General features: G+C 43.3%; 4 protein-coding genes and 1 non-coding gene across 6 annotated transcripts; 2 read left to right on the forward strand and 3 right to left on the reverse strand.

The window, feature by feature from the left end:
* Positions 1 to 22,487: 22,487 nt before the first annotated feature.
* Positions 22,488 to 215,656, forward strand: COL14A1 (collagen type XIV alpha 1 chain). Of its 2 annotated transcripts, XM_054985561.1 has the most exons (49): positions 22,488 to 22,533; positions 44,448 to 44,574; positions 55,247 to 55,363; positions 59,017 to 59,160; positions 64,572 to 64,688; positions 87,577 to 87,732; positions 90,499 to 90,618; positions 92,815 to 92,979; positions 93,524 to 93,685; positions 93,815 to 93,966; positions 94,574 to 94,703; positions 102,985 to 103,130; positions 106,248 to 106,377; positions 107,378 to 107,517; positions 109,752 to 109,878; positions 112,753 to 112,892; positions 115,355 to 115,487; positions 117,238 to 117,309; positions 117,707 to 117,849; positions 126,821 to 126,950; positions 127,042 to 127,164; positions 128,689 to 128,838; positions 130,817 to 130,933; positions 131,308 to 131,454; positions 133,881 to 133,955; positions 135,871 to 136,010; positions 138,256 to 138,379; positions 140,064 to 140,207; positions 142,162 to 142,326; positions 143,470 to 143,508; positions 144,835 to 144,973; positions 155,149 to 155,291; positions 155,574 to 155,683; positions 157,793 to 157,951; positions 162,116 to 162,193; positions 162,752 to 162,838; positions 166,138 to 166,191; positions 167,941 to 168,036; positions 171,128 to 171,181; positions 172,013 to 172,066; positions 187,302 to 187,355; positions 187,898 to 187,969; positions 189,757 to 189,792; positions 190,706 to 190,772; positions 192,691 to 192,879; positions 208,792 to 208,869; positions 209,738 to 209,893; positions 212,860 to 212,912; positions 214,646 to 214,734. In XM_054985561.1, exons 2-48 carry the CDS (start codon positions 44,481 to 44,483, stop codon positions 212,895 to 212,897), a joined length of 5,406 nt encoding a protein of 1,801 aa, XP_054841536.1. In that variant the 5' UTR covers positions 22,488 to 22,533; positions 44,448 to 44,480; the 3' UTR covers positions 212,898 to 212,912; positions 214,646 to 214,734. The 2 variants fall into 2 exon arrangements, with proteins under 2 accessions (XP_054841536.1, XP_054841535.1); XM_054985560.1 differs by lacking the exon at positions 212,860 to 212,912 and having other exon boundaries at positions 214,646 to 215,656.
* Positions 215,657 to 221,361: 5,705 nt separating this feature from the next.
* On the reverse strand, positions 221,362 to 259,449 carry MRPL13 (mitochondrial ribosomal protein L13). Its single transcript, XM_054985041.1, has 7 exons — positions 259,349 to 259,449; positions 257,066 to 257,189; positions 255,712 to 255,805; positions 251,853 to 251,913; positions 242,474 to 242,560; positions 241,667 to 241,788; positions 221,362 to 222,593 (listed from the first exon to the last, which is right to left on the reverse strand). The coding sequence occupies exons 1-7, from the start codon at positions 259,373 to 259,375 to the stop codon at positions 222,569 to 222,571; spliced, it is 540 nt and encodes a 179-aa protein (XP_054841016.1). The 5' UTR covers positions 259,376 to 259,449; the 3' UTR covers positions 221,362 to 222,568.
* On the reverse strand, positions 233,105 to 233,236 carry LOC129334146 (small nucleolar RNA SNORA5). The gene has a single exon (XR_008597484.1). It is a non-coding gene; the product is annotated as a small nucleolar RNA SNORA5 (small nucleolar RNA).
* Positions 259,450 to 259,568: 119 nt separating the features above from the next.
* Positions 259,569 to 290,963, forward strand: MTBP (MDM2 binding protein). The gene is made up of 22 exons (XM_054985725.1): positions 259,569 to 259,629; positions 260,672 to 260,752; positions 262,257 to 262,330; positions 262,414 to 262,565; positions 266,719 to 266,777; positions 268,639 to 268,783; positions 270,401 to 270,515; positions 270,661 to 270,783; positions 270,996 to 271,090; positions 272,848 to 272,920; positions 273,765 to 273,882; positions 274,616 to 274,789; positions 276,952 to 277,062; positions 279,106 to 279,258; positions 282,243 to 282,336; positions 282,472 to 282,609; positions 283,870 to 283,965; positions 286,501 to 286,767; positions 287,359 to 287,605; positions 288,854 to 288,967; positions 290,074 to 290,139; positions 290,560 to 290,963. The coding sequence occupies exons 1-22, from the start codon at positions 259,569 to 259,571 to the stop codon at positions 290,596 to 290,598; spliced, it is 2,595 nt and encodes an 864-aa protein (XP_054841700.1). The 3' UTR covers positions 290,599 to 290,963.
* A 3,745-nt stretch (positions 290,964 to 294,708) lies between these two features.
* SNTB1 (syntrophin beta 1) lies at positions 294,709 to 420,918 on the reverse strand. Its single transcript, XM_054985142.1, has 7 exons — positions 420,193 to 420,918; positions 339,255 to 339,471; positions 325,522 to 325,729; positions 309,297 to 309,436; positions 299,689 to 299,885; positions 296,979 to 297,169; positions 294,709 to 296,217 (listed from the first exon to the last, which is right to left on the reverse strand). Exons 1-7 carry the CDS (start codon positions 420,806 to 420,808, stop codon positions 296,125 to 296,127), a joined length of 1,662 nt encoding a protein of 553 aa, XP_054841117.1. The 5' UTR covers positions 420,809 to 420,918; the 3' UTR covers positions 294,709 to 296,124.
* Between the last annotated feature and the right edge of the window lie 155,798 nt (positions 420,919 to 576,716).

Raw genomic sequence — 576,716 nt, forward strand, 5'->3', positions numbered from 1 at the left:
TTTGCTGAGGCCGATGCGGGCGTTCTGAAATGCAGTATTTACTCATATGCTGTACTAAGGTTTCCCCCCCAGGTATGTTAAATTCACCTACAAGTTATAGTTATGTCCAATCCTAAAAAAACCTGTGTGTGTGTGTGTAACATTTGGGGAGGGGTCTTCTTACATTTAGGGTCATCTCTCCCTTTCAAGTAAATCTGGTACACAGTACCCCCATACACCTCCTGAGATGTTACGATCCTATGCAGGAATGTTTGAGAAAGCTCCCTGTTTTGGGGCAAGAGGATGGATTTTCTTTTTCCATCGGCACTGGGCCTTCCACGTCATTACCAGACGCTTTTTACGCTGCTTCAGAAAAGCTGAAGACGAGAAAGAGAAAATAAAGGGCTTGGAATACAGTAACGGCAAGTTCTTAGAGCCAACAGTGAACGCTTCAGCCACCGACTTCAGCGGACTTAGAAGGGGGTAACTCTGCTTAGGACTGCACTATAAGTTGATGAAGAGGGCCGTTGGTCACTGGTTGAATGCATGCAGAAGGTTCCAGGTTTGATCCCTAACACCCCCCAGTCAATAAGGTTATGAGGAAGCATGGCTGCAGAAAAGGATCTCTGTTTGACAGCTTGGAGAGCCACACAATACCAGGCTAGATGGAGAACGTGCTGACTCAGTTATCAGGCCATTTCATACATTCAGTAAATAAAAAGGACCAGCTTGGAGACCGCTGGGAGCCCCATGTACGCTGCCCCGTGCTTTGTAATGGAAAAGCAAGATCTACAATAGATTTAACACTTGGCAATGAGGTCTTTCATTCATAGGGTCGCCGTAGGTCGGAGACGACGGCACATGACACACACAATGAGCATAAAAGGAATGCTTGAGGAGCGTTTCACTCCTGTGATCCAGTAGATGAAATGTTGTGCCAGGACTGAACGAGTTTCAGTAACTTGTCCAGTGATCAGGCTTTCTGGATGGCCTCGAGCCAATCACTGTCTCTCACTCTAACCTAGCTCAGAGGTGAGAAGATAAAATGTACCCGTCCTGAACCCTCTGGGGGGAAAGGCCAGCTGCAGCCGTGAACATGGCCCTTCCTCAACGCCCCATTTGAAAAATGGGGATAATACCTCCCTACCTCCCTGGACCATCGAAATAATTGCCAATGCTCTTAGTACCTGCGCAATAATTTTAAGCGTGCACCTGTAGATTTAAGCAGCTTTTGCACTGCAGCTCCTACCTCCTTCAAACAAGTTCTCTGGCGTAAAGTTTCAACAGTCCTGATTTTAAAAAGGACGGAAAGTGTTTATGAAAGGCATGGATATAAAACTGCAGTGTTCAATAAAATTGGATAATAAGTAGCCCAAAGAAGGGCGTTCATCAGAATTAGTGAAGGTAGTTTTCAGTATGGGGGGGGGGGGGATGGATTTGCCAAACCTCTGATAAGCAGCATTTCAAAACACTAAAATAAGCTGCAGACTTGCTGCACAAAATGTGTATCTGACATTTTTTGAATGCGTATGTGCTTTAACGAGAACAGCTTTCACCTTTTTTTGTAGGATTTCATCTGAATAACTCTGTTGAAAAATGTTAAAACACTTGGGTGTCAGAACTAAAAACTGGCCAATAGGGTTCCCCCACTCAAAATTCGAGGGTGATTTAAAAGGATTGTATGAGTACACTGCATCGGGTGAACTGGTATTGTAGGCTGTTGTTTTTTACCCTTCCAAAAACCTACCAGACCTGCTTTGGCAATGATGGGACAAAAGAAATTTGTTTGTGGATAGAATGTCAGAGGGAAGCCTCTATCAAACCATGTACAGTTCTCATAAAGACTATTATGTGTCGCTGATCTAAATTCAAATTCTCAGAGCATGAAGCAGCGAGAGTCAATCATCAAAATCGCCCTAGCTTTGGGGGGAAGAATACAAACAGGTTGATATGTGCCTCGGCATTTTAAAAAGCAAAATTCAAACCTTTTGCCGTCTGTGTTCAACCCCTGATTTGTGATTGAAATGTATATGCGTCTGAAATATTCACATTTGGATTGGATAATATAGAATTACGGGCAAATATGGCAGTATTTGAATGCAAAGAAATACTTGCTTCAGCATTGTTGTTAAGCTACTTGTCACTCCTGTGATGATAAATGTGCCATAAATCTGTTGAATGTACATGTGCCTATCTGGTTTCCACTACATTGTGTAATCAGAAGTATTCTGGTACTGTTCAATTTATACGTGTTGCTAAGAATTTTTTAAAATAAACTTTTAAAAAAGTTTTTAAAAGAGAAGCATCCGATATGAAATATGAAATATAACCTTCTCTGTCTTTAAACACACAGAAAGTGTAGGCCCTAGACAGCAGATGAAATTGCACACTGCTAAGTAGCTTGGATAAGTACTGAGAAAACAGGAGACTCAGTATCGACCTTGGACTCTGCTGTTTTCCACACTGGATAGAAGGGGTGGTTGAAGAACCTTTTCCCTACCCCAGGTAGGGAAGTCCCAGGCAGTACTTGTGTTAGGCTGAGCTGCCTAACAAGAAATGGAACTTTATTTACTTGTTTACTTAATTTATACCCTATGTTTCTCCCTATGGGGGACTCAAAGAGGCTTATATTGTTCTCCATTTTTATCACAACAACCCTGTGTGGTAGGTTAGGCTGGGAGTATATGACTGGCCCAAGGTCACCTAGCAAACTTGGCACAGCAGGGATTTGAACTTGAGTCTCCCAGATCATAGTCCAAAACTCCAACCACTACTCCACACTGTCTCTTTAGAATCATAGGGCCATACTAGAGGCCTAATTGAGCTCCTAGGCTGCCAGTTCCGTATCCTTAACCAATGAGAAATGTTGATATCAGAAAAACAAATTCCTACCTAGCTCTTGAATGTTACATGTGCACCCAAACATACTACCCTCTTACCTAATACGCTCAGGCAGAGAATGCTGTTCCTCTATTAGGCAGGCAAACCACGCGGTTTAGCTACAAAATACATTTTCTCCACATCCTTGCCAGGTCCACAATCAGAGGTGCATTGAAAGTTCCATGCTAGGTATTTAATCCCCAATCATGTATGGCTCAGATTCATTTCTCATTCATTCTTCCATCATTCATTTATTAAACGTCTAGCCCTCCCTCCCCGCAAACAGGCTCAGGGCGGGTTACAATTTCAATACATATTAAAACCACAATAAAAATGACAGCATCAGTTATAATAAAAACACAGTTCAGAACAGCGGCTTAGTGCAGCCCACCCCTGCCAGCAGTGCACATGGGTGGGGGAGAGGAAGCCATAATTTATACCCCCACTACAACTCATATGAGGGGTAAAGATACTATATCGCCCCTCTGATAAGAGACCAGCAGTGGAGGCTCCCAGATGGATACAGGACTGGCCTCAACCATATACCTGGCGGAACAACTCAGTCTTGCAGGCCCACCGAAAGCATAAAAGATCTTAGCGGGCCTGTGTATCTACACAGTGCATGGAGAAAAGGTGCTTAAGCCTGCCTCTCCCCTCCCCCAGAGCTGTTTTTGTGGCTTAAAACAACCCCCAGGGCTGCTGTTTTCCCCTTTAGGGGAACTTATTGCAGACCATTAGTACACACGGTTCCCCCAATGGGGCAATAGTGCCCCCAAGTCTTTTCAGGTCAAGAAAGCATAGGGGTAGGGTTGCCAGCTCCAAGTTGGGAAATCTCTGGAGATCTGGGGGGTGAAACCTGGAGAAAGTGGGGTTTGGGGAGATAAAGGACCTTGGCATGGCATAATTCCATAGAGTCCACTCCCAAAGTAGCCATTTTCTCCAGGTGAACTGATCTCTGTGGCCTGGAGACCAGTTGTAATTCCGGGAGATCTCCAGCCACTACTTGGAGGCTGGCAACCCTAGATAGCGGGGAGGCTTAAGTCCCTGCTCCAGTGAGATGTGGTCCCAATTCAAACCAGCCAACATGGAACCCTCAATGCACGTCTGATCACGTGGATTTGGGGAAGACACAACAATGGATATAATCTTTCCTCTTGATAGCAAAAGCTGCAGCTGTATAAGTAGCGATGAAATGCAATCTTTGTGGTGCAAAAAAGCACAGCTGGGCTCAAAGGCATTTAGCCTTGAACTACTACGTCAATATAATTATATCTTTTTGAAAAATAAATCGTTTTATGGCTATATATAACATTTTAGAAAACGGTTCACAATCGCCTTTCTGTTCATATAAAAATGACAACATCTCAGTGGTATATTTTCATATGGGTAGCACCTTAAATCAAGCTTAAAAGGGGCCCTCGGAGCCAGCTTTCCATGTTGTTAGAGATTTGATGCTGATGCAGGATGACATTTTTTACAAAATACACAGAACTTGGTACAGTTCCTGGTGAATCCCATTAAAAGAAACAATGTAGAACAAGGTGGGCCAGTATGACCAAGGCCATTTCCACACACATTGAATAATGCACTTTCAATGCACTTTAGCAATCCTTTGGAAGTGGATTTTTTCTTCCACACATGGGAACGCAGTTCCAAATGTTCAATAAAGAGTATTGAAAGTGGATTATCCAACGTGTGCGGAAGCAGCATAAGGCTCTCTTGTCAAATATTCATTTTTTAAACCTACTTTAAAATGCTCTTTGATGTAAAATATGATGGCTTTCTTCTTTTCCAAGCTAATCTGACGTTTACTTCAATATTTGAGCCTTTTTTGCACGGGCAATTTTTGCCGCTTTTGGCTCCAAGACTTCTTTGGGTTTTCTTCCAAATTCCCGCTTTTGTCACCTGGAGATTAGTTGTAATTCCAGGAGATCTCCAGCCACCACCTGGAGGCTGGCAGAAACAAAAACAAGATAGCCCGCGATATACTGACTAGGGTGTAAAACGACAGTCAATAGAGCAATAAAGCAAAGAAGATAATAAATCCTTCTGTGGAAAATATTCTAATATGGAAATGTATAGTTTTATGTCTGTCATATAAGGTCTCTGTACCCAAAGTGAGTAAATTCTTAAAATGCTATTGCAAATTGGTGAAGGATATATACACTGGAAACGCAGGATGCAAATAGTTAAGGTGCTAGTCCTCAAAGAGTAATCATATTGCACACGGAAATATTAAAGTGCATGAATAGCAGCAAATGACAGAATTTGTCTACAGAGCATATCCAACAATCAAACATGAGTCCAACATCCAGAGGAGTTAGCCGTGTTAGTCTGTAGTAGCAAAATCAAAAAGAGTCCAGTAGCACCTTTAAGACTAACCAATTTTATTGTAGCATAAGCTTTCGAGAATCAAGTTCTCTTCTTCAGATGCATGATCCGAACTGGTCAAATACAGAAGAGGAGGGGAGAGAGGGGAGAAAGAAGGGACATATATCACAAGGAGACAGAATGCAATTAGCGTGGAGGCAGTCAAAACATTCCTTTGCTTGGAAATGTAAACATCTCCTTTTGGTGTGCAGTCAGTTTGCCGTATTAGTTTGTAGCAGTGAAAGTATCCAATTCCTATGTAGTATAAGCCTTCGATGACCACAGCTCTCCCTGCCAGCTGCATCTGACAAAGAGAACTGTGGTTCCCGAAAGCCCACACCAGGCGTCACTGGGCTCCCCCAGACCACGCCTCTGTAAAGGGAATCTGTTACCTGTGATAATGTGATAACCATTCATAGTCTCTATTCAGTCCCAGCTTGACAGAGTCAAATTTGCATATGAATTCCAATTCAGCAGCCTCCCGTTGGATTTTGTTTTTGAAAGGTTTCTGTTGAATCACAGCGACCTTTAAGTCTTTGGTGGAATGTCCTGGTAGATTGAAGTGTTCTCCCACTGTTTTTTGGACGTTTCCATTTCTAATGTCAGATTTGTGTCCATTTATTCTTTTGCGTAGAGTTTGGCTGGTTTGTCCAATGTACAGAGCAGAAGGACATTGTTGGCACATGAGGGCATATATCAGATTGGAGGATGAGCAGCTGTAAGAGCCAGAGACAGTGTAGTTGATGCCATTGGGTCCTGTAATTGTATTCCCTGGGTAGATATAGGGGCAAAGCTGGCATCTGGGTCTGTTGCAGGGCCTGGTACCTGTGCTGGTGACTCTGCTGGCCGATTCATGATTGTAAGTGAGAAGTCGTTTAAGATTGGGGGGCTGTCTGTAGGCAAGGAAAGGTTTTCCACCCAGGACTTCTGAGAGAGAGGTATCATTTTCCAGGATGGGTTGTAGCTCACTGATGATACGTTGGATGGGTTTGAGCTGGGAGCTATAGGTGACAACCAGTGGTGTTCTGTTGTTAGTTCCTTTAGGTTTGTCCTGGAGCAGACTGTTTCTGGGTACTAGTCTGGCCCTGTTGATTTGTTTCTTCACTTCATTTGGTGGGTACTGTAGTCTCAAAAATGCTTGTTGTAAATCTCTTAAATGTGAGTCTCGGTCGAGAGCATTGGAGCAGATACGGTTGTAACGTAAGGCTTGGCTGTAGACAATAGACTGAGTGGTATGTTTAGGGTGGAAGCTGGAGGCATGTAGATATGAGTATCGGTCTGTTGGTTTCCGGTATAAGGTGGTATTTATTCGTCCATTATGTAGTTGTACAGTGGTGTCCAGGAAGTGTACCTGTTGTGTAGAGTGGTCCAGGCTTAGGTTGATAGTAGGGTGAAAGTTATTGAAGTCCTGATGAAATCTCTCAAGGGCTTCCTTCCCATGGGTCCAAATGATGAAGATGTCATCCAGGAATCTTAAGTATAGTAGTGGTTCCAGTGGATGGGAACTGAGGAAGCGTTGCTCTAAGTCTGCCATGAATATGTTAGCATATTGTGGTGCCATGCGTGTGCCCATGGCTGTGCCATTCACCTGTAGATATAAGTTGTCACCAAATTCGAAGTAATTGTGAGTGAGTACGAAGTGACAAAGTTCAGTGGCGAGGTTTGCTGTGGTTTTGTCTGGGATAATATTCCGTATGGCTTGCAGTCCATCTGCATGTGGGATATTGGTGTACAAGGCCTCCACATCCATGGTTGCTAGGATGGTGTCATCTGGTAGGTTGTCAATGGACTGTATTTTCCTGAGGAAGTCAGTGGTGTCCCGTAAGTAGCTGTGTGTTCTGGTGGCATAGGGTCTGAGGATAGAGTCCATGTATCCCGAGACTCCTACTGTGATGGTGCATTTTCCTGAAACAATTGGGCATCCTGGGTTACCTGTTTTGTGGATTTTGGGTAGTAGGTAGAATCTTCCTGGTCGTGGTTCCTGGGGTGTGTCTGTATGGATGCATTCTTGTATGTCCATGGGGAGTGTTTTTAATATTTTATTGAGTTCCCTTTTGTATTGCTCCGTGACTGCCTCCACGCTAATTGCATTCTGTCTCCTTGTGATATATGTCCCTTCTTTCTCCCCTCTCTCCCCTCCTCTTCTGTATTTGACCAGTTCGGATCATGCATCTGAAGAAGAGAACTTGATTCTCGAAAGCTTATGCTACAATAAAATTGGTTAGTCTTAAAGGTGCTACTGAACTCTTTTTGATGAGTCCAACAGTAAAGCAAGTCCAAAAAACACTTATATCGCAATGGTATTAGAGGAAATAAGACTCGACACTTGCTCTATTGACTGTGTCTTATTGCGTCCTAGTCAGTATATCACGGGCTATCCTGTTTTTGGTCTGCCAGTTCTCACCGTGATTTTCTCTCCTTGTTGTGCCACCACCTGGAGGCTGGTGTGACAACCCTACTTGCAGAGCCAATGGGCAACTGGGTAGCTGTCCTGGGCCCCATGTGTGTGGAGATCTTTACTGGCCCCAGCAGAGGGGGGAGAAGAAGAGCAGGCTCCTGCGGCCACTTGCACCTGCTTCATCTGTGACTCTGATTGGCTTCCAGCAACAGTGGTGGCTGCCTGCCACCTTACAACAGGCCACTTCCTGTTTTTCCCCAGCGGAGGTGAGCAGTGATTCTGGAGCCCCCTCCTGCACTTTTGCCCAGGGCCCCTGAATCGTTAAGACCGTGCCTGTTTTTATGCATGGGCTCTTCAAGCAAGGTTGTGTCGGCTTACTCACCCGCTAGAGACCAAACTGTTGGTGATACAGGAGAGCAGTCTAAAGCCTGAAAGAAAGCCACTGTACGTAGTGTACACATGCTTAAAATCCCACCCAACATCCCATCCTAAAGCAAACTGAGGTCAACAGAGGATCAGTGAATCATCAGGGACAGTGTTCTTCAGTTTCTCCTATGGCTTACTATCTTATCTCAGGTGTTATCAGCTCTGATTACAAGCCAGGGAGCTTGTACTGAAAAGGCTCTTGACCCTCAGTATAATCCAAGACCTCTTTTTCTGCCTACAGAGACACAATCTAAAATAAACATCACAGGGCAATGCGGACGGCCTCAATCTATTACGATCTGTTCTGAAACCCGATAGCCTCCGCTACTTTCACCCAGGCCAAGCGGTTTCCTCAACAGAGTTGACAACTGACTAGGAAGAAAATAAACTAGCCTGGACAACTCCATCCTCCTTTCTGTCCAATCCGGGACACCAAAGCATCTAACAGTTAAAACATGTATAATAAAAATACATCATAAAATGAATTCAAAACCAGAGCTAAAAATACATATAAATGTAAACCACAAGACAGCAAATTAAAACATAAGGCAGGAATGAAAGAGCATTGAGGAAACACCAGAGAAAACAAAAAAGCCTTTGCCTGCTGACAGAAGACAGTGATAGAAGGGGGTGGATGAATGTCCCTGGAGAGGCAGATCCATAATTTTGGCACCACAACCAAGAAGGCTCTCTCTTGAGTTGCCACCTGTTTAGCTTCAGAAAGCAGAAGCACCTGAAGAAGGGCCTCAGAAGATGACTGTAGCTGTTGAATAGCTTTATATAATAAAGGATAACAACAACAACAACAACAACAACAAACTTTGTAAACCGCTCTGAGTGGGCATTAAGTTGTTCTGAAAGGCGGTATAAATGTTGTTGTTGTTATATCGGAGCAGGCAGTCCTTAAAGTATACTGCTCCCAAACTGTACAGGGCTTTAAAGATCAATGCCAGAACTTGCAATTGGGCACTTCGAACTAATTGGGAGCCAATGTCGCTGTTGCTTTATCAGGAAGAAAATAGCCTGGAAACAAATACTATCGTCTGCTAACATCAACTGGTCAAGCTACTATTAAAGCTGGCCCATTTCAGGATCATACCACCTCTTGTTTTTAATATCATCAGACTTTTTACTAGGTTATTTTCCCTCCCTAGCTGACCCCTCCCACATACAGTTTTTAAAAACCTGCTAAAATTAGTTTTGGTGAAAATCCATTGTGTCTGTGTTATGTGCCATCAGGTCAACTCTGACCTATGGCGATCCTACAAATGAGAGATCTCCAAAATATCCTATCATTAACAGACTTGCTCAGATCCTGCAAACTGGAGGACGTGGCTTCCTTTATTGAGTCCAGCCACCTTGTTTTGGGGCTTCCTCTTTTCCTACTGCCTTCCACTTTTCCTAGCATTATTGACTTTTCCAGAGAATTTTGTCTTCTCATGATGTGACCAAAGTGTGACAGCTTCAGTTTTGTCATTTTAGCTTCTGGAGAGAATTCAGGCTTGATTTGATCTAATAACCACTTATTAGTCTTTTTGGCCATCTATGGTATCTGCAAAGCTCTCCTCCAGCATCACATTTCAAACTAATCAATTTTCTTCCTGTCAGCTTTCTCCACCGTCCATTAAGTAGCCATATTTCTCCAAAATTTGACAGGCTTGGGATGGATGGCTATACTATCCATGTTTTGAATGTCCTAAATTATATTAATTGGAGATGTCCTAATAATCAGCTCCCCTAAACTTTCTGAGGTTCAGTTTTTGGAAGCATGATGAATATTAATTATAAATTCATATTAAAATATTCTAGCTCTATGATCTTTCTGATGGTTTCTGATCTTTCCAATTTTCCCCTTTACTAATTGTAGAACCATGCATACTTCGTTACTTAGAAAAAGAGCAGGATACTAAAGTATGCATTAAAATAATGTATAAAATACAATTCTTTTGTATTCTGGAAAATTGTTAGACTTTAGATACATCTTTATTTTATTTTGTGCTCAAGGGCGGCTATATTGAACAGATGTTTTCACAATGCAAGGCTAATAAAAGCCCCTGTCTAGCTCGCACTCATGATCCCCAAACCAGGTTTTATATCATTTCCAGCAGATTCTTTTCTTTGCTCTGGATATTTACAAGTGATACTAAAATACTTTTTGGACTGAAATTCATCTGTTATGAAGGATCTTAATGCAGCTTCCTAAATGAAAGAGGTTCATTGTTAAACCAATTATACATTCTAGTCCATTATGGTCCCCCACCCCCCATTTATTTTACAGTATAGCAGTTTAGGAGACAACATAGGTTGAAGTGCCACTTGGGAAGAATAATTGCTTTTATTTTCAATAAACTTATAGAGGAAGGGAACTTATTTATTATTTATCAATATGCTTCTCTATTGCCTTTATTTGCATATAGGGAACTCCAGGCAGTTTACAAAAGAAAAAACAAGCAACCGATTTTCAAAACCAAAACAATACAAAAAGACAGTCTTAAGGATTAACCAGCAGATTAGATTGTTTTAAGTTAAAGGCTCTTTTATACAGCCTATGAACCACAGCAAGGGATAATATGGCCCAGACTTTTATCGGCAGCCCATTCCATAGCTCTGGAAGTATCGCTGGGAAATCATTATCACTGAAATGGGCTGGCAAAGATTCCTCAACTTCCTACAGGGTGGACAGAAAAGAAGAGTTGGCACAAAGATCATAATTGGTGTGCAAATTCACACAATCCCAGGCCATGCAAAGTTGTAAAGGTTTAAACGGGTACTGTTAATGTTGCTCAGAAACTATAAAGGGCAGCCAATATGAACGCTCCAGAACCAATGTCATATGCTGGCAGCATCAGGTTTTAGTCAGAAGATGGGCTGCTGTGTTCACCTGGAAACTAGAGTAGGTCACGGTCTTTAAAGGGTACTTCCACGTACAGCACACTATTTCTGGAGCTAGAGAGAAAAACCAGATTGCCTCTCTCTGTGCTCTTTTTCCTTGAGTGGAAAGAAGATACTTTCAGTGCCTCTTCAGAGATCTTTATAAGAGCTTGGCACTCTTATCCTGTTCTGTAAACTTGCACATTTCTTGGTGCATTTGCAACTTAGGAGAAAAATTCAAGGGCAGGATATATTGATAGAGAGTTTCTTCCCATTAGCGGCACCAAACCAAGAAACACAGTCTTGGCTTGGGCTTTAAAGTGGACCCAGCCAAATGGTCTAGCTGACTGAAATCGGAATCAGGTTGGCAACTGCAAGTAGCATCTGCAAAGGAAGAAGGCACTAAATCTTGCTTTTGGGAGGGACGGGGGTGTATGCTTCCTCACATGGTCACTTAGGGGACTGTGGTACAGAGGTCCCGAGTGACGTCATTGCACAGGCCTCAGGAGAGCTTTGTGCTGGGCCATTTTGGGCCCCAAATGGGCCGATTCTTTGAGAACTGGACCAGCGTGAAGCGCAGAAGCGCTCCCAGGGCCTGCGTGATGACATAACTCCTGGAAGTGATGTCATCACGCCACCGTCGGGAGGAAGTGTGTGTTTTGTGCACAGGTAAAGATCTCCTAAAGGTGAGTGCCAAGTCGCCCCCCTGCTGCTGGCAGGGTAAGGGGACCTGGCAACCCAAATTCTAGAACCACCTGCTGACAATAACAAACAGTCCTACTTCAGAAAGGGCTCACATTCTTGGCTAACTAATTATCTTATAACTTTAAACACAAGACAAGGTTATCTATGTCTGAAACATTTTCTTAAAGTATATAAAAATTGTTAGTTCATTCTCGCTACTTTTTATCTTAACAAAGTCTACGTAAAATTAGTGATTACAACTTTCTCATACATATGAATATCTTTTGGCCTTCCACCAATACACCCATCTTTGAATCATATTTTTACTTCTGTGAAGTTAGACATCCCTGCTATTCTCAGACACGCTCTGCACCTGGACCTTAACACAAAGTATTTATTGATGTGGGTTAGACAGCTCTTCTAATCTACACAAGACTGTACAACTTTGTTACTCCTCAGTTTCACGCCCCTCTCCAAGGCTGTTCTATTCTAGGCCTCTAGATTCTCTTTTGTGGCATGTCTAGCTGAGGGGCCAGGATTGCCCCATTTCTGTGTGCAAAGACATCGTCTGTGATCTTGGTCAAATCCAGCAACAACTCCCCTATATTTCTAGCTATATCTGTGACAATTAGATAGCATTCTTATTATTTTATAAACAAAAATCTTAGTTTTGAACTCTTATGGTATATTCCTCAGCACAAATCTGTGACAATTACAGTGTCCAGAATGTTTACCAATAGCGTTTGAAACAATGTTATGCGATGCTGCCCCCTACTGTTTTAAAACATCTCTCAGAGTTCTTTTTTAAACTCAAAGGCATATGAATTCTGAAATGCTGGCCTGGCTTTTATTTTGCTCAGCCCCCCTCTTTTATCACCGGAATTTAATGCTGGGTTTTTAGTGAGTATTCTTTGGAATTTAGAAGTCTATATTTTACAAAGGTAAAATTTACTAAGACCCAAGAAGACTGATTTATGGTATAACTGTTACTATAGGTGAATAAGGGGTGGGCAGGCAGTCTTAACTTTCTTGACCTAGCCCTGCCCTTACTCAAAGTGACTATGGCAAATACGAGCCACTGTGTTTTAGTGTTTAGAGTGCTGCACTAGGCCCAACAACACCTATGTTCAAATCTCCATTCGGTACAGGTTGCTAGCTCCAATTTGGGAAATTCTTGGAGATTTGGGGCCGGGGGGGGGAGCCTAGGAAGGGTGGGGTTTGGGGAGGGAAAGGACTCAGCAGGGTATAATGCCATAGAGTCCACCCTCCAAAGCAGCCATTTTCTCCACGGGAACTGATCTCTGGGGCCTGGAAGTCAGATGTAATTCCAGGAGATCTCCAGCCACCACCTGGAAGGTGGCAACTCTACTGTTCAGGCATGAGGCCCAACTTGTTTTTGAATGCTCAGGGCCCTGATTTGGATCAGAAGTATGTTGGAGGGGGACAGGGTATAATCCCAAAGCTACCACCACGTGTCATGACGACTCCCTTTCTCTTGTGTAGTTAGATGTTGCCTTAAACCTTCTTGTTCTTACAACTTCTGGGTAAATAATCCTGCCACCAGGAATTAAATTCCAAACTAATTAATTTAATCTCCCCCCCCCCCCCCCGCAAATAATAGGCTCAACGGTTAGGCTTCTTCTTTGGACTATGTGGCCTTGAGGATTAGAATGGGATATATAGAAATCACATACATTCTGGGGTGGAAAAAAACAATCACGTGCAGAAGGGTGAACAAAAAAACCCCCCACCAATACAAACTTCTATTAGTACAGGAAGTGTATTGGTTTCACACTATTTCTTCAGCTTGATGGTTTCAAAGATAGTTATCTGTTCTTAAAGTTTCTTTACTTAGGCTCAGTCACACAAAGTAATTTTCCACACAGATCTTTAAGAGAATAAACTCCACATGGACTTAGATTCATTCAGGCCTTTCCACACAGCTTGCCTGATTTAGACAGACCAACCTCTCACTCAGATATACAAAGCAATAGACCAGTAGCACCTATAAGACTAACAAAATTTGCGGTAGGGTATGAGTTTTTGTGAGCCACTGCTCACTTCTTCAGATATAGCTAGAATGTGAGTCCATCTGTCCTTGTATCTTGGGAGAGTGAAGTGATTGCAGAAGCCGAATGATAGCCGGTGAATGACAATGGCCGTGATTGAATAGGTGGGGTTTGCATTCACCAGCTATTATCATTCGGCTTCTGCAATAATTCCACTGGGAGGATTGTAGCTCTTACCACTGAACACAGCCGAAGAATATGGTTGTCAAAAAATCTGGAGGGGAAAAAAAAGTCCCATTCCTTTAATGGAGGCTTGATGTATAGAAATGGGGAGCTGAAGCTTTTCATGACATGGAGATAAATAACATGCACCTGGTAAATAACATCCCATTAAGCTTCTGTTAAAAGGGGAGGCCAGTTGGCATACAACCCTACAGAAGGGTGAAGCAGATGTCGTGCCCTTACTAGAGAACAGTCTTCGAATGGCCTTGGTAAAGGCATCGTATCACCTTTATAGGCACTCACTGGCAGAAGCTGGAATTGTTCCTGTCACCACCAAGTATGGTAATGCTCCTCTTGGGTCTTTGTTTTGTACCACAGATTGCTTATAGTTAGTGATGTAGCAATGGAGGTACTCTACCACCAAACTCAGCGTTATTTTCTGAATAAAGTGATCCTTTAAAAAAAACCCTATGAATAAATGTTATGTGTTTTTTGTCTGTAAAATGTGGCTTTTTCGGTGGTCAAACAAGTCCCATCTCTGGATTCTAATGAAAAGCAACCTCCCCAAGGGGAGAAGATCACAACTGTCAAATATGGTGAGATAATCTTAGTTAATTTGGAAGAATATTATATTTTAACCATCTTTAAGTTTGACCCCCCCACACACACATTTGTTACATTTGCCTAATTATCTGTAACCATTTTTGTTTGTTTGTGGGTTGCTAATTTGTTAAGAAAAGAAGATTTTATAATGCCAGTCACAGAACTGTTCTTTTGTTTCTTCTTGAATTTCTTCCCAGATCTGAACTGTACTTGCTGTAAGTATTTGATTTTCATTTTCACTCTGATCACTTCCTTTTTAAAACCACATACTCACTCAAATTCTGGCTTGGAACGGACAGTCAAATGACACAAGGCACTGGAGTTCCAAAACTGCAATTTCCAATGTGTTATCTAGCTCTATAAAGCCTTCACAGTGGAGCCCCATATTCACTAGCTGTAATATTGGTGAGAGGCAGTTTACCACCATGTACTTTCCTTGATTCAAAAACAGCCCCAAGACAGAAAAAAAGGGATATGCACCATCATGGGTTTTGCCCCCCTTCTGGAGCTAAAACTAGTCTGAGGGGAGCATTTTTGACTGGGGAAATAGCATGGTTGTGGAATAAACCACTTATCTCTGTTGCACTACACTGTAATGGCTACAATTGACACCCCCTCCCTTTCTCAAGAAAGCCCTTTCAGTGGCTTTCTTGAGCCAAACAACACTTCAGTTCTAATCACAATACTCCAAAATCGAAGTCTAGTTGACTCAAGGAGGGGTGATCCTGAGGCGAGAAGTGATATTTGGGTTCAAAATTACAGTAGGGGATTTACATTGAGATCTTCAGGGACCCATTCAATGATATATAAATAACTAGTTAGCTAGCTAATGTTTATGTACCCAGAAGTAATGAGGCCTTAGCACATGAAGGGGAAATGTGGTATAAAGGTATGAGGGAATAAATAGGTCCCTGTGGCAAATCTTTAAGAATCACACTCCAATGTAATCCATGAATGACTGCACTTGATTTGTGCAGTCACCAAACAGGAGAGAATTGTTGTGGGGTTTTTTTACCACATCATATTGCTACCTAATTAATGACATTTTTACTCAGACAGCAGTTCAGCACAGCTCAAGCAATATGTCCAGTCACTCAGAAGAATCCTGGTGATGATAAAATCCATAAAAAGATGAAAACATCTATTAACAAAATTCAGAGAGTCAGCCAGCATGTCAGTCAGTCAGTGAGAGAACTATACATAAACAAAATGTGCACTATTCACAACAGCAACACAATTTTCACACACACACACACACACACACACACACACACACACACACACACACACACACACACACACACAAATTGCTCATGTCCATAGAGATGGCAGTATGGAAAGAGCAGCTGAGGTAGAAAGAAAACATCAAAAAGTGTCTGTTTCCAGAAAGCACATGACACATTCAAACAAGTCCAGTTTTTTTGCACTGTGCTTTTATGTGACAAAATAATTGCAATTTTGGTTTGGCAACTGTACAGAAAAAATAATATAATACAGGATGCGTTTGTAACTCAAGCATCTGTAAGAGATGCTTGTCCAAAGCTTTCTTGGAAACCTCTAAGGAAGGAGATATGACAATCTGCCTAATAATGAAAGAAAAGACCACTGCCTTGATGGCTCAGCCCAGGATGTGAAAGCACGTGACACAATACTCTTGCCCAAGCAGAGCATGATTGTATCTGGTTTGTGTTTGGCCGACAGGCTATCTGGGAACCCTATACATGCCACCTTAATCTCCCTGGAGGGTAACAAATATGATTGCATGTACGTTTGCCAGCCTCAAGGTGGAGCCTGGAGTTCTCTGATCTCCGCTGGGGGAAATGGCAGCTTTGGCAAGTAGACTGTACGGCATCATATCCCTGCCGGGCTCCTATCCCAGGCACTGACCCCAAATCTCCAGGGAACGGCCAGGCTGGAGCTGGCAACCCTGTGTGTAGGAAAGGTTTGTTCATTTTAGGGACCCATGGAAAGAGTACAGCATGTCTGTATGTGAACTACACACAGACACATTATACTCACAGTAAAAAGCCCATCAGTAGTCAGGTATCTTCATTTTTGCCTTTCTCCCAAGCTAAACTTGAACAGTGCCATCAAATGCACCACTTTATATGAGTGAATGTCTGCTCTTCACTCTTTATATGAATGAATGTCATTCACTCATATAATGAGCAGACATTCACTATACGAGTGAATGTCTGCTCTTCCGTTATTTGGAAGAGGGTAATTCAGAGGGCATTTTCACCCCTGAGAACGAGTCTTGTTTTTCCCATTCTGCCCCTTCCCTTCTTTCCTCCCTTGGCAATCAGAGGCAGCAGCTATTTCCCTGAAGCCCCTGCTGTAACCAAAGTGAGATGAAGGTGGGGGGCGGCCTTGGCTTATATGTCTTAATATTTATTTACTTCATTTATACTCCAATTTTCTCCCTAATGGTGCAACAAAGCAGCTTACAACATTCTCCCCTAATCTATCTTCACAATCACCCTATAATGTAGGTTAAAATCAGTGGGTTGGGTGGGAATAAAGGAGGTGTGGGGAGTATCTTTGATCTTTGCCCCAGGCCTTAGACTCACTAGCCTCCCCTGTCTGGCAGTGAAGTTGGACAGTGAAGAAAGCTAACAGAAAGAAAATTGATTCATTTGAAATGTGATGCTGGAGGAGAGTTTTGCAGATACCATGGCTGGCCAAAAAGACAAATAAGTGGGTACTAGATCAAATCAAGCCTGAATTCTCCCTAGAAGCTAAAATGACTAAACTGAGGCTGTCGTACTTTGGTCACATCACGAGAAGACAAGATTCTCTGGAAAAGTCAATAATGCTAGGAAAAGTGGAAGGCAGTAGGAAAAGAGGAAGACCTAAAACGAGATGGCTGGGCTCAATAAAAGAAACCACATCCTCCAGTTTGCAGGATCTGAGCAAGTCTGTTAATAATAGGACATTTTGGAGGTCTTTCATTCATAGGGTCACCATAGGTCAGAGGCAACTTGACGGCACATCACACGCACCCCTGTCCGGCAGTGGATCTGCCTGCTAGTGTTGGCATGGCATAAAGTGCACACAGCAGCTGTGACATTTCTTGGCCTGCCTTTATCTCTGCCTACTCATCAGTGCCCCCTCAAGCCATGTCCTCGCTAGGTCAACACATTTTATCAAGTGTGTCCTGTATTTTTGTTGAAGCCATCTGGCAACACTATATATAATAAAAATAGAAGGATTTAAAACATCAAACATACATTGTTAAGATGGAAGGGAAGGCAGCATGGTATAGTCTGATCTCATCAGATCTCGGAAGCTAAGCAGGGTCGATACTTGGATGCGTGACCACTAAGGAAGACTCTTCAGAGGAAGGCAATGGCAAACCACCTCTGCTTCTCACTTGCCTGGAAAGCCCCTTGTGCTGGGGTTGCCATAAGTTGATTGTGACTTGACAACACACACTCGTTGAGCTGAGAGTGCTCTTCGTGCAATACGTTTGACGACACATACAGGGCTAACATGCTACAGGCAACAGTCCTGGTAGGCATAATCACCATTTTATCTGTACGGTGCAAAAAATGGATATTCCATTTTGGAATTGGAATACACGCCCCAGAATCCCATGTGTTGGTCTTTCAGATAAAATGGTGAATGAAGGTACTGGATCATATGTAGTGCATTCACCCTGTATGCATATGCAAATGTATGAAGACATATTGAAGAGACCAGTGCGATCAGAAAGGTTTTGGATTCCCTACACACTCTTGAATGAAGTCACACAAACTTCATGGGTAAGAACATTCCAGAGCGCTGAGGAAACCCCAGAGAACACCCTGCTACACATAGAAACCTATCTGGCTTTCCTGAAAGACAGAACTGTGAGTAATTAGCTATCTGACCACCCATCCATCCAACACACTTCTATCCTTCTCAGCATACATGGATATCCCTTTTACCTGTACACCAATCCTGTGAAGTAGGTTAGTGAGGCCCAAAGTCACCCACTGAGCTTAATTATTGTCACTAAGAGGAAAAATGAAGGCGGAGAAAGACCCAACACAAGGAGAATCAGGTAACCGAAAAGGTTGAGAAAAACAAAACAAATGCAAACTATAATACAAAACTGGAAAAGTAACACAAAATTATTGAATAGAATGTGGAGCAGGTACTTAAACAGCATCTCTACATATGGTTCCACAGTTTAGCACTTTCCCCTTGTATAATGCAAATTAAGAACAAAATATGCCAATATACATAGGGATGTCATACGGACAGCTTTCAAATGACCAGGTACAATTATATAAATATAACCAAAAATGTTTCAGACGAAAGGCCTTCCTCAGAGGTTCTGAATGAATTGCTACGCACCATAAAATGTAACGGGCCTAACCAGGCATAGAATGAAGCAGAGAATGCTATAAATGGTCATGGAAAAGGTAAGCCCCAACTCTCCACTGAAAATGAATATATATGCCTCGGGCACAACAATAGGAATGAAGGAATTTACTGTTCTTGTCACAGCACGATTTTCTCTAACCTGGCCTAGAGAGGTTCACGGGTCACTGGAAATACCTTTATTTCATTTTGGCTTGTTTTTTTCAACCCTAGTCACTCTTAAAAGCTTATACCCTGGAAACTCGTTAGCCTTCAAGGTGCTACTAGATTTGTTCATCTAATGTAGACTAGCCACCTGGAATACATACCACACTGGCTGTCTTAAATCCTTGGACCTTTTGTATGGGAGTCAATAGGATATATATGAGATCACCAGGACCAAAACTGTTTATGGCTTTATACATTGTATCTTCAACCTGGCCCTGAAAAATATAGGCCAGTACAGTTGCTTTGATTTTGGTGTAACACGCTTCTGGCTACTAACAAAAAAATTTGATAGCTGTTCTTGTCACCAGGACAGGATAAACAAAGTAAGAATTGAAAAGCCTTTTGTGGACTGGGAAATGCTCTAAAGGGGATTATTAGGATACTAGGATAGGCCACATGGTGGCAGTCATACACTTTCCCATCTGCCTCATTTCAAAGCTTGAGAACAGAGAGAAAAACTTTCTTCTCCCAACGGAGCGGTTCCTTGAAGTGCCTTCAACAGGCCAACAACTTTGTTATGTACTGAGTGCCAAGTAGCAGTCAAGCATGAACCTGGATGATTACTCTCTGTGTTTATGAACGCTTCAGGGATTTGTGGCTAGACCTGTTCACTCCCTGCCACTTTTTTTTCTTTTGTTGTTGCAAAGAACAATGTCAAGCATTTCAAATGAATGCACATTTTGATATATTCTGCAAACATTTTGATATATTCTGCAAACATTTTGATATATTCTGCAAACCAAATGCGCCAGCAAACAGAGGTGTTTTTGCATCTGAGGAAGAGACAACCAGGCATATCTTCTTTGCATTACACACAGGAGTGCTATGCGTGGCATGGAATGTTCTAAAGATTTTTATAAAAAATAAAGGCTCTAGTCCTTATGCTCTCAGTCTCAGAGTCTAAGTTACCTTCAAAAAACTTTAACAAGTTAATGAAACATGATAACCGTTAACACGCTTACACCTCAGTTTTGTTTACACAATTGCAGTGTATTTTTTCTTTTCTGGAATGAGCAGCTCCTCCTGGGAGCTCCCAGACCAAAAATCTGAGAACTCTGCACAGAAAGGAAGCACCCTGCGGTATTTCAAGGACTTGTGCTGACATAATACATTGAATTATGCAGACCAAAGGCCTTCTGGTGCATTGCCCCTGTTTGAAAGGGAGTCAGTGGGGTAATGATTCCAAAGGGGCACTGCGCATGTGTACGCATGCGCACGCACACACGCACACAGAGGAGTCTTGTAGCACCTTGAATATTACCAATTTTTTATTCCAGCATAACATTTCATGGACTAGATTCCCCTTCGTGAATGGGAGCCCTCACTTGGCAGACATATTTGTGAGGTTTATGAAGAAAAAGAAACCCTGAACATCAGGGTCAAAGGGACATGGAATACAGGAAGTATAGGGTGAAATGTAATTGCGTATAATTCTGGATCGCCAGCCTCCAGGTCTGGAGGTCTCCCAGAATTAAACTGATCTCCAGACTACAAAGATCAGTTCCCCTGGAGAAAATGGCTGCTTTGAAGGGTGGACTTCATATTATACCCCAATGAGGTCCCTCCCTTCCCATGCTCCACCCCTAATTCTCCAGGGATTTCCCAACTCAAAGTTGGGAACCCTAACTGGGCCTTCAGCCCCAGTTAAGAGAATCGATGATAGCTATCTGGGATGAGGAGTGGGAGGGAACTAAATGCAGCTCTTCTTATTTTCGTGATGCCACTAGTCCACATGGAGGCTGTTTTTCTAAGACCCTACACACACAGCCTCCATTGTCATACATGTACACAAATATCAACTCATCATGCTGGTGATGGAATTGTTGGGAAATATTGGGGCTTGGAAACATTATGAGGAGTTATATATTTTAAATGAGTAAATAACTGTCCCATTCTCTTTAGTCATTGCCTACCTTAGGGGGAAGCCCTGACCTAGATAGCCCAGGTGAGCCTGATCTCAGCAGATCTCAAAAGCTAAGCAGGGTTGGCCTTGGTTAGTGATTGGATGGGAGACCTCCAGGGTTGCAGAGGCAGGCAATGGCAAACCACTTCTGTTAGTCTCTTGCCATGAAAACCCCACTAGGGGTTGCCACAGGTCAACTCTGACTTGAGGACACTCTCTTAACCACACACATCTTAGGGGGAAAGCCTGATTTATTTGGAAATGGGATAGGAAAAAATAAGCAATGGATATCCCACTTACAGTGGCCACAGGCAAAGTGAAATAGTCATAAAGAGCAGGAAATTTCGGTGGTAACAGTTCTTCCCTCTTCTATGAAGTTGTTGCTAAAGTCCTTCTTGGGCACTGGCTGACCTCACTGTTATGTTGACCTTAAAGGGGGACCTGTAGCAAGAAACCCTGGGGTGTTTTTCATATACTCGTTAAGACATTTATCACAAGATAATAATTCTGCCCTTATAAAATCAGCTTCCCTGTCTTCCAGATGTGGATTTAGCTATGTGGGAAGTAAAAGCACACCTCTGAACTCTATAGAAAAGGGTACCTTTGGCTCAACTCTGCATAGCCAACCTGCTCATACCAATTAAAAAGTAAAGACAGGAAAGGGGTGGTTTTCAGACAACTTTGGTTCCCTGCAGTTAGCTGTCAAACAAAAATTAAATAGTGCTAAGAGCACCACCCCTCCCAAATGGTGTTGTTGTAACACGTTAGGACCCACCCACCCCCCCTCAAACAAATGAAGAACCTTCTGTAACTGGAAAGCTTGCATCTTCCAACACCAACGAGTGGAGAAGAAATAATTTCATTTTGCATTGCTTTAGGGCAGATCTACATTAGAAACTCATATTGGTGTCATTCCACTTTAGTGATCTTGGCTTCCTCCAGTAAATTCTTGCGGACTGCAGTTTGGTCTTGAATCTTCTGGAGAGCTATGTTTCTAGAAGAGAGGATTTAAATCCCTATTGGGCATGGTATTATTCCCTGGGACTGCCACAGGAACTAGTGTTTGGGCCAAACGTATATTGCAGGGAAGAGTTTCCTCAAGGCCAGCTCTTTTCCCAAGATGGATTGGTAGATAGATCTAACAGCAGAAAAACTTTGCTTAACCCTAATAGTAGAAAAGCTTTGCTTCACCAAAAGACTCCCGTTCTCCTTCTTGCCACTGGGCACCTGGCATTGCATAAGTCCCAAATCAGGAGCTGAGTAGAGAAGGTAAGGGCTGGGGGCTTGGGGGAAGGGGAGGGAAGGCAGCTGGGTGTATGTTCGCGCTTGTTCATACTTCGAGGGCTGGGTGTGTTTCCCCCCCCTTCTTTCCATTTTCTAGCCTTTAATTGGCTGCCTTCTTTCTCTCCCATCGTTGCTGCTCCTCTGATCCAGAGCTGTGAAGGGAAGAGATCTGGAGGGGTGGAAAGAAACTTTTAAAAAAGAACCGAGGGTGACTCCCTCCCCGCTTTTTTTTCCTTTTAAATTAACGCGTCGTGGGAGTTTTCTACAAAAGCTGTTTTCTCCCATCAACTGTCCAAGGAGCTTTTAAAAAATTACTTATGACTACAAAGGTTTGTCTGCATTTTCTCTCTTTCTCCACTTTTTTCCTCCAAAGGTGCTCGGAATAGCCATTATTTTCATGGAAGGTTAAATGAAATCTTGGAGGGGGGAGCGGTAAGAGGAGAACGAACGGGGAGTTATTCCGTGTCTGGAGACCTGCAACTTTTTCTTACCTTCGCTTCAACAAAGAAAGATCTAAGAGTGCTAATGATCAGGTATTGATAACTTTTCAAGGCGAAAAGAAGCCGGAGATGTAAAGGCGAGAAAAAAGAGAAAAAGCACCAAATTGGCAAATGTTTGGGAGACGTGCCTGTTCCGGAGGTGGGCGTGCGTTACATCGTTTGCGCGGTGCAGTTCGCCTAATCTAGAGATACGAGTCGAGCGTTAATTGCGTCCGAGCGGAAAGAGCCGGCTGTTGCTGTTGGCACCTCCCAGCGCCCTTTGGCTCTGTTGCTATCCCGCGGGAAGAAAATACCTGTGTTTCGTGTTTATCAGATCCCGCGAGCTTCTAGGCTCAGACTAAGCCGGTTGTTAGGACAGACGTCTAGTTTTCGGAAGTGTAGGCATGTATAGTAGCTGGTCTCATTTCTGATATGAAGGGCAATAATAAGGTATTGACTAAAGTTCAGCCGGGACCAGGGATTTTTTTCCGTGGGAACTCAGTGGAATGGAGTTCAGGCACCTCTTAAAAATGGTCACATGGCTTGTGGCCTCACCCCTTGATCTCCAGACAGAGGGGAGTTTAGATTGCCCTCCTCCCACCAAGCAGTGCAGAGGACAATCTAAACTCCCCTCTGTTTGGAGATCAGGGGGTGGGGCCACTGGCCATTTGACCATTTTTGCCTAAGGCAATTTAAACTTTAAAAAACTCCCCCCTTGTTCCAGCTGAACTAAAGTGACATCATTGTGTGGTCTTGAGTTCCACCACCTCTTTTCCCAGAAAAAAACCCTGGCCTGGACTAAGAATTCTACCAACTCCAAGTTAGGAAATTCCTAGTGATTGGGGTGGGTGGGGGTGGAGCCTGGGGAGGGCGGAGTTTGAGAGCCAGTTGGGTGTAGTGGTTAAGAGCGTGGGACTCTGATCTGGAGAACAGGGTTTGATTCTCTGTGACTTTGGGTCAGTCACTGCTTCTAGGAGCTCTCTCAGCCCCACCCATCTCACAAGATGTTTGTTGTTGGGGTAATAATGACATACTTTGTAAACTGCTCTGATTGGGTGTTAAGTTGTCCTGAAGGGCAGTATATAAACTGAATGTTGTTATTGGGGAGGGGAAGAACCCCAGCCAGGTATAATGTCTTAGAGTCCACCCTACGAAGCTGCCATTTTCTCGGAGGTCTGGAGATCTGGTGTAATTCCAGGAGATCTCCAGCCACCACATAGAAACTGGCAACCATAAGTCTTCAAGTCACTGAACTGGTTTAAATCTTAAGCTGTGGTCCCTTGTGCCTATCATATTGAGAACCAAGCACTGGGATTCGTCTTATTTATTTTTTTAGATCAAGGTGGTGTAATATTGTAGCTAAGATGGTCAGTTTTGTGTCTGGACGTTTTCACAAATAATTACTATGTGCAAGTGTCCCAAGGGCAGGAAAGAGCACCGCTGAGCTCTCTTGTGCCATTTGTGTACATACAGAAATGTTGTTCATCTGTAGGTCAGGACGCATATGTACAATCCAGCCAATGTCAGTTTATTGCCAACTTTTTAGTTACGTGCAAGGCTCTAAATAACTTTCTACACTGGAATCAGTTGTGTGCGAATGTTGTTAACAATGGGTAGAAAATTGGAAGAAAGTCAGTGTTAAACCACATATATGTTCCTTCTAGTGATTGCTTTCAGTCCCTATTACACAAGCAGGAAATGCAAAAAGGGTTTCAGTCTTTGCAAGCGTAAAATGGCCTTTGTGTTGCCATCCTGGCTGCTCTTTACACTGGTTAGAGAAATGTGCTCAAAGGTTTGATTTGTTGTCTTTCGTATCTTCCTGGTTAACCAGAGGGGTGGCAATGCCCTTTCTCCTCTTTTTCTTTTCGTGAACTGTGGGAAACACTTGTCCCCAGATGCCTTGTGGAGACATTTATGCATAGATAGGATATAGCTAGAGAGAATCCCAGAGCATGCTTTATTTTCTCTTTTTAAAAGGCTATGGAGCTCACATCTATCTGGAAGATTTTGTCCCCTACTTCTAAACATGTGCAGCTACCATGCAGCCACTTTGGGCTGCACAAGGCTCCATTAGGGTTGCTAACTTTGGGTTGGGAAAATTCCTCAACCCAGAGCCTGGGAAAGGTGGAGCAGCCACCCTCCAAAGCAGCTATTTTCTCCAGGGAACTGACCGCTGTAGTTTGGAGATCAGTTGTAATTCTGGGAGATCTCCAGGATCCCCCTGGAAATGGACAACCCTACAAGATAACAGCTCTAAGCCTATGTAACTGGCTGTGGTTATTCATGCCTTGTGCACATCCAGGCTAGACTACAGCAGTGCCTTCTGCATGGCGGCTGCTTTTGAACACTAGGAACTTCCATAAGTCTAAACACAGTCGCAAAGATTATTTGATGGCATTAGCTGTAGATTCCATATTTCAGTAGTCAGGGTTGGTCTTAGTGATTCTGGGGCTGTGGGCAGAAGTCAAGGGGCCCCAGAATCACTGGGTGCGGTGGGTGGGGCAGTTTCAGGGCAGTGGACTGCAATCAGCTCTAGAGTAGTCGGGGAGCCCTCTCCTCCCAACCTACAGCTGATTGACAGCTGCTGCCTGAGATGGACCCTTGGTGGCGGTGGCGGTGCCTTGGAAGGCAGAGGGGAAGGCAGAGGGGACAGCCGTAGCTGGCAACCAGAGCGGCTTGGCAACTGGCAGCCCTCACACACCCCATCCCCATATGTGGGTCTGGGGCAGTTACTCATCCCATAGCTAAGACCACCTATGTCACCAGTTTTAGAAGATCTAGACTAGCTGCCAGTTCAGTTCTGGGCTTAGTTCAGAGTGCCAAACATTTACCGCCATAAATGACCTGGGAACATGGTGTTTGAGGGACCACCTCTATCTCAACTGGTACATCAGTCCAGAGTTACTTTAGAAACCCTGTTTTCTGTGTGTGGGTGAACAACAGAGGCAGAGCCTTCTCTGCTGGGGCTCCTGTGTATGGAATCCACAGATATTTGCTGGATCGTAAGCGGGTTTACATTCAGACCGCAAGCTAAAATGTTTTTGTTTGGTATCTAACTTCATCTAGCATATTTTTATACCTTTTTAAACTGATGTTCAGAGTGGCATACATGGTATCACTTCAACGACGCCGGTGAGGTTGGCTGAGTGACTGAATGGCACAAGGTTATCTTGTGAACTTAACGGCATAGTAGGGATTTTAACTTGGGTGTTCTGGAGCCTAGTTTAACCACTACTCCATATTACCTCCTAGGTCTTTACTTGCTTGATTTCAGTATTGCATGTGATTTTTTAAAATTTGCCCCTCCCTGTTCCTAGATTGTATTATGCTGGCTCTTATAAACTGTCCTCCTACTGTTGTTTAGTTGTGGCCCATAATTTTATTGCTGGTTTCTGGTCCTCTTCGTTAAGTGATTCTTTTCTCTTTTAATTTGTCTATTGATTAGCAGACACCTTGGGAGCTACGCTGATGAATGCTTCAAATAAATATTATAAAACATGATCTTTTGCTGTGGTTGCTTTTCAGTCCCTCTTTGTGCAATAGGTCTTACTTGTAACCGGGGCTTTTTTTTTTCCAGCTGGAACGCGGTGGAACGGAGTTCCGGAACCTCTTGAAAATGGTCACATGGCTGGTGGCCCCGCCCCCTGATCTCCGCGGAGGGCAATCTAAACTCCCCTCTGTCTGGAGATCAGGGGGCGGGGCCACCAGCCATGTGACCATTTTCTCCGAGGGCAACCCACTGAATTCTACCACCTCTTTTCCCAGAAAAAAAGCCCTGCTTGTAACAGTACGCATAAGATCATAGCCTTGGTTGGGAATAAGTCTAACTAAAATCCCCATTAGGGTGAATCTTATCCCTTCTGTCCTACCACTCCACTGAGCAACATTTATTTATTCAAATATTTATGTCCCACGGTTCCTTTTGGCTCAAGTCTGAGGTCTTCCTCCAGTGTAAGGAGCCTTCCTCCAATTTAAGCGGCTCTCTCATTGGAAGAAGAGCTGCTTAAGCTGGAGAAAGACTTCTTCAAGGATGGTTGGATCTACTCCATTGGAACTTATTTCTAAGTAAAAACGGTTAGGCTCAGGTTATAAGCATGTTTCCTGAAATAGGTACCTTGCAGGTGCATTTTTAAATAGGACAGCCCCCTCTCTTTTTTTTGTAAACTGGCACTGTCTCTCTACCTTTAATATAAACCCGCCACACAGAAATTTGGCAGGTAAAGCTTTTTTCCTGGCATGTCATTAAGTGGTGGAAAAAGCTTAACCTGTTAATCTCCGTGCCAGGAAAAAAATTCAGCTACTAGATTTCTGTATGTCAGACTGTTGTTAAAGGGGCAAGAGGAGAAAAACTGGAGCTGTTGGTTCAGGGGAGGAAGTATTTATAGCTGTGAAACCCAATGAAATCATGGGATTAATTGCTGCAACATGTTGGTGGTCCCTGGTTTAGGTGTGTGTGTTTTAATGGAGTAGTTTAGCAGTCTAAATCCATTAAAGTCAATGGGCTTAGAAGGCTGTAACTAGGATTGCACTATAATTCGTGAAGAACCAAGGTCACTGAAGGCTGTTTGCCATGTCCCCCTAAATAGAAGACAAGTTGTTTACAGCCATGTTAGTCCAAAAGTAAAACTTATTAAGCCCCAAACACCATTGATGTAGTTCCTTTATTAGAACCATCTCCATGACCCAGAACAGTGTGCAAGATTTTGAGTTTTCCAGGATTCTTCATCAGGCAAGATGTTACACAATAAAAAAAGAGGAAAGAAACCGATATTTCAAGTCAGCAGTGATCTGAAGACCCTCTTGTGCCAGAATGTGGTGCGAGTTCTGGCAGGAAAAAGAAAATTCAGGTTGGTGCTGGCTAGCAGGCATAAAAGCAAGAGGCAATAAAACAATTAAACTCCATAGCATCAGATCCCGTTGATGTTTGTAATCACTTTGCCTTATCCATCCAGACTTGTCCCGCTTCAGAAGAAAGTTATATGTTCAGAACTGTTATATGTTTGAGCACTGGATGCAGGAGACAATATTTGGCACTGAAACCCGGCTGCCATGGGTCTTGATCTGGTACGGCCTCCAACACAGCTCTGGGAGAGGGACATCAACTGGACCAGATAACATGACAAAGCCATTTTCAATTGATTCCTTTCTGCTATAACATTGCACACACCACACACCTCAAGCAACTTTTATAACACTGGGCCAAAGAACGGATCCTTTCTCTTTGTCTATTATCTGACCACTGCAGCTTCCTCTTATCTGGTCTTCTTTTGATGTACCTCAACGCCCTCACCTCTGTCTAGGGCTCCCAGGTCCCCCAGTGGGGGCAAGGGATCCTCCACCCTCCGCCCCCCCTCCACCACCCACCTGGCCAGTGGGGGGGGGATGTTGGGGGAACAGGCCTCTCGGGATGGTGCAACAATGTCACTCCTGGGAGAGACATCATTGTACCGCCCCAGGAGCACTCTCATGCTTTGCAGCGGGCCAATTTGACCACCAAATTGGCTTGCTGTGAAGCATGGAAGCATACCCAGGGCCCTGCATGATGACATCATTTCCTGGAAGTGACATCATCGTGTCACCCTGGGACTTCAAAAAAGTGCTGAGTCTCTCCTCCCAGTAGGAGGATAAGGCAATCTTACTTCTATCTAGCACTCTACTGCCAAAACCATTCATCTCTTTCATCATTCTGACCATGTGCAATGTCCTCTTGAAAGTTCTTTCAGCTCTTAGAGTCAGCACCAACCACCTAAGAACGTAAGAATAGTCCAGCGGTCCTTCTATCTAGCATCCTGTTGGAGGGCCAACAACAGGGAATAGAAGGCTGAGTCTTTCCCTGAGGTTGTCTCCTGGCACTGGTGTTCAGAGGTTCACCTCGCCTCAAAACTCCCTTTTCCCATGAAGACTTGTCACACTTCCTCCATCCCCTCCCCTATGGAAACTAAACCTAGGAAGAACTACATATCCTTCCCCTGTTTATCCCTGCATTCATTCCCCCTCCTCTTCTGTTGCCTCCCGTTTCAATTTTTAGATTGTAAACCCCACAGGGCAAGGACTGGTGGCCTGCTCTGTCAATTGTTATTCAATTCAATGCTGTTCATATCAATTTTAGAGTGTTTTTAATGTGTATAATGTACTCCTTGCTTCCCTAATAATTTGCGAATTAGGCCTGGAGAAAATCGTTCTGTTGGTTGAATAGAAGTGTAATGTGTAAAAATGGACAGCTGAAGCTTTTATTGGTAAATAACATTCATTAAGCCAGAGAGCCAAACTACAAGAGATGCCTGACACGTGGAAGACACACGTCAGTTTCCTGCAAGTTTCCACAGGAAATATAGTGAGAATGAACCTCTGTCAGGGAGAAGAGGGAACATCTCCTCTCTCGCTGGCAGAGGTTCCTTCTCACTACATTTCCCATGGAAACTTGTGGGAAACTGACGCGTGTCCTCCACATGTCAGCTGTCTCTTGTAGTTTAGCTCTGAGTTAAAAGGTGGTGGGGGTGGAAAGTGCCATTAAGTCATAGCTGACTTATGGCGATCCCTGCTGGGGTTTTCAAGGCAAGAGACTAACACAGGAGGTTTGCCATTGCCTGTGTTGGAGGTCTCCCATCCAATTACTAACCAATGCCAACCCTGTTTAGCTTCTGAAATCTGATGAGATTGGGCTTGCCTGGGCTATCCAGATCCAAGTGTGTTAAAGGGATATGACTTTTTTTTATCCAAGCAGTTGGCAGCCCTGTTCATTGCTTCCCTAAAGAGTCTAGAGTCATCCATCTTACCTGTTTGCTACGAAGAGCTTCACTTGCTTGTTTCTAGCACACCAAAGTATTTCTAAAGACCCTGGGGCTTTTTTTCTGGCCAGCTGGCAGCCCTACCCAGAATAGAGCTGCCAACCAGTCAGGGATTCCCTGTCTTCCAATCGGTCTAACCACTAAATTGAGCTGAAGGCATATGATACTGTAATGATGTTGAGGCAAAGCAGGAGTACGAACTTGGATGGGAGACTGATAGGGAACCCTACACATGCCTTTTTGAATGTTCTAGAGATGGGCAGTAATAAAGGCATGTTTTGGCAGCTCTGAAAATCCAGCTCATCAGTGTTTATTTGTCTCTGTTCTGGTAGCAGGCAAACAAGACATGGGCAAGAGATCCTTTGCTCTGACTAGGGGGCTGGCAAGCCTATATTTGAGTTTCATTTAGTTAACTTCATGTATATCCCACCTTTCTCCTCAAATGGGGACCCAAAGAGGCTCAGAACAAAACAAAGTACAATAATACAGAAAAAAAGACATGAGAAGAGGGGAAAGCTTTTAAATATAGAGCATATCCCCCCTTTTTTCACTGTCCCAAGAGATTGTCCTGCTGGCTTTAACCTACAACTCTTAGACTAAAACACGTTGGGGTTGTGCCCCACTTCAAGGTACCCTCAGGCCATAACTAGGAGAAAGGTGTTACAAGCTGGCAGCTGTCTTCCCACAATTCCTCCTCCTGCTCAGTGTAATACTTGTGCTTGCCTTTGATTGTAAGTACAGAGCCATGGATGGCAGCTATTCCAGCTTAATAGAACTTGAGTTTTTAAAAAAGTGTCATCTGGAATGTATGTCGTGTGCCTGAGAAAGTTTTGTGCTCCCTAATTCTGCTTACAGACATCTGTTCTACATTCCCCTGAGTGGGCTGCAACCAGGGAGCATATGCACACAGGCAAATATTTCTTACATGTGGCTACTATGTGAAGAGCACAACTGCTAGGCAGATGTGCAGATGAAAGCATTGTCCTTCCTTTCCTTATATTTTCTGTAGCCGGTTATGATGAACCTCCCTTCACTCCCCTACTCTGAGGCAGATTTCCCCTCCAAAATCTAAGTTTGCCTGCTTTGGCTGAGCAGCCTCAAGTAGCGTGTCTTTAGCTGTGGTTTTAAAGTGTCCCATGCTGAGAAATTGTTATACTTTTGGCTTTAGCCCAGCGCAGGAACTTAATGTGTGGAAATGCAGGATCCCTCTTCTGTGTGTACGAAATGGCACTGAAGGCTGAACAATGTTCAAAAGAAATAGAAACTTTATTTTACAGGAATAAGGGCAGGACTCATTTTGAGGGGGAACGCAGTTCCAGCAGTTCCCCAAAGAGGTCACATGTCATGTGGCCCCGCCCACCTGACTCTTGGCCATTTTGGGCCCATTTCAGCCTGGATTGGGGCCGAAATGGCCTGGATCAGGCCTCTGACAGGTGGTGGGTCACTCTCTCACTCAGCAGTGGCCCGATCCTGACCATTTTGGGCCCCTTTTTGGCCATTTTCAGCCCCTTTTTGCCATTTTGGGCCCAATTTCGGCCCTGAACGGCCAGGATTGGGTCCAAAACAGCTAGGATAGGTGATGTCAGGGGGTGTGGCATATGCAAATCAGTTATGCTCATGACACACTTCTGGTGATGGCAAGGGGTGTGGCATATGCTAATGAGTTCCTCCAGCTCTTTTTCTATGAAATGACCCCTGAATAAGGGTAGTCGGGAACAAAAGTGCTGAGGTAAAACTTGCTGGTAGAACAAAATACTCTTTAAGTTTCAGGCAAAACATTTTCATTTAAGCTTAGTTTCAGTGTTCCTAGTTCTTATTAGTGAGAGGTGTTAGGTTCAGTACTTCAATTTCAGTAACAATGTTTCTTCACAGAGTTCTCATTTTAAACTTAGGTTTCCAGACATTAGTTCAACACAGTTCTCCCTTTACAACAGACCTGGGGTCCTCCTTAGAGCCAAACCCTCTTCTAGACACTGGGCAGGAATTATTCCTTTTCACCTAAGAAGACATGATCCTATCCACTTGGTTTGAATGGGAGTCTCCACTTAACTACCCACTCATTCCGCTAATAACACATGCCCAGCCCTATCTTGGTTGTGTAAATGGGTTTCAGCTTGTGCTGGCTTTGACACTTGAAATTTCTTTACTAGAATTATTCCTCAAAACAAAAGTGTTGGGCTGGGACTGCACTTGTGGCTCATCAATGGCTGCAAATGTCATGATAGGCGTAACAAGGCCTCACCAAGATCAGACAAGTGAAAAACTGTTGGAGATACAGGAACAGCTGGCCTCAGCCCAGGAGGTGAATGCTGATAACCTCAACTGGTGGAAAGAGCTCTTGGAAATCTTGCTTCCAGTACTGGCATTCATTTTGATTGCAGTAATTGTCATCTTATTGTTGGTCCTTCATGGGTATCTAAGCAGATCCAGTTCAACATCAGATTTGCCTGGCATCGAGGATATAGCCTCTCCAATAGACAAATCTACTTCAACATCAGATTTGCCTGGTGTCAGGGATATAGCCTCTCCAATAAACAGATCCACTTCAACATCAGATTTGCCTGTCATCGAGGATATAGCCTCTCCAATAGATAAATCAGCTGATCAGCTTCCAGGCTGCTGTGGTGTTTCTCCAAAGCCCAGGAAAAAAAAGCATTCTGGGCAAAATAAGGACACATTGCCAAATAAAAATGGCCTTTTCTGCATCAAGTGAGAGGATTAAATATTCAACCTGCTGCTGTAAGTGAAATAAATTTCACCCTGATGACATCATCCCAGACCATGATTTGAGACTTCCGGTTTGGGATTCATGGAGGTCTAACGCAGCTCCATTCGCGGAGCTGACCGGACTGCCGTTTTAACCGGCCGGAGGGGTGAAAATAGCCCGCGGCCGACTGCTCTCAGGCGGGGAGCAGGCAAAGAACGCTCAAGACCCTAGGGTGAGTTAGATCTCGGACGAGGGGGGGCTCTACCCAACGAGTCTCCCCCCCGATCCTTGAGGTCCCACCTTGCGACGGGTCGGCTATAATCTCTGCGGCAGTTTTGGGGCCAATTCGGCTGGCATAAGACCTACATACCCAAGCTTCGATTGGGGAAGGAAGCTGAGAGGAGAATTTAAGATCGAAACAGCGATTACAACCCGAGAAAGGTGAAGAGAAGGTAAAGATCGCTATCTTTTGAAACGGGACAGATTGACAAAAACAGAGAGGAAAGAAAGTAGATTTTTAAACTGCAACAGACTAGTGAAAAGGAGGTGAAGACTCGGCAGGAGTTGTATTTTAAAAGAGACTAAGTTTAAAGAAGTTATTACAGAAATCGGACTATTGTTTTGAATACCTGTGGTTTTGGAGCTGTGGGAAAAAGACACCATCGCGAGACCTGTTGTGGGAAGACGGGAGACAGGAAGTGCGTAACAACAATAGAGTGGCTGGAGAGAAGCGGCCCTTGCCGAAGGACAGGAAGTAGGGAATCGCCATTTTTGAAAGGGGAAGGGTCGCGGCTTCAGCGGAAGAGGAAGTAGGCCATTTTGGATTACAATAACATAGAGAAACCATAGAGAAAAGACGCCCGACATTTTGGACACTTTAAAATTTAATTTTGGCAAAGATCGGGACATTTGAAAAAAGAAAAACGTTTAATTATACGCCACGGAGTTAAGGAAGAGAGCAGATTCGTGGGAGCGAGCTAAAGCAAGCCCCACGATGTCGAAAAAAGAGTGGCAATCGGCAATAGAAAATCTGGATAAAAATCTGGACAAAAAACTTGTAGACATGATTAAAGAACTTAAAGACACGAAATTGGAGCTTATTAAGGAGGTTAAAGAGGTCACACAGACAGTAAAGTCGGAGCTGTCAGAAGTGAAAAAAGGTATGGAAACGATTAGTAGTGAATTACAAGGAACGCAGCAGAGAGTTAAAACAGTAGAAGACGCGATGGAGAATTTAATAGACACGCAACAAACAGAGATGAGACTGGTGAAGGGGAGGATGTCAGTTGCAGAAACTAAACACATGGAGAAGCAGCTTCGTTTTCGTGGTCTGCCAGAAGTGGAAGGGAAGTCAGCGCAAGAACAGATGACTGAGGTGTTGGCTGAGTACCTGGGGAAGGAGGAGGAGGAAGTTGTGGCTATCCTAGATGTGGCGTACCGTGTGAACTCGAGAATTGCAACCCAGAGGAAACTACCAAGGGATGTGATTGTGCAGTTTACAACTAGAAACATGAAAGAGAGGATTGTGACAAAACAGTTTCAAGATCCATTGGAGATTGATGGCAAGACGATCATCATAATGAAGGAACTGCCCAGATCAGTGTTATTGGATCGGAAAAAATATAAAGTGCTAATTCAGACTTTGAAGGACATGAATATCAGGTACAGATGGGAGCTACCGGAAGGAGTGTCCTTTGAGTTTGGAGGGGCAAAAAAACGCATCAGATCTGCGCGGGAGATGGAGCGATTTATTAAGGACAATGAAAAAGACTTACCAACAAAACTATGAATATGGAGTGTAAAGTATTATCTTGGAATGTAAATGGACTTAACTCACCGAATAAGAGGAAAAATATTTTTCATTGGCTACTAAAACAAAAATGTGATATTCTTTGTTTGCAGGAGACCCATATTAGAAAACAGGATGTAAAATACTTAAAATCTGGAAAATTGGGCAAAGAATTTGTAGCGGCCTCCAACAAGAAAAAAAGAGGAGTGGTGTTGTACATAAAAGAGGAGCTGCAGCCAAAATTTGTTATGAGAGATGTGGAAGCTAGATTTGTAGCAGTGGAATGTAATTGGAATTTAAAGAGAGTGTTGGTAGTCGGACTTTATGCACCTAACGGTGCAAAGGAAAGCTTCTTTGAGGATTTAAGGAAGCATTTAGACGATCTTGCATATGACCAGATAATTCTTGCTGGAGACTTCAATGGAGTGACAGATTTGGAACTAGACAAAAAGACTACAACAGCACAAAAGAAAAGAGGACTATTGCCAAAGCTTTTTTTTGAGTTGATTCAACAAGAGACTCTCGAAGATGTATGGAGGAGAGAATATCCTAAAACCAGACAGTTTACTTTTTATTCTGCAAGGCATCTTACACTATCAAGAATTGATATGATCTGGGCCTCAAAAGACTTAGCGTTATGGACTAAGGAGGTAGAAATAATGCCGATGGTAGGCTCAGATCACAACCCAATTATGTGGAAATTTGGAAAAAGGAGAAAAAGGAAAGCCTGGAGAATAAATGAGGACTTGTTACAGGAAAGAGAGAATATGGAAATATTGAGAAGAGAGACAAAGTTTTTCATACAATACAACGTGAATAAAGAAGTACCAACCAATAAAGTTTGGGATGCGTATAAGGCGGTTGTAAGGGGCATACTAATGGACTTAAATGGTAGAGCAAGGAAAAAGAAAGAGGAGAAAAGACAAGAGATTGAGGAGAAAATAAAAGCCAAAGAAGCACAGTTAAAAAAGAGACCAGGAAAAAAGAAAATATACCAGGAAATTAAAATTCTTCAAGAACAGTTAACAGCAATGAGTAATAAAGAATTGGAGTGGAACCTTAAAAGACTGAATCAAAAAGTGTTTGAGGGTGCTAATAAACCTGGGAAATATTTGGCATGGCAATTGAAGAAGAAAAGGGAAAAGAAAATAATAAATAAAATCTGTGAAGAAAATAAAACGTACTTGGAGCAGACTACCATTAGTAGAGCCTTTTATAAATTTTATGCTAAGCTGTATAATAAAAAAGAAGTAAACAAAGAATCAATAGCATCATATCTGGAGAAAACCAAACTTCCAGAGATCTCGGAAGCTTGGAGAAATAAGTTGAACAGTGAAGTAACTGATGAGGAAATAAGTAAGGCAATACAATCCGCAAATCTAGGAAAGGCGCCAGGGCCAGATGGACTTACGGCTAAATTTTATAAGACAATGGCCAATGAACTGGCACCATTCCTAAAAGAGGTGATGAATGGAGTTTTTAGGGATCAAAGGATTCCAGATACTTGGAGTGAAGCGAATATATCATTGATCCCAAAAGAGGGCCAAGACCTGACCAACGTGAAAAATTACAGACCTATATCACTACTTAACAATGACTATAAAATTTTTGCGAAGATATTGGCGGAGAGATTGAAGGGGTGGCTCTCGGAAGTTATAGAGGAGGAACAAGCAGGCTTTTTGCCAGACAGGCAAATAAGAGACAATTTAAGGACAGTGATCAATGCTATTGAATATTATGACAAGCGTTGTGACAAAGAGGTTGGTTTCTTCTTTGTAGACGCTGAAAAAGCGTTTGACAATTTAAACTGGGACTTTATGTTTGCCACTATGGAAAAGCTACAACTGGGAGAAAGATTTGTCAAAGCAATTAAGGAAATTTATAGAGACCAGACTGCAGCAATTGTAGTGAATGATGAACTGACCAAGAAATTGACGATTAGTAAAGGAACAAGACAAGGTTGCCCGTTATCTCCATTGTTGTTCATTTTAGTATTGGAGATTCTGATGATACAAATACGACAAGATGAGGAAATACGAGGAATAAAAATAAAGGACTATTCATATAAGGTCAGAGCATTTGCAGATGACATAATGTTAATTGTAGAAGACCCACTGGAGAACATGCCAAAAATGATAGATAAGATCAAGGAGTTTGGAGACTTGGCAGGTTTCTTCATTAACAAAAAGAAGTCAAAGATATTATGCAAAAACATGACTAAGCAGAAACAACAATTGTTAATGGAAACAACGGATTGTGAAGTAACCAGTAAGGTGAAATACTTGGGAGTTGAGCTGACTGCAAAAAATATAGATTTGTTCAAGAATAATTATGAAAAATTATGGACTCAGATAGAGAGAGACTTGATCAAATGGAATAGATTGAACTTGTCATGGTTGGGCAGGATTGCAGCAGTTAAGATGAATGTGTTACCAAGAGTAATGTTTTTGCTACAGACAATACCAATCATCAGAGACTCTAAACAATTTGAAAAATGGCAGAGGAAAATATCAGATTTTGTGTGGGCAGGCAAGAAGCCTCGAGTGAAAGTAAAAGTTTTACAAGATGCAAAGGAAAGAGGCGGAATGCAACTGCCCAACCTGAGACTTTATCATGATGCAATCTGCCTAGTTTGGCTAAAAGAGTGGATGACATTAAAGAATAAGAAACTACTAGCCCTAGAGGGATATAAAAAATTTTTTGGATGGCACGCATACCTATGGCATGACAAAGTGAAGGTCAACTCGATGTTCCTGCATCATTTTGTAAGGAGAAGTTTATATACAATCTGGAAGAAGTACAGAATTTATCTACAAGAAGGAACCCCTTTGTGGGTGGTTCCATATGAGGTGATAGACCCGAGAGCTGTTGACAATGAACAACAATGTTTAACGTACAAAGAAATAACTAAAATTGAAGTATCTAAACTTAGAATAAAGACGCAAGAGGAACTATCACCTAACTATGATTGGTTCCAGTATAGACAGATTAGAGATTTATACAATTCGGACTTTGCAAAAGGGGGCATACGAACAGAGAACTCGGAACTAGAGCAGACCCTTCTTAAAGAAGACAAGAAAAGAATATCTAAGGTATACCAAGTACTGTTGAAATGGTATACTGAGGATGAGACAGTTAAAACACAGATGGTGAAATGGGCTATAAATTTCAATAAAGAAATAACAATGGAGGCATGGGAATACTTGTGGAAAACTACAATGAAGATAACGACTTGTACTAATATTAAAGAGAACATTTACAAAATGATTTATCGTTGGTACATGACACCAAAGAAGATTGCGCTAGGGAATTCGAATACTTCTAATAAATGCTGGAAATGTAAGAAACATGAGGGCTCCCTCTACCACATGTGGTGGTCGTGTGAGGTAGCTAGGCAGTACTGGGGGGAAATAATAAGAGAAATGAGTGAAATTTTACAGTTTCAAATAAATAAGAACCCAGAACTCCTGCTACTAAACTTGGGAATGGAGGGAATTCCAGCCCATCATAGGACGTTGATATTTTATATGACAGCAGCAGCTAGACTTTTGTATGCGCAAAAATGGAAAGTACAAGAAGTGCCAACTATTGAAGATTGGATCTACAAATTGCTGTATATGGCTGAAATGGACAAGATGACAAGAAAACTGAGAGATCTGGACTCAGGGCAGTTTAACACGGACTGGGAGAAGCTGAAACAATATTTGGAGAAGAAATGGGAGGTGGGAGGAAAACTGTGGCAGTTTGAGAACTACTGAAGTATAATAAAAGTATAAAAGAGAGGGGTGACTTTACCGGGGGAGGAAGAGAAATGTGAATTTATAAGCAGTTAGATTAATAGATTGATATATATATAGACATGTATAGGTTAACTGATAGAACATTGATAGAGAATAATTAATGATAAGGTTTAAACATGAGGATTGAGTAACTAACAATATTTTCTTTCTTTGATAAGATTTATATGCACCAAACTGAATGTACAGAAGAGTTAAATTGACTGACTATGTGATGAGCTATATAGAATTACCATAAAAAGATGAAATGAGTAATATATAGAGAACAAATCAAATTGTTTGATTTGTTTGATTTAAATGTGGGAAATTTTTATGGTTTATGATATATAGGTTCACGATATATAGAAATATTTAAAACTGGAAAATGGGATAAATTGTTTATCCAAAGACGTACAGTTTGGGTGTATAATAAGTAAAGGAGTTAAAGATGTACTGCTTAATATAATGGAGAATGTATATCTGTTTTAGACAGAGGAATTTAATAGAAGTAAGGGAAAAGGGACAGAGGGGGGGAAAGCTGTTGGAAGTCAACAAAAGGGGGGGAAAGGGAGGGGGTTAGAAATGAAAAATTTGGGGAAAATTGAATGTAATGTAAAAATAATAATATTCTAACCCAATAAAAAACTTTTCAAAAAAAAAAAATCCCAGACCATGATTTGTGGAGAGTCGCCATTGTCATTGAAGCTGAAATATTCATCTAACTCTTCATATTTTCTCTGAGAAAGATTGATTTAATAAAAGAAACTTTCAATTTTTTAAAAAAGTGTTACAGTTAGGGCAACGGAGATCCTTTCCCTTACTTCAGAGGGGTAGCTGCCTGACCCTTCTTGTCAGACTGTCTCCACACTCGGCTCTCAACTAAAAATCCTGTCAGCACCAACTGTCATTCTGAAGCTGATTCTGACTAGCCAAACCGAGAGATGGGGGAACAGACTCTCAATCAAGCGCTCATTCCAGGCAGTTATTAACTCCTTCCCTTCCACCTCTGAGGACTGCACTATGGAAACCTTTCTTTAAATTGCATTCCGTCACACCATTCTTCACACTGTGAAATGTACCAATCCTGTCTAACTGCCAAGAGTACTTTACAGTAGCTGCTGGTACAGCAGAATGCATCTCACCTGTCCTAAGTGTATTTCGTGCATCTGTGGTCTAGCCAAAAAAAATTACATGTGAAAAAAATGGGTTAAATGGTTGCTGTTGAAAGTTTCAGATAGCTGAACAAAATAGAATTAGCACTACATGTTCTAACAGTTTTACCTGGATGGTGTTCCTTGGTGCATAATTTAAAATTGTTCATTGCAGTGTTTAATTTATTTATTTAAAATATTTATATTTTGCCTTTCCGTAGTGTATCTATGCTGGTCCCTTTCTGGTCCCTTTCACTGTGAGGAACAATTCATGTCTATAGAGCTTCCTGTTCATAAATTTTTGCACAAGTCCAGCCTTTTCAATCCATTCCAGTCTCTGGACACCTCAAGATTTGGACACATTGGGTTGGATTCTGATGGTCCCTTCTATTAGTGGAGGAACTTTCCTTTTTCTTTTATTCTTAAGGTCTTAATGACCTTAGACGGTCACTGATTCATAAATCTTGAGCAGCAGAAAATACGTATTCCATATCTTTTTTGGATGTGAGGGCTAAAAGGACTGAAACATGTTTTGCAATTGCTAAGGTAAGTCTAGATTCCATATTGATAAGCAAAAGAGCCAGGGTTTCTGGACTATCAAAGGGACGGATGGTTAATGAAAGGCTTAATATAATAATCCCTTACATTTTCGAAGAACCTATGTTCAAGCAGGGCTTGACAGGATTATCAGTCCTATTCAGGCCACAAGGGCAAATTCTGTTGGAGTAGGGCCTGTTAAAAAAATCTCCCCTGTAAAACCATTTTAGGTATAATATTCAATCTTGCAAACAAGAAAGCTCTGCAGTATTGTGGGATGGTACTTATGCAGTATTGCGGGATGGTGGAGGAACTTACATCTGACAGAAGAAGGCTTCCCTGATGCAGGAGTCTTCAACTGAGTAAAGCACACCTGCTAGTATTCAGCAGGATCTTGCCCACCAGATAGGATTTTGCTTGACAGTGAGGAATATTTTAAAGACACGACAAACACATATTACAGCTGCTGTTCTATGTAGTGTGGCTAGCAAAGCTTCTTTAAAGCCCTGATTGACTTGGGGAATCAAAAATGGTTCCAGGTGATTGTCGCAATCATTCCTATTCCCTTCCCATAGAATCCATTTGGCCCCTTGGCTTACAGGGAAACTCAGGGGCAGTGTAGGAAGATGATTGGACCAGAGCACAAGTGGGCAAATCAGAGTGAGCACAGCCAAATGCAAGTGTGTGTGTACACGATGTGATTTACAGGAGGAGCCTGCTGAGGGAAGTGTGTCTACTCTGAGATGGCAGCCAAGCATTCATTTTCCCTGCCACCATTGCTTCCGTAATTGAAGAACTTTTATATCAAGGTTCTGTTGAAGTAGACTCAGAAAATGTAGGGGATTGCTGTGACTTCTTTCTCCAGGCAGAATCATTTGTACTGCTGTGGCCTAGATTTGGCTCGTCAGGTCATCCTCAGAATGGGGTCTGAGTCCAGTCTGGCTGTAAGAGCTTGGATAAGTTTTCAGAGATGAGGCAAGTTACTTGGGAGTTTGATGCTTACAACATCTATATTTGACCTCTGCGTGTCTTGGTTTATAGTGCTCTGCTAAGCTCTAGAAAATGTGAATGCTTCTTTAAAGCGGGAGAGGCAGGACCAGGAGCCTTGAAAGAAACAGAAAGGAACCCCCGTCTTGGTGGTGAGAGCCAGTGTGGTGTAGCAGTTAGGGTGTTAGGCTAAGATCTGGGTGACATGGTTTCAGATCCCCACAGTTCCGTGCAAACTCACTGGGTGCCCTTGGACTAGTCACACGTTCTTAGCCCAACTTACTGTGATGGGCTGCCCTTTTAAAAAGCTTAGACATGCTGTACAAACAGCTGAAGGACTATTTGAAGGACTTCTCAGAAACAGAGAGCCTTGAGTGACAGGCCACTCCAAGGAATCTGATGGGGTAGCATGAGCTGAACAGAGAAAGACTTCTGAACTGGATGCTGGGGAGAAGGGAGTCTGATTTCAGCCCTGGCTGAGAAGCGCCGAGTACTGGCAGTTTGGGAACTCAGCCCTGAAGGAGAGCAGTTTAACACAGAAAGGAAAACTGGGAGAAAGCTGCCAAGGAAGTTTGGGAAGTAGGCACAGACTCCCATTCGGACCAAAGAAAGGGAATAGATCTTCTAGTGAGAGGAGAATTTCTCCACCCAGTCAAATTGGGAGTTAGCTCTGAAGAGTGAAGAGATCCCTGGTCTGGTATGATTAGAAACTGCCTTTGGAGATCATAAGAATCAGTTAAATACTCAAGATGGGTACTGGTCAATGTTCCCTCTAAGCTTTGCAGTGTTGTGAGCTAAAAATCTACTTTGTGAGCCGAAACAACAACTTTCATTAAAGTTTTGAGTGCACCTCCTTTTTTAAAAAAAATTGCAATCGAATCATTTTTATTACAATTAAAACAATTTAACAATAAAAGCCATTAGGTGAAAGGGCCACAAAAATCAGAGTATACTTCTGTATAAAAATGGATATGTCCATCCTGATTACAAAGGGATAGTTGTATTAGTCTCTTGCTGCAAAATAAAGCAGACACGCAATGGCACCTTAAAGACTAGCACGTTTATTTCAAGATGAGCTTTTGTGAGTCAATGCTTACTTCTCCAGCCTCCTTCTGCACCAAGGCCAAGTTAAATGATGCCTTCACCATGGTGGCGGCTGAGGCGCTACCTCCTCTCCTCCGCTCTCTGGGGCTGAGGGGATCCTAGCGATTTCAGGCTGCATGGGGTCAGGCCAGACCCGATCACTCAGCTCTGCTCTGTTCCCCAGCTAGAGAGCCAGCAGTGGCTGGAGGTGCTCTCTGGCACCACCCTGGGGGCAAAACAAGCCACAGCCAGGAAGGGAGCAGAGAAGTGGGATGAGGCTCGATCCCTGCTCCTTCCCTATAGGGCCCACATGCAGATGCTGGCTGAGTGGGAGGGCGGGGCCGCCTGAGGGTTAGTATCTGTGAGCTACATCTGAGAAGCTGTGAGCGGAGGAGTCAGAATCTGTGAGCGATTGCTCACATGCTCACATTAGCGGGAACACTGGTACTGGTGTTTCAAGAGAAGGGCTTTGGGTACTGGAAAGAGAGTACCAGTCTTCTTAAAACCAAAAGAGTAAGATAATACTAAAAGAAAGTGTACTACAGTGATTGGGAAAACACTGGAACAAAAGCCTCCCAACATAAAGATTTAAGTAACTGTGAAGAGCTTAAAAAATTCTCATTGGTCTGAAACATAAGAACTAAAGTCTGTACTAATTTTACCTCAGGGTTATCTATACTGAGTTACCTCAGAAATTTTCAATGCCTGATTTCTCCTGACCTTTCCGCTCAATATTAAATAAAATATTTTGTTATTAGTGAATTTCAAAATTCCATGAGTGCCATTTAAGTTGGTTAAAACAAAGGGAATAGAAAGGGGGAATTTCATACCTACCTAAATGGAGATCGTGCACTGCCCCAAATTGAGGAAAGGCAAGATGAAAATGTGATAGAGGTTTTGATGTATTATAATTAAAATATATTCACTGCTTTTGTTTTTTTCTAAAGTACGTGGCATTTTATTTGAGAAGTAACTAACAAATACCTTAAAACAACAAACAAAGAGACTGGTATAACTTTTAAGAGTTGCACCAGAGAAAGAGTTCCATGGTGTAGTTCAAACTGTAAAACTTGAGGGGGTTCTTGTGCCTTTAAAAGTTCCAGAGAAACAAAGGCTGAATTTTTGCCTATGGCACAGCTGCTAAAATTCACAGATCTCCCCCCTCCCCAGTCAGAAAAAAAAAAGCATTTTTCATCTAGGATGCCAAAATTTCTTGAGTGCTGCTTGTTGCTCCCTGAGGGAACAAGTTTCACTCCTGTAAGGAATCAATTCCTAGAGTCACTACCAACTATAAAGTATTTGGTAGTCAAGATAGAATATAAAATCCTGAAAGCCCTTACTATCAGACAGTTAATGCTTACTATTCATTTCTCCGTTTCCTACTAATGCAGTGCATACTAGTAGTTAGAAAGTCAGACAAAGATCTGGGAAACCCAAGTTCAAATCCCCACTCAACTATGAGGCTCACTGAGTAATTTGGGGCAATTTGCTATCAACCTGACTTACCTCACAGATGCGTGAGGAGAACCATGTATGGAGGCTACTTGGAGGAAAGGTTGGATAAATATATTTGACGTTGTTTTATTGACTCTTACAGCTATCACTATGTCAGTTTTAAAGGAAGCAACTACAGGACTTGGGTTCAAAATACATGAATTCATTCAAAATAGAGTTTTGAAAATGTGTAATTTTTATGACTCAAATGTCAGGTAACACAGATATAGCATAAACATTTTAGGTCAGCCATACTATTTGTCCTGGAGACAATATATGTGGGTTCTAAATTAGCTTCAAAATATCGTTAGTGAAAGCTTCACAAGTAACCCATTCAAATGACAGCAGGAAAACTATTAGCTGAAATAGTAATTTGCCAACATTTTGTCTTGACCGTATGTGTTTGGCTTCTGTATTTCTGGACCCTCTGCTATTTTCCCCCATATTCATAATGCCTGAAAACTGAACGACTGTGAATGACCTCTATATCCATAGGCCTGGTTCAGAGGTTTTATATACCACAACAGGTTTATATTAGAGTTACCAACTATGGGGCGGGGGGGGAGGGGGAGAATGCCCAGCTTCTACATCTTTAACAGCATGTTTGGAAGTCAGCTTCTATGTTTCGAAATCAGCTTCTATGTCTTTAACAGCATGTTTGGAAATCATCACATGCTTACTTCACAACATTAGGGTAAGCATTATCACCAGCTAATATATGCATGTTCTTCACGCAGAGGCCCATACATGCAGCCGCATGATTCTTCTTCCTCAAAAAAGGAAAGGAAAGGAGGTCACACAAATGAACTAGATGAACCATTGGTCTGATTCAGATGGGGTGGCCAGGTCCCCCTGCCCTCCTGGTGGGACGGCGGACCTGGCACTCACCTTTCTTGTTAACTTTTCACGCATGCTTGATGTCACTGTGCCGCTCCGGGAGTGCAGCCAGAAGGCCTGTTCCCCTGCCTCCCCCTCCTGCTGGCCAAGTGAGTGGGGGGGGGGGCGAGAGAGTGGGAGTGGAGGATCTGAGAGCCAGTTTGGTGAATGGTTAAGAGTGACAGAACTGTAATCTGGAGAAACAGCTTTGATTCCCCACTCCTCCACTTGAAGCCAGCTGGGTGACCTTGAGTCAGTCACAGCTCTCTCCGAGCTCTCTCAGCCCCACCCACCTCACAGGACGATTGTTGTGGGGATAATAATAACATACTTTGTAAACCACTCTGAGTGGATGTTAAGTTGCCCTGAAGGGTGGTATATAAATCAAATGTTATTATTATTGTTTTTCTCTCTTTCCAAACATGTGTTTGACCCATGTATAACAAAGTAGCCACAGCAAATGCCTTAAAACAGACATCTTGTATTTGCAACTGAATGTAGCCAAGATGATGTTTTTCAAATCTTGCTACTCCCCATTGAAATGGTGTCCCCCACTGATAAAATTTGTATTTACAGATCTCTTGATACTACGCGTTTCCAGCTGCAAGGATGAAGATCCATCACCCATTCAAGACACTGAGCTGGTTCTCCTTTGTCTCCATAGCAGCCACAGTTCAATTAATTAACCAGGTCCAGGCCCAAGGTAATTTTTCATTCCCTCTAAGAAATGAATATATTTCGCTCAGGCTCTCTGATGTGCAGATGTGGGCTCTGGTTTTCTCATATTCAGTCCACCCCTTCTCATTGAAAAATTGATCCAGCATTTTTCAGGCCAACTACAGCCCTTCCAATTTAGCACAGGTTTCAAGGTACAGGTCTGTGTTTTGTATAGCCTGCACTGTCATTTTGAGGTGCTTGTGGACCTTTGCTTCATAATACAGGTGTAGATCATGCTGCGTTTAACATATATCTTCAGGACTGCTCATGCTTCTGTTTTCTAGCCCCCCATTTCAATAACTGACCATCTCTCTTTGCCTTCATAACAGCTGGCTTAACTCGTAACAGATTTAACAAGACTGTGTGCTTTCTGGCTGATAGTTACAGAAGTTTGAAACCGTGTGGAAAGACCAGGTTTACTTTCACTTGTTTTTTTCTCAACACTCCTCTTCACTTGGAAAGAGTGTTTAAGGGAAGTTCTGTCCCGCTTCATAACTTTCCCATATGTGTTACCTAAAACTTTCTTTCTACTTCAGTGCAGTATCCCTGGTGAAAAGAAGGTATGGATGGTTCCAGCTGCTTTCTCTTGTTATTGTCCCCCTGCCTTGACCTCAGCCATATATGGGGGTTGCCTTTAGTTTACTGTTGACTCTTTTTGGTTTTAACAGCAGAGAAGACATGCAGCTTGCATAAGTAGGAAAATGATTTATGTTGTGTAGCTAGCTAGCTATCAGTTGCCCCAATGTCCGCTGTCATTACCTCTTGCAAGTGATCAACTAACACAAGACTGCAGTTTGTACCTGTTATTGGTACAAGAGTCGCCACGGTATATTTTATTCATGGGCTGATTCTCACATTTGTCTTTCAGGTCTGTTATTTGAACAGTGATATTGTTATTTACTACCTACAAGGACAGGAGGCTGGACATTCCAACACTATTTAAAACTATAGATATCTGCCCTAGTTTGCTGCTGCTTCCTGCCCTCCACTGCCCCATAGCACTCTGGTCTGCCACTGCGACAATATCTTGTCAAGTTTGCGATCTGCTTCCGGCCATGTTGGGGAGTCTTAAGAGCACACGTAGCTGTTCATGGGTGCAGTATATAAATAAACATGGCACGCAGCTCTGTTTGTTTATATACAGTGCCCATTTTGACATCTGGCAATGTGGCAGTTACAATCTCCCTAGACTGAGAACAGTATGGGGCAGAGTGTGTTACCTAGGTCAAAAGAGGCTAGGAATCTTCAATGAAAGATGTAGGTTCAAATCTCTAGCAGGAGGGCCTATTAAAATATTCCTAACCAGATAACTATAATAATAACTTTCTAATGTACATCATCTGTTTCAGGGGCCCCAACCTTTTTGAGCTTGTGGGTACCTTTGGAATTTTGACACAAGGTGATGGGCACAATTGTAGAATGGCTGCCATGGGAGGCAGAGCCAACTACAAAATGGCTGCTGCAGGAGGTAGAGCCCCCCACGTCCATACATAGGAAGCCTGAGTGCAGGAGAGAGGAAGGGTAGTTTTAAAAAATATACTGGGAAACAGGAGTCAAAGAGAATAAAATCAACATTGTGGTGGCAGCTGCCACTGAAGCTTTTTAAAAAATATGCAAAGCCGAACAGATCTCCAATGGCCAATGATATCTGCTGGTCAAAAGCACATACCCACTTTCTAAAAACACTTGGCGGGCACCATGGTACCTATGGGGACCATGTCGGGAACCCCCAATCTATTTCTAAGTGCGATTCTCAGCTGTGGGCTTTACAGCTCAACTCTATGTATGTTTACACAGAAGAAAGTTCCACTTAGTTCACAGGGGCTTGCTCCCATGGGACTTGCTCCCAAGATAGGATTGTAATTTTGCAAAGATAGCCTGTCCCTGCCCACTAGTTTGCATTCTGAAAAAGACAAAGCATAATAGGAAAGAGGAGGGATGAGAAGCAGAAAGGAATGTATCATGGGAGAGCCTAGCATGACTTGCAAGTAGACATGGGCATGAGCTGAAAAAAACCAAACCACCTGATCTGTGATTCATTGCTATTCCACGAACCAGGAACCACGAACTTCCACGAAATTTAACCAGTTCACGAATCGGTTTGTGGTTCATAGTTCGTGGAATTCAAACACCCAGCGCCAGCTTCTGAAGCCGGTGCGGGGTGTTTGAAACTGACAGCCCCCTTCTCCTGTCACCCCAAAATGGCAGGAGTACAGGGCTGTCAGTTTCACACATGATCAGTGGCACCAGCCTGTCTGGCTTTACAAACCGCTGACAACTTGCACAAACCAGGTCAAAAAAGTCATGGACTTCGTGGAAAACATGGTCCCACAAACCGCATTTTCACAAACCACGAATTGGCCTGGTTCATGCTTTTTTTGCTTCGTATTGTGATTCGTGCCCACCTCTACTTGCAAGCAGTTAGTTGCTTGATGTTTTCTAAACTATTTGCCAATCAAACAGAGTTTAAGCAGAGCTGTTATGTTAACATGCAGTGAAGTCCATTTTTATCAAGGCAACTGTTAACCTCAGGTTTGCATCTTGCATGTTTCAGACCATCTTTCCATGTCCATGTCAAGAATTATGTTTCTGGAGTGCTAACAATTATACAATTATCCAAGAGTTATCTGTATAAGAGAGAGCCTCAGACTTGTCTCTAGCCAACTTTTGTATGAATGAATAACACTGCTGCTGGCCATTCATTTCCCGTGAAACTGCTTAACAAGCTTGAGTGACTGATACTTTTTTTGCCCACTAACTTGACTGAATTTGGACTGATTTCTGTTTCTTTTTGAAAGAAGTGAGATTTTGTTCCACAGGCTATACAGGTGTCCCACAGAAATAAAGATTTCCTCTCCAGGTTGGTGACTCTGAAGTCATTCCCATCAATATCTTGTTGTTTGTCCAAGAGTTAGATTTTTAAAAAAACTTTCTCTAGTTGTATGTATTTTCTTGTGCGTAACCAGTCTTTGCATAACTAATTCTAAGTGAAATATCTGCCCATTGGGTCCCATATGTTGCGAATTATCAGCATGGAAATTGGTTGGCTTTGTTCTCTCCCCCAATTTGAATACACATGAATATTTAGTGAAGATCATCTAGTTATATAAAGACTCTTCCGCACAATTCCTCTAGCCTGTTGTGTTGTAGCTTTCCAGTATGTACGGGCACATCTGAGCAACTGTGTATTTCTGTTCCTATCCATGTTGAATGAGGGAATGGTTTAGTGGTTGTGGAACTGTGCCTTGTTTGGTGATGGCTACTTACTAGTGATCTCAGTACTCTGTTTCTTTGGAAGACAAAGCCCAGAGCTCAGCTACCATCGATATGTTCAGTTCCCAACAATTACCAATTAAAGGATTTGTGGTAGCAAATGCTGACCTCTGCTTGAGATTTTGGAGAGTTGTGGCCAACTAGAGAAGGCTACATTGGTCTACGTGGACCAGTGTTGTGGCCAAGTACAAGTCTGCTTCATATATTTCTTGGATAGAAAGGGAGTCCTACACACACTTGCGTGCAAAAAAAAAATCCAGATGAAACATGTCATTCTAAGCAGTTACACCTTGACTTAAAAGTACTTAGAAGGGTAGAGCTCTGCCTAGGATGGCACTGCAAGTAAGCCTCTCTATAATTTTAAATTTTAGTTTCCCTGCAACTGAAATCTAGAGCTAATCATCATAGAACATAGAAATATAGAGTTGGATGGGTCTCCAAGGGTCATCTAGTTCACCCACCTACACAATGCAGGAAATTCCCACTGTCCCCAGTGACCCCTGCTGTATGCCCAGAGGAAGGCAAAAAAACATCTGGGATCCTTAGCTAATATGACCTAAAGAAAAATTCCTTCCTGATCCCAAAGTGGCGATCGGCATTACCCTGGGCATATAAGAAAAGGCCACGAGAGCTTAGCACGGGCTCATCCCTTCAGTTTATCCTCTCATTTCCTTCCATTTGACCTGACAAATATTTTGAAAGTTGTATTCCTGACCATTGTGTTCCTTTTCTGTGAGTTTTTAAAAGAAATCTTTTTGTATTCATTCTTGTTTGACAAAAACCATTGTTTATCGCTTACATCGCAATCCGATTTTTAAAAACCAGATTTTAATGTTTTCATAAATCCGTGTGTGTCATTCAGACTGTCAGCTTCATTCTGGCCTGCTTCATTCTGTCCCTGACCTACACATTAATCTTGAGAATGAATTTCAAACGGCCTCTTGTCATTCCTGTCAGCCTGTTTTCAGAAGTACCAACTTGGTGTTGCCCACTCTGGCATCGGAAATTCCTGGAGATTTGGGAATGGTGCCTGCGGAGGACAAAGTGTGGAAACATCAGCAGGAATGTGATTCCTATAGTATGCCATAGAATTGGTCCTTTGAAGTGTCCATTTCCTCCTAATCTCTGTAGTCTGTAGAACAGTTATAATTCTGACAGAACTCTGGGCCCCACCTTGAGATTGGTAACCTTACTAACAGTTCCATCCTATGAAGAGTTCCATCCTTCTAAGGGCCAAGCTACAAGTGACAAATGACACTTGAACGGCAAGTGGGTCGAGTGGCGGGCAAGTGAACAGGGAGAAATACACTTGCCGTTCAAGTGTCATTCGTCACTTGTAGCTTGGCCCTAAGTCGATCCTAAACAGTTCTATTAAGAATCTTACTCAAGTCTACGCAATGGATTGTGTGGTCAGTTTCAGTAGCTCGCTTAGCATATTTCAAATTTCACTTTCCCCTGTGTCATAACAAGGGCCACATTTTCAAAGAATTATGGTGGTTGTTAGTGTATCTTTCTGTATTGTCCAAAATTCTCTTTCTCTGATGATGCTTGAGGGTGAGGATAACATCTTTTAGATTCAGCTTAGAATACAGAAGACCTGAGCGATATTAACAAGGATTGCATCCATACATCTTGGGACAGAGTTTCCCTACTTTTTTCCATAGAGAAATCCCTATATTAATTTTTCAAATCCCAAGGAACCCCTACCTATGAAAATGTTTACAGGCCAGAAAAAGTTGATGGCAGGAAGCACCATTAAATGACTGCTAAATTATTGTCAAGAAATTTTACTTGGAAAGAGTTGTTACCAGTTTATATCATAAGAAAAATAGTTAAGCTTTTTTCTTGTCTTTTTTGTTTTAGCTAATCTTTTTTCCCAACTATCAAAATATCAAATCAAAATATACTTAAATATCAAAATAAAGTTCACTTCCAAAGTTAATATAAGGCTTACTTTCAGTGTAATATTTGGCTTGCATATTTGGAATTTTTCATGGTATTTCAAATTATTTATTTATTTATTTATTTATTCCACAGTTTCTCTAGAAATAGTGTTCCCAGGTTCCTATACTCTCCTGGTGGGAGGAGGGACCTGAGACTTACTTCTCTTGATGTCCTCATGCACACAGTCCCAGAGAGGTGTGATGATATCATTTCTGGGAAGTTACATCATCACGCCAGCCATGGGTGTGCTCCCATGCTTTGCGTGGGGCTAATTGTGGCCTGCTTGGGGCCAAAGTTGGCCCCAGAAAAGCATGGGAGCTTGCCAGCGGCTGGTGTGATGTTGTGCCCTGCTGGGAACGCATCCGGTGCATGCTTCCCTGTGTTGTCTGCTGGTGGCAGATGAATCTCTGGGGGTTTGCCACCCCCTGCCGATCACCGGCAACAGAGCAAACCCCGAGGAGATTGCCCTCCACTGGTGGACAACTGGGAATCCTATACAGAACCTCCAACGATGTCATGTGGAACCCTGATTGGGAAACACTGTCCTAGAATACAGCAAGCATTCACAACTTTATCATCTTAGGTTCACTGGAAAAACCCATGAAACAGATCGACTCATAAATGTTTTAAATAAATCAAGAAATAGTACGTACAACTAGGGTTGCCGGCTCTGACTTCAGAAAATTTTGGAGGTTTAGGAGCAAAGTCTGTGGAGGGCTGAATTTGGGGAAGAGAAGAAGCTCAGCAGGGATGTGATTGCAATAGAGTCCGTCCTCTGAAGCTGCTGTTTCCTCCCAGGGAACTGGTGTCCACTGCTAGGAGATCAGTTGCAATTCTGGGGAAAGTCTGAGCCCTACCGGAAGACTGGTAACTAGACATGAGCACGAACAGCATTAAGAACAGAAAAAAACCACGAACAGCTCAATCTGCTGTTTGTGAACAAGCTGTTCGTGAGGCCCCATCCGAAACAAACAGGTGGTCGTTGCAAGCCTTGTTTGTTGCCTTTGGCAGCCATTCGGCAAGCCAGACAGTTTGGCACCTGCTGCAATCAATCCCCTTGGCAACCAGAGGGAGGGACTGAACTCTGTCTGAACTCCTTCTGGCTTTCCTTCTGGCTTTATCCCTTCAAAGTACTTCCAGCAGAGAGTCCCATTTTTGCCACTGTGAAGAGAAAATGACAGCCAACAGAGAGACCCGTGGATCATGCCTTTTCCCGGGGTGCAATCTCTCTGAAACTTGGGGGGGTCTTCAGAGGACAGTGAGGACTATGTCCCCTGCAACTTTGGTGGGTAATGGAAATTGGGAAGGTCAGTTTGTAACCCCTCAAACTAGCTGCCAGCAGACACTTTTTTTTGGCCAGGACAGGGCCCTTTAAACTATCAGCTGGCAGGCAGCAGGGGGGATTCCCTCCTGCCACCTGCCAGCTGATAGTTTAAAGGGATCTTTAAAGGGCCAGGTAAGTGGGTTTGAGGGGAGGGGGGGCTAAGTGGGGGGGTTGGGGGTGGGGGTGGTTCTGGCACCCACGAACAATGAACATGTCCGGGAACAGTTCATGTTCGTCCATGTTCGTTGTTCGTTGTTTGTGGATGGCAATGAACGACGAACAGGGTGTTCGGGGTTTTTTTTCCATTTGTGCCCATGTCTACTGGTAACCCTGATTACAGTGCTTACCGAGGCCTCGTTTTGAACTGCAGTGTGCTGAAATGAACAGAAATCAAACAATAATGGATGGCTGCATATTTAAGAAATTTCCAGATGTTTAGGAATTTCCAGGCCCATTACAAAATAGAGGGGGGGCAGAGGAGTCATATTTTCTCTGCGTAAAACAAACACCTTAATGAAAATGTGAAAAAACGGCACAGCAGGGAATCTTCTTTTACTTGTTATGCTTTTTAAAATCCTGTTATGTTATTCTTTTTTTATTTTGTTTGACTCAAATGAAATTTTAACATAAAGCCTTAAAAAAAAAAGACATCCCCTGCCTAGGGCTGCCAGCACTGGCTTGGGAAATTCCTGGAGATTGAAAAATGTGTCTAGGCAGGGCAGAATTCCAGAAAGGGCAGTACCATGTGTTATTTCTACAATTTTGAATTCTCCTTGAAAGCAAAATAGTGGTGCCCAACTTAACAAAAATTCCATTTGGCATGGTAGTTCTGCTTGCAAGAAAGACGGCAAATAGAGGGACGTGATAAATGTAGTGAAGTTGTTCTATACTATACTACTTCAATGTGCAGATAGGCACTTATGTGCTTGAACGCTGTCCCTTAGCAAAAAATAGTATATTGGATTCCGACTGGATGTTTCCGCAACGATTCCTGCACATGGAGCACAGCACTTTTCCCCCATTTCTCCAGCCCATGGCATCATGAAATGCCCCCTGAAAGTCTGTTCCTGGTGTCCTTTCTGCCCCAGGAGCTGAATGGAAGGAGTGGGATTTTGAGCTGCCATTGGAAAGGGGATGTGGGGAAAATCACTCTCCATAAGTGGAAATCCTCACCCCTTTAGAAATGGTAGTTTGTGTCTACACCAGTATGTCCGAGAAGGCAGTTTAAATATGTGATTTCTGCACCTGCCTTCTAAGAGTCCATTTTGTGATTCTGCCGGCCATTCCGTTCAGCTATAAGTTATCCATGCTTAACCCCCTGTGTAATGGCAGCTGTAGGCAGGCTTTCCAGTTTTCTCTAGGTGTGCATTCCAGAACCCCCTTCCTCACACTTAAGTGGCTTGTCTCTTCTTGCCTGAATTGCTCAATTGCTGTCATGTACATTAAATTCCTTTGGGGGCTTAATCTGCATATGATCTATGAATCGAACCATGCAAATTATTTGGTCTAACTAACTGCAGGTAAATAGTAGGCCAAAAGATTTTGCAAAAAGATTTAAACTGGCTCGATATTTTTATTACTTATACGCCCCTCTTCTTTTTTAAATGGTTCAGCTTCTCTGTTGGCTAAACTTTTGTGATGAAGATACTTACATTTTGTGGAGCAGTACAGAAAACGAGTACCTTCTTGAAAGTTCATGTAGCTTCTCCATCTGTTTAAGACCAGCTCACTTAATCCCACACCAAACTTCTTTCTTCCCTTCCATCTCAGAGGGATTTTTTAAAAGAGTATTTATACTCTGCTGTTCTCCCTAGTGGGGACCCAATGTGACTTTCACTGTCATTCTCCTCTCCTCCATTTTATCTGCACAACCACCAACGCCTTGTGAAGTAGGCTAGGGTAAGAGTGAGTGTAGGGTTCCCAGGTGTTCACTGGTGGTGGGCAAACTCCTGGGGGTTTGCCCCCTTGCCCGCTGATCTGCCAGTGATCAATGGGAGGTGGCACTCCTGAGGGGCACAACGAAGTCACTTCCAGAAGTGATGTCATTGCTCCAGCTGTGAGAGTGCTCCTGTGCTTTGTTTGGGGCCAATTTGAGCTCCAAATGGGCCAATTGGCCCTGTGGCCAGTGTGATGATCTCACTTCCGGATGTGACATCATCACGCAGGTGACAGAAAGCACATGTGCAAAGGGAAACCACACGACCAGCACAAGGTAAGTTCTAGGTCCCCCCTCCCACTAGGAGGGGATAGACACCTGGAAACCCTAAAGGAGTGGCTGGCCAAAAGTTACCCAGTAAGCTTCCATGGCAGAGTGGGAATCAAACCTGGGTCTCCCAGATCCTAGTCTGACACTCTAAAGACGACTGTCATGCTGGCTGAGGTGCCAGATCCATGTTCCTGGAGCTATGCCTGATGCTTGCTCAATAAATTATATCATTTTGCTCACAGGGGTTATCCTGTGGCCAGGGGTGTCCCTGGGTTTTTTCCCTCCGTGGGCCTGCAGTCGGGCCAGCTTTAAATACTCCACCACAGGCTATACTGCTGCTGGTTGGTCCTGTGAGGCATTTATGTCCTCAGACTTCTTCTCATATTAATGTCTTCTCAGACCTGGCAATGACACTGGACTGCTGCTGAGGCTATGTCGTGCCCTCTCGGTGGGCATGATCTCAGGGCAATGATTCTGCATTGCTGCAGTGCAGCCACACCGCTGTTTCCTAGCTGGCAGTGCCCTCTGGTGATGGGACTCTTGGGTGTATATATAGTAAACAATGTACTGAAAGCAAGATAATAATACAACAAATAGATAATACATACTATATACCTGACTGGGATGGAAGGGAAGTCGCAGGAGGAAACTAGACATTGATGGTTGTGGGATCGGAGCATTGTAGGGTTTTGTTTAGGAAGGTGGCAGAATGGAGTGAAGGGGACATTTTATATACCGTATACTATGGTCCCATTCCCCTTGTTCAAACACCTTCTTGAACCACAGCATTATAACATAGCCTTATTAACTTAATAAAGAATGCCATCCTGAACAATTCTTTTTTATATAATTTGTGGAATTCCCGAAGTGTGGAGGGCCTTCCTGACCTCAGGCAGGCCATTCCACATGGTGGGGGCCAAAGCAGAGAATGCACATGTATGGGCTCGTTTGCATGGAGGCACCTGAAGATGGCCCTGCTCAGATGAATGAAGCTGTCCTGATGGGGTACAGAGAAGTGGTCCTGCAGATATGAGGGTCCGAAGCCATGAAGGGCTTTGTATGGGCTAACCAGTATCTTGGATTGACTCAGTAACTGATGGACTGTCAATAGAGTGACCATGGAATGGGTGTAATATGCAAGTCCCCTCTAGCTCCTGATAGCCAAACTGTGGCATTTTGTACCAATTGCCTCTGAGTTGACTTCAAGAACAGACCTAAGTAGAGTACATTACAGTAGTCTAGTCTTAATGTTACTGCAGCATGGATCAAGGTGGCCAGATCGGCTGAGTAAGATAGGGGGCCATCTTAAAGGCAGAAAAGCATGTCCATTCACATTCCCAAACTCATGGCTTCAAACATTGCTACTGGGTTCCATGCACTTTGTATTGGTGCATGCCCTCTACCATCACTGCCCGTTGAAAATTATAATACTTCCTGTTTTTTTGCATGCGTCCCAAAACGTGCATTCAGGATTGTGCTTTGGAAAATATGGCCCACACTTATCAACAGAAAACCCAAGAAGCTAGGAAAGGAATATTATGTTGTTCGCTACCACATAGTACAAACACGAAGCATATCTAACAAAGAGCACATAGTACATTGCCTTTGCTTACTAAACTGCGGCTTTAACCTCTAACTCATGTGTTTCTCCATTTTTTCCCCTGTGGAATCAGTAGTCCCTTTTTAATTGACTTGGGAAACAATAATGCACCTTAACCTATTAATGTCATTTTACAAACTAATAGACTTGCATCGTGAGACTTTTCTCATAACCTGCATCCTTTGTCTTGTCTGACAACATGTGTATCTGTGTTAATTTGAATGTCTCTGTGTGCTGCAATACTAATTTTTAAACTGAACATAAGTCAACTTCTTGACGCTTCAGTAATTGTATTTTTGTTTCCCTTTCAGTGGCCCCACCGTCAAGACTAAGATATACTGTTGTTAATCACGACAGTATTCAGATTTCATGGAAAGCTCCTAAAGGGCAGCTTGATGGATATAAACTACTCGTCACTCCAAATTCAGGTAACAGAAAAAAGCAAAAATGCTATATTTTCCTTTAATAGTGGATTTCAAATAGCACTCTGGGGAACTGTAGAATTTCTCAGGAGTAGGGATTGCCAAGTTGAGAGGAAGATCGGTAGTGGCAACAAAGTTTGCTAAAAGAAGAAAAGATCTCCCCTTGATGTGCAGTGAGTAAGTTTGGTCTAGGGTGGGGTGTGTTCTAGAGAACAATCTCATTTCATTTGGGACTATTCTGAGACCTCAGCATCAATGGGCTATAGCTTAAATGAACAAGGAGTGTCAGAAAAGGCATGCCAAACAAAACAGGAACGTCTTCAGTTGTCAGTGAAGGACAATGATCGAAGGGGACAGATGAATCTTCCTGGGAGGAAATTCCATAATTTTGATGCCATGACCAAGAAGGCTGTTTCCCAGGTTGCTACCCATATTGCCTCAGATAGCAGGACACCCAAATCAGGACCACTGAAGATGACCATAATGGTTGGGTAGGTTTGTATGGAAGTAGGTAGTGCTACACATCTAAGGACAGATAAGGCTTTACAGGTCAATACCTTTTTGAATTGGGTCTGGAAGCAGATGGGAAGCCGGTGCAGATGGAGGAAGACTGGAGTGATTTGGTCCAAACAATTCACCCCACATGGCGTTCTCACTGCAGCATTCTATACCTGCTGTAGTTTCGGGACAGTCTTCAAGGGTAGCCCAATGCAGTTGGACAGGAAAAGGAGAACGGATTTGATCCTTTTGCTGATATGTGGTTTTTAGTTCATGCTCATATTAGCCTTGGAAGAAAAAAAAAAAGACGAGCATCCATCTTTTTTCCATCCAAGGCTAGTGAGAGCATGGGTAAAACTCTGTAGGGCTGGAAGGATTAAGCCTTTTCTTCCCTCTCTTCATGGCCCCAATCCTAGTGGGATCTGTGTGCGCCTGAAATTTACTTGCTAAAGCCACAGGGGAGATCTGATCACAGATCTTCCAGCTGCTGGTTTGATTTGAACCTCAGTCTGTTCTAAAAAAATCAAAAAGAGTCCAGTAGCACCTTTAAGACTAACCAATTTTATTGTAGCATAAGCTTTCGAGAATCACAGTTCTCTTCGTCAGATGCATCAATAAAATTGGTTAGTCTTAAAGGTGCTACTGGACTCTTTTTGATTTTGCTACTACAGACTAACACGGCTAACTCCTCTGAGTCTGTTCTAAAAAATTGTCCGAAAAGACTTGCAGGATGTTGTTGTTAGGTTTCTGTTATGCATACAAGATCTTATTGCCTGTATAACCGAAGTTCATTTTAAATGAAGGTCAAAGTACATGTTACACAAATTCATATGTATTGAAGCCTTTTTTTGAACAAAAGGCAGTTTTTGGAGGCTGCAGTTTTGAGTTATTTCCCACACTTGGAGCCCTATTGGAGGACAAACATCTTGGGAGTGATTTTGAGTGAAAAAATAATTGGAGGGGAAAGAACGGAGAACCCCACCCACTCTCTTCTACTGTCCCTTCGCTCAAAATTGCAACCTCCTGAGACTGCTTTTCATTTTTACCAAAGCTGGGGCTTTGTTGCACGTTTGAATGTAGCATGTAGTTTCTCCCTGAGTTTAGTGTTTGCTAAAGGGTGGTCATTGTTTCAGTTGTTGCAGAAGTTCTTGTGAAAAAGCCAGACTGTTTTCCTTGGGCCGTACGCTGCTCAAAGGTATATTTGTGGAGAAACATTGTACAACTGAGCTATTCCCATGAGTCTACTTAGTTAAGTAATTAAAGCTGAGGGTACAGGAATGAGTCTGCTTAAGGAAGAATTAAGTTGAAGGCTGTTCAGCCTTTAGGAAAGATCATATTCTTTAAATTCATACTCTGATTTGAACAGTCAGCTATTCCAAACAGTTTGCAGAGCTCTGTAAATATTATGGAAGCATCGTGGGAGGTGCCGTCCGTGGATTCATCCCACAGTAGTCCCTTGAAAGTTTTACAGTCCTGTGAACAGAGTCAGTTGTGTGGACTTTTACTCCAGAACTAATATCTTACTCATCAGGGTATCAGTTTTATGGTTTGGGTCCTTTAAATGTTATTCTAGCACCATAGGATAAATCTATAGAATAGCACCTCTCACAACTCTTTTGTAAATCTAAAGCTTGGTTTCTGCCAAATGATGAACTAAGAACCATGTATAGATTTGACCATGCAAGTACTAAGGAATCATTGGAGATAGTCTACAATATAAAAGGGTGCGTGATTAGTTGTCTTGCTTCCTTAACCTTCCCTTTCTGAGATTATGGTCATATACTCATATTTTTGCAACCTAAGCTATGTCGGAATCTGCAGCCCTCTTTCATGAGGCTTGAACCGTTAAGAGGACAGGAACTTTCTCATTGCCTCTAAGGCAGGAACTTGCTTTAGAGTCTGTCTACACAAGACATCTGACATGTGAAGAACACATGTTTGGAGATGCAATGTTAGCCAGGAAGGGTAGTTTAAAAAGAGATGCAGAGGTAGGGCAAAAGCTTTGCTATACACAGGAGCTATGTGAAGGGGCTATGAAATGCCAGAAGGGAAACCTCAGCCCATTATTACTCTCCAGGTCCAAGCCCAGCTCTGGAAGGCAGCTCCAGCTCATTTCCATTCCTCACTGCCCTCTGGTTGCAATCCCACACAGTTTTAGACTGGAGAAGTGAAATTGACAGAGCCTTCAGCGAGGCGAAGATGAAATTAACAAACCCTCTGAGGAGCGATCTCCACCTGCTCTGTCTTTTTAAACTATGCTTCCCAGCTAACATTGCCTCTCCCTACACTTGACAAACATGTGCTTAGGCATCTTGTGTAAAGAGACTCTTAGAATCTTTGCAATATGCTAGAGTTCCATGGCAGATAAGTCTTATGCAGAAAAATTTACTGAAGAGAGGATGTTTGAAAAATATTCTCCTCTTTACCTGTTTATGTTTGAAAGTGTTACAGACATGATGCTTAATGCCCTCTTAGTACACATCTAGGCGGGTCTAAAGGTACAGCCACCCTGCTTCTCCGAAAGCTCTGAATGGTGCAGCCTTTCTGGAGCTGTTCTTCAGAATGCATATGGGGAATCGTGTTTGAATGCTCTCCAGCGGGGAAAAAAGTCCATGTTGGGCAAACCCCCCTTTCCCTAGTCTTTTGCAGTCAGAAGTTCTTAATATGGGGGCAGCATTCAATGCATGTACGTGTTGCTTCCCCAGTGGCTATAAGGACAAGAATACCAGGCAGCTCAGGTTTCTGCATCTTAGCTGCCTGCGAATCTGAAGAATTAATGAGCAGTAATTTCCCCATTAAGGTGACATGAAGAGACATGATTAAAATGACATAATCCTAAGACATGCCAAGAAAGTGCATTATTTACGCGGCTGAGGCATATATGTCTGTGTATAATAGGCGCACAGTTATCTATCCCCCAAAAGAGGAGAGAGAGTTTGGCAAGGTGAGTGATTGAGTTCTGGGATTTTAAAGAAGGGAGGGGAGAAGGAGGAGCAAAGGATGCCCCAGAGCTACGGCCAGTTGGAACAGATAAAAAGGCGGCTTCCCATCTTCGTAGGGTTTAAATGTGGATTTCTGTCGCTTTTCAAATACTAGGGTGCCTACGTGCAAAAATGTCCGTTCCCGTGCTGCTTTTTAGAACTGTTGTTTCTCTTTTACAGGTGGAAAAACCGATGAGCTCATCCTTCAGAACAATGCAAACAAAGCCATCATTCAAGGTCTTCTCCCTGACCAGAGCTATACAGTTCAGATAGTGGCGTTTGCTAAAAACCAAGAGAGCAAGCCAGCCCAAGGCCAGTTCCGAAGTACGTAACTGTTATCTCGGGTTCCGTGCCTGACTCGAAGGGATTCTGCTTGGAAAGACACTCGTTAAAGATACATCCATATGTAAAATGTTCATAGAAGGCCTGCCTTTATCTGCCTTATGGGATACAAAACCTGTTGTGATTCAAAATGAGAAGAAATGCAAGTTTGAGCTGCATGTAATGTGAGAAGGGGCCATGGCTCCGTGGCAGAGCATCTGCTTGGCGTGCAGAAGGTCCCAGGTTCAATCCCCGGCATCTCCAGATAAAGGGATTAGGTGGTAGGTGATGTGAAAGACCTCTCCCTGAGAGCTTGGAGAGTCGCTGCCAGTCGGAGTTCACAATACTGAAGGTTCAGATTCTTTTAAATGAAATGGGGGAAAGTATTAGGTTGGAGGTCTCTAACCTCTGCTACTGTTGCTCCAATGCAGCAGAAAGGAAAAAATAGCAACCCTAGTATGAGGCTGGATAGCGCCATTGGGAGCAGCCGTGAAATGAAAGCCCAAGTCTAGGAGTCCTGGGCTTGAACTGGAGGCTTGGTGGATCAGGTTCAGATCTCATCTACAGGGGCAGTGCCAGGGTTTCTGGCACCCGCGGCTGCCCCTACATGTGCACCTGCACCCCCGGACTGCGTGGTGACGTCACTGTGTGATGACGTCATCATGCAGCAAGCCATCCCCATTGGCTGGCAGGTGGCTGGGCCGGTGCGTGGAGGCTGGGGAGGTTCCGCACACTGCTCCAGACGCCTGCCGTGCCTGGCCCATGGCTTTTATGCCCGGCTGGGGGCGTGTGTTGTTGTTGTTGGTGGTGTGGGGCTGGCCGACTGCAGCAGCTACAGGCCAGGCACACCAGCTCCATGGCATGCGCCTCTGCCCCCGGCACCTCCTCCGGCGCCCCCTTCGGCGCCTCAGCACCCGCAGCGCCTGCCTCACCACCTCAATGGTGACGCCGGCCCTGCTGATCTAGAACTGCATTTGTGCCTGTGCATTTGGAGCCTTGCCCAGATGCAAAAGGAAATCAGATTTGCAGCATTGGCTGCTCTGAGTGGGCAGATGGCTTGATGGGCAGGATGGGCAAAACCCAGTATAAATACAAAAGACTTCTGCCTTCTGCTTGCCAGGTTCAGGTTTCTCCTGCTCTAGCCACTGGCCTCAGGGACCCTGACTTGGAGCACATTCTCTCCAGATCTAGAGTCTGTGGGACATTCAGAGATGGAACCATTAGAGGGCTGTACCCTCTTGGCGCTTGGCCAAGAGGGAGACATACGCAGTGCAGGTGCAGCTCCCCCCATGGGACCTGCACAGAGGTGATTTGGGAGCTGCACAGGATAGTGATTTTATTGATGTCAGAAGCCTCTAAAGACCCAGATGCAATATGTAAATTTGCCAGCTGAATAGGCTCGTATGATCTGCTCTTTCGTTCATGACTGCAGTGTTTGCTTTAGCAATGCTGTTGCTCAGGATACAGGTTTTTGTGAACTGGTGCCACAGTTCAGTGGTAGACCACATATTTTGCATCTCAAACATGAGTATCTGGTTCCTGAAGGACCCATCCCCCATAAAGGGACGAGTGATGATGGCTTATGGAGAATCTGCATTAGGTTCTTATAGCCAACCCTTGGTGAAACTATCTGTATTTACTATAATCCCCTCATTAAGAAATCCTCAAAACCAGATGCTACCTGTAAAGTTCAAGAGCAACCTATTGAATGGTTGCTCCAGGCTTTGAATTAGTAGCTGTAATTGTTTGCAGAGTTGTCTAATTTCACCAGAAAAGCAAAGGTTAACAGTGTGATTTAGAATGTAAAGCTTGTGGTATATTTAAAATACTGCCGTTTCCTTGGCTTCTTTGTGTTTTTATTGGCTGCAGTAAGACTTGGATCTTCAAGACAGTATAATGGCTTGCATGGACAAAATCAGACATTCTGTATTTGCAAAGACTTCCTTTGCATCTTACTTGTGGGTGTGTTTAATATTTCTCAAGACTTTTGAAATTCAGCTGTGGAGAATAGATTCGCACATTACTTTTTTCCCCTTTAGATGTATGCCTGTTCTGTTGCTTTACATATGTACTCCTATGAACTACCTGTGCTCTGTTGTCTAATGTTAGTGATTATGTTCTACTCCAGTATTTTTTCTACTCTGTATTGGATTCTTGCTAATACTATCAGTCTTTTAAACTTTACCCTATGGCGTTGTTTATGGAAATGTCTTTGATACCATACTGAAATGTGCTTGATACTGATTGTACTAATCTCATACAGTGTAATCTGCCTTGAGTCTCAGTGAGAAAGGCGGACAATAAATGACATAAATAAATTAAAAAAATTTAAAAAATGTATTTCAAGTATAAAGCGTGACAGCATTCTGGTAGCAGTGTTCCAGACGATAACTTGTGTCTGCAGAAATGTATATCGGGGTTATTAGGGGTCTCTAGCACTGGCTGTTCCTTTCTATCTAAGGAACTTTAAGAATAATGGGTTGGATCTAGCAATCCATTGGCGCAAGGAGTGTGGGTCTTTCTGGTGTTCTGCACCCCCAGCAATCCCTTCTGACCCCAAGAAGGACAATTACTAGACTTGCAGGACCTGTGTGGATGAAGAGCCTTGCAAGTTGGGGGTCTGTAACAGGGAGATGGAAGGGGACAAATATTGCCAGTTCTAGAAGCATGAGCTCTGCTGACACACAAGGTAGGAGAGCAAAATCACCCCCTTCTCCCTCCTCAGTGCCTCTTCTGACCTAAATGGCCATGCTCCTGACCAGGGCTTTTTTTCTGGGGAAAGAGGTGGTGGAACTCAGTGGGTTGCCCTTGGAGAAAATGGTCACATGGCTGGTGGCCCCGCCCCCTGATCTCCAGACAGAGGGGAGTTTAGATTGCCCTCCGCTGGAGGGCAATCTAAGCTCCCCTCTGTCTGGAGATCAGGGGGCGGGGCCACCAGCCATGTGACCATTTTCAAGAGGTTCCGGAACTCCGTTCCACCGCGTTCCAGCTGAAAAAAAGCTCTGCTCCTGACCATGTGCATCCTGTGACTCCAAGAAGCAAGTTTTTCAGATATTTGTTAGTTGATGTAGCAAAGTTGTATGGTGAGAAAAGCGTGGAATCGCATGTGGTGAAACACTTTAAGCCAGCATATTGCGACAGAGAATGCTTACTTTATTGAATAATAATAATAACATTCGATTTATATACCGCCCTTCAGGATAACTTAATGCCCACTCAGAGTGGTTTACTGGGAGCCAGTTTGGTGTAGTGGTTAAGAGTGCAGGCCTCTAATCTGGGTTTGATTCCCCACTCCTCCACTTGAAGCCAGCTGGGTGACCTTGAGCTAGTCACGGCTCTCTGGAGCTCTCTCAGCCCCACCCACCTCACAGGGTGTTTTGTTGTGGGGATAATAATGGCATACTTCGTAAACTGCTCTGAGTAGGCATTAAGTTGTCCTGAAGGGTGGTATATAAATCAAATGTTATTATTGTTGTTATTTACAAAGTGTGTTACTATTATCCCCACAACAAAACACTCTGTGAGGTGGGTGTGAAGTGGGTTCACATCCACTTGCATTTTGGTGCAGCAGAAATAAAACTAGAAACCTAATCTAAATAACACTGTTTCCTATTACAAGTGACACCAGCTAATCTGGATGCATGCCAGTGGGAATACAGGTTTGCCACTTGCAAGCTGGCACAGGAGTGCTCCACAGAACCATCTTGTTTCTTGCAACATCAGCAGGAGAGAGAGAGCCGAAAGAAAAGGAGTCAGATAGAAGCTTCCAGATCAGACAAAGAGAGGCATCACATAAGTACACAGTCTGCTTCTCATGTTCTAATGGTTTTGTCCATGCACAGTGTGCTTCGAATGCCCTCCAGTTATACAGACATGCTGAGTCTATTCCAAGAAGACTTACGGAGCAGAAGGGAACTCAGGGAAAGATCTATGATTGGTGGTGCCTTCCTCTGGATCCAACCCGATGAGTGACAAAGCCCTAAAAGAGAATGGAACCCAAATGCAAAAGGGGGGATTTGATAGCTTACTGGCAGTGCCAACCTAAGCAGAGTTGCACCCTTCTAAATCCATTGAAGCCAATGGGCTTAGAGGGGTGTAACTCTCGGCCATCAGACGAATGTGACTTTTTTAAAAAAAAAATGTGATGCAAATCCTCCCTTCCCCCAACCCAAAGGCTTTGAATGAATCCATTATCCTCGAATGGTATTGCTGTGTTATTCATCTGGAATATTACTTTTAGTTTGCCTCATTTAAGGAAGACTAAATTGGAGACGATTCAAACAAAAATGACAAACAGCTTAGAATCCAAGAGATAGATGAAGAGGCTGAAGGGGCCCAGTGTGTTCAGTCTAATGAAGAACAGATAACGGGAACACTGTAAAAACAATTCCCCCCAAATGTCGAGGACCATTATTCTTCATGACAAAAACTGGGGCAAAGTCACAAAGTGTTCTACAATTGTCTTCGGTGCTCTCTAGCAATCTGGTCAAGCTTCTCCGGCTCTGAGAGAGACAAATTCTTGGCATGTGCAACACAAATGTTAAATAACCTTTTGATAGCCCTGAAACCAGTGCTTTTTTGTTTTTTTAAACCGTAGCACTGATTTCCACCAATTCCCTTTTTAGGACTTGGGACAGACCCCCCAAAGGCTGCCGGTACTTAGTACCGGTGAGTACCATCGCAAAAAAGAGCTCTATCTGAGACTTTTTTGAAGACTTGGAGATGGCATGAGACCTTTTCTTCTGAGCTAATGTTTGGTGCTGACCTGGATGGCCCAGGTTAGCCTGATCTCATCAGATCTTGGAAGCTAAGCAGGGATGGCTCTGGTTAGTACTTGGATGGGAGACCATCAAGGAAGTCCAGGGTTGCTATGCAAACCATCTCTGTCTCTTGCCTTGAAACCCTTATGAGGTTGCCATAAGTCAGCTGTGACTGGATGGCAGTTTCCGTCCTCACTGTTTGGAGACCAACATTAAGCTGGGGGCTCAGCTGTTTGACTGTCTTAAAACGAATCTAGCTATTTTTAATAATCTCATGGAACTGGACATTTAAAGAATCCAGGTGGAGAATTCTACATTTTAACATTGTTCTTTTTTTAAAAAGCCTTGCACATGTAGAAATGAAAGACGCAAGGTTACTTTCTCTCTGGTGTGCCAGTTCTAAATGTAAGGAGTTTTTATTTTTTTAAAATTATCACAATGTATTGTTGAAACATTTAGTTTGTTACTTGTGATCTTCAATTGATTTGGCTCTGTTTATTCTGAATTCTTTTTTGTTGTAATTTTCAAAAGATTAGCTGTTTTACACTGTTGTTTTTTTAAAGCAAAAAGGACAAATTATATTAAGGTGCCTCACAACTTTCTGTAATTTGCTTTAACCTGGTTTTAACAGATCTGTATTATTTATCTTTGCAGTTAAAGATATTGAGAAAAGGAAGGAGACCACAGGTAAATCCAAGGTGAAAGACATAGGTACGTGGAAACCTGCCAGTCCAACAGCGGATACCATAAACATCCTATCTCCAGAAGCAGGTCAGAGTTTATGGGGCGGGGATATTTTTAATCTATATCACAGAAGACAATATCAATATTGTAATGTAGATTGAGATTGGAGGATGACTGTTCTAGCAAATATATCCCTCCCAATTTTCTTTAATATCAGCAGATATTAAAGCAGCAGGTATCCTTTGTCAGTTTCCAAGGCTCTTTGGCTCAATTCTCAACAAATCCTGTTGATTTTTACAGGACCAAGCACATAGGCTACAGTATGGGAAGAGGCTAAAAGTTATACTCTGCTGGATGATTGCCTTTCTTGTTCTTGGGCAAACCTTTTTACTTTATCCTTCTTAAATGGCACCCTGACCTGCATAGCCCAGGCAAGCTCAATCTCTTCAGATCGTGAAAGCTAAGCAGGGTTGGCCTTGGTTAGTAATTGGATGGGAGACCTCCCACAAAAAACTAGGGTTGCAGAGGCAGGCAATGGCAACCACCTCTGTTAGTCTCTTGCTTTAAAAACCCCACTAGGGGTCGCCATAAGTCAGCTATGACTTGACGGCACTCTCTGCCACCACATTTAAAGGGCATGGTTGCCACTGATGTCTATGGGGAAAAGTAAAGTGTCACAATTTGGGATGCTTTTGCAGTGCCAGTGAGACCCCACTCAATGGGAATCCTGCAGGAGAGTGTCTCTTGCTTCACCATATACAAACCCACTGCATTCCTCTCTCCAGAAGTCCTTCCAAGGTCCCTCCATACACATTGGCCACTCCCCTCCTGGTAATAATGGTGGACATTTCACTAGCAAGACCATAAAAAATAGGCTGCTTTGCCATTTCTTGCAATGTCCCAACCCCGTTGGGGTGGGCACTTTGGGAATGACATGCTTCGCTCCCTGGAATGTGGGCCTTGTGCAAGCAAACACCAGTCCCATTTTGTGATGAGTGTGATGCCATCGTCAGGGTAAGCAGAACTGTCAAGGGAGATGGTATCCTTGTGTCCCAGCATGGAATCTACTGGTAAGGAAAAATATTTCTGTGCTTAAAGGAATCCTCAGGAAGGAGATTTCATTTGTTTTTTCATGCTGTTTTAGAACTCAAAGCGCCATCTCTTTGTAATAAAGTAACATTCCAAAGCAATTAGTTCCCATTAAGCAGTGGTTTGTGAAATGTGGAACCAGCACATGCACGGTAAGCGTTACGTCACCCTTTCTTGATTTTGTATTCCATTTTCAAGACTGCTGACGGAATCTTGCACCACCTCAGGTTTGTATGCCAGTGAGGCAAAGGTTTGTGTGCCTCTGTTTATCTTGCTAATTGTTCTATTATCAATAAAGGGTCTTTGCTTTTGAGCAGCGTTGGTCATATTAAAATGGCAAACAGTTATCTTCCTTAAATACAGATGTATGCAGCACATACGGTCATTGACAAACTTACTAAGGTTTTGCTACTGTAAGATGTGGCAGTGGCCCCTTAGATAGATTCAGAAAGATTTGTGCAGTCATGTAGTCACCATGTTGTAGTGGTGAGGATGAGTCTCTATACATGAGACATCTTACACCAGAACGCAAGTGGAGGGAGATGCAGTGTTAGCTGGGAAGGGTAGTTAAAAAAGACAAAGTAGGCAGAGATGCTCCTCAGAGGGTTTGTTAATATTATCGTGAAATTGACAGAGCCTTCGAGTGTGTCTGGTTGCACAGGGGAGCTGCAAATGACTCAACTGCCCTGCATCCTCCTCCTTTCCACTCCAAGCCTGCTGCCTGCTTGGAAGCAAGTCCCCCTAAACACAAGACTTCTAAGTATATGTTGCAAAGGATGGTGGAGCTCTGCAGCGCTGGCGTCCTGAGGAATTGTTTCGAAGCAAGTCTTGATGAGTTCTACAGGATTTATTCTCAGATGAGCAGAGGAGGGGGGAGAAGGAGAGCAGCTACTCTCATGTTTACTCAGAAGTAAGCCCCACTTGCTCCTGGCTGGTGCCCTTTTAGCATGCAGGCTAAAAGGGCACCAGCGAGAGTCTGTAGGCATTAAAATGGCTTGTAACATCAGTTTGTCAACACTCCCGCATTCAGTGCCCAGATGGGTGAAGATTTCTGGAGAACTCAAAAGCTTGGTTTCATGCTACTTTGGTTAGTCTTCTGTTTTGGGGTTCTGCTTTGGAACAAGCCGGCTGTTGCCACTTTGGAAGTAAGTGGTTCCCAAGAAACCGTGCCCTGGATTGCTCCTTGGGAGGGAGGGGGAAAAAAGAAACGTGTGTGGATCTTATGCAGCTTCATCCCAGGGTAGACTGCTTAAGGGTAGGAGCGGGCTGTAAGGCTGCTACAATCCTGTGCATGCCTACTCCAAAGTAAGTCCTATTGAAATCAGTGGAGCTTACTTCTGAAAAAACAGAGATCATTAGGATTTGCCGTCTTGCGTCCTCTGTCTTGCAAACGACCATCGCTTTGTTCAGAGTTGCAGTGAATCACATTCCGAGAAGGGGTGGGACCACATTGAAAGCGGGATTGCTGAGCAAACAGTGATGGGATCAGGCCCTTGCTCTCCGGCTGGTTGCAGAAGATAAGGAGGGCAGTTGAGTCAGTTGCAGCTCCCCACTACCACCAGGCACACACCGACATACTCTCGGCTAACATTGAGCATCCTCGTGTAAGATGTCTCGTGTATAGAGACTCAATGTTGGACAAGAATCTGGGAGATCCAGGTTAGAATCCGCACTCTGCCACTCAAGCTTGGACCAGTCACACACTCTCAGCCTAACCTACCTCACAGAGTTGTTGTGAAGATAAAATGGAAGAAAGGAGAATAATGTAAGCTGGTTTGGTCTCCTTTGGGGAGAAAGGTAGGGTATAAATGAAGTAAATATTCTTACCGAAAATTAGGTATGGTAGCTAAATGAAACCTTTATGCATAGAAGTAATCTGTTTCTGTTGACTGTACAAGCAATCTGGAAGGCCATCCTCTTCATCTTTTGGGTGGCATTTGAGAGCCTGCATGTTATCATAGCTAGGGACTAGGACCTGGGAGACTCAGGTTCAAATCCCTGCTCCACCAGAAACTGGCACGGTTGACTTTGGGCCAACCACATGTTGTCAAGTTACTTTACAGAGGTATGGATAGAATGGAGCAGAGGAGAATTAGGCACACAGTCCTGAACTCTTTGGAGGAAGGGGAGGGTAAAAATTTAATAGATTTGGGTGGTGACTGTTAGGATGAAGATGCTGAACAAGGCAAATTTCGGTCCAGGATGCAAGATACTTATACTCCTAAAGAAAATTACTTATACTCCTAAAGAAAATTAATTTGCATATGAGGGTCAGAACTGCATAAAGGAAAGAATATCCTGCCATCTTTTTGAAATTTTCTGTTTAAAAAAGCATCTGGGGAGGGGGGAGTTGTCTTGAGGTGGTAGCGATGGGCGCGGGAGGGGTTAGCTCTTTATCCATGTTGTTTTCCAGATTGAAATCATCCAAGTATCCCAAGCTGCTGATGGCTCCATTGGGAGGGGGGTTGGAAAAGACAGGTGCTCGTACTGGGCTTGGCTCCCCTCCCCCAACCCCAGCAAGATTATTAGAAGCTAGGCGGAGGCACTGATTTAAATCAGAAAAATGATACACATTCTATGAGCGCCAAGGCACATATCCGTGGGCTCTGTAGCTGACATCTCTAAAATAGTCAGCTATCAAAGAGTTTGTATTTTGCTGGTTTACCTTTTCTGGCAACCACTTCAAAGTTCCAAATTGCGTCTTTTCATTCTCCACGCTCAGGTAGCTTTAAGCTCAACATTTCATTATTTCTCTGTGTTTATCTTACGGTATCCCTCCTTTTCATACAAAAAAGAGAATCTTATCTTTCTTCAACACACATACAAGGGTTGCTCAGTTGTAAAGTAAATGCTTTGAGTGTAAAAAATCTCACCCTCATTCCCTGGCATCTCTCAGGAAGCAGATATTTGGACAGATCTTGTTCTTCCTGATTCCCATATATCAGTGGTATTATTCTGTGGAGGCGAAAACGAAAAGAGTCTCATGGCATTTTTAAAACAACAAATTTACTGAAGTGTACATTTTGGTACTTCATTACAGTCAGTACTATTATAGGCCATAATAAGATTAGCAATGCTATGAAAAGTGGAAGGCACTAGGAAAAGAGAAAGCCCTAACCTGAGATGGCTTGACTCAATAAAGGAAGCCACATCCTCCAATTTGCAAGGTCCAAGCAAGTCTGTTAATGATGACGTTTTAGATGTCTTTCATTCGTAGGGTTGCTATGTTGGAAGCGACTTGATGGCACATAACACAGATATGCTATCAAAGACTTGTTTAGTGGCTCAGTGACTCATCTCCACTGTGATACATCCAAGTCATCAGACCACAATGCCTTATGTTCTCTGTACAGGACAAACAGGTCTCCTTGCAGGAGATTCAACGGACCCAAATTTTGCATACAAAATGGCACCATTCAGAAAATGGTGGGGGAAATTGTTCATCTTACTACTTTGTTGTCCTAAAAGTCACAAAGGATCGTAAAGGAGAATTTCTCTAAGTGGAAATTGCTGAATGGGAATTGATCAGTAGGTTTAATTGTATTAAATGGGGATTAAATAGAGCTGGCATCTTAGCTGTTATGGAGTTAAACTGTTCAGCATAATTAGGTAGTCTGTTGACACCAGTTACAGCTCCTCCTAAAAATGTCACAGGGTATGCCTCTTGCAACTTGGCCTCTGAACCCTCTGGTCACCATTTCTCTCTCTCATTCATGCATCTGCACTGTCCTAGCCCATGAAAGTTGATGCTTCACTAGTGCCGCAAGCCTTTCCCCCCTTCTTTTTCTTTCATCTCTGTCCAGACAACCACCGCGAGCCAGCACAGGCAGTATTGAAATAGAGGGGCCATTTCCACATGGCTTACCTTTTGTTGGGATACAGCGTCTTCGCGCGAAATCGCACCAGGAAGACGCTGTTATCGTGTGATTTCGTGCGAGATCACGCTGCATCCCGGCAAAAGGTAAGCCGTGTGGAAACAGGGTCTTACTTCATATATTCATTTCTGGTCCTAGGTCCTTTGGCCATTCTTCTAATACATACAAACATTTCCTTTAAATGAAGCAAAAAGTTGTTCTTCAACTATTTCTTAGTACATCTGGCATATGTAACACTTAAAATGGCTCATCTCTTTCCTATCAAACTCTTTGGATTGTCTTGGGTTGGGAAACTTGTCACAAGCTCTTCGACTGTGTTGTTGCTCCGTTTTCAGCAGAACAAGACATAACTTGTGGGTAACCACAGAAGCTTTTGGGTGTCACTTCCATTTTGAAGTTGTATAGCTTCCAACTTTTAGAAGACATAATTTTTTTAAAAAAAAGGGTCTAAAGAAAACGGAAATACAAGCATTCCTTACTTGACTGTCAGTTGTAGGGAGGAAACTAGGACTGGCTAACCCACATACTAGTCACAGATAACCAAAGTTAGTTTCTAACTAGGATTCTCCATGCGAGGAGGGAGGAGAGGACAGTTTGTAAGCACTGCAACAAGTCATGTTTATGCACATATTGGCTTAATGTAGGCTTAAATTGATGTCCAAATGTAGGCAAGCTTATGTTCTTTGGTCTAAGCAATGAAAAGGAAGAAAATGTCTGGCTTTCTGGCAAGGGTGTTAACAGAGAATTATTTTGAAGTAAATTTTGGAGCACCCCAAAACTTGGCAGATGATAGTATCTTTCCAGTGCGGCATGGGTGGGGCTGCCTGGCCTCCTGCTATGGTGGTCGGCCTCCCGGTGGCAGCTTCATTTGCCTGCTGCCACTCTGAGTAGTGGCAGAAGAAAAAAATGTAAGATCCAGCAAAATTGGCTACATTGCGATGTCACTTCTGGAGAAAACCTGGAAGTGACATAGGGTAGCTATAGGAATGACAGGGTTTTCCCTGGAAGTGACGTCATGATGTAACTGATGTCATGCTGTAGCCGATGTTGCATGCCCCTCCCATTTCCCTGCCCCCAACGCTCCTACTGGGGGAGGCATGCGATGTTTCCAGACTGGTTTTTAATATTGTCTTAACGTGCTCAGGAGAAAGGAGTGTATATAAACCTTTTAAAATAATATTGTTTATTTAAATTTGTTTTTAGAGCGGTAGCCATGTTAGTCTGTTGCAAGGAAAACAAACAGAAGTTTAGTGACACTTTAAAGACGATCACGTTTTTATTCCTGCATATGTTTTTGTGGTCGAGGGCTCACTTTCTCAGTAGTTTGTCTTTGCATCTGAAGAAACAGACCCTAGCCTATGACAGTTTATGCTGGAAAGAAGTCTTGTTAGTTTCTATGTTGCCATTAGACTCCTGTTACAGATACTGATAGATATAAAAGAAACTACTTTGGATTGAAAAGCAGCAGCTTTGTACTTTAAGAGAAACTGTTTTTTTTTAAAGAATTGATAAAGAAGAAAATAAATGGACAAATACCTGAATGTTTATAGAACACTTCTAATAATGAAAAGTCCTGTTTGAAACCTCTGTGTGTGTGAGAGAGAAAGAGAGTGAGAGACTTGGGAGGAGGGTCTGACCCAACATTAAATTTCTTGGTTGTGCTGGAGATGGAGAAGAATTTGTGATATGAAGCGTTCCGAGAGGAACCCCACCCCATTCAGCAATCTCTAATCCATTAGGAGCTGAGGCATTGAACCCACTCCCAAATTTTGTCTATGCTCATATATTAAAGAAAACTAGGAAAATACTTCTCTGCTTTCTGTGGCTGATTAATGGATTCTGTGAATTTTGTCTCTGAGCCAGCTGTCTCTTGTACTATTTTCCCTTCTTTTGCAGACTTAATATGTTGTAAAAAGGAGGGAAAACTGTTCTGCAGTCTGGGAAGTCTAATTTTTTAAAATATTCCTCTGAATGATTTGACCAAATGGAATAACTACAGTAACCAGAGTTAAGCCAAGAACTGTTTCTCAGTTTCTCACTCTGCCAAGATGCTCAGAGGCAGCTCTTGTAGGTTCTGAAAAGTGTCGTTTTTATTCACCTTTTACTAATTTATCACAATGAATGAAAAGGGGGAGGTAAATACAATTCTCTGGGTTCAATATCAAAAGGTTCGATCATGTTCAGAAGCTTCTGTTATGAAGAAGTGGAAATTGAACACCCGGGTTTTGCGAGCAAGCCCTCTTGGCGGCCATTTTCCCCACTTCCCTCCCTCAGAAATTGGTGAGTTTGGAGAAAAGGGAATGAGGACAACTAGCAGACAATAAGGCAGCTGGCGATAGAGAAGCTCCCTTGAGCTGGGCCTTTTATTCTTTCAAAAATCTGTGGAAAAGCTATTCCCAACAACGGTTTGGAAAGACCCAGCCCACGGAAAGCTACAAGGAAGCCAGGCTTGCCCTGCATCTTGAGAAATCACTGGAAGCCATGTTCAAGTCTCCACTTCCCTCATGTATTTCAGGGCCTCTCTATATTTTATATGGCGGCAAATTGAGATCTGAAACCCAAGTATAACAGGAAGTTCCCATCAATCCTGGCTATCTGCTGAGATACTTTTTATGTTATACGTGTCACACGCTACATTTTCACATTTTCAGGTGTTTGTCTAAAATGTGAAAATTGATTTTGTTTTCCTGGCTGGCTTTGTATAAGGCACAATTTCTAATCCTAGCCTACATCACAGCTTTGCTACGGGAATAAAAAGAGGTGCATGCTGTTTGGAACTCTTTTGAGAGAAAGGTGACTAATTTTTAAAAGAATGAAAGAAAACATAAATCCCACTTTCTTGTCTGTCATGACTGCCTTTGGTGATGAATGGGCACTGTGAATAAATCGCCACAAGCAGAAACATGCAGAATTTTTCAGTGTTTGCTCAAGGCAAATAAGTTAGAAGACGCATTAAGACATCAGCTGGCAAATGACACTAGCGGGGTCGCAACATTTCAGGCTTGGTGGGACGGAGAGGCAAGAAGCTTTTCGTTATATTAAATGTGTGTTTTTTAAAATCAGTGTTAAGAGCATTCATAGTGGTAATTTTCTCATACCTGATTATAATCAACAATATAGGCATCCTGGAAGAATAATCACAAGTGACCTGAAACAGAAGTGTGTGTATATCTAGGGGGAGACTTGGCTAAAAACAGTGCTTTTGGCTTGGGGCACATGAAGCCACAATGAACATGCAGTAGGGTTATCAACCTCAAAGTGTGGCTGGAGTTCTCCTGGAATTACAAATGATCTCCAGACTACAGAGATCAGTTCTGCAGAAGGGTGAAAATGGTAACTTTGGAGACAGTGCGCTATTGCATCACATTCCACATGAGCTTTCTCTCCTTTCTACACTTTCCCCAGGCACCTCCCCCAATTCTCCAAGAATTTCCTAACCCCCAACTGGCAACCCTAACAAGCAGTCATATACGCAAGCCTTAAATTTGGTGCTATAAACCCTGGAAAGTATAAAAGTAATCATATCCTTGAAACCAGTTTTGCAAATTGCACACAAGCAAGGAAAGGAAGCTCAGGTGAGCCTCCTGTATGGTCTCATCTTTGGACACTTAGAGCCAAAACACACGTTAAGAAAAACCTAGGTTCAGCACGTGTTCTCTTACCTCAAGGTTTGCTGGGATCTGTAGGCGTCCTGGAAGCTTAAAGTTTAGCATTTACAGAGCAGCAAAAAGGGAAAGGGAAATACAGGCGCCTGTATTTTAAGCTTTAAGCTTCCAGGACGCCTTTAAGCTTCCAGGACGCTTACAGATCCTTTAAGCTTCCAGGACTTTAAGCTTCCAGGACCCCTACAGATCTTTAAGCTTCCAGGACGCCTACTTTAAGCTTCCAGGACTCCTACAGATCCCGGCAAACCTTGAGGTAAGAGAACACGTGCTGAACCTAGGTTTTTCTTAACGTGTGTTTTGGCTCTTACATATCTGTCTGCTGGAGAGATTCATCAGTTGCCCAAATGACCGGATTTTGCTCATTGTTCTGTGATGGAATGCATGAACCCCCGTTTTAGATGCTATACAGAAGGGGAAACACGTGTTGGAAGTGCTCAGGGAGTCTGGTTTTCATCTGCAAGCAGATAGCCTGGTGATTTGCATGCCTGGTAGAAAGGTTGTGGATCATGTATTATCTGGCTAGGTGGATAATGATGGGGAGGGGGAGCCAGTGGTTGTGGCAGATGATAGTGAAAAGATACAAACGAGGTCCTGGAAGCCAAATCCAGATCATTAGGCAACATTCTGCAGTTCAGCGCCTTAACGATAACTTTCTCAGCAGGGCCAGACGAAAATGCAAGATCTCGATTCATGGATGGCGTCAGAAGGAATGCTCTAGATTTGTGTTAGGCGCTAGAGAATGCTTTGGGCCAAAATGAGTGTCTGTAAGACAGACAGGCTCCACTTAAACTGCAGTGGGATCAGGCGGCAGGTGTTTAATATCACACAGGTGAGAGCCCAGCCTTTAAAATGACCTTTGGGGAAAAGCTGATCGAATTGTGAAAGTAGCCTATTCAGTCCTTACAGGGTAGAATTTGGTAATGAGCACGAAGGGGGGGAAATGGTTGCTGCTTAAAGAGATCAGTCATCAGAAAAATTGCAAATGAAAAGGATGCTGAGAGAGGAATGTGAAGCATAGGCATATATATGCTAATGCCAGAAACTGCAAGCTGTGGAGATTGGAAAATGGCCCAATCCCTACTGCACCCTTTACAGTTGCTTTCTGAGGTTTAAAAATAGACCCAGTCACAAGAATATAAGAAGAGCCCTGCTGGATCAGACTGGTGGGCCATGTATTCCAACACTCAGTCTTGCACAGTGGCCAGTCAGTTACTATGGAGGCCAACAACAGGGCATAGAGGCTGAGACCTTCCCCTGAAGTTGCCTCCTGGCACTGGTATTCAGAAGAACTGCCTCTGAATGTGGAGCTTCCGTTTAGTCAACATAGCTTGTAGTCACTGATAGATCTAGCCTCCATGAGGGTATCACCGATATCCTGCGAAACTCTCAAACTGAGAGCTAAGCTACAAGAGACGAATTACATGAGGAGGAGCACGTGAAGGGAGTTGCAATGTTAGCCAGGAAGCTGAGTTTTAAAAGAGATCGGAAGGCTTTGTCAGTTTCCCCTCTCTACAGAGCCAGGGAGATTGCTGCTCAGAGACTTTGTTAATTTCCTCTACTCTTTCTAGAAGGAGAGGTGAAACTGACAGAGCCTTAGGAGGCTAAGAGGAAATTAACAAACCCTCTAAGCAGCTATCTCCCTGGCTCTGTAGAGAGGGGAAACTGACAAAGCCTTCTGATCTCTTTTAAAACTCAGCTTCCCAGCTAACATTGTGACTCCTTTCACATGTTTCTCCTCGTGTAATTCGTCTCTTGTAGCTTGGCTCTGATTCTCTGAAGAAGTTTATGCTTCTTGTTTCCACCTTTGTGGCTAATACGGACCTATACCTAACTACTTCACTAAGCAAAAGTTGAGGCCTTCCTAGCCTAAGGAGCTTTCCTCGAACAGAAGAGTCACTTAGGAGTGGGACTTTGGCTGGCCTAAGTTAGGATACTACTCAGTATCTTGTTATGAGGAGCTGACTAGATGGAACAAAGAAATTTATAAAATGCATTGTGGTGAAGATAGTTATGGCTGCTTTGAAGGAAGAGGCCATGTCGTCAATTAGGAGTCTGTGGGTGATTCCGGATGCCTCCTTGAAAATGGAGGCACAGGTCACAGCAGTTGCCAGGTCCTCTTTTTTCTATCTATGGCGGACCAGGCAGCTTGTTCCGTACCTTTCAACCAGCGACTTAACTACAGTGATCCAGGCAATGGTCATTTCTTAGTTGGACTACTGTAATGTGCTCTACGCAAGGCTCCCCTTGAGCCTGACCTGGAGACTGCAGCTGGTTCAAAATGCAGCAGCACGTGTTATTGTAGGAGTGCGAACTGGAGCGCATATAACACCAATATTGTGCCAGCTGCATTGGCTGCCAGTGGAGTACCGGATCAGGTTCAAGGTTTTGGTATTAACCTACAGAGCCCTATGTGGACTGGAACTAGCGTATCTGCGAGACCGCCTCTCCCCATACGTGCCCCAGAGGATGCTCCGATTGGGAAAGCAACATCTATCGGTGGTCCCTGGCCCCAAGGAGGCCTGCCTGACTTCAACCAAAGCCAGGGCATTTTCAGTCCTGGCTCCAGCCAGGTGGAACTCTGTCTACTGAGACCAAGGCCTGGCAGGATTTGTTATCGTTTCACCAGGCCTGTAAGACAGAGATGTTCCGCCAAGCATATGGTTGAGGTAGGGCTTGGCCTCAGCTGGCCCCAAAAATGGAGAAGAATATAAAACCTGAACTGTGCTTGCTGCCTATCGATTGCCACCATCTGATTGTAATTAGTGTATATGTTATGAGTGAATTTCTCTTTTACATTTTAAAAAAATCTATTTATGATTTTAATTGTATAAATTAATTCGAATATGTTTTTAAACTGTTGTAATCTGCCCTGACCCCTTCATGGGCAGGGTGGAATAGAAATCCAAAGTAAATAAATAAAAATGAAGCCCTTCCTGAAAAAGACATCCCTGGACTCAAACGATTTAAGAAGGGAGCAGCCAGTGACCAATACTGTGTTTTGGGCCAAGGTGTTTGAAATTCCAATGGCTACTCAAATACAGGCTGTTACAGATTATTTAGGCCCATTTCAGTCTAGTTTTGAACTGAGTTTGGGGACTGAAGTATCCTTGTTTTTCTTAATTGACAATCTTCACTGGGAGAGTGGTTCTCCTAACTTTTAATACCATCAACTGTCATGTTAGACTGGCTGGATGGGGAGTTTTGCACTCTAGTGATACTATTCCTACTTGGTTAGTTGTTTCTAAAATGTGCTACAGGGGAAATGCTTCATACCTCTGTGGCATTTGCATCATGGGTTTTTACAAGATTGTATTCCAGCCCCTAATCTGTTTAACATCTACATGAAACTGCTGTGAGGGATTGACCATGGATTTAGCATAAGGTGCCATCAGTATGTTGATCATCACACCCAGTTTATTTTCTCCTTAACATTTGAGTCTGATGTCTTAGGAAGTCATGAAAATTTGTTTGAACATAATGGGATGGCTGCCAGTAAACTGATGCTCAATCCAGAGAAGACTGAGGTGCTGTTGTTCAATAATAGAAACAATGAGGAATTAAGGAGTCAGCTGTGGGGAGGGAGGGCTGTATTCTTCCTGAAATAATAGGTTCATAGCTCGGAGGTGGTTCTGGATTCATGCCTATAGTTGGTACGTAGCTCATTCTACCAGCTTTGACTGGTGGCTGCATCTGTTCTCCAGGAAGCAAGATTTGGGCCGTTTTCACATGTCTTAATTGTCACGCAAAATTGCACAAAACTCACGAAATGATGCCATCTTCAGGGCATGATTTTCTGTCATTTCTGACATCATTGCACCATGAAACTAAATCATTATGGGAAATGGCGCCACGAAGTTGACGTCATTCCATGAGTTTTGTGCGATTTTGTGTGACGGTAAAGATGTGTGAAAACGGCCTTGGTCACAGCAAGCCATACTCTGATTACATTAGTGTAACGTGCTTTGCATATAGCTGCCTTTAGAGAATGTTTGGAAACTTAAGAATCTAGCACAAACCACTGCAGCCCAGCCATTTTCTGGGGGTTGGATATAGGGAACATATTATTCCTGACTGACTGCTTTGTTTCTGAGCACAGTTCAAAGTGCTGGTTCTTAGAGCCAAAACACACGAGAAGAAATACCTAGGTTCAGCACGTGTTCTCTTACCTCAAGGTTTGCCGGGATCTGTAGGCGTCCTGAAAGCTTAAAGTTTAGCATTTACAGAGCAGCAGGAAGGGGAAGGGAAATACAGGCGCCTGTATTTCCCTTCCTGCTGCTCTGTAAATGCTAAACTTTAAGCTTCCAGGACGCCTACAGATCCCGGCAAACCTTGAGGTAAGAGAACACGTGCTGAATCTAGGTATTTCTTCTCGTGTGTTTTGGCTCTCAGCTGTAAAGCTCTAAACACTATAGCATGAAGCATTGCTTCATCCCGTATCACCGAGCCCACTAACAAACCTTTATCTCAAATCTTGCTCTGTGTATACTCATGGAGATGAGGCAAGTGGCAATCAAAAACAGTGCTTTGTTTCCTTTCCCCAAAAGTTGCCCTTTTGTTTTTAGGTGCCACATGAAGACATTTTTGCTTTTGCCATTATTGATTGTGTTATTCTATTCTGGTCTGCTGGTTTTAAGTTATTGCTGCTTGGCTAGGTTGCCTTACGATTGTACTTCTGTTTAGTTATTTAAATGTTTAGCCATTTTTAGGATTTTATTTTTGATAATTGTTGTGAGCTGCCTAGAGCAGCTATATTCTGGAAATATATTTCTGGAAACGATACAGTTTATTGGACTCTATTATTATTATTGTTTGTTCATAGTCCGCCTTTCTCACTGAGATCCAAGGTAGATTACATACTGCAAATGAATACAATATAATCAATAGCTAGGACATTCACAGAGCAAAAATGCAACATGATCAACAGTAGGACATTAAACGGGAACAGATATAATAGGGTATGCTGCAAATTTGAAAAACTAGTAGATGAGCACATAGATGAAACCTTTCTGAATTTAAAGCATAAGTAATTAACATGACATCTTTAACAACGTCAAACGACTGAGTAGGAATGTATCTATATCAGCAGATAGAACCCAATAGCCTTGTCAATAGTCCCTGTCCCTTCTCAAGTTATCTCTTTGAGCTATTACTTATGACACAGCCCCATAATCTGAGTAGAAAGCCCTCCTGAACAATTGCATAGTTTGTGGAAAGCCAGGAGAGTGAGAGCTTTCCTGACCTCCTCCGGCAGGCCCTTCCACTAGGTGGGGGCTACCACAGAGAAAGCATGTGTACAAGCAGCTGTTGATTTTTCCCAACTATAGGGTGGTATCTGCAGAAAGTCCTGTTTGGATGACTGAAGCTGCCTTGGCAGAACATAGGGAAAGAGGTAGTTTTGCAGGTATGAGGTATGCAGGCATCTGACGAAGAGAACTTGGTTCTCGAAAGCTTATGCTACAATAAAATTGGTTAGTCTTAAAGGTGCTACTGGACTCTTTTTGATTTTGCTACCACAGACTAACACGGCTAACTCCTCTGCATCCAAGGCCATGAAAGGCTTTGAACATAATCTTGAATTGAGCACGGTAACTGATGGGTAACCAATGAGGGTGACTGCAGAATGGGAGTGATAAAAAACACAAATGAGCACTGATGCAGTGAACTAAATTCTTCACACAATGTTCACAAAAATGATTTAGTGAATTTGAAAGTAATATACAAAAGTGAATACAACATGTGAAATTCTAAAACATCATAATCACTATAATATCATCACAACCAATTACACACAGCAAGGTGTTACAACACCGAGTAGCATGTGTATCCTCAGAAAAGGGAAGAATCCCAAGAGTTCTCTTATGAGCTGTCTTCAGTCAGTACACTGAGGATTCCCGCTGAAACTGCTACTCGGTGTTGTAACACCTTGCTGTGTGTAATTGATTGTGATGATATTATAGTGATTATGATGTTTTAGAATTTCACATGTTGTATTCACTTTTGTATATTACTTTCAAATTCACTAAATTATTTTTGTGAACATTGTGTGAAGAATTTAGTTCACTGCATCAGTGCTCATTTGTGTTTTTTGGCAAGTTTGGGTGGATGAGCATCTTTGATAGCCTCTTTTGGTTTGAGAATGGGAATGATATGCATGCTCCGTCTAGCTCCTGAAATGCCCCTAAAACAAAATCTAGAGCAGCATTATTTCCAAATTTTCGTTGTCACTGATTTTTACAGTTCCCCAGGTTTCTGAGGATCAAACGACATGCTATAAGTATTACCACAAGATTGCCCATGATAGCAAATCGGTTACATTGTTAACCCCCCCCCCCAAATGAAAAGTGAAATTTTTGTCAGGCAGGCAAAGATTCTTTCAGCAGAAAGAATAAAGAAAAAAACCTTTAAAATTTGTGACTACCATTCTACAACAAGATAAGTGCAGGGTTTTCTGGGTTTTCTCTATTAAATTATTCATTTTGGCATTCTGGTAAGCCATTAGCTACTTTTATGTTCAAAGGAAAGCAAACTCATTCCAATAATATAGAGAATTAAATGGACATTCCTGTTGTAGGCATATTTTGTGACTCTTGCACTGAAAGTGTGTAATTAATAATGCCTGTCTCTCCAGAGCTTTGTCAGGATTAATTAATTTTTTGTTTGTAGTCATGAAATGCCAATAGTCTTTTAAGTTGATCTATGGAGTGTATGGCTTGAGAATTTTTTTTTTAAGTAGTAGAATGAAGAAAATAGGTTAATGCTCTGTTAATATCACTTATAGACATACCTCTATATTATTTTCTTGAAAGAACAGCTTTTTCATGCAAGAAACATCTGCCATAGTTTTAGAATCACCTACCTACCCTCTAGGGATTAAAATGTTCAGGGACGTTATGGTCAGGGTGTTTTAATGCCTGCGACAGATTTGCGATTCTCTTCCTCCATCCTCCAGTGACCACAATAACATACATTCAGAAAGATCACAACCAGGATATCGTATATGAGTAAAGAAGTTAAACGTGTATAACAGAAGCTATCCCTGGACTGACCCCGGTGAAGCGTGTGATAAAATCTGGAGCAATTTAAGAATGGCTGTGAATCTCAGCTGGTATTTTTATTGTAATTCCTTGTTCTTACTTATTAAAAACAAGGGCTGGATTAAGATTTGCTGAGCCCCTAAACTATGTCAAGTTTAAGAGGCCTCATAGCATTACTTACAACATGAAAATGTCATTATTTTTAGTTTCTTTTCTTTTTTTTGTCTTTGTATTTAGAGATACTTCTAATCTGAAGCTAGTTTCAGGTGCGTAGCCATGTTGGTATGTAGTAGAAGACTGATTTGAGTCCCTTTTCCAGCGTGATGCGGGAAGTGCAGGTCACGCTAGGGTTGCAAGGTTCCCTTACCTTCCCAGTGGGAGGGGGGACCAGGCACTCACCTTATTCTTTGTCTTTTCATGTGCACACCCTTGGGCAGCACAATGACATCATTTCTGAGAACTGACATCATCATGCAGGGCCCGGGTGTGTTCCCGTGCTTCACAGCAGGCTGATGTGGGCCTGATTCGGCCCATTTGGGGCCCCAATCAGCCTGCTGCAAAATGCAGGAGCGCTCCCGGGATGACGCCATTGTGCCGCCTTGGGAGAGTGCTTGGGGGGCCTATTCCCCTGCCTTCCCTCCCCCACCTGCCTGGTGAGTGGTGACCAGGGGGGATGACCAGGGGATCCTCCACTCCCACTGGGGGACCCTAGGGCATGCTGAAGCCCATTGGGAGGCAATTTTTACTAAGCTGGCTTCAACTCGCCCTGCAGCTCCCCTGTTGCTCTGGGAAATGATGTAATTTTCCAGCGTGAAGGGGAAGTGCAGGAGCTTGTGTACAGGGGAAGTAAGTTACCCCGCTGACCTCCTGCTTGAATCTCTAAGGCAATCCTTCCCTGGCATGTTTTTAATGGGGTTTTTTGGGGATAATTTATAATGATTTTAATTGTAAGCCGTATTGAGCAGGATTCTGGAGAGGCAGCATAAAAATCTTATAAGTAAAGAAATCACGTAACCTCCTTGTTTTCCATCTCTCCTGCACGAGCTGTACTGTTAAACTACAGCTGCAAAGCAAATGAGAAGGTGTTAGAATGCCTCTCTGCCTGGCCTTCAGCTGTCTGTCCCTCTTTGCTTCTAAGCAATCTGATATCTGGCTTTCCAGCTACCATCTTGAAAACAGGTGGAATTAAAGGATCGCCAATCTCTAGGCAAGGCCTTGAGTACAACCAGCATTATCTGGATAAGTTTCCCTGGAGGCAATGGCAGTTTGGGAGGATGGCCTGTATGGCATGCTCCCCTCCCTCCCCTCCCCAAGCTCTGCCTTCTCTAGTCACCGTCCCCAACTCTCCTGGAATTTCCCAAGTCAGAATCAGAAATCTTACTGAATTATGTCTTAATTTAGTTTATCTCTTGATGTATTACGGACTGCTGTCTGTTTTACACAAAGTGCATCTGGGGAAGGTGCACCAACACCATACTCCTAGTTACGTTAATTATAAGAGAGCATTAAGTCTTTAAAAATTAAAAAATCCTCTATGACTTCAATGTTATAGTTTGTATTCTCTTCATAATTCCTGAACGGCTTGCGGGACAATCTTTTATGAAAGCCAAGTCTAAACTTTTAGTTAAACATTTACTGTTCCTTAAAGGAAAATTATGAAAGAGGGACATTAATCAGAAGCAATGGCAGAAACAGCGGCATTCACAAAGGCAGACGTTGCTTTTGTTCTCCAAAGGCTTTTTTCTTTTAATTATTTTCAAAAATACACATCACACCATTTAGTTGAAACATGGTCCACAAACAATAAACTTGCAGTGGATCAGCAGAAAATTTAAAGGCTAGGGATGATTTATCATCAAACGCAGTTGAAAGTACAGGGTTACTTGAACTAGACTACCCACAGGGCTTTATAGTCCTGATCCTGTGACCTGCCAAACATTATTTTAGAGCATCAAGAGACCTGGGTCCATTCACATATACCATCTTAAATAGCTGTAGTTTACTCAAACAATTTCTGCAATATGTCTGTACTATTCATATTACCAATTTGCATGTGGGTGGAGGAGGATAGTAAATAAATACAGTAAATAAATATTATGAGAACTATAAGTAATAGTAATAAATAAATAAGCATTTTACCAACCAAGTAAAATACTTACTGCTAAAGTTACTTCTGGAGGAAATTAATTGTTGCTTGAGATTTTAGCTATAAATGTGCCCAAGGTGATCTATAAATGATTTCAGATGTTCAAGAAATGGTAATGGACATGTGGAGGGCCCATAGCTTGCAGAGGACCCATAGTTCTGTTGCTACAAGTACTGTTTGCAACTCATTGAGAAGTAACATTAGCCCTTTTCATATGTTTTTAGTTGCCCAGCAACTGCATATATTGGGAGTAGACATGGACACGAACCACAAAAAAACTGAATCATGCAGTTCATGGTTCGTGGCTTCCACGATCCAGGAACCACAAACTCCCACGAACTGGGGCAAGTTCCTGAACCAGTTCGTGGTTCGTGGGGTTTAAATGCCCCTTTCTGGCTGCTTAGCAGCAAGGAAAGGGGCATTTGATCATTTAAAGGGCCCTTTCCTGCTGCTTGCAAATGGCAGGGCCCTTTGAAGTATCAGCTGGCAGGCGGGGAGGGATCCCCCCTGCCGCTTGCAAGCGGCAGGAAAAGTTTAAATGGCCATTTCCTCAGGGAAATGGCCATTTAAACTGCCCTTTAATACAAACTAAACGAATCAGTAGACCGGTTCGTGGAAGTTCATGGAAATGAGCTTTCGCGAACCACAAACTAGGCTGGTTTGTGGATTTTTTTGGTTCATATTCAGGTTCGTCCCCGTCTCTAATTGGGAGTGCATGCTACCCACAATCCTCCCAAGATGCATGGTTGCCAAAGCTAGCAGACCCCTGGCTTGGAGCATGACCTGAGGCAAACCAAGTCATGCTCCAAGCCAGGGGTCTGCTATCTTTTAATCAAAGAGCCAGACTATTGGAGGATATTTGACAACCGTGCATATTGGGAGGAGATAATGCTAGAATTATTGCAAACATAACATTGCCACTGAAAACAGGTTAAGCCTGTTGACACCAGCACACTGATTGACGTGATCATAATTTTTGGTTATTACATCGAGTGTTGGCAGAAAACTTTCACTCTCATCTAAAGGGGGTTTTCCTTGATGCTTTTGTTTTTGAAGCTTTTTCCAGGCAGCTCTCATACATGAGTGCATACTCTCTGGTCTTCAGACTTCAGATAATTTCTGACCTTCTTGTAACAGCTTAATTGCATATTTAATGGATGCTTTGCTCTTTGGACTGGGACAGAGACTGCAGCCCCCCCTTTCTTTATTCCATCATGAGTTCGGTCATGAAAAAGTGGTAGGTTTTTATCTGAGTTGGGGTGCCCACGAAGCCTGTCAGCTGGACTCCAAGTTTGTCCATGGAGCCTGCAGGACCCTACTGTTTTTGGCCAGACAGCTAAAGGGGCTCTGGCCTCAGGCCTGAGAGCTGAAAGACTGCTTCCTGCCCAGCTAGCTTTATTGCCATTAACTTCTGCTCACTGGGCTGGAAGCTGGGGGTGGGGAAAGGAAAGGAAGGTTATTAAAATAGCATTTAAATCCACTTGTAAGGTATTTTTTGGGGGAAAAAAATTAATTCAAACTCAGACATTAATCTCCAGAGTTTGTTTGACAGTTTAATTTGCTGTAGTTCATGCTATGCTATGTTTCTGGTCAGATGTCTGATTGCATGAAATATCGTTGAAGGGTGGCTGCAAGCTCTTGAATAATTTCTGGGGAGAGGTAACGGTGGGCTGGAGGATGTGAAGTGCCCCTCTTTCCCTTCTTCTTGTGCATTCCCGATCCTGTTCTGTGAAGGAGAAGGAACAGCTGAGCTTCAAAGGTGTATGGTTGAGGTGAAACGTGTAGTTCCATCTAAGAAAGGAAATGGAAACTCCACAAAGTCTTGTAAATCTTAATTTACAAGACTTTCAATTTGAGCTGGAAAAGAACTGTATATGAATTCAATCAATAGATTTCCCTCCTTCTTTTTCCAAAAAACCCCCCCAAACCCCTCTATTAGGACTCCTTTAATCTTTTATAGAAGAATTGTTGCCCCTTACAGTTACTCAAGGGATGGATTAGGGTAAAAGGGAAATAGTCTAATGATACTTCTGTAGTAAAGAGGGTGTGAGTTAATTTTTATTTATTTGATTTGATTTATACCCCGCCCTCCCCATGGGGCGGCTAACAACATTAAAAAAATACATTAAAAATCACAAAAACATAAAATCAATAATAATTTTTAAAAAGTAATTAAAATAGTCCAGGAGCAGGCTGTTTAAACAAATATTCGGAGTCCGTATATGGGCATAGCAGATGGCTGAGGGCAGCCCCAGAAGAAGTGGTGGTCTTAGATGGAAGGGAGGAGGACACCTGCTGGCACTCAGCCAAAGGCCCGGCGGAACATCTCCGTTTTACAGGCCCTGCGGAACTGTAACAGGGCCCACAGGGCCCGGATCTCCAGCGGGAGAGCATTCCACCAGGCCGGGGCCAGGGCAGAAAAAGCCCTGGCCCTGGTTGAGGACAGATGGATATCCTTGGGGCCGGGGACCACCAGGAGTTGCTTGTCTGCAGAGCACAACACCCTGCAGGGGAGGTCATAGAAGTGGCGGTCCTGCAGGTATGCAGGTCCCAGTCCGTGACAGGCTTTAAACACCAAGGTTAACACCTTGAACCGGATCCGGAACTCCACTGGGAGCCAGTGCAGCTGGCACAGCACAGGACGCTGATAATGACGCTGATACTGTTAAGTGCATGGTACAGACTACTGGCTCAGTGGAGGAGCATCTGCCTTGCATGCAGAAGGTCCCAGGTTCAATTCTGAGCAACTCCAATTAAAAGGATCAGATAGTAAGTGATGTGCAAGACCTCTGCCTGAGAACCTGCAGGGTCACTGCTAGTCTGAGTAGGCAATATTGACCCTCATGGACCAATGGTCTGGTCTAGTGTAAGGCAGCTTTCGTGTGTTCAATAACAACCAGTTGCAAAGATCAGATTGACAAACCGTTGGAACTGATAGTAAGGCCACCCTCACACACAATTATATAGTTACAGAAAATACCTACTTTTATCCTCATCCCTCTATGGAAATGGAATATTTAATAAGCAACTATATACCTATTCCGTTAGACTGAATTTCTTCTGTAGTTAATGACTATTAGATTAGAATTAATTCATCTAGTGGGGATGGGTATAATATGGGGGCACAGTATCTAGAACTCGGGAGGCACCATAGCTGTGACTTTGGAGAGCAAGTGTAGGGCTGTTGCTGAAGGTACTAGAGTGAATCCCTGACATGTTCATGTTCAGGGAAAACCCGGAAGTGATTTTGAGTATCTCAAGGAATTGCCTGTGATTTCTAGAGCTGCCCGATATCACATCTGGATTTGAAGATATCATATCTGAAGATAAGTCCTTGCTTATCAGCTTTACTTCAGCCAGTCTGATCCCTGTTGAAATTCTTGGAAAATTGGCTATTAACTTGTTTAGAAGAAGGATGGCTTCATGCATCTAGATTCTGCCCATGGTTTTCACTTGGGTCAGTTTATCTGTCACATTCTTATCCCACGCTTCCTCCGAGGAGCTCAGGGTGCAGTGAATATGGTTCTTCCATCCTCTATTTTATATCCACAACAACCCTGTGGGATGGATCAGCCTGAGAGTGAGTGACTGGGACAAGACCAGGGCCGGATCAACAGAGGGGCAAGGGGGGTAGTCTGCCCCTGGTGCTGCCAAAGAGGGGGCACTGGGCGCAGCTGCCAGCCGCCAGGAGCACACTGGTGGCAGCGTGGGGGGCTGGGAGGCCACCCACGCCATTCACCTGCCCCGCAGTATAGAAGGCAGCCGACTTGCTGCACGCCCCCTGTCCTGTGGGGCAGGTGAATGGCATGGGTGGCTTCCAAGCCACCCGTGCTGCCTCCGCCAACTCCGTGGCATGTTGGGACAGGCAGCGAGCCGTGTGGGTAGCACGCTCTTCCCTGCATGATGACATCATGGAAGTGACGTCATCACGCAGCACCGGGAGGAGCCGGACTTGGGTTGCCCTGGGCGCCAGCAACCCTAGATCCAGCCCTGGACAAGACCACTTAATTTTTGCAAAGCTCCTTGAGTTCACAAGAAAGGCGGACCATAAATGAAGTAAGAAAACAGGTTTCATTACTGGCTGAACCTGAGTCCTCCAGGTATGGCACTCTAACCACTACACCACACTAACACACTAATCAAATTCATTTTGGTATTGATTCACTCATTTTTTTCTATCCCAGTGTACATCCATTAAATCACGGAAATGAGATCATATTGCTTATTCTTTCCCAGGAAGATCCCTGTTGTGTAATGCAACCGTATTTGTATGCTTATAAATTGATCCAGGTCTTGTACTTCATAACCAACTGTGTGCTATAATTGTCTGTAACAAAATCTGTTTCATTTTAGTATTGTTTTGTGTGCATTAGCATCACCTTTTATGTGCTTGCAATCTTGATAGCTATCATTAAAAATAATATTTCAGGTAAGTTCCACTAAATATTTATGGTGGCCTCTTCCATTCTCAAAACCCTTCTGCACATCAGATTGCCTTTATTGTTGTCAAAAATAATACTAGCCACATTAACTCTGTGCTCTCAGTGTTGAAGTTTGCAAATTGAGTTATTTGTTGCATCTGTTAAATGTATTAAGATATTTGACTGCATGTCTAAATATGGCTGATTACTCTTCCCTATATGTTTATTTCTGACTTTCTACCAGCCATGCGAGTACTTAACATTTTCATCTTCTGTCCTTTTCTTATCAAACTGTCACTTTCAAAACTGCCCATATGTTTTGATATTTAATTGTTTTTGTATTCACAAGGTTCTTGAGGTGATATCAACTTGGGTGATATCAACTTGGGTGTAAAGGTGATTTGGTTAAATGGAAGGCACCTTCCCTTTTATTGCCTGCTTATAAAAGACTTGCCCATTTAAAAGTGCTATCCTAGGCAGCTCTCTACAACCACCCAGGGGTATGGCTGCCCCTGCAAAGATGCATTACTTTTTCTTGCATCTGCAGATACTGCAACAGTGAATGCACAATTAATTATTTCTTCCCAACAGGTAAAACATCCAAGGAATTTTTGCAGGTTTCTTCTTTTGATCTAAGCATGTTGTCTTTTAAACATTATCCTTTTTTAAAAAAAACAACAACTACAATGTATCTTGCTCTATTTTCATTGAATTAAACCTTCCTATGCTCTTTTGTCATTGACAGAAAACCAATTTAAATGTAAAACCCCAGCCATTGCTGACATCGTGATCCTAGTTGATGGTTCTTGGAGTATTGGCCGATTCAACTTCAGGCTTGTGCGTCTTTTCCTAGAGAATCTGGTTTCTGCCTTCAATGTGGGTTCTGAAAAAACAAGAATAGGTAACGTTTCAAAGGATTTTTTTTTTAAAAAAGACACTTGGTTTATTGTTACTTGATTTTCTGCCTTTTTAGGTAGACATTGCAATTTATTTGCCTTTGGTAGGCATCAATATTAAGATCTTCAAAGTATCAGAACTCTCAGTGGTGGTAAAATGTTTTGTGCTGAAAAATTCTGAAAAGAGAGTTGAGCAAGGGAGCCATCCTAAACAGGTCTACTCAGAAGTAAAGACCAACTTTTATTTCTTGAGGCTTACTCCTAGGGAAGTGTTTTTAGGATTGCGCTGCTTGTCTGTTATAGTAACAGTAACAGTGCCCTTTGGCAAGCTAACACATATATTGTGGCATAAGCTTTTGTGGGATTATAACAGTAGTCATCCAGTAGATAGAATCATTATACTGTCCAGAGGCAGAGGTACTCCTGAATCACACAACTACTTGTGGTCTGAAATATATGAGACAAATAGGACAGAGTTACTAGCCACTGATTTACTGATCATTCTGCAAAAAACTCTTTTCGGTTAGGTAGTCAGTATTGTAGGCTGAAAAACATGTAATTCCAAGATTCTTCCTGGCTGTACCTAGTTGCCAAGGTTCCACAGTGAATCTATCCTTGACACACCGGATTCCTTGATACTCTGTCACTCACTGGGTTCTGCGTTGGTGACCTGCCTAGAGTTCTGCCCTGGCTCTGTATAGAACTCATTATCTTGGACTCAAAACGGGGATGGTTTGTTTAAATCAAAAGGTGGTGTTCCTTTCCTCCTTAAATGGCTCTCCTGGGGCAGCAAAGAACAGAGGAGAAATAATTTTCAGAGTTTAGAGTATCGAAGAAATAAATCTCAAGATGAAGTTACACGGATAAAAGTAGGTTTGATTCTTTTAAAAAAATATATATTTAAAAAGAAAAGATATAGCAATAGAAAGTGCATAAGAACTTATACAAGCACTATGTTTGAATTTAGATTAGGCTAATAGAAAGATATATTCAGTGTATATAACAATACAGCTAAATTATATAATCGCTCTCATCCCCTCTCCTTAACTGCTTGTACCCAAACTTTAGTATCAATAATTTTTAATCAATCATTTCTCCTGTGTTTTATCTTTGTATCATATTACCTTAATTTATCTTAGTTTTAGCCTAAATAGTTGAAAAAATCTTTCCATTTTTTTCCAGAATTTCGCTCTTGGTCTTTTGTGCACATAAGGAGTTAATTTGGCCATTGACACATATTTGTAAATCTTTCCACTCTGGTGTGTCAGGGCATAATTCTGTTTTCCATTTCACTCCATATAGTACTCTTGCAGCTGTCACCATGTACCAGAAAAGGGCGCCCTGTTCTTTTCTTACAATATTTGGTAAAATGTTTAGTAGCATATTTTTCGGATTTAGCTCACACCTGAACTTGAGAATCGTCTGCATCTTTTCATGTATCTTTATCCAATATCTTTGTGCTTTCTTACATGTCCACCTCATATGATAAAATGTTGCATCCGTGCATGGACATTTCCAACACTGTCGACTATAGTCCGTACTAATTCTCACAATGTCTTTGGGGTAGTATACCATCTAAAGAACATTTTGTACCAGTTCTCTCTTAACAACTGACAATCTGTAAATTTAATATCTTTAGCCTATAAATCTTCCCATTGGTTCATAAGGATAGTTACTTCAAAGTTTTTCTTCCATTTTAACCTACAAAGCCCTACGTAGACTGGGACCTGCGTATCTTCAGGACCACCTCTTCCCATATGTGCCCCAGAGGATGCTTCATTCTAGTGATAAAGAGCTACTAATGATCCCTGGCCCCAGGGACACCCACCTAGCATCGACCAGAACCAGGGCCTTTTCGGTCCTGGCTCCAGCCTGGTTGAACGCTCTTCCTAATGAGACCAGGGCCCAGTGGGATTTGTTATCATTCTGCTGGGCCTGTAAGACAGAGCTGTTCTGCCAGGCATTTGGTTGATGCTGGGTAGGGCCCCCACCGGCCAAAATAGGGTAGGACGGTGCCCTTCCTATTAGAACATCCACCTCCAAAAAAAGAAGTTTCCTTCTTCTTTAACTATTTTTCAGTGATGGTTGGAAATAGATTAATGAACTCTTTGTGCTTCTTGTGTTTGTTTTTAAACATTCGTACTGTATTTATTAAGTTTTAAATTGTGGTTGTAATTTTAATGTATATAAATGTGATCCAGCCTGAGCCTGCCAGTGTGGAGAGGGCAGAATACAAATTTAAACAGATAAAAATAAATAAAAAATAAAAATAACATACAGATTTTAACTTCTTCCATTTCTGTATGGTGTTGCAATAAAATTTTGTAAATTTTCCCTAATAGATGCTTCAGCTCACCACTTATTATTGCTTCAAATTCTGTTTTTTCTCTTAAACTGTTGCCTTCTTTAAAGGTTTGTTCTTTGAACTTTGATTCTTAGTGACTAGAGAAAAGTCACTAATGGGCAGGAAGAAAGTTCATATGCATATCTATATGGGATTCCCAAATGTAACCCTTTACTTTCTCCCATTCAAGGTTGCCATTCACAGCTATGAGGAAAAGCAAAACAGGGTTTGGGGGGCAGGTGGGCATGGTTGCAACTTAACAGGTACAGTACAAGAGAGTAAAATGTGTCTTCATTGTGTACAGCGCATGCACGCACACCAGAGGTCCTTGCAATGTGCAAGTTTCCCTTCACGTACACACCCACACTTGTCACAATGGCTGGCTTGGCTGGTGCTACAAATAAAGTTTGTGTGATTTCTTCCCTAGGACTTGCCCAATACAGTGGTGATCCTCGAATAGAATGGCATTTGAATGCCCATGGTACAAAAGATGCTGTCTTAGATGCAGTGCGTAACTTACCCTATAAGGGTGGGAACACCTTAACAGGTACAGTAGGGTTTGTACATAATGAACAGGCAACTGAAAATGCATTTAGCCTCCAAATATTATAATACTAGCCATTCACGCCACTCATAAGTTTAATGAAGGGTGCAAACGGACTGCCTTATTTACATGGTTTTCTTTATATACATCAACAAAGTTTTCCATGGCCTTCAGCAAGCAGAAGATAATTATGTTTAAAATAATGGCAGAAACCTGTGCTGAAAAGCTAGGGGCAGGGTGGGAAACATCAGCGCAAACCTATCTATTTTGTTAATGCAGTGCAAGCTCATTTGTGGTTATAGAATTTCAATTCCGATAGGTGCATTTTAAGAGGTTTGCAGCCTTGCATAAATTACAGAATTGATATATTATTTAATTTAACCACCTGCATTGTGCTAGTTGTTGCAAAAAACACAGTTAAAATGCTCTTTCCCTGAATTGGTGAATATTTGGTGGAGTGGGGGAGGGATCATCAATGTTGCTAAGCTTAGAGGAGAAAAATGGGAGACTTAAACATTTAAGAAGCTGGATGCTTGTGGGAAATTTGTAAGAATGCATGAAAATGACAGTCCTATTCCTGTTGTTCATCCCTAGTATCTATAATTCAGAGGTGTACTGCCTCTGGACATGGAGGTTCTGATCAGCTATATGACTAGATTTACCCCCATGAAATTATCTAATCTTTTTAAAATGTTTTTTAAAGCTAGACGATAAGTGATTGTAGCACTTTGTAAAAATATTCATCTCTCCTCACCCATAGTTCCAACATTCTCTAATTTGGCTACTTTTGTAAGAAATAATGGACTATGGCTATCTCTGCTAATGATGTCATCAGGAGATCTGGGGTGTTAGGGTCAGGGATTTTTTTCTGGGAAAAGAGGTGGTGGAACTCAGTGGGTTGCCCTCGGAGAAAATGGTCACATGGCTAGTGGCCCTGCCCCCTGATCTCCAGGCAGTGCGGAGGGCAATCTCAACTCCCCTCTGTCTGGAGATCAGGGGGCGGGGCCACCAGCCATGTGACCATTTTCAAGAGGTTCCGGAACTCCGTTCCACCGCGTTCCTGCTGAAAAAAAGCCCTGGTTAGGGTGCATCCATGGCTCAGACATCTCGCGGTTTCTTTGAAAGACTCCTGAGAAATAGCTTTATCATCTTAAGAAGCTGAAAGGACAGGCCCTCAGTCTTTCTTATGAGTAATGATTATTCATAATACAAGGCTTAGAGGTCTCAGCCTCTTCAATTAGTAATCAGAAATTCCTACTTTGAGCTACTATTGATAGTGCACACCAAAACCCACCCCCTCCCCCAGCATATATAGCATTTGGATACGTATTTCTAGTTATATTTTCCTCAGATTTGTATTTCTTTTTTCATTCTTTAATTATTCTCTCCTGGAATCCCAAGTATAATTTTCAAAGAGATTATGAACTCCCTTCAGGAGGGTTGCTAAGGATCTAAAGTTGCCACATATTTAAAAAACTGGTCCTTCTGACCTATACCTTTAAGGGCCACCTAATATTTAGAAACATATCTCACAGTTTTCCTCACAGCTACCTTGTGGGACAATTTAATCGGATGACTGTAAAAATTTCCTCAGTCGGAGCTAATTTTTAGGTGATGGTCTTCTGATTTCTCTTGGTCAAGGATTCATCAGTGGAGAAGGTAACCATGCCCCAGCTGAGGGGAGGAGGCAGATGTGTGTGTGTAAAGGGGCTTCGGCTTGCAGTTTGCAAGAGGCAGAGATTCCCCCTCACCCCAAAAATATCCACTAACAAAAGCATTTATATCAGTAGCTTTCTTGCTGCAGCCCCAAATGCTGCTCCTAGGGGATAGGCGATTCCTAGGACAGTGCAAAGGAAGTATTTGAGGTTTTCTGCGGAAAGGGGGAGTCAGCAGAAATCCCCCTCCTCCATCTGTGGAAATCCTCTGTGGGATCCAGTGGAGAGAGCTGGGAGCTGACTTGAGGTGAAGCAGACTGGGATACTCTGGGAATTAGATGCTGCCTTGTAGGAAAGCTTCTTTCCCTCTACCTGTGCTTTACTTGTGTATTTGTAAAGATAAATAAAATATGAAAATTCCATAAGTCTCCAGCGTTCTCTTTGTCAACAGAGATCAAACCCAGGAGATTTTGCTCCTGGAGCTTTTCATTGCTCAAGGAATACCAAATAATATGTTTGGTTAATTTGCTTGTTTTCTGAACAGGCCTTGCTTTAACTTTCATTTTGGAGAATAACTTTAAACCTGAGGCTGGTGCAAGACCAGGGGTTCCGAAAATTGGTATATTGATCACAGATGGGAAATCCCAAGATGATGTCATCCCGCCTGCAAAAAACCTACGAGATGCTGGCATTGAATTGTTTGCTATTGGTAAGTATTCTTCCTCTAGGTGTTCTCATATTCATCTGCAAATGGCTATGGAAAACGATGTATTGTCGAAGGCTTTCATGGCCGGAGAACGATGGTTGTTGTGGGTTTTCCGGGCTGTATTGCCGTGGTCTTGGCATTGTAGTTCCTGACGTTTCGCCAGCAGCTGTGACTGGCATCTTCAGAGGTGTAGCACCAAAAGATAGACATTGTGACACTGAGAGATCTCTATCTTTTGGTGCTACACCTCTGAAGATGCCAGCCACAGCTGCTGGCGAAACGTCAGGAACTACAATGCCAAGACCACGGCAATACAGCCCGGAAAACCCACAACAACCAGCTATGGAAAACGTTTCCCTTAAAAGTGTCCACTCTACAATGAGTTTTATATGCTCAAGCATACCTCTTTTGAGCCCAGTGGATTTACAGTCCCAGGTGGACATCTTGGAGAATCTCTGAACTACCAGATTTCCAAGGTTAAACGGGCAAAACTCCAAGTGAACTCAATAAATTGGACTGGATCCTTTGTTGTTTCTTCTAATATCAGGTGTGAAAAATGCTGATGAAAATGAGCTAAAGGAGATTGCCTCTGAACCAGACAGCACTCATGTCTACAATGTTGCCGACTTCAGTTTCATGAATTCCATCGTGGAAGGCCTTACAAAAACGGTGTGCTCAAGAGTGGAAGAGCAGGAAAAGGAAATCAAAGGTAGATGAGAAACTTGTTTTTGCTGTCTGTAGATATCATAGAAGCCCACAGACTTCAAAATATTATGGCTTGAGCTTGCTGTTTTTGATAAGTAAAGAAAATAATTTCATATAACTGTTTAAAACTTAGGGACTTTGGTAGCCACAGTTGGGGCTCCTGCAGATTTAGTCACATCTGAGGTGACAGCCAGAGGATTCCGTGTGAGTTGGACCCATGCACCAGGAAAAGTGGAAAAATACAGAGTTGTCTACTATCCCACAAGAGGAGGGCAGCCAGAGGAGGTAAATATGGATGTGGCCATGATGTCAGAGCTGCTTTGGGTTTCATCCAGTTCCATCCAGTGATCTTCCTCTCCAGCTCTGAGGTTCTACACTCTACAAAGTCTTTGTGTCAGTTGAACAACGACACAAGGACCTTGAAGCAGACATTTTGTGTCTCTCCTACAGTCACATGTGTACCCTTTTCTCCTCACAGCTGCAATTTGCTCCATTGTGAAACAGCCACACAAGAAATATGACTTTGCAAATAGAACCAACAGCAGCTCCACAGGGTAGTTGGGAAAGGGGAATAGTCACAGCCACTTTTGTCCATGTACCTTTGTCATAAGGAGAACAAAAACACGTGTGAGTCTGGGAGACTCGCATTGAATGCTTGCTTTGGAGTCTTTGTGTTGTCACTCAGTAAACGTAAGGACTTCGTACTGTGTAAAGTGGCCCCTCAGAGTCCATGACTATCTACCACCTCCTGTAGGCCTGTTCTGAGGCCTTGTTGAGGAATGACGGCTCCTTTCCCCACACCACAGCCAAGAAGCAGGAACTGTTAGTAACTGCAGTCCCCGTCTTAAGCATTACTATTACACTTCTTAAACCAATCTCTCCCATCATACAGGTTGTGGTGGATGGCACTGTTTCGACAGCAGTTCTGAAAAACCTGATGTCTTTAACTGAATATCAGATAGCTGTATTTGCCATATATATTAGCTCTGCCAGTGAAGGCCTCCGGGGCACAGAAACAACATGTAAGTAAGAGTGCAAATCAAGAAGTATTATTTATCTGATTCTGGTTTCTGGTTTGACTGGGTACCTGTGCACCTGGTCCTGCAGTGAAGAATCTTCCAAGGGGTCGGATCCATGATCCATTAGAATAAAGCACTAATGATAGTGGATCTTTCCTACATTCCTTTTTTGACCCAACACTGCCATTTCTGACCCTGAGAAAGTTTATTCTCAGGGTCATGTGACCTATGTGGTACAATAGCCACGTCAGTCAGGAGGACTCAGGAGCCTGCAGTGGAAAGGAGGATAAAATTGATCTTTCTGCATAAGTTCACTGATGGAAGAGGAAGAAGAGAGCAGTTTTAACCCCTTCTCAACTGCAGCCTCCTAGATATTACACTACATGGACTCTCATAATAAACTTGCATCAGCAGATCATGGGATCTATCTGAAGGTTTGAAAGCTTGTTACTAGAGATGGGCACGATCCGCATTACGATCGAAAAAACCCCACAATAAATGGCGATTGCGTGATCGGGACCCGGCGGATCGTGCATGGCCAATGATCCAGCGGTCAGGAGGGGGGCTGGATTGGGGCTTGATCGGGGCGATTGTGCTCGGATCGGGAAGCCAGACACTCAGGCGCCAGCAATCTATTCCCCTGGCAACGGAGCCAAGGGAATGCCTGAGCTGTGTTTGCCCTCCTTCTGTTGCCCTGGAAACCCAAATGGAAGCCAAGCTTGCCTTGATCACCAGGGCTTCCTTCCAACCACAGAGCAGCAAAGCAGTCACCAGCTGGGAGAAGACACCCAAGGGAGGGAGGGGGGAGGGGGTGTTTTGTAGCCATGGGCACTCCAATCTCATCCCTGCAAACCCTGATAAGCAGCTCTGACGGCCAAACACAGACAGCCAAACACAAACACAGATGCTGCCGGCATCAGCCACCGTTCCTGTATCGCTGGGAACAGCGGGGCGCCCCTCCACTTTTGCCTCCACGATCTACGATCCATGATCCACGGATTGGAAATGGGAGATGACTGGCGTGGAGCGTTAATTCAGGATCGTCGGCGGTGCCAATCCACGATCAGCTTGATCGGTATTTTTTTTTGGATCGTGCCCACCTCTACTTGTTACTTTCTAAATTTTGTAAACTTCTGGGTATGAGTTTACACAATAGTTTTTGAGAGGAATTTACCACATGGTGACTTTGCCTCATCATTCTTCTTTAGTTTTTTTTAACGAAGGTGCCCCACATGGCCAGATTCTAAAGTTTTATTTCAAGCCCTTAAACATATTTCTAAAAAGTGTGAATTCAAAATCTGGACCTTAGAAATCTGAATATTGTAACAGTGACTTGCACATGAGTGCTGAACTCTGAGGGAAAGAGATAAGCCATCTGTTCCTGTCACACCTTCCCATACCTTGAAACTTGCCTAGACATCAAAATTTGGCCACCTTGCTTTGAATTTGGGAAGCATTTTTGTGAAGTTGAAAATAATTCAAACTCAGTTACTTTCCAATCTTTTTCTTTGACACAGTGGCTTCTGCATGCAAAGGCAATTTCATACAAAAGCATTCCTACCCCTTATTCCTAAATGCTGTAAAATATGCCATGTGCAAATGTTGCTTTCTTAAAAATGAACTTACGGATCAGCCCTTGACTTGATCACTCGCAAAGCTTAAAATAGCTCTTGCAGCAGCCAGGTTACGGGATAATGGAAATTTCAAACTATGTTGGCCAGAACTCCTAATGTTGGCCAGAAAACCCAAACTCCACTTTCTCTTATGTACTAACAAGTAGACGTTCATATAAACAGCCTTAGAAAGCCGTAGTGCATTGAAAAAAGACTTTTGCGTAGCCTGCCCTGATCCTGTATCTGTTCCCTTGGATAGAACTCCCACATTGTTCAGTGCAGCTTACTTCCAAATAAGTATATACAGGATTTCAGTGTATTTTCACACATCGTATAAAGGACTTCTGTCTTTTAGACTCAGCTTTTCTCTCCTCACCCTTCTACTCTATCTCTGGAAGGATTGCCAATACATCACGTCCTGGCCTATTGCAATAAATCCTCCAGAAACAGAGCAGCAGGCCTCCTGATTGATAAGGGGGTTTGCTCACTTATTCTTCACTTTGTGCCGTTGATGTTGGTTTGGCAGAAAGGAGATGGGAGGCCTGCACTATTCCACTCTCTGATTCTCACTCACTTGAGCAGAAATAATTGCCCAGTGGCTACGATAGTGTGTGTGTGCATTGCCTAAGTGCTAAGCAGTTTGCACCAAAGTCTCTTTGTTCATTTTTGGCAATGGTATCTTTAGGATGCTGCGGATTTTTTTAAGAAGTGGGAGTCTGACACCTTCTGTCTTACAAGCCAAGTTTTTTTTAAGCAGTTTTAGTGGCTGAATTGTGTGGAGCAGTTTCAAATGAAGGCGCCCTTTCATCCTGCTGCTCACTTGAAGCAGGTCTCAAAGGTGCCTGCCTACACCAAGAGAAAGCCACAAAGCAAAGATGGTTTTCCCTTTCGCTGTGTCATGGATCACACTGGCTTGGCTCAGTCATATGGGGGACAACAAGCCTGAAAAGAGCCTGTGGTTCACTGCTCCTCTTTGCACTCTTTGAGCTAATTAGTTACTTCCTAGTTTCTGGCCAACCACAGATTTCTGTTATATCCAAATTTCAGCAGGTTGGGGAGGAGAAAGCCTCATTCCACACAGGGTGAAATACTTTTTACCCATGGAAATGCTGGTCTTGATCCAAACCCGTTTTGCGCTTGCCTTGTGCTGTGTTGAAACAGCTGCTTTGCAAGTTAACTCATTGTTAAAGTTTGGAATTGTGTCCCATTGGGGAGACGCAGGCCTTTTCTTCAGTGGGAACGTGGTGGAACAGAGTTCCGGAACCTCTTGAAAATGGTCACATGGCTGGTGGCCCCGCCCCCTGATCTCCAGACAGAGGGGAGTTTAGATTGCCCTCTGCACTGCTCGGTGGTGTGGAGGGCAATCTCAACTCCCCTCTGTCTGGAGATCAGGGGGCGGGGCCACCAGCCATGTGACCATTTTCTCCAAGGGCAACCCACTGAGTTCCACCACCTCTTTTCCCAGAAAAAAAGCCCTGGGGAGACGGTAGTCTGTTGCTCGGTGGACTAGATCCTTGAGACTTACGGGGAGGGACAGGGAGAGAAAAGGAAAGAAAGATGGAGGGAAAAGTAAAATGAGGCCTGTTACAGAAGAATAAAACCTGCTGTTAAATATTCTGCCTGATGTTGCTTCCTTTCTTATATTAAGCCACAAAAAACTTGCAAACAAGGATGTCAAGAGTGTTTATTTTTCCTTGTTTGCAATTGCAATACTGAAAACCATCATTAGCAAACCCACCATTTGCCATTTCAGATCTAACAGCAATGTGGTTTGCTGAAAATCAGGAAGTATATAATTAGATTACTGTGCTCTAGTGGATGAGGGAGAAGGGAACATGAGATAGCTCCGGACTCCTTCTGATAGAGCCACACCATAGTTTGAAGTTTACCTGTGAGCCAAGCAATTGTGAGCCAGTCTTTCTAGACAGAGAACTCTATTCTTGCCATCACATGACTTCAGGGCTGTTTTCTTGGCACTTTAACAAAACTGAATTGTGTTCCCTATAGAAATGTTGCAAAGGAAGCCAGTTTGCATGATTCCTTTCTCATTTTTTTGTTTTGTTAACCCTATTGATTTATTTATCTGTTTTTACTCTTTTGCACAGTACTGGAAGATTTGAATTGGGAGCACAGTGTGTGGAAACAGGCACTTAAGTCCCCTTGCTGTTACCCTGACTTGAAATGGCCCTGGGGAAGGCCCTTTGGGAAACTTATGTGCAGGGCTTTTTTTCTGGGAAAAGAGGTGGTGGAACTCAGTAGGTTGCCCTAGGAGAAAATGGTCACATGGCTGGTGGCCCCGCCCCCTGATCTCCAGACAGAGGGGAGTTTAGATTGCCCTCCGCGCCGCTCGGTGGCATGGAGGGCAATCTCAACTCCCCTCTGTCTGGAGATCAGGGGGTGGGGCCACCAACCATGTGACCATTTTCAAGAGGTTCCGGAACTCAGTTCCACCATGTTCCAGCTGAAAAAAAGCCCTACTTATGTGTATTCATATCTACATTTAAGCTTCTCCAGTTGGGCAAATAGTGGCTCCCTGGGCCCATTTCAGGCTGGGAAACTGGCATTGGCGAGGGGAGGCCCCTTTTGCTTTGTGATCTGAATCAGCCCCCCACATGTCTCTGGAATTTAAATTCAAAGCATTGAACTCTCATGAACATCTGTCTACACATCATATGGGAGATATGAAGTTGTTGTCATATGTGAATTGGCCTTACTAAATTTTACTAGATCAGTATTTCCTTAAACTGTCTGTAACTGAGAGCCAAACCCATTATTGTGGTAGACGTGGGTTTAACCTGTGCTCACCAACACCATTTTAAAGGAGAACATTTCAGTCCACTCTGTGGGGATGAGATTAACAGGACCCTGTGAGCGGTGAGACCTACCATGTGCAACCTGGACCCGTGCCCATTGTGGCTGGTAAAGGCTGGTGCTGATGGGCTTTGGGGTTCCTTGGAGGCCATCGCTAATTACCGCCCAGTCTCAAACTTCCTGTTTCTGGGTAAGGTGACTGAGCGGGCAGTGGTAGAACAGCTGCAGGGGTTCCTGAAAGATACCTCAGCCCTTGATCCCATCCAGTCCAGTTTCTGCCTGGGGCATGGGATAGAGACGTTACTGGTCACCCTCATGGATGACCTTCACAGGCATCTGGATCAGCACTGCTGATATTACTGGATCTCTCAGTAGCATTCGATATGGTCAATTATGATCTTTTGACTCACCGCCTCGCTGATGTGGGGATACAAGGGATTGCCTTGCAGTGGCTTGTCTCTTTTCTCCACGATTGGTGACAGAGGGTGGCGCTAGGGGAGGAATTGTCATCCCACCACCCCATGGTGTGCAGTCTCCCGCAGGGGGCAATACTCTTCCTATTACTGTTTAACATTTATATGTGCCCCCTTGCCCAGTTGGTGCAAAGTTTCAGACTTCGGTGTCAAGTCCTAGTTGTATCTGATGATGGACGAATGGCCCGACTCAGCCCCAGATGTCCTGGAGTGTGCTTTTGAAGCCTTGACTGGCTGGTTGAAGCAGAGTTGGCTGAAATTAAACCCTACAAAGATGATGTCCTGCACTTGAGTCATGGGTGCTTAGGTTCCAGACTTCGGCTCCCAACCCTCAATGGGGCACCACTTGCATCAGTTCCAAAGGTTAGGGGCTTGGGGGTGATCCTAGATGCCTCCCTGAAAATGGAGGCACAGGTCACAGTGGTTGTCAGGTCCTCTTTTGATGGACCAGGCAGCTTGTGCCTTACCTGTCAACCCACGACTTAACTACAGTGATCCAGGCAATGGTCACTTCTAGGTTGGATTACTGCAACTCGCTCTATGCAGGGGCATCCCTTGAGTCTGATCTGGAGATTACAGCTGGTTCAAAATGCAGTGGCACGTGTCATTGTGGGAGTGCCATGTGCAGCACATATAACACCTATATCGCGCCAGCTGCATTGGCTGCCTGTGGAGTACCAAATCAGATTCAAGGTTTTCTTATTAACCTATAAAGCCCTATGCAGACTGGGACCAGTGTATCTGTGGGACTGTCTTTCGCTATATGTGCCCTGCAGGATGATTCGATCAGGAGAGAAACAACTATTGGTGGTCCCTGGCCCCAGGGAGGCCCGCCTGACCTCAACCAGAGCCAGGGCTTTTTCGATCCTGGCTCCAACCTGGTGGAACTCTCTGTCTATTGAGACCAGGGCCCAGCAGAACTGGTTATCGTTTCACTGGGTCTGCAAGGCAGATATGTTCTGCCAAGCATATGGTTGAGACTGGGCTAGGCCTTCGCCAGCTGATAAAAAAGAGGAAGAGTAAAAGATCTGAACACTTCCTATTAGGGCTGTCCGCAATCTGGCTTTTCAATTAGCGCATATTGACTGCTGCCGTCTAGCTATTATACTGTCTCATATTGTATGCTGTGCTGTTTGATATTTTTTAAAGTTTTTATCGTTTTATGGTGTATAAATTATACAATGTGTTTTTAAACTGCTGTAATCCGCCCTGAGCCCGCCTGCAGGGAGGGCGGAATAAAAGTCTGCAACAAATAAATAAATAAATAAATAAATAAATAAATAAATAAATAAATAAATAAATAAATAAATAAATAAAATAAACGTAGCCATTAAAAATTATTGTGAGGGTGGCGCAGCTTGTTCCCACTCCATGCATTTTCAAGTGACGACATTTGGGAGGGGGGCTGCTTTGACATTTGAAAACACATGAGAAGGAACAAAATGGTGCCGCTGCACTACCCTCATAGCAATTCTTAAATGGTTAAATTCACCTCTAAAATGGCGTCAGTAGCTACGGGTTGGACTCATGGCTATTGTAATGTCTAGTTTGGCCTTGAGGCATACTTTTAAAACTGGAGACTCCCTTCATTCTTATGCTCATGTAGGGTGTGAAGAATTGCCTAGCCGCAGAGAGGCATTTGTGTTCCTGGCTTTGGGTGTGCCTTTTGATTGGAAAGGCGCAAACCCACAGGAGTGACTCAGGCAGAAAATGAACAGCTTTCTTTGTGAATGATTAAATGAATTAGTCACACTTGAATCAATGACTCAGCAGAATCTGTGAGGTTTCATTCAATGGAGATAAGGCTGGATCTCTGAAACCTGCAGAGACGACAAGCAGCAGCTGTGTGGTTGTGTCTGTTGTCTGTCTTTGGGCTCTAAATACTTGATTATTGTTTCTTTCTTGTGCCGCACTGCCACATTAGTATGCCCCTGCACACAGTTTTGGGATTCATTTATTCATTTGTTTCTCACATATGAATTCCACCAGGGAGCTTCAGATGGCATGCACAGGATATTCCTCCCTGTAATGTATAATATTTGATTTATAGTCTGCCCTTCAGGGCAACTTAATACCCACTCAGAGCAGTTTACAAAGTATGTTATCATTATCCCCACAACAATCACCCTGTGAGGTGGGTGGGGCTGAGAGAGCTCCGGAGAGCTGTGACTGACCCAAGGTCACTAGCTGGCTACAAGTGGTGGACTGAGGAATCAAACCCAGTTCTCCAGATTAGAGTCCCATCTCTTTTAACCACTACACCAAACTGGCTCTCCCTGTTTTATTCCTACAACGACCCTGTGAAGTAGGTCATGCTGTGGGAGCCTAACTGGCCCAAGGTCATCTTGTGAGAAGGGATTTGAATTCTTCTCTCTAACCACTATACCACATTGGCACTGCAATTAGTATGCAATTACTATACTATGCAATCTAAATTACACTCTGAGCAAATGTGTGACCAAACCTGGTTGGGAATTGGTTAATGACTGACTCGGTGTTAATAATGCAGCATACTGACCCCGTAACATCATTTCCTATAGCATCTGGTGCTCCTTTGAAGCCACTTGTTCAAGTTCTGACTAAACCCATTTTCTGAGCCCAAGGCAGAATTTCTGCAAGCGTTGTTCTAACAAATCATTGCTGAAAGTGTCATAAAGCATTCTTTTGAAATATGTAAATATGAACCACTCCAGATAACATGTTTTCTTTACACAGCTAGTGGGAGTTTGTGGAAAAATTACAGTTTACATATTTGACCTTGGTGGAAGGTGGTGACAGATTAAAATTAACTGCAAGTAAGAAAACCCACACGTTTGTGTATATACAATTTTGACCAAGCATGGTGGTCATCAGCGGCAATAAATAATTTGTGTCGTGTACAGAAAATTATACAGCTAAGTGAATTTTGGGTGATGGTTAAAAAGATATAGGCCAGTAATTAATTCAGCAAGGTGGGCCATCTCTCTTTCATATGTACTGGGGCCCCTTGTGTTTTGTTTTTGCAGCAGTCGGCTTTGTGGGTCAGTGCTCATGTGAGTTGTGGTAAATTCTAATCAAACCCAAGCTACACCGCTGGCCACAGCCTTAGTGCCCCAGCGTGAATGGAGAAAGTATTATAGAATAGGCCCTATGTAGCTCACTCTGTAGAATATATAGAATTTGCCCATGTAGCTCACTCTGTACCCCATTATTCTTGCTCTCCTTCCCTTAATACTTAGCATTAGTGTTACAGGTCTTGTTAGTAATAATACTCAGCCACATTTGTTGCTCAACCCTAACCAAATTTGTGGTGTTTACTGTAAGAGAATAATTTTTACAGGAAGTTAGTGCAACCTCCCTTCATCAAAGAAACTGTGGGATAATTGTGCATTGTTTCCCCTGCTGCAGTGGCTTTGCCAATGGCATCAGATCTGGAGTTGCACGATGTGTCACACAGCAGCATGAAAGTGAAGTGGAATGGCGTAGCAGGTGCAACCGGGTACATGATTCTGTATGCTCCTCTTACTGATGGGCTGGCTGCAGATGAAAAGGAGGTGAGGGTGCTTAGCATCAATCGGAATGGTAATTCCCTTGACCAGTCAATCAGACGCGATAATTCTGCATGTTTGTTGAGTAAATGACATAAGGTTGCTTTTCCCCCGGTGGGGGCGGGGGAGTCCCTTGCTCCCAGTCTCTCCCCGCTGCTACTACCCACCTGGCTGGCAGGAAATCAGGTCTCTGAATGGGCCTACTGGGGTGTGCTCCCGGTGCAGCGCACCAACTCCCAGGAATGCTGTCAATCTGCATGACCCGGAAGTGCTCCCAGACTTTGTGCCGGGCTGATTTTGGCCCCAAACACCCCAGGTGGAGCACGGGAGCACTTCTTCAGCCTGTACGATGATATCACTCTGGGAAGCAAGAAGAATCTGCAGGTAAGTGCCAGGTCACCCCCCGTGGAAGGGAAATTGACAACCCTAAAATGGCATGATGAAACCTTCCTTTGAAGTGCTTGTGTATTTTTCTGTCAACCCCCCCCCCGCCCCAAATGAAACAGCTTATTGATACCAACCCATTCATCTACACCAAGGCTGGATAAGAAGCATAGTCCAAAGTTGCGGTGCACCACTTAGAGCTTAGGGCTGTTGTTATCTCTTGTTCTGATCCTGCAAGGCACTTCTGCCAGGGTGTATACTCAGGATTACTTACTGCAGATTATTTGTTCCTTCACTGTTAAACAATCCTGTGACCCCCACCCCCACCACCCCACCCCATAATTTTAAAACATCTGTAGCAGATGAGAGGGATTCTGATTTTTTTTAAAAAAAAATGAAGCCCACCTAAGAAAACTTTAAGACACAACCTTTTCCCGTTCCCCCAGTTTCTACATGTGAAATTTATATTCCTCCAGCCATTCAGGTCAGAAGACTTAACAGCAGGCAAACAAGCAAAAAGAGCATAGAAATGTACTGTGAACTCGCAGAGACTTGTGTTTTGCTCTTTGCAAGATTTATAGCTACGGGCAGGTACCCTTCACTAGAAACTTGCTGATCCTAGCAAACCTGAGAACCTCACCCTATACAAAGATTCATTTTTTTTAAAAAAAGTATAAGCCAGTCATCATTATGATTACAACGCCCAGTGAAGACGCTTAAGGGGACATATTGCGTTTATACTACCTGGACCTCGCCCCATCGAAAGAATTTATGCTACACTAATCATAGCTGCCTCCCAACTTCTCTACAATATGTCTATTCCAGTTGCCATTTTGAGAAATATTGTTATAAAAATGAAACAAGAATGTGACATGGGCACATATGTCAATAAAACCTGGAGGGTGTTGTACCTGGGCGTCTTCATCCTTTCATATATGAGAATTTTATAGCTCTCCAGATAAGCTTGAACTTGTATTGTCTCGGGGACAGAATTACCCTTTTTGCCTCAGCCTTAATTCACTTCCATCTTTTTTTTGTCATTGCATCTGTTGTGCAGAATGGTGCCAAGAGGGGGGCCATTTGTGGAAGAGAAGCCATGGGAAAAGGACATTTGCTGCCCACCATTTCCCTCTACAATTTGCTCCTGGTTCCACTGCTTGCCCCCCAGTGGGGGTCCCACACCCAAGTTTCCATCTCATGATTTGCCTTCCACCCCTGCCTTGTTGCCACTCTATGCAGGATAAGTGGCAGCTGTTGTTTCAAGATACAAGATGGCAGTGGAATGCGAAGGTCTGCCCTAGAAGAGTTTGCTCTCTGGGGAAATGAGTTGTATGACTTATCTTGTATTCCTACACAGAGTTATTCCAGCTTAAGCCAATTGAAATCAACGGGTTTAAACTGCTGCACTTTTACACTTCTAAATTGTTTATAAGAATAAAGCTGTAGGAATATTGTGTGGGAGTGATGCCCAACTGGAAAAAGGCCATTTATGAATCAGCTCTACATTAATGAGTACCGATATGCTACTTCTGTTTTGTTTTGTTACAATAGACTAACTCAGCTACCCGCACTGGAATGTTCTTGTCTTACAGTAAATATATGCCATTCTTTTACATGGAAGTCCATTATTTTCCTTTACTCTACATGCACTTATTTAATCATTGTAAGAAGAGAAGAAGGAACCTGGGGGCTGAACCAAGATCCATCTCATTCAGCATCCCACTTACCGCAGTGGCCAAATAGATGCTTCTGGGAAACTGTTGGTGGTCTACCTGGCAACAGCCCACCTGATGGGAGATGATATGCCTCTGGGCCCAGCAGCAAGATTCACTTGGGTGGAGCAGGTGGAGCCAGGGGCAGGAGAGTGCAGGCCGGGCGGACCCTCAAAGAAAAAACTTTTGGGTGGTGGTACCGGAAGGGGTTCAAAGGTAGGTTAGGAGCCAATGAAGTGCCATACCTTGAACTTCTACCTAGGTGAAACGTATAGTAAGAAACTGAAGCAGTGCCAGCTCTTTTCACCATATATCGCGGTTGTTGCAGTGTGATCAGGCTGTTTTGCTCTACCCTCCAGCCCTGGTATTGAGAGGGAACTTCTTTTAAGTCATCATCACTAATAACCATCGATGGACTGTCCTTCATGAATTTGTCTAATGCACTTTTAAAGCCAACTAAACAAGGGACCATTACTGTATCTCATGGCAGCGGATCCCACAAGTCACTCTTGGAGTGAATAGATCCAGAGGAGTTAGCCATGTTAGTCTGTAGTTGCAAAATAGTAAAGAGTCCAGTAGCTCCTTTAAGACTAACCAACTTTATTGTAGCGTAAGCTTTTGAGATCCACAGTTCTCTCAGATGCATCTGATGAAGAGAACTGTGGTTCTCGAAAGCTTATGCCACAATAAAGTTGGTTAGTCTTAAAGGTGCTACTGGACTCTTAACTATCTTGGAGTAAAGAAGAACTTCCTTTTGTCTGTCCTGATTCTACCTCCTGTCAACTTTGTGAGAGAGCAAGAAAAGGTTCCATCTGCATGCTTTTTCCATCCGGTGCATAACTTTATAAACCTCTGTCATCTTTTCCCCACACTCTGGCCTTCTTTTGTTCTAAGCTGAAAAGCCTCATGCTATTTAGCATTTCCTTGTAGGGAAGGTGTTCCAATCCACAGATTGTTTTTGTTCCCGTTTTCTGCGCCATTTTTCCAGTAGTAAGATTTACGTCATGAGCTGTTTTATATTTTGCAGATGAAACTTGGAGAAAGCTCGAGAGATATCGAGCTGGAGGGTCTGCTGCCCAATACGGAATATACAGTCACAGTTTATGCAATGTTTGGGGAAGAAGCTAGCGATCCCCTTACTGGACAAGAAACAACATGTATGTGGTTTGTGTGCCTCTGTGAATTCTGGGAGCAAAACTCTAAACCTTGCTGAAGTCCTCCCCACTCCCAAACCTGGCTCCACCTCTCAAATCTCCAAGATTTTCCCAACCTGGAGCTGACAACCCTACAAACTACACAGTTTGCTTTCTACAAGTTTGCCATGGGGATTTTCATTCATAATGCAGCTGTGACTCCCTGGTGGCAGCTCCTGTGTTAAAAGCCCAACAGGGACCCGATTCAGATTGAAACCATGGAGCGGGAGGAAGAGGAACTCCCGCTGGGGCAGATAACACATCTTTGTAGCCTCTGAGTCATTTTGGTTCCCAAAATTACCATGTGGGGACAGAAGGCAGGAGCCCCTCCACACGATATTGAGGTCTAGTATGGCTGCAGGTCTTCACAGTGAATTTGTGTAAAGCATAAAATGTAGTTTGGGCCTCAGAGCCAAACTACAAGTGACGCCCGACACAGGTTGGACACTTGTCAGCTTCCCTCAAGTTTTGATGGGAAATGTAGGCAGCTTGGCGGAATGTTGGACAAGTGACAGTTGAAAAGTTCATTGGACAGCAGTTGGAGAGCCAAGCTGCAAGACTAGGACGCCTACATTTCCCATCAAAACTTGAGAGAAGCTGACAAGTGTCCAACTAGTGTAAGGCGTCAATTGTAGTTTGGCTCTCAGTTTCCGTAGTAAAGGGGCAGTGAAGTGTTGTGCCAAGTCTTTCATGGAAACAGTGGGTATTGATGAGAAATGTATTGGAAATGAAAAAGTACAGCATTGTACAGGTGTTCTGGGAGACAGTTCCAGACATGAAGTGTGGCAAGGGGGAAACAGTGGAAGTGTTTGAGAGAGGTGGAGACCTTCGATTTGACTTTAGCTTGAACTCAAAGGTTTTGGCTTTAGGGGCTCATGAAGCTGCCTGTCTTCATTTTTAAGAGGTGTTGAAAGAAAACAAAAAAAAATGTTCAGTATTTTGAACTTTCCTCCTCTTTTTGAAGTGCCTTTAAGCCCACCACGGAACTTGAGGTTTTCAAATGTTGAGCACAGTTCAGCTAAGATCTCTTGGGAGCCTGCTTCTAAAAAAGTGAACGGTTATCGCATTATGTATGTTAAGACAGATGGAACAGAAACCAATGAGGTAAATGGATTTTTAAAATTTGTCATTTTAAAGGGAATTACAACAAATATATTTTGAAAAATCCATGGCCTATTTGCAAAATATCTGTGTCCTGTTTGCTAGTAAGTGATACGATTAGAGGATGTATTTCCTTTAGGAGGAGGAAGTTGATGCAATGTTTGATACAAAGCTCCAGCCTCAGAAAGCATGCCAAAAGGATGAAAGCATGCAGAGGATTCTATTCACAAGCAAAAAATTCTGAAAACTTTACCATTGCTGTGGGGGTCTGTATGTCTCTCACAATCTGGTCAGATCTTGGCTAGAGATGGGCACGAACTGAAATACGAACCAAAATTAAGCACGAACCAAGATGGTTTGTCAGATCTCATTTCTGATGAACCGCCACGGACTTTTCGGTTGGTTTGTTTGGTTCGTTTTTTGGTTCATCACTGCAGACAACCTGGTGCCAACCAATCAGTTTCCTAGGCAACAGGGGATGGACTTCCTGCAGACCTTCTGCTGACCCGGAAGTGAACATCTGCTGGCCCAGAAGTGACCTTCTGCTGACCCCAGAAGTGATGGTTTTCTGACCCGGATGTGCCATTTTCACGAACCAAACGAGCCGGTTCACGAACCAGGGGCAGGTTCATGAAAGTTCGTGGAATTTGACAAACTATGAACCACATGGTTGTTGGGGGTTTTCCGGGCTGTATTGCCGTGGTCTTGGCATTGTAGTTCCTGACGTTTCGCCAGCAGCTGTGGCTGGCATCTTCAGAGGTGTAGCACCAAAAGACAGAGATCTCTCAGTGTCACAGTGTGGAAAAGATGTAGGTCATTTGTATCTACTCAGGAGGGGTGGGGTTGAGCTGAGTCATCCTGTAAGAGTTTTCCAGGGTGTGGAAGCATTCCACACCCTGGAAAACTCTTACAGGATGACTCAGCTCAACCCCACCCCTCCTGAGTAGATACAAATGACCTACATCTTTTCCACACTGTGACACTGAGAGATCTCTGTCTTTTGGTGCTACACCTCTGAAGATGCCAGCCACAGCTGCTGGCGAAACGTCAGGAACTACAATGCCAAGACCACGGCAATACAGCCCGGAAAACCCCCAACAACCATCGTTCTCCGGCCGTGAAAGCCTTCGACAATACATATGAACCACATGGTTCAGGTTTTTTCCGGTTCGTACCTCTCACTAATCTTGGCTAGTATTAAAGTGTTGTTTTAATTGTTACATCTTGTTTACAAACCTTGAGAAATAAAACAGCCAAGAAGTTGGGTCAAACAGTGAGCCTCCACACAATTGCATACACGTGCCCACGCATTCTTTTATTAGGCTATGGCATGAATTTTGAGTGTTGGCGTGGGGAGTAGGATTGACACCTTCCACTTGCCTGGACATCCTCTTGTCTGAAGTTCCATGACTGGAACACAGAATGTATCTTTTGATCATAGGAGCTACTGTGGAGACTCAATATGGCTTGAGGTTCCAACCCAACACTCCTAACTGCACCATTTCCCAATTGCAAATGCCCCTCTCGTGGCTAATTTCTCAGTAGAGAAAAAAAAGACAGGCTCAGTACATGAGCCTGTCTTTTTCCCTGCTGGAAAAAAGATTTAGTTTAATTGGTTCTCACTCCCCTTCCCCAAGTGGAATAGAACCATACATTTTGCAAACAATATGATATTATTTTGATAAATGCAGTTCCAGAGTTTCTGAAATGTAGAAGCTCTAACCTGCATTTTTTGCGCATTCACCTTTGTTCTCCATCAGTGCTCTTCCCAATTTTCTTCTTCTTTTCTACTAGAACTTTGGTGGAAAGATTGTGTTGTTGTGTCCATAGAAACTTAAGGTTCAACTGGCTCTTAAACAGAAAAAGTCTCTTTGTGTGTTTTAGGTGTTTCCCCCTCCTACCAAGCACTAGCATTCCAACTCTAGATATGGTAGTGATGGTGTATGACCATACAGATTCAGTGGGCGAGGAGGGAGGGGTCCCCCTTCCTCTCCCTCTTCCCTTCCCCTTCTGTTCAGGGTAGTCAAAGGGAAAGATCTGAATCGTTTCCAAATGGGGCTCTTGCCAGTCCATGGTACATTCTAAAATCTCATCGAAGATTCTTTCTTTCCCCTTGAGCAGAAAAGTAATCTTCAAGAGACAAAAACAAGCTCACCTTTTTAATCCTGGGGTAAGCAGTGCGATCCCAAATAACTTGTCACATTGTTTCTGATCCTCTGCACCTTTTTATTCTGCAGGAGGAGGTGGGTCATGTTTCAACTCACATGCTGAAGAGTTTGACATCCCTCACGGAATATACTGTTGCAATTTTCTCCCTCTATGACGAGGGGCAATCTGAGCCACTTACGGGCAGCTTCACCACCAGTAAGTCTCACTGCATTTTTGAAAGCGTTCCAAATATAGCTGTGATATTCCTTTACTTTCCTGGAGACTGTGACATTGACCTTAATCTCCCTCTGTGAATTTTTTTTTTAATAAGTCGAGTGCAATTCCTTCTCTGGATGCTTCCAGAGAAATGCAAATAGGTATTAGAAAATAGCTTGTCTTTAGGTGGAGTTTTTAAAAAAGCTTGTTACAGAAAGAAAAAAAGAAATTAAAATAAGCAGTGGTTGAAAGCAAGCCAAGTTTTGTAAATGCACTGAATAAATTATATAGATAAAGCAAACTACTTAGCACTTATTTAAGAAACATTATTTTCCAGTGTTGGATTGCATTGATTTTTGAACCACAAAGCAATTTTGTTGCAAATTAAAACCTTCAAACAGATTAGTGCCAAAAGAAATAGGGAATCTCCCAGTGGGGTACTGTCTTCCCCTTTAAACAAAGAAGGAATGCACAACCCCTGATTAATAAGAAGAATGGATAGCATTTATATTGTGCTTTAGATTGATCACAGCATTTTAAGAGAAGCTTGTAAAGTAAGTCAGTATTATTACCCCATTGGACCAGTTCTCAAGGCAGAAATTAACCTTGAGTTTTTTTCCACAAAACATCTTACATGGGGACGCTCAAGTATTTCTGTGTGGTCTTATATTCAAGTGTCCTCTGTCTTCCTAGCCATGCATGTGTATCCACAATGGGAGAACAAGTGTAATATCTTTCACTTGATCCTACTCGTGTAAGATGTCTTGTGTAGAGAGACTCCTTGCTTAAGGTTAAATTTGAATTGCGCACTTCCTGGTCTACTGCTACATCTCCTACAATATTGCAGCAGCTCTTGTAACTGTTAGTACGATGAAGAGAACTGTGGTTCTCGAAAGCTTATGCTACAGTAAAGTTGGTTAGTCTTAAAGGTGCTACTGGACTCTTTACTATTTTGCTACTACAGACTAACACAGCTAACTCCTCTGGATCTAGTCCTTATGATTGCTTTAGTGTATCCTGATCTTGCAGAGATGCTTTCCTGCAAGACCATATAGGCTATCAAATCTGCAACAAGATAATGTTCAAGGCAAGAGGAAGGCCCATAAGATTCACTGCAGATATCTATGAGAAACATAGGGCTGTGTCAGCAAGGCTGACTCCATTACATTGGAGGAAAGGACTTCTCATTATAGTCCATGGGGTTCTCTCCAGTCTTGCCCTCACCTTGATTTCAATGAGCTTAGGCCAATGGTACTCCTCCTGCAGCTTATTCACAGTCACCCTCAACCAAAAGAGCCACATTTACTTCCATCCCTGGCATGAGGCTGGCACTGCAGGGAGGATTGCAGCTTAACACTTTTTCCATTGTTGGATGTTTCAAGGTGGGGACCAACTACCAACTGCAAACTTTACCAATCAAGGGCCTTGCCTGCTGTCCTGAAACATGAGGCAAGTTGCACACTGGCAAACATTCTCAGAAGAGACTCAGGTGGCATGTCAGAGAGCCACATGTGGATCTCAAGTAGAGATGGGCACGAACTGAAATATGAACCAAAGTTCGTCATGAACTGGGCTGGTTCATGGTTCGCAAACCAGCAGTTCTTCAGAGCCCATTTCTGGCTCTGGCACCGTTAAATCAGTTTCCTAGGCAACTAGAGATGGGCTTGGATCAGCTGCTTGTCGGGGATCTCCCCAACAAGCAGTTGATTCGGGGTTTAAATGCCCTTTTTCCTGCTGCTGTGTGCCGGCTGTTCTGCTTCCCATGTTTGCAGGAGTTTGCTTATTCCCTGCTGGCTTTAAAAGCCAGGAAAGGGCTAAATGGCTGGTTTTCCCTCCCTCCTTTAGGGTATGCACACACACTCTCTTTTTCCCCCAAAGGCAAGAAAGTGTTGCAGTGTTGTAACATTGTAACATTACTGCACTTTCCTCCTGGCTTTAAAAGCCAGGAAAGGATTAAATAGCTGCTTTTTCCTCTCTCCCAGGCATGTTTCAGACTTTGCCAAAGGGAATAAAAACCAAGCATTTTGCGCAGCCCTTTGGAAACAAAGTGGCAGGGAAGCTAGCCCTGCCCCTTTGTTTCCAAAGGGCTGTGCAAAACGTTGATCCATGCCTGCCTGGGTGAAAGGCCCCTTTCTGTGCTGCTGTGAAGTGGAAGGGAAATGAGCATTTCAACCTCCAATCAGCTGCTTGTCGGGGATCTCCCCAACAAGCAGCTGATCCAAGCCGGTGGGGTGAAATGCCCCTTTCCGTGCCGCTTCACAGCAGTACAAAAAGGGGCATTTAAACCCCACAAACCATGAACCGGTTCACAAACTGAGGCAAGTTCATAAAAGTTCATAGTTTGTGAAACGGGATGAACTACGAACTGCATGATTCGTTTTTCCCCCGGTTCGTGCCCACCTCTACTCTCAAACCCTTGATTGTTACAGGCTTAGACTAAAATAATTCTGCATAGGACTGGACTGTAAGTGGATTAGTCTTCTAGATTAATTGATTGAAACATTTTAATCAATTAAAAAGTGCCTTTGATTAATCAAGTAGTAGGCAGAAAAACAATTAATTAATGCAAGTTCTTACAAAAACACAGGAGAGGAAACACCATCTTAGAAGAAATGTTGCCCCCCCCCCAAGAAAATGCCTCATCTAAGATGCTGCCTGGAGAAACACACATGTTTGTCATCTGAAAACTAAGGAAGTTTGCTTTTTTCTTCAGAACTATTTTTATGAATATGCAAGTGTAACAAAAAAATTAAGGCTTTTATCATGAACCATAGGATATTTCATTCATCAGGTGACAGTCCTGCTTTGATACTAATGTTTGTAGTCACATCCAGAATTCTTACGCATTTCTCCCTCTGCAATATTGTATTGCAGAAAAAGTTCCAGCTCCTCAATATTTGGAAATACATGAAGTCTCTACAGATAGTTTTAGAGCAAGCTGGAAGCCACCGTCCTCTGACGTAGCTCTTTATCGACTAGCATGGATTCCATTGGGTGGGGAAGATGCTGAAGAGGTAAATGTTCTTGATTCTCTCATGATGCTGCAGGGTTGTTGTTGTTTTTAAACTGTATCCGGGGAAACTTGGAGTTTTTTAGCTTGAAAATTGGTCATGGCAGACAAGCTTCTTGAAAGGCAGTTTTCCCACCATAATTAATGTTCCTCAGTAATGCACAAAGCAAACAAAAGAAGTATGCTGTAGCCACAGAGAACTAAAAGCTGTAGACCAGCCCATTCAACAGCCTTCCTGCATCCTTTTACATGAGCTGTTGGAAAACTAGAGGCATAGAATGGAGGGAAGAAAAAGAGGCCTCAGGTGAGCTTGCATCCTGAGGCTAGGCTAGACGAAAGACTAGAAGAACACAAAGTTGGAACTCTTGGTGTGAAAGTTATTATTGGCTATTATGCTACATGGAATAAACAGAGGTGACAACTAGAGGTGAGCACAAACTGGGAAAATAGAAGTTCATTGCAGTTTGTGGTTCGTCACGTTTCACAAACCACGAACTGCCATGAACTTGCCTGATTTGTGAACTGTTTCGTTTGGTTTCTCGGTTTGTCACTTCCGGGGCTGCAGAAGGTCTGCAGAAAGCTCATCCTCCCCATTGCCAAAGTAACAGATTGATTGATGCCAGGTTGTCTGCAGTGATGAACTGAAAAATGAACCGTACAAACCGCTCTAAAAATCATAACGGTTCGTTGTGGTTCGTCAGAAATGAGCTCTGACGAACCACTGGTTCGAGAACAAAAAAACCCGGCCCCGTTCATGATGAACTTTGGTTCGTATTTTGGTTCGTGCCTATCTCTAGTAACAACTTTAGAAAAATCGATACAATAAAGCCGTGATGAAGGGATTAGAACCTTTCAAGGGAACCTTGTACCCGATTTTATTTATAGCCCGCCTTTCTCACTGAGATCGAAGGTGGATCACGTACAGCAAGTGAAAATACAATATAGTCAACAGCTAGGACATTCATTGAGCAAAGTACAATAATGAATAGTGGTTTGGACATTCAGTGAAAGAGATACGATAGGGTACAGAAGCAGAAAAATTGACTGAGAGAGAAGCATCTCTAATATTTCTATTAAAAGCTTAAGAAGCAAAAGATCAATAAGCATGAGTAGTGAGTAAAGTTGCCCCTGTGTTACCAAATGCAGGAGCCCTGCCCACTGACTCAGGGTGAAGCTAAACAAGATGCCAAGCCATTCTAGCATCCGCTGACACAACCCCCTACCTGAGAACAGTAGTTCTCTGCAATTAGAGAATAGTGGCTTACATCATCATTTTCTCCTCCCAACAACAGACCTGTGAGGTAGTAGAAAAGAACAAGAGTCCAGTAGCACCTATAAGACTAACAAAACTTGTGGTAGGGTATGAGCTTTCGTGAGTCACAGCTAGCTGTATCTGAAGAAGTGAGCTGTGACTTACGAAAGCTCATACCCTACCACAAATTTTGATAGTCTTATAGGTGCTATTGGACTCTTGCTCTTTTCTGCTGCTACAGACAGACTAACACGGCTACCCATCATGATCTATCTCCCTGTGAGGTAGGTTAGGCTGAGAATGACTAACTGAAGGTCACCCAGAGAGCTTCCAAGGCAGAACGGGAATTCAAGCGTGGGTCTCCTGGGTCCTTTGTCCAGCACTCGGCCACCATATCATGTTGGCTCTGTACCCAGATCTCAGTCTGGCACTTGGACCACCACACCACAGCGGCTCTTTACCCACTGTGAGCCAAGCTGCAAGTGAGGCCTGACACAGGTTGGACACTTGTCAGCTTCCCTCATGTTTTGATGGGAAATGTAGGCATCCTGGTCTTGCAGCTGTAATGGAGAGCCAAGCTGTAAAACCAGGACGCCTACATTTCCCATCAAAACTTGAGGTAAGCTGACAAATGTCCAGCCTGTGTCAGGCCTCACTTGTAGCTTGGCTCTGTATTCTTACACATTTCAAGAGAAAGCCATTTGTGCTGTATGCTAGTAATTCATGAGGCAATACCAGAAGTGCTAGACTACTTTGGGACTCTAATGTCCCTCGGGCAGGGTGAGACTAAGGAGCTGTTCTTGAATATAATAGTTTTGCTGGAGAGAAATAGGTTATTTGAAACAGCTTTCCCCTGCAGTTTTTTTTAAAAACTGTGGCTATAGAAAAAATAGGGAAAAATGAATACAAGCTGTTTTGTAAGTTCAATGGATGAATTATGTAGATGAAGCCAATTATTATTTGCTATTTACTTAAGAACATTTGCCTTCCAGAATTCAATTGCATTGTGTGTTTTTTTTAAAGTCCTTGGCAATACTGCTTACAGTTAACAATGTCTTTGGAGTAAGCAAATAGTTTTGGCAGGTCACACGCTATAAATGAAACATTTATTTTAGGCTCTGTAATCCGTCTTTTATAAGCCAGTTTACTTCTGGTTCTAATCGAGCAGCCGCATTGACAGCTCATCTTTACCTCTCTTTTTTTGTTTCTTGAAGATCGTCTTAAGTGGAGAGATGGACACGTATGAGATTGAAGGGTTGGTACCTAGCACAGAGTATGAGGTGTCTTTGGTGGCGCTCTTCGATGATGAAAGCGAAAGCGATGTTGTCGCTGTTCTTGGGACCACACGTAAGACCAATTGTGTTACAGCCTCCTTCCTAAGGGTTAGTGCAGGAGCGCAGGGCTGGCATAAGCATACCCTGAGGCGAGGCAATTGCCAGGGCCAAAACCTTCTAGGATGCAGGTGCCGCCACCAGCTGCACACTGCTTTGCCTCTCCTTCACCTGCCTGTGCACCGTTACCCGACTCACTCACTTGCAGTGCTCTTCCACTAGTATTTCCAGTGAGATTAGCTATGAGTGCAGGTGATGGGAAGATGGGCAGGTGGATAGGGGGCATGCAAGAGGAAGGTAGATGTGAATGGGGGCTTGTAGGAAGCAGAGAGGCACCCTGGAAACTTTCTGCTTGCCCCCCACTCCCGAAACCTGCAACTGGACCTGGAGGGGCAAACTGGCTTTTTAACATGCATGGAAAATTTCCTGGTGAGATGCTGTCCTGCAGGACAACTGGTAGCCAGGAGCAAGCAGAGCCAAGCCCCAGCAGTTCTGCCAGTACTTCAGGGGCCACTCTGCTCATACCTGATGAACACTACCAGCAATGGACATCAGCTCACCCATTGCCACGATGGCGCTGCAGGAGGTGGCAACAGGTATGCTGACAACCATTACTGGTGCTGCTGGTCAAGTCTGATCTGATTGGCTCCTGCAGCTCTGGCTGGTAATGCCACAAAAGCCACAGTCTGGCTTTCTCCTGGGCCATTTTAGCTTCCTAATTCACTGCTGGCTTAATTTCTAGGGAAAATAATGGTGGGGCTAATGTCTACTTGGAAACAATAGTCTCCATTCTGTAAGTTTTCTTCCTTCTAATCTCTCTTTGGACTGGAAGGTGAAATGGTCTCGCCAGATCTCAGAAGCTTATCAGGGTCAGTACTTGGATGGAGGACCATCCTGCAGAGGAAGACAATGGCAAACCACCTCTGCTTCTCGCTGGCTTGAGACCCAGTTTGGTGTAGTGGTTAAGAGCGCAGGACTCTAATCTGGAAGACCAGGTTTGATTCCTCACTCCTCTAATTGAAGCCAGCTGGGTGACCTTGGGTCAGTCACAGCTTCTAGCTCTCTCAGCCCCACCCACCTCCCGAGGTGTTTTGTTGTGGGGATAATAATAACATACTTTGTAAACCCCTCTGAGTGGGTGTTAAGTCATTCTGAAGGGAGGTATATAAATCGAATGTTGCCTGTTTGTTGTTGTTGTTATAATTATTATTGCCTTGAAAGCTTTCTGCTGGGGTCTCCATAAGTCAGTTGTGACTTGATAGCACGTACATATGTAAAGATTCTCTTTAGCTTCTGAGTTGTGAAGGAAATGAACTTGATTACTGTATACAGATATTGTCACCTATTCCTCTTATACACGTTGCAGAGGTAATCTTCAGCATTACTTATGTTCAGAGTGCACAGTTATGAAGTCCTTACTATACTCTGTGCATGCAAATTTAAAAACTTTTAATTAAATGGCATGCAGAAGTTTCCAAGTTCAATCCTCAGCATCACCAGTGAAAAGGATTAAGTAACAGGTGATGCGAAAGTCCTCTGCCTGACATCCTTGAGATCTGCTGCCAGTCTGAATAGATAATACTGGCCTTGATGGACCAATGGCCCGGCTCAGTATAATGCAGCTTCCTGTATGTTCATGTGTTTCAATGAAAGCAAAAAACAAACTTCCCAAGAACCTACAGGCTTATTAAAACAGTTTGTAGATAAAAATAGTTTGTAGATAGTGGAATTTGTATGAAAAGTTTTTATTTCATGTTGTTTTTCAGTGGACAGACTTACTACTGAAATGACCACTGTAACCACCACTAGTACTACAACTTCCAGACCTACAACTGCAGGTACAGAAATATATGAAAAAATGCAGCAGAAACCCAGAAATATATTTTTGCTTAGTTTTACTATGAACAAATACTAGTATTTTTATATTCTCCAAATTATTGAGGCTTGGCGCTTATGTCTTTAGCAGTTTTTAGCAGATAAATAATATAACTAGGGTCATTTCCACATGTCCTAATGTCACACAACACTCACGGAATGCAGATGTCTTCCTGGCTCGATTTCTGACGTCATCCGCCATGATCCTGTTTTCGTGGCACAATGACATCAAAAATCACGCCAGGAAGATGTCCTCATTCCATGAGTGTTGCACGATGTTAGGGCATTTGGAAACAACCTAGTATGCCACAGAGAGAAGTTCTGAGCAGGGGCTGATGTACATGTTTAATGTTGTTTCAGTCATTCGAACAGGAATAAGAAATCTTGCCGTAGATGATGAAACTACATCAAGCTTGAGGGTGAAATGGGATATTTTGGATCACAGTGTTCGTCAATTCAGGGTGGCATACCTCACTGCTGTTGGCAATCGTGCTGAGGAAGCGGTAAGAATGGTCGGTATGAACTTTGTATGGCTAAGTTTGGTAATTCCATACCAAAACAACAAAGGACTAATTTTGTGACCATGAAATAGGTGACAGTTGCTAATTGCGGCTGCTATTTAATTAATTAATTAATTATCAAAAGGTTTAATCAATACAGTGTACATGGAGCTTTACAGAGTTCCAAAATCAATAGGTTCCAGGGTTAGATCCCGCAGTGAGTGTGAGGAAAGGAAAATGAACAGCACAGTTCCTCTTGTGCAGTCACTAGAACTACTCATTGGCTTGGATCTAGCAACACGCAAGTGGAAACATAAACAGGCGTAGCACAGTTCTGTTTGTGCAAGATCGGTCCAACGTATAGCACTTTCTTCTCTCTCTATAATACTGCCCAGAAATTGGTTGCACAAGAGCTTATGCAAGTGGAAATGCAAGTGGGGATACAATAAATCTGACTTCGTGCAAGCGGCTACTGCAGACTTCTGTCTGCATTTTCACCTGGCAAAACCTCTAGCACATTCAGAAATTTTGCACTGGATCCAACCTATTTTGCTTTAATTTTCAATGAAATAATCATGTGTGTATGGAATATACACATTGTATATATCCAACTTATTGTGCTTTAATTTTCAATGAAATAATCATGTGTATATGGAATATACAGATTACAATATGCACTGGAGTATACAACAGAAGGTTCCCATGATTTCATTTAATTTGGTTCTGAAATTTATATAGGAAGAAATACCTTGTGCTATGTCTTTCATACTTAGAAAATATATTGGTGGATACATCTGCTTCCACTTTGCCCAAGCAGCCAATGGGGAGTAATTTTAGTGCTTCTGTTCATACAAAGGTTGTTACCCACTCAGAAATCTTCCATGGGATCGAACTGCCTCCTCCAATGGAATGGTGGTCTAAAATTGACCATAGGGAAGATGGCAGAAGAAGGAGAGAGAGAAGTGAGAATATGAATAGAGGCCTGTGAGCAAAACTTGTGAGGATGAAGTGGGCAAGACAGACACACAAGAAACAAGAGCCAGTGTGGTCTATGTTAGACTAGGATGTTAGACTAGGACTAGAGATGGGCATGAACAGCAATACGAACAAAAAAAAGCCACGAACAGCCCAATCTGCTGTTCGCGAACAAGCTGTTTGTGAGGCCCCATTCTAAATGAACAGGTGGTCGTTGCAAGCCTCCTTCATTGCTGCACGTTGCTGTTCGTCAAGCCAGACAGTCTGGCACCTGCAATCAATTCCCTTGGCAACTCAGGCAGGGATTGTCTGAACTCTGTCTGAACCCCTGCTGTTGCCCTGGAAACCCCAATCTAAGCCCAATTTAGCTTGATAGGCAGGTCTTCCTTTCAAGTGTGGAGCTCCCAATTTGTTACAAGGGAGGCTCTGGTTTTACAGACAGTGCAGAGGGAGAGACAGTTGCTGTTGGCATTTTGATAGAGAGAATGCATTGGAGTTTGAATTTTCTTTGTGTGTGGTGGGATAGGGATCTACCCCTTCAGGTTCCAGGGCTGCTGCCAGGCTCTGGGGCCAAGCTATTATTTATTATTGGTACCTTTCCTGGTCAGGTTTCTTGGAGGTCAGGTTTCTGGGAGTGGTGCAGTAGGGATCTTTTTTTTTTTTTTTTGGAAAAAATTTTTATTGGGTTAGAATCCATTATTTTTACATTTACATTCAATTTTCCCCAATTTTTTCATCTCTAACCCCCTCCCTTTCCCCCCCTTTTTGTTGACTTCCAACAGCTTTCCAACCCTTTGTCCCCTTTCCCTTACTTTTATTAGCTTCCTCTATCTAAAACAAATATATATTCTCCGTTATTCTAAGCAGTACCTCCTTAACTATTTTTAACATTGTATGCCCAAACTGTAAGTCTTTGTTTCCATCTTAAATATACAATTTATCCCATTTTTCAATTTCAAATATTTCTATATATCATAAACCATATAGATCATACATTCATTTATATCAAACAATTTGACTTATTCTCTATATATTACTCATTCTATCTTTTTGTAGTAATTCTATATATCTCTCATCACGTAGTCAATCAATTTAACTCATCTATATCTTCAGACATTCAGTTTGGTGCAAAACTTACCAAAAAGAAAGAAAATATTGTTAGTTAATCAATCCTTATATTTAATCCTTATAGTTAATTATTTTCTATCTATGTTCTGTTTGTTAACCTGTATATATCTATATATATATCAATCTATTAATCTGACTGCTTATTAATTCACATTTATCTCTTCTCCCCCCGGTAAAGTCTCCCCCCTCTACTTCAGTACTTCAGTAGTTCTCAAACTGCCACAGTTTTCCTCCCACCTCCCATTTCTTCTCCAGGTGTTGTTTCAGCTTCTCCCAGTCTGTGTTGAACTGCCCTGAGTCCAGATCTCTCAGTTTTCTTGTCATCTTATCCATTTCAGCCATATACAGCAATTTGTAAATCCAATCTTCAACAGTTGGCACTTCTTGTACTTTCCATTTTTGCGCATACAAAAGTCTAGCTGCTGCTGTCATATAAAATATCAACGTCCTGTATTGGGCTGGAATTCCCTCCATTCCCAAGTTCAGTAGCAGGAGTTCTGGGTTCTTATTAATTTGAAATTGTAAAATTTCACTCATTTCTCTTATTATTTCCCCCCAGTACTGCCTAGCTACCTCACACGACCACCACATATGATAGAGGGAGCCCTCATGCTTCTTACATTTCCAGCATTTATTAGAAGTATTCGAATTCCCTAGCGCAATCTTCTTTGGTGTCATGTACCAACGATAGATCATTTTGTAGATGTTCTCTTTGATATTAGTACATGTCGTTGTCTTCATTGTAGTTTTCCACAAGTATTCCCATGCCTCCATTGTTATTTCTTTATTAAAGTTTATAGCCCATTTCACCATTTGTGTTTTAACTATCTCATCCTCGGTATACCACTTCAGCAATACTTGGTATACCTTGGATATTCTTTTCTTATCTTCTTTAAGAAGGGTCTGCTCTAGTTCCGAGTTCTCTATTCGTATACCTCCCTTTACAGAGTCCAAATTATATAAGTCTCTGATCTGTCTATACTGGAACCAGTCGTAGTTAGGTGATAGTTCCTCTTGTGTCTTTATTCTGAGTTTGGATGCTTCAGTTTTAGTTATTTCTTTGTACGTTAAACATTGTTGTTCATTATCAACAGCTCTCGGGTCTATCACCTCATACGGAACCACCCACAAGGGGGTTCCTTCTTGTAGATAAATTCTGTACTTCTTCCAGATTGTATATAGACTTCTCCGTACAAAGTGATGCAGGAACATCGAGTTGACCTTTACTTTGTCATGCCATAAATATGCGTGCCATCCAAATATTTTTTTATATCCCTCTAGGGCTAGTAGTTTCTTGTTCTTTAATGTCATCCATTCTTTTAACCAAACTAGGCAGATTGCATCATGATAAAGTCTCAGATTGGGCAGTTGCATTCCGCCTCTTTCCTTTGCATCTTGTAAAACTTTCACTTTCACTCGAGGCTTCTTGCCTGCCCAAACAAAGTCTGATATTTTCCTCTGCCATTTTTCAAATTGTTTAGAGTCTCTGATGATTGGTATTGTCTGTAGCAAAAACATTACTCTTGGTAACACATTCATCTTAACTGCTGCAATCCTACCCAACCATGACAAATTCAGTCTATTCCATTTAATCAAGTCTCTCTCTATCTGAGTCCATAGTTTTTCATAATTGTTTTTGAATAGATCTATGTTCTTTGCAGTTAATTCAACTCCCAAATATTTCACTTTACTTGTTACTTCACAGTCCGTTGTTTCCGTTAATAATTGTTGTTTCTGCTTAGTCATATTTTTACATAATATCTTTGACTTCTTTTTGTTAATATAAAAACCTGCCAAGTCTCCAAACTCCTTGATCTTATCTATCACTCTTGGCATGTTCTCCAATGGGTCCTCTACAATTAACATTATGTCATCCGCAAATGCTCTGACCTTATATGAATAGTCCTTTATTTTTATTCCACGAATTTCCTCATCTTGACGTATTTGTATCATCAGAATCTCCAATATTAAAATGAACAACAATGGAGATAACGGGCAACCTTGTCTTGGTGCAGTAGGGATCTTGACTTGGATGATGGCTGTAGGAGAGCCTGCTAGCCTCCACGAACAGCCAACCACGAACATGTTCGTGAACAGGGCCATGTTTGTGGTTGTTCGTGAGTCCCTGTTCATGGATGGCAACAAACAGCGAACATCATGTTTGTTTGTTTTTTCTGTTCGTTCCCATCTAGATTAGGATGTTAGACTAGATTAGGATGTTAGACTAGGATCCAAATTCCAGCCCCTCAATGGAAGTGTGTTGGGTGATTTGGGCTACTCACTGTCTTTCAGCCTAACCTACCTCAGCAAGGTTATTGTGAAGAGAAAGTGGTGAGAAAGGATAACCAAACCACTGCTCTGAGTATCTTGGAATAAGGTGGGATAAAAATAGTTTGAGGAGGGATTTGGAGGCAGAGAGAAAGAAAGAGTTGGCAGGCCCCACATTCAGAGCAGGCTTCCATGCACAGTAGAATGCCAAGGAGAATGGACAGAGTCGTGCTAAGAGCCAAGAGATCTTTGCTCTGTGGAGAGTTAGATCAACCGACAGACTGAGTAGGGCAATACTGTGGGAGATGGTCAAGGGCCCTTCCAAATGAGAAAATATTTTGTGGTTTTCTGATGTGTTTGTAGTTGTCCTGGGGATTTAAAAAAAAAACCCTCACATTTCTTGCAATTTTGAAACGCCTTGAGCAGACAAAGAGACCGGCAATCTGAGCACATGTGTGCGCCCTGCCTGGATTCATCTCTGGCACCAGTCAGTTTAGGAATGTTTATATTGGGATACCTTTTGCCAATTTTTAGACATTTTTCTGCTTTCTTCTACCTTTTTAAATACCATGTCAATTCTTCATAAATCACTTTTAATTTTTGAACATGACCGTACTATCAGAGCATTTCACACTTTGCCTACCTGTGTCCACTCTGGTGTCACACAGACCAGGTTTATTTCTCTGATAAAAGTCAGGTTTTCTGACTCTTTTTATACTCTTTTTTATACGCAGCCCAATTGCATAGCTAAAGTGGTGTACGTACTGCAGATAAGGTTTCTTACAGGTCTGAAAATTTAAGGGGCCAGAGAGACTCACGTTATGGGTGCAGGAGATTCGGAAGGATGCATGTCCCAGTGGGGGAATTCTCCATGGTCCCTTCCAGCAGCCCAAAATGATACAGCCCAGACAGGGGCTTGCCATCTCTGTCAGAACTGGGCCTTAGAGACTTCTGCTATGTAGCTTTTGTGAATAGCAGAAATGCATTGTTTGCAGAAGGGGATGGACACAAATGCCTGTAGAATGGCGTTTGATTTGCTTATAGGGCATGTGACTTCTTGGTAGTGTGCAATCTCCGTACGTTTCTTGTTTCGAATTTGCTGCTGTGTTCTCGGTGTATAATATTGCCAGCTCAGCTAGTTTGTAAGCAGCTGTAGCTTTTCTGTAGTTGCACTATGCGGTGGCCAAACATTTAAATTAATGACATTAGCTGAATATCTGTTCCATAAAAACGAGTTTTATTTTCTCCTTCTGGCAGTTGCTTCCTGTACAGTACTGCTTGGCTCTCTTATCTTTGGAAGCTGGGTTTTTTCACTGCTTTTGGCAAACACTTTCCTCATTGGCTTGACTGCCAAAGAATTCCTCAGCATCTGCCGTGGAATCCCTTCTGTTCTGTAGAGAATTCTGCAGAGAATTCTAGGCCATGCTGTAAAGCCCACAGACGAGGCAGGATGCTGGGCTGTTGTTTGACTTCACTGTACCTCCAAGTAATCAGAGAGTGGGCCCGGGAATGCTGCTTACAGTTTCCCGTGGCTGTGCATTGAAGGCGAAGGTTGATAACGAAGATCTTGTAGTATTTCCTGGAATCCCATACACCGTGATTAATCCTCTCATCTACGTACCCTTGAGAAGCTTCCAAAGAACCCCCTGTGCTTGGAACACTGTAAGGAAGTGGTTTCAAGATGCTGTTAGTAAAGAGATCATAGAATCATAGAGTTGGAAGGGGCCATACAGACCATCTAGTCCAACCCCCTGCCCAGTGCCGGATCAGCCTAAAGCATCTCTGACAAGTATTCATCCAGCCTCTTCTTGAAAACTGTCAGTGAAGGGGAGCTCACCACCTCCCTAGGCAGCTGATTCCACTTTTGAACTACTCTGACCATGAAAAAATTCTTCCTAATATCCAGCTGGTACCTTTCTGCATGTAATTTAAGCCCATTGTTTCGGGTCCTACCCTCTGCTGCCAACTGGAACAGCTCCCTGCCCTCCTCCAAATGACAGTCTTTCAAACACTTAAAGAGAGCAATCATGTCCCCCCTCCATCTCCTCTTCTCCAAATGAAACATTCCCAAGGCCCTCATCCTTTCCTCATAGGGCTCAGTTTCCAGACCCCTGATCATCCTCGTCGCTCTCCTCTGCACCCTCTCGATTTTGTCCACATCCTTTCATTAGATAGGGAATCCATCAGTAAAGGGATAGGAAGGGATCACAGACTTTACTGCTATTGCTGTCAATATTGAGGAACCATAGACTTCACTACTGTTAGTATAAATATAATCATACTAGGTAGTTCCTATTTTGTTTAATATGTCAGTTGTAAAATTGCTTATGCTCTGTTTCAACATTTCTTCAGCTATGTATTGGATTTCTGCTGGTTTTTAAATCTTTGGAATTTTGCATACGCACACACATCCATTACACATTTATTGAAATGTCTTTGATATTGACTGTAGTGATTCACACTGTGTAATCTGCAGTTGAGTCTCAGAGCTAAACTACAAGAGATGAATTACACAAGTATGCTCACTAGAAGGGAGTCACAATGTTAGTTGGGAAGCTGTTTTAAAAGAGATTGGAAGGCTCTGTCAATTTCCCCTCTACAGAGCCAGCAAAGATCTCTCCTCAGAGGGTTTGTTTATTTCCTCTTTGCCTCCTAGAAGGGGAAATGAAACTGACAGAGCCTTTGGGAGGCGAAGAGGAAATTAACAAACCCTCTGAGGAGAGATCTTTGCTGGCTCTGTAGAGAGGGGAAATTGACAGAGCTTTCCGATCTCTTTTAAAACGCAGCTTCCCAGCTAACATTGTGACTCCCTTCTAGTGAGCATACTTGTGTAATTCATCTCTTGTAGCTTAGCTCTCAGTGAGGAAGGTGGACGATAAATAAATAAATAAATCTGAACATCCTTGTTCTGGCATTTGAAACCACGTACATAAATATTTGTTGTGATTGCACCATATCACTTCCCTTAGTCCTGACAAATATTATTTCCATTAAAGTCATTTTTACTTGTCAAAGATGACTGGGGTCTGTGTCTCACAGAAACTGTTTGTCCCACCTGTTTGGTTGGCTCCAACCAGCTTTTCTGTTGGTGAGAAAAGAAGAGGTTCCTTTTGACCACCTCAGAAGGCTATGGTGGGGATCACAGGACTTCCTTAAACAAAAGCCATATGGAACAGGGGCTGTGGAGAGGAGGAAAGATTGTGCAAAAAGCTGGCTGGATCCAACTCATTGCCTCCTGATTTTACTCAGTTTGTAATTATGTTTTCATTTTTTAATCTGATGGTAGGCACTAGGCAGTAATATTTTCAGTGACAAATACACGGAGCAGACATCTCTTTGTATCTGTGTTAATATTGACATTGTTTATCGTTTTAATGTAAATTATATTTGTATATTTTTATTATTGTTGTGCCCTGCCCTGAGCTTGTTTGTGGAGAGGGCGGGCTATAAATCTAATAAATGGAGATGAATGAAATTAAATGAAATTTTACCACACGAACAATCATAAAACGTATTAAAAGCACACACACAAGTGGTAACTTGGGAGCCATAGCAGACAACTGACTTGAAATCTATTTAGATGTGGCAAGATGTGCAAGATCTTTACACATGATTGCATACGTGGATGTACACTCCCCACTGCCCACACAATTTACATATGCCTATGTAGAACAAAAGGTTACAAGTGAAGTGGGCCCAGATATTCATATGGAGATGTGCAGTTACAGATGCCATGTACAGAAGATCATCTAGGGTTGCCAGCCTCCAGGTGGCCAATAGTAAACCTACAGCGGATCGGTCTAAGGACCAACAGTATTACAAACGTACCACTCAGCACCAACGGTTTTAACAATTTATACAGGTTTATAGTATATTCAAGTGCCAAGTGCTGAAGAATATAATCAATACAAACAAGGCGGACGTCCAGCAGACAAGGAAGTCTAAAGTATAAGTAATTATTCCTTCTTGCTACTCCCGGTGCAGTCTCCGTCCGAAGTACTGGAGACCCCTTCACTGACGGGAGAACGTAGTGAAGCTGCTGGACTTGCCATGAGAAGTTGCTGCCCGACGCTTGACAGGGCAGCTTAACTCCTGTTTCGGGTCTTTATCAAGAGTGTCAACAGACAGCAAACATACGAAACTGCAATTCACTTCCCTCCAGATTGTATTGATTATATTCTTCAGCACTTGGCACTTTAATATACTATAAACCTGTATAAATTGTTAAAACTGTTGGTGCTGAATGGTACGTTTGTAATATTGTTGGTCCTTAGACCGATCCGCTGTAGGTTGACATCCTGTTACTACGCAGGGCGCCCTTCCTTGTTTTAGCCTCCAGGTGGTAGCTGGAGATCTCCCAGAATTACAGCTGACCTCGAGGCAACAGAGATCAATTCCCCTGGAGAAAATGGCTGCTCTGAAGGGTGAACTCTATGGCATTATACCCCAGTGAGGCCTCTCCCCTCCCCAAACCCCACCCTCTCCAGGCTCCACCCCCCAAATCTCCAGGAATTTCCCAGCCTGGACCTGGAAACCCACCTCAGACATAGCACGTAAAAGCTAATCATCAGTCTTGTTTGTGTTTGATGTTTTCTCTATCCAGGTAATGGTGCCTGGGAGGCAAAACAATTTGCTTATCCAGCCTCTGCTCTCAGACACAGAATATAAAGTTACAGTCACTCCCATCTATTCTGATGGGGAAGGTGTCAGTTTGTCAGTCCCAGGAAAAACCTGTGAGTACAAACATTCTCTTTTGGAAGTTGCCAAAGTATAAGTTGATATTTCTGTTATGCATGGATCAGAGTTTAATTTTGTTTTTTTTAGTGCCACTGTCTGCTCCAAGAAACCTGAGGGTCTCTGAGGAATGGTACAACAGGTTGCGTATTAGCTGGGATGCCCCTCCATCACCCACAATGGGATACAGGATTGTATATAAACCTGTGAACAGTGAGTGGTTTATTTTTACTGTATATAACTATATTAAACACTGATTAAGCCGAGCTAGTAAACAGCCATTCCCCTAGGCCTGCTTTTAACACGGTCAACCATTGTTTCAACTGTACTATGACAGACAGCAGATAAGATTCAAAAGACAGAATGCTTCCCCGTGAAAAAAAGTTTCCTGCACACAGACTGGACAGGTCAGGAAAAATGCTGGGTTTAAAATTCTTCTTCCTTGACACAGACTGCTCAAGGAAGATGTTGGATTTGGAATTCTCCTTTCTGACATGTTTGTTTTTTGTGTGTAGGGAAGAGGCAGGAAAGACCTTTGACCCTCATGGTTATTGGTTCCCATGGGTCCCATGACCTCAGGAATCAACTTTCCTGTGGTCAGGACTGATTAGAGGAACAGAAAGTAGGAAAGATTTGTGACCATTGGCACCTTCCACTGGTGGATTGCTGGATCCAGATCAACGTTTTTCAAAATCTGAAGAGTTGGTTGTTGTGCTACAGTTATGGATCGGATCCAGAACTTCTGCTTTGCTAATAATAGAACTTTGTATTGGATCATGGAGCCTTCCATGTGTCTGCTGGATCAAGGCTGCTTGCCCTAGCTTGTGTTGGGGGAAGACTCCACCCTTCGTGGAATGCATTGGTAAAATTATTCTCTGGCTACTACGATTCATGGACTTATTTGCAAGATGGTTTTAGAGGTTCCCCCTCCCCCCCACACACACAAAGTTTCTCTTAAAATGTTTGTCACGTTACCCATCCCAGGCTTTCAGTGTGGGGTGGGTTATAAAGTCAATAAGTAATCATAATGAAACAGACTGTTCATAGACTGAGGCTTGGATCCTAGGAATAAGTTCCATGCGTGCTAGATAGTCTGTACTGTACAACATGTTTCCTCTTCTGCTAAAATTTATATTTGTACAAGATCCGTGTTTTTCAATGAGCCCTTGTCCAAATGGGTTAGTGGGAAAGGAAACACATTTTACAATACAGACTATTGGCACACATAACACTTGTTCAAAGGATCCAAACTTAAGAGTCCGTCTGCATGCTGTGTTGCGGATCTGTGACCAAGCCTCCCAAAATGTACATTAATCATACACAACAGCCCCTGGGAGGGTGATTGGCAGTGTTGTAATTTGCATTGGAGCAGATTGCTTGGTAAAAGGGATGTTGACCTCATTCTCTTGCTCCATGTCCCCAATGGAAATCTGCCTTCCTATGCTGCTTGTAGTCCCAACAGAAAAAAGGCAGATTTCTGTTCAATGTGTGTGTTTTAAATCCAGGGCTGATAGCAGCTTGGGGAGATTTTTACCTGCACAATTGCACAAAGGAAAAGCTTCTCTCCTTCCCCTGCCCCAACAGCACAGCCCCGATCCATATTGATTTCTCAAGTTTGCATGTTCAGGTTAATGTACACCTTTACAGATTTCCAGTGTTTCAGATTGTGGCACCAATAATGTAATGTTATCTACAGAGGCAGCTTGTTTCGTGAACTGTGTTTCTTTCTCCTTTCAGTCCCTGGGCCGGCTCTAGAGACCTTTGTGGGTGATGATATCAACACCATTCTTATTTTGAATTTATTCAGTGGAACCGAATACAGCATTAAAGTATTTGCTTCATACTCAACGGGATTCAGCGATGCCTTGGCAAGTGTAGCCAAAACATGTAAGAGCACATGATTTCTTGTTATCCAGCTTCTGAGCTCTGTGGATCATATTTCAGTGGGAACTGCTTTCAGTTTGCCGTTTCTGTGAAGAAAGGCAATATCAATGTGTTTTTAATATGTACATCTTAATAAATAAGTTATACAACGAACAGAATTTCAGATAAGGAAAATTGCTCTTTCTGCTCCTTCTTAACAGGCATATTTTTGCCCAGGGGTCATTTCGTAGAAAAAGTGCTGGAGGAACTCATTAGCATAACTCATTTGCATATGCCACGCCTCTTGCCATCACCGGAAGTGTGTCATTAGTATAACTGATTTGCATATGCCACACCCCCTGACATCATCTATTCTGGCTGTTTTGGACCCAATCCTGGCCATTCACGGCCGAAATTGGGCCCAAAATGGCAAAAAGGGGCTGAAAATGGCTGAAAAGGGGTTCAAAATGGTCAGGATCGGGCCGCTGATGAGCGGGAGAGTGATCCGCCACCCATCAGAGGCCCAATTCAGGCCGTTTCGGCCCCAATCCAGGCCAAAACCAGCCCAAACTGGCCAAGAGTCAGGTGGGCGGGGCCACCTGCAATGTGACCTCTTTGGGGAACTGCCGGAACTGTGTTCCTGTGCGTTCCCTCTCAAAATGAGCCCTGTTTTTGCCTGTTGTTAACAAGGTACTTACAGGAGCCTCGTGGGACAAAGTAGTAAGCTGTGGTAGGTACTGCAGCCCAAGCTCTGCTCACGACCTGAGTTCGATCCTGGTGAAAGTTGGGTTCAGGTAGCCAGCTAAAAGTGGACTCAGCCTTCCATCCTTCCGAGGTCGGTAAAATGAGTACCCAGTTTCCTGGGGGTAAAGTGTAGATGACTGGGGAAGGCAATGGCAAACCACCTCGTAACAAAAGTCTGCCAAGAAAACGTCAGGATGCGACGTCCCGCCATAGGTCAGTAATGACTCGGTGCTTGCACAGGGGACTACCTTTACCTTTACCGAACAACGTACTTGGGTTATTTTCACAAATGACATAAAGTTTAGTCTCTAGTGTGTCATCATGAGTTAGGCATGTTATTTGTTGGTACAGAAAATGGAAGATAACCCTTTTTTAAAAACCTAATGTATATTTAACGTGGCTCTTTTGATCTATATAAAATGTGATTTATTTCAAACAATGCTTTTAGCACCACATGTGAAAAACATGCCAACGGAGGTGTGATAACTGAAACCCAGTGCACATAGACATTAAATGGTAATAGTAAATGTTAACATTTTAGAGTTTTAGTGATAAAATCAGCTCATTTGTTTTTAGTAGTAAAATTTGAAGTCCAATGAGCGCCTTCAGTGAATGACAGATTTTTTCATCACTGACTGTTAAAGGTCAATGATTTGATACTATAAAAGAAATCTATGATAATGACATAAATAAATAAATAATACACATTTCTAATATTTACAGGTAAATCGCAAGACCAACCTTGTACCTTTGTTAAATGACCATATTTTGTCTGTAGTTTTCATGGCTAAAACAAAATTTGGAAATGATTTGTTGAAAGATTAAATATTTATCTATGGAGCCATATTTACAATTGAACTATTTTAGATGCATTCAGGACTCCTTTTTGAGAAGGAGTAGTAAGTAGTTACTTGCAGCTGATAACTGGTACCCTGGAATCCAAAGAACTGTGCATCTGGATCCATGGGCCAAAGGAAAGTTTCAGCGTTGGTTTTAAAATAGCAACCCCTGTATGCTGTGTGGTGAGCTGCTTTTAAAACTGGGAGGATTTTCAAACTCTTTGTCGTAATCAGAGGCTACGTGTGGATAAGTGTGTGTGTATGGTGGATGAATGGTCAAAGTCACATCAGGTTTTCTAGGCTTTGAGCCCACTTAAAGTGGTTGCATTTTTAGAAAACGTGCTTCATTGTTTAATAACCTTTTTTGCTCTATAGCAGAACAAATGGATGAAAGTGTTCACCTGTTTACTTTGTTGCAGTGTATTTGGGAGTGACAAATCTGGCTGCTTATCAGGTCCGCATGACAAGTATATGTGTCCAGTGGCAGCTTCAGAGGCACGCAACTATATACAGGATAGTGATAGAATCTCTTATCGGTAAGTTAGTACATCCTAAAACGTCTTTTTGTTGGCCAAGATGTTGAAACTGTATCCTGATAGATTACCTCATTCTTAATTAGAATTCAGTGTCCTCTTACATCCAATCTAAACTTAAACAGCAAAGTGACCCCTGTTTTGTGTGGTATAACTGGGAAAACAACGCAAAGGGGAAGGTTTATACACCTCTTGTGCTGTAAATTGCAATGGTGTTCCAAGTGGGAACTTCTGGATTAAGTCTGTTGACCACCTGCCCGTGCTTTATAATGTGTCTGTTGGTCCATGTGTTTGTGTGCTTGCTCCACTTTATGATGTCGTATTTATTTTAGAAAATGACACTAAAGTTCTGATCCCAAATCTCTTTCTGATTTCAGACGGGATAAAGAGAGAAGTACTACTGGGCGGCGGGACCCCTCGGCATTGCTTCTTTGAACTCATTCCTGGTACTGAGTATAAAGTCAGTGTTTATACACAGCTGCAAGAATTAGAGGGCCCTGCCGTAAGCATCATGGAGACAACATGTGAGCAAACTCTTTCTTGACTGATAAACTGTTTTCACAAAGCAAAGGAGACAGAAGTTCTGAAGGCTGTTTTTGGCCTTCTCCACCACCCTGCGGGCCCACGCAGCGGCAGAAGAGGCCAAAAACAGCCTTCCCGCCCCTTGTGGGAGGAGGGGGAGGACTCCGCAGGCCCGCAGGGCAAGATAAGTGTGGGGCTGGGGCTGGGGCTGGGGCTGGGGCTGGGGGCTGGGGTTTGGGCAGTTTAAAGGGCCCTGCCGCTTGCAAGGCACGAAAAGGCCCTTTAAACTGTCAAATGTTCTTTTCCCGCCGCTGCTAAGTGGCTGGAAAGGGGGCATTTAAGCCCCACGAACCACGAACTGGTTCGTAAACTTGCCCCAGTTCGTGCCAGTTTGTGGTTCCTAGTTCGTGAAAACCCACGAACCTCATGGCTGGGTTTTTTTGTAGTTTGTGCCCATCTCTAGTCTGGAGAGCTGGTATGGCGTAATGGTAGAGAAGAGTCAGGAAGACTTGCATTTGAGTTGGCTGTCAACCGTGAAGCTCAGTGGGTGACTTTGGGCCCGCCATTCTCTCTCAGTCTAACCTACCTTGCCGGGATGTTGGGAGGGAAAAGTGGAGAAGGGGAGAACATGTATGCTGCTCCGTAGTCCTTGGAGATTGGGCATTATAAAAATTAGGTAGGTAGGTAGGTAGTAGGGCTACCAGGCCTGTGCCTGGCAATTCCAGGAGGTTTGGGGGTCAGAGTATGGGGGGGAGGAACAGATTGTGGTGCAATGATATAACTTCCTGGTGAAGACTCAGAAATGATATCACTATGTCAAGCAACTCCCTAGAAATTTCTCCAATGAGTATGGTAAAGAACAAAGAGATTGGAAGAATTCCTAGTGTCACTCAGTGTGGTGACATCACTGTGTCATGTGCTGTCCCCCTCCTGCAATTTTTCTCCTTTTCTCCATTGAGAGTGTGGGGGAATGGAGAGTGGGGTGGGAGTTTGCCCCCCAAAGCTGCACAGATGGTAAGGCTAGTAGGTGTGTATTCAGGCAACAGAGGTGTTTTCAGGCTAAGAATGAGCAAGTTTTCCTGGCTTGTTCCTTTATTTTTCTGAAAGTTTGATCTGCACTGTGTTTCAGTTGTCCAGGAGAAATTCTGGTATTAATTCCAGAACTGTAGTGTTTGTAGTTTGCCATAGCTTCTAGTTCATTGCTATCTCCCTTTTTCCAAACCCCTGACTTACACATGTGTATTGATGAACCAATGCAAAAAAAGCTGTCTTGGTGTGAGTGCACAAATGATTCTTGTTGTTGTGTACTGGTGAAGTGGCACCCAAAAAGAAACAGCTGAATGTACAATCCCATCAGAACTACTTTATTGAAGCTTCATTGAAGTGTTCTATCCATGCAAAGGTGCACAAATAATAACATTCAGGGCAGGAAAAGGATACTGAAGGAATGATTAACTGAAGAAAATGAAGAGTTGCTGCTGACCTTATGAGTTTGGAAATGGAAAACATCCACGAGGAACTTATGCATCAGTTCCACTTTGGAAGCAAGCCTAGTTAATTTGTACCTTGCAGAATTCAGCAGGAAATTTGGATAATAAATTTTAAAGCATCTCCCTTTTGAAGATACTGTGCAGTACCATATAGGCTCAGGAAGGTTCAAGGGCTGAGGAAGCTACAACTGGAGAAGTAATTTTATGAGGCTGGCTCAGGGAGGAAGATGCAAGAGACAAGAATATGCCTTCATGCTTTGAAGCCTATCTTTAGAAATTGAGGACTAGAAAGTTGCTTTTTTAAGTAAAAATGTGAAGTGGGAGGGTTCCACAGGAGGATATTGTCCTGTGTGGCCAGCCAGATGCTGCCACTTGTGGGGGATCTGCCACATGGCATTGTGCTCATTCTTTGACCTTACTTGCTTCGACTTAAAAGGGAAACGGTAGGGTGGCTTTGGCAGAATCCCCATGTGGAAACTTTGACTGCAGCCCATTTGGGTAGGGGGAAGAGCTGAGCTCTTCTTTCAAAATGGCAGAGGTAAGCTCTGTTTCTCTCCCCCACCCCCGGTACCCATTTAACAGGCATTTGTGACTCATGGCTGAGCTGCGATATCCCTCTAACCATGGCTCAGCTGTGAAAGGGAAAAGGGGGGTTGCCTGATGGGGGCACAATTGTTGCAAGGGGGAGGAGCAGAGTGATAGGGGTGGGTACAGAAGCAAGTGTCTGAGGGACAGGCTGTGTTGAGGCATTCACCACCTGACTCCACCCCACAGCAAGTGTGCCATTTAATGCTTCTTTGTAGAATGCCCTTAAGCTAAATTCTGTGCACAGTACCACATTCTGCACCTTTCCCATGCGCTTCCAGAACTTTATCCTACACACAGCCCTGCTTGATGCAGCTAAGCTTTCCTTACATTGTTCTTTTCTCTGTCCTTAGTACCATTCCCAACTCAACCACCACCAACTCCTCCAACCACTACCCCAGAGCCTACAATTCCTCCTGCAAAGGAAGGTAAGCTTTTTCCATTGTAATGGAGGTTACATGATAATAATCTTACTGATCCTTTTAGTTTGCAAATTGTTTTCAGTTCTCCAAGGAAGGAAGCTCATCTTTTTAGTAACATTTCATGTGCTACATGTTGCGTGCAGGATTAAGCGAATTAAGGAGAAGAATTGGTTTACAATGTGAATCGTTAATCGTAAAATTGTTTTGATTCAGAGGTTAAAGGTAACTTATACTGAGTCAGACCGTGGCTCCATCTACCTTATTATTGCCTGCTCTGATTGTCATCAACTATGCAGAGTCTCAGGAAGAGAATGATCCTTTTTAACACCTGAAATCTGATGCCTACATGTATCAACTCATGCAGCAGAAAGAAATGGCAAAATCAAGCAGTGAGGGATACCACATTTGCAGTGCAGCCTTATATAGAGGCTAAAGTAACTCTGCATAGGATTACACTAAGGGCCAAGCTAGAAGTGACGAATTACACTTGAATGTAATTGTGTGGAGTGCAAGTGGAGTGCAAGTGAACAGGGAGGAATACATGTGAGTCTGTTCACTTGCCATTCAAGTATAATTAAAAAAATTTGGAAGGAGGTTCTTAGAGAAATCAAACACACAACGGGCTACGAAATTCCACTTTTGCCAGAGCTCCTTTTTCTGAATCAATGGGATAGATACCAGATCCCTGTTCCCCGGATAAGAAAAGATTTTATTTCCACTCTACTAGTAGCCGCAAAAAGTGCAATAGCTACACTGTGGAAATCAAAATCCATCCCCTCAATCGATAATTGGTATAACAAAACTTGGGATCATTTTATTTCTGAGAAACTATACGACAAAATCAATCCAGTGGAACACTTCCCGCAAACTACAAATTTTATTGAGAAATGGTACCCATTCTTTGATTATATAGAAAATAACAGTTCCTTACCTGGACTAAAAGCCTTTAATATGTATATAAATGTGTAAGCTGGTAATTTATGTATTGAGTCATCGTATAAGATATCATAATCACACTCTCCCTGAAATTGTACTTAGAGAACTAGGCATGACTTCTTGTACTTTAGAAAGGTATAATCTGAGTTACTGTAATATAGCGTTACAGGTTATTTACTGTTATATAATATTATCTTATTGTAATTTTATGTTATATATTCTTAATAAAATTTATTTTTTTAAAAAAAGTCTAATTCATCACTTCTAGCTTGGCTCTAAGTGTTCTCCTTTTAAACCACAAACTAGCTCCCAGGGACAAAGAATATAGACCAGTCCTCTCTGCTGAGCTAGTTTTCTAGTTGCAGATAATTGCTTCCATTCAGTTCATTTAGTTAAAACATTTATACACCACCTTATCCAAAGCTCAGGGTGGCTTAAAGTGATGATAAACAGTTCATATGCAAACATCTGAAGAGGTCCAAATACATAACAAATCAATCACAGCAGATGAGGAAGAGCTCTATAGAAAAAGGCTGTGGTAAAGGACAGGGGTTTTTTTCAGCTGGAACGCAGTGGAACGGAGTTCCGGAACCTCTTGAAAATGGTCACATGCCTGGTGGCCCTGCCCCCTGATCTCCGGACAGAGGGGAGTTTAGATTGCCCTCCACACCACTTGGCGGCGCAGAGGGCAAGCTAAACTCCTCTCTGTCTGAAAATCAGGGGGCGGGGCCACCAGCCACGTGACCATTTTCTCCGAGGGCAACCCACTGAGTTCCACCACCTCTTTTCCCAGGAAAAAAGCCCTGGTAAAGGATAAAGATTCAAATCTATTTCACTTGTGAAGTCTCACCTCATTCTTTGCATGTGTAAACCCAGCCTGAGGTCCTTAACAGGGGATTTCACCTGGGACCTTCTACATGTAAAATATATTCTCTACCAGTGAGGCACAGCCCCCACTCCTAAAGTATTTTGTTTCTCTCTGTAGTTTGCAAAGCTGCAAAGGCTGACCTTGTGTTTTTGGTGGACGGTTCATGGAGTATCGGAGATGACAATTTCAACAAAATAATTGCCTTTCTGTACAGCACTGTGGGAGCTCTTGACAAAATTGGCCCTGATGGAACACAGGTAACTAAGAGGGAGGGAGAAAATGAAATGGGAATGTATAAATAAATGCATGCAGCATTTAACTGTAACATATCTAGAATGACATGGGTCAAAATGTAATACTTTGGTTAAAAAAAAAATTATGTATTCTCTCGGGATGTAGTTTATTCCTATACAGAAGACACCCAGCGAAGTGGTAACAGTATACCACTAAAGCAAAGATTCCAAACTTGTGAGCAAAGCATTTTTATACAATGTTCCCTAGAGCTGAACACTCATGGAAAGGGGAAGCAGAATTGCAGGGACAAGTTCCACTCCAAACATAGTGTACTTACTTGAATGTGTGCGACACCCTTTTAAGCCCATTGAATTCAATGGGCTGGTGTTGGGCTAAAGTCGGTTTTGCAAAAAGGGGAAGGCTACTTTTGGAATAAAGCACGCATGAGGTTTGTAGCTTTAGGAAAGAAATAGGTGTTCTTTATTGTTGAGGAAATTCAGACTGTGATAGGAAAGGCAGATTAAGTATTCAATCTAGCTTTCTACTTGGAGGATGGAGAGAGATGCTGAGACCTCATGTAGCTCTCATAGAGGTTGGAGGAGGAAGAGAGAGAAGAAAAAGAGACAGCCATAAGGAAGGAAGTCCCTGAGAACAGCATTCTGGGTAGACAATGAGAAAACAGAACAGAAGGGAGGAAGGACATTGATCTGTCCACCTTACTAGCTCTTCTGCCCCTCTGGAGTAATATTATGCTTGGTGTAAAAAGGTGTCACACAGACCTTCATTTCCAGCACTTAGAAAGGCGTTAATCTCTTTAGGATTGCTCTGTAAAGGCCCTACATGACAATACATGCTTAGGGCTCTTTCCTGTTGCATGGAAAGGCAACTCTTATTATTATTAACAACAACAACAACAAAATTTGATTTATATACCATCCTTCAGGACAACTTAATGCCCACTCAGAGCGGTTTACAAAGTATGTTATTATTATCCCCACAACAAAACACCCTGTGAGGTGGGTGGGGCTGAGAGAGCTCCAGAGAGCCATGACTAGAGATGGGCATGATCCGCATTACGATCGAAAAAAACCCACGATAATGGTGATTGCGCGATCGGGACCTGGCGGATCGTGCTCAGGCAAGGCCAATGGTCGGGAGGGGGGCTGGATCAGGGCTTGATTAGGGCGATCGTGCTCGGATCGGGAAGCCAGATACTCAGGTGCCAGCAATCTATTCCCCTGGCAACGGAGCCAGGGGAATGCCTGAGCTGTGTTTGCCCTCCTTCTGTCACCCTGGAAACCCAAATGGAAGCCAAGCTTGCCTTGATCAGCAGGGCTTCCTTCCAACCACGGAGCAGCAAAGCAGTCACCAGCTGGGAGAAGACACCCAAGGGAGGGAGGGGGAGGGGGTGTTCTGTAGCCATGGGCACTCCAATCTCATCCCTGCATACCCTGATAGGCAGCTCTGACGGCCAAACACAGACAGCCAAACACAAACACAGATGCCGCTGGCATCAGCCACCGTTCCTGTATCGCTGGGAACAGCGGGGCGCCCCTCCGCTTTGGTCTCCACGATCCATGGATCGGAAACGGGAGATGACTGGCGTTGATTGTTAATTTGGGATTGTCGCCGGCGCCGATCCACGATCAGCTTGATTGGTATTTTGGGGGGGATCGTGCCCACCTCTAGCTGTGACTAGCCCAAGGTCACCCAGCTGGCTTTGAGAGGAGGAGTGGGGAATCAAACCCAGCTCTCCAGATTAGAGTCCCGTGCTCTTAACCACTACACCAAACTGGCTGTCTACTTTTTCAAGTTCCCCTATTGCATTGAGAATGTCTTCATGTATACATAGCATTTTCACTTAAAGGTATATGAAGGGCATTGTTCCTTTGCACACCAAGTGAAAATTCTATACAGGTGGAGCTTCACATAATACTGCCACCTCTCCACTGCCGCCTTCACATTTATTCAGTATCCACAAAATGTTGTATAACTAGTCTTAATGTCTGGTTGATTTCTGTGGAATCTTCTTCCAAATTAATCAGCTGAGAGTTGCAGACTTAAAAATTCAATCCTAAACAGAGGTAGACCCTTCTCCAATGGATTGACTTCAGTGGATTTAGAAAGGTGTAACTGTGTTTAGAATTGCACTGTGAATAATACAAAATGGGTATGGTCTTCAGAGCGCACACATGACTTTGGTCTGAGTAACCGTCACTCTGCTGTAGGAAGCATTCACAGTTGATTAAGATGATTTTTTCCTTACAGGTAGCAATTGCTCAGTTCAGTGATGATCCCAGGACAGAATTTAAACTGAATGCCTACAGAAGTAAGGAAACACTCCTGGAGGCTATCCAGCAAATCTCATACAAAGGAGGAAACACCAAAACTGGTGGGTAAGATGCCAGGGGTAACTTGTCATTACTGTTTTTAAATTTTCAGCCCAAAGCCACCCCTCAGTCTTACTCTGCCTTTCTATGCCCTGACCTAGATAGCCCAGGCTAGCCTGATCTTGTCAGCTCTTGGAAGCTAAGCAGGGTTGGGCTTGGTTAGTAATTGGATGGGAGACTGTCAAGGAAGATCAAGGTCGCTATGCAGAGGCAGGCCATGGCAAACCACCTCTGTTTGTCTCTTGCCTTGAAAACCCCAGTAGGGGTCACCATAAGTCAGCTATGACTTGATAGCATTTCTCACCTACCATCTCTCTCTCTCCCAACAGTGAATACCGGGTCCCCTGCTGGGAGGGTATAGAAACCTGTCAACCCTAGCCAAGATCCTGCAAAACAGCACTATTCTCAGTGGCACTTCAGTAGCACTAGTGTTCTGGATCCAGGCTGGGATTGTGTTTAGGCTGGCCTTTGCATTATCTCAGTTTCAGCCTTCTGCCAACCCCGGTCTGGTAGAGTGGGAGCAGATCCCAGGGTTGCCAGCCTCCATGTGGAATTACAACTGATCTCCAGCCAACAGAGATCAGTTCTCCTAGAGAAAACAGCTGCTTTGAAGGGTGGACTCTATGGCATTATAGCTTGCTGAGGTCCATCTGCTGCCCAAACCCCACCTTCCCAAGGGTCCACCCCAAATCTGCAGGTGTTTCCCATGTGTGAGTTGGCAACCCAAGCAGGTCCTAAGGGGCTGTAGGACTGAGTTTGCATCCTGCCTGATAGAGGTCTGATGGCTATCTCAGATGCCAATGGCAAGGGCTCCCTAGCGGGCCCTGGCAGGGTGGCCTCAAGTTCTGCTGGAGCATGGTCAGCAGGTGCTGCAGCAGCACCAGGCTCTCCCTGATCCCTTTAGTGCTTCTGGTTCTGTGGCTTTGGCTTCTCCAAGCACTCTGAGTCACCAGGCTGATCAGAGGAGGTCATGACAACTTCCAGGGAAGACCTTGAAGTGATGTCATGCCACTCTAGGAATTGCCAGAAACTCTAAGGTTGCCACAGAGTTTTCAGCAATTCCTAGAACAGCATGACATCACTACTGCATTTTCCCTGGAAATACATTGTTGAGGGTGGTCTGCACTGTGGAGAAAAGCAAAATATGTAATGAAAGAAATAATTGTAAGGAATGACAGTGGAATCCTGAACAAATCTACTCAGAATCTTACTCAGGTCTGTTCAGTGGGGCTCACTCCCAGGAAAGCCAGAAACTCTAAGGTTGCCACAGAGTTTTCAGCAATTCCTAGAACAGCATGACATCACTACTGCATTTTCCCTGGAAATACATTGTTGAGGGTGGTCTGCACTGTGGAGAAAAGCAAAATATGTAATGAAAGAAATAATTGTAAGGAATGACAGTGGAATCCTGAACAAATCTACTCAGAATCTTACTCAGGTCTGTTCAGTGGGGCTCACTCCCAGGAAAGCGTTCTCAGGATTGCACTGCACAGCCCCTAAACAGGAACATAATAATATGTTATTCTGTTGGAAAATAACGCACAGAATTTCTTTTTATAGCTGGGGAGACTTGAATCACTATTATGAGGCTGTCAGTTATGGAATATGCACTGTTTACATGTTACATTGCTTTGTTGTCTTTGCACACTACCAACATTACTCACTTTTTCTTTCTTTTTTTTACAGGCAAGGCTATTAAGCATGCTCAGCAGGCTTTATTTACCATGGAATCGGGGAACAGAAAGGGAACCCCAAAGGTTTTGGTGGTGATCACAGATGGGCGATCACAGGATGACGTGAACAAAGTCTCCAGAGAGATGCAACTGGATGGTAATAATGTGCCATTCAGTTGGGAAATGGTTGGTCCTGGTTTGGAGCTCTGCAGGACAGCACCACTAGTGGCTGCTCCTTGAGTTGGTTTGGGGAGAGGGTCTCCCCCAGACTCACAGTGTACCAGGGCTAAGGGCCAGTGCATTGCAGAGGTAATGCCAGAGTAGAGTTAGAGTGCCAGCTGGGAGACCCAGAGCCAAGCTACAAGTGACGAATTACACTTGCCCGGCAAGTGAACAGACTTACATGTATTCCTCCCTGTTCACTTGCGCTCCACTTGCTCTCCACTTGATCAAGTGCAGAGCAAGTGAATGGCAAGTGAACAGGGAAAGAATACACGTGAGTCTGTTCACTTGCCGGGCAAGCGTAATTCGTCACTTGTAGTTTGGCTCCCAGATTAAAATCCACATGCAGCCATGAAACTCACAGAATGACCCTCAGCCTGTCATAAATACACAGGCTAACGTTACCTCACAGGGTTGTTGTGAGGATAAAGGTCCATAAGGAAGGGCAGGATAAAAATGTCCATGTAGACAAGATAGGACTTCTCATCCGATGCAGAAGTGTCCGGCTCTGGATTGAGTCGTCGTCAACACCCTGAACTCCTACAATGCTTTTGAAACATCCCCAATTTTCCCAAAAGTGATTTGTGAGTTCGGCAAACTGATGTTGCTTTGTACTGACTCACATCTCAAGTCTGTAACACGGTTGGCACCTTGATTAAGACACCCCTCTAGAACACTGGCCCGGTCATAGAATTAGGTCATGTTTAAAAGAAATAAGGAAAATTTATGTGTGTGCTTCTTCGTCTGTTGGACGCAGTACGTCGCCGGCATTCCTGAAATAAACTTGGCCAGCCAAAAGAAGCGCCTTCCAAAATAAGTCATTTTCTGAAAGTGCTGGAAGACTATGCTGATGTTAATCAGGTGTTGGTGTATGCATATGTGGTGGGTGAAAAAGGGACTTCTCCAGTGCATTGAGAAGATTAGCCAGAGTAACTGTTTTGGATGCATCTTTGTTTCATGTAGGCTTTAGGGTAACCAAGGAGGTTGGAACAAAAGAAAGAAAATATTTAATATTATTAAATATAACTAAATGTAACATCTTCAATATGGTTCTGTTCATAGGGCAATGAAATGTATTATTATACCTGTATATTAGAGAGTTTATTATGTATATATACAAGGTTTTAGTACTTTTATGTAGAACCATATTGAGGATGTTTTAAATCTAATTTCTGTATTTCTATTTGTTCAGTTTTATGCTGGTGTTTCTAATTCATATCTTTAGTTATATTTAATAATATTAAATATTTTCTTTCTTTTGTTCCAAACTCCTTGATTACACTTGGTTTGCAGGATTGTTGGTTCCCTCCCCCCTTTTGTTGTCCTTATTATGTATGCTTTAGTCAAGTTACTTAGCCCAACTCTTCACATGCTCCATGCCAGGCCAGCTCTTCATCTCCCAAGCCAGTGATGGACTTCCCGATACATTTGTATAATTGGGCAAAAAATTTTGTATGGATGGTTGTTGTGGGTTTTCCGGGCTGTATTGCCGTGGTCTTGGCATTGTAGTTCCTGACGTTTCGCCAGCAGCTGTGGCTGGCATCTTCAGAGGTGTAGCACCAAAAGACAGAGATCTCTCAGTGTCACAGTGTGGCACTGTGGCACTGAGAGATCTCTGTCTTTTGGTGCTACACCTCTGAAGATGCCAGCCACAGCTGCTGGCGAAACGTCAGGAACTACAATGCCAAGACCACGGCAATACAGCCCGGAAAACCCACAACAACCATCGTTCTCCGGCCGTGAAAGCCTTCGACAATACATCAATTTTGTATGGACTTTACTTCTTTCTTTGCAACTTCACCTTGTACCCATTCCAGCAACCAAACTTTATATGGACTATGTTGTTTGAGTCTCTGTACCCACTTCCCATTCCTTTTCCCTTGCCATAGGGTTCAGTATATTTGCTATTGGAGTGGCAGATGCTGACTATTCAGAACTAGTCAACATTGGCAGCAAACCTAGCGACAGGCATGTCTTCTTTGTGGATGACTTTGATGCCTTCAAGAAGATTGAAGATGAACTGATCACTTTCGTCTGTGAAACCGCATCAGCAAGTTAGTGATTCTCTACTTCCATTTGCTTCTTTCCATTGTTAGAACTGAATAAAAAGAGATACTGTGCCCACTTTTACATTCGCGGTATGACAGTAACTAACAGCCTATTCTTATGTGTGTCCCACTGAGTTCAGAGGACTTACTCACCAGTAAGTATATGTTGGATTGCAAACTTACAGTGTATTTCATAAGGTTTATAGCTCGTATGAATTCTGCATGGATCTACAATAATTTGTGTTTATAGTTATGTAGTGGAAAATGCTTCCTACTGTATTTCAGGCTAGTCATTTTTACTGTTGTTTCCTTAAAGGGATGAACAATGGTTTGTTGTTATGTCTGAGTGATACTAGTGAGTTTAGGCAGAGGAAGGATGGACCAAGGTCTCAAGGTCAAACACTTTCCCCTCTGATCCTCAGCCTCTTTTCTGCATGCTGCCGTTAAAGACCACAATGCCTTCCCCTTGTGATCATTTGTGCGGGTCAAATAAATGTAATAAACTTGAATTAAACTTTCCTCTCTGCCATAGAGAATTAGTACAGGAGGGAGAGGCTTAACCCTTCCTCTTCTCACTTGCCGTGGTCCCAATTTGAGTTCAGCCTGGGAATTAAGTTCTGAGCATGGAGCACATGTCCGATAGGCTATATGGCGGGAATGCAGGGGACGGGAGGACTTTGTGACGTGTGATTTGACCCAAAGTGTTCTTATGGAGCTGTTCAAAGAAAGTAAGCATGCATTTCTTGTGTCCCCCAAAATAAGGGAGAGATCAAATAGTCATGTGACAAGTGAAAACCACAGAATTAATTAATAGCCCTGAGTTTATTCTGATCATTACTGTGTTAAGTGTTAAATATTGCTATTGCCTAGAAGTTGGCAGTATTAGATCACTGCTAATTTGGGGTCAGATTTTGAGCAGGTGTTTACGACACTACAGTGCAATCCTCATTAGAGTTACACCCTTCTAAATTCATTTACTTCAGAAGGCTTAGAAGGGTGTAACTCCGCGTAGGACTGCAATATCAAGCTGCTTAACCAAGGGTTTTGATCTTAGGTTTCCATCCAAAGGTGAAAACACAGTATAGTTAGGAATATTCTGTCTCATTCAGTATTTAAAGACACTTAATCTTTCCCCCTCTCTCCTTGCAGCTTGCCCATTGGTTTATAAAGATGGCAACAGTCTTGCAGGTACGCTCTTACTAAAAAAGCATGTATCCGACTTACTGATATTTCATTAATATTTCTGCATGTAATGTTAGAGGCCTATTACACCATTGTTAAAGGCGAGAGTAATCTGATCTATTTAGCATTTATTTTGCTTCTTAAAAATTTGCCAAGCGTGCTGGGATGTATATTTATTGATTATATTTATATCCTGGCTTCTTCTTTTCCCCCCACATGACCAGGTAGCTAACAAATACGACTTGGTAAAAGTTTCAGGTGGGTAACCATGTTGGTCTACAGTTGAGGAGTAAGATCGAGGCCCAGTAGCAGCTTAAAGACCCTTCGGGGAGCTTTGAATCTTGAAAGTTCATACATTGGAAATCTGGTTGCTCTTTAAGGTGCTGTCAGACCTGGATCTTACTTGGAGAAATAAAACCAAAGGAAAGAGTCTTGAGATCTGTCCTTTTGCTTCTTGCAGAATTGAGGGGGCAGGTAGAAGGTGGCCAGGATACTGAATGGAAGGAAGAAAGTTCTCTCTTTCCTCTTCTTCTTTTTCTTCTGCAGAACTTTTGGAATCCTGATTAATAGTGAAGAGCTCAATCCAGTTTGTGGTTCAGATGTAGCATTAAACTGTGGTTTGCAGTGAATCCAAAAGCTTTTCATTACACTGCCCAAATGGATGAGAGGAAGGGGAGAAGAGAAAGGAACATCCAAGGCCATGGATTTTGTGGTCATCCTATAATGATGTCAGTGGGTCAATGCAGAGGAAGGGCAACTGTCTTCAAGTTAACAAGATAAGCTTTTGAGAGTCAAAGCTCCCTTTGTCAGATAGAGAGCTTTGACTCTTGAGAGCTTATACCCTGGAAATCTTGTTGGCCTTTAAGGTACTACTTACTGGCCTCGAATCTTGCTCTTCTACTGCGGACCAACACGACTACCCATCTGAAACAGTCTTCTAGCCAAAACATTCTCTTTCCTGGATCATAGTAGAATTTTCCACATCTAACACTATAGAACATAATGGTCCTCATTACAGTGGACCAGAGTATACAGTGATAAACTCTGCTTTGTATAATTTGCTTGTATCTCTTTGCCTGGCCTCTTTCTTTTCAAGCTCAATTGAAACATGGAAATTTCGTAGAACTCCTTTTGCATGGCCCCTGTTCATCTCAATGCATTTTGTCATATGTAGATTCCCAGGCATTGTTGGAGTAGTATTAATTCCCAGAGGGTTTCAGGGGATTGTTGGAGTAACATTAATTCCAAAGGGAAGTGATATTATTATTTCTTAACACCATAACCATATTAACAGACAAAAATGATGCATGCTATACTTTCTGTGGTTTCCAGGATTTAAAATGATGGAGATGTTTGGTTTGGTTGAAAAGGAGTTTGCAACTGTGGAAGGAGTTTCCATGGAGCCTGGAACATTTAATGCGTACTCCTGTTACAGGCTACATAAAGACGCCTTGGTCTCCCAGCCAACCAAGTACGTACTGCCAATATACATGTTACAGTGCTGGTAACCCACCATAGAAGAGAACTCATGGAATCCTCAACCTAACCCATTCAGTGTCTTCATATAAAAAGGGGATTTTGCTTATCTCATTCTTGACTTGATAATGGCACCAGGGTGAGGTGGCTTTATCAATCAGTAAATTTGAGAGTACCATTAAAGGACATCAAAGTGACTGTGAACTGGTTTATTATTACTATATTTTTACCAAAATGTAGAAGGCTGGCACTTGGGGGTTTTGCCTCAGCCACCAAAATACCATGGGCTGCCTCTGATTGGCATTCAGCAATTAAAAGTGTAAAAGTGGGCAGCTTATTTTGTGCATGATGGAAATGATTTTACAGAAGCAAAGCAGTAGAGTTGTAGGGATGTGAACCCCCTGAGCAAAGCAATCTCACTAAATTACAAAGACTGGTGTTGGTGTTGGTGTGTATGGAGGGGAGCTTTTGTAAAGAATTTAGCTAGAGGTGGAGAATTAATTAAAGAAAGAAATGGAAGTGGCCCCAGGGAGCCTCCCACACTGAGATTTTGTTCTAAGCTATAAGCATCTTGGAAGAATTCCAAGGAGTTATCTGATGGGTGGGAAAAGAAGTCTGTTTGTAACGCGGTTCGTTTCTGATATGCACTGTGTGTTTGTTTTTGTCTTCAGCATATCTGTGACTGCTGTTGTTAAAGTGCGGGACTCTTGGTGGAGGGATATTGTTTGCCCTGTGATGAAAGATGTCAGAAAGCATTTTTGTTAAACTGTAAATCTAGGCTGCAGGGTTAAAGCAGTAAACTGCTAAGGTGTCCGCCCAGCGCCATGAGCAGCTGTACCTCCAATCCAGAGTTGAAATCTGTGTTCTGTAGCTTAGTTCATGGTCCCAGTTTAAGACCTGGAGTCTGTGATAATCTTATTACTGTACATGGGGATTTGTACATGCCCAATAGACACTGGACCTGTGCAAGCCAATCTATGTATTGTCTTTGTCCTGCAGGCAGGAGTGTGGGATGGCATTGCAATGAAGGAGAGCCTTGCTGGATCAGCTCAGTGGTCCATCTAGTCTCTCACACAGCAGCCATGCAGTTGCCCTGGAGGGCCAAACAAACAGGGCATAGAAGCTGAGACCCTCCTCTGATGTCAAAGGTTTACTAACTTTGAGGCTACCCTAAATTATGAGGGGTAATAGCCATGAACTGTCCTATCCTCTATGGATCTGCTTAAATTCCTTCTGTGCTTGTTACCATCTTTTCATCCACTATATAACAAAGTGGAAAACCACAATTGGAGCGGGAGTGTTTGAGACACCCCAACTCAAGTTAGAAGAATAATTTATAATAATTTAATTATTTTAAAGTGAGAAGTGCTCTAATAAATTAATAAATACAAGAGAATAAACTCCAAATATATACCAACTATTCCAATTGTATCAAATATATGCAAATATACATGAATATATCAAATATATACGACCGCCAAAACCAGTTCTCTCTAACCCCTTATTCATCTTGGTTGCTTGGGGTGTATGATCTGGATCTGGGTATTGGCAAAAAACTAGATTTATGCCGATCCGCCATAATCCAGCTGTGCTGGTCCCCAGGGCGAACCCTGGATCGGATCTGGGCACCCAGACTTGCTGAGCCTGATTGGCAGCTGTGACAGGAAGCTGCTGCAGAGGCAGAGCAGTAGCAGTTGCGAGAGGGCAGAGGTGGCAAGAGGGCAATGGCACGAATGGAGCCAAGCTCCGCACCTTTGCAGGAGAGCAGTGCAAGATTGGCAGGGCGGTGGAGGAGGCAGCAGGCAGAGTGATTCCCATCCCCTTCTGCCCTTCCCCCAAGCACCAAAAGAGCCCTTTCAAGCTGCCAGCACTGGCTGCTTTTAAAACTCTGCAGGTCAGCAAGCCTCACCCTCTCCCCACTTCAGTAAAGAGATTTTCTGGTTTGACTTCGGGATTCTGTGATTTAGCAGTGGGATTCTCTGGTGTAACAACAATAAGCTGGCAAGGGAGTTATGTTGAACCGGAGAATCCCAAGCAAGGGAGGAGGAGCCACGGAGTTTAAAAGGCTTGGAAATGTTTCCTCCATAGGAAACAATAGAGGGGGCAGCTTGTTCAGGGGCCCCTAGAATCAGTGCACATGGCTATCGGTTGCCCTCTCCGACACTTTTTCCCATCTTTGCAATAACCATTTTGAGATATGGCAACCCTAAATAAGGCTGCATCCTAGCTCTATACAAGGGTCTTACAATATCGAACATTTTATTTTTAATCCCTTTCCTAATAATCCTCCCATGGCATTTGCTTTTTTTGCTGCTGCCACACATTGAGTTGATCTTTTTATCAAGCTGTCCACTACAACCCCAAGATCTCTTTCTCCCCCAGTCTTGGCCAGTTGACCTCCCCGCCCCAGAAACATGTATTCTTTGTCTGTGTTTTTTGGTCCTGGACAAGACCAGCAAGGAGCAATGTGGCACTTCAGCGATGAAAATGATCTGCAGTGCTACAGCTCATGCCATCCCTTCAGCAATGCAGAAGAAAAGAGATCTGCCCAGGTGTCCCGTTTCTCCTCCACCTCCTGACGATCTGTTTGGCAGAGAAATGGAAGGAGGGAGGACCTGTGGGTGGTCCTGTTCTGAAGGATGTCTGAATTATGAGTGGAAATACACATTGCGAATTACCTGGGGATGCTCATGTGCAGGATTTCATGTGTGGTCCTCAGTTCACATGCCGGCTTTGTCTTGCTCAGCACGTGTGCATGCTGCTTTCACAGGAGCTCCCTTTGTGTGACTGCCTTTGCAAGTGAGTACGAACACCGAGTCAGGGAGGCAGAGTGCCAATTCAGCTCTGTTTTTGCAGCAAGAACTCTCAGGGATGGATACTGTAGAGCAAATATTTTAGGCTCCTCTGAATTGCCAATTTACATTTCTTTAATGTGTGAGAAAGTGTCAAAATCTGCATTTCAGTGAAAAGATGTGGGAGATGGGGGGAACTAGGAATTTGACTGTTGTAAACAGCCTGAGATACTTTTAGCAGTTGGGGAGGAACTGATATCGAGCATTTGAATGCACTCACATGGAGCAAAATGAAGTGTGACTGTGGGAGCAAGTGCATGGGAAGTTGGAGGGGGGGACACATGAAACGAGGTTCACTTGAGCGTCCCTAGCTACTTTGTCACATGTGTTTCCACCCTGAGTTGCCTAGCAGGAGCAGATTGGGAAGTGAAACTGGTCCTGTAGTTAGCCAAGTTGAGTGGCCCCTGAAGCTCTGGCAGAGTTGCTAGAACTTGATTATGTTTCCTTCTAACCACCAGCAGTTGTCTAGCACAGTGGCCCACCTGGAAATTTTCCTGTAAATTAGATGGCAAGTCTGCCCTGGGCATTGAGCTATGGTATTATTCTTGAATGGATATTTTTCTTGTTTCCCAAGGAGAAATGGTGGTGGGCAGCCTCTTCCCTCCAAACATTTACAGTAACCGTCATTCCTGTACATAAGACTGCCTTTGGAATATTGCCAGAATTAATCTTTACCTTGGCCAAATTTATGTGTTTTTTAAAATCCTTATTCATTAAATTCCTTCATCATGTCCCAGTCTGGCATGGGTTTGAGTGCTAAAAACACGAGAGAAGTATATTGAGTTTCAGAGAAAGTTGGTCTAGGAGCAAGATTTTGCCTGGAAAAGGAGCATGCTGTTAAGTAGAGAGATAAAGCTAACTCAGCCCATATGTAGATTCTGCAAATTACAATGTTTAACATTATTGGGGGTGGGGGTGGGGGTGGAAATGGAGGAGAGAGTCAGGCAAGCACGGTTTGTAATGTGGCATTAGGTATTAGCACAATCAGAGGCTAAAATAAAATATGTCATTTGCCACCTTCTCTGCCAAACTGAAGCCATGTTTATATATAGCTGGAACAAATCAGGTTAATCCATCAGGTGTAATCGATAGGTACTGGGGGGCTCAATAGATTTTTCTTTTCTTATGCAAAGGCTCTTCCAGCTGAGTTCTTACTAGAATTTACTAGTAAGAACTCAGCATAAAACTGGCTTGAGGAGGCTCTATGACACTTACTAGAGTCCCTTACCACAGACCAAAGTTGTAATATTCAATACGGGGAAGTGCTGCAGCTCAGTGATAGAGCATTTGTTTGGCATGCAGAAGGTCTCAGGGACAGACTTCAGCATCATCCGTTAAAAAATCAGGCAATAGGGGATGTGAAAGACCTCCACCTGAGACCTTGGAGAGCTGCTGTCTCAGTAGACAACAGTGACATTGATGGACCAAGGGTCTGCTGCAGTATAAGGGCCAAACTACAAGTGATGCCTGACACTAGTTGGACACTTGTCAGCTTCCCTCAAGTTTTGATGGGAAATGTAGGTGTCCTGGTCTTGCAGCTTGGCTCTCCGACTGCTGTCCAATGGACTTTTCAGCTGTCACTTGCCCAACATTCCGCCAAGCTGCCTACATTTCCCATCAAAACTGGAGGGAAGCTGGCAAGTGTCCAACCTGTGTCAGGCGTCACTTGTAGTTTGGCTCTCAGACAGAAAGGAGTCCAGTAGCACCTTTAAGACTAACCAACTTTTATTGTAGCATAGCTTTCAAGAACTCTTCATCAGGTGCTACCAGACTCCTTTACTATTTTGCAACTGCAGGCTAACATAGCTAACTCCTCTGGAAGTATAAGACAGCTTCATGTCTGTATTGGTGGGGTCGTATCCATACTTTTAAAGAGGCCTCTGGATCAACCTGGACAAATGTAGCTCATCTTCATGAAAGCTTTTATTGTAGCTTCCCTCAAATTTTCTCAGATGTTTAACTTGAGGAGAAATCTCTATATTTTCTTTGAATTTTATTTTAATTTCCCTTTGAATTTCTTGTCACAACCAAAATGATCCAGGTTGATCCAGATGCCTCTTTAAAAGTATGGATATGACCCCAGTTTGGGTGTTCCACACTGGGGAGAAAGGTGGGGTATAAATGAAGTACAAATGTTAAAAAGTTTGCAAGCAACCCTTCTGAGAAAGCTCAGTAGTCCTTTTAGAACTCACTTAGCTTCTCCCCCCCCCCCCGCCCCAAATTCCTTAGATGTTTCATCTAAAGAGACGCCTCCAAATTTGCTTTAGATTTTGACTTTGGGGAAATCCACAATTCTATTGGAATGTGATCCTGTCTGTTCTGGCACAATTTAAAGTCTGCAATCCCCTACAGAGTTACTCTGATCTAAACCTCTTGATTTAAATGGGCTTAGAATAAATTTAGACCAGAGTAACACTGTGTAGGATTGCACTGTTAGTTTTCTTCTGTGATTTCGCTTGTACACCCACTGGCTTCTCAGGGTCAAACTAGATGAGGTACTGGAACATGCATAAGTGGATATTCCTGTATTCTTAAAAAATGGAAAATAGCAGCTGCTTGGGGTTAGAGGGGGCTTCATGTTTATTCTGCCTCATAATCTTACAGTTCTAGAGGTAGCATATAAAGGAAAGCATTATCACTAAACCAAACACAATAAATGAAACCAATTAAATCAGTAGCAATAACTAAGTTAAAACAGTAGTTAAAAATCTCATCACTTCAAATGGCAGCAGATAAAATATAAAATTTATAAAATTAAGGGTCCTGATATAAAACCTGAGAGACTGGACATGCCAGTCATTTAAAAAACCTTAGAACTCTAAAAGCACAGGAGAACTGAAACATTTTTACCTCATATCTAAAATTTGGCAAAGAAGGTTCTAGGCATACAGCGGTTGGAAGAGAGTTCACAAACGAAGCGTTACTGCAAAAAGGCCCTGTGACTTGTAGGTACCCATCTCTCCTCAGTAAATCACAGCACAATTGATCGAACTTGATCTTAAAGTTTGGGCAAGGAAATAGGTAGTTTTAAGATATGTTAGCCGATTCCTTACTCATTGTTCTTCATCAGTGAATTGAAGAAAGAAACAAAATCCTGCAAAATTTGATTATGCCTAAATCACCAATTTTTCTTTAGTGAAAGTTCTATTCTTTTGTGGGGTGGGCGGGGGGGGGGGGCTGCTGTCCTCAAGCCACTTACTTTGGAGTAGTCTCAAAGTGATGAAATTGCCCTACAGGAGTCTTGTAATGTGGTCAAGCTCTTTTGCGTGCCAGTTTCAAGATGAGTAAAATTATATCATAGATGTAAATTAGAAAGGTTTATTGAAGGGTCTTGTAGCAGCCAGCCACTCATCTGTCAATTGCTTAAATGAAAAAGACGAGTGTGACTAGATCGTTTAATTAAAACTGCAGGAGAGAAATAAGATTGGATGTAAAATGGAAGACAGTTTATACTTCCTAATAGCAAAACGTGGAATAAAACTTTTGGCAGTATTGTTGTGGCTATAGTGGCATAGTTGAGTAGCTGTCTATTTGCTGTAAAATCCAGAACTATTTCTGACTGCGGAAGATGTATACATTCTGATGCACCATTCTTATAGAAGCTCAAGAAGATTTGGGGAAGGAAGGGACCGGCTGTAACAGAGATCTATACATGTTTACAGTTTCTCCTCTAGAGCTTCCTCACACTGTCCTTTGAACAAAGCACATAGATGCTCCCAGATTCTTCTGTTTAAGACTAGTGAATAGAACTCTTGGGTTAACCAAAGGGAAGGATCTAGTTGTCAGAACAAATTCTAAAGCAACCAATATTTGGCATGCTTTCCTCACCACCCCAACATAGATAGGAGCAGGAGGTGGGAAAATCCCACCCTGCTTGGTTTTATGACAGAATATTGGGAGGAATTAGGACTTCCTGTTTTGCCATATGGAAGGCAGTAGAATTTGAAGCGGGCAAAAGCCTATTCGTAAGGTTGCCCATAAGAGAACCAGAGCTAATTGCAGGTTGTTGTTGGCATTTGGGCCCTTCATCAGCACTCCCTTCTCTCCCTCCCAGTCATGGCTGCCATTTCCCTTTCCTCAGATTGTGCCTCTATTCTCTCCTTTCCAGGGCTTTTTTCTGGGAAAAGAGATGGTGGAACTCAGTGATGGAACTCAGAACCGCACAATGATGTCACTTTGGGTCAGCTGGAACAAGGGCGGAGTTTTTTAAAGTTTAAATTGCCCTTGGCAAAAATGGTCACATGATCGGTGGCCCCGCCCCTGATCTCCAGACAGAGGGGAGTTTAGATTGCTTTCCATGCCACAGAGGGCAATCTAAACTCCCCTCTGTCTGGAGATCAGGGGGCGGGGCCACTGGCCATGTGACCATTTTCAAGAGGTGCCAGAACTCCGTTCCACCATGTTCCTGCTGAAAAAGAGCCCTGCCCCTTTCCATAGAGGCTATCTTCCATCTCAATTATAGCTCCTTTCTTCCTCATCCCTGCTCCCTAGACTCCAGCTACATTGGAGGGAGCTGAGTGTGACTTACTTGTATTTCTGGAGAGCGAGTTTGGTGTAGTGGTTAAGAGCAGCAGGACTCTAATCTGGAAAACTGGGTTTGATTCCCCACTCCTCCACTTGAACCCAGCTTGGTAACCTTGGGTCAGTCAGAGCTCTCTCAGCCCACCCACCTCACTGGGTTTCTGTTTGTGGGATAATAATGATACTGACTTTGTAAACTGCTCTGAGTATGGTGTTAAATTGTCCTGAAGAGCAGTATATAAGCACAAGGTTATTGTTATTTATTATAGCCTTCTCTTCAACTATAGCATTGGAATTTGCAAGTCTAAAAGGAGGAGGAAAGAGATCACCGCTGTGTTGCAAGGTCATCAGGGTTGATTCCAAAGCATGTCTCCAGAAGGCCGTATGATTCAGTTATCTTGTGGTCTTCTTCTTCGGCTACCTGTAGACACTTCTGGCATTGGGAAATGAGAGATCAATCTGGTGTCTTCAGTCAAGGGTAGACCCTCTGCAAAGCTCTGGACTTTGGCAGTGGGCTTACTCTGTCATTCTCTGATGCCTCCCGTAAGGAGGATGCATTTCCCAATGCCTTTTGCTTCCTTCTCAAGGAGCAGATGGGACGGATGCCAGGAAAGGAGAATCGCACTAACATCTGCAGGAGGATTTTGTGCTCTTTTTTGTGTGGCCTGTATGTGGATGGGCTACAAACTGTCTAAACAAAGGTCAGCAAAAAGTTGGGTCTCACGAACATTATTTCTGTATTCTGCATTCAACAAGTCCTTTGGCGTGAACAAATCAAAAGAAACAGGCTTGTTTGCACAATGCTAAAGGAGGCGGTAGCAGTGTTTCTTCGTAGTTTAAATATATTTTTATAAGAGAGTTTGTAACTATTTTATCTGGCTGATTTTGTTTTATAGCCACTGGAAGGGTAGAAATCATTCAGTTTGTCACCATAGGACAGAGGAGGGAGGACGTTTAATCTTATCTGCATGGATTTCCACCCACAATATCCCCTAAGGCCATTATTTGCCTTACGATGGAAACATGCAAACAACCATATAATGCCTGTATGTTCTTCTGAAGAGCAGCTAACAACTTCCTCAGCTGAGGCTAGGGAAAATGGCGTGGGGGAAGGGGGTTGAACTCCTGTTTCCTGTACTTGGCTTCTATGCAAATCAGGTTCCTGATGGTGTCAGTTCTAGGGATGGCAGTCCATGGTAGATAGATCCCCAAACCCCTCACAGCAAGCATTCCAGTGCATTGGATGAAAAGGTTTTATTTTAGAGATCCAGTAAGTTCACAGGTACATCCATAGATGGGTAAGTTGGCAGGAATGAGGTTACAAGCAAAGGCACTTTGATATAAAGATCATGATTAGAGATGGGCACTAACTGAAATACAAACCAAAATTAAGCATGAACCAGGCCGGTTGCAAGGAATCCAACTCCCTCTGTCTCTTGCGAAAAGTTACAGCACAGCTACAAAGTCAAGCATACTTTTAGAGATAACAGGCAGACCGCTTTCTGTCAGCATTAGTACTTTCAATTTTAGGCAGACCAAGGATGGCATGATTATAATGGTTACAGTATATGAGCATGACATGAAAGCACACAGGGTATCAATACATTGATCAGATCAATACAGAGAGCAGAGAATATATGAATGGCATGGATGAATGGTATGCAGACATGAAAGATGGATTCTTAAAAAACTCTCAGGATGGAAGATCCATTTATAGATTTCTGAACATTTTGTCCAGTCAAGCCACTGCTGGAAGTAATTTCAGTTTCTTACTGGTACTGTCTCTCTCTTACAAGGCTCAAAGCAGAAAATGGAAGGAGGGGGTACCACCTACCTTTTTCTTATTGGTACTACTCACTTCCTTTTACACCTGAGGAAAGACCCCAGTTTGAAAGAAGACACACCAGAGCAGTTCATACCCGACAATTGCGGAACAATTATCATCAGTCTTACACCCAGTGATAATAATGGTTCTAGTCCATATTGGTTGTTACAGGTCTCCTTTTTTCTCCTTGTTATACTCCCATTTTTTCTAGGAGCCAGGTTGTTGTGATTTGTTTAACTGTCATAGTGAAGTAGCACCCCAGTTTCTGTTGTAAGGATGCCCTGTGCTGTTACTTTGCTTGGCCCTTCCTGTTCATAGCAACTTACTGGCCTGTCACCTCAGGACTGTGTGGCAACTTCTGGTGCAGCCACCTTTTAAAGTTCATAATGGCTACTGATTATTAGTTCCGTTTCTCAACGTGTGATTTCTGAAGGGAAAATCTGAATTTGAATGGGAGAGTTTCTATCTGGAGTCAACTGAAATTTGCATGTAGCTGTATTGTACAAAGTGGTCCCTTGGAACTGGACGCAAGGTTATAGTGAGTGATTTTAGAGGTGCGATGTCCGCTCATGTGTGGATCCTCCATCGCAACAGAATGTAAAAAAAGGAATGATGGAGCAGCAGAAATAGAATATAGAATAGAACTGACCATGGATTTAAATCCTAGACAGGTTACTTCTGCTTGAAAGCTGTCTGGTTAAGATGTGACAGCGGATGATTGTATTATTTAACTAAAAGTCTGGTGATTTTCCTTTAGATTTTAGACAGATTAATTTCAGTCCAAAGGCACATTGGCCTGGTCCTCTATTAATTCCAGTAAAGCAGCTAAGCATGTTTTTATGAATATAAACCAACACTGTTGCCTCTGACTCTTTTTATCCTTTTAAATGAGTGCGGTAGGTGCTGTGTCTTTGAAGCTTCTTCAGCGTGAGGATATCAGTTTTTTTGACATTATTCCTTTTCCTTTTACAGATACTTGCACCCCGAGGGGCTTCCTTCAGACTACACCATTACCTTTCTCTTCCGTCTACTGCCTGAAACACCAGAGGAACCATTTGCTCTCTGGGAGATTTTAAATGAAGAATACGAGCCATTGGTTGGAGTGATTTTAGACAGTATGTATTTTGTACTTTTATAGCATACTTTTAATGCTTATTGAATTTAATTTTCACTCCTAAGAAGGCTAAGAAAAACATTAGTGCAATGTTTTCAAAGAAGTCTAGAATTTTTGTACCGCACATTGCTTTCATGCCACTAGCCTATTTATTTTAGTTGTGTTTATTTATAATTACAAATCAAACAGTCTACTTACAGGTGATGAACAAGCTTTAAAACTCACAGAGTACAACTCTCTCTGCAACATGCTCTCTCTTCTCTCTCGCTCTCTCACTGTACAGATGGTGGGAAAACCCTGACTTTCTTCAATTATGACTACAAAGGTGAATTCCAGACTGTTACGTTTGAAGGACCTGACATAAAGAAAATATTTTATGGAAGTTTCCATAAGGTAAAGTAAACATAGCTTATTAGGAATGGGCTTTTTCACTTAGAAAAGTTAATTTTTAAAATTTGGTATCATGTACAATCATTGCCATTATTGCATTTGTTTAATTTCCAATGATTTCCCAGGAAACCAGTGCCAATTACCACTGAAGGGAAAGCCTGCCTACCATATTGGGAGGTCTCAGGAGGATGTGTCAGTGGAGGCACTGGGGCTGCTGTTGCAACACTGTGCAAGTACAGTGATGCTGATTTGCTAGTTGTGCACATCATGGGCATAGGCGATGACATTACTGTGGTTGGCACTGCTAGCTCTTTGGCAGCTATGTGCCTACAGCATAGTGACAGAACTTCTCATGCCTGTGATGCCCCCTCCTGAGTCCTGATACTGTCCCATAGTTATGTCAGATCCCCCTGTGGAGTGGGAAGGATTCATTACAAGAGCGAACAGAATGCCTGTTGCCCAGGAGGACACAGGTGTATTATATTACAAGGCAGAACACAGATGGAAAATGAGAGCAAAAATTCGTTTTGAAAACGAGTTTTCATTTCAAAGCATATCATCCAATAGAAATGAAACTCTCAAGAATGCTTTTGCTTCGTGCATAACTATTTCTACATACTTTGGTTTACCCTCCTTGCTTAATCTACAGTAGCTGAAGTGAATATTTGATTTTTATTTATTTTATTTATATTATTTATAGTCCACTTTTCTCTTTGAGACTCAAGATAGATTACACAGTGTAATCTATCAATATGATTAACGGATGAGATATCCAATAAACAGTGCAATAAGGTTGGGACTGCAGAATCTGAAACAAAACTTTCTTCCAACTAAGTTTGCACAGCCCATTTTCTGTACATTTTCTGTAAAATATAGAAGTCAAAGTTATCCAAAGTAGACCTTTATAAAGATGAACTATAAAGGTTGTTATAACCAGTTAACAAGAATGTCAATCCACATTTAATTCTAAGGCACTAACCCTTTTTCATCTCTGAAAAACATTTAACTGTTGTTATGTTAATTGTAACTACTATTTTGGAGCATCTTAATTTTTTTACAAGATCTAGTATTTTGTGTGAAGGTTTATAAAAGCAGTCAAAGGTACTGGAGGAGAGGTCCATTTACCATGCTGCCATTAAAGGTAAAGGTAAAGGTAGTCCCCTGTGCAAGCACTGAGTCATTACTGACCCATGGGGGGATGTCGCACCACGACGTTTTCTTGGCAGACTTTTTACGGGGCGGTTTGCCATTGCCTTCCCCAGTCATCTACACTTTACCCCCAGGAAACTGGGTACTCATTTTACCGACCTTGGAAGGATGAAAGGCTGAGTCAACCTTGAGCTGGCTACCTGAACCCGGCTTCCGCCGGGATCGAACTCAGGTCATGAGCAGAGCTTGGGATGCAGTACTGCAGCTTACCACTGTGCCATGGGGCTTTATAATGCTGCCATTATAAAACATGAAAAGAAAGTTGCATAGTGTGAAAGTGCAAGCGATTTTCATATAGAAACCCTCCGACCATCTTTCATCATAATCACTTGAGTACAATGCCCCAAACAAACTCAGACATGCTTTAGATGCACCTCTTGCTAAAGATTAATGATCTGATGCAGGAAAGCTAATCAGGCACTTAGGGCTACTCAGGAGAATGCCTATATTTGAATAAGACCTGACAAAAGTTATCCAGAACATTATAAACTGGGTTCCCTCCCGCCCCAGAGTTTTCCTGCCATCAGGTGATTAGCTTTCCTGCTAATACAGTGTGTGTGTGTTATCAAGTTGCCTCTGACCTACGGCAATCCTATGAATGAGAGACCTCCAAAATGTCCTATCATTAACAGACTTGCTCAGATCCTGCAAACTGGAGGACGTGGCTTCTTTTATTGAGTCAAGCCACCTTGTATTAGGTCTTCCTCTTTTCCTCCTGCCTTCCACTTTTCCTAGCATTATCGACTTTTCCAGAGAACCTTGTCTTTCAAGATGTGACCAAAGTACGATAGCCACCGTTTTGTCTTGATCTGCTAATACTAGCAAGTCTGTTATCAACAAAAACTGCTTTTAACACAAATAGCTCCTATGTACTTCTGTTTAAAAAAAATTGTTCTCCCCCAGTTACACGTCATTATCAGCAAAACAGCAGCTAAAATAGTGATTGACTGCAAACAAGTGGGCGAGAAAACGATCAATGCAGCTGGCAATATTACCTCTGATGGGATTGAAGTATTGGGAAGAATGGTCCGATCTAGAGGACCCAGGGACAACTCTGCACCGGTATGTGAAGTGGCTTGTGGTTCAGGTCTTGATTTAAAAAGAAATTAGGTTTCCAACTTAATGGAAGACTTACGTAAGCCTATATGAAATAGTTAAGAAAGTTATTGTTTAGTTAATTACAGAAATTGTAAGATTAACACATTCAGCTCAAGAATTTGGGACAATTCAAGATTTGCCGAAATAGGGAAACTCTTGCAGATCCTAGTGGTCACAACTAAAGATTGTGGTTTCTTGTTCCAATGGCATCTGCCATATGGAAAAAAGAAATATCACATTATGCAAGATTTTGTGTTCGGGAACTTGTGTTAATATCTTTAAACCATCTTCTCAGTAGCCGTTATCCTTTCCCAGCCACCAAATCTTTCTCCTAATATCAAAACTGTCTTCCAGAATGAACAGAAATAGACTTTTGCAGAAGTGGCTTTTATTTGGGGGAAGATCTGGTAGGTATAGAGGAAAGTAAGATAAGGACAGAAGAGAAGATGTGTGTTAATTTCCAAGTGGATTAATTTCCAATTTGGCCAGGAGCACTTTCTTGAATATAAGGCTCAACTTGAATACTACTAAGACCCCAATTCAAACACAGTGCTTTCAGCTGTACATTTATGTATTGGTCTGACAAGAAAATTTACCCCCAAATTATGTTTCTCTGGATGAAAAAAAATGCTTTTAGGTCCTCAGGCTTTAACACAGCAATAAATAAACCAAGTCTTAGAAGACAATTGCACAGAGCAACCTTTGTGACTGCATTCCAACACGACGAACTTATAAAAGGTTGCAGTTAAAGGGTGCATTGTAGGAAGAAGAGGAAAGAAACTATGCCTTTTGTTGGGAAAGCCAGAACAGCATGAATGATAAAGTCATTTAGCAAACTGCACACCCACAGAATAATTTGGGTTGTCTTCAAGTGAAGGGGTCAGCAGTTACGTAAGACCGTAGACACGCATAGCTCCATTTCTCAGTAAAGTTCTCTCAACAATACCAATGACAGTGGGTTTTCATAAAGCTTATGCTCTTGTTTAGCTGTTAAATATTTTGCAGAACTTAAAGTTTGGTGGCTGAGGCCCAGGCAATAAAGCTCCCAGGTGTGCTTGTGGCTTCTCTGAAAACAATAGAGCCATATCTGAGGTGTTCAGGGGGTTTTCATTGGGGTCAACCAGGGGTATGTCAGTAACATGAAACTTGAGAGGGGGGAGCATACATTCTCAGCTGTGTTTGCCATTCATTCATAAATCAGAAAGCTCTTAGTATATGAACTGTTGCAACAGAATTAGCAGGCAACAGTGATAAATAATTCTTCACTGGCTCAGGGCTTATAATGCCAGAATATTTTGCAATGATGGGCAGACATTGTGGTGACCATACTCTACCTGGCACAGCCAAATCTTCATCTAATGCTTCAGTTATATTTCAGAGATGTCGCAGCTAAAGACTATCACCCCTGTTCATTGATTCATTGCACATGCAGGGACTCCAGTGCCTACATAAACCTCTTCTGTCCACAAAGTCTTCTCAATTTATATCTGTGCAGGGGGCAGCTTCTATGTACAGACATATGAGTACACAGAACTGTCTGACAGGTATAAAATTGTGTGTGTGTGTGTGGAAGACAGCACATAGGGGTCTAAATTGGGGGCTATATTTTCAGCATTTAGGTTGCATCTTTTTAAAAAATACGCCACGAAAGCTGTTCATTTATTAGGTCAATAATTCTACATATGACTGCTGTTTAATCTGGTCTTCTGCATCTGTGTGTTGTGGATATAGTGGAGGGGGAGAAGAGAAAGAAATGGTGAGGGTATATATCTAGTCTAAATTTTTAACCAGTTCTACAATGGCTGAATTGTCAGGGCGTCCCCCAATATCCTGAGAACTGAAGTTTGTTAGAAATGCTAAGAATTCCCTGGTTTGGCATTTCCCTCCATTCAGTCTGACCAAATTAAAGATGTTGACTGAGTCATCCACTCATGCTGTTCAAAATGAAAAAAATCTCGATCCTATAAAGGTTGTGGATGGTCGTGGTAACATTGTGAAAGTGGAGTAAAAACTGCTAGCTGCCCTCTGATAATATGTAAAAGGACACAAAGGCAGCAATTCTAAGCAGTTCTAAATGGAAGTAAGTTCCATTTTATTCAGTAGAGCTTACTCACAGGAAAGTGTTCTTGGGATTGCACACTTAAGCATTAGCCAACAGACTGGAACAAAAAAACCGCTTTTTCTTTGGAGTAAACCACGGGGCATGTAGCATGTGTTACCTTGGAAATAATGAAAAGAGTCCAGTAACACCTTTAAGACTAACCAACTTTACTGTAGCATAAGCTTTCGAGAATCACAGTTCTCTTTATCAGATGCAGATCTGACGAAGAGAACTGTGATTCTTGAAAGCTTATGCGGCAGTAAAGTTGTTTAGTCTTAAAGGTGCTACTGGACTCTTCTATTTTGCTACTACAGACTAACACAGCTAACTCCTCTGGATCTATGACCTTGGAAATAATATTCAGTATGCCAAGATTTAAGCAGCTATTGCCTATGAAGTCATGAGCTTATAACTTTCAGTTCTAAAATTATCCACCAACTCCAGCCTCTGATAGTTGGACTAGAACAAGAATCCTTGCAGTGGTCACATTTTCCTCTTAAAACTATTGTTAAAATTACTAGTGGCCAGTATTGATTACTGCCAAGTGTGAGTGAGAACAGGCAGCTTTAATTAGAAGTTGTACCTCAGCGTGATAATATCATGAGTTGGAAGTATATTCATTTGTCTTAAATGGATCCCATGTGTGCACGCTTTGAGGGGGAGCAGTTGTAAAAATGAACTGCGCGTTTTATGCCTTTTGTTGATCTATCTGCTTGCATTCACAGGCTGTATGCAAAACGGCATGTTCCCATTTTCTTCTGTTGTATAAATTAGAAACAATCAGTCCAAGAATCCAATGTGGTATTATATTTTTTTATAAATCAACTAGCAACCATTTAAATAAAAGTTGTTTTATTACATTTGTGTTGAAAAAAGGCTGAATCAGCCATTCTTCTGATTTTGAAATGTGCTGTGGGCTTCTCCTGATTCCAGCTGAGTTACTAAACAAAGGTTCCTTTGTTGTTGGGACACATTTACTCATGGACATTCGCATATATAGCAATTAGCTCAACAGTCTGCACTCTTCTCAGACCCAGGGCCCACCTTTAACCCCAATCTGCAAGACCCACTTAATTTTTGAACGTCTATGACCTTCTTTCTGCTTCCCTCTCAGGGCATATCTGAGTATTGACTAACAGTTGTTCAGTCTCCCTAAGGATCTTGGAACTGTATTGGGAGGACGGGGGATGGCGGAGAATTCTTAGCATTTGCGCTAGTTCCCAGGATACTGGGAGAATTCATGACAATTTAACTTTTATCAGGGCTTTTTTTCTAGGAAAGGAGGTGGTGGAACTCAGTGGGTTGCCCTCGGAGAAAATGGTCACATGGCTGGTGGCCCCGCCCCCTGATCGCTAGACAGAAGGGAGTTTAGATTGCCCAGGGTCATCTCAACTCCCCTCTGTCTGGAGATTAGGGGGCGGGGCCACCAGCCATGTGACCATTTTCAAGCGGTTCCGGAACTCCATCCCACCGTGTTCCTGCTGAAAAAAAGCCCTGACTTTTATAAAATTTCATTTCCTGTTCTTATTACTCGGTCAGACAGTTGTGCCAGATCTTTGCCGTGTGCCTTGATTTTTTACAAGTGATACGAACATGTTGTCAAGGAAGAAATCTATGAATTCCTCCTATTGCCATAGTGGAAATTCAGTATTTCTGTTCTGTGGGCAGGATCCAAAGACTCAAGGCATGGGGCTTTCACCGATCAAGAGAAACATTTTCCCCTTTTTGTTTCGTTTGAATAGCTGGCCTCTGTGGCATGTGACGACAAAGCTGCTTTTGAAACTCTCCTCAGTTTCAAAAGCAGTTTGCTTTAAAGCGCGAGAAGCTGATATCTTGGGGCGTGGGGGGCGGAACACAGATCTAAATGGGTTCATGAAATTAGTCTCTTTGCATATATTAATTTCACCTAGATAGGAATATCCATTTTAATTATCAAGCATCTATAAGGGTTTTTCCTTTGAAATGGCTGTCATCAATTTTTCTGAATACCAACTACATTTCACTTTCTATTTCTGTTTTTAAACCAGCTCCAGTTACAAATGTTTGATATAGTTTGTACTACTTCATGGGCCAACAGAGATAAATGCTGTGAACTTCCTGCATTGGTAAGGCACCCTTTTAAAGCTCCTGTTTGATGGCATGTAATTAAGACTTGCGAATATATTTTTGAATTGTTACCCAAAGGTTCATATATAGTAGGCATTAACACACAGGGGTTCCCACTCAATGAAGATAATGTCCCTGCATGTACCTATGTATGTGCTGTCAAGTTACAACAAAGTTATGGTGACCCCAGCAAGGAGCTTTCAAGGCAAGCGAGAAGCAGAGGTGGTGTGCCATTGCCTTCCTCTGTAGCGTCTTCCTTGGTGTCTCATCCAAGTACTGACCTTGCTTAGCTTCTGAGATCTGACATGATCGCACTAGCCATGCTGCCTTCTCTCCCCATACACATGTATTCTTTTGTTATTAATTCGTAACATCCACTGGTTTATAAGAGAGAATGGGGAAACTCCATAAAGAGTGGAGCTCCAGATGCACTTGAGAGCTTCCATTTGTGCATGGGGACCATGTGATTTTAAGCTGAGTTGTCTTGCTTCTCGATTCTTCAGTCTGTCCTTGAACTCTATGGTCTGTCAGCCATGACAGTTCTTTTTTTTCCCCAGAGAGATGAAGAAAGCTGCCCCTCCCTTCCTCATGCTTGCTCCTGTTCTGAAGTCAGCAAGGGTCCTCAAGGCCCGCCTGGGCCACCGGTAAAGTCCCTTCGTATTTGAATTCTGTGTTACTCAATTCACGGTTTCAGTTTCTGACAGATTGGGAATGTGACTTGTATTATATCAAGTAACCAATGACCCCCAGTGTGGCAGCACTTGCTACCCCGCTTCCTGCCTGAAGGCCTCTTTGTTGTGCCTGAAGCATCTCTTCCTTAAAGCGAAGAGCCAGTCCTGGCTTTCCTCTACCTCATGGGGGCAGGAATTGCTTCAGGAAAGTCCAGGAGACATCATCTCTGTCTCTGCAAAGAGTCCTCATTCAGAAGGAGCTGCCCCACTTGGCTTGCAACCTCCCAACGCTGTATGCTTGGCTATGCCTCTCTGCACAGGTAGCCAATTTGTAGTGGTGAGCCATTACCCATTCTCAAAATCCACAGGTGTCCACAGGCCCAACAATGCTAGAGATAGAAGCTACCAAATTATATTTTTTTTCAGGAGCTGAGCAGTTAAAATGAATTCCATTTAACCAAGGAGGATCTATTGCTTTGACCTATTTTTGTTTGAGGGGTTTTGTAGACCTTGGGTCAATATTTATTATTATATTATTATAGCGCTGAGCTGCTATAGCAGAGTGGTCAAGGGGTTGGTCTGCAAATCAGCACTCTGCTGGTTCGACTCCCACTACTGCCATGAGCTCAGCAGGTGGCCTTGGGTAAGCCGCTCCTCTCGGCCCCAGCTCCCCAGCTGCATTGTGGGGCTAATAATACACTGACCTTGTTCACCACTCTGATTGGGGCACTAATCTGCCCTGAAGGGAGGTATATAAGCACTTACTAATCACAGCTTAAAGGCAAAAAATTAAAAAACATTATCTGTTATATTATATTGCATTTGCTGATTTTCTGGAGCTGCTGTGACAGTTGAGCAAACATACATATAACTTGAATTCCTTTGTTCTGTTAATCGGGGAGCAAGCTTGGTATAGAGCATAGGATATACACTTGGGTTCCTGTCTCCTCTCAGCCATGAGGGTTGGGTTGTTTTTAGGATAAAATGGTGTAGTCAAACAACTTGGAGTCCTTGAAGGGAAGGGCAAGATTCAAATGAGATAAATAATAACCATTTTGTATCTGGATTTAAAGTTGTTCTTGAGGGTTTGACAGTTGACTGGGTTCACACAACTCAATGGATCCAATATCTGTTACTAATGGGTGACAATCCTGCTTGTGACTTGATATTAAAATTGCAATTTTATGGGACACAGTCAAGTGCCCAAACCACTGGGCCACCTTACTGTGCTGAGGCTTGAAACCCAAAAGAGAGAGCTGCAAAGAATGCAGTAAAAGAGATCTACTTGGCTAGCATCTTTCTCCTAAAGTTATGAAAAGGTGCAGTGAATGCAAAAGGAAGGAAACTGCTTTTCAATACAGCGATTGGAGTGTTGGATGAGGATCTGGTCCAGGTTCAAATCCCTGTTCTACCATGAAGCTTACTGCATGACTTTGGGCCAGTCACTGCTCCTCAGCCTAACTCAGGGCTGGATCTAGGGGGGGGGGCAGGGGGGTAGTATGCCCCCGGTGCTGCCAGGGAGGGGGCGCCGGGAGCAGCTCCCAGCTGCCAGAGCGTGCAGGCAGCAGCGCAGGAAGCCTCACAGCCCCCCGTGCTGCCTTTTGCCTGCCCTGCAGGCCAGGGGGTGCGCGGCAAGCCGGCTGCCCCCTGTCCTCGCCTGCAGGGCAGGCGAAAGCAGTGCGGGGGGCTGCAAGGCCCCCCGCACCATTCGCCTGCGGGGAGGCAAATGGGGCGGGCGGCTTCTCAGCCCCGCACACTGCTTCCGTCCGCCCTGCGTGATGACGTCACCAAAGTGATGTCATCACACAGTGCGGGAAGCGCGCGCGTGGCAGTCAGCCAAGGGTTGCCCTGGGCATGGGCAACCCTGGATCCGGTGCTGGCCTAACTTACCTCACAAGGTTGTTGTTGGAAAGATAAAACAGAGGAGGAGTACTGTCTGTTATGAGTTATAGTGAAAACTTCTTGTATTTGTGAGATCTGAGTTTTAGCTGTAATCTTCACCTAATTATATGGGATTTAAAAGTACATAACTGTCTGGGATCACAATTATATTTGCCCGTGTGGTTATGTCTTATAAATTTCACTTTTGTAACTTTAAAAAAAAAACATCTGGAACTTAGTGATATGAGAAGTTTATGGGAAAATCCCATAAGATGCATTCCCATAATAATTTGCTGAGGATCAAATAGCGCATTCATTATTTGGTCAGGTTGGCAAAATCTAATTTCTTGTCATGATTTAATTAGATAGAATACAATGGTGTTTGGGGTTTTTGCTTCCTGTGTATATAGATTTTATTGGGGTTAATTTAGTTCAGCAAATTAAACCAAGTCACTTCCCTGAATGCTGAATTTTCTTCCAATGTTTTATTTTAAACAAACAAAAAGTCCCTTTTGATTGGAACTGCTAGTAGTACTTAAGCAAACAGGGCTTTCCAGCTAGCTGGTATTTCTTTGCTTATGCTGCAGTCTTTCATATTCAGTGGAATTTGTAATGGTAACAAGTGACAAAGGCACAGAAAGGCTTGTATATTGGAATAACGTGTGTGTGCGCGCATGGGCACGCACATGCACACTGCAGCTCATCACTGTGGACACTGCAGTCAGTCACATGGCAATATGCCCTCCCCCCAGAGAATCATGGCCAATGGTGCTAGGCCACCCAGTGTCTTGGATCCCAGTTAGGGTTTCTGTGGGCAGAAGGGCTTCCGCTTGTGGATTAGGATTTTCCTGCCTCCCCTCCTGATCCCAACAGACATTTTGGACTCCCACGGAAGAGGGGAGGTGGGAAAATTATGCTCTGCAAAGAGAAGTCCTGATAGATGTGGAAATCCCAGTTGGGATCCAACCCAGTGTTTGGAGCCAGGGATGAAATTTTCCCTCACTGCAGCAGGCAAACCTTGCTGGAACACATTAATGGCCATTTCCTGCATCCTGTTTCCCACAGAGGCTGAGCCGATGTCATGAAAGTCCTCAAACAGGGGCACAAAGGCTGAAGTCCCTCCTGATGCTCCCACCCCAGAAACTGGGTCCCGGGTGGGGGAGGTCCCATGAAGATTCATGGCAGAAGGGAAATCCCATTTCACTGTGTGTCTCCCCTCCCCCCACTCTGTTCTATCTTATTTCCCCCCCCCCCCTGTCTTTCGGCTCGCCTGTCAACCTCATCTCTGCTTCTTCCCCCCGTTCAGAGTTCCCTCCCCACATCTGTTCACTGATTTTCTCTTCACAATAAACTTGCTAGAGTTTTCATTCAATGCTAAATGTGCTTTGCAGGGTGGACCAGGCCTCAGAGGTCCAAAGGGAAACCGTGGTGAATATGGTCCAAAGGTAATGTTGCACTGCTACTCTCTGTAGGTTGTCAAGTCAAATCATGTCAAGTCAAGTTTATTATTACAGTCTGCGACCAGTACATATAAAACCATTTGCAAATCAGTTTAAAAATAGTTGAGACTGGATACAGGGGAAGAACGATGAATAAATATAAGAGTAAAAAAATAAAATCATAATAAATTAGTTGTTTAAAAGGTTAAAATACATTCAGTCTGCCCAGGGGTCATTTCGTAGAAAAAGAGTTGGAGGAATTCATTAGCACAACTCATTAGCATATGCCATGCCCCTTGCCATTGCCAGAAGTGTGTCATTAGCATAACTGATTTGCATATGCCACACCCCCTGACATCACCTATCCTGGCTGTTTTAGACCCAATCCTGGCCATTCAGGGCCGAAATTGGGCCCAAAATGGCAAAAAGGGGCTGAAAATGGCCAAAAAGGGGCCCAAAATGGTCAGGATCGGGCCGCTGCTGAGTGGGAGAGTGATCCACTACCCATCAGAGGCCTGATCCTGGTTGTTTCAGCCCCAATCCAGGCTGAAATGGGCCCAAAATGGCCAAGAGTCAGGTGGGTGGGGCCACCTGAAATGTGACCTCTTTGGGGAACTGCCAGAACTGCGTTCTCCCTCGAAATGAGCCGAGTCTACCTTATGCGATTTACATTGCTTGTAGACCTGGGCACAGAATCTTGCTATTTGACATGTTGTCTGGTGATTCCGATCAGACAAAAGATAATCAAGGTCCTTGGAAATTTTCTGTTGTTCTTCAGTGGGGTCTGGTTTGAGCCTATCTCAGAATGGGATAAGCATACCTTAAAATGGAGCAGCTGTGAAGGCCCAGGGTTTCCAGTGAAATCAGACACTGCTGGTCCCCCCTCTGCACACCTCTCCTCCTACCTGCCCACCCTTCTCCTACCCTCTCTCTTGCAAGCCCTCCTGCCACTCAATTGCACATGCTGTCCAGCACCACCAGGGAAAGGATATGTGAGTGCTGTGCAGCAGCGGTGCTTTAGATGGTGGATTGGCAGTGCTCCCAGTGCTACTGGGGAAGAGTGTGCATGGATAGTGCAGAGAGAGCTTGTAAGCAAGTGGGTGCGGGAAGGAACATGGGCGGCTGGTAGGCAGAAAGGAGGTACGAGCACGGGGAAGGGGCTCCCGAGCATTCTCTGGCCAGCGTTGCCAAAACCTGGAACTGGCCTTGTGTTATCTGTTCAGTCGTATACTCACAAAAATGGATATTTGTCTGGAATTATTCCTAGAATGTTTTAATGGTGCTTATGAGAGAGAATGGACAGCAAAAAGTGTAAGGATTGTAATGGAACAGACAGTATTCATGGTGGATCCTTAGCACTGAAATATGTTTTATATGAACTGCCTTATACCAGATCAGAGCATCCCAACAATAGGAAGTTCTTTCCCAGCATCTGCTGCTTGAGGTCCTTTTACTGGAGACATTCAGGATCGAGCCTTGGACCTTCTGCATGTTAATCATGTTCTCTGCCATTGAACTGTGGACCATTCCACATTTGTGAACAAATCCACAAGTTCATCTTTGATATTTGTATGCTTGAACCAGTCACTTTGCAAAGAAGGGTTGCTGTGCTTGCTCAGTCACATTAATGCATAGCTTCATAAGGCTTGCCACGTGGTTTGAATCTATGGATTTGGTGCATTTATTTGGTGCAAACTGCTACTTTCTTCTGTTTGGAGGAGTTTTAGCTTTGTGACCTCTAGATTATCATTCCAGGGACCAGATGGACTGCGTGGTGAAATCGGAGCTCCTGGCCCTCAAGGCCCTCCTGGGCCACAGGGTCCAAGTGGACTTTCTATTCAAGGGCTTCCGGTAGGTTCTTAAACTGAAGGCAACTAAGGTCTTATTCACCTTGCAGTTAAAAATTTGGGATTTTATTAAAACAAGGAGAGACTTGAGTTGTAGAAAGCAGATTGTGTTATCCCATTTAGAATACTCTGATTCAAGAATCTTTAAAAGTCTTTTCATATGACTGAAAATAACCTAGATTTGTCTTTTGTGTAATACTGATGCTTGGTCCAGTGCAGTGTCAGCATCATTTTTTATACTAATATCCAAATGGCCCTGATCTGATACTTAAATTTGGAGACTGGAGCCATGAACAAACAAGACAGATCTTCCAACACACCTGAAAAATGCCCTAAGTTTGTAGAAAAATCTGAAATCTAAAAAAAAGGGTTTTAAAAAACCCAAAATGATAAAAGGAGCATCTGTAGCTTTAAATAGATGCCCTCAGTGGCTGTTGCTAGGCAACCGCAACAGTTTAGTCAGTATTCCAGGCTTGGTTTCTGTCAGGAAAAGGCAGGGAAAGGGGACAGGGCCCTTTCTCTTTCTTTTTCTATTTGGACTTTGAGGTCAGGGGGCCAGGTCCAGAAACAACCACCAGGTGACTTGATACCACATGACTTGCATGACTCAGCCAGGATTGGCTGCTTGCTACAGTTCAACAGCAGCCCCCCTGCTCCCAAGCCAGTGTAGTGTAGTGTAGTGTTTAGAGTTGCAGAGTAGGATATGGGAGACCCAGGTTTGAATCATCGGTCTGCTGTGGAAGCTCACTGGGTGACTTTGATCCAGTGTCATACTCGCAGCTTAACCTACTTCTCAGGGTTGTTTTGAGGATAATATGGAGGCAAGGTGAATTATATAAGTTGCTTTGTGGAGAAAGTCAATATATAAATGAAGTAGATAAATAATAAATATAGGTGAAGATGAGGGCAGATAAAAGGTAAGGTGTATAGAGGGTTTGAAGGAGAGAAGGATGTAGGAAACGGTAAGCATATAGAGGCTGCCAAGAGGAGGGGAAGAGGAAGGTAAAGGGATAAAGGGAAAAATGAAGTACCTCCTCTTCAAGTCTTTGCTGGGTTCCCACCACACAACAGAGCCCAGGTGAACAGACACCACACAACAGGACCATAGGGGAAAGGCTGGTGTGTGGAGGAGGGGGAAAGATGGAAGATGGGGGACAGACAAAGGAGGGTGGGAAGGACAGAAGGAAACAGGAAAAGGGGAAGAGGCTATGAGGAGGCAAGGAAGGGAAAGAGGACATGGTGGGGGAGGGGAAAACGAGATATCCCTCACAAGTCCTTGTGGGTCCCCCACTTTTAATACCCTAGTTCCAGAAAGATTGGAGTCCCCATCTCAATCTGCTTTCCTCTCCTAAAGAAGACTAAGAGTCTTTCTATATGATACTTCTTACAGGAGGATGCTCAAGTGAAGGGAGACACAATATTGAAAGCCAAAGTTTGAGAAGCCAAAGTTTGAAAGCCAAAGGCTCTATTGATTTCCCCTCTCCACAGGAGGGTCGTTTGAAAAGACAAAGCCCTATTGCTCCTCAAAGGGTTTGTTAGTTGCATCTAATTAACAAACCCTCTGAGGAGCATCTCTGCCTGCTGTCTTTTTAAACTACCCTTTTGTAGAGAGGAGAAATTGACAGAGCCTTCCATTCTGTCTTTTTAAACTACACATCCTGGCTAAGATTGTGCCTCCTTTCACTTGAGCATCCTAGTGTAAGAGTATCATGTAGAGAGACTCTCAGTCAAGATGAGAGAGACTTTTCCTGACAGGTCCTAAGCAGCAAGATCCAGAGCTAAGCCCACTTTTGTCTCTCCTTTCATTCTTACCTGTTTTATTGCCTCACATAAAGAACCACGACAACAACAAAAGGGAAGCTCCCGGAAAAGCACGTGAAACACAAACCGGAGAGCAATGCAAATTGTAATATATCAAATTATTTAATTAAAGTGCAAAAGTGCAAAGTTGTGCAACACGATTCACAGAATATACACTTGACTAAAGAGGTCTGTCGCAGAAAACAATCACAAATTCATATATATACACAATCAAAAATGGAGAGTGCACAATCGGGGGAAAGGCAGTCCATGTGTCCAGAAATGGAATTAATAATGGCTAGTTTTGTCTTATTAATTCCATTTCTGGACACATGGACTGCCTTTCCCCCAATTGTGCACTCTCCATTTTTGATTGTGTATATATATGAATTTGTGATTGTTTTCTGCGACAGACCTCTTTAGTCAAGTGTATATTCTGTGAATCGTGTTGCACAACTTTGCACTTTTGCACTTTAATTAAATAATTTGATATATTACGATTTGCATTGCTCTCCGGTTTGTGTTTCACATAAAGAACCAAACAAATTGAACCCAATACCTGTACTTTTGCAAGGTTCTAATAATATATGCAGGGCTTTTTTTCAGCTGGAACGCAGTGGAATGGAGTTCCGGAACCTCTAGAAAATGGTCACATGGCTGGTGGCCCTGCAATCTAAACCCCCCTCTGTTTGGAGATCAGGGGGGCGGGGCCACCAGCCATGTGACCATTTTCTCCGAGGGCAACCCACTGAGTTCCACCACCTCTTTTCCCAGAAAAAAAGCCCTGTATCTATGTTATATGTCTAGGATTTATTTACATTTCAAACTAAGGGGAATGATTCAGCCAAAATTAAGCAAAGTTCAGTCCTCCTGATTTAAATGGCAAACTTGAGTTCAACAGCACCTTAAAGACCAACAAGGTTTCCAGGGTATAAGCTTTCAAGTGTCAAAGCTGCCTTTGTCAGAATTTTGCTACAGACCAAGAGGGCTCCCCACCTGAAACTGCTACAGACCAAGAGGGCTCCCCACCTGAAACTGATTTAAATGGGTCAGAGATAAGCATCTTCCTAACTCCGTCTTCCACTGAAATCTGTGGAATTTAAAAGCATTTGATTTTGGCTTGAGTTTACCGCATGTTTGTAACTTGTTCTGTAGTATATCCTTTTCCAGCAAAAAGTCCATAGCAGAAAGTTTTGTCCATTGCATAAATGAAAAAAAATCTGAAATGATGTGGTGGTGATAGCGGGAGGAAATAAACCATTCATTTGTTTAATTCTGCAATCGTTAATCACCAGGGACCAACTGGTGAAAAAGGAGAAAAGGGAGAAGATGGTCGTGCTGGCATACAGGTAACTTCTGTGCTAATCAGTTATTGTTTAATAGATAGTTTTAAATATGGACTCTGCAGGACCTATGTCAGGCACTAGATCATTCAGAATTGTAGGTACCCATACAGGAGTGGATTGGCCCTTTAGCTTTCTGGGGAAATTCCTACTGATCCGCTGCCCTGGAGAGCCATTGGCAGCTTGGAGCAAGCCAAGCCAGGCCCACGCACCCCCCATCTATTTGACAAGGAAGAATTCTTTAAAATTCACAGGAAATACCTTGCTCTTATGAGCCTTTCTTTAGCGAAAGCTAACACTGTAGAAATGCTGTGAGAGTAAATGAGAATAGGATGTGAATCACATGTATGAGGAAGGTGTATATTAGGAGTATCTAATTTGAGTAGTGTTGATGTGTATATGAATAGTTGCGTATACAAATTAGTAAAAGGAAAATGGCCACAGAGGAAGTTCAGCGTGACATATCCACAACTTTGGGCGGGTCTCCATTTATCTTCATGCAAAACAAACCTGAATCTCCATTACAAGAAGACATGGGCCAATTTCATACTTCGTTAAAATCACACATCGTGCAGCACTCATTGAACATTAGCATCTTTATGGCACGATTTCTGACATCATCATGCCACAAAAACAGAATCATGATGAGGTGACGTCAGAAAGCACGCCATGAAGATGCCACCATTCCATGAGTGTTGTGCAATGTTGCACGAAGTTAACAATGTGAAAACGGCCACGGCTGCTTTAATTGCCACAAAGATATGAGTATTTTTAAAAATATTTCAATTTGTGCCTGTTTTGAAATGCATTACCTGCCTTGCTGCCTTTTCTACACAGGGTGTCATGGGACCATCGGGACCCCCAGGACGAGATGGAAGCCAAGGCCAAAGGGTAAGGCGAAATGAACACAAGGCTGAGCCATTGACTGATAACAATTGGCTTGCTACTTCTGTTTCTTAGACACACTTATTTTGGGTCATATATGTGATTTCACTCACCTTTCAGTCCACTCTTCCCCCCCCCCCCCAAAAAAACCAGGGCTTCTCTGACCCAGTTCTGTACTTAAGATCTCAGTAGTCAGGTCTGCCATTTTCTTGTCTTTTTCATCCAACGTAGAACATGCAGCATGCCAGTGTGCTGCTGTTAGAATCCAACCTTGGTCAAATCCACATTACTCATTCTAAGTCGCATGTTCCCCGCATTCCCCACGCAATCCCGAGTGCCGGTCACATTACCTCATTAAACAGACGCATTTCATTCGCATTTCTCCCGAATATGTGGTCACAGGTTTTCAACGGGAGTTTCACGGTGGCCGTGAACGGGCCAATGCGCAATTTACGTGGTTTTTTTAAAAACCACCCCCCTTCCTGTCTCTCCGGCCGTTCTGAGAGTTCCTGTTGGCTGATTCAACTTGCAAGTGCTCCGTAGTCTGCAAAAGACTGTTTTTGACTTCATAGCATTGGATTTATTGATTATGCTGTTTCTGAATCAAATCTGGTAGTTTGAAAAATCATTTTGGGGTGAATCCATCCTCAGAACGGACTCGCGAAACTTCCTTTTTAACTGTTTTTTATTTTTTTATATTACTGTAATATCAAAATTACGAAATATCGAAATAATGACACTCCAAGGAAGTGAAACTTCAGTAAAATTCAGGCACTGAACTGTCCTGCATAGGAAATGCCCACGAAAGCTTCCCACATGCTTCCAAATTTCCAAAAAAGAAACGGGAGAGAGCCATCAGTGCTGTCAGTGGGGGAAAGAGAGGCATCATTATCTTCAGTGATGTTTCTTTATAAGGCAAGATCGAAATAACGGAAAAATGCGCTAAAATTTTTTTTAAAAAATGGGCGGGGAAAAAAGATCCCGCCCCCAAAAGCAGTTTTTGAGCGGCCATGTGACCGGAGAGACGCACGAGAAAGACGGATTCTAAGACTTTGTTGTTGTCCTATTTTACTTCTGTGCATTGTTTTTGTTTGTTTGTTTGGTTTAAAAAAAATAAATTAAAAAAAAAAAAAGAAAGACGGATTGGAAGCAGGAATGTGAACGAAGAGGAAAAAATCGCAGATTGGAGGCAAACGGAAGATATCCGATAAACATGCGGGTAATGGGTGAATGTGGATTTGACCCTTGTCTCATGTCCCCTGTCTGCCATAGTCACTCTCAGGGGTCACTTCATAGAAAAAGAGCTGGAGGAACTCATTAGCATACCTCATTAGTCTATGAGCGGAACTACAAGTGACAAAAGGCACAGGTTGGACACTTGTCAGCTTCCCTCAAGTTTTGATGGGAAATGTAGGCATCCTAGTCTTGCAGCTTGGCTCTCTGACTGCTGTCCAATGGACGTTTCAACTGTCACTTGTCCAACATTCCACCAAGCTGCCTACATTTCCCATCAAAACTTGAGGGAAGCTGACAAGTGTCCAACCTATGCACTTTGTCACTTGTAGTTCCGCTCTATGTCATGCCCCTTGACATCACTAGAAGTGTATCATTAGCATAACTGATTTGCATATGCCACACCCCCTGCATCACCTAACCTGGCTGTTTTGGACCCAATCCTGGCCAAAATGGCAAAAAGGGGCTGAAAATGGCCAAAAAGAGGCCCAAAATGGTCAGGATTGGGCCGCTGCTGAGCAGGAGAGTGATCCACCTGATATGTGACCTCTTTGAGGAACTGTTGGAACTGTGTTCCTGCACGTTCCCCCTCAAAATGAGCCCTGGTCACTCTTTTCAGTCCAGCCTATATCCCAGGGTTGTGAGGAGAAAGAGGAGAAAAAGACTATCTATAACACCTTGAGCTGTTTGGAGGATAAAAATGAAATGAAAAAAATGGTTTGAATATTGATGATGATGACATTGTATAAACAGCAGAAACAGCCATGGTAGCAAGTCTGATGGCAAAATAAGAACCTGAATACCACTTTTCCTGAGTTGTTATGACAGGCTTCTTATATAGTCCACCTTCCTCATTGAGTGGATTACAAGACTTTAAAAACAATGCCAGTATAATAAATACAACAAATAATGTAATACAGCTAGAGGGCAATGAGACAAAAGAGTATAATTGAATTCAATAAATGATGCAATATGAAGAGCTGCCTAATTTTTTTTCAGACGTTAAAAACTATAACTCTATTCATTCTATAACTCTATTCATTCCTCCTGAACAATTCTGTTTGAATACTACCATGATCCATGTATTAAAATTCCCTCCTGAACGATTTCATTTTATATATTCTGTGGAACAATGCAAGTGTTGGGAGCCTTTCTGATCTTATCTGGCAGGCCATTCCACCAGGCGGGGGTCACAACAGAGACAGCTCAGGTATGGGCTGCTGTTGACCTGACCACTTCACTGCAGGGCTTTTTTTCTGGGAAAAGAGGTGGCGGAACTCAGTGGGTTGCCCTTGGAGAAAATGGTCACATGGCTGGTGGCCCCGCCCCCTGATCTCCAGACAGAGGGGAGTTTAGATTGCCCTCCGCACCACTGGAGCGGCGTGGAGGGCAATCTAACCTCCCCTCTGTCTGGAGATCAGGGGGTGGGGCCACCAGCCATGTGACCATTTTCAAGAGGTTCCGGAACTCCGTTCTACCACGTTCCTGCTGAAAAAAAGCCCTGGCTGTATGGCACCTTGAGGCGCTTCAGACGTCGCTGGTTCTCTGCAAGGTTCAGTTTAATGTTCCTTCTGTTGTTTCTTTTTTACCTTAAGTATTTTTGTTCCAAATATACAATCAAATGCAAAGTGTAACTGAAGGGGCATGGAGAACATTCACTAGCAATTTTCTATAATCTGTTTACAAGGTTATTTTTTTCTCTTTTTTCTGTTTCTTTTGGTTTTTAATCTCCGGATTATTTTCTGTCTCTTTCCCTCTTTCCTTTAATCTCATTTTTTTACTGGTTCCTCTAATGAGGAAGCAATGGTAACATATTCTCTAAATCAACAAGAGGAAACCAAACAGATCGGTTTCATGATGGATTGCACGTTCTATAAAATATAGTTGAGGAGAGCTTGAATTGCACGTTAAAGACTGATTTGAAACCGAGTCAAAAATCTGTTTTCTGTTAATGAAATAAACTCCCTAAAGAGTTTGGCGCTTAGTATCCCTAACAGTGTGTTTAACCATATCTAGTGACAGAATCAAATAAATCTACGTTCCAAAATCATATTAAAGAAATGTTCCTAAACATCCATTTAAATCAGGAGAGCCAATTTCACGAGGTATTTTTGGTAGTGGGCTGCCAAGCTTGAGTTCTGAGGCATGCTTACGTGGAAATCTTGTAGATTCATGGAGCATAGGTCCATCATGGCTACGAACAACTGTGAGTAAAGGAAACCTCCATATACAGAACTCAGTAAACCTCTGAATACCAGCGCTAGGAGGCCGCATCAAGGGAAGGCCTCACCTCCGTGCCTTGTTTGTGGGTTCCTCCAGGGCAACCGGCTGGCTGCTGTGTGAAACATGATTCTGGACTAGATGAATCACCGACCTGGCACAGCTTCTTATGTTCTTACATTATTCAAATTAGTGGGGTGACCCTCTGTCGTCCTAAGTTTGTGCTTGCAATATTAGGAAGAAGTCCTTGGGTTTTGAACCCTTTCTTTCTTGTCTCCCCACACGGTGATTACATTATCAGTTCCCTGTGAAGTAGGTCACCTGACTCTGTGGGAATAAACTAGGGCCAGTTCTCCAAGAATTATGACTCATCTCCAGAATACAGACATCAGTTCCCCTCGAGGAAACAACAGGTTCTGAGAGCAGTCTGTATGGCATCACGAGAGCCAGTTTGGTTTAGTGGTAAAGAGCGTGGGACTCTAATCTGGAGAATTGGGTTTGATTCCCCACTCCTCTGCTTCAAGCCAGCTGGGTGACCTTGGATCAGTCACAGCTCTTTCTGAGCTCTCTCAGCCCCCCCACCTCACAGGGTGATTGTTGTGAAGATGATAATAACACACTTTGTAAACCACTCTGAGTGTGGCATTAAGTTGTCCTGAATGGTATTATATAAATCAAATGTTATTTTTGTTGTTGTTATATCCCTGCTGAGTTTCCTCGCCTCCTCATACTCTACCCTTTCCAGGCTCCCTCCCTCTCAGATCTCCAGGAATTTCCCAAACCGGAGGGGCAGCCCTAGATAGAACCAGCTTTTTGGGGGGGGGTCCTTTCCCACACCTCTGAGGAGGTCCTATGTCCAAATAATTTTGGATCACCTCAGTTCCATCACTATGTTAGAATCATATTGAAGAAGGCAGGGGGAAGAATGCAACCAAGCCTAAAGCTTGCTCCCAGATTCATTGTTCTTAGTTTTTTCTGCAGGATGAGTATGATCTCACTCAGTCTTTACTTCCCAGGGGATAAAGATTGAATTGGAAACCTGTAATCCTTAACCCATTTTGGGTGGAATAATTCCAGAAAGCTGTGTTAGAGCCAAACTAGACTTTACTTTTTTTCATGAGTTTGCCAGGGACTCAACTCTTGTTCTCCACAGCTACATAGCAGTTGTGGGGAATGGCTTCTAAAAGAGTAAAGGGCCCGAACATGCTTGGAACACTGCTACAGGGGGAGGAAAGGCCTGTGTCTCTCTCCCAAGCCGTTTTCCTGTACAAAAAGTGAGGGGAGGTATTTTCCTGTTTTTGCTGCTTCATGTGCACAAATACTCCACATTGGAGCAGTAAAAATGGGGCAATAACTCCTCCTGCACTGTGCTTTGCATGGGAAAAAGGGTTTGAGGGGAAGACAGGAGCTCTTCCTCCCTCTGTGGTCGTGTTCCAAACCCATTTGGCCTGTCCTTTTTAAAGAAGCGATTCCCTGTAGCAGCTGCGTGGCTGCGGGAAACATGAGTTGGGTGGGTCCCTGGTGAACTTGCGAAAAAAGTCTAGTTTGGCTCTTAGTTTGTAGCGGTGGGGATGGGGGGGGGAGGGTTGCATCTGATGAATTGAGCTCTATCCCAGGGAAGCTTATTCCGGAAAAATGTTGTGTGTCTAAAGTGCCACTGGACATCCTGATTTCATTTTCTATGCAAACAGTCCATTGAAGCTCATCATTTAACTGAACTGAGGTTTCATCAAGCATGTGGGACTAATAAAATGAATAATGTGTATAGAATTTCTATATTTTCCTGTGTGAAAACGTTGTATCTGTTACGCCACAATTAAATGTGTTTGGAAGGCACTACAGCATTCATCGATGGCTTGGTTCACATTGATTGTTAAACTACACTTTGTCATTAAATAAGAAAGGCTTGGGCTTCTGTATTTTCCCTCTCCTTCCTCATGCTCCAGTTTGATCCCGTTTAAGGCTAACCATAAGTTACCATGCTGCCTGAACTGGCAAACTGTGTTTATGCACTTACCATCTAAACCAAAACTGGAAACCACAATCAAACGGGCAGTCAAAGAACTTGGCAGTTTAGATGTAACAACAAATGTAACTTCATTCCACTAAAGTTGGAATGAAGGGAACATAAGGCAAGCATATGTGCTCAGAACCGGAGGAGGATCTGAGAGACCCGGCCTTGAATTCTCACTCTGCTATGGAAGCTAGTTGGTCAGTCGCTCTCTCAGCTCTACTTACCTCCCAGTATTGCTGTTGGGAGGACATAACGGAGGAAGGAAGAATGATATTGTAAGCCAGTTTGAGTCTCCATTGGGATATAACACCAAAACGTAATTGGCATTACATGTGAACCAAGCCCATCTGCTGTAATAACGGCAATATAGAGAGGTTATTTTTTTAAAAAAGAAATTATATATTGCAGCATACACATTTTGCATTTGATTTGTCTAAGACCAGTGCAGGAGAAATGTTATGTGCAAAGCAGCCCCAACGCTGATTCAGAGTAAATGGTTGAAGGACTGCAAAGGCTGGAACCTTCAAACCTCCTTGCCTGTCTTTGCCCTTCTGAACGTGCTTTGGAAATAAACTTTAAACCTTGATGAATAAGTGAATTCAGCATCTGTTAATTATTAGAAAGGTGCTGGCTACAGATATATTCCCTAGCCTTCATTTTGCTTAATCCCCTTCTTATGCATGTGCTGTGAAGTAGGACTTGCCTAGTCTCAGCTCTTTAAACAATAGCCCTGCTGTAAATGAGGTGTGTGCGCTTACATGTGAGTTCTGAACAGGAGAAATCCAAAAACTACTTGGCTGCCGTTGTACTGTGTTAGCTTTATTTAGTTAAAGAATTTCTGTGATTCACTCCAAAACCAGCACAGAGTAAGTTTTTAAAGCCCAAACAGGAATCTTTTAATAGATATCGCAAAATTACCATTTAGGCAGAACCATACCTAGGGTATTGCTGATATGGCTCAGGCCATAAGGGTTGAATTTGTGAAGGTACAATTCTTTACTTCAACAAATGTTTGAACATTATTAGAATTAATCAGGAAGCTTTAACACCGTCTTACACTTTATGAAGTACTCATGGCAGACTTTGGATCAGCTATGTGCCTGGGGTTCTGTGCTGGGAACTTAATTCCCAGGTGTGCAAGGACCCAGTTAGATTGGGGTTCTGTATCCCTCCTCCCCAGTCCCTTTTCCCCAGCCTCAAAGATCCCAGAATGGACTATTTGCCCTGCAGGGAAAGTGAAATCTGTTCAAGGGCTACATGCAAGTTTTGCCAGTGAGGCAAATAATGGCTCCCAGAACCATTTCATGTCAAGAAAATGGCGCAAGGAGGGGGTGAGGGTGCAAGCACCTTCTCCCTATGTGTGGTGGCCCAATCCAAATTGGGATCTCACACATCTGGGAATTGAGGAACTCCAGCGCACAGCAATTGACAGTCTACATGTCTGCCACATATGTTTTGGTTCTATGTCTCATCACACCTGAGGTGCTGAATTATCATGATGAGGAGGGACTGAGTTATTGCCTGTTGCTGGTGTTCTGAATACGCAAAGGATGTACCTCTTGCATTTCATTGCCTTTCATTGCATTTTGATTAGACAGGGGCACGAACCGCATTACAAACCAAAAAAAACCACGAACTGCCGGATCGTCTGTTCGCAATCCATCAGTTCGTGAGGGTCCATGGCCAATGAACTAGCGTTTGTTGGAAGCCCAGTTCGTTGCGTTTGCCCACGGTTCGTGAAGCCAGACAGTTAGGCACCATCAATCAATTCCCTTGGAAACGGAGCTGAGAGAATGCCTGAACTCTGTCTGCACTCCTTCTGTTGCCCTGGAACCCTGAATCGAAGCCCAGCTTACATTGATCGGCAGGTCTTCCTTCCAACCGTGGAGCTGCAAATTGGTTACAATTGGTTACATGGGAGAAGATACCCAGGGGGAGGGAGGGGGAAGGGGGGGTGTTCTGTAGTCACGGGCAACGGGGGCCGTTCCGATGCCCACGAACTGCGAATTGGTTCAATAATGGGAAATGTTCATTACGGTTCATTTGTTCGGGTTCGGCGGCGGCACTGAACCACAAACCGCAGGTTTGTTAATTTTTTTTGGTTCATGCCCATGTCTAATTTTGACTCCACTGTTTACATCTTTTCTCTGCCTTTCTGAAGAAGGGAGTCTCAAAAGCTCACACCCTGAAAATCTTGTTGGTCTCTAAGGTGCCACTGGAGTCCAATCCTGCTGTTCTACTGCAGACCAACAAGGCTACCTACCTGAAACTTCTCTGCTTTTGTATATGTATTTGCTAATATAGGACCTACTTTGTGTATCTGATGAAGCACGAGCCAATTCACTAAAGGCCTTACTAGCGAGGTGCATCCAGATATTCACACGCCAAAATTATACCCACATTAGCTGTTTCAATCAGGTCAGGGACACCCAAAATGACAGAAAACACTACAGAAATTCCAAGAGTAATGAAAATGTATCTCCTGGAAGTTCAGGAGTGTTTGGGGGAGGTAAAGAAATGGGGAAGGAAAGAGAGGAAGCCAATGGCCTGAGAAGCAGCTGTTAGTTGGCATCTCTGTTCCTTTGGGACTAACAGGGATGGTCAGGGAGACCCATGGCTCTTTCAGTTTTAAAAGGCAAAGGTCTGAACTGGCCAAGGCTTACAATGATAACTACCCTGCCCACAGTGAAAAAATGGTACACTCTGGGACTCTTGCGAGACTTGGCTGTCACAGCAGCTGTTTCCTCCCCTGCCACTGGGGAAAGTGTTTTTAATCAGCAATTGAATCGCAATTTTATCCATATAACAGTATAGAAATATGTGTATCGGGTTTTCCGAATTCCTAGCTTTCATTTTTTGAAAAAGTAAATGTCTAGCTCCTTCCATTGCAGAGATATGCCTTTTCCTTTAAATTTCCTCAATGGAAAGGAAACTAGAGCCTTACTTTTTCCAAAAAATGAAAGTTGGGAATTCAGAGAACCCAGTACACATGTTGCTATACCCAGGGATTGATGCAACACTATTCAATTGCTGATTTTCAAAAAGCTCCTGCCCAGTGGTGGGGGAGGAAACACCTGCCATTTTCCAGCTGTGGTGCCAGCTCTACTGACACTGATGTTGGCAACTGGGACAATGCTCCTCCCTGCTTTCCCTCCCTACTCCTTGGGGAGGGGATGACAAAAAGAATGGTCCCAAATTTCCAGCCTCCCTCCCCCAAAACAGGGAAAAAATCCCAAACTGGTAACAAAATCAAGGTAACAAAAGCAGTGCCATGCCCGAAATCCAAACCTGAAATTATTACGAAAATTTTTGAAGTGCACATACGAAACTTCTGCTGTAGTAGCTCTATTTGTTGTTAAATGGTCACGACGAGATTCTGTCCTGGTTTTGGAGACTGCCGTGTTGATGGGAAAATACAAAGGAACTGACTCCTGCTTTTTGTCCTGCTTCCATGTTTTCTGCGGCTTGGCAGTAATCTTTCCCAAGTCTTGTTTACTACAACCATGCATTTGTATGCCATGTGACAGGAATGTGATGATTTTTGCTGGTCCCGTTCACATCTGCACTATCTCCCCCCCCCCGATAGACTGTCTGAGATTGTTTGAGATTCATGACTGTCTAGAATTAGTTAATTTCCATTATTATTGCCTCCTAGTGTAGCCATCTTGATATTCTCATAAATGGAACCTTTCATTTTGCACAGTGGTTTTCTAGATAATTAACAAGGTGATCTTTTCCTGCAGTTTCAGGGACTCCTCAGTTTTAAATTATATCATCTAATTTCACGCTCTAGTTCCTCAAGTCTATGCTTTATCTTAATTTCTTTATCTGTGCTCTTTAACATTTATCCATGAATTCCTTTGAACACAATTCAAGGTTTCCAACTTCTCAGCTTTCTTATCAAATTTCACTAATTTATGCCCTATTTCCTCCTCATTTTCCTTATTTCTTCCTGAAATCATGTTCTTGTGGTACATCTCTACCTTTTGGTCTCTGTATTCTAAAAATTTCTCAGTCTCCTAATTTTCTTTTCTCAGTCTCTCATTCTTGGATTACTTTACTCAGATTTAATACCCCTGAGAGGATATGTCTTCTTCCAAGTTATCTTTAATTCTCTTTTGGATTATGTTTAATTATGATATTTATCTAAAGACTTTTGATATGGGATTTCACCCATTAATTACTCACTACAGAAAACTACCTTAATGCGTAAATAATGTGTGCTGAATGTAGTATCAAATTTCCATTGGAATTATGTTTCTCTGTCACATTATATAACAGCGACATATATGACACAACTCTAGCATATATTACTCTCTCTTTAACAACAGAATCACATTCATCCCAATGGAATCATTCTCAGGAATCACACAGTGATAGCAGTTAATAATATTGCTCTCATTCAAAAGAAAAATTCTCTCTGATGAAGGGCATTGGCAATCGCCAGTATTGCTTCCAATCTTACTGAATGTTGCAATTCTACCCAGGGATGAACACTTATATTACAGTTCTTCCCAATAATGTATCGTAATAGCACCCAATATTACACTTAGTTCCAATAACTATTGCTCTTAACTTCTGCAAAAAGAATTGTAATAAAATCCATCAGTATTACTGACACCAGCTTGTAATCCTCATGGATATTACGTTTGCTCTCCAGTGATAAATGGTAGCATCAAGTAGCTTTACTTAAGCTTGTGCTCTACAATAATAATAGCATATAATATTATATTTAGGCACCCTGTAGATTGTCACTGTTTAGACTAGAGGAGTTAGCCATGTTAGTCTGTAGTAGCAAAATAGAAAAAGTAGCACCAGTTTCTTCTTACCCTCAATGCATCTGACAAAGAGAACTGTGATTCTCGAAAGTTTATGCTGCAGTAAAGTTGGTTAGTCTTAAAGGTGCTACTGGACTCTTTTCTATTTTATGTTTAGACTATAAATTCATGGTCTTCCACATCTATTTACGTCATCCTTTTAAACTTTAACGTGCATAATACTAATTTGCCCCTTAATTCACAGTTTCACCATTCCAAAAGGGGAAAATAAATATTTCATTCTCAAGAAACATATATATGATTGTTCCTGGCTGTCATATTAAATTGGAGATTAAATTTAGTAGTTTAATTTTTATTTAACATGGACTCCAAGCTTTTGGACTGGGAGAGGAAGAGAGATCTCTGGTTCCTCTGCTGGGAAATTCGCATGAGGCAAGTGTTTGAGTGCAGTCTAACCACCCATCTTTGCTCTTTGTCTCCAGGAGGAGAAAAGTTTTGAGACCCTATATTTATTGAATCAAATCTAATTTTGTTCTTGGTTTCCCTAATGACTAATCCTAACCCAGTGGGATTAATCCTTCCGCAACATGCCTGTTCCCTCCGTGCGTTGCATGGTACTGTGATTCTTCATAAAGTGTTTATATGTTCTTATTGAATTATTTTATATATTATGTTAAATCGCTGTTTTAAGGTTCAAACGTTTTCATGTTCACCACCTTGCAGGGGGACCCTATTTAGGTAGAAAGATGGTAAAAATGTTTTAAATCAATAACTGCTGCTAGTTTAGAGTTAACACAAGTACAAAATTAATTTAAAAAGTCCGAGACTTGGCATTCTTTAACATATGAGATGGCCCTTGTTCGCCGGCTGACTGACCTCGCAACCATTCCTTCTCTGCATGCTGGAATCAGTTTAAGATGTGTATCTGTCATTTGATAATGGAGAGATGAAATCTAGTAATGAATTTTTGAAGTTGTCTCAAAACCGAGGTGGTTTTATTTGAGGGATGGCAGTAGGAACGCTCCTTACTCAACTGTTTCTTAAACAGATTTGTGTTTAACTTAATTTATGAAGGACAATTTTTACACCTAACAAAAAAATACAGTAGGAGGAAATTTGTAAATGGCCAAGAGATACAGAAAAAGTTCCCAAATAAACATAGCCGGAGAGTTTAGATGGAAATACTCTGTAGCAGCCAAATGGGAGAAGCTGTGACACTTGAAAGCAAATTATGTGGTAGAATGTAAAAAGAATCCCATGTGGAAGCATTTTTGCTAACTTTCTCAGAGGGAAGACGAGAGTCCCAATCCACAGACCTGCAAATGCAACTGAAGGCTATGTACAGGCTCCTTAAAGGGAAATGGAGAAGGCTGGTTCTTCCCCTTCCCGTACTGTCTCACAGTTTTTAATGTGCCAGTCACCGGTTGGGAGTAGAGTTGCCAACTCTGCCTGGGAAGGGCAGAGTTTAGGGCGGGAAGGGAGGTCACCAGAGATGTGATACCATAGAGTCCATCCCTGAAGCTGTCAGTTTCTCCAGGGGAATAGTTCTCTGTTGTTGAGGGATCAGTTGTAATTCCGAGAGCGCTCCACGCCTCACCTAGAGGTTGTCAACCCTGGTTGGGAGTGATAGAAATAAAACATATAGGTGGAGCTTACCTCCTCTCTTTCCATTTAAGCAGGTGAATGGGCATGGTCCGAACATCCTTCCAATTCTGATCAACTCAGAATAGCACACTCCGAGTCCAGTATGGAGGGAAGAGTGTTCCCAGACTAACAGGCAGTCAGTATCATGAGGTCAAACTAGGCTGAACACATGACTGCCTCTGAAAATGGCAGTTGTGCATTGAACTCCATGCTCCCCTTTGTATCATATAATGTACCCAAATCGTAACATCACCACATTTCTGCATTTCCCATCCTTCAGCAATGGCACCCAATGGCTCCCACGTTCATTAACAGTTGTGCATTTATCATCACATCTACTTTGGGCCTCACCCTGAGTCAAACTACTGCGTGTGCACCAAAGCCAGCAACTGCAGCGTATTCCACCCGCCCTGCTTAAGCTATTTCTATGCTTCTGCTTCCTTTGTTAGAGAAGCCTCTTTCCTCATGTGGATTGCTGATGTTTGGTAGAGAGTGTAACATTTTGTAGTTTATTTTGGCTTGGAAACAGGAGTTTCAGGGGGGGGGGAACAGGACATGCCCCAAAGTGGAAGTGGAAATTCAGATTTTGAGTTTGTCAAACACTCTACATTTTAGAAATGCATGCAGAAGTTCGTTTTGGCTATAAATGTGGCTGTTTTCATAATTAAAAAAAATATTTTCTCTTCAACATCAATTCAATGGATCGGTTCATAGGAGTGTTGAAGTGTTTCTGTGAATGACGGTTTGCAATATTATCACGTAATATGCTCCAACTTATGAGGCATTCTGATGGCGTGAGGGGTGAAGTTTATCGTTTCAAATTAACAATTAGCTACGCGTACTTTAAAGAAAACCAGAAAACATGTTGCCTGGGAGATCTGTGAAAAGCGTTAACAAATATTACAAGCTGAGGTGCTATACCTACTAAGAATTTGCACTGTGAGCCAGGAACTTCAAACCTTACCCCAGCCATGACCCTATGAGGAAACCTTTAGGCAAGCTGCTCCCTCCTCCCCTCCACAATGTTCAATAGGAGGACTGAACATACAAGGTCATCATTGTAAAGATTGCAGCATTAGTGTTCAGGGGGCTCTTCAGACACTGAAAACATGATGGGAAAATGTGCATATTTATTTTGCATGCTGTAAATTTTTGATTCAGATACATTCAGCCCCTCCCAGCAGTTCTGGAAAGCATGCTGCAAGCTTCAGTGAAGATAGAGCTCTATGGGAATGGAACCTGCTTTGTTCATTTCAGTGCAGATCAATGTCCCATAATGTGCAATCATGTAATGTGAAGGGAGCTTCCCTTGAAGGTTGGCCTGTTGCATTTTGCATAGAACTTCATGTGTGTCCTCCTGATTCACGCAGACTGCAGGCAGAGGAAGTTCCCTAGTTGTCAGAGCAGGTTGAATCACGGTTCCAAGGTTCAGGCACTGGTTAAACTATGCTCACAGCTTCAAGTTCAAAGGGGGTATTTGTAAGGCTCTGCTGTGCAACTCTCAAAAGATTTCACTGCAGGCAGTAAAAGAACTTTATTGAAAAGCTGCTAGCAGGGGTCATTTCATAGAAAAAGAGCTGGAGGAACTCATTAGCATAACTCATTAGCATAACTCATTAGCATATGACATCACCAAAAATGTGTCATTAGCACAACTGATTTGCATATGCCACACCTCCTGACATTACCTGTCCTGGCAACTTTGGACCCAATCCTGGCCATTCAGGGCCGAAATTGGGCCCAAAATGGCAAAAAGGGGCTGAAAATGGCCAAAAAGGGGCCCAAAATAGTCAGGATCGGGCCGCTGCTGAGCAAGAGAGTGATCCACCACCTGTCAGAGGCCCGATCCGGGCCGTTTTGGACCCAATCCAGACTGAAATGGGCTCAAAATGGCCGAGAGTCAGGTGGGTGGGGCCACCTGACATGTGACCTCTTTGGGAAACTGCCGGAACTGCATTCCTGCATGTTCCCCCTTGAAATGAGCCCTGGCTGCTAGTATCATAAGCTTACTCCATCTTTGCCGGAAATGACGTTCACATGCAAGCATCAAACATATATAGGTTTTCAAAGCATGGGCAAATTCTAAGCCCCCCCCCCCCCCCGCACAATCTAACAGTCAGCTAAGCTCAGTGGGTAAACATCTAAGCAGAAAACAGCAGAACTGATGTATGGGATTTTCAAGGTCACGGCATCTGGACAGGCGTCTCTTCCCAGACCAAGGAGAGAGGCCCTGGTGCAGTGTAGAGAGTCATACAGATAACAGAGGGAACAAATACATCCCTCGCATAGTTTCATATCGCCGGTTTGAAAGACCAGGTGAGCAACATACGCCGTCCAGTAAAAGAACAGCATTTAACCATAACATGAAACATTAGACTGTAATCATGACAGCATGGGTGATGCTGGGTATGACAGGTGATGCTAAGCAGCTGACAGTATTCCAGAATCAAGACCACAATTAACAGGCCGAGGTCAGAGACAAGGCAATCAGTTCCAAACACAAACAGCCAGGTCAGTAGTGCGTGGGCGCGTTGCTTCCACACAGCCTCTCCCTCCTCTGCTGTTTTGAAGCCTCATGCTGCTCAGCCACTTGTGCTGCATCCTGCACCTGCCGGCTGTCTCAGTCCTGCTCCTGCAAGCACTCATCATCACGGTTGATGCTGGGCAGGTGCTGTGCTGCTAGCCTGGCACTGCGCCTTCTGGCTTGGAGGGCTCTCCATGCCCTCCTCTGACGGCGGTCTTGAGGCTCTGGTGGTGAGGGGGGAGAGCTGCCTGGTGCCTGGCTCCCTGTTGCTGGCCCAGGGCTGGGAAGCTGAGGCGCCAATGTGTTGGGACCTGGCTGTGGGTCTATGTCTGATCCTTCAGAGACTGCCTCCTCCTTCAGTGCCTCTGCCACTGGTCATGGATCTGGGTCAGGTTTGCTGGCTGCCTCTTCCTCAGAAGAGTCCTCTGCATCTCTTTGCTCTGCTGGGCTGGGCTGGTCCACAACAATACGTTTCTCTGACTTTGGGATCACTGCCATGTTGTGCAGTGAACTTGGTAGTCATAGAGAGTGCCATCAAGTCATAGGTGACTTATGGCAACCCCTGGTGGGGTTTTCTAGGAAAGAGACTAACAGAAGTGGTTTGCCATTGCCTGCCTCTGCAACTCTGGTCTTCGTTGAAGGTCTCCCATCCAAGTACTAACCAAGGCTGACTCTGCTCAGCTTCTGAGATCTGACAAGACTGAGCTTGTCTGGACTATCCTGGTCAGGGTGCAGTGAACTTGCCAGTCCAATATAGAGGTTATGGTTGCCACTTTATAAAAGATAAAAAGAACAACACACTGATTCGTGTACCTTCCTCTTTTTTAGGGCCCACCTGGGAAAGACGGACCCACTGGACCACAAGGCCCCCCAGGACCTGTGGCAAGTATTGGCCAAATATGTTCAAAGTACTATTAAATTTTAGCTAGTATAGGTTAAATACTGCAGGAAATCAGTATCTTCTTTATGTTACCCAGCTTAGGTAGCCTTGTAGCCGAAACACACAGCTGCTTGATATGGTGACAAAATGGGGAAACTGCCACAAATTAACTGCTTTGGGTGACATAACCAGGTCCTCTTAATACTTTAACACCTGTCTGGCATAAATTAAGGCTGTGGCATTCCAGAATGGTCAGAATCTGGGTTGGAATAAGGAAGGCATTGAGCATGATCTCAACACATGTTGAGTGTATTTTCAGGACTTGTGACTGGGCCAGAAAATGGGAACTTAAGATGGTGCTCATGCAGGGTGACCTGGTAAAATGGTTATTTTTTTTTAGTGTATAAAGATCTTATGCAGGAATGTCAGCTGTGTTTCTCAGGTCTGCTGTCAGGGATCTCTGAATTAATGTGTTTGGGTAATACTTATGCATACTTCACCTGGCATTAGAATATTGAAGTTAGCTCTTGTTCTTTCCATGTAGGGGATACCTGGTGCGCCAGGGGTACCAGGAGTTATGGGAAATGCTGGACAACAAGGAGATGTTGGACCCCCTGTAAGTAGCTGAACAATCTCTCACATCCTTTTGGACTAGCGCATTACAAATCCTGTCTACCCTATGAGTATGTTTAATTTTAATGTTTTCTCTGATGCATACTCAGTCCCTTGTGCTGTGCTATAGTTTGTGTATCTGCTGTGCTGAGCTGGTGGGGCAGGCGGCAGCAAAGAGACACTGAAACAACAAGCAAGAACGCGGTCTGACTCACTCTATGCCATAACCAAGCCCATAGGAATCCAGCACACATTGCAAACTCCTGCTGTTTGTCCTCCCACCCCAACCGGTGTCATACATCATCACAAAGGTTCTGTGCTAGTTCGCCCATAAAATATGAAATAATTACATAGTTCTGTGAACTGCGAGTAGCTTGCTCATCAAGAACCTGCCACCTTTAAAATAGCGTGCATATAGAGTGGCTCTATTGTATAAATGGATCTTTCTCTCTGCTTGGTTTGGGTGAGGGCCAGTAGCTTGGATCCAACTATGCACAAGCAGAAACATAAAAAGACGTAGAGCCTCGCTACAAGTGACATCTTACATGCGAACGGCACTTGATCATTTTCGCAAGTCTTTCTGGGTACTGAAGTCCCTCTCCCACACCCCTTTTCCTTCTGTTCCTGCTTTTGCAAATCGTTCCTCCAGTCACAAGCCTGCTCTCAACGATCTTTGGGGGCGGGCAGCTGCAACTTTCTCAGCTTTCTCTAGAGCATTCCCCCCCTCCCCGAGCAAGACGATTAGCAAAGTTGCAGCTGCCCGCTCCCAAAGATCATTGCGAGCAGGCTTGTGACTGGAGAAACGATTTGCAAACGCAGGCTTTCTTTGACTTTTAAGGCAGCGATTCTAACAGTTCTAACAGAGAGGGAAGGACTTCACCGACATGTCAGCTTTCTCCAGAGCATCCCCCACCCCCCAGCAAGACAATTTGCAAAAGCTGCTGTCGTAGGCTTTCTCCGTCTCTTCAGGCAGCCATTCTAACAGAGAGGGGAAGGAACAGGAGGAAAAGGGGTGGGGGAGAGGGACTTCAGTTCCCAGAAAGACTAGCGAAAATGATCAAGTGCCGTTCACATGTAAGATGTCACTTGTAGCGAGGCTCTTAGTGCCATTCTGCTTGCACTACATCTTGTACAGCACCTAATGCACTCCTTCCTATTTACTATAGTGCCCAGAACTTGACTACACAAGATCTTGCCCCAGCAGAAGTCTGAAGTGAGGATACAGTAAACCCACTGTGGTCTTTTTCTTGCATTTCTGCTTATGCAAGAACTCTAGCGCAAATGGAAATTTTGCGCTGGATCCAACCAAATATCCCCAGAATCAAATATGCCACATAAATGTGTCGCAGCTCCCCACACAGTCTCCACACCAACATCAACCAGTGAACAGTTTTGCCGCGACGTTTTCATATGCAATTCAGAGCCAAACTACAAGTGACGTCTTACACAGGTTGGACACTAGTCAGCTTCCCTCAAGTTTTGATGGTAAATGTAGGCATCCTGGTCTTGCAGCTGTAATGGAGAGCCAAGCTGTAAAACCAGGGTGCCTACATTTCCCATCAAAACTTGAGGGAAACTGACAAGTGTCCAACCTGTGTAAGGCGTCACTTGTAGCTTGGCTCTCAGTGTCACTGAAGCTTTCACTGCAGCTCCACTGTGGACCAAACCACAAGGCCTATATGCTGCAGCATATTTTAAAAAGCCAGTGAAGCACTAGTGGGGCCGGGGGGGGGGGGGGCGGATAGAAAGACGCCGAAGCAAACTAAATTGTGATCCCGATTTTCTTCACAGGGACTTCCGGGACCAAAAGGCGAAAGAGGAGAACGTGTAAGAATCCCGCAGTAAATACCGAACTGAGCAGGCAGTGGGAATATGAAGAGGAACGAGTTGTTACTTTTAAAAAAGGACATGCCTCTAGTCCTTACTGTTCTGAAGACAAAAAACTGTTCTTATGCACATTGTTCTTTTAAAAAGACACTTAGAAAACGAAAGTCCTATGGGCGTATTTTCCAACGATTGGATGAGGCTGTTTCCACGTGGGCTATTTGCTCTGGGTTCAATGCTGTTGGAAAGCCTACAGCACTGTTGTGTGTTTATGTACCTCCGAACGTTTTCCCATCTGTTCTATCTTTTCCAAACCTGCTTTGCTGCAGAGTTTTGGGAAAGATTGCAGGCAAAGCCTGGATGGCTGCTGTGTAGGTGGGATTTTCCCCGTCCTGCCCACATCGCAGCGATTTCCCCTGCTCCATCCCTGCAATGGCCATCCCCCTCCCCCAACAACCTGTGTACCAAGTTCTCTGAATCCCTTGCTTTTTCTTTTAAAAGCCTCTTTTGTTGTGGAGATATAAAGAGAAAGGCATAGCTCTACAATGAAAGAGGCTTACTTTTTTAAAAAACAAATGCTGGGAATTCAGAGAACCTGACACACAGGTATATTGTTGTAAAGTTATATTGATATGTTAATATTCAGTTATTGATAGGAAAAAAACCTGGAAAAGCCCTGGTGGCCCATGGGAGGGGGGATGGCTGCTGTTGTGGGACTTGGACAGGGAAATTGTAGGGGGACCTGCCATGTGGCGGCCCTGTTGCCACTGTGCTGTATTGGTGTCTACAGCAGCAACAGGGAAACTACACAAACCTCTCCTCGTGTTGAAACCACCTGAGAAACCTCTGTGTTTAAGACCACTCATTATTTCCGGGAGGAAAATTAGAAGCTAATTTGTATATTCTTGTTATACAGGGAGACCTTCAGTCCCATGCAATGGTACGGGCAGTAGCTCGTCAGGTGTGCGAACAGCTCATCCAGGGTGGGTATAAACAACCGTAGTTCTTCTGGAGTTGTATCTTTACTGATCTTAGTTTATTGGTAGAATACAGACCTGTGCCTCTGGTGACCCATAGAGCTGAATGCCTTGCATTGTCACCTACTAGGTGTGTGTCCAAACTTTGGGGTGGCAGCAAAAAACTAGGAGATCTGTTGAGTTGTTTGTGTGTTTTGTTTGACTTGGTGGTGCTCCAGTTCCATAAAAGTTCACAATCGGAGGTGGGTGTTTTGAGGGGGTGGAAGAGTTTTAGCCTTTTCTATTGTTCCGGTCCCTCTGTTTGGGGGGAAAGTATTGTGCATCAGTGGAGAGGGAGCGTGTATTTGGCACACGTGCTGCATGCAGAAGGTCCCAGGTTCCCTGGCAACTCAGATAAGAAAGAGCTGAGGGTTGCTGATGTTAGGAAAGGCCTTTCTTTGCTCGTGTCCTGGAGAGCCACTGCCAGTCAGAGTTGATACTGAGCCATATGGACCAATGAACTGACTCAGTATAAGGCAACTTCCTATATATGTTCACTTCATCTAGTTCTCCTACTGCTCCCGCTCTGGCTATGCATGCCTTCGTCCAGGATCAGTTGGGAGTCCCCAAGGCTGAAGCAAGCAGAGGTTGCCAGGAATTGCTCCCAGTGCCCACCTCACATTACATGTGCACCGTGTAATAACTGCTACTGCTGTTTGCAAACCAAGAGACCCCAGGCCCAAGGAAATTTTTACCCATGTTACACATGGGTGTAGTTGGATAGGAAAAGCCAGAGCATGCACAACACAGCTGTTCCTGCCTCTATTCTGCCACTCTAATCAGAGATATCACCCGTCAAATCCTGTAAACACAATACAATACAGATTACACTAGAAGAATTAGGGTTTGTAAAATTTGCAACCTAACTGGTAAAACTAAAAGTCATATAATAAAATGTTAATTGCTTTCACCATTCACTCCACCATTTGTCTATGCATAAGCCCATATGCACCATGTGTTTAGCAGCCTGAATATACTATACAAGCTTGAGCTTGTAAGAGCTTGGGAGCTAAGTAGGGTTGATCATGGTTAGTACTTAGATTGGGCTACCAAGGAAGACCTGGGTTGGTATGCAGAGGAAGGAAATAGCAAACCACACCTGCTCATCTCCTGTCTTGAAAACCCCGTGAGGGGTTGCCTTTAGTCAGCTGTAACTTAATGGTACTAAATTAATATTTATTATTACCAGGTGTTGAATTTATTTAAACATTTATGCTTTCCTCCCCTGTACTGGGGACTGTTATCCCAGCTTCTTAACAAAGGGTTTGGATATACATCCTTACCAAACTTGAAAGCCCTCTGTACTGACTGCTTTTTAAGGAAGTAGCATTCCACCAAGACAAGCCCAAATATCACACTGATAGAAACTTTATATTGACTTTGGATATGAACTTTTGACATTTCAGTAAACTTATTTAATCTGATGTTTGAAAAATGATTATATAATACAAAGAAGGCAGGAAAATGTTTTACTTTCCCCCTTATGATTAAGCTGACGTATACATAGCAGCTTTTTACAAATAAATTTCTTGACAATAATTTAACAGTAATTGCATTGCATTCCCTACCATTATGTTTGTCTGGCCTGTAAGTGTGTTAGACAGGGAATCCTTGGAATTTGAAAAAAATAATTTAAGGGTTCCTTTATAGAAAAAAGTTTGGGAAACACTTTGAGTTTTCGGAGACAAACAGTGCAATCCTAAACAGAGTTACTCCGGTCTAATCCCATTAAAATCAGTGGACGTAGACTGGAGTAACTCTACTTACGATTGCAATGAATGTGTGGTAGAAATGTTTAAAACCAACATACATTATGCTTATACCCCTGAATGGGGACTCAAAGTGGCTTTAATTGGTTGAAATGTAAATTTTTTGAATTTTGCAGGACACCTGGCCAGGTATAACTCCATCTTAAATCAGATTCCCAGCCAATCTGTTTCAACACGAACTATCCCCGGACCCCCTGGTGAACCTGGTAGGCAAGGGCCACCGGGACTTCAGGGAGAACAAGGATCTCCGGGAAGGCCAGGATTTCCCGGCAGTTCTGGCCAGCCTGGCAGACCTGGTGAAAGAGGTAAGGTGAATTTAAAGGGGACTGGAAATGCAACTTGGCTGAAGGCTAGCAAAAGAGAATTTAGCTGTGTCTGATATAATGCAGGATAAATAAAAGGAAGATAACTTAATAGTTTTTAATTTACTTGAAGGCAGGCAAAATCAATAACTTAGTTAATAGCAGTGATCCCTAGGCAGCATTGTGAAGGAGAGCTTTATTTGTGAGAACTGTGTTTTCAGCTTTCTTTTAGAATTTTGTAGAAAGATCATCTGGGTGAGTATGGCTTGAGGTGGCATCCTAACCAGTCACTTTATCAGCAGGAGATGAATACAAGGGCTTTCCTAATCCAACATGGCTTCTCTTATGTTCGTGAAAGGCATTTTTCTTCATTTCTCGTATGTGATTATTTTTGTGGCCTGGTTTCCTTACAGAATTTTTAGTAGTCCACACATAACATAAGAAGCCAAGCCATGATGCTGAGAGAATCCTATAAAATAGGAAGATAGTTATATGCCAACTTTTACAATGGGAATTTCTAAGGCATTTGAGCAGTTAAGGTGGCTGCCTCGGCAATAGCTAAGGGAATTTGGGTGCATGTGTTCATTTGCACTTGCTTTACGCAGAGAATTAGCGTGGTAGCTTTTTACAATTTTATAATTATAATAATATATGGCTGTAGAAGTGGGGAGGTTATCTGTCAGTACAGGATGAATAACTCCATAGTGCCCAGCAAGCGTTTTGTGAAAGAAAGAGACAGAGTAAGTATTTCAGTTGTCATGAATCTCCCATCTTTTTTGGACCTCAGGTCTCATCCTCAATGAAAATAAATACAAACAGAAAATGAATATAAACAGTAGGGGCAAACTGATTGTTTCCCAGTCAGAAGTGGCATGCTTCTGGTTGCTTTAAGTTCCAATGAAGAAAAAAGATTTGCAGATTTTTCCGCTGCAGAGTTTTAAAGCAACCAGGTTGGCAGCGGTGAATTTTCTAATTTGGGAAACAGTGGGGAAAGAGTGAAAACTTCCCTTCCCCAGTTTTGTAGCCCTGATCTAGAGTTGTCTCCCCTCCCAGGATACTTTTTAATGGCCAAATTATATGTCCAGTCATAAAATTCTGGCACCACATGTCATTTAGTCCCAAACACATTTGCTTATAATCCATCATGGTGATGATGACCCTTGTTTTCCCCGTCCCTCTTTTAAGTTTAGCATATTAGATATTTCGGTTAAGTGCTGCTGTTGCTGTTGTTTTGTTTCTGTCCATTGTAAAGTGCCATAAACATCTTCAAGGAATCAATTAACAGTTTAAGTCCAACAGTAAATGCACTTAGTTTAATCTCTTCGAACGCAATGGGAGTTAAGACGGTTTAAATGCACATATGCTGATATACACAGTCCTAGGGCTGTATTTCTCCCTCTCCCCCACCTGTGAATGGCATCTTGGAATGGCTTTGGGTCGATTAGAATGGTCACACATCTTTTGGCTTGTCAAATGGCTCACTTGGGAGCCCTGAGAATTAATACGAAGTTGTCGGTTCTGACAGGAAACCTTTCAGCAACCTCAGAGACTGGAGGTCCTGCTCTCCCCCCGGCCCCCTCCCCGCCATAATTCTAATTACTTTAGTGTAAGAGGAGACAAGATTTAGGAGGCTGAGCTTGTCAGCCTTGGGTTTCTATGGCAAAGCTGAACAAAGAGCGGTGTTGTTTAGCGGAGTACCGAAAAAAATGGGTTGAGGTATTGAGGGAAGTGGGAAGTTGGAAACAAGAGTGAGGCGGATTCAAATTGGATGGGCTAAAGAAAAGTGGGATATAGGGAACCCTCTGAAAAGCAAAATGTAAGGAATGGTTTTGGATTTGTGCCAAGATGAAACAAAGGTGTAGAACGGAACAAATAATGTTTCCAGTGATGATAATGTAAGTAGCAACGCTGACTTTATAGGCTTGTGGAGAGGGCCAGAGACCTGGGTGTTAGTTTTGCAGGAAGAAAAGAGGGCGTGGAATCAACATTCTCACATTCATTATTTCGGTTGCTAAAACAGCTGTCAAAACAAGAGAGACATTTGGGCAGAATCAACTTTGTTTCTAATGTGGAAGTGATATCTAAGGAGTAAGGACACTTTCATTAGCATTCAGCACCAGGCTTTCTAATATCATAACTTGATCCTATGCCAACCTGGCCTAGGACCTCCAGTTCCAACTGTACGGCACTCTCAAAAAGTTTACTTTGGGATGCAAACTGCTTACACCAGATTGCTCTTTTAGACTTCCACTGGAAGACAGAGAATTTATTTTAGATCTGTTGGTGAGGACTCCTTTGCAGAACCTGTTTGTATCTGTGGCGCTTGTACATAAAAATGTACCTTTTAAGAGCATAAGAAGAGCAGTATTGGACAAGAACAAAAATCCATCCAGTCTAGCATCCTGACCAGCCACAGGCTAACCTCTGGAAAACTTACAAAGCAGGGAATGAAGGCAACAGCTCTCCCTCTTTATTTGTCCCAAACATCCAGTATTTAGGTGTAGTGCCTCAGAAAATGGAGGGTCTGTTCAGGGCTTTTTTTCTGAGAAAAGAGGTGGTGGAACTCAGTGGGTTGCCCTCAGAGAAAATGGTCACATGGCTGGTGGCCCCGCCCCCTGATCTCCAGACAGAGGGGAGTTTAGATTGTCCTCCGCGCCGCTCCAATCTCAACTCCCCTCTGTCTGGAGATCAGGGGGCGGGGCCACCAGCCATGTGACCATTTTCAAGAGGTTCCGGAACTCCGTTCCCCCGCGTTCCTCCTGAAAAAAAGCCCTGGGTCTATTTAACTGTCATAGCATACATATTATGGTAGTGAATTCTGTACATTATCTATGCTTTATGTTAAAAAAAATAGTGCTTTCTGTTACATTTTCTGAACCTGCTGCATGCCTACCAACTTTGTTGGGTGATTCCAAGTTCTAGTATTATGGGAAAAAGAGGAAAACCTCTCTCCATCCACTCTGTCCAAATTGTGTTTTATAAACTTCTATCATTATTCCTTTGTACAGACAGATAGTGAGAGTAAATATGCTGTAAGTCAACTAGCTTTGGAGTTATCAAACTTTTGATACGCTACAAGGGATGGTGCCCTTGCAATGCTTCTGTCAGTCTGCTTTTGAGGGCAAAAATGTCCACTAAAGTAACGGGTACACAAGGGGTAAACAGACATTATAAAATATACCCATTTAGCTTTCATGCCCCCCCCATGTATATTCTGCAAGTTGTAATTTGTTGAACGTTATGACAGTTTTATGTTAATGATGCTTGGCTCCACTCATAGGACTAAAGATCTCAGGGCTCCTTGAGAAAAGAGGATAATTGTTGGACTAGTTCAGAAATTGCTGCAGTGTGCCCAAAGGATCTTTAGTTACCTTCTGACAAGTAAATGGAGGCAGGGATGCCAGCCTCCAGGTGGAGCCTTGAGTTCTCCTGAAATTACAACTGATATCCAAACTGTTCTGATGGAGAAGAAGGAAGATTTGGAGGACAGACTCTAGGACATCACGTCCCTCCTGAGCTCCCTTCCCTCCCCAAACTCTGCCATTCCCAGGCACCACTCCCAAATCTCCTGGAATCTCCCAAGCCGTAATTTGCAACCCTAAATGATGGACTACTGTACAGATCTCTCTAGCATATTCCTTGTCACCTGTGCCTCAAGACCAGAGATGGGCACGATCGGCATTATGATTGAAAAATACCCACGATAATGGCAATCGCGCGATCGGGACCCGGCGGATCGGTGCCATCCACGGCGACCGATCCAGCGTTCGGGGGGGGGTGCTTGATCGGGGCGATCGGGCTTGGATCGGGAATCCAGACACACAGGCACCAGCAATCTATTCCCCTGGCAACGGAGCCAGGGGAATGCCTGAGCTGTGTTTGCCGTCCTTCTGTTGCCCTGGAAACCCGAATGGAAGCCCGGCTTTCCTTGATCAGCAGGGCTTCCTTCCAACCACGGAGCAGCAAAGCACTCACCAGTTGGGAGAAGACACCCAGGGGAGGGAGGGGGAAGGGGGTGTTCTGTAGCCATGGGCACTCCAATCTCATCCCTTCAAACCCTGATAGGCAGCTCTGACGGCCAAACACAGACCTCCTGTGTTGCTGAATGGGACCCATGCCATGGTCTCCCAGGCTGGGTTTCACTTTCTGCGAGCAGTGGAGTGGGACAGAGCTCTTGCTTGCTATTTGCTAGCCTTTGGAGAGAGAGAGAGAGACTGAGAGAGTTGGCCGCCGCCACCACCCACCTTCCCACATAACTGGGAACAGAGGGGCACCCCTCCGCTTTGGCCTCCCTGATCCCTGATCCACGGATCGGAAATGGGAGATGATCGGTGTGGATCGCTAGTTCGGGATCGTCGCCGGCGCTGATCCACGATCAGCTTGATCGGTAATTTTTTTGGGATCGTGCCCACCTCTACTCAAGACCCACAATCTAACTGACTCCCCCACCCTTGCATAAAGTGGATTGCAGTAGTGGAACTACAGTCAGATTTGGAGAGACAGAAGTACAAAAACTGATGTAACAAGAAGAGCTTAAGGATGAATATGTTAGAAGAAGTAACAAGAAGGAGGGATGGGTAGGTTAGAAGGAGGAAAGAGAAACATTATTTTAATAGAAATTAAGCAGGTCAATGGTTGCAATTAAAGGCCTAGATCTGAGAAAGACGAGGGCCGTTGCTGCAAACTGAAAGGAATCTACTGCTGTGTGGCGAAATCTCAGTGCTTCTGGAAAGGAGGCACAGCAGTCCTGTGAGATCAATCCTGCTTATCAAACAGCAGAATTTGCATACAAATCATAGCAGCGTGGTTGGAATATGGCCCAGTAAGGCTGCCAGGTGTCCCACCAATAAACCTCCTGCCAGCAAACTGTGCCTCTTGTTACTTGCTCCTTTGGCAGCAGGAGAACATTTTTAAAAATTGCTCTTATTGCATTCAATGTGATGTCACTTCCAGGAAAACACGGATGTGATGCTATGTGAGACAATGGCTCCCTTTCCATGTCCCCATTCTCCAGTTTCCTGCTGGGTGTCAGCAGTTGGCTGGCAACCGTATGGCCCAGGGAACTTGTCCCCCTGTGGTTCCCCTGTGTGTGTCTGTTTGAAGGTTTGGTTGTGGATAAGTTCTGCTTACCTTTAGCAAGTATTAACCATTAGGCTGTTGGGCCCCCCAGTTTTCCCTTTAGAATTTTCTTCATGCTGAAAACATGATATTATCTCACCAAATAACTTGTCTAAAACCTAATTCAAGTGGTTTAAAGATTTGGAAACAAATGTTCTTCGGGGGGGGGGGAACAAACTATAATTAAACATGAAATATTTGGGAGATTTTCCTTTGACTAAATATGTCTGGTTATTTAACCTATGATGTATTAAATCCAGAAGGAGTGGCAGAAAAGGATTTACGAGATGCTAAAGATATATTGCAGTTGTGGAGGGGCCAGAGAGGGGATTGGCTCTTGGTTGAATTATCTCCCAAAGGGAATAAAATGTTATCCAGATGATTCATTGTCCAGTGGGAATGATTTAGCAGAAGTGGCTCTTGGTCTTACAGGTTTAAGGTTGCCAACTTGGGGTTGGAAAATTCCTGGAGGTTCGCAGGTGGAGCCTGGTGGGAGGGACCTCGGTGGGGTATAATGCCAAAGAATCCACCCTCCAGAGCTGCCATTTGCTTCAGGGGAACTGAGAGCCAGTTTGGTGTAGTGGTTAAGAGCGCGGGACTCTAATCTGGAGAACCGGGTTTGATTCCCCACTCCTCCACTTGAAGCCAGCTGGGTGACCTTGGGTCAGTCACAGCTCTTTGGCACTCTCTCAGCCCCACCCACCTCACAGGGTGTTTTGTTGTGGGGATAGTAATGACATACTTTGTAAACCGTTCTGAGTGGGTGTTAAGTCATCCTGGATGTTATCATCATCATCATCATCTCTGGAGACTGGAAATTAGCTGTAATTTTAGGAAATCTCCAGAATCATCTGGAGATTGTCAACCGTACAGGTATGGCATATTTTCTAAGCCTACCCACATTCACAAAATGCTTATCCTGAAAAAAGTAGTGTAACTATCAATATTCTGTTAAAAAGAAAAACAGTCTTTATGTCAAGGAAGGTGAGGCGGCAGGAGATCTAGATGGCGAGAAGGAAGGAAGAAGACTTCATGTCCTGTTTCTTGCTTTTTCTAACTAGAAAAGTTGCTACTTCTTGTTGCCACTGCCAAAGCTATGCTTGAGGACACTGCGTAGCAATAGCAAAAATGTTAAAAATGGCAAGGGTGTGAACTGTATAATGACTGGGCAACCAAGAAGCGTTGGGGTCATTTCTGTCACAGCAGTGTGCCACTTGGCTGTGACTTGATGCTGGAAAGATCCTCACTTCTACCTTGGGGAAGGGATGTGGTATCCTTACTGGGGGACGTCAGGATTCAGGAGGCAGTGACAGAGGCACACAGCCACTGAATTGATAGCAGAACCCAGTACTGGCATGAGATATAATTCCATACAACCAGGGCTCGTTTCAAGGGGGAACGCACAGGAACGCAGTTCCAGCAGTTCCCCAAAGAGGTCACATGTCAGGTGGCCCTGCCCACCTGACTCTCAGCCATTTTGAGCCCGTTTCATCCTGGACTGGGGCTGAAACGGCCCGGATCGGGCCTCTGATGGGTGGTGAATCACTCTCCTGTTCAGCAGGGGCCCAATCCTGACTATTTTGGGCCCCTTTTCGGCCATTTTCAGCCCCCTTTTGCCATTTTGGGCCCAATTTCAGCCCTGAATGGCCAGGATTGGGTCCAAAGCTGCCAGGACAGGTAATGTCAGGAGGTGTGGCATATGCAAATTAGTTATGCTAATGACACATTTCCGGTGATGTCAAGGGAAGTGGCATATGCTAATGAGTTATGCTAATGAGGTGTGCTAATGAGTTCCTCCAGCTCTTTTTCTACGAAATGACCCCTGCATACAACCATGCTAGCGTTCACCTTCCGATGTCCTCTAATAAGGGCACCACATCCCCCTCTCCCTTTAACAGCTGGGCCCTGAGGCTTCCCTTGCTCTTAATGTGTCTGGCCAAGTACAACCAAGAACCAGCATCTTGACAGGCTGACGGTGCAGCTTTTTGGTTATTCGGCATTCGAACTCAAAAGATCGACTCTTTCCTGGGTTAAATCTTACCATGCAGTTAAATCTTACCATGCATTTCTCCAACACAAGAGCCTCTTTAATAGTGCTGACTGAGTCTCTGGTAAGGTTGCCAACGGGCCGGGGGGGGGGAAAGTCCAGTCTCTTTAATCAGAGGTTTGATTTAAAGAAATCTGCCGCTTTTCCTGGCATGGAGCTAAAGAATATCGCCTGTTAATTGCTCCAGATCGAACTGATATTCAAGGCACAGCCAGAGGGACACGTTTAAAAGTTGGCAACCTTATAAAGGAGTCCAGGGAAATCACCTAGGCAGTTTCTCTGTGTATCTGATAGCCCCTCTGTTTCCAGATATGAAGAGCACACACTTTAGGGCAGCTGACCTGCTTTCTTCGTCCCCTCTGAATGTGCATTCTGAGAGTCTTTAATCACAGTGAAAAGCTCTGGCTTCAGCCTTCGTGTAAGCTTGAATGCGATACCATCGGTCCAAAAAATACTGGGATGCCAGCCTAAGAACCTGGCCTCTCAGGCTGGGTTTTTTTCTTGCAGCTCTATTAATCTTGCGCCAAATCACCTGACTGCCTCTCAGCTTCCAAACTACACTAGAAAATATTCAGCCTTCTCATGAATCCAGGCTGGGAAGCCTGAAGGTCTGGAGACACTGGTTTGAATTTCCAGCCAGCTTTCAATTTCAACAATATGACTTCAATCCAAGTATATTTCTAGGTTACTGGAATTGTACTTCGGGTTTGCTCTCAAGGCAGACTCTATCCTGCAAAGATCTGCATCTGTGCAGTGGACTCCAGCTTTCTGTTTAATCCTGTTCACCTATCCTGTGCTGTCAGCCCGAGTTTATTCTCACATGCAGCTGGGCAGGTTTTGTGCAGTAACAAAAAAAAAAAAATGCAGTGGGAGCTTAAGTTTGTGTTTAGTCCGGCAGGTAAGGTTTAGTAAGGAGCTTGGTTGTTTTTTAAGAATAATTATATTAGAAAATGGATAAACAGAAAATGAAGGCTATTGCCCTTCTCTGCTATTTCCTCCTTTCATTTAGAAAAATATTCCATTGTGTTTAGTTGTGGGTTGAGAGAAGGGCACTGCGGGGAGGGGGAGGGAGGTTAGCATAAACTTGAAAGTCTACATGAGAATACCATAGGAAATGGTGGTGGGGAGAATATTGCATATTCTCCAGATATGGGCAGGTCTACAATGAAGCAAGGTGAGGTGGTGGTTACAGGGGGTGGGTTTTTTGAAGTGGCCTCCTCTGTGGACGACTGACCCAGCCCCCACTGTAGATTTGATTTAATTAATTAATTTATTTTCGATTTTTATTCCGCCCTCCCCACATTTCCAGCAGGCTCAGGGCGGATGCACAGCAGCTAATGTTCTTTCCCTCCTTGTCCCCCACGTGTCTTTCAACTGCAATGTGGCGAGCTGTGCATGTCCGGTAGGGCTTCCTAAATTCTCTTGAGATGCAGAGAACATTATTGAGCACATGAAATCCGCTCCTTTCTGGGGAAGTTTTCAAGAAAAAATTGCACAGGGATGTTAGGACTGATGTGTATTGTTTGGAGTCATGTTGCTTTTTAGGTTTTGGTATAGTCCGCTTGTTGTAGCTAACTCAATGGGATATTGCAGGGGTGAGCAGGGTAGCTATTGTGAAGAACTTTGGCACAGGGAAAGTCGTATAGAACTGATAAGAGATTAAATGATCTAATAATTAGGACTGGGCACTGTAATCGGCTTAATCGGTATATTGAACCATGAAGGCTTTAATGGCTTAACTGGTGGTGGCCAGTTTTAGTTGATGAGGCTGACAGTGAACTCCACCAGTTGTTTGAGGAAATTTCTGACTACTGTAAGATTATTATTACTCTGTTACCAGAACAGAGAATGAGAAATATAGTTTTTCCTTTTGGCTACATGTAATAAAAAATGTTATCTTAGAAGCCCTTCATTTTTACAAAAAGGTGCTGTCTGTATGCAATACATGCACATTTAATTGGTTAACTGATTAAAAAGCTGATTAAGAACCAATGGCAACTCCTTTAATTAGCTCTAATAATAACAGTAATACTTGGTTCATGAAAGCACGCACAAAGAAAGGAGCCAAGCACGGCACATAGGCTGAGAGCCCCGGAAGGCCAGCTGCTATTCTCTGCACACTTAAGTTTTTATGAATAGGCTAAACTATTAATTTAGATTATGAGTGTGTATATAGGGTGTGAAGTGAAAGGAAGCAAAATGAGGCATGGAAAATAGTGGAGGGAGAGGAGGGGGGCAAGGAGGGGGCAGCCATGAATCAGCTTGGAACTTTATGGCTTTGAATTAACCAAATGAAACACAGCTTTTATTGCTGTTTCCAAAACTCACACATGGAAAGTCAAAGGCTGGCGCTCTTGGAATAGCCTAGGCTAGGTCTTTGGCTTGACACCACTAGCAGAGGAACCTGCATAATATGGCCTCTGGCAATGAGTGGCTTATTGGAAGGGCACTTCGGGCAAAGTAAATTAGCCTAAAGCAATGTTACCTGCAATGCCTACAGTGTGTTTCAGATGGGTAGCCGTGTTGGTCTGCAGTAGAAGAACAAAATTCAGTTCCACAAACGCCTTAAAGACCAACAAGATTTCCAAGGTATAAGCTTTCGTGAAATTTCCCTTTGGTATCTGATGAAGTGAACTTTGACTCTCGAAAGCTTCTGCCCTGGGAATCTTGTTGGTCTTTAAGGTGCTACTGGACTTGAATCTTACCACGTGTTTGATTCTCTTCCCCCTCCTAGGACTTGTCCTGCTATGTCCTTGTACTCTAAAAGTAGGCCCATTCTTTACAACAGCTGCATTTTCTCTGATGTCTGCTATGAGAAGTACACAACATGTGATAGGATATGCTGGGATCTACCCTCCATTTCAGGTCGGGGACATGGGAAGAGATTTTGGAGTGGGGGAGTACAACAATGCCAACATGGATCAAGGCATGCTATCAGATATATTCAAAATGTATTGTTTTTTGGTCAAAAGCTGTGTGCGTTGTACTATGTGTAACTTAGGAACCACAGCCATAGGGAGAAAGGGGCAGCTGGATTAGCAGAGTTATTACCCAGCTTGCTGTGATATCCCAGTGACCGTGGTGTGCATAAGAACATAAGAAGTACCCTGCTGTTGTATCAGATCAGAGGTCCATCTAGACCATTATTCTGTGTTACACAATGGCTAACCAAGTGTCCTAGAAAGCCACGAACAGGGCAAAGAGGCTGAGGCCCTGATCTTGCTTCTGGCACTGGTACTCAGAGCTTTGCTGCCTCTGAACATGGAAGTTCCCTTTAGTCCTCATGACTAGTAGCCGCTGATAGACCTGCCCTCCATGAATTCATCATAGTATCATAGGATTGAAGGGACCTCCAGGGTCATCTAGTCCAACCCCCTGCACAATGCAAGCAATTCACAACTGCCTCCCCCACACACACCCAGCGAGCCCTTCTCCATGCCCAGATGGCAAAAAAAACCCAGGATCTCTGGAAAATTGCTACGTGACCCCAAGGTGGCGATTGGCATTACCCTGGGCATGTAAGATGGGCCACAAGAACTAAGCACTGATACAACCCCTTCTGCCCTCCCTCTCATGATCTACCTGGGTTCACAGAATCAGCACTGCTGATGGCCATCTAGCCTCTGCTTAAAGACCTCCAAAGAAGGAGAGCCCACCACCTCCCAAGGAAGCCTGTTCCACTGAGGGACCGCACTGTCAGGAAGTTCTTCCTAATGTTTAGCCCCAAACTCTTTTGATTTAATTTCAACCTGTTGGTTCTGGTCCGAACCTTCTGGGGCAGCGGAAAACAATTCATCATCAAATCCCCTTTTAGAGTCCTCTGCGCTAGTGGCCATCGCTACATCCTCTGGCAGTTTTAATTGCTCACTGAATAAAGTAGTACTTGATTTTGTTTGTCCTGAATCTCTTGCCCATCAATTTCATTGGGCAGCCTGCTGGGGCGAGGGAAGGAAGTGAAGGTCCATTGGACCCAATGCTGCACCTACTCATAGTGGAAGGAAAGAGAATGTACTGGGTTCAAATTTTTGCAAAATGTATGTAACACAGCACAGCCACCAACAGCACTCTGAAGAGGAAGGCACTCTGAGGTTTCAAACCAGGCTCTCAGCCATTCTAGAGGATCGTTACACACAAACACCAATTGCTGAGTGTTTTTGTATTTGTGGAGCTTCAGTTCCTAAAGATCTTATAATATAATAATATTTCATTTATATACCGCCTCATTTATATATATATTTATATATATATTTATCAGGACAATGCCACACTCAGAGTGGTTTACAAAGTGTGTTGTTATTATCCTCACAACATCCCCTGTGGGGTGTGTGGGGCTGAGAGAGCTCTGAGAGAGCGGGGACTGACCCAAGGTCACCCCAGCTGGCTTCAAGCAGAGGAGTGGGGATTGGGGAATCAAACCTGGCTCTCCAGATTAGAGTCCTGCCATTCTTAACCACATTATCTTTTGTTCTTCCTTCTGTATACAGAGCCCAGAAATAAATTGCTTGGGGGAAATCTTAGATTTTCCTCTCCAGTGGTGGAAAACCTAACCCCCCTTCTTTCTGATCAGGATCCGTTCATCTCTTACAAAGTTGCACAATTCACCCTGGCAGCTAAGAAAATCCAGGCTCAAGCTGAGCTTAATGGCTGAGACTCCTTCATCTGTGTATAACAAAGGTGCAAATGTGATTCTATGTCCTTTTATCCAGAGGAGTTAGCCGTGTTAGTCTGTAGTAGCAAAATCAAAAAGAGTCCAGTAGCACCTTTAAGACTAACCAATTTTATTGTAGCATAAGCTTTCGAGAATCAAGTTCTCTTCGTCAGATGCATGATCCGAACTGTTCGGATCATGCATCTGACGAAGAGAACTTGATTCTCGAAAGCTTATGCTACAATAAAATTGGTTAGTCTTAAAGGTGCTACTGGACTCTTTTTGATTATGTCCTTTTATGTTTTTTTATCATTATAGTTTTATCATCTATTCTTCATTTTTTAATTTATGTGTTTTATTTGCCCAGTTGCGATGGCCTTTGGCCACATGCAATAAACATGATTATGATTCTGGAGGTAAAGGTAAAGGTAGTCAGTCCCCTGTGCAAGCACTGAGTCATTACTGACCCATGGGGGGACGTCGCATCACAACGTTTTCTTGGCAGACTTTTGTTACAGGGTGGTTTGCCATTGCCTTCCCCAGTCATCTACACTTTACCCCCAGGAAACTGGGTACTCGTTTTACCAATCTTGGAAGGATGGAAGGCTGAGTCAACCTTGAGCTGGCTACCTGAATGGATGGAAGGCTGAGTCAACCTTGAGCCGGCGACCTGAACCCAGCTTCCACCAGGATCGAACTCAGGTCGTGAGCAGAGCTTGGGTTGCAGTACTGCAGCTTACCACTCTGCGCCATGGGGCAGGTGCTGGCAAATCATCTCTCCTTCTCACTTGTCTTGACAGCCCCTTGCTGGGGTTGCCATAAGTCAATTGCGACGTGATGGCGCATACAGATACGTGTAACAGCGCAGTCCTAAGCAGCTTTATGCTATTCTAGAAAGCAGAAAACTGTTTATTGCATGTGGCTGAAGGCCATCACAATAGAGCAATTAAAACACACAAAGCATGAGCTAAGAGCGACAGATGACAAAACTATAATGTTAAAAGTACATAGAAGTACATTAAAACGCATCGTGCCTTTATTATACACAGGTGAAGGAGTCTCAGCCAATAAGCATAGCTCAAGCCGGAGCTTTCTTAACTGCCAGGGTGGCCTGTGCTACTTTATGAGAGATGTGACTTGAGAAGGGGTAGCTGTTTAGATGGGGAGGGAAGTTGGCATTGCAAAGCCCAGTCTTGTCAGATCTCAGAAGCTAAGCAGGATCAGTACTTGGATGGGGCAGGGGACCGGGGGGGGGGACCACCCAGGAAGACTCCGCAGAGAAAGGCAATGGGAAACCACCTCTGCTTCTCACTTGCCTTGAAAGCCCTTTGATGGGGTCGTCATAAGTCAGTCGGCACTTGATGGCGTGTACTTATGTAACTGTTTAGGATTGCATTTGTAACATGATTCACTGAAATGCATTATTTAAATGAAGTGGCTTTGGCACTCTGCATCATTTTCTTTTTCTGGAGGCTTTAGGATCTTATACCTCTGCACAGAATCATTTTGTGGGCGAGAGGTGGCTTTTCGTGACTTGAAAGAAACATTCTCCCCTTGGGCAGATAAACACATCTGAAATTGCTTGCAGGCGGCAAATACGGATAAGAAGGGAGTTATATAGATCTGTAGCAACTGAGGTGTAAAAGAGAATCGTTGCACTGCCTGGCATTGTTTTCCTGGCAATAACTTGCAAATCTGTGGCTTATGAAAGAGAATGAAGGATAAAATGATCGCATTGTTTAGCAGGTCAGTCTCTGCCTCGTCTCAGTGTGACGAATGCCTTCTTTAGGGGGAACAGGGGAGAGACTTTTAATTTTTGTTAGGTGAGCACTTCCCCAAGTCTGCCAGTGCCCAGAAGCTGGCCGTTTCTTAGAAGATGGAAGGCCATGGACCTTGGTCTGATCTGGCCAAGCAGTCTTTACACTACTTGGCAACTTTATACTCTGCAATTTTTAAAAGTTTGCAACCTAAGCATGCACTCTAAAATGTTGTGTGTAAATCTGAGAAAGGTGTATGACCAGGGCTTTTTTTCAGCAGGAACGCGGTGGAACGGAGTTCCGGAACCTCTTGAAAATGGTCACATGGCTGGTGGCCCCGCCCCCTGATCTCCAGACAGAGGGGAGCTTAGATTGCCCTCCGCGCCGCCAAGCAGCGTGGAGGGCAATCTAAACTCCCCTCTGTCTGGAGATCAGGGGGTGGGGCCACCAGCTATGTGACCATTTTCTCCGAGGGCAAGCCACTGAGTTCCACCACCTCTTTTCCCAGAAAAAAAGCCCTGTGTATGACCAATACTGGAAGGCAGGAAAAAGATCCCGTCACTTAAGGAAAGGAGACATTGATTGTCGGATTGTGCAATAACCTATTGCATGTGCATGTGTAAAAGGAAGAAGGCAGACAGTAGACTTTTTCCGTCAGCATTGGCAAGCTGTAGAAAAAATTGGGATCGATTTGAATGATAGAAATGTTTCTTGTATGTTGCACCCATTGCTATAGAAAATGTGATTGTGACGCACATCATAACATTGTCAGATGATCGGGATTGGCTGCACTTCTTTGTTAAGCATGCTGTTTATTGCTTCGTATTTCTTTATCCCTCGCTTTTCTCTGCAAAGGGGGCCCGAAGCAGCTTACAGCATGGTTTTCGTCTTTGACAACAACTCTGTGAAATAGTTTAGGATGAGAGTGAGTGACTGGCCCAAGGTTACCCATTGCAGGGTGGGGAGTCTCACCAGGCTCGCCCATAGCCTAGTCTGATACTGCTCTGTGCTGTCTCTGAGCCACTGAGCAGTTTGTGCGCATGAGCTTGATCAGGGCTCATTTTGAGGGGGAACACACAGGAATGCAGTTCCAGCAGTTCCCCAAAGAGGTCACATTGTCAGGTGGCCCTGCCCACCTGACTCTCAGCCATTTTGGGCCCGTTTCGGGGCCGAATCGGCCCGGATTGGGCCTCTGACGGGTGGTGGATCACTCTCCTGCTCAGCAGTGGCCTGATCCTGACCATTTTTGTCCCCTTTTGGGCCATTTTCAGCCCTTTTGCCATTTTGGGCCCAATTTTGGCTCTGAATGGCCAGGATTGGGTCCAAAACAGCCAGGATAGGTGATGTCAGGGGGTGTGACAAATCAGTTATGCTAATGACACACTTCAGGTGATGTCAAGGGGCGTGGTATATGGTAATGAGTTATGCTAATAGGTTCCTCCAGCTCTTTTTCAACAAAATGCCCCCTGGGTTTGATCCAGAAAAAATACCGACTCAGCCCTGGAGGACAGTCTGAAGATGGGAGCAACAAGCATCACAAGCATATGAACAGAACCTTATTAGAGTTAGTTTCCATGACCATTCTTCTGCATATCCACATAGATCCCTCCCCAAGTCTCAGTTGCACTCTTTTTGTGTGTACGTGTGTGTGTGTGAGAGAGAGAACACCTAATCAGGTGCGTGAGAACACACTTGCCTAAATTGTTTTTCAGAAGCACAAGAAAGCAATTGTGCACACCACCGTAAATCTTCTTAAACTTATAGCTTGAATGGGTAGCATACCAAATAGCAGCTGGTGCTTATGCAAAGGAGCCTATATATTGGTTTGCTAGATGCAGAGAACAGAGCTGCTGTAGTATAGTGGTTAAGTGGTCAGGTTACCAGTCAGCACTCTGCTGGTTTGACTCCTACAACTGCCATGAACTCAACAGGTGGTCTTGAGTAAGCCACTCCTCTCAGCCCCAGCTGTATGGTGAGGATTTTGTTCACCGCTCTGATTTGGGCACTAATCTGTCTAGAAGGGCTGTATATAAGCACACTGTTGTTATTCAGTCTGGGTGAGGGAAATCGGTGGCCACACAAGAGTCCACCATAGCTGAGAACAGAGTCCAGCTACTGAATTCAGGGCTTGTCCCTAACTTGCATGTTGAAGTCTTCCCTTCTGAAGTGGTGTGTGATAGTAATTACATTATAGCAGCAGCTTCTCGTGAGAAAGGACAACAGAACCATTTATCCTTAGCCTCATTTAACTAATAAAAGATGCAGATGGAAAAATATAAACCAGTCTTTTGGCCAAGTTTTTCCCTCCTCCCATCTGTTCTGTTTTCTATTCTTTGCTTGAACAGGTTTATCAGGAGAAAAAGGAGAGAGAGGTAACCCTGGTGTTGGAACACAAGGACCTAGAGGTCCCCCGGGCCCTGCAGGTAAAGTGTCCGGAGTGCTTCTATCTGTAGGTCAGTTTCACGTACATTACTACCACAGGGGTGTTTGCCTCAATTGCAAAATTCTTCCCATTCAAATTTCTCCTGGGAGCTTGAGGTTCTGTGTTATTTGTAGAGAGGAGCCAATGTGTTGGTGATAAACTATTGCTTTGTTTTTGGTTTCTGCATTTTGTACAGCCCTCTGCACATGTGCCACAGGTATTGGTCAGGCTGTCTTTCCCTCACAGGTGACCAATGCGCACAAGAACATATGCCCCTTGAAAACATGGTGCAAATTTTTTACATCTAAATTTACCCGATTGCAGCAAATTTTGCCCGTGCAAAATTTTAGAAAACCTCCATGTTGAACCAGAAAGCAGATGGAACAGAATGTAGGCTATGAAACAGAAATGGAATGAGAAAACCCACATCCTTAAAAATGTACTGGGCTTGCAGCACTCAATACAGTAAATTGTGAGGGGGTGGCATGTTTACAAACAAGCGGGAAACATGCTTTAGGAGTTGTGATTGGGTCCACTTTATGCCTTTCTATTTCATATTTTATGAACCTTAAATTTGGCAAGCATGCTTCCATTGAGAAATGGTTGTACTTGTTAAACAACTGAAATTTTCTGAACAGGACTTCCTTCTAATAACACTAACCCAGAGCTAAATGGATTTCTCTGCTTTAGTTATGCAAGTGTATCCGTGCTGCTGCTTAAGTATATTGCCTAGGAATATGTATCTGCGAACACCTTGGGTCTCAGTGAGAAAGGTGGACAATAAAAGAGAAATTTGCTTCTGAGTGGAGCTTTACAGGTGAACACTTTAGAGATTTAGAGACATTTAACTGTTTTTTGGTTCCATGTAGGATCTCCGGGTGAAAGTCGAACGGGGAGCCCAGGTCCTCCTGGCCCCCCAGGTCCAAGAGGGCCAGCTGGCCACACAGGTGTTCCCGGGCCACAGGGTGCATCAGGGCAGCCGGGATACTGTGACCCTTCTTCCTGTGCTGGCTATGGAACAGGAGGTAAGTAGGCCTTATCAGGTCATTTTTTTTTACTTATTCCAGTTCTCGCTTGCTTCTTGGCAGTGCCCTCATAGTTAATATTGCACTCATTTTTGTGGTGTGTTCAATTTTCATTGTAAAGATGGCCATTTCAGTGGTATGTATTGGGGGAGCAGTTAGCTTCTCTGCTTCTTTCCACTGCAGTATCTTGTGTGTCTCCCTACAGCCACTTCTGAGGCTTAGGGGGTCAGAATGTTGTGCAAAGTGGTACAAGGGCGTCCACATTTTGGAAGGCAGCAATGACTGGAAAGGCAGCTTACCACTCTGCCCCCGGGGCGCACAGTGGTAAGCTGCAGTACTGCAGCCAATGTTCCCTCTAAGCTTTGCAGTGTTGTGAGCTAAAAATCTACTTTGTGAGCCAAAACAACAACTTTTATTAAAGTTTTGAGTGCACCTCCTTTAAAAAAAAAATTACAATCAAAACAATTTAACGATAAAAGCCATTAGGTGAAAAGGCCACAAAAATCAGAGTATACTTCTGTATAAAAATGGATATGTTCATGCTGATTACAAAGGGGTAGTTGTATTAGTCTGTTGTTACAAAATAAAGCAGACACACAATGGCACCTTAAAGACTAGCACGTTTATTTCAAGATGAGCTTTTGTGAGTCAATGCTTACTTCTTCAGACTCCTTCTGCACCAAGGCCAAGTTAAATGATGCCTTCACCATGGTGGCGGCTGAGATGCTACCTCCTCTCCTCTGCTCTCTGGGGCTGAGGGGATCCTAGCGATTTCAGGCTGCATGGGTCAGGCCAGACCTGATCACTCAGCTCTGCTCTGTTCCCCAGCTAGAGAGCCAGCAGTGGCTGGAGGTGTTCTCTGGCACCACCCTGGGGGCCAAACCAGCCACATCCAGGAAGGGAGGAGAGAAGTGGGATGAGGCTCCATCCCTGCTCCATCCCTATAGGGCCCACCTGCAGATGCTGGCTGACTGGGAGGGCGGGGCCACCTGAAGGTTAGTATCTGTGAGCTACATCTGAGAAGCTGTGAGCGGAGGAGTCAGAATCTGTGAGCGATTGCTCACGTGCTCACATTAGCGGGAACACTGACTGCAGCCCAAGCTCTGCTCATAACCTGAGTTCGATCCTGGCAGAAACTGGATTCAGGTAGCCAGCTCAAGATTGACTCAGCCTTCTGAGGTCGGTAAAATGAGTACTGTTTCCTGGGGGAAGGAAATGGCAAACCACCTCGTAAAAAAGTCTGCATGTGATGTCCCCCCCATGGGTCAGTAATGACTCGGTGTTTGCACAGGGGGACTACCTTTACCTTTTTAATGATTGGAAATTCCAAGTCTAGGTGCAGGAACTGAAAAACATTAGTCTGCCAGCCTATTCAAAGACAGATACCCACTTATGGGGATTGTGATGTGAATTATGCCTGTTTTTATATGTGGCATACCTCATCAACTATATTTACAAGTTAAGAAAGCAAACAAAAGTAAATAAACAAAGCCACACCATGGGGGAGGGGGGCAGTTCTTACATTATTTGAGCAGCATGGCTTATAGTTGTTTCCCATACTGTTCCAGACATATTTTGACATGTAGAAACTATGCAGGAGGTTCACCAGGCCATAATGGTGGCAAAGGATATTTGGGGTATTTTTGCAAGTCTTCTGAGATGGTTACCTCAACGCTTCCAACCAGTGGATTAATTTGCCATAGCTTTGATCTAAAAGGCTGCATGCGAGAAGCCCCAGGCACTGGGCTCTGATTGGCAGCAGGCAAGGTGGGGAGTGTAAATTGAGCTGCACTTCGAACAGCTGATAAGCACGAAACAGAGTATCTAACTGGGGCACCATAAGTGAACTATGACTTCACAGCACTTTCTACCAGCAACTGGTGCTACATTTACACAACCCTGACTGCTGGACTGGGCAAGGGAATTGTGTGCCACAACCCATTTCCACATGAGTGTAGTCCCAGTAGGGTCAGAACTGACATCCAGTTTTCTCGTCCATATGGAAAAATAATGACAATTTGGTTTTGCTTCGTGACATTCAAAGGCCTTGTTACATCAGATATTTCATTTTATGTGCGTCATACTTTTGTGGCACTGTCATATTGTCTGAATCATCCATCCCGTTGTACTTGCATGCCTTATTTGTGTAGTCTCTATCTCCCATTTATCTGCCTTGACGTTTTACATTTGTAGTTGACTCGGGGAAAAATAACTCCTTGCCCATCTTCCTTATTTGCGTGCTTCTAAATGTCATGAGAGCATGAAGGCCACTAACTAAATGTACCGTAATAACCTGAAGCAACATTGCCGTGAATGAGCGGAACATAATCTTTCAAAGAAAAGGTTGACTTCAAGTATGTTCATTGCATGGAGAACCTATAAGGAATAATGATTGTTCTAGAGCATCGTTTTGCAAACCGTATCCCTTGGAACCAAGAAATTTGTTGCTGAAGGATTTCTCTCTAGAACAGGAACCCTTGCGAGATGGCTTCACCCACTTCTACCAGTTTCTTCCTGCAATGTGCAACCATATTGGGTGAAATCCAAAGTATACACTCAATTCACATGATGTCCAACAGCATCATGGGTACTCTGGGCCATCTCTCTTAATTTTCTGTATAAAATGGGAGTGCCGTGGCAGAGAAATTCATAAAGAAGAGTTTCTTGTGGGTAAGGAACATGTAAAACAGTGTTCTAGCACATAGAAGCCATGCAGAAACTTGGCACATGGCACCTGGATCTTAAAATATTTGGGATGGCAAAGCATGAAAAACCTTAGCCTTGTAGTTATTAAATCCATAGCATGACAGGCTTGGTTACTTCAAATGTAAGACGCAAGATTAACATATAGCTATGTCGGTCTATGAGACTTCCTTGTTTTACTGACCTGTATGTTTTTGTGTTCATCTGCTCCCATCCCTGTTCTCCTCTTTCCCCCCATACCTCATCCATTTTCAATTTTAAAGGTTCATTTCCTTACAATGGCTACCAATACAGAACGTGAAAGGCACTGATTCGGGTAGAGTTTTGTTTTTCTTTCATTTGATGGAGGTCAGAAATGACTACTGAACCACTTTGGAGCGTTCCCCCCGCCACTGGCAATACTGATCACCACTAACCAAGGATTGCTTGCTTAGCTGTCTCGAGTTTCCTGCTAAAGTTAAAACAACGTATTTCTTCCACTCAGCAGATTTGCTCGATCAATGGCTATCACAGAACAAGGCTTGTGTCAAGTCCTTGAAGAGTTTTAAAAACTAGTGACTTTTTTACTTATTTGAGAGAGAATTAAAAGCTCAATGGTCAGGTCTGTACACAAGGAGTCTTCAATGTTCTGGCAGATACCCATCAGGATATTGAGTCTCACTCCATTAGAATAGCTAGCTGCATCATTTGATATGGTTAGCAGTGTACATTGCCATTACGATTTACATGTGTGCTTGTATGTTTAATTATTGGTATTGTTTTCTTATTGGATTTATACATATTTATAAATGTGTTAGCAGCCTGGAATGCGTAGGAAAGATGGTCGCAGGCAGGGCTTTTTTTCAGCTGGAACGCGGTGGAACGGAGTTCCGGAACCTCTTGAAAATGGTCACATGGCTGGTGGCCCCCTCCCCCTGATCTCCAGACAGAGGGGAGTTTAGATTGCCCTCCATGCGGCATGGAGGGCAATCGCAACTCCCCTCTGTCTGGAGATCAGGGGGCGGGGCCACCAGCCATGTGACCATTTTCTCCGAGGGCAACCCACTGAGTTCCACCACCTCTTTTCCCAGAAAAAAAGCCCTGGTCGCAGGTGTCATAAAGTAAATGCAACCAGGGAAGCATTGGATCTAGTTTAAAGGCTGCACATGGCTACAATTGGATCAAGGCAAGAGTGGCACTCCTTTATGCTTCAGTGTATCTTGCATCTTGCCCTATTTTTGCAGAGACTGAAATACAATATGTTCAGCATATTAAGATCCCTCTACTGGATCAGACCATTGGCCCACCTAGCTCTGTATAGTCACAGAAGAGATGAACACTTGCTCTGTAGGTGACAATGCCCAACCAATCCAGCATCAAGCCTGCCAGAAGAGAACTGTTCAATGTTATGCGGTTTAATGATTTGCTTGTTCCTCCAGTTCTTGCTGAAGCTTTGAGGCATACACGAGGAGAGGGGGCTTTTAAAATGTTATTTTAATCTCTCCCAAATAAATAAAATGTTACAAATGCAGTCCAGCCAAACAAGAACTTTTAGAAATCATTGAGGAAGATAGTGAACTCAAATCTAGAAAAAAATGTCCTAAACCCACTGAAAGCAATGGGACAAACTGGTTATTATAACTAACTTAAAACCATTAATGAAAATGACACAAGTGCAACAAACTTATTTTTAAGTTGTGGCTATTTGTTTAATTTTCTCCCACTGGAATCAGCAAGACCCGAAAATCTTTAATGAGGGGTGTTTGGTAGCAACTGTTATTTTTAAACTTCAAGGATTTTGTAATCACGCTGTATTAAGATAATTCACTTCTAATACAGGAAGCACATTTCTGTTGCTGGTGATGGTTTCCAACTAACTGAACTCAAAAACTGTCGAATAATAAAGCTTCCCCCATTTGCTGATGCCTATTTAATTTTTTGGAAAGGCTAATTGCTTCGTAAGTAAACAGCAGCTGTAGAACTCTATAATGGACCAAGTTCCTAATGACTGCTTTAATTTTCCTTCCCTCTTCATGTTAACCATATGACTGTTCTTGGTGGTGGGTTAAGGTGGATATGGAGACCCAACTGATGAAGATATTCCAGTCGTGCCACTGCCGCATAACTCCTACCAGCATTATGACCCTGAAGACCTTTATGATGGGGAACAGCCACCCTATCTGGTTCACGGGTCCTACCCGCATCCCCAGTCCTCGTACCCCGTGCCTCATATTGCTCAACCCGAGTTCACACCTGTTCATGATGAAACTGAGGCTGTTGAATTGAGGTCCCCTGGAATAAGCCGCTTTGCCAGAAGAATCTCCAAAAGAAGCGTTGGCTCTCCAACCCGCAAGAGGGTGATTAAGAAAACCTCTTAACAAACTGTTTCTTTTGTATGCTTGTGTGCATTATATTATTATTTTTAGGCCTTGGTCCAGTTGCCTAAATGTTGTCACAGAAATTGTTTACAGGCTCATCTGTTAAAGGGAAAAAATATATTGTACATGACCACTGCAGAACAGGGAAAATGCTAATTACATTGCATGCCAGAAGTTATTAGCATTAATACTAGATAGATCCTCCAAGGAACCTTTTTTTCTAGTTATTTACCGTTGTGAATTGAACCATAGTCATGTGACATTTCAAAACACTGCATAACCAGCTGGTTGTAGTTGAGTAAATCAAGAAGAGTTAAGTATAGTAATGTCTTGCTTTTTTAATGTCTCTGTTCAGATTTTGATTGTGTGTAACCCTACTAAAGGCAGTTGTATTGGTTGATTTTTTAAAATTACCCTTTTTGATAAGAAGATTTATATGGTGGGATTGTCTTCCCATAGTATTCCTATAAATACCTATTAGAAACACACCAATTATTTATTGCGGGTCTATTACTATTCTGTTTTATATCTGAATAAACATGGCAAACTTTTATAAATTAATTCCTTAACTGTATTTATTGTTAAACTGGGGACTGGAGAATCCCAGAAGGCTACAGAAATTCACCCTGATCTAATGATCTCTACATAAATTTTCTTAAGTGCAAGGATTTCACAATTTACTTGAAACAAGAGAACCCGTTTATTTCTGCAGAGAGCTCTCCTTTGCCAACGGGCGATATAGTTTACAGTCATGTTGAGGTGTCAAAATCACCCTGAAATGACCTGGTCTGTAATTGTCACAATACTTTAATCTTCTGAAAGAATTCACTACTAAGCCATACTAGTCAACTCATCATTTGAGTCCAGTAGACCAACTAAATGTTATGGATATAAACTTTAATGACTCAAAGCTCACTTCTTCAGATATTGTATCTGGTGAAGTGAACTTTGACGCATAGGTTTATACTCTGGAAAACTTTGTTGATCTTTTAGGTGCTACTGGGGACTCGAAATTTTTCTACTACTACTAGACTTAACAAAACAACCCACATGAAACTAGTCAACTCATGGTGGCTTTTTCCACTAAAAACTGTTGTGTGAAGCAATCCTCACATGCCCCAGATCATGCTAACTTTTGGTTAAGCACTCCACTTGAAAGCAGTGTAAACCTTCATGCTATCATACAGTAGCCAAGCCTTATAAGAGTTAACTTTTGAATTATGTACATGTCTGCCATCAAGTTGCAACAACTTATGGCAATCCCAGCAAGGGGCTTTCCAGGCAAGTGAGCAGCAGAGGTGATTTGCTATTGGCTTCCTCTGCAGAGTTTTCCTTGGTGGCCCCTCATCCAAGTACCGACCCTGTTTAGCTTCTGCAATTGGTGTATACCATGCCGTTCCCTCCCACCAATTCTTGTATTACAGCACAGTTTACCAAAGCTACAACTTGACAACAATACAACATACCCATATTACTTGCCGTTATTTTTCACATAACCTCTTAGTAGCCTGCTGTAGCAGGAGATCCTACAGAAATTATGCCAGACAATGGTCATCCTTCTTACAGTCCTGGTCTGAGACTGGCCACAAACACATACGGTGAGGTGCTATCCGACATGCAACAAGACTGTATGGTAAGGCAGCTACAGCTGGAGGGGGAGCAGTGGGGAAGACCCATGAACATAGCTACCCTGTTTTTTCTCATTACCACAGGCATGAAGATGGCTGTTTCTGTTTTGGTGTACTCCCCTCCCATTCACCCCAATGTTTCTCCAAATGCTTGCATACCAAGTAGATCACTGATCAATTTTAAGTTCTGCAAACATGCCATGGATTATATTTTTACTGTTAAGTTCCTATACTTGAACCTCTAAACATTTGCAGTACAGTAACTCCCAGTTATTGCCCACCAAGCTTTTATCTTCATAAGAACTGGCTGCAAAAACTTGTCCATTTTAAATTTTTATTATCTTGTGTGTTTTGGAAGTTCCATCCCTGAGTTATTCTACTACTGTAACCAATCATCCTGCTAGATGACAACTGCTTATTTTTTCCCATGGATTACTTGTTTAAAGATTGACCTGTACTCTTATTTTTCCCAACAAGATGGCCACATATGTTTATATTCTGCATATTTATTCTAGCATTATTAATGCATATCGCTGTCTAATTCCTCCCATTCTCCTATAGTTAGGTCAGATTAAACTGCAAATGTGAGGTTAGTAGAAGATTCCAAGTATGTTTTTCCCATCAGCATGAAAAAAAAGTTGGAATTGATTCTGATTATGTTTCATACAATTATATATGCACATTGCAGTGTTGATGGTGTTTGCCAGAAAATGCTCAATTCTCAGGCATTCCAAAAATAAATGAAGACGGGCTTTCTTCTAGACAAATTAATATGGGCATGCATTGAATGATGGTTTGCTTCTGATGAACTACAAATTGTTGCCATCTTTAAGCACTCTATGTTAGCTATTCTTTTACTCAAAATAGCATTCCCCTAACTGATCTCAGACATCATAAAGCACTTGGATAAATGGGAAGCATCACATGCCAAGTAAGACCACAACCTAATTCACAAATATAGAACTCTCTTCACCTTGAAGACTCCTTGGAGATCATGTTTGAGCAACTTCCCAAAGATTGCTAAGTTGCTAAAAGTAGCCTTATTTACTAAGTCAACATCCCTGGCCTTTGGGGGATTGGCCATTAAGATTCATTTGCATTTGGTAGCAAGAAATTGGCCAGTCGAGTTCTAAAGCTTAATCTTTTAATTTTAGCGGATGGTCTGAGCTCCTTTTATAATGTATTTTGGATTAATTTTAATGTCCCAGTCTCCACCACACCTCTTGCAGTTCTTGTTCTGAAAATTAATTATTAACACACTTGGGTTAAAAGTGAAGGGAGCATCTAGTGCTAAGCCAGGAAAGAAATGTGCCTCTGGTGGTAAAGTTTGGGAAACAATGTCTTAGATGGTATAACCAAAACCTCAATTAGCATGAACCACACTGCCTCATAGGGCTAATTGATACGCAATGCTAGAACTTCAGCCACATCATTCAACCTTAAAAAGCAGCTGCACGGAACCCAGCTTTCAGCAGTCCTAATCCTATTACATTCCTTACCGGATGTTCCATCCTGGTGATTATGTTGACTTGCACAGGGTAATCTTCCTTGAGTTCTCAGCGAGAAAGACAGACAATAAGTAGCATAAACATTTGACTGAGACTGTGATGCCAGGGAGTTAACTTTTTCTCCAATGTTATTTCCACAACTGAAAATGCACCCCTGGTCCATGGGCCTGCTTTAAGCCTCAGCAGGGAAATGGAAGACATGCCCAACACCTCCAAAGTTCCCGCCAAGGCATCTGGGGCGGAGTCGGGCCAGCTGCCCATCAGCAGATATAACTGGGTTTCATCCGCATACTGACGGCACCCCAGTCCAAAACTATGTACCAGCTGGGCGAGATGATGCATGTAGATGTTAAATAACATCAGGGAGAGTATCGCCGCCTGGGGGACCCTGCACACCAATGGGTGGTGCGGTGACAACTTCTATCCCAGCACCACCCTGACCATGCAATTTGTTCTTTAGAGAGTATGTACCTTAGACAGCATGGAGGAAAAGCAGCTTTGTACACATTAAAAACCTGAATCCATACAGAAAAGATGTTGTCCTGATACAGACATATTGGCCCAAGCTATCTTTTTCAATACTAGTTTCTGCTGAAGACATCTTTGGTAAAATGCCTACAACTTAACACACTCAGAAATCTTACTAAATATCCTGTCCAAGATCTCCACTGTGTATTTAAACAAAGCCTCAAAATCATGAGCTAATCTTGCAGCTGGTGGGGCTTTTGGAGTGACGAAGATTTACTTTAGATGAGTATCTGATCCATTAGCTAAGCGTACTGTAACCACAAAATCAAAAGTAGCATAAACTGCAGTCCTCGACTGGCAGTACACACCAGGCACTGTTAGCATCAATTTGGGTCAGCTGGAGTCATTCCTAAATTAAAATTGGAATTGAATTATTTATAGTATTTAGTACATTATGTACAATGCAACCCCAGTTTTCTAAAAGGTCTGGCAGACATCACAATATTTGAATAGATAGGATTAATATTGACACTAGAGATGGAGACTGTTCTTTAAAGATCAGCCTTTGAAGAGCCAGAGCTCTTCGAAACAAAAACAGCTAGTGAAAGCTTATTCTTTGATGCAGAAAACGTACTTCTGTAACAATGACGACCTGGAGACTAAGCCCTACGAGGAAAGAATGAGCGACCTGGGAATGTTCAGTTTGGAGAAGAGGTTGAGGGGAGACATGAATGCTCTTTTAAGTATTTAAAAATGCTGTCACTTAGGGGAGGGAATGGGCTGTTCCTGTTGGGAAAAAAGGATAGGACTCAAAATAATGTGTTTGAACTACAGAAGGGACGGTACCAGCTGGACACTAGGAAAAACTTATGTTAAGAGCAATTCAGCAGTGATATCAGCTGCTTAGGGTTGTGGCGGGTTCCCCCTCATTGGCCGTCTTCAAGGAGCAGCTGGATGAATACTTGTAGGGGATGCTTTAGGTAGGGAGTTGGACTAGATGGTCTGTAAAGCCCCTTCCAACTCTACAGTTCTATCAATCAGTTAAGTAATAGGATTATTCTGTGGCCCATAGTGCCTTCAACCAACTTTGGTACTGCAGTGCAGTTGTTCCTCATCAAGCACCACCTGGCTACATTTATTCATATTCTGAACATACCTAGGCTGCCTTACTGCAATGCACTTTATATGGGGCTTTCTTTGAAGACTGTTTGGAAGCTTCAGATGGGGCAAAATTCAACAGTGAGACTACTGATGGAGGTTTGCAACAGGGTACCCTGGCCAGTTTTGAAAGTTACATTTGTTGCTAATCTCAAATTGCTGGCAATTCCCTACTGTCATAACAGCTAAAATAGAGCATGGAAAAATTTACACTTGCCTATTTTTTTTTTTAAAATGTAATGTTGTATTGTAAATGTTTTAATTTTTGTCAGTGGCCCTGCCTCTGCAGAAAAGCATGCTGTTAAGAAAGCAAGCCTAAGCAGGTCTACACAAAACCCTACTCAGGTCTATTTAGTGGGGAAGTACTTTTAGAATTGCTCTGTAGATTATCTAAAGAAAAACTCAACAGGGCTCTAGGCAGCTTGCAGGGGGAAATGGGTCCAAAGTACCTGAAGGATCTCTCTGTTTATCGTCCGTGGCTGGCCAGCGGGTTCAGCTGCAGGAAGCCACGTTTTTGCGGGTACAAAGGCTTTATCAGCAGCAACCCCTAAACTGCAGAACACCCTTCCCAAAAGCTGTGTTGCTCATTAAAGGCCTTCCGGTAGCTTTTAAAGACTCACCTGTTCCAGAGGACCTATGTAGGACATCTTTTTCCCACTGGGTTTAATGTGTCTAGTTTGGTTTATATGTTGTAGATTGGTGTTTTGTATATGATAGTATTTCGTGTATTTAATTTCTATAGAGTTGTTTTTCACATGCAGGAAAGTGGGATATAAAATACCTTAAGAAAAAAAAGTTAACAGGACAGTCTGGAGCTGGACTTACCGGCCCCATACTCACCCATGGACCCGACGGAGGCAGCAGCCCCCATGCCACAGGGCAAGATGCTGAAAGGGCCATGGTGGTGGCAGCAAACCCTGGCCGTGCCTCTGCCTGAAGCAGCATGGGCTCAGGTGGTGATGATGGCACCGGCAGGCATGGCACTGCCATGCTGCTCTGCCCAAGCACGTGGATGGCTGGTGGGGAAGGGACAGCAGGGACCCTTGCAAATCCATGTGAGGAGGTGGAGACGGGGGCTAAGGGGCAGGAGGAGCAAGGGTCCCCACTGGGGGAGGGGCTGCTCTCTCTGGGAGGAAGGAGGGAGGTGACTGCAGCTGTGGTCGGACCGAACCCAGCAAGCCCTTTAAAAGGCCTCCAGGTGGATGGTCAGGGGGGAAGGGCTAGATCTCAGGAGCGCTCAGTGGAGAGGCAGCTGGCAGGGGGGAGAGGGAACGGGGTGCCACACAACCCCCTCCTCTCCTATTTCTACGGCCGGTCTGCAACGGCCCTTCAAAAGGCACACGTTGGGAGATGGCAGATGCTCTGGGGCTCAGACCACACACAGGAAGAGCCTGACAAGGGACTGGCAGAGTTGTGGATGACAGTTGAGGGAAAAGGGTGAATTTTACATTTTTAGAAATAGCACAACGGCTTCGATTTTATGCTCATTTTAAAAGAAGCAAGTCCCACTGAACTCAACTGGCCTTAGGGTGTTGGGTTGAAAAGCTTTGCCTGTAGGTTCCTAACTCATTTGTATTCAAAGTTAACTTTTCCTGTTTTTTTATGGCTACAGTATACAGGCTGATATCACAAACAAAATAATGCCATACATTCTCACAACATGACTGAATCTATTTCATATAAGCTCTGAACCTTCAATTTTTGGCTAACAGTATCAGACACAAATACATATAATAAAATTGAACTAACAGCCAAAATATTTGTTACGAGCTTTGGGGATGACTTTTTACAGTGTTAGAATTCAATTCTAAATTCACAATCTTGATAACTGTGTTAACTTTATGTGAACAACTGGCTGACATCATAGGAAAACTGCATTACACACCGTCCTTCAATAACAAATCTCTAGGAACACCCATTTAACTGATTTCATAGCATTTTATCTGTGCCAGAAATAGGAAGAGACAGATGTGCACTTTCAAAATTGCCTCCAAAATCTAGTCACTTTTTAACCTTAGGAGAGTTAACAGACTTTCCCAGATGGTCTCATAAATTAAAAGCAACCATGGAGCATTTTTTGCAGGATAAACAGCTGTACTGCCTATCTCAAATACTCGTCACTTTGGGGGGATGATGTATTTCTGCCATTTCTGCATTCTCTTTGCATTCTTTAAAGTGTAACTTTGGTTAACTAGTCTGATCCCAATCCAAAACATGTCCATCACAGCAGGTCACTTACACAGTCACCATAAATGGTTGGTATGGCTAGTTCAGACATTGCTATAGGGGTCCCTTAATCCAGGTATCTCTCACTTTCCCTTCTGACAAAAAGGTATTCATTCCAGCCACCTCCAACTGGCTGGAGTGGACAGAACCAGCTGTTTGGCGCTGCTTCTACAGCTCTCAACCCAGCAAGGGATGCCTCTGTGAAAGCCCTTACTGGAGCAGAGCACCTGGGATTTAGTGAGAGATCACTGTCAACTGAAGGCTTCAACAGGAATGTGCCAACTGAACAGTCAGCACATTTGCTCAGTTCTTTTTGCACATCACATGGCAACTAAGCTAAAAAAAAGTTCACTCAAAGCCAGAGGTTGCACATCCTTCCAAATTATTTTCTGAAAAGTAGCTTTATTGCCACTACTTACCAAAATAAGGTTGTAACTAAAAAAAAAAATGTAGTCTCAGCTTTGTGTTCTCCCAAACATCATTAATTTTAGCCAAACAATGCTGTCCACATCAAAAAACATTTCCACTATTTACAGCAAACAAAGGTTTATGCAGGTGACTGAACTATGAGGTGCAGTGTTCAGACAATACGTAGGCTCCATTTCCCCTTCCTTTAAATTCTTCCTGTTACCTCCATCGAAAGTCTTTAGGTCTGCAAATAACAGGAGGAAAATAAATACAATTAGAGACATATCCTGCAAAATAAAGCAGAAATACAGCTGTTCTAAATTATGATTGCAGTGATTAGCATACTGGTATCTGAAAAATGAAGTAGTCAGGAACAAGTATAAAAGCAAACGAAATTGTTGTTTATGAGTTCCCAATTATAGTTTCACGAATCAAAATGGTTATTTTAATTTTCAAAAGATGCTTTTGCATGTTAAAACGAAAAGGGAAAAGTGAACTTTTCCAGGAACTATTCTTTTCTAGGGTACTTAAGGCCTGCCTTTTCCCATACTGTTTATTCCATATGCTAAGATCTTCCTCACAAACCCTGTTCTCCATAGCTTCTCTGTCAGAAGTTAGGCGGGTGGCAAACACAGAGGTTTTTTTTCCAATAGTGGTTTGCCTAGTGCCTACTTTTAATGCTGGGTTTTAAATATCAACTTCTAATCTTTTGTGTGTCCTTACCAGGCTAGCCCAGGTGAGCTTGATCTTGTCAGATATCAGCCAAACAGGGTCGGCCTTGGTTAGTAATTGGGAGACCGCCAACGGAGACCAGGGTTGCAGAGACAGGCAATGGCAAACCACCTCTGTTAGTCTCTTGCCATGAAAACCCCACCAGGGGCCGCCATAAGTCAGCTATGACTTGAGGACAGTCTCCACCACCAATCTTTTATGTGTTTATTATATTTCATTTGAGCCAGTTTGATGTAGTGGTTAAGAGCACGGGACTCTAATCTGGAGAATCGGGTTTGATTCCTCACTCCTCCACTTGAAGCCAGCTGGGTGACCTTGGGTCAGTCACAGCTTCTAGCTCTCTCAGCCCCACCCACCGCACAGGGTGTTTTGTTGCGGGGTTAATAACATACTTTGTAAATCACTCTGAGTGGGTATTAAGTCATTCTGAAGGGTGGTATATAAATCTAATGTTATTGTTATTATATTATTTTGTAAGCCACCTCAGCCAGGTTTCCTGGAGCGGTGGCAAAGAAATTTCAAAAGAAATAAAATAAATGTTGTGTTGTTGTTCTCTTCTCCCCCTAATATTACACCTAACAAGATAACTAGACAAGTTCAATATATAAGCCAAGAAATATTTGTGTATTTAATAGGTTAAGGAATGACAGAAATGCACCCCCTGTGAATATTTAACAAACGCTGTAAGGAAAGAAGCTTCCAATTCTCATGATCCCACAGAACTTAGGTTCTGGTGAACAGATGCTAATTGCCGATTTTGGCCACAGTTTCACTCAACTGCTAAAGAAGACAGACTCCACAGTTCAATAGATAGGCCCTGCAGTGTATTCTAAAGAGTAACCATATGGAATTTTTCATTTGTGGCACTTACCATAAAATTCTTTAGTCTTTTAACAAAGGAGATGCAAAGAAACTGTCTACGAGATCTATACTACATGGCTGTTTACCAGCCAACTGTCACATTTTACACAGCATGTTTATTTCTTTAAACTCGGTTCTACCAAACTGTGTGCTATAATCCACGGGAATACGGTTAGCTTAAAGTTTCAATGTCACTCTTCCCTCTCAATCTGAATGTGCATGCTCCTTGTAAAATCTTGCAGTGAAAGCCATAAAAGATGAAGTAAGTCAAAATATGGAGCAACATGGTAAGTATGGCAGCAACAAAACACAATTTCCCATGCAATAACAATGTCTCCCTATTACTGTAAATAAAATAGGGAGACATTGTTATTGCACGGGAAATTGTGTTTTGTTGCTGCCATAAAAGATGAAGTGACTGACACATTATGCTATTTGCTCTGGTGCACTGAGATCTGACAGGGTCACCCAGAGCTGCTTCAATCCAGCACCTGCAGCCTTAGAGGCAAAGAAAGCAATAAGCTCTCGGGTATTCAGGCTGTTCGGCAGCATTTCTGGGATAAAATAAGGCCCAACAAGATTTAAGTACTGGAAAACTGACTCTCTCTCTCTCGCACACACGCACGCACGCACACACACACACACAGAGGAAATGTTTAAATGAAATGATGTTTATACTAATGGCTACAGAGAGCTGAAATGGATCTTTCATCTGTTGGCTGAGAGAGACCAATGCCATCTAGCACAAAGGCTCCAACTTTTAGAATACAGGGGACTAGCAGGACTGCCAGGGTCCCACCAGTGGGTTGGTCTAAATCAGCAAAGGTCAATCAGAATAAATGCACCCTTACAACTACTACAGCCCTCTCCCAAATATAAACCATTAATGCCCAACAAATGACCATCAGCACAAAGTATCAGCAGTCAAGTTCGAAAGCAACATACAGCAGCCATAGAGATCAGTAACAGTGAAAGTTACCCAAAACTCTCTAGCATAATGTTGTCCTGCACAATTTCTGAAACATGACCAAAGAAAGGACCTAACGTATCTCATCTAGCAGGCCTTATCAGCTTTGGAAACCACCTTTTAACACCAAATGGCAGCATGACCCACTTTCCCAATAGATACATCTTTTCCTCAACTTTTCCCCTTTCTCCTTCCCTTAGAAGAAACCATCATTAAATGCAAGAAGAGTTTCTGGCATCGTCATCATTTGATTCAGTGGTGATCTGATCACTGCCATTACCCTCAAAGATGGATTTTTCCATCTGGGGTTGCTTCTAGGTTTAGCCTGCCAGTTTGACTGTCAATTAGCACGAGTGTCCTTTGCCCATTTCGGCTGGCTTGTCAGCTGTGTCCCCTCTGCACAGCAATGATCTTGCCATGAGTATCCATGCTACTGTAATATACAAGCTGGATTACAGGAAAGTGGTTTATACGGAGCTGCATGTGAAGACCGCTGAGAGGCTTCAGCCGGCTCAGAATATGGCAGCCGAGCTACTGACTGGAGCTAGCTTCCAGGAGTGTATTTCCCCAAGCTTGAAAGGTACGAACTAACTTCTGGTTTACTTCTGTGTCCAGACTGACTTGTTTTTCCTGAACAACAGATACCCCAGTCTTGCCAGCCAGGTGACCTTGGGCTGAGTCCAGTGCAAAATATCTGCTTGCACTAGAGCTCAGAAACAGCCTGTCGGAGCTGCTTAAGCTATGTCTAACTTATTGTATCTCCCCTTGTGTTTCCGCTTGCACAAGATCTTGTGCAACCAATTTCTGGGTACTTTAATATAGAGAAAAGACATTTTGACAGGTGGGGGGAGAGGGAGGGGGAATGGGATGAATATTCACAAATGCAGCTATAGACTTTGGGGACGGGAGGAGGAAAGTTAGATGCCTGAGAAGTTAGAGTGTCGATTTACAACTTTGTAGAAGTTAACAGAGCTTATGGATGAATCATGAAAGAGGGAAAAAGTGTTAACAAAAACCAAAGGCTCTTGGAATTCCCCACCCCCCCCAAAAGCCCTGCTGGGCCTTCAAAAGTCTTTTTCTTGCTCAACTTTGGCTTTAGGCAAGGGGTCTTAGACACTAGTACCCTTCAGTCCTAACGAAGATTGCTTTTGGCAGCCATGACCTCAGTGTTTTGCCAAAGGGAATTCAGGTTTACAGAGCAGAACTACTCCAATCCAAAAAGACAGGCTCAGAAAACACCTGAGGATATCCCTATGACTGATGGACATATAAATCTGGGAGGTTTGTTCTCTGAAATCCCCCTAACAAAAACATGCTAATTATTCTGCTGTTGGAACAAATGAGCTAATTCAATGTCACCTAAGAAGGTACATGACCGTAGCAACTTCTACAACGAAATGAAGATCCTGTGGAAGAAATCTGGATGAACTGAGGAAGGGAAGATGTGCTTTACAGTGTGTAGGAAAGTTTTATGCCAATAAAGGTTGCTGTGTCTGTGTGTGTAGGAAAGCCTACACGAATCAGGAAAGCCTCTCTCCCTAGTCCACAAAATGGGCAGGAGTGGGAATGTTCAGGTTGCCAGTGACACACAATCCTACCCTAGACATCAGCTACCTAGGACCAAAACCACAGACAGCTGTGATGGATGTTATTCAGAGGAAACGCATTCTGCTTTGAAAATAATGCTCAAGGGTCCAAGTTCCAACTCACATCCACGTGGACTCATTCTGTACTCCTGGACAAGCCACAGCTATCGAATGCAGTTTGCCAAGTTAGTGGTCTGCATGACAAGTTATTTTGTGAGGGGAAACACCACTGTAAAGCACTTTGTTAAGTACAAGGGAAAGTCTCACTTCCTCCAACAGAAGAGCCACATACATTCGAAAAAGGTTCCTTGGGCAGGAGGAAAGCTTTAAACTCTGCAAAGCAGAATGGCTAGATCCATCCCACTGCAACAAGCAAACAAACTGTGCTGAAGCCAACATGGAAAACTAGAAGAAGCACAAAGGAAACATCCTGTCTACTAGCCCAGCATGTGCCATAAGCGCAATCCAAACACACTCCGCCCTCACTTGAAAACAGCAATGTAAGGCAAGTCAAAACCTTCTTCCTTTGGCCTTTGAGATTTAGAAAAGCAACACTATCCCCCAGGATAGGCACCTTGCAGCTGATGATGCCAATACTCAAGAGTTAATACTCTCTGAACTGTCTTTCTCTTCGGCCCAGGAGAATGACCTATGAATGCCTAAACCTGAAGCTACGTAGGTGTGATCTGAGTAGTCCCTTGAGTGGAAGGCCGCCAGGAGTCCCCTGTAAGACTCTTTCCTCAAACACTGCTTTGACATGTTAAAAAAAAGGTAATCAGGGCCCTTCACCAGAAGACAACTGTGTTTCTGGAAGGAGACAGCACTTTGCTGAAACTGAAGACAAGTCCCCTGGCCTCCTCAACAGGAACATTTAATGCGATGATGCGCAGGTAACACATTCTGATTCACATTCTAATGATTCAACTAAGAGGGCTCTCTCTTTTATTGGCCAAGAGTAACTGGAGTCCCATGTTTTGTTTTTAAAAAGCACACCGCTAGTCTTTATGGCTGCCCAAGTGAGCATGAATAGGTAACAGCAAGAATTTTGAAACCAACTGCTTAGCACAGCACCCGAGACTAATGGCACTTAACCTGGCCTAAAAATCCTGTTTCTGTGGTGAGCATGTTTGTATATGACCCTCTCCACTACATTCAACAAAATATGATACAGGCAGTCCACGTAATGTCATTGTGTACAGATCTCACCCCCCCCTTTCTTCAGAAGTAAGAATCATATGATTTCTGCCTCTACAGCATTTGTGTGGCATGTCCATGTTGTATTACAAACAGAAGCCTACCTGCTCCTCTAACATGGGAACAGGACTTTTGGCTCCATAAACTTTTCTGATCCAGATGGAAAGCAAACAGCCAAAACCACTTTCAGAAATCAGTCCTGAGACCCCTTTAGCCCATTTGAATCATTTCCCCATTTACATTACCCAGCAATGACACAGTGGAGTCACAAAGCCCAGCGCTCCCATCTCCATATCCTCACAAAGGCCTGCTAACACTGGCCAGTCAGGCATGAACATTCCTTTCATTTCCCTCATCAATATTTGTTCAACACACCTAAGGGCCTGAACAGAATGCTGGGACAGGATGAAAGGGATAAAGTCAAAATACACCCCCCCCAAACCACCCCAGCTCCAACAGACAAGCCAATCACCTGATCAGCCTTCAAACTGACACATGAAGCAAGCCTGAGCCCAGATTTCTGCCTCAGGAGACATGTGTGGAAAAGCTTGAACAGGGTAACAAAGGAGGGAAGGTGGCAGGGCACTGTGTTTTTCCTGAGAAAATAAAACTGGTCATTTATCTAGCATATGATTGCCCTTCTTGGTCCAGATTTATGATTTTTAAACATAACAAAATCAGAGCAGATTGACCCAATCCTAACAATCCTCCAAAATTAGGAATTACCTTTTTCTCACCACCAAAAATGCCACTTAAAAAAAAAGATGACTCTGTTGGCAAAATTCATGATGCTTTAACTTTTTAAGAGTTAGCAGGAGTTAGAAGTAGGAAGTGAAAAAACACACGCATGAACATGGATATGTAATGCTTTTTTGTGAGAAGCATATTAATACCATGAAGCAAACTTATCATTTAAGAGGAAGCAGAACAGCTAGGTGTTCTGCATCTCTTGGCTCCAACTTGAAAAGAAATGGGCTGGTCTGGGGGGAAAAAAAAGAAAGATGAGGTGTTGAAGAACCCAAGTGCCAATGCAGTTCCTGTCTCTACAGATGTCAAGATGGTGACCGGCATTAGTGATGACTTTGGTGTGCAGTCTAGACTATGTGATACAGCTTCACAATAGCACACAACCAACAGGGAACCTATTCACAAGGGATGGTTCAGATGTAATGCCAAACCATGCCTTCCTGGCACAATATGAATTGTCCTCAAAACACAGGACTAAGAACCATGGATTAAGGACTAAGAACCATGCTCTGAAGCTGGTTTGCAATCCCAGTTTTCATGAGAAATGCAAACCAGAGTTTGTTGTTTCCAACACAACAGCCAGCTATCGCTTGTGCTAAACTAGAAGAAATACATAAAGAGCAGTGCAAGAAAGGAGGCACATGGGACAACAACCATGGGAACACAGATTCATTCACATGATGCTAAACCACAGCAGGCATTACTTCTAAAATAACAGAGAGTGCAGCTGGCATCCAACTTAATGCTGTACGAAGAGAACGGTGCATACGGTTGAAGGTCCAATCCCTAGCATTTCTAACTTAAAAAGAAAACACAGTGCTGAGATAGGCCACTGGCTAAAAGTTTAGACACACAGTCAAAGTAAACATAACAAAATCAGAATAAATTGACCCAATCCTAATAACCCTCCAAAATTAGGAATTACTTAATTAGGAATTACACAGGACTAGATAAATCAATGGCCTAATCCAGTATACTGTAAGGCAGTTGCATATATTCCAATAGCTGCTATTTTTTAAAAAAAGAAAACTGCTAAACTTTCCAAAGTTCAATGCTTATAAAAAAGCATTATTTTCACATGCTGAAATATACTTTTCAGTAAGTAGAACAGTTCAAGGGGGGGGGGGGAATTCAAGGGTTAATTTGCTCAAGAAGCTCTGCTTTAACTAGTGAAAGAAGCATACAGTGCCATTCTGTTAAGACTCAACAGAGCTGCTGCAGAGTTCCCTTTGGCAAAACTGTAGGCAGCGCCTTCCTGCACAGGGGGTCTTTTTTGCCAGTGGGGGACGTTTTAATCTTCTAGGACATTTCATTGCAGACCTAAGAGTAGCAATTCTCAAGCAGAGAAACGTCAAAGAAAAATCACAATGAAAGATTGCTGAAATTGAGTTTACTTGCAAATTTGGAACACTGGAGCTCCCAGTGTCATGTCTGGGCCCCATCCATGCCAATTTTGATTCTGTTGTGCTGAACAAAAGGCACCCTGCTGTAACTCAATATCACTTTGCCAGTATCATAACTATTTCTTTCTCAGGCTTTCACAGGTGTTCATCTGTTGGACTGTAACGGCTTCCAGTATTTATGACCTTGTGTTCCTTCCCAGACTTTGCTATGTCTTGTTTCCTAGTAGCTCAACTTGGTATCACAAATACGTGGAACGTTCTCACACCAGGAGAGTGCCAAAGCCTTGTTTAGGGTTGGGAGGGGGGAAAGGAGCAAACTCAAATGTTAAAAGAGAAGTTTTTCTCATATGACGTCATTCCAATCAACTTCTACTCTGGCTGCTTAGGTATCTACCTTTCTTCTAAGTAGTTCTATGGACCTGTATATGGAAATGATCTGATTTCTGAATAAAAGCCATTTGACCAAGAACGTGTGTCTTGCTGCAATGGTCCAGGGATCTATTTGCTGTATCCTGTCATCCACAGCCTGACATTCAGGGCTTAACTGGATTCTTCTCTCACTGCAGATGCTGATTTTCTGCTTTTCACATCCCTGCTCTATTAAGCTAATTACAATATTATTATACTTTTACCCTTACTTTAAATATCCTTCCTACCTTCTGGCTGGATTAAAAACCCCACACAGTTCCGCTTCTAAATGTATCTGAAGAAGAGCGCTTTGACTTTTGAAAGTTTGTACTTGGGAAATCTAGTTGGTGATGAAGGCGCTACTGGACTTGAATCTTGCTCTTCTACTGCAAACCAGAACAGATAACCACCAGAAACTATCTTCAATTCCTGCTGAAACTAATGGAACTTAATTGTTAAAATGTTAATTGTAACTAATTAATGTTAATTGTAACTAATTGTAGCTACAATGAAGTTAATTGTAACTAATCTAACTAATTGTACTTAAAATGTTAATTGTAACTAATCCAGATCTGCTTTCAAGCTGTCAATGGATCATATGGGAAAAGGTCCAATCATAGTCCATTTTGGTCTATTACACACCCATCTGTGTCATGACCCAGAATCCACAGCTGTTAAAGTTTGTCCAATATATCTTAAAGTAGCTATGACAATAATTTAACAGAGGTGTTTTACAGGAAATTTCAAAAAATTGTAATTACTGAGAACTATTGTTTTGTAGTTCTTTTGCTTAAAAAAATCAGTGACAAAACTTACTAATGTGACAAAGAACGTATTAATTTCAAAACTGAAACACCAGCTATTTGCCATTGCTAATTGCTTTTAAAGCACATCAATTAAAGATAACCCAACACAGAAGTTAAGAAAAAGCCGCATACTTCCCTCACCCTAGGCGTGAAAACTCTGTCATGTAAATTAAAGCATACCAACATTTATCCAAATGGACTGGCAGAAAGAGAAACCAAGACACACAGATGAGCTAATATATGGTTTGGATAACTTACATTTCTTCTAGATTATACACAGAGGATTATATATAACCTTGAGTGTGTGACACTGCTTTCAATCGGACTCAGTAATGGAAGATCCTAAAATACATATTACTTGAGAAAAAAAAATTAACAGTACACTCCCCCAAACTTGTTTTCCTTCAAAATTACCTTGCTCTATGACACCAAACAACATATTCAGTGATTACATCACACAAAATCAGTACAACCAATTTTACTGTCATCTCCATCTCAAAATCATCCTTTACCTTTATCATGTCCATGGGTGTTTTTTATTGCAAAGACAGAAATACCAAATCTTGTCAATAGGATTTAAGAAGTTACATCACAGTCAGTCATAAGCATCTGGCATGACAATTCCGAAGCCTTCAAAATTGTATTCCCTTGCCTTGCCTGCAGCCCCCCCCCCCCCTTGTGAGAGAAGTGACCCCTCAGGAAAGTGGTGACTGGCAGGTACTCATCACCTTTTTGCCAAGGACAAGTCTAATTTTTCAGACAAGAGTTATGCTTCCATCAGCACTGTATGGGGCCAATGCCTTACAGCTAACACATCAGCAGCTTACACCAATAATCTGACACAAAGATATACTTAATGGGATAACTGCAAAACTGAAAGGGGCACTAATGAGTCTGAACTCTGATTTCTTCAGTAAGTGAGTGAGAAAACTTTTCCAGACATGGAATCAATGTTGACTCAATAAATCTGAAAACTCTCACATCCACGCTTAAATCCACCCCATGGACTTCTGAAAAAATAATTTCAACCCTTTTATAACAATATAAAAACTGCACGTCATTGGGACCTGAAGGCAATTCCAAACTTCTAAAGTTTGAAATAGAAACTCAGAGGCATCTCATGATATATAAATATGAGCATTATTTTATGTCCTCTAGCAACCTAACAATGGGATTTATTCTGCTGCTTCTCACATTTTCCCTCAATGGGCAGAAGGTTAATGGTGAAGTGGTCTTGGATTCAGAAGAATAATCTGACCCAGAGATGTTCTGTTCAATTTCTTGATATGGGCCTATTAGATCTAACTTAACAAAAACGATGCCTGCAAAAAACCCACTAGCCACAGGAATTGAGACAAGGATAAAAAAGCAAGTTGATGCATACTAGAAACAAAACTAACAATCGTAAGGACAGCTGCAGCAAGAAGATTCAGTATCAGAATCCATATTAAGCAAGTCTTCTGGCCAAAGTACATTATGTGATAATTAAGAAAACCCATTCTAATTTCATCCTCCACTCCCCCCCCCCCAACTACATTTTACTTATAGGACAGAGTTTTGCAAAGTGGGCTCTTGCTACAGGAAAAAAAATTATTTTCAGAATGAAATGTCTCTCTTGAAAAGAGAGCAACTTTGCAAAAAAAAAACCTGATGGCCTTTTAACATTTTATATTCAGTAATGCTTTGACTGCTTCCCATATTCTTATAATAAAATGCTACTGTTTATTTATGATTTTTATATTTCGTCTTTCTCACTGAGACTACACAGTATAAATTAATAAAGGATGGGACCCGCCCAACAATGCAACAGGATTTGGATTACCGAAAACTGAAATCAAGCAGAAAGCTGAAACAAAGCATAAACGTTAACATGACATATTAAATGAGCAAAGGGAAGTCACTTACATTGTTAACTAAATACGTTCTTAGGGTATCCACAGACCATGCTACTGATCCCACTCCTGTCACCAAAACAGCTTCCTTTTGGAAACTCGCACTTCTATCGTTCGCTTGACCTGGGGTGCCTATGCTGACCTCCAGGAGGGAGTAGAGCCTGTCTGCAGCAAAACTATCCCCAGAGCCCACAAAGAGCTCCGAGGCCCATGAGCTACAGTTTACTGTGGCAACTGTTTGGACCAATCCTCACCACGTTAAAGGTGAGCAATGAATTTGACACAGTTGCAGATGCTTTGGTGAGTCCAGACTTCCCCAGGTCAGACTGGTTAACACTCTTCAAGGAGCACTGATGTGTGTGTGTGGGGAGTGGGGGGTTGCTGTAAGGCTCTGGTTCCCAAGCAGGTTGGAACACAGCTGGACGATCAAGGAATCCCCTGCAACACCTCCTTCCAAGCCAATTTGCAACCCTTCATGGTCTATTTTAAAGCACTTTGTTTCTTAAATTTGTCATTCTGTAAAACAACAGCCCAAACATGTTTATCTGAAGCACAAACACTTGATGGCTTAGCTTTCTGAATCAAGGCTGGTACAGGAGTAGTCTCTTAGACATGGTTAAGAGTTGGGAGTGAGCCAATGAGCTGCAGCTCCCTTCCTGCAGCCTCTTTGCAAGATCTGGAGGTGGTGCAAACAGATTCCTTAACGATGGTTGGGGGGGGGGGGAGGCACAATCCATCTTGCTCTAGATCTCTTAAATAATTAGAGCTATTCTCTGTGCCAGACCGAGAAATCCTAGAAGAAGAAAAAATACTGTATGCTCCAACATCTTGAGGTCAAATCTGGTAATTACTATTTCTCTAGCAGCTAAAAGTTTTTCCCTTTGTTTCACAGTGCTGCTGAACTGTAAAACCATCATGCCTAACTTACAATTATTGCCTTCCATATCTATAAGAAAACTATACACACAGGAATGTGGAATAATTACCAGCTGATGACAGCACTACAACCTCATAATAAAATGTCATCATCTATCTTTCATGCTTCCTCAATAAACTACATGTTCAATTGTTTCTTTAGTCATTCTGCTCCACCTGTTTTTATATAATTAGACAGAGGATAATTCAGAAAAAATTATTAATAAAATTTTTAAACTTTAACAACTTCAAAATATTTAATAATAAAATGTTAAAAACATAACAACAATGTAACTAAAACTCATCTCTCTCACATTCTTAGAGGTTGCTCCTTTAAATGTTGCTCCTTTAAATTTGTGGGGAGGGGAAATATCAAGGAAGATTAACTTGGAAAAAACCCATTAATTACTTGTTTATATGCTACTTCAAAGTCAATATAATTATGATTTGCTAATTATACTGAAATTCTACAGAAGTTAAAGGATCGAGTTTTGTATGTCCATCCAGTTTTTTCAACAGCTGAAAAAGAAATGAGGGGTCCCGACTGAATAGCAAAGAGGCTGTGCTGGGGATCATGGGATCTACACAGACAAAAGTCATGTGCATTGGAGGATTGTGGTAAGGAGGGGAATCAAGTAGCACTGAGTGAAAAAGCTGGCTGGCTCCAACCCACAACCTTAAATTTAAGCAACAAGGAATAAGAAGACAAGAACTGCTATGCTAAATCTGACCGTCTCTGTCTTCCTACATTCTATGACTGTTTTCTAAGCGCCTCTTACATCTTCCTTTGAATCAACTAACCCTCTAATTTTTGAGAAATCTTCCCCTTTCAGAAAACACTATTTTTTTGTTCTGCTGTCTGTTTGCCTATCTTAAGAAAATAAATCAAGATGGGTGGCCGTATTAGTCTGTCTATAGCAGTGAAAAGAGCAAGAGTCCAGTAGCACCTATAAGACTACCAAAATAAGTGGTAAGCTATGAGTTTTCATGAGCCTAGAAGTGAGCTGTGGCTCACGAAAGCTCATACCCTACCACTTATTTTGTTAGTCTTATACGTACTACAGGACTCTTGCTCTTAAGAAAATAAGTAGAGCCTGCTGAATAAGACTAGGCATGTATACTTTTTCACAGTGGCCAACCAGGTGCCCTGGAGGGTCAAACAAACAGGGCAGAGCAGCTAAGGTCCTCCCTTGATACTACCTCCCAGCACTGATATTTAGAAGTATATGGATATTCACCTTATACTGAGTCTCCCTTCAGTCACTGTGGCTAATAGCCACAGATACACCTTTCCTCTACGAATCTGTCTCCTTCTTTTAAAGCCATGGTTTGTGGTCATCTCTACCTCCAGTGGCAGTGAATTCCACAATGTAATTACTCATTGAATAAAGAAGATGCTGCAACTCCCTCTTTCTGAAATGATCACAACTGTGAAAGAGTTGCAGGTGCGTCATGCCATGAACAGCTGCTTAATTTTTCTCTGGCAGCCCTTCGAGCTCCTCTAGTTGGTATTTTATCTTCCAGGTTTGGTCCTCTACAAGAAGCCTAACTAGAACCCTTGCCCTTCTTGTCTTGTGCTAACATACGGCTTTGTTCTTGGAGAGAGTCGGACACTAGCACACCAAAGCCAAAATGGTAGTCTTGCAATATAGTCATGGTCTGGATCAGGCAGCTGATCTATTTAGGAAGAGAACAAAATTCTCAAGAATTTACTGTAAGAACAAAACCCCACCATATATAACAGCATAAAAAGACACCCCCAAACATCATGTGCTGTATTTCTTAACTGACTTATTTTCACTAAAAAAAAAATTCCTGCTTAAATTCTTTCTGTATTGTTCTAATTACAACACTACATAAACTATTTTACAGCATTTTATGATCTTGCTATGCCTCTTGTGGTTCAGCAGGTACTGCATATACACTTTAGCTGACAAGAACAAAGGCTTCATTGCAGCTGGAATTTTAACTGGAGAAAAAGGTTGGAAAGGAAAGCAATATACTTAGAAAGAAATCATGGGATTAACTTTAAACAGCTGAAAGGCTTAAATGGGGATTTGCTGACCTTTCAGAATTTTTTTTTTTAAGCCATCATACTAGAATACTGTTCTGTCAGTCTGGCACTCAGCCACCGGGCAAAACCTTTGGCTCCAAGGGAAAGCAAGCACCTCCTTTTCAAGTACCTGGCTACTTCTGCAGTGTCCCTCTAGGGGAGTATTGAGGTTAATACAGCTTACAGCAAAGCATGTAGTAATTCTGTACCCCCTGGAGCACACACCTCCGGCACTGAAGAATCTAGTGCCTCTTACTTCTCTCCATGGTACAAACTCCTGTCCGACTCAGGCCAGTAATCCTTGATGCAGATTTTTCCCATTGCAACATTTGCTGAGAAGGTTATTAATTGCAGCATTGACAGGCAGGCTTGAAAATTAAGGAAGGCTTAATGGGGGATCAACCGAATTTGGGTTTTGGTTCAATAGACAAGATATAAAATTTACGGGTCAGGTTCTATTTAAATTCAAGTTTTTAAAAACCCCTCAGGTTAATTTACTTTCTGCCGTCTCCAAGTCCAGGAATCAAGTCAAAAGGCTTTCATTTCAATTGTCTGATACACATCTCTATTTGTGGGGAAAAAGGAAAAATATAAAATATTAATATGAAAGACAAAAATAGGTTAAAAAAAATCTTGCCAATGTGGGCTAAAACAGGTACTCAGATCTTTAGTGTCAAACAGAATCTTTAAGTTGAACAAAAAGTAACTGATTCTCCACACATTTTTGCACTTCAAAACAACCAATCGGGCAACAGTATTTCACAAACTTGACTAAGATGTATAAGGTAGAAGTTACTTGAGATGCTAAAGACTGCAAACCCGCTCATCAACATAAACTTTACCTTCCTTGCTTTTTAAATCTATTTTTCTTTTGAGTGAATACAACCACTAATGCTAATATCATCAGGGCCAAGGAGCGAAGTCTTCCCATTTAAACGAACTAATCAAAGAGGATTCCCCTTTAGAAACTGCTCAGAAGCTCATAGCCTCACACCAGAATGTTCCCACTAGGGGTGTGCACCCCCAAAAGATTCAGGTTTCCAGCTTCGGGTTTACTCAAAGCAGGAAAAAAAATCTGGAATTTAGCTTGCTTTGGTATGCTCCATAAAGATTCTGAGCATACTGAAATGAGAGGGAGCAAACCCCCCACCCACCCCATTTACCTGGCCGGCAGAGAGAGAGGGAAGGCTGATCAGCTGGGTGGCGGGAGGGCGCCGCAGCGGCGGCCCTCACAAGGCCAGGATGGCCTGGAGCTGGCTCCTTTGCTGCCATGCCGCTGCCTGCGGGGGAGACTGGAGCCGCCCCCTCTGGCCCCTCAAATGGCCGCCGTGGCGGCCATTTGAGGGGCAGGAAGGACCTCCTCCGCAGCGTTTGCTGCTGGCTGGAGGGAGGAGGGGAGAGTTTAAAAGGTAAAACGCTCCTTGCGCTGTTTGCAAAAAGCGCGGGGAACCTTCTATCCTTTAAACTCTGCCGTTTTCCAGTCAGCTGGAGGGGGGAGAGTTTAAAGGGTAGAAGGCTCCCCGCGCCTTTTGCAAACGAAGCGGGGAGCCTTCTACCCTTTAAACTCTGCGGGCCAGCTGAAGTTTAAAGGGCCCCAAAGCTTCCTAAATTGCTTCGGGTGTTCTGAATTGGCCCCGATTCAGAAAACTCAAATCTTTACAGATCGGGTCCAATTCCGGCATTTTTTCCGAATCAGAAACCCGAAGTGCACACCCCTAGTTCCTACAAATCCACAAAAGCACTTAAGCGTCTCAAGTATAACAACTTAGTGATTGTTGAAGGCCACCTCAATGATTCTTCCAGTTCCAATTTTGGGACACAAAAGAGTCCCCCCCCCACACACACACACAATTGACCTGATTATCAGGTTACTAAAGATGATGCTTTGCCATTTTGTGAGGATAATGGTAGGGCATGCCATTAGTCACAATTGCTTATATGACTGAAGGCATGTCGACCTAGTGCCGTACGCCCTGCTGGGATGACTGACACACACACGTGCAATGGGAGGGCTTGAAAATGTTTGCATATTCCTTAGTCTAGCACTCACACAGCTCATTTCAAATATTCCTTTCAATACCTTCTCACAGCCATTCTTACATAAGTGCCATAGGCTGTATTACTGCTGCCTCTGCCTTCCACACACACTGCAGATAGCAGGCTGAGGGGGAGAAAAAGCCACTTAATGTGATAAATGCTGCAGAGAGAACTGAATGAGGCATCCCAGTTCACAGACATCCATTATGCTATCCCACAGCTAAGTCTGCTGCTCCCACTCCGGGATTATAGAAGAAAAAATCTTGCTCTTGGGAGGTCGGGGAAAGTGCATGTTCTTTTTCCAAAGAAGCAAAGCAAGCAGGCCACTCCCACAGAAGAGTCTTCGGATGTGTGATGTACCCTGGGGTGGGTTATTTAGTTCTTGCCCTTACTGAGACAGCTGGAGCTAAAGGGGCCTGTAATTTTCCACCTGAAATGGTGCCTAATATTTACAATTGAAGACAGACACCTTTAATGTGCGAACTAAATTATAAGCTCTACTGCTAAGTATAATTCTTGCACATAATACCACACTGCATTTCTCTGCTTTAAATCAGCCAGCTTCCTGTAACCTCTTTGTAATTGGGGTGATAACAGATGTCAGTTTCACAGCATAAAACTGCAAAAGTCTAAAATTAAGAGAATTTTATTAAAGCATCCACTGGCTGGCTTTTCAGAATGATGAAACAGTTTCGCAAGTTCACTATCAATCTGGCTGGAACTCTTAGGATACCTCACATTCAGTTCTATCTCCAAACGTTTCCCAAATTCTTCTTTCTTCACTATGGATTCTGGCTGCCAGGGTATTTTATGCTGTAATTGCTCCAGCTTTCTTATACGACAAGAGGGCAAGTGCTCCTCCCCATTTTTCAGCAGCAGGAAGAACAGCATGTATGATTTCCCCAACCTCCTTTTGGGGTTTAAGCAAGATCCTTAACATGTGTTAAAGCAAAAGGAAGTCAAAGAGACTGTTACTAAAAGCTATATATTGGTAATTTTTAGAGATGAAAACCCTAGGCAGGAAGATTTCACAATCGAACCGTGGGCCTTCCCCACCAGATTTGTTCTTTCCCCCTAATCTATGGGAGATTCGATGAGCAGTCCAATAAGCACTGGTAATGTGGCAGGTTCCATGCTTCTTTGCCTCTTACCTACCTTATAAATTCTATATATAAAAATCACGTAACTCACACTCAGTAATCCATACAATAATACTGCAAGGTACTTCAGCGCTTTTTATTCCTTTCTTGCAACTGGGGGCAGGCAGGTGCTGAAATAACTATATTTTGTCCAAGGCTACCCTATCAGTTTAGCAAAATCTGGGTTGTCTTGGCCACCACATTATATCAGCTGATATGAATCACATAGTGCTTCACCTTCTTTTTCTTCTCTCATGATCACTCCATGATTAGCAACCTGGTTAGTCATGTTTGCAGAAAAGAAACTTCTTTCTTTAATCAGGTCAACTGAGCGCTGGTTCCAGCTCTGTCAGTTTTATCTCAGATAGCTTCACCATGTCCCTCTTTCTCTCTGATCCAGGAGACAACTAACGGGCTGAGTTTTCCGGTATTCTAAGTAATTACCGGACACAATTATTTTCCATAACATAAAAAGATACAGATACATATAGTATATTGGTGAATGGAAGGTTAATAAAACCAAGGAACATTTCAGGTCTGTAAATGGAGAGCATGTCAACTGCTCCACTTATGGTCCCCATATACAGACAGAACCATATTGAAGGTCTATTGCCAATACTGACTGCTGATCCTGACTCCATGATTGCTGTTACAGACCCAGGCTCTCAGTAAAAAACTTGCCCATGGCTTCTAAAGCAGCAATGATGGTGACAGAGCCAGGGAAGAGAGTAAATATCCATAGCCTACCCTTTGCGTGGGCAGCATCAACTTAGCAGCCCTTAAGAGGTACTACTGATATGAATACATGATGTAATCATTCTAAGAGGCCAGCCTGATTAGGTAAGGGAAATTTAATCAATCTGTGCCACATAGAATCATAGGATTCGAAGGCACCTCTAGGGTCATCTAGTCCAACCCCCTGCACAATGCAGGAAATTCCCAACTACCCCACCCCCCGCCTGCCCCAGTGAACCCTGCTTCATGCCCAGAAGATGGCAAAACACCTCCAGGATCCCTAGCCAAACTGGCCTGTGGAAAATTGTTACCTGACCCTAAGGCGGTGAGTGGCATTACCCTGGGCATGTAAGAAGGGGCCACGAGAACTAAGCACTAATGTAACCCATTCTGCCCTCCCCTCTCTGTGCTTTACACGCACATCTCCACAGAATAACTTACCAGCGAGGGTTTTCAGAACTGGAACCTAACCCTAGCAGCCTGCTTTTTTTCTATCAAAGATTTTCTACATAAAATCAGATGAATGTGTCTGCTTTAGCTTTTACAGAATTGCAATCATGTTTACAAACGACTGATCTGAAAATCTGACACCTGAGGGAGAAGAAGAGACAGTCTTTGCAATTGTGCACCTATTGCTTCTTCAACCTGCTTAAATACAACACAGTTCTTTATTTCCTCCAGATATATAAAACAAAAAGAAAAAAGGATAACAAAAATCAATGCTTAAAATCATCCCAAACCTGAAGGAATGTAGCTCCACATTCAAGAGGAGAGATGGGCACGGAACAAAAAAACCCCAAACCACATGATTTGTGGTCCGTGGCATTCCATGGAACATCGGACCACGAAATTCCGACCGTTTTCTAGTTCGTGGTTTGTTGTTCTGTAGCATTTCAATCGCCCTGCACCGACTGCTGAAGCCAGTGCAGGGAGTTTGAAACAGACAGCCCCTTTCTTCTGTGAAAGAAGCTGTCATTTCACAGACCCCGTGCTGGAACTGGTGTGTGTGTGTGAAATGACAGCTTCTTTCTCCTGCTACCGGGGCTGTCAGTTTTACAGACCCAGCACTGTTCCAGTGCGGGATCTGTGAAACTGACACACTGACAGCCCCGACAGCAGGAGAAAGAGGCTGTGGGTCTGTAAAATGGACAACCCGGGCAGCAGGAGAAACAGGCTGTCAGTTTCACAGTCCCTGCACTGGAACCGGCATGGGGGTTGTGAAATGACAGCTTCTTTCTCCTGCTGCTCTGGCAGCAGAAGAAAGCTGTCATTTCACAGACCCCCGCCGGTTCCAGCACGGGGTCTGTGAAACAGACAGCTTGTTTCTCCTGCTGCCCAGGCTGTCTGTTTCACAGACCCCGTGCTGTGAGTCTGCAAAACGGACAGCCCGGGCAGCAGGAGAAACAAGCTGTCAGTTTCACAGACCCTGCGCTGGTTTCAGCCCATCAGCTGAACCCCATGCAGGGTCTATGAAACTGACAGCCCCTTTCTCCTGCGCAGGGGCTGTCAAGTTTCACAGACCCCACAGTGGGTTCAGCTGATGGGCTGAAACTGGAGAGGGGTCTGTGAAACTCTGAACCCGGCCACGGAATGGCTGGAAAAATTTGTTTGTTCCGTAAACACACGTTCCCATGGAACACGTTTCGGTGCAAACGAACCAGCCATTCCGTACAGAATTTTGTTCCATGATTTGTTTTGTGCCCATGTCTATTCAAGAGGTGTCTGCCTCAAAGGCATATTTAAAGCATGTCTTATCTGCTTAAAGGATAATGAATTCCTTAAAGGCTAATCTATCACATAAGCAGTCATAGACATGCTTTTCAAGGGCTATTAGACACTTACGGATTCCAGACTCTTGGAAAAGCATCAATTTCCTCTTGCGTATATTCATCAAGCCTCTTGGGCACTCTACGGGGCTGAGGAAGCTGCTCTACCAAATTCTTACGAATTTCTTCAGGAATAACCTGAGGAGGATGACAAGACACAGTATAAAAGTTCACCCTGAACGCTATATTTTCTAAAAGGAAAAAAAAAAGCACGAACATTTAGGTTACGTATAATTCTTAGAACATTATTAGTCTTGTTTTGATTCAGGCCATGTTCACTTGTCATGACAGAGAGAGGTTTGTCACTGCAGGCATGAACATTGCTGTGGTCATATACTCCCTTTGTGCAGCCCATTTTTATGTGCAGTGGCATGGAGCGCCACTGAAAACTACAGCTGTGGAAATCTTCAGTCACGAGCCAATTTTCTGCATACTGGAATGTAGACGCTTTAGCAAACTACCATTTGCTTCCCCTCACTAACAGGTGTTTAAAAACAGCATTAGACCGTGATTCAGAACCCTGGTTTTTGGTGTGACAAAACTCTAATTTGCTGGCAGTAGCACTGAAGTGTCACTGCATCATGCTCCATCCACAACAGGAGCACTCAGGGAAGCACTCAGGTATAAAATTAACACAAGAGAGTAAATATGCAAATTAACAGAGATAACCCAGAGATAATTTGAACTCTACTGGAGTCAACCCTAAGTTCTACATTAGCAAAAGGACTGTACAGTAAATAATTTCTATAGCATCTGTTAGAGTAAGAAGTGCTTATCTAGGATAAGCTGATAGATCCTAGGTATGATCCAACTTCTGACTTACATCATCTGCAAAGAGATGTAATCTTTGCATCATGGTTCTTCTGTGAAGGTTTTTTGGAAGCATTCCATAGATAGCCAGTTTTACAATCTGTAAAAGAAATATATATGTTATGTATACAATATTGTCTTTCCTAGCATTTCAGAGAGGCAGAGCCAATGTGCACAGAAGTAAATATGAAAATTAACACAGAGAGTAAATATGCGCATTAACACAGAGATAACCCAGAGGTAATTCAGCCTGGCACGTGACTGAAGGGAGCCTCCATATACAGAGGCAATAAACCTCTGAACACCAGTGCTAGCAGGTAAAAACAGGGAAGGCCTCAGCCTCTATGCCCTGTTTGCTTTGCCTTCCAGGGCAACTGGTTGGCTGCTGTGTAAAACACTATGTTGGACTAGATGGACCAATGATCTGATCCAGTTGGCGCTACTTATATTCAAAGTACTTGTACTTCCTGTGCAAATCAGGATTGGAAGTACTTTGAATATAAGTAGCGCCAACTGCCATTGAAAAAGTCTTTTCTCTGGTTGAAAGCTACCTCACCTCTGCAGACAGGGGCAGAGAAACCAGGGCTTGGAAGGAGAATCTTAACGTAAGCACTGGACAGTACATTATATATGATAAGACCTACAGAATTCAGCGTACTGGCCCCCACTCCACAGCACTGAAGAGGCAGGGAAACACTCAGTGTACTAGCACCAGAATGCAATATTATTTAATTAGGTGTTATGGAGAAGGAGGGTACCTGATGTGGGGCTGCAAGTGGTTCTGGCGGCAAGCCTGTGCTTTTTGCAATGAGTAGTTCTGCCTTAACTGTAGATATTTACTCTGTGAAAATAGCTTGATAGCTATTTGTTTCACATGAACAGCTCCATTCATAAGGCTAGTAGGAATGAATGAGATCTATGGATCCGCATTAACTTATGCAAAAGATCTAGAGTTCCAGGCAGTTTTTCTTGGGCTAAAGATCTGAGTGTGCCAATACATTCCTTTACATAGGAACTAAAATGCCATATGGACTTTACTGAAAAGGAAATGTATTACGTAAAATAAACAGCAGAAGCCAGCCCTCTTCATTCTGTAAAGCAATGGCAAAAAGAGCGAGCTCCATATAAAGCAATCCTTTCAGTGTATGTACTATTCCCCCATGCAATTAGCATCTTCAGATAATTTTACACGAGCAATATATAGCTAGCTACCTAACAGTGCAGTAAAGTGTAGGAAAGGGTGAAAAATTACAAAGTAACAAATTTTAGATAGGTGCAGATGCATTTATATCCTATCAGCTAATTAAAAATACGCAATTATCTAAAGTAACTAGTCCTGAAGTAAAAACTGATTTCTGCCAAATTAAGTAAATGGAAAAGTTCTGTTATTTAGTTGTTAACTGAATAAGGTGTGACCTGGGAGGTTACCAGTTCATATCTGTCACGCAGTAGCTCATCTGCAATATCGGGTTAACTTTATAGGGCTATTGTAAGGATTACAGTGATAATGTATGTGAAATGTTTTGAACACTTAAACATTATATAAATCCTTAGACTTATCGACAAATACAAAAGTATGGAAGGAAGGAAGCATGACTAAATAGCAAGAGACAATTGAATACAGGTCCATTCTGTAGTCACACTGGATATGAATGGAGATTTTGTAGGGTGTTAAATCTTTTTACATTTTGTCTCTAGAAAAAGAGTTCTTTCTTAAATAATTCTGCAGTGCATAGCAGTATGATGATTTGTTATATAAAAATTCCAATGCATGGAAAGAAAACTCACTATAAGTGCAGAACTTTATCCAACTTTATCAAATCTTGTGAGAAAGCAAAGGTAATTACTAGAATTCCCAACATGCATGTGGTTTGGTTCCGTAGCATTTCTGATGAATATTTCTCACTTAAATATCCTTGAGATCCTTCAGCCTCTTTTAAAGACAAATCTACTTGAGCAAATCTCATAGAGAACATATTTGGTCTACTCTGTTCTAAAATTTCTGCTTTTTGTAGAGCTGCCTCGGAGTAAAAATTCTTGGAGTTCATTACAAGATTTGATGTTGTTTCACATCTGGAATTTCCTCTTTGCCAATACCGTTTCAATGGCCTTTAGTCTAAGATAAGTTTAAAATGGAAAACCTTCACTTTTTTCAGGTGCCTCTTTTATGTATTAAATCCTGGAAGCAAGCCACAAAAGATGCCATAACTTTTCTTTTTTCAACGCACAGCTTACGATACAGTAGTAAAATGTGGAGAAGACAAAAACCAGAAGCCTGAAACAAAAGACTTTCACTTCCAAGTCCAAAATAGTCATATACTCATCTTCAAATACAAGTGATTATAAAGAGGTATACAACCTTTATATTTCCATATATACATGCAGAGTTGTTTGAAACAATTGCAGGTACACTTTTGCCAACTGTAATCCAATCTCTATTTTATTTCTCCCCACACCCAAAGGGAATGATAATAATGTACATCACTTTGAGCTCCTGGGACACTTTTTTTAAAAAAGGACGTTTCTGAAGAAGCATAAAGTCTCATATTAGCGAAAGGATCTTGTGCTGGAGGGATGTGGAAGCACCAACAGAGTGAAATGGCTGAATCCAATATAAGTAGATTAACAACAACATTTCATAAACTAATTATGTGAAATATTTTAGAAGTATTAATACAACGATGCTTTCCATCTTTCTTAGATACACCATGGAGATACACCATGGAGACAAACACAGCAACCCGTAAGTGTGACTTGAACCGAACTGCTGGCAAAAATGAGCCTGACCATCATGAGAAACTGTGAATTCCCAAGGTTGAGACTCTGAGCCCCTGATTTGCAGCATGCCTCTCTAGCAGCAGAAGTCTAGCCTGTCAACTGAGCAATGATGGAATTCTTGTCAACTAATCGGATAAGCCAGTACTTTTGGCACCAGCCTATATGATCAATATAATGAAGGAAGGAGACAAGGAAGGAGACAACGTATCGGTTCAGGGTATGGTGGAACGGTTTCTGTAACTGCAGTTTCCAGAACATTCAGAATGTGTTGTAGACCTTGAGTGTTGTTTGCAAACAAATCTGGACAGCCTCGGGTCTGTTAGGACAGAATCAGGGCTACTAGGACACAGAAGAGCCCACTGATCCAGAGGAGTTAGCTGTGTTAGTCTGTAGTAGCAAAACAGTAAAGAGTCCAGTAGCACCTTTAAGACTAACCAACTTTACTGTAGCATAAGGTTTTGAGAACCACAGTTCTTGAAAGCTTATGCTACAGCGGCATCTGACAAAGAGAACTATGGTTCTCAAAAGCTTATGCTACAGTAAAGTTGGTTAGCCTTAAAGGTGCTGCTGGACACACTCCCGCTGAAAACCTTAATCAGATGCCTCCCCAGCACTAATGAGAATACAGAGATTCATCATAGAGGAGAAAAATGCAGGAATCCTTATATGAATTTCAGATGATATGCAATGGAAAGAATCAATGGACGCCAAACTGGATTAACAGCTGGCCACAAGATATCCTGGCACAATTCAGATAACATGGTTTGGAGAAACGTGGATGAGACATGGCAGTCTTCTCCCTGCACCTTCTTATATGTGGCTTCTGTCTTCATTTACTGTTTAGCACTAAGCACAGTTTGCTATGGCTGCCAAATCAGCAAGTTACAGATAGTGTTAAATAAGAAACGAAGAGGGAGGGAAGAAGTGCATGAGCCCACAACTTATGGACTGGAGGAACACCTTAAACGAGTCCCTGTCTCACCAGCTGACCAACCCATCGATAACCCCACGTGCTCAAAACAGAGAGAACCCTGTGCTGAGAACAGCTTTCCTGATAACATTATGGGATTTTATTTTATACTAGTAACAAAGCCCATTGTGGGGAAACAATACAAAGCGCTCTAGAAAGGGTAGTGTGTTTTGGTTTGGGCATAGGAATTAGTCACTGGTGCACAATGGAAGCAAGGGAGTCCAACTCCCTGCTGTTGTGACTATTCTAGTAGTCAAGTGGAAAGTCCATGGAGGACAGTTTTGACTTCATGGTTTACAAACCGCCTGCTGTAGCACAGTGGTTGTGGGGATGCAAATCAGAACGTGCTGGTTTAAATCCCACTACTGCCCTGACCTCGGCAGGGAGTCTTCAGAAAGCCACTCCTCTCAGCTCCAGCTCCACAGCTGTATCATGGGGGTAATAACAAAAACTGACTTTGTTCACCGCTCTGAGCACAGTTATTATTATTAAATAACAGCCAAAAATGCAATCCACTAAACATTAAACAGTTTCTGAGAAATGTGGACAAGCTATGTAGGCAGGAACTAATAAAATTATCAGACAGACATCTTTGAAAAAAGATATAATAGCACAGATTAAAAATAGTGATATATAAATACACCCATGTGTTATATGGTATAGCTGGGAAGTCAGAAATCTGGAAACTGTAATATGTTAAGCTTTCCAAGTGAAATCTGGATGACTCATCATTAGATGAAAAGATACTGTGAGAACAAAATGATTTCAAGGGAAAATCTGCTTCAAAAATTAGACTGCAGCCTCGTTTGATTCCAGGAAATTGAAGATGTGAAAAAAATAATTCATTTTCACAAAGGTATTCTGTGGTTTCAGATAAAAAGACAAAAGAAAACCCGATGATTAAGTGTTATATAAAAGATTTTTGTTACCATACTTGGGTGCACTAAAAGTCAATGAAGACTAGGTTTGGTAGTTGGCAGTTGGTTTGCTGCCTGCCACTAGTCAACAACCCTGATTTAATAATAAAAAAGTATTACATTCAGCTCTCTAAAGGCTATAACAGACAACTGTACAATCATAATTAAAATCTAACTTCGCAATCTGCGATGCCATGATAAGATAAAGAAAATATATTGGCAGTTACCCTTATATATCATAAGTAGCCACACCACTGGGTAGCATCTGACCTGTAAACATTAAAACACTCTGGAGTATGTATCTTGGGTTGGATCCCAGAGGAGAGCTTCTGGGAAGCAGTTGGTGAAACAGACCTTTTCTCCGCCTTTTTCTCCAGTGAGTTCTGAAAATTCTCTCTTGAGTCTCAGGGTCCCTTCATGAACAAAATGCATCACAGTATGGGAGGATGCAGCGAGGAGGGGGGAACTGGGTGAAAATGCTGCCTTCTCTTCTACTGGCACATCCTACTAGCTAGGGGAAGATGCAGAAAGCGCATAAAAACTGGTAGAGTGTAACTTTACCCAAGATCCACCACCCCATTTTTGCAGTTGTGTTTACTGTGTTATTGGAGTTAAAAAAAAATCTGGTCACACATTTAGGGTTTTGTTCATTGTTGTGGCTTTGGTGCAGTCCCACACTGAATACTGCACTTGTGCAGGCTGTGCGCCTATACAGAACAGAAGACCACTCAATGAACCACAGTTCCAGGTAAGAGCAACCTTATTTTATACTTCATTTTGAGAACTCTTATAGTGGATTACAAATCCTTAAACATGCCCATCAAACACACCCTGTACCTAAAGGCCTAATTCCATGATAAATTCAGAATATGCATCCAAGAATCCCAGTATCATTCATGATTAGAAAGAGGAAAATGGGAGCACATGGTAAGGGAAGAAAGGGAGAAAGCACACAAGCATAAACTTGCCTGCAATCTCTCTGCATGTAGAAGAAATGGGAATGGAGCAGAGGAAGCAATGGGCCCTTAATAGTGGCACACAGGAACATATTCCTCTCCAATAAAAACATATTTATAAAATTAAAAACATGAATCAACCTGATTTCATGACTGTTTAAATGCATCTGCCATATTTAGGTAACTACTGCTTTGATTCATTTTGTCATCACTAGACAAGCGCCCCTATTGATTTTTAAAGCTGTGCAAGCTCCACGTTGATCAAAAGGACAAATTCCCACCGATTAGCTGTGTATGTTACCTCTGGTATGTACTGTTCAAGAGTATAAAAGGATGAGAGTTGGGAGACAGCTGGAAGAATAAGGAAACAAATGTGGGCTTAGGCAGACAACTAGCCTTAGGCAAGAATGCAGGAGGAGAGATTATTTGTATTTTCATCCAGGATTGTAAAAAACAACAACAACCCTCTTTACTGTGAAGACTATAATGAAGCATCTGTGTAAAGTTTCTACTTAAATATATAAAGTTAGAAAGGAAAGGGTGGGGGAAATTAAAGGACGATTAGCCTAGCTTTCCACTTGTAAAAACTATTATGTAAACTAAATTTACTTGCACGCTAAGTCTGATGGATCTTAGTTCCAAGTGCCCCGTTCCTGGATTTCTTCCACAAAACGATGCTGTTTCTAGGGCACGGTTGCAAAGCAGAATTGCAAAGCTGTGTTATTCAAGCACAGACTGCAGTTATAATATCACAGAATGAAAGCTTCATCTTATACTGCCTTTCCGCACAATGCCTCTCTCAACACAGCCGCAAATGATGCTTAAAGAAGCCTGACAAGTGAATTGTGGGGCAGTGTGTTCACAAAACAAATGAGGAATCAACTAGTCATCCACCCCCAGATTTGCATACATACTAAGTCTTTAACACTTAACAAAATTTGCAATGCAAAGTTTTGCGGACAACATACCCAATTACAATAGCTGCAATCCTTGCATTATACGGACCTATATTATATCCTTACATTCTGGTCACATCATATGAGATTGCTCTGCAATGGTGTGCTTAAATCCCACTCCTAAAGATTAGCATTTTAGGGCAAGAGGATTCCCCAACTGCTGGATAACTGACCTTATCAAGTTATAGGTTGTTTCCTACGAAGTCTTTTGAAACAGAGTACTAGTGGGGGTGGGGGTGGAATTGGTCTGCTAGCTACAAATGTCACAATTGAGAGCCAGTGTGGTGTAATGGTTGAAGTGTCCGACTACCATCTGGGAGACCCAGGTTCAAATCCTCACTCTGCCAGGGAAGCTTGGTGCCTTGGGTGCACTCTCAGCCTAACCTGCCTCATGGGGTTGTTGTGAGGATAAAAGGGAAGAGACCAATGCAAGCCACTCGAGATCCCCATTATGAAGAAAGGCAGTGTATAAATGTAGCAAATAAATAAATAAATTCAGCATGCACACACAGATACTGGATGGCCATTTGAAAAAGGCAGGTAATCTCAAGTTAAAGGAAATATGTTTCTCAGCTGTAGCCCATCTCCTTTTCCCCTTCTCTCACACTTCCAACAAGACCTCTATTCCTTATTCTTACCTAGCATATCTCAACAATTCATATATTTTTTAAAATACTGCTGTCCCATTTTCAGTTTATATAACGTGTTTGGTAATATATGCTCGTTTACACTGTGTTACTTAGCATCTTCTAGCCACATGCATTTTTGTATGTTCTTAAGGATTTATGAACCATTATATTTGTAGGGTGACACAACTGAATCCTCAAAGTTTTAATTTTCATAAAATATGATCCAATAAGAGCCCCATAGTTCACAGTGGTAAGCTGCAGTACTACAGCCCAAGCTCTGTCCACGACCTGAGTTTGAACCTGGAGGAAGCTGGGTTCAGGTAGCTGGCTCAAAGTTGACTCAGCCTTCCATCCTTCCGAGGTCAGTAAAATGAATACCCAGTTTCCTGGGGGTAAAGTGTAGATAACTGGGGAAGGCAATGGCAAACCACCCCAGAACAAAAAGCCTGTCAAGAAAACATCATGATGCAACGTCCCCCCACCCCCATTGGTCAGTAACAACTCAGTGCTTGCACAGGGGACTATCTTTACCTTTTATGATACAATACATGATGCCACACGCAACTGTTCTACAGGGAAATTCTATGCATGTTTACTTTGAAGTAAGTCTCACAATGTTAAATAGGGCTTACTCCCAAGGAAGTGCACATAGGATTTCAGCCTTTGGCTGACTGCCTTCTATTTGTCCTCCAAACACCATAGAAGTACATAACACAAACTAGAAATGTGCGAACATATGCACAAAATCGTTCTACCTCTTGCAGATTCACTGTCCAAAACATTTTCACATTTCAAAATTTAATTTACATTATTTTGTTTACAGTAAAAATTACAAATCTGGCCACCGTAAGTAACCCCGAGTAAATATTGGTGGTAGTGGCAAGTGAATATTAGCAAGGAAGTAATTTGGTGTGCAATTCTTTGCAATGTTAAGGTTATGCTGCCCTCCAGTGTTCAGCTGTTACCGAGGGCAGCAGCAGAATAAAATAAAACAAAAAATGATTTGCCACATGGGGCTAATTTAGTCAAAAAGGATCAGTTTGCAATTTTGTTAGCGCTGCGCTTGTTCCTGATAAGCATCGTTTGGGCTGTGATGATAAAATGGTAACTGCATGACTTTAATCACAAACATACTTAACTCTACTATTAGTAGCTCACTTTAAAAGCCACCAGAACACTAGACGCCAGGCAACTTTATCAGCAAAATCTATTCTCACAGGATACATGTTCGTCCTTTAGCACAAGAGTGCCTCCACTCGAGTCCAAAGCATCAGGCAGCTCTAAGGTGCATTCAGCATATATGCAGCGCCCTCTGTCGTGATAGGATTGTGTGCCTACTCATTCAGGGAGCCAGCTAAGCATAGTTTGGATGAAGCAAGCAAGAACGTAAAGATCCCTTTCTCGAAGTTCTTCATAAACAGATTCTGGGGAGGAGAATGGGAGGGAGAAGGGGAGGAGAATGGGGGCTATTCCAGGTGCAAACTAGATATAACTCCCCTTCCAACTTCTCTGACATAGGAACGGTTGATCTCTAACTCTGCTACAGAGAAGGCAGAATGGAGCATAAGTCCCTGTTGCTGCTTCTTTAAAGCCCAGTGCAAAGCTAACTCATCCCATCCCTTGTGTATGCAAAATAAGAGCAAGGAAGGATCAGTGGCTAAAACAATGGCTAAAACTTGTGAACTTCTAAGTAGAGGAGGAGGAGTATAAACAAGTCTGGGAACAGATAAAGCAAAGACAGCTCAGTTCAGAAATGATTTTGCATAAGGGGCGTTGAAGGAAGGGAAAGCAGCCTGTCAAAGATGAAAGCATTATTCAAGCATAGGGAAGAGCATGGCAGACAGCACTAAGACAGGAGTGGAAGGAGATGGAGAGGTAACAGTATGTGCAGAAGAAGGGTAACAAGGACTGCAAGGTGGTAGATTAGGGAAGAGATTTGAGTGCAGAGTAACTGAGAACTACTAAAAGTAATCATGTGGAAAGGTGAAGGAATCAAAAGTAACTCCAAAGTTATGTAACTTAGAGATAACAGCACCTGCAACAGTGACAAATAAGAATTACAAAGGAGATTAGGTACTCTCAATATCCTCAATTGGAAATGCTGGCAGGACAACTCAGGTGAAAGTCTGTCAAATCTAATTCAAGGCACAGGAGGAAGAGGAGAGGAGGGGAGGATTAGCACTTACCGCTGTTGGAGCCTTCTGATGAAGCTCAGCTGCTGTTACTTGTTTGAAGCCACCAGGGTATCTACAATGCAAATTACATAAATAAGCAAAATTAAAAGGTCTTTGTAACAGAGCAGTAGGAAAGAGCCTGCGTCATGAAAAATAAAGCTTGCATATCCCCTAATGTAGCTTTTATGTGGCTGAAGTGCTTCATATGAAGAGCAGGTTTGACAACAGCACAACTTATATTTTGAGACCAGTGAGATACCAGCCATAGGGCAGGAATGGGTGTATGTGGCCATAAAGGCATATGGTAGCTGAGTGGGCAGGCAACTATGGGTGCACCAATTCTCCTTCCCTATTCACACCCAGCTTTGCCCAGAGCCTCTCATTCTTCCTCCATTCCTCCTTCCCTTGACCCTCTTCTATCTCCATTCCTTCTCTTTTCTTCCAACCTTGCTCCATGTCCCTTGTCTTTTAATTTTCTTCACATTTCCCTTATTAGGCTGTTTTGATGTGGCTCAGAAATGAAAGATGGAAAATCCCAAAGCATGTGAAACAAATTAATCACTCTTTGCTTTTCTGATATGCCAGTGACACTGTTACTGAATTTCACAATAAACATCTGAAGAGAAATTAAGTAATCCATGTACCATTAATGCCATTTCACAATCTTCCCTTTGAATAGCAGAATCATAGTTTAGGGTGTTATATAAGAATGCATTTAAAAAATGAGGGACCAGAAAGGACCAGTGGGACCCATGTGCCATACAAAACCAGGGTTGCTGTCTGGTGGGCACGAAAAAGGAAACATTTTTGAGCTTTTTTTAAAGTTTGCAGTATATTTTGTATTAGCTTTCTTCTATTATATCTCTGTTCTGTTTCATCCACCAAAGGTATGTTGATGACAAGAGAATATTTAAAGCCTTTCTGTTTTTCAAGCCTACAATAAATAATTTCTTTATCCCAGAGTCAAAGTCATCATGTATTGCTTTGTTTTTTTCTAAACAGGATCATCACTTCTCAGTTACGTCAGGTCTTAGTCAGTGGAGACTTGCAAGCATTACAGCAGTACTTTTAAGTGAGGTGCAATTAAAAACATCAATAAGAAAAATGTCAAGTAATTGTGCAATAAAAAAATTAGATAAGGAAAATTGAACATAGGCTCACACTAGATAAATGTGTGAGACTTGGAAGGTGGAGGGAAGGTAGCGTTCAGCTAGGTCTGTACGGATCCAGCCTGGCTGGTTTGGCTCATCTCCACATTATATGGAATTATGGTGTCATACAGTACAGGATATAGAAGAAGCATGGCTTCCACTGGGCATTAGCACCACCAACAAAGAGATAATCCTGCATTAAAACATGCTTTATTTTAGGAAGGGGGAAGAATAAATGGGTAAACATTAACATTTTTGACATTCATGTATCTTCTTTACAAATATATATCTTCCTTTTCTAAGAGTTCATTCCTAAACAGAGTTACAGCCTTCCTAAACCCATGGACTTCAATGGATTTAGAAGGGCTGCACTGCGACTTTTTAAAAGAAATTACTGTAAGCTACAGAGCTGGGCATCTCACAGGTTCGAAAAATGGTCATGTAAGCAATATAAGCAATCAAATACTGGACAATATTTTTAAAGCACTAACAGTGAAATCCTAAGGAGAGTTACTCCAGTTGAGGCCCACTGATTTCAATGGGTTTGGACTGCAGTAACTCTGCTTAGGATTTCACTCTGTTATTAGAACAACAAAAAGATACTTGTACGGAGGACTAAAACATATTTTAAATAGACCAATAATACATAACATAATTCATAGAGGGTTGATACTTCTGCTCACTATAAAAACAGCTTAGTTAAAAAATGTTAGTTAACAAAAAATTTACTGACAACTTTTAAGATGGTTAGCTCTTGTTTGGAGATGCTGGCAAGTTATATTAGGAAGTGATGTGGGGCAGAATGTTTTCCAATGCTGTATTTTTCTGTGGAAGATGTTCCATCCCTTACATGTAAACAATTTTTTTGTCTATGAGGGTTGATGTCTTGCAAATCATTCTATGGAAAATTTTCTACCCTGCATATGTAAATATATCCTGCATCTACAGTTGTAGTGCTACTGTGCTGCAAATCAATCATGTTAGATGACTTATATGTGGTGTATGATTATTTACACCCATTTCAATCTGGATTCAGGCATGACTTTTGAATGGAAATGGTCTTATTATGAGCAATGACCTTCACCATGAGACTAACAAGGGGGAGTTCATCCTGGTTGATTCTTCTGGACCTCTCAGCAGCTTTTGATACCATCAACTAGGGTATCCTTCAGGAGAGGCTAGCTGGGCTGGGAGTAGGGGGCACTGCGTTCTGCTCTTACTTGACCAATCGATTCCAAAAGGTCATGCTGGGGAACTGCTGCTCAGCCCTGTGGTATTTATGCTATGACATCCTGCACAGTTCCATCTTCTCCCCAATGCTATTTAACATCTACATGAAACCACTGTGAGAGATTATCTAGGAATTTGGAGTGAGGTGCGATCAATATGCAGATGAGGCTCAGCTCTATTTTTCCTTAACAGCTAAGCCAGGTGGGTCTGTGGAAGACCTGAACAGGTGCCTGGAAAAGGTAACTGGATGGATGAGAGACAACAAACTGAAGCTCGATCTAGTCAAGACTGAGCTGCTGTTGGTCAATGGAGAAGCTGTTCAGGGACTGCAGATCCAGTCTGTCCTGCAGAGGATTGCACTCCCCTGAAGAAGTTTTGTAGCTTGGGGGCACTACTGGATCCTGCCCTGTGGTTGGAGGCTCAGATCCCTTCCATAGCACATGGTGCCTTTTATCAGCTCTGGCTGGTTTGCCAGCTATGGCTATACCTTGAAAATGTGATCTGCCCACAGTGTTCCATGCTCTGATCACATCTCAGATGGATTACTGTAATTCGTTCTGCATGGGGTTGCCTTTGAAAATGGTTCAGAAACTTCAAATGGCCCGAAATATGGCAGCCAAGCTATTGTCAGATTGGTTATAGGGACTGTATTACACATGTGCTGAAAGATCTGCACCAGTTACCTTTCTGCTTGCGGACACAATTTAAAGTGCTAGTTCTTACATTTAAGGCACTGAACAGTTTGGGGCCAGGGTACCTGAAGGACCGCCTCCTCTCACAATATCCAGACCACCAGTTAAGACCTGTCTCCTAAACTCTGCTCTGTGCCCCCCACTTTCAGAGGCGACATACCTGAAAGCTAGAGACACTGCATTTCCAGTAGCGGTACCACACATTTAGAACGCTCTCCTGCTTCAGGGTCATCTGGTACCTACTTAACTTTCTTTTAGCCCTCAGGCTAAAACACATTTAATTAGGGATTTTATCTTATCAGCTTTTATGGTCTGCTTATGTACAAAGGGTTGTTTATAATGGTTTTTTAATACGTTTTTGTAGGCTACCTTGAGGACTTTGGCATAGAATTATTTTAAATAAATAAATATGAAGCATGGGCAAATCCCAGTTGCTGAAGTTATTTATTTACATTTGAATTAGAAAAATTTCCTATTCAAATTTTCCCTAAAACCCCACATCACTGATAGCAAGTGATGAGTAGACACTTCACTACCTTGCTAGATTTGTCCTCAACTGCTCATTCTTGTCCTTGGTGACAAATTACCCTATAAATAAATAATAAAAGAAAGCACAGTGGAAATGTTGGCTTTCAGAAATATTTGATCACAGACAAATAAAAGGCAATCAATTGACAGTATCTGGTCATTCATTTGACAGATCTGCAAACCTTAGTGAGCTGTTTACAGTACGGTAATCTCTCAGCAAAATTATCAATTTGTTCAATATTTCTATCATTAATAGTGTAAAATGCTTACCCAGTATGTGACGAGTAGACCTTTTGTTCCCATTTATTGCCAGAAAAAGCAATATGCCTTGTATTTATTATGACAACATGATCTCCAAGGTCACCTAATTTTAAAAAAGAGGGTCTTGGTCAATAAGTTCTAACCCAATAACTCTTATATAGGACAAAATTATTAATGGTTCTCAGCATGCAATGATTTATGCAAAATACTATACCACAAACCAGATATCAAGGGCCCTAAATGTAGAGGAGTTGCAGCCCGGTTGGAGAGCACGTTTTGGATGCATAAGATCCAAGATCCTGGCACCTGCTGTTTAAAAATGTTTTTAAAAATGTTTTCTAAAAGGCTATGAGCTAGAAAGGTTAGGCGCGACTTTTGCCTGATACCTTAGAAAGCTTTTTTCCATCAAAAGTATATTGTACAAGGCTAAATGGGCCAATGGTCTGTCTGATTCAGTGCAAGTCGACGACATGCATTTCCTTTCTGTAGGAAAAGACTGGTGATAAGGCAGGAAATAAAAGCTAACTAACCAAAGGACACTGACAATGCAATCCTAGAAAGAGTTAAACCAGTCTAAGCTGATAGATTTCAATGGGCTTAGACTGTTTTTAGGATTGCGCTGTAAATTTTAAATGTTCTTAAAATGATTCCCCACCTCGAACTGCCTTTTGTCTCTCATGCCTCTACAATCAAGGCCTCTCTCCTATTGCTACCACCCTACTGCAAGAAAAAAACACGTAGAGCCAGAGGCTCGCCTGTGACATATACTATCAGTAGAATAATATACTACTCTTTTATGCCAAATATTAAATCTATTACCATTTCATAAAGTGTGTTAAGTGAAACCAGTTAAATATTATGAAGTGCTAAAGTGTAATAAACAGTAAAGATTGCAGCTTGCCTCATCATATTCTTATGTACATAAACCAGTACAACACGAAATCAGCTGCCCAGCTTCATGTGCTCAATGAGATGCTAGCTCCATGCTCAGTTCGGATCTCTTCCTCAAAAGCGTGGCTGTTTTTAACAATATTCCAATGTTCAATCCAACATTACTGTATTACATGAACAGTGGAATCACCCTGGACAGGAAACAGCTGTTCATGTAATACAGTAATTTTGGATTGATCATTTCAGGCTATAAATGTAATAAAATAATTAAATAGCCCATGATCTGATACAGTTAGGTACTTTTTAAGACTGCAAGTAGGCACACTTGCTTTCTAAATGTAACAAACATCAATGGACTGTGGGGATTCCAGTAAAAAAAATAAAAATAGGTCACACAAATCCCCCCGCACTTATTAGGAACAGTGGAATCACTGCCCGCAGCTAACACGTTTCAACCAAGAACAGCACTTACTTAGTGCATGGTACACAGGTTTATGCTTCCCCTGAAGTCTGATGCTGCTGATTTCTGCGATTTTTCCTGGCGGCTGCATCCTCGCATCCAAAAGATACCAGGCTCGAGCAAATGTGGCCCATTGCTGAAGAGGAAGAATAGAAGTGTAATTAATACACTGAAATAGATATACTTTAAGCAAACGGTCTATCCCCATTATATCACATTTGTTGCTTTGAAAATTATGAATTACAGATTACAAATTAAAATGCTTTTTAAAAAAATAACTTTGCTCACAAGATCTAAATCACAAGCTGTAAAACTGAGCTGCTGCACTGAGGCACAATACAGGTGCCTATGCCTTTATGACTGCAGGTTCTCTGACTGCATAGAAGTAGATGAGCCTGACCCCAGCCTGGTGGAACGCTCTGTCAATGGAGACCTGGGCCCAGCGGGACATATTATTGTTCCGCCGGGCCTGTATGACAGAGGTGTTCCGCCAGGAGTTCTGTGGTTGAAGGGGGCGGTGCCATGTTGGCCTCCCACCTTTGGGGTGGGGGAGGGTTGGCCTCCTACTATTGCATTTTAATGTACTTGGTTAATTTATTTTATTATTGCTTATTGTATGTTGATTTTAGAATTATTATTTTGTTATTATCGATTTTAACTGTTGTTCGCCGCCCAGAGCCCCTGAGGATGGGCGGTTTATAAACTGAAATAATAATAATAATAATGAGGAGGAGGAGAAAAGCAACAATACCATCAAGGCACCAGCCAGAACTGGGAACTAACCTATATTTTAGGGTTACCAGCTCCAGGTTGGGAAATTCCTGGAAATCTGGGGTGTGGGGTTTAGGGAGGGTATAGCACCATAGAGTTCACCCTTCGAAGCAATTTTCTCTAGGGGAACTGTCATCTGGGGATAAGTTGTGATACCAAGACATTTCCAGGTATCACCTGGAGATTGGCAACCATACTATGTTTCCATGGGAGTTCCAGAAGGGGGATTTGAACCAGGATCTGCAAGAGCCCAGTCTGTCGTGCTAACGATTACATCAGGCTGGCTTTACTGCTAACAAAGCTGTCTGTCTGGAATTAAGGAGTTTACAAGACTTTGATATTTGGACTGCAACAAATATCTGGGATTTGTACATCTAGTCAGCCCGCCTCCCCCTGGAAAAAGAATCCTAACTTTTCTGTAAGAGGAGGATATGGGGAGAGAGAAGGTGTGTAAGTGGAACTGAGAGCCAGTGTGGTGCAGTGTTAGCGCATCATACTAGGATCCGGAAGAACTAGGTTCGAATATCCACTCTGCATGGAAGCTCACTGGGTGACCTTGGGCCAGTCACACACGCTCAGTGTAGCCTACCTCACAGGGTTGTTGTGAGGATAAATGGAGGATTAGAGATTTATGTAAGACACTTCATTATCTCCACTGGGGAGAAAGTTGGGCTATAAATACAATAAATAAAATAAATAATAAATACAGTGTAAATGCACAACAAGATCAGACAGTATTTAGTACCTATCCACACAGAAATGACACAGCAACAGGTTCTGCCCAAGGGAAACCTACTCAAAGGTTACAAACCCCCATGTGCATGTACGTGACAGTAGGCCCCACTGACCACCACTGGGTTTCTTACACTCGAGTAAGCATGCATAACTACAGGAGGAAATCTGAAAAGAATTTCATCCCCTTCTATTGCACAGTGTGGGCTTTTAACTTCCCCACAAGAAGTTTTTAAGGAAACATGCAAGATTTGCCCTTCCATTTTTTGCAAGATGATCAAGATGACCTGGGGAATGGGATTACAGCTAAACCAAAGCCACTCTGAGTTCCTTGGAAGGAAATAGAAATAAAATGCAGGGTTTGAGTCCAGTGGCACCTTAGAGACCCACAAAGTTTTCAGGGTATAAGTTTTCCAGAGTCGGAGCTTCCTTTTTCACATACAGGGAGGCGTGGAAATCCCCGAGCCTTTATCTTAAAATGCGATAATGTATTTTAACAATGCATTAAAATATATATATTTAACGTATTAGTAAAACGTTATGTAAAAATAATAAAATATTTCAATATGTTAGAATGCGATGTTGAGCCCTGACTCGGGAAACAGAGCTAAGACTTGGCCCGGTGGGAATGGCGGGGTGGGGTGGGGGGAGAGACATGGCAATATTAAGCAACAGAGTGTCCTACTCTCGAGTAAACATGACATGACCGCAACCCGAAGAAGAGTTGTAATTTGTGAGGCGGATTTCTGAGGAACGGATAGCGCAGGAACGGGGGGAAAGGCGCTCTCTTACCTGCGCGGCCTTGCTGTAGCTCGACATGGCCTGAGGAAAAAAACTAGGCCGCGCTTCTGAGGGAAGCGCCGCCCGGCGAGAAGCGGGAAGAGGAGGGCGGCCTCGGCCTCAGGAAGCGGAAGGGACGCCTCAGCCGAAGGAGGAGCCTGGCGGAGCCGCGCGGGGGATTCGAAGGGCGGCGGCAGGCGGCGGCGCCTCCTGAGGGGCTTCGAGCCGGGCCATGGACCGCTACCTTCTCTTCATGAGCTGGCGAGGCGAGGGCGGGCCCGAAGGCCTCTCAGGTACGGCCTCAAGGCGGAAGACGGACCGTGGGTGGGAGATGGCCGCGGCTGAGGGGGGCTGGATGGTTGGCTACGGGGGTGGGTGGGTGTCCGTTTTAATCTGTTGCAGCAAAAAAAAAAAAACCCAGACGCGAATCGTGGCAATTTCAGAGCGAGCGAAAATGTTTATTCCAGCAGAGGCTTTCGTGGATTCCTGAAGCATCTCACGAAGAGCGCTGTGGCTCTCGAAAGCTTATGCTACAATAGAGTTGGTTAGTCTTAAAGGTGCTACTGGGCTCTTTACCTTCTTGAACCAAGCTGCTCAGAGGTCAGGAGTGGATCCTCGCTATGCAGGCTTATGAGGAATAAAAACATTTTACTTCTCAAGGTGCCACCAGCCAAAAGTAGGCAGGAATCTTGTGGTACCCTGAAGACTAACAAGTTGTGAATCCTAGCAGGGGCTTTTGTGTATCCATTTTTTAAAAGATCTGATGAGAGAACCTTCACTGTACAAATATTTTATGTTAGAGATACTGACTTTGCTGGGTGCCCCCCCCCCATACCTCTTACTAAAAGAAAAACAGGACAAAGCAGGTATGACTGAATGGCCCTTCGTACAACCAACAGTAAAATCCTAAGCAGAGTGACTCCAGTCTAAGCCCATTGATTTCAATGGGTTTAGATTGGAGTCAGTCTTTTTAGGATTGCACTGAAAGTTATCCCTAGAAAACTAGGATGTCAGTACTCTTCTACCTGGCATGTTAGCTTTCTGTGTGCAGGAAACAGATTGTACAGAAGGTTTCCCCATCATATGAGCTGTCATACGCACTTTAAAGTGATGCAGCCCAGACATGGGTGTACCACTTTATTCATTCATTGTGAGGCCTGGGTCTGTGGGGTTTAATTTGTAGCAGGGTTCAGCCCTTAAATCTATGCAATAAGAATAGACAAAACTAAGTTTGATCAATGAGCAGGCATGGTGCCAGATGTTAATGACTTGATTGTAAAGGCTGCTGTTCATCTGATGTTTCCATGAACGTAAACATAGTTTCATGTATTGCAGGTTTGACAGCTGCCAGTATATATAACTTACTGGAAACAAACTGTGATGTCTCTGCGAACACAAAAATGGAAGAATTCCCTGGTAAGTGAAGCATCAAAAAGTAATAAATTCTACTAATTAGCTGTGTAGGTGGTAGAAAGTGACACCAAATCATAGCTGATTTATGGCCATTCCTGCTGGGATTTTCAAGGCAGGAGACTAACAGAGGTGGTTTGCCATTGCCTTCCTTTGCAACCCGGGTTTTCTTTGGAGGTCTCCCATCTAATTAGTAACCAAGGCTGACCCCACTTCGCTTCTGAGATCTCTCAAGATTAGGCTTAGTTGTGTTACAGCAATACAAAAAACTCTTGTTGCGGGTAAGAGACAAACAGATCTAGTATGGCATAAGGTTTGTGGACTCCTCTTCATCAGATACTTGAAACATGGCTCTCATTTGGTGATGTTCCCTTAGTTGGCAGGTGTATATGCATTTTTTTTACTTTTTATAGAGAAAAAAATTTAAACAGTAGGGCCAAAAGTCAATTGAAATGTGAGAAATTGAGTGTGTGACATTATCTGCTGCTTTTCATTGCCCTTTAACCTCACTATTTACAATTTCTATATGTCGGTGTCTACCAACTGAGTGGACGCTTTGTGCAGCTGGTGAAACACACTCAGGTCTGCAAAAGCTAGCACTGTAATGAATAAGTTAGTTATCAATTAGTAATGTATGCACTTGGAGTAAAACACCACAGTATGCTCCTGCCAGAAAACGAACACAAGATTGGCTCTTTAAAAATATAATGTTGACTTTGAGCAGCTTGTGAGCATTTATTGTCAGGTGGCTGCTTGCCAGGCTAAAGGAACATCTTACTGTTTTTAAATATTGGCGGGGGGCTGTGTTTGAAAAGTGGGTTCCCAAAACTAATATTATACAGAGAAACAAAATTATGCTTTGTAATTTATAAATTCAGAACATGCTGCTGTCAGAAGTACAGTGGGTATAGATATCAGATCTGAGCAAGCAAGAAAATCAAACCACACCACAAATACACCTTTTTCGTGTGATTGCTTAGGAGCTGTGAATATAGGGGGAAAAGAAGGGATAGTGCTTCAAGTATGATCCTACTGGGTAGTTATAAGTTGTCTGATGTTAGTCCTAGATTTGCTTATGCTCTGTTTCAGCATTTCTTCAACTCTGTATTTGATTTCTGCTAATGCTGTCTTTGTAAACTTGTCTTTATTTACCCTATGGCATTGTTTGTGGAAATGTCCTTGATATTGACTTCTAATCTCTCACTGTGTAATACGCCTTGAGTCTCAGTGAGAAAGGTGGACTATAAATGACATTAACAACAACAACAATAATAAAAGATGCAAGCAGACATGATACTTACTGAAAATTGTATTGGCATTTTTGTTACTAATATTTTAATGTCAATTTTTAATTAAAAGGGAGCTGTTTGCTGCATCTGGCACATTATTTGAGTGCCTGAATGTTTTGCTCATCCAGTGAGGTGCACCCAGCATCTCTGGAGAAGGAAATGAGATTTAAGAATTTCGTGTGTGTTTGCTATATGGTAATGGACATATATTCCTCTTTTAGCATGTTCACTTGCAGGGATTCCAGATGAGAGAGAATGGTATTTTGCAATTCAGTCAATATGTGGCTTTTATCAGGTGAGTTGAAAATTATTGTTAGGTAATTATCCAAAATGTTGTTATAAATGTGACCCTACAGAATTTTATTTTTAATTAAACAGTTCTGTAGTTCTGACTGGGAATACATCAGCTCTGACCTACTGACAGATCAAAGCAGCGAGTCTGTTCGAAGACATATTGAAGAATGCCTTGGTGGTGATCAAAATATTGAGGAGGAAGATAGTAATAGCAGGGAACCCCTGTCAATCATCGAGTAAGTTGAGAACCTTTTGAATTTTCCATATTTATCTACTAATTTACTGTAACTGCACTTTAAGAACCAGGCTGTAATCGCTGACTTCAGAGGTTTGGAGATTATGCCTCGTGATGACAGCTCCACTTATCCTCTGCCAGGTAGACATACTGTAGAGCAAAATGAAGGATTATTATAATATTGGCCATTTTATTTTCAATCCTTTCCCTAATAATCTCAAGTATGAAATCTGCCTGTCTCACTGCTCCTGCACACTGAGTCGACATTTTCATCAAGCTGACCGCTTCAGCCCAAGAATCTGTTTCTCAGTCTCAGGCAGTTCAGATCTCATCACATCTTTAAAACTAGGATTGTTGGTTCCTACTTTGTTCTTCTCCATGTTATCCTTGTGAGACCACTGTGAGTGAGGTTATGGTGGGAATGCGTGCCTGGCCGAAGGGCACCCAGCAAACTTCCATGGTAGAGGTAGGATTTGAACCTGGGCCTGCCAGATCTTAGTCTGAAACTCTAACCACCGCTCCACTAATGGCTATTGCACTTCCTGTACTAAATGAGAAGGAGAGGAAAGATACGGCAGATGAGATCGGGACGGAGAAGGCATATTTGTGTGTATAAGCTGTTTTTCTTATTAGAGCAGGGCAGTGATTGTAAAAAGAATCTGAAACTATTGTATAAGCAGCTCTCCTCATCCAAGGCCTTCAGTCCATGGCCTGGTTTGCTAAGGAGTGCTGTGTGTGGTTTTGTTAATTCATTTCCTTTTCAGCAGGGTCATTTAGAATGATTCAAAACAGCCATAAAACAATAAGAAGGCCCACACTGCTATAAAACTGGCAGCACGTAAACAGTTCTAAGTAGAGCATACAATACTAGCTTCATGAGAACATGGGAAAGGCCCAACCAAAGCTTCATCTGGTTTCTCATGTTGGCTGTTTGGGAAGCCCACACACTGTACAGATTCAGCGCACTGCCTCTGAACCATGGAGTTTTCATTTAGCCATCATGGTTAATAGTCATTGTTAGGCTTACAGTGCAGTTGTAAGCCTGCTGACTTCAGTTGACTTAGAAGAGTGTAACTTTTCTTAGGGTTGTACTGTTAGCCTCCTTGAATTTCTCTTAATTCCCTTTTGAGAGAGGGAGAAAAAAATCTCTGTTCATTCTCTCTACCCTGTGAATAATTTTATAAAGCTCTGTCATGTACCCCCTTGTTTCTTTTCTAAAATGAAAAGTCCCAGACTCTTCAGCTTTTCTTCATAGGAAAGATGCTGCAACCCCCTAATCATCTTGCTTGCCCACTTCTGTACTTTTGTGTTAATTTTGTTCTGCATGTCCTGAACCCATGGCCTGTCAGATTAATTATGTGAACCTGAGTTCTAGTATTATAGGAAAGGGAGAAAAAGTTTTGTCTGTGAATTGTCTGTACTTAGCATTTTATGAATAGCTACTGTATGTTCTCCCCCCCCCCCCACACACTTAATTAGTAACTACTGTATGTCTTCCCCTACACTTAATTATTTTAACTAAACTTAAAAAACCCACACTTTTTAGTATTTTCTTATAAGGAAAATACCAGATCCAAAACTACAATATTTTAAATGCAACAATACCTGCTACTTTTATTTTCAACTGCTTCTCTAATAATCCATAGCACTGAATACATTTTTTGTTTGTGATGTACACTTGTCATTTTCAAAATCTTTTTCTTGGTTTGCCTCTGCTCCATTTAAATATATATATAGCATCACTTTAGATTTATTTACTCTGAATCTTTGCTTCATTGTTGCTCATTTACCCAATTTGAAGAGAGGTCTTTCCAGCCTCCTTCGGTTGTGAATAACAGTGTTGCCTACAAATTTTTATTCCTCACTTCTTGATCCATTCCAGATTGCATATGAACAAATGATATACCAGAGAGCCTACCGATCCCTGGGGGAGTCCCACAACTAACTTCCCTCCATTACGAGAACTGCTCGTTTATTTTATTGATTTAATTTATACCTGCCCATTCTCTCCATTGAGATCCCAAACAACTTAAATATTTCTCCTCTCCTCCATTCAACAACCGTGTGAGAAAAAGTGTGCAACAGGCCCCAAATCACTAAGCGAGCTACCATAGCAGAGTGGGGATTCAAACGTGAGTCTCTCAGAACCCAGTACAACACTAACCGCTACGCCACACCTACTTTAGTATGTCTGCTTCTCCTGCCTGCTATTTAGCCAGTTACCAATCCATCCCTGTGACCTTGTGAGTCTCTGTCTTCTCACTAAGTTATCTAGCTTTTGAATTGTCAGACAGTGAAGTGTACATTCAAGGTCCGTGGAAGTGTTGGTGGCTATCAGTAAGGGCATACTGCAGCCCAGTATCATGCTGAATTTTCCGGAATTGTATTATCGGTAGCTGGTTTTAGCAGTAAATTTATAAATGCCAACACAAGGGGGAGCCAGTCTGTGAAACTCATCAATCAATATGGCAATTATTTCTTTAGGCTTTCAGGCTTAGTAGCAAAGCTTTGTTTTTTGTATACATGTCTTAATCAATACATTTAAGTAATAATAGTAATTAGCTTAACCAGAGAGTCATAAAACAGTGAGAATTTAAATCTTGCACAGATCTGTTCATAGGGTCTTTATCTTCCTCTGCTCCTTTTGCCAGAAGGATTCTTTGTGAGACTTCCTCTTTGCATGGAAGGGTCCAGCCAGAGACTGCAGGGCAGCCCCTCCTTCTGCCTGTGCAAACCAATGGCTACTCATTCTTCCTTCCTAGGCAAGCCACTTCTGCACCTACCTCTACGGCCAGAGCTGAGAGCCAGCAGAGAGCAATCCTGCAACCAGCGCATCACAAATTCAGTACCCCCCCACCAACTATCATAATGTCACTATTGCTAAAAAAGTTGCAGTGGTAGCAGTGAACCCACCTGTTCTGCTGTGGGGCAGGAGTCAATGGTAAAGGATGAAGCTGTACCTATCATGGTTTTTAAGAAATTTAGAGGTGAAATTTTAGGGCTGCTGCTGCCTACAGTACACATGCTCATTGAGTTGTTTCATTGAGAAAGGGTGAGTTACAAGTGCCCTAAATGAATAGGGTGCTGAACTCTAGACCCCCGAGTGCTGTTGGATGTTCTAGTGTGACCACTGTAGGCACCTACTAGTGCTTCCGAAGGGGAATGCACCCTTCTGCCCCCATCTCATTCCCTTTGAGGAACTGACAGTCATATTGAGCATGTAACATTTTGTACACATTTCTCTCATTTCAGGTTCAGACTCGCCCAAGGGTATAATTCCGTTGTTAACCGATACATAATTCAACTATCTGTTGTGTGTAGTTGTAATGAATTATTTATGAAAATGAAGTCAGGCTTTGAAAATTCACTTGAAGGGAGGAATGTGATTACTGTACGAGTTGCTGCATCTTACGCTGTATTGACTTCGTGACAGCGGAGCCTTGCTACAAAGGACACAAGCTTTAGAGGAGACTTGGGAGGGAGAGAGGTCAGAGTCCATATTTCACAGAAGCTGCTATCCCCTAAGAACTGGGTGCTCCTTCATAACAAAGCCTGGTTGTGCCAGATGCCCCCGCAGTGAGGGGGCAAAAATCAAGCAAGTCCTCTGCCTCATCAGACATGGTTGTAGAGTGTTCTCTGGAATAAGAGGAGGAAGAATGATAACTGGGGCATAGAGATCAAGGGCAGAGAATGAGACAACATGCATTGTGAGTGTTGGAGTTCATCAGTCAAAAGGGCGGCCTCTGCAAGCAGCACCTTCTAAGGTCATATTTTTCACATTGCATAAGGCTCTATTATTCCAAGAGCCATCTCTAATTGAGCTCTTTGGGCTTTGATGTGCTTTGATGTTTGGTAGTGCTTTTTGTTTTGGTTTCTTGATTTGATTTTAAATGCTGCTGCTATGATGTTTTAACAACGCTTGTTCTTCAGGTTTTGAGAAGTTTTAAATTTTTTAAATCTTTTATGATGGTATCTTGTATTTTAAGTAAGGCAGGATATAATTTTTTAGAGGCTACAAGTGATCTTATTGGAAGTTAATCTAGATCTGTTTTCTTGATATCTTGCAAATCCAATGTTTGGATTGGATAATGCGTTGAAAGTGTTAGAGCTTGAAATATGATCACTAATTTTCAATAATTTTTTTTAAAATTTAGTCTCTATGAAGAATCTGCTGAGAGTATACATCAGTTAGCAGACAAGCTTCCTGCTCCTGGTAATAGTTTTTGGAAATGTAAAGTCTTTCTTTTCTTATCTCTTATAAAAAAAATCTGCTTATTTCCTAGTCACTTTGGGTATAAAATGTCTATCATGACCAGTGATGTGGGATTTTCAGGGAAATTTGAATAATAAAATTTTCAATTCAAGTTTAAATAAATCCTTAAACATAAAAGCCAAGCCATGTTCCCGATAACTCACTTTTTATCCTGGCACAAGCGCACTGAGAGCCCTGCGGTACACCTGTGCCAGAATAAAAAGTGAATCTGCGGCCGCAAGCCTCTGAGGGGCCACAGCTGGCAGGAAGCCGAAGCAGGGGAGCCCTCCTGCCGGCTCCTCGGCCCCTCAGAGGCATGCTGGTGGGGAGGCAAAGCACGGGGGAGCCCTCCTGAGTGGACTCCCCGCTGGCTCCGGGGCCCCTCAGAGGCCTGCCTGTGGAGCTGGTGGGGAGGCGCAGTGCGAGGGAGCCCCCTCTCGCAGCCTTCCCACTGCCTCCGTGGTGGCTGCGGGGCTTTGGGAGGGCTGCGCTGGTGTGGCCCTCCCATGGCCCCACTGCTGGAGCCCGTTGTATTCATTCTGTTGCTAGTAATTTAAATATATAAGTAATGTTAGCAAAAAGGCAAATAAACTATGTACAAGCCTGGATTATCTACAAGCATTAGAATTTGTCCATGCTTAATATTCTGCATTTCGCCAATCGAATGTGATTGATTTTGCAGCACAACAGACCTGAGAACTATAAACAGACTATTTTTAATATGGATGGGTTGAAAGCTTTCTACAGAAAAATATAGCATCAAAACTTTCCAACCCCATATCGCTGATCACAATTTGTTTTGCATATTAGTGGGCTAAATTTTATACAAGTAGCCTTGCTTTCCTCATATAATCCGTTCTCTATTATTGACAAGTTTAATACTGTCGCTGGCCTGATGCTGTGCCTTTTCATTTTTTCTTTCATGTTTTTTGTAGTCTGGGACCAAAATGCTAACAACCTTCTATATAACAACCTTCTTTAATATCTGGCAAACAAGTAAAGAGAAAGGAATAGAATCACAAAATATTGGTCATCATAACAGAAATTACGTCAGCTCTTAGCGGTGTCTGTGAAGGTGACTTTGTCGATGGGGTCTAGAAAGTGATGCTGTTTGAAGAGTAGAATATGGGAGATAATTATGCCATTTACAGATGGCTACGAGCGTCAGAGGGATGGAAGAAGGGTCATGAGGGAACATTAAGTTTGAGATATAATGGAAACAAAGGCAACTGCAAAGATGGAAAGAAGCTTTAAATATACCAGGAAAATGTCAGGCAGGCTCAGAGAGGCATGCAATGAACAGAAAAGAAAGATGGCTTTTGCCATGGCATCAATAACAGATGCATTTTATATAAAAAGATGTTGCGTAAGGTCAAAAGAAGTAGTTTGTTATAAAGGCCTCTAAATGGGGATTGGCCCTAGTGCGAGGGAAAGGGTACATGTTGGAGAGGTGGAGTAAACTAAACATTGGCTTTAAAGTGACATGTGAAGTCATGGTTTATATGATTTAAGCTCAGATGAGGAAATAAGGCTTTTTGAAGGGGGAACAAAGGGCGTCAACTTTTAGAGAGGAGGTGGAGAATAACAGAAGATTTGACAGCAAAGTAAGATTACCTCTTTTAAACATATCATTAGACGTGAAACTTCTGCAAACAGATGTCAGAGAGATGGAGAATGTGCTTATCAGTTCTGACAAATCTTCTACCGAAATTACCTAGTGGTTAATTTGTGATAAAACAGCATCTGCGTGTCTGTTGCTTAATATTGAGCTGTTTCTTTCCTAATTTGAAGTGCCTGTATATGTGATAAATTGTCTCTACAGGAAGAGCGATGGTTGATGTAATACTGCAGTCTCCAGAAAGAGATGCCCCTAGGTTAAAAGACTGTTTACCAGTTATTGGTGCCTTGAAACATCTGAGGGAATGGCATGCAGCAAAAATCACTATTGTGGTAAAGGAAAGTAAAACGTGAGTTGTGTTGTCTGTATCAAATAAGAGAACTGTTTAATTGTGTTGCTTTTTTAAAAAAACGATATTTCAAAATGAAGTTCATAAAGCCTGCACTCCTAAGAGTGCTTTTCTGAGAGTAAGCTTTGTTGAATGGAATGAGGCTTGTTTCTGAAAAGACGTGCTTAGTATTGCTCCTGCAGTATCCTGTTTCAGGAAGCATTTTAAAAAAATTACGCCGAAAGAGAAAACAAAAGTATTGTACTGTCAAAATGTCAGTATTTTGGCGAACAAGATAATATTTGCTTATATATCTTTTTTTGGCTTTCTTGGCTTAGATTTATATTTTCATTTATATAGTTCGGTTAAAATAACACATGAGAATGAGAGTGTTTGGCAGCAATGGGCCGTGTACTGTGATGTCAAATTGGGCCTGAGCGGGGAAAAGGTTTAGTGGCCCCTCTAGCTATTTTCGACTTGTCACCGAGGAAACAGGGAGCTTTGAATTTTGAGGGAGATTGGTGAGGCCGTAGAACTTAAATCTGAAGGTCATAGAGGAACTTGGATTAAATGAAGGCATATGAATGCCTACAAGTTCTGAAGAAGGGAACTTTGACTCTTAAAAGCTTATACCCTGAAAATCATGTTGATCTTTAAGCCACTGGATCATGTTGATCTCTAAGCCACTGGGCTCAAATCCTACAATTCATGGGCTTTGGAATGTTGTCTTCTGGTGGTAGAGTGATTCTAAGCCTTTTAATTTAAAAGAGAATGATTGCTGCTTAGGTGCATCTTGTAAAAAAATATATTTGTTGGATATAATTTGATCTGTTAAACTGAATTGAAATAATGTGTTTGCATCTTAAGATTGTTCTACAGTGTAATCCTAAACAGAGTTACACCCTTTTAACTGTGCTCAGAAGGGTGTATCTCTGTTTAGGATTACCCTGTTGAAATACTGAGTGCTGATGGAATCCTTGTACAGCTCTTTCATATTTCAAGAGATGTAGGATATGATGTGTGCCTGCAAAAATAACTAAGTTTTATATACTTAATTAATTGACAGTTCTTTGTGAAGAAAATGTCAGACCTGCCTCTAAGGCCAGCCTGTGATTATCTACAGGTTAGTGGTCTGTTAAAGCTTTTACACTTTCCTACCACTTTTATCTGTATTTCACTGCCAGAGTGTACATTTGACAAAAATCTGGAAGTGTTGGAATAGGTACATAACATTTAAGTGACATCTGCATGTAACCTGAGATAGAAACCTGTGCAAGGTAATTGTCAAACTGTTAGAGTCTGACTTGGGAGAACACAGGTTTGTGCCCAACTGAACCGTGAAGCTGAGCCCAATCAGTCTCTCTCAGCCTAACCTACATCACAGAATTGTTGTGAGGATAAAATGGATGGTATGAGAACCATGTGTGTGATTCGGAGCATCTTGAAAAATAACTGTATGCTTTAAGGTTCTGGTATGTGACAAAAGATAAAACAGTGTATAGTTATTTAATCATATGTAGGGAGATTAGCTATAAATGTTTTAATCAACTTTTTTTGTATAAATCAGCTTATAACTTGAAAAGTTATGGAGACTGTGTAAAAGATCTACAACTCATTTATGTTTTCTTCTTATCATAGTTGGCAAAAAATTGCTAATTATCTGTCTGCACATATTGTGGCTCCTGGAAACCTAAAAAATAGCATTGATTCAAGAGAACTGTGGAGAGGAAAGATTGAGATATGGGAGCAAAAGGTACTGTATCGTGACTGGTGTTTTTATTACTGTAGCTGCATTTTAGGTTCTTGCTTTAATGAATAGTTCTAATTTTTTTTTAAAAAAGTAATTCCAAATTCTGGCTTCTGCAGTTATTTTCCTCTAATACTTTGTTTCCTTTCAGTTTGACTCTGAAATTACCTTTCCAGAGTTCTGTATAAAAAGTGTTACAGCAAGAAGGCCATTCAGTCCCTTGTATTTTGACAAAACTGAACAGTTGAAGAATACAAAACCTAACTTGCCAAAGGTAAAGCATGTCTTTGATCTGTCTTAGATCTACAGTGCTTGCTTTTTGAGCAGTGCTGTGAGCAGCTGCTGCTGAAAGGGGGCGCTATGCATAGGTGATGTTTTAGATGCCAGCAGTAACTTATAGAACTTTTGTTTTGTGCTTCGGTGAGAAGAATCAATAGTGTGTTGCAGATAAGCAAAATAACTTTCTCGACTAAACACCCTTTTCAGGTTTTCCATTATTATAGTCCTGCCCTGAAATTTGTCCAGATGATGTGGCTGCCTGATCTGCCTTCGTCTTTCGTGTCAGGCCTTCAGTTTCATCTGTATCCTTTGGTTCCAGGTTCATTTGTTTGAAAGGGGTTTTGAGCGCCCCAATTACATTGGGCTATCAGGAGCAGTATAGTTTTGGAGAGAACGTTACATACATGAATATATACTTGGGCTTGGTTTCAGTGGGGAAGGAAGACTTAAGGAATGGTATCCAATATTTCAAGTTCCCGCTGGTCAGGCTTAGACTAGAATTGTACAGTATGACTAGAATTGTACAGTATGGATTATTCATATTAATCATTCTAGAATCCACACAAGCTGATCCACAAGCCCATATCATGTAGAAAACTTAGTAATGGGCATGCAGATACAAATCATATCTTAACAGACAAGAAATGTGAAAGATTTCTCTAAAAACTATAAGAATTTCCATAAAGTATGTTTATTAGTTAACATTAGTTTATTAGTCTGTTAGTTAACATAGCAACATTGCACAGTCAAGAGAGCGTGCATTCCCGTCTGTTGAAATGCTCTGCAAGCCTGTATATTGTAACAGATGTGTTTTTATTGAAGCTGATTCACATTCACTTTAATTTTTCTACTGGCAGGAAAACATAGAAACAATCTAAATAACAGTATTTCCTATTACAAGTGGTCATCTAATCCAGCTTTACATAAGCAGGAGTATGAGAGCATGGGTGTGTCCCTGGCATATTTGCACAGGATTGCTCTGCAGAAGCATCTTGCCTTTTGCAAGACCACAAGGAGAGAGAGAACATAGGCACAGAAAGAGAAGGAGGAGTCAAAGAGAAGTTTCCAAGAGAGAACAAAGGCACAGAAAGAAGGAGGCGTCAAAGAGAAGTTTCCACCTCAGACAGTTTTCTCTAAAAAGTTCAAAGCCACTGGTAAAGTTACAATTAATAGGACAGATGTGCAGTACGAAAGTTCAATCCTTAACACACAGGCTCAGTTGTCTTGGAATGAATGTCAATGCATCTTCAGTTATTTAAATTGCAAGAGTAGTGAGCTTTTGTGAAGATGGTTCAGTATCTCACTTGCCACAGCTGGGTATTTCACCAAGTTCCAAAACTCTGGGATGGTTAACTAAGAAATTAATCAATCCTTCTATGAAATCTGGAATAGAGGCGACGTGCATGCCTGGAAACTCAGGGGAGCTGTTTTTCCCTTTGCAATAGAACCATACTATGTATATGTATGATGCCCTACATTCATGAAAAGACAACAGACTCTCACTCCAACTAAAATGTTTATGTTTCATGCTAGTACAGTGCAGACCTTACACTGATGGTCAATCCATACACGAAGAGGTACATTCTGTTGTATTTACATAAATTTTGGTTTTTTAGGGAAATTTAGTAGAGTTTCATATGTATGGGAATTAATAAATTAAAACAGTTACCAATAGTAAATTCCCTTGTGGTATTTTTTCTAACAAAAAATGAAAGATGGTTATGGAAACATAACTATAGGCCACATGAAATACAGTGGCAAAACAAGTATTCTTGTTTTTCCTACTTTTTAATGAACTCTGTAAGTCATAATTTCTGTGTTGTTGAAGATGTGGGGGCAGGGATTTGCTGACTGTGCATTCTGGCGTGGTGCTCTTGCAAATGTAAATCACAATAACTCCATAAATAGGCCTCCTTGTAACGATAGATTTAATGGGTTTGGGCTTCTAATATGTAAAAGAAACATCTAAATAATGTTATATTATTGCAGCATGAATAAATCTAAATGTTAACACTTCATGCCTATCTTTGAAGATGTGATTCCCTAACTCTTTGTGTAGGAGCTTGACAAAAAGCAATGTAAAAGAGAAGTCGATGCTCTTCTGGGACCAGATGTCCTCTCTGCATGGAAAGGTATATTTATTCTTTAAATTAGCAATAAAGAAAATTGCAATACATTTTTTATGTACACCGAAGAACTATTCTGCATGGTGTGTGGCCTCATTTCTAGTATAAATTTTAATTGAGTATTTAGTGTTGGATTCAATACAAATACTTAATTGCAGTTTTTGATAATGAACCTCAGAATTATATTCCACTGTTAGACGCATCTGTTTTGAATAGTTAGACAATAGCTTTTTCGTGTTATTAGAATATTTGAGGAATAGTCATAAATTCAGCAGTCCATAACTTCATAAGTCTGGATAAAACTAATGATTTTTAGATCATTAGCTGGATGCCTGGAACTGTAAATGTATTGGAGGTGAGGGGTGGAAACACTGACATAAACAAAAGCAACATAAAGCAGCACCAATGAAAGAAAATAGTTGTGTTCATTGAAATTCTCCAGCCTTTCCCAGTTTACCTTGAAGATAAAAGGACAAACTTTAGTCTAATACAAGTAGGCCTTTCAAAAGACACTCAGGCTTGGACTTTGGCGAGATTTTAATGGGAGAGAATCACTTAACTGAAGGTGCCTGATTGAGCAGAAAGGCATCATATACACTTTGTAAATAAATACTTAGCTCTCTGAGTACCTGTGCCATGTGAACCTGATGCATAGTTGGTTGTTGTGGATTTTCCGGGCTGTATAGCCGTGGTCTTGCCAAGACCACAGCTGTACAGCCCGGAAAATCCACAACAACCATCGTTCTCCGGCCGTGAAAGCCTTCGACAATATACTGATGCATCGTTCCCATATGTCTTGGGATAGTGATTTGTAACAAAAAAATAATGTATATTTGTACTTTTCCTATAGATTGGAGCTTTGTTTGTATTGCCATGTAGTGTAAGTGGCATGTTGATACCTTTGCCTATCCAACTAAGTACCAAAAAATGGAAGGAATATATTGTCCAGAAACCTAAACTCATCAGTGGTGAGTAATGCACATACATTTTAACCATCTATCACATTTTAAGCCACATTCTAAGTTTTCCCACCTTGTAGTAAAGTGAAGGCATTTCTGAGAACACCAGCGTGATGTCTGTTTTGGTCCCAGCTGTACACAACAAAGGTTTGGTTCAGATTAAAAAAAAATTGTGCACGCAGGAAGCCTTTACTGTTCTGGGGTAAGCATTCATACAGACAAATGCAACAGTCAATATAATCATGGTTATAACTGACAGCAATTCTTACGAGTATTGCTGCAAGCATGAGAACATCAGCATTGGTATTACTAGCAGCATTCATCCATTCTTTTTTAAACATACAATTTTCTTACTGTGTATATTATTTCAAATGCCTTATAATATTTTGCAGTTTTATCATGCTCTGTGAAGGATGGGATATAAATTGTTAATAACAATATAAGGAAAGTCAACGAGAGAGATTCTCATTTCCTTCTTCATATAAATAAGGTTTAGATTTCTGGAGGATCTGTTGATCTGAATATGTGAAAAAGTTTACTGTAAATTATAAAAACACAAGTTTGTGTGTGTGTGTGTGTTAATGAAAGTAATTTGAATGCACTTGCTATTTAAAAAACTAGCAATCGTAAATATAGAATTTACTGAGATTTTTCAGTTTGTGTAGCTGAACAGTTGTTGCTAACATTAGTAAAGTTACTGATTTTTAATTAACTTGTGTCATATTTCTTCTGTTATCATCAGTTCCAGAAGTTGAACTGAAAGGAGAGACCTGTAACTATTATTTCTTAGTGCAAGGCAATGGCTCTGGAGGCTGTAAAGCAACACTGATCTACTCAGCCAGTCAGATAAACGGTTCAGTCAGTCTTGCTGAAACAATTGGAAAACTGACAGTGAAGACTCAGGAAACTGAAGAGCGTAAGTCCATTTTTGAACATTAAATGGGGGTGGAATAAAATGGCAGTGTTTGAGTCGTTATTAATTAGAAAAGAACAAAATTATACAGAATAATTTTTTCTTTAACTTAACTAAATAGCACTTAGAATTGTAAAACTCTTTTTAACTTTTTGAAACTGAAAGATAATCAAGTGTGTTACTTAAAAATACACTTTATAATCAACCTTGCTTGTTAGGTCTTTCAGCCAGAGGACGGTATCTGTGTACAGTTTTGTTCTCCTTTGTAGTAGCAGTCTTACTGAGATAAGGGTTGAAATCTGTACTGAAGTCCTATTATTGGTAATTCTTTCTCATTATGTTTTCCAACTCATTAAGTCCCCATTCCAGAACCAGACGTTTTGCCCAGCATGGCCTTAATTTTGTTGTTTTCTGAACTTTGGTGACTTTTTTTTGCTCATTCAGGTCACCATAGGAAAATAAATAGGCAGTGTGAAACAACGAAAACCATACCCTTTCATCTTTTACAGCCATTTTAATATCCTTCTGGTTTCAGACTCATTTGGTAATCTCGAGGGGATAGAGTGTAGTGTTTGGGAAGTTTTGGGGAGATCTGAGTTTATTTACATTATTTGTATTTATTTACATTATTTTATAGTCCACCATTCTCACTAGGACTCAGCAGATTATACAGAGTAGGTCAATACAATCAATAGGATGGGACATCCAACAAACAGTCCAATAGGATTTCTATTGTAGAAATCTGGAACAACTCCTCAGCCTGCTATAATGAGCACTGGATAACCTTGAGTCAGTCTTCCGGTTACAACCTATCTCACAGGGTTATTCTGTGGATAAGTCTCTCTGAAAGAAGGGTGAAATATAAATCTCATAAAATATTATGATGATTTAAATATCATAAAAATACGCTGTTGAGATTGCTGTTCAAGAAAGCTCCTGTGCTCTAGTTCTAATGACATGAGGTGGAACCTGAAGCAAGGCCCGTGGATACATGAACATCAAGGGATTTGGGGGAGGGTGTAGCATAGTGTTGTTCATGCAGGAGGTCCCAGGTTCAGCCTCTGGCATCTCCAGTTGAAAGGGTCTATGGGTAGCAACATTAGGTAAGACTATTCTCTGGAGTCCTGCTTCTAATCATAGTGGACAATGGTGAACTGGATGGACCAATGACTTGGTATAAGACGATTTCAGGTGGGTGGTCTTGTCGGTCTGTAGTAGAGGAGCAAGATTCATGTCCGGTAGCACTTTAAAGATCAACTAGTCTTATATCAAGAGCAAGTAGTATAAGACAATAGAGGGTCTTCCTCATCTTCAAGGGCTGGTCTATTGCTGCATTTGAAATAGAGAAATAGAGTTTCTCATCTCTGATCAAAATGATGAGTGTACCCCCTCCTCCCTTTTTTCAGTTTTTTCAGCGTTTGTGTGTGTGTGTGTGTGTTTGTGTGTGTACAATTTATAGCTTGGCTTAGGGCCCCGTGGCACAGAGTGGTAAGCTGCAGTACTGCAGCCCAAACTCTGTTCATGGCCTGAGTTCGATCCTGGCGGTAGGTGACTTAGTCTCCCATCCTTCCAAGGTCAGTAAAATGAGTACCCAGTTTCCTGGGTGTAGATGACTTGAGAAGGCAATGGCAAACCACCCCGTAACAAAAAATCTGCCAAGAAAATGTTGTGATTCGATGCCTCCCCATGGGTCAGTAATGACTCCGTGCTTGCACAGAGAACTACCTTTTACCTATAGCTTGGCTTATTTCTTGACTGTTAGCTCTGTAGCCTTATCTTCTGTTGTTCACCTGCACTCTGTGGCATATTGTATTCTGAACTGCATTGTTGACTGCTGGAAGGGGAAGAAATAGCTAAAGATAGTCCACTTTTAGGACTATCTCTTCCTGTGAAATGCTGAGGCTCTCTGAAAGCCCAGTTTGGGTCTAGGAACCTTTTTTGTTTTTGAGTGTTGTACCCACACACATACAAAATATACCAAACCAGGATATCTCTGACTGCTTTGTGTAAAACTTACGATGTTTTACTGATGGGTGTTGATCCATGATGCTTTATGCTTAAGTAATCTGTATTGTTAAGTTTCAGAATTTAATGTAATTTCATCACTTTGTGATTCATGGGATCATCTCTTGACTCATGAATCCCCCCCTTGCACTCCCATACAGGTGTGGCTGATGAAATCATCAGATCCCTTCCACATGTCTATGGAGAACAAATCTTACAGAGAGAGAAGAAACTGGCTTGTATCCAGGCATTAGCTTTGAATCACTGCCTGAGTAAGTAACTGAAAGAACAGCTGCCAGCCTGTGAACTGATGTATAACCATTTATCTTAATTTAGGTTTAATTTGACAGTATTTATATTACACTGTGGAGAAACTAGAACATTTAAGCAATGTTTAAAAGTGTTTTCATTAGGAAAGAATAGGATCTCACATCTAAGAAGTTTTCTGCTAGGATGATCTCTCTTAAAATAGACGCTGACTTCTCTCTGTTATTTTTGCAAGGGGTGTTTTTCTTTTACTACCCCAAAACAGAGACCCAACCAGAGGGCATACTTGGAGCTAAGCTGTACAAAGGAGAAGGTTTAGACAAAACCAAGCAAGAAAATTTTAGTGAAATATGGTTTCCCATTTTTCAGACAGACTCTTCTGTGCCTTTAGCCAGCAGTTTGTTATGCAGAATATACAAGACTAGCAACAGAGCCCGTTTTTTTAAAAAAAATGGGCCCTAGAAAATGGAGCGCAGGAATGCTGGGCTTCCCGCTTTTGCCCGTACCTGAAACTAAGCTTCTACCAGCCAAGAGAAAGATATATCTCTCTCCGGGAGAGTTTACAGCAATTAGTTTTCAGACCTGTCAAACAGATAAGTTCTTTGAACCATCGGTTTATCAGTACATGTATTTATATAGGGTTCAATATTGCTTTGCAACTCTTTATCAAACACACAGACACCTGTCTAGAGTTTATTTCACTTTATTGAAAGTATACCCTAGTTTTTTAATGAAGCAAGTAATCAAAATATAAATGGCTATTAATATAAATCCTATAAAAACAGAACACAGAAAGGCAATAAGAAATAAGTTTGCTAACATTTCTTAATAAATCCTAAGTTTAACACGCTCAAAGTTTCTATGAAATACATAGGTAGAATAAGTTCTCACCTAGATTCCCTCAAGAGATTTCTTCCATCAGTACCCTGCCATACTATCTGTGTTTGCAATTATATACCTCATCATATGCAAATATTTAAGGTCTATTCACATGATAGCACAAACAAATAATGATTGGTTTGACACTTCACTGAATATTCATAATCTCCATAGTACAGCCTCCCAATTAGTAAAAAATTGTCATATTCAGATCTGTAAAAGAAAACTATTAATCTCTGAGAAGTGTCAGAAAAAGTTAAGTTGAACGATCACCATTGGTTGAATCTCTGATAGAGGAACATTAATCTCGATAGAGTCCACTATTTTAATTAGCTGTCAAAGGATGAAAGCACACCTGTTGAATTACCTAACACATAGAAAAAATACACAGACAGTTCATGCAAAGTTTAAAAGTTCATCTAGAGAATACAGGAGCTTGGCCTAGTACTCTTCAGTATTGATTATTGTCATGTGATTTTAATCTATATTGGCATAACACCGCCATGGTGGCGGCCTCCGGAGGCTGTACTGGCGACGACTCAGTTTTTATCTTGGTGCTCTAGTGTAGGTGCACCAGGATGAAAAGTGAGTCATCGCCAATACGGCTTGCATTTTAGATAGAAAGATGATAGGGTTGCCACTAGGCTTGAAGAAAAATTCCCTGTCCCTTTAATAGTGGTTTAATGTGTAAAAAGGGGCAGCTAAAGCTTTTTATAGCATGGAGGTCTGGAGTGGGGGTTCTTGGACACTAAATTTCTTGGTTCACCTGTTATAAGTCCATACCTTGTACAGGAGCAAGACTGATCTATAATGGAAATGAAGGCATCCATGGTTTTGTCACCGTTTCTAATGCCCCTGAACAGAAATTGCAAGGTACCTTTGACATTTAGGTGATTCTGTCTTAATCCCAGTGAGTGCTTAGCTTCAGAACTCTTTTTTTTTCAGAAGTTTACCTCTCTAGTGGTCAAACCCCTTTTTGGCTTTCAATCCGGAACCTCTTAATTTCCAGTTATTTATTGTATATGTAGCTCCAGCCCTTTTAAAAGCAGCAGTATTCCGTTTGTGGTTATGAATTATATCTATGAAGTATACTCACACTGTGCATCTTGTATTTAAAGGTACCACATCTATGACTGCATAAAGCTTAGTGCTTCTGTGTTCCTTTTCAGAGAAACAGGAAACAGCCAAACCATCAGCTGAAGAACTGAAAACCATATTAACGCATACTAGGGAATATTTTTTAGAGTTGTGGAGTGCTGCCCTTCCCCAAAGGGATTGTCCAATAGCAGCTGTCAAAACCAAAGGCTACAGGGCAATTTGTGGTAGGTATCTTTGTGTGCGTGCGTGCGCGCAGTGGATTAAATGTCACATTTGGAAGAATGCTGCAAATATCATGAAGTTACTTTCCAATGGTTAGATCAATAAGTATGTGCTTGTGTCAGCGCTCTGCCCACGTTTAATTTTAATTCACTTAACAAGAATGAATCTTTGTGAGTTGCCTGTACTCATGGTTGTATTATAAATATAACAGATTAGTGTTTTCCTCCACCTTTATCAATTTAGTGCAATATACCAGAAAGAAAAAGATTGAATTATTAAGGATTCTTAGTGAATGGCAGAATGGATGCTGTAGTATGAATATAATCCCACCCCCCAACGATGGGAGCAGGGCTTGAATAGTAAGATGCATAAAGGAAATGACTAGAAAGAAAGGCAAATGCAAGGCATCTTTTCCAATCAGTCATGCAGAAACCATGTACCTTTTTAATGAATTGCAAAGTTGTCTGATTTTATTTATTTGTCTAATTTAAACCCCACATCTCAAAGTTGGCGAAAGCAGTTTACCATAAAAATTCAAATAGAAAGCATAAAACAAGCACACTTGTTCCTGGCACCTACCAAAACAAAAGTTTTATAACCTGCTGTTATTTTAAGTTACTGTTCGGTCCTTGTAGAAGTTTTGCTTCATTCAGGCATCTGCTGGTGCACTTTGCCAAAAACTTGTAATTGGTAAATTTCAATAAACTTCCTCTGATTGCTCACTTATAGCAATATACTACATGTACATAATGGCACCATTTGAGGTTTTTATACCTCTTTCCTTAGGAAAGGTGATTTTCTGAGCAGAACTTCTTGTCTGTATTAGTCCTGTTTTCAGTTGAATGACATGTACATGCTGCATATTGAAATAAGTGATAGTGATATAAACAGGCTAAGAAGTGGTAGGAAACATTGCACACCTTCAGGCTGTTTGGAGACGGATTCCTATCTACAAATATCTATAGGTGATATTCAGAACTTTCAAAGTCAAAATATGGGAATCCAAGCATTGGGTACTACATGAGAACAGTGATAATAGCAGGCATATCACAAACCTAAATGAACAATAAAAATCAAGAGGATATGGGTATACCAGGATGCAAAATGTATAGAAAAGTCAGGGAAGGGAGTATTGCGGGCCAAATGTGCATAATCTGATACACTAGAAAGTTTAATAGAAACAAACATTTCCCTAAAATCACTGTGGGTAGAAATGCCAGGCTCAAAAATAGTATCATATTGGGTACATATGGGAGAAGATATTCCTTCCTGTGGCCATACTGCGAAGTGTCCCCTCCTCCTCATGAACTTTGATTGGCCCTTAAGATGAAGAAAAAACTCGGGGACGTTAGCCAAAAGAGAAAATGCAGTAATAATGGATGACTTCCAGCTAACTTCACTTTGACTTCATAAACACACAAGCAGGTTGTGACAAAGGGACTGTATTTCTAGACATGATAAATGACTTTTCCTTAGAACACTTCAGCATGGAGCCAGCTAGAGGGGAAGTGACCCTTAGCTTAACCCCGAATAATGCTCAGGATCTGAAACAAGACGTGTTGTCAGACTCGCTGGGAACAGTGACCACAGCGCCATCAGATTTAAACATCAGTGTAAGTGGAAAGTTTCCCAGAAAGCCTGACATGTTGCATTTAATTTCAAAAGAGGAAACTTCTAAGAAATAGGTTGGGAAGAAGTTGAAAGGGAGAGTCCGGAAGGTCAGATCTCTTCACGATGCAAAAGGATTGGAGCTAGCCAACATAATGCCAGTTTTGAAAGCTAATTTCAGAGGGGAGACTGGAAATGGCTAGTTCATTAGCTTAATAGTTGCCCAGGTAAAATGAGAGAAAGAATTAATAAACAAAAAAGGCACGCTTTAGTGCAGAAAAATCACAGTGTCTACAAAGGTAATTTTGGGGTCACCAAACTATTAAAAACTTTTTCGAATGTAGATGGTATGATCTGGTAGATACTATATATATTTCCCCCTCTCAGCTTTTATCGAAGCCCCTGAGTTAAGTCTAATGGTTATGAGATAAGACTTCCTTAGGGATTGAAAGCAGGTTAAAGAACAGGTTGTAGAGGATAAGAGCTATACCATTGGTTGCCAATGTATAGCTCTTTGGGCTAAATTCAAGGCTTTGGCAGTTTATCTGAATAAATAAAATGGGATTAGACAGTTTTGTGAAGGATAATGTCTAACAGTGGATGTTAGCTTTGTTGGCTAAATGGAATGCCTCTGAATGTCTGTTACTGGGGGGGAAAGTAAAATGGAAGGGTGCTGTTGGGGCAAATGGGCAATCCTTCATCAGAGCCACTGAGCCTGTTCTTTATTTTGCTACAAGAGATGAATTACACGAGGATGCCCATGTGAAGGGAGTCATAATGTTAGCCAGGAAGCCGAGTTTTAAAAGACAGATCGGAAGGCTCTGTCAATTTCCCCTCTCTACAGAGCCAGCAAAGATGGCTCCTCACAGGGTTTGCTAATTTCCTCTTTGCCTCCTAGAAGGGGAGGGGAAACTGACAGAGCCTTCAGGAGGCAAAGAGGAAATTAGCAAACCCTCTGAGATCTTTGCTGCCTCTGTAGAGAGGGGAAATTGACAGAGCCTTCCCATCTTTTTTAAGACTCAGCTTCCCAGCTAACATTGCGACTGCCTTCATGTGAGCATCTTTGTGTAATTCGTCTCTTGTAGTTTAGCTCTTACTGAGCACTTGAGCTATTTGCTGTTTCTCCACATCCAGAGCAAATAGGACACAATATGTGGGTGAGCTGATATAGACCAGTTGTCACCATATGGATTGTTGAAAGCCAGAGAATTGTGAGGAATATCTTATCTTGGGTCAGCTTAGAAAGTATTTGATTTACACAGAACTTTTCATTAGGCAAAATGGGAGAGTTGGTCTATGCTGCATATGGAACAAAATCTTTAGCAGTCGATTAAGTTGTTTGATTTTGTTCTCCTTCTTCCTTTTTCCTCTGAGTCAGAATTGGAGCTAAAATGTTCAAATCCTTTGGAGTGGCCAGAAAGAAATATCCTCCAGAACTTAGAAAGTTTTGAAAAAAATAAACAAAAAACAAGGTAATGCATACTCTTTGGATGTAGACATTTTTTTATAAATTGCATTGCTCCTGCTTAACAACTGCCACTGTAGCTTGTGTTGTGCTTCCTATTTTTGCAGCTTTTCTTTCACCCATTTTTTATTTTTCCTGTTAGAGTTTCAGAACATCTGTTGGGGCTTAAAGATGGCCAAAAAGAGCCAACGACATTGTTTGATGCTAAAGAGCTGTTGAAATTTTTCACTCCCGAAGGACTGCCTGTTGGGAATCTTCAGCCTCTGCAAGTTCAGAAAAGGTAAAACTTTCACATGCATTCAGAGCATCTTTTATGGCATTGTAGAGTATCATGTGATCGTAATTCATGGGCACAGCAGGCCACTTGTACAGAAGCGTGTAATATTCATGAAATTCCAGCAAAGCTTTATTTGGAGTGAGGGATATAAAACTATTCAAAACAAGAGGGAAAAAAACAGATGCAAGCACTACAGCAAGCCTCCATTCAGACCCTTCAAGCTACATATACAGACTGTTTATTTATTTGTATTTATTAGTCTGCCTTTCTTGCAAAGACCCAAGGCCGATCCTGGTAGAAAAACCATGAAACCGGTTCTTAAAGATAAAGTAATTTCCCTACTTGTAAGCATTTTAAAAATGGAAACTGACGTTCTCAAGATGGTGAATGCTGTGCCTCTAGCAAGATTTTGTAGCTTGTACGGGACAATTGTGGAGTGCATACAACCTTGGCCAAATTCTGTGCGTGGTATGCCTCTTGAACAGCTATTGGGGTGGATCCTACCCCTATCCTCCCTCTCCACTGAGCAAAGTTTGAAGCCTTCCTCTACCTTCAATGATTCTTCCATTGGAGGAAGAGCCACTTAAGTTGGTGGAAAGCTTCTTAGGCTAGAGGAAGGCTCATTGGAGGATGGTTGGGTCCACTCCGCTGTGTTTCCACTATTATTATTTTCCCAGGCCAGTTTGGCTAGGGAGTCTGACGGTGTTTTGCCATCTTCTGGGCATGGAGCAGGGGTCATTGGGGGTATGGGGGGGAGGTAGATATGAATTTCCTGCATTGTGCAGGGGGTTGGACTAGATGACCCTGGAGGTCCTTTCCAACCCTATGATTCTATTATCCCTGTGAGTGAAGCCATCAGAGAAAGAGTGGTTACTACCAGGCACTGCTCTGTCATGCTTGCCCCCAGCTCCACCACTCCCACTCCTCAGCAGCTCCCTTTTTCCTAACCCTTCCTTTGTGTGGTGTGTCTCTTCATAAATGGTAACTGCATGGGTACAGAGCATGCGTACAGAGCTTAGCAACCTGTTTTCCTTTAGGGACTTGATAGCAATTGTCTGCTGAAGCTGCATGCCTATAGCAAGTTGTGTTTCCATGCTTGCAGTAAGGAACGCCAATATTAGCTGAAGCTTAATTGTGCTGGAGTTACTTCAGCAATACACTGCCAGTGTGACAGATTGTTCCAATTAACTCTGTAAGAATTTATTGTATTTTCTATAAATAAACAACAATTGCAAGTTGAAATGGAATTTTCTCCTTTTTCAGGGAAAATGCTTTTCTTCTGACACCAGAGCTTACACCTCGAAAAGTGAGAAGTTTGCCTTTTGAAAAAGCAGCTGGGTGCCATTATCATGGGCTTGAGTAAGTTCCCTTTATAGTGAGAGTTGTGAACTGTTTCCTTATCCTACTTTCATCGTTAGAAATGCAGTTTTGTAACATGTGCACATACAAAACAATCTGTGTTTTGGCTCTATAATCTAATGAACAGGAGCTTTGTTTTGAATTTGCTAACATTAGTTGTTTGAAATATAAATGTAATTCTTTAATTCAAATAGAATATTTTTGGTGAGTACTCAAGATGTTACGATACTAGCTTTTACTTCAGAGTGAAAGCAATAAAGAAAATTACTGAAAGTTTATACATCGAGTACTGCAGTTCCATTATGACTGGGTTGTTGTTGGGGGTGGAGGAATTGGGACGGAGAGGATATGCTGTGATATACACATTGAAGAATATAGAAACTTGTGTTGAACTTCGTTCCATGTGTCTTGTCTGATAGCAGCTATGCATACATACTCACAGGCCATCCTGTGTACGTGTTGTATTTTGAATTCTACAAGTTTAGCTATCCTCTTCTTGGGTGGTTAAGAACATGAGCTCATAATAAAGAAAATCAACCACTTTCTGCTTTCTCAGACAAAACCAGGATGGTCATATGTTCCATATTTTTTGCGGGGGGAGGGAGGAGATTCTCAAGAGTTCTTTTAAAGCACGTTTGTGGGTTAAGCTCCTATGTTGTATTTGACTTAGCATGCTGGTGGAGAAAGTGTTCTAAACATTTCAGTCTGCCCACTGTTTATTCCAAATAGTGTGGGACACGTGGAAGATGGAAGCATTTTCTGGGAATGTCAGAATGTGCTGAACTTGTATGAACCTCCACCAGAGCCGGAAGGTTAAGCACCAGGATTAGTAACTGCTGAATGAGTGGCAGGGATGAAACGTTCACTTCAGCCCAGGATATTTTCTCTCTTTGTTCCTTGCAGCATGCTAATAAAGGCCTCTAGGAAGAAGCAGGGGGACTCATGTCCCCCACCCCATTCCTACTCAATGGAGAAGTTTTCCATACAAGAAGTTTTCCATCTGAAAATATGTAGCCGCCTTTTTGCGCTGGGGCTATAAGTCCAATGAAATAAATAATAAATAAATAAAAATAAATATAAATTAATGGTGGTTGCTGTTGTCTGCCTGGCAGCTTGGTACTGAAGTATGAAATGCAGAAATAGTTACGCAGAGCAATTGGGTTTGGATGGTTTAGTCTCAATTTCAAAGGACTTCTTCAAGCTTTCACGGGCTGAGTTGGTGGTTATTGATTGTCAAACACTTTGAAGGCCCTGGAAGCACAGCGTGCATGCTGACAAGAAGTCTTAATTTTTTATTAATGTCAACTCTTTTTCAGTAGCTAAATACAAATGAAAAGCAAGAAGTTGGGCTAGGAACAAAGTATGTTAACTGGAAGTTTGAAAAGTTCCAAAGCTGGGTCAAATCAGTGGCGTTACATTTCCTAATTTGCTTTCCTGTTTTATTGGTTTAGCTGCTAGGTAGCCTGAAATCAAGCGTTTTGGTTATTTGATCGTCTTTTATGACCAACCCCATTTGCACAGAAGAACGTCCCGCTAAGTTGAATGTGGCTTACACCCAAATAAGTACGCATAAGATTGCAGCCTTCGTGTATTAATTGATTGAAATATAATTACCAAAATTTCAGCGTAGGTGGCTCTTGGTAAATGTTGAAGTAAATGTGTAGTTGGAGGAAGGCACCTTAGGATACTGCCCACATGCTTTTTAAGTCCTAAGCTGACCGTCACTACTAGATAATTTCTTCCTGGGGGAATGAAGTAGATTGTGGCAGATATGCACGGTGGCCAAACACTTGCCATAAGATCATGGGGGCCTTGCTTTAATACTAACAATTTAGTGAATTTAAAAACTCAAAAATACTCATTTGCTGTCTCCTGTTTGATATTACTTCGGTGTTTTTTTCTGATCCAAAAACAAAGGAAGATGCTATACAAAGAATAAGGATCGTGACAGTTTTGCTAAGGATAGATATTTCACTGCCTACTGAGCATATAAATAAGAAAAATCAAATGCCATGAAATGGGTGAACTGCAAGATTTTTAATGAGCTTGTTTCTAGTGGTAAAACTAAATCTATTATTTAAATTGATTAAATAGTCTGATTCAAAGGGGGGGAATAGGCTTCTGGCTGAGCTATGAGAGTATTATCTTCCTTTTATAAAATTAGTATTGTATTGCTTGAATAAAATTAGTTTTTCATGACAGTCTAGTGGATCTACTGGTAATGTAGATAATCATAACAGAATGTTTCAGCACTCAGAGATAGGAGTTAAACTAGTATTGAGTGACTAGACCTATCCATATGATCTGTCGAAGTGGTGATTATATTAGGCACATGAACTGAGTGAGCTCCATGTTCAGAAGCAGTATTATTGGCGACTGCTGGCTGCTAGCAAGGGGGGTGCCGCATGTTTGTTGTCCCTGCAGGAAGACTGGTTGGCCACTGTGTGAAACAGAATCAAAGGATTCTCTTTAACGGAGGGAAATTCTCAGTTCTGTTGCAGTGTATTTGGCAACTGTCTTTAACGCCCTTTTTAGATACTGCCTAGACAACAGAAGAGCTTTGGAAAGAGACGTAGGATTTGCTGAACTTCAGACTCGTCTTATCCGTTACGAAACTCAGACAACGTGCACAAAGGAGACCTGCCCTGCACCCTGTGTACTGAGCCCTCTGCCGTCCCCTGCAGTTTTGTCAGAGCCTGGAAGCATCCCGGATGGGGAGTCTTTACGAAAGGAGCACCAGACAGAAGTGTCCAAACTAAAACGCAGATCAAAAGACCAGGATGGCTTCTATCCTAACAAAAGGTAATGCTCTAAAAATTGAAATGGGAGAGGGGATTGGGATCTTTCTTTTGCTCACACTAAATGTTCAAATAATCCTTGTGCTAAGTTCCCATTCACATATTTTTTTAAAAAAAAAATTATTTAAACATTTTACCCCATCTTTCCTCGTGGTTTAAAACGGCTTACAAAGGTAGGTTAAAAATATTTTCAGTTACAACCAAAATGAAATAACCCCTCCAAATCCTTCTCCCCTCCCCTTAAAAGATGCCTGCTATTGAAACCTCCTTAAAAGCCCTGGCAAACAGGCAAACCTTATGTGTGATCACCTTTTGGCAGCATTTGAATACAGTCTATTGAAAAGATTTGAAGGTATTTTCCTTTAAGGTATTTTCCTATTGAGCTGCATCCTGCAAGATGCTGGCTGAAGGTCACAGTCTCATCAAAGTTGGCATAATTTAATTATTCATGCCAAATAGAATGAATTCTCAAATACAGAAACAAGTACATTTTCAGTCAAAATAGGATAACTTGTGATTGTTGATATTTGTCAGTGGTAACAAGTGCTGAACAAAATATATATTTTAAACATCTTTTGCTTCCTCCTCTTCCTAGGTTAATGAAATCTGAAAGTACAGATTCTCTCTTGTCCCAAGCAGGAAGCAGCAGTGGTTGTCGATCAGGGGCTGTTGGAAGGCGGCACCTGGACAAATCTGTCTCTCTGTCTTCTGAGGCTGCCAAACAGTCTTGTAGTCCAGTGCACAAAGTAACCACAAAGAGCAGCTCAGCAAGCCGGAAGTGTACTAAGGAGCCAGAACTATCAAAGCCTACAAAGGAATCAAGGTCGCAGAAGCATACGCGGGTAAAGAATATTTCAAGGAACCTAAAAATGAAGGAGACAAGGTGTTGCCATTCCTAAATATAGCTGAAATAAGTGGAGCAAAGTGCAAAGTTAAAATTTACCATTGTTATAAAAAAGTCCCTCTTCTTGAATAGGAGAGCCACAAGCCATGTCAGGGCTTGGTAGCCTCCTTTAGTGATCTTTTGAGCACCTTCCTGAAACTGTTTCTGATCGCTCCCGTTGCGTTTGCGTATTTCTCTTTAGGTCATGTTGTTTCTTAGTTCTCCAGTCCCCACTTCATGCTCTTTCGCACTCAGTGTTATCAGGAAGCAAGGGGAGGCAAAGCGCACAGGTAGCAGGTTAAGGAAGAGGCTAGTCTGTTCCACAATGTAAAATTCAACATAATAAAATGCTAAATCGGAGCATTATATAGTTTCGAAGCTCTAGGAAATATGCATGCTTTTTCCCAGAAGGAGAATTATCTCATGTGCAGGAAATTGTTACATGTGAAGCAGCTGCACCTTGCTAACTGTAGAGGGAAAGAAATCGAAGGAAACCAATCGGCAATGAAAGGGAAACCCAAGCAAGTGTATGAGAGGATTTTAAAAAGTAATATTTTAGTTTTGTTTTCAAAGGACCATTTGTACATTTTATTACTGCATTCTCCATTGCAATGAAGTAGGTAAGCAAGTGAAGTGTTCAGTTCTCCAGATGAAAAACATTGAAACTTTTAAAAAGACTTCTTGTTTGAAGTGAGAGCACCAATGCATCCATTCATTACATTTTTAGTTGTACGTCTAAGGTGCCTCAACTAAGTATGAATATAATGAACACATGTCCCATACAGGACTTCTTTTGAGCTGTGCCTGGTTGCAGCAGTCGGGGATTGCCTGTAGGTAATGTCTGTTTAGTATATTTTTATCCCGCTGCTTTTCCAAGGTGGTCAGCCCTTTGTTTTTATATTGTAGCTTCACAACAGTCCTGTGTGAGGTGTGTTAGGCTGAGGGAATGTGACTGGCCCTAGGTCGCCCAGCAAGTTTCCGTGGTGAGGATTTGAATGTGGATCACACAGCTCCTAGTCCAACACTCTGACCACTACACAACGCTGGCTATCAGTCAGGGATGGCCCAGGCATTAGCTTTTCAGCAGGGTTTATCTGCAAGTTGTTCCCTTTTGGCATCATTCCAGTAAGATGAAAATCTGATCTAAAATCAGGACACACAATGTATCGGGTCACAAGCTGTTAAATATGCCTGTGTTTTCTTCAAGATGCTTAAGGAGGTGGTGGCTAAAACCCTTCAGACACACGGCATTGCTGAAGACCACAAGTGCTTTATTACCTGCAGCCAACGTCTCTTTGAGATATCCAAGTTCTATTTAAAGGTATCTGTCCTTGCTTTTTATGGTTTGTATTTATAATCCTGTCTTTCTTGTCATGGAACTCTAGATGGGTTATGTAGAGTTCCCATCCAGGCACTGACTAGATCTAGTCCTGACTTCAGCAAGGTTGCCATGTTTTGTGCCTTTGATCCATGCTTTGGGACTCACCCTTGGGAAAATTAAGTTTTTATGAATGTTCAAGGGACATAAGGGATGCTGTTTAGCATGCATCCAGCACTTTTTTTCTGAGTGACAATATGCCTTCACTTCCTTAAAGGTCTGCAAGTGAGTTCTTCCCTAAGGGTTTATCACAGAGGAGTAGAGCTTAACAACACTTGTGCTTTCCTTCCTTGTAGTACTCTTGAACCACACACATCTCCGTAAGGGAATGGCCATTTCTAATCATTAGCAGAAGCCTGTCAAAGGGTTGGGTGGCATTGAGGGGCTATGAGCTCAACTTAGGTCAGAGTTGCAAGTGAATTGCTACATTAAGGAACAGACGTGTGCTTCCTTCACACTGAGCCAGCTGAACGACATTAGTATCACAGTAGGATATGGTGTCCGCGTGTCCACCTGTAGACAAGTCTTAATTCAATTGACACCTGCAGCTAAATACCTAGGACCATTTTATGTAACAAACCGGGCTATGTCCGCTTGGCAGGGAGACACGAGCCAATCTGAGCTCTCTGATTATTGCGAGTGTTAAGATGGCATGGATATTCCAACTCCTCTTTGTCACATTCACTCGCTACATTCTTATGTGTAATTTTTTTTTTAAAAAAACCTCAACCTCGTAAAAGGTAATATATGAGACTATCTCTAGGTGCAAGGAAACTGGAGCCATTCTGTAAATATTTTCCTTGTAGATGTCAGTTTAAAGTATTAATGAATCCCCACTGTTGTGGTATGTTGCTATGCAACAGGATTTTCAGGGTCTAAGCTTTCGAGAGTCAGTCTTTCGAGCTTTGGTGAAGCCATTAACAATTACTCTTCTGTTACTTAAGGATTCATTTTACAAGAATGTGAACCTGTTTATTCTGTCCCTTAACCTAAATATAAATATTGAGATCCACGTAACAGGTTGATGAAGTTGTACATTTCATGTATAGGATCTGAAAACATCTCGGGGTCTCTTGGGTGAAATGACTAAAGCTGCAAACAGCAATGTTAAACAGGTAACATGCATGTTTTGACTACCTGTAAATTATCTTCACTGTACTGGATGGACAGTATTGCAAAATGACAGCTGACACGTGCTTATCAAAGTTGTGTGGGCTTTGGTTGGATTCTGCATTCTATGAGTTGAATTAGGCTTCCTCAAGTAGTGAAAAGAAACTGGGTCATCCCCTTAATTTTTAATAACAACAATAACTGCACTGCATAGTGACCTAATTTTTGGTGCGAGATGTTTTTTGTTGCCTACAGATTACCTGTCTGAGTTTTTGATATCCACACACTTTGGGAAATAATGCTAAATGGAGTTGTTGGCCAGTTTTTTCCCTTAAACTTTGAATTTCAAAGAATCTCATCTATATCTCTAAACTGCATTTATTTTTATGTTCATTTCTAATTACCTTTCTTGGGGTATTTTATAGGTGATTGAATGGGTTTTAGAAAAGTCCACCAAGAAGTGACATGTGCCAGAGATGTTCTGTGGACAACAGCTTTTTGAGCAGAGTGGACCCATCACAAGGAACATCTTGTTATAGTCTGTGTGCTTAAAACCAATGGCATGGTCAGCATTTTGTATGCAAAAGCCTATCACATAAAGAATTACCTTGAAGTGAGCTACTTCATATTTGTTATGTAATGGAGCATTTTGACTTTTTATGTAGTGTTTGTACAGGTTTTTATTTAGTGTAGTAAAAGCCAGGTATCTTACACTTAACAGCTTTCTTTTTTTTTCTCCCATCGGCATAGACGTGCTTAACTCTTTTGTTGTTAACAAACCAACCATAAAAAAGATTTATTAGCTAACAAAATCTTTCTGCATTCTGTTGGAATAGCTGCTAAGATTTGTCAAGTTTGCTGTAGAACCCTAATTGGAAGGTCATTAAGTGGAACACTTCTCAGATCCACACCAGACACCCACAGATCTGTCAGTAGAGCCAAGAGACACAGCTGTTAAGTCCCAAAACAAAAATTTCCAATAGAGTTGAGAGTTCAGTATAGACAGCTTTTCCAACACATATGCTGTGCTTTTTTTCCTTCTGCCATAATATCCACGTCAGCACCCTGGCAAAACCTGCATAAGCTCCAGATAGTAAAAGCTCTGGCTTCTGCTAACTCTGAATGGTACTTCCTTCACAAATGCACTACAGAGCAGCTCTGGGGAATGGCTTGCATAAAAAAGGAGCCCAAATGGGCTCAGAAGGCTGCTGCCAGGGGTGGGAAAGCTCCTGCCTTTCTCCCAAGCAATTTTCCCAGTGCAAAAACAGTGTGGGGGAAGGGGTCATATTTCTGCTGCCACATGGGCACACAATGCCTCTCCGTGCAGCAATTGGAAGCACACACACACACTGCCACTTCCTTCCAGAGGGAAAAACGCTTGAGAGAAAGAGGAGCTTTCCCTCCCCTGGCAGCAGCATCCAAGCCCATCTGGGCTCTTCCTTTTTTTTATACAAGCCACTCCCCAGAACTGCTGTGTGTCTACATGAGCCCGGATTGGCTCTGTGGCGAACTTGTGAAGGAAGTAACGTTCATAGTGCCCCTGAAACTGTGTAGGGAATCCTTTCCTCCTCTTATCTGTCGTGAGCCCACAACCACCCAAAGTGCCTCGGCGTGAGCTTTTTTAGTCTTGGAGTTTGGCCATTGTTTCATTCTGCCAAACGGTAAAAAGCATTTTACCACGTCGCAGATGCAAATGTAAGTCACAGAGCATGCTGAAGTGGTCCTCTGGAGTGGCTCAGCAACCAGCATTTTGCTACTGTGGTGATAAGAAGTGTGGCACCTACAGAAAACAGAAAGCCTCCTCCCTACTTGTGAGAGACCAAGAATGGTACAATCAGTGCTTAGCACAGCAAATGTACAGTGGGGACCTGTTTGATGGACAGTCCAGATGTCTCCCTCCAAGACTTGTGCTTCTGTGCTGGGGGGGGGGGTACCATATTTCCTGAACTCTGAATGTGCTCTCTTTTTGTATTGGGGGGGGGGGGAGAGATGCTGTTCTTCCCCAAGGAAGGAACACTTACTGTACATGTGGCTGCGTGAATGTGACTTCAATGCAGCATATAAGCCATTAGCCCTTAAGTCTAATTGTCCAACCTAGAGCCGTTGCTATCAAAGTTAGCAACTAGTCCTTAGTTTTATTTTATTTTTTTAATGTAGGATTAAACCAGTGCAAGTGGTGTCTGAATCACTATATGTCACTTTCCCATATATATCGCCCTACTGCTTGCTATATAAATTAATATTGCTTCACAACTGTTCCAATAAATATTTTTATTAAATATAGTATCTTCTTCTAAAATATAAGTATTTTAAACTAAATTCTTATAAATCTGGAATAGCTCCATATATTTCATTCTATCAACCCCAACCAAATAAGAGTCGATCCAAAATCTGTATTTAATTTGTCTATAAATATATAATTTTTCTTTACAAACTAGTTATTCACTTGTTCTTCATATTATAATCTGAGCACCGTAAATTACATGACATACTGTGTAATTTAATTGTTGATAACTAATAGACGAATTCTGATTATTTACAAGGCCAATATTCTATCTATAACATTCCAGTGATTTAAAAAAAAATTATTTTAAGGAAGCAGTACAATTTACATATGCATCAACTTTCCCTACAATACACAATATTCTGGATTATTTGTAATTTTTATCATTCAAATTTATCAAACCTTCCATTTGCAGTTAAAAGAAGATTTAGGGAAGAATTCTTAATTCATGCAAAGCTGTTATCGCTCAGTTGGTAATTCGTTGTGTTTATATATATATATTACCACATGTGTTCCTTAAGTTTTTATACCTATCATTCTTTAGTTGACAGGTACTGGGGCTGTAATGCACTCATGGAGGGCTCCATTTTTTTAAAGATGTCCCACGTTAATGTAGGGTGGAGCTCTACTGCAAAGGTATTTCTTCTTTCCATTGAAGTGAAAGTGGAGACCTATGTGTACACAGAAGTTTTGTGCACATGAACTCTCCTTTAGGGCTTTTGCTTAGGACAGCAGTTTCTTAAATTATCTCAGGATTACTAAAAATTGCTATAAGGGATCATGTTTTAGACCTTCTATGGAAGAAAACTCTTTTATATATCAGCCCAGTTTAGGACCAGAGTGTATGTAATGCTCCTAGTCTCCTTAACAGAGATTAAGATGTAGGTCTGCATGCTCCCTGCTATAATACTAATTCCCCTTGCGCATTTTAACTACTATTGGGATTTACAGCAGCACCACCAATGCTAATCATGACCAATGTGCTAACCAAGCTTGCTCTTAATGCAGGGTTGCTAACAAGCTTCAAATTCTGATTTTGAATTTTAGTTGAGAGACCCTGGCTTGTGACATCTCTCAGGCAACTGGGCCATGGTTTAAGATCAAAAATGTTGCCTCTGTACCTACCGCTGTATCCACAAATAGTTTTACCTATTTATACAGCAGCTAGCACTGAAGCGATTATGGAGTGTGGTGCGTGTCTGCTTTAAAATAAGCAAAATCTTTTCGAGATTAGCATACACACACACGCAAATCATGTCTCTCTAAATAGATTTGCCTTACTTCCAAGGAGCACAATTAAAATGAAACCTCCATTTGATATCCTGCTAATACAAGGATATCAAATGTAGTTGTGTTTCAGAAATTCTTAACATGGATATTTGTAATTCTGTAAGCCACTAGCTCCAGCCATCCCACTATATCTTCTGGTGAAAGTATGCCTGCCTGCCCTTCTTGTATATTGAAAGTGTTGATGCGTTAGTCTTTCAAGCAAAATTGCTTTCACATTGTACACCCTCTAAAATGACACCTTATGACAGGGAAAGATAATGGCTGGCCAAATTGGGCCCCTGCCCTGAGCTCTTTTCACCTGTCCCATGAACCTTAACCACTGAGCTACTCTACCCTGGAGCCTGTAACTGGAACAAAAGTCCTATCACAGTTATCTCCTTACCCACCTCGACTGCACAAACTGATGTGTGGGTCAGGACATATGTGGTAAGGGTAGGCTTGGCCATGTCTAAGTGGCTATTCATGCTGGGCAGGAAGGAGTTAGCTCATCCAGAAGCAAGCCAGTAGGGGCAGGTAGCTGGACCTTCAACCCATGCTCAATTCAATATACAGCCTGTATATGAAAATCTATAAATCACAGAGGGAAACCACACCCACAGGAAACGATTTAGCAATTAATAAATAATTTGTAATTATTTAGTGCAATAAAAAGTTCAGAGTGCTACTAATTCATAAATACTTCCATAAATACATTCATAAATACAGGGGACAATAGTTCATTCTTAACAGTCATGCAAAAAGACCTAATCACATAACTAATTCCGGGTACCTAGCAGTCTTGATACAAATACCTCCATTCATCAAACCAATTCCATGGAGGTATTTGTATCAAGACTGCTAGGTACCCGGAATTAGTTATGTGATTAGGTCTTTTTGCATGACTGTTAAGAATGAACTATTGTCCCCTGTATTTATGAATGTATTTATGGAAGTATTTATGAATTAGTAGCACTCTGAACTTTTTATTGCACTAAATAATTACAAATTATTTATTAATTGCTAAATCGTTTCCTGTGGGTATGGTTTCCCTCTGTGATTTATAGCTTTTTACAGGAACGCCCAATTCTGTTTGTCTGTTTCTGTATATGAAAACCAGCTGCCCAAAAGGGCTTTCTAGATTTTTTTTGCTGCCTTCATTGTAGTTCCACTAAAATTGTTAGCACTACATCATGTATCTAAACATTTATTTATTTTAAAACTTATTTACTGAATAAAGCCATTTTTTTAAAAAAAAAAATCAGCTTATTTCATTTTACCAGTAGGATGAACACAGCAGTGTCAGAAACCAAATATGAAGTGTGTGACTATTGGAACTTTTTGTCTCTCCTAATTAAGGACACTTGAGACGCCTCTTCCACGTACCTTAGGTGCTCCTTTGCCTGGCTTGGGGATACTATCCTGTCGCTGCAACTGCTCTGGGCATCCCCACCCAACCCCAAATTGTGCAGTGATGCAGGGCATTCACAGATCATTTGGGAAGCATGAACACCTTGGGGGCATACAGCATCTAGACAACAAACTCTTTACCTGGTACAGCAGCTGAAGAAAGGTGCTCTTTTCCTGCTGCTTTCTCAAAACTGGAAGGTGGCTCGGTGGACAAGCTTCCGTTTATACACAGTGCCTGGCAGTTTCACTGGTCAGATCCAATGTGGGTATGTTATCTCCTTTTTACTTAGCCCTTGATCACTACAGTGGTTTTTAAACTTCCTACTTTGAAAGAACTCCAGCTGCATCCATTTATGTGCCACAGAAACTCTACATATCGCAGAGGTGTCTGGGATGTGTTTTAAGACATGCTGTTTGTTCACAGAGGCTACCAGCCAGGTTTACTGTTTCCTCAGCTCGCCATAAAGATTGTATTCCAGAATGCGCCTCATGCTTACTTCCTCTGGAAGACCACTGATTAGGGGCAACCCCTATCTTTCCAGAAACCCCGGCCTCTGATACTGATCTCATGAAACTTGATAATCCAAAGGAACCCCCCAACTCTTCAGAATCCAGTTTGAAAACTTACTACTCTCTATCACTGACAGAGGCACAGTAATGAATCTGAAATACTTCAATGTAGTCTTACGCCATTATTCCTTCAATACTCAGTTTTGCCTTTATATATAGTGACCTATGCAGTGTTCTCCACTTGTCCCCCCACCCACCCACCCCCCCGGTAGCAAATCAATGTTAGCTGAAGCGAATGTTCTTGCTCTCTGGCTTCCTTGATTATTCTTATTTCTGCACCTTGTTTTTGTAACTGATCCAAGCACAGGGCTCTGCCCCCAACACCGCAGAAGTCCCTGCACAAAACAGTTATAGTTGTTGCTTGCAGCTACATATGTGGCTAGGATGTCCCTTGCAATTCAGATTAGCCTGGTAGCTCTTTGTTCTTGTTTTTCTTCCTTGCAAAACCGATGGCCGGAGTTTATGCTACCAGACCAAGCCGTGTAATCTTGGCTGACAGGAAGGAATGAATGATGAACACAATTGGCTTTGGACAGGAGTGAAGATCCAGTTGCTGAAATTATGAGACAGAGAGAAAAGGAGCTGTGAGTGAACCAAGCTAAAAACCACATATGGAAGAGACAATAACGCTTTTTCTTTATTCTTTTTAAACGTCCCGCCTGATGAAGAATTTTGTAGAACTCAAAAGCTTGTACACCATGTCGTATTATTTTGGTTGGTCTCAAGAACAGCATGGCTTTTGACTGAACTTTATAAATATCACTAAATAGCACATGTAAGCATTTGTAGGTTACATAGTGGTTAACTTAAGCAGGCAACATAGCTTTGATAGGAAAAGCTGACTGAATTGCATGGATGCATACAGCTCCCAAGACTGTACATATGCAGCCCCTTCTCCCTGCCCTTCTGGCACTGGCTGGTGTTGGAACTGCAGCTAGCCTCGGACTCCCCTAACAGCTGATCTATACTTACTGATTTTCTAGCAGGGTAGAACTGCCCTAGCACTTGGAATAGCTGGCAGAACTGCACAAGCAGCCTTGTAAGCTTCGTAGTCATCACAGTTCACTTATGACTATCCTGTGGTTAAAACCCCAATTGTTGTTATAGGAAAGCAACAGGGGCACACTGCCGTTGCCCCATTGCTAAATCCTTCAGCCTGCTCCATCAGACACATTGCTGCATAAATGATGTGAAATGAGAGAACTTCAGCACGTTTGCTAACACTCTCAAATAATTCGCCCCTTTCACGAAGACATTTTTACTTGGAGATGCAAATGGCAATAATCCACACCCAAGGCTCTGAACAAGACTCACAATGTCGCCTTCCTTTCCTCCGAAGTCTAGATAAAGCATCCGAATCCCATCGTCCGAGGACATTTTTAGCTTCTCGTAAGGAAACTGTAATATTGTTTTGGGAAAGGCACCGTCTTGGGGTTCAGTCGTGAGAGAGAATCCATGGTCATAGTGGATGGTCAAACGGCACTCTTGGCTCTTGTAGGTACATGCTGAAGAAGAGCACACCAGCAGCAAAAGGAGAGTGGGTTTAGAAGTGAAAGTAAGAAATAGAAGGCTGGTCCTTTCTGACAAGGACTGGTACCCATCTGGGTCCAGTTAGAACTGTGCCGGAGAGCACTACCCACTCCTTCCTGCTAAATGGATGATGGGAAATTATTTCATCACCTTTGGGTTACAGCCAGCCCAGTTATTGACTACATAGAATCAAGGCCACATTCTGTAAGATCGGCACCAACGTGTCCATCCACATGTCCTTCTACTTACTGCATTTTTATCCTGCGCGTCCTGCAATGATTTCGGGGTATGCCTTCCTCATTTTATGCTCACAACAATTCTGTGAAGGAGGTGAAGCTAAGAAACTGACTGACTCAAGATAAACCCAGTGCACTTCATGCTAAGAGTGGGGATTTGAATTCGGGGGTTCTAGAGCCATGCCCTGAACTACTCTGCCACTATAAACTTGGACTCACAGACCTGGGATCCAATCCCTGTTCTATCACGAAGCCTGGGCCAATCCCCATTTCTCAGAGCTAAACTACAAGAGACGAATTACACAAGGATGCTGACGTGAAGGGAGCTGCAATGTTAGCCGGGAAGCTGAGTTTTAAAAGAGATCGGAAGGTTTTGTCAATTTCCCCTCTCTACAAAGCTAGCAAAGATCCCTCCTCAGAGGGTTTGTTAATTCCCTCTTCCCCCTCCTGAAGGCTCTGTCAGTTTCATTTCTCCTAAGAGGCAAAGAGGAAATAAACCCTCTAAGGAGTGATCTTTGCCCTCTAGAGGGGAAAATTGACAGAGCCTTCAAATCTGTCTTTTAAAACAGCTTCCCAGCTAACATGCCAACTCCTTTCATGAGAGCATCCTTGTGTAATTTGTCTCTTGTAGTTTAGCTCTCAGTCTAACCTATTTCACAGGGTTGGTGTATGTCGGCAGGCAGATGTGCTGCCCAGCACTCCTTAAAGGAAAGGCAAGATAAAAATAGAAGTACAAAATCAAAGTGAACATCAAGCCAACACAGTAAGGTTAAAGAGAAGAGGCGGTTTGATTCTTAAGTGTTAAAGATGAGTCCTGGCTATGCAACACATCTAGGAGCCAAAGCAGGAGCAGCTGGGACATGAACTGAGCATCTCTGTCCTGGTGAGACACTCGGAGCTATACAGTAGAGGAAGAAGGAGCTGTATTGTCTTCCTGCCACAAACCCAGTCATGCACAAATGCATGAAAAATTGATTCCTCCCACCAATTCATCTTGGCTATAAATACAACTAGGGGAAGTGCTCTGCCCAGCCAGGATCCAAACTCTGGCCTTGCTGTCTGGTGGTCTTCTTGGGGTTGCTTCCCCCTCTGTTTCACAATGACCCCTTCTTCAAGCTGCCAGGTTACTGGCCTGCAATTCTAAACAAGCCCCCTTCAAATGGACGTCTTCCCTCACCCCCCCCCCCCCCCAGCTTGCTGCTGAGCCTGCCTTTTGCTTGCTTCTCCACCGGCCTGAATGCTCCAGTTAATTCCAGGCCTAATCCTGCCAGGATTTGAACATCACCCTCTCCGTGTTTGCTTGCCTACGGCTGAGAACGAACACAACCTGCAGTTTGACCAGCTCAGAAGTTAAGGAAGAGGATGTTGGTAAGGTGGTCCCATGGCAACTTCTTCCAAAGTGTAACTGTCCAGATTTAGAAATCGGAGCCAAGAAAAGAATTCCCTCTCCCCCCACCCCCCGTTACACATTTCCACAATAACAACAACACAAGTAAGAAATTTCCTACTAGGAAGAGAATTCAGGAAGCTGTGAATTTTTGCTTTCATTTTTTAAAAAAGGGTCTAGTTCTTATGGCTCTCAGAATATGGCTGATACCGTACTAGGTTACGATCTTAAAGGATTAAGAACAGAGTGGGATTCCTAGAGGCTGAAAATGGGGCCTCCCCATAACTGATGCTCATTCAGAATAAGCAACCATATCAATTGCACGTCATCATAATTTATACAGTTGCATGATCCAGATTTTTTAGTTACCCAGTTCACTTCCAGGCACAAGTCAAAGTGTTGAAACAGTTCAGGACTGAGGACCTAAAGGTCTGCCTACTCCTATATGGGGATGTCTGTTAATTCAGACCACCTGCCAGCCAAGGCCCTTTTCTGTGCACCTCCACCTTCTTACGTGGTGGTGGTGGTGGGGTTACCACACAACAGGCCTTTTTTGCAGTGGCCCCTTCTTCATGAAACACTCCTGTGCTTGCCTGAGCTGCTTTAGTTTCTAGTACTAAACCAGGATTTTTTTTTTGCTCAGGTTTTTAGTTGATTGGGTTGTTTTGTTGTTTTGTGTACATTTTTCCTCTCCTGTTGGGCAATGTTTTTCTTTGGCCTTGGTCCACTGACTTGGGCCAATGTTTTTTGAAACTGATTACGGAGCTTGAGAAGAGCAAGAGAGAGACTAGCGTCTCTTGGCCACTTTTCCTTGGGTGTTATAGCTGAAGAGCTCTGACAGCTTGTCTCTGGGTTTGGGGTTTTCACTCACCGGTTGCGATTTCTGTGGTGAGCTCAGCTGCATTGTGGCACCCCTGAACTATGCTGCGGGTCCACAGGGAAAGGTCTCTGCCCGTCTCTGTCCTGAAGAGATGCGTCTCAATCCCTTGCCGTGTTCCTGTGCGAGTAGCAAAGGAGACATCTACCCCAGGCTGTGGAGAGCCCTTCCCTGGGCCTGAATGTACCAACCTGAGCAGGGGGGAAATAATGAAACAAGAAGCAGTCACGTGTCTGAAAAAGGGGAAAAAATCCTTAGAGATTAATGAATGAAAGCAAGAAGCACTGAAACATAAGAAGGTAGGGGCAGCACACTGTCAAGGCGGGGTTTTTAACAGGTTAGTAATTATACATTGAACTCCTAGAGAGTCCCATTCGGGCCCCAGCAGCCAACCAGGAAGTAAAAGATGGAGCATGATGGGATATAAGAGATACAAGACTTTCTTCTATCTCCTTTCCAAAACAATCCTTCAGCATAGCCTTCACATATAGGGTTGCCAGCTCCAAGTTGGGAAATTCCTGGATATCTGGGGGAGTGAAACCTGGAGAAAGTGGGGTTTGGGGAGGGAAAAGACCTTGGCATGGCAGAATTCCATAGAGTCTACCCCCCAAAGTAGCCATTTTCTCCAGGTGAACTGATCTCTGTGGCCTGGGGACCAGCTGTAATTCCAGGAGATCTCCAGCCACTACCTGGAGGCTGGCATCCCTATTCACATAGCTTAACAGAGTATGTCTTGAGGTGTGATGTAATATTTATTATTTATTTTGGACTTTTATTCTGCACTCCCTGTGAATGCAGAATCAATAAATATCACATATTCCATAAAAGCTGTAAAACATTAAAACATTTAAAATTCAGTCAGCTTTCAGCATTTCATACAATATAACCAGTAATAGAGGACAGCAGTCAGTATTATCTCATTTGAAGCAGATTTGAAGCAGGTGGTGGGAAAACCCAATTGGGAGGGTTTAAATCGTTTCTCTTCCCCTCTGACTAGAAAGGCTCTTACAGGGCCTTTCTATCATCAGTTCGAGCAGGCAAGAAACCTCCTTGATAATTAAATCAATTCAGGGTACAATTAAACCACAGGATTAATAGGGACCTATTTACTTAGTGGTTTTTTCAAACAGTGTTCCTAGAAGCTAGCAGTGTTCCTTGGAGGTTTCTAATTAGAAGAAAATAGTAGAGGATAAGTTCCTCTAAAAACTACACTGCCAGTCCGCTACTGATCTTCATCTGCAGCATACAGCTTTAGTGGATTTTAGGTGTGTTTTTAAGACTGCCGAAGCTTCTAGGAAGAGAACCTCCCCAAATCTTCTGTAGAAAACAGAGCTTCTGTAGCTGGCACTGATGCATCACCTTCTAATTTTTATTTAGCCTTCTCCAGAAACCCTCCAGGTTTGATGTTTTTATTTGGTCATGTCAAATGTTTCAATGAAATCTTTTTTTTTGGGAAAAAGGTAATGTGAGAATGCAATAAATAGGGGAATCATACGAGTACGCTCCTCAGGGTCTTGTGAGTGGCTGTTTCTTTCGGTAGAGTTTACACTCAGTGGTAAATTCTGGCCCTTGACTGTAAAGTGTGTGACTTGGCACTGGTTTTACTGCTAAACCTTTTCACATTTAGGAAGTTTTCCTAAATGTGCAATCAAATGTTCTTTCCTGTAGTTTTAATCCCACTGCAAAGCAATGCAGATGATCAAATGAAGTTTGCAATCAAGCTTCTTGGCTGACAGTATCGTTCCCGTATTTTTCTGGAAGCAACAAGGTACTGGGGGAGAAGGCTCTACCTTCTTTACAGTGTCTTTTCCCCCCTACATGTTTACGAGAGGCATCTGGGATTACGACTCTAACTCGCCAATTCAATTAAAAGCAATTTGGTTCTTTGCATTCAGAGGATATGAAAAACCAGCTGTGACTGCTTGCATGTGGGTTTAATATAATTACAGAAAAGCAGACCTGTTTCATTGACTTCTGTAGCACTGGTTTTCATGTTTGTTCGTTTACCATTCCATGAAAATGGACGTTGTTGATTACTGTACAACGGTTGCAGGCACAGAGACCTGTAATGCTTGAATAAAAACTGATCGCTGGGCACTGGCCTTCAGGATTTGCTAAGGGAGTTCACCTGGACATTACTTTACCAGCCAGGCTCCCTCGCATCAGAGTATCCCTCTAGATAGACAGGGTGCCTACCAGAACCTATATATGCCAGCAGAGGGTGCAGGAGAGCCGCTCACCAGAAACTATCCTTCTGGTAGTATGCTAAACTTCTGGTGAGTATGCTAAAAATAAGCAGATATTTGTGTGTTGCATATTCTTCATTTCCTCAGAGGTTTGAAATATATTTCTGGAACATGCTCGCTACTTACTTTTTTCCCCTTCACTTGCAGCCCAGACTTTCTAGTTCTTTACAAACATTACCGGCTCCCCAAAACACAGAGGATAACTTAAGACAGATTTAAAAATAAAAAAAACAGCAAAGATTTTGTTTCAACCCCCAACCCCCCAATTAACTTTGGTTCAATTGGACAGGTGAACTACTAGAATTTAAAATGTCTGTTTTGGCCTGCATTAAAAGCGAAGCCTGAATTTAGTAATACAGACGGAATGATGATCATCCCCAGTCCAGGCATGCCAACCTACCCAATTTATCACACAATTCCACAGCTTACGCAGAAATTAAAAGCAAAAAATCAGCATCCCTTAGCCCGGGATGCAAGTAACACTACTGCCTTAGGAAGACACTCTCGCGCATGCAGGTGGTGGCACCCGTCCCACTAAACAGCAATATTTTAGTTTGAAAGAGAGGAGAGGAAATGGAGGTCAGAACATATGCCTTAGCACAAGTATTGCCTGTTCTGACCGGCAGCCGCTCTCCAGGGCTCGAGTAGAGAACTGTTTTTCCCACGACCTGCTGCCTGAGATTTTCTTACCAGGAGTTGCCAGAGATTAAGACCCTCCCATGTATAAAGCAAATGCTCTCCCTGTTCTTCCTATTCTGAACATAGTCCAAGCCTGGACTCTTTCCAGGCACCTCTTTGTCCCCTACTTACCCTCGTAATCAGCGTGAGCATTTCTGCTGATGTCACAGGGTAGGGGACCCTTTGCATGTTCCACAGGAGACCTTCACAACCTAAGCCAAGTCAGTTTTTGTAATTCCAGGCAGAAGGCAAGAATGAGAGGCTTCTCATGTGGTGGGCTACCACAGGGCTGCTGGGCAGTATTCTGCTTGGCAGGCCACTGCTTGTGGAAACTTGGTGTAATGCAGCTATAATGGAAGTTGAAGGGGATAACTGCAGGACTGATATTGGTCACGCCAAGGATGTTCTGAGGAAAGGATACTTTACTTTTCCAGCGAAAAGTATGATCCTAATGCTTCCACTGGGGCCACAGAGTGCCCAAGGGTTACATAGACTTGCTGAATCATTTTTTTTTATAATCTAAGGAGTCAGATTGGGATATGATGGGATCAGATCAGTTGCCTTGTTCAGTCTCTCTATAGTCATGCAGTATTTGAGTTTAGAAGGTAAGAAATACCTTACAGGATCTTATAGATCAGTGATCCTCAACGTGGCACCTAAGGGTGCCATGATGCCCACCAATGATATCTATTCCCTTTGTTCCCAAAAGAAAGAGCCAATCCTGTCTTTTCTCTGACTCACTGGAGCAGGAAGTCAGAAGACCTACAGAGGCATCACTTTTGGGTCTGCCGGGAGCATCCATTTGAAAGTAGTTGTCCCCCATCATACGAGGATGCTTGGGACCGCCCAACCTTTTGTAATTGGCCCATTCCCCCATGGCAGCCATTTTGTGATTGGTCCTGGTTCCCATGACAACCGTTTTGTGGTGGTATCCACTACCTTTTCTAAAAACTTCAAAAGGGACCATGAGCTCAACAAGTGTGTGCGTGCGGGGGGGACCATTTGCCTATACATTTTAATCTGGCATTTCCTCCAAGGAGTTCGGTGGGGTTCTATCCCTTCCCCCATCTATGACCCCACACCAATGCAGAGAGACTGACTAGCTTAAAGTCACCTGGTGAGCTTCATAGCTAAGCATTTATCTGAATTCAGGTGTCCTGGGTTCTAGGTCAAGTATTGTAACTGCTACGCCACACGGGCTAGACCAGCGTCCTGATTCCTTCTAGAAGAAGGCCACGAGCAGTTGCAATTTCAAGCAGGCCTCAACCACTCATGATGGGCTTCTAATGACTCTCAGCAGCTACTGGGATCCCCTGACATGCCAATCTGGAAGAATGGAACAAACACTTGGGGTGCAGCAATGCTGGAGGAATTCAAGAGCAAAGGGAAACCAGAGAAGGGAAACAAAAACGGGGGTGTAATGATTTCAAGTAAATGTGTGCATGTATGCTTGGTGTGATAGGTGAAGAGTGGGGGGGGGTGAAAGAGAGGGATGAGTGAGCGATATGATTGGTTGATGATTGAGAGTGTGGGTGGAGTGAATGCAGTTTGAGAGTGGAACTACAAGTGACAAAAGGCACAGATTGGACACTTGTCAGCTTCCCTCAAGTTTTGATGGGAAATGTAGGCAGCTTGGCGGAATGTTGGACAAGTGACAGTTGAAAAGTCCATTGGACAGCAGTCGGAGAGCCAAGCTGCAAGACCAGGATGCCTACATTTCCCACCAAAACTTGAGGGAAGCTGACAAGTGTCCAACCTGTGCTTTTTGTCACTCGTAGTTCCACTCTGAGAGTGGAGAGAAAACAGTCAGAAGGAAGCAGGCTAGTTGTGTGTTGCCTGAGTATATTGAAATATTTATGAGAGAAATATAACCTGTGTGGAACCTGAACTGAGCATGTTTGTGAAAGAACACTCAGTCAGGGAAAGAGAGGCCAGCTGTGTGCTGCCTGAGGAGTTTTAAGCATTTCTGTGAGAGAAATATTGAGTTAGAGAAAGAGGCTAACTGTGTGTGAAGCCTTAGAAGAAATCTGTGTGAATGAGTTAGGAAGTAACTTTAAGAACTGAGAACTACGTTTATGAAACCGATACACTTCTTGACTAAATAAAAAGTTTATTTTGTTTTGTTATATCCCATTCCTATCCTCAGGGCCACATAGAACCACGAAGGAGCCTGACGCTTAGGAACGTTACCAAAGGGAAAACTTAAATAAAATATATCGGAATATAATATTCCTGGTGGCAGCAATCTACCCAGAGGGTGTAAGGGAAAGATTAAAGGCAAAATCTACCCAAGAGAAAGTAAAGGTCGTAACAGGGTGATTTCTGCTTTTGAGTACTTCTGAGTTAAGCTAACAAGAGAGAAACTCCAGAAGCTGTTAGTGGCTGAAGAGCTGCTTGTAAGGCTGTGTGGCTGGACCTACCAATGATTTCGGGTAGACATGGCTGCCCAAAGCCAACAGTGGCTCTATGGGAGGGCCTTTGGAAGACAGCAATGCTACAGGAAAAACTGGAGGATTCAAAATCAAGGCTGGAAAGTTCAATGCACACATATACAATGGTTCAGTTGCTGCTAGGCTCTGCCATCATTTCTCTCTGCAGGAGCAATCCCTTAAGGAGGCATCGGTGCATATGGAAGCAATGAGGAGTGTATATATCCCAAGTGTGCTCACACTCCCTCTCACTCAATTTCTCTCTCTGACGCAAACAGGTGCATGCCTGTGGTTTTACAGTCACGATTCATAAGCTTGTTATTCCCAGAGGGTTGTCCTCAAATAACCCTCCTGTCTACCCAAACTGGCGCAAGGCATTGGGAAGTCCCAACCACACACCCTTACAAATGGCTCTTAGGTCATTAACAGCTTCCAGACTGTTTCTCCACTGTTAGCTTTACCCTCTGTGCACACAGGGATTGCAATGCAAGAACCTTTGTGCTATTTCTTCCCAGCCCATGCATCCTTGTGTGTGGTCGAAGGTTAGTCAACACTACCATTCTTTCCACACTTCTCTCCATTTGTCCCTCCTCTGCTATGCGAGAAATGTTTTGCCGAGTGACAGCTTGGCAGTTATCACTGCGTGTGGCTTGCTTAGTCAGTAACATGAGAAAGGGCTCTCTGACACTCAGTTCTCCAAAGGTAGTGAAGTGAAAGATTGGCAAGAGTCTAAACCTCATATGACCAGCCTGTGTTTTATTGTGCTGCAGCGTGTTCAGAGCTTTAGTAAGGAACCAGCACACCAAATTAAGAAATAATAAATTTCTGTAGATTCTAAGGGTCAGTGTAATGTAAAAGCCGCAGCATTTGGTCAGATGTGGAACATGCAAGAACAGTTTCATGTTTTATGCAGCACTGCAGGGGTGCATTAGTGAGTGTTGTGAAAGACACAAAGTGTAAAGGGGGTGACGTGCAAATCCAGATAAATGGGGTGGGCACACACAGCATGACACCACATTTGGCTGAAGCTCCAAGATGAATTCTGCCGTGTGTCTGAAGCCAGCAGTTTGCACTTCTGCTTAAATGATTTTAAAAGGGGATAGATGCAGAGGAGTTAGCCGTGTTAGTCTGTGGTAGCAAAATCAAAAAGAGTCCAGTAGCACCTTTAAGACTAACCAACTTTATTGTAGCATAAGCTTTCGAGAATCAAGTTCTCTTCGTCAGATGCATGGTACAGAAACTGGTCAAATATAGAAGAGGAGGGGGGAGGAGGGGAAGAGAGAGAAGAGGCAATTAGGGGGGGGAAGGGGAGGGTGCAACCAAAACATTCCTTTTCTAGTATATGTAAACATCTCCTTTTGGTGTGGGAATCAGTTGGCTTCAAAGGAGTTTGCCGTGTTAGTTTGTAGCAGTAAAACAGCGAGACCTTCCAATTCCAATGCAGTATAAGCCTTCGATAACCACAGCTCTCCCCGTCAGATGCATCTGACCAAGAGAACTGTGGTCCCCGAAAGCCCACGCCAGGTGCCACTGGGCTCCCCCAGACCCTGCCTCTGTAAAGGAAATCTGTTACCTGTGATAATGTGATAACCATTCATAGTCCCTATTCAGTCCCAGCTTGACAGAGTCAAATTTGCATATGAATGCCAATTCAGCAGCCTCCCGGTGGATTTTGTTTTTGAAAGGTTTCTGTTGAACTACAGCGACCTTTAAGTCTTTGATGGAATGTCCTGATCTTGAAGTCTTAAGGGTGCTACTGGACTCTTTTTAAAAGGGGATAGTTTCAGGTGGGTAGCCAAAATTCCAACAGCACATCAGGGAGAAAGATTCTAGCCATGGCCCTTTACATGCTGTGTAAAACTTCTGCTTTCCACTGGGGGCTGTGAAGGCCACCACTTATGAGTTGAACCTTTGCCCTTCCATAGGGCGAGGAAGCCTCTAATGAGAATCACGAAGACCGCATTATTAATGGAAGCAGTATTACGACTTCTGTGAAAGGGGACAGGAGGTTTTGGCCTGTTATGGACTGGGTTTGAACCTTCTTTTTGGGGGGAAGGTTATAGGGAAAGTAGGGAGAGTAGTAGCAGATCAACTCCAGGACTTCCTGGGTGACTAACCTGTCCTTAAAATTCCACCAACATTCAGTTTTAGTGATCTAGGAAAGGGGGCGGGATATGTCCCATGCCAATTCCCTGATTGAAATCTGCCCTCCCGCCAGCTGCTATAAATCTTACTAAGGAAAAAAGACTGGATTACTCTGGGTGCCTCTCTTTCTCTACTAGGGCTTAAAGCAACTGGTATCATGACCCTAATCGATACAAGGTCCTCTGTGGCTGTTTTTTTAAATCATCAAAACACATCTGGAGTTCCAATTCTATGTCCATGTGACATGTGTCCATAAATTCCATTGATGTCAATTGGAGCCAACATGCATACTTTTGAAGATCACACCCAAGGATTCTTGAGATGACTGCCAAGGTGAAAATCGGTTTCCAAGCCTGAAACGTCTAATTTTGGACATTTGCTGAAAATAGGGTTGTGCAAATAAAACAAGTGGCATAGAAGTTTATTTAATCACTAGATCTAGTAACTCAATCAAATTTGATTTATGAGGCATACAGCTATGCATTCTAAGTTTGTATTAGTTACATGCATGCTAAGTCAAATATTCTTAAATATACATGGTGGGGTGGAGGGGGAAGGAGATGTAATATCCTGCAACCTCCATACATGTCTAGACCGGCTATAGTTGGTCAGAAACAGAATTTCTTGGAGTAGGTCAGGAATCTTGGATGGTTTCTCCTAGAACTCCTCTAACCTCAGAGCAATCAGAAGACGCTTGGCAAGATCTGCTGCTCCAGGGCAGACAAAAGTTTTCCCATTCACTGCTGGAGGCACTCCAAGTATGAAATGGGAATGCGTACATGGAGTTCCTCCAAGTACGAAAGCTCTACAACATGCAGGTCCTCCTGTGACAAACTGGAATGCCCACGAGCGCAAAGGGACAACTGTATTTGGAATGCTATGTCTATACATTCTGAAATTTATCTGTCTTGCCACTTGACAAGAAGTGAAACAACCCAGGAAATCTGATGGATGTATAAATACTGTCGCTCGACTGCAGCCCTGTAATAAATGGATCCAACCCAAGGTCGCTTCTGAAAGCCAACGGAGTGCATGCAATACACTCGTGCTTCTATTACACAGTGGTTGCTCATTAACCTTAGAACCAGCGACTATGCCCAAGGCACAGTCTATGGCATCAGGTAGCTAAGCTAATGGCAGCCGCAAGACTGACACCTCAGCTTGTCAGAGCCCACTGTAACAGCAGGGGCCTGGTGCACACATGCAGGGGAATGAAGAGGCTGGGGAATGGAGAGGCTAAAGAGAGGGCAGGATCATATTTTGGAATAGTCACCTGCAATTTTTTTTTAAAAAAAAGCAAGCAAACAAAGGTGATGGAGTCCTTCTTTCTGCTATGCTCATTTTAAAATTTATTTTATTTTTTATTTTTAAAGCTAAGGTACATTCAAAGCCACCACGTACAGTGTGAAGGAGCCCAAAGCCATTCCACCAGCACAGGATTACTCTATCTTATTCTGCCTGAAAGTGTGAACCAGGAAGAGCCAGCTCCAGGTTGAGGAATCCTGGGCAGAGGGTGCCCAGAGCTCCCTTCCCTTCTTCTGACCACCACCAGGTTCCCCGCCCCCGTTTGCACCTTCCTTCCTGCCCACCCAGCTGCCTGTGTGTCCTTTCACTGCCCACTCACAAGCCCTCCCACCACCTGTCCTACTTCTCACAGCTGCATGCATACCCTTCCTTTGACAGCACTGGGTGCTATGTCAGTGGGAGTGCCTCTGCTGTGACTGCTAAAACCACTGCTATCCTGCATCATCTTTACACCCTTCCCCAACAATGCTTGGTAGCACACATGGCAGGGAGCACAAGTGGCAAAGCAGGAGGTCCCTTCCAACTCTATGTTTCTATGTAGAAAGAAGAAGGGCACACAAGCAGGTGGCAGGATGGGCAGGCAGGCAGGGGTCAGTGGAGGTGGGCCCTGCCAGAAGCCCGGGCCCTGGCAACTGCCCCACTTCAGGGTATGCTGATGTCAGCCCTAGAACCAGACCTTAACCAGTCAGTTACTAACAGGCCACAGCCACAAGCTCTGAACACCAACACAGTCTCTGAACTCAGGGGTCCTCAATAGCTGAGGAAGTGTCCACCTATCACCATGAACTAGGAAAGGTACCTGGTGGCCAGAAGAGGGTAAGAATGCAGAGGGCTGAACCAGGCCTCCTTGATTCGTGGCATGTTCTCATACATCAGAAGATCCTTCTCGGTTAGTACAACCAGGACAGGTTTCCAGTGCTTCTCATTCTCCCCCAGCACCTGGAAAAGAACATAATCCCAGTGAAATAGCAGCAAAGGATGGAGAGCTCCAGCTAGAAGCAAACATATGGGTTCCGGTGAAGGGAGGACAGATTTTCTGGAATGTCCACTCTAGGTTTTGCCAAGTGGCTTAAAGGTTTTATTTTTCAAAAACCCTGTGATGTTCTCAGATAATTAAATTGGAACTCTTGTTCTGTTTTGGAAAGTCGTTCTGTATTTTCATTAACGCAAAAGGATCATTTCAATTACGATCCCCATTTAGTAAACAAATTGTCTATTATCAGTGGCTGAATTTTTCAGTGGGCATCCAGGCTGTGAAATCTGAACAAACTGCTTTTTGGTTGCTGTGGATTTCCCGGGCTGTATAGCTGTGGTCTTGGTGCTTAGTCTGCGTTAGTCTGTAGTCGCAAAATAGTAAAGAGTCCAGTAGCACCTTTAATTTTATTGTAGCATAAGCTTTCTAGAACCACAGTTCTCTTTGTCAGATGCATCTGACAAAGAGAACTGTGGTTCTAGAAAGCTTATGCTATAATAAAGCTGGTTAGTCTTAAAGGTGCTACTGGACTTTTTACTATCATGCCACACTAGGATCTAGAAACTTTGATTTCTGTTCCCTGCTCTGATTCGACACAGACCAGTCACATTCAGGCTAACCTACCTCAACAGAACTATTGTAAGAATAAAATGAAGGATGGGAGAGAACCATGTATCTGTCACCGAGCTTGTAAATGGAATGGTAGCATAAAAATATATCAGCTAGAAACTTTCTAAAACTTTTTATGAATTCGATCTGGACTTTATTTTCCCATGTTTGAATTGCGTTTTTGATACAGGAGTAATATATTTTCGCATTATTTTTTAACTTCTTTACTTGCCTTTGTATACTTTTAAACAGGGCTTTTTTCTGGGAAAAGAGGTGGTGGAACTCAATGGGTTGCCCTCGGAGAAAATGGTCACATAGCTGGTGGCCCCGCCCCCTGATCTCCAGACAGAGGGGAGTTGAGATTGCCCTCCGCACCGCATGGCGGCTCGGAGGGCAATCTAAACTCCCCTCTGTCTGGAGATCAGGGGGCGGGGCCACCAGCCATGTGACCATTTTCAAGAGGTTCCAGAACTCTGTTCCACTGCGTTCCTGTTGAAAAAAAGCCCTGCTTTTAAAAAAAAATCTTAATTTGTGTAAAGGAAAAAAAAATACTTGTCGAGTAATGAATGCAAAACAAGCAGCATTCTACTGACTAAAGCAGCTGCCGTGCAGGAATGCATCACACCAAATCTACAGTTCCAAAAAATAAGCCAAAAAGTCGCACTGATAAATCAATGGAGCTCATTGAAATAAAGGTAATTTCCAGGACAGGAGTTGATTATTACAAACAGACAGCCGTAGGCACAGGCGGCTGTTGCTTGCTTCCCACGCAGCAGGAAATTGGGTTATATTATACCTTTGACCCTAATTGCAAGAAAGGAGGCAATACTTGCGAGAATTATTTAAAGCGGAAAACTAAGAGAAACAAGTGGCAACATTTTCATTTCTAATCTTTTCCTGATCCCAACGCGAACTACAATGCAGGCTTGTGTGGCTATCAGATCTGGACATTAGCCAAGGCATACGAAATTCCCCAAAGGGCACCTTATGAACGGCTACAAGTACTGAACAAAGCAAGCGTTGCAAGAGAGGAAAATGAGACTGCCATTTCTAAGCTAGGAGCCTGAACTGCTGAGGGAAGGGCAGGGCGTATGGGAGATGAAGCCTGAACACATGGCGGTAAAAGACTCTCCGGGAGCAGCTGCTGGAGAGAGGGCCTGGGAACCACAGCACGTTACCATAACACCAAGAATGCTGATGCCATGGAGGAGTCAGGAAATGTCCCTCCCGGGTCACACTTGTACACACTTGCCAAAAGAGGGTGCATATAAGGCCAAGTAGAAGGGAAAGAGGAGAGGCAAGAGAGGAAACCTTGAGGGGAAGGGCTCAAACTTGCAAGCATTGAGACAGGATGGACAGTGCAAGAATGATGCTCTATCCAGGACAGCTGATCGGGTATATCAGTGGTTTTCAAACCCCTTTCTACACTAACCAATCTGCCAAGGGAGCCCATGCACTGTCTGCAAGGGGGGGGGCATGCTGCAAACATTCCCATCCATGCAATGAGGATGCATTGGCTACACTCTAACTTGACTTCACTGACCCTCAGAGGTAGGGTTCCCAGGCCCCCCTTACCATCCTGGCAGGAAGGGGGGCAGAACTCACCTTTTTCTCTGTGCTGATTTGGGCCCCAAATTGTTGTTGCACTGCCCTGGGAGTACACCCTGGAGGCCTGCCTCCCCCCCCGAACACTGGCCGGGTGAGTGGTGGCGTGAGGTGGGGGATCTCCAGCCCCCACCGGGGAAACAGCTGCCCTATTGCACAGCCACATATGAATGGCTAATGAGGCAACATGGCATCCACACAGTATGTGATCCCTGGTTGGCTAGATTCCCTGTAAGGAGGAGAAATACATTCTATCTAGCGTAAGTTGGGGCAAAAAGGCTTTTGGAGAACTTCACTGACCTCACCTGCGAGGTCAGAATATTTGCATGAATTCCACAGTGACATGGCAGACAGAATGATGCTGGAAGAACAGCAGAGAGGAGGAATCATAAACACGGTTGTTAAATGTTGAACATTTTCATTCATTGATATTTGGGGGAGGTGGGAACATCACAACATCCTCCTCCCCTCCCAAGCTCTTTTTGCATGCTGAAAATCAAAGCGGGAAAACATCTGGGAATCCCCGTGCATTGCAGTGGCATGTTATAGGCATAGACGTTTTCAAAATAAATAAATATAGGGTGCAAACTGAATGTATGAGGTCTGTTTGATTTGAACCAAAACCTCCTTCACACAGACAGCAGATGAGATGGCAAACTGCAGAGTACATCATTGCAAACTGCAGGTGGGAAATCACCTGCTGGAATGCACCATTCATGCATACACAAAGACCATTCTCCCTCCACTCCCCTCAAATAAAACAAGGTATCAAGAAGTGTTCTAGCTAATCTTATTTTTAAAAAATATTTTAATCCTACCTTTGCACCCAGTTAGACCTATCAAGGTAGCAAAAGAAAAGGCTCTTTTTGAGTTTGCCACCCAGCTTGTTTCAGATGACGGGGGCATTCGAAGCAGAGACCCCAAAGATAACAGTAAGTTCATATGTAAGCAGGGCTTTTTTTCCTGGGAAAAGAGGTGGTGGAACTCAGGACCGCACAATGACATCACTTTGGGTCAGCTGGAACAAGAGGGGAGTTTTTAAAAGTTTAAATCACCCTAGGTGAAAATGGTGACATGGCCAGTGGAGGGAAATCGAAACTCCCCTCTGTCTGGAGATCAGGGGGTGGGACCACTGGCCATGTGACCATTTTCAAGAGGTGCCGGAACTCCATTCCACCGTGTTCCAGCTGAAAAAAAGCCCTGTATGTAAGTATGTGGTCCTTAAGCAACTATCTTCTGAAACTGCACAGGGCTTTAAAGGTCAATGCCTTTAAAGGGCCCAGAAAAAAATGGGGAGCCAGTACAGCTGGAACAGGACTGGAATGATGTGGTCCCTATAGCCCACTCCTGTCAGCATTCTGGCTGCAGAATTCTGTACCAGTTGTAGCTTCCGAACATTCTTCCAGGGAAGCCCCACCCGCTCCCATATTGCTAGTTTCACGATGTGTAGGACTGTTCTCTCAGGGGTTAGCATTACATCATGACAGTCCTCCACCTGCAGTTTGAAACAGCAAGTCTGGCTTCAGGCGTACTCATCCTGTTTGTGAGAATTAGGTCTGACGCATGCCAATCACTCTCCCGCAACAGTGGGCAAGGGGTCTTTTGTGGAGGCACATCTGTAATTTCTGATCTCCTCCCTTCCTTGATGCGCTTGCAAGGAATCCTGACTTGATTAAATCAGTTTTAAAAACCACTGGTCGTCGTCTTCTTTTTTTAAAATGGCATTATTATTTGACGAGCTTGCAAAACAAACGCCAGGAAGCCCGTGAACAGATACTTCAGTTGAGCAAACTCTTCACCTGCCTTAACCCTTGTGCTGTTGCAAAGTGACCCAGTCAGCCACAGGCACATAGAGCAGGTGTGGAAGCAGCTTCCCTGTGGCGTGAGGTCATGTCCTTGTGGAAAAGGAGCAAATATTCTAACTATGTAGGTGGAGTCAGGGCATTGCTTCAGCGGCCTGCATACTTTCTCGCCCCACCTTCCCACGGAATTAGGCTACATAGTTCAAAACTGCAAGGGGCAGGGGGTGGAATGTTATGTTATGAAAAGAGACAGTGCTCCATTTTAAGCACTTGTGCACGTTGTAGAATCCCATTTTTCTTGGTGCAGCAGTCATGTTACCCTGAGCACTTATTTTAAAATGCTATTGGCTGTGGCCCTGGGCTGACGTACCAGCTCGTTTCATGGTCATAACAAATGGGTTCAGGAGCAAAATGAGGTGGGGGGGGGGTCTGTCTACCTGCATCTACTTTTTAAAGATCTCTCCGATCCAGGATCCCTCTGCTGCTTGCCTTATGAGAAATGACAAGACCACAACCTCAAAAGTGACAGCTACATTCCTCGTGAATTAATCAATTATCTGAGACAATCATCCATTTTCAACCACATGCATCTACTCTGAATGTTTAGCGCTAACTCTGCATAATGCCGGAGTTTTAAAAGCCATTCTCCAACCATGACAGTTACATGGAGTTATAAATAAGATATCTGTGCCGCTAACAGGATGTGTGCCTTGCTGTATTATTTCCTCCATACTACGCAACAACAGAGGACTGCTTGGACTGTCATTCTCGTAATCCAGTTTCTCCCACCAACCCCAGCTGAGGAAAGAAATTGTGAGACCTGGGCCAGTTAATGGGTGTGTGGGGGAAAGAAAAAACAGTGGTGCCCTCTGCCCAGTGGCTTCCTCTGCTCCTAACCAAAGGGGGAATTGCCAGTAGACAAAATAAAAGAGAATATAATTTCAAAGCCACTCTTCAGACCCTCTGATTGTCTTTTACTCTTCACAAAAGGGTTGCTGGTCCCCGGTGGGGATGGGGGAATCCTCTCTCTCACCCTCCACCCCCTGCCACCACTCACCTGACCAGCAGGGGGTGGGAGGGAAGGCAGGGGAGCAGTGGAGGAACGGGCCTCCCAGGGCACGATTCTAGTGCAGTGCAATAACATCACTTCCTGGAGTGATATCATTGCACTACCCCAGAAGAGCATGTGTGCAAAGAGCACGTACAAAGACCTTCAAAAAGTGTTGGATTCTCCACTTCTCCCACTGGGAGGGAAAGGGGACCCGGCAATCCTGCTTCACAAGTCAAACTCAAAATACAAACCAGGTTTATTCAACAAGGAAGGGACTGTGGCTCAGTGGGACAGCTTCTGCTTTGCATGCAGAACGTCCCAGGTTCAGTCCCTGGAATCTCCAGTTAAAAGGATCAGGTAACAGATGATGTGAGAGACCGTGGAAAGCTACTGCCAGTGCGAGTAGACAAGACTGGCCCTGACAGACCAATGGTCTGATTCTGTATAGGGCAGCTTCACTTGTATTCATGTGAAGGATAGGACATATATAAAATATATATAAGGACAGGTCATATATAAAAACTCAGACTTAGGCTACAGAATTTAAAGTTGCACCAGAAGTGGTGACAGATTCTTCTACTCTCTCTCAGAGGCCTTCTGAAAGTCTCATACTCATTCTCCTGCTCCGTGGCTTGATTCACTGTGGTGCAGCTGGGGTTGCCAGCTCCAGGTTGGGAAATTCCTGGAAATTTGGGGCGTGGAGCCTGGAGAGGGTGGAGTTTAGGGAGGGGAGGGAGCTCAACAGGGTATAATGCCATAGAGTTCACCCTCCAAAGCAGACATTTTCTCCAGGAGAACTGATGTCTGTTGACTGGAGATAAGTTGTAACTTTGGGAGCTCTCCAACTACCACCTGGAGGCTGGCAACCCTAGGTGCTGCTGATGCAGCTCTCCAGAGGCTATAGCTCTGCTTAGGCTCCTCGCCACAGGATTACTATTTCACCTCAGAAACCTCTCTTCTCCCTTTCTCTCAGAAAACCTTTCTTTTCTTCCTTCCAACACCCCCTCAGCCAAAAACACCTTGCCCTATGCCCTACCAAACTCCACCAAAGGGCCAAGCCCATAGGATTACAATCTATCAACCAAAATCGTACAAGTAAATTGCACACACTCTGTAATGGAAACTTGAAGGCTTAGTGCCTTCACTTTCAGTCTACTAGCTGTTTTCTGTATTTTGGTTACATTTTGTTCCATTTCCTCAGAGGAGGTGCCCCTATTACATGTTGGTTATCTTCTAGCCAGGAGGTACGGAACCTCTTTAGTAAGTGTGAAAATTGTGATTCATACAGTCACCTATGGTGGATAAAAATAAACTCCAAACAACCAGGCAAAGAAGTTTCCAGAACAAAAGATTAGCAAAAAAAAAATGACTTTTTTAAAAGCTCCCATCACAGTGGAAAAACACTTTGGATTCATTATCTTAGCACACGACAGCCAAATATTGTCTCTCACTTGCATTGTATAATCCACCTTGAATCTCAGTAAGAAAGGTGGACTATAAATGAATAAAACACAATAAAATGGGCTTCAAACAACTAAAACTCTTCAATTTCAACCCTGCCAATTAAACTTTACCACCAAAGTTTTACGTGGTTAATCTACCCACACACACATTTTTTTAAACTGCTGAGATAGCCGTTTCCCTTCCCTTACGTTGAGATCTCTGAGTCAGAGCTTTGTTCAGTGCCAACTTGCTGGTCACAACTTGCGTGAGGTAACAGGTGCGTAACAATGATCAGATGGCATTTGGTTCCTATTCTAAATATTTGGGGGGGGGGGCTTGTTCATTCCTCTGGATGCGATCCCAAACCACATCCAAGGCTTCCTAGTTATTTTAGTAAAATATTTAGGCAGCTGTGAAAAGTGTTTTTGAACTATGTAAGGAGTAATTCATGCTGGATGCTTCTTTAAGCTAATAGGAACTGGCTGTAGGAATGAAAAATATGCCGGAAGGTACTGAGAAAATAATTATTATTGGCCTTCCTCCATGGTTCTGGAGTTCTGTGTTTATGTGTTATATGTTTTTATTGAACGAGTTTCTGTATCATTTTACAATATTTTAATGTTTAAATGTTTTAGTGTTCGAATACTTCAAAGTTCAAATATTTGCTGCCTTGGGAACCCTATTCAGGTGGAAAGGCAGCCTAGACATGTTTTTAAATAAAATTTAAAAATGTGGGAAACACCTTTCTGATATATAAATTGTAACACCAGTTGTGGGAAAAACTTGCACACAAAACCACACAGAAAACCAAAGGGTCTTCTCTGAATGTAAGTGGAATACAGATTGCAGACTGAAACTCTGCTTTGCAGCCTTTAAATTTAGCAGCTCTTAAATTTAGCCCCGCCAACATCAATGAAACTAAAATGACTTAAAACCCAAGGACGTAGGTTTATCTAATCAAAGCTACATTCAAGAAACAAAGCTTTTTTGATCAATTTTCTAGTTCACTCTTCTGTTGAGAGATATATCACATGCCCCTTCTCCGAGTATTTACAGACTATGGCTGCTTCCACACACGTTGGATAATGCACTCTCAATGCTCTTTAGTGATTATTTGGAACTGGGTTTTTGTGCGTGAAACAAAAAATCCACTTCCAAAGGATTGTTAAAGTGCATTGAAAGTGCATTATTCAACGTGTCTAGAAATGGCCTCTGTCAAATAAATTGGTTTCTGGCCTCATCTGTAATCCACAGCTCTGAACTTATTGTGAAGCAGCCATTCCAAAACCAGGGATTCTACAATAGGTGGGTGCAACATTTTTCCTATCTTCTAGCACATGCACAGGAATGCATGCAAAGAACCTACACAAGCCCAAGTTTATATGAACGGTGTTCACCCTGGGAGATCGGGAACCCAAATAAAAGACACAGAAAGAGAGCCTTAAGTGTGTAGGATCTATAATACAGTACATTCCAGGAAGTGTAGTAAGTTAATAGCGGATCTCGCTACTACAATCTACCCTCCATGTACACACAAAAGCTCACATTCTCCCCACTTAGAACATTTGTTATCATTAGTAAACATGAACCAGTCGGATAGGGGGCAGGGAGACAGAAGAGAAGGAATCACTTGGACTTTGTGTGTGTGTAAAAATGTTTAAGAGTGACAAAAGGGAAGGGTTTTCCTTGAGATCATATGGTCCACCATCCACCCACTCCCCTTCCCAGGGCTCATTCCAGGTTTTGCGGCACCCCAGGCAGAGAGTACGCAGGGCTCCTGATGATGATGATAACAACAACAACATTCGATTTATATACCGCCCTTCAGGATGACTTAACACCCACTCAGAGTGGTTTACAAAGTATGTCATTATTATTACTCCCACAACAAACACCGTGTGAGGTGAGTGGGGCTGACAGAGCTAGAAGCAGTGACTGACCCAAGGTCACCCAGCTGGCTTCAAGCAGAGGAGTGGGGAATCAAACCTGGATCTCCAGATTAGAGTCCTGCCGCTCTTAACCACTACACCAAACTGTCTCACCACTAGCCCCCCTTCTTGCTCACCTAGCCCCACGTCCCCACTTGCCTGTATATCCCTCCTCTGCCCAACTGCAAGCTCTCCTATCATCTGCAGTTATAGCAGCCCACATTGCCTGCGTGCCCTTTTCCTGGTGGTGCTGGGTGGTGGGTGCAACTGGGAGCGCCACTGCCATGGGCACCAGGAATGCTGATGCTTCGTGCACCACCGACATGCCCTTCTCCAGGCAGCATATGCAGCTGGGAACAGAGATGGCAAAGCACACACAAGCAGGCATCAAAGGAGATGAGTGAGTAGGGAGTTAGCAGCAGTGGGGCCCGCCAGAATTCATGGGCCCTGGCAGCTGCCCCACCTCAGGGTACGCTGACACCAACCCTGCTTCTGCCCAATGATTCTTTTTGCTGATCTTTGCTTATCCGTTCCAAAAAAAAGTGTCTGATCCATTGTACTGCTTTTTGTCGAATCTTTTCCATTATGCCTGCTTCCTCAGAGTTTCCATTGCATTTGTTCACCTGCCTCCCCTTCTACAGATGTCATGGGGTTAAGAGGTCTGTGACTTCAAAAGTCCTAACTTCAAACCTGAGCAGCATCTCTATTGTAGCAGGGCTGTTAAAGCCTCAGATCTTGAGATGCTCTACTTGGAAAGTTTCCCCCTTTTTAAAAATCTGAAGGTTGTTCTTCTGTGCCTTGCCCTCCTTGCTCCCAAATTCCAACACACATCCCTGGGCCTCTGGCCCAGATGTATGAAAATAGCTCAGGAAGCTTAGCCAGTGAGCTTTCTATTGCACTCATTACTTGCTTTGGGCCTTTTGGTTCCTGTGTCAAGAAACAACATTCTTTGGGTCTAGTTGGTAGCTCAGAGTAGCATACACACAGTGGCCCGGAATGGTCTTTGGCACACCTGCTTTATGTTTCTTGCAACCTTCACTTATCCATGATCCGGATAGCTTCGGATAATTTAGCTCAGACTCCTTGCTCCTTCCTTGTGTGATTAAGCATACCATGCTTGTTTTCTCTCCTAATCCTTAAATTGAGGTAAGTGACAGAGGAGAACATTGTGTGTGTCAGGATTCCGACCCATGGTTTGCTGTGTTGTGGTTAACCAGATTATGGCTGACAAGGGTCTGCACAGTCTCACTTTATTCCAAACCATATGCTGTAGCTGCTACACAAGCAATTCTTCTTCTTTTATTTATTGTGATACTTATATCCTGCTTTTCTCCCCATCGGGATTCAAGGTGGCCTACAACATTGTTCTCCCCTACTCCATTTTATCCTCAGCACAACAATCCTCCAAAGTAAGTAAAGCTGAGAGTGAGTGAGTCACATGAACGCACAGGGAGCTGCCTTACACTGCTTGATTCCGCACACATTGGATAATGCACTTTCAATGCACTTTAGCTATTGTTTGGAAGTGGATTTTTTGTTTCACACTTGAAAAATTCAGTTCCAAATGATCTCTAAAGAGGATTGGAAGTGCATTATCCAACATGTGCGGAATCAGCACTGATTCAGAATGCTGGTCTATCGAGGTCAGTATTGTCTACTCTGACGGGCAGAGCTTCTCCAAGATCTCAGGAAGAGGTTTTTCACATCCTCTACCACCTGATTTTTTTGTTTTTTAAAAATGGAGATGCCAGGGATTGAACTTGGGACTTTGAGCATACAAAGCAGATGTTCTGCCACTGAGCCATAGCCCCTTAAAGGTTACCCAACAAGCTTCTAGAGTGAGGATTCAAATCAGATCTTAGTCCAACTCTTTAACCACTCCGCAACGCCTTTGGACACCATCGTTCAAAATGCTGCTTCCGTTCAGCGAAACCAGCCATGCAAATAGCCACTCACCTGGTCTCCAAAGGCCACCTGACATTTTGAACAGGTGCTGAGCCACAGAACCCCTGATTGGCAGCTAGTGCTTAGCATGAGCCTAAGGAGTCCTTGGAAAGCACAGCTACTACACACAACAGCACAGCTAGCGCTTTTGTGCCCTTTGAGGTGGTGTGTGTGTGTGTGCGTGTGTGCACGTGTGGAATCCTGACTTGCTCCATTGTATACTGTAGCATTTGTATCCTCTGTTTTCACGCTAAAGCAGGAGATGAAAGACTTGTGCTTAAGAACTGCTGCTAATCTTGAGTAGACGATACTGGCCTTGATGGACCGATGGACCAATTCAGTAAAAGGCACCTTCATGTGTCCATGTAACATAAGACAAGTTTTAAGCCTATGGAGATATGATTGTTTGAGGCAGCTTTCATCTTTCTTTCACTCCGATGCAGCTGTATACTGCTGTTCAGCTGAATGTTTTCGCTTCTTGTAATCAATGCCTGCTTACACAGCTACTTATTTTATTTTTTCTGAAATTGGAGTATTTGGTCTTTGCACCCACATACAAAGCCCACACTTGGCCCACACTTACCAAGGTTCAAAGAAAAGGCAAGGAGAGCCAGCTTAGCTCTGATCGTATCTCAGGTGTGAGATTTTTAATTTTTCCCTGTTCCCAGGTTGGACACGGAGTACAAGAAGAGATTTGGAACCAAGTGTCTGCCTGCGGATCACCAGACAGAAATACCCCTATCAGCTTGCTGGTGGCAGGGGAAAGTATATTCCATTCGTGCAGGGGAATGCTTGAGATAAAATTGAAGAGGCAATCCTTAATTAGGGCTATCAGCTTGAGCCCGGGGACAGCTAAGTAAACTAATTATCAGGACGAAAAAGTGGGCTTATGAGTTCCATTTTACCTCAGGTGGTCAGCTGTGGGTTAGGAAATTCCGGGAGATTTGGAGGATGGAGCATAAGGTCATTATCAGCAGGAAAAAGTGGGCTTGTGAGTTCCATTTTACCTCAGGTGGTCAGCTGTGGGTTAGGAAATTCCAGGAGATTTGGAGGATGGAGCATAATATCATAGAGTCCACCCTCCAGAACAACCATTTTCTCCAGGGGAACTCATCTCTGTGGTTTTTGTGATTCCAGATCTCTAGGCTCTACCTGGAGGTTGGCAACCCTAATTTTACCCCCATATACATGTATATATTTCCCCATGAGGAATCACTGGATTGCACCTAGCATGTAGTTGTGCATAAGGGGAATGAGAAGCACAAGGGGAACAAGAAGGCTTGTTTTCTCTCCCTCTTACACTGCCCAAGCAGTAAACCTGCCGTTCGGCATCACCGTTTCAACGGCCCACTTCAATTAACATGCCAGCATGGTGTACATTTAACAATCCAAACGAAAAGCCCTCAGGTGATCTTACGATGTGCTTAGCATCTAAACCACCTGAGAGCCGAGGTTAATGTGTACACCGAACAACTCATTAGCTGCGCATAACTGTCTAAGCCCAAGAACGAATTATAATAATTAATGGGATTGTTCCAACTGTGTTCTCGGCCTTGGGATTCGTTCTCAGATGAGAGTTGATCACAAAAAGCAAAGGTCAGCAGCTTGGCAGAATATTTTTGCTTCACAAGGTGAAAGCTTTTGCTTTTCGAACTAATCACTGGGGAAGATAAGAATGACAACGAATACACAGGGTCATTAAAAATGGAGAAGGGAGATGCGGGCTGTTGGGGAGAGAAGAAAAAGTCACAGGAGGGAAAAGGCTTTGTTGCTATCAATTGGTTGGTTCAGATCTTTGCTCAAGCACATTTTTGAGTTCTAATAAAGATGATGGAGGGGAGACAGAGAGCACCACCGTGTATCGAGAGATTTTTAAGGCAACTCATTACTGGTTCCGCGGCTGAACTCCTCATACACTGTAGTGCTCGGAAGCCTGGCAGATTTAAACTAGCTAAGCACTTCTGACAAAGCATTTCCTGTTAAGATAAATAATTGAAACCAGTAAACAACTGGTCATGTTGGAAGCAGACTATGTCTTCTCCCTGCAGGCTCAGGGGATGAAAGGGAATCTGGATTTCTGCAAGACTGGGATAAATTTTTTCCCAGAGAGTGGATCTTGGGCCAGGGTGCACAGTGGAGGGAGGATGCAAACTAAAGTCTTGTTCCCGAAAGTCCAACTTGGAAGGTGTGAAGACAGAACTGGAGAATGGGACAGAGGACAGCCAGTGCTGGTGCAATGCTGAATAAAGATTGGAGAGACTTGGATTTAAATTCCCACTTGGCCCTGAAACTCATTGTGTGACCCTAGATCAGTAACTCTTCAATCCCCATATTGCATGTCCCATGCCTTAATAACAGTGTTTCAGGTGGGTAGCTGTGTTAGTCTATAGTAGCAGAACAAAATTTGAGTCCAAGAGCACCTTAAAGATCAACAAAAGTCTCCAGGGTGTATGTTTCCTTGAGTCAAAGCCCACTTCGTCAGATACACACAGTGAAAGTGAACTTTAACTCATGAAAGTTTATACCATGGGCATTTTTGTTGGTCTTTAAGGACTCGGATTTTTTTCCCCTCTTGATAATATAGAGAGTGTGAAATAAAGTTAACTGTGTTTTTGCTATCCTTTATACCAGAGTTTTTCAACCACAGATTCTGAAAGCATCCCACAGGGGTTCTGTGAAATTTTACAGCTTCTTAACTCAGACACTTCACTTCCCACAAGTTAACTAGTGCAATATTTTGCCTTTGAATTGTGTTATTGTTACTTATTACCAGTTCTGTATGTTTTTATTTGATACAGGGGGTGGCAGGGAGTAGAATTTTGGGTTCCACTGGAGACCATGACATACTGCTGGGCAGGGCTTTTTTTCTGGGAAAAGAGGTGGTGGAACTCAGTGGGTTGCCCGCAGAGAAAATGGTCACATGGCTGGCGGCCCCGCCCCCTGATCTCCAGACAGAGGGGAGTTTAGATTGCCCTCCGTGCCGCTTGGTGGCGCGGAGGGCAGTCTCAACTCCCCTCTGTCTGGAGATCAGGGGGTGGGGCTGCCAGCCATGTGACCATTTTCAAGAGGTTCCGGAACTCCGTTCCCCCGCTTTCCAGCTGAAAAAAAGCCCTGCTGCTGGGGTTCACCACTCAACCAAAAAAAAGACTGAAAAACACTCCTTTAAGCCTCCTTAGTTCAAACAACAGTTGTTGTATAACTGTTACTGACATTACTTTTTTTTTAAGGAGAGGGACAGCACTGACTGCAGCTGTGCTGAAGTAATCTTAATTAAAATAGCTGTCCTGTAACAACCAGATTTCTGTGGCCTATGTTTTGAAAGTTCAAAATAGCTTTATAGATAAGATGGTGTAAAAAAAACCAAACACCTCCTTTTTGATTTCATTTACAACAGCACGAGAAGTCAGGACGGTAGCACCTTTTTTAGGTGCTACCCAGTTCTTGTACCATTGGGCTACAACATATTATAATGGGTACCTTATTTAAATTAATGTGTTATTTAACATTTCTATCCTGTCTCATCTCCTCGGATTCAAGGCAGCAAACGAGGTCATTAATTACAATAAGCTCAACCAACAAAATCAAAACACAGATTAAAATGCAAAAATTACATTTCCAACATGGCACAAAATATGGCTGAAAAGAGAGATACCACCTGGAGAATGTCACCCTTCATGCAATACTATTATAATGTTCTTAAATGCATGGATGGAATTATATGGTCTATGGATAACACCGGACCACATGCTATGTGGGTTGATTCTTGTATTTATTCCACATGAGCAGCCATTCATCCATCATGTCTCTAATAAATAATGATGATGATGATGACGACGACAACATTCAATTTATATTGAATTAATGCCGACTCAGAGTGGTTTACAAAGTATGTTATTATTATCCCCACAACAATCACCCTGTGAGGGTTATGCAGTCAGCGCTCTCGTGTAGTATTCCACATTTGCAACTAATCAGAAAACTGGGGCAACCGAGACACCTTGAAAATTGCCTTGGTCCGTAGCTGCATGCTATATAAACCACTGGCTTTATGCATCTTTGTGTGCAATCCACAGTAAGGCAGCAAGTGGCAGCCATGGGTATTTAGTTGCATGATGGGAGAAAAGGCCCAAGGGGGAAAGGACACATGTGGGTTAAAAGGAACAAAGCGTCTACCAAGTGGTGTAATTCCTTCAAAGAACAAAAACACCTGTACTTTTTAGTTTCTTCTTCTGAAGCCATGAGAACTAGAAATTTGGACTATTATGTTTTTCAACCACATAATCATAAAGTGCAAGATTTTTTAAATAGCCTTTCTATTGAGTACCGAAGTCTTCAGATGGTCACTTTAACAAAAATAAAGCCACCACATCCCAGCTTCTTCTGTGGTATAGATCTTCTAGTAATTTTCATGTCTAGCAGCAGCGACCTCCAACAAGAGCTGAATTGCACAGGTCACTTAAGCTCCACGTTGAACTACAAAACACGCGATGCATACCACACAAAGGGCAATCCCCTCCTAAGCATTAACAGGTGGTATGAAAGCATCACACTTTGGCATCAGCTTTCGTTTCTGGGTACTGTCCAAGTTATGTGCTTCTTAAAGCCCTAAAATGGGCAACGGGCTCCATGGCCACAGGGACTAGCTTTCTCTGGCTAAGCAGCCATCCTAATCAAGAATGCTGACTCTGCAAACCCAAGGTGCTAAGGACAGCTGAGGTACCTTGAAGTTCAATGAGACCGTTGCTATTTATACCACCACCATCTCCCGCCTATCACCCTGATCAGTCAATCACAATCTAATAAAATTAGGACTGCAATTGACCAATCCGATTAATCAATTTCACAAGCTACTGATCAACTTTACAGCAAAATTAATCAGCCAGCAGACTTTTTAAAATTTAAAGTCAATTTTTAGTACGAATACTTACAAAACCTGCATATGGCAAATGACATCGCAGAAGAGGATTTCCCCCAAGTAACTCTCACAGGAGAGAATGCCTCTTTTAATTCAATATGCATGCCTCATCTAAAAACAAACGAAGTATACTTTCTGCTTCAGGACAATTGCTTTTCCACATACACAGACCTGTGCACATTTTAATGATAATTAAGTCATCTAAAATTCATGCAGTTCATCACCTAAGATCTGTTGAATCAAGCAAGAGTCCTAAACAAATATAAATGTGAGGGAGCCAAAAACAGATTTCTTTTGCAAAGACCAAGTGGATACAGTTCTATTTCCAAAGCAGAGTTCAGCATTGCTGTTCAGTCCACAGACAGCGCAGACAGGCAAGAAAAAAACTGCAGAAAGCTGAAAGGCGGCTACAGAGGAACTATAAGCATTTAAAAAGGAGTGTTCAGACCCGGGGGCAGATTTGGGAGTTACCCAAAGCAGTATGGAAGCCATTTCACTGTGGTGTAATCCACACCGCAGTGTGGCTTGAAGTAACCAGATGGCCACAGCCAGTGATGCGATCACCTGGCCTCCTGGTATCCCACATAAAACCATCAGCAAAAATGCTACTCTAAACTCCTTGGAAGGAGAGCAGGAGAGAAACATTTGAAACGACTGTCCAATTAAATCAACAGGTTGGAATTAAGATTAATCTCTGGACAATTTCAAGCACATGCAGACAACTGTGGAGTAACAAGAAGAACGAAGCCATTACCTTTTCCGCGAGCCAACCAAGATGCCTAATCTCTCGGCCTCCTGCAATCCCCGTTTTACCCAACTGATCTTTGACCTCTGAGATGACCTTAGGAATGAGGTCACTGACACAGGAGTGGATAGCACTGAACCAGGCTTGGGCTGTGGGCGAATCTTTACTCCTTAGGACAAGAGTGTGCTTGGCATCAGGTGAATGAATTTCAACAAGCCTAGGGGGGAAAATAGTATCAATTAGGATGATTCTCAAAACCTTACTGTTCTCTATAATCAAGCATTCATATATCAGTTAGTTGTTCACACAGCAAATGTAATGTATCAATCTATTAAAGTGAGGCAGGATAGTAGCAGTCAGAGTACTGGAGAAGTATTGACAACGCCTGGATTCAAATCCCACTCAACCATGAAGCCCGCTCGGTCATCTTGGGCCAGTCACACCTAAACTACCTTGCATGGTTGCAGTGATTATGCAATGTTGGTGGGGGGGCGGAGAATCCATGCACACTGCCTGGAGCTCCTTGGAGAAAAGGCAAGATGAAAATGAGAACGAGGGAGAGATAAGACATTTGGGTTATACTGCACCCAACAACTCCATAATGTGCATGCGGCCAGGAAATGTTCCCCTCACATCAACCTAACTGCATCCACCTATCTTTCACTAATGATGAATGGCAGGGCCTAAAAACTAACAGTGCGATCCTCAGCAGAACTGCACTCTTCTAAGTCCACTGACTCGAACTCTTAAATGAGGTAGTGGCACAGGTCTGGCATCGCCAGGGATCACCTAATTCCCAGGACTAGTAGGATTCTATCTGCACTGGCAGCATCCCAACACGAACAACCTCCTCCCGAAAGGCAAATTGATGGTTCAGGGAGCAGGAGAAATGTTCCCGAGCTGCATGATGCTTAGATCAAGCCCTGGCACTGCCTGACATAATGTGCATTAAGTGCCTGCAACGCTTGTGAAAACTATTATTGTTACTGGGATTCAATGTAGTTACAACCATTATTATTCGCTTACACAGCTAGAAGAAACAATGTGTGTGGTCCTTACAGAAGAAAAACACACAAGGCAGAGAGATGACTGGAGGAAGTTCTGACATGAATTGCAACAATGAAATGGGCAGATATTCAAATTTTGCATTTGAGGAATGATACAGCGGAGCCTCAGCAAAACCTTGGTTACAAGCGTAACCTTGTTAGCTATCCACCTACCTAGATATCTGGAATAAATACACAATAAAAAGACTGGATAGAGCCTGAGATCCATTGTGCAAATGCTTTAAATATAGTGAGCGTTTGCCCCTCAGTAGTACAACTGCAACTCTAAATGGCTTCCAATGTTTCCAGCGGTGTGCTTCTTTGTAAGTCTGATCGGCTTCCGAAACGCAACGTTATATTCATCTGTAGTTTGGTGATAAAAGTTCTCTTTTTAATTCCCTTCTGCCTGGAAATATTTAAGGCAGTGCCACAGCTGTGTTTATTCACATATCCTCGCCGTAGTTATGTAAACACCGCCTAGGGAATGCTTTCTGATAAAGCCCACACCAGCCCAAAAAAATGATATATTTCACATTAGAATGGCTCTGCTCCATGTATGAATGGTATCACATTTTCTCACAGCCCTTTTGGCTAACCTAGTCCTAACCCAGGATTTGGCACTGGCAAAGGAGGTGGTGGTATTTATTTCTTGCTCACAACCACGTTGCCAAAGGAAATTTGCCAGCATTTCCTCTTCCTGCTTAGAAAACATTTGCATGGCATAAACTTCCTGAAAATGCTGTAACTTGTAAGTTGTAACAAAAGGGGTAAACTGGCACTCAAACTCAGCTCCAACATAATGGAAATTCTGTACTTTTTAATTTCTAACAGCACACTGAACAAGCCTCTCGAGCTTGCTTATATTTCTTGAGGAATGAAGATTCTTATTTAAATCCAGTGAAATCACTGGAAATAATATGACTTCCTTTTTGTTCAAGTTGCACTTTTAAAAAGACGATTTCTTTACCGAGCATCAGATCTCAGCATCATCCTTCTTTTCTCATTATGGACATACAAAAACCCGTTCATACAGTAATCTCTCTTACCAGGCATATTTATTTTGCACTGTCAAACATTAGAGTCAGTGTAGTGTTGGGGTTAGAGTGTTGAATTAGAAACTGGGAGAAATTTAAAAGTCTAAATGCCTTGGTTAAGCAAAATTGCAAACACAGCCAATCCTGGTGGGGTAGTGGGGAGAGGTGCAAACTGCTACATCGTATGTATCAGTTTTTGCAGTTCGGGAGATAGAAAAATAAAAGTTGAAAATATAGAACAAATTTTGATGTAAACTAAGTCTTATAAGTCACAATGGGACTAGCAGCATATTGGCGCTCGAGTTAAACTTTGGAACAACGAATATCCAGAACTCTTCAATAATGTATTATCATGTACTACGTGAGTCTGGAGATAATCACTAAGTCTAACAGCAAAGTGGCTGGCCTGTGCACCGGTCACAAAAGCAACAGAACTAATCCAACCACAGACCAGGCTGGAGTCTTGGCTCATTTGGAGAATTCCCTAAAGCATGCAACAACAAAAAAAGCTGTTTCTATAAATTAACCATGAGAAAAAGAAACAAAGCGCAAAAAAAAAAAACCCTGGCTGATGGCGACTACTTATGTTCCAAGAGCATAAACTCTGAGAGAGCTGAGTCAGTTAAAGAGAGAAACAGGGGCTGAGGGAAATTTGATTCTAAGAACTTGGATCCAGAGTAGCATTTCCATAGGCAGAAGAATTTCCATCCGTGCAGCACAACTTCTTGCCTCCCCTGCTGTTGCAGCCCCAAATGCTCCCCCCTATACTGCTCCAAGGGGGGAGAACCACAGGGACAGCATTCAGAGCTGCATGAGAGCGAGAAGAGATAAAGCTGTGTTCCACGGGTGGGAGTCCTTCCAACTTCAAAAATGCTGGGTGGGATCCAATCCACAGAAGGCCGGAGAGGGAGAGTTTGGGCAAGGGAACTTCCAAATTGTTTCCTGTGATTCTTCAAAAGCTCCTAGTTTGAAATAGTATAAAACTGACCCCAGAATGGGCTTTACTGTGTACTCTGATTGGCTTTCATGCTATAAAGGTGAATGGAAATTAATGTATTTTCCAACTGCGCCAGTTGTTTTCTGACATATGCTCAGTAAATTGCTCATATTTAGAAGGTAGCTGTAGTGATGCAAGTTCCACTTTCTTTAGAACTGAAACTTCAAAGAGAGTCTATGAGTCATCCAATTTAAATCTCCGCCCTACAAGAAGACAGCCTATAATGAAAGTAACAGATCTTAATACAGACGCCAACATGGTAAATTGAGAGAATTTTCACCATGAAGTTCATCAGTGTTAGGAGCAGAGCTAGTAAGTTTTGCAAACCTCGCTATGTAAGCTGATTGCCCTTCTGGGTGCCTGATCATTTATAATTAACCTAGCCAAGTTTGCAAAACTTTCTACCAAATAGGATGTTGAGGGTGTGTGCATGCTCTGTACTAAGGAAAAAAATTCTTCATGTTAAAACTTAAGTAACATGGAATTAATTGCTTGAAAATGTGGTGACAAGCCAAAAGTTTGGCTGGACTTTCAACAAAATTTGCGAACACTGACAAACAACTGGTTTATCTAATGCCTAATGATCTTGATGAATACAAATACTGCATACAATATTTATGCCTCTGAATATTAGGGTCTATCTATCAGCATTATGAGCTTCCTAGGGGCATCCAGCTACTCACTGCTGGAGACCCAATGCCTGACTAGGTGGCTCTTTGATCTAATTCAGCTCAGCAAGGGTAAATTCACGCTGTTTAAAAAATGGCTATGTGGATACATTCAGATATATGGGAAGTACTTCTGTGACTAATTTGCTGCACCCCTAAGTCCCAGAGTGTGAATGCATGCAGATATATTGTCTGTATTTTCACAAAGATTTCTCTCCGTGCCTCCACAATAAACAGCACATTTCCAAGCAAAATGGAAAAAAAACCCAGGACTTGGGAATATGATAAAACAGCCATAGGATCCCACTCTTGCATAGCAAATTCTGGGTTACTCTTCAGGAAATTCATGTGAGACTGTCACAAGATAAAACTAGAAAACAAGCCTTCCTAACAACAACAACAACAACAACAACAACAACAACAACAACAACAACATGCTTCTATACCACTATTCTAGACAGATTGTTGCCCCACTCAGAGCAGTAAAAAAAGTCAGTGTTATTATCCCCACAATACAGCTGGGAAGCTGGGGCCGAGAGGAGTGGCTTACTCAAGGGCACCTAATGAGCTTATGGCAACAGTGGAATTCGAACCAGCAGAGTGCTGACTTGCAACCCAACCATTTAACTACTGTGCTACAGCAGCTCTTGTTCTGAGATCAGTTTTATACTCTTTCATACTAGAACCCTGTGAGGAATCATGGGAGAGGAGGGATGTGATGGTAGAGAGTACTGTCAAGTCATAGCTGACTTATAGCGACCCCTGCTGGGGTTTTCACAGCAAGAGTCTAACAGAGGCAGTTTGCCATTACCTGGTCTTCCCAGAATTCTCCCATCCAATTACTAATTAAAGCCAGCCCTGACAAGATCCAGCTTGCCTGGGCTATCCAGATCAGGGCAAATCCAAGGCTACATATTTTAAAATGAGCCCTCTCTTTTAAAAAGAGTACACTTTAATACGACAGGGTGTATGTTTACTTTTGGGTCTCCTACCTGCAATTGGTGTGCACCCAATTCTGGTGCACAGAAAAATTCCCCACCAATTCATTCTTTGGATCAATCGACCCATTGGGCCCCACACAGCTCCCCCACACTTTCGAAAAAAACAGGCTTGCTTTAACACATGATAAGACAGCAGGATGGCATAAAGGTGAGGTAGCAGAATGGAGCGCACCACTTTTAGAGGGCAGGTGATGAGTTCCAGATCTTGCCCGGATCTTCAACATTATGCCTAGTGAATAAATGGGACTTACATATTCAGAGGCCATAAATGATACCAGTGGTATGAGGCAGTATCAGGGGAAGACCTTGCCTCTATAAACTTTTGGGCGGCCCTCCAGGGCAACTAGGTGGGCAGCTGGTCTGATCTGGCAGGGCTCTTATATTTTTATTTGAATGTTCCTTTGCATTAAAAAAAAAGTCTCACTAATAAAAATGTATCATAGCAGGGCGAAAATTTCTACCCTCTCTTTTTGTTTGCTGTGAAGATTTTCTATTTAATGTAGGGGAGTATTCCAAAATGTGATCCTCCATGACTCACCACCTGCGACATGAAATGGGAAAAGCTATTCTACCACCTCAGCCTTCTCCTACCTTATTCCTACCATCCTTTCCATAACATGGCCGTGCCATGATCGTATCCATATATGGACATATACTTCACCGTTGTATCAAAGACAATTTCCAGACATATTCTTATGTATGTGACCTTCACTGTAGCTCTTCCAACCAGCTGGTTCTGCTTTTACGGAAGCAGGAAAGTTGCGTCACTAGAAAGAGGATGCTTTGTAGGCACTGCTTCTAAAATAGCAGTGCTGCTCACCACACAGAACAGCACGGATTGCTTAGGGTGCTGAAACAACTCAAAAATTGAAGTCCTGTGCCAAGAACGCCGCTCAGATTTGCACAGGCAGAAGTGATCATTTATTGTGATTCTAGTATTTTAGACAGCATGGCATGGGTTCCTTCCTGAAATGGGAATGTGTGTATCTCCCTAAAGTTTCTTTATCCTCTTTCCCCATCTCTTCTATAATGTCTGAAGGCACTAAGCAAGCCACAGACTGCAGGGGGAAGACAAATTAAAATAAGGCAGGGGAAACTTCAGCTAGGAGAAAGTTCATTTCTGGCTCTGAATGTCATGGCCAGAGACTGGTGGCAACCCCTGAAGTCAAATGGTAGGTGGGCCAAGTACCTTGAAGCAATAGCCAGAGAGATGGGCTGAACAATTAAGACTAAGAGACTGGTGGCACAGCGAGAAGATCAGTCTGCATGTTTTAGCAACAGGTTGCCCAAATTGAAGAGAGGCTGAAGCTTTGGGAGATTTATATCACCAGTTGGCTTCAGATTGGCCTTCTGGTGTCACCTGACTCCCCAGGTGCTGAGGAGAACAGGCTATGGATGAACTGTTTATAATTCTGAAAATGATCACTGATCAGCCACCCCCATGGCTGGTTCACAGGGGTCCCAAATGAGCCATGATATCTAGGAGAAACACAAAGAAATAGAGTTCCAAACAATTCTATGTCCTTTCCTCTTGTTGTGACAATTTGTGATGCCTCAGAGTAAGAACAGAGGACCTACATCATATAGGAATGCTTCCTGATCCAAGAAGATTACACCTGAGGCACCTGAGCGAAATAATTGCATCAATAAACAAAACTGCTCTGTTAAAAATGGTACTGTCAATGCCTTTGTACCATCAGATAGCTGCAACTATATTCTGTAGGAGTTATTCTGTAGGAGTTACATAAACTATAGGCATCTAGGACTGCTGCGACTTGGGAGGATTTTGATGAAGATCTTCTAACTTGCTGAGGGGCAGAAAAGAAAGTACAGAAAGAAGCAGAGTTGTACATGTCACCTGGTGTTGACCAACACTCAAGTGAGAAATTACATTTTCCACAGGAAATAAAAGCAACCAGAATTGATAAACCATCTTAATGTGTGGGAGACTCAAAAGTTCATACTTCCTGCTAACAGCATAACAGTATTAGCTGTATCTAAGTCTGAGCACTGCGTTCTCTTCCTGCTACCCAAACACAAATACAGGTTGGGGGGTGGGGTTACTGACCTCCGTTAAGAAGAGTTAGTTTTATACCCCTGCCCTTCACTACCTCCAGGAGCCTCACTACAATCACTCTCCCTTCCTCTCCCCACAACAGACACCCTGTGAGGTAGGTGGGGCTGAGAGAGCTCTGAGAGAGCTGTGACGGACCCAAGGTCACCAAGCTGACTTCAAGTAGACGAATGGGGAATGAAACCCAGTTCTCCAGATTAAAGTCTTGCCACTGTTAACCACTACACCAAACAGGCTCTCAAACTGGCATGGTCAATTAAAGTGAACAGATTTTTGGAAAAGCAGGCTTGGCTCATCCCAGGCTCCACCCATAGGAAAGGCCTCAATTACAGATTGGAAGAGCCCCCCTCTCCGCCCATACACACTTCTCACTATCCCATTCGCTGCTGAAGCCCTTACTTCGGCAGGAGGTAGAGCATGGAGCAGGAGTTTTATTCGCTGATTTAGACAATTAACACAGTCAGCTAACATTGCTCTCCCCTCCTCCACTTTATCTTCACAACAACACCCCCTAAAGTAGGTTAGGCTGAGAGAGTGTGACTGGCCCAAGGTCAACCAGTGAGCTTCCACTGCAGAGTGGGGATTTGAACCTGGGTCTCCCAGATCCTAGTCTGACACTCTAACCATTACACCAGTGAGGCCAGTTGGGGACTAGGATGGTGAGAGAGTGCATCGGCCTGGCAGTGAGTGAAAGAGGAAAGGGCTGCTTTTAACTGCCATCCATGTGGCTATGTAGAGGTGATCGCAAAGTGGCAGGGCATCCCTCCACAGTGCCAAGATCTTCTCGACCCAGCTTAGAATCCCTTCAAAAGACTATTCTGTAGTCAACTGTCTTGTGTACTGGATTCTGCCATACTTCAGGAGCTACTTTTCAAATTGAAAAGTGGAATAAAAAATAGAACAATTCATCTCAGCTCCTCCTCCTTCTGCCAATCAAACAGGGCAGGCCTTTAGCTAGCTGCTAACAGATTTTTAAAAAATTAAAACACAAAATTAGTGCCGAGCCTAGGATGCACTAACAGTAAGAGCCAAGCTACAAGTGATGCCTGACACAGGTTGGATACTTGTCAGCTTCCCTCAAGTTTTGGTGGGAAATGTAGGCATCCTGGTCTTGCAGCTGTAATGGAGAGCCAAGCTGTAAAACCAGGACGCCTACATTTCCCATCAAAACTTGAGGGAAGCTGACAAGTGTCCAACCTGTGTAAGGCCTCACTTGTAGCTTGGCTCTCAGATACAGCTTTGGTTGGTTTTTTAAAGTCCTGAGAATGGCTGGTTTTTACCTTCCTCGCTCAAACTGGAAAGGCTTTGACTTCTGAGTCCCTCAGACGGAAAAGTGTTAAAAACAAATGAAGTTCTAGTCAGTTTCTTTAACAGCCTCTCCACTGGGTAGGAACAAAAAGCTCATAGTTTGTGAAAGAGGAGGAAAAATTCTCTTTAACACCCTCTCTCTTTCCAGACTTCATTAGTTCTCTTTTTTTTAAAAAAAAAACCTGACTGTGAAAGAGCCGATCATGTTGAACATTAGTCTGGCGAGATGCAGCTGGTCCCACACATGTTATAAATAAGGGTCAATACACTCTCTATTTTTAACTCTAGCAAAGCAAATACAAAGAGCCATTGAACTCTCACGCATTACTTGTTTCCCCCTGAATTGTCCCCACTTACTTTACTCTCCCTCTCACTTCCTTTGCAACTAGAAGCCTGAAGCTGAAGAACGGGTTGGTTAGTTCAAATCAATATGTGAAAGTTAGACCTCGGCTACCGCTTCTTGTTTCTTGCTGCCTGAGATTTCCAAAACAACACCACTACCGTGAAAGCAGAAGTCACAGCTAGTTTAATTCACTTCCTAGGAAACTCATGGGCCAGATCCAACCATGGATAAGGGCCTGTCATAACATGAACTTATCTGGATGTTCCCTAACTCTCCCTTCCTTATGTGGCTTGAAATTTAAACACGCTATAAACCACAGCTCCTGTTACAAATTACAGCTGTCCTCTTTCCTCGAAACCAGAATTCCAAACCAGGATTAAAGCAGAGTTTGGAATCCTGGTTTGTATGGAAGAAAGCAAACCAGTTTGTGATGAAGAAAAAATGGGGAAAGGGAAGTGTTTTTGAACTGCACAAAAGGAGGTGGCGCAAAAGAACCATGCTCAAGAACACTTGAAGCTGCCTTACTGAATCAGACCAGTGGTCCATCAAGGTCAGTACTGTCAACTCAGAGCCAAGCTACAAGTGATGCCTGACACAGGTTGGACACTTGTCAGCTTCCCTCAAGTTTTGATGGGAAATGTAGGCATCCTGGTCTTGCAGCTTACAGAAGTTTACAGAGCAGTAACCTATGGGAGGGAGAACATGTGGTCTGGAGGGGAGTGCAAGCGTTGAGCTCTTGCCAGGCGCCCCCCTTCCCCTCCACTGTGTGTGTGTGTGGGGGGGGGGTTCTGTAACCTTTAATTAAATTGAGAGCCAAGCTGTAAGACCAGGACATCTACATTTCCCATCAAAACTTGAGGGAAGCTGACAAGTGTCCAACCTGTGTCAGGCGTCACTTGTAGCTTGGCTCTCAGGCTGCTAGCAGCTCTCCAGGGTCTCAGGCAGAGGTCTGTCATATCATCTATTATCTGATCCTTTTAACTGGAGATGCTGGGGATTGAACCTGTGGCCTTCTGAATGCAAAGCAGATATTCTGTCACTGAGCTAGGGCCCCACACCCACCTGCCAGGCTTATTCACGCAACGACAAACATGGTTTCTCAATACATCTGCACCATGCCTACAAGTCTAACAGCTGACTCTCTGCCTCACAACTCTATGCCCTCTTCAACCGCCCCTTCTCTTCCATTCACATTGCACATCCCAAGGACCTGAGATTTTGCTCTACTCTGTCTTTCTTTTTAGCTCCTTTTTATAACTCCGTAAATCCTCCTAATTGTTTCTTCAGATTTACAGAGATTTTTGGAAGACACTGGAAAGAGTTCCTGACAACAGGAAATCTGAAAACCAAAGCGCTATCTGCTACTCAGCAATGATCACCTTTTCTACCAGATACTATTTTTAGCAGCTATAAATTCTTTTATAATTTCTGTACAGAAAAAAATGCATGGACACAGTGTAAACCAACACAAGTGAGGGTGACCCGCTCATGTATTTTGCTGTGTGTGCATGTACCGGAAAATCTCAGCCAACTCACAACAAACACCCCATTCTATGCACAGGGAGGTAAAATGTGTGGGAGATATTATGATGAGCTACTGGTGGTTTGCATACTTTTTCCTACATGGAAATGCTATCTGGATAAGAAACAGGCAAGGTCTGATGCAGGAATTAGTCACTGGAATACCTTTTCTCACTCTGCTATGAGAAAACGATATATATACAGGCTTTTTTTCAGCTGGAACGCGGTGGAACAGAGTTCCGGAACCTCTTGAAAATGGTCACATGGCTGGTGGCCCCGCCCCCTGACCTCCAGACAGAGGGGAGCTTAGATTGTCCTCCGCGCCGCTCAGCGCGGAGGGCAATCTATATATATATATAAAAAATATATGTATTTTAGGTGTGTTTGCTTACACATTTTTCAGTTTGAGCCTCAAATGTGCCAAACCTGTTGTGTTTGAAAGCGTTTATAGAATGATCTTGAACAGAGGGGGGTTATTAAAGCATGACTACATGGAGGTTGAGGGGGGACATGATTGCTCTCTTTAAATATTTGAAAGGCTGTCATTTGGAGGAGGGCAAGGAGCTGTTCCAGTTGGCAGCAGAGGGTAGGACCCGAAGCAATGGGCTTAAATTACATGCACAAAGGTACCGGCTGGATATTAGGAAAAACTTTTTCACGGTCAGAGTAGTTCAAAAGTGGAATCAGCTGCCCAGGGAGGTGGTGAGCTCCCCCTCACTGGCAGTTTTCAAGAAGAGACTGGATGAATACTTGTCAGAGATGCTTTAGGCTGATCCTGCACTGTGCAGGGGGGTTGGACTAGATGGTCTGTATGGCCCCTTCCAACTCTATGATTCTATTATTCTATTCTATGGTGACTTGCACCCAATTACATTAATCTGGTGAATTGTTTTAATCTGATTCACGTAGATCAGGATAAGATCCACTCCTTGAAAGTTTTAAGGGCCCATGCTCTAGAAATGTTTTCTGTAAACCTTTTAGACACGAACCTTATAAAAAGCTAACACAGTAAAAGCGATGGGCAAATTCCCAAAGGTGCTTTGAAAATACAAAATCATGCTAAATGCTAGCAATGAAAAGTGCTTGAAATGTACATGAGAATCACCACATTTCTGAAACTTTTCAGCAAGAAAAAACAGACCTAATCATGTATTTCTGTTATAAAAGGCTGACGTAATGTTAGCGATGGGCAGATTTCCACAGATGCTTTGAAAATACAAAATCAATACTAAATGCTAGCAATGAAAAGATATACACTCCAAGTGCCTTAAATGTACATGAAAATCACATTTATTAAACCTTTTAGCCAGGAAAAACTCAACATAATTATTTACTTTCATACAAGGAGTCTCACATATATAGGGTCACCTGCCATGGGTACTGTATAGACACAGTAGAGAGATATTAGTACTTTTATGTACCCTCTAGCGATAAGAGTAATGCTGGCCATGAGGTTAAACCTGAAACTGCCATAATCATAGCAAACAGAGGTACTTGGTGAGCAAACAGAGGAAAGAAGTTGACCTCTCTCTGCTCTTATAGTTTTCCTCACCCCTTTCCCATGCACTTGGATTCATTCTTTGGCACACCTGCCTTATGTTTCTTGCAACCTTCACTTATCCGTCGTCCAGAGCCAGTTTGGTGTAGTGGTTAAGAGCGCGGGGCTCTAATCTGGAGAGCCAGGTTTGGTTCCCCACTCTTCCACTTGAAGCCAGCTGAGTGACCTTGGGTCAGTCACAGCTTCTAGGAGCTCTCTCAGCCCCACCCACCTCACAGGGTGTTTTGTTGTGGGGTTAATAATAACATACTTTGTAAACCTCTCTGAGTGAGCCTTAAGCTGTCCTGAAATATATATATAAATCAAATGTTATTGGTATCACTGGCTCAAGGAATTTCTACCTCTTCTACCTTGCTCTTTTGCTGCAATAGCAACTCAGAGAGCCTACAAAATTAACATGGTGGTAACAAATAAATGTTAATTAACAGATAAAGCAATAAAGCAGTCTTATAAAAGTGGCACAATGACATAAAGACTGCTACCGAAAGGCAACCACAGTCAACCTTAACAGCTTACGGGGACAATAAGCAACTCAGGGGCTCAGTATCTCCTGAGTGATGATATAACTTAATGCTTTAAAAAAATATTTATGACTCACTTTCCCTTAAGCGTAAAGCAGTGTATAATGGATGAAGCACCATCTAAACTCATTTTCCAGCAGGTGGGTGGGGACTGTGGAAAGATGGCTGCCAGCAGCTTGTGACATCCATGCTGAGTGTGTGTCTCCTTCCTTTTGTAGGTATTTAAAGTAGGGCTGCCAGGTCTCCAGCCATGGTGGAAGTTCCATGGTGAGAGTGAAGTCATCGGGCCTGGCTCTCCTCTCTGAAGGTTTGCTAGGATTGCCAGGTCCCCCCCTGCCCCCCAGCAACGGGCAGGAGACTGGAAGGGTGGGGAAGGGTGCAGGAAAGTGCAGTACTTACCTTGATAATCCTTGTGCGTGCATCTCCACGTTCCACAATAATGTCACTTCCAGAAGTGACGATGTCGTGGAGGGGAGGGGGAAGCACACACACTGTGTTTTGGGCCTGCGGAGATGCTGTAGCTTCCAATTTAAACTGGAAGTGACTGATTTGGGGTGATTTGCAATTGGTGCAAAGCATGCATGTGGTGCCAGCCCCCACACGATGATGTCACTTCCAGAAGTGATGTCATCACAGTGGGATGCAGAGATGGGCTCACCCATCTGCACGTGCTGCCTGCGGGTGGTAGGTGATTACTGGGCAGCTTGTCTCCTCCCATTGATTCCTGGCGATTGGCAGGTAGAGGATCACACCACCAGGAATTGGCCTTGCACTGGTGTGTACCTGACAACCGTTGCTCACCGAGAGAGGAGGTCAGTACCCCCACCTCCTGCGTGGGCATGGCCAGAGGTATGAGACCTTGGGCATGAGCTGAAGGCAAGAGTCAAAGGGTTCCTGCCCTTGGCTCACAGCCTGCAGCCTTGATGGACTGCCCCAATGGATACCAAGCAAGATCAGGATATCCAGCATTATCTTTTCTGTTCTTTTGTTTTGTTTATTTAAACTATATTTTGTTTACTTAAATAGATTTTTTTTAATTGCATGGGTGGGGTTGTTTTTTTTTTTTTGCAGGAAGTGACTTTTGGTCTCCATCAAGGACAAAGCAAGGTTAAGAAAGACTCTAAATGAATAGTAATACAACAAGACAAAACTCTAAAACAAACAAAATACAAAAATAACCATAACAAAGCCAACAACAACAAAAAACCTCTCTCAAGAAAAATAACAGCCATCTCATTTGGCTTTGTTGATGGGGCTTAACTAGATATGCCAAAAATTGGCTGGTATAGTAGTATCTTGCAAGACCTCTGAAAAGGTAACAGTCACAATTTTGGACTCTAGGGGGAAGTCATTCCACAGCACTTCCCAGCAAGTCACTTGGCTGGAGAAGAATCCATCTGTCCTAGACTAACAAACTTGGCAAGTACCCTTCCTGTCAAGAAACCTCAGAGGCCTCTGCCAGAAAATATAGCGCTGGTATCTAGAATGGAGAGGGAGAAAAGCCCGAGGTCCTGGGCAGATGTAGTCCAAAGGCCACCAGTCAACCATCTCTGCATAAGAGTGTGTATAACAAATAAAATTAATGTATAAGAGTCACTAAAAGGACAAATATCTATCCCCTTCTCACACTCTCTCTCTCTCACACACGAACAATCCCACAATGCTCCTTACCTGTTTTCTAAATCTGAGGCAGCCATGTTCCGTGTAACATAGCACATTTTGAGCGGGATCGTCTTCTTGTCTCTGTGGATGGAGAGAGAAAGGTGCGAGAGAGGATCGCTGGATGCATTTCCCAACCGAGGAGATTCTGGTGGAGGAGTCTCCCACCCAATTTCTGAAACCGGAGAACCTTTCTTCACATAAGGGGTGGCTTCTCGCATGTATTTTACTGGTAGGGAAAAAAAGGAGGGAAAGAAGACCTAATAAAAACCAAGCCAAATAAAGAAACTAAAGGCACTTCAAGTAGGTCTGTGTACAGGGGTTCTGAATTTGTACTTACCATCTGCCATTCTGTCCCCTATAAGCCTATAAGACCTTCCTTATACCTGTTCCTCAATCAGTATCCATTTCTCCTTCAATTCCCTTCCCCAGTGTTTCCCTTAATAGCACTCCCATCTCTTCCCACATTGGGCCCATTTTCCCCCAGACCTTCCTTACACTTGTAAAAAAGCACTTGAGATCAAATATAGAGTGTTTTTTTTTAAAAAAAAGAGATATACACAAGATACAATTTAATATTTAAAAAAACGAAAGCATGCAAATTATTTTGTGGTGAAAGGGCACAACTATACAGTGAAGGTAACTGGGATATGTAATATCATATTAGCTTTAAATCACAAAAGATACTGAAATAGGGTGACCTCTTTTTCAGTCCTTTGGGGTGGGTGGAGAACTGTCCTCTAAAATTTCTCAGGTCTGCTTCTGTCCAGTAAAGCTAGCTGAAGTGTGGACAGGTGAGGGGGGTATGTGCTTCAGAAGTTTGCTTTTTATAAACATTTTTGTAAATAAATGACACTCAAGAAGCTGAGTTTTGCCTACTGCATCACACAGAGCTGGCACCATGATGAGTTACATTCCTGTTCAAATCAAGACTTGATAAATCCCAGTCGCAAGGGCTCCATGGCGCCTAGAAATGTCACTGTGGTGCCTAGTATTTTCATCAGTCCTTTATTCTAAGTGTCTCTTGGTGGTTCTCAGAAGTACAAAGCCTATTGAGGTGAGGGTGGGATAGTTTGCTTTTTGTTATGATGACAACTAGGGTCACTCCATATTCATTTATATGCTACAACATTTTTGTTACAGCTTTTTAAAAAACAGACTGAAATCAGCCTGCTGTGGAGCACAAGAACACTGCAGGGGAGCACTCCAGGGCCCGTTGCGGCACCCTGGTGCGACCTGAAGAGCCCTGGAGCCGCTCCCGGGGGCGGCACATGACCTGCGCGATGACATCACTTCCCGGAAGTGACATCATTGTGTAGCATGTACGCATCTCTAAGGTGAGTGCCAGGTCTCCTACCTCCTGCCTGGACCTGGCAACCCTACTACAGAGGCTTAAGACGGATATAAAACCACTGCTCTTAGAGCCATGGTTCAGCCTGCCATAATTTACAAACCTAGATTATAAACAATAGATTATATGATTGTCTGCTACTTATTACTTTATTGCTTTTATTACAAAACTCAAAGCAGTCTGCAGTACACACACACAGACGTATGTGTTTTACTGAGTTCATTAGCAGTATTTAAATCGTTGGCCAGTTCAGCAGCATTCATTTATTTATTTGGTTTATTTTCCTATAAACCAATGAAGCAGGCAGGGTTGGTTTTTTAAAAAGAAAACTGCAAAAAATAAAGACACGCTTTCGGCCTGACAAAGTTTAATGCCTCATGACACAACCTGCACAAGGCTTTTTAAAACGCAGAAAATTAGAGGAAGAGAAAAGGGGAACTGACGCGATTTGGATCGGAATCTAAACCTCAGATGTGAATGCAATTCCCAGGACATTGTGCACAAGCATCAAGACTGTTCCGTTTCCCGCTGCCAAGACATTAGTTACTATACAATTCAGGAGTGACATCACCACAAGTGGCTGGACAGTTTCAAGAAGGCTTTGTCAGATAAATTGTAAAGAGACATTATCAGGAAAGGCCTACGGGTTAGAAAACAAATCTTTTAAATGAAACTGAAGCCAAAAGCTATCCTAGAGCAAGCTGGCCATACTCTCTGGAACAGATGGATTTGCAAGTTGAATGTACATTCTTGGATAATTGAAGACTCTGCACCCCCTTGGGGATGAAACTTTCTCCGTTCCAAGGCTGAGGCAGGGAGCACAAAACAATCACCTGATAAAAATGATAACAAAGTATACCCAGCAAGTACTGATTAAATTGTGATGCCTATAGTGTGGTTAGGCAATCAGGATACCATTATCCCAGCGTAGTCTACAGTTGTCTCTGGTGTGATAATTTCCTACAGGTAAGTAAAAGATTTATGTGGAGATGCATTAAGCACTCGGTCCCACATGTTGTGTAAAAAGCTACAGCCTCACAAAGAAATTACAAGGGACTTCTCATCTATTTTAGCCACTTTCCCCCCTATCCTAGGAAGGGTACCTGTCAACCATATCTCAAAAAGGGCATTGCAAAGACTTGCAAAGAGGTACATAAATTTTGGACAATGGTGCATAAATTATTACAAATAATCTTACAGATTACAATTCCCTTTAAACCTGAGATATTTTTGTTAAACTGTACACCAGAAGAGCTGGATAAAAACCAGAAATATTTCATAATACATGGAGTAACAGCGGCAAGAATTCTACTAGCATTTTATTGGAAACGACCAATAATACCGCAGCAGGAAGAATTAATAGCGAAGATAATGGAAAATGCGGAAATGGACAAATTAACCTCATTAATGAAAGGATAAATGGAAGAAGATTTTGCTGCCCCATGGACCCCTTTTTACAACTGGATGAAAAACAAATATAAAGACCAGAATGTAGTAACCATATGAAGGCAGTATATTTGTAACTTGCTACTAGTAATCACAGTCGAATGATTGGTAGTGTGAAATATGTAGATAAGTAGAATGCTGATTCAAGCAGACTTTATGGCTTTTCTATTCTGGTCAAATCCACATTCACCCATTACCCGCATGTTTATCGGATATCTTCTGTTTGCCTCCAATCCGCAATTTTTTCCTCTTCGTTCTCATTCCTGCTTCCAATCCGTCTTTCTCGCGCGTTCCTCCGGTCACACGGCCGCTCGAAAATCGCTTTTTTGGGCGGGACCTTTTCCCCCCCCGCCCATTTTTTTTTAGCGCACTTTTCCGTTATTTCAATCTTGCCTTATAAAGAAACATCATTGAAGATAATGATGCCTCTCTTTCCCCCACTGACAGCACTGATGGCTCTCTCCCGTTTCTTTTTTGGAAATTTAGAAGCATGTGGGAAGCTTTCGTGGGCATTTCCTATGCAGGACAGTTCAGTGCCTGAATTTTACTGAAGTTTCACTTCCTTGGAGTGTCATTATTTCGATATTTCGTAATTTCGATATTACAGTAATATAAAATAAAAAAAATAAAAAACAGTTAAAAAGGAAGTTTCGCGAGTCCGTTCTGAGGATGGATTCACCCCAAAATGATTTTTCAAACTACCAGATTTGATTCAGAAACAGCATGATCAATAAATCCAATGCTATGAAGTCAAAAACAGTCTTTTGCAGACTACGGAGCACTTGCAAGTTGAATCAGCCAATAGGAACTCTCGGAACGGCCGGAGAGACAGGAAGGGGGGTGGTTTTTAAAAAAACCACGTAAATTGCACATTGGCCCATTCACGGCCACCGTGAAACTCCCGTTGAAAACCTGTGACCACATATTCGGGAGAAATGCGAATGAAATGCATCTGTTTAATGAGGTAATGTGACCGGCACTCGGGATTGCATGGGGAATGTGGGGAACATGCGACTTAGAATGAGTAATGTGGATTTGCCCTCTGTCTCCTTTTCCTACCCCCCTTTCCCCTATCCCCATCGCTATGAGAAAATCAATAAAATATCTAATAGTCAAGTGAGACCCATTCAAAAAAAACAGGGGGGGGGGCACTGCAGAGCTGGAAAAAATATAGACTAGGACAACCAAGATGATTAAGAGATTAGAGCACATTTCCTATGAGGAAAGACTGAAGAGTCTGGGATTCTTCAATTTTGAAAAGAGACAACTAAGGGGGCACATGATACAGGTTTATAAAATTATGCACAGGGTAGTAAACAGAGAGAACTTTTCTCCCTCTATCAAAATACTAGAACACAAAGGGCACCCAATGAAGCTGATGAGCAGTAGATTCAGGATGAACACGAGAAAATACTTCTTTACACAATGAGTGATTGAAGTGTAGAATTCACTGCCAGAGGACGTAGTGATAGTCACAGGCACAGACAACTATAATACATAGTTTTGTATTCAAAGATGTAGTAAATGATTCATTATTTCCTTGATTTTACTCAGTTCCAGTTCCCAGTTAAAATAGTCTAAAACTCGCATTGCTGTCCTCACAAACTCTTCTAGGCTGAGTTTCTAATCATCACTACTAATTAATAATCCACAGTCTCTTTGTGTATGGTAAATTAAAAATTGCGGTCAAGCAATTAAAATTCCAATCTTCAGTTCCCTCCCCCCCCCGCCCCCGCCCTTCATTTTGAAAATGACAGGAAACAAGCAAGCGGCAGTTGGACGAATTAATCCGCCAGCATATGCCGAGAGCTTTGTGTCTGCTGTTTGATTTGCGAGGCAGCCAGCGCAGCGTTCAAAAGAGCACTTCACTTGCGCACAGTGCTGCCAAGCCCCCAACATTTCCACAATTAATGCATTGTTATTATTCACAGATGACATTTGAAGAAGAGGAGGAAGTAAAGCATGCCTCTAATGAGGGAAGTCATACAGGCAAATTTGATCAAATCTATCAGGAGTGTTTCCTAAAAGACTTCTGGAACGTCTTAAGGTTATTTTTCAACAGACAAATCAGAAAGGAGAATGGGCTGCATTAACCTGCTCCAAGAAAGAGATTCGAGGACTTTCAAGCTTTCCAAGTGAAGAAGTCTCTCTTCGTTATTTCACTGGTTAAATCGTTAAACAGTCATGGGGAAGGATGTCTTTCCCAGGACTGTGCAAACGGATGAAAAGTTCCATCAAACAAAAATCTTCCCTGCAAACAGCCACTTGGAATCCGCACAAATTCCTTTCTACCAGCAAACAACAACACAAAACTTGTCCTCCCTGCTCTGAAAATAAATCACATTTGAGCCTGATGTTGCTGGTCTGAGCATCACCGCCAATAATATTTAATATACAGACAATATTTAGCATTTATATAACACTTTCAGGGCTCAATATGCTTCACCTACATTATTTTTGTTCCAGTTCTTACAACAACTCTGCAAGGTAGGCCAGTCGCATTATCCCCATACTGAAGGTGGGCAGCTAAGAGAGAATTGTCTAAGGCAACTGAGCAAGAACCGTAGCCAAGATGGCACTGGAATCAGAGGCTCATTTGCTTAGACACTATACGTGGCATCTTCCAGACACAGCCATACAGCAAAATCTTTCTTCTGTTAAAGTCAGCAGGTACAAATCAGAGCTTTTTAGGACTCTGTTATGCACAGAGATTTGTGCACTCACTTTGAGTTACACTGTTCTTTCTGGTGGAATGGTGGAGTAGGGCTGCCAAGTCCCCCGGTGGGGGCAGGAGATCCCCCACTCCCAGCCTCTTCCCCCCACCGCCACTCACCTGGCCGGCAGGGGAGGGGAGGTTATGGGTACAGGCCCAGGATGCAAGAAACCCCCTGGGCCAGTGAGCACTGTGCATGCTCCCCACGAGCGCAATGACATCACTTCCTAAAGTGGCATCATCGTGCCTGGCAGTGGGCATGCTCCTGCTCTTCACGGGGCCATTTATTTCCTCACCACTCCAGGAGCTGTGACTCAGGGGAAGAGCCTCTGCTTGGCATGCAAAAAGTGCCAGATTCAATCCCTGGCATCTCCAGTTAAAAGGAGCAGGCAGCAGGTGATGTGAAAGATCTCCACCTGAGACCTTAAGAGAGTTGCTGCTAGTCTGAATAGCAACTCTGACCCTGATGGTCAGATAAGGCAGCTTCATAGGAGTTCATGTGTGTTTGTTCACAGTCATGCAAGAAAGAATGGTTGCAACTAAGCTCTAAGGACCTGTGACTGATCAGAGAGCCAAATATATTTGATTTATAAGCCACCCCATTTCAAAGACTTAGGACAGACAATAAAAGAAACCCCCAAAGCCCCTCAGTTGCACATGCGCGCATGCACACACACACACACACCGAGTCCTGCAATTGCATCCTATTAGATCACTGGAATTTTCTCAATCTTACAGCACACTCCTAATACAGCGGAAAGTGAGTTCAACTGTATTTAATAGGCCTTACTCTCAGGTGAGCATGCCCAGGGTTGCAGGAAGGTATCACAATGCCTCTAGAAAGCACTCAGGTTTAGACGTTGACAGATATGCTGGGCCCTATGCAGACTGGGACCAGCATATCTGCAGGACCCCCTCTCCCCATATGTACCCCAGAGGATGCTTCGTTCAACAGATAAACAACTGTTGGTGGTCCCTGGCCCAAGGGAGGCCCGCCTGGCCTCGACCAGAGCCAGGGCCTTTTCGGTCCTGGCACCGACCGGGTAGAACTCTCTGTCTGAGGAAACCAGGGCCCGGCGGGATTTGTTATCTTTCCGCCGGGCCTGTAAGACAGAGATGTTCCGCCAGGCATATGATGGAGGCTAGGATGGGCCCCCACTGGCCACACTAAAGATCTGCCCACCACCCCACATATGAGCCAGGGTTTGAAAAGCAGTATTTTATTGTCACCACCTGAAGAGAAGCTGTATTGTATTTATTGTATAAAGTTGTTTTAATGTTATTTGTATAATGTTTTATCCGTTTTTAACTGTTATTTATGTAAATTGAAATGTTGTACTCCACCCTGAGCCCGCCTGGCAGGGAGGGCGGACTAAAAATCGAATATAATTAATTAATTAATTAATCTGAAGAGGCGAGAGCTCCAAAGCCGGGAACTCTTCACAACCTTGCTGTCTGAAGCTAACTTATAGACTGCGTCAAGATCAGTGGACTGCGTCAGTCAGCGGATGCCAGTGATTGTACAGAGAGCATCTGTGATCGTTTGGGCTTCTGACACTTAAGACTTTCCAAGTCAAAACCAGCAATGGGGCACCCCATGGCCATCTCCAGGAGGAAGCACTCCACCGCAGAGACTCTCAGTTCTCAAAAGCAGCACCACACAGTGCACAATGTCTAACCTCTTTTGAAAAAATTAAGAAAAATGATTCTGACATTAATCATTACAAAAAACAAACCTTCCTTCTCCTTTTCTCTTCTGAATTACAAACATATGAAAAAACCAACAGCAATCACGTTTTAGTATGCATACAATATCTTTATGTAAGTGTGCGTGTTATGGATACACATATGAAACTATATATCCATGTAACTAGACTGGGCATGAACCTTCTCCCAGTATTACCCAAGCCATAGCAGGTGGCCATTCCTCCAGCCCCAACCTCTGGGCTGCCAACTGCTCCTGTGTCTACCCCAACAGCAAGAGGGATGACATTACTGGGCCAGACAATGTATAGCTCCTATACTGAGCTGTGCAGTCCCTTTAAGGGACTGCCAGCAGCAGCTGCAGCTGGGTTAAACCAGCCAGGTTAGCAGGCAAATGGGGAACCGGTGTGGGAGGTCAGGGAAGGCTGTTGGGGGCATGCCCATGATTAAGCCTGCCCCATATATGGGGCCAAATGGTAGGCCAGGGAAGGAGGCTTCAGGCCTTTTCCATCAGCTTCTGCGTGATGGCCATGGCACCGTTAATTTCCTTCCCTATCTGCTTCTGCAGCCTTTGCTGGCCCTGGGGTCTCAGCTGGAACCACGGGGGCCAGCAGGGAGGATCAGGCAACTGCAGACATGCCCCCCGCTCCCACTGCCGTATCTGCACATGCATCTATTCAGTTAACACCCACCTATACTGCGTAAGGCCATTGTTAACTTGACAAGTGTCTAGTGGTTGACCACCTTTACCAACTGTTCTCTTTTCAGGAAGCCCTGGTACTTCTAGTACTCTCAGTTTCCTCACTGCACAAAATCTATTTCTGTTCTACCAGGTCAGATGAGCAATTTGATTATTCACCAGGGACGTGCCCTTTGCTTAATAGAAATGCCATACACCGGGAAGGAGTTCAAACACAGCTGTTTCACTATGTTTGAATGAATCTCAAATATTTGTAGAGTGGTACAGCACAGAAAACTAGAAGTTACAAAGCAAAACAAGACAAAACTCCTTCTTTCAGTTCTCAAAGAGTCAAATTTCTATTCACAGGGACCCAGAAGTACGGTTTGGTATCTCTCTGTTGAAAGGCAATTTACAGAGGCTGCAACTGCAAGGATGCAATCATCTACAGGGAATTAGGAGTTCTGGAAAGCAGAACGTGTTTTAGATCTGAGAAGGGCTGGCTTTACTGCTGGATATCATTTAAAGCCAGCAAAGTATTGATTATTTGGTTTGGAGTATATTTTGCCATCGTGTGACTTTTCAGTTTTCAGTACCAAAATATTTAAGACCATCTCTGTTTCAATATAAAGGCCAGGATTTCTCCCAAGGTAGCCCAATAAAGGCTTTTCTCTCCTAACAAGTCTACAAAAGCTTCACTGTATGCCAAAGAGAATGATCCCATTTGGCTTATTTCAGGAACAGCATTTATTTTTAAGAACAAGTACTTCCACTGTTTATCAGTATCGGTAAATGCTGGGTGTCTATAACAACAACAACAACAACAACATTTGATCTATATACCACCTGGACAACTTAACACCCACTCAGAGCGGTTTACAAAGTATGTTGTTATTATCCCCACAACAAAACACTCTGTGAGGTGGGTGGGGCTGAGAGAGCTCTGAGAAGCTGTGACTGACCCTAGGTCACCCAGCTGGCTTCAAGTGGAAGAGTAGGGAACCAAACCCAGTTCTCCAGATTAGAGTCCCGCCGCTCTTAACCACTACACCAACCAAAATATTGAACTCTTAGTCTGTTAAAACCAGAGCTCTTCTTAGGGTGGCTGACCTCCAGGTAGAGTCTGGAGTTCTCCTGGAATGGCAACTATAAGAGATCACTTCTCCTAGGAAAAAAGGCAGCTTTGGCGTACCACAGATTCTAGGTGAAATCCTTGTCCAAATTTCCCCTCCACAGGCACTGCCCCTTAACTTCCAGAAATTTTCCAGACTGGAGTTGGCAACTCAAGGTCTGCTGAATCATATCACTGGTCCATCTAGAACACCGCACTGTTTCACCCAGCAGCCAAGCAGCTGCCCATAAGGACCAAGAAATGGAGCACAGAGGCCACGGCCTTCCTCTGATGTTGCCTTCCAGCACTGGTATTCACTGATATTTGCGGCCTCTTGTTTATGGAGGTTCCCTTAACTCCCCATGGCTAGTAGCTTTTAATGGGCCTGTCTTCCATGAATCTGTCTAACCCCCTCTTTTGAAGTCATGTATGCTTGTGGCCATCATTACTTTCACTGGCCATGAATTCCACAATTTAACTACTGGCTAAGTAAAGAGGGATTTTTTTTTTGTCAGTCCAGAACCAACTGCTCATAATCATTGGGTGTCCCCGAGTTTAAGTATTATGGGAGAGGGAGGGGGGAAAAGTTTCTCTATCCACTTTCTCCATCACATGCATAATTTTCATGTCCCTCCTGAGTAGGATATGAAATGAAAAGTCCAGACTCTTCAGCCTTTACTCACAGGAAAGGTGCTCCAACCTCTTGATCATCTTTGTTGTCCTTTGCTGAACTTTTCACAGCTCTGTAATATCCTTTTTGAGATACAACAACCAGAACTGTACATAATTAGAGGTGTGCGCTTCATGTTTCCGATTCGGGTAAATTACCCGAATCAGACCCGATCCGTAAAGATTAGGGATATCCGAATCGGGGCCAGCATGCCTCGGTGGGGAAGGCCAGAGCCGCCGCCGCTGCCACCTCCGGTCCTTCCTGCCCCTCAATTGGCCGTGGCACAGCCGCGGCCATTTGAGGGGCAGGAAGGGCCAGAGGAGGCAGAGAAAGCCCTTCCTGCCCCTCAAATGGCCGCCGCAACGCCGCCAATTGAGGGCCAGGAAGGGCTGGAAGCAGCGGCAGCGGCCTTCCCCACCGCCCCGCAGGCTCAGGCGGCGGTGGCAAAGGAGCCGAACTGGCTGGCTCAAGGCCGTTGCAGCCTCATGCTGCCGCCACCACCACCACCACCGCGGCAGCCTGCCACCCTCCCACCAGGTAAGTGGGTGGGGGGGTGGAGGGGTTGCCCCAGGGGGGTGGGGGTAGAGGGGTGGCCCCAGGGGGGTGGGGGGTTGCCCCGGGGGGGTGGGAGGTGGGGGGTGGGAGAGTTTCCCACCCTCACTTCAGTATGCTCTGAATATTTACGGATTATACCGAAGCGAGTAAAATACCTTAATTCCAAAGCAGCTTGCCTCTTTAGATTTAAGGTATTTCTGGATTTTTTTCGAACCCAAAACGACCTGGCCCTGCACACCCCTATACATAATATTGTAAATGAGGCCGCACTTTAGTTCTATACAAGGGTATTACAACATTGGTGTTTTATTTTCAGCACCTTTCCTAATAATTCCCATCATGAAGTCTGTGTTTTTCACTCCGGCCACACAATGAACAGACATCTTCATCAAACTTTCTACTACAACTCCAATATATCTTTTCATCTCAGTCTCAGACAATTTAGACCCTATCAGCAAGTATTTAAAGTTAGGATTTTTTGTTCCAGTCTGTTTTTTTCACTGATTGTCCGCTCATTTGATTTAGAGATATCTTCTGCCATTCTTCACAATCCATCTTGTTTTTCACCATCCTGCACAATCTGGTAAAATCTGCGAACCTGGGCTCACTGCCAATTCCAGATCATTTATGAACAAATTAAACAGCACCAATCCCAGTAGCAATCTTCATAGGACTCCACTGCTCACTTCCTTCCATTGTGAAAACTGTCCACTTATTCTTTATCTCTGCTTCCTGCCATTTAACCAATTTTCAGTCCTTGAAAGGACCTTTTCTATTTTTCCCTGGATTGCTCTTTTTTGGGGGTGCCTTGTCAAAGCCTCTTGGAAGTCCAAGTATTTGTCTACTGTTATCATCCTTATTCACATGCTTGTTAAACTGCTCAAAAAAATCCAAGGGGTTGGTAAGGCAGGACTTGGTGAAGCAGAAGCCATGCTGGCTTTCCCTCAGCAGGCTTTGTTCTTCAGAAAGCTTAATGATTTCTTTAATGGCCGTTTCTACTAATTTTCATGGCACGACTTGAAGGAGCTAGGCTAAGTGCATCAGGTGTGCTAGACATGACCAATGTCAATGGTAGGCATCAGAGAATCACAGGGTTGGAAGGGACCTCCAGGGTCATTTAGTCCAATCCCCTGCAGGAAATTCACAACTACCTCCCCTCCCCACACCCCCAGTGACCCCTGCTCCATGCCCGGAAGATGGCAAAACACCTCCAGGATCCCTAGCCAAACTGAGCAGTTGCCAAAATTCTGGGTCTTGGTACATCATGCTGCAGTGGCAATCACAGACTTCTTTCCCCCTCTCTGGGGGTGGCATTGAGCCACCTGGAAAAGACTCCCTTAAAGGAGGGATACACATGATTGCTTATACAGGTGTCCCAAGCACTGACTAGCTTCAGCTAGGTGGCTGCATCACCTTTCTTCCAACCATGCTCCATAAGACAGGTACAGACAGATGGCAGAACAGTTCAGTGGGAGCAACCGAGCAATATCCGGGCTTATACAATATCTGTGCTCCACAATGCTAAGGCAATGGGGCACTCCTTCCATATCAATTCAATTCATAGTCAATTCAAAGGATTTACATCCTGTCTTTCTACCATTTAGGTCTTCAAGGGGGCTTGCAAACATTCCTCAAAACTGTACAAAATACCCCAAATAAAAATAAATCAATTTAGTAATTCAGCCAACCCTCCCAACACACCAAGCAGAGGAAACAGCCAAGTTCAAATAAATATTATCTGATGTTCAAGATCAGACAAACAGAACAGACTTGGCCTGCTGCCTGAAAGATAATAGTGATACATGGTGAATATGCTTAGGAAAGGAGTTACGAAAAAGGGGTGCCGCCACACAGAGGACACTATCTCTGGTAGCCATCTGCCCAAATCTCTGAAGGCGAAGGCACCTGAATAAGAGCCTCTGATTGCAGCTGAAGGGCAGGTTCTCAAGTGCTTTTGGAAGGCAAGTGCTTTTAATCACACACCAGTTCCAGCAAACAGTAGATCAAGCATCTGAGTAAACACTGAATTTGTTTGGATCCGTATCAATGGTCTACAACTTTGAACTCTAATTCATGAATATTAGGCTGCCTTAAATATAGTCCCAGTGGAGTTCCCTTACACTGTTTGTTTCTTGAGATCATGGCAAATTTCCTGTTGCTACCTTGTCCATGTGGGGAAGGCAATGGCAAACCACCCCGTAAAAAGTCTGCCAAGAAAACGCCGTGGTGTGATGTCCCCCCATGGGTCAGTAATGACTCAGTGCTTGCACAGGGGGACTACCTTTACCCTTTTACCTTGTCCATGAGAATACATTCATCAGAGCAGTACTGACTACCAAATGAAGGACTGGAGAGAATATTCCCTGGGTGTGTGTGTGTGTGTGTGATCCTGGCAAGGCAAGGTTGTGGTCTCCTGCCACGCATGATGACATTCGGGCTGTTTTGCTGAAGCAATTTCTTCTCTTTGTCCTGCTCTGCTCTTTGCTATTAATTTGCATTGCATGAACAAGTTGGAATATGAAGACTCCTGCAATGTTATATCCAAAAACACTCCTGGCATTGCCATCTTATTAGGATTACCAGATGGGTTCGCCACTTTCATGGGAGCAAAAATGGGATGGAACACGTCACGCAACGTAACTTCCAGTTGTACCTGGAAGTAACCTCATGGGGCTCTAGGAATTCCCAAATCTCTGTGGTAACTAGAGATATTTGAAAAATCCCTAGAGCATTGTGATGTTACTTCTGGGTACAAACAGAAGTGACATGACATTGCACAGTGTCACTTCCCCACCCCTCTATTTTTGCTCCTGATGACACGAAAAGTGGCAGCAGAGGTCTGGAGCTGAGGGTGGCATATATCTAGTAAGCCTACCTCTTATAAAAAGTTAGGCTGCAGGTCGGACTAGCTTGGTACGGTCTCTCTGACAGGCAGCAACTCTCCAGGATCTTAGGCAGAGAAAAATCTTTCCTAATGCCTGCTACTAGGGGTGTGCAAGCCAAAAAATTTCGGCTAAAGCCGAAAGCCGAAAGCCGAAAGAAGAATCTCTTTCGAATAAGCCAAAAGCCGAAACGGCCAGCCGTTTCGGCTTTCGGCTTTCAGCTTTGTTTCGGCTTTCTTTCGGCTTTCGGCTTTCAGCTTTTCAATGGGAAAATGCCTCCGTCTTCCCGGACGTCTGGGGGAGGCATTTTCCCACCGAATCAGCCCAAAATTGGTGGGGACCTTCCTCTAACCCCTCTCTAAAAACCCCCCAAGTTTCAGACCGATTGGACTTTGGGGGGGCCATGTTATGGCCCCCCAAAGCAGGTCCCCCTATCCTCCCATAAGAAAGCGAAGGAGCAGCATATTGTTAGCATGCTGCTGCTCATCTTCTTCATTATTTCCTATGGGGGGAAAATGAAGAAGCAGGCTTCCTTTGCCAGGGGTGGCATTTTGCATGCAAAATGCCCCCTTACCCTCAGGGGCCCTTCTCCCACCCTTCCTCCCACCCCCCACCAAGGCTCAGCCTGCTCCCACTTGGGGGGGCCATTTCATGGCCTCCCCAAGTAGGTGCTCTGCTCTCATCTCTACCACTGACAGCTGGGGGAGGCTTGTCTTGCCAGGGGTGGCATTTTGCATGCAAAATGCCCCCCAGCCCTCAGGGGCCCTTCTCCCACCCCTCCTCCCACCCCCCACCAAGGCTCAGCCTGCACCCACTTGGGGGGGCCATTTCATGGCCTCCCCAAGTAGGTGCTCTAATCTCTACCACTGACAGCTGGGGGAGGCTTGTCTTGCCAGGGGTGGCATTTTGCAAGCAAAATGCCCCCCAACCCTCTGGGGCCCTTCTCCCACCCTTCCTCACACCCCCCACCAAGGCTCAGACTGCTCCCACTTGGGGGGGGCATTTCATGGCCTCCCCAAGTAGGTGCTCTTTTCTCTACCACTGACAGCTGGGGGAGGCTTGTCTTGCCAGGGGTGGCATTTTGCATGCAAAATGCCCCCCAGCCCTCAGGGGCCCTTCTCCCACCCCTCCTCCCACCCCCCACCAAGGCTCAGCCTGCTCCCACTTGGGGGGGCCATTTCATGGCCTCCCCAAGTAGGTCCTCTCAGCCCCTAAAGTCCACCCCTTACAGCCCCACACAAACCCAATTCCCCCCCCCAGCTGCCACACACAGACCCAAATCCCCACATTAGCCCCTCACAGACCCAAATCCACCCCCACCTGCCCCACACCCATAACCCCAGGAACAGGCTGGCAAAGGCCAGCCCTCTCCCTTTGTTCCCTATGCTGGGAACTTCTAAATTCTCTTTCCCTGGCCAATTCTGCACAGCCCAGGGGTGCCACAATGGTGGGCACACTTCTGAGTGCCAGCTGGTCCCTGTGAAAGAGCACCTGAACCACAGACACCCTCCCTCAAATTCCCCCACCACCTACAGAGATGGCTGGCCAGCCAGCCCCATTGTTCCCTATGATGGGAACCAACTGCACAACAAAGAATAAAACACGAACAACACAAAATAAAGTTTTTTAAAAATTATTTTCTCCCTTTCAAAGTACAAGTAGGCAAAGCATTATGACACATTACACCAGCAGTCCCCCACACAGAAAAATTAACACAACTCACTTAACATCAGAGAATCACAAAACACGATTCCTGTCAAAAACACTTTATTTCTTGAACAGCTTTAGGTTACACAGTAGGAGGGCACAACAGGGCATGATAGCAATGTACTACAAAAAATAATACAACCCACTTCACCGTTTTTGACAGCAGTTGTGTTTGTGTGATTCTCTGATGTGAAGTGAGTTGTGTTATTTTTGTGTAGTACACTGCTTTCATGCCCTGTTGTGCCTTCCTACTGTGTAACCTAAAGCAGTTAAGGAAATAAAGTGCTTTTGACAGCAATATTTTGGGGTGATTCTCTGATGTTAAGTGAGTTGTGTTATTTTTGTGTAAGATACTGGTGCCATGCCCTTTGGTGCGCCCCCCTGCTGTGTATCCTAAAGCTGTTCAAGAAATGGAAGGTTCTTTTTCACTTACCGTGAATCTTCCTTTCTCTGTGGTCCGAGAGTGGGGCAGTCAGTCCTGACTCATGGGTAGCTCCTCCTCCTTCCAAGCAGGGTCGGACAAACTTGCGATCCTAGGGGGAGGGGCTCCCCTCGGCTCTTCAGTTCGTTTTCAAGCCCGGAACACCCTCCAATTTCTGCACCTGTCAATAACCCAACTGCCACGAACAGACACTCAAAAAGACAAACATAAACAGGAACAAACGAACTCAAACAGGTTCTATATCCCTTCTCCCTATCAAATAGATAGTATAAACTAATAGTGTACCTATACAGTGTCTCAGGGTGGGATTTGGACTGCCCCACTCTCGGACCACAGAGAAAGGAAGATTCACGGTAAGTGAAAAAGAACCTTCCATTCTCCCGTGGTCCTGAGAGTGGGGCAGTCAGTCCTGACTCATGGGATATACATCTAGCAGTGAAGTTCTGGGTGGGAGTTAACCTATGTATTACAGAACATGTTGCAATACCCTTCTCCCAAAGGCAGCCTCCGCCGAGGCCAACTGATCTATTCTGTAATGTCTAGTAAACGTATGCACCGATTTCCAAGTTGCCGCTCTGCAAATCCTCTCCAAGGAAGGGAAAGACCTATAAGCTGCAGAAGTAGCTGCCCCCCTTAAAGAGTGAGCTGTGATCCCTGTGGGCAACTCCACCTTCCTATTCCTATAAGCTAAGACTATGCATTCCTTAATCCACCTACTCAATGTGGAAGATGATACCCTGTCTCCCATAGAGCAGCTTCTAAAAGATATGAACAGACTCTCTACCTTCCGGATATGCCTGGTCCTATCTATGTAAAAACTCAGTGCTCTCCTGACATCTAACCTGTGCCACTCTTTTTCCCTCTCATGTTTTGGATTAGCACAGAAGGAAGGCAAAACTATGTCCTCTTCTCTATGGAAAAGAGAATTCACTTTGGGAATGAAAGCAGGGTCAAGCCTGAGCACTACCTTGTCATTATGGAAGGTACACAACTCACTATTTACTGATAGTGCCCTAAGCTCTGACACCCTCCTGGCCGACGTTATTCCTACCAGGAATACTGTTTTCAAAGTCAGCAATTTAAGGGAACAGGTAGCCATAGGCTCAAACGGTTCCTTCGTAAGAGCTGTCAGTACCAAATTAAGGTTCCACGTTGGAAATCTATGGACTTGTGGCGGATTCAGCAGCATGGCGCCCCTCAAAAATCTTTTAATATGGGGGTGCTTTGTGAGTGATATTCCTCTTTTCGAACCCAATATTGCCGACAATGCCGCCACCTGCCTCTTCAACGTGCTCGTGCTGAGCCCCTTCTCCAGTCCTTCCTGTAAGAATAGCAAAATCTTCTTGGCAGAAGCCCTCGTTGGAATCAGACTCCTCTCCATGCACCACGATTGGAACACTTGCCACGTATGATTATAGATCCTGTTCGTCGAACTTTTCCTCGATGCCAACATCGTAACTATGACGCTCTCGTCATATCCTAGGTCCATCAATTGACTGCGCTCAACCTCCAGGCTGCCAGACTTAACATCTCCGGGTTTGGATGATATATTCCGTCCTGGGACAACAGATCCTTCTTGCATGGAAGCCTCCACGGTTCCGACTGCGACAGTCTCTTGAGTTCCTGGAACCATGGCCTCCTGGGCCAGAACGGTGCAATTAGAATTACCGCTGCCCGCTGTTCCACAACCTTTTGCACTACCCTGTGAATAATCCTCAACGGTGGGAACGCATACAGGAGACCTTTGGGCCAGTCCACATTTAAGGCGTCTATTCCTTCTGCTCGTTGTTCCTTCTGTCTTGCAAAGAATCTCGGAAGTTGAGTGTTTCGAGCCCGTGCAAACAGATCCACTTCCGGTTTCCCGAACCTTTGACATATCTGGGCGAAGACCCGAGGGTCCAGCCTCCACTCTGCCTGGTCCACCAGGTTCCTGCTTAGCCAGTCTGCCAGATGGTTTTGTTGGCCCGCCACGTGAACCGCCTTTAGGGACTTCAAGTTCGTCTCTGCCCAGGTGAAGATCTCCTCTGCCTCCACAATCAGAGCTTTGAACCTGGTGCCTCCCTGTCTGTTCACGTAGGCCTTTGCTGTCATGTTGTCTGTTTGCACGAGAACATGATGGCCTTTTAAGTAGCTCTGTAGTTCTAGTAGACCGTTCCTTATGGCCCTCAGTTCGAGAAGGTTTATGCTGAAGCGCCTTTCCGACTTGTTCCACAGACCTTGAATCATTCTGTCCTGCATGTGTGCACCCCAACCTGTCAGACTTGCGTCCGTGGTTAGTACTATCCTCTTTGGATCTCTGAGAGGCACGCCCTCTATGAATCTGATCGGATCTGTCCACCATTCCAGGCTCACCGCCAGAGCCTCTGGAATCTCTACTACCTTCTCCCCTCTGGTCATTATTATCCTTTGGTACGGGCGAAGGAAGCTTTGCAAAGGTCGTGTGTGAAAGCGGGCCCACTGAAGTGTTTCCTGGCATGACACCATCATTCCCAGAAGCTTGGCCAACAACATCACCTCCACTCGCCTGTTCCTCTGAACTTCCAGAACCGTCTCTACGATTTTCTGTCTTCTCTCCATCGACACGAAAGCCCTGTCTTGGATCGTGTCCACAATAACTCCCAAGTGTGTAATCACCTGTGTAGGCGTCAGAGTGCTTTTCTGCTTGTTGACGACAAATCCGTGCCTTTCCAGACAGTCCATCGTAACCCTCACCGCTGACTGGGACGACCGCATGGATGAGGATTTTACCAGGATGTCGTCGAGGTACGGGCACAGAGCTATCCCCTGAGTTCTGAGGAATGCTATTAGAGTCACTAGAACCTTGGTAAACACTCTCGGAGAGGATTTCAGGCCGAATGGCAGGGCCCTGTATTGATAGTGTTTCCCATCGTAAGCGAAGCGAAGGTACTTCCTGTGTGACCTCCTTATAGGGATATGTAAATAGGCCTCTGACAGATCTATGGAAGTGAGAAAGTCTCCCTTTTGAATGGTCTGTATGGTTGACTTCATCGTCTCCATTTTGAACTTGCGTGATTTCACATGACGATTTAGCCATTTCAAGTCCAGAATAGCCCTGACATCCCCATTCTTCTTTGGAACGATGAAAAACACGGAATACACTCCCTGCCTCCGTTGTCTCACCGGTACCGGTTCTATGGCCTGTATTTCCAACAGATGTCGGATAGCCTCTCTCACCTTGAGATGTTTCTGCAGAAGAGTGTCCCGTGGCAATTGAATGAAACGGCGTCGCGGAATCTTGTCGAACTCCAAAGAATAGCCTTTGGATACTATTTCTAACACCCATTTGTCCGAGATCGTACGCTTCCATTGATCGGAGAAATGCTGTAGTCTTCCCCCGATTTGTAGGACCATCGGCCAATAGTCATGCTTGACCTCCTTTCTTTTGCCCTTTTGCCTGTGAGGGTGATTTTCTGAAGGTGAATGACCGCCGGTCACTCCCTTGTCTCGATTGCCAACGGTTTCGAAAGGATCTATCTGGCCCCGGTCTCGAGAACCTTTTGTTATCTCGAAAGGGCCGTCGACCTTTGTATTTCACATCTTTCTTCCTGGACGGTAGAACCTTCTTCTTCTCAGTATCTTCCACCAGGTACCTATCCAAGGCCTCTCCAAAGAGCTTACTCCCCGAGAAGGGAATGGCTGCTACTCTACTACGTGCTTGCGGGTCTACATCCCAATTCCTAAGCCATGTGTTACGGCGGGCGGTGACGTTAAAACCCATGGCCCTGGACGACATTTGGAAGGCATCCAATGTAGCATCCGCTGCAAAGGCCGAGGTAAGAGCAATCTTCTTTGCTTCATTTTTAATATCTTTGGGAACCTCGCTCCCTGCAGCAGCCAGGTCTGAAGCCCATGTGTATGCTGCTCTGGCAAAAAGTGACGCTGTAGCCGAGGCTCTCAGTGCTGCCGATGATGCTTCATAATTTCTGCGCAGAGCTTGCTCTATCTTTTTATCTGACGGGTCTTTTGGCACACCTTCTGCATCCATTGGTAGAATCGATGACGTAGTGAGAATCGAGACAGGATCATCCACAGTAGGCAGCCTAACCTGCTTTGCCGAATCAGGAGTCAAAGAGTAAAACTTATTAAAGGCAGAATGATAAGTTTTGGGTTTCGCAGGATTGTCCCATTCAGCCTTGAGGACACTGTGAAAGGCAGCAGGAAGCGGCACCCCTGACTGTTTGGGCCCCATTTTTGGAAGTGCCCTTTCTAAGCCCTGTGGATACAATTGTTCAGAATCTTGGGACCCGGAAGGAGCCTGGGAGATCTCAAGTGTCCTAAGGACCTTAGCTAGCAATTTGTTGTATACCTCTTGAGGAAAAAGCCTGGTCTGCATTTGACCTACATCTTCCTCCTCCTCATCAGAAAGCTCTCCCTCCTCACTCTGTGAGGATTGCTCATGTAAATCCGAACCTGAAGGTGAATCCTCTGACTCACTGGAGTCTCCCTCTATCCAACTCTCCACCTTCTTTCTCTTTGATTTAGTGGCCAAGGATGGTTTGGCATGTCTCTTCCGACTTGGAATAGATGGTCCTGCTCCCTCTGAACCGGGGTTTGCAGCCTGATTCCTAAGGTCTTTCACAGCCCCCTCCACACTTTTCTTTATTTCTGACCTAATCCAAGCCAATATATTGGCCTTAGCTTGTTGGCCAGAAAGGTCAGGTTCCGCATCTAGCGCCCCCTTCTGGGGTAAGTGAGGTGATAAAGGGGGGCTGGAAGACTCCATACCACTGAGGGATAATTCCACCGTCCTCCCCTCAGTCGCTTTCGGTTCTGCCGCCATTCCCGCCAAAAACCTTCCCTGCATAGAAAAAGGGAAAAATACAAAGTGCGGGAACACACTGAGCTGAGCAGCCCCCATTTGGGCTTGCTAGAAGCCCCTCCGGAGCCCCAACCGGTGGGCGTCAAGCACCCCCCCTTCAAAACGCCTCTTACCTCGAGCTGGCGTTCCGGCGCTAAATAGGGCTTTGCCGCTCCTTTTCTCCTATTGCTGCAGCCGCGGCTTTTCTGCCGCGGCTTTTTTCAGCCGCGGCTGCACCGTTCGCAGAGCTTCGCGCCAAAAAACAAAACACCCGGTCTTGGGTTCTGCGGTCGCCCGGCTGACTCCCTGACTCAGCCTCGGCCCCTGCAGAAGCCGGGTTCCCACTCCTGGGAAAAAACGTCGGCTCTGCTGCTCGCAATCCGATCGTGCTCCCACCTGGTTCCGGAGTGGTGGGTATGGGGGGGGGTGGAGGAACAAGTCCTTCCTTTTCCCCTGCGAGCGAGCGCCTGCGCCTTCTTCTCTTCTTTCTTCCCCGGATCGGTTGCTCCAGAGAGCAACGAAGTTTGCGTCCCCGCAGAAGCAGGGCCGGAAAAAACTGAAGAGCCGAGGGGAGCCCCTCCCCCTAGGATCGCAAGTTTGTCCGACCCTGCTTGGAAGGAGGAGGAGCTACCCATGAGTCAGGACTGACTGCCCCACTCTCAGGACCACGGGAGAATAAAGTGTTTTTGACAGGAATTGTGCTTTTGTGATTCTCTGATGTTAAGTGAGTTGTGTTATTTTTGTGTAAGATACTGCTGCCATGCCCTTTGGTGTGCCCCCCTGCTGTGTAACCTAAAGCTGTTCAAGAAATAAAGTGTTTTTGACAGGAATCGTGTTTTGTGATTCTCTGATGTTAAGTGAGTTGTGTTTTAATTTTTCTGTGTGGGGGACTGCTGGTGTAATGTGTCATAATGCTTTGCCAACTTGTACTTTGAAAGGGAGAAAATAATTTTTTAAAAACTTTATTTTGTGTTGTTCGTGTTTTATTCTTTGTTGTGCAGTTGGTTCCCATCATAGGGAACAATGGGGCTGGCCGGCCAGCCATCTCTGTAGGTGGTGGGGGAATTTGAGGGAGGGTGTCTGTGGTTCAGGTGCTCTTTCACAGGGACCAGCTGGCACTCAGAAGTGTGCCCATCATTGTGGCACCCCTGGGCTGTGCAGAATTGCCCAGGGAAAGAGAGTTTAGAAGTTCCCAGCATAGGGAACAAAGGGAGAGGGCTGGCCTTTGCCAGCCTGTTCCTGGGGTTATGGGTGTGGGGCAGGTGGGGGTGGATTTGGGTCTGTGAGGGGCTAATGTGGGGATTTGGGTCTGTGTGTGGCAGCTGGGGGGGGAATTGGGTTTGTGTGGGGCTGTAAGGGGTGGACTTTAGGGGCTGAGAGGACCTACTTGGGGAGGCCATGAAATGCCCCCCCCAAGTGGGAGCAGGCTGAGCCTTGGTGGGGGGTGGGAGGAGGGGTGGGAGAAGGGCCCCTGAGGGCTGGGGGGCATTTTGCATGCAAAATGCCACCCCTGGTAAGACAAGCCTCCCCCAGCTGTCAGTGGTAGAGATTAGAGCACCTACTTGGGGAGGCCATGAAATGCCCCCCCCAAGTGGGAGCAGGCTGAGGCTTGGTGGGGGGTGGGAGGAGGGGTGGGAGAAGGGCCCCTGAGGGCTGGGGGGCGTTTTGCATGCAAAATGCCACCCCTGGCAAAGGAAGCCTGCTTCTTCATTTTTCCCCATAGGAAATAATGAAGAAGATGAGCAGCAGCATGCTAACAATATGCTGCTCCTTCGCTTTCTTATGGGATAGGGGGACCTGCTTTGGGGGGCCATAACTTGGCCCCCCAAAGTCCAATCGGTCTGAAACTTGGGGAGTTTTTAGAGAGGGGTTAGAGGAAGGTCCCCACCAATTTTGGGCTGATTCGGTGGGAAAATGCCTCCCCCAGACGTCCGGGAAGACGGAGGCATTTTCCCATTGAAAAGCTGAAAAAAAGCCGAAAGAAGCCGAAACGTTTCGGCTTTTTTTCTTTCGGCTAGCCGAAACGTTTCGGCTTTCTCCTGAATGTTTCGGCTTTAGCCGAAAGAAGTGTTTCGGCTTTCTTTCGGCATTCAGAAAGCCGAAATGCACATCCCTACCTGCTACCCTTAGCAATGCCAGAATGAACTTGGGACTGCCTGCATGCAAAGCAGTTGTCTACCACTGAACCACACTCTGAGATACCTCTTATGTATCTCTAATAGCCTGGGTGTAGGCTACATATGCTGCAGATAGACCTTTACGAATGCACACAGATAGAATTTGCTAGCAAGTATTATTGTTAATTTAAATTTCTTGCTCAACCATCCTGAAGATGAGGAAGTATAAAGTCATTTACCATATGACTGCTCCATTTTAATGCATTCACAATATTGCCCCCAATTAGATTACTGATAGGAGAAGTAGAAAGGGCAATTTGCCCCCTTTCTCCTCCCCACTGCAGCCCCCTTGACCATCATGGGTATGATTCCATGTGGGTCCCATGATCCCAGGAATCACCTTTCCCACAGTTGGAAGGGAAAGCAGACAAGATCCATTGGCACCTTCCACTATTATGAGTCAGATCGTGTAGATCCATCCAGCTAGTGGAAGCACTTTTTGACATCGTAAGGAGCCTTCTGCTGATGCAAGAGCTTTGCATTTGTGGAAGGTTCCTTGCACTAGCAGAAAGTACCCCTGCTTAGTGTAACAGAGTCATAGGATCCAATCTTGATTATCTTGTCTCTCACTTTTATTAAATAATCCACCTTGGATCTCAGTGAGAAAGGTGGACAAGAAATGAATTGTTGTTGTTGTTGTTGTTGTTGTTGTTGTAACATGTTCCACTGTACAATTCTGTAGTTCTCATCTATGTAGAAGTGACTTTCACAAGGTCTCCCAGGGAGTTTCTAAGGCTGAGCATCAAGCCATGCCCCTCTAAGCAAACTGCTACTACTGCATTCAGCAGCAGAGTAGAAGCCCTCCATAGAGAACAGTGGATGAGTGCGGTACATGAGCCACCCACTGAGTGGCATAGAAAGGGATAATATCCATTGCCAGTCAAAACTCCATCTGGAAATGAAATATATTTCATCATCTCAGACCCTCTTTATTCCCTGCCACAAGAAATGGCATCAGAAGAAAAAAATGCTGCTCCGGTTGTCATCGCCACACTGACCTTTAGGGTCCCTTGCCACAGCGAATGTGCGTCTCCGTTTTCTAAAGGACAGGGCTGAATCCCTGGCGTTTAACAAATGTCAGAACGAGATAAACAATTTAACATTTATAATGTGCCTCTCGTCTCTAATATTTCAAAACCTGTCAACCTGCACACGGATGCACGTAAAGGTGAACAATAAATGAAATTAACGACGACAACGCATGAGTTCCCCAGGACTTCGTCCAAGCATACGAGTGCTTTTAAGCAGCTCGCCCATACCAATCCTGCCTAATGTTGGTGTGAATGCTGGTTTTAGGACATTCTGATTGAAGGTCTAATCTGGTGTGTTTTTAATGCTGATCATTTTTCTTTTAGCATGATGTTGTTGCTTCAGAGCAGGGGTCATTTCGTAGAAAAAGAGCTGGAGGAACTCATTAGCATAACTCATTAGCATATGCCATGCCTCTTGCCATCACCGGAAGTGTGTCATTACTATAACTGATCTGCATGTGCCCCACTCTCCTGACATCATCTATTCTGTCTGTTTTGGACCCAATCTTGGCCACTCAGGGCCGAAATTGGGCCCAAAATGGCAAAAAGGGGCTGAAAATGGCTGAAAGGGGGCCCAAAATGGTCAGGATCAGGCCGCTGCTGAGTGGGAGAGTGATCTACTACCCATCAGAGGCCTGATCCAGGCCGTTTCGGCCCCAATCCAGGCCGAAACGGGCCCAAAATGGCTGAGAGTCAGGTGGCCGGGGCCACTGACATGTGACCTCTTTAGGGAACTGCTGGAACTGCGTTCCTGTGCGTTCCCCCTCAAAATGAGCCCTGCATTTAACACACGTACAGCTAAATGTATGATTGAAACCCCACATTTATCCAGGTACTGGTTCCCAGTCTCATTTGTAAAGTTAACGTACATTGACTCTTTAAAAAACAGGTATTATATATGCAGGATGTGTGAGCATTCAGTGTAACATGTGAACGGGGCTAAGGTTGCACAGGCAAGGTACCCAGACTCAACCTGAGAGAAGGGAGAATGGAAACACAATTAATAGAAACAAAATCTTAATAAATACTGCTTGTAGAAATGTAATGCTTGCAAGTCATGAAGGTCTTAAAACACACACTACTTGGGATACAGAAGAGGCAAAAGGGCAGCTAAAAAGATTTAGAGTGAGAGGCCTTTAAGGACAGAAATTTATTTGGAAAAGCTGGTTCAAGGCACTGAACTTATGGGATCCTTTCCAAGAAGGACTGGATGCTTGGGCTTTCTCATTCCCACGCAGGGGAATAAAATGGAAGTCCTGTGGTAGTGAAATAGACATGACCACCATTACAAAAAAAACCCCACACCCTCCCTACCAGAAGAAATGTAGCATTAAGATTCTAGCACAACTCTGTTTTGCTAGTTTTCTACTTGCAGGGTGAAATTCTACATGCCCTATTTAAAAACACTATGACCATTATTTTTTTAGAAATCCACAACTTTTCAAACTACCTGCATTCTGCCATCCTAAACTGGAGGGTGCACTGTTGCATTCAGCATAGTTAATAGCACCTGTTTGTTATTTGTTAGAAATCATTTTCACCTGCATCCACGGGCATTCTCAAATTAAGAATGCCAATTTCTGCACACAATTCCGTTTCTTGAGCCACAGTCTCTTATCAGAAAGCTGCTGCGTTAGTCTTTTAATGGCCTGCCCTTCAAAACTGAGCTTCTTATCTTATTGCCATTGTAAGATTAAACTGAAATCTTAATAGTTTTCCATTCTACTCTTAATAACCTTCCACTCTGGGCAAGAAACCAATGTATGCTTTCCTGATCAACAAATGCAGAAGGCCAATATCTATAATAATCAGAATCAAGCGATAAAGTTTTCTTGGAGTGCACTTCAGGCTGTAGGAGGAAGGAATGCATGTTTGACAGTTATGTTCCTTCACACAGAAGAACTCCCTGCATAGCTGAACACCCTTCTCCTTATCATGCTATTGGTCTAAGTTCAGGGAGTGTTCTTTTGTGTGTGTGTGTGTGTGTGTGTGTGTGTGTGTTTCTCTAAGCTGTAGTCCACTGCAAAAATAGTGGTTGCCATCATGCAATGCCATCATATCTCTTCCAACTAGAACACAAAAGCGATGTCACCACATCATGTGACACTCTGGGGATTTTTGTGTCCTCTATGGTTTTTACCATAGAGACTGGGGGAATACACGTGACTTGATTATATCACTTTTCGGTTTCCAGCCAAAAATGGCATTGCAGTGTCATATGATGCCGTTTTGCCAGTCTGCAGCCCCCGAATGCTGCCACTATTGTAAGCAACTGGGCTGGCATCCCTAGTCTTCACAGCTTCAAAATGGTACAGGCCATGAAAAATGTTCCCACTCAATTCTGTTTAATTGTATGAACAGTTCAAGAATCAGCGCTAAAAAGAAGAGGGAAACTGTCATGTACTCTGGTCCCTAACTCCAAAGCAAGATGAATTATCTAAAGGTCAAACTTTAAGTGATAGGATATTTCCTCCAGGCCAGCGAAACCCTGGGAGCATTTTGGGTATGCAGACAGGTGTCATACCAGTGCACTGATGTTACTTCCACTAAAAGCTCTAGAGTACCCTCCCATGTCATTACATCACTTCCATTTTTCATCAGAAGTGATGTCAGCAAGCCAGCACACCAGCCATTTACCCCCCCCCCCCGTTTCCTTCTGCTGGCCTTTCAGGCATCAACAGCCAATGAAAGGGTTTGCTGAGAGGTGTCCCACTACAATAATCTGGCAACCCTTCTCTCATCCTACCTATCATCTAACCCGCCCCATACAATTTAGACCATGCTGTCATAATCAAAGAACAGGTAAGTACAATGCAAATTTCTTCAGGTAACTCAAAGAAGATCTATTGTTCTTTACACTCTACTCTCCCCCAAATCTGACTTCTAACCAGTGTGGTGTAGTGCTTAGACTGCTAGAACAGGTTCTGGAAGGCCCAGGTTCAAATCCTCATTCTGCCACGAAAAGCTTGCTGGTGACCTCACACCCTCTTAGCCAAACCTACTTCACATGGTTGTTGTGAGGATAAAATAGAAGAGATGAGAATGATGTAAGCCATTTTTGGCTCCCCATTGGGGATAAAGGCAGGGTATAAATGAAGTAAATAAACAACCAATCTGATCCGCAGGAAAAATTCTTTTCCCATCCCAGAACAAGGTGGGCATATTTATTTCACAGCCCCTTCCAAAAGGAAACTGGAGGGCAAGTCTGCTATGGATGTGCATCTTGATGTCTCACACAGCCTGAATGGTGTAAGCAGGGCTCATTTTGAGGGGGAATGCACAGGAACACAGTTCCGGCAGTTCCCCAAAGAGGTCACATGTCAGGTGGCCCCACCCACCTGACTCGCAGCCATTTTGGGCCGTTTCGGCCTGGATTGAGGATGAAACAGCCCGGATAGGACCTCTGACGGGTGCTGGATCACTCTCCTGCTCAGCAGCGGCCCAATCCTGACCATTTTGGGCCCAATTTCAGCCTTGAATGGCCAGTATTAGGTCCAAAACAGCCAGGATAGGTGATGTCAGGGGGTGTGGCATATGCAAATCAGTTATGCTAATGACACACTGCTGGTGCTGTCAAAGGGCATGGCATATGTTAATGAGTTATGCTAATGAGTTCCTCCAGCTCTTTTTCTATGAACTGTCCCCTGGGTGTAAGTAACTGCACTCAGGCCAATTCATCCGTCAAAATTGGTTTGCAGAAACCTAAGCCGAAAGAGAGAAAAAAGTTCACCCAGTAAGCTTCATGGCACAGTAATGGTTTGAACCCTTAGATCTCCACTGAGCTGTGTAGTTCAATGGATGACCTTGGGCCAGATGTTCTTGCTCAGTGCCTTGCAGGGTTGTTGTGAAGACAAAACAAAAAAGGGAAAACAAGCTCCTTGGTGGAAGGGGGGGGGGGACAATGTGCCAGAAAGAAAGACTCATATTGTATCACTTCTTCGTTCTGGATAGCTTTTACCCTATGAGTTAAAATAGTGTAATTCAACTGGGCCAGAAGTGTTTGTAGGGCCATTGCCAGTTCAGGAAGGGAAAGATTTTTTTTTATTCCATAAATCACTGCTCATCTTTATGGCACTATCAAAATAATAAAAGCACACACTCTTATCTCAGTTAGTTTCCTGCCTGCTGTATTGCTCTGCTCTCTTCATAGGAAGCAACATTGTGTGGAAATCACAGTCATTTCCAATCCAGAGCCATTTCAAAGACAAGGAGTATTTCATTATTATTGTTCCTTCTGGAGGGATTGCCTGTTAGAATTTTTTTAAAGGACACAGGCAGCTATGTTGGGGGTTGAGGTCCATCCATCTATTACATATTTAGCCCACCCTTCCTCTGGGGAAATGAGGGTGGTGTGTGTGTGGTTCTCTCGGCCTGAATTTTATCTCAGACTTTCTGTGAGGTAAATTAGGGTGAGAGAAAGTGAGTGGGCCAGTTTTGTGGAAAATCTCTTCATATTTCCTCGGTTCTAGTCCAGTATGCTAATAACCACATAACACCACATATGTGATGTATGTGGGCCTTCCTTCTCATTTTCCACTCCTCCTCTGCCACCCACTTCCAGGACTGTGTGTGTGTGTGTACTCTGCAATTCCACAAAAGAATTGGAAAAGTACAGAATTCAGCTACCTGAGATTTCCACCCTCTTTAAAAAACTAAATAAGTTTCTAGACCTCACACAACTGTTAAGCCACATTTCTCAGTGTGCATCTCTCAGCCCACAGGATAGTTTAGTCAGAGTTCCAGAGAGTAGGATTTCAGTACCAACAAACAGAAGCAGCAAAAATATGCAAACTCATTCAATTTATATACACGCTTACATGCACTATAATTTTTTAAAATGTTTTAATGTTTATTTATAATATTTTTATTGTTTTTAAACTGTATGTTGCCAATTGTATGCTGTTACACCGCCCTGAGCCCGTGTGATGGGGAGGGCGGTCTAGAAATGCAATAAATAAATAAATAAATATAATTCATATTTTCTTTGTGCAGCGTTTTAATGTGTTTTCTACCAAGTACACCTAGCTCTTATAATAGCTACGTATCTGATTAGAGCTCTGACTTGGATGGCCTAGACTAGGCTGATCAAGTCTGATCTTGGAAGCTAAGTAGGGTTGGCACTGGTTAGTTTGGCACTGGTTAGTACTACTTGGAACTAGGAAAGAAATCCAGGGTGGTTACACAGAGGCAGGCAATGGCAAACCACCTCTGAACATCTCTTGCCCTGAAAACCCTACGGGATTGTTATATAAGTCACCTTTGACTTGGCGGCAAATACCACCACCACCTGATTAGGGCAAGGATGACATTCTACTGATTAGATCCAGAGGAGTTAGCCATGATAGTCTGTGGTTGCATAAAATAGTAGACTCCAGTAGCACCTTTAAGACTAACCAATTTTATTGTGGCATAAGCTTTCGAGAACCACAGCTCTCTTCGTCAGATGCATCTAACCACAATAACCTTTAAGACTAACCACGATCATGTTGGTTAGTCTTAAAGGTGCTACTGGACTCTTTACTATTCTACTGATTGACACTGGGTGTCCCCCCCTCCAGTGAATTGTTGTTAATAATCATTTCCCAGTTTAATTATGCACACCAAATCACTTCATTGGAATACTTTAATGGTATGCCAAGTTCTAGACAGGAACAACTGTTTTCTCTGGCTACGACGACCCAGTTCTTTGTCTACATAAAATGAGAACAACATTGTCTACATAAAATGAGAACAACAATGCATGCCCTCCACATTCTCCAAAGGGAAACCAAGGTCTTATTTATAAAGAACCTGAGGCACAGAGAAAACTTTTACCTGTAAAAGCTTTCCACACATGGCTGAGCATGTTTGCATGCACTTATTTACATGCATGGTTCATTCAAATGGCAAAATTAGTACATCTGTGAATGAGGACTAGGGTGGGCACACGACTGGCTTGCTAAGGTTAGCATAAAAATTGCCCAGTGTATACAGCAAGCATGTTTAAACACATATAGCAGAATAAATACCACTATTTCAGGACACAAGTAAGGAATAGCACTTTTGAATATTCCCCACATAACAACAAAACAAAATCCCCAGCAAACAGAAAAGTAGGACATCAGGGAGAAGTTTCTAGCCCAACTTTTGGCTTGCTCCAGTGATTTTCTATTTGCAAGGAACGTTGAACCTATATGAACATGCAAAAATATGACCATTCTCCCGTATTCTGAACTCAGGTAATCAGTTCATCATTTTGTCACCTCTCCCTCACACACACACCCCAGAGAGGTAGTTAAAGGGATTGTACCATTTCTGGTTTGGGGTGGGGAATCACCTTTCTGACTGCCATATTTTTAAAATAATCATTGAAAATAGAAAACCAGAGCAGCAAAAGGCCTGGGCGAGAATCTTAACCCTTCCTAATTTTCTTTCGAAACACAGGAAAGTATTCAAAACTGGAATCCGGCAGCCACAGAGTCAAGTGGCGCAGTCTGGATAGCACTCTACCACCTCATTCCCATAGCTAGGAGCAGGTCTATGCCCTGTCCGTACAGAATTCAAACAAATCCTGTTTAAAGTACATAGTAAGTACAAAGCACACAAAAACCAGCTTTTCTTGGCAGAGAATTCAGATCTCCACAGGCCCTGCATTTTCCCTTTTGTCTTTTTTTTTAGCACAGTGTACTCACAGCATTGACCGTAAAGTATAACAAACAGAGCATATTAGTCGTGCTGTGGCCTTGCCTATAACAAAAACTGGGTACTCATTGTATCATCTGAAGTAAAGGACAAAAGAGTTATGAGACACTCAGCGACAAGCAGAAGGCTGTATCAGAATTAACATGCTGATTCCAGAATCTGATATGACGACATTAAGTTTGCAGATACTGACTAGTTAAACACCTGGCATCCCTGCAATGAAAAAAGGTCAAATTTAGGAATTCCCAGATGTTGCTAATTTCAGACATCCCACATCAGCAGTTGAAATGAGCTGATTTCTAGAACAGGAGGGGCTCATGCTGGCGAGTTCAGTGGCACGGACAAGGTGAGGCACAATGTCTGTCACAGAATTATCAGGCAACCCTTGAAATCTGTGAGCCAAGCTACAAGTGACGCCTTACACAGGTTGGACACTTGTCAGCTTCCCTCAAGATTTGATGGGAAATGTAGGCGTCCTGGTTTTACAGCTTGGCTCTCCATTACAGCTGCAAGACCAGGATGCCTACATTTCCCACCAAAACTTGAGGGAAGCTGACAAGTGTCCAACCTGTGTCAGGCGTCACTTGTAGCTTGGCTCTGAAAAGCTCAAAATGGGGGGAGAGGTTACAATGGACCACACAAGAGGCTGTATTGGGCCTCTCTTGCACTCAGGGTGGAGACGAGGAAAGGGATTGTGCCCAGGAGGTACTTTGGAAAATATGTGATCCACAAAGCCAAACTCAGTCCTCCAGCCTAGCAGAGCTTCATTCCCCTCTGGCAACTCCAGACAGCAATAAAAAGAGAGACGGTTATAATGATCCCATAGCAGATAACTTAACCTAGCTGCATTCAGGGGGGGCACAAGCTGTGGTAAGGAAACAGCAATAGCAAGATAATAGCTACTAAAATCACACCCAAAGCTTGATGTGCATTCATTAAGCTTTTGCAAAGCATACTTCTATTAAAAAAGGATCATACGAGGGAGAATAATATCAACATTCCTTCACAGCTATCTATTTTATGCAAAATCCTCCCTCCAGGAAAGCCCTACAAAGATGGCCAAAGAGCCAGTTTGGTGTAGTGGTTAACTCTAATCTGGAGAACTGAGTTTGATTCCCCACTCCTCCGCTTGAAGCCAGCTGGGCGACCTTGAGTCAGTCACAGCTTCTAGGACCTCTCTCAGCCCCACCCACCTCACAGGGTGATTGTTGTTGTGGAGATAATAATGACATAGTTTTTGTGGGTTTTCCGGGCTGTGGGTTTTCCGGGCTGTAAAACCCACAAAAACCATCGTTCTCCGGCCGTGAAAGCCTTCGACAATACAATAATGACCTACTTCGTAAACCACTCTGAGTGGACATTAAGTTATATTGTTATTATTATTATTATGTAGGAAATATTCAGAACAGAACAAAAGGAAACACATCCCAAATACTAAAGGAAATACCTAAATAAATCAGTGGCTTCTGCCACTGACATCTTGGTTTAGAAATATTATATGCATATGCTTAAAGCCTGATGCTTAACCATGTTTAGCACACATCATGGTTTCTTGCTTTCACTCTAGTTCAGATTCAAAATGTACAGTGAAACCATGATTTCGGTTGCCCTGGAGGGCATATATCTTCAAAGACATCCCTGAGACAAGCATGCCTGTCACCTTGCAAGCAGAAAAGTAGAGAGAATGCTTTCAATATGGCTTGTGAAATGCTTAACCATGGTTAAGGAAAACAAGTCATCATTATCCATTACATCATCAGAGAGCCTACTTTAAAAAAAATAATAAAGCGTCCCTCTTGCTGAAATGAGAATTACCTGCAGGAGACAGTGGATTTAGAGCTTAGCACATCTCCCTTCTTAAGGATTTGGTTGACATATTAATGCTACTCTGTACTACCAGGCCTAGCATAATCAATTTTCCACTGAAGCCAAAGTGATGACTCATGGAAAATATCTGCTAACATGAAATAAAACAACTGCTGGGCTATACATGGAGAGAAACAGTGGACAAGGCAGACATGAAAGGCTCAGCAGATTCTGCTGGACCGGAATGTGTTTGATTTCAACTTGAAAGACATTTTTAAAAATTCCAAAGAAATGCCAAATAATTACACATTCTTACAAGCTGATATGACACTTTGAGGATCTGGGAGACGGCAAGACAGGAGTAATTACAGGAACTGAACTTTCCATAGCCAAATATGTATATTAAAGTGGTACAAGTGTAAGCAATGAGCTGGAAGTACCAGATTCAAGTCCCGGCTTAACCAATAACTGAGAGCCTTAATAGGGGGAGCCTGGATTTCTCCTGGAATTAAAAATAATCTCCCGATAAGGGTTGCCACAGCTCCAGGTAATAAGCCACTTTATCACTCACCTTCAGCCACCCCACTCAGTATATATCATATAAAATAATAAAAAACTGACCAAACTTGGTGTTCTGTTTATACACGGTCTAAGGTACTGTATGTGAAGATCTTCCAGTACTATCAACATATCTAATTCTCAATGCACACAAATCTGTGGATACTTAAATATGGAGATTGGAGCCATGATCTTTCTGCAATGTGTGTGTGCGCGTGTGCATGCACGCACGCCATTAAGTCGCAATCGATATATGGCGATCCCAGCAAGGGGCTTTCAAAGCAAGTGAGAAGCAGAGGTGGTTTGCTATTGCCTTCCTCTGCAAAGTGTTTCTTGGTGATTGCTCACCCACGAACCAACCTTGCTTAGCTTCTGTGATCTGACGAGATCAGGCTATACCATGCTATCTTCCCTTCCCAGGTCTGCATAAAAATCTGAAATCCAAGAACACACTGGGGGGGGGGGTATTAAAAAAACAAAAATAATAGGAGCACCTGTAGCTTTAAGAAACAAATGTCCTTTGTAGCCTTTGCTAGACAACCACAACAGTACTGCCAGTTGAAACCTTGGTTTCTGTCAGTAAAAGGCAGGCGGGGAGGGCAGGGAAGTTTTGGTCTTTGAGGATTCATAAGAGCCAGGCCCAGCAGCCACCACGAGGTGACGTGCTGCCCGCTGACTTCCATGACTCACCTAGGCCCAGCTGCTTGCTACTGTTCAACAGCAGCCACCGCACAAAAAGCACTGTAGTGTAGAGATTAGTTTCAGAGTAGGATCTGGGAGCATCATGTTCAAATCCCCACTTTGTCATGGAAGATAGCTGGGTGACCACAAGCCAATCACACACTGTCAGGCTAACCTACCTCACAAGCTTGTTGTGAAGATAAAATGGAAGACAATGATGTAAGCTGTTTTGGGTCCACATTGTGGAGAAAGGTTAAGGTATAAATGTAGTAAATAATAAATATAGCTGAAGATGGGGTGGGGGGGGCAGATAAAAGGTAGGTTGGTGAATGTGTGGAATGGAAAGAAGGAAGCAGGGGGAGGTGAGGATATGAGGGCTGCCAGGAGGAGGGAAAGAGGAAATAGTGTGTTCTCACAAAACTTTGTGGGTTCCCCACCAGACGACTGAACCTGGCTTGGTGGCAGCACTGTGCAACTCCCCCAGACTTTTTCCAGGGGCAGGCTTCCAAGGGAAAGGAAAAAGGGGAAACTGGGGGGAGGGAGATAAAGGTGCATTGGCAGGTGGGTGGGAAGGAGAGGACGAGGTAGAAAAAGGGGAGAGGCTATGGGGGCCTTTTCAGGGAAGGGAAAGAGGAAATAGTGCGGGGCGATACACAGAAAAACGAGATGCTCCTCTCCTCGTTGTACCCCTCCCCCCGCTTGTATGAATACTATTCTTATGATATGGATTATGATTGTATCGTCATCACAGTAGTGATAGAAGCGCAGGCATGATTCCAAAAGGACTAACTAAACATCTAGGTGATATCGGCATAGATAGGATAACAACTGGAGGGTCGCAAACAGTCGCCACATACTACCTGACTGACCCCAGGTCCAAAAATTCCAGCCCAAACATCTGGTGGGCTGTGATAACTATGAGCAAAGTTCATATTTTAGATTATGAACCTTGGTGGCTCACAAAGTTTCCCTTCCGGAGGCGGTATTACATCCCCCTGAGTTCTTGTTTAACTCGGATTTTAATCCAAACTGTTGAAAAACGTCACTTTCTCTCCCTCCCAGCCACAAATTTGGCAGCAATTACTGTGGAGTGGCAAGTCTCTCTTCCCCAGCACCTGGAGCGAAGACTGCTATGATAAGTATCCCCAGCGCAAGGAATCTTGGGATATGTAGTGTTTTGCAGAGCACCAGCCACAGAACAACAGGAATCCTGAGAATAGTACATACTCTCTCTGCCAGGGGAAGGAGGGGGCAAGAGATAGCTGCCTTCCACCACCACTACTAAGTAAATGGGCTCATCAAGTTCATGTTCAAGTTCAAGTTAGCCTTTATTGGCACACAGCAACAATTCAAGTTATCCACTTACAAAAAAGAAGCACAAGGTTAAAAAATACTACATTTCAAATACATAAATATATTTATGGTTTATGGGCTTATCAGTTGTGAGGGTGGCAACAGTGTTCATGACTGCTGACCTTATTCTGAACTGAGCACAGGGCTAAGACTGCCCATTGCTATCCCAGGACTGGGGCACTGCTGTTCTACCTAGCAACTGCACGTATACTGATTTTTGATACTGACATTCTGGAGTGCTGGTGACAGTCCACAAGTCACCCAACCCTTTCTGCCAATCCACTGCTGTCAGCCCTATTCTTAAAGCTACCTAGTACTGCACTGCCCTATACGGGGCAATCCACTATTGTTTATAGAATACCCTGCCTTAGTTTGTGGTTCACGTTGATCTCTAATTCTGTAATCCGAGTCCAACTGCGTCCACTGGTTGTTTTATACTGTTTGATTGCACTGTTTTATATCTTGAAATCCACCTTGAGTCCCTGTGAGAAAGACAGACTATAAAACAAATAAACCATTTTTTTTTAAAAGACTGCACCTTTTAGCAACCTGTGGTCCAATAGCCTAGAGCCGTGGCCATTTCTCATTAAGTTGAAGTTGAATAACAGAGAGACCACAGTGAGTGCTGAGCAATAGGAAACTGCTGCGAACAAATCATTCTACTTTCTTCCGTTATTTGCTAACTATAATGAAGATCAGCAAGTTTTATTGTTGACACAGCGCAGTTTGAGCACTTTACTAACCTAGGGAGGATCTTGTTAGTGATAAAGCTGAAATTATTTTATCAAACAGTTTGAGACACAAACATAAAACCACAGAATCGTTCAGGTAGACAGTGACCTGCAGACACCTTTGCAGGCAGAAACAGAAAAATTGCCAATCCACCTGCCCAAATGCATCTCTGCAGGATGACTGCAAACCATTTAACCCCCTGGGCAGCAACTAATGTTTTAGCACAGGACGTTTTTTGAGTCAAACTGGGGAGTGAAAAGACCAGAAAAAGTAGCTCTGCTCACCGACTAACTCCCATGTTGGCCAAAACAAAGGCAAAGAATGATATAACCCACCTCTTCTCAACATTCTAGCAGGACCAATGTTGATTGTACATTTGAGCTGTTCACATGAGCAAAGGCCTCACGGGAACAAACTAGATGTTACACTTCGGAACCGCAGTACAGGGGAAGATGAGCTCTTGCTCATACTCCCATGGCAATTTCCCAAGCCAAAACAGGCCAGGTGGGGACATTGCCCGTTTTCACACATTTTACCAGCCGTGCAAAATCGCGCAAAACTCCCAGAACGACGGTGACTTCCTGGTGTGATTTCCCGTCGTGTCTCCGGTTTGTGGAGTCATTTCCTCCTTTTTGCAGCTGCACGTGCATGGAATACAGCACATGAAGCTCCAAAGAGGAGCAAATTACTCTCCGCCAGAGCTATTTCAGCTCAGGAAAATGGCAGTAATTTGGGGGAAAGGGAATTTGGTCAAGGGTACCCAGACTCCAGCTCTTTAAAAAGGGCAACATCTACTTTGGCCCTCATTCCCAATGTGAAATGCTACATAAATTGTTAGCATTCTTCCCATATTCAGCTCAGCACTCCCAAATGTGAGCCAATAATCTCATAAATGGGCCTGAGCAGTTGAAACTAAATACATTAAACTCTGTTTACACTGGAGGAGAGAATTATACAGACCTTTGCCCATACTTCAGCTCGCAAGGGAATGAGCGGGATCTGATTTTTCAGCGTTTTCCCTTTGTCTAATTCAAAATACCACCTCTATTAAAAAGAACTGTGGCTGACCAGGGTTAAATCACCTGAGATCACCCCACATAGTTCTTTTCATCTGTTTCTGATCTCAAAGGAAGAGCAGCATTTTGATCACAGGTTATACTTCGGATCAGATGGTTAGTCCTGGCGCCGAAATGAGTTCCAGCAGTTTATCTCTAATTTACACCGCATGTAATAATGTGTAATAATTTATATTGCATTCTCCCCTTTTTAATTTTTTCATTTTATTTGAAAAGGGAAAAAACCTAAAAAAAGCCTCATACACAGTAAAAATAAAATATGGCAACAGTAGTGAGAAATCGACACAAGCGTCCATAAAAAGTTTCTAAATATCTAAAAGTAAGTCCAACCTCAGTTGTCATCTATAAGCCATACATTCAAATATTAATGTCATCTATAAGCCATACATTCAAATATTAATAAAGTTGTAAGGTCCTCCATCCACTTAATTACGGGTGGTGGACAATCATTTCTCCAATGTTGTAATGAGTCTTTTAATGATAGCAAGCTAAAACAGAGGGTCTGTTTTCCTTGGTTAAGTTCCAAGTTAAGTGGATTAAATTCCAGGTTATAGTCAGGTAGTTTAAAAGTACACAAACCTCCTCAAAATTCAGTGAGTATTCTAATACAAAATTAATATGAGTAGTAACTTTCTCCCAAAAAGATCCTCAACTGGGCACGTCCAAAGAGACACATCCTGTAAGCTACAGTGTCACCAATCAAACATGGTACTTGTTATTTTTTCATTTTGGACTGTTTCATCATAGGGTTTTCAAGGTAAGAGATTAGCAGAAATGTTTACCATTGCCTTCTTCTGCTTCGCAGTAGTAACCAGGGTTAGTTGAAGTGACACTGCCGTTGTCTGTAAAAGATCCTCCGTCAGTGTCACCTTCCACTACTGCTGCTGCCCAGTAGCTAACCTTCAAGAATTCCTCTGTTCCCATCACCATTGGAACATTCAATTCTCTTCAGCTGATGTGACTGTTGATTCCTGAAAGGGGTTGATACATCTTAGGGCCAAGCTACACATGACGAATGACACTTGAACGGCAAGTGGATTGAGTGGAGGGCAAGTGAACAGGGAGAAATACACTTGCCGTTCAAGTGTCATTCGTCATGTGTAGCTTGGCCCTGAGTCTAGTGTCTTAGCTCTGACCATTCCGCCTTGAGTGACTCTTCCAGGAGTTCAGACTCTTGACCAAGCCTGTGCTCCTGATGGTGTTGCTCTCAGCCTCACTGACACACTCAAACCCCCTCACCGCATTAAGATGTGTATCCAAGAAGGGCTAATGGAACGCATGATGGCCAATGGAACGCACCAGGGAATTTCAGAAGAAAATTAGCATGTGTTTTATAGCAAAGCTTTTGATTGTGTGGATCATGAAAAGCTATGGGTAGTGTTAAAAGAAATGGGGGTGCCACAACATCTGATTGTTTTGATGCACAACCTGTACTCTGGCCAAGAGGCTACGGTTAGGATGGAATATGGGGAAACAGAATGGTTTTCAATTGGCAAGGGTGTCTAATCTAATTCATTAGTTTTCTGACTACGAATGAGCTGTAACCACACAGGGAGATATTTGTAGCCAATAGGCACATAAGGAAGTCAACCTAATCATGCCCTACCTACCACAAAGAAACATAAGGGCAGATCAATGTTGTATTCTCAACTGTGTGGCCAGTAACTACAGAAAACTGTATCCAATATGATGACATCTGCTGCCCAGGGAGATTTTAATCACAAACTTCTCCAAGCCACATACATACCATGAATCAGTCTTCCGACTCATAGTTTAATCTAACTACGTCATCTGTATTTTTGTATAGCATGTGTGAAAAGAAGGATTAGACAAACTGATGGAAAATAAATCTAATAATGGCAATTAGCCATCACAGCTGAAACAGAAACAATTTTGTTTACGGGCAGCTAGAGCTAGAATTATGGGGAGACTGGGAGGAAAGGCGGCCTCCTTATCTTGTGTGACAGCTTCTTGTACGTCAGGGGCATCTTTTATTTTATTAGAAGCCCTCTACCTCTACCGCAAATATGAACTTCCCAGATATAGTCACAACAGCAACGCCCTTCTACTTCCTCAAGTCCATAACTCTCACTAGCATGTTGAGGAACACTGACTTGGAACCTAACAAGAAATTCCTTCAAGGAGATCAAGCAGAAGACTTTCTGTCACAGGATGGACATAACTATAAATCATAGTTGCCATCACAAAAGATTTTCTGAGTTGCATGCAAGGAGATGAGGGACAGAAGCATGAGCCAAAGCTCCAAACTCATTCACAGAACTACAAACCATGGTTGTCGTCACGGGTTGGATCTAGTTGGCTTTGTCATTCAATCTCACACAGTTACCCTTCACGCTATAGCCTCCCTTCCATGTGGCTTTTGTACATACAAGATCCAGGACTCTCAACGTAAATTTTTCTGATGCTCAAAGGAAACCAAGCCTTCTTTTTCCACGAGCAGAAAAGCTAGTTGGGTTCAACCTTATCTTTGGCGCATGCTAATGACACATACGGTATTTTTTTCTGCTCAGTGGAAATACTTGTTCACAAACGTATGAATCGCAACACCTATGCATTATTTCCCCAGATTTTAAGAAACAAACGCTTGTTTTTTTTGTTTTAAAAAAGCCATCCAGGCAGTTCTGTTGTTTAGCCCTCAACAAAGAGCACCGTCATCAAGATTACGCCTCTTCCTTATTCCCACTGGATCATTTAGTGCACGCATTACACAGCAGCCATAGCTCATAAAATGGAAACTTTGCTGTTCTTTAATTGTCTCTTGTGGAAAGTCGGTACCTAACCCATAAACTCGCTTCAAAAGGCAAACCTTAAAGAACTCTCCAATTCTCTTCACGCAGATCATGTACTAAAGTGAAGCTGACTCAGGAGCTACACATAACCATAGTTCACAACTTTTTTCACAGAATGACAACATGGTTCCCCTCCCCTCAAAGTTGTGATGGGCCCTCTTTGCCACACCCACTGCTATTACCACACACCAGCTGGAATGGAGGGAGACTTGACAGTCACTACGGACTGGATTTGGCCCTGTGTCTGACAGCTATTGACTGCTGAGCTACAAGAAGCACTAAAATTACAAGTCACATTCTCATATCAAACAGGGCACAGTATCTTATTCTCATATCAAACAGGGCACAGTATCTTATTCCAGGACACCAAAATACTGGACAACACTTCCAACTACTTTGTCAGACTGCACAGGGAAGCCATTGAAATTCACAAGCATAAGCAAAACTTCAACAGGAAAGAAGAAACCTTAAGAATGAACAGAGCATGGTTTCCAGTTCTGAAAAACACCAGGCTAACAAAACATTCTATCCCCGACAATAGCCCTGCAGAGAAGATTAGCACATCAAGTACCAATCCATATGCAAAAGAACCTCCTCAGGATACAGTGAAGGCTCCCGCCATTAGCATTCCACACCCTGGGAAACTCTTACAGGATGACTCAGCTCAACCCCACCCCTCCTGAGTAGATACAATTGACCAACATCTTTTCCACACTGTGACACTGAGAGATCTCTGTCTTTTGGTGCTACACCTCTGAAGATGCCAGCCACAGCTGCTGGCGAAACGTCAGGAACTACAATGCCAAGACCACGGCAATACAGCCCGGAAAACCCACAACAACCATCACATTCTCATAATTTATCTGTCCTCAAATTGGTCTTCCTGCCCAGAAGTACAGAAGTACTCAGGAAACTGACAGTGCCAAGCCACTGAAGCAGTCCAGGGTTGCTAAGGCCTTGGTGTTTTAGTCTTTGAACCAATCTCTGGGACCTTCACTCTCACCACTTCTCAACTGGGCGGGTATAGGACATTCTACAGAGCTATGCGAGGATAGACTTGCCAAGTTCCAATTTATCATGACATCGAAATGAACTGACCTTGGTTTAGGATCCTGGCTTTGTGTGCCGTGAGCAAACTCCAATTCCCTGAGAGTCTCTCTACATGAGATATCTGACACATGAAGAACACATGTCAGGAGATGCAATGTTAGCTGGGGAGGATAGTTTAAAAAGACAGAGCTGGCAGCAGGGCAAAGGCTTTGCTATACACTGGAGCTGTGTGAAGGGGCTGTGAAATGCCAGAAGAGAAACTTCAGCTCATTATACCCTCTCCAGGTCCAAGCTCAGCTCTGGAGGGCAGCCCACTTCCATTCCTCACTGCCCTCTGGTTGTGATCCCATAGTGACTGGAGGCGTGAAATTGACAGAGACTTCAGGAGACAAAGATGAAATTAACAAACCCTCGGAGGAGCAATCTCTGCTGGCTCTGTCTTTTTAAACTACGCTTCCTGGCTAACATTGCGTCTCCTTACACTTAACGAACACGTGCCAAGGCGACTTAGAGACTCCGAGGCGCCTGCATTCAGAGGTCACAGTGAACTGGAGCTTGATCAAACTGGGAAGATCTTGATTGAAGATTCATGCATTAGAGGAGGTGGGAGGAGCAAGAGGTCCAAGCAAGTACTGCAACCACATTTATGCCAAATCACAGTTTAATGGCAGCTAGCTTAATGCCACCTAGGATTATACTCAGGGATATGTTGTCGTTTTACAAGTAAAAAGAGAATGGATCTCAAACAGGATTTCTAAATATCCTCTTTAAAGGCTATTGTTTTAGGATAAGATGTACCTCTTTATTTTTGATTGCAGAACTACCATCTACAATCAAAACCTCATAAGCAGCGGCTTACAGGAGATTCTGTGAAGGCAGCTAAAAAGCAGCGAAAGAAGCTTGGAGCAGAGTCAGTGAAAGAAGAAACTCGTGCCAAACTCATGTCCAGCATCAGGACTGTGAGGGGGCTTTGTATATCAATTTATGGCAGAAACATTTTCTTTATGCTATGTCACATTATTTATTGCACGCTGCTTTGTGAGAAAAGGAGGAATTCTAAAGAAGCAACTAACTTTGTCAGTGATGTCATGGTTCTAGTGAACTCACCATTTATGAAATTTTGACCTAGAAAGTTTCCCAGAAGGTGGAAAATTATGAAAAGATCAGAGAAACCAGTATTTTTTTTTTTGCAAGATTGCATTCAACCCTTATATGATGATGACGATGACGACGTTGTCGTCATCATCGGGGCACATGGAACCATCTCGAAAACTTTGCAATTCATATGGAAAAACTGCAGCTTTCTGGCGTAACACCTACAGAACTGCAAAAGACGGCGCTACTTGGAACAGCATATATATTACGCCAATATCTGGTTGATACTTAGGTCTTCAGCGGAAACATGTATCAGCTTAGCAAGGCCAATCAATAATAACATGTGACCTGCTTATTGTTGATTGTGTTTTGGATAATTCTAATAACAAGAAGAAGAAGAAGTCGTCCTGAAGGGCAGCATATAAATTGAATGTTATTGTTGTTGTTGTTGTTATTAATACGCACTCTGAGCAGTTTACAAAGTGTGTTATTATTATCCCCACAACAACAATCACCCTGTGAGGTGGGTGGGGCTGAGAGAGCTCTGAGAGAGCTGTGACTGACCCAAGGTCACCCAGTTGGCTTCAACCGGAGGAGTGGAGAATCAAACCTGGATCTCCAGATTAGAGTCCCGCCGCTCTTAACCACTACTCCAAACTGGCTCTCAAAGCAATATAAATCAGAGCAAAAACTGGTAACTGACCTAGGAGTTTGCAAGCAGAACGGGGGAAATGGAAAAATATCATTTTGAATCATGCACTTTAAAACTGCACACTGGCCCCTTCTTGGCTTTCCCTGTTTGAGTACCAGTGCAAGAGTATTCCCCACGTGCCTCAGACGGAATGATAAATGTAGCTGGAGCTCTAATTAACAACTCTCTATCTACTCATCGTCTTGATGAGACTGGCTTCATCCTTCCGTTATTAACGGTGGTCCCCCACCACTCCATTCATTAGCAGCTTTATTTTTTTTAAAAACGCTCTCAATCATTTTTGTAAGTACCTTGCTTCAAGCCATATATTCACCAGAATGAGACTTCAACTTCATCTTCCTGAAGACATGCTCAATTTCCACACACCCCCTCCAGCCTGGAATGGAAAAACCCAGAAGACCAAGAAGTGAAATTGGACTTTTGCATTCAAGGAAACGGACTCCAAGAGCATCTATAATACCTGTCCATATATTGGATTGCCTAGCAAAACTCCAAAGATGCCATTTCCTCCAGGAGAACAAATATGTCGATTTGATTACTCACTCAGCTCATTGTTTTAAAAGTCAGTCAATCCTTTGAAAAGTTTAAATGAGTTTTAACATCTCCAGTTTTTCAGCGGTAGAGGCGCTTTTGTTTTTCAGTCGCAGTACATGTGCTATGGTAGATATGCCAACCTGCATATGATCCCACTCTACAGAGGAATCTGATAAGGATGCGATTATAGTCTGTCAAATTATTCAGAATAACTACCTATCCTCTAGTTCTTTGCTAGCAAGGGCCAAACTGGAAGAACAAGAAGTTTCTCATAAAACCTGTAGCACACATCACACTTCTGGAAGAACAAGTCTTCCATCTGCAATACAGAGGTAACACTGACCTACTTCCAGCACTGTCATAAGGACATCACATATCCAGCTACAGGTGATCAAATTCTCAATACTCAAGATTCTGTACATTATTTTATTTAACAAAATTTATATCCCACCTTTCCGCCCTCATAATGGCCACCAAGGCAGCGAACAAATTAAATCACATTTTAAAACCATTAAACCCAACCAAAACAACAACACAACAGCAGCCCACAATAATTAAAACATTTAAAACAATGAAAACATTGGGCATAAAGGAGTGATTACTGATAGAATGCCAAAGGAAACAAAAAAAGTCTTCACCCACTGGTGCAAGATGGAAACAGAAGGGGACAGAGAAATCTCTCTGGGGAGAGAGTTCCAAAGATTCTGTGCCACGACCAAGAGAGGTGTCTCCCAGGTTAGAATCAGAGTTGGAAGGGACCTCCAGGGTCATCTAGTCCAACCCCCTGCACAATGCAGGAAATTCACAACTACCTCCCCTCCACACCCCCAGCTCCATGCCCAGAAGATAGCAAAAAACATCCAGGATCCTTGGCCATCTACATAATCCTTGCCACCCACAAAATCTCAGAAAACACATATAGACATGTGAATAACGTTGCCTCTGACTGAATCAGACCACTATCAAGGTCAATAGTCTATTCTGACCGGCAATAGCTTTCCAGGGTCTCAGGTAGACGTCTTTCACTTAATGTACTACCTGACTGTTTTAACTGGAGATAATCAGGGATTGAACCTGGAGCCTTCTGCACGGAAAGCAGATGTTCTTCCACTAAGCCACAGTCCCTCTCCGATACACGTTCCCCTCCATGCATGTATGAACCAACTATGTAAGCATCTTGAGTTGTCAGTTTCAAAAGCACTGAAACACGTCCAACTCAGTTCCCAAATCTAGCACTGTCTGGATACATCCAGAACTGTGTCTTAATTCACAAGGCACTGTGGATAAACAGCAATAAAAGATCTGACGCCAAAGATTGGGATTACAAAAAGAAGCATTTAGATAGCTTCTTCCCAGCAAACTAAAGGTCAGGCAATAGCACAAATTGAGAGAAGAAACAGCCAAGCCACAGGCTAAACTAATGTAAACTTTATACATCTTTAGATGGTCAACAGGAATGCTCAATTTATATCATCATCCAATAAGCCCAATTCGGTAAAATGAAATAGAAGTTATTTTATACTTCATACTGTCCCTTCACCACCTCTACTCGGTGTTCAGTGCTCCACTCATGTATTTTTAATGCATCCTATGGAATGTTCTTATTTTTACTCTTCAGTTGCTGTACCCTGTGATGTTTCAGCCCCAATCAGCTTCAAGATTAACAGCAAATGCAACAAAAAGCTCAAATAGTCTTTCATTTGAATAAAGGAAATATTTTTTAATGTGCATATAATTCCAATCCACGCTGAAGGTCTGCAAAGCTGAACTAGTTCTTATTGCTCCAGGCTCCTTCTGTTCTTAATGGATTCTTTACCAAATCTGTAAGATAGCACCGGATGGGTTGCAGAGACTTAAACAGGAAACCAATTAACTTAATGCAACTACCAACTTTGAAGTCTCTGAAGTCGGCAACATTGCCTTTTGATCTATTTTCTATATATACGACCTATAAACATTTGTGAAACTTGGTTTATTTGTTTATCCTAAAAGGGAAATTAAAAATGGGATTTTAAAGAACAGAATAAACTAGACTTTCTACTCAAAGGTTACAAAGCCACAGGTGTCAAAAGAGTACACAGTGAAATTTCTACACTAAAAGGACATAAAGGAGATTTGTTTTACTGCTGTCTGAAATATTATTTACGTGTTAGTCTTAAGGTCACTAATGGGGAAAACAGATTTAGAGAACAGAGAACATTTAGAGAACAGAGGAACTGATTTGGAAGCATTCCCACTCCATCCAATCTGCATGAATCTTTTCTCTACAGGTTTAAGCGGGGGGGGGGGGGGGCTGCATGGCGCACATGATGTATCTCCTGAAACCTCCCTTAGAAATTCCTGGAGTAATTTTGTCCTTTAAAAAAGGAGGTTCTCCATATTAGATTAATATGACAAATAACAAAGATATTAATGGATAAAAATACAATTGATAAGTATGAATACCTGTCACTCAAACCCTGTCACTCATTCCAAAAGAAAGCCATACTCATTCTCACCTGAAGAACCCTCTGTGAATTCACTTTTTATATTCTTTATTTATTTTATTTCAAATTTCTATCCTGCCCTCCCCGCGAGTGGGCTCAGGGCGGATAACAACATATTAAAATACAATAAAAATTCATCTTCATTAAAATATCATTAAAACAGCAGTATATTTCTATTAATACACATTTAAAACAGGGTGGTGGACAGCCTTCACAGGGAGTGTTAAGATTTTATACACCCCTTTTTTTTAGGCCGGCAGAGGCCCAGCCTCAGCCATATGCCTGGTGGAACAACTCTGTCTTGCAGGCCCGGAGGAAGGATAGTAGGTCCTGCTGAGCCCTGATCTCGGCAGACAGAGTGTTCCACCAGGCGGGAGCCAGGACCGAAAAGGCACTGGCTCTAGTTGAGGCTAGGCGGGCCTCCTTGGGGCCAGGGGCCACCAACAGCTGTTTGTCCCCTGATCAGAGAGTCCTCCAGGGAATATATGGATAGAGATGGTCCCGTAGATACGCTGGACCCAGTCCGCACAGGGCCTTATAGGTCAATACCAGAACCTTGAATCTGGTACCAGAACCTTGAATATGCTGGACCCAGTCCGCACAGGGCCTTATAGGTCAATACCAGAACCTTGAATCTGCTATGTCTGTCTTCCATCTAGAATAGCAAGTTTGGTGTAGTGGTTAAGAGCGGCAGGCTTTAGGCTCATCCTGCATTGGGTAGGAGGTTGGACTAGAAGGTCTGTATGGCCCCTTCCAACTCTGTGATTCTGTGGACTTTAATTTGGACAACCGTGTTTGATTCCCCACTTCTCAGCTTGAAGCCAGCTGGGTGACTTTGGGTCAGTCACAGCTTCTCAGAGCTCTCTCAGCCCCACCCACCTCACAGGGTGATTGTCATGAGGATAATAATAACACACTTTATAAGCCGCTCTGGGTGGGTGTTAAGTTCTTATTTTACTTAAAACATTTCTATACCGTCTATCCACCCAAATAGGGACTCCAAGGTAGTGAACATCAATCCATTAGAACATTTCAATATTAATACATTTCAGACATCAAAACTGTATTTAAAATACAAATATATACAAAATATTTAAAACAATTTAAAACAAATAAAACTTATACACACAAACAGGGAGGAGGGATAATAAGAGTGACAGAACGGCAAACAAAACAAACAGGTCTTCTCTTGCAATGGAGGAAGACAGATGAATCTCCTTGGGGAGAGAGTTCCAAAGTTTCAGCACCACAACTGAGTAGGCCCTTTCTCGGGTTGCTACCTGTCTAGCCTCAGATGGTGGGGGAACCCGAAGCAGGTATCACTTCAGAATTCAGGGTGGGTGTTTGTGCATCCAACTGTGTTCAACTGTGTTCTCAGCCTATCTGAGAACAGGATGTTCCAAACTAAGGGGGGAGGGGTGTTGTGTACTGGGCTGAGTTGGCCGAGCAAGTCCTCTAAGGTATTTACTGTATTGATTGTAATGCACTATACTGTGTTGAGCTTAAGGTTCAGTCAAGGCTCCCAATGCCTGCAATTCCCATTGGTCCATAATCTCTGCAATGTCACTGGTTACTTTCTCAAGCCAGCAGCTAATCGGTCCTCTATAATAAAGACCGATTAGTGGCCTGCCTACTTCATACATTGTATATAGTTTATGCAAATGATGGTATTGTAAAGTATGTGTTCTCATTGGCTATCAGTTATTCTTGGGGTGGAGCTGCTGTATATATATTGAGGGCTTCTGTTCAGTCTGGCTGTGTCTGTGTTCCTGCTTTATAAAGAGCTGTTAAACTACATGGTGTCTGAACCCACTATTTAACAGTGGGGGAACCCGAAGCAGGGTCTCTGAAGATGACTCTATCACTTCAGAATTCGGGGTGGGTGTTTGTGCATCCAACACGTCAACATTTCTTTGCATACGCAAAGGTAGCGCACCAGAGACAAGCTAGGCTAGAACCTTTCTCCCCATGGTGCTAGCTTTCTAGAGGTTCTGGAACAAGAGAGCCAGCAGTGTCCCTATTATTTCTCTGAACATTACAACTGGCTCTTAAGCTACTTAAAAGCTAGTACTGCTGCAGCTTTTTCTTAACATTCATATAGTGCCAACAGAATCCTTGGAACTGTTTCCTAGTTCAGTATTCAACTTGGATCAGATGGTTTGCTACACCTAAAAGCTCCAGCGAGGTCTGCAGCCAATAGAAGTTCAGAAAAGGAAGATGACCAGCAAAAGAAACATGAGAGAACACCGCAGGCAGTGCAGGAAGATAAAGACGGGTGGGGGGGGGACACTCTCAGATTTTATAACTGGCCCTTTATATATTGCTTATTTTATTATTTTTCTTGCCTGATGCAAAATGAGAATGGAGACTTTAGAAGACTCATAATAGGTGATCGGTGGCATACAAAGTGGCTGAGATTTGACTGTGAACAATACACTTAAATCCTAAGAAATTAAGATGGTAATTCTATGCATACTTGGAAATAAGCACCAGTGGACTCAGTGGAGCCTGTTGCCAAACAGAGATTTGGGCTGCTGGTGACATTCAGATATGTGCTAACGAGCCTGACAGAATTTGGTCATAGATCCAGAGGAGTTAGCCGTGTTAGTCTGTAGTAGCAAAATCAAAAAGAGTCCAGTAGCACCTTTAAGACTAACCAATTTTATTGTAGCATAAGCTTTCGAGAATCAAGTTCTCTTCGTCAGATGCATAGTAAAGAAACTGGTCAAATATAGAAGAGGAGGGGGGAGGAGGGGAGGAGAGAGAAGATGCAGTTAGGGGGGGAGAGGGAGGGTGCAACCAAAACATTCCTTTGCTAGTAAAGGAATGTTTTGGTTGCACCCTCCCTCTCCCCCCCAACTGCATCTTCTCTCTCCTCCCCTCCTCCCCCCTCCTCTTCTATATTTGACCAGTTTCTGTACTATGCATTTGACGAAGAGAACTTGATTCTCGAAAGCTTATGCTACAATAAAATTGGTTAGTCTTAAAGGTGCTACTGGACTCTTTTTGATTTTGACAGAATTTGGGGGACCTTTAGAAAATCCCGTTGCCCCAAACCTGAGCGATCTGATTAACCTGTGAGGTTCCTCAAGTCTTAAAGCAGAAAAGTGGCATATCACTAGCATAAATAAATTGCAAAGAAGGATTTTACCCAAAGGATAAAAAAAGGATTTACTCTCAACCAGGGCTTTTTTTCAGCCGGAACGCGGTGGAACGGAGTTCCGGCACCTCTTGAAAATGTTCACATGGCCAGTGGCTTCGCCCCCTGATCTCCAGACAGAGGGGAGTTTAGATCTCCTCTGTCTGGAGATCAGGGGGCGGGGCCACTGGCCATGTGAACATTTTCACCGAGGGCAATTTAAATTTTTAAAAACTCCCCCCTTGTTCCAGCTGACCCAAAGTGACGTCATTGTGCGATCCTGAGTTCCACCACCTCTTTTCCCAGAAAAAGCCCTGCTCTCAGCTTATTCCAAGAAGCTCATAGTAGCCTGCATTAGTTCCCCTCTCCCCTTTATTGACACAACTATCTTGTGAGGTGGGTTAGGTTGAGACAGTAATTGTTCACCCAGTGAACTTCCTGTCCCTCTTTTCCTTTTCTTTTCTAAAAAGCCAATATTCTAACTGTCACAACATCCTGTACCAAGGAGTTCCCATGCTGAATTATGCACTGTATGAAGCAGTGTTTCATTCTGTTTGTCTTAAACTAGCTTCCTGTTAATTTTAGTGAATGACTGTGAGTAACTTTTGCAACCCGGTAACAGCTCCACCCAGCACTACAAGCAAGTAGACAAATCTATTTGGCATTCTATATCAGATTAGGATTGCCAGTCTCCCACCTCCATTTCTCACTGCCACTCTGAACTGCAGCAGGGAAAAAAAATCTCTTTAAAAAGGCTGTCAGTTTGATAGCATGATGTCACTTTTAGGAAAAATCTGGAAGTGATGTTACGCCTCTCTAGGAATCACTAGAAACTCTATGATAAAACCGCAGAGTTTTCAGTGATTCCTGGAGAGGTATGATATCACTTTCAGTTTTCCCCCAAAGTGACATCACATCGTTGCCAACAGCCGCCCATGCCCCTGCCTGCCTAGTCTTCCACTGGTTGCAAGGCTGGGCCTGGCAGTCCTGTTTAGGATGCATTCAAGAGGCCTTTAGACAATGACTTCAGTATCTTTATTCTCTCTCTGGTCCCTTTGCTTTTTAGCATCTAACCCAGAAGTCCTCAACTTTGTGGAACCTGTAGGCATTTCTAGAATTTTAAAAACATGTAGTAGGTTCAACCTGAAACTGGCTGCTGTAAGGAGGTCAACTACAAAATGGCTGCCAAAGGCACTGGAATATTATTGGTGGGTTCCAAGCCAAGTTCCATCCTATGATGGAAGCAGCTGATTACAAATGGGTGTTCCCTACAGATACAATGCTGATACCTCCTGCACTCTTCTGAAGCCACTCCTGCTTTAGTGAGGTGTGGGACAGCCAAGACAGCTTTCTGCTTTGGGAAAGATGGCAGTTGGCACTAGGAAACACATCAGTGGCTAGCATGGCATGATATTGGGGATCACGGATTAAACCAGATGAAGCATTCCAATGAACTTGAAAATTTGTACATCGTTTGGTGTAATTTTCAGGGGGCTTAATAAAAGCAATTATGTTGCTTTTGTTTTGGAATTTGGGGAGGCAGTAGGGGCTCGTCGAGATAGTAATCCTCTGTCTTTGAACAACTTCAGACAACAGCTAATGCAGCTGAATGCTCCACCCATGCAAAAAAGAAATCTATCCACATAAAAAGTAATCATCGGGGAGAAAAGCCTAGCTGTTCCTCCACCACGCTAGCTTTCTATATGAAGAATTAGAGGGGGGGGGCGGGCGGTAACAGACCTGTTATTACACTGACTGGTCTAGCTTATTTCCTGAAAGCCCCAAAGGACTCTCATGAAGTTACACCGAATAGCCTTGTCACCAGTCAAAAGATTCAGGACATGAGAAGAGGGTTCAAAATGGTACAGATATGTGGCCATGTAGAATAATAAAATATACAAGTTTTTAGCGTCTGCAGTCTTCTCTGCACAGCTGGGGTAGATGCTTCCGTTTCCTTTGCTCCAGGCAAAAGTTCCGTCTCACAGTACCATGTCATAGACACAGGAAATGCTGCATCTTATCAGGCAGATTTTGGCTCCGGCCATGAAAACATTCCACAGCTTATTACAACTGGCTTATGCTGATTCCTTCTCACACTTCCCATGTGATAACCAGGCTCCTTAAGATATACAGCATTAGGTGGAGGATTCCAGAAATTCCACCACAAAAAAAAAAAAGAGAGAGAGAGAGGGAACAGTGTGACCCATATCTATGCACGTCTGATGTTTTTCCAATTTGCAATCTCTGCCCATCAATGAGGCCATCAAAAGGAGGGGGGTGGCAGCCAGGTATCTCTCGGTGATGCCAGAGTCCAGCTCCAGCTGAGAGACACCCCCCTCCCAGCTTCCATCACTGAGGGCATGGGGGGGGGGACAACCAGAACCCAAGCACCCCTCTATCATGCCTGGACATGTGGGGGTGGGGTAGGCCTGAGGCAACAATAACAAAGGACGTGAAATACAGTTAATCACTAACTCATTAAAAATCTATCAACAGCCCCCTAACCTGTTTTTGTCTCCATGACTGAATTTTGTAATGCTGCAAAGGATTTATTTCTGAAGTTTTCCTAGGCAATGCTACTAAACCTTTAAAATAAGCCTCATGTGCTATGCAAAAGCTGAGCTTTATTGCTAACAAAATACCAGTTGTGGTGATAGGGAAGGGGGCATATGGGGTGGGACAGTTTTACAAGCCCATGGGATTGTTGCCAGTGGCAGCAGGACACACTGTCAGGGGTAAAGAGCAGGTTTTGTCTTCACAGCAAACGCCTCAAAGTGTGGCACTCTATTTCTCCCAGGAACGAATGGCTGTCGTTCACCTCAATGAGTAAAAGAAGGAGCATACGCTTTGAGCCATCCTGTGCCTGCCCTGCTCTCTCCATTAGCGACCCCAGACACATGAACACATGAAGCTGCTGCCTCCTACTGAGTTAGACTGTTGATCCATCAAGATCAGTATTGTCAACTCAGAGCAGCAGCCCTCTAGGGTCTCGGGTAGAGGTCTTTCACATCACCCATGACCTAATCCATTTAACTGGAGATGCTGTAGATTGAACCCGGGAAGTTCTACATGCCCAGTAGATACTCTCCAACCAGGCTATGTCCTCTCCCTGTGCGACTGACAAAAGCTCAACCACTCAGAGCTAAACTACAAGAGACAAATTACACAAGGACGTTCATGTGAAGGCAGTCGCAACGTTAGCCGGGAAGCCGAGTTTTAAAAGACAGACTGGAAGACTGTCGATTTCCCCTCTCTACAGAACAGCGACGATCGCTCCTCAGAGGGTTTATTTCCTCTTCACCTCCTAGAAGGGGAGGAGAAACTGACAGAACCTTCCAGAGGTGAAGAGGAAATAAACCCCCGGAACAATATTTGCAGAGGGGAATTGGACAAACCCTTCCAATCTGTCTTTTAAAACTCAGCTTCCCGGCTAATACTGCGACTCCCTTCACATGAGCGTCCTCGTGTAATTGGCCTGTTGTAGTTTCGATCTAAGAATGAGATCTGTTTCCAGCATAGTTTCATCATGCATTCTGTTTCTTGGATTCAATATAGTGTGATAGAATTTTACACTTCATCCTGTATACTATGGCTCAGTGGTAGAACATCGGATTGGCATGCAGCAATTACCAGGTTCAATTGCCTACATCTCCAGGATTGGGAAATACTTAAGAGATTTAGAGGTGGATCCTTGGGAGGGCAGGGTTTGGGGAGGGACCTCAGTATAGTATAATGCCAGATTCCACCCTCCGAAGCAGCCATTTTCTCCAAGAGAACTGATCTCTCTAGTGTGGAGATTAGTTGCAGTTCTGGGAGCTCTCCAGGGCCCTCCTGGAGGCTGGCAACTGTAGCTCTATCTCCCTCACTTCAGAAGGAAGACAATAATTTAAAGTGATAGCCTGGATTAGCCCACACTGGTTTTAAAGTTCACTTGTACAGTTCTTCTGGTATAACTAAAAGCTACAAAGCAGACTGTGGCCTGCCTTTAAAAGGCTCCAAAAGGTTAGGAAACCTGTGGAAACTTAACAGCTCTCACAGTCAGAAGCTGTCTGACAGTTACTGGCATCCTCTCCATCCAGGTACTATAGAAACGATATCTCTATACCTCGTTTTCTCCGTAAGTTATATTTGTATAAAGGTGACCTTAAACATCTCTACTTCCCATTCCTGGTAAAATAAACCTGTTTTTTGATGTTTTGAAAGATCTTTGTTTTCCTTCATAGTAAATCTAGAGTTGCCAAGGTTAACTGATGGTTTTTACCAAGGAAAGGGCAGACCTTGTGCCTCAAAAGTTCCCTCACAATGTACCTCAGGAATGGTATAGTGTACAGGCCCTCTTCACTCGCTCCCCCCTCTGTGATGTATGAATGAATTTATTTTCGGTCAGAGACCATAACAATGACAATACATCCTTATCAATCAATAAAATAATTAGATCCAACGTAAAAATGTAAAAGACATAAGGAAATACATTTAGCATTTAAAATCTTATCTTAAAATGTATATTGTTCTCTGGGAACCTCAGGAATTCTAATATTTAAAACATCGACATTAAAATAGTTAACATCGTAAAAAGAGCAGGAGACTATGTATGGCTATTCTTTTTATTATGGAATTTAACCAAATAGAGACAGAATTTGGCTATTTGCCTGGAGATAGTTGGATTTTCATTAACTAGGAGTTTCTCCAGGCAGGCCTTATTTGCTTCTGCAATTGGTGTGTCAATGGCCCTTTTCGCACTTACGGTTTAAACCGCCATTTATGAGCATTCGCCCCGATCGCAGTGGCTTCGGCATTGCACCTGTTCATTTCACACTGTCCACTGCAATTTTGATTTGGTGTCTGTGCTTCATTTCAAAACCTCGGTGCAATTTTGGGCTTTCAGGGCCTTGCAATTCACGTCACACTTTTTTAAAAAAAATTGAGCATGCGTAGCAACGTTGCAATGTTGGAACCCTTCCCCCCTTTTTGCTGATTGGGCTGTCGCCTGCTCACTGGAGAGGCAATTGGTGGCAGAGTTCTGGGGGAAAACATGTACCACTCTCATTTTTTTTAATCAAGCCAGGAAAAGGTTAAAATGCTGCTGATTCATTGCCTCCCAGGAAGCAGAGGCTTGTTTCCAAAGGGCTGTGCAAAATGCTTGGGTTTTCCCCCCCTCTTTGGCAAAGTCTGAAACATGCTTGGGAGGGAGGGAAAAACAGCTGTTTTATCCTTTCCTGGCTTTTAAAGCCAGGAAGAAAGTGCAGTAACATTACAACTTTGCAACCCATTCTTGTCTTAAAAAAAAAAAAAAAGAATGTGTGTGCATACCCTAAGGGAGGAAGGAGAAAGCAGCTATTTAACACTTTCCTTGCTTTTAAAGCTAGCAGGGAATTAGCAGCAAGCTTAGGAATCATTCCTGGCTTTGGAAAAAAAAAAAAAGAGCGTGCATACCGGGAGGAAGAAAACCAACGAAGAAGCAGCCTTATGACCCTCACCTCGCTTTACTAAAAAAAATGGTGGACAAGGAGTTCAGAGAGCTGAGGAGGGTGGGAGTGGTTAATTCTGCACAAACCAATCAACTCCCAGGGAAAAGGAGAGGGGGGGAGAGAAGCAAAAAGGGGGCAAAAGTGTTCACATTAGCAAAATGCGGGCCAGCTGCCAGTCGGCAGCGAACTTAAAAAAACATCGGGGTATGTCCGCAGGGGGAAAAATCGGGGATACAGCGGACAAAAAGCAGGACTGCATCCCATGACTGCTTTTAAGTGTGAAAACCTTGCAAGCATGGGATGTGGAACAGCGCTCTAAAAACCGAGTGTGAAAAGTACCTAAGAGTGGGGAAATAAACTTGTCCCTATAGACTTGATAGAAAGGACAATGAAAGAACATATGAATAAGTGATTCCACTTCACCAATGGAGCAACGGCAGTGTCTATCCTCATATGGGATCTTTCTATATTTCTATATATGGTCATTGAAGGGGTAACTTCACATCGGGCCAGGGTAAAAGCTCTTCTATTAGATGGTCATAGATGCAGAGGAGTTAGCCGTGTTAGTCTGTAGTAGCAAAACCAAAAAGAGTCCAGTAGCACCTTCAAGACTAACCAACTTTACTGTAGCATAACCTTTCGAGAATCACAATTCTCTTCGTCAGATGCATCTGTCGAAGAGAACTGTGATTCTCGAAAGCTTATGCTACAATAAAGTTGGTTAGTCTTAAAGGTGCAACTGGACTCTTTTTGTTTTTTCTATAAGATGGGACATCAAAATGAGTGAGATATCTGGCCATACCCATAACATATCTAGATTCCCTAGGGGCCATAAAATGAGGAGATTGAGCTAAATCTCGTTGGCACTATATGTCTCTCACCCTTTGTTTAACAATACTTTTTGCGTGGTCACTGCCCTGAGTCAGTAGGTCAGCAGGCGAGAGTCCCAATCTTTCTAGGTTGCTCTTAACCATCCACATCCACCTAGACTGGTAAGGATCTTGGTTTATTAGAGGAGGAAGGCCTTTTTGATTGTTATATATCTTGAGCCACTGATAAACAGAAGATAGTAATATTCTGGCTTCAAATCTCATTTGGCCTGTTTCTAGCCATAGGAGGGCATTTGGCACTCCTGGGGGTACCTGTAAGACGGCACAGATAAATTTGGACTGAATCTTCTCAAGAATTCGCAGATTATCAGCAGATATGCCCAAATTAATACCATATAGGAGCTGCGCAAGGGCTTTAGCTTGATACAGATCCAGTGCTGCCGGGATGTGATGTAGATTTTCCCTCCAAAACCAACAAGGTTGTTTGCTGGGACTGGGATGTCTCTGGTAGCATGTATCTGAGGGTAACTTAGAATTCCTTTTGTACTACACTTCAAGAACGTATACATATTTGGTTTATATCCCAGCCCAAATTAAGTAGGGGAAAAACAGTCTTCTTCAAAATGAAATGGCACTAGAGGCTAAGTAAAGTTTAAAAAGATAACAGCAGGTTTATTCAACAGGCAGGGTTGGTATGTAGATAGGCAGGGAAAGGAAAGCTGAGGTAAATTTTGTTTGTTGGACAGAATACTTCACAAGCATTTGGCACAATACTCTTCTTAAAGCTTATTTTCAGTAGTTACAGATCTTAGAAGTAGTTTCAGACTTAAGTTACTTAAACAAGGTACTTTCATAGACTTCACAGCTTAGGTGTTTTGACTTCTAAACAGCACTCTTTTCCTTTTCCTTCAGACCCACAGAGCCAAAAACTCCTTTCCAGTCACTGGGCAGGAATTATTCTTCCACTAAAGACATAACCCTGTTCTTTTGGCTGAAGGCAAGTCTCCTTTTATTACCCACTTCCTCTGCCAACCATACGCTCCCAGATCTATCTGGTCTGAGTAAAATAAGTGCTGGCTTTCCCACTTTAGTTCATCAACTAAATGTTTTTCATCAACCTTAAGCTGACCCAGTTAGGGTAAACTTTTTCCTTCTTTTCCTCACACAGAGGATTCTCGGGCTGACTTTCCCTGGTCAGATTCCAAGCTTCGACTCTCTCCTCACAATCCTGTCAGCTCCAATTTGTTACCTTCTCCCTGGACAATCACAGAGAGGGGGACCAGTATGTCAATCATCCCCCCTTCAGGCAGTTGTTTTAACCACATAACAACAATAATAATATTCGATTTATATATTGCCCTTCAGGATGACTTCATACCCACTCTGAGTGGTTTACAAAGTATGCCATTATTACCCTGCAACAAAACACCTTGTGAGGTGAGTGGGGTTGAGAGAGCTAGAAGCTGTGACTGACCCAAGGTCACCTAGCTGGCTTCAAGTGGAGAAGTGAGGAATCAACCCCGGTTCTCCAGATTAGAGTCCCACACTCTTAACCACTACACCAAACTGGCTCTACATTACCTTCCACTCTCTGGATACAGCATTTGGTAATCCTTACACTTAATGTCCATTCTGTCACAGGTGGCTAGCTGTGGATGGTGCCAAGGACTGGCAGACCAATAAATATTCCCAGCTGTGCTTGGTGGTATGACAGGGAAGTGTGGTGTGGGCAAGAGTCCTCTATTAATCCCCAAATCAATGATATGCCTAGATTGCTGACAGTTACATTGCTGTGTTCCCAAGCTTGGGACTCAGATCCGTTGAACCCGGCAGCAGGCTGGGCTGCATGGCCACTAAGAAGGTGCTAGACCTGAATATAAACCACATAGGAGCCCAAGATTTATTATGCAAAACATTTCAGCTTTGTCATAAGGTTAGGCAAGGCCCTCTAATTGCTGAGGTTTTGTTCTCGGCTGGAGACTCACAGTCTGTCTGAATCTTAATTATCCTTGCTTTGTTGGAACACTGTGTTACTTATACATGGGCATTGTACGGCTTTGCAAAGCTGTTTTTTGTCTCTTCCAGCCTTTTTCCTTCTCTTTTTTTGGGTGGGCCTATACACTTCAGTTAGCTTCCAAGGGGCTGCCTTGCAGCGTTGTTGGGCCATGCATCCTGTGTAGCTTTTAACAATTAAATCTTTGCCAGCATATTTCTAATTCTGGGATTGTTATAAATGGTACCCCATAAATGGGCTCATCATTTGCACTATGGATCATGTGTCACCACTGAAGACTTAGCCTCTAACCATTGGGACTGCATCCCGACATTACTTTAACCAGGGCTTTTTTTCTGGGAAAAGAGGTGGTGGAACTCAGTGGGTTGCCCTTGGAGAAAATGGTCACATGGCTGGTGGCCCCGCCCCCTGATCTCCAGACAGAGGGGAGTTTAGATTGCCCTCTGCACCGCTCAGCGGCACAGAGGGCAATCTAAACTCCCCTCTGTCTGGAGATCAGGGGGCGGGGCCACCAGCCATGTGACCATTTTCAAGAGGTTCCGGAACTCCGTTCCACCACATTCCAGATGAAAAAAAGCCCTGACTTTAACGGACACGAAGCCAGCATGTGCATGAACCTGACTTGTTGCTGTCTGTGGCAGGGTGTGCAGTGTCACAAGCGGACACTAATATATTTTTGGTAGGAAAAGCCCCCACTCAGTACGGTGCCACTGTCCTTTTGAGGATAGTGTGATCTAGGCATATCATGCTTTAGAAGAATATAAACAGCACTGCATTTGCTGGGTTCAGAGACACGACACCAAGAGCTTAAGATTCGTCTGGACTCACCAAAGCTTAGCTTATAAACTTAACTTTGAGGGCCAGGGCTCCACCCCAGAAGCTACCAGTATCCATTCACTTTCATCTATATTTCCTGTGAAAGGGCTTTAAGGTGACAGAACAAGGAAAAAGTTGGGCTCGGAAATTCACCTTAGATTTAGAGCGCAACCTTTCCCCATTTTCCCAGCTCCCATCCAGTAAACCAGATTATTTAGGGAAATTATTTAGTACATTTTTATCCTGCCCTTCCACCAATGAGTTTGTGGAGTACATGGTCCTCCCCGCCTCCATTTTCCTTTGCGCTGTGTATATTCAGTTTTAGAGAGGCTCCATTAATCTCAGAAAATCACAAGATGGTCTAGCATGGCCCTGAAGAGTCAGACTATGGCTGCATTCTATGCTCACACAGCCAATAGGGTGTGTTTGTCATTTGCAACTGTGCCAGCCACATCCATCAAGCACTAAATTATTTGGTGATTTTGTGAGGCGGCCCAAACTTCTGCCACCAGAGAATGTACTCACACTGGAAAAACAAGGGTCAAGCTGCAGCCACACAGCAGTTTCAGGGAACCGCTGTTAAAAAAATTAAGGAGAGCCCAAACGGCATCAGTATGCCTCCTCAGGGAGAGGAGGGGGTTCCTCCCTCCCCCCTCAAGCCATTTCCTGTGTCAAAATAGTATGGGAGATTGTTTCCTTGTTTTTTTCTGCTTCACATGGAGTATTCTGGGCACATGGAGCAGTAAAAACGGGAGAGGGGACTCCCCCCCTGCTATCGTGGCATGGGAAATGGCTTGGGGGGGTCCCCCCTCAGTGGCATTCTGAGGCCATTTGAGCTCTCCTTTATTTTTTAACAGCCATTCCCCAAAGCTGCTGTGTAGCTGCAGGGAGCTGGAGCTGGGGAACGCAGACCCATCTTTTTAAAAACTTGCACATCTAGCTTGACCTCTAGCTGCCTCCAAACTCATTGCAGAAATAATATTCACCTCCGTGAGGTTTCTTGTTGGGGACAAAAGCCTGAAACTGTGCTCTAGACCAATTAAGCCACATTTTGCTGGCAGATTGAGGAGCAAGTAAATATCCTAAAAGAACAGCCTTTTGTGAATTTTTTTCTGGAACAGAGTTCATTTGCTTAGGAAACAACCAGCACTTTTTGCTCTCGAGTTACCAGGAAATTCTGGGAACCGAAGAGGGAAAACAGCCCAATTCATTATGTTCTTGGTGCTGTCCGTTTTTTCTTTCTTAATCCTGCTATACAGAATGAAGGACTAAAGAGAAACCATTCAATTGACCCTCTGAGGGCCAAGCTACACATGACGAATGACACTTGAACGGCAAGTGGATTGAGTGGAGGGCAAGTGAACAGGGAGAAATACACTTGCCGTTCAAGTGTCATTCGTCAAGTGTAGCTTGGCCCTGAGTCTCTACCGAGTTCTCCCCTTGAATGCTCACAGACGTTTTCTGCAGCTTCAAGGTTCCCATAATATCCGGTGAAGAAAATTGTAGGAAGGGAAAAGAACAGGCCAGATGCAGTTTTAAGATTTTCTGAACATGGCACAGAGTGCTGGGGGGAAGGAACAGACAGGGATTCTGTAGCAGCAGTTCAAATGGCCTGGGAAAGGTAAGGAGAAACAGCACTCATAACTGGGGGTGGGGGGGGGAGGATCAGTTCTCAGGTATGTCACAAATCAACAGAGTGGGAGAAGAAAACAAAGCTGTGACCGGGGAGGGGGGGCTGCAATGCGATGCCAGACTTGGATGTTTATTCCTACAGCACAATCATTTTGTACATCAGCTCTTGGGGCCAACAGGTGTATTTCCTCGCTTTCCTTAGCAGCAGCGCTTGAAAAAGGCTTTAATAACAATCGCAGCGCCAAACATAATGTGTAGCTCTGTCCAAAGGCAAACCTAATCTGTGTTAAATAATCCTTCGTATGCACTCTTGCTTTAGAACAGAAGAAGTTGCCTTCTGGATCTCGCTAAGGAGGTTCTGCAAAAGAAGAAATCCCAGCAAACTCCCAGGCATAAAGCGGTCCAGGGAAAATTGGCCAGGGGTGCACCATGATCTAATGTCTGTCCACCCCTGCTCTCCAACATACACTGAGCTACAGCGACTGAAGAATTCCAGCAGTGTTAGGCTTTTATCAGGTCATTTACTTAGGCAATATCCCTAACCACTCTTTGGATATACACCACATGGAAATAACTCAAGAAGACTGCACCAGACAGTGTTTCACTTTTTTTTAAAGCTAGGAATGCGCACTTCTCATCCAGGTCATTAATGCTTTCAAAATATAAACTGAGGATTGTCACAGTGATTCACCACAGTCGTATAAAGTAATGACTGCCCTGCGGAAAGTGGAAGAGGAATAAGGGGGCAGGTGGTGATTATCTACCATGGCAAAAATTGTTTCCTGGTGATGAGAGACAGAAATAAAGCGGAGTCACCTCCCATTATCACATGCGGCTGGAATAAGTCCTCACTTTGCAACCACATTCAAGACACTGCAGGTATCAAATCAAAGCCTTTAGTCGCAAGATCCAGGGACTTCACTATCTACCCGTTGCTTGCCAAGAAGGAGCTTCTGGTCCTGGTTTGCTCTCTGCTGCTCTGCAGCGCCACCAGTCCATATGGCCAGAGGATGGTACTGCAACTTCCAATGCTGCACTGATCAGATGACACAACAAGCCAACTGGATTCCACCATGTCCTATAAAGATATAATCTTTGGCCTGGCTCCTCAGCCTGAACTGTATTTATTAACTGCTCGCCAGACTTGCTTCCAGACACCAAGTGAAAAAACAATTGCCTTGAGAAAAGGAAAGGCAGCGCAAGATCCAAATCTTTACAGGGATTCAGTGCAGTGACACCTCCTCTCAGGCAGAGGCTGGACAAGCTTTGTGAATGTGAGAGCCAAGCTACAAGTGACGCCTTACACAGGTTGGACACTTGTCAGCTTCCCTCAGTTTTGATGGGAAATGTAAGCGTCCTGGTTTTTACAGCTTGGCTCTCCATTACAGCTGCAAGACCAGGATGCCTACATTTCCCATCAAAACTTGAGGGAAGCTGACAAGTGTCTAACCTGTGTCAGGCAACACTTGTAGCTTGGTTCTTAGAAATGCGTTTGGTCCCACTGCATTTCTGACACTGAACAGAATGGGAGCCTTGTGTAAGAAGTAAGACTTGGGGTCCTAAACGGTACTATTATCTTCTAAGGCCAGGGACAAGAAAAGGGATATTTTAATAACACTCATTACTCTGTTCTACATATAGGTGTGAATGAGTGTATAACTTCTTTTATTTATAACCTTTCAGTAAAACAATATTATTGTCTTTTAAAGACAACAGCCTACCAAAGACCCCTTGCAAATAGTTTAGGTTATACATTTAAATAAGTAAAGTGATTCTAAGGTACAAAGAAGAAATCTCTGAGAGGAAAAGGGACAAGTTGTCCATGTTGGGATACACGGTCCTCTAGAACATTCTAATTCTTTCTTTAAAAAAAAAAAAGCATTCTGTGCCAAGAACATTTCTATAAATTATGCACATTAATATATATCTGTTTTGTTTCCCACCGTATATTCTCAAGAAATTAGTTAAAAACCATCTTGAAACCCTGGAAATCTTTCTTGGGCCCATTAATTTTTGAGAATTCTCTAGACATTATGTATATATATTTATCTAGTCCTATAGACTAGAATTTTTTTAAGGATATTAATTTTGCACGAGCAACAAATTCCATGTGGCTGCATGGTGTAACTGTAAAATATATACCACTCGGGACCTGATATAACACTCTAACGAAGCAGCTGCATTACTCATAGGAACATCTTCTATCCTGCCTGTGAACAGCATATGCCCTCTGGAAGTAAGCCATGCCCTCTTTATATATTTTCATTCATATGCATGGTACACATGCCGTAGGTGTCACCAACTTTAAGAGGTTTCTGGCTTAAATGAGCTTGGGACATTCAGTCACAGCGGACAGAATGTCCTCTGGAAGATCAAAGCAAACTCTAGACACACAACTCAAAGAACTGAAGGGTTAGTTATAAAACAATCACCCAAGTAGCAGCAAATAGAGGACAGGTACATTATACACACATTACTTCTAGGAAACATTTCAGCTTCATAATGCCCTGTGTATGTATAAATGTTGAGAATTACCAAGACAGATACTGGATTGTAGAGTCTAGATTCTAAAGGAGAATCTAGGTATCTCCTCCAAATCAGAAGAATCTTGATTCTCTCTGAGGACAAAATGTAGAGAGGTTGTTTTCTTTGGAGGAGGAAATCTCAGAATGAGTGCACTTCTCTTGCTTAAGGTTTAGAGGTCTAGCTGGAAATCAGTGAGAGATACGTGTGAAACTGCCACATGCTGCATCAGACCATTAGCCCAGTTACACTTCAAAACCTTTTACCAGATATGCCAAGTGCTGAACCTGGGACTCTGCATTCAAAATAAGCATTCTGGGTCATAACCATTTCAAACTGGGGGTTATGCTGAATGCACGAAGCTTCCTTATACAAAGTCAGCTCATGGGTCTATCTAGTTCTGTATTGTCTATGGTAACAGAGACAAGACCTTTAGGGTCTCTGGCACAGAAACTTCTTTCCCAGTGCTTTCTCCCCGATTTTTTTTTACTGCAATTGTCAGGGATTGAAACTGGGAACTGCAACATGCAAATGTAAGTTCTACCACTGTGTAAGCAGTCCGCCTAGCTCTCTGCCCTCTAATATGCACTTGATCATAAGCCCTATGTGCACTGCAAGCCACAATAGACCGCCACCTGAGGGGGAAAGGTGTTGCTAGCTCCAGCCTGGAAGTACCGAAATGCGAATACTGCAGAGAGATTAGACAGGATTGGTTTCTGCCCTCACCCCCCAGCTGCAGACATGCAAGATCCTTGAACAAGAAAGGTGCTCGAGTGATTTCCATTTTGATATTCCTTGGACATTCCTTCCCCTTTGCCCTTTGATAAGATAATCCTGTCCGGCAATTGAGAGCCATTAACTATCTCTGGAAAAGTTTTACTCCTTCCTAGGAATACTTAATCTAAATTTCAAAATCCATCACCTATACCCAGAGACACTTAATGTAAACTACAGTTTTATTGCCCGGCACCGGAATAATCAATCTTTTTGTCACATCCCGGAATACTGTTCAAAGTTGCTTAAACCTTTTGTCCATCCCAGGAGACCATTTTGCCTATAAATATTTGGACTTTACCCCAACCAAAGTGTGCACACTTACTTGGATCCAAGTGCTGCACTCTCAGAGCCCTCTGAGAATTTCTTTGTGCAACCTAGGTCGTTCGCTCCTTGCTCCGCATACTTCTCTACTCCTCTGATAAGTAATTATCAACCGAAGCCTATAACTATTCCCCATTTCCTTTCTGTTATTCTCTAGGACTCTTGAGTGTGTGATTTATGCATTTAGCTATCTGTATGACTTTTTTTATTAAAGAGGAAAAAGTTTATTAAAATTACCTTAGTTTTGGAAAGAACACCTATCTCGTTAGCCTCCTCGGGGAGGGTACCTGGTAAAAATTGGTGGAGGATCCCGCTTGTTACCACCTCTCACTAAGCCTTCTCCTTGTTTGCTAATTGCAACCCCAACCGGAATGAAGAGGCAGACACAGGCTTGTATTAAAGGGCCGTTTATTAACAAGACCATAACTTAACAAGGCAAGGACCAACTAAGCGGTACAGGTCAAGCCCTGGGGTCAACTCCAGGACCTCTGCCTTGACCTGCCTGGGCAAGCCCCATCGCCCCGGGTATAGGCCATTCCATGAATGGCTGCCACCCGGCCAGCCAGGCAATGGATCCCCCCAGCAAGCACCTAACGCCGCAGCCGTCTGGCATGACGGGAGGCCTTGTATTTGGGGATCCCCGCAGGATTCTGCCAGTGGTACGGTAACCGTCAACAAGCATACCACAATAAATGGCAGACCCTGTTCCCCACACTTGGGGAAACGCCACTGGGTACTCACCAACCCACACCCTATTCCCAAAATCTCCTGCCAGTGACTAACTACGGAACCACCTCATAAAATTCCTCAACCCTACCATTAGTGCAAGGTAGGCGAAAAAATCCCTTTTCCCAAAGCCAATCAGGGAAAAATGGGCAAAAAATTCCTACCTGGCTCTGAAACAGCAGCCAGCTAATCCTGCACTAAAACAGGGAGAGGTGGGTGGGCAGAACGTGTCCCAACTGCGGCCGGGGGAAAGCGGAGCCGCCCCAAAACGGCTCCTGGCTCCGCCCCCCGGCCAAAGCCCCGTATGCCTGGGAGGAGGGGAGCCTGCCTCCTTCCTCCGGCAGGGCTGCAAAGCATGACTCCCTGCTCAAGCTGCGTGCAGCCACAGGGTGAGTCATATTCCCCACTCTCATGGAGACCCATTCAAGTAACAACTGTGCCAATATCTCCCTTGTATTTTTACCGTCAGCCACTTCTGCACCCTGTATCCAACACACAAACCACCTCCCCCTGCATTTTCTTTCCCCTTAACATTCCTCCTGCCATTTCCCCTCCCAACATATACAAAAATATTTGTAATCGGCCAAATAACAGTGATCATACGGTGTTCCATATACAAAAGTTCTTTTATTTGCTTTATCTCATTAATCACTCTATTTCTGTGAGGGAGATGAAATAACACCCCAAACCTTCATCCTTCACTTCCTAGACATCCTGCTACACTCACCCACGTGTACCCACCAAGATGGGGAAATGTGTCTATTGAGTTCTCAGCAACTTGGGAGCTGCAAAAGTCAGACAGACTGTTTTCTTCACTTGCATTCAAACTCTGTTGCAAAGCTGGCAGCAAAATAAAAGGACAAGTCTGGACTACTGCTAAGTTCAGAGTTTGGTCCTCAGTGGCACTCAGAGACTGCCAAGTGCAAATTTCTGTAGCTTTGCCTCTTCCTGACATCAAAACCAATAGACTATTGGCCCTCAGAGGAGAGCCTAGCAACGGCATATTAACCTTACCCCCTTCTAAGACCATTGACTTCAATGAACGTAGAAGTGTATACCTCTTCTTAGGATGTTGTTATGGGTTTAAACAGGGTAGGTACTGCTACCCTCCTACTGCAAAGCACTTGCAAGGGAAAACAACATCAGAGCTCATGGTCCTTGGTAATCCAGGACTCTCTTCCTTGTCAACTAGCCCTTTCAGATACCAGAAATGAGGAAAGACAAGGGCCATAGCTTTGAACTGGATTCAAGTCCACAGTATAAGCTCTCAAGAGATATGAAGATCCATCAGCCCTTATATCCAGGTCAGAAGGTGAGAGGCGTGCTACAAACAAGAACCAGGCCGTCGTCACACGGGCATCTCTTCCGTTAAATCTACAGCATATAGCGTCCTACCTGTTATCGGCAGAGTAACGTTTCTTTGGGTCACCTAACGGCTCTTCGCGCCACCAGCTGTCCACACCAAAGCACTCTGTTCTGTTCTCTCTAACCGCACAGACGTAGCTCCTCCCCCCTTTTTTAAAAAATTATTCTGGCGTTTAATTCCGCTATAACGGAATAACAGCATATAAACATTCCGTTAGAGCAAAACATTACGACCCTTTTGTTTTTCCAGCTTTGAAATTATATAAATAGCCCTTTGCCCACAGAAAACTCCCTGTCTGGCGTGATCCCCATCGCTGAAGACTCTGCCATGGTGACTGAGTCATTTTTACTTCAGCAGAAAGTTTGCATTGTGTTATGGCGTTATGGCGTTATAAGGACATAATAAAATTTTAAAAAGGGGAGTCGCAGGAAGAAATGGATTCTGGGATTGAAGGGAGGGCATAGGATGTTGCGAGGCGAAACACATCGATGTGAGGCATTCACACTGAGGCACAAAATAGTGCGACTATCAAGCACAAAGCAGAAGAGAGAAAATTGCTACAGTGTTGGAATAAGGTGGGTGTTTGCCGGGAAACAGCACCATTTTAGCGCTAAATAAAAGCCCGTGTGACGACGGCCCCAGTTGGAGTCAGCATGCTGAGCTACAATTCAAAACATAATCAGCTACATTAAAGCTAAGAGATAAGCATAGGGGTGAAATGCAGAAAATTAGCATCTGTAATGAGAAAAGCTTCAGAGGAAGACTATAATGTGAGACTGATTCATTAACAAGTTCAGGACAATGACACCCACAGGGCTGGATTCTTAATTCACTTTTAAAGCCCCATTTATTTAAAGGAGATAAACAGAAATAAGTGCTTAGATCTCTTGTTGAAATCAATAGGACTTTAAACAGTTTCACTGGGGGTTTTGAACATTATATATTCCTGTGATTCCCAAGGTCAAGTTCTATGTCCACTTCTGAGACACAAGAATTACTAGAAGATTACCGTTGCCCATTATGGTCTGTGAAAATATAGAACTGTTGCTCTATTCCAACTGGCAACAACTTTCCAATGTCTCAGGCAGAATTATTTCCCTGCCTTGCTAACTTAGCTCCTTGGAGGAAAGAAAATACAGATATCAAATATTTATAGAGCATCTGACAGGATGGGCTAGGATCCAACCCAGAAGACTTCTGACCTGTGTTCTTACGGCGAAGTATTCAGAGCTAATATTCAAAGCTCTAATATTCACACAGAAAAACTGTCTTCTGAAAGCAGCTCTCAAAATATTTGAGCACATGATACTTTATCACACATGGTTAATGCGACTGTAGTTCCATGCCTGCCTATCTAGATAAAAGAGGTAGGGTCGCTCACAAACCTCCTATTTTTTGTAGGTATTTTCTGGTTTCCTTCATCTGTGCACTGAAAGCACACGAGCCTATATGAGCTTGAACATTCAATTTTCCTGTAAGAACGAACTAAAACTGCTCAACCCACTGTGTTCACAAAGGGAGAATGAACTTTTAACTGCATCAAACTTTTTCCAAGTATTTGTTTCTCAATGCCATTTCACAATTTTGCAAGCCTTTTTGGTTTTGGAAAATCAACTTGCAGGTCCTGTTACAAAAATTTATAGCATTCCCAGTAGTTCATTACACAGTCACTGTTGGTCAATTGCATTCTATCCACTTCCTCATGCAGTGCAAAACAGATGTCTAATTACAGGGGTTGGCCAGCAGTCAGCCCACAAACCACATACAGTCCATAAGAAACTTTTATGTGGCACAATTACAGCCTGAGTGAATCACAGTCAAAACTCCTCATGCAACTGCCCTGTTTCTAGGCCACACAGTTGCATTTGATAAGATTCCCAGCCTAGAGCTAAATAATTTTACTGGGAAGCAAGCCCCACTCCATTCAACAGGATTTGCTAGTAAAGAGCTGTACAATTAAAAATCAAGGTTTCTAATAAAGCAATCCAAATTCTGCTGATTTCAGCTAAACTGAATCCAGAGATGACAGAAAAGAGTTCAGTAGCACCTTCAAGACTAACCAACTTTACTGTAGCATAAGCTTTCAAGAATCACAGTTCTCTTCGTCAGATGCGAGATGGAGGGCAATCTAACCTCCCCTCTGTCCGGAGATCAGAGGGCGGGGCCACCAGCCACGTGACCATTTTCAAGAGGTGCCGGAACTCCGTTCCACCTCCGTTCCACCGCGTTCCAGCTGAAAAAAAGCCCTGCAGAACATGATCCAGCCTCGAACCATGTACCATCCTTCTCCTCTTGATCACAATTCACAAGCTAAATACCCCAGATAAGCCCCAACATTTCAGTGTACAAGCTACTTCACATTCATTAGCTCAGTTGCAGGTGGGGAACCATTTTGGTCTATAGTAGAAGAGCAAGATTTGGATCCAGTAGCACCTTAAAGACCACTTAGATTTCCAGGGTATGAGCTTTTGAGAGTCAGAGCTCCCTTCGCTCAGCAACTCTTATAACAGCTCTGTGGAGTAGGCCATTAATATTATGCTCATATCACCTACAAAGAGCTAATGCTGTAGTTTGCTTGGGAACATGGCAGAGTACTGGGCTAGCAAGTTCCTTTATAATACAAGTTCCAGGCAAGCTGTGAGGATTCAGCCTGTACATGTGTTGTAGCAATTTGCCTTTCGTCTCTCACACTTCAAGAAGTTGTTCTAAAAACAGATGATATTAATATATCCTATCAACAGTCTTATGAAGTGGTAATGCAAAATGAACACTCACATGTCGAGAGATGCTAAAGATTATTTTAAAATGCTGTTCCTTTCACTGCGCAATTACACCTTACCATTTTCTCTTCCACAGTTTCAAAAAGCCAGCTTGTGTTGCTTCCCTAAAAGACTGCTTCTCAGAACTTACGCAGATTCATATCGGCGAAACTGCCTAGACAATGAATGACATCTCTTGAAATCTTGATCTAATCAATAGAAGATCAGCTGAAAGGAAATCTTTGAAAGCTCTTCAGCACAATTAATTGGCAGAAAAGCCTATTAATGGTTTCCTGGAAACTGAAGTGTTTCTCTTCCCCATCACATTCTAATTTTATATTCAGACAGAATTAAAAAGATAACAAACGGGGCACACTAGTGACTTCGCACACATTTTGCAAGCAGAAGATCCCAACTCAGTCCCTTCTGTCAAAAACATCTCAGCGCCAAGCTACACATCCAGGTTTTTAAACTTGGGTTCCCTGCTGCCATGCAGCAGCTGTGGAGAATAATTTTTAAAAAATAAAGGAGAGGCCAAACGGACTTGGAATGCTCTACCGTCCCTCACTCCGACCCGTTTTCCCCGTTTTTGCTGCTCCACGTGCGCAGAATATTTCACGTGGAGCAGCAAAAATGGTGAAATAACCACCTCCCACTGCATTACTGTTTCCACACAGGAAAGGCAGGGGCCCTCCCTCCCTCTGTGGTGGCATTCTCAGCCCAATTGGGTTTTCCTTTAAAAACCTGCAATTATAATTTGTCCCTAAGGCAGCAGGGATGGGAAGACTTCCAAAAGCCAATAGTGGTCTCACTCACAGTAAAGCAGTGCGCGGAAAGTGGCCAACACGCTACTCCATTACAAGCGAGGCCAGGATAATACTCTCGTTCTCACTCTCACCGATCGATCGCCTTTTTTTGTGCAAACCTGCTCTCAGAACAAGAAGGCAATTCCCATCTCCCAGCTTCCAGGATATTTTAAATACCAGCTGTTTATGTTGCATGGACAGGAGAAACAAAGATGTTGTACAGCTTGACTGTCCCCTATTGTCCCATATTGCCAAACAAAAAACAACTATGAAGATCCATCCTTAGATGAAACAGGGTATCATTTGTTACCTCCCTTGAAGGATTCCCCCCCCCCCCAACTTGCAACAAAAAGAACAATCCTTTCTTTAAAAAAAACACTTGTAAAAATTCCTGCTTTTACGAAAGGCAATCAGAGGATTTCTGCACATGCTTACTGTATGGGGAATTCAGTATAATGAAGCCCAAAGACAGCTTGTAGCAAAGGCCTAGGGATTCACTTAGCATATGTTCCTGCCCCATGTGTACATAGTCATCTTATAAGGAAATACTTCAGCCTTGTAAACAACATTGCTAGGCATTCTTCTTAGCTGTACCGGCCCTCTCTGTGCAGCCCTAAGCTGGAGAAGTACAAATGTAGAGATCTAAATTCCATTCCTGCATACCTTCTATAATTTTCTCTTTCCAGTTCCTTTTTACCACTGCCAGTTCCTGAAAATTTCATTAGTGCTTTATTAACATTTTGGAGGTTTGTTTTTATTTTTCATTTAGTTTTCGGAAAGAAAAGGGACCAGTATACTAACTTCAGTAACCATACTGACCCCCTTTTATTCCTTCAGTCCATCCCCACTTCTCCCCACCAAAGGAAATGATTCCTCTATCTTGTTATCCTTGGTTGATTTTAGCATTTGTAACTTTTGGCTGCATCCACACACAACTTTAATCAACATTAACCAGGATATAGATGTTCCAAAGCAGTATAGAACATTGCTGTTTTACATGATTACAGCAGCAAGACTTTTGTACGCGCAGAAATGGAAAGTGCAAGAAATACCAACTATAGAAGGTTGGATTTACAAATTGTTGTACATGGCAGAAATGGACAAAATGACAAGAAAACTGAAAGATCTTGATCCAGGAGAATATATTGCAGACTGGGGGAAATTGAAACAATATTTAGGGGGGGGGAAGGGATGTGAAAGGAGGACTGTGGCAGTTTGAGAATTATTAATGTGTGATTTTATAAAGGGGAGAGAGAAGTAACTTTACCATTAATGGGGAAATTTAGTTATTAATCAATCTAAGCTAATACTAGTATTAAGAAGAATGTATTAAAAATAGATAGGTTAAACAGGCAGATGTAGATTGGATACATCAGTAAAATGGAGATATAGAAGAATTTGAATATGCTTAGAATAAGTGATATAATATAGATAAGATTTAGAAAAATTATAGTTAAGAGTAATTTAAATAATAAGATGGGCTAAGGGTTGGAAAGCTGTTGGAAGTCTATAAGGAGGGGGGGAAGGGTGGGGGTTGATATAATTTAGGTAAGATGGGGAATTTGTGTAATATTTTATGTACTCACCAATAAAAATTTCTTTAAAAAAACAAACAAAACATTAACCAGGATATGCAACCTGGCTTATTGCTGGGCTTGTATGTAGGCGTCGTTCCACTCTTCTCACATGGAGACTTCTCATTCTCACTTAGAAACCAACTCCAGTTACACGTGATGTATGAATGCAGGTGTGGGGGTAACCCAGAATTAGTTTTCCCCACCCAAGACAGAATTCTAAGCCTGGATTCAATTCTGGTTTAGAATCCTAGTTTGTGTAGGGAAAACTTACTTTGGTTAACCCACATAACTGTATTCATTAGGGTTGCCAGGCCCCCTCAACCTCCCGGCAGGGGACTGAGGTCTGGCACTTACCTTTGAGGGGGTGCGCGTGCATGCACGCAGCGCACACATACTCCTGCAACTGCGGTGACATTACTTCTGGGAACTGACGTCATCATGCAGCCCCTGGGAGCGTGCTCAGGCTCGTCAGATCTCAGAAGCTAAACAGGGTCAGCCCTAGTTAATACTTGGCTGGGAGACCACCAAGGAAGTCCAAGGTCAGAGAGAGGCAATGGCAAACCACTTCTGTTTTATCTCTGGCCTTGAAAACCCTACAGGGTTGCCATAGTTGTCTGTAACTCGACAGTACTTCATACATAGACTCTCTATTGGTTTCACTGCATTTAACTAATGCCTTTGATGTGACATGAATTTCCGTGGTTCACAGCCCACTTTGTAAAAAGCATGAAGCATTTATCTGCACAACTGAGACTAACAATTAATGCCCCTGATGGAAGCATGCTCTTCTCATCCACGAATACTTATCTCACGATAAATGTATTAAGTCTTTAAGGTGTCACAAGACTCCTAGCTAGTTTTGCCGCACGTGTGAGGTTTTCCACAGTCCATTTTAGACATGGTGAGCATATCCCACACATTCAGGGAGGTCAGGTTCACCTTATCTTCTGCTTCCAGCCTGAACACATTTCACCGCAACAGGGCAAGTTCTCATGAGAACAGGAATACACTGACACAGCGATTGGCGATATCTTTCTGACCTGCCATTATCTTCTAATCAGGGAAGGCCTTCTAGGGAATTATTTGATTTTCATTCATATCCATGCACAAGTTTCCCACAATGCTGAGTGTTTTTAATACATATCTCTCCAGGAGGCCCGTTTCAGGGAAGTGGAAACGGGAAGGTAAAAAAGAAGAAAGATATCGGACACTAGTACCAGAAACACCATCAACTGAAATGAGAGCATTCCGGGCATGAGTTATGAACTGTCTCCCTCTTGTCTGAACTTCTAGAAGAAGAAAAAAGTGGCTATAACTTTTGATTGTCCTTTCTTCAGGTAACAAAAGAACAGCTTGAAACAGCACTCGGTAAAGAATTATTTTCAGCATGGATGAGCCAAAACCCGATTAGCAATTGTTTTTCTTAAACTTCTTATTTTGCAGAAGTTTCTGATTCAGTGGAATGCAGAGCTATGAGGCTATGAGACGAGCGGGGTGCTAAGGCGCACAGCATTTTTGCCCAGAGGCCTTGCTCATTTGCTCTGAGGACACTACGCATGGCCATTTTGGGTCATGCTGAGGGGAGTGCACACAGAATCTTGCCCAACTTCTGCAGGCCATACCATCCATGATGGCAAAGGAGGAGAAGGTTTCATAAACTGGAAAAGGAGTGAGATCTCCCACTCATACATCACTGTCAAATTACTGCAACGGATGATTGAAAAAGCAATATGTAAGGAAGAGGGCTAATCGTTCCTTTATATTTTTGTGGATTTATTTGCAAGGCTAATGTCTGAAAATAATCATAACAGTGCCTATATACCCCTCTTCTAGACAGATTAGTGCCTCGCCCAGAGTGGTGAACAAGTTAGTGTTATTACTACCCCACAATGCAGCTGGGGAGCTGGGGCTGAAAGGAGTAGCTTACCCAAGTCCTCCTACTGAGCTCATGGCAGGAGTGGGATTCGAACCGGTGCTGATTCACAGCTGAACCACTTAACCTCTATGCTACAGAAAATACACAGTTGAATAACAAAGATTACTGCTTTATAGGCACCAGAGCGATCAGAGGAAAGGCTAACTGTAGTAAATAGTAGTTGAAGGAAAGAAAAAATATAGAATCATAGAATCATAGAGTTGGAAGGGGCCATACAGACCATCTAGTCCAACCCCTTGCCCAGTGCAGGATCAGCCTAAAGCATCTCTGACAAATATTCGTCCAGCCTCTTCTTGAAAACTGTCAGTGAAGGGGAGCTCACCACCTCCCTAGGCAGCTGATTCCACTTTTGAATTACTCTGACCGTGAAAAAGTTTTCCCTAATATCCAGCCGGTACCTTTGTGCATGTAATTTAAGCCCAGTTTCGGATCCCACTCTCTGCTGCCCACTGGAACAGCTCCCTGCCCTATAGTAGTACATCTTACTATATGGAAATTGCAAGGACCATATATATTCAGCTGCTTCCCTCCCTGGATTTGAAGCCAGCATGCAGATAAAAATTATGCAGGATGTGCCACTTAAGGCTGACTCACACTTCACAGCAGAAGCATGGAAGTGTGTGCGCATCTTTCCACATCACTTCATTAACAAGATCTACGTGAGCAAGGGCACACAACTCTGGCCTGGAAGGGAGGGTGGTGTTTGTTCTATCATTAGCTCCGCCCACATTTCTGCAAAGTAATGGGAAGGTCATCCCCACAACACTTCCACTAAACACAAACTATCCCTTAATCTGACAAATTAAGGATAATAATGACTCTGGATCAGTAAAGATCCAGGTACTTCTAAAACACAATGACTCTCACTATTGGCAACACAGAAGGTTCAACCAATTCGGGATTCTTGGATATACCTATATCTGTCTCCCCGTTAATTCCAAAGATATTTGGAATTAACCATGTCCATTCATGTAAAATATACCAAAGTTGCATTCATGTAAAGTTGCAGCATAGTGAGCGCTGCCTGCCCTTTAAAGACCCCCTAAATTTCAAGTGAATCAGACCAAGGGATCTGATTCTACGGGCCCGTAAACTAGATCTCCTCAGGCACTTTCCATTGTAGTTGGAGATTGCATGCTTTCTCCAGGACAAGAAGGCTTACACAAACACAGAAGAACAACCACTGACCCAAAGCCTCTTCAAAGGAACAAACAAAGCCCAGTAGAACTGGAGAATCCCTGCAAAACCCCTCACCCTGAAAGTGCAGCTTGGGTTTTCCCCCCTCCTTTCCTTTTCATAGCTTTCCTGGCCAAGGAAAGAGAGAGAAGAGAGGTGACTCTCAAAGACGAATGACATTGCATGTTAAAGAGAGCCACTGCACTGTCTATCCAACCCTGACAATTCTCTCACAAGAGAATCATCATGTGATTGGACAGAGAGTGCAGTGGATTGGACTGTCTGTCCAATCACATCACCCTAACATGCAATGCCTTTCTTCTTTGAGAGTTACCTCCCTCACCCTCTTTTGTTGGGTGGGAAAGCAATGAAAAGGAGAAAAATCCCAAGCCACACTTTTAGGGCAGGAATTCTGCCAGGTGGGTTCCCTCCCTCCTTCATTTGAGGATGGCCCCCACACTATGGTTCTAGGTCCCCATCCTTGAATTCTGCCTGGGCTCCAGGCTCAGTAAGGTCCCATCTCCCCCAGGATCATGTCATTTCTTCAAACCGATTGCTGCTAGCAGTACCAACAGACTAGAAGGACTAGCATTGGCTACACTGCACTGCTACCTAAAAAATTACGGGCTGAAGACTCTAGCCCACATGACTGAGAAGTACCTGAGGCAGGTGGGATGGGGAAAACCACAGAGATAGTCTTGTCAAAGGAACATCCAACTGCAACACTGCCTATTCTGAGGGAACAACCAAAGAAAGAGGCTCCTCCAAACTACGAACTCAACTAGATAAGTGGGTGACCCACAAATGGAGGAAACTAGGGTTGAAAAAACCCAAGCTGGAATAATTCAAAACAGAATTTTATATGTGCAATTAATCACGTTTTTAAAGCGACAATGTGCTATAATAAATATTCTGAAACATTCCAGAAACTCTTACAAAAATATAGAACATTCCATTATACATTCTCAAGATAAATACAGTCATGTATATAAAGTATATAAATAGCCATTAAAGAATATCGGCCCCCAGTAAACATTCAGCGCAGGTAAACATTCAGCACGAAACTATTTAGAAGTAACATTCAATCTTTATCTCTTGTAGGCGCAGTGTGAAGAGAGAAGTTAGGAAAACATCCAACAGGTAAGTTTCCATAAACAAAGATGTGCTTTGTAATACTGTACTCTTCTTAGTTCTACTAGGTGGAGCCGTCAATATTCTGAGGGAACAGCGGCTGGTCTGAAAGTTCGATAGCGGGCAGTAGCACTGGACTGGCTCCCTGGTGCCGCCTGATTCCCCAGGCACACAGCATTCTAGTGCCCCAGTTCTGTCCTCTGCCAGAAGCTCTGAGGGCACAGGAAGCTGGGTGGCACTGCCTGACCCACTGCCAAACCCATAATACCAGATACTTGGTATGCATGAGGTGTTCCATTCCTGCCATTTCTTTGGCACCACAAGCACTTCGCAAAGATGCTATTCCTCTGGTTTGCCATGGATGCCTTCTGGCCTCTGCAAGTTAGCTGCACACAACTCTCCTAAACGGAGAGGAAGAAAGAGTCTCTTGTCAAGATGTCTAATCTTTGGCTCCTATAGGAAACAAAACTGCCATTTAGAAAGCTCAAAAGCCACAACATGTCCAGGCCGGTTTGTGGTTACTGCAGCTGTGGAAAAGTACTTAAGAAAACAGTGTTTGCTCACGTCAGTCATCAACGAACAGCAAAGGCCAAACTCTCTCCAAGGCTACGCCCACATACCCTGTTCATCCTCATGGACTATACAGGAATTTGGCCACTAAATCCCTTCCTTTTGTATCCTCTGATACAGCAGAAATCCCTACAAGCTGCCTTCCCTGCCAGAGAGATCAATCCTAAACAGGTCTAGGCAGAATTAAGTCCCATTTTTGTCAATGGGACCTACTCTCAGGAAAGTTTTCTTAGGATTGCAGCCAGAAAGATGTAGCAGTCAGATTCAGGAAAAATATGGAGAAATCCAAATGTGTGGTTTTAAATCATGTGCTTTTTAAGAAAACAAGTCTTGCACATATATTAATCTGTATCTTTTGAAAAATTTCTGTGTGTTTTAATCAGTACATTTTAAAAAATGCTGTTAATTGGGCTATTGTGTCTTGTGTCCTTGAAACCTAGCATTGCTGTTCCTAGCCGCCTTGAGTCTGAAGAGATAAGGTGGGATATAAATCAGTGAAATCAGAAAAGTCAGCGAGTTGATTTTTACAAGATTACAGAATACCATGAACATTTTCCACTACAGTTGCCAACAGGGGAAGAAAATCTCCTGTCCCTGTAATAAAGTGCAGAAATGGGCAGTTGAAGTTTTTTATGGCATGGAGAGAAACAATATCACCTGGTAAATAACAACCCATGAAGCCTCTTTTAAAGGGATACGACATTTTTTTCCTCCAGGCAGCTGGCAACGCTATTTTCCACTGGGACGATTTATAAAGTTCACTGTTCTTTTTCACTAGCACACATAGCTAAAATGGACACTCCTGATTCTGAGGTTATGCCTTGGCTAAGACAGACTGAAAGCAAGGGTTTTGCATTCTTTTTTTAAAAATGTCTTCAGTCCACAATAAATTGCTTATGATTATTTCTGCCAGGGCAGACCCTCCAGAACAACTGGTGCGCAGAAACCCTCTATAAAATGATTAGTCTGCAGAAATCTTACATGTATAGGTTAACAAGATGAGGCGCAGCTACAGAAATTTCATTTGGCTATTACAGAATAGCCAACCAACAACAACAGGGATCAACTTCCTAAGATGCACTGAACTGGAGGAGCACGCAGGCTCAAGGAAGTCACAAACACACACAATTTATACAGTGTAATTTCAGTGTATATATCATAAAGTCCCAAACTTACAGACCCATAACGCCCAAATTACTGACTGGTAAAATAAAGAACCAACATTCGGTGTAAATTTCCGTTCAATATAAATTTCCGCTAATGCCACAGCTTGCCAAGATTATGGCAACTGTGTTCTTAGTGAACACAGTTGCCATAATCTTGGCAAGCTGTGGCATTGCTGCTACCACCGATAACCGTGGACATTGTTTGTGATTACAACCCGCATTAGCGGAAAACAGTGAACTTATCCCGCATTAGCGGAAATTTATATTGAACGGAAATTTACACCGAATGTTGGTTCTTTATTTTACCAGTCAGTAATTTGGGCATTATGGGTCTGTAAGTTTGGAACTTTATGATATATACACTGAAATTACACTGTATAAATTGTGTGTGTTTATTACAGAATAGCAACAACCACAATTTATTTATCCCAGTTTCTCCAAGTAAAATTGGAAAGCATACGCCTTCTTCTTGTGCCTTTCCTCAACTTTTTAACTAACCCCTGCTCCTGTGTCTCAACCAGCAATCTGATCTGCAGAGACTGGCATCTGATAATGTTAATGCTGAAAAGCTTCGCCTGTTGATTTCTGCGTATTAACTAGGTCTACTCCAGTACCTTTAAAAGCAGTTTTCGTTCTTATCATCTAGCAACCCTAATGGAATTAAAGCACATTTTAAATAGAACCACTGAAGTTTTTGGCTGAATATTAGATCTGAAGAGTATGGTCTGCCAGGATGCTTGTTGTGCCTGATAAAGAATTTTGTGACACTCAAAAGCTTGCAAACCGCTATAGCTGATACAATACAAGACATGGTTTTATGTCTTTCGTAACTTCTGAGGTATTTTTAATCCATCATTCTGTTCCAAACAGCTACCCGTATGTGAACAAATCTTTTTCAAAAAGAAGACTGGAGACTGGGGGTGGTGGCATGCCTGTCAGCCGTCTTCACAAATGCCAGCAAACAGAAAGAGGTCAAGAGCCTCTAGTACAATGAACTTGTGTGCAAGCAAGTTATCACCAAGGGCATTTTCTCTCTCCGCAAACACAGAACGGGCGTTTGTTTCCTAGAAGCCCGCAACTACTGACAAGTGCTGAAACAGAAGACCAGCAAGGAATCTTTAAACACCTTTCTTTCCCACAAGTATCATTTCAAAATCCCTAGGACAGAACCACGTACTCAAAATTGGAGGGGGAGAGCAGACAATGATTTCTGGTCTTCTAGGCTGGTGGTAGACCGCTCCTGTCTTCTGCTCATTCAAGGTTGTTAGCTCCTTTGAGGTTCTCAGAATTCTTGGAGAGGGGTGGAACAAATCTGGGACCCCTGTTCGGCAGGGCATAGTCCAGGTTTTGGAGGGCTCTGAGCAAGATTCTCTCCCTCACTAAGTGCCTCAGAGCCAAGCTACAAGTGACGAATGACACAGGTTGGACACTTGTCAGCTTCCCTCAAGTGTTGATGGGAAATGTAGGCAGCTTGGCGGATTGTTGGACAAGTGACAGATGAAAAGTTCATTGGACAGCAGTCAGAGAGCCAAGCTGCAAGACCAGGATGCCTACATTTCCCATCAAAACTTGAGGGAAGCTGACAAGTGTCCAACCTGTGTCAGGTGTCACTTGTAGCTTGGCTCTAAGCCTCTTATATCCTCCGTGAAGAAGTAGTGTGACCCTTTTCCAATCCTTTAACCCACCCCCCTTAAGAGCACCATGGTGCAGAGTGGTAAGCTGCAGTACTGCAGCCCAAGCTCTGCTCACAACCTGAGTTCGATCCTGGCGGAAGCCGGGTTCAAGTAGCCAGCCCAAGGTGGACTCAGCCTTCCATCCTTCCGAGGTCGGTAAAATGAGTACCCAGTTTCCTGGGGGTAAAGTGTAGAAGACTGCGGAAGGCAACGGCAAACCACCCCTTAAAAAGGCTGCCAAGAAAACATCATGATGCAACGTCCCCCCATGGTCAGTAATGACTCGGTGCTTGCACAGGGGACTACCTTTTCCCCCTAAACCCCCTCAGTTCCAACAAGACTGAAAGGAGTGTGAAAGAGTCACAATCTGCTTCCTCCAGCTTTCCTTTTGGAAAAAGATGCCTAAAAGAGGCAGGGCAATGCACCTCTTTTGCACTCTTAACTGCACAGGTGAAAACGTAAAGGGGCCCAAAAGAGTTGACTTCTGCTGCCTCTCCAAAGGAAATGGGAGATTGTGACAGGGTCAGGAGGAGAACATCTGAGAGGACCTCCCTCTCCTGGGGGGAGCGGATGGGCCCAGCATCATGGGCTGGTTGAATTTCTGCAAGAGTTGCGGCTTTTGCAGATGCAAAGTTGGCTTCCTGCACTGACTGCTCCCACTCATATATGAAGATTCTAGATGGGCAGCCATAGAAGCAAGATTAAGCTGGAGGCCACTGGCATCTTAAAGACGAACAGCATTTATTCTGCCATAAGATGTCATGAGTCAGAGCTCACTTCATCACACGCCTAGCTATACCTCTGTGACTTCCTATTACATTTGCTTATCTAACTTCATCCTGCACCAGATGTTATATTTCGACTATCTAACCACAACTGGAAGCATCTCATGTCCACGCTGAGTAAACTGATTACTCTTCTGATTGGATCTTGTTTTGAACCAGTCATTCTTTTTAATATACATGCCCTCCCTGCCACACACACCTTTCTGTTGTGTATATAAATCAGGCCTGATGGATTTACACTCCCGTGCATTTGATGAAGTGAGCTCTGTATGATAAAATCTTATGCCGGAATAAATTAGGTTAGTCTTTAAAGTGCCATTGGACTCATGTTTTATTTCCCAGCTCAAACACAGGGAGATTCTGAATACAGTTTAGCAAGGCAACTGTTCTTAATCTCTGTGACTTTGTGGTTGGAGTGTACCATTGTATTTATTAGCCTTTTGTTTTCTCAAAACCAGTATATTCTCTTTTCTCCACCTTTAAGTAACTTTTCTCAGGTGTAAATAGAGTTGCCAAGATCCAGGATAAAAAAAGTCCTGCCTCTTTTACCCAAACCTAATGTACAGAAATGAACAGTTAAAACTTTTCAGAGTGAGGTAAATATCATCTGGTAAAGATCAAACCATTAAGCCTCTTAAAAGGGGCAGGACTTCCCCCCCTCCAGTCTGTTGGCAACCCTAAGGGTAGCTAAGAACACTTTTTCCCATTCGGAATGTCTTGCCTGTAAATACTGTTAAAGCAGACTAGAAAGACAATTTTAAATACGATTCTATACGGTCATATTTCAGGTGGGGAAAACGCAAACGCAGCATTAAACTTGTGAAAATTGGCTAACTTTACTATGGTAAAAACTGTATTCAGATGCAAGGGGTGGGAGGCGGAATGAAGCAATCCGGCTTGACTCTGCCAGAGAGATCTGATCTTCCAACCCATTATTGGAACAGACTAGGTGGCAAAGTTCTAGTGGTCAGATTTACAGGATGGCATAAGCATCAGGTGGACTCTCTCACAAGCACCCTTGATTGTCAACACTGATGCGATTTAGAGGCCTCTAATCCTGTCAAACTAACACGGAAGGGCTCTTTGCTTAGTGCTTCAGATGCCGGACTCCCAAGACTCTCCCCCCCCCTGCAGAGTATTGTGACATACTTACTTCATTATTTTCCATATTTACAGAAAACTTCCTGTACTAGGGCTCTTGTTCCAGCAGATTTTTTTTAAGGTTCCCCATTTGAAGACTCAAAAGAGACAAAGAGGACAGAGGAGATTTGGATCTAAATTAGGGGTCAGCTCTCAGGACGTGTTTTCAATGCTTGGATTCAACCCAAGAATAGGTTAAAATAATAGCGACGATAAGATAACGGCTTGGGATATGCAGAGGGCCTCTCACCTGTGAAAAGTCACAGCAAGATTTCCACCTCCTAGGATTAGGAATGAGGCCAGAGGGCACAACTTCCAGCAGGCACCTTCAAAAGTTAACAGGACTATAACCTCAGAAGGTCTTGCTTATGCTTGAATTCAACCCTGGCCAGAAATGACAAGGGGTGCATAATAAAACTGTGTGTGGATCTGCTTGCAAGCGTCTGCTCGGAGGCAGAATTCTCACCACCACCACCACCAAAAATATGAGAAGGGCAATTAAGTAGACAGACAAAAACAAAAAAAAGAAGTCCTTCTCACAACACAATGTGACTTAAGTAGTTTGCTGTTACAAGTTGTATTTAGGGCCTCTAGCATAAGAGGCAATAAAAGGAGATTAGGCAAAGTCAGCAAGGATACGTCAATCAACGGGTACTGGTCGTGACAGCTAAATCAAACTTCCATGTTCAAAGGCAGTGTATCTCTGAATACCATCTGTGGGAGCAGGGGTGACAAAAGAAAACTGTCGCCTTCACTCGCTGCTTATGGACTTTCCATGGCAGTGGCTAAAGGACGCTGTCCCTGATGGCCCCTTGGTTTGATCCAACAGGGTTCTTAAACAGAAGAATACACAGCACGTATTGGCCAGTGCTAGTTCTGTAGCAGAAACACTTCTGACCACTCTGCAATCTCAACCAGCTCTAAACCCAGCAAAATCCAAATACACGATTTGGCTGCAATCCCAGGTGCATTTACTTGGGTGTCCTGTGGTGCTGCATGCCCCTATGGAGCCCACTACATGTTTCTGGGGAAACACCAGTTCTCTCATCTGTCCACCATACGATTCTGCAGCAAAACCATAAAGCCTGGAAGGGACAATAGGTGTCTGAAAACATGCCCTGTAGCGTGTGCAAGTGTCATTTCACATACGAGATGCCCCAAGTCAGAGAAGTCACTCTCTTTCAATCTTCCCCCTTGACAAGCAGAGGACAGGCTTCCAAGTGCATTGCAGATGTCTCCAGCCAAAGATATAAAAGCCCTATGAGTTTAAAAGCCTGCAAAATGGAAAGGGGGGGGATGTCTTGTATGTGCAGGCTGTTAAACCAACAGCCATGAGTTAAACCAAAAGTCAGACTCCCCAAAGCAATTGATCCAACAGAGTTCTTAACCAGAAGGCTGCACAGCACCTATTGGCCACAGCTAGTTCCAAGCAGGTCCTCTTCAGACCCATCCCACCCCACCATCTCAATCAGTTCTAACGCTAAGCATAAACAATCCAAATACATGCACTGGCTGCTTCCACACACGCTGGATAATCCACTTTCAATACTCTTTAGTGAACATTTGGAACTGCGTTTCCATGTGTGGAACAAAAAATCCACTTCCAAAGGATTGCTAAACTGCACTGAAAGTGCATTACTCAATATGTGTGGAAATGACTGCAATCTTGTGTGCATTTAATCGAGTGCGTTTTAAGAATCGAGGCCGGAATGAGGAGGCCTCGATCCCGCCCGAGCCTCCAGCCCTTTCACCCCTTACCTTCCAGCAAAACCTCCTTGCCCGCCCTCTTGAGCGCCTGCACGGCTTCGTCGTGCGTGGCGTCCCGCAGGTCCGTCCCGTTGACGGCCAGAATGGCATCCCCGACGTAGAGCGCCTGGGTCTGGTCCGCGGCCAGCCCCTTGAAGATCTTGCTGATGAGGATGGGCATCTTGTTCTCCTTGCCGCCCTTGATGCTGATGCCCAAGCCGCCCGTCTCCTGCTTCAGCACCTTGACGCACCGCTTCTGGTTGGAGACGGCCTCGGGCACTTGCTCGGGCAGGTCGGTGAACGCCGTGCGCACCCCGCCGCCCAGCGCCGAACCCGAGCCCAGTTTAGGGACGCCGGACGCCGGGCCCCCGGGGGAGCCCGCGTCGGAAAGGCTGCCCCCGGGCGCTGCCCCTCTGCCGCCGAGGCTCCCATTGCCGTTGCCGCCCGCGGGGGCGGCCCCGAGGCCGTTGTAAGCGGCGCCCGCCTCCTCGGAGCTCAGCACCAGCGCCTCGTCGCCCAAGTTCACCAGCACTCGGTGCCACCGGTCGCGCACCAAAACTTCGAGCGCGCCGCTGCGCTGCGCCCGGCCGCTGCCACTGCCGCCCCCTCCGGCCGCCGCTACCGCCATCTTTGGAGCATTTCTCAACGCGCCAGGCGAAGGGGCGCACACGCGCGGGCCGGGAGAGCCGAGAGAGGCGGGCAGGGGCCGGCGGCGGACTTTCCCTGCGCGCCGGAGAGGCTGGCGGCGCGGAGGCGGAGGCGGAGGCGGGACGAGGGCCAGCCCCAGCCCCAGCCCCGAGCGCTCCCAGCCCTGCAGCGTGGCCGGCGGAGGGGAGGAGCGAGAGGGCAGGAACTCCGCCAGAGAGGCGCAAGGGCGCGGGACGCCGAGTTTGCACGGCCGGGCTGCGGCTTCCTCGATAAAGCGCACGATCCGGGTCCGATAGCGCGTAAAGACCGACTAGATTCCCAAGGTATGAGCCTAAAGACCAACTAGGCTTCCAGGGTATGAACTCCCGAAAGCGAGTACCGTGGAAATCTAGTTGGTCTTTAAAGTGCTCTTGTCCCGTATCTTGCCCTTTTACGACCAACACGGCCGCGTCCTTGGGGGACTCCGGAGTGCGCGCCGGAGGTCAGTGGCTTTCAGGAGGGAACTGCAGGATCGGGGTCCGGTGGCCCCTTAGAGACCGACAGGATTCTCAGGGGATAAGCTTTCCAGAGTCAGCTCCCTTCTTCGGATACTCTCGAAAGCTTATCCCCTGGAAATCTTGTTGGTCTCTAAGGTGTCGCCAGATTCCAGTAGTGCACACCAACACGGCTGCCCGCCCTAAAACTTTCGGCAGGCGAAGTCCTCTGTCCGGGAAGATTTAGGGCAACGATCCAGCAGCCTGGAAATTCCTTGGGTGACCTTGGGTAGGTGGAATGATCCAAAAACCCAGAGCGCCGGCCTTTTATCAGGACTAATCAAATGGCACAAAGCAGACTGCAAGCTTTTTCGTTCGCCAGAACTCTTCTTCAGCCTCGCTATTACTCCCATCCCGCAAAAAAAGTAGAAAAAGAACAATGCTAGGACGGATCATCCGTTGTGCCTGGATGTTAGCTGCAGATAGATGGCCCCGTCTAACCAGTTTTACAGGAGCGTTTTGTGGAAACACGGATGTTGCTCTGATTTCCTTAGATAACTTTTAAGGCATAACTTGCTCTGATTTCCTTGGATAAGGCATGGCTGTTGCTGCTATTTAAGTTGGAGCCAGCCAGCCTTTTCCACTCGATCTCTCGCAATTCTCCTTACTGCAGCCCCTGCTCCGCGTGGTTTTTGTCCATGCCGGTTCCAGGAACTCCAACACACCTTTTTGCATGGGCAGAGGGGGGGGGGGACCCCTCCTTTTCCTTTCACCAGCAGCCAAACTGGTTGGATCCAGCCCTTTGCTTGTTTAGTTTAGCATTATAGGTAAAGGTAAATTGGCCACCTACTTTGTGAATAAGGAAAGTTGCCCAACTAGGCAACTGCTCGAAGACAAAAAAGAAGCTTTATACTATTTAGAGAAATGTCCAAGCGTGGGGGGGACGAGGACAACAATTTGCAGTGCAATCCTAAACTGAGTTAACATTTCTCATTGAAGAGAAATGGGCTAAGGTGTATCTCTGTTTAGGACTGCACTGCTAGTCAATTAACCAAAAGAAAGAAAATACCCTTTAAAAACATTTGAATGAAGAGGGAATACGCTCCAGAATGGGGTCTGGTCAGGTTGAGACGAATTGAGTGTTGAGTGCCAAAAGGAAAGGGGCGGGAAAGCACATCCTTAAGCCCCTCTGAGAGCCAAGCTACAAGTGACGCCTTACACAGGTTGGACACTTGTCAGCGTCCCTCAAGTTTTGATGGGAAATGTAGGCATCCTGGTTTTACAGCTTGGCTCTCCATTACAGCTGCAAGACCAGGATGCCTACATTTCCCATCAAAACTTGAGGGAAGCTGACAAGTGTCCAACTTGTGTAAGGCGTCACTTGAAGCTTGGCTCTGAGACTTTGTAAATTGCTTGAAAGGGGAATTTGGGAAGGAGGGTCCCACTCTGTCCCCTCCTGTTGTCTTAATATATTTGTATCCTGTGCTCTTAGCCATTCTGATCCTCAAAGCAGCTTATAACCAAATTGCCGGTGGAGGAGATAAAAGAAGCTAACATCACACATATCACTAACAGAGTAATCCTTAACGGAGTTACACCCTTTTAAGTAGAAAGGTATAACTCTGCTTAGGATAGTAAAGAGTCCAGTAGCACCTTTAAGACTTAACCAACTTTATTGTATTGCATCTGACAAAGAGAGCTGTGGTTCTCAAAAGCTTATGCTACAATAAAGTTGGTTAGTCTTAAAGGTGGAACACTTCCCCTATGAAGAAAGGTTAAAGCGCTTGGGGCTCTTTAGCCTGGAGAAACAATGACTGAGGGGTAACATGATAGAGGTTTACAAGATTATGCATGGGATAGAGAAGGTAGAGAAAGAAGTATTTTTCTCCCTTTCTCACAATACAAGAACTCATGGGCACTCAATGAAATTGCTGAGCAGTCGGGTTAGAATGGATAAAAGGAAGTACTTCTTCACCCAAAGAGTGATTAGCACATGGAATTCACTGCCAGAGGAGGTGGTGGCAGCTTCATACATAGACAGCTTCAAGAGGGGATTGGATAAACATATGGAGCAGAGGTCTATCAGTGGCTATTAGCCACAAGGTATAGATGGAACTCTGTCTAGGGCAGTGATGCTCTGTATTCTTGGTGTTTGGGGGGGGGGGAATCAGTGGGAGGGCTTCTAGTGTCCCTTCTCCACTGGCAGACCTCCTGAGGACACCTGGGGTTTTTTGGCCACTGTGTGACACAGAGTGTTGGACTGGATGGGCCATTGGCCTGATCCAACATGGACTCTCTGGACTTTTTACTATTTTGCAACTACAGACTAACATGGCTAACTCCTCTGGATCTCTGCTTAGGATTGCACTGTAAAACACCCATTGGAAAGTTTTTAAAATCCTTGATTGACAGCGTAACATGTAGGGGAGAGCAAATAGCATAGAATATCCTTTAAAAACACATCTGGTCTAGAACTATTAATATGTGTTTTTTAATTGTATCAAGCAACTGGAATCTGATAACCCAGTAAGCTCCAAACACAATCCAAGAACTGCACAAATCTTTGCTGCCTCCCCTTGTTTTATAAAGCCCACCACCACTACCTGAAAAGCTGTTTCTGTGGGTCAGGGGGCTGCTGGGAACAGTGTGGAATATAGCACAAGGGGATGAGTGAGAAATCTGCAGAAATTGTGGGGCCTCCTTTGCATGAGAAGAATTGCCTTCCGCTCATGCATAAGGGGCACTTTAGATCCGCCCTGATGTCTAAAACGCTCCGCCCGTCCCTACCAGACTCCACAGTCTAGATTCCATTTCCCCTGAGCCACCAAATTCCTCCCTGGCTCCTTCCTGGATCTTGTGAGCTTTGCCCCAGTCTACCAGGTCATGCCCCAGCCCCACCCAGCAAGCCAAAGTTAGCAGCCTTTGGTGAATGTAAACTGGCTTGGTTGCTCAACGGCAGTGATTAATTTAATAGGCACTTACTTGGTCCACAATTCAAGGCATAATATCTTTGTCGGCCAGCCTGGCCTCTGAATTTTTTAAAGTTATGCAGCTTATGCTAATATGATAAATGATTTCATCAGGGATTCTTAATCAGTTTTTGCATTTCTCATGTTTAATTCAGACGCCGAGCCGACATTATGCTTTGAAACACAAATTAGTTTTCTTTCCACATTGTCACATATTAACCACATTCACAAGTGACACATTGTGTACTGTAAAGCATACAGCATCACCTGTGAAAAGTGCCTTTTGTAAAATGGGAAGTATGACTTTAAAGAAAGGAATCTTTAAACACCATTTTTACTGAGGGTGATTTAAACTTTAAAAAAACTCCCCCCTTGTTCCAGCTGACCCAAAGTGATGTCATTGTGCGGTCCTGAGTTCCACCACTGAGTTCCACCACCTCTTTTCCCAGAAAAAAAGCCCTGATCTCTACCCTTCCATGTAGCTACAATGATAAGAGCCCCTTATTTCCCCTGTCCTCATTATGGCGTATTAATATGATTCAGCTTTCCAAGTGTTACAGTAAGCAGTTCAGAATGCCTGGACATTGACGGCAGTGCTGTATTTCCTTTTGTGTGCACTAAGGTATAGTATAGTTTCAGGTAGGTAGCCCTGAGTCCAGATATAGGATGCCTCTCTTTGTCTCTGCTGGAAGCATCTCTCTAACTTCTCACTTTTTTCCATGTCCTTTGCGTGAGATCTAGGGTTGCCAGCCTCCAGGTAGTGGCTGGAGATCTCCCAGAATTACAACTGGTCTCCAGGCCACAGAGATCAGTTCATCTGGAGAAAATGGCTACTTTGGGGGGTGGACTCCATGGAATTATGCCATGCCAAGGTCCTTTCCCTCCCCAAATCCCACTTTCTCCAGGTTTCACCCTCCAGATCTCCAGGAATTTCCCAACTTGGAGCTGGCAACCCTAGTGAGATCTCTGTCTTCCAACATGGCTTTCCAAGGAGAAGGATGCATTTTCTGCAGCTCTTTCCATGCAGGACTGAACACATGCACACATGATGCTGGACAAGCCAGCCAGTGATAGGGGAAACTACCTTTTACATTAGGATTCCACGAAATGCTGTGAATTGGAACAACTTGAATAAATCAAGATGGGTAGCCATGTTTGTCTGTAGCAGTAGAAAAGAGCAAGAGTCCACCTATAAGACTGAAGAAGTGAGCTGTGACTCACAAAAGCTCATACTCTACCACATATTTTGTTAGTCTTATGGGTGCTGCTGGACTCTTGCTCTTTTCTACTTCAATAAATGTAAGTTTTATCTTTTTACAATTTACTTGCTAGTGGAGTCATTTTCTGCATGGGGATCACGCTTCCCTGACTGGGTAACTCTGCTAAACTAATTAGTACACATGTCTTCCAATATCTTCCCATACCTAGTTGTACACAGCAGTAAATCAAGAGCACAAGAAGACACCCCTCTGGACGTGCCTTAAGGATGCATATTTAATTGGGAGTGGAGCCCATTAATTTTTGCACACAGATTTTTGCACACGCCTGCTCCCTCCCTCTGGCCAGGAGGGAGGCTCACTGCTTCCCAGCTCTGATCGGCACCTGGCCAGAGTCATTTCCTGAGGGTTAGGGCTCATTAAGGAGGTATCTACAATCATGAAGACACATTTCCTGTCTTTTTGTCATGTAGGATAGACTGAGCCATGGAGAACAAGCTCGCAACACTAATTATGTATCTTACAGTGTACTGCTGTGCATAGTTACACCCAGGGCTTTTTTCAGCTGGAACGTGGTGGAACGGAGTTCCGGAACCTCTTGAAAATGGTCACATGGCTGGTGGCCCCGCCCCCACATCTCCAGACAGAGGGGAGCTTAGATTGCCCTTCACGCCGCTGGAGTGGCGTGGAGGGCAATCTAAACTCTCCTCTGTCTGGAGATCAGGGGGCGGGGCCACCAGCCATGTGACCATTTTCTTTGAGGGCAACCCACTCAGGTCCACCACCTCTTTTCCCAGAAAAAAAGCCCTGGTTACACCCTTTTAAGTTCATTGAGGGCCCAGAGGATGGGCTGTGGCAAAATAGTAACAGCACCTTCTTGGCAAGCAAAAGGGCTAGGTTCAATCCCCGGCATTACCAATTGAAAGGATTGAGAGAAAGGCTTCCGCCAGAAGCTGCTGCTAGTCTGGGTAGTCAGTACTGACCTTGATGGACCAAAGGTTCAGCATAAGGCAGCTTCACACCGCTAACTTGCGGATTTCTATGACTTTTAAATTCTGTATTTCTATTGTGTTTTTAAATTTGTAATATTTTTTGTTGGTGTGAGCCGCCCCGGCCTGCTTGTGGGGAGGGCGGGCTACAAATGTGATAAAATAAATAAAAAATAATATTTGATTTATATACCGCTCTTCAGGACAACTTAATGCCCACTCAAAGCGGTTTACAAAGTATGTCATTATTATCCCCACCACAACAAACAAATATCCTGTGAGGTGGGTGGGGCTGAGAGAGCTCTGAGAGAGCTGTGACTTGACCCAAGGTCACCCAGCAGGCTTCAAGCAGAGGAGTGGGGAATCAAACCCAGTTCTCCAGATCAGAGTCCTGCTGCTCTAACCATTACACAAAACTGTCTCTCATTGGGTCCAATGAACTTACGAAGACTGTGATTTTGCATAGGATTGCACTGGCAATTACCTTATTCAGTTATTTTAGTCTGTACCGGTGTAGTGGTTAAGATAGGATTGCCAGGTCCAGGCTGGGAAATTCCTGGAGATTTTGGGGGTGGAGCCTGAAGAGGGTGGGGTTTGGCAAGGGGAGGGGCCTCAGAATGGTATAATGCCAGAGAGTCCACCCTCCAAAGCAGCCATTTTCTTCAGGGGAATTGATCTTTGTTACCTGGAGATCAGTTGTAATTCCAGGAGATCTCCAGCCACCACCTGGAGGCTGGCAACCCTAGGTTAAGAGCACAGGACTCTTATCTGGAGAACTGGGTTTCATTCCCCACTCCTCCACTTGAAGCCAGCTGGGTGACCTTGGGTCAGTCACAGCTCTTCCAGAGCTCTCTCTGCTCCATCCACCTCACAGGGTGTTTGTTGGGGGATAATAATAACATACTTTGTATTTTCCTTTTTAAATAAGTGCAAAGTGCAAAAGTGCAGAAAGTGACTTAATAAATATACAATTCAATAATGTTTTATTAAAGTGTTTGTGCCTTTTTACCATTTGTTCTTTTACAACTTTATTATGATTTTTAAAATGCTGCCTTTTGTGAAGTATGGGCACTATTTTTAATGGGTTTTCCCCTCACATCATTGAAAAAAATAAAAATATTAAAACAATTTCAGAAATTTGGTCTTGATATATCAGGAGAAAGGTGGGCTTATACATGTTTTAAATGAATATTAAATATATAATATTTCTCACAGTTTTAGGGGATGCATGTATACAATTATTTCTTGGGATCCATTGACATCCTAAATCACAAGCTGTTCTTTTACTGTCAGAAATACCTTTTCAGTCTATGTTATTTTTATCCTGCATTTCCTCAGAAAAGCTTGAGGTACCACACATGTTTTTCCCCTTCAGTTCTATCCTCTCAACAAACCTGTGAGGTAGTATAGAGAGTGTCTGTCCTAAAGTTACATACTGAGCTTAATGGTAGAGCTTGGATTCAGAACATTACAGCACACCGACACTTCCACAAAGACTACATTTCAAATGTCAAGCCAACCGTTACTTTCCCAGTGTCATCTTTATCTGGTCTTTCCAGCCATAATTTTTCTTTCTGCACATGTTCTTACATTTCCCTTTTTGTTCTGTCAAATACTATGAAGCTTCATTTATCCCTCTACACGTTTTCAGAAATGCTTCTGTTGTGTTTGGCTTGTGTAGTCCAAAGATTATTAAAATGTTTTTTGTCTTTTAAAATAATCTGTGTGAGATGTCCATTCTCTAGTGGTCCGGAGTGGGGCAGTCATCACTAGAGGGTAGCTCCTCCTCCAACTCTTTCGCAGGGGCCGGACAAAAACTTGCGATCCTTTGGGGGAGGGGCTCCCAGGAGTCCTCAGTTTTTTCCGGCCCTGCTCGGCAGGCGGACACGGACTCTTGAGCTCTGAAGAGCTGCGATCTCACAACTCGAAGGACAATCGTTCAGGCGCGGGCTCGCTGGGGAAAGGAAGGCTCAGTCCTCCACCCCCCCCCCGGCCAGATTGGCTAACAGCAGCGAAGCGGCCGCGAAAGCGAGCACAGGACCGACGATCCTAGCTTGCTAGGACCCGGTTCCTGTAGAGGCTTGGGAAAAAGCGGCGGGGATCGACGCTGCGCGCGCGCGCGTTCCTCAAAAGCCAAGGAGCTCCGGGACGGCGGAGGCCTCTTAAAATTGCGCCAAAACGCACGGAGCGGTGAGTTAAACCCCGCGGAGAGGTTTTTTAGCCTCGGAGAAGCGGGGGGGGGGGCGATTGAACCAGGAGGGCTTTTCCTTAGAGCCTGGGTGGTTATGAGTGAAATAGGGGAAAACAGAGTGGCTCTAGAAGCTACAGGGTCCCCTCTGTGTTTGGAATGGGTAGACCTGTTGCTGACTTGGGGAATATGGGCGGCAAAAGAAACCCCTGAGTACTCCAGAGGGCCGTAGGGGGGTGAGGAGATTAGGAAAATGCAGCCGTTTTTTCTAATTCCCGCCCACGCTTACTTTCACTTTAGGAGGAAGGTTTTTTGGCGGGAATGGCGTCCCAGGCCAGTAACAAAGAAAAGCAAGTGGAGTCAGACTCTAATTCTATGCACTCCCCAGAAAGATTATCACAGCATCACCCTATCCAAGGGGGGCCCTCAGGAAGTAGTGACCCTGACCTTGCAGGTCCCGAGGCCAAAGCAAATATCCTGGCCTGGCTGCAGGCAGAAATTAAAAAAGGAATTGATACTGCTGTTAAGGACCTTAAAGGCCATACAGCTAAACATAAAAGAGAAAGAAAAGAACCTAGCTCATCTAAAGGGAAGAGGAAACTACAGTCTTCCACACAAATTAAAGCAAAAAAGAGAAGGCCCAGAGAGTGGCCAGATGATCTATCCAGTGAGTCAGAGGAATCCCAGGGGAGTTCAGATTTATCTACTCAATCATCAGGGAGTGAAGAAGGGGAATTATCAGAGGAAGAGGAGGTGGATATGGACAAAATACAACCTAGGCTCTTCCCACCTGATATGTATTCTAAATTACTGGCAAAGGTACTAAGAACCCTAGAAATACCTACAGCGGCCTCAGAAAAGTCAGGGACATCAACCCCCTACCCTCAAGGACTAGAGAGAGCGCTTCCAAAGATGGGGCCCAAATCATCAGGGGTGCCTCTACCTGCAATTTTCCATGAAGTACTGAGGACGGAGTGGGATAACCCGGCAAAGCCAAAACTCTATCAATCCATCTTCCACAAGTTTTACTCCCTAGGTCCAGATGATGCAAAGAAAATCAAACTCCCTATGGTAGCCGATCCGGTCACTAGCCTAGCGACCACCTCGGTACTTCCTATGGACGCGGAGGGCATGCCAAAGGATCCCTCCGATAAGAAAATTGAGCAGGCCCTGCGCAGGGACTTTGAGGCATCTGCGGCCTCCCTGAAATCATCGGCTACTGGGTCTCTGTTTGCGAGGGCAGCATACACCTGGGCCTCGGACTTAGCAGCAGCTGGCAGGGAAGTGCCGAAAGAGATAAAGAATGAGGTTAAAAAGATAGCCCTGGCAGCGGCCTTCGCAGCGGACGCCACCCTAGACTCCTTCCAGATGTCCTCCAGGGCTATGGGTTTCAATGTCGCGGCAAGACGTAACACGTGGCTGAGGAATTGGGACGCAGACCCCCCAGCTCGCAGCAAGGTGGCAGCGATACCATATTCGGGAGAGAAGCTGTTTGGCGACGCCCTGGACAAGTACCTGGTAGAAAATGCAGAAAAGAAGAAAGTTCTTCCTTCGAAGAAGAAAGACCCCAAGTATAAATGGAAACAGTCCTTTCGGGATCTCAAAAGACCGACCAGACAACAAACGGACAGACCGTTTAAAAGCCGATGGCAACCTAGACACAGATCAGACAACAGATCTTTTGCCTTCAGGAAGTCTTCCTTCCAGCCCAAAGCTCAGAAGAAAAATAACCAAGCATGACTACTTGCACCCCGGGACGGTGGAGCAAGTTGGGGGACGCCTTCAAACCTTCGCGTCACAATGGGCAAGGACTGTATCAGATCAATGGGTACTGGAAACAGTATCCACGGGCTATTCCTTGGAATTGGAGGAAACACCTCGCAGACGCTTCATCCAAGTATTTCGGAACCGGTCTCAGACGAAGCACAGGGAAATAAAAGAAGCCATCAGTCATCTTCGGCAGATCAAGGCGATAGAACCTGTGCCAAAACGGGACAGGAGGCAGGGCGTGTACTCAATATTCTTCACCGTTCCGAAGAAGAATGGAGAAGTCAGGGCCATTCTAGACCTCAAATGGCTGAATTTACACATAAGATCCAGAAAATTCAAAATGGAGACGATGAAGTCTACCACGGCGGCCATCCAGCAGGGGGACTTCCTTGCATCTATAGATCTGTTAGAGGCCTATTTACACATCCCTATTCGACGAGACCACAGAAAATACCTGCGTTTCGCCTACAATGGGAGGCACTATCAGTACAGAGCCCTTCCCTTCGGCCTGAAATCATCTCCGAGGGTATTTACCAAAGTACTGGTCACCTTGGTGGCCTTCCTCAGAGTCCAAGGTATAGCCCTGTCGCCTTACCTCGACGACATACTGATAAAGGCCCCATCCTTTCAATCAGCGGAGATGGCGGTTACAACAACGATCAGCTGTCTGGAGAGTCATGGCTTTATCATAAACCGCCAGAAAAGCATCCTTATACCCTCACAGAAAATTGTTCACCTGGGTATGATAGTGGACACGGTTGTGGGAAAAACCTATGTGTCCCAGGAAAGACGGATAAAACTTCTCTCACTGGTGAGGGAGATACTAGCAAAACAAAGAGTGGAGATTTCGCAACTGGCCAAGCTTCAAGGCATGATGGTCTCTTGCCAGGATGCTCTACAGTGGGCCAGGTTTCATACCAGACCTCTGCAGAGGTTCCTGCGTCCCCATCAAACGGCCATAGCTCATCGGTGGCACAGAATTGTGGAAGTTCCCCAAACATTATCCAGGGAACTGGGCTGGTGGCTGGTCCCAGCCAGGTTCACGGAGGGCTCTCTGCTCAGGGAACCAACCAGAATAGTAATGACAACGGATGCCAGCCTGACGGGGTGGGGAGCACACACCAAGGACAGGATGACACAGGGAGTGTGGCTCCACGAAGAAAGAGAAGCCAGCATAAATTTACTGGAACTCAAGGCGGTGAGAAACGGGTTGCTGAAGTTCACAGACGATCTAAGGGACAAAGATGTCCTGGTGAACACCGACAACATGACAACAAAGGCCTACATAAACAGGCAAGGAGGCACGAGGTCCAAACATCTGATGGCAGTGGCGAACGAGATATTCTTCTGGGCAGAAAGAAACATCAGGTCACTAAAGGCAAGCCACATAGCAGGACAGAAAAACATAGTGGCAGATTGGCTGAGCCGAAACACAGTGGACCAGGCGGAATGGACACTGAACAAACAGGTTTTCTGCCTGATCTGCCACAGATTTGGTACCCCAAAAGTGGACCTATTTGCCACACTAGCCAACAGGAGGTTACCACAATTCTTCTCGAGATTCAGAGAACAGGGTGCGAAGGGAACGGATGCACTAAGCCAGGAGTGGCCACGTACGCTCCTATACGCCTTCCCTCCGATGAAACTCATACCCAAGGTGCTACAGAAGATCCTGGAACAAAGGGCGAATGTTATCCTGATCGCACCATTCTGGCCAAGGAGGCCATGGTTCCAGGACCTAATGAGACTGTCTTCTTCGGATCCGTGGATTCTGCCACTCAGAGAGGACCTGTTGTCCCAAGGGGAGATCCAGCACCCGAATCCGGCATTGTTGAAGCTGACGGCCTGGTGTTTGAACATGGACAGCTTAGAGAGTTAGGTTACTCCGAAAAGGTGATTACCACCATGTTGGCTTCACGGAAGGGTTCTACTAACAGAAGCTACTACAAGACTTGGAGATCGTTCGCAACCTGGTGTGACCGTAGAGGCCAGGACCCCACTTCGGCACCTGTGAAACAGATTCTCCTCTTTCTACAGGATGGACTGGAAAAAGGACTAAGTACTAGTACCCTCAAGCGACAAGTAGCGGCAATCTCGGCCATCAGAGGTTCCAAGTCTGGTGCCTCTCTCACCTCACACCCTCATGTGAAAAGATTCCTGAGGGGGACCATGCTGCTAAATCCACCTCAAGTCCGTCGTTTCCCGACGTGGAACCTTAACATAGTGCTAAAGGCTCTCACCAAGGAGCCCTTCGAACCAATGGCTACCTGCTCTCTAAAGATTTTGACTCTCAAGACTATCTTCCTAGTAGGGCTGACTTCAGCTAGGAGGGTTTCAGAGCTAGGGGCCCTCTCAGTGAATGGGGAGCTGTGTGTTTTCCTCCAGGACAGGGTAGTCTTGAGGACAGACCCGGCTTTCATACCGAAAGTTAATTCTTCCTTTCATAGGGGGGAAGACATTGTTCTACCCTCTTTCTGTGCCAACCCCAAACATCAGAAGGAAAAGGAATGGCACAAGTTAGATGTCAGAAGGGCCCTTAGTTTCTATTTAGATAGAACTAACTCCTTCCGTAAGGTGGAGAGCATGTTTGTCTCCTTCAAAAGTGGTTCTATGGGGGAGAAGGTTTCCCCTTCTACACTGAGCAGGTGGATTAGGGAGTGTATTGAGTTGGCATACAAGTCCAGGAACCTTTCGCCCCCGGAGGGGGTTAAGGCTCACTCCCTCAGAGGGGCGGCCACCTCGGCCGCTTATAGATCTTTCCCCTCGTTAGAGAAGATATGCAAGGCAGCAACCTGGAAGTCTGTGCATACGTTCACCAAACACTATAGAATAGATCAGTTGGCTTCTGCGGAGGCGGCTTTTGGCAGGAGGGTGTTACAACAGGTTCTAGACTAGGAGAATACCCACCCTGAGGGAAAACTGCTAGACGTATATCCCACTAGTGATGACTGCCCCACTCCGGACCACTAGAGAATGGAAGATTTGTACTCACCGTGAAGCTTCCTTTCTTGGTGGTCCAGGAGTGGGGCAGTCAGTATCCCGCCCTACATTTACAAAAAAAAAAAAAAAAAAAACAGAAAAAGAAGAAAGAAAAGGGAATTGGGAGTTCAGTATATCTGAGGTTAAGATATTGTTTCAATATGGGGGTTTTCCACAGTTGAGGTTTTCCGTTGAATGGATCATGTTGATCAGTTGTTACTTTAGTTCTGTATAACAGGAAGAGGCCGAATGTTACGGAACCGTGGTGAAGTGGACGGGGCTTGAAAAGGAACTGAGGACTCCTGGGAGCCCCTCCCCCAAAGGATCGCAAGTTTTTGTCCGGCCCCTGCGAAAGAGTTGGAGGAGGAGCTACCCTCTAGTGATGACTGCCCCACTCCTGGACCACCAAGAAAGGAAGCTTCACGGTGAGTACAAATCTTCCATTCCCCTCCAAGATTTTCCTGCATCCCTTTCCCCCCCCCCTCCACAGAAAACACCTAATCCTGCTATCTCTAAGAGCCGAACTAGATGAGATGAATTACACAAGTCTATGCAAGCGGCCAAATTTGGTTTTTTCCCTCACCTTCCCATGTCTCTTTTACCCTGATGAACTCATGTCTGTGGCTCTGCTCTGTGCACGTGTCAGCAAAAAAGCAGTTTACATTGGTGAGTGTCTGCAGACCATATCATTGAGTCACCGTTGCAGAGCAGTGGTTCTGTTTTGCTTCCGCTTCCCTCTTCTTGCACAGAAAGGCAATAGGGGACAGGGAACGGTTACAGGACATGGTTTAAGCATGTGCAAACTGGCGGTGCATGATGGGATACCATTCCTGCATCTTGGAGGAGCACAGAGGTAACCCGTGCCACCACAGACATGGGATCAAGTGCAGTCTGGCTGCACGGGTGAGTGTACAGGAAAGCAATGAGGAGACATGTGTAAGTCCGTTCGTGTGTCATTCGCATGTCATTCGTATCATGTAATTCGGCTCTAAGTCCATTTTATCACAGAGCCAATGGGACCCAAACTTTAGTAATGGGGGAAATTATTTATAGTACAGTCCTAAACAGAGTTACACCCAATCTAAATCCATTAACTCTTTTAGGATTGCCCTTTTAATAGATCTGTGTATTAGGTGTACACACCAAGACAGAAACCCTTTTGCTTAAAAAAAACCCTACTGTGTGTGAACAATCTTTTCATTATTATGTGATATAAAATCTGTAACAAATGCTCATAAAACACATACTGCTCCCATTTTCAATACCTTGAATATATCCAAGAGTATCCCTTTATGTCTTGCAGTTAATCTTGGCTCCTTCTACCAAGACTCTTTGCCCTATCCTCTTAAAATTGAAAACAGTACCCATGTGAGTCACAATGTTCAATTCGAGAGACTGCCAGCAGTTATACACAGTCAAGTTAGTGTAAGGAGATTTTCCCTCTTTCCAAAACATGTACCGTTTTCCGCCCAGACATAGGCATAAAATAATGGGCAGAACAGCATCGTACAGATCTTACTCACATATAGGCCTACTTGCTAGTGAGACCCACGTGTTACCCCTTCATACATGTCTCACATTTGTAGCCATGGGAGCAGTCCCCATGTCTACAACAGCAAAATGTGAGTAAGCCTATAACAAGCAAGATTTAGTACTACCCATTTCTTTTCTGCAAACTACAAAATATCACTGGAAAAGAAAGCACAAGTCATATTCTCAAGTAATGATCTTGGGAACAGTAAGTGCTAGTCAACTTAAAAAAAGAAATACAATTATTAAGATTTCCAAAGTCTCTAGAGACTTAAGTGAAGCTACACCATAATTTGTCTCCATATCAAGACAAAAAAAAAACCCTTTTGATACGGATTTCACACTGATTATTAGGCTATATTCATTTATTAAAATGTTTTAACCTTGCCTTTCCATGTAGTTCAAGGAGACTTACAATGGTAGATTGAAAGCATGTACAGTGAAAACCAAAATAAGAACTCCCAAATCCGCCCTTAAAAGATACCTGCCATTCAAAACCCCCTCAAAAGCTCTGCCTTCTGAAGATTTTCATGTTGGGAGTAGAGTTGCCAGCTCCAGGTTGTGAAATTCCTGGAGATTTTGAGGGTGGAACTTGGAGAGGGCAGAGTTTGGGGAGGGGAGAGACCTCAGCAGGGTATAATGCCATAGAGTTCACCCTCCAAAGCAGTCGTTTTCTCCAGGGGAACTCATCTCTGTGGCCTGGAGATTAGTTGCAATTCTGGGAGATCGCCAGCTATCACCTGAGGGTTAGCAACTCTAGGTGGTAGCTCTCACCTCTTCAGAAAGACCTTTCCACAGAGTAGGAGCCACAACGGAAAATGCCCGAGCTCTGGTCAATGCCAGATTAGCCACTCGTGGGATCGCCAACAGATTCCTGCCTGAAGACTCTAGTTATAGTGCAGGAAATATCGAAGGAGACAGTCCGAAGTCATGAAGGGCTTTAAAGGTCATAACCAGCACCTTGACTTGAGCTCAGAAAGAGTCTGGCAGCCAATTTAGTTATTTCAAAACAGGCAAAATGTGTTCCCAGTGGCGAGTCCCTGACAATAGTTGGGGACAATCTGGACCATATGTAGTATCCAGGTTGTTTTCAAGGGCAGCTCCACATAGAGCATGTTGTAGTAATCCAACCATGAGGTTACAGAAGCATGGCACAGCATGGCCAGATCGGCTGAATCTAGGTAACAAGAGAGTGGGCAAACCAAATGCAGCTGTAAGAAGGTACTCCTGGTCACCATGCCAACCTGCTTTCTGGAGAGCAAGGCAAGGTCCATGAGCACTCCCAAGAAATACAGCTCTCTGAATATCATGGACTCCCTTACTGGGAGGTTTGATTACTCAGCTCTGCAATGAGAAGGAGGTGAACTATACAACATCCTGCCTGGCACATCTAGGAGGAGCCTGGGATCTCAACAGTAGGCTTTTGTCACAATAGTAATACTCCCTGAAGCTGTAGACTACAGGTTCTGGTGTTAAAGTTCTGAGTGTAGCTCCCAATAAAGGAGATTGCAAATGCTTATTTAATGCAGGGCTCATTTTGAGGGGGAATGCACAGGAATGCAGTTCCGGCAGTTCCCCAAAGTGGTCACATGTCAGGTGGCCCCGCCCACCTGACCCTTGGCCATTTTGGGCCAGTTTCAGCCTGGATTGTGGCCAAAATGGCCTGGATCGGGCCTCTGTCTGGTGGTGGATCACTCTCCCACTCAGCAGCGGCCCAATCCTGACCATTTTGGGCCACTTTTCAGCCATTTTCAGCCCCTTTTTGCCATTTTGGGCCCAATTTTGGCCCTGAATGGCCAAGATTGGGTCCAAAACAGCCAGGATAGGTGATGTCAGAGGGTGTGGCATATGCAAATCAGTTTTGCTAATGACACACTTCTGGTGATGTCAAGGGGTGTGGCATATGCTAATAACATGTGCTAATGACTTATGCTAATGAGTTCCTCCCGCTCTTTTTCTACAAAGTGACCCCTGATTTAATGTATTTAGTGTGCACGTACCCCACTTTTCCTCTTGTGCTTCAAGTATGATCCTACTGGGTATATGTTGTCTAATGTCAGTTCTAGAATTGCTTATGCTCTGTTTCATCATTTCTTCAACTCTGCATTGGATTCTTGCTAATGCTATGTCTTTATAAACGTGTATTCATTTACCCTATGGCATTGTTTATGGAAATGACTGTGATATTTATTGTACTAATCTCACATTATGTAATCCACCCTGAGTCTCTGTGAGAAAGGTGGACTATAAATGACTCAAATAAATAAATAAATAAATAAATAAATAGAACCTCGTAACAGTTTGCATGTGGTTCCCAGAGGGTCTCCCATCTATGTTTTTACAGGGTTGGATCTGCTTAAGTTCAGCAACAGAACTACACTGAGGATGTTTGCTCCTTGAGTAGTTACATTGCAGATCTCACTGCCCCGTGCTCATAGTGATGGCCACTAGCATAGCTTTAAAAGGGTACTAGACATGTTTATGGAGGAGAGGTCCATCCAGGACTAATAGCCATGAGGACTAAATGGAACCTCCATATTCAGAAGCAGTAAACCTCATAGGGCTCTGGAGACTGAGCCCTACGAGGAAAGGCTGAGGGCCTTGGGAATGTTTAGTTTGGAGAAGAGGAGATTGAGGGGGGACATGATTGCTCTCTTTGAATATTTGAAAGGCTGTCATTTGGAGGAGGGCAAGGAGATGTTCCTTTTGGCAGCAGAGGGTAGGACCTGAAGCAATGGACTTACATTTCATGCACAAAGGTACCGTCTGGATATTAGGAAAAACTTTTTCACAGTCAGAATAGTTCAAAGGTAGAATCAGCTGCCTAGGGAGGTGGTGAGCTCCCCTTCACAGGCAGTTTTCAAGAAGAGGCTGGAGGAATATTTGTCAGAGATGCTTTAGGCTCATCCTGCACTGGGCAGGGGGTTGGACTAGAAGGTCTGTATGGCCCCTTCCAACTCTGTGTGATTCTCTGAATACCACTGCTAGGATGAAACGTTAGGGTCCCTATGCACTGTTTTTGGCCTTTCAGGGCAATCTCTGTGAGAGACAGGACTATATGGACCACTGGTCCGATACAGTAGGGCTCTTCTTATGTTCCTATGTATTTTATGTCCCCTCATATGAGTCTCTGAATTACCAGAGAGTTTTCACAATACGGACTGAGCCAGGTTAAACAATAGCTGCCCTAGGAGCTGTGCAGTTGGAACAGCTGCTTCTCAGCAGCAAGTTTGGCACTGCAACATCTGGACATGCATTGTCTGAGAGCAGCTTGGTTTGGGCTCAAAACACAAGACCAAGGGTCTAGACCCAAGTCGGAGACTTTATCGGTCCGGTTTAGTCCTTGCTGGCTGCTGATGTCGCTTGAGAGCTGCTAAGCTAATTGCTGCAGTGCCACCTTCTGGTCTTGGTGCAAGATGAAGCATGGCAAAGAGCAGGCCAGAAACATGCTCTTTCGACAAACAGCAGCCATGACATTACTGATGTATGCCGCTTTGGGTCTCCCTTGGGGAGAAAAGTGGGATATAAAGATCTAAATGCTGCTGCTACAAATGATAGAGTCCTTGGTTTGAGACCCCTCTCATATTTATTTATTAATTTCATTTATACCCTACTTTTGGCCCCAATGGGGACCCAAAGTGGCTTACCTTATTCTCCTTTTCTCCATTTTATTCTCACAACAGTCCTGTGAGGTAGGTTAGACTAACAGTGCCCAAGGTGAGCTAGAAAGCTTCTATGGAAGAGCAGGAATTTGAATATAGGTTTCCCAGATCCTAGTAGGATACCCTAACCACTACACAACACTGCCTCCCCACCCCCTCAAGTAATTTTTGCTCACCTTGCAGCTTTCTGAGTATGACCTTAATGCACACTTGAAGAACAGGTGATGGTAGTTGTAGTTGTATTGGATATATTGTATTGGATGGTAGTTGTATTGGATGTAGATGGTAGTTGTATTGGATCCTGGCTTTATTGCAGTGAATGGGAAAAATTACGTTTCAGTGAAAATTAAAATCAGCTTAAACTATGTAATTTAACTTCAGCCTTGGGCAGATTTTGTGTTTGAAGACAAAACAAGCAATCCTAAAAATAAAAGGATTGTTAACTGAAGTGCTGACATATTCTTAGCTACAGTGACATTCCTCGCCTTCCCCACCAGCATAATTTGCTCCGCTCGTCTGTTTCAGCACTGATTGTTTCCCAAGGCACCGACACAGCTAACATTTTGTTTCTAAGCAGCTTTGCAAGTATATGATATATTAAGAGGGAAGTTGCTTTTAATGTCCAGATCAAACTTCTACATTAACACCAGTTGAATTCAGAGAATAATGGTAGAAAATATAAGAAATTGATTCCATGTGTTGCTGCTTCCTTTATCTGCATCTTACATGTTTTGTCTACAAGTTTTTTCAGTTCTTACGATTATCATACCTCATATGCCACAAGACCTCCTACCTCATATATGATGAGACCAAGCTATGTGTGATTCTCTCGATAAAGGTTGTCGCCATTTTGTGAAAATAGAGCGACATGCATAATTTCCAGCTTTGACACGTGTGAATCCATACCCTCAAAACCCTGGATTTCTCACTGTGGCTGATTCTGCACACGTTGGATAATGCACTTTCAGTGCACTTTAGCAATCGTTTGGAAGTGGATTTTTTGTTTCACACACGAAAAATTCGGTTCCAAATGATCTCTAAAGAGGATTGGAAGTGCATTATCTAACATGTGCAGAATCAGCCTGTGTCTACCAAAGCTGGAAAATACATGTGACGCCCTATTTGCACGACATGGTGATGGCACATATTGAGAGGTGTCTAGCATGCTCTTTTGGTACCTGTATAGCACTAAAATCAGGGATATGCTGTGTATTCACTGTCTGACCACTTTTTGACTTCATACATGTTGGATAATGCAGTTTCAATGCTCTTTAGCAGTTGTTTGCAAGTGGGTTTTCCTGTATGGAAATGTACTGACGGTGCACTGAAAGTGCATTATCCAACATGTGTGAAAGCAACCTTCCCCTCCTTTCCTCCTGTTGGAGAAGGAGGTACCTTGCACCCAGTTGTCTGACACAGGGCCAAGCTACACATGACGAATGACACTTGAACAGCAAGTGTATTTCTCCCTGTTCACTTGCCCTCCACTAAATCCACTTGCCGTTCAAGTGTCATTCGTCATGTGTAGCTTGGCCCACAGACTTTTAGTCGTGGGGCACTTTGATTCTGTGCAACAGCAGGAGGAAAAAGAGGCGGAGGAGGAAGTGGTGGAATCAGCAGGAAGGGGGCAATTAACGAGTAGCGCAAGCAAGTGCCCTGCAGTGGATGCTTTCTAATGCCTCTCTCTTGCTCGCCCCCCTTCTTGCCTCGTCCTCCTAATGCTGCAAAGATTGAAAGCATTTTGCAGCCAAGTGAGCAATCCAGGGGCATATCTGGTGTATGAGTGCTTGTTTTATTGGATATTATACAGAGTGCATGAGGTGAAGTTCTGAAGAAATAAATAACCCAGTTTCAGGCCACCAGTTGTTCCCAGACAGGAGAAGATGGCAGCAATGGAGTAGCCAGCCAATGGCAGAAATTGGCTGGGTTCACTGAGGGCCAAGCTAGAAGTGACGAATTACACTTGAATGGCAAGTGAACAGACTCACATGTATTCCTCCCTGTTCACTTGCACTCCACTTACGCTCCACTCAATCGAATACATGTGAATCTGGTCACTTGCCATTCAAGTGTAATTTGTCACTTCTAGCACATGAGAGCTCAGGGAATGTTTGCATAGCTGTGAAGGTCTTTCTCACATTTATGTCTGTTCTTAAACTTGCACCTCTGTGGAATGGGGGGTTATATATCCTTAATAAAATAAGAATCCTGATTTATTGGACCAAAGGTTCAGCTAATCCAGTGCCCTGTTTTCAGTAAGGCTAAGCCAGGTTCCTCTGAGCAACTGACAAGCAGAATAAATAAAGGCGACCCAGTCTCTCTTGTTAATTTGTCCCCGTTATCTAATATTCAAAGATATGCTGCCTCTGAACATCTCTTTTGCAAAGCTAGTGACTTCTGTTGTTTTTTTTACTTCGCTTCTTTGACTTCAGATTTTAAAAAATTGGCTTCATATACAGAAAACCCAAAGATCAGTATATAACAGTACAACAATTACAACAACATATATAATACACAGTTAAGAAAAAGTAACAGTTTGCAAAGGCTGAAAGTGTGCATACAGAGGTATACCATCTTTTATGTTTAGATTCCAGAAACCAATGCACAAGGACTACATAATCTGTCTCTTCAGATACATTTCTTTCATCTGTATAAAGTATTTTAAATTAGTCATTATCAGGGCTCATTTTGAGGGGGAATGCACAGGAATGCAGTTCCAGCAGTCCCCCAAAGAGGTCACGTCAGGTGGCCCTGCCCACCTGACTCGGCCATTTTGGGCCCGTTTCGGCCTGGATTGTGGCCGAAATGGCCTGGATCGGGCCTCTGATGGGTGGTGGATCACTCTCCTGCTCAGCAGCGGCCCGATTCTGACCATTTTGGGCCTCTTTTTGGCCATTTTCAGCCCCTTTTTGCCATTTTGGGCCCAATTTTGGCCCTGAATGGCCAGGATTGGGTCCAAAACAGCTGGAATAGGTGATGTCAGGGGATGTGGCACATGCAAATCAGTTATACTAATGACACACTTCCGGTGATGGCAAGAGGTGTGGCATATGCTAATGAGTTATGCTAATAAGTTCCTCCAGCTCTTTTTCTACGAAATGACCCCTAGTCATTATAGCTACATTCCAGACATGTTTCAATCAATCAAAATTGGCCGGAGGATTAGTCTTCTCCCAGCTATTGGTGATAGTTAACTTGGCAGCAGATGGTTTCTGGATCTTGTCGAAGTTTGATGGTATTTTTCACCCCTTCACAGTTCTTCACTTTTATTCTTTATTAAGACTCCTAGGACAATGAATGGCAGCAGTTGCTAATCACTGGCACTCAGAGTACCTAAAAACGAATTTTGTGGGATGTATTTCTATCTATTTTTGAGTATTTAAAAATATTGTTAAAAGCCCATGGAAAAACTAATTCACACATTATTTTCTCCTAAATTAAACAGATGCTGGACTTGTTTATGTCGTAGAGAGAGTGTTAGAAAAGCTAAAGCTCAGTATGAGCTTAGGCTAGCAAGAGATGCTAAAAACAACAAAAAAGGGTTCTTTGCTTATGTTCAAAGTAAGAAAAAGAGCAAGGATATGGTAGGCCCATCGCACGGACAAGGAAGTGAAATTGTAGCAGGCAATGAAGAGAGGGCAGAACTTCTCAATTCCTACTTTTCCTCCATCTTTTCTTGTGAGGGAGATGGTGCTCAACATGGCAGTAACCAGAACACATGATGAGGGAAGGGAATTACAACCTAGGATTGGCACAGGGGTAGTTAAACACCTAGCTTCTTTAAATGGAACGAAGTCTTCAAAGCCAGATGAACTGCACCCAAGGGTGCTCAAAGAACTCGAGAATGTAATTTCTGAGCCTCTGTCCATTATTTTTGAGAATTCTTGTAGAACAGGTGAGGTGCCAGAAGATTGGAGGCAGACAAATGTTGTCCCCATCTTCAAGAAGGGAAAAAGGGAGGATCCAGGCAACTACTGAACCGTCAGCTTGACATCTATACCTGGAAAAGTTTTAGAATAAATCATCAAACAGTCAGTCCTTGAGCATTTAGAAAGGATGGCTATGATTACTAAGAGCCAGCATGGATTTCTTAACAATAAGTCATGTCAGACTAACTTTATCTCTTTTGCTAGATCAAGGGAATGCCGTAGAAATAGTTTATCAGTAAGGCTTTTGATAAGGTTCCACAAAATATCCTAGTTGATAAGTTGGTAAAATGTGGTTTGGATTCTATAATTGGTTGACAGATCGGTTGGTAAAATGTGGTTTGGATCTGTAATTGGTTGACAGGTCGCACCCAAAGAGAGCTTGTTAATGGTTCCTCATCCTCTTGGAGAAGAGTGACAAGTGGAGTGCCTAAGGGATCAGTCCTATGATCTGTTCTGTTAAACTTTTTTTTTTAATTTGGATGAAGGAATAGAAGGAATACTCATTAAATTTTCATATGATACTAAATTGGGAGGAGTAGCAAATGCAGGAGAAGACAGAGTCAGGATACAGGATGATCTTAGGCTGGAAAACTGGGCTAAAACAAATAAAATGAATTTCAACAGAGATAAATGTAATCTATCTACCTAATGCATTTAGGTAGGAAAAATCAAATGTGTTATTATAGGATGGGACAGTAGTATGTGCGAAAAGGATCTATGGGTCTTAGCAGACTATACACTGAACATGAGTCAGCAGTGTGATGCGGTAGCTAAAAAGGCAAATGCGATTTTGGACTGAATGAACAGACGTATAGTGTCCAGACCACATGAAATGATGGTATCACTCTACTTTGCTCTGGTTAGACCTCACCTAGAGTGTTGTCTTCAGTTTTGTGTACCACAATTTAAGGATATAGACAAGCTGGAACATGTCCAGAGGAGGGCAACAAAGACCAAGTCGTGTGAGGAAAGGTTGAAGGAGCTCGGTATGTTTAGCCTGGAGAGGAGATGACTGAGAGGTGATATGATAACCATCTTCAAGTACTTGAAGGGCTGTCGTATAGAGGCTGGCGCAAAGTTGTTTTCTGTTGCCCTAGAAGGTCAGACCAAGACCAACATGTTGAAATGAAATCAAAAGAATTTTCAGTTAAACATTAGGAAGAACTTCCTGACAGAGTGGTCCCTCAGTGGAACAGATTTCCTCAGGAGGTGGTGGGCTCTCTTTCTTTGGAGGTTTTTAAGCAGAAGCTAGATGGCCATCTGACAGCAATGCTGATTCTGAGAGAGGGAGGGCAGGAAGGGTTACATCAGTGCTTAGTTCTTGTGGCCCCTTCTTACATGCCCAGGGTAATGCCAATTGCCACTTTGGGGTCAGGAAGCACTTTTCCCCGGGCCAGTTTGGCTAGGGATCCTGAGGTTGTTTTGCCATCTTCTGGGCATGGAGCAGGGGTCAATGAGGGTGTGGGAGGGGAAGTAGTTGTGAATTTCCTGCATTGTGCAGGGATTTGGACTAGATGACCCTGGAGATCCCTTCCTATACTATGATACTATAATTCTATGATTCTATGTTTCCTGGGCAGGGGGAGGATAATATAGTGTAACCTAATTAATGTACAAATAAGAAACTCACAAGACAAAAAGCCTCATATAAGATGTGAAAGCCGGGATCTACTTGGTCCACTGATCTTCTGAAACAGAGATGGCCAACTTCTGCATTCTCTGAACACCTATTGTTCAGAAGCGGTCTGGGGACTGGAAACATGCTCCATAATAAAGTTGGGATTATCTTTTTTTTTTTTAACAATTTTTATTTTTCAGTATATTACACAACACTACAATAACACTACACAAGACTATCACAAGGGAAGGGGATAGAGATAAGGAAAAAGGGAGGGGGCGAGGAAAAAGGGACAAAAAGGGAAGGATAACCTACAATCAACACTACACTTCAATGTTTTCCCTTCATACTGCCATAATAAAAAAAAATAGCTCAATAAGATAATGATGGGGTGGTTAATCATACAGAATACACATTTCAAATTCTAATTAAACTTTCCTCCCCCTTCTGGGTCCCGGACACAATTCTCTCTGTGCAACCGCAGCTGCGGTGCTCTTCTCCTCCTCCCCCCCCCTCAGGCTTCTCCTTTTCTTCGTTCTTGGTGCACTGGAATTCCGGGTTTTTATCCTCAAAATCCTTTAGTTGATCTTCTGATAGTATCTTATAGGCTTGATCTTTATGTCCAAACCATATTCCTTCCGGAAGTAACCATTTATACCTTATTCCATGGTCCCTCAGAAGAGCTGCGAACTTTTTGTACTTAAAACGTCTTTTCCGGACTAGAAATGGAACGTCCTTCAAAATCTTGACTTTAAGACCCATAAAATCCAAATCCGCATTGTATGAGTTATATAGGATAGTGTCCCGAATCTTTTTAAATGAAAAGTCAATAATGATCTCGCGAGGCAGCTGTCGCTTTGTTGCATATTTTGAAGAAGCCCGACGGACCTCCAAAATGGCGCTTTTAACCTCTTCTTTAGTTGTCCTCGCGGGTGTCGCCAGTAGTTCCGAGACCAAATCCCACAGATCCTCATTTTCCTCCTCTTTCACGTTTTGGAGACGCAAAATGGTCTGCGTTCGTTCCACCTGTAGCCCGATCAGCTGGTTCTCTACCAACTTCAGCTCTTTTTTCGTAGCCTTCACAAGTGACGCACTTTCCAGAGCAGACTTCTCTGCCCCCCCCGCTACTTCCTTAATGGTTTTCACTTCGCTTTCAATTAAGCCCACCCTTTGATCAGTTTCGTTCAGCTTGTCAACAAAGGGTTTTATGGCTTCCACCACCGCCCTGCGCACCAACTCTTCGAGCGACTCTCCCTTCTGCAAGGTAGCCGAGATTGACTTACCCAGAGCGGGACTTTGCTTCTTTGCTGCCATTTTGGGGGGGGGGGCGCCAGCCAAATTCTGGAACTCACCGAAGGGGAAGAGCGAGTCTTCTTCAGATCAACCTCTCCTTCACAAACGCTTGTAGAACAGAAGGGATTCGCTTGTTTACAGGCTTCCGCCTGTTTCTTTTATTTGCCGTTTCTCGTTGCCCGGCGGCACTCAAGGCGCCGCGCACGTCTGCCGGCCTCCATAGGGACAAACGGGCAATTCCCCCCCCCGCATTGATTCCGGGGGGTTTTTCCCGCAGCGTCCCGGACCCTGCCTCCCTAACTGGGAGTCCTGGGGGCTAATCCTTGCAGATCAGCCGCCCGGTCAGGGTGCCCGGGCGCTTCCTCCCGGACCCGCCGAGAGGAGCGTCCGGCATGGCTGAGAAAGCGAAACCGAATCATAAAGTTGGGATTATCAATTGTTCAGGGCTTTGAGCATATGATCAGAGCATTGCATAGAAATATGTGCAGTTACATATAACTTGCAAAATCAGAAAAACAATGTGTGAAATATTTCTTGTACCTTACAATTGGAATCCCCCCTTTCTTTACAAATGAAACTGTGGAAGGAACCATTTATCACAAACTTGCAACCCTTTATCACAAAACTGAAAGGGCAGCCCAATTTTTTTTCCTGTTCTGTCCTTGATGTCCAAAATGTCCTTGATACTGTATTGAAATGTACTTGATACTGATTGCACTAATCTCATACTGTGTAATTCGCCTTGAGTCTCAGTGAGAAAGGTGGGCTATAAATGCTACCAACCAACCAACCAACCAACCAACCAACCAATCAATCTCTGGATCTAACTTATGAGACATTGGCCATTTTCACACTGCTTACCAGCCACGGAACTGCAGTTCTCACGCGAAATTGTGCCAGGAAGACGCTGTCATTCCAGTAGCTTGGCACGATGTTCTGTAGCCAGTAAGCAGTGTGAAAACGGCCATTAGTTGGTGGGGATCCACAAATTCCGCACAAAATGCATTCAGTAATTGAATTTACCATGTAGAACTGTATCAATCAGCCATGAGCTGATCTTCAGGTCTGTTCAGTTTGGTACACCTTGCAAACACTTGCAAAACAGGTTTACCACCACCACCACCACCACCCCCGGCTGCATCAGTCGCCAAAAACAATTATGCATGTGCAAAAACACAAAACCAAACCGAGCTGCAGCCACTAATGTCACTAGATGAACACAGAATGGTAGGGCTTTCTCAAAAACACAGTGTTTATATATGGCTGCTTTACGTGATTTGTGACCAATATAATGGCCTGCTTAAACATTTGACTGCCAAGCAGATCAACGGCACAGCAAGGGAGGGAAGTAACACTCCATTAGGCTATGTGAGAATGTGCACACATGAAAAGCTGTCTGAGGTATACTATGAGGAAGGAATCGGTGAAACAACCTACTGTACAGCCATGGAGAGGCTGATGAATGGATGAACAGTCTATCAAAAAACTGACTCTGTTCCTGACTGGTAAACAGAATGTGAGCCAAACTGGTGATATTCGAGCACCTCAGTAGTCGGCCACCCCTGCTTTAGATGTTGTGGCCACTGGGATATATTAGGTATGAAAAACACCTAGCTAATGTGCTGGCTTAGAGTAAATGCCTGAGAATCCAAAGGAGGCCGAGACAAAAGAGAATAGCTGCGCTTGATGCTGAACTCACGGAATGACTGTAGACTTCATCTACAAAGCACATAAGAACCGCCGCTTTCCCTCAAAGAGCTCAACAAGATAAACAGGAATGCAACAGTGAAAGATGAATGAGGAATTAGCTCCCTTAGCGTCTGAGTATTTCCAGTGGCAAGATTTTTCTGAACAATGGTCCTCATTGAAGCCATAAGAGCCTGCACTGTGTCTCCTGCCCATCAGCCAGGCATTGCTTCTGAGCAGCTGCACACTCTAATTGGAAAAGAAAAGGTTCCAGAACTCATAAAAAAGGGGCTGTTCTTTCACTGCTGTGCTGAAAATCACTTTGGAGTAGAATTCATTCAGCTCCCCCTGCGCTTTTATATTATTTGAAAAAAGTTGTCAGTGCCTCTGCTATGAGATTCCCCCCTCCCTTATACAATAGTTTTAAGACAGTGCATTTATCTGAAGGGAGGGGATGGTTATATCTATCTATGGATTTTTGCCTGTCAGCCTTAAAAAATATTTTGCTCACTGAAAAAGCCTCACATTGGAGAGCGAGTATGATACAATGAAGTGCTGGATTTTGAATAGAAAGATCTGAATTCAAATTCCTGCTCAACTAGTGGAAAAGAACAAGAGTCCAGTAGCACCTATAGGACTAACAAAATTTGTGTTAGGGTATGAGCTTTTGTGTGTCACAGCTCACTTCTTCCGATACCCTGAAGATTCATGACTCTCACTGGACTCTTGCTCTTTTCTACCACTTCTGAAGTGGTAGAAAAGAGCAAGTGTCCAGTAGCACCTATAAGACTAACAAAATTTGTGGTAGGGTATGAGCTTTCGGGAGTCACTAAGTGAGCTGTGGCTCACGAAAGCTCATACCCTACCACAAATGTTGTTAGCAGGGGTGATTTTGTAGAACAAGAGCTGGAGGAACTCATTAGCATAACTCATCAGCATATCTCATTAGCATATGCCACGCCCCTTGCCATCACCGGAAATGTGTCATTGGCACAACTGATTTACATATGCAACACCCCCTGACATCACCTATCCTGGCTGTTTTGGCCCCAATCCTGGCCATTCAGGGCCAAAATTGGGCCCAAAATGGCAAAAAGGGGCTGAAAAGGGCCAAAGGGGCCCAAAATGATCAGGATCGGGCTGCTGCTGAGTGGGAGAGTGATCTACCACCCGTCAGAGGCCCGATCCGGGCCATTTTGGCCCCAATCCAGGATGAAACAGGCCCAAAATGGCCAAGAGTCAGGTGGGTGGGGCCACCTGACATGTGACCTCTTTGGGGAACTGCTGGAACTGCGTTCCTGTGCGTTCCCCCTCGAAATGAGCCCTGGTTGTTAGTCTTATAGGTGCTACTGGACTCTTGTTCTTTTCTACTGCTACAGACAGACTAACATGGCTACCCATCTTGATCCTGCTCAGCTAGGAAGCTCATGAGAGACCAGTTCGGATCATGCATCTGAAGAAGAGAACTTGATTCTCGAAAGCTTATGCTACAATAAAATTGGTTAGTCTTAAAGGTGCTACTGGACTCTTTTTGACTTCACCTTTAGTAGTTACTTTTTTAGCCTCCCCTAGTTCACAAGGATAAAAAAAGAGAGGAGGATCCGCTGCCTCAAGCTATTTGGAGAAAGGGCAGCTAAAAATATGATCAATGTTTTCTACCCAGCATTGGATAGAAAACTTTACCAACATTGATGGTACGGTGGAATCAGCTGTGTATTTAGGAGACACAGGTGGCACAACTCCAGATTTACTCATTGCAAAGGTAGAAGAGGTGAACAGATATTAAGATGCACATCAGAGGATGGGAACTTCAGAAGAGTCAGTGGATCTACTATGAGAAAGATCTTCTTATTTGAATTGTACTATGGATAGTGACGAAACGTAAAGAGATTTTAAGTCATGGTGCCCATCAAATAGCTCTGACAGTGGCTTCTGCTGTGCACGACTACATGAAGCACATGATGACTTCAGCAATTTCATGTACTCCTGCTGTAGTACAGCCGTACATACAGTCCCCAGCCACATGTTCTGTGACATTTGGCAGCTGGGAATGTATTTTGTGAAATGCTTCACTGTGAAGTGACGGACACATGGCTGGCCGACCTTCTGGTTTCAACCTGCAACACAGACTTCTTGCTTTGTAAACCAAACAGCTGTGTGTACATGAGTCCTTCTTTCTGCACGTCCTTGTGATCCCTGCCAAAAGACAGCACAGCTGACATTTCTAAGTGTACATGACGCCACCCCCCCTGCCTTGTCCCTTGTTTAGGATTTGCAAAAGAATTCTTTGAAAATGTACATGGATTTACATGCCTGTGTATTTATTTTCATTTTCTTTGAGGCAGATCTCTGTGTTAAAAAATCTGCACAGTCCTGATTGCATCATATAGTAAAGCAGCAGTTAACTTCTAAATGTGGAAGTGCTAGAGCCCAGATTTGCCTGGATGGGGAGATAGCTGTTTGCAATGAACAATGACTTCCTTGAGTGGTGAAAATCTCCTGGGGCTATTCTACCTAAATCTGGTTTCCTTTGGATGACAGAGCACTACAGATGCTATAATATTAACAGTGCAATTCTAAGCAGAGTTACTTCAGTCTAATCCCATTGAAATCAATCACTTCCTTGAGTGGTGAGAAATTCCCGGGGCTGTCCTACCTAAATCTGGTTTCCTTTGGATGACAGAGCATTACAGATGTTATATTAACAGTGCAATCCTAAGCAGAGTTACTCCAGTCGAAACCCATTGAAATCAATTAGCTTAAGTGGTAAGAACTTCCCGGGGCTGTCCTACCTAAATCTGGTTTCCTTTGAATGACAGAGCACTACAGATGCTACAATATTAATTTTACTTACAAATGTACAAGCACAGGTGGAAAGAAAGAATCATTCCTACAAGGTAGGAGCTCATACATAAGAAAAGAATGTTATTTATAGATTATTCTTTTAGACACTAATCTGTTTAATTGATCATTTATCTTTTATAAGCATCTGACTTTATTATCTTAGAATTTTTTTTAAGTAACACTTGGAAGCTGTGGTGTCTGGCTGAGAAATGTCTTGGATTGCTTTAGTATTATATAGTTTTTAATTAGCGTACCTGTAGGCATGCTGGTTTTTGAGACTCCTTAATCTTTTTTTAGGACAGGCAGAATATAAACAGGCGGTCCCGTACTTGCGGGACCGCCTCTCCCCATATGAGCCCCAGAGGACCCTTTGCTTGAGCGACAAACATCTGTTAAAGATCCCTGGCCCTAGGGAGGCCTGCCTAGCATTGACCAGGGCCAGGGCATTTTCGACCCTGGCTCCAACCTGGTGGAGTGCTGTGTCTTGCGAGACCAGGGCCCGGCAGGACTTGTTAGCATTTTGCCGGGCCTGCAAGATGGAGCTGTTCCGCCAGGCATATGGGTGATGCTGGGCAGTGCCCAGCCCCCCTAGTGGGGGGGGGTTGAGATTTTGTGCCCTCCTGCCCAACGACACCTCACATCTTTATATGGTTGCTGTAAACTGCTCTATGGACGGTGATAGGTGAATGTATAACGTGCTGCTATGTTTTTTATTGTTATAGCTGTATCTATGGTAATATATGTTTTAAATGAATGATATGTATTATTTATATTTTTAATGGCTACTGCTGATGAATTGTGTAGTGTGTTTAAATTGTTGTGATCCGCCCTGAGCCCACCTGGTTGGGGAGGGCGGACTATAAATTTAAGTAAATAAAATAAATAAATATTTTAATTAATAAATACTGCTAACCCATACAAAGATTTCTGGTTGGGTATAATTTTCAAAATGGATGTGACTGACAATCATGAGGGAGCCTTGAGAATAAGTGACATTTCCTGAGAAACTGAACCCTGAATCTATTTAACTACATGATGAATCAATACCTAGACAACTTGAGATCAGCAATACTCCTCCTGATGTCAGACTGTCCGGGATGCTGTGGAAGTGGTTGCAGAGGGCGTTAAAAGTGTGCAGCTTTTCTCAACAATAAGTTAAGGGAGAACGACAAGCGAAACCTCTTCGCTGAGGTGTCTAGGCTAAAAGCCAGACATAAACACAATCCATGCAATTGGATTTACAAGCAACTAATTGCTGCTTGAAAGAAATTATCCTTATTGGACACTGCCAAAGCCGAGAAAGCTTTAATTTACCTCAGCCAAGAGCATTATGAGAAGGGCAACAAGGCGGATTTGCTTTCTGGCATAGCAAATAAATTCCACGCAAAGCAAACCCAACATTACAGCAATAAATGATCCTTCGGCAGGAGTAATAACTAACTGTGGAGACATCGTCCCATCTTTGGACAAACCTTCTGTATAATTTGTATTGCATTGCTTTTTTGTGAGTTATGCTGAACTGAGAGCTTTAATTTAGCTGGAACTGGTAGCTATCTAAAGATGGCACAGTTTTAATTTAGAAGACGGGTGGAAATTTTTTAGACAGGCCTTACTGATGAAGAAAACAAAGACACAAACAATCGCCTCAGAAATATGGTTTCCTGTGGAGTGTTAATAAAAAGTTATTGGTTGTGCCAAGAACTGCCTTCTCTGCAGTGACTGGTCAATCAGGTCAAGTAAGATCTGGGATTCTTGGAAACAAGCAAAAATCCCAGTGCTATTAAAACTAGGGTGCCCTGACCTGGATAGCCCAGGAGAGCCTGATCTCAGAAGCTGTTTAGTAATTGGATGGGAGACCTCTAATGAAGACCAGGATTGCAGAGGCAGGCAACGGGAAACCACCTCTCTTAGGGCCAAGCTACACATGACGAATGACACTTGAATGGCAAGTGTATTTCTCCCTGTTCACTTGCCCTCCACTCAATCCACTTGCCGTTCAAGTGTCATTCGTCATGTGTAGCTTGGCCCTTAGTCTCTTGCCATGAATACCCCACCAGGGGTCGCCATAAGTCAGATATGACTTGAGGGCACTCTCCACATTAAAACTAGGGTAAAAGTTCCTTAAAGAGAACACTATAGAACACTATCCGTGCAATCTGTATGTCTTCATAGACAGAATCTGAAGACAGTTTTTCATAACCTTGGCTAAGGAGCTTAACACATTTCTTAAAGGCTGCATCCACAAGCACCAGGCAGGATTTATTCCCACAAGGAAGCTAGGAGCCGATTGGATGGATCCAACGACTCATGAATGGAATGGAATGAATGGAATAACTCTCCTTTCCCCCCTTCTCCTTGAAGACCTTTTCACTCCCTGAAAAGCTGGTTCTGAGAACCAGGGGTACCTGGGAACAGAATGGGATGCAGTTCAGGGTCTATAGCTTAAGAGGAAATTTGTGCAAGTACGGTGTAAAGTTTAGGAAGTTGGATTAGAATCAAGGAGACCTTGGTCAGTTCCTTGGCTGACCTTGGATCTGTCACTATCACTTAGCCTAACCTAAGTTTTTATGACAATAAAATGGAAGAAAAGAGAGTCATGCTTATCACCCTGAGATCCTTGGAGGAAGGCAGACCAAAAATGCGATGGAAATCACTTTCTCTTCTCTTGTGTGAGCTCTTCCACGAATAGAGTGAGAGCTTGTACAAGCCCCATGTGTGTGTGTTACAGAGAAAGAAAGAGATTGCTGCTGCTTCCCATTCTTTCCGCAGTAATGTTCTGCGCTCAGGCATCCTTCCACCAGTCTAATCCCTGGCCAGGAGGATTGCTCAATCCTTAGAGGCCCCAGCTCTAAAAAGGGAAGAATATTCAATGTTCACCCCATACCGCCCCCCCCCCCCCCCGCAAGCTGCTCTGCTGCCTGGAGCCAAGGTTGTTCTGCTGTCATCGGCCTCTTTCTGGCATTTTTAAAGGCCAGCTTGAAAAGAGCTGGGTCCATTCACAACTTCCTGGTTCTTGCAGAAGGGCAGGCCTTCCTCTGAGAGCTTCAAAGCTGATGGTTGGTATCCAACTTCTTCTTTCCCTATTTTAACCTCAGGATTGCCCACCTGATCTGTGTCAATTAGCTGGAGCAATGTCTGTGTTGTTGATCCCCAGATGAATAGTCAATAGAAGCTTCCTGCCATGGTCAGAATAGCGCCACCCAACTTGGTGACTGGTTGCCTTCTCCGGAGGCTCAGCTCTGCCTCTAGTGGGAGTTGGGTGTACCTCTGTGCTCATCCAACGCTACCCCAGCTGGACAGGAGTTTCAGGAGGCTGCAGGGGTATCTGTGAACCTATTCAAGTCACAGGTCATTGGATCCAACCATTATCTGTAGGAGAATAATTATTATTCTCTCCAGCAAATGCTACAAATGAGTCGCTTTAATTGCTGAAAAGGTCTCTGACTGCCTTGAATGGAAATGGTTAAATAGATTTTGGCATTTATAAACTTGCCTTTATAAAGATCATAACATGTGACTGCAGTGGACAGAAAGGCATGCATCTCTTTCCCTATGCTAGAGATGCTGGGAAGGAATTCCCATCTTTTATTTATTTACTCTTTCAGTTGAACCATTTGCCGAAAAGTTCCACACTGCACCAAATATCTGTGGAATCAGTCTTATATTGTTTAAATATACAGTCAGCCTATTTGTAAGCTTTTTGCATTTTCTCATTGATTTTCAACTTAACTTTATTTTTATACATACTGGCTCTCTATAAAAAGTCTCTGGGTTCAAAGTCAAAAGGTATGGCCAGTTTGGTGTAGTGGTTAAGAACGGCAGGACTCTAATCTGGAGAACCAGGTTTGTTTCCGCACTCCTCCACTTGAAGCCCGCTGGGTGACCTCGAGTCAGTCACAGCTCTCTCAGAGCTCCCTCAGCCCCACCCACCTCACAGGGTGATTGTTGTGAGGATAATAATAGCACACTTTGTAAACCACTCTGAGTGGGCATTAAGTTGTCCTGAAGGGCGGTATGTAAATCAAATGTTATAAATCAAATGTTATCATTTTCAGGCTAAAAAAAAAATAGAATAAAAGGCCTTGCAGCGAGTGTCCTATGTCAAGGGCTCCTAGACTCTGGAGATTCCTTGTCCTCAGTAAAGAGTCTTCTATTGTAGGAAGATTTCTTCCATTGGAAGGAAGAGTCCAATCAAAGACTCCACACTTGGTGGACAAGGCCCTTGGATTCAACGTAATGCATATTTACTCAAATAATTAAAGAGGGCCTACCTGTTGAGAAATAATTCACAATATTTGAGACCTAGGTCTCTGCAAATATAGTGGAGCTTAGGGGCATGTTGTTAGTCAATAACTATTTCCTGCTCAAGGGGAATAATAAAAAGTATCTTACATGTATAATTGTGAAAGAGATCTGCAAATAAGAAAAAATGGGTGAACTATCAACTCCTCAGTGTTTACCAACAGAAAAACTGTCCTACAAAGTCACGTCCAAATGGTACATGTTTCTCTTCCACCTAATATTAAATCCTGGATGAAAAGGTCTGCATCAAAAGGGGGATATAAACAGAAGGTACTTTTTTTGCACATGTGGTGGGAATGCGAAACTATAAAAAAAAAAAAGCTTTTAACTTAACATATTGATCCTTGTTTCAAAATATGCTGTTTTCTGTCTTCATAAAAAGTACTATCTTTGAACACACTTCAAACTTTATTTGAATAACTTATTTACAGAGCCCTCTTAGCTTGTGCATTTTCTCGCTCAGCTGAAGAGAGGAAGAAAGAGGGTGCTATCCTTGCCTAATTCCTGTCTTCTCCCAGGAACTATAATACAACCAGCCTTTTCCATATAGCTACAGTTCTGATTGGCTGATTGATGGATAGCGGATCCTCTTAAGAGCGAACTTTTATTTCACTTCATCATTACAGTATTAACAGGAGCCCTGTTTAGGCATTAAAATTATGGCAATCCAACTTCTTGTAAAGGGATATCCTACTATGCACAGTCGTTGAAATATGAGGTTGCCATTTTGTGTGAGCGGTGCAACATGTGTTTTTTCTGGCTTTGGCATGTGCAACCAGAAACCCAGATTTTGGGGGTTATCATGCATACTGAAGCTGGAAAGGATATGTGTTGGCCTATTCACACAAAATTGCAGCCACATAATAGGAAAATCTGTGCGTAGTGTGCTTTCCTGTTATGCAAGGCTGGAGCACCAAAATCTTGATGACTGAACAAAGCTAGGGTGATGCCTAAATCATACACCTCTCTGTTGTCGGCAGGTAAGGTAGTATTGGCCTAATATGAAACAGTTCCTATTCTCCTTCCCTCCAGAGATCTGGTAAAGTGTAGGATTTTCCTATTGCTGAGAAAATACTTACTAGAGTTGCTTTTATTCACCTGGTGTTCATTTATAGATATGGCAGACATCTTTATGGATCTCCATTGCAACCTAGAATATAAAAAATGCTGCCTGTTTATTAATACATTTTACATCCATTGACTATCTTAGAACTCGGTCTCTTTACCTAATGTAACCCCCCTGCATATCTTAATTGTTTTTGATCCATATAACTGGTTTCCCATGGCTTCAACAAATTTTGCAGGCCTTGATGAGCATTTTAGCTATGTTCCAATCTTAAAGCAATTATATGTTATTGTTTTAATTATTTTGCCTATGTTAATGTCTTAAATTATTTTGTGTGTGTGTGTGGTGGTACTTGAAAGATTTGTGTATAACTGCACAATTTAGGTTTTTTTAATTAATAAAATGTTTAAAAATAATCTAACGCATGACAAAAATGCTAAATAAGGACCTGGGACCTCAGCATTGAACAGGATTAAGTTTTTTTAAAAAATGTAATGCAAATGCAGAATCTCAAAAATTTGTCTTCTTTACATTACAATTTTTTGCATCTACACCATAGAACAAATTATTCATTATAGGTCTTTATTCTAACCAACACCTTGGATGAAAGTAGATGCAATTAAACCTCTACTAAAGCCTTGATTAGCTGTACCACCCATAACTCCTTAATTATGGAGACTAATCATAGTAATCAACAAAGTGTAATCATTGGAAGCTGGTTATAATTAAATACCTAGCCTCAATGGGTGAACTAATGCTACTAAGCTCACCTTCAGATTTAGCTTAAATTACCTGAAGACTATTCATGTCACACTCATAGTAAAAAGAGGAATATTCATGGTTCCCTGCTGTTCATTTTCTCCTCCAGTTTGGATTGGGACTCTAGAGTAGACATGGGCATGAACAGAAAAAAAAACCATCATGGTATTCGTTATTCATTGCCATCCACGAACAACGAATAATGAACATTGATGAACATGACCTGTACACAAACATGTTCGTTGTTCGTGGGGGCCAGCAGGCTCTCCTCCAGCCATCAAGATCCCTACCACACCACTCCCAGAAACCCTACCTGAGCAGGCAGCAGGAAATGTACCAATAATAAATAATAGCTTGGCTCCAGAGCTTGGCAGCAGCCCTGGAACCTAAAAGGGTAGATCCCTACCACACCACTCCCAGAAACCTTACCTGAGCAGGCAGAAGGAAAAGTACGAGTAATAAATAATAGCTTGGCCCAGAGCCTAGCAGCAGCCCTGGAACTTGAAGAGGTAGATCCCTATCCCACCACACACAAAGAAAATTCAAGCTCCAATGCACTCTCCCTGTCTGTCTCTCAAAATGCCAACAGCAACTGTCTCTCCCTCACTGTCTGCAAAACCAGAGCTGGGAGGCACCCCCCCCCGCTCTTTGCTTCCTTGTAACAAATTTGGAGCTCCACACTTGTAAGGAAGACCTGCCTATTAAACTAAATTGGGCTTAGATTGTGGTTTCCAGGGCAACAGCAGGAGTTCAGACAGAGTTCAGGCAGTCCCTGCCTCCAGTTGCCAAGGGAATTGATTGCAGGTGCCAGATTGTCTGGCTTGATGAACAGCAACGAAGGAGGCTTGCAACAACCACCTGTTAATTTAGAATGGGGCCTCAGGAACAGCTTGTTTGCGAACAGCTGATTGGGCTGTTTGTGAGTTTTTTTAGTTCGTATTGCTGTTCGTGCCCATCTCTACTCTGTGCCCATCTCTACTCTGGAGCACCCTCACACTTGGGTTGTTTCTATAAGTCCCAGCATAGCGCTAAACTCATGGAATCGTGGCAAGATGACATCAGAAATCATGCCAGGAAGATGCCTTCATTCAGTGAGTTTAGCATGATGCTGGGACATGTGGCAATGACCTTGGTATGGAGCTAGTCATGACAGTGGCAGCATATTGTGCCTTCAACCTGGCAAGACCTCTTTCTAACATTTATTTTTAATTTATTTCATTTATGCCCTGCCCCTCTCCCCCATGGGAACCCTAAGCGGCTTACATCATTCTGCTCTCCTCCATTTTTACCCTCAACAAACCCTGTGAGGTAAGTTAGGCAGAGAGTTTGTGACTGGACCAAGGTCACCCCATAAGCTTCCATGGCAGAGAAGGGAATCAAACCCTGGTCTCCCAGATCCTAGTCCAGTACTCTAGTCACTACACCACATGCTGGAGATCTCCTGGAATTACAACTGATCTCCAGGCAACATAGACCAGTTCCCCTGGAGAAAATGGCTGCTCTGAAGGGTGAACTTTATGGCATTATATCCCACTGAGGCCTCTCCCCTCCCCAAACCCCGCCCTCACTACGTTCCACCACCAAAATCTCCAGGAATTTCCCAACCTGAACCTGGCAGCCCTACTTTTAGAAGATACAAACATGTAGGAGACAGCACACACTATGCCTCCCGGAACTCCAAAGCAGTCTGTGCCATTTCAGGGACTCTTGGGGTTGGGGCACAGCAAATCAGGGACAGTCTTATGATTACCCATTTTTTATTTAAACAAAAAGATGGTCTTCTGAGTAGAACCAACACAAGTGAAGCCTGGGCAGAACTTTGAAGGCCAGAGCCAGTCCCGAATATGGACATAGGCAGAGTTTGGCACAATCTGAAATGTATTGGTTTTGGATGCTGTTATGGGTTAGCTGACAGAATAAAATTTTATGGACAGTAAAACTGTGGGAGATTGGCAACTAAAGGCATGGTATAATGTCTCTCTTGAAAGGTTCCCAACTGTAGTGTATTGGTTCTCTTGGCTCCAGCCCTGACACCAGGGTTACTGGCACCTGAGGCCATCCTCATGTGCACGCTGTGCGTGCGCACCCCTGGGCTGCATGATGATGTCATCACATGATGACTTCATTGCACAGTGATGCCGGGGCCATTGGCTGGTGGGTGGCTGGGGCAGTGCAAGGAGGCCACACGCACTCCGCACGCCGCCCCGGCTGCCTGCCATCCCTGGCCCGCGGCTTCTGCGCCTATCCGGGGGCGTGTGGTGGCAGTGGTAGTGGTGCGGGACTAGCCGGCGGCGGCGCTGCATGCACCTCCACCCCCAGCACCCCCTCCGGCCCCACGGCGCCCATGGTCCCCACCTCACGGCCTCAACGGTGGCGCTGGCCCTGCTTGGCTCACCGTAGGTGGTGGGGTGGAGCTCAGCCTTAATTAGGCTGAGTCACTTCCCTGGGCCTTATCTCTGTTTGGGGGGTTTGTTTTTTTTCTCTGCAGCTGCAGTTGTTGGCTTGTCCTGTTACCTATGGAATTACAATAAATCTTTGTTCAACCTCTTGGAAGCAGCCTCTCCTTTCTAAAGACTTTACACCAACCACATCGGTCATGGATACGTGTGTAGCTGCCATAAAATGGTTCCAGGCTTGAGTGTGGGGAATATGAGTTTTTGTGCCTTTAATATCACTGGAGCTGTTCATTCTTCTTTGGTTGCAGGGCTGAGGCAATTAAACTGAAGCTGAGACATCCTCAAATTCTGTCATTTTGAGGAACAAAATGGATCGAACATTTACAAGTGTAGCTGTGATGAAACAATTACGAATGTTGGCAGAGCTTGTTCTTGTCCAAAATGTAGGCTGAGGCAAATAGTTGAGGGAAAGTGGGGAGGGGCTGGGGAATCCATTCCTTATTCAGAAAGTCCCACGTTTAATCTCTGAGAAGGATGAGAGAGTGTCATGAAAGACTTCGTCCTAAGACCTGAGAGAGCTGCTGCCAGTTAAAGTAGACACTATTGATCTTGACAGAACTATGGTTTAACTTGATATAAGACATCCATATGACAAAAATTTTGAAATTCCCAAAGAAAGAACTCCATCCAATCAACCAATCGATCAAACAGCTCCTGTAAATCAATCAATAAAAATTGCTCCATTCCCCCTCCCACCCAGCACACTCACCATATTTTACACTGCAGGAAAGGGGCAGGGCAAGTCCACACTTCCCCCCATTTATTCATCATGGCTAGTAACCATTGATGGACCTCTCCTCCATGGATCTGTCTAATCACCAGGGCTTTTTTTATGGGAAAAGAGGTGGTGGAACTCAGTGGTGGAACTCAGGACCGCACAATGATGTCACTTTGGGTCAGCTGGAACAAGGGGGGAGTTTTTAAAAGTTTCAATCACCCTAGGCGAAAATGGTCACATGGCTGGTGGCCCCGCCCCCTGATCTCCAGACAGAGGGGAGTTTAGATTGCCCTCCGTGCCAAGCAGCGCAGAGGGCAATCTAAACTCCTCTCTGTCTGGAGATCAGGGGGCGGGGCCACCGGCCATGTGACCGTTTTCAAGAGGTGCCAGAACTCCGTTCCACTGCCTTCCAGCTGAAAAAAAGCCCTGCTAATCACTATTTCCGCCATTGAATTCCGATATTTGATTACTTGGTGGGTCAAGAGGTGTTCCCTTTTGTCTGTCCTAAACCTATTTCTCAACAATTTTTATTGGGCTCTCCCTTTTTGGATGATTTCCTTGGACCTTCTGATGAAAGCCCTTGGACCATAGTCTTGCTACCTTACTTTACCTTATAAAGTTTCTTCTATAATTGCAGTTCCCATTTAAGACCTAAGCATCATCACAATCCTGCCTCTTCCTGTCTTCCCAGTTCTGCCAGCAGTTATATTTTCAGTCTGTTGATAAATCCTTGCTAAATAGGACTGAATTCATTTCAACAAACTTTTCAAGCCAGCATTCTTGAAGCTACCCCCCCCCTTTTTTTAGATGGACAGAAGAAGGAGGCAGAATAATGCAATCTGATTTTGCAATCTCCAAATAGGTTAAAGGTTAAGTATTAAACAAAAAGAAAAAAAATCCCCACTATACAGTATTTATAACACTATAAATGCTTCTTTGTGCTTGAGGGTTTTCATAACTTTTTTTTTTTACTGGTTGCTGTTATTGTTTCTCTTAACCTCTTTTCATAATCAGGAATGTCAGCAATGTAATTCTCTTCTAGTGTGAACAAAACATAATTGCTAATCATACGTGGGAAAGCAGACACCCCCCCCCCCCGTTTGTTCAAAATAAAAGTTTAGTTGCAGCAACTTTTCTTGAGCATTTTCCATTCCTATTCAGAGATCATCAGTACTTCTGTATTTACTTAAAACACATTGTCTCCCTCATAAGAGTGATAAAGGCTGATCGGGGAACTTATCAGACTGTGTTTTCGGGAGGAACAACAACAACAACATTCAATTTATATACCGCCCTTCAGGACAACTTAATGCCCACTCAGAGCGGTTTACAAAGTATGCCATTATTATCCCTACAACAAAACACAGCGAGCTCCACTAGCCCAAGGTCACCCAGCTGGCTTCAAGCGGAGAAGGTGGGAATCAAACCCGGTTCTCCAGATTAGAGACCCGCACTCTTAACCACTACACAAAACTACACCAGTCAGTGTTCAAAATGTGTCTCTTCAAGTGGTGATGGTGGGAGCGGGGAGATTTTAGAAAGGGGAGCATGTCAGTTCTGGCTTGGTCCAATCCTCATTTTTGAATGTATTTAAGTATAAATTGCACAAGAAATCAGAGTATTTTAATGATATTTTGTTGTGATGTTTAATATCACAATTTCTTCAGCAATATCAAACAGCAACAAGGGTAGTTTAGCAAAACAAAGCAGTTACCTCATTTTGGAAGCAAAGCTGACATGCTTACCAAGTAAATAGGCCCACTTCATTGTTGACAATAGAGTGTAGAACCATTGTGCTGGCCCAAGATGTAGCTACTGTGGTATAAATCATGGAGGGTGTGTATGGGTGTACTTGAAATCTGAAATAAAATAGTGCTTTTATTATTTGGCTACTTGCTAAATAAGCATTCTTCTGGTTGGCAATCTAACCCCATTCCAGCGAAAAAACAGTTTTCACTCCAATTCATGACAAGGCCTAAGAGCCTTTCTGGATGGGATTCAGTTTCAGGTCAGGGCTGTTGAATTATGTCAAGAGATGTACACCAACTGTGCATGTTTTGCTTCCCACTGCAGTATCACTAGATCAGAGAGAATGTGGGCTGGTAGCAGCTGGAATCAAGGGAATGTTCTCATTGGAGTTCAATCTGGAATTTACTAAATAAAAGTCTGTTACTTACGTACTCTAGATTTATTCCCATCGCTGTACCTCGTCCATATGGGGGTGGCGGTGGGTGGAGTGGAAACACAAAGCAGGGATATTGAGATAGTAACGGATTAAACAAATATAGTAGTTAAGGCATGCCACTTCCATGTGCTACGAAGTTAACACACAGTTTTTCTGCTAGTTTATGTCTTGCAAAAGTTAAAAAGGCAAAGCTTTTCCCAAACATGAAGATAACAGTAATACTGAATTTCTGGTCACAACAACACACCTGGTAAACGTATGGGATTGTTGGCAGGTGGCAAGCAACCCTACGTAAAAGTACCATGCTGATTTGACTTGCTTGCCACCACACTCTGAATTTCCTGGATCTCCTAACTTAGTTGTTGTAAGGGATATCCTATTGCAATACGTCCAGTGAAGAGACAGTCATCTCATTTCATTGATTGCCAGTGACCTCTAATGGATGCTGATGTTGCTATGGCTAGGTGGAGATGCATGCACAATGCTTTTTCTATGGCTAGGAGATCTTTCTTCAATTAACAATAATTTAGTGGATGCTGGGCAGGGACAGGCCTTGCATGCTTAGGTTTGTGAAAAACAGACTAACTTAGAAGCTGTAATATAGCCAGCAAAAGAGAGAGACATCGGCTGATTCTGCACACGTTGGATAATGCACTTTCAATGCACTTTATCAATTGTTTGAGGTGGATTTTTTGTTCCGCACATGAAAAAATCCGTTCCAAATGATCTATAAAGAGGATTGGAAGTGCATTATCCAACGTGTGCGGAATCACTCAACTTGAGTTTTGTACCATGTTCTGAACACCATGGCCGGAAGGAGGAGCCATGGTGTGACAGGAGTGAGCTCCAAATGGGTGTTGGTGAGTCTTCTGTTGACACTTGCATGGCTGCTTCAACATGTATAAACCAGAGGCTGCTCATTTAGGCAGCCCCAGGTGACTGCCTAAAGTGCCAGAGGGCAGGGGGTGCTAGAGGCACCCAAAGTGGGCAGCCCCACGGCACCCCTGGCCCCAGCACTGCTGCCTGGACCACAGTCCTGGCCAGCAGGGAGGTCACACCCAGGCTGGCCAGTACAAGAGAGGGAAGCTTGGGCCAGCTGGACTAGGGTGCAAAAAGCCCTCGTGCCAGCCCAGCAATGAACAGATAGCCCCAAGTGCCGTGAATCTACAGAGCTCCTGTCTAGCAAAGATATGGACCTTGCAACATTCCTGCTCTTTAATGAGACCCATGAAGCTGCCTTATACAGAACCAGGTCACTGGTCCCTCAAGGTCAGTATTTCCTACTCAAACTGGCAGCATCTCTCCAGGGTCTCAAGCAGGGGTCTTTCACATCACCCACTGCCTGGTCCTTTTAACTGGAGATGCTGGAAGATTGAACCTGGGGCCTTCTGAGTGCCAAGCAGATGCTCTGCCACTAAACCTCAGCCCCTCCCCCCCTGCAATGAATTGCGAGCTGCTGGCCCCAAACACTTTTTGGAAGGCAGTGATATGGTTCCCCACCTGACCGGACACTGCCTTTACTTGTTTTTGTTTGACTGTTTCTCTTTCAAGGAAGGTCCATTGTAAAATCTGATGTAAAATCCACTGGGATGATGACAATGCTTGTGTTCAGAGAGGTCACAATTGTGATAAAAATGTGCCAGGCTTGCACAAAAATGTGCACTCAGGCTCGCACTCTAGAACTTTTAGAACCTCCTGGTTTAGAAGAAACCTCAGGATATTGTAACACCCAAATCAGACTTTTCCAAATTAAAATTAGAAATTGTGGTTTGTATACAAGAACCAAGTCGCAGTTTGTCCGAGTCCTTACAAGGGATTGTAGTTTGTCCTAAATCTTCAGTCTTGGCGTGTTGCTCAAGGGGAAGAAGGGGGTAACATGAGGACCTGAGGGTGCCTAGAATCACCCCGTATAACCTGGATGGCCCAGGCTAGCCTGATCTTGTGAGCTCTTGAAAGCTACGCAGGGGTGACTCTGGTGAGTACTTGGATGGGAGACCACCAAGGAAGTCCAGGGTTGCTATGCAAAAGCAGGCAATGGCAAACACCTCTGTTTGTCTCTTGCCTTGGAAACCCTACTAGCTCGTACGAACACAAACAATGGTCTATTGGTAATGCAGAAATAGACTCACTCATTTATGACAGGAAATCGTTTTTTAAAATGAAAAAGTACAGTATATGCTGTATATATAGCGTACTTTTTGTTAATCTGCATGGCAAAATGAACAGAAACAATGAAGAGACTGTGCAAGACTCTCCCCCATTAGCATTCTGATCCCTTGATCTTTTCTTAGCTGCTTTCCTACCCTACATATTCCAGTGTTAAAATTCTTCTTGGCAATGAAAATGCTACTTTTAAGAACTATATTTCTTCTTCGAACACTGTCCCCAGTGTGTTCTATGTTGAGGATACCGACTTCAGATTTCCTTTCCACCTACATCAAGTTATCCCAATTTATAAGGATAATGGGCAGCCACTGGTGTGATAATAAGGAAAAAGGAATGCTGAAGTACATTGTTGTACAATTAAAGATCCCTCTGCACAGATAAAAACCTAGTTTTAACTTTAGTTCAGCTGAATCATAAGCAAAAGAAATCATTATATATGTCCTTGGCTGCCTTCTGCAAAATGCAGAAGACTTCTGCATTTTGAGAGGCATTATGGGCCATCCTGAGCAGAGTTGCACCTTTCTGAGCCCATTGCCTTCTATGGACTTAGAAGGGTGTAACTCTGCTTAGTGGGCACCAGCTATGTTCTGTAATTACTTGGCAAAATATTTGCGAGATAGGAGGAAATATATACTGATGTTAGAGATAGACATGGGCACGAAACGCATTACGAACCAAAAAAACCCACGAACCGCCTGATCATCTGTTCATGATCCGGCGGTTCGTGAGGGTCCATGGCCAACGAACCAGCATTCGTTGGAAGCCCAGTTCGTTGCATTTGCCCGTGGTTTGTGAAGCCAGCCAGTCAGGTACCATCAATCAATTCCCTTGGAAACGGAGCTGGGGGAATGCCTGAACTCTGTCTGCACTCCTTCTGTTGCCCTCAACTCATGCCATATTTCTTGTGCAACGAGGACCTTGGTTAAATCTTTAGTGAAAACTCAAGGTACAATTTTAGCCAGTGATCAGCCATTAGGGCATGGCCAGAAGCGATGCGTAGCAGGCTGTGAGTGCATGTGTGCATGTTGGGGCCTGGAATACAGCAGTTTAGGTAGAGTTTGGCAGCATGTGCTTTGTTGGCAAGGATAGAAGGCCAGGATTTGAGTATTTATACTGGGCCTGACCAACCCAGAGGCTTAATACTGCCAGCCAATCACAGGGACCACATCTCTGTTTCCTTCTTTGCTCTGAGAGGTGATCCACTTTCAACCCCAGTGGCTCATTAGGTTATGGCTCCAAATCCACACCCCAGAGTCCCTCATGTGATCTGAATTTTTATACAGAATTTACAGTCATGCATGCACATTACATGAAATTGCCATTCAAGTCTTTAATCTGATATCCGAGGGAGAATTAAGACAATCCTATGTATAGGGTTATCAGGTCAGCTTTGCAGCCTCCGGGAGATCAGGAGGATGGGGGGTACGGCAATTACCATCATTACACTTTATATGTGCACCTCTGTGCCCTGCCGCATTGACATCACTTCCAAAAGTGATGTCATTGCATGGAGGGCAGGAGTGTCTGTACTCTTTGTACCAAGGACGATACTTTAAGAATCAGCTCCAAATGCTATATTTTGGGCAAATTTGTAAGGAAGCATGTGCACTCCTGCTACCCATGTGAGGACGTCACTTCCAGAAGTGATGTCATCATATTAGAGATGCACACACCCATTTGCCTGGGACGCCTGCTGATTGTGGGTGAACGCTGGGTGGCTTGTCAGCTCCCAGCAGTTGCAGGCAGTTGGCAGGCAGAGGGGCAAACGGCCATGAATTTGCCCACCAACGACCTATGCAATCTTGTATAGACTTGCTCCTCTCACTCTCTCTTTCTGTCTTTCTTGTAGCATCGCTCAGAGAATATTAATAATTTCCTTCTTGGTTCTTACGTTGTTTGACCCTCACGCATCTTCTGGGCGCAGGCCTGTTAAGAGTGTCTCCCGTACTTTCAAAAGGCAGAGGAATGTTTAACAGCTCTTGAAATCATACTTGTCTCTAGTAAAGAATGTTCAAGAGCAAAGAACAAGATTTGTGTTTGCTGTCCTTGAATTGCTTGCTCTAAGCCCTTACACTGAAGTGGCAAACATTAGTGGAAGAACAGGCAGACCCAAGTATGATTTATGTCAAAATGGAATGAAGCAGAAGAGGGAAAGCTGTTAGTTGTTCACTGCAGCCTCTCCTCAGCACGAGACACAGTATGTGAGAGTGAGGTTGCTAAGGCCGCTGGCAAAGAGTGAGCTGCCCATGAAGGAAGTGTGGCTGCCCTGGTAGTGGTGGTGGTTCTAATCTCTTTTTACTTTTTGAGACTTCACTCATGATCCCCTCCCCTACTGTTATCTTTTTGCTAAACTAAAAGCCCCGAACTCTTTAAGCTTTCCTGATAGCCTCCAATTTCTTGATCAGTTTGTTTGCCCTTTTCTGTACCTGATACCCTTTTTTTGAGGTGGGGGACTAGAAGTGTATGCCATTTTTCCAATATGGCTACATGTGACTCTGGCAAAACCATTGCGACTCTTGGATTTTCCTTGTCCTCCCTTGGGTCCTGTATAGGGATCCCAGCTGCCTGCAAGCAGCAGGCAATCTCCTGTGGATTTACCTGCTTGCTCACCGGTCACTGGTGATTGGTGGGAGGTTTCAGGCTGCCTGGTGATTGCCCGCCCCCAGCAGGCACCCTGGGAACACATGTGGGTCATGCACTCTTGACAGATGTGACGACATCACTACTGGAAGTGACATCATTGTGCCAGCTGCAGAAGTGCTTGGGGCCAACTTTGGCAGAAGCACAGTGCAGGAGCACCCCCCTCATCGCATCAGTGTGATGATGTCACTTCCGGAAGTACATAGGTGCTAAGCAGGATCCTCCCGCTGAGTACTAGGTCCCCCCCTCTCCACTCGGAGAATATAGAGACCTGGGAACTCTAGCCCCATATTAAATGAAATCCATGGTACTTAAGTGGTAAAGGTCCTGTCATAGCAATGGAGAAGGCAAAAAAAGGTCCATTGGAAATGATAGGTTACTCACATAGAAAACTCGCATTAACATTCCAGTATCCTGGCAAGAATAAGATTTTGCACACTCCACGTCTAGTTTCAAAGTGATCTGTAATGCAAATCTGAAATCTAATGTGTATACAGGCAAGACTCTTATGAAGAAATGGCTTTGGAACTGAAGAACCACTTAGTATAGAAGAAGGCTCCTTAGGCTGGAGGAAGGGGCGTCAAAGTGTGCTCAGAGAAGTGGTAGAATAGAGGTAAGGTGGATCCAGCCCCAAATGTTTGTTGCCTTAAGTTCTCAGACAATTTGAAAAAGAATAATGTCTAGCTTAGATTTGTTTGCAAATGTTTCAGGATTCTGTTCCTCTAAATGGAATTACTTGAGAGCCAGTTTGGTGTAGTGGTTAAGAGCGTGGGACTCTAATCTGGAGAACTGGGTTTGATTCCCCACTCCTCCACTTGAAGCCAGCTGGGTGACCTTGGGTCAGTCACAGCTTCTAGCTCTCTCAGCCCCACCCACTTCACAGGGTATTTTGTTGTGGGGATAATGATAACATACTTTGTAAACCGCTCTGAGTGGGCATTAAGTTGTCCTGAAGGGCGGTATATAAATCGAATGTTATTATTATGATTTCAACATGTCTCAGTTCTATAGATGTTGTTCTATCCAGGGATTTTAGAAAGAATCGAGACGTACTAAATAACCGAGGTCAGTAAATTGATGCTTAACTTTATGACCATAAATGTCTTTGACAAGTGTGTGTGCATTCCAAACAAAACAAAACACTTTTCAGAATCAAGGTTGGAAAAGTGTTTCTCCATTTGAAGCATTTAAGAGTCTAGGTCCAAAGACATACATAATATCAACATGTCAAAAATATTTGAAAATCAACTTGTGTGAAATTTTCAATTTATGAGGAATTTCATTTACCCCCATCATCTGCTCCATTCCTGTACCACACACTGTTCAAAAAGGGCACAGGGACCCAAAATGGAGAAGAATAAGTACTGCCAGTCCATGAATACTGAGTGTATAATAGAATAATAAAATAAAATAATAAAACATATTTTGTTATTTTGGATACCATCAACAATTTCTTTCTTTCTCCCAATTACTGTTACTAGGGGAAATACTGAGGCTAAAGTCCTATGTACACTTACCGGAGAGTAAGCCCATTGAACACAGTGTGGCTTACTTCTGAGGGAGTATGTATAAAGCAGAGCTTCAGAAGAGTAGTAAGTCAGCAACAGCCATTTAAAAATATTAATAGAACATCACTAAAATGCCATCTTTGTGGCGAACACCTTCTGGGGTAATACAATTGAAAGTGAATGTTGACATCTGAGAATATTGCAGGCTTTCTTCATATGCAGAGGTGACCCTTCCATGTCAACACAGTTCATCATTTGTAATATAAACACGTCCTACAACATTCCAGCTAGATTCTATAAACTTTCTGTAGTAGTTGCTCATAAGTGTTACCAATTGAAAGTCAGGGCAAATAGCAGTTTACGTTTTATTGAAGCAATGTAGTCAGCTTGGTTAATTTAGCTGGTGCTGAACTACAGTCTACTAATTTCCATATGCTCCATCCATCTCCATTTACAGGGAACGTTCCTAATGGTGTTTTGCAATCTGTCCTATAGGAATTTCCAAACCTTTGTGAGATTTGGGCTGTCATTTTGATTTCCTTCGTAATGGACAACCTGAGATGGTGAGAAAACTTTCATGAAAAGGAATTTCACAGATTTGGGTCACACTGTTGGTTAAGAGGCCTGGGCAAGTGTAGAGGTAAAAAAGATTTATCTCCACCAGCTCCAAGATAGAGGGGGTGGGTAGGCAGCTAATGAGCTGGTGGTAGATACTATTATGGAAGATCCATAAGTTTGGGGTAGAAAATAGGCCTATTTGTGTCCTTTGTGAGTTTTCAGCTAGCCATGGGGACTAGCAAAGTATGTAAGCATCCCAGAGCTGGCTGGGAGGGGGAGAATCAGAATATGAATGTCACACCTGGCTATCTGTCACAATGACCTGACAACTATCCACTTGCACATGTGAGAGGAAGGGGGATCATTGGAAAATTTCCTCTGGTTTGATACCAAAATGGAGTTTTATGGATCTAGTGAAAATTCACACAGGATAGCCCTGTTTTCTACTGAAAAAGTAGGGCCAAACTATGTGTTACATTGTTCACATGCTAGTCATGAGGATTTGCAGCTGTACTACAGCTGCAAGTTTGTGGCAAATCTATGTAACATTCTAACCTCACAAGAGCCATCCCTGGAACTGCCCTTATTTTCTATTATCTATCTCTGTTAACTCACCAGTAGAGATGGGCATAAAATGAACCACAGAACAAAATTCCGTATGGAATGGCTGGTTCGTTTGCACCAAAACATGCGTTCCATGGGAATGCGTGTTTACGGAACAAACAAATTTTTCCAGCTGTTCCGTGGCTGGGTTCAGATTTTCACAGATCCCACGCCAGTTTCAGCCCGTTGGCTGAATCCAGCGCAGGGTCTGTGAAACTGACAGCCCCTGCGCAGGAGAAAGGAGCTGTCAGTTTCACAGACCCTGCGCGGGGTTCAGCTGATGGGCTGAAACCTGCACGGGGTCTGTGAAACTGACAGCCCGTTTCTCCTGCTGCCTGGGCTGTCCGTTTTACAGTCCCACAGCACGGGGTCTGTAAAACTGACAGCCCTGGCAGCAGGAGAAAGAAGCTGTCATTTCACAGACCTCCCCCCCCCACCAGTTCCAGCAGAAGAAAAGGGCTGTCTATTTCAAACGCCCCACACCAGCTTCAGCAGCTGGTGCAGGGCAATTGAAATGCCATGGAACAACGAACCACGAACTGGGAAAAGGTCGGAAGTTTGTGGTTTAGTGTTCCGTGGAATGCTACGAACCACGAATCATGTGATTCAGGGTTTTTTTGTTCCGTGTCCATCTCTACTCACCCGATCTGTCTTGTCCTGTTTTAGCCCTTTGAGGATGCATTCTTATAATGTTAAAATGTTGTTAAACTGAGTTGTTCAAATTGTCATTCTTCAGGGTTCCAATCCCTCCTTAGTGACTGCAGAAGTCACATGTCTGAGTAATGGTGAGGGATGCATCTTGTGTCAAGCGCAAGTGCATACGCATGAATGCTAAGGCACTAGGCAATTTACAATTGGTCATTTTACCTCCTACAGATGCAGAGATATGTTTTTAACTCTGATAATGTGTCATCAGCTATGTTTTCCTAACATATTTATAAACAATGGAACAAGGGCCCTTTCCACATATCCTTAAAGGGACGGTCCACTCACTGAAAGCTGTCAGCTTTCCCCATTGACTCCAGACGTCTCTGTTTTTAGAACGGTTGCAGGCTATTTGGCTTCCTTTTTTCAGCGACTTTTTTGGGAGTGCACTTTCTTGCAGTCCCAAAAAGGCGCCGAAAAAATGGAAGCCAAACAGCCTGCAACCATTTTGAAAATGGAGACATCTGGAGTCAAGGGGGAAAGCCACCAAAGTTCGGTGAATGGGCCGTCCTTTAGGGATGCATGGAAAGGGCCAAGCACTAGACTTTTGAACCAAGAGAGAACAATCTGTTGTGGAGTAAACGAATGCAGCATTCAATGTGCTGAGTAGAGGCTTTAGTAAGCAGTAACTGGGGGTGGGGCTTAAGGAGGACTCTTTACTGTGCTCAAAGGTTTCACCACTTGCTGTTCCAAAGATGCATCAAGTGCCCTTGTAATAAGATGCATGGAGGAAAAACATTCAGAGATCTTGCTGAAAACAAATGTCATATTTCCCTTAAGAAAATTGGTGCTCCTTTGGTCCAACACATTTTTGAAAATGTTCACCTATCCCACCCACCCCCCAATGGTATCTTTGGGGAGGGGGGAGGTATTTGAAAAGTGAAACGTCATTGTGACAACTAAACAAGGAAATGGAATGGATCCGTGGAGCAACTTCAAACTATTACTCCACGGGGATTAAACAAGAGTCTAGATTTTTGGCACCTGTTGTGTGACTGTAAATCTGGCTGCAGATTGACCACCCATATTACAGCTTATTAGGGTGGAAACATCTTGACAGAAAGTCGCTTTACAAGTTGTTCATATTCTCAGTTCTTTAAATTTAACTTTATGTTAATTTGAAAATTGTGAAATCTGTGTCAATATGTGAAAAAGCCATATTTCCCTTAAGAAAACCTATTGGCATCCTTCTGGAAAAGAGCAATAATATCCCGAGAAGAAGAATTGATAGCGAAGATCATGGAAAATGCAGAAATGGACAAACTAACTTCATTAATGAAAGGACAAACAGAAGAAGATTTTGCAGCCCCATGGATACCGTTTTATGAACGGATAAAAAATAAGTATACTGACTTGAATGTAGTAACTATATGAAGACACTACTGTAATGTATTATCAATAATCACAGTTAAATGTTTGATGAAATGTTATGTTGAAAGGACATAGATAAGTAGAATTCTAACTCGAGCAGACTCTATGATATATATTTGATATTCCCTCCCTACTTTTCCCCTTGTCCTCCCCTATTCCTATATGAGAAAACTAATAAAAAGCTATTAAAAAAAGAGAAAACCTTTGGAATATACTTTTTATATACTCGGTTTGCATTGAATTTGCACTGATTTGTCTTTCAGTTTCTAATTCTTTGTAATTATTTTTTGTAAAATAAAAACTGTTTTCTATCATTATTTTATGTATTACTTTCAATCCTCCGATGAAGCAGCCTGTGAAACACATTGGGATGTTTATATGGGATGCAATAAAATCTTTTTTCCCACGACACCATTGTTTTTCTTCTCTGTTTTGACGTGAGCGACACGCCACATTTATGCACAAATCTCGGCTTAATTGGAGCATGTTGTGACATCTGAATGTAGCCACTGACGCACATTGACTCCTCTCCTGTCCTGCCAGTTTCGTAAATATGCCTCTGCTGCAACTCAACAGCAAAATTCAGCCCATTGCACTGTCAAGTACTTCACTAGCACATCTCACTTAATGTAGACTTGTGAAATAAAGACACAGATGTGAAAACTGCTTACCAACAAACTGAAAGTGTGTTTCTCATTAATGTATGTTAAAGTTTGAAGTCTGGAAGGAAGCCTGGCCAGTTGGATGTCAGTTAAGGTTTCCAACACTGTCGCAGCAAATGCTAGGAGGCTGGGGGTGGAGGGAGTGGCCGCTGAGGGTAAAGTTTGGGGAGGACATGATGTTACTTCCAGGTGATGCTGTAGGCTACCTTCTCCAGTCTTTATGGTTTTTACCATAGAGACTAGGAGAATAGATACATAGAGTGTCACTATGTAGAGGCTATTTTTCTTCTGCTCCTCAGTTCTTCGGAAGCAGGAAATCAGGGCTTGGAGATAGTAATTCTCTGCTCCAGCAGGCAAATGTGAAGACTAGTGTCAGCTTCCATATGTTATCTGCATCTTGCTGCCAGCCTGGTCATCTCACATCTGCTGTCTGATTAGCCCAGTATGAGTTCAGTATAGATGATTGATCCCAAGCGTTACGGGCCCAGTTTTACGCTCCAGTGCCATGCCATGCCATGCCACTAGAGTAAGCCAGCAAGATTTGTAACTCACCAAGATGAATGTAACCCCACATATATATCGGAGTCCCACTTACCGGGGTCTCTATAAATGTCTTGGTTTTGCTATCTGCCTAGTTATGGGTGCTAAAATAGGGCTGAGATATGGAAATAACTGGCAGGCCACCCTAGATGGTTGAAATCAACTTGGCAGGTCAAGCAGTTGGGTAATACTACTTTAAACGAACCTTTCCTGTCCAGCTGGGGAGAAACTTTGTCTGACTGGCCTCATTAAGAAGGAGAGGGAGATGGATAACTGTACTGCACACAAATAAGACAGGAAATGTAGAGAGTCCCGCTGAGATCAAAAAGAACTAGAGCTACAAGCAGCATTCACTTCTGATTTCCATTGGCATGCCATAATTGGAGTAGGAACATAAGCTGAATGGGTGACCTGTTCTGTATGGTTCCTTGCCCCTGTTTCTTCTTAATTTGTTGTGCCACACAATCAGCTGGCAACTACTAGTGTTGTTACAGTTTCATTGAGTTTGTGAATCCTTAGTGGAGGTGGCTGGGTGCATTAAAAAGTGCACAGGCATCCACTCTCTTGGGGAGGATCTGGTGTATACTAATTACATCTGAAATGTAGAAAATGGAAACATTGGAAAAACATATCAGATATCTCCAATGAGACTTCTGGACATGGCATCACTCCTGTTGTGGCTATGTAAGGCCTGCTGTAATGTTTTTCATGCAAATAAATTTGTGTGGATTAATGTGAGATTTGGAATATTTGTTACTGTAGGTTTAAATGTAGGAAGTGACATCATCATGGTATCATCAGGAGCCTGCTTGCCGCTGGCACAACATCACTCGAGGGAGTGATGTCAGTGCGCCTATGGCCTGGAAGGGTTTTTTTTTTTGCCTCCTGGGCCCATTCCATGGGCCTTTACCCCTTGCTGGCCAGATAATTGGCAGAGGGGGCCAGAGGCTGGGAATGGGGAATACATCAGGCCCACCAGCCCTAGATAGCAATGAATACCTTTGGGGAACACTGAAGAAGTCAGGGAGGCAGTAATATATAGGTCACACAGAGGGGGCAAAACACAATAGGTGGTGTTAGTGATGGGATTCAAACTCCAAAGGGAAGGTGTCCTTGAGGGAAAAACCTGGGAAAAATAGAGAACACCTGAAGCTCCATGTGTATGTGGGAAAAGGGCCTCCTGAGGCAAAATGTAAAAAGCACTATAATAAAAGTCCAAGGACAGGTATACAACCAAAATTGTTACACCTTCGTTCATTGTTCTTAGATGTTCAAGTCTTATTTCTCTATTCATTATAATGCTCATTTATGTGCCTTTATAATGCTCTCCAGTGAGCAGCTTTAATTGGCTTCAAAATTATTGTACGTGCTACAGCTTGTTTATTTTTTGCTTATATGCCAAGAATAGAGCAGATTTTATATTCTCAAAGGTAAGGACCCTTAATTCACTTAACATGTCATTAGCAGTTCAATCTTAACTAATTTTCACTGAGGCCTTTCACTGAGGTCAGCCAGCATCTGGACAATCCACAGTAAACTGTAGGTGATATTCACATAATGGAATATCCTGTCACATAAGAACATCTCTTCACATAGAAAGTTACCCATCAGGGAGAATGATTCTAGTCTAGTTTTCTCTCTGACACGCTAGTTTCCTCGGTTCAGGAAGTTTGTTTCGTATGGCAGACCATCCCATCCCATTTATTTTATTTATTTATTTATTTTCTTTGGATTTCTATTCCGCCCTCCCCATGAAGGGCTCAGGGTGGACATGAACCTCTGCCCACCTGAAGTCTGAAGTGGTACAGCCCAGACAACGGATGACCATCTCTGTAACCCCTTCTGCATGGGCCAATTTCACCAGTTCCCATCCTGCAGCATTTTTTTCATGACCATCGGCACCTGATTTACCGCCATGAGTAGCCACTTTGGCTGCGATGTGGTTTTTCTGTGGCCTTTCTGGGAGCTCTCATACCCCAACTTTTTAACAAAAAAACCCATTTTCCAGTCTGCTGTTTCCCTGTGTACACTCTTTATCCCGTCTTTCAGCATCCCACACTTTTCTGCCCCCCCTCTGCCAGCTAACTTCATTGTGATTGGCCACTGTTGTCTATCCAGCCACTCCCTTCTCCTCCTTTCCATTCCTCCCCCATCCCTTCTTTTCTCTCCGTTTTCCTTCCCACTAGCTTTTTTTTTTTAAATTAAAATCCAGCATAGGATCAATGCACTGATAGCTTAAGAGGGAGAAATCCAGGAAATAGATTGATTCCATATTCAGAATGGCACCATGCTAACCAATCAAACATAAAAAGTGTAAAAGGGATGAAACAAGCCGATTCCATGCCTTTCGGCTTGACTTCTGGAACAGTGAGGAGTTATGTGCCCGATGCAGAAGGGGCTGCAGCGAAGTAGTAAAGTGCAGTACATTCCTGAACAGCAGTACACTCTTTTAAGCCTAATGGATTGGACCCAACCATCCCCACAAGGAACCTATCTCCAGCCTAAGGAGTATTTTTCCAACTTAAGTGGCTCTTCCTTTAACTGAAAAGCCTCTTAAGTTGTAGGAAGTCTCCTTTGGCTCAGAAAGGCTTCAAACCTTGCTGTGGAGTGGTAGGATGGGGGTAGTTTTCACCTCATTGACTTCAATGGACTTAGAGCGGTCTAACTCTACTTAGGTTTCAGTGTAAACTACCAGTTCCTGAAGGCAAAACATAGATTCATCTGCGGTCATTAGTTAAAAGTAATTTCATTATTTCTTACTGGCGTTTATATTCCATCATTCTCCCATCACAAGACCCATTTTGGTATCATGGATAAGGATATGCGCTCAGATATGTCTGGTCTGAATATATACCCAAAAATATATATACCCTCAAAATACCTTATTAGTATCTTGAGGTAAATGTGGATATTGCGAGCAGTGTTATGGATTCTTGGAAATACAGGAATTCAGGTCCCACATAATTCTGGAAACATTCAGGAATATCCGGGGCTGGCATTTTAAGATCCCAGGCCTGTTTCCCTCCCTTTTAATAGGTTTCCTAGGCAACAGGAAAGCAAGAGTCTTGGTCAGCCTGGGGAGGGCAACTTCCGCAACCAACAAGAGCCTCATCCAGCCCAGAGAGGGCAGCTTGTCATGGATCTTCCAGAAGATCTTTCATGAAGACATTAACCAGACCCAGGCCTCCTTAGCTTCAGGACAGGGGTCCCCCACCGGGGGATCGCTTTCATCCTCCACCCCTCTGCCTCCACTTACCTGGCTGGAGTGGGAGGAACGAACACCAAAAGGGAAAGGGCTTCCTCAAGAAGACTGTACCAAAAAAATATAAAGGAAGCACGCCAAGAATTATTATATTGCCCTATGTACAATAATACACTCAAAACTACAACAATGGGTGCAATGACAATTGTTTACAATAATCGTAAGAGCAAGAAAAGTTCAATATTTACAATAATCATAGGAGCAAGAAAAGTTTCATCAAATCCTATTGAACATTCAACAAATAAGTGGTAATCACGTTGCTGTTAATGCATAATGTCCCAAAGTCCGTGGAAGCTAATTGAAGGCATCCAGTAACGCTGAGTGGCAGGAACGCTGAGTGGCAACGAGCATACCGGTCCCATTCAATTTGGCTCGTTTCAGGATAAAACCTTCATCAGGCCATTTGTTGAATGTTCAATAGGATTTGATGAAACTTTTCTTGCTCCTATGATTATTGTAAATATTGAACTTTTCTTGCTCTTACGATTATTGTAAACAATTGTCATTGCACCCATTGTTGTAATTTTGAGTGTATTATTGTACATAGGGCAATATAATAATTCTTGGCGTGCTTCCTTTATATTTTTTTGGAGTGGGAGGAAGGCAAGGGAACGGGCCTCCTGGACGCATTCCCAGGGCAACACAACAACCTCACTGACATCATTGCACCACCCCGGGAGCACTCCCATGCTTCGTTGTGGGCCAATTTGGGCCTCAAATGGGCTGAATTAGGCCCATGTGGTCCAAATTGGCCTGCTGTGAAGTGGGTGTGCCCCCTGTGCCTGTGCAGTGACATTACTGGAAGTGATGTCACCAGAAGTGACATCATTGTGCACCCGCAGAATAAAGAGGGAAGAAAGAAGGTAAGAGCCCTGTCTCCCCCCACTCCCACTGGGAGGGTAGAGGGACCAGGCAACCCTACTATGGAAGGTTAAATCATACTCACCAATTAGTAGGAATTTACTTTCACGTTATTGAACTGTGAGAGCAGGAAAACAACCATATCTTTCTGAGTTAAGAATATACGGAAAAGAGCAGACGAAAAGAGTTCTCTGAAAAGTTTTCAACTCAAGGGGAGAACGACTTATTTGGTTCTTAGAACATCTTTCTCTATATTTAAAACATTATCAACAGTTTTGTCAAGGTCTTTACTTTTTTAGCATAATAACTTTTTATTGGATTCACTCTAAACCCGCAAATCTTTGGATTATCCTGAGGATTATCCCTGAGACTGGAGACAGAAGGAGGCAAACTTTAAAGAACAAAGTCAAATCCTGCCATCTAGTGGAAAGCTTTAATAACGCTCTTCTTTTTTTTCTTTTTTGCTGATGATGATAACGTGGGGAGCAGCAATAGGCGACACTGATGGCAAATTCATCCACGAGCAATGAAGCCTTTCTTAGACCTTTCAGATTTGCTGAGATGTAGTCTGCAATAATGTCTTCAAATCTCTTGCAATTATTGGATTGAGTGGGAGATTATTTATTAAGAGGATAACTTGCCTTAGTACTCACAGTTGCTATTCTTCACCTTTTGATCATGGGATTCCCCATCACTGGCAATTGCTAGACTGCTGTAGTGTTAACCTTGTCTTGCCACCAGCTACTACATAACTTTGGTTGTTATAAAAATGTAAGCTTTTATCCCTTTTCCTTGCAGAATTATAAGGGGAAATGTGCAAACTCCAGCAACAGATGATTGAAAATTGCCCTCTAGTGATGTGGGTTGAAATACTGACTGCAGGGTCCACGCCGCTGGAGCAGTGTGGAGGGCAATCTAAACTCCCCTCTGTCTGGAGATCAGGGGGCGGGGCCACCGGCCATGTGGCCATTTTCACCAAGGGTGATTCAAACTTTAAAAAACTCCTTTTTTGTTCCAGCTGACCCAAAGTGACATCATTGTGCGGTCCTGGGAGCGTGTGCGCACTTTGCGTATGTGCATGTGGTACCAGGGGCACTACCTCCCACCAAGAGTTGCCCCCTGTGCTGGCAACCCACTGTGTTCCACCACCTCTTTTCCCAGAAAAAAAGCCCTGCTTAGGGGCATGGCTGGGCACAATCCTGCTTCCCTATACACACACAGAATGTGCAATATTTAAGACTAGCAGAATGAGGAATAGCTTAAAACCAAGTGTAATATGAACAACTACATACCTGTAAAAGCAAGTTTCTAAGCTTTGCTCTACAACAAATTAATGTCATGTGATGTTAGGACAAATCCTTTGCACAACAAAATATAAGAGATTTTCATGTACTTTTTATTGCTATAGAGTGCATATTCTTTAAATGACCAAACAAATGTACAACAAAGAGTGATACCTCAGTACTTATATACAACTACACTGTCTTACATTCCACTTTCTCCTTCAGTCTAGTTAAAAGGCTAGGAAGTGGTAATTTCAGTCCTTTCCAAATCAAGAAATAATTTAAGGTCACTGAGAGCTGAAACTTAAATTATAGTACAGAGACAGTTATGCACATCAGGGAATATAACTTGGCTTGTATCTTAATCAGATGATGTATCTGCTGCGCTTCCTCGCACATGCTCACACGCACGCACCCACCCACTACTGCCCAGCCAAATGGCTTTCAACTCAACTACACCATTGTCAACAAATAATTTTATTTCAATGCTGTCTCTTAGTAAATTATGATCCATTTATAACTGGGGTGCCAGAGGGCCTTAGGAAAACTCTGTTAAATCTGCCTTGCTTCAAAATACTATAAAACAGGTCACTGCAGAAATGCTTTTATATATTAAAAAAACACAAATCTGTCAACAAAGTGAGAAAGTTGACAACTGCAAAGATAATTCTTTAGAAAAATAAGTGGTGAACTTAAACTTCTGTTTTACCTGGGGGGAAATACCTGGAGAATGAGAATAGTTTGTTTGGAAAAAGGATTAAGTGTTCAAATGAAAAGAACCCTGATGGATCAGTCAAATGACCCATTTAAGTCTAGCATCCTTTCCCCAAATTCCTGGAATTAAGGGCTATGCTGCTAATGAACATGGAGGTTCCATTTATTTATTGTGGCCAATAGACATGAATTTATCCGATAGACATCACATTGTTTTAAACTTCAAAAGAATGCAATGCGATGCACTATGCTGTTTTACTTTTTAGACTAAGAAGGAAGGAAAAATGCTAAATTTCTGCAACCCATATTGTATAGTATTGTTCATTGAATAGCAGTTGATCGTATTGACCTGCACTGTGTAATCTGACAGTGAAAAGGGCAGACGATCAATCAATCAAATGTGCAAGCATGTTAACAAAAGTGCTATAAACACAGTATAGTTAGGGTAAAGAAATATGTAAACACTCAGCGTCAAGACTATTAATGGAGTAGGATTGGGGGAACAAAGTTCCTGAGTCCGGGATTATCCTGGAACTCTGGGGGAAGAACAAGGTGTTATATAGCCCACTGAGAGTGGGACCACAAGTGACGCCTGACACAGGTTGGACACTTGCCAGCTTCCCTCAAGTTTTGATGGGAAATGTAGGCAGCTTGGCGGAATGTTGGACAAGTGACAGTTGAAAAGTCCGTTGGACAGCAGTCAGAGAACCAAGCTGCAAGACTAGGATGCCTACATTTCCCATCAAAACTTGAGGGAAGCTGACTAGTGTCCAACCTGTGTCAGGCGTCACTTGTGGTCCCGCTCTGAGTGAGTCCCAGAGATATCTTCTCTTACATAGACCAGAGGCATGGGACATAGACCCCCCTCAATCTCTTGACTATCATCATCATCATCATCATCATCATCATCATCATCATCATCATCATCCTGCCCTCCCCAAATGGGCTCAGAGCGGGTTACAATAAGAAGTAAAAATAGAGAAATACAGTAAAATACAGTAAAACCACAGGTTCCAACACAACATGTCCACCTGCTCACCATATATAAAAAGAGTGGAGGACTGGATCAATACCTTATGGCTGCTCATGCATGGGGTGGTGGTGGTCATATAGCTCCCCCGCCAGGTAGGAGACCAGCAGGGAGGCTCATTGATGGATTTAATGTTGGCCTCATCCATATGCCTGGTGGAACATCTCTGTTTTGTATGCCCGCTGAAAAGATGAAAGATCTTGGCGGGCTCAGGTGTCTTCCGACAGAGAGTTCCACCAAGTTGACCGAAAAGGCCCTAGCCCTGGTCAGGGCCAGTCGAGCCTCCTTGGGGCCAGGGACCACCAGCAGGTGTTTACCTGCCGATCTCAGTACACTCTGGGGCATATACAGGGAGAGGTGGTCCCACAGGTTTGCTGGTCCCAGTCCGTTTAGGGCTTTATAGGTTAAAACCAACACCTTGAACCCGATTCGGAATGCCACAGGGAACCAGTGCAGCTGCTGTAAGGTTGGAGTTATGTGTGCTCTGTATGGCATACCGACCAGGACACGTGCAGCAGCATTCTGGACCCGCTGCAATTTCCGGGACAGACTCACAGGAAGCCCTGTGTAAAGCGAGTTACAGTAGTCCAATCTGGAGATGACCATTGCATGGATCAGTGTCATTAGGTCATGGGTTGAAAGATAGGGGGCAAGCTGCCCGGCCTGCCAAAGGTGGGAAAAAGCGGACTGGGCAACTGCCGTGACCTGGGCCTCTTATTGATAAGGAGGAGTCCAGTGTCACGCCGACTTCTGACCAATGAAACAGGCACAAGTGGTGCCCCATCAAAGGCCGGAAGCTGGATCTCCCCCTCCGACACCCCACGGCCCAAGTACAGGACCTCTGTCTTTATGGGATTCAACTTCAGTCTACTCTCCTTCACCCATCCAGGCATAGCCTCCAAAGCTTTAATTAGGGCTTCAGGGGGAGAGCCATGCTGGCTGTCCATCAACAGATACAACTGGGTGTCATCTGCATACTGGTGACAACTCAGTCTGAAACTCCGTACCAGCTGAGCGAGGGGGAGCATATTCAGACTGAACAACAAAGGAAAGAGTATCACCCCCTGGGGGACGCCACACACCAATGGTTGGCGTGCTGGTAACCTCTCCCTAAGCGCCATCCCTGACCGTGGAGAAAAGACAAGCCACTGCAGGGCAGTCCCTTGTATCCTCACATCAGCAAGGCAGTGAGTCAACAATTTATAGTTGACTGTGTCAAACACTGCTGAGAGATCCAACAGCACCAGCAGTGCTGACCCGCTTTGGTCCAAGTGCCTATGGAGATCATCTGTGAGGGCGACCACCAGCACTGTCTCAGTCCCATGGCCTGGACGGAAGCCAGACTGGAATGGGTCCAGGACCAATGCATCTTCCAGGAAAACCTGGCGCTGCTCCACCACCGCCCGCTCAATCACCTTACCCAGAAATGGGAGGTTTGAGACTGGGCGGTAACTGGACGGGTTGGTGGTGTTCAAAGTTTTTTTCAAAACAAGCTTCGCTATGGCTTCCTTTAATGCTTCGGGAAACCCCCCAGAGCTTAATGACAAGTTAATAATAGCCTCCAGTGGGGCCCTCAGCTCATCTGCGCTGGCCTTAACCAGCCACAAAGGACTGGAGTCCAAGGAGCACGTAGTGGGCCTCACCAGCTGCAGGATCCTGTCAACATCCTCCTGGGAGACCAGACTGAAGTGATCTAATATTGGACCAGAAGATGGCCAAGGGGTCTCCAGTTCCCTTACTGTATCAACCATGGCCAGCAGATCGTGGTGGAGGGACAAGATTTTGTCTGCAAAAAAGCTCCCCAAAGCCTCACAGCTAATAGCCGAATTTCTAATTTGGCAGTCTCCCTGTGAGAGGGAGACCAAGGACTGAACCACTTGAAACAATTTTGCCAGGCGCCAGCCTGCAGGCGCTATGGTGGTGGCATAGTAGTCTTTCTTCGCCACCTTCACAACCACCTCATAGGCTTTCATAAACATTCTATAAGATGATCTTGTCTCTTCATCCCGATTCCGTCGCCACACTCGCTCAAGCTGTCTCAGTTCCCGCTTCATCTGTCGTAGCTCCTCGGTATACCAAGGGGCTAGTCTGGCATGGGAATGAAGAGGGCAATGGGGAGCGATTTCATTGATGGCTTCTGAGAGATGGTCATGCCAATCCTCCACCAGCTCATCTAATGTACCACCAGGGGGCATCGGATGTCAGAAGGGTAGAAAACATACCCCCAAGAATGTTTGGCCTCAAGATGTCAGATGTGAGGGGAAATCTTTAAAGGAATGCTTCCCGATCAAAGTAAAGGACTGATAATAGACAATCGCAGCACAGGAATAGTACAGTGTAAGATTCTGGATATACCAGGAATGCAACGATCAAAGCCCCCCTTGACCCTTTGTTTATGGGCCTGTGTTTGTTCTCAGCAGCTGTGGGTCCACATGGAGTTCAGTTATAAATGGGTGATGCCCAGGGCTCATTTTGAGGGGGAACACGCAGGAATGCAGTTCCAGTAGTTCTCCAAAGAGGTCACATGTCAGGTGGCTCCACCCACCTGATTTTTGGCCATTTTGGGCCCGTTTTGGCCTGGATTGGACACAAAATGGCCAGGATCAGGCCTCTGATGGGTAGTGGATCACTCTCCTGCTCAGCAGCAGCCCAATTCTGACCATTTTCAGCCCCTTTTTGCCATTTTGGGCCCAATTTCGGCCCTGAATGGCCAGGATTGGGTCCAAAACAGCCACGTTAGGTGAGGTCAGGGAGTGTGGCATATGCAAATCAGTTATGCTAATGACACATTTCTGGTGATGTCAAGGGGCATGGCATATGCTAATGAGTTATGCTAATAAGTTCCTGCAGCTCTTTTTCTACGAAATGACCCCTGGTGATGCCACAGTTCACTGCTGACATTCTTCCTCTGGCAATAAGGAGGTGTATTTTTTCCAAACGAATAAAAAACGGAGGGGAAGATTCCATCCATATGTTTGTGAAGGTAATGAAACATGAATAGGAATAGTAATGGATGGACAAAATGAAGGCTGCTGATTCCATTTGTTCCCCTAGTGCTTGGCCCTCTGTTTCAGAGAGAGTCAGAGGGAAGGAGACGGAAAGACAGATCAGGAGATATGAAACTTGACAGGTATCATAGGTCCCTCCACACATGCAGACAATCAGATGTTGTGTGCTGAAGCAATGAACAATCAAATTATGTACGTGCATGTATGAACAAGTCTTTGGAACAGAATACGATGGATAAAAACAAATAACCTGACCACTCTCAAATTCACTTCTCCCCCAATATTTTAATTTTAAATGCTAATAAATTATCTCAATAGGCTTTCATTTAAACTGAAACAGATTTTGTGCATGTTTACTATGGGCAGATGAAGAGCTACTTGTATCACATTGAATAAGGGTGGGGGCCCATAACGACTCTGCAAAGAAGGTGCTCCCAGCCACCCCATTTGTTTTTATTGTAGGAAAAAAATGATTCCCACTGCAGAAACACATGGATCATGGCTGCCATGTCCACAGGCACACTCTCATTTACAATCTACACACCAGTCAGCCCAACAGAACCAAAATGAAGCCCCCTCCAAACCAAGCACCCCCTGAGCAGGCTGACCAGCCACTCTCCGTCAGTTTCTATTTTGGGAAAAAATGATTTCTACTGCAGAAACACATGGATCATTGGCACCCCCCACCCCCAGGCCAATCTCCCTGAAACCTGGGGCATCTTTAGAGGACAGTTAGGAATAGGTCCCCTGCAAATTTGGTGGATTTTGCTTGCAAAATGCCACCCCCACCCCTCATGATAGTTTTCCCCACAGGGAATAATGAAGATTGGAGGTGGCTCGGGGCACCTTCTTTGGGGGGCATATAATGGCCTTCCGGGGTCCAAATGGAACTTGGAGAGTCATTAGAGGACAGTCAGGAGTATATCCCTTGTAAATTTAGTAGATTTCTTCTGCAAAATGTCACTCCCATCCCCCTGGATAGCCCCCATAGTTTTCCCCATACAGAATAATGGAGATTAGAGGTGGCTGGGGTACCTTTGGGAGGGGGTGAATTCCAATCTTCATGAAACTTGGGTGGTCATTAGAGGACAGGTCCTCAGAAAATTTGATTCAAAAATGCCCTCCCAAGGCCCTGAAAGCCCCAAATCGTGTTTCCCTTTAGAAACAATGGTTGAATTTTGCCGAATGCAGAAAGAGATGGTGCATCATGGGATACCATCCCTTGTCTCCCCTACGCTGACCAATATTGGTGCTCTGAACTGATGACTCTCTAATTATGACCATGGACACTCACAAATGCAGCTACACGAAGTTACAGGACACGTGCATGGACTGAAGTTACAGGACATGTGTTCAGCTTGGGGAAAAGTCGACGTGGGGAGGTTGGGGCTCACATATTTCTAATCATTCGCACGAACTCACATAAGTCGTCTTGTGTAGCTTAGCTCGTAGATTGGACTATGATGCAGCACCAGACTCAAGGAGCTTCATGGGAGGAGTAGGATTTGAACGCTAGTCTGTCCAGCCCTGGCTTGAATGCCTAACCACAAAACCACACTAGTTCCTTCTTCTGAAGCGCCTTCCAAAGACTTGTAAACAAGTTGTAATTCACAAACAATTCCCATGGAGCAATCTCATTGAAAGTTAACCCAACTCTGTGAGACGGTTCTGGATGAGTTCAAACCCAAACACTATTATTCTTCTGACTGATCAAACACTTCTAGACTTCAGACCGACAAATCTGCATTTCTCTCATGAACGGGATGATTTATATTAGCAATGTGCGAGGTAAACACGCAGAGAAATATAAATTATCCCTGTTCATCACATTCACTTATTTTAATATTTCCCACATGTATCTATGACAACAATCTAAAGTGTACATGTTTTAATTTTACTGGTGCCAAGGAAGGTTGTCAGAGCCGCAGAGTTCCCTTGATTTTATGGCTGAATGCAATCTCTAATGGACAATGTAAATCTTCCCAGAGAAGCATGTGGGTGGGTAGCTTTCATCACATGCACAGTTGAAGTTTTTTTAAAAAAACGTTTAAAACTGCCTGGGAGTCAGAGAACCTTGTACCTAGCAGCTGCAACTGTGGTAACATTTGCTTTATCGGTTTGTTAAAGCTCTTAAACGCCATCAGGGCATCAAATACTTCACAGTCTATACGAAGTAGGAATTGTCAGTTAACTGTACAGAGGTCCTATATCACCAACGTGCAACCATTTTTGAACAAATTGTAGGATGCCTGAGGCCGACTGTTCAACTGGCTAAAACTGGTAAATTTGTAGCCAAGAGATAATATATTTGCTTGGAGAAAATATATTTTATTAGTAGTAACAAGTTGAGAGCCTGCAAGAAACTGTGGGAGTGCTTTAAAAAAAATTGAAAAGCCACCCTCAACCCAGATTTTCCCTTTCAGGATTTTTATATCTCTCATTGTGTTGAGTAAGTAGATTCCCTCCACCTTTCAGTTAATTGATGCGGAGCAGCTCTGGATGTTCTGTCTCTATCTGAGCATGTTTAGTCCACATCAGGACAAATTCCAGCTCTGCCACGGAAGCTTGTTAAGTGGCCTTGGGTCTGTCGCACACTCTCTTCCTAACTTACCTCACAAGGTTATTATGATGATAAAGGAGAATGATGTATGCCGTTTTGGGTCACCACTGAGGAGAAATTTGAGGTAGAAGCAAATTAAGAAATACAATTTTTGAGGATTCCACTCCTTTTTCTTTAGGCTAGTCTACAAAACAATAATTTTCTGCATACCTCAAGAGGACCTCATAGAAGGCGATACCTCTATCCTGTCTGTAGGTGGCCTGATTTTGCTGCTTTCATTATCTGCACACAGTCCAGTCATTTGATATATAGTACATTTGTATAATGTTCAAAGTTCTTCATTTTAGGCCTTTTCAGATGTTCTCTGTGGTAGGGGAAATTCCTACAGTGCCAGCCAGAAGTTAGGTCCTCCTTAAGCTCCACCCTCTCCAGTAACTGCACAAAACGTCTCTCAACATTTGCCCAGCCAGTGTTGGGAATGAGAACCTTATGAGCCGCCTTTCTCGACTGCCCATCTGCAGCCCCTGTTTAGTGTGGTAGGCATAATCTTAAAAACAAAGGTCTTATGGACCTCCTGTAGTATACTTGCACCCCAGTTTGTTATTACCTTACAATATTTTCTGTACTTTAGCAGATAAGTATACTCATGTACTTCCTCTGGGATATTGCTGAGAAGGCCTTTCCTACTGTTGTCTTGATAACTGGAGCTGATGGGACTTTAAGGGAAGCTAGGGTTCCCAACACTGCCTAGCCAATGTTGAAGATTTTGGGGGCAGTGCCTGAGAGGTAGGGTTGCCAGCCTCCAGGTGGTGGCTGGAGATGCCCTGGAATTACAACTGATCTCCAGGTGAAAGAGATCAGTTCTCCTGGAGAAAATGGATGCTTTGGAGGGAGTACTCTATGGTATTATTCCATTATGAGCCCCCCTCCCCAACCCCCCCTCTCCAGCCTCCACGCCCCAAATCTCCAGGAATTTCCCAACCTGGACCTGGCAACCCAACTGGGAGGGGAGATGTGATGTCACTTCCGGGTAGTGATCTAAGAATGTCCCATAATTTCTATGGTAAAGATCATAGAGGCTAATGGAAATTCCTAGAGTGCTACTACGGAGGTTATATTTTCTCCTGCTCCTCAATTTCTTGAGGGTGGAAGATTGGGACTGACAGTGGAGCCAGTCTTAATTAGAAGACGGCGTTGGTGAGGAGGTATACAGGAATGAAATAAATGGCAAGGAAAGAACAAGAGTCATCCCCTAAACCAGATCTAACAGAAAAATTCTTTCTGACTCCATCAGTTCCTTGCCTGACTCTAGTGAAAAGGGCCCACTGAACGGCCTTTTATAACACTGGGGAGCTTTTGATAACCATCTGGAAATTCATGTAGGTTTCATGAAGGCACATTATTTACAGTCACAGCACACACAATGAGCTTTGTGAAATGAGCTGAGTGATCAAGGCACCTTCTTCCACATAATGCTTTCATATATCAGTCGGCTCCAGCGTGCTGTAGAGACCCACATTACTTACCTCACATGAAGTGAAAATCGATAGCCCATTGGACTTGACAGGACTCTGACTGTAATTTTTCGACAAAACAAGGATAATTAATCATAGGGGGCTCAACGCTCCAGAAGGTGAACCTGTGGGGGAGGGTTCCCCCTTTGTTCTTGAAACAGGTCCCGATGGTCTCAGATTATTAAATTAACTCATTGAGATGAAATGCACAGATATTTCCACCGTGCTTAACTTCATTCCTGCTTTTCACTGCAGAACGAACTCCATTACGTGTGGTGGGCTAGGATTTGGGAGATTTAGGTTAGAATCTCCACTCTGCCATGGAAATTGTCTGGGTGACCTTAGACGAGTCCCACAGTCACTCTTTCTAGGCACAACCTTCCCCGCAGAGGTGCTGTTGTGAGGAATATTTAGTTATTTATTTAAAATATTTATATGCCCACCTTTTTCCTGAGCAAGTCAAGATCCAAGTCAGGACCCAACAACAGCCAGTTTGGTGTAGTGGTTAAGAATGGCAGGACTATAATAATAATAATAATAATAATAATAATAATAATAATAATAATAATAATAATAATAAGAAGAAGAAGAAGAAGAAGAAGAAGAAGAAGAAGAAGAAGAAGAAGAAGTTAACATTTGATTTATATACCACCCTCCTGAAGGATCTTGACTTGCTCAGGAAAAAGTCTTCCTGATGCTGCTGCCGCACAATACAAAATATTGCTATTTAAATGATGTTTTAATATTTATACAGATGTAATGTTTTTAAATTGTTTTTAAATGTTGTTAGCCGCCCTGAGCCTGCTTGCAGGAAGGGCAGGATATAAATATGAAATAATAATAACAACAACAATAACATTTGATTTATATATTGCCCTTCAGGACAACTTAACACCCACTCAGAGCAGTTTACAAAGTATGTTATTATCATCCCCACAACAATAATCACCCGGTGAGGTGGGTGGGGCTGAGGGAGCTCCTAGAAGCTGTGACTGACTCAAGGTCACCCAACTGGTTTCAAGTGGAAGAGTGGGGAATCAAACCCGGCTCGCCAGATTAGAGTCCCACACTCTTATCCACTACACTACCAGCTGTTGTCCTTGCCCACAGGAGAAAAACTGAGAGCCAAGCTACAAGTGAGGCCTGACACAGGTTGGACACTTGTCAGCTTACCTCAAGTTTTGGTGGGAAATGTAGGCGTCCTGGTTTTACAGCTGCAAGACCAGGATGCCTACATTTCCCATCAAAACTTGAGGGAAGCTGACAAGTGTCCAACCTGTGTCAGGCCTTACTTGTAGCTTGGCTCTAAATCAGAAATGACTTAGAGTAGCTCTAGGTAGCTCCTGTTAGTAGCTCAAGCTACCCTACACCACTTCCTGGAGTTCTCCAGAAGTGATGTAGTGACAAATGCAATGTCATGGTTCCCCCCATGTCCCGCCCCCCAACCTTGCAGCAGTTGCCAGGCATAGTCTGTCACATGTACTATGTATGACCCACCTGTCCTCTTCTAGGAGGCTGTTCCAGATGCATGGGGTGGCCACTGAAAAGGCTGGAGGATAAAATGGAGGAGAGGAGGACAAAGTTGTAAGACACTTTGGGTCCCCATTAGGGAGAAATAAATAAACAAATATCCAAGTTTTACTTTGACGCAGAACTAATCCTCAGAACTTTTTTCAGAAAGATTCTGCTTTGCATGAAGGAAGTGAGGGGGAGAAAAGAGTGCCCCTGATCTTGTGCAAAGTATACCACCTTTATCACTGAGTTAACCATATAAACAGTCTGATGCATTTAAAGAATATGGCTTAGAGGTCAGAAAGTGTGGTGTCCATTCCAGTCTTCCTGGATGACAGAAAAGAGCAGGGCTTTTTTCAGGGGGAACGGAGTTCCGGAACCTCTTGAAAATGGTCACATGGCTGGTGGTCCCGCCCCCTGATCTCCAGACAGAGGGGAGTTGAGATTGCCCTCCGCACCACCGGTGCAGAGGGCAATCTAAACTCCCCTCTGTCTGGAGATCAGGGGGCGGGGCCACCAGCCATGTGACCATTTTCTCTGAGAGCAACCCACTGAGTTCCACCACCAGTTTTCCCAGAAAAAAAGCCCTAGAAAAGAGTAAAAAAAAAGAAGCAAAGCTGCTATTCTGTCTTTGGAATATAGCAGTCCGCTTCCAGTCAGGCATGGGATGGTGGGAATATGGAAGAGAAAGTGACATCATTTTAAAAAAGGAAAAAGTATCCCCTTTGAATCAGCCCTCCTTTCACATTGCAAATTATGTGTATATGTGCATGATTCATCCAGTTAGGAATTTTTAAGACCCATTGATTTCACCTGGAGCGAGTTAAGCATTTTCTTAATTTTCTCCTATTGAAGTCGACAGGATTTTAAAGTGCTTAACTTTAGCTAGATTGTGCGCATAATGGAGCAAATTAGGTACAGCTTTCTGGCTTATAGTTGATTTTCAAGACCTTTCATTGGCGAAACAACTGGAGAAATTACAGGTAGTTGGGCAAGTCATTTCATAGACTGTATCGTGTGTTTTTATCTGTGCCAGCCTAAAGAGCCACACATTTGGAACAGATTTGGGCTGCATGCCGTGAAAATGCCTTTGTAAGTATGGGGCCTACTGTTTTCAGTCTCATATGAACCCAAGTCCCTCCTCAAGAAATTTGAGAAAGTAAAAAAAAATTCCCATGCTGTGGTGTGTATGAACACAAAGATATTTGTCTTAAGTTTCAGAATCAGGAGGGAAAGAATTATAGGCTTGCTTTCACACTGTTCCATCATAAAGAGGAAATCAACAAATTGTGTTTTTACTAGGTTTTGTGGAGCGTTGCCTGTGCAAGTAGAGCCAACTGGTTGTATATTTTCCCACTTTTTTTCTTTTCTGTATTTGCTTTTGCTCTGTCGTGCCTTTAGACTGAACGTCTAAAATGATTAAATCATATTTAATTGTAATAATCCAAAACTGGGGGAGAAGGAGACCCACAGAGAGCAAAGTTCATAACATCCTTTGGAACATTCTCAATAGAGAAGAAATGGAATTTTAAAAACAATTTCAGAGTTTGGCAAAATTTCATAAACTGAATGTCTAACACTTTAACAATGTCAGAATTCACATTTGATTCATGATTTCAAGGCATATTTTTTAAAAAGATGAACTCTTCGCCCTCACTAGGGTTACCACGCCCCTTACCCTTCCCTCTTCTTTCCAGGAAGTGATGTCATGAGCATGCACTTTGCACAGGCCTGATTTGGGCCCCAAATGTAGCGAATTTGGGTCTGTTTGGGGGCCAGGTTGGCCCTGTGCGAAGCGTGAGAGCTCTCCCCTGATGCAATGTGATGATGATTATGTTATTCCCAGGCCAGGAGTGAGGTCATTTCCCCTGCCTTTCCCCTCTTCAGCCAGGTGAGTGGGAGCAGAGGATCCCCAGCCCCAAACCACGAGAACAGCCACCCTAGATCTTACTGATGCATTTTGAAAAGAACTGCAGTGGTTAGATAGGCAATTTAAGTTTGATTGTAAAACATTCCCATTTATTTGGGAATCTAATTTGTTTAAAAAATATTTTTAATAGAAATGCCTACAAAGGCACTGTTGGTTATAGTTAGAAAGCAATATACCAATATCAGATAAAGAAATACAATTAATCAAAGTAAGATTTCTCTAACCCTAATTTTAAGGCAACAATGAGAAGGTTATTCAATACTTTTACACTTGGCAGGCATGATATCATTGCCTGCCTGGCCCTATCATATATGCACTATTCCGTAAGTGGAAATTTCTTGCTACCAACTTCCTCTCTCAATTGGCAACTCTTCCATGAAGACATCTAACAACATGCATAAGGTGTTTTTTTTTAGGTTTCAGATTTTTCTGCAAACATGGGGCATTTTTCAGACGTGTAGGAAAATCTGTCTTGTCTTGCCTTGTCTGTTCGTGGCTCCAGTCTTCGGATTTAAGTATCCTCTGATCAGGACTGCTTGACTATTAGTATATAAGATTCTTAGAATCTGGAAGTGACATAACCTGGAAGTGACATCGCATCCTCCACAAACTCCACTTTCCTCAGTATCCACCCTACCTGCTTTTTCTCCCAAAAGTACATGGAATATTGACATAATATTGCCTTTCATTCATTTCTGTTGACCAGGGCTGGAAACCAAGGTATTAACATTGTTATCGTTTATTCTAGTGCCCTGTTTTTTCCCCGAAGGGGGCAAAACACATGTCCTCATAACATCCCTGGTGGTATGCAAAACATTGCCTTCTGCTTCCTGCCATATTGCTCGACTTGGTTTGTCAAGGTCGGTATTTTCTTCTCTATCAGGCTTATGTGCCTTTCAAGGTTGCTTGTGTAAGCTTGACTCTCAGGCTTTCTCTTGCCATTTTACACATTTTGCACCTCCGTTGAATCCGGGGGTCTTCAGGTTCCTATTCCAAAGATCTGTTTCTGGGGGTTCCCTTCCTTCATACCCCATTGTTACACACAATCTTAAGGGCTTTGTGTGATGTTCTGTTTCCCCTGTTCATGGGATGGACTCCATGGGCTCCTCTGAGTAGTGATTAGTCTTTGGAGGCATTCTTGCTCTCATTTGGCAGAATATCAGCAAGCTCCTTGCCTTTTCTCCAACCTCTGAACTTCCACTGAAGCCTATAACGTTTGTCTGTCAAGAAACACAAATCACTTGCATTCTTTTAACATCTCAGTCCAAACATCTTCTTTGGTTGTAAATTAATTTGGGAGGCATCCAAAAAAATTAAACAGAAACATGTATATTATTTAATTCAAATCAGTCGTATTTCTTTCTCCTATAATTATATTCTGTGAAACTCGACACCCTTCTGAAGATCCAGTATGAGGCACTATTGGTGTATCAAAGAAGCTCTACCTGCAAGTCTCCTGACCATATACCAATATAGGGGAATTCCAGTTCCGGGCAATATTTACATTAGTGGCATTATCTGGTCATTATCTGAGAGCCAGTTTGGTGTAGTGGTTAAGAGTGCGGGACTCTAATCTGGAGAATGGGGTTTGATTCCCCACTCTTCCACCTGAAGCCAGCTGGGTGACCTTGGGCTAGTCACAGTTCTCTGGAGCTCTCTCAGCCCCACCCGCCTCACAGGGTGTTTTGTTGTTGGGATAATGATAACATATTCTGTTATCAGCCTGGAAAATCCCCAACAACCAATGATAACATACTTTGTAAACCATTCTGAGTGGGCATTAAGTTGTCCGGAAGGGCGGTATATAAATTGAATGTTGTTGTTGTTGTTGTTGTTGTTATTTATTATTCCAAAAAGCAAAACAATCTGAACAATGATGCCTTGGTACAACTGGTTTCCAAAGGCAATGCTCTGCAAAGATCTTACTGACCTTGTCAATTCATTCTGTCATCTCCTTGTCTCTCAGAAGAACTTCAGCAAACTCATGTTTTTCCATTGGCTAAAACTAAAGTCATCTTTCAACATTGTTTCAGCGCTATATCAGATTTCTGCTTCTTTTTCAAATTTCTGCAATCTAGACCCCATTGTATTGCGGAACACATACTGCAAGTGAATACAATAACAACAACATTTAATTTATATACCGCCCTTCAGGACAACTTAATGCCCACTCAGAGTGGTTTACAAAGTATGTCATTATTATCCCCACAACAAAACACCTTGTGAGGTGGGTGGGGCTGAGAGAGCTCCAGAGAGCCGTGACCAGCCCAAGGTCACCCAGCTGGCTTCAAGTGGAGGAGTGGGGAATCAAACCCGGCTCTCTAGATTAGAGTCCCGTGCTCTTAACTGCTACACCAAAGTGGCTCAAAAATGTATTCTATTTGCACCCAGACACTTCAGGTTTCATGAGGTTGGGAGTACCATAGGGTTGCCAGCCCCCTGGAATTACAACTGGTTTCCTGGCCATAGAGATCAGTTCTCCTGGAGAAAATGGCTACTTTGGGGGGGGTGTGTGTGTGTGGACTCTATGGAATTATGCCATGCCAAGGTCTTTTCCCTCCCCAAACCCCACTTTCTCCAAGTTTTTCCAGGTTTCACCCCCCAGATCTCCAGGAAATTCTCAACTTGGAGCTGGCATCCCTAGAGTACCATGTTGTCAGGGTGACATTAACAGGGTGGAAGCAAGGACACTAAGCCCACCCATTCGCTGGCTCTGTCCCTCCCTATATATAGCCTCCTGAATATGGAGACTGCACACCTTTATGCCCTATTCTGCTTTTCAAATGTTGTTGAGCTCTGGGAAAGAAGCTACCCAAGGCAGCTTATATGCACCCAGGGGGAGTGCCTATACAAAAGGGGGCGGGGCCGTGTGCTCAGTTGATAATGTGTGTTCATTCTTATTCCACTTGTGTGTGTGTTGCTGAGTCATCCCTGCATATGTCATACAGACTGGGCTCATCTATAGAGCCTACAAATACACACATGCACGCATGCTTTTATTCAGGGGCCACTCCTGACAGCATGAAAAAAGCCCTGCATGTATGCACGTGTAGTTTAGACATGTGTTCGAGGGCAGAGCCTGCAGACATTCTGACTCTCCACCTCCCCCATCCAGTATCCCCCCTTAAAACATTTGAAAGGGGCTCTAGTCATTAAAGGCATGGAGGTTTATGGAAGAAGTTTGGAAGCCTTCTGTTTCAGACTGCTATGGAAAGTTTCTTTTGAGTTTGGTCATGCGTGGAAACTTACTGGCTCGTTCTGACACACTCCTGTTTTAGATTGTCTCCACTTCAATAAATCTGGGACTGTGGTGGAGCTTGAAATGCCGTCATCCCAGGAACTTCTGAAAACACATCCTGCTTCCCAGATAGAGTTGTTTTGTTTAGACAACAAAAAAATTCAAGTGTCCTTTGTTACAGGTGTTCTGAAAATTAAAAATGGCGAGCACGTTCACAGCGCAGCTGATATACTTGCGACATGCTGGAATTGACTCTGAAGAAGACTGAAGACACGTCATTTCCCTTTCCAACAAAGTGCACCAATAAGTGAAAATGATCTAGAGGTTCTATAAAACTCACTTGAACAGTCTTGGCTGAGAATAAACCATCCGAAGTGTGAAGACGCGAGCAAGGCTCGGTTGAACTGCTTTTCATTAGTGGTAGCTGGCATTGCCACATGGAAAGACAGGGCTGTTGCTTCATGTCCCTCAGAAGGATTTTGTTTACATCAGATGATCACACCAGCGAGCTCTTGAGGGTTCTCAGACCCGAAGTTTGTTGCCATTTGATATCAGTCAGTGGCCACGTTTACTCATATCTGAATGCAAGAATGACAGGAGCAGAAGCCTTCTGTGTCTCTGGCTCCAGTTCCGTAAGCTTTGTATACTATCAGCTTTGCTGAAATCAGGGCCTGTCCCAGTTTTCCATTGTTTTCTAGTCATCTTGACAGCAGCCCGAGGAACAAGTTGTTGGAAGTAGCAACGTCTGGTGTACAAAGAATGAAGAGAAGAAGACCCTACCGTACAGGGGGCTGCAAGGATTAGTCAGCTAAGAAAGGGAGGACAGCACCTCTGTTTTCCTTGTCTCCTTGTCACTTCCTTGTCTCCTATTGGGCTTAACAGGGGCAATATCTTCCTTCTCTCTCCATTCTCTCAGGGTCAAACCACACGAGACAAAATACACTTGAATTACACTCGAATTATACTCAAATACACTCAAATTACAAAATACAATCAAATTACCCGTGTAATTTTGTATTTTGTGTATTTTGTCTCGTGTGGTGAGACCCTTAGAGAACACTCTCTCTCCTAGCCAGCTAGATTGCTAGACGCTGTCTCTATCTCTCCTCTTTACTATCAGAAATGTAGTTCCTAAATAAACTCTTTCTACACTTTAAACCAGTACTGCATAACTACCACTGTATTTTTGGCACTCTGTCAACACCAGGAGAATGAGAAGCTTTTCTCACTTTCTTTGCTGCCTGGACAAAATTTGTTTCATTAGAAACTATCCAGGCGATTTAACTGTATCCCTCCAAAGACTTTTATGGGACCAGAGATGTGTGTTTCCTATCTTTTAATACCTGAAACACACTTCTTTTTCTGATTTAAAATTGAAAGCATGCCTCATTCATACACCTGAAAACATTTGCACTTAGCATGTGTAACAGTAGGAATTGCCTATCCTCAGAGGAGCACACACTTGGCTTTTGTATATGGTACTGACTGACTGAAGAAGGCAGACCCCAAGCAATGACACACAGAGAAGCCACAGACAGCAATCTTGGCATTTCTGTAAAGACAGACAATATAGTTTAATGCAGTGGATAGAAGGACTTTGATTGGGAGGACCAGGGTTCAAACCCAAGTCTAACCCTAACCTACTTTACAGGGTTGTTGTGAGAGTAGTAGTAGTAGGGGAATCATGTATGCTGCTCTGAGCTCCTTGGAAGAAGGCAGCATAAAAATATAATAAATAATATTCATGGTGATTGAATTAATTATCATACCCCAAGTAGAGAAAAACATCCTTCCCTATCAGAGGCTGATGGGAAGGGGAAGAGGTGAGAGCAGCAAATCATGCAGAGACAGGTTGGGCAGTCTCCTTTAAGGATGCCTACTTCAGGGTTAAAGAAGGAACTTTTTAGTTAAATAATTAATTTGTATCTATGCTTTTTGGTATTTATTGAGCTTGAAGAATATGCAGCAATTAAGAAAGCCAAGTTAATACCATTTGTCCTGCTTCCGTAAGTCTCCCCTGTGCTTTTTGGCATGACATCTGTCCAGTTATTGCACTGCCAGTACTAGATCATGGCTCAAGCCAGAAGGCATCTCTATTACTCTACAGAAAATGATTATCTATACACAGCCAGTTTCTACACAGAATACATTTTCCCTGGGTGTATTCCCATGCTGTGTAACAGACAAAGGAAGAATTCTATGGCTGCTTCCACACGGCAATTCTCCCCTCCCATGTGGGCAGCGGGACCTCCACTGTTTGGAGGAGCATTCACATGACTCGCCCAATCCAGGACTAACACAGGTGGCTCTTGTATTTCTCCCTTATCGGATAGATTAAAGAAAAACCTTTAATCTAGTTCATTGGGGAAACTGTGGGGTGAATGTGGGCAGAGCATCCATGTAGACGCTCTGCCTGCAGCCAATCTGGTGAAGGGAAGCTAAGCTCTGCCTTCAAAATGACTGAGCAAAGCTCCACCCCCCCTCCCATTTTACCCTTTAATGGGCTTTTTGCTTGGACAACTGAGCACCGGGAAGTGTGAAGGGGAGGAAGGGGAGTTGCTGGGCTGCAGGGTGGTCCTACACAACCGGCATTGTGTCAGTGTTTGTGCACCAGTGCAACAGAGAGAAAGGAGGAGAGGCAGGAGATGGGGACAGCAGCAAGTGGTAATGGGATGAGACACGGAGATGCTGTTCCTACCTGTTCTGTGTACTAACTGCTGCTTCTGCATCAGGGCCTGTCTTTTGCCCTTGTGTGGAAGCAGCCTGTGAGACTCAAAAGCTTGCTTTTACAGCCCAGTGCTTAGTTCTAAGAAAGTTATTACTGTACAGTCCACAGCAAAGCAGGGGCCATGCAAAGGACACATTTTGATAGCTAGGTGTGGAATGTGAACATGACACTCTGATTTGTTATGTTTGTACAGCAACATAAGAACACATGGCCCTTCACAGCTTAACGTAAGCTTAAAGATCCTTGCAATCAAACACGGACAGATCTGCACATTATGGATACATCAAGAATGGGTAGCCATGTTTGTCTGTAGTAGTAGAAAAGAGCAAGAGTCCAGTCGCACCTATAAGACTAACAAAATTTGTAGTAGGGTATTAGCTTTCGTGAGTCACTGCTCTGAAGAAGTGGGCACAGTGACTCACGGAAGTTCAGACCCTACCACAAATTTTGTTAGTCTTATAGGTTCTACTGGACTCTTGCTCTTTTCTATTATGTATACATAATAATAATAATATTTGATTTATATACCACCCTTCAGGACAACTTAACGCCCACTCAGAGCAGTTTACAAAGTATGTTATTATTATCTTTACAACAATAACCCTGTGAGGTGGGTGGGGCTGAGAAAGCTCCGGAGGGCTCCCAAGGTCACTCCGCTGGTTTCAAGCGGAGGAGTGGGGAATCCAACCCGGTTCTCCAGATTAGAGTCCTGCCGCTCTTAACCACGACACTGAACTGTAGTGAACTTTTTAAAAGTTCAGTTGCTGGGGTACAGTTTAAAAGGGCAGAACAAACTGGGATGAAAAGTGCTTTTTAATTCTCCTGCCGGGTCATTTCCCCACTGAACAATTTTTATGCCTGCAGAGTAAAAACTTAGATTATTTTATAAGGGAAGAAACAGCTCAGAAGTTATGTTTTTCAGCAAGAAAACAGCTATAGGGGAAAGAGTGAAAAGCTCATGTCCCTTCTACACTGGTCCTGTTCTTTAAATTGCACCCTGAGCTGGTATTTTTTTAAAAAATCTCCCAAAACAGTCATGCAGGATGATCATGGCCCAAGGTAGCCCAATCTCATCAGATCTTGGAAGCTAAGCAGGGTCAGCACTGGTTAGTACTTGAATGGGAGACCACCAAGGAAGTCCAGGGTCGCTATGCAGAGGCAGGCAATGGCAAACCACCTCTGAACATCTCTCGCCTTGAAAATCCCAGCAGGGGTCACCAAGGGCTAGACAAACACACACAAGACAAAGCAAGGTTGAAGGAAGGCAGAAGAAAGGGTAAAGAGCAAAACGGGGGGCTGTGTCAAAATATGATCTATAGTTCCTGGGACATTAAGGCACGAATACCAAACATTTGCTCTGAAACCATATGGGGAAAAGTTAATTTTTGTCATGACAGACCCGATCATCATACTTGCTTAAAACATGTGGCACGTTGTCAGACTTCTGAATGGGCCCCAGTTCTTCTGCTTCTTGTTATATCATTATCCCCATCATTGTATGGACCCCCAGCGGACATGTAAGAAGAGCTCAGGGCAGTCAGGGAGATACAGATGTTCTGCCTCTTTAAATTAGCATGTTTGCCCTGCACTGCCATTTGCGCCCCTATGACCAGTTTTGATGGATGCTTTGCTCTCCTTGGGTTGATGGAGGCGGCGACTGTTTCCAGATTTTGAGTCTCTGCATGCTGTTAAGTGCCAGTTCAGCTTTCCTTTTACGGGCCTGATCATGGAAGATTAGGCAGTAAAGACCTAGCCGGAATGAACAGATCCGTCCAGATTAACCGGTAATCACCCAAGAGACTATAAAATTGCCGCATCAAAAGTATAGATGTTTTGAAAGTGCAAAAACATCAGTAGAGTGTTAAACCTTAAGTGCTATATAGGGTTTCTTTTCTGTAGAAACATGGTTAAACCGCAGCTAACCCTTTAAAAGGAAAATGTTGGCGTGAGTGTAGAACTTCCTTCATTTCATTCCAGGCTTAGAGCAAAAAGACAAAGATTGTCTGTAGGAAAAAGCACAAACAGGGGCATCCTGGGTCATCTTAAGCAAGTCTACTTAGAATCCTATTGAGCTGAATCAATGGGGCTTACTCCCATGAAAGTGTTCTTTGGAATACATAGAAATCGTGCAAATACATGTTTTTTTTCCCTGCACCTTGCGGACTATATCTGGATAGAAAAAATGGCACAGAAATGTTTTAAAAGAATGAATGAATGAATGAATGAATGAATGAATGAATGAATGAATGAATGAATGCCCCTTTTCAGTTCAAGATTTACCATTATAATATGGATATGTTTTGTCAACTTTTACCAGTTTTGGCCTAATTTGAATATGGAGCAGGTTCTAAATTTTGTACTGGATAACTTTTTCCTGCATTGGAGGTACCTTGGAAACCTGATGTATGATTCCCTTCCTTTGTCATTCTTTGCAGTTTGTTAAAATAAAAAATAAATAAATAAAAAGTCCCAAATACTTCAGCTTGAAACTAGTCAAATGACCAGGAGTTAAATGGAACTGAGCCAAATTATATTTCTGCCTAATTTACAGACATGGAGGTAAACTGATCAGGAAATCCTAACATTCATTAGTTCTAATTTCCTACTCTAATCAAATTACCTAAAGAAAGACTCATGCTGCTGTAGGTAGCAATCTGTTACTGAGGATCAAATTTACCTAATTGCCCAACAGTGACCATGTTGCGATATTGTGCGACTGAAGTTACTGCATGGATGAGACAAAAACTCAAAAGTCACACTCAAATATGTAGTTAGTAGGAGCAATTCTGCCCCCTGATATCCAAGGGCTAAGCACCTTCACTGTATGTTGGCTTATAGCAGTGATCTTAAGCCCCGAGGTCTCTTTCCAGTGAACGTTCTTAGGATCGTATCCTTTGTTTTCTCTCCTTTTGACAAATATTCAGTTAAAATTAAACTGTGCCATTTATCATGCCTTAGATAAAGCCTGCTGTCTCTGGCTGGACCCTCAAGGAGGATATCTGTGGGCAGGTTTTTGTTGACTTTCCCTTCCTGCTGAAAACTTCAGACTTTCCGGATGTTATGCCATCCTGAGCTTCCCCCTTTTGAGGGTCATTTGGGGGCTGCAGTAGGAGGTGGGATGTGGGGGCATCATCATCATCATCATCATCATCATCATCATCATCATCATCATCATGACATTCAATTTATATACTGCTCTTCAGGACAACTTAACACCCACTCAGAGTGGTTTACAAAGTATGTTATTATTATCCCCACAACAACAATCAGCCTGTGATGTGGGTGGGGCTGAGAGAGCTCCTAGAAGCTGTGACTGCCCCAAGGTCACCCAGCTGGATTCAAGTGGAGGAGTGGGGAATCAAGATTAGAGTCCTGTTGCTCTTCATTAAGTATTGATCCTTGTGCTCAATAGTGATTTCAGCCAGCAATGATTTCAGCTCAGAGCAACATCTTTATTGACAGCCAGAATAGACAGACTACACAAGCTCAATGTGAGCCAAATATATACACACAAACCCCGCCCTGGTAATAACCAACAATCAATAGTAACATGCACCCTAGAATTATTGGAGCGAGTGTAAATAACGCTGCGGAATAAATGCTGAGCTGATTAGAGAGGCAAAAGCTTTATTTGAGGAAGTTACATACTTGAGGGAAAGAGGGAGGGAGAGAGACCCTAGCTATCTGACTACATCTTGCAGAGAGAGATAAGAAGCGTGGCAGGAGAGAGAAGAAGCAGGATATTGCCCTGTTTAGCCCAATAGGAGACAAGACAAGGAAATGACCCCCAGGAAACAAGAGAGGTGCTGCTCTCACTGTCCTAACTAAGTCACCCTTGCTGCCCCCTGCATGGTAGGCTCGTCTTCCTTCTTGCTGCTGCAGTACACCAGACATTGCTATTTCTAACACAACGTGAGCCAAATATATACACACAAACCCCGCCCTGATAATAACCAACAATCAATAGTAACATGCACCCTAGAATACCATAATTTGCATTACCTATATACAATGTAACATATTTACAGAACTGTGATTGGACTTTATTGTACATAGTGGATTGGATGCAGCCAGCAGAAAAACAGCCAATAAGACAGAGGGCTTTAGGAGCCTAAGCTCAGATAGAAGCTCAGTCAGTACATAAACACTTAATGAACGAACAGACATTAGGGGCCTTGCTAAGCCCTAACTCAACCCAATACATAACACTCTTAACCACTACATCAAACTGGCTCTCATGCTCTGTGTTCACAAAAAAATCATCAGTAGGATCTAAGCCTCATTTTTTACTTTAAATCTTTGGCCAAGTTGGAGGGGAAGAGGAGAGATGTAAATAGATCCAGAGTTCTAACACGCTGCAAAGTGCAGTAGCGCTTGACCGTCTAAAAATCAGAAAAACAAAAGCAAAATACTAACATCCACATTTTTGAAAAATAAATACAAGTAATAATCCTCTCTCCTCCTAGTATTACTGTTCAGACATTTCTGTACACTCGTATCTTCTCCCTCATGATACACTGGTGTACTGAAAGAAATGATGGAACTGAAAGTCAGCATTGTTTGGCCTGTAGATGTCTCCATTTTCTTTAAAAAGGGAGCCTTTAATCTGGGCACATTTATTTCTAGAAGATTATACTAAAAGCTACTGTTAGAAGCTTCCTCCAGCTGTTGGGACCTCACAGACAAGCACACCCTATTCTTTCCCCTGCAAAGACCATTGCGACTTAACAATTAAAACTCCAGTTTTCACAGCTATCATTTCCTGGTGTGCAGAACTTTGATGATGTTACTACCAACGTATGTGTGAAAAGAAGGCTTAAGGTTGAGAGGAATATGCCATTCATTTTTGGTATTTAAAAGGGTTTCAGGAGGAAAACAAGAAACAATTCTTTACCCTAGCCTCCAAAGACAGGACAAAGTAATGTTCAAAAATGCCTTGCGCATATATACATGTTCATTATAACAATACACGTTCATGCACCAACAACACAATTCCAATTCAGAATGTGGATAAGGAATTATAACACTTTAGATTTCGACTTTTTTTTTAAATCCACATTTCAGAATGTTTGGAATTCCTTTAAGCTCATCAGGCAAGCCATTTCCCACCAAAAATAAAGCAAACTGCTTTAAAAAAGGGGTTTGCCAGCCCCCTGAACCCTTCCTCTGTTCCTGTGCCAACCACAAGAGCTGAGCAGAAGGGGCAAGGACACAGCAATAGCCACAACTGCCGGGCAGCAGTGCCTGCCTGGGCACTAAGCAATGGTTGCAGTTGGGGCATTCAGAACCCTGCACACTGGGGATGCACTGAGCATGGTGCAATGGAGGAAAAACCTACTGATGCAAATACCATGGGCATCACCGGCTGACAGACTGGAGCAGCGGGCCCTCCCTTGACAAAACCATGGCAGCGCCAATCAAGAAACACTCAGCTTTCCTGTCCCCAACACTCATTGTTCCAGACACTCTCAGAGCCAATCTACAAGTGACGTCTGACACAGGTTGGACACTTGTCAGCTTCCCTCAAGTTTTGATGGGAAATGTAGGTGTCTTGGTTTTACAGCTTGGCTCTCCATTACAGCTGCAAGACCAGGATGCCTACTTTCCCCATCAAAACTTGAGAGAAGCTGACAAGTGTCCAACCTGTGTCAGGCATCACTTGTAGCTTGGCTCTCAGGAATATGCTTTACTTTCATTTCCCAGGCTGCCTGGTTTCTGTGGGATTCCAAATATATGGAATTAAAGTATTCACAATGTTAAGCTTTGGATCCAGAAATATCCAGTGAGCAAGCTGTCTTTGAGGGGGGACATCCACTCTTCATGATCTTCTCCTTGAGGAACTAGAGATAAACTTCAAAAGAACTGGAAGGTTTGCAGCAACACTGATCCAAGAAAAGGAGATTTGGCAAAGCAAAGAGTTCCTTTCTTGGCATTTTTCCTGCAACACATCTGCATGAGAATCTGTCCCAGATATCACCTTGTGTCAGGAAAAAAATATATTGAGTGTACGGACCGTTTGTTATGTTAGGTCAGCATATTAGACTAGATCATTATGGTGCAGGAGCATCTGTTGCTGAACTAGAACACCCTTTGGCAGATTCAAGAGGCCTCTCCAAATGTAGTTTAAAGCCCCATTGCTACTGAGCCCTGGATATATTTCTATGCAGCATCCCTTTTTTAATTCCCATGGCTCTTTTATCGCAGGATAAACTTCATTACCCTGTACCGATTGATTATGTTATTAATGGATTAATGCAATGCATCAATGGCATCACAAAGATGTCTACAAGTTTGGTGGTGGTGGAGAGTGTCATCAAGTCATAGCAGACTTATGGTAACCCATGGTGGGCAAGGGACTAACAAAGGTGGTTTGCCATTGCCTATATCTGCAACTCTGGTCTCCCATCCAATTACTAACCAAGGCCAACCCTATTTAGCTTCCAAGATCTGATGAGATCAGGCTTGCCTGGGCTATCCAGGTCAGGGCATCATTAATCTTAAGGTTTATTTATTTAACTTCATTTATACCCTGCTTTTCTCTCCGGGGGGGCCCAATATGCATATTTCCCCTGAGCGTATTGCCAACCCCAGTATGTGTGGAGTTCTATATACATGCTGGAATTCTAGCATAAGAGTTGGATGAGACCTATTTGAATACCTTTTGGAGGAAACCCTATTTCCTCCAGAGCCAGTTTGGTGTAGTGGTTAAGAGTGCGGGACTCTAATCTGGAGAGCCGGGTTTGATTCCCCACTCCTCCTCTTGAAGCCAGCTGGGTGACCTTGGGCTAGTCAGAGTTCTCTGGAACTTTCTCAACCCCACCCACCTCACAGGGTGTTTTGTTGTGGGGATGATAATGGCTTACTTTGTAAACTGCTCTGAGTGGGCGTTAAGTTGTCCTGAAGGGCGGTATATAAATCAAATGTTATTATTATTATTTTATTTCTTACAATAACTGAGAAGTTTGAGTTTGGGCAAAAAGGAATATCTTTTTAGGTGTTCATAAGATGTTTATGGATTACTGCTTTTTCGTGTATTTTGTATTTATTGTTTTAACTGTTTTAACTCTTTGATTGCATAAGTCTATCAAATTTGGTAGTCTTGTGACCTACCGTAGGTCCTTATTTGGTCAATAGAAAGCATGGGGGACATATAAATATTTAAAATAACTATGTAAATAAATACAATGTCACAACGTTGATATCTATGGACGATTATGCTATCAATCCACATACATGGTATTTCTCATCCTCTCTCTCTTAGCTTTGGATCCAAGTTTGGGCACATGTGAATACTTAAGATGAGTTTTATGGGAATAATTTATGTGACTTGCCCTCCCACAGATGTTTGGCTAATGGAGATCTATCCAACTGTGCATTTTAAAAGATTCTTAACTCTGTAGGCTACTAGCGTCTGTGTTTGCAAATCTTATTTTATTATGTAATAACATGGAAACTGATCCATACTTCTAATAATCGCATAACATTGCCCCCAATAAATCTCACTGTATCATTATGCCTTCACAGGGGTTTTAAGGTCTTGAATCCCATCCATGTGCATCTACTGGTAAATTTCTTCAATATATCTGTAGGAGCAGGATATTATCTTAAGGAGCAAGTAGGCAGACGCTGAGCTAATGCTATGCATTTTTTCATTCATTCTTGGTTCATTCTGAATGATGTCTGTTTTTCTAAAATTCTTACAAGTATTTCTAGGCAGCCTCACTATGGACCTCTAAACTGGCCTACTGTTAGATTCCTCCTGTGGTGCCTTCCAGCATCCCCTTCCCTTAGTCCAGCTGCAGTTGAGCCTCAGACAACTTCCCTCTCCCCAAACCCCTTGGGAATAGTCCATGCTGTGGTTGCCAGGCCCCTATACCTTCCTGGTGTGTGTGTGTGTGTGTGTGTGTGGGGAGGGACCTGGTACTTACTGGGAAGATCTTTCGCATACATACACAAAGTGCACGCCTGTTCAGGGTGCAGGCATGATGATGTCACTTCCTGAAGTGACATCATCGAGCTGACAGTACAGGGTGCAGACATGATGATGTCACTTCCTAAAGTGACATCATCGAGCTGGCAGTGGGTATGCTCCTGCACTTTGCACAGGTCCAATTCAGCCCTCTGGACTCCTTTCCTCATAGCTGCCTGCCTCAGTGGTGCCTGGATGAGGTTGTCCCCTGTTGGAGGCTCCTCTGGAGTAGAAGAGTACAGCGGTGGAGCCACCATCCTCAAACACCTACTTTATAGGTTTGTTGTAAAGTTTCCTGAGGCAATATCGGGGAAGTACTTCAAAGACTGCCATGCCATAGGAATGCTTGGTATTACTTGTTGTACTTACATTGAGTGATTCCGCACACATTGGATAACGCACTTCCAATCCTCTTTATAGATCATTGAGAACAGATCTTTTTGTGTGTGGAACAAAAAATCCACCTCAAATGATTGATAAAGTACATTGAAAGTGCATTATCCAACGTGTGCGGAATCAGCCATAATTCCTACTACTGTCCTGAGCTGAACTAAATTTTTGGTAGCCAGCATGGATGGGGAATACACTGTTTCCTTCAGACATAGGAAGTAGGAGGGGAGGGTATTTGCAGGGGAGAGGCAGCAGATCAGAAAGAATGAGTCACTCTTTTCCTGCCTGTAGCGTTTTCTCTATGCCACCTCCCACTGGCCGGCCTCTTTGCCCCCATTGGCCGAATGAGAACAATGCATCTTGGGGTGGGGTTGCAGGGGAAAAGTGGTAAGAAGAAGAATGGTTAAATAGCTGCACTCTAAACTGTCACTTCTCCTCTGCAAATATCACCCCGAGGAAGTCCCACTAGATAGGCTAAAATCCCTTCTGTCAGCAGAGACAGAAAGGTCCATGGGACCTAAGCCAGGATGAATTTCTGTATAGGAGGCATCAGATCTCACACCCTCAATAGTGGACTGGCTTTCTTATGGCAGAATATTAAATGCTATCTACCTTTGGTGGTGGAAAGTGCTATCAAGTCACAGCCGACTTATGGCAACCCCCATAGGGTTTTCAAAGCAAAAGACAGAGGTGGTTAGACATTGCCTGCCTCTGTGTAGCGGCCTTGGATTTCCTTGGTGGTCTCTCACCCAAATACTAACCAGAAGAAACCAGCTTACTTCATGAGATTGGGCTACCCTGGGCCATCTACGCCAGGCTACTCCCTTAAAGCTTTTTTTCAATTTGCACTTCTCAGGTAGTGGTTGTTGTGGACTTCATTAGAAAGGTGACTTTCTGTGAACACGATCAGTTCATTCAAACGCTATTTTTCAGCTCTACAGAGTTCTGTGTGATAAAAGCACAGATTCTTTTCTGAGTAGGACAAATAGAAGAGCAATTACGCCTGGTATAGGGTTGCTGGTCCCCCCACCTGGCCAGTAGGGAGAAAAGGCGTAGGAATGGGCCTCTTGGAATTGTGCTTCTGGTGCGGTGCGACGACATCACTTCCAGGAGTGACTTCATTGTGCAGGCCATGGGAGTGCTTCCATGCTTTGCGCTGGGCCAATCTGGTCCCCAAATTGCAGCCTGCTCAATGACATCACGCCCAGAAGTGACATCATTGTGCTGGGTCTGGAGCATGCATAGCTTGGCATATGCATGAAAACATTCAAAAAGTGAGTGCCAAGTCCCCCCTCTCCTACCAGGAGGGTAAGGGGACCTGGCAACCCTAGCCTGGCAAAGAGATCCACCCCAGATTGAACCAAACCCTGGAATTGTTTGATGTTTTAAATATTTGTGGTCCACGTGAGTTAGGTTGAAATCAAAAGGGAAGGTGATGAAAGGAAGAGATTTCAATTGTACTAAATACTTCGAATGCTTGTGCCCGTTTAGGTGAGTTCTTAATCTGCTTTGAGATTTAGCAGAATTGACTAATTCTGAATAGTTATGCTCAATCCTTCGTCGAATGACTGCCACTTAAGTACCGTATTTGGAGGTGGAGGCCAACTGAAGAGGGTTCAGTGCCCCCAAAGCCTTACCCCAATTCTGCTTAAACTAATGGAAACACTCCCTTTGATATTGATGGGAACAGACCTGGCAGCAGACCACTTATGTCCCACATTAACCCTGTTTAATTATTGGAGGGGGTATAAGCATGAATCTTTATTCTACTGGCTACTTCAGGACCATACCTAGTTACCCATAAACATCAATGTACATATATCTGAAATGAAGGTTTTGCCAAAAACAAGATCCCAATTGAAGAAAGAATAACTTCTCAATAAGTATCCTTCAATCTTGCCTAGGGGAGGACACAAATAGTTTTGCAAATATTAGGGTCAACAAGAGATACCTCTTATTTTAAAGCATAACTTGCAGAACTAGATTCCTCTCATTTTAGCATAGTGGTTAAGTGGTTGGGCTGTGAATCAGCACTGTGCTGGTTTGAATCCCACTACAGCCATGAGCTCAGTAGGTAGCCTTGGGTAAGCTCCCAGCCCCAGCTTCCCAGCTATATTGTGGGGATAGTAATAACACTGACTTTCTTCACTGCTCTGAGTGTAGCACTAATCTGTCCAGAAGGGTGGTATATAAGTTATTATTATTATTGTCATATGTGTGTATGAGAACTGTTCTGAGAGATAGTCCTCCTGTCCAGTAGGGGGAGCTAGAGGAAAGGTCTTATCTAACTAGAACTGGATTTGGAGTTCCAAGTGATACCAGGGATCTAAGACAGAACAACAGACCAGCTGCAACTCTGAACTAAAATCAGTAATTGTAATAAGGGATCTGCGCTCTTTAATAATCAGAGCACAGATCATCCTGGGGCATGACTGAACCATTTCAGATGATGAACCATTTGAGTTAGGGCTAAGTGAAATTAAAATGGTATGAGCATTCTCATGAGATGGGAAGATGGTGATTAGCTTAGACAGTTTGGAACAGACAAAGTCATGGATGTTGGTCTGCCAGCTGTGATGGCTATTGGCAATCAGTTATGGTGACTAAATACAAGCTGTGAATCAGCACTCTGCTGGCTCAAATCCCACTACTGCCATGAGCTCAGTAGGTGGCCTTGGGTAAGTCACTCTTCTCAGCTCCAGCTCCCCAGCTGTATTGTGGGGATAATAATAACACTGACTTGTTCACCGCTCTGTGTGGGGCACTAATCTGCCTAGAAGAGCAGTCTATAAGTGCAGTTGTTATTATTATTGTTGTTATTGTTGTTCTTATTTTTATTATACGAGGTGCCGGGGCACTGTGAGAAACAGGATGTTAGCAGGCCGCTATGGGAAAGAGGATGGTAAGCCAGATGGGCACTTGCTCTGATCCAGTAGAGATCTTATGTTTATATTTTGCACATTCATGGCCCCTTCTGTGCCCAAGGAAGGATTTTTAGGCCTGAGTTCTTGAAGTTTAACTGTGTAGGCTGCATCATCCTGTTATGGGGTTCCTTGTTCAAGCTTAGGAGTCCTTGACAGAGGGTAAGTGAGAGAATCCTTTCCCCAGGTCCAGCGGCCAGAAACTACTCTGGAAAGCATACACATGGATAAAGAGAGATGACTGCTACACGTTTTCCCTTCACAAAGATCCTCATTGCTCCAATTGGGAGAGACCAGTGTCGAACTCAATCCTTATCAAAAACGGAGAACAGCTCCTTCGATCAAGAGTGATTTTATGTCTACTCATTTTTATCTTTTCTAATACCCAGAAAGAGAAATCGCTTTATGTTGTTTCCGTAGGGAATGTTTACCACAAACCTGTATAATTTGTGAATCACCAAACCTGTCATCAGCCTCCAGCCATGTGTTTGGTCCACCATTTGCATGATAGATTTCCTGCTTACGCTACCTAAACTGCAAAGGAACAGGAAGGTTTTCTAGAACATTCAAGGCTGAGGTTGATTGGCTATATTTGGTTTAGTGGGTGACGTAAAAAATTAGGGTATTCTATAACAACAGGGTCAACAACAACAGGATCAGGATATTTGTGATCACATCTCCTGACTTTTTATTTGATTTGATTTATATTTTGCCTTTCTCCCCAATGGGGACGGATGCAAAGTGGCTTTCATCATTTTCTTCTTCTCCATTTCTTCCTCACAACAAACCCTGTGAGGTAAGTTAAACTGAAAGTGTGTGATTGGCCCAGGTCATCCAGTGAGATTCCATGGCAGAGTGGGGAATAAAACCTAAGAGCTAAGCTACAAGAGACAAATTACACAAGGAGGAACATGTGAAGGGAATCGCAGTGTTAGCCGGGAAGCTGAGTTTTAAAAGAGATCAGAAGGTTTTGTCAATTTCTCCTCTCTACAGAGCCAGGGAGATCACTGCTCAGGGGTTTTGTTAATTTCCTCTTTGCCTTCTAGAAGGGGAGGTGAAACTGATAGAGCCTTTGGGAGGCAAAGAGGAAATTAACAAATCCTCTGAGGAAGGATCTTTGCTGGCTCTGTAGAGAGGGGAAATTGGCAAAGCCTTCCGATCTCTTTTAAAACTCAGCTTCCCGGATAACACTGCGATTCCCTTCATGTGCTCCTCCTCATGTAATTCATCTCTTGTAGCTTGGCTCTGAGTCTCCCAGATCCTCATCTGTAATTCAAGCGGCTACACCACACTGGCTCTCAATGCAATCTGGGGAACTGCTAATTTGATTAAGCCTTTGAGAGGGTGCTTGTGTGTTTAACTCTTTCTCACAGGTCATTTCCCCAATCAAAACTAGTCCCTTTCTCAAGCTACTGTTTTCCTTGTGGGAGAAATATAGATAAACCCAGAGCAGGGGTTGCGGAGGGACTTGATTGGGAAAATAGAATCAGAAAGTACAACTTTGGAATATAGAACCCCAATTTCTGGGAAGAAATTTGGCAGTGGAGGATTTTGTAAGCAAGTATCACTACTGAATGTTCTCCCTGCTGCTTCTCCAGTTGCACTTGCAATTGGCAACCCAGTGAGACTGTACGTTGGGATATACACTCATATGCCATGCACATAAACTGCAGCTGTCCCTCAGCTGAAATTCATAGGGACTTAAACTGCAGAGACTTCAGTGAAAAATTCACCAACTTGTATGCATTTTTGAAGTCATAATATAACGTATATGGTAAATACTTATTTAGTGTATTGTCGAAGGCTTTCACGGCCGGAGAACGATGGCTGTTGTGGGTTTTCCGGGCTGTATTGCCGTGGTCTTGACATTGTAGTTCCTGACGTTCCGCCAGCAGCTGTGGCTGGCATCTTCAGAGATGTAGCACCAAAAGACAGAGATCTCTCAGTGTCACAGTGTGGAAAAGATGTAGGTCATTTGTATCTACTATCTACTATCTATCTACTCAGGAGGGGTGCAAAAGAACCTCCTCAGGATATAGTGAAGCCTCCCGCCATTAGCATTCCACACCCTGGGAAACTCTTACAGGATGACTCAGCTCAACCCCACCCCTCCTGAGTAGATACAAATGACCTACATCTTTTCCACACTGTGACACTGAGAGATCTCTGTCTTTTGGTGCTACACCTCTGAAGATGCCAGCCACAGCTGCTGGCGAAACGTCAGGAACTGCAATGCCAAGACCACGGCAATACAGCCCGGAAAACCCACAACAGCCATACTTATTTAGTGTTTTGTATATTGTAATTTTTCTTCACGAATAAGGATATGGGAGATTAATCAATGATTGATATCTTTACTGATTCTGCTTATTTCCTTGTAATCTTAAAAAAAATCAATCCAATCGTTCTTAATGAAAACAAAAAATAGATATTAATGAAAGTCCACAAAGCATGCGACCCACCAGACTGAAGAGAATACAACAGATATGTTTGGGGGCCTGGCAAAGTCTTGATAGCCAACAATTAGGTACGACTGGACCGCGATGTGAATGTTAGAAGTACCAAATAAACACCGTGCTATGAACTAATGAAACACAATACAAAGTTGACTTGGATTGTGTTTCATTAGTCCATAGTACGGTGTTTATTTGGCACTTCTAAAGTCTTGATAGCCGACATGTTTTCTTCAAGGTTTACACAGGCAACAAAAAAGTAGCCCATGCAGCTGCTTGTACATGACCGGTGTGGGGTGTTTTTATTTTCCTGTGTTGCAAGGAGAGACACCCTAGACAAAAGAGTCAGGGCAGTGTAACTGCACTTTCTGGAGAAAGGTGACTGACAGGGTTTAGCTGTTGAATAAATCATGGTCACTCAGTCCCAAGTAGGCAAGGAAAACAGAACAGCTGTTCTATTGCATTCATTTCCTCTGAAACACTTTGCTATGGTGATAACAGCTCTATCAATATCCGCCGTTCAGTGGCCTGCTGTGCGTAGCCTTTCTGTTTGAGCGTTGCCAGGTCAGTTTTCTTTGGTGAAAAGCAGCTGTGGACTTGCATTCTGGGTGGGAGCAGAAGAGGAAGGACGATGTTTATTTCAACCTTCTTTTAAGATTACTCATCTCATTATTCTTGAGGAGTAAAAAGTTCACAGTCTTGCCCCGATGATGCCCGAGGAGCGTGTATGGAAGAATTAAAGGGATGTAAATTTAAATTTGTTCCAGTCCAGGGATGGATGGGGGAGTTAAAATGGCCCAGGAGCAAGTCAAGCCGGGTGGCCTTGATGGTGCTGTGGACTAATCAGGGGGGAAGGAGGCAGTGGGTGAGTGAACAATGATCAGAGTTGCTGGTGAATGGTCAGGGACAGAGCTGCTGTTGGAGCCTGGCTCTACTTGCTCCTGTCTGATCTCTCATGATCTATCCCAGTTAGGGTTGCTAACCTCCAGGTACGGCCTGGAGATCACCTGGAATTACAAATAATCTCCCGACTAGAGATCGGTTCCCCTGGAAAAAAAGGGTGCTTTGGAGAGTGGACTATATGAGTGGACGATACTCCACTGAGGTCCCTCCCCAAACCCTGCCCTCTCCAGGTTCCACCCTCAAATCTCCAGGAATTTTCCAACCTGGAGCTGACAGCCGTTGTTTTACAATCCTTGTAAAATTCACAGTGATATTGCAGGTCAGTATTCACCTAGCTTGAGGGTTCATAATAAAGGCCCTGTTGCCATCATGCTCTGATCTTCATTCATTCATTCATTCATTCATTCACTCAACTTACATAATACCTCTCTACCATGTCTGATGTTTGAGATGGTTTACAACATACAGATTAAAAAACAAACATTACAATCAATGTGGGCAATTTCACTGTGGGGTACAAGAGTTATTGCCCCATTCTAAGCGAAGCCAACCAGTTTGCTTACATGGATGAGTTCTATCACTTGTGCAAGGTCTTTTAACTAGTATTTATTCTGCATGTGAACACAGAGCTCTTACCAAATTCTCACATTGCTGAGAGCCAGTTTGGTGTAGTGGTTAAGAGTGGCGGGATCCTAATCTGGAGAACCGGGTTTGATTCCCCACTCCTCCACTGGAAGTCAGCTGGGTGACCTTGGGTCAGTCACTGCTCTCTGGAGCTCTCTCAGCCCCACCCATCTCACAGGGTGATTGTTGTGGGGATAGTAATAACATACTTTGTTAAGTTGTCCTGAAGGATGGTATATAAATCGAATGTTGTTGTCATTATTATTACCAATTAAAACAAAGGAAGAAAAAGAAGCAGTGGGCACTTTGATTTGTGAATGCTGGCCTTTTATATTTTATAGCATTATCTCCCTCAAATTTTATTGAAAGTATCTGAGGTGTTTTCAGAGTCCTCACATGCACATGAAGTGGGCATGCATGCTCCTAGAGGGTGTGATGATGTTACTTTCATGAGTGATGTAACCACATGGGGGGTGCCCACTGTGCCTCCTGGGCCCGTTCCACTGGGCCTTTCCCCTCCTCCAGCCAGGAGAGTGATGGGGGGGGGGCAAATGCTGGGAGCGGGGATCCCCTGCCCCCACTGGGGGACAGCCCTACCTTTGCCCTTCCTCTTCAGCTATATTCATTATTTGCTTCATTCATACCTCACGTTTCTCCCCAATGTAGACCCAAAGCACCTTACATAATTCTCCTTTCCTTCGTTTTATCCTCGCAGCAACTCCGTAAGGTAGATTGGGCTAAGAGTGTGTGACTGGCCCAAAGTCATCCAGTCAGCTTCCACAACACAGTGGGAATTCAAACTTGCATTTCCCAGATCCCAGTCTGAAACTGTACTCACTACACTTCACTGGCTTTCTTGGAGTGGCTGCCTGGGAGAGTCATGCATGTTGTGTAGTAGCAAGTTGCCTGGCGGTTGTTGTCAGGCCTGGCCCTGAAAAGTCCTCCCTCAAAGGACAGAACAGCCCTGGAAAGGGCCCTGCCCCTCTGTTCCTTTTCCTGACAGAAACCAAGTCTTGAAAGCTAGCAATACTGTTCTAGTTGTCTAGCAATGGCCCCTGAAGGCATTCATTTCTTAGTAAGAGAGGCACTCCTTTTATCATTTTGGGTTTTTTAAACTTCTCCCCGATGTATTCATTTTTAGATTTTAGATTTTTCTGCAAACCTAGACATTTCTCAGGTTTGAAGAAAGGTCTGTCTTATCTGTCCATGGCCCCGGGGCCTTGTTGAGAATATATTGATAAAGATACTTATTTATTTTTATTTTGTTTGTTTAAATCATTTATTAGCTGTCTTTCTACCATGCAGCTTACAAGATAAATAAAAGAATCATAATAAAAACACACTACCCCCCCCCCCGAATTTAAATACACAATTTAAGCCTGCCAGAACTAGGGAAAACTACTTTAATTAAAAGCTGTCCTAAATAACACTGTCTTCAGCTGCCTGGGAGTAGGGGTGCCAATTCTTTGTTTGGAAATTCCTGGAGATTTAGAGGGTGGTGCCTGGAGATAGAAGAGGCTGGCAACCCTAATCTCCCATATCCCACTCCGACGCACTAACCACTAATGATTATTGAAAGAGGGTAACGGGATGAGAAAGAAAGTGAAGGGTGAGTTGAAAGCTAGAAATTGACTGCCTGCTTCTGAAACCTCACATGACGCTGCAGTCATGGCAACAGGGCTTTGTACGTCTGGGGTTCGAGCCAAGATGTCTCCATGTGGCACCTCACAGGATTTGAGAGACACCTCATCTTCCCCATCAGCAAAACTACTTCCCACTTTTAAGATCCAGGCAGGGAAGTAGAGAGAGTTGAGATGATTCCTGAATTTTCCACTCAATAATGCTTGGGTTCTACGTCTATGCATATGATCTGTCTTTATAAACTCTATTTTTGGGATTTCCCCATCCTTTATGGAAGTAAGTTTTTTAAAAAAATCATACTTGCATAATACTCCAGCTATGCAGAAACCTTCATACCCTTTGTGGCCAACCCTGTTGTGTTGCTTTTGCTATCTACACCGAAAGAGGCACTTAACTAGGGTTGCCAGGTCCAAGTTGGGAAATTCATGAAGAGGGTGGGGTTTGGGGAGGGGAGAGGCCTCAGTGGGGTATAATGCCATAGAGTTCACCTTTCAGAGCAGCCATTTTCTCTAGGGGAACTGGTCTCTGTTGCCTGGAGATCAGCTGTAATTCTGGGAGATCTCCAGCTACCACCTGGACGAGGCTGGCATCTGTAGGTTGGACCCAGTCAGCCATTTCATTTAATTCACCTCATTACCCTACTTACTACAGTCACCAGCCCATATGGCTTTTTCTGTACAGGTTTCATGATCTCCAGCAGAGTCTTTTGGGTAGTCAAAGGGGACCCCGTCCTCCCATTTCCACCTGCAGAAAAGCTGGTTGGATCTAATCCTCAGATATGATATTTAGCTGTTTATTGTTACTAGGAGTCTGTTGTGATGAGGGCCTCAATTGTGCCATAAGGCAGGTGCCTTATCTGCTGTGATAATATTCATGGCTATAAAGAATATACTGGAGGAATGTAATGTTCCCTTTTGTATGAATGGATGTGAAATCATATAATAGTTTCTAGGGGAATCAATTCAACTCAAATATTCTTCCTTGAATAGAAATACTGGGTTGAGCTATGGGGAAGCTGTCTTCAATCTAAGCAATAACCCACTGTAGAACACCTCTTATCTCTTCAAGAAACACATTCCAGGAGATGGTAATAATATGGGGAAGGTCAATGAGACAATGAGGGAATTACAAAAACATACCTTCTACCATCTGAGAGGAACAGAGCGACACATAACTTATCTTACATGAAAAATTAACTCCCTGTGCCAGGTTTCAGAAAAAACAGAGCAAAGCTACAGAATCCATGGAAGTAATCAGCTGCAGGATGATTGGAGGATGATGTTGTGTGGAACCTCTGCAAAACCCTGCTTTTGTTTGAGTGGTAACCCAGAGCACAACCTCTATGTGGAAGCAATCTCAAGAAGTAGCTAGAAAGTTCTGGAAATCTGTTTCTGAATTCACCTGCCCCCAATGTGTTGTTTCATTGGAGGGAGATCCTGTCCATTCAAGGAAATATCTTTTTGAGGGTAACAATCTGTGGAGGAGGTATGAAGGGATAAAGCTTGCAGTTTCTTGGCATATATTCATCTGTGTGTCATTTTCAGTTTTTTCAGTTTTTTAAAAATGGTGACTATCTTCCTTTTAAAACTTTTCAAATTAATTAAGTGCTATTTCTGGCCCTTTAAACAATACTCTAGCTTCCTGGGAGCTGTTTTTCTGAGCAGAGCCCCCAAGGCTGATGTAAAATTTAAATGACCTCACCAGAGGGACCCTTCACTTGAGTATTTTCTACAAAACTTGTACTCTCCTTCCAGCAAAGTGCTGATTCCCTGAAAGGGACTTGTGTGATTGGCTCCCGATCACATGGTTAGGTCATTTAAATGTTGCCCCAACTGAGTGGCAATTGCTCATAGAAAAGGGGTGTTTATCCACGAGGGGTCATGGTAGAAAGAAGATGAAACCAAACCATGGCTGCAGTCCTAAGAACACTTTCTTTGGAGTAAGCCCTATTGAATAAAATAAGACCTACATCTGAACAGACCTGCTTAGAACTGCTCTCCAGTGAACATAGCATAGCTGCTTGCAATGGTACTAGATAGCCCCTAATTCACCTATTAGCCACACTTAGCTGGGGCTGTTGTGAGATGGGGATGGGGGGGGACAAATTCTGGGGGCTATGGTCCCTCTGAGGACCCATAAAGCCACACAGGTGATGTGATTTATTTTCATTTGATATTTGTGCTGGGTCTGGATGATAGGAGTGTAGCAAAAGTAATCTCTCAGTGCATCCTAAGTAGACATGGGCATGAACGAAAAAAAACAACCAAACAAGCTGTTTGTTGTTCATTGCCATCCACGAACAACGAACAACGAACAGTAATGAACATGACCCTGTTCACAAACATGTTCGTTGTTCATTGTTCGCGGCACCTTAAAGATCCCTTTAAACTATCAGCTGGCAGGTGGCAGGGGGAATTCCCCCTGCCGCCTGCCAGCTGATAGTTTAAAGGGCCCTTTCCTGCCACGTGCAAGGGGCAGGGCCCTTTAAACACCCGACAAACTGACCTTCCCAATGTCTAATACCCACCAAATTTGCAGGGGACATAGTCCTTACTGTCCTCCAAAGACCCCCCAAGTTTCAGAGAGATGCCTGGGAAAGGCATGATGCATGGGTCTCCCCCTTTGTTGTCATTTTCTCTTCACAGTGACAAAAATGGGACTCTCTGCTGGAAGTACTTTGAAGGGTTAAAGCCAGAAGGAAAGCCAGAAGGAGTTCAGACAGAGTTCAGTCCCTGCCATTGCGAGGGGAATTGATTGAAAGGCTCCAGACTGTCTGGCTTGATGAACGGCTGCCGAAGGCAACGAACAAGGCTTTTAACGACTACATGTTCGTTTAGGATAGGGCATCACGAACAGCTTGCTCGCGAACAGACGAATGGGCTGTTCGTGGGTTTTTTCCGTTCGTAATGCTGTTCCTGCCCATGTCTAGTCCTAAGTAGAGTTATATCATTCTAAGTCCACTGAAGACAGTGGGCTTATTACAGCATAACTCTGTTTAGGGTTGCATTGTTTGTATGAGGAATCCTTGGTGGCTCTCAGCAGCTGTAAACTAAAAAGGTGTTAATTATTAAACCTCGGATTTTTACTTCAACAGTAGAAGAGTCTCGAAATGAATCAAGCTTCTTTTCATATATCAGAGGGAATACTGCAAGGAAAATACAACCACAGTTCTATTTTCTTGGTTCTGCCTTTCTTGATTCTACCCAGAATTCTGAATGATGCTGTCTTGATAGATTTGTCAACCTCCTGGTGGAGCCTGGAGATCTCCAAGAATTACACTCGACCTTCACGCCACAGAGATCAGTTACCCTGGAGAAAACGGCTGCTATGGAGGGGGGATTCTGCCTCACTCCGGACCTTCCCCTCCCCAGACCCTGCACTCCCTTGGACTCCACCCCCAAATCTCTAGGAATTTCTCAACTGAAGTTGACAACTCTATGTCCTGGTCTGAGGAATAAAAAACAAACATGAAATGTATAAAGTTGCCTGATACTGAATCAGACCTTTGTTCCTTCAAACTCAACAATGGCCGTTTCCAGACGGCTTACTTGCACCCGGGACATCGCGCCACGTTTCGGATCGTGCTGGGGAAAACGCGAAATATCGGGTTTTGCGACGTCGCGCAAAACTCACGCAAGAAAACGCGATATTTCATGTTTTCCCCGGCATGATCCGAAACGTGGCGCAACGTCCCGGGTGCAGGTAAGCCATCTGGAAACGGCCAATGTCTGCTTAGACTGGCAGCGGCTCACCAGGGTTTCAGGTAGAGGGCATCCATATCTCCTACTACCTGGTCCTTTTAACTGGAAATGCTGGGGATTGAACCTGTGACCTTCTGTATGCCAAGCAGATGCTCTGCCACTGAGCCATATGATGCCTTCAAGGAAATGATGTGATTCCTCCCTCCAAACATTTCTCCTTCATTGTAAAGTGATTTGTGGTGAGCGAATGGACTTTAATCAAACCTCCCTTTCTTTTTAGATGATGGAATAAGTGATGGAGGCTTCACAGAGGCAAAAAGATATATGTTTAACAAATGGGGAAAATGTGCTTAATGTACTGGTTTCCTTTTCAGCCAGTGAAGAAAGGTTGGGGGGATATGGCCTTTTCCCTGTAATTGTTTTTGTGTGTATGTGCATGTTCACAGAAAAGTAAAACATGGAAAACCTCTTGCAAATAATTTTCGAAAACACAAAACAGATTTACCAAGAGAGTTCACAAAACATTTTATTACTTCCCTTTTCTCGTTCCATTTTTCCTCATTAAAAATGATGGCCCCAATCCAGCTGTGGCAGGCAACCAGTCACATATAATGGAGAACACAGATCCACCCTGCCTCCTGTGTAACAGTTACATAATGAACAACAACAACAACAACAACAACATTTGATTTATATACCGTCCTTCAGGACAACTTAAAGCCCACTCAGAGTGGTTTACAAAGTATGTTATTATTATCCCCACAACAAAACACCCTGTGAGGTGGGTGGGGCTGAGAGAGCTCTGAGAGAGCTGTGACTGACCCAAGGTCACCCAGCTGGCTTCAAGTGGAGGAGTGGAGAATCAAACCCAGTTCTCCAGATTAGAGTCCTGCACTCTTAACCACTACACCAAACTGTGGGATTGTGTGTTTACCTCCATCGCTGCATTCAGAGTACTGATTTGTTTTACAAATGAGGCATGCCTGGGGTTTCAACCTCCCTCCTATTTTCCTGTCTTGAGCTTTCATTCATTCAGTCATTATTTATTTAGAAATGAACCTAGGGAAAAAATATTTGGTTTGCAGGCCCGAAAAATGGGATAGGGAAGAAGGCTAAATCCCCTTCACCACAATGATCCACAAGCATGCAGGAGTTGAAGAGAACCCACAATTCACATATGTCTGTTACCCAGGACACAGGGTAGGGACCCCGGACCCAACCTGTGCACTATAATGTGTGAATAGTCTTGGATAGTAGTCCTGGATTCCCATTTGCATAAATATCCGTTCATTTCAGTAACATTCAGATGTATCCTATGGAAGTGCCAGTCGAATGTGTCTATAGATACTGATAATAGAGTTGGAAAAAGTAATGCTTGAAGCGGGCTGCAGCTGGCAGCAAAGGTTGCTTTGGTCGTGTTATTAGACAAGATCATCATTTCCCAACAGCCCCATGAATTAATTTGGTGTACTGCATGTCATATTGTACCCCAGTATGGGGTACATATCTGTCATGAACCCAGTTTTCATCATTAGCCATGTTTTAAAATTGGCCACGTTGGCTTGTTACGCTCTGTTGAGTTGGCTTGCTTTATTTTGGCTCCATTTTGGCCCCCAGCCTTTCCTCTTTTTGTTTGTCCGAAGCTTGTTTACTGGTATGTGAAAGTGGAATTTCCTTTTAGTCCAGTACTATGCAGCCAACTTCAAATTCTTCCCTCGTTTAAATGCTGTGCTAAGTGCTGCCTGAATAGCTCAGCTTAGCCTGAGGGTTGGCCATGGTTAGTACTTGGATAGAAGGCCACCAAGAAAGATGAAGGTAATGGCCAGCCGCCTCTGCTCATCTCTTGTCTTGAAAACCCCATGAGGGTTGCAACTTGATGGCAATTCATTATATTAAGAGATGCAAAATACTCCAAGAAGGCGTTCTTCCATCCAACTGTATTGCTCCAGAGAGAGTATGAAGAAACAATCTAGTTCTGCATGGTCCAGGATCTTTCAGGTGCTTGCATCCCAAAGTCACCTTTCTGTGCATTACACATAAGGCTGTCAACCTCCAGGTAGGGCCTGGAGAGCACCCGGACTTACAACTGATCTCCAAACTACAGAGATCAATTTCCGCAGAGAAAATAGATGCTTTGGAAGGTGAACTCTAGGGCATTATGCCCTGATGAGGCCCCTCCCCAACTCCATCCTCTCCCAGTGCCATCTCTCAAATTTCTAAACCCACAGTTGGCAACCCAAATCAGGTGTCGGCACCGCATTTGCATTCTTCTGCATTATTGGTTGTTGGACGGACTTCTATTATTTCTCTCTTTGGACGGACTTCTATTATTTCTCTCCTAACTGTAAATACGTCGGGAAATTTAAATAGTGATGGATATTTTCTTTGCTAGTTAGTTCTTCAGTTTGCTAGTTACTACTTTAGTGCTGAGAAGAGATAGCAAGTTCAACAAATATGGGTCGGCTTCCTGCTTCTTCCTGGCTGGTTTCAGCCATGTAAGGAGAAGTATGTTGGCTAACCAATAGGGGTTCACTACAAATGACTTCCCTTTGGTTCCACTTGAATAACAGCAAAAACTTCAGAACTCATTTTTTCAACAAATTCTTTTTCTCTCCCAGTGCTTGCCCCGAGGCAGGAGAAAATGTAAAAGTAGCTTGAGAGTAGCGGTGCCAGCTTCAGTCACCGTTATATACATAACCCAAATTTATCATTTTATCTATTCCATTTGCAAAATCTGTTTATGCCAGACTTGGTATATGTGGATGAACATTGGATCATACCGTTGGCCGGATTACAGCAGTGTTGGATTTCCTACTTAGTTTGGCAACCTTCTGGAAAGTTGCATCCATTATACAACATTTCTGACATTTATAAAGACTAAGTGGCCTCTCCCATCCTTGCTGGCAACATCTCGTATAGAGAATTTGTACAGCAATCTAAAACATAAGCCCACCCAACTGCAAGCCTTTTCATCACACAAATCTTCAGAACAAATGATTGTCAAATCATCCCATAATTACAGGCAATGTTTTTCTAGGGTTCGCTGATGTAAGGGTAAGACAACTTCAGACCTCTTGAGTATGAATGGGTTTGCTAACAGAAGTGTCCATGTTGTAACCCTGCTTCATTCAGATATATAGGTGGGGCTGTCTAATGGTATTTCAGTGAGGGAGGAGTCTGTTGTTTGCAACAATGGCCCCCCTCCCCAAATTGCCTATGCCAAGTAGATGAAGTGCCTCTGCCTTTTCTCTTTCGTCTTCTCCCCGTGTTTCTTTGGAAATCAGCTCTGTTGACAAACACAGCTAATGGGTTGCACATTGCACCAGGAATCGAGAGCCTTGAGAAACAATGGGAACCTTCAGAAATTGCAACTGGAAACACTATTTCTCTTGGCCACAGGCCAACGTCTATTCTCAGCCCGGTATAAATCAGGAGCAGCTCTCTGAAGTTGGCAGGGCTAAACCGGTGTCAAACCGCTTAAGGTACAGTCGGAATATCTGAAAGAGATTTTTCTTTTTGCTGCAGCCGCTCCCTTAAGTTAACTACAAAGTGGCCCCCACGGTGCCAATGGCAGTGAGTTTTAAACTTGTGTCCTCAGGCATGCTAAATTCACTAGAGAGATGCTGAAGTGTGCCTTGACAAATGAAGCCTCCATGTGAGATACATCCAGCACTCTATGTGTTATATATTGCTTGAGTAGAACAAAGGCTTTTGAGGCCTACAAAGCTATTGGTGTTTGGTGCCAGCACGACCAATCAGAACTGCTGCCTTATAGTCCAATCGCTGTGCTGCAAAATAGATACTTGAGTATAGTTCATGCAAACAAAGGATTCTAGCTGCTTACGTTGTATTGGTTGTTGTTAAAAGTGGGTGCGGTTTCTACAAGTATAAATTGGTTACTGTTGTGCCTGAGTCTTTTGTCTGTCTGCTTCCAGCTTCCAATAAAGATGTTATTATAATAAAGAGCTGTTAATCTCAATATATATATTTTTTCAAATTGTATTTTATTTGAGTTTTTCGTTTTTACATAAAACAACAGCTGAAAGTCATTAAGAAATATTCAACTTCTTTTCTTAAAAATAATATTAATTTCAGCTTCAACTAGCAACAACAAATAACTAGTTAACTAACTAACCTAGTCAAATACAACAACCTAATTTAACACAGAAAAAAGAGGTAACAATTGTTAACAACACATCTCTTACTCTCAGTAACCAGGTTATAAAGTGCCTAATATTGCAAAATTCAAATCATGTATTTATAAGAAAAAATTATACTATGGTTAAAGGTAAGCCATAGAATAGTAGAAGTCTTGTTTCGCCCTATTATTAGACCATTGTTCCTCTTTGGTCAAATAATCCAATATTGGTAGCCATTGCTCAAGAAAATAAGATTTATATTTCGGATTTTCCCTCTGTGCCAGCTGGTTAGTAATCTTCTGCATGATAAAATGTTCCCAAATGCGAGTTTTCCACCTGTTCATGGATGGGGCTGATTTTTGTTTCCAGAAGGAAACTATTGTGAATTTCACCAATGCCAAAAGTGAGAATATAATATTAAGACTAGCAGTTGGGATCTCAGGATCTTCCCAATAGTTTAATAAGGTTAATCTTAATATATAATATATTTGATTTTGAATATAATCACAACAGCCAGGATACTATATGCGAAACTTTGGAAAACGACAGTCATCCCAACGCAAGAAAATCTGATTGAAAGGATTCTTGAGAGAGACAGCTGAAATGGATAAATTGCCGAGTTTATTGAAAGAGATGGACAATACAATATATAATGACATTTGGGACCCATTTTATAGCTGGATACAGAGGAAATCTGAAGAAACCTAGCTTTTAGTTAGGATAAAGACTTTTATGGACATTATTTAAAATGAATGGAAAATTTGCAAGTAAGTGGCTGACCTGCAGAACACATTGAAGAAATATATTAGATTATACGGTGCAATGTATTAGCAATATATAATATGAATTTCTTTTTCCCATCCCCCTTTATTCTGTACCCCTTATCTTTTAGTAAAAAATAATATATATATATATATATAATACTATGATAAGGACTGGGAAAACACGTTGGATCATGAACCACTTTTCTTTCTGCCAGTATATGAGCAGATCCAGATCCAGAGCAGTGTACAGTGCAATCCTAAACAGAGTCACGCCCTTCGAAATCCGACAACAGCACAATCATAAGAAGAGTGACTCTGCTTAGGATTGCACTGAAAGTCAATGGGCTTAGAAACTTGTACTCAGGCTCAGTACAATAGATTGTACTCAGGCTGTTTTTACACATGTTGAATAATGTGACACAGGAAAACCCAGTTGCAAACGATGGCTAAAGGTGCATCGAAAGAGCATTATCCAACATGTGTGAAGGCCCTCTGAGAGTATGGGGGAGACACAGGCTCCAATCCCTCTTTAGCCACAACAGTCACCTTGGGCCAGCCACGGACTCCTAGCCAATGCTATGAGGTTGTTGTGATGATAAACTGGAGGAGGAGTAGGGAGTTATGTTCTCCATGGAAGAAAGGCAGGATAAAAATGAAAAAGATACAGATCATTCCAACAGAGGAATTCAGGAGGAATCAGAATCTCCACTGGTAAGTACAGGGGATGCTGAGGAAGGGTAGCTACAGGATGTGCTTAGAAGCACATGGTGCACTAGTCTTGCAAAAACTAAGCTAGTCTGGGTCTGGTTCATACCTGTGAGAAAAACTATCTAGGAATCTTGGATTTCACAATATAAGAGTACAATCTGAACTTGGATGGCCCATAGTCACAAGGGTTACATCTTCCTATTGCTTTAGGGCTTGACTGAGAAACCGAACCATAGAGACCTACACAGGGATACGTTTCGTTAGTCCTTAAGGTGCCACTGGACTCCTCTTTTCATCTTAAGAGTGAATTGAATTTTCAATAAGGTGTGTGGTGGGGAACAAGCCAGTGTTACAGGTGTAAAAATCTGCAAACACTGTCTGTATTAATGTATTTTCCCACCAAAACATTACTATGTTGTTTGCATGATTTTTAACGTGATGGATCTGTATTAGGAACTAATAAGCCTCTCCTAGACCACATGCTGTTGACCACAGATAGCTCAGTTCCCCTATTCTGTCAGTCCCAAATAAACCAATGAACATTTGACGACTTGACTGAAATTATGGCTGTAATTCTACACGTTCTTGGTAATATTGAACAGAGATTTCTGAATAAACATACATAGGATTATTGATCTGACATATTTGAGATGCCTTCCTTTAAAATTCATGAGAGTTTGTTTTTAATAGGTTCAAAACATACCCCCCCCACAATAAATGGAATTTGGCTAGGGGTAGAAATATACCCCAAAGGCAACATGTGTAAATTGTACAGGGTTGTTTGAGAGTCCAAATGAGAGTTCAAATAAATCAAATTAAAGTATTCATTAGAATAATTTATTATACGATCACGTTTTACTGCTATTTTTACTCAAAACAATTCAAAACAACACTTTCTCCATTTCAAAGTGAAATTGTGGATTCCAAGATGAATGGAGAACATTTGTAGTCTTCTTTGACAGCCATCTTAAAGTGTTATTGAAACTGAAATTTTAGATCTAGTAGTCATGGTATTGACTTAAGAGATAAAGGTATGTTTGAATATTTAAGAGGTTTTGATTGTGACTATATTTAATGATGCAGTTTTGCAGAGCTGGTTTACGTCTGGGAAATGATCCATGGTGACGCTAAAGTGATATAGAAAGTATGCAATTAATTGTTATACTAAACTACACATTTTTTTTCCTAAAATTGAAATAATCCTTCCAAGCATCAACTAAAACAACAGGAAGTTGGATATCATTTTTAAAAATCTTATTGCTCGATCCACACAACTTCACATTACCTATTTCTTAATATTTGGTATTATTAAGGTGAACCCCAGAGGAAATCAGGAGGACACACACTACTAATCCATTGCCTACCGTGTCCAGATTAAGTTTTAAAAATTTGCCTCCTACTGTTCTCTCCAACTTGGACCCCTAGAGTCTTATCACATCGGTCTCTCCTCCCGCACTTTATCCTCTTGTGAGGTAAATTAGTCTGAGATTTGAGTCTAGTGGCAGAGACCAACAAGATTTTCAGGGTATAAGCTTTGGAGAATCAAAGCTCCCTTCTTCAGATACCGTTGAAAGCTTATACCTTGAAAATCTTGCTGGTCTTTAAGGTGGCACTGGATCCTGATAGTCTACAGCAGACCAACATGTCTACCTACTAGAAATTAGGCTGAGAATGTGCGATTGGCCTAAGGTCATGGCAGTCCCCAACTTTGGGAGGCCCATGGGCAACAACCAAGGAAGTGCTGCAGAATCCTGTACAATATCACCATTGACATAGAGTCAAGCTACAAGTGACGCCTTACACAGGTTGGACATTTGTCAGCTTACCTCAAGTTTTGATGGGAAATGTAGGCATCCTGGTTTTACAGCTTGGCTCTCCATTACAGCTGCAAGACCAGGATGCCTACATTTCCCATCAAAACTTGAGGGAAGCTGACAAGTGTCCAACTTGTGTCAGGCGTCACTTGTAGCTTAGCTCTCAGAATATGTTGTCTCAGTGCGGGCTCTTGCCTAGATGATGGCTCTTGGGTCAGAGAGTGGAAATACATTTTGCAAACTCCCTTTGTGTGATTACATCTGCAAGTGTGTCCAGAGGGCAGACTGCCAATTCAGCTCTGTTTTTGCTGCAAGAACAAGTACTGTAGGCACCTTTGACTTGCCAATTTGCATTTCTTTAAGGTGTGAGAAAGTGTCAAGATCTGCATTTCAATGAATGGAGGTGGGGGAAACTGGGATACTTTTAGCAGTTGAGGAGGAGCTGATATCGAACATGTGAATGGAACAAATTGAAGTGTGGCCTTGCGAACAAGTGCATGGGAAATTGGAAGGGGGACATGCGAAATGAGGTTCACCTGAGTGTTCCTAGGTACTTTGTAATTTGTATTTCCAGCCTTAACGAACCTGAACTCTGCATCTTCCAGTCTCACCAGCCCCTCATGCTGGCCATGGCAGAGGAAGTTGGTTTTGTGCAGTTGGTGGCACAAACAACTACTTAGCAACCGAACAGCTAAAACAAGAGAGTAGGCTGCCAGAGAGGAGAAAGAAGCCAGGTATAAAAAGGGATATATTTTTTTTGTTTTATGGTACACAGATGTTTTGGTGAACATCAAAGGAAGCCAGGAAGAGAAATTCAGTAGAATTTCTTCTGTCTTCATTCTCTTTTGGAAAAAAAAAAGGCTTGGCAGAACACTCTGAACCCAGTTTCTAGGGGTCTACGGGGTGTGCAGCTGCTTGAAAGGCAGAAGGAGTCGGACATATGCTTAGCCCATTCCCTTCTTCTTTGGACCACAAGGGACCTCTCTACTGAGAGACAGCCTCTGATCTTGGATTTCTGTTGGCGTTTATCTCTTCCGTTGATCTCACCTTCTTTACTGCAGTACCCATTGGTTCTGATGTTGTGGGAATTTACAGAAAATGAAAAAGCACAGCTCAAAAGAACTCTGGTCATCTCCTGGTGCGGGCACCCGGAAATTAGGAAAACCAAAGCAAGCAAGCAAACAAAGCCAAGTTCCGCCTTCTCCCATGTTTCCCTGTGTACACTGATTGTCTCTTTCCATTAAAGTGAACAGAGCAAATGTGAAATGTGGATTGAAAAACTTTTGAGTTGGCATTGGGGGAAGCAGATTTTTCTTGCCTCCCTATTGCCCTGGCAGCCACATTTGAACTTTTGGGGACCTCTTTTGATGAAAAGCTCTGCTGATGGAAAGGTGAGAAATGGCAGTTTCTTTCACTTTCTTCTCCACATCTCAACCGCTGATGGAAGAAGACGTGAAAGATTGCCAGGATCATCCACTGGTGCTGCATAGGATCCAACCCTCTTTGTACAAGAACTCCAAGGCCCATAGGCAGTTCTGGATCATGGTTTCTAATTTTTCTCTGTACGACTATACAATAGTTTGATGTTAGCACAATTGCCATTACTTCTGGAAAATTTAAAAATATACAAGTAGACTTTCATTAAGTTCAAATGAGAATCAATGCCTGATTTAAAAACTGTGAAGGAAATAATGGGTATAAAATACCCCACTGAAAATACGTGCCAGCTACAAACAACAGCAACATTAATTGTCCTCCTGGTATTGAACAGGCAGGAAGAGAACATGGAAAGTAAGGTTAGCAACAGAAATGATTTCTAAGAATTCAGACATTTCTCTTAAAGAGCATACTTCTGGATTACCACACACAAAAAAAACTTTTGGAATCCAGGAAATGTTTAGCAACAAATTAAATTCATATAATTGGGTTACTTCTTGCAGAACAGTATAGACCCTGATTCCTTTCACATATCCAAATATGCCGTGGATAAATTTATTTCTGTGCTCAGAGACGTACACACACTTGGAGAAATACTGTTAAATTGGCATCAGAGAATATGTCCACATTACTAGGTATTTCCTGATGGTGCCTCCTATAATTATAGTAGTGCTCATAATTTTCCAAATTCTGACATCATTAATTCTGTATATGGCCAAAAATGTGGATAAAAAAATCCACAAAATAAGGCTGTATTCAGATTGGGGGGATTTATCTGCAAACCTGAGGGAACACCAAGGTTTGCAGAACAGTCCCAAAGCAGTTTTTAAAGCCCAAATTAAAACATACCAGGAAAAAAAATGTGATGCTAAGTCATGAGATCTCAGCTGCCATTTTTATGGTTGCCTAGCAACCCTACAAATATCATTGCAGGCAGCCATAGCCATCAGAAGAATGTGGCAGTCAGGAAACCAAGCCTGCCAGTGAGAAAAGAAGTGTGAGAAGTGTTGGAATATATGTTGCAAGGTCTGACATTCATTCATTATGGGGTTAATATGTTTACCTAGGGTTTCTATTATTTATGTTGACCTGGAAGAAAACCTGGCACAGAGCCAATAGCCTTATCTATTTCAAAGCCCGGGAAACTGAGATGTGTTTGTAAACTTGTTATTGGTCAATAGGACAGGTGACTTCCTTCCCAAAAGGTCAAGAAGAAGAAGAATCTCCATTATTCATGCTTTTAAAGTTTGTACTCCATAGTGTCAAGATGTAGCTTATAGACACTGAGAGATCTCTGTCTTTTGGTGCTACACCTCTGAAAATGCCAGTCACAGCTGCTGGTGAAACGTCAGGAACTACAATGCCAAGACCACGGCAATACAGCCTGGAAAATCCACAACAACCATCGTTCTCTGGCCGTGAAAGCCTTCGACAATGTAGCTTATAGAGTTTCTTATTTTGTAAGAACCTCACGTACCCCTTTCCTTTAGAAGTAAACTGTTGTAAAAGTAAACAGACGTCCAACTCTCTATTGACTCAAGATCCATTGCAAATCTGAATTTAAACTATTTTAACCCATTTTTCTCAACAAGAAGAAGAAAGATGGCAGTGGGCGAGTGAGCAAAGGAAACCAAGGCAGCAGGCAAGAAACTGAAGGAAAGAGGCCATGGCAGAAGCAATGGGAGAATGAGCATAGGGAAGAGAGGTAGCGAAGGAAGGACGATATGAGTGAGCTGGGGCAAGAGAGGCAACAGTGGGAAAACAAGCAATAGGAAGGAACGAAGAGGAGGTGAAGAATCAGGGAAAACAGCAGCAGGGGGCAAAAATAATTACGAGGAAGTGGAGACTGGCAGAGGTGGGCGGAATCTACCTTCTCTGCAAATTTCTTGCAGGACCCCGCTTGAACAAAGGGGAAAACTGGAACATAATTTTGAACACTCCCCTCCCATTCAATGTGATTTTTTTTTTTTGCTTTTTGTTTGGCTATGGATCAATATGATGTTGTTTGATTTTCTTCTGGCTAGAAAAGCTGATTTATTTTACTTTGGTCTGCAGCAGGAAAGAGCGTAAGAGTCTGCAGGATAGAAATCTAATAAATAAACACATGATAAGAATGACAGAAAAAACAGAGAGGACCCAACCGATCTAATGTTTGAGAAGAAGAGAACACAGAACAACAGTTTTTCTCACCTAGAATGGTAGGGAGGATTGTTCAGCTATGGGAAAACATCATGATAATGCATGAATTGGACTGGGAAGGTCTACTGCTAGATGGAGTGATAAAATTTGTCCATATTTGAAGAAGGCTAGGTAGCTGACACAAGGCCAGTTGGAGAGTCCTGTCTCTGGACAAGAAGCACTAATAGCAAAGCCTCAGCGGAGAACCCCATAGTAGCACATCTGTTATTATTGGAAACACAGAACAGCATAATCTAAAATCCCCTGTGCATTTGAAATAGATTTGTTCAATAATTTGTCTTCAGGAAGTCAGAATGCAGATGCTCTTTGGACTGAATCCCACAAGCCCCACGAGCACCAGATTCAGTGGGAAAGTCGTTAGGCGTTCAGCTCACCAAGGACTGACGGCATCGAAATGGTGAATGCTTTATGGGTTAACTACATCCCGTGGACCACTAAAAGAAATGTGCGAATGTGGAGATGAGCCAGAGGCCTCTGCCTGAACGTTGCATCACATCTGCGAACATCTGTCTGGCTGGAGAAGTGGCTGCTGTTTGAAAAGGCTTGTGGAACGTCTTCAAGACCTTGTTTGCAGCGATGCTTTTATGAAGCTATAGCAGCATTGCAAGGACAAGCAATGGGTCTGAGCCTACCTTCTCCTTCGTTCACCACAGTATAATGTGTGACAGGCACAGCCTGAATCAAACCATGGACTCAGGACTGGGTTCAAGAGCAGACACTACCCTTGCTGTTTGGAGCAACAGGAAACATGTGAGAAGCCAAACCTGTTGGTGAAAGACATCGTGGTAGCTTTAGCTGCTCCAAAGTGTAGGCAGAGCCCTAGCTTATTTGTTTGTTTAGATATTTATATCCCACTTTTCTCCCTAACAGGGACCCAAAGCAGCTTACAACATTTTCCCCTCCTTAATTTTGTCCTCACAGTAACTCTTTGAGGATGGTTTTGATGAGAGTGAATGGCCCAAAGTCACCCAGCAAGCTTCCATGAAAAACTGGAGATTCAAACCTGGATTTCTTGGATCCTAGTCTAATACTCTAACTCCTACCCTCTGCAAAGAAAGGGGAGATCAATTCAACTTGTAGAAGCCCCTGTAGGACAATCTCCTGGAGAAAAAAGAAGTGCTAGGGGTTGTGCTGCTGCCGCCACCATACATGGTTTATTCGTGTATCTTCCTTTCTGACTGGCCTCAGAGACTGCCTTTGCCTCCTCACCCTGCTGTGACTCTTCCTACCACTAGGGGTGCTGTGGGTCCAGCCCTGGCTGCCTGTTGTGGGACTTTCTAAGTTTATGGGACATAAATGTTTTAAATAAACAAACACAGTAATGCCTGCACTGTAGGATTCTTGCCTAGGGAACAACAGAAAAATAATATTCAATAGGAATTAAACTTCCGGGGGTTTAAGGTTACTTCAAGGAAGGTGGTTTGCAAGTAAACAAAAACAAACAAAGCCCTTAATTTAATTAAATAAATAACACTGCGACACAACATGCTTTCCATTTTCAGTTCATGAATTCCCTCTCTGATATTTCATTCCCTCCTTCGAGGCACAGATGTTTCCTACATCTCAGTTTGGCCTCTACCTCTTTCCACCTGCTTCCTCCTGCGGTTCTTGCCAATAAAAATTTTCACCAGCACTGCGTAGTAACTTGGCACTTGGCATAAAGTGAATCTGTTCTGGAAACAAATGGTGATGCTTTACCTCTTTCTCCCACGTAACACCACAAGGTCATAGCTCCCCGAAAGGGCTCAGCATCCTCTCCTAATTAAATATGCTGACGAGGCATAAGCAGCAAATAGCAAATAGGTATAACTGCAATAATACTCACATTTCTGTAGAAATAACTTCACTGAAATATTTGCTGCTACCCAGAGTCTCCAGGACATGCGAGGCTTCCCGTATGAATGCAGTGCTTTATGCAACCATAACTTCCCTCCATTTGAATGCTAGGAAATGTTTTGAGAGGACATTGCGCGCAGCATGCGCCTAACCTGATGTGACATTTTCCATATGTACAATTTCAAGTACTTGTAAGCAAGCTTGCCATTTGCCCCAGGGTAGTGGGCAAACTTTTGCATTGCCCTCAGTCCTATGCCTTCAATAATCTACGAAACAGGATTAAAAATGCTGGGGAAATGATGGTGATGGTGATGCTCCAGGAATTTCCCCTAATCTCTATGGTCTTTACCATAGGTTAAGGGGAAATTCCTAGAGAGTTACTGGGAAGTTATGTCATATTCTCCTGAAATTCCACCCTCTCCAGCCCCAGTTCCCCGTTTTCTCAGCTTTTGTTGATTCAGAGCTTGGAACCCTACTCATAAGTCTTCCATTAGATTTGGCTAGACCCTTTCACAGGTCGAGAGCAACAATCCATTTAAGCGCTGCGAAAATTGCATACCATTACGTTGGAGGGCACCCTTTCTAGCCTGAGCTACTGCTTTGGAAAAACAAATTCTCTGCCCCCACAATCAGTTTGCTGGCCTCCAGAAGCCACCTGGTGGATCACTCTTGGTGATCGTGGTTTCAACAGAACAACTATTTAGTAGCTAGAGAAGCAGAGCTAATTACAGGGAAATGAAGTAGTTTAAGATTCATTGAAAGGGAGAGGGAGCTTGTGTCCTAATTACATATTATTAAGAAGAGAGGAAGGACAAGAAAAAAAAAGAGTGAGAAGAAGCAGGGCAACAGCCGGAGAATTGCATTCTGGGTAAATAAATGGGTAAATGTCGTAAAGCAAAAGGAAGAAAGTTGTGGCCCATGTTCTCATCTGACTGGCTTTCCACATGTTGACACCTGTACTCCAGACATTGCATAATTCCAACCTTTGGCACAGTTCAGATGATGCCCAAGGAAGGGACAGCACCTTCCTTGGGCCCTTCTGCAGCAGGTTCATGTCAGACAGCTTGGCCAGGGCTGGAAAACTGAAGGCCATTCAAGCCTCTGATTCCTGCAGATTCCTTTTCCAGAGAGGCCCCAATGGGTGCTCTTTGTACCTTGAGCATCCTGTGAGTTTGGGGATATTGGGTGGGTTCTGGTGGGTACCTTGGAGGAAAGATGGCTGGCAGAGGTGGGCTTCTTCTAAAGCAGGATTGAGCTGGAAAAGATGCCTTGCAAAACTATACAACACTTGTTGCCACTTGGATGGACGGATGGATCACAGGTCTTGACCTTTAAGGGTATAACCAGATGCAAATATACCACAGGGGAAATGTCAGACCCTGAGTTTCGAGGTGAAGCTTTGTTCCCATGCAACACTGAGCCTTCTGTGAAGAAATGCCTCCCCCCAAGAATTCACCCCAATATTTCAATTATTTTGACCATTGTATATCCATGTACAGGGCCCCAGCTTCAGTCTAATGGTTGGCTGAAGGGAGGGGGTTAAAGAGAGGAGCTCCCAGCACAGACCACTTTAGCTTTTTGTTATGCTAACGAGTCTGGCTGAAGCAGGACAATGGCTTGCTGCCTCACCCAGCTGCCAGGTTATTCCTAAAAGGGACAGAGACTGCAGAAAGGCAAAAGCTCTTCTTTTGAGGACAGGTAGATCTAAATGACCTCCAGGTGGGATGGACTCTTCTCAAGGTAGATGATAAATTCTCAGGATATGAGGAAGAATACTGTGCCATTTTTGTCCGCTCTCTGTATGTGCCCCTGAACAAGATGCCCCCAGCCATCTTACTTGTATAACAACAACAACAACAATTTGACTTATATACCACCCTTCAGGATGACTTAATACCCACTCAGAGTGGTTTACAAACTATGCCATTATTATCCCCACAACAAAACACCCTGTGAGGTGGGTGGGGCTGAGAGAGCTAGAAGCTGTGACTGACCCATGGTCACCCAGCTGGCTTCAAGTGGAGGAGTGGGGAATCAAACCCAGCTCTCCAGATTAAAGTCCCATGCTCTTAACCACTACACCATACTGGCTCTCCATTATTCCCTATTGTTTCCTGTAGGGAAAAACATAACTAACATAAAACCAAAGAATCCCAGCAGAACCAAAAGCCAGTGTGACAACTTGGCAAGCCTAACACAACCAATGTTATCCAAGCCAAACCAACTTAAGCAAGGGACCCTGTTGGAAGTCCAATGGAACCAATGTCAAACCACAGAATCCAAGGCCAATGTGGCAAGCCCAACAGAACCAATGTCAAATGAGAGAATCCAAGTAGCAAGGCAGTCAGCCAGACCTGGCAAGACACTAACACACATAGACACACAGACACACACAATCATCACTTCCACAAGGAAGTCCTCAGGCAGTGAGAGGGAGGAGAGGTTGGGCACCTGAATTCTCTCTCTGCAGACAGCAGCCTATATGCTCAATGTCCCTTGCTTGCAGAGGCAGCCAGGAACTGGTGTGCCTGTTTCCTCCCACCTCTGTAAAGAAGAAATGCAACAGCAATGCGGCATGAACAAGCTTCATTTTAGGTGGTAATTGAGATACTCATCTGCTTTCCTAACATCTCTTGTTCCAATGATATTTGTATTTGTGTTTGTGTGTGTGTGTGTAGGGGGGGTTCTCTTAATGAGAGTGGCAAGAACAACATTTTCGGCACTGTCTTTATTTTCTGCACAGGCCAAGAGGCACTAAACAGTACAAACATCCTCTCGCATGTCCCCATGCTACACAGCAACTAGGGTTCAGTTGAAGTTTATTTTTTATGCTTTTTAAAGAGTTTTTGATATAGTTCCAATCAAACTGAATACCTCCCTGCTATTTCTTTCTGCTTCTGAGTTTTAAGTTCGGGAAAAGCATTTTCCCTCTATTGTTCCCAGGCAGGTAGCAGCAGGCAGCAGAAATCCCAGAATCCTGACCATTAGAGAGGTCCCTCTGTGGGACAGGCTTCCTCGGGAGGAGGTGGGCTCTCCTTCTTTGCAGGATTTTATGCAGTGGCGAGATGGCCATCCGACAGCAATGCTGGTGCTGTGAACCTGGGCAGATCACGAGAAGGAGGGCAGGAAGGGCTACGTCAGTGCTTAGTTCTTGTGGCCCCTTCTTAAATGCCATCTTCTGGGCATGGAGCAGGGGTCATTGGGGTGTGCGGGAGGAGGTATTTGTGAATTTCCTGCATTATGCAGGGGTTTGGACTAGATGACCCTGGAGGTCCCTTCCATCTCTATGATTCTAACAGAAGCAGCACTCCAAGTAATCTGTCCCTGAAATGGAGTCAGGCTGCAACCCTGTTTTTATCCTCTTTGCCCATTCTCAGAGAGTCATGATTGGGCAGACACTTCTGGTTCTATCCCAGTTCTATCTTCTAATGTTCTATCCCAGTGCCTGGGAGAGCTGCTTCCTTTTCCCCTCCCTCCCATTGTCTAGGAATCCTGTAAAATTGAAGAAAAACTGGCCCAGGAGCATTAAAATGCTGGCCCTGAATAAATACTTCCGTAAGTTTTTGGTATTCAGTTTCTGATATTCCAGAAAACTCTAAGATTACTCCAGATACCTGAATCGATCCAAAAAAGTACTAATAATTTATTGAATCCATTTTTATCCTGCTTTTTGTCCCAAGAAGGGACCCAAAGGGACTTGCAAAAGATATACTTTTAAACAAATTTAAATACAACACAGTATAAGAATGCAACCCGAAGGCAAAAATATACAAGATGTCCCGAGTCGATATCTATTAAGTAAATCCAACTGGCCGAAGCCACAGGCTTATGATCAAAGGCCTCTGTTCTCAGCCACATCCAGGCTGTAAGTTCGAGCAGCAGGAGAGAGACAAAACACTCTGCCTAGTTGTTTCAGGCTGGCAGTCATCTTCATGATCGAGTGGAGTGCAAGTGGAGCGCAAGTGAACAGGGAGGAATACATGTGAGTCTGTTCACTTGCCATTCAAGTGTAACTCGTCACTTCTAGCTCAGCCCAGAGTCTCTCTAAACGAGACGAAGTACACGTGGAGGCTCAAGTGAAGAGAGGCACAATGCTAGCAGGGAAGACAGCTTCTAAAAAGACACATTGGAAGGCTTTGTCAATTTCCCTCTCTACAGAGCTTGCAAAGAAGATCGCTGCTCAGGGGGTGTGTTTATTTCCTCTCAGCTCCCAGAAGAGGAGGTGAAACTGACAGAGACATCAGGGAGGTAGAGAGGATTTAAACAACCCCCCTGAGCAGTGATCTTCTTTGCTGGTACTGTAGAGAGGGAAATTGACAAAGTCTTCCAATCTGTCTTTTTAGAACGCCCAACGAGCATTGCGCTGCTCTTCACTTGAGCCTCCGTGTGTACTTTGAGTGATTCCGCACACGTTGGATAATGCACCTCCAATCCTCTTCATAGATCATTTGGAACAAAAAATCCACCTCAAACGATTGATAAAGTGCATTGAAAGTGCATTATCCAATGTGTGCGGAATCGGCCTTCGTCTCGTTCAGAGAGACTCTCAGTTCCCACTCTTAATGTACGTTTCATGTGTATATTTGGATTAGAAATATCCAAATGCACTTCCCTACCTATAACTGGACTGAAGCTAGGAGCCACCTAAAGCAAACAAAGGATACCTGCTCCCTTATAGCTGTAATCTTACAATCCCGAGCCACTGGTCTGCATTAATATATGACATGGTCCTAAGCCTTCATTCTAGAAAAGACAGCAGGAACACTGGAGAAAGCTTATCCCTCCCTAAATGTGACAAAGAATCAGTGCTTTTCCAAATGACTGACAGGAAAATATTATTTACTAGCAGCAGCTGCTTGCAATTATTATGGGCACTGCTCAATTACAAGTAAGTGGGCTAGCACTTGATTAAAAATAATCCTGGAAAGAATAAGCCCAGTAACACTTGCAAAACAACCCATGCCTGCCTTTTTTTGCCCAATTAAACTCCTTCCCTTTCATTGCAGCAATCCATTATCTGAACATTCTGGTCACTTCCAAAACATAGAGTTGTCAGCATACCTGCAGATTTTGGCATTTGCCTTTAACAACCATATTATTTAAGGCAAGTGAAATAATGTTGTTCTTTTTCCTCTTTGGCCCTCTGCCATTGCAGTCGAAGGGCAACTGGTTCAAACTACCAAGTCAAATTTTGGAAATAAACTGAAAGGTGTATTTTGCCTCCCCCAGCCCTGAATAGGCTTTCCATGCGTCAGTAGCAGAATGTCTATATATACCAAAGCCTCATTACACATTACACAATCTACATATTTTCTGTCAACTCATTTTTCTTTTTTGGCCCTGTAAAATAGGTGGAGAGATGGCTCACACTGCGTTCATTTTTAAAGAGGTTGACAAGAGCAGGAAAGCTACCCTCTCTATTGTCTCCTCTCTTTGATAAGGAAATGGTTTGCTGGGCTGCAGTGATACATCAGACTTTAACTATCTGCTCCTATGTACTACCTGTTGCTTTAAGTATGACCCTACTGGGTAGTTCTATATTGTCTAATGTCAGCCCTAGAATTGCTTATGCTCTGTTTCAGCATTTCTTCAACTCAGTGTTGGATTTTTGCTGTCTTTGTAAACTTGCATTTATTTACCCCTATGGCATTGTTTATTGAAATGCCCCTGATATTGACTGTATTATCCTCACGCTAGGTAATCCTCTTTGAGTCTCAGTAAGAAAGGCAGACTATTAATGACATAAATAAATAAATACATAAATACATACATATATTAAGCAAGGCAGGCTTTTAGCAGCAAATGCAGAGATATAGTGATACATAGAAATCATACACAGATATTTTCACATTTTAAAAATGTCCTCTTTTTTTTCAAAATGTGATGTTTGAAGATTTGGTTTTTATGGAGTCTGGATTAGAGATGGGCACGAACCTAAATACGAACCAAAAAAATCCATGAACCAGCCCGGTTCGGGGTTCGCAAACCAGGGTTCATGGAAGCTCATTTCCACTAACTTCCACAACCTGGACTACTGGTTCGTTTGGTTCGTATTAAAGGGCCAGTTTAAATGGCCACTTCCCCAGGGGAAATGGCCATTTAAACTTTTCCTGCCACTTGCAAGCAGCAGGGCCCTTTAAATGGCCCAACCACCAGCCCCCAGCCCCCAGCCCCAGCTGCTCACACCCCTCCCAAGCCCCAGCCCCCCCACTTACCTTCCATCTGATGTTGGGGTGGTGGAGGCCTCCTCTACTGTCCTGCAGGCCCGCGTGGCAGCAGAGGAAGTGGAAAAGGGCCCTCCCGTCCCTCAAATGGCAGCCGTGGCTGCCATTTGAGGGGCTGCCATTTGAGGGGCAGAAAGGGCATTTTTGGACTTCTCCTTTGCTGTGTGGGCCTGCAGGGCAGCAAAGGAGGCCTCCACCACCCCAGCATCATAGGGAAGGTAAGTGGGGGGCTGGGGCTTGGGGGGGTGAGGGGCTGGGGCTAGGGTGTTGGGGCTGGGGGTGGGGGCTGGGGTTTGGGGAGTTTAAAGGGTCCTGCTGTTTGCAAGCAGCAGGTCCCTTTAAACTATTAGCTGGTAGGCGGTGGGGGGATTCCCCCGCCTGCCAGCTGATAGTTTAAAGGGTCCTGCCCTTGCAAGCAGCAGGAAAGGGCCCTTTAAATGATTAAATGCCCCCTTCTCTGCTGGAAAGGGGCAGTTAAACCCAACGAACCACGAACCACAGAGTGGTTCATAACTGTGCCAGTTCCGTGCCAGTTCATGGTTCGTAGTTTGTGGGAACACCACAAACCACGAACCCCATGGTTTGGTTTTTTTTCTGGTTCATGCCCATGTCTAGTCTGGATTGAGGATCAGTTGACTGCAGAAACACAGTGTTCCCTTCTATGGCTTCCGACTTGCCTGTGTAGGCATAGAAAGATGCATGCAGCTGGCCTCTTCGCTCTCTGTTGTTATAACAAAATGTTAAACTACAGCAGCAGTTGCAAATGTGAGTTTCAGGATGCTGCTGTGGACACTTGGAAGGGAACTGCTTTTAATTTTCTACAGTTTACACAAACGATGGAACCTCCCTGCTGTGTGTTCCCATGCCAAAGTCAGCAAATGCATTCCCTTATTGTCAGTGAGTCTGCAGAAACTAAGAGGCTTGGCTCACACGTTGCAGGAAAGTCGGAAATGACAACTTCCACCTATCGGGAGCACAGCTGTTGGTTTATAATTACTAAGAGTCTGGCTAGTCAATTAATGTTTACAGTAAAAAAAAAAAGATGCCACAACAAGGAATCTTCAGTTTTCATCTCAATATTTTGTGTAGCTGTGCTTAGGAATGCCTGAGCATGAACTATATGGCTTTTAATTGTCAGGATGGAACCTTAGCTCAATGGTGTCAACCGGAAATCCCTATAGCATATTAACCACGAATGATTAAATGCAATCATAAGAGTTTGGTGTAGTGGTTAAGATCAGTCGGATTCTAATCTGGAGAGCCAGGTTTGATCCCCCACTCCTCCGCTTGAAGTCAGCTGGGTGACCTTGGGTCAGTCACAGCTCTCTCAGAGCTCTCTCAGCCCCACCCACCTCACAGGGTGATTGTCGTGAAGATAATAATAACACACCCTTTAAGCCACTTTGAGTGTGGCATTAAGTTGTCCTGAATGGTGTTATATAAATGGAATGTTGTTGTTGTTGTTAATATAGCATCTGTCCATTTCATTGGTGAAGTAATGAAATGACATCACATCACATGAATGGTACAATTGGTGGAAAATTGTTGGAATCTATGCAAGTGTCCTACGCTCAGTTGTGAAAGAGTTAAATTGTTGTTCTGTTTGTTTAGTCAGATAGCTAGTTAGCAGAGGACCACTTAGGCCTCAAGAGAAGTTCCCGCCAGAGAAAGTGGGAGTCTTTAGTCTTAATGAGGGAATCCAGGATTGTCTATTGGATGAGCCAGTTTATTGGGGGGCAATTGGCTAGCAACATATACTAAGGTTTTATTGCTCTTTGTTCAGCCATCTGCTACTACAGTCCACTTCTACTACTTCACTAGACCATGCAGTCTAAGCTTTTCTCTCTCTAGTACCTAGTTGAGACTATCAAGATGTAGTCAGAAACTGTTTGTTGTTTTTCCTATCAAATGTACCCTTTTTACCCTATTATGTAGTAAAGTATTTTTACAGAGCTAGAATCACAGAAGTCTGTCTTACTTCTGCTGTGCTATTATCAAACTCTGCTACTCTGCAAACTTATTATTCTGATCATATCTCGTTGCTGCTGCAACTACCAACAAAAATGCAACAGCAAGATTGCATGCTGGTGTAAATTATGGTAGACTCATTTCACCAGATTAACAGGGCAATTTGTAACAGGATAAACCCCTTCTAAATCAATGGGTTTAAGAGGGTGTAACCAGGGCTTTTTTTCTGGGAAAAGAGGCGGTGGAACTCAATGGGTTGCCCTCAGAGAAAATGGTCACATGGCTGGTGGTCCCGCCCCCTGATCTCCAGACAGAGGGGAGCTGAGTGGTGCGGAGGGCAATCCAACCTCCCCTCTGTCTGGAGATCAGGGGGCGGGGCCACCAGCCATGTGACCATTTTCAAGAGGTTCCGGAACTCTGTTCCCCCGCATTCCCCCTGAAAAAAAGCCCTGGGTATAACTCTGCTGGATTATAACATTGCCCTGGCTTCTGATTCATCATGTTCTGGCATAATTCAAAAGGCTGGTTGTTATCAGCTATGAAACTCTAAAAGGCTTGAGACCAGGGAATTTGAAGGACCTCCTTATCCTGTAGGAGCCTGCATGATAGTCACGGTCTACTTCAAATGCCTGTGTGCTGCATGCCCAGTCTAGGAGCCAAGCTACACGTGACGCCTGACACAGGTTGGACACTTGTCAGCTTCCCTCAAGTTTTGATGGGAAATGTAGGCATCCCGGTCTTGCAGCTGTAATGGAGAGCCAAGCTGTAAAACCAGGACGCCTACATTTCCCATCAAAACTCGAGGTAAGCTGACAAGTGTCCAACCTGTGTAAGTCGTCACTTGTAGCTTAGCTCTCGGTGAGCCCCAGAGAGATGGCATACTCAGTTGTACTTCATCAGCTATGGAGATCATGGACGAATTATCAGACCACCATCAATCTCTAGATAATCTACACCACCAGTCCACATTGCCTTTTCTAGATTACTCATGTAACACAAAACAGACAGATGCTATCCATCTGTGTATCGTTTCATAGTGTGGTCATGATATGTTATTTTCAAGATTGCTAAGTATTCTTATTGTTATTCTTATTATTGAATGTTGTTTTCCATGGCAAAACTGATTTCTGTACAGTAAGATGTTAAACGAGCTTGATGTAAGTTTGTGTTTGGAAAACCCATGGAAATAGTTAAAAACAAAAACGAAACTACTATGGAGTTCCCTTCCCTCGACTGGTGCCAACCTTCTTGAGCTTTAGATGCCAGCTGAAGACATTTTTTTTTAATTCTCCTTTTTTTCATTGATTTTGATTTCTGTGGTTTTATTTCCCTTCCTCCTGCTTCTCAATATTGATTTTATCATGGCATCGCATGCCTTGTGATAGATTATGATAGATGATGCATAGCATTATTAAATAATTAATGGATTTTAACTTTATGGTAGCATCCAACATGGAGATACACCCTTCTAAGCCCATTGAAATGCACTGCAAAGCATGTATACCATTTTTTTTTCTTTCTGATGAGGCAGAAGACCTCTCTTAAGTTTGTAGAAATCACCATGCCTTTTTACTACTCCGTAACATGAGAGATAAAACTTCTGCACTGGAATGCTGAGGGCAGTAGTTGCAGCTGCTCGGATTTTGATATAATCAGGGGTCCACAAATTATGGCTGTTGGAGGCCAGCTATTATTCTTTATAAGAGAACTGGTAAATCCAATCTCACCTGGACCAATGAAATAATTCTTAGAGTAATTGGACCTTATAATGTCTGCATCAATAAAAAGACAGAAGCTCATTAAACTTAATTTGTGTTTTGTTTTTTGTAAACAACGGGAGTTTGGCCTCATTTTTATAGGAGCATCTTGCCTAGAGGATTTACTTACCAGTATGAAAAACTTCCTCACTGCTGCAGATGAGGGCTTTTCTGGAAGACTGCGTATCATTTTTCAATGTATCTTCCTGCTTCTTGTGCAGTTCCCTAGACTTTTGGTGACCCCTGAATCAGATAAAGATTCCGCACACGTTGAATAATGCACTTCCAATCCTCTTTAGAGATCATTTGAAACTGAATTTTTCGTGTACGAAACAAAAAATCCACTTCAAAACGATTGCTAAAGTGCATTGAAAGTGCATTATCCAACGTGTGCGGAATCAGTTATAATTTAGGAGACTCTTTACTAGGGCGTGATGGCTGATGTTCAACATGCCATCTGCATCTCAGTTGTTACCCCAAATGCCCCCTGCTGGGACCCACATTTTAGTGTTCCTTCCCCTGAAATCCCAGGACCTTGGAATGCCAGCGGTACAAAGGGGATCCATCTTTGATATCAAAAGTGAGAATCACAATCAGGGCAAGTGCAGCAAACGAGAAATTGCAAGAGGAAACAGCCTGTTCTCATGACCCCGGGAAACTTCTACTCAGGACCCTTTTGTCTCTGATTTTCCAAGACTCCTCATCCATAAGATGACATAGAACAACCAATGTGGGCCGGACAATAATCCAGTCTGTTAGGCAATTTAACATTATTTCTTCAAAATGGAGACATGGATCATATGACAAGTTTCGGGCATGTGTTACAGTCTGTGCTCTGGCCCTCTCTTCCTCTTCCTCTAAAACTTCTGTTTGTGCAAGGCCAATGGTTTTCAATGGGCCCCTGTGCAGACGGAAGTTTTAGCAGGACAGGAAGTGCGCTCTGCTGCAGCAGAGACTATCTAGTGTGCACAGAACTCATTCACAGGTTCCAAGCCAAAGGCTTCTTGGGATTGTCACATCAAACATGTGGTCAAGATGGCACATCTCCGTGACCTCTTCACACTTTCTTAGACAGGATGCAAAGTACTGATGTTCTTTTTTTTGGCCAAAACAACCTGACCCCATGAGAGGTCTCAGCCAACAGCATAGTTTTGCAGGAACCCTGTGAAGCACCTTGGACCTCACAGGCATGCCCACTTTCTACCTTCCTTCTTTGGATCTTCTTAGCACATCCTTCTCTCCCCTCCTATCTCATCCAATTCCCATCCTAGTCTTTGGCCAGGTGACTCCATTTGTCCCCAGGTTCCCATAGCTACCCTGCCTCTCCCCCCATTCCTAGGGACTCCTCTCCTAGCTCCTTCTGCCTCCAAGCCTCTGTTGCCAAGTAGGCCCCCTCTCATGCTTTAAGGCCTGCCATGAACTGTGTTAAAGTTTCCTGCATTACTGTTTTACTGCTACACCGAAGATTGCTTTGCACGTGTGTGCTCTGATACACGTGTCAGTTTCCTGCCTGCGTGTCAATTGCCTTACTGCTGCTATGGACTGTGTAGTTTACTGACTCCATGTTTGGTTAACTGCACAAAGGACTCTTTTCCTGGGCAACCCTGCCCTGACCTGTATCTGGATTTCCCAGTGTATGTTTGGACTTTATTACAAGTGTGCCCCGTGCCTGCATTGCCATCTGCCACGGACCGTGTCTGTTCCCTGCTTTGGACTGTGTTTTGTGTGCTGTTTCCCCTGCCTCCATGGAAGCCTGCCTCATATGGGCCCAAGCCGCTGCTAGCAGCCGGGCGCCTGCCGGGGAAACCTCCAGCGAGCCTGGCTAGGCGCTCCCTGGTCAGTTCCCGCCTGGAGACTCCCGCGGGCCGGTCGCCGAGCTTGCCCTCGCTACCGGGCAGCCTGCTATCCAGCCCCAGCTATGCCCAGCCGGCATCCATGTTCTTAGGCAGCCAGAAGACCCAGGGAAGAAGACTGCTTTGAGAAGCCATTTCGGCGAAGCGGGCACACCACGTCCGCAGCGAGAGTACCTCGCCCCGCTCTGCATATCTTAGGAGCCGCCCCGGAGAAGGAACTAAGTGCCGACCATCCCAAGCACTTAGAGAATGCATCTCAAAGAAACCTCCGCATTCCAGAGCTGATGACATCAGGACAAGCCCTGTCCGCTGGAACATCCTTTCAGCCCACTTGGATTTCCCCCTCCCTCTTTTGTCCCCTCTTCCTGAGGTGTCACTTATCACAATCTGATTACCAAAGTGGCCCATCCAAGCCATTCAGTAACCCATTAGAACCTTTGTTTTAAACTGTGAGAACCACCAAGTACAGCACCAGCCCCAGGGTACGTTTTGGGGTATTTAAGCTGGTCTCTCAGACCACTCGGTGCTCGTGCCATCCTATCCAGAACCCCTCGCTGTCCGTCTGTGGTCCCAGTGCTGGCATTGGGCCACCTCGCTGTTGTGTCTCTGCTTCGCTTCAGGATAAGTGAGTATTCCCCACCATCGTTGGGAACCAGCTAATGCGAACGTCTCTGTATTTCCTACTCTGTATTTCTTAGATCTTGTGTGTTCTTTGTATGCTTGTGCAAGTTTAGGCTTACGCCACACTAAATACACGTGTTTGGAACTTATTTGTAGTCTGCCTCTTTTTCACTTGAGTGTCTGGAATCGGGACCTCCGTAGACATAGGTTAAGATCCACGCTAACTTTAAGTTACAGACTGCTAAAGCTAATTTCCCCCTTATAATAAAAAGCAGTTCTGGTAACACCTCCACATTGTTCTGTCCCATTTTTGGGCTGCTCCTACCCCTTTCTCTGTCCCTGAGTGGTTTGTTTCTGTGAACTAACCCTGTGGAAGCAAAACATTAAAATAAACACAATGAGACTTTAGGATCTTGCAAAGTGAGTGTTTGAATTGGGATGCCACAACAGCATCGTTGATCAGCCTAAAACTAGTGCACAGAGAGGATATCATTTTACTTTTTATTTACTTTTAATTTAATTTATTAAATTGCTAGGGCAGGCAGATCATAGATGTTTTAGATAACAACAGACCAAGGCCACAGCAGAGAGGCAGACCAGGTAGCCCGCCCGGACCTCAACCACTGCCATAGGCTTGGTGGAACATCTCCATCTTCTAGGCCTTGCAAAACTGTTATAAGTCCTGCAGAGCCCTGGTTTTGATGGAGACAGAGTTCCACCAGGCTGATGCCAGGACCGAAAAGGTCTTGGCTCTAGATGAGGCTAGTCCTTTACTATTCTGTATCTTGGTTAGGCCAATAAAGTTATTCTCTGTTTAAGAATCTCTCTCTCCTCCTTTTATTCTTAACTAGAGGCGTATTGGAACACTGAGCTATTGAAACATAGAACTCAAGTGCAGGGCTGTGCATAGTATACAACAGAAGTGAAAGAACCCTTGGGTTCCAGGGGCCAGGTTCTACATGTGTAGGGATGCTCAAGTGTGTGTATCTTGACATGGGTCTCCCTTTTGGTAACAGTGTGTATTCAGAGACAGGCTGACTCTAAATACCTGATGCTGGAGATAATTAAGGCAGGGCAACTGCCATCAACGCTGATTGTGAGCTTCCCAGAGGCATCCAGCTACCCGATCTTGAGCTCCTTCTGCACTCGGGACATAATTCCTCTCTTTCCCTAAAGTCAAGCTGAAAGGCATGGAATCGGCTTGTATGTGGCTGTTTGCATCTCTCTAAAACTCAATATTAAAATCTTTATTTTTGATACCCAGATATTTAGCCCCCTATACAATATTCCCACCTGTACCAAAGCAAAAAGAATAAAAAGGAAAGTTCGCCCTGCATGTTTTCAAACCAGCGATTCATTGATCCTGAGCTGGACTTAAAAATAAAAATAAAAAGAAGAAAGAGAGGAGCGGGGAAGAATTGAAAGGAAGGGGAGTGGCTGGATAGACAAGAGTAACCAATCACAATGTAGTGGGCTGGTAAGGGGGTGGGAGAAGAGGGAAGAGGACGGAACACCAAAAAGGAATAAAGAGTATTCATTCATTCATTCATTCATTCATTCATTCATTCATTCATTCATTTATTTAATCGCCTTTCTAGACCGCCCTCCCCGTCAGATGGGCTCAGGGCAGTTTAACAACAGTTTAAAACAGTAACAACATTATAAAAACATTAAAACATTATATCAAAACAATTAAAATTGGCGAGTATAAAATATTAAAATACAGCGTTTTCCTGCATGGGTGGTGGAAGGTCTTCAGTGGTATGGCCGGTGAAAGGACAGCCTAGCCCCCACCAAATGCCTGGCGGAACATCTCTGTCTTGCAGGCCTGGCGGAAAGATAACAAATCCTGCCGGGCCCTAGTTTCCTCAGACAGAGAGTTCCACCAGGTTGGAGCCAGGACTGAAAAGGCCCTGGCTCTGGTAGAGGCCAGGCGGACCTCCCTGGGGCCAGGGACCATCAGCAAGTGCTTAGTGACTTATTGAAGTGACCTCCGGGGAACATATGGGGAGAGGCGGTCCTGAAGGTATGCTGGGCCCAGTCCACATAGGGCTTTATAGGTCAACACCAAAACTTTGCACAGGAAACAGCCTACCACAAGGTGGATTTTTTTTAAAAAAGTCAAGGTATAAGCATTCCCAGGACAGACGGGGGGAAACTGTGTAGTGGCCAGAGTGGCTACTCATAGCAGCAAATCTAGTGCAGGCGGTCAGGGAAAAAATGCAGCCTGAGAACTGAACTGGCAAAATTGACCCCGTGCAGACTCCACTTTGAATCTGGATCAGACATTTGGTCTGATCCAGTAGGATAAAAGAAACCAGCTAGGTACTATAGTTGATCAGGTGCTTCGTAGCATCCTCACTCCCATGTTTTTGTAAACTCAGAGAAGCAGAAAAAAAGTGATGATTGGTGAGCTACTACATGTGGCTGGCAGTCCACGTTTTGTGTAGTGAGTCTGAAGTTGTGTAGGTCTAGCTGCAAGGAATATACAAAGGCATCTTCTCCGTGAATTTCAAATGGCTGGATTTTAATGCAAACCAATCAACCCATTCAAAAATCAGATCTACTTCACTGCAAAAGGGCTGCTATCATGCAATGCTTCACTCACAGTAAAATATTAGCCGGAGGAAATGAATTTTCAAGAGTGTTTCACCCACATGAAAAGCCTTATCAAGAGCCTCATGTCCCATCTTTGTTTTATTTGAACGTAAATCGATGAGGTGCCTTTGTCACAGTCATTTATTTTTCCTTATCACCGGGGGGGGGGGGGAGTGAATGAAACATCTGGATTTCACTGAGGTCTTGCTTTGGCCTATTTTTTCCAGCTGTTTTGTTTAGCACAGGATCCTCGTTTAACAAAGCTGAGATTTTTCATTGTTTTCTGGCCATCTTCCCATTTTCTTTTTTTAAAAAAAGGAAATATGAGCCACTTACCACACATGAATAATCATACGGGATTGTAAATGTTCTCTCCAATTGCCGTATCAATCATCTTAAAAGCCAGGCCTGTCCAAAAAAAAAAGGGGGGGGGAGGAGACTGTAAAGAGCTGGTAAGTACCATTTTAAAAATTTGTTTGAAGTGTGTATCTTGCCACATGAAATCCGGAGACCTGCACCCCGAAGTATCATCAGGGTACAAGCACGTTTTTAAAGGACATCTACCCTGTAGATGTGGCAGCCTTGTTCCACAAATCTTGGCAAGGGTGCTTTCACACACATTGGATAATGCACTTTCAATCCACTTTAGCGATCATTTGCTACTGGAGTTTCCGGGTGAAACAGGAAAATCTACTTGCAAACGATGGCTAATGTGTCCTGAAAGTGCATTATCCAACGTGTGTGAAAGCAGCCATTTACAGCAAACCATAAGGTGTGTGTTCATAAATGTCTTCCATCAAAGAGTGAGACTATTTTAGAATATCTTGTGCCTTCTTATAACAAACTGGCCTTATTATAACAAACCATTAAAAAAAGAAAAAGCTGGCAGAGCAAAGAAGAATTAGCTTTTGTTTTATATATACATGGAGCAAACAACAGAACAACAGATTGGATGCAAATAACAACATTATTGAAAACATCTGGAAGTTTGTAGGGGGGAATCATTACTCAGAAGTCACAGAAGGAAGCTGGGGGTGGGGGAAGGAAGCATAGAATGAAGTGGCAGAGCGCTCAGGTTAGGGGTGCCAACCTCCAGGTGGAACCTAGAAATCTCTTGAAATTACATGTGATCTGAGAACAGAGAATTTCTAGCGATTCCAAGAGAGGACTAACGTAACTCCTGGATTTTCCCTAGAGAGGTGTATCCTAGAGAGGTATTCTCAGAAGTGATATCATGCTGTCCCAGATGGATACCACCTCCATTCTTCCACTGTGCTTGCCAACCCTAGATTCAACCCGTTGTACCACTTCACAATTCTACTGCCTCCTTTAGCTGCCTGCATAGACCAGTCAGTACGTATGTTCGCCTCAGTTCTCACTATTCCCCAAGCAACAAAGGGCATGCCTGGATATTGTTTTTCTTCTTAAAAACAGTGATCTAAATAGATGATCAACACGTCCTTCCTTAGCTGCCTTTTTCCTCTGCTAAATGTGTTCTGTTTGTTCCCCTGATTTTTGTCAAGTGTCTGCAGAGGTCAGGATTAAGGAAGGCAGGTGCTGTGTGGGAGATAAAGAACACAATGACTGCTTTGTATTAAAGGTATGCACAAGAACAAGAAGCGAAGGGTCCTTCTAGTCTAGCATCCTCTTTCCAATCATAGTCAATCCTATGCTTCTGGAAAGTACACAAGACAGGTATGAAACATTGACTCTCAACTGTTTGTTCTCAGGCAACTGGCATTCAGAGGCATGTTGCCTCAGGAAATAAATCACATCATTTAAGCACACATACATACATATCCCCCTGGTGACTTTCACTTCCTTTCTAAATTTTTTACCATAGAGATTTGAAAATTCCTAGAGCATTATGACATCACTTCCTGTTCTGAAACAGGAAGTGACATCCGGACAGTATTTTCTCCCTGATGCTCCATTAAGCGAGGGTGGGGGCGGAAGGGAGCATCACAAGGAGGTCCCCTGTCAGAACCTGATAAGTGGCAACCCTACTTCAGAGATAATGCCCATCGTGCAGCAGTCTGTATTGAGTGTGCAGTAGTTGCACAAAATGTTCATCTGTAGAGCATCATATGGACATTTTGGTCTCAACTAGAGAAGTTACTGCTTTATATTAGTTCAACATGAATAATCTTAATAATAATAGTGTTTTTTAGTATTGTCAAAGCTGAACCAAATGTGGAGGTAAATGTTCTCAGCTGTTTTTTTCCCAAGCTTGGCCCCAATCCAACCCTACACGAATGAAGAACCAGTTACAATATCATCAATCGGCTCTTTGGTTGGGCGAAGAAAGTGTATGGGGGATTAATACTGCAGACCTAAATAGAGTTACACATTTCTAAGTCCATTTAAGTCAATGGGTTTAGAAGGGTGTAACACTGCTTAGGAATGGCACTATAAATCTAGCTGTCTCTCAGTTCTCATTCTAAAATCTGATGGGCAGTATTCAGACTCTATTTAACTGGGGCTGTGCATATGCATTGAGATTTGGTAAATTCAAATATAGAATAACACTTCCCCGTTGGTGTTCATGATGATACCACCAATCACTTCATTTACAAGCCTGAAGTTTTTTGCCTTTTTAAAACTGTCTTAACGCTGAATTTCAAAAGCGAAATTGGAAAGTGTTTGCAATTGAAAAAAAGAAAGTAAAGAAACTGATTTACTCAGAAGAATTAGTCAATGGATTGTTTTTTAAGGAAGGAAATGAGTAGTCTGAATAAAAGGGGGTGGAGGGATCACTATCTGATGACATTTTTGGTGTGTTATATATTTTCTGTATAGATGTTGCAGGATAAAAGATGCAGCAACTATTCTGAATTCAATATCCATGGTTTTTAGTGTGTGGTCTGAGTTTAAAGCTTTTGGATCCTCTCCAGAAAGATCAGAAGATACCATAGTTTCATGTAATGCCAATGTTCTTTTTCTCATTTATTTATTCACCATAGTTTCATGTAACATCAATGCTCTTTTGTCTCATTTATTTATTAACTCAGACGTTTAAATTCCACCCTATCCCCAAATGATCCAAGCAGATGATAATATTTCAAACCATAAAATGGCAGTGTGGCCTATGGGTAAGAGTAATGCACCTTAATGTTGGAAACACCCTTTCAGGCACTGTTTTTCAATCCACAAATCAGAGCCCTCGCACTGGTTGCAGTGTGCTATCTGCTGGGTGGCGAGTCCCTCTAGAGCGGCCATTTTGCTTTTGGAAGGACCCACAGCTTGCATGCAGGCACAGAGTTCCCGGATACCTTGGCTCTTGTTCCACTTAATATGCATGCTGAGAGGAACATCATCACCATCGTGAGGTGAGGTCACTCAGCAACGGAGAGGATTCTTTTTAGGGCAGATGTGTTCTGGGACCTCTCCCCACAATAGCCTTTCCTTGCCTATGTCTTCTCTATTTTTCTCCCCACCACCACCTTGGTCAGTTCCATCTCACCACTTGGGGCCAAGCTACACGCGACGAATGACACTACGTGATCGAGTGGAGGGCAAGTGAACAGGGAGGAATACATGAGAGGGCAAAGCTACAAGTGACGAATGATACTTGAACGGCAAGTGTTTTTCTCCCTGTTCACTTGCCCTCCACTCAATCCACTTGCCGTTCAAGTGTCATTCGTCACTTGTAGCTTGGCCCTGAGTCTGTTCACTTGCTGTTCCAGTGTCATTTGTCACTTGTAGCTTGGCCCTTGGTTCTCCAGTGCACTGAATGCTCTTGCAGCACACAGCTTTCCTTTCCACTGCCAGCTCCCCCTCTTCTGGTCATAAGACTGATGCTACATGCCTCTCTGTCATAGAGTTGCAGCTCAGTGATCCCCATGCCACAGTCTGGCTATTAAAGATGCCTCCCAGATGTGGAAAGAATCACAGAATCACAGACTTGGAAGGGGCTATACAGACCTTCTAGTCCAACCCCCTGCCCAATGCAGGATGAAACGAAAGCATCCCTAACCAATATTCATCCAATCTCTTCTTGAAAACTGACAGTGAAGGGGAGCTCACCACCTCCCTAGGCAGCTGATTCCACCTTTGAACTATACTGACCGTGAAAAAGTTTTTCCTAATATACAGCCGGTACCTTTGTGCATGTAATTTAAGCCCGTTGCTTCGGGTCCTACCCTCTGCTGCCAAAAGGAACATCTCCTTGCCCTCCTCCAAATGACAGCTTTTCAAATATTTCAAGAGAGCAATCATGTCCCCCTCAACCTCCTCTTCTCCAAACTAAACATTCCCAAGGCCATCAGCCTTTCCTCGTAGGGCTCAGTCTCCAGACCCCTGATCATGCTCGTCGCTCTCCTCTACACCCTCTCAATTTTGACCACATCCTTTTTGAAGTGAGGCCTCCAGAACTGCACACAATACTCCAGGTGCAGCCTGACCAAGGCAGTATAGAGAGGGACTATGACCTCCAGCAATTTCGTTGCAATGGCCCTTTTGATGCAAAGCAAGACTGAGTTTGCCCTTTTTTGTCACCGTATCACACCGACTGCTCATATTTAGTTTATAGTCCACTCTTACCCAAGATCTCTTTCACATATACTACTGCCCAGAAGTATATCCCCCCATCCTGTATTTGTGCTTCACATTTTTGTGGCCCAGATGTAATACTATGCACTTATCTATGTTGAACTGCATCCTGTTCATAAACGCCCACTTCTCCAGAGTATTCAGGTCTTGTTGAATTTTAACTCTATCTTCTTGGGTGATTGCCACTCCTCCCAATTTGGTATCATCAGCAAATGTAATGAGTAGCACATTTACCCCTTCATACAGATCATTGATAAAAATATTGAAAAGTAGCGGGCCCAAAACTGAGCCCTATGGCACCCCACCGGACATCTCCCTCCAATCTGATGAAATGCCATTGACTACCACTCTTTGGGTGCAGGCCTCTAACCAGTTCCCTATCCACCGAACTGTCCTATAGTCCAGTCCACACTCTTCCAGTTTACCCATTAGAATGTCCAGGGGTCATGTTGTAGAAAAAGAGCTGGAGGAACTCATTAGCATAACTCATTAGCATAACTCATTAGCATATGTCACACCCCTTGCCATCACCGGAAGTGTGTTATTGGTATAACTGATTTGCATATGCCACACCCCCTGACATCACCTATCCTGGCTGTTTTGGACCCAATCCTGGCCATTCAGGGCTGAAATTGGGCCTAAAATGGCAAAAAGTAGCTGAAAATGGCTGAAAGGGGGCCCAAAATGGTCAGGATCGGGCCGCTGCTGAGTGGGAAAATGATCCACCACCCGTCAGAGGCCCAATACGGGCTATTTCGGCCCCAATCCAGGCTGAAACAGGCCCAAAATGGCCAAGAGTCAGGTGAGCGGGGCCACCTGACATGTGACCTCTTTGGGGAACTCCCGGAACTGCATTCCTGTGCATTCCCCCTCGAAATGGTCCTGAGAATGTCATGGGGAAGTTTATCAAAGGCTTTGCTGAAAACCAGGTAAATCATGTCAACAGAGTTCCCACGATCCAGTAAGCTCGTCACTTGATTAAAGAAGGAAACCAGGTTGGTCTGACAAGATCTGTTGGGGACAAAACCATGTTGACTTCCCCAGATCACTAAGTGGTCCTTCAGATGCTTACAGATCAATCCCTTTAAAATCTGCTCTAATATCTTCCCAGCAACAGTAGTCAGACTGACTGGCCTGTAGTTTCCTGGGTCATCCTTCCATTTCTTAAAAATTGGGATAACATTCGCTCTTGCCTTCTGATCATGTTCACCCATGCATGCTCATTGTTTGATAACTATAGCATCCATTAATGGTTTACAAACATAAAAATGACTGCACCAGATCAAACACTTTATGATATCGTGCCATAGTGTTCACCCTCTGAAACGGCCATTTTTTCCAGGGGAGCTGATCTCTGTAGTTTGGAGATTGATTGTAATTCTGGGAAATCTCCAGGACCCACCTGGAGGTTGGCAACCCTAGCCTGGAAACTATACACTGTCTTATTGGGTAAGGTTGCATGTATCTCCAAAAGCAAAAGGGTTGGAGATATACTCTTGGTTTGTTCTTAAATGTAAAGCTGAAAATTTAGGGAAGGGACCAAGAACATTAATGAGAGTCTCAACATAACTTTTTCCAACTGGTGGCTAACTAATATAAACCTAAGCAGCTCACATGTTTTCTGGTGAACAACTGAAGAATCTACATGCATGTATGAATCCACTCTAGGCCACCACTTGTTCTGGAGCTATGACTGCCACATGCTCCATGCATAGCGTATTTCTCTCCTCAGTAAGTAGAAGTAATTGAAAACATTAAACAGCTTTTTGGGGCAGCTACCCCATTTTCTCTGTCAGCTTTTTAACATCTCTTAACTGCATGTACTAACTTTTAATTTCTGAAATGGCTGCTTTGGCATTACTTTAGCATCTTATTCTTAGTAATTTAGGGAGAAATCCTAAACTGAGGAACTTTGGAAATAAGTTCCACGTTACTCAATGGTGCTTATTCCCAGGAAAGTATTCTTAGCCATACAAAGCAATCCTAAACATGTCTACTCACATTGGGTTTACCAGATTATCCACCAGGGTGGGCAATCTCTCAGCACCTTGCTGTTGTTTTTTGCTCTAGCAGGAGCAAAAATGAAGGATGGGAAGTGATGCTTTTACCATAGAGATTGGGGGATTCCTAGAGCATCATGAAGATACTTCTGGTTACAACTGGAAGTGATGTCAGAACCTCATGGGGCATCACCCCACCTCCATTTTTGCTCCTGTTGGATTGAAGAGGCTGGCTGGCAACCCACCCTTCTAATTTAGGGCCAAGCTACACATGACGAATGACACTTTAACAGCAAGTGTATTTCTCCCTGTTCACTTGCCCTCCACTCAATCCACTTGCCGTTCAAGTGTCATTCGTCATGTGTAGCTTGGCCCTTAGATTCCTACACAAATCTAATCCGTGGGATTTACTCCCAAGAGAGTGTTCTTGATATGGCACTATTAATTGGTTTTACTGTTGTAATTATACTATTTCTTTGTTTGTGTAATATTTCTGAATCCACAGATAAAAGATGAAGACCAGCTTAAAAACAGGTAAAACATCTTGCACAGCAGTCTTTCTAAGCGTTGCTCTAGAACAATCAAATGTCATGTGGTCTAAGTTAGGACGAGGCCGCAAACGACTAGCTCCCTAACAGTGTAAAATGTAAGGGAATGTCTCTAAACTGTAAATTCTGTCACAACAGTATGGTTATTGTTTGGTAATTGGGAATTATTCTTTTTGGAATTGGTTTCATTGAATTTGTGGGCTGACTTGGGAGCTTATTTGGTTGAGAGCATGAGATAGGAAAGTTTTAAAGAAATAATAATAAATTAACTTCTGTGTTACATGCATTACGTACACAGGGCTTTTTTTCTGGGAAAAGAGGTGGTGGAACTCAGTGGGTTGCCCTCAGAGAAAATGGTCACATGGCTGGTGGCCCCGCCCCCTGATCTCCAGACAGAGGGGAGTTTAGATTGCCCTCTGCGCTGCTCAGCGGCGCAGAAGGCAATCTAAACTCTCCTCTGTCTGGAGATCAGGGGGCGGGGCCACCAGCCATGTGACCATTTTCAAGAAGTTCTGGAACTCCGTTCCACCACGTTCCTGCTGAAATAAAACCCTGGCTATACATATACACGCAACAGATTGTACAGTTCACAGTGTATTTTATGTACTTATTTATTTGTTTTACGCCCCACCTTTCTCCCCAGTCCAGACCCAAAGCAGCTTACCTCATTCTCTTCTCCTCCATTTTACCTCCATAATAACCCTGTGAGGTAACTTAGGCTGAGAGAGTGTGACTTGCCCAAGGTTAGCCAACAAGCTTCCATGGCTGAGTAGTGATTTGAAACTAGGGCCGTTTCCAGACAGCTTACCTGCCTCCGGAACGTCGCGCCATCTTGCGGGGAAAACGCGAAATATCGCGTTTTCTCACGCAAGTTTTGCGCGACGTCGCGCAAAACTCGTGCGAGAAAACGCGATATTTTGTGTTTTCCCCGCAAGATGGTGCGACGTTCTGGAGGCAGGTAAGCCGTCTGGAAACGGCCTAGGTCTCCCGGATTCTAATCTGACATTTCTAACCACTATACCTCATGTTATTTTCCAGTAGGGCTGCTCATATGCATGGAGAAAAATATAGAGGCTTAATGTGTGGAAACGGGAAGCTGGAGCTTCTGAACAGCATGGAGATAAATAGCGGCACCTGGTATATAACATCCCATTAAGCCTCTACTAAAGAGGAATGACTTTTTTTCCTCTAGACATTTGGCAACCCAGTTTCCCCATCACTTTATACACACATGTATCCCTTTTAATAGATTAAAAAAAAATATTGTAGAAAATTTTCTTCAGTATGGAAGAAATCTACTGTTCAGACAGTCTGTGGCTTGGCACTATATGAACCGATTTTTGCACTTTTGCTGTCTATGTTTGAAATCAAAACCAAAGAAGCAAAGAAGAAGAGGAGAACCCATAGCAGCTAAAGCAGAACATCAGAATAGTGAATGGAGATCAGAAGAGTCTCCCCTCCCCCTCCCATAAGGTTTCAGTGCAAACCACTCAAGCTTCCCCCCCTTGTAAGCGGAATGCAGAAGAGCGTTCGGGATCATAAATGTTTAAAATGAAAAGTTATGGCTGAAAGAACGAAATTAATTTTCTGTCCTAGACATTTTGCCAAGTCCACGATGAAGAGAGAATTAAAGTTGCAAAGATCCACCCAGACATTCCCTTCCATATTTACTTTTCATAAGTATAGCACAGGAAATGTTGGAAGCATTAAAGAAGGAGTTATTAGCCATGCAAAATGAGCAAAACGATTGTTGTTTATCTATGTTTCTGATTACAGTAAACTGCAAGGAAATATTTTCTCAGCCTTCTCTTGTCCTTACTAAATATAGGAAGCCGCCTTACAGTGAATCTGTACAGCCCACTTCTATTTATTCTGGCTGGCAATAGCTTTTCAGGGTCCCAGCCCTGACACCTGAGATCTTTCGTAACTAAATGTGCTAGGGAAGTTCTCCAGGCAAAGCACACTCTCCGCCTCTGAGCTACAGCCTGAAGGGACCCGGGAGGGGAAAGTGGCCTTGGAAAAGGGCCCGGGCCTTAACCCACTATCTTAAAGGGGGGGGGGAGGGATGGAGCGAGAGCCTGCCTGAATAGGGGCCTGGTAGGGTTTTCAACTCTGTGTTGGGCTATTCCTGGAGATTTAAGGGTGGAGCCTGGGAAGGTCGGGTTTTGGCAGAGGCAGACCTCAGAGGAGTATAACACCATACAACCCGCCCTCCACAGCAGCCATTTTCTCTAGGGGAAGTGTTTTCTGGAGTCTGAAGATCAGTTGTAATTCCCAGAGATCTGCAGGCCCCACTTGGAGGGTGGCAAGCTTAAGGCCTAGCTTGAGTGGCTAGGACAGGCCTCTTTTTGGCAGGTTTCTTCATTGCTCAACTTTCACACCACATCTATGCACATGAGTGTGTAAAGTGCCCTCAAGATGAACCCAATTTATGGCGGTCCCAGCAAGGGGCATTTAAGGCAAGCGAGAAGCAGACGTGGTTTGCTAGTGCCTTCCTCTGCAGCCTTTCTTGGCGATCCCCCATCCAAGCATTGATCCTGCTGAGCTTCCAAGATCTGACGAGATCGTGGTATACCACACTGCCTTCCTTCCCAATCCATGTATAGTAATGGGGACTATGAATTAATGATCTTGGTCTCCAAGAACATTTACTTACACTTAAGAATCTTTTCTAGTTCCTTCATGATTGCTCTTCCAAGTCTTTTTTGATTAATTTCTTGATTGCAGTTTCCCTTTTGGTTGATGATTGAGCCAAAAAATAGAAAATACTTAACAATTTCAATTTCTTCATTGTCAGTCTTAAAATTGTGTAATTCGTCAGTAGTCATTTGTCTTCTTGATGTTCAGCTGTAATCCTTCTTTGGCAATTTTTCCTTTAACTTTCATCAGTAGTCATTTCAAGTCTTTACTATGTTCTGCCAGTAATTTGATGTCATCTGAATATCTCAAATTGTTAATCTTCCACCAATTTTCAGTGCATCATTGGCTAAATCTAATCCTTTTGATACGTTTTGCATATTGGTCAGACCGAAGGGAGATAATATACATCCTTGTGTGACACTTTTGCCAATTGGAAGCCATTCTGTTTCTCCACATTCTGTCCTAACAGTAGCCTCTTGTCCAGACAGGACAGGTTGCACATAAAAACAATTAGATATTGTGGCACACCCAGTTCTTTTAAAACCATCAATAGCTTTTCATGATGCACATAGTCGAAAGCTTTGCTGTAATCTATAAAACACAAAGAGAGTTTCTTTTGAAATTATTTAGCACGCTCCATTAACCAGTGTAAATTTTCACTATGATCTTTAGTGCCTGCTCCTTTTCTGAATCCAGCTTGAAAATTTAGTATTTCTTGTTCCATATATGGAAAGAGACTTCGTTGTAAAATTTTGAACATCACTTTGCTTGCATGGAAAATTAATGTGATGATCTGATAGCTGTCTCATTTTTTTGGAACTAGAATGTAGACTGAGCATTTCCACACTGCAGACCATTGTTTTGCTTTCCATATTTGTTCAGTATTCTTGATAAAATTCTGACGGACTCAGTTTCTGTAGCTTGAAATAGCTCTATTGGTATCCCAGATACTCTAGCCATGTTAGTCTGTAGTTGCAAAGAGTAAAGAGTCCAGTAGCACCTTTAAGACTAACCAACTTTATTGTAGCATAAGCTTTCGAGAACCACAGCTCTCTTCATCAGATGCATCTGATGAAGAGACCTGTGGTTCTCAAAAGCATCTGACAAAGAGAGCTGTGGTTCTCAAAAGCTTACGCTACAATAAAGTTGGTTAGTCTTAAAGGTGCTACTGGACTCATTTGCATCTACTCTAGATGATTTGTTTCTCCCAATTTCTTTGAGTGCAGCTTTCACTCCACTTTCTAAAATTGCAGGTTCTTCATCAACAGAGTCTTCTTTGAAGGAATGTGTTGTCCTTTCATCTCTTCTGTATAATTCTTCAGTGAATTGTTTCCATCTTTTCTTGATTTGGGTCCTGATCAAATAACGTATTTCCATATTGATCTTTCAGCATCCCTAGCTGTGGTTTGGATTTCCCTTTGATTTCTTGGATCATGTGAAACAGATCTCTTGTTCTTTCTTTTTCGTTGTTCTTTTCTATTTCTTTGCACTGGTTTGTTTCTATGTGCAAGTAAGTAAAAAAAATGCATTTAGAATTCTGATTCTCTTCCTGCCGTCTTTTCCTTATCTATCTGTTGGGGAATTTCTATGACCCCTATTCTAAAAGACCTATGTATGAGCATTTATTGGAGTTGACCTGTTGCACAGAAGGCAAAAGTTATTATTTGTAAGCAGATTCCTTTCTCGTGCTGTGGTTAAGTAGGGTTAGAGAGCCCTATTGCAAGGACAGTATATTTCTTGTTTTGACTTTGTACTCAAGAATTTACCTTGGATAAGGAGTCTGTCAGGAAGACACCCAAGATTCCTGTGTGGCACCTGACCAGACATGTAACATGTTTATAGTACAGAGAGAGTTTACTGTCTTGTCAATGAGACTTGTTTTGTGTCATGTCTCCTGAAGAACTTGATTTTGAAGAATTGTTTGTATCTAGTTTTGTATAATAATTCTATCTCTTTTCTGTAAACAATTAACTTTGGAAAGTATATAAAATTCTCTGATATGGCTGATCTTTATGCATGTGTCAGAACATGGCACTGCATCTGGGTTTTATGTCAATAAAACTCATTCTTTATGGATCACAATTTTTGGTGTCTTGATTACTTGTGGGTAAACATAATCTGAAAGCAGAGTACCTTAAAGAAATTTTTCCTTAACACTATCTTTAGTAGTTTTAAGAGTCTCATCAGTCATCTGTCGATTTTCATTTCTTTTGGCTACAGGGATCATCCTTGAACATTCTTCCTTGAAAATATGACTGGTCTCAACTAGAGATGGGCATGAACTGAAATACAACCCCAAAAAACCCACGAAACAGGCTGGTTCGGGGTTCCTGAACCAGGATTTGTGGAAGCTCCTTTTCCGGAACTTCCACAAACTTTATACTGGTTCATTGGGTCGTATTTACAGGGGCACTTTAAATGGCCATTTCCCCAGGGAAATAGTTTATAGTTTAAAGGGACCTGCTGCTTGCAAAGCAGGAAAGGGCCCTTTGAACTGTTAAATGCCATTTCCCTGCTGCTGCTAAGTGGCCGGAAAGGGGCATTTAAACCCCACAAACCACGAACCACAAACCACGAAGTGTGTCATAACTGGCCCCAGTTCCGTTCCAGTTCGTGGTTTTTGTTCCGTTAAATCCACGAACCACAAATCTCATGGTTTGTTTTTTTTTAGGTCCGTGCCCATGCCTAGTCTCAACCCAGAGTTCTTTTAGTTCACATTGATTTGAACTTAGTATTTTGAAACCTGTGCTTTGCATGGTCTTTACATTCTACAGGAGTGTCATTTTAGTGTTTTTCTTTAGCTTTATTTCAATTTTTAATTTTAACAATTCATGGTTGGTTCCACAATTATCTCCTGGTCTCATTTTAGAAGAGAAAATACAGCTTCAGCTTCAGCTTCCAATTATGTAATCTATTTGATTTCAGCATTGGCCATCCAATGACGTCCATGCATACAATTGTCTGTTCAGTTGCCTGGAACATGCATTTACAACAAACAAATTGTTGGCTTCACAAAATTCTATGAGTCACTGTCCTGAATCATTTTGTGATCCTAGTCCAAATTTTCCAACAATGTTTGATTCTGCTTTGTTTCCTACTTTTGCATTCCAGTCACATGTGGTTATCAGAACATCTTGTTTAGGTGTATGATCAATTTCTTCCTGGACACTTGCATAAAAGCTTTCAATATAGTTGGGACATAGACTTAAATGATAGTTACGTTGATAGGCTTTCCAGGAAGCCTGATTCATATTATTCGGTCAGACTTTGCATTGTAGCTCCTGATTGCTTGTGCTGTGTCTTGCCTCGCTACCAGAACAACACCGTTTCTTCTGAGTTTGGCATTGCCAGAGTAAAACATGTTATAGAACACGTTTCTGGCTGAAAATGTCCTAATCTAATCCCAGGATTTTCATGTTTAAATGTTCCATTTCTCATTTTACAATTTCAGTGGATTTCATTCCTCATATGCAAAAGTAATATGATTTAAAAAACTTTTAACTGGAATGGCACAAATCCAACTACACAGTTCCTCTGATGAAACTGTGCTTCTGTTTGCAGAAAGTAAGGCAGCAATTTCTACTGATTCTTTTTTCCTCTGCAGACCCCTCCTTTGCCCTCTATACTGTTCTAAAGATCCTTTGACCCCCACCCCCTAGGAACAAAATTGCAGGGGGTTGCAGCAGAAGCAGGAAGTGGTGGTGAAGTCCTGCTCTGCAAAGTCAGTGGATGGTTGGATACAAATCATTACTTGACAGTCAGTGCAGCAATTCAAACCATGTCCTTTCCCCCACGTGATTTAATGTTTTAGTTAAATCATCATCACTCATAGAAACTCTGAGACAGAAACCATGTTAGCAGATGGCCCCTTCTTTGTCAATTGCGTAATAAAAGCAACACTGGCTAATGTAATATTACATGACCAGGGCTTTTTTTCTGGGGAAAGAGGTGGTGGAACTCAGTGGGTTGCCCTCGGAGAAAATGGTCACATGGCCAGTGGCCCCTCCCCTTGATCTCCAGACAGAGGGGAGTTTTGATTGCCCAAGCGGCGCGGAGGGCAATCTAAACTCCCCTCTGTCTGGAGATCAGGGGGCGGGGCCACCGGCCATGTGACCATTTTCAAGAGGTTCCGGAACTCCGTTCCCCCGCGTTCCCCCTGAAAAAAAGGCCTGTACATGACCATGTTGTCTTATGAACTAGTTTTACCTCTCCCACTATTTAATTAAATATAAGGATGAAATGCTTTCCTCCCTCCCTATACATATATTAACATGTTGATAACATATGTTTCAAAATAAGTTTATAGGACATAACATTCATTGGCAGGGATTTGGTTGTACGCGACGATATCTGGCAAAGAAATGAGAGGCAATCTACACATATAGGGGAAGAACATTCACGGGATTGTACTAGTTATTTTAGAGATTTGTATGCAGCTCCTCATGGATAAAAATGGTAAATATGGAAAGACTAGAAGCAAAACTTAAAATCCCTTAGTAAAAAAAGCTTTCAAAAAGTTTTCAAAATCCTGGCCTACTCTGTAGGTATGAGTAATATCACAAGAAAAATATTTACACAGAATAAAGTCACTATGACTTTCTGATTAGTATCACATTCTGCTTAGGTTTCTGAATTAACAGTTATAAGGGCACAAGAAATATTTTGCCAGACATGGATATTATATATATCAATGCTGGTGGCTTTCAGTAAAACAAGTGTAACAGGAGATTTTTCTCAGTGCTTGGAGAAGGTTCCTACAGATGGTTATAGTAACATTTGACAAATCTACAGTCGAAATACGATACCCTGTTTAAAAATACAGACGAGTAAAAAGGAAATGTGTGTGTTTAAAAATCCTTAACTGGATACTTTGGGATTTAATCAGAACACTGTTGTCTTTGTCATTGCTGGAGATCAGTAACTAGGAAAGTAGGTTACATACGTATTCACCAAGCTTGTTCATACTATTCGCATTCGTCCTTCAATTTGCTTCAATCATTTATTTTCTGAAATAATCACAGTGCTGGGAGAAACTGGTGAAGAAAAAAGAGGCCCTGAATATCAACATCTTACTGCTGGGCATAACATGGCACGTCATCTTCCCAGAACAACAGTAGGCCAGTACAAATGACAGTCTCATGTGTTCAATGAATGTGTTGGGAGGCAGGGTGGGAGAAACCATGCTGGCCCCACCTCCTACTTATGATTTCCTGGTCATCTGCAGTGGTGACCATGAGAAGAAGGGTCTGCATGAATTGTCGAAGGCTTTCACGGCCGGAGAATGATGGTTGTTGTGGGTTTTCCGGGCTGTATTGCCGTGGTCTTGGCATTGTAGTTCCTGACGTTTTGCCAGCAGCTGTGGCTGGCATCTTCAGAGGTGTAGCACCAAAAGACAGAGATCTCTCAGTGACACTTAATGAAAACTTAATCTAAATAACACTATCCCCTATAACGTGGCCAATTAATCCAGCTGTGTGGGAGAGGGAGTATGAGAGCATCAGTGTGCCTCTGGCATGCTTGCACAGGAGAGCTCTGCAGAAGTGTCTTGCTTCTTGCAAGACCAGCAGGAGAGAGAACGAGAACAAAGGTACAGAAAGAGAAAGAGGATTCTATATAAATATACACCATCTGGTTCTGGAGAAAAACATAGTGCCCCCCAGTGTCCAGGCATGCCTCTGACCCAACAATACTTACTGGTAATTTCTGAATGAATCACATCTGTTTTTCCTCCATCTCTAAGATCTCACACCAGTCTTTTGTCTTCTTTCAGCTACAAAGAACCATAGCAATTCTGTTGGAGTATATAAGCAATGGATTCTAAAATCCCAGCCCTATGAAAATCTGTGGGAGCTTTAAGACTGCCTAAAAAGAGAAGTGGCTTGTATGTGATAGCATATAACCCTTGGACACGAACATTCTCAGTTGCCAGTTTTTGAAGACTGGAGAATGACAATATAGTATTGTGTGTCCCTCCCGCCCCCAATGAGATTAAAGGTAGTGACTTCATTGCTTGTGGTATACTATGTATTTATCTCTGGCAAATAGATTTTGCAGGTTTTTGTAAAGTTTGCAAAACTAGTTTGACTAGAACAAGGTGTCTATAAGATATGAGAGGCAACCATACCTTGTCATTCTGCCTTCAAATCTCAAAAAATCAAACAAAAAAGTCCTGTTGTCTGTATTCATTCTGAAAGGTTATATGCAATTGCACCTTTTCTCAGCTGTATGGGAAAACAGAGAGCATAGCCCTTCCAACTTGGAGATCCTTCTGGGCTCTTGAACAAGTTGCAACATACAGTCTGCGCATGTTGTTTGTTGATCTCTAAGTCAAAGCAGCTGTGACTGTATACTTTAGACTTAATTGGAACATCTGGCTCTTGTATCTCCTGAGAAAGCAAGGATCGTAAGTGTTTAAAGAAGAGCTTTCCCATATTACCCCAACTACATAGGTTCTGCAGCCGGAAGGTCTGGCTGTCTGCTGACTCATCATCACTACGGGCTATCAATGGCTTTTGTTGCCGGGCCTGCTTCTCAAGGTATCTCATGCCTTCTTACATTATCCACATTACATCCATAGATGTACTTTGGGTTTTTTGGTGGCTCCATAAATCATCAATGACCTCTGTTCTTATAGAGTGTGCTTGTTATAAGCAGAGTACATGGCTTCCATTAAAGCTTGCATTGTAATTTTGGAATTGGTTGGAGCTGCCTACAAAATAAACCCATTTGCTGGGGCACAGCTGGAGAACCTTAGTTTACCTCAGAAATCCCAGTTCTGATTTTGCTTTTTCCCTTTCTGCAGTCATTCCGCTGGCTACCTCTCAGTTGCCAGGACCAGTTTAAGGTATTGGCTATCACATACAAAACTCTTCATCACCTTGGTCCGGCATATCTTCGGGAGTGCATCTCTTCCTGTGTTCCACCACAGCAGCTTTGCTCATCTGAACAGGGCCTTCTGCAGGTGCTACCTTGCATATGGGCAAAATCAACACGTGCATTCTCTGTGGTGACCCCTACCATTTGGAATGGCCTACTGGAAGAGGTCAGGAAATTACCACTCTCCTTGCTTTCCTCAAACAATGTAAAACTGAATTGTTCAAGAGGGCTGTTTTGCTCAAGTAGGAGGGCTGTACTGTAAGGAAGTGGGATGCATCAATGGAGGGACAGGGACTACAGACTTTACTACTGTGTTCTACTATGTGCTGTCTGTTGCTTTGGGTATATTCCAACCAGGTAGTTCTATGTTGTTTAATGTTGTTTAATGTATCAGTCTTAGAATTGCTCGTGCTCTGTTTCAGCATTTCTTCAACTCTGTATTAGATTTCTTCTGGTTTTAAAACGTTTGCAAATTTGCATATATTACATGGTTTATTGAAATGTTCCTGAAATTGGCTGTGCTAACACTGTGTGATCTACCTTGAGTCTCAGTGAGAAAAAAAATAAATTAGTGTGAGTATTAATTTTTATGCCATATTCTCTTTTCCTTGTGCCAATTTTCTCCATTAAAATAAATGACATTTCCAGTGTTATTTTTGTTTCCATGGCTTATGAATAGCATGTATCACACCCGTAATGTTTTAAAATGGTATTAAAAATGCTGATGGAACGCCATCAACAAAAATGTCACAAGAGAAACATTTTTAAAAACCAGAATAAGAAAAAGGCAAATGGATACCTCCCTCATGGCATCAGTGCCAGATTGCAATTTTTAAAATTTAAGATGTTTTGAGACATTCTAAAAACTAGTTGAAACAGGTGTCTCCTGCCACTGGTAACATGGACTCCATGAAAGATCTTAATCCCCAGGGAGTGATATATATAAGGCTGTGTAGATAACTGGAGCCCAAGACATGTGGGGCTTCAGAGGTTAACTAGAACCTAGAATTGGGTTTGGACCAACTGGGTATGGTTGGAGGGCACATGAGATGCTGAAACATTTGCCAGTATTGATCTGATTATTGTCTGAATGGGGTACCTCCTGGAGTACTGTATGTATGTCTCCTTTAGTTCCATGATAGAAAAAAGGTGGGATATAAATGTGGTAAATAAATAAAATAAAATAACTATATGGTTGTTGTGGATTTTCCAAGCTGTATTGCCGTGGTCTTGGCATCATAGTTCCTGATGTTTCGCCAGCAGCTGTGACTGGCGTCTTCAGAGGTGTAGCACTGAAAGAAAGAGATCTCTCAGTGTTAAACTGTGGAGAAGATGTTAGCAGGTAATTTATATCTACTCAGGAAGGTGGGTTTGGGTTGCGTCATACTGTAAGAGTTTCCCAGGGTGTGGAATGCTAATAGAATGCTAATGCTTCACTGTATCCCGAGGATACACAAAAACTCCAATCATCACCCTCGATAGAAAAGAGGCATAATAAAAACATTAGTAGGCTGTGCAAGACAGATATGTGAACCAAACTTTCTCAACAAGGAAATTAATCATCTAAACCATGCACTTCAAGCAAATGGCTACTCCAGAAATGAAATCAGAAGAGCGATTAAACCAAGGATAAATCAAACAACTAAGGAAAAACAGTCTTCCACAGGAAAAGTGTTTTTGCCATATATCAAAGGAATCACGGATCAGATGGGAAAGCTTATGAAAAAGCACAACCTACAAACAGTATTCAGACCCACCAGAAAAATACAACAGATGCTACGATCAGCAAAAGACAGTAGAGACCCCCTCACCTCTGCAGGAGTATACTGCATACCCTGTAGCTGTGGACAAGTTTACATTGGGACCACACAGCATAGCATCCAGACAAGAATAAAAGAACATGAAAAACACTGCAGACTTGGCCAACCTGAAAAATCAGCAGTGGCTGAACATAGCCTAACTCAAACAGGACACAGTATCTTATTCCAGGACACCAAAATACTGGACAACACTTCCAACTACTTCGTCAGATTGCACAGGGAAGCCATTGAAATTCGTAAGCATAAACACAACTTCAACAGGAAAGAAGAGACTTTAAGAATGAATAGAGCATGGTTTCCAGTCCTGAAAAACACCAGGCTAACAAAATACTCTACATCTTACAATAGCCCTGCAGATAAGATTAGCATATCAAGCACCAATCCATATGCAAAAGAACCTCATCAGGATACAGTGAAGCATTAGCATTCCATTAGCATCCCACACCCTGGGAAACTTTTACAGGATGACGCAACCCAAACCCACCTTCCTGAGTAGATATAAATTACCTGCTAACATGTTCTCCATAGTTTGACACTGAGAGATCTCTGTCTTTTGGTGCTATACCTCTGAAGATGCCAGTCACAGCTGCTGGCGAAACATCAGGAACTACAATGCCAAGACCACAGCGATACAGCCCGGAAAATCCACAACAACCATTGTTCTCCAGCCGTGAAAGCCTTCGACAATACATTAAGTTATTGTTTTGGGGCAGAGACATAAGTTTGTCCCAAGGTATCTTTTGCACTATAACTAGGTTGTCTAACAATATGCTCAGTGTGTGTCTTTTGGTACCTATTCACATACACACTCCACTCATTTGGGCTCCTTCTCTTCATGAAATAATGATAATTTTGCTGCTCCTCTGCGGATCTCCTCTTTCCCTCTGAGACTGCTTTCTTGAACTGTTTTCTTAGTCAGCTCTATGTGTATGCTGTGTGTTTTTTTTACAGTTTAGGTAGAACTGCACATTGCATGCATAATCAAGGGGAAAGCAACTATAGTAGAGGGATTTAGAGCAAAAGCAATAGACCCTCTCCATTTGCAGGGGATTCATTCTCTGGATCATCACAAATAATCTCTCCCACAGAAGATGTAATGATTATAATGATGGAATAGTGGGGGTAAAAACAGGGTGGAGACTATGTCTCATGATCAAATCAACAAGGCCACAACAACAGCAACTAGAAATGCATAAAAGAAGAGTGGAAAGTGATTTCAGTGAGATGCAAACATCTCCCTCCTCCTTTCCCTGTAATACAAAGTAACACTCACATACTTAAAATTGAATCATGTGATGACTTTTAATTGCCAACTAATCTGGCTTAAAAGCAGGGTAAAAACAGGATCCAGAAACAGAACAAATATTTGGCAAGTGCACGGGATTGCTGGTAAATCTTCACATCTCATTGATTTCTGGTTCAAAGCAAAACTATATGTTCTTCTGAACGCACAGATGCTGGTCTCCCAAATTGCAATACATCGGTATTGCGCTAGCTGCATTGGCTGCCAGTGGAGTACCGGATCAGATTCAAGGTTCTGGTATTAACCTATAAAGCCCTATGCAGACTGGGACTGGCATATCTACGGAACCCCCTCTCCCTATAAGAGCCCTGGAGGATGCTTCGATCTAGTGACAAACAGTTGTTACTTGCCCCTGGCCCCAGGGAGGCCCGCCTAGCATCGATCAGAGCCAGGGCCTTCTTGGTCCTGGCTCCAACCTGGTGGAACGCTCTGTCTAAAGAGATCAGGGCCTGGCTGGATCTGCTATCTTTCTGCTGGGCCTGCAAGACAGAGCTGTTCCACCAGACGTATGGTTGACGCCCTTGGGCCTCCCTGCCGGCCACCTAGGGGAAGCTGTACCCCTACAAAGGGTACCTACCACCTTGCCTTTGCCAAATACTTCTGAAGGTGGTTAGGTGGTGGTCACTGGAGAAATCTGCTGCTATATGTCCTTAAAATCTGCAGCTGCATTGTATTGTTTTGTGTTTTTAAATATTTAAGGAGCTTTATTGGTTTTAAAGTTATATGTATTTTATACTACTGTATTAATTATCCTCTCAATAACAGCTTTGCTCAGGTCTTGCAAATTGAAGGCTATGGCCTTCTTACTTCTGCCCCTCTATGATACCTAGTAGATCTCTACCACATTCCACGAGTTTCACCCCTTACAGCTAGCAACTATTGGTGTGGAGTGAGAGAAGAGGAATGTATAACGTTATGGCATCACAGTCCTAAGCAGAGTGAAGCCCTTCGAAGCTCATTGACTTCAATAGATGTAGAAGGGAGTAATTTTGCTTAGGACTGAGAGCTTGCATGGACAGCTGCCATTTTTGGAAGCAGTGCAACGTAGCACCCCATTATCAAGCTTCTTTTTGTTTAGTCTCTCTGGGTTATGATATGAAGTATACTCCTCATCTTTTTCAAACATGAAACATTTATATACGATAAAGGACACTAACATGGATGTAGGGCCATCTGCCCTTATATGTTCAGCTTGGAACGAAGGAGCTGGCTGCCACTCTCTGTTCTTAAGGTTACCTGCTCCAGGTTAGGAAATTCCTGAATATTTGGGGATGGAGTCTGGGGAGAGCAGCGTTGGGGGAGAGGAGGGACCCAGCAGGGAATAATGCCATGAAGTTCAACCTCCAGAGCAGCCACTTTCTTTAGGGGAACTGATCTCTGTAATATGGTGATCACTTGTAATTCTGGGAGATCTCCAGGTTGGAGGTGGGCAACGCTATCTGTTGTCCCTTTTCTTCCTTCACAGTCTGACCATATTCAGCAACAATAGCTCAAATACTGAGTGCAGACAAGGAACTGGGAAGATTTTCTAAATTCGTTGAGTTTTCAGAAGTTGGATTGATTTGCACAGTTTGTTCTCTATGGAAAATTTAAATGTTATGCATTTAACTTTCCTTTGCTGAATTCTGACATTAGAGTGAGCGTGTATTTTATTTTGTGTTCCAAGTATGGTTTCTCAGTGGTTAATCTTCAAAAGTTTTATAAATTTCCATTAATCAGGTTCAACTGGGACCCTGCAAAGCTCGATTTTCCTTGTGATTTGATGTGCTTTCATTTAAAAAGAAACCCTATAATAATAATTTTGTTTTAAAAAAAACCTCTGAAAAGCCAATTATTTCCTTCACTTTGTTCTTTCATTAAAATGGCAGAAGATGAATAGATGTTGCCTTAAGGCTAAAAAAAATATCTAGATTACCACAGGACTGGCTTTTTAAAAAAGTCTGAAAACAATTCTCAGTCATCTACAATTTGAATTGATTAGCAATCTCCCCCCCTCCTTAAGGAGCCTTAAACAGTGGGTGGAGTAAATCTCATAACTCCCCTTTGGTTGAAGTGGTTACGTAGCATGTATGATAATTTTACAATCACAGGACTTACACTCAGGGCTCATTTTGAGGGGGAACATGCAGGAACGCAGTTCCGGCAGTTCCCCAAAGAGGTCACATGTCAGGTGGCCCCGCCCACCTGACTCTCAGCCATTTGGGGCCCATTTCAGCCTGGACTGGGGCCGAAACGTCCCAGATTGGGCCTCTGATGGGTGGTGGATCACTCTCCCACTTAGCAGCGGCCCGATCGTGATCATTTTGGGCCCCTTTTCGGCCATTTTCAGCACCTTTTTGCCATTTTGGGCCCCATTACGGCCCTGAATGACCAGGACTGGGTCCAAAACAGCCAAGATAGGTGATGTCAGGGGGTGTGGCATATGCAAATCAGTTATTTTATTTATTTATATTTTAATTTATATACCGCCCATCCCAAGGGGCTCTGGGTGGTGAACAGTTAAAATCGATAACGTTATGCTAACAACACTTCCAGTGATGGCAAGGGGCATGACATATGCTAATTAGTTATGCGAATGAGGTATGCTAATGAGTTCCTCCAGCTCTTTTTCTATGAAATGACCCCTGCTTACACTGATTTTTCCTGCTAGGATGTGATTATATACAAAAAATTATACATGCTTTTTAAGCACTCATGAAGCCACATTTGGGAGCTCTGGATCTATCAATCAAACATGACCATCAGCACAACCCAGATATAAATAACACAATTTTTCTGGAACAAGCCAAATTAAGGGATTAACTAGACAATATATAAGAGATCTGTGATTAGTGTCTCATCTTTTAAAAAAAATAATTAGATGATTGATTCAGTTCAATCAGACTTTATTGCTATAGCCAAAGTCCATTGCAAAACAGATTAAAATTGTTGGCAAAAAAAAATCAAGAACTCCACATACAAACAAGTTAAACTCAGTAATAAAATACAGAAACCATGTAAACAATACATGAGTCATACTGGCTGGAGGTACACATAAAAATAAAAATGGCATTTTTGGACCTCTGCTTTCATGCATTACCTTGATCAACTCTTTGATGCAATGGCAAATAAAGTAACCTGATAAGAAACACATCTATGAATTTAATTATATAAAGATAAGGAATTGAATTATATCACGTAACTATCAACTGGTACGTGAAGCACGATGAGATGATAAAAATGTCCCACTTGGGGACTCATGGTGGGCAATACAATAAGTAATAGACTAGATTTTCAATACAGCCACTTTGACATAGACACAGTTTATCTTTAATCTTTTAATACTAGGGCTACCAAGCCCCCTGTGGGGTCAGGGTATCCCCTGCCCTGAGCTCCCATTGCTCACTGCTGCTCTGTGGCGGGTGGAAACCCCCCCCCCAGCTGCATCATGGTTTTACCATAGTTTCTGGTGATTCCTTAAGCTATGTGCCATCACTTCCAAGTTTCCCCTGGAAGTGATGTCATCATGGCCATGACACCACCTCCCTACCATGTTCCTGCCCCCCCTCCAGTTGGTTGCCAGGCTCAGCCTGAAGTCCCTAAGATACATTGAAGATTGGGTAAGTGGTGGTGGGGAGGGGAAATGCTTAATGTTTTCCCCTGCTCATTTCCCTTCCACCAAGCAGCAAATGCCTTCTACCAAGTAGCAACAAGCTGCAATGGGGGAAGGAAGAGTACCTTTTCAACCTTGGAGATAATCGAAAATCTGGAGAAGGTTACGTTAGGGAACTAATATGCAATGCAAGGGTTAAAACTCCCCTTCCCCAGCACCAGTCCCCCAATTAATAAAAACCCAAAAATCCTAATCAAGGATCTCTTTCATAATGCTTAGTTTGGACCTCTTATTTACTTTATGTAAACAAGGAAGTGTTAACAGCTTGTTTACCATTGTGGCTTGGCAAAGGTCCATGGGAAGGAGAGATGGGACCACCACAAAGAAAGCTCTGCTCTGTACTTCTCAGAGCAAGGCCCACTCACATAATCTCAGTGGGTGGAAATGGGTCGACCCAATAACTGCCCATATGCGTGCGTTCTGTGTTGTGCTGCCTTCTTGCAGAATTGTCTGCCTGAAGAGCTCAGGGAGGATCCCACCTGTCTCCTTGCCCCTGGAAAGAGGAATGATACTTCTATACATATGAAGGACACTTTTGGATATTGGTCTGTGATTCTTTGACAAGGAATTCTTTTGAAATGGGTAATTTTGGATCTAGACGCCCTGTCATTTAATTTTAATTTAATTTATTGGATTTATACTCCGCCCACCCCACATCAGTGGGCTCAGGACAGATAACAACACAATTTAAAACATATTTAACTATCATTAAAATTATAAAAAATACTACATCTTATCATTAAAATTACATTTATATAAATATTATACACACACACACAGAGCAGAGAAACAAGTCAGCACATAATTTGATTTGGACGTTCCATACAGCAGTTCTTCCCAGAACAAAAGTATAAAAAGATGGACAACGACATTGCATGGGAGGGCATATGGTTTAACCCCCCCCCCCCCCAGCACAATCCTAAACAAAGTCTAAGCCGATTGAAGTCAATTTTGCTTAGGATTGCGCTGTTTGTCTTTGGTCCCAACCTTTTCCGTTATCAGAAAATGAACAAATGTTCTAAAAAACACTGAAATGGGGCCTTTGAACTGTGTGGCAATAGTTCTAAAAAGTACAAAACATCATATTTAAAGTTAAGCCTGTGGAGTGGTGGGCTTGACAAATCCCCAACCTTGTCATCTTTTGGAGCCAGCCTGCTCATTGATGTGAATCCCATGAATTTGAACAATGAAAGCGGTCTTGCATCAAGACAGACCACTGGTCCATCTGACTGGCAGCAGTCCACTAGAACATCCCAACACATGCTACAAATGATGGAGATTAAACCTGAGACCTTCTGTTTGCAAAGCAGGTACTTTACCACTGAGAAGCAATGATAGAGGCTTGAAACTTGTTGCTTTGCAGACATAGCTAAGAAAAACAAGAAGTACTGCATTAAAGGTATTTCCATGCATGAAAATCTGTGTGTCCGGGTATGTATAGTGCTTTGTTTTCATCAACCATTAGCTTGGTGGAATGTTATATTAAACTGGTAACCATAAACTGGTATATGAGAACACATGCTTACCTAGGAAGCATACCAAGAACTTTACATGTACTTTTAAGTATGATAAATGCACGTGAAACACCATCCCAATATATTTGAAACATTATTTATCTTATTTTAATTACTACCCATATGTCTAGATCCCTTTCCAGGATGAAGGAGGTAGGGAGGGAGTAAAACCAGTTAAAATTGCAATTAAAAGTCATTGCAACATGTTTTTTTAAAAAATCATGAACATGGAATGAAATTAGCTTAATTACCATGATGAGTGAGTATGAAGGCATCATTTCTGGCTCTTACAGCGCAAACGCTGACTGGAGAATAATTGTTTGTCATATTGTAAAAATAGTGGAGAGAGGGCATAGGAAGTCAAATAAATGAATAAAGAAATAGATAAATGCATAGAAAGAAAGAAAGAAAGAAAGAAAGAAAGAAAGAAAGAAAGAAAGAAAGAAAGAAAGAAAGAAAGAAAGAAAGATGAGCCAGGAAGTATATCTGCTTAGGGAACTGCATAGCTTGGATGTCATCATCATGAAGGTCCTGCATTTTACAGTCTCCTGTTAAATCACAATAGATTCCCTCTCCCAAATTTTACTAAGTGCCTTTTAAAAATTGGAGGCAGAAGCTGCGGCAGACAGATGACCAGAGGTCAGCAACAAGTCTAAGTGTGTGGGAAGACAATGTAATTGCACAAATCGAACACAGCCATATTTACTTGAACGCATCAAAACAACCTGCCAAACACTTCCCTGCTCCCAACTGACAGCTAGTAATTAGTTCTTGCTGTCACTTCTAGAGATGGGTACGAACCTGAATACAAACCAACCCCCTCCCCCCCCATGAACCAGCCTGGTTTGTGGTTCGTGAACCAGTGGTTCGTGGAAGCTTGTTTCCACGAACTTCCATGAACTGGTCTACTGGTTCATTTGGTTAGTATTAAAGGGCAGTTTAAATGGCCATTTCCCCGGGGAAATGGATATTTAAATTTTTCCTGCCGCTTGCAAGCAGCAGGTCCCTTTAAACTATCAGCTGGCAGGCAACAGGCACCATGGCGGCCATTTGAGGGGCGGGAAGGCCATTTTCAGCCTCCTCTGCCACTCTGCGGGCCCGCGTGGTGGTGGAAGAGGCCAAAAACGGTCTTCCCACCCATCACAGGAGGAGGGAAGGAGGCCACGGGTGCAGAGAAGACAATGTAAGTGTGGGGCTGGGGTGGGGGCTGGGGTTGGGTTTTGTGGGGTTTGGGCCATTTAAAGGGCCCTGCTGCTTGGAAGCAGCAGGTCCCTTTAAACTATCAGCTGGCAGGTGGTGGGGGGGGGAATTGCAAGCGGCAGGAAAGGGCCTTTTAAATGATTAAATGCCCCTTTCCCTGCTGCTAAGCAGCCGGAAAGGGGCATTTAGACCCCAGGAACGATGAACTGGTTCAGGAACTTGCCCCAGTTCATGGGAGTTCCTGGTTCCTGGTTCGTGGAAACCCACGAACCGCATGGTTTGGTTTCTTTGTGGTTCATGCCCATGTCTAGTCAATTCTTGAATAGAGTCTGCTTAGACACAAGGAGGAGACAATGTGTTCTATCTGTATGATATCCTGGCAACTTGTTGCTTTTCTGAGTCTAAAGATATAAGGCAGGATATAAATATTTTACATAAATAAATAAAGGGTACATCTGACAGTGCAGGTGCAAAGACAAGATGAACATGCTTTACCTAAGTTGGTCAATTTCATGACTCAAAGGCCCATGACCTGAGAGCATCTTTGATAAATGAGAGGATTTCGTTCTTAGATTGGGTGAAACCAGCTGCAAGCTGAAAAAGGATGACCCAGAATGAGATGGCTTGACTCAATAAAGGAAGCCATAGTCTCCAGTTTGCAAGATCTGAGCAAGCCTGTTAATGATAGGATGTTTTGGAGGTCTGTCATTCATAAGGTCGCCATAGGTCAGAGGCAACTTGATGGCACATAACACACACAACCCAATGATTGTGTTTGTGTTGAAGTTCTCAGAGTGCCTGATTCCTCCATACCTCTGATGATGGAGTGGTATTCCAGGATAGCACCATGTAGAACACACCACAGTAGTAGGATTTGGCCCCTTAGAGACCAACAAGATTTTCAGGGTGTAAGTGTCTGAGAGTCAGCACTCCCTTCTTCAGATATCTGACACAGGGAACTATGACTCTCGACAGCTTATACCTTGAAAACCTTGTTGGCCTCTAAAATGCCACTGGACTCAAATTCTGCTCTTCTTCTGCAGACCAACATGGCTACCTACCTGAAACACTATAGTTGTCTAAGGGAAGCCATCATCATCAAGGCAGGCTGCAGATCGTGTAGAAAATGAAAGTAGGGAGAGAACCGCTCCCCCCCCCCCACGCACAATTCTGACCAGAGATGCTAGGCTCAGGAAGCATGGCTGGATCCAGGAGGATTCCCAAGATGAAAACTTGCTGCTGCCGCTGAGTGACCAGTATATCCATAACAGGTCATCCACTTTCCTTTTGATTCAGAGCCCTCCAAACATATGTAACATTTGCAAACACAGGCTTGATCTTGGGCTGGGGCTAAATTAATTTTTTCATTAAATGCAGGAAAAGATATCCTGATAAATGAGACAGGCTGGTTTAAAAATGACATGGTTGCTGCAAAATTAGTAGTGCTTTGTGTCTGCACTTTTGGGGTTGGGGTTGGGGAAGGGTGACTTTTCGCAATGGAGACCATTGGTCCATGCGATTGGTGATTCTGCTAGTGATGTCAGCGTACTGCAAAGAAGCCCCTTCTGCTGTCATCGCCTGTTGACTTTACCTTTGTGTTGCCTCGTTCCCAAGAGGATGGAAGGAAACAAGACCTTGGAAATCATGTCTCTCTGAACCACTCTCATCCCACTTCACAAGGTACCACTTTATTTCAAATTGGGTCAAGTTTTCCAATGAGCTCATGATCGTGCCTTCAATATCCAGAAGTTGTAATAAAAAAGGAGTGAGGATTAACTAAGCTTGTAGCTTAGCCAAACTTATAACCTATATCTCCAAACTCCCAATCCAGTGTCTCACTGCTTTTGAAGATGAATAAAACATTTTCTTAAAGGGTGAGAAAACTGATTTTAATAAACAAGGTATCCATGCCTGACATCAGAATATGGTTGCCCTTGAATAATATTTTCCACCATGTTATAGCCCAGACACATACTGCAACGACACTAACAATTAGCTATACTTGGCACAGGAGACTGAATGAACAGCTCTAGTGGCAGATGAAGTCATAGGAGCTTGAAGAATGCCATATAACTTAAAAGGAGTAGATGTATGTTTATGTGAACACTGCTCATAATATTGGTCCCTTGGTGCGTGCTTGGTGAACGCTTGCATCCTTCTGGGTTTACACATTGCCAGTAAAAATCTTGCAAGTTGGGAAGGCAATCCAGTGTTGGCATTATGAAATGTTCCATCACATCAACAGCTGAGTTTGAAAGATGACATTTTTCAATATTTAAGGATTGGCCTCATCAGAGGTTGATCAATTGGCCTATTGAAGAAAATGTGCCTGTCTAGGACTTCCAGAGTGGAGAGATAAGATTCATGAATACACTTCAATGGCTAAATTGACTACCTATTTACTTAATAAACCATTAAATGAGTTTTGGAAAAAATGGAAGGATCTTTTTGAATATTTAGGTATAATTAATTGATACAGAAGCTCAGAGGGAGAGAGGGAAGGAGAGAGAAGAAGAAATGTTATGTATTCTGGCTAAGGGAAGTCAAATATGCAATGTTCTTCTTAATTAGATCAAAGAAGCTTAAGTGTATTGTCTGTTTAACTCCCAAAATTATTATAGATGAATTGCTCACATACTTATTGTTTGTATAAGATTGTATAAGTTTCAATTTTAATGTCTAATCTAGAATCAGTATAATCTTTTTTCTATGCATATTTTACTATACTTTCCTTTCTTTTAAATACAATTCGTTATTAATTAAAAAAAGAAAGAAAGATGGTCTTGCAGATTAAGTAGGGGAATGGACGGAGGTCTCTTTCAGATCCAAAGATTGGAGGTGTCTTTCAGATCCAAAGGTTATGATCCTGTTCCTTGGCACATGGAGGGCAAGATGCAAAGATCCCTTCTAGCTCAGTCTTTTGGTCCGTCTCTTCCTTCAAATTCAGCTGCTGATGTGATAGTGCATCCCCTTTGCTCTAAACATTGGATTCCCTAACCACCTGCTTTAATCAAATGGCCTCCTGATATCATATCTAATTCATTCCAGATATGTAAATCATCTACAGTGGTATTAGACTCACACTTGGAGATGTTAGACATGGGCACGAACAGAAAACCCCCTGAAAATGGTGTTCATTGTTCGTTGCCATCCATGAACATGAGCATTGACGAACATGACCTGTACACGAACATGTTTGTTGTTCATTGTTCGTGGGGGCCAGCAGGCCCTCCTCTAGCCATCAAGATCCCTACCACACCATTCCCAGAAACCCTACCTGAGCAGGCAGCAGGAAAGGTATCAGTAATAAATAATAGCTTGGCCCAGAGCCTGGCAGCAGCCCTGGAACTTGAATAGGTAGATCCCTATCCCACCACACACAAAGAAAATTCAAGCTCCAATGCACTCTCCCTGTCTCTCTCTCAAAATACCAACAGCAACTGTCTCTCACTTTCCACTGTCTGCAAAGCCAGAGCTGGGAGCCCCTCCTCCCTGATCTTTGCTTCCTTGTAACAAATTTGGAGCTCCACACTTGAAAGGAAGACCTGCCTATCAAGCTAAATTGGGCTTAGATTGGGGTTTCCAGGGCAACAGCAGGAGTTCAGACAGCGTTCAGGCAGTCCCTGCCTCCGGTTGCCAAGGGAATTGATTGCAGGTGCCAGACTGTCTGGCTTGATGAACAGCAACGAACAAGGCTTGCAACTACCACCTGTTCATTTAGAATGGGGCCTCACGAACAGCTTGCTCGCAAACAGCTGATTGGGCTGTTCGTGGCTTTTTTTAGTTCGTATTGCTGTTCGTGCCCATCTCTATGTTAGACCTGTACTCTCTGTTTACCCATAAACAGTGCAATCTAAAACAGATTTACACCCCTCTAAGTTCATTGAAGACAAAGGGCTCAGCAAGGTGTTAAGTCTGCTTAGGATGGAACTATTAAAGCATTAAAAACTTCACTGCGGAGTTGAATTTCCCTCTTGGAATAGGAGCAGGATATGATGGTCAGTGCGTCCCTTTAGCCAGTGTTTAGGCACAAGAGGTCACATTGTCTCCATGAAAGCATGACATTTAGAATCAGGAGGATAACATCCTGTAATGTGAAAATGGATTGATAATAAACTTCACATGGTTGGCGCTGACAGCATGGAACTTTGGCTTTTCACTCCCAATTAAGCTCTGACGTCCCCGGCCCCCCCACCCCTGGTTCAACAGCAGGAGTGGGACATCCTTAGCTTGGCAGGAAATGCATTTTCAGGGCTTCAATTGTTAACATGTGTTATAATTATAGATTTATTCAAATTAAAGCAGAAGTAGAGCAAAGCCAGAGGCTGTTGGAGTCCCATGCCCCTGTCTGAAGCTCGGATAGGCCCTGATGAATACTAACAGTGTCTGGCCTGTGTATTTTAATATGTAATAGGAACGCAAACTGTCCCCAGCACAGAAGCAAGGGAGGGAGGAACCCTTGCTCATATGCAGCTCCCTTTGTGCAATGAGAGATTGGCTTGAAATTTCAACTTTGATAAACTCATTATCTTGCAAAATGAGTTACTTAACATCTATTCGTTTGGAAGGGATCTCAGAGTTCTATAAAACTACAGCACTAGATTCCAAAATAACATTTGCCATATATTCTTTCAGAGAAGCAAGATGAGAGATGTTTTTGTTCCATTAACAGATTTTTTAAATTAAAAAATGACTCTGTGGTTTGGGTCCTGCATAACTGATAGTGCTAGTCTCTGCAGAATTACTCTAAGCCTGTTGATTGCAATTATTATTTTTTAAAAATCATATTTATATCCCATCCTCTCCATGAACGGGCTTAGAGCGGCTCACAAGAATAAATACAGAATTACAAAGTTAATATAAAATACACACACACAAATCAATCAGTTAAGGCTGGAGTTACTCTGCGTAGGATTATACTGTTAAGTCTATTACCCAGCTTCTAGATGTAACAGGACTACCAATTGCACACTTAGATTGTCTCTCTATACAAGACTTCTAACACGTGTTTATGTGTCAGAAGACACAATGTAAGCCAGGAAGTGTAGTTTTAAAATGCAGAGCCTGCAGAGATCGTGTTGGAGGGGACCGATTCTCTCACTGCCCGCTGCCGCCTCTGGCATGCTGGACTGTCTCCTCTTCTGGAGGCTTTGCCCTGCTGAGGCTCAGTTTATTCAAAGTTTTAAGCAGTGAGGGTGGCAGAGCAAAGACCCTGGAAAGGGAGACAATCCGGCATGCCACAGGCAGTTGGAGGGCTGTGAGAGAATCCATCCTCTCCGAAGCGATCTCCACTGGGGGGGGGAGGCGTCTCGTGTAGAGAAACTCTTAGCGAGAGGGCTTCACTGAACATTTGAAGGTCATGGTTCCCTTGTATAGAAAGAAGACTTCGGATGATAACCAAATATACCCTTAGTTTTGGACAACTCCAACCACTTAATTTATATAACTGTCAAGTGTCACAAGAAAGCACTAGGAAATCATTCAACCAACGAATGACAAAGCTGGATTTCTTTTATCATCAGGTATTTTGTAAGCGTTGGGCCCTTGATATATCATGGAATCATTCATCTATCATTCAAGTTGCCTCCATGAGATGACCTGACCTTTTTCTTTCTTCTTCACCCCATCTTGCAAAGGTGGTGAGATGCTGGAGGAGGAGGTGGCCAGGAGTGAGGGGGGGGGGAGGAATAGGAGTAGAAAAGCTGGAACTCCCAAGACTCCTGCAGTTTTACCGAACATCTCATATGGTCCATATTTGTGGCAGCTGCTGTCCTTTCCTTTCCATTCTATATCCCTCTGTCTTCTGTCATTACGTGTCTTGCTGTGTCTGTCTTGTGTCGTTCGGATCTGGGATGCATCATTGCCAAGTAATTTGCAAAGTGCCATCTGTCTCTATGATGTCATCTAAATATAGGCTTGTGAAAATGGTGAACCTATATTTCCTATTGTAGATAAAATCTAGAGTTTCACAGAGGGAGACAGACAAGCTAAAGAAAGAGCGGATCAAGAGGTGGAGCCACTGCTTTCTGTGTTCTGCCTGGGCCATTGGTTTCCCAGACTGCTTTGGGCCAAATCTTTCTTCAGAGAGTTACAGTGCAACCCAAAGCAGAGGTGCTCCCTTCCAACGTCACTGAAGTTTTTAAAAAATGTGTATCTATCTTTCTGTAGGCATCCGTTTCCTGGTCCAGCCATATATATTCAGCTGGGTTGTTAAATGCTGTGTATTGATCCAGGGAGG

The sequence above is a fragment of the Eublepharis macularius genome, chromosome 7 (assembly GCF_028583425.1).
Source record: "Eublepharis macularius isolate TG4126 chromosome 7, MPM_Emac_v1.0, whole genome shotgun sequence".
NCBI lineage: Eukaryota > Metazoa > Chordata > Lepidosauria > Squamata > Eublepharidae > Eublepharis > Eublepharis macularius.

What these genes read in the sequence shown, in the direction of transcription:
- MRPL13 (XM_054985041.1), bottom strand. Translation starts at nt 259,375, where the DNA reads ATGTCGAGCTACAGCAAGGCCGCGCAG. An exon ending in ATCAGAAGGCTCCAACAGCG is followed by an intron (nt 242,561 to 251,852) that starts GTAAGTGCTAAT and finishes TTTCTTTTACAG; the next exon opens with ATTGTAAAACTGGCTATCTA. An exon ending in TTTCCAAGAGTCTGGAATCC is followed by an intron (nt 222,594 to 241,666) that starts GTAAGTGTCTAA and finishes TGTTATTTGCAG; the next exon opens with ACCTAAAGACTTTCGATGGA.
- MTBP (XM_054985725.1), top strand. Translation starts at nt 259,569, where the DNA reads ATGGACCGCTACCTTCTCTTCATGAGCTGGCGAGGCGAGGGCGGGCCC. An exon ending in CAAAACCTAACTTGCCAAAG is followed by an intron (nt 270,784 to 270,995) that starts GTAAAGCATGTC and finishes CACCCTTTTCAG; the next exon opens with GTTTTCCATTATTATAGTCC. An exon ending in TATCCAAGTTCTATTTAAAG is followed by an intron (nt 288,968 to 290,073) that starts GTATCTGTCCTT and finishes TTTCATGTATAG; the next exon opens with GATCTGAAAACATCTCGGGG.
- COL14A1 (XM_054985560.1), top strand. Translation starts at nt 44,481, where the DNA reads ATGAAGATCCATCACCCATTCAAGACACTGAGCTGGTTCTCCTTTGTC. An exon ending in GGGTGGGAACACCTTAACAG is followed by an intron (nt 90,619 to 92,814) that starts GTACAGTAGGGT and finishes TTTTCTGAACAG; the next exon opens with GCCTTGCTTTAACTTTCATT. An exon ending in CATTGAATTGTTTGCTATTG is followed by an intron (nt 92,980 to 93,523) that starts GTAAGTATTCTT and finishes TTCTAATATCAG; the next exon opens with GTGTGAAAAATGCTGATGAA.
- SNTB1 (XM_054985142.1), bottom strand. Translation starts at nt 420,808, where the DNA reads ATGGCGGTAGCGGCGGCCGGAGGGGGCGGCAGTGGCAGCGGCCGGGCG. An exon ending in TACCCTCTTCTGGCCACCAG is followed by an intron (nt 299,886 to 309,296) that starts GTACCTTTCCTA and finishes CCCCCTGCTCAG; the next exon opens with GTTGGTACATTCAGGCCCAG. An exon ending in GAGGAAAGGAAGGCGACATT is followed by an intron (nt 296,218 to 296,978) that starts GTGAGTCTTGTT and finishes TCATAATTTCAG; the next exon opens with CAACTGGATCTTCACTCCTG.